This window comes from Hypanus sabinus, chromosome 17, assembly GCF_030144855.1.
Source record: "Hypanus sabinus isolate sHypSab1 chromosome 17, sHypSab1.hap1, whole genome shotgun sequence".
Classification (NCBI taxonomy): Eukaryota; Metazoa; Chordata; class Chondrichthyes; order Myliobatiformes; family Dasyatidae; genus Hypanus; species Hypanus sabinus.
This window is the reverse complement of record NC_082722.1, coordinates 84,055,666-84,622,540: the sequence shown is the minus strand read 5'-3', so window position 1 is coordinate 84,622,540 and position 566,875 is coordinate 84,055,666. Positions and strand designations below refer to the sequence as shown.

The 566,875-nt window shown below is 45.9% G+C and overlaps 5 protein-coding genes across 10 annotated transcripts; 3 read left to right on the top strand and 2 right to left on the bottom strand.

Annotated features, from left to right (window-relative positions):
* The first annotated feature begins 89,909 nt into the window (after nucleotides 1-89,909).
* Nucleotides 89,910-253,171, top strand: cbfa2t3 (CBFA2/RUNX1 partner transcriptional co-repressor 3). 5 transcript variants are annotated; one of them, XM_059993378.1, is made up of 13 exons: nucleotides 89,910-90,127; nucleotides 104,424-104,459; nucleotides 146,747-146,893; nucleotides 169,019-169,248; nucleotides 175,275-175,364; nucleotides 181,396-181,577; nucleotides 201,987-202,237; nucleotides 202,584-202,675; nucleotides 213,805-213,940; nucleotides 214,380-214,448; nucleotides 218,271-218,461; nucleotides 224,622-224,777; nucleotides 249,505-253,171. In XM_059993378.1, the coding sequence occupies exons 1-13, from the start codon at nucleotides 90,067-90,069 to the stop codon at nucleotides 249,805-249,807; spliced, it is 1,944 nt and encodes a 647-aa protein (XP_059849361.1). In that variant the 5' UTR covers nucleotides 89,910-90,066; the 3' UTR covers nucleotides 249,808-253,171. The 5 variants fall into 5 exon arrangements, with proteins under 5 accessions (XP_059849361.1, XP_059849360.1, XP_059849362.1 ...); XM_059993377.1 differs by having other exon boundaries at nucleotides 169,016-169,248; XM_059993379.1 differs by lacking the exon at nucleotides 104,424-104,459 and having other exon boundaries at nucleotides 169,016-169,248.
* A 2,340-nt stretch (nucleotides 253,172-255,511) lies between these two features.
* trappc2l (trafficking protein particle complex subunit 2L) lies at nucleotides 255,512-267,710 on the bottom strand. The gene is made up of 5 exons (XM_059993384.1): nucleotides 267,572-267,710; nucleotides 261,534-261,706; nucleotides 260,307-260,394; nucleotides 258,675-258,754; nucleotides 255,512-256,020 (listed from the first exon to the last, which is right to left on the bottom strand). Exons 1-5 carry the CDS (start codon nucleotides 267,602-267,604, stop codon nucleotides 255,975-255,977), a joined length of 420 nt encoding a protein of 139 aa, XP_059849367.1. The 5' UTR covers nucleotides 267,605-267,710; the 3' UTR covers nucleotides 255,512-255,974.
* Nucleotides 267,653-335,366, top strand: galns (galactosamine (N-acetyl)-6-sulfatase). Its single transcript, XM_059993383.1, has 14 exons — nucleotides 267,653-267,802; nucleotides 269,124-269,247; nucleotides 271,539-271,613; nucleotides 274,516-274,618; nucleotides 275,403-275,546; nucleotides 280,115-280,181; nucleotides 280,538-280,665; nucleotides 283,638-283,777; nucleotides 285,739-285,842; nucleotides 289,034-289,170; nucleotides 317,531-317,633; nucleotides 320,037-320,158; nucleotides 330,948-331,065; nucleotides 333,955-335,366. Exons 1-14 carry the CDS (start codon nucleotides 267,680-267,682, stop codon nucleotides 334,039-334,041), a joined length of 1,575 nt encoding a protein of 524 aa, XP_059849366.1. The 5' UTR covers nucleotides 267,653-267,679; the 3' UTR covers nucleotides 334,042-335,366.
* A 28,915-nt stretch (nucleotides 335,367-364,281) lies between these two features.
* LOC132407088 (asc-type amino acid transporter 1-like) lies at nucleotides 364,282-487,746 on the top strand. Its single transcript, XM_059993376.1, has 8 exons — nucleotides 364,282-365,155; nucleotides 374,118-374,322; nucleotides 376,673-376,824; nucleotides 379,251-379,376; nucleotides 383,568-383,721; nucleotides 384,031-384,154; nucleotides 475,286-480,404; nucleotides 481,267-487,746. The coding sequence occupies exons 1-7, from the start codon at nucleotides 365,065-365,067 to the stop codon at nucleotides 475,391-475,393; spliced, it is 960 nt and encodes a 319-aa protein (XP_059849359.1). The 5' UTR covers nucleotides 364,282-365,064; the 3' UTR covers nucleotides 475,394-480,404; nucleotides 481,267-487,746.
* A 2,270-nt stretch (nucleotides 487,747-490,016) lies between these two features.
* On the bottom strand, nucleotides 490,017-565,905 carry lrp3 (low density lipoprotein receptor-related protein 3). 2 transcript variants are annotated; one of them, XM_059993374.1, is made up of 7 exons: nucleotides 565,666-565,905; nucleotides 523,010-523,051; nucleotides 516,429-516,567; nucleotides 508,215-508,423; nucleotides 505,731-506,817; nucleotides 504,801-504,933; nucleotides 490,017-491,126 (listed from the first exon to the last, which is right to left on the bottom strand). In XM_059993374.1, exons 1-7 carry the CDS (start codon nucleotides 565,718-565,720, stop codon nucleotides 490,359-490,361), a joined length of 2,433 nt encoding a protein of 810 aa, XP_059849357.1. In that variant the 5' UTR covers nucleotides 565,721-565,905; the 3' UTR covers nucleotides 490,017-490,358. The 2 variants fall into 2 exon arrangements, with proteins under 2 accessions (XP_059849357.1, XP_059849358.1); XM_059993375.1 differs by lacking the exon at nucleotides 523,010-523,051.
* Between the last annotated feature and the right edge of the window lie 970 nt (nucleotides 565,906-566,875).

Here is a 566,875-nt window from a genome sequence, read left to right as displayed (position 1 = left end):
TGGGCCCTGCTGCTTTGATATGCTCTCAGCCATGCCACTCCATTTGGCCTGTACATGACCTTTCCAATCTGCCCTGGCACTTCATAAATCAGGCATTCATAAGCTGGGGAGGACCTGTTCATAGTTGGGGGCGGTGACTGAAAGAAAAGAGTCCAACTGTGAACATCCTCCGTAGATCTGGGAAGGCTGGATCTTTTGGAGATCCAGGGCCCTCATTCTGCACCCCAACTAGGAACCATGGCAACAAATTGGATGTGTTCCTATGAGCTTGATGTGAAGATCCCATTGGAAATGGAAGTCAAGGGCCTAACGAAATGGTGGGTGATGGTGAACTCCACACTTCCAACAATGTGCACATGTTGCTGCTTTGATGAAATACAGTGGTGCTAGAGAGTGCGTGACCCTGCAGAATTTTCTCTATTTCTGCATTAATATGACCTAAAATGTGATCAGATCTTCACTTGTGTCCTAAAACTAGATAAAGAGAACACAATTAAATAAATAACACAGAAAAATATTATTCTTGTTCATTTATTTATTGAGAAAAATTATCCAATATTGCATGTATTTGTTGGAAAAAGTATGTGAACCTCTGGGGTAATGCCTTCTACAAAAGTTATTTGGAATCAGGTGTTCCAATCAATGAGATGAGATTGGAGGTGTGGTTTGTAGAGATCCCCTGCCCTATATAAAAAAGACACACAGAGTCAGGTTACTGACAGAGCCTGCACTTTTCAAGAAAGATCTGTTTATGTGCACCATGCCTTGAACAAAACGTTAGACCATAGTGAGACCCCACTTGCAGTACTGTGTTCAGTTCTGGTCACTTCATTACAGGAAGGATGTGGATGCTATAGGGAGAGTGCAGAGGAGATTGACAAGGATGTTGCCTGGATTAGAGAGTGTGACACGAGAATAGTTGTGTGAACTTAACCTTGTCTTCTTGCAGCGACAGAAGATGAGAGGTGACCTGATAGAGGTGTATAACATAATGAGAGGCATTGATCAGGTGGATAGCCAAAGGCTTTTTCCCAGGTCCAAAATGGCTAACATGAGGGGGAATAGTTTTAAGGTGCTTGGAAGTAGGTACAAGGGGGATGTCAGGGGTAAGTTTTTCACACAGAGAGTGGTGGATGCGTGGAATCCACTGTCAGTGAAAGTAGTAGAGGCAGGAAAATAGGGTCTTTTTAGAGACTCTTAGGCACATTTAGCTTGATAAAACAGGCTTTGCGATAGGGAAATTCTTGGCAGCTTCCACAGCAGGTTACATAGTTGGCACAGCATTGTGGCCCGGAGGGTCTGCAATGTGCTATAGATTTTCTATGTTCAAGACAACTTCCAGAAGATCTTAGAAGAAGAATTGTAGAAATGCATGAAGCTGGAAAAAGCTACAAAGGCATTTCTAAAGGCCTGTGTGTTCATCAGTCCACAGTGAGAGAAATTGTCTTCAAATGGAGAAAGCTCAGTACTGTTGCTACTCTCCTTAGGAGCGGGTAGCCTGCAAAGATCACACTGAAGGCACAAGTGCAATGCTGTGGGAGGTCAAAAAGAAACTAAGGGTAACTACAAAAAACCTGCAGAAACCTCTAGAACTTGCTAAAGTCTCTGTTCATGTGTCCAGTATAAGAAAAGCACTGAACAAGAATGGTGTTCATGGAAAGAAACCACTGCTCTCCAAAAAAAAAAGCATTGCTGCACATCTCAAGTTTGCAAAAGACCACCTGGATTTTCTACAACACTTCTGGGACAATGTTATGTGGACAGCTGAGACCAAAGTTGAACTTTTTGGCAGAAATGCACATTGCTATGTTTGGAGGAAAAGGGCACTGCACACCAACACCAAAAGCTCATCTCATGAAGCATGGTGGAAGGAGCATTATGGTTTGGGGCTGCTTTGCTGCCTTGGGGCTTGGACAGCATGCAATCATTGAGGGAAAAATGAATTCAAAATTGTATCAAGACACTTTACAGGAGAATGTCAGGGTAGCAGTTCAACACCTGAAGCTTAATAGAAATTGGATAATGCAACAAGACTATGATCCAAAATCAACAACAGAATAAAAAGAAGAAAATCATGTTTTGGAAGGGCTGAATCAAAGTTCTGTCCTTAATCCTATAGAAATGTTGTGGAAGGACCTGAAGCATGCAGTTCATGCAAGGAAGCCCACCAGCATCCCAGGGTTGCAGCCATTTTTTAGGGAGGAATGGCCTAAAATTCCTCCAAGCCGATATGCAGGACTGATCAACAGTTACTGGAAACATTTGGTTGAAGTTATTGCTGTACAAGGGGGTCACACCAGTTACTGAAAGCAAAGGTTCGCATACTTTTTCCAACAAATACATGTAATATTGGATCATTTTTCTCAATAAATAAATGAATAAGAATAATGTTTTGTGTTATTTATTTGATAGGGTTCTGTTTATCTAATTTTAGGACTTGGGTGAAGATCTGATCACATTTTACATTGTAGTTATGCAGAAATAGAGTAAATTCTACAGGGTTCACAAACTTTCTAACACCACTATACACTATCCCAGGGTACTCGAGAAATCGATGCCAAACAAATTTTCACAAGGAAACCGATGTTTAGAGCACTTAACTAGAAGGTGGTGGGGAAGTGAGACTTACAACTGGAATTGCAATTCCCTCTATGTTTCTGTCCAATTAGAGCAGCTACATTATCAGGTAGTCTGGTACCATTGAGTTGGGGGAGACAGTAATGTCTGACACTGATTACAGAGCAATATGAAAGACTGCACATTTAAATCACATCCTCTAACATTATTTGAAACAGTGATAAATCTGCTGGAAGACAGAATACGAGTTTAATATTTAATGTAAGATAAGAAGAAATAATTGCAAGAAGTAATTGCAACTTGTCATGGTTGCTCATGTTTATCAGCTATAAGGGGCGATTACAAAGATATTAGCATATATGAATATGCTTTCACAGTGAGACTGTCAGATCAATCTGATTTCATTCATTCAGAGGCAGTCGAAAGGATCTTTCTCAGATCCCTCAAGAATCCACTCCTGACCGCTTTAATCTCCCACCCGTATACAGTCCCTCAGCAACATTGGTTCACAGACGTGCTCTGATGGTGGCCACTTCCACAGCAGCATAGTCCCCAGTCTCCTTCCTCCCTGATTTATTACGTAGATTACCCAACAGCTAGCCTCAATGTTTGGCATGCTTGCCTTCCTGAGTACAGGAGTTGGGATGTTGTGTTGCAGCTGGACAAGGTGTTGTAGTGTGTGTGCGCATGGTATCCCAACTATCGGAACAACAGCTCTGCACTTCTGAGTTCAGTTCAGTGTCCTCCGTAAGAAGTCATTGCATCGTTTTCTTGGGACGCCTGTTTTTATTCCGGGTGACCCAGTTTCCTCCCATCGTACCCAGCAGGTTAATTGGTCATTGTAAATTGTTCTATGATTGGGACCTGCACAGAGGGACAGGTTATACCTTTAATGAAGGACTAATACCTACCAAATATTGGAAGGACAAGATAGGGTGGATGTGGAGAGAGTGTCTAGAACTAGAGGGCTCAGCCTAAAAACTGAGGGGCGACTCTTTAGAACAGAGTTAAGGAGGAATTTTTTTTTAACCAGAGAGTAGTGAATCTGTGGAATGCTCAGCCACACACTGCTGTGGAGGCCACGCGAAAAATGATAATTTCTTGATTGGTCAGGGCATCAAAGATTATGGTGAAAGGCAAGTGTATGATTTGGAGTCAGCCATGATGGAATAGTGGAGCAGACTCGATGGGCTGAATGGCCTAATTCTGCTTCTACATCTTATTATGCTCTAATATCTGAGCGGGAAGGCTTAACTAGACTTGCAGGAGGATGGGAACCAGAGCACCAGAACAGATAGTAAAAAGGTTGTAGGGAGAGATGTTGTTAAGCCTACATACAAAGTCAGGAATCAAAGGGTCAAGCATGGTGGGACTAATGTTCTGAGCTGCACATATTTCAATGCAAGGAGTATTGTAGGAAAGGTGGATGAGCTTAGGGCATGGATATGTGTGTGGAATTATGACGTTGTAGCCATTAGTGAGACTTTGCAGGAGGGACAGGACTGGCAGCTCAATGTTTCGGGGTTCTGTTGTTTTAGACGTGATACAGAGTGAGGGATTAAAGAGTGGCATTACTAGTCAAGGGTAGCAGTGAATGGGCGTTTCTCGGAATGGCAGGTGGTGACTAGTGGGGTACAACAGGGCTCAGTATTGGGACCACAGCTGTTTACCATTTACGTTAACGATTTGGATGAAGGCATAAAAAATAACATCAGCAAATTTGCTGATGATACTAAGCTGGGTGGCAGTGTGACATGTGATGAGGATGTTAGGAGAACTCAGGGTGACTTGGATAGGCTGGGTGAGTGGGCAGATACTTGGCAGATGATGTTTAATGTGAATAAGTGTGAGGTTATCCACTTTGGGAGTAAGAACAGGAAGGCAGATTATTATCTGAACATGTAAAGTTGGGTGAGGGAGAAATACAAAGAGATCTCGGAGTCCTTGTTCATCAGTCACTGAAGGTGAATGAGCAAGTGCAGCAGGCAGTGAAGAAGGCTAATGGAATGTTGGCCTTTATTACAAAGGGAATTGAGTACAAGAGCAAGGAAATCCTCTTGCATTTGTACTGAGCCCTGGTGAGACCACACCTGGAGTATTGTGTAGAGTTTTGGTCTCCAGGGTTAAGGAAGGTCATCCTGGCTGTAGAGGAAGTGCAGCGTAGATTCACGAGGTTAATTCCTGGGATGTCTGGACTGTCTTACGCAGAAAGGTTAGAGAGACTGGGCTTGTACACGCTGGAATTAAGGAGATTGAGAGGGGATCATATTGCAGCATATAAGATTATTAAGGGATTGGACAAGATAGAGGCAGGAAATATGTTCCAGATGCTGGGAGAGTCCAGTACCAGAGGGCATGGTTTGAGAATAAGGGGTAGGTCATTTAGGACAGAGTTAAGGAAAAACTTCTTCTCCCAGAGAGTTGTGGTGGTCTGGAATGCACTGCCTCGGAAGGTAGTGGAGGCCAATTCTCTGGATGCTTTCCAGAAGGAGCTAGATAGGTATCTTATGGATAGGGGAATCAAGGGATATGGGGACAAAGCAGGAACAGGGTATTGATAGTAATTGATCAGCCATGATCTCAAAAAGGCAGTGCAGGCTCTAAGGGCCGAATGGTCTACTTCTGCACCTATTGTCTATAAAATGTCATAGCATTGCTCAGTCAAGACAGACTGGAGAACTCGACTAGTGAGACTTTATGGGTGGAACTGAGGATAAAAAAAAGCTATGATCACGTTGATGGGATTATATTATAGACCTCCCAATGGTCTGTGGGATTTAGAGCGGCAAATCTGGTCACAGATCTATCTACAGAAACATAAGGTTGTGATAGTAGCTGATTTTAACTTTCCACATTTTGACTGGGACTCCCATACTGTAAACGGGGTGGATGGGAAAGAGTTTGTCAAATTGTTTCTTCAGGAAAGTTTCCTTAATCAGTACATAGAAGTTCCAACTAGAGACAGTATGATACTGTTAGAGAATGAGACAGGGCAGGTGACAGAATTTTGTATAGAGCATGGGTTCACAACCTGGGGACCACAGACCCCGAGCTTAATGGTGTTGATCCATGGCATATAGAAGTTTGGGAACCCCTCAGTAGAGGAACACTTTTCATGTAGTTTTCATTTGGTCACCTTCCTACAGGAAAGGTCTAAATAATGCCATTACTTTCAAGGTAATTATAGAAAAGGATAGGTCTGGTCCTCGGGTTGAGATTCTAAATTGGAGAAAGGTCAGTTGTGATGGTATCAGAAAGGATCTGGCAAGTGTGGATTGGGACAGGCCTTTTTTAGACAAAGGTGTACTTGGTAAGTGGGTAGCTGTCAAAAGTGTAATTTTGAGAATACAGAATTTGTATATTTATGTACATACAGTATATGGGTATTAGGATACATAGGTACGGATTAGGGATAGTCAGCATAGTTTTGTGTGAGGCATCTCATGTCAAACCAGTCTTTCAGAGTTCTTTGAGGAAGTTACCCAGAAAAGTTGATGAAGGCAATGCAGTGGACGTTGTCTACATGGATTTTAGCGAGGCATTTGCCAAGGTCACACATGGGAGCTTGGTCAAGAAGGTTCAGTCTCTTGGCATTCAAGATGAGATAGCAAATTGGATTAGACATTGACTTTGCGGAAGAAGCCAGTGAGTTGTAGTACATTGTTGCCTCTTTAACTGGAGGCTTGTAACTAGTGGTGTGCCAAAGGGTCCATTTGTGTTTGTTATCTGGATGATATTCTAGTATACCGGTTCAGCAAATTTGTATATTGGTGTGTAATGGACAGCAACAAAGGCCATCAAAGCTTGTGGGATCCAGACCAACTGGAAAAATGGCAGATGGTGTTTATTGACGACGAGTGTGGGGTGTTGCACTTTGGGAGGACCAACCAGGGTAGGTCTTACACAGTGAGTGGTAGGGCACTGAGGAGTGTGGTAGAACAGAGGAACCTGGGAATACAGCTCCATATTTCCTCGAAATTGAAATTGGTAGATAGGGTCATAAAGAAATGATGGCCTTCATAAATCAATATATTGAATGCAGGAGTTGGAATGTTAAGTTGAAATTGTATGAGACATTGGTGAGGCATAATTTGGAACATTGTATGCTGTTTTGGTCACCTGCCTACATGAAAGATCTAAGTAAGATTGAAAGAGCGTAGAGAAAATTTACAAGGATGTTGCTGGGACTTGAGGACCTGAGTTATAGGAAAAGGTTGAATAAGTTAGGGTTTTATTCCCTAAAACATGGAAGATTAAAGGGAGATTTGATAGAGGCATATAAAATTTGGATGGGTATAGATAGAGTCAATGCCAGCAGGTTTTTTCATTGAGGTTGTGAGAGTATAACTAGAGGTCGTGTTAATGGTGAAAGGTGAAATTGTTTAAGGAGAACATGAGGGAGAACTATTTCACTCAGAATGTGGTGACTGTGGATCAAGCTGGTTGATGCAAGTTCAATTTCAACATTTAAGAGAAACTTGGATTGGTATATTGGTGCTAGAAAGTTTATGAGCACTGTAGAATTTTCTCTGTTTCTGCATAAGTATGATCTAAAATGTGATCAGATCATCACATGTCCTAAAAGTAGATAAAGAGAACCCACAAATAAATAACACAAAAAACATTATACTTGCTCATGTATTAATTTGAGAAAAATGATCCAGTAATACACGTATTTGTTGGAAAAAGTATGTGAACCTGTGTGGTAATGCTGCCTACAAAAGTCCAGGTGAAGGTTTAATGGGACTAGGCAAATTAATGATCTGGCACAGTCCAGACAGGCCGAAGTGCCAGTTTTTGTGCTGCTGTATTCTATGAATCTACTTTATATTGGTTCTTCTTGAGATTCCTAACAAATAGTAGTTCCCATTGCTCTGCATTAATTTGCATGTTGCATGTGCATCTACACCTCCAGCCTGTCTATGGTCCTTGATGTACATTCAACCCACACCTCTAACCTGTCTATGGTCCTTATTGTACAGGTCCAACCCATCACCTGCCTGTCTATGGTCCTTCAGATACTTCGCAAATCCTCACTGTTCAAAACATCCCCAAACTTTGAGGTATCAGCAAGTTTGTATAGTTGTTTACCCAAATCCAAGATATTGATATATAAAATTAATGATATTTAAATTTATTGATATCCTTATACCGATTTTCTCTCACTGTCACAGAGAGACTCCACGCTTTGAAAGGATCTCTCACAGCTTTGCTGCCCTCTGCTGGCGCTATGAATATTACAACAAGTATTCATTTCTCATTCACTGGCTAGAATGGGGTTTGTGTCATTGGTATATTTTAAAGGGCAGTTTGTGAGGCTGAATGGATGTGTGGATTAGCTAATTATAATTTAACCTCATTCTGTCTCTTGCAAGTGCAAGTCTTTCTCCATCTCCATATCAGTCTTTCTATATCTCTCTATATTTGTGTCCCAATGTGTTGCTAGCAATGTGTCTCTGTTTTTGGCCAATCCTTTGTCTGTCCCTGTCTCTCAATCACTCTGCATTTATGTCTTTGCATATTACTATTCCTAGACCACCCACCTATTGTCACACCCACCCTAGTTCACTGTAGTGTGTGATTTCTGCCTCAAACCAGCTCTAGAAGGGTTAACTGACAGTGTCTCTCATTACTGGAACATTCTGCCTCAGCAGTTCTTCAGCTCAGGCTCTTTCCTACTTCTAGGATAATTAACCTGCATTCAAAAACAATTAATCAGAAGGTGTCAGCTGATCACGGCTGGAGATTTCCTAGAAGGATTAGTTCATTTCTGTCAGAGGCGATGGTTGGGAACTAATAGGGATGTAATTGGAGCTGAGTGGTCAGTCTCCTGTTGGGAAGTCCATTAGTTAATGAGAATATGTGGCTGGCATTCTGATCTGTGTGAAAGAGGGAGAGCAACCAAACAGGCTAAGAGACAGAGTGAGTGAAATGGTGGAAGACCGAGGGAAAGAAATAATCAGTAACAAAATGGCAAGAAAGAGATGGAGACACACCAAAAGGACTGAGGAAGAGACAAGTAGATTGTGAGGGAGTGATTGGGCCAGCTGAATCAGTGAATGCAGTCTGTCTGTAGTGAGATACACAAATAGAACATGCTGAAACAACTCAGCAGGGCAGTAGTGCCTACGGAAAGAGAGCGGAAACTGCCGTTTCTTCATCAGAACTCTGCTAAGTCCACTGGGTTGTGTTTAATAACCAAGGGTTTAATTTAATTCTGGTTTTCCTATTTCCCAAGATATTTTTGACTAAACTGACCAGACAAGTTGACAAAAGTATCAAGAATAGATCACACAATGTGAAACTGAACGCCAATGCAGACCAAACCAGGAACTGAGTTAATTAAATATAAAATACTGCTGGAAGTACTCTGCAGGTCAGGCTGTGTCCTTGAAGTGAAATATACTTTTTATGTAAGGTTGGAGCCTTGCATCAGAACTAGGAAAAGTTCAAAAGCAAACACTCAGACAGATTCTGCCAATCTGATATTGATTCCCTCCAACATAGAGAAGACACATTGGGGCCACTCGTGCATTCACAAAATTGGAAGAATTTTAAAGTTGTCATTAAGCTGGAAGGAGTACAAAGAAGTGTGGTGCCACAATAGCAAAGCAGTTAGTTATTAGAGCTCGGGGTGTTCTGAAGAATGGTGTTCAATTCCAGTACCGTTCTGTAAGGAGTCTTTATGTGTCCTCCCTGTGGAATGCATGGGTTTTCTCCCACAGTCCAGTGTCCTCCCACAGTTCAAGATGTACCAGTAGGTTAATCGGTCATTGTAAATTATCCCATTGGGTTACTCATAGGGCTGGAAGGGCCTTCTCCATGCTGTATTTCAAAATAAATATTTATGAGAACAATTGCAGGACATGGGTCCTGAGTTATAGAAAGAGGTTGGACTGTAGTCCTTGGCGTGCAGAATGAGAGTGATCTCATCTGGATATGTAAAACCATGAGGGACACAGAGTCAATGAGCACAGATTTTTTTCCCAGGAAAGTGGAAATAAAAGAATACAGGATAATTTTTCAAGGTAAGAGGGGAAAGGGACCTGATAGGTAACTTCACACAAGGCAGTGTATATCACATTTAAGATATATTTGTACAGTATGTACATGAATAGGAAAGTTTTGGAAACATGAACAATTGGACTCATGGTAAGTTAGCACCTTAGATGAATTCAGCCAGAGGTTCCAATTCAAAGCAAGGTGAGATTATTTAAGCTTGTTCCATTCTTCCATTGATCGCAGCTGTTCCTTTCCCCACCAGATCCCAGAAATCACAAACGTAAGGTTGGTTCAATAATCTACTAGAACCATTGGCCCTTCTTTGCTGTGCTGAACCATTTTCCTGCCTAGTCCCACTGACCGGCACCTGGACTATATTCCTCCATACACCTCTCATCCATGTACCCGTCCAAGTTTTTCTTAAATGTTAAAAGTGAGCCTGCATTTACCACTTCATTTGGCAGCTCATTCCAAACTCCATTAAACTCCATCTGCCATTTTTCAGCCCATTCCTCCAACTGGTCCAAATCCCTCTGCAAGCTTTGAAAACCTTCCTCACTGTCTACTACATCTCCAATCTTTGTATCATGAGCAAATTTGTTGGCCCAATTTACCACATTATCATCCAGATCATTGACTTAGATGACAAATAACAATGGACCCAGCACAGATCCCTGTGGCACACCACTAGTCACAGGCCTCCACTCAGAGTAGCAATCCTCCACTGCCACTCTCTGGCTTCTCCCATTGAGCCAATGTCTGATCATTTACTACCTCACCATGTACAGATACCTAGCGACTGAATCTTTCTAACTAACCTCCCATGCGGGACCTTGTCAAAGGCCTTACTGAAGTCCGTGTAGACAACATCCACTGCCTTCCCTTCATCCACTTTCCTTGTAAACTCCTCAAAAAACTCTAATAGATTGGTTAAACATGACCTACCATGCACAAAGCCATGCTGACTTTTTCTAATATGTCCCTGTCTATCCAAATACTTGTAGATCCTATCTCTTAGTATTCCTTCCAATAATTTATCTACTACCAACGTCAAACTTACTAGCCTATAATTTCCCAGATTTCTTTTAGAGCCATTTAAAATCAACGGAACAACATGAGCTATCCTCCAAACCTCCGGCACCTCACCCATAGATACCAACATTTTAAATATATCTTCCAGGGCCCCTGCAATTTCAACACTAGTCTCCTTCAAGGTCCAAGGGAATACCCTGTCAGGTCCTGGGGATTTATCTACTCTGATTTGCCTCAAGACAGCAAGCACCTCCTCCTCTTCAATCTGTATAGGTTCCATGACCTCACTACCTGTTTGCCTTATTTCCATTGACTCCATACCAGTTTCCTTAGTAAATACAGAAAAAAAACCATTTTAGATCTCCCCTATTTCTTTTGTTTCCATACATAGCCAACCACTCTGATCTTCAAGAGGACCAATTTTATCCTTTACTATCCTTTTGCTCTTAACATATCTGTAGAAGCTCTTAGGATTATCCTTCATCTTGACTGCCAAAGCTACCTCATGTCTTCTTTTAGTCCTCCTGATTTCTTTCTTCAGTATTTTTTGCACTTTTTATACTCTTCAAGCACCTTATTTGCTCCGTTTCCTATACATGTCATACATCTCTCTCTTCTTCTTTATCAGAGTTCCAATATCCCTCAAGAACCAAGGTTCCTTATTCTTATTCATTTTGCCTTTAACCCTGACAGGAACATACAAACTCTGCACTCTCAAAATTTCTCCTTTGAAGTCTTCCCACTTACTAATCACATCCTTGCCAGAGAACAACCTGTCCCAATCCAGGCTTTTCAGATGCTTTCTCATTTCTTCAAATTTGCCCTTTTTCCAATTTAGAACTCAAGGACCAGATCTATCTTTATCCATGATCAAATTGAAACTAATGGTGTTATGATCACTGGAACCAAAGTGTTCCCTTACACACACTTCCGTCACTTGTCCTAACTCGTTTCCTAATAGGAGATCTAATATTGCATCCTCTCTAGACAGTACCTCTATATATTGATTTAGCAAACTTTGCTGAACACAGTTTACAAACTCTAACCCGTCTAGACCTTTAACAGTATGGGAGTCCCAATCAATATGTGGAAAATTAAAATCCCCTACTATCACAACTTTATGTTTCCTGCAGTTGTCTGCTATCTCTCTGCAAATTTGCTCCTCATTAGTATTGGTTTATTATTGTAACCTGTACTGAGATACAAAGAAAAGCTTGTCTTGTATTCTGTTAACTTAGAACAAATCATTACGTTGCTTTGAGGTAGAACAAAGTAAAACAATAATAGAATGAAGAAAACAAGTCACAACCAGAAAGAAAATATAGTTGTTACATACCAGCAGCAATAGATCACATATTGAGTCGTTTTAATATTAAAATCACTATCTTTATTAGCATCTACTCAAAATATAGAGAATTAAACAAAATAAACAGAAGTTAACAGTGTTATGTCTATACGTGTGTGTGTGTGTGTGTGTGTGTGTGTGTGTGTGTGTGTGTGTGTGTGTATATATATCTATATACATACACACACGTGTGTGGCTCCCAAACAGAGAAGCTCAGGAACAATCATTTAAGTCTTAAGATTCAGATGGCAATGTAGAAAGGTTCAATAACCCACGGAATAAATAATAAATGATGGGAGAGCTTTGTAAATCCACATTAAAATGTAGAGAGAAGGCGATTATGAATGATTCCATGGGTTCCACGCTGGGTAAACAAAATAACAGTTGCTGAAGATCCTATCCGTCGAGTTGCTCCGAAATCCACGTAGAAGTAAAGCGACAGTCTCAAAGTATCAAACACGAGGAAATCTGCAGATGCTGGAAATTGAAGCTGGAAAATGTTCCGGGCCGAGACCCTTCCCCGAAACGTCGACAGCGCTTCTTCCTATAGATGCTGCCTGGCCTGCTGTGTTCCACCAGCATTTTGTGTGTGTAGTCTCAAAGTATCCTTTCTTCCAAGTGGGTACCACATAACACACCCGAATCCAGGTAAGGGTCAACAACAGTGGTCCCAGAGGATATTCCAACTAAATCCATGTATAGATTATACGAAGTGACAGTCACACATCCAATGCACAATGTGCCGTTGACCAACCCAATCTTTTGGGCAAGGAAAAGTATCAGACTTTATCCATTTTAAACAAGCTCCTACTGGCAGCTTGCAAGTGTCCCAATTACAGCACAGAAACAGGCCATCTCGGCCCTTCTAGTCCATGCCAAACGCTTACTCTCACCTAATCCCACTGACCCGCACTCAGCCCATAACCCTCCATTCCTTCGCTGTCCATATACCTATCCAATTTTACTTTAAATGACAATACCGAACCTGCCTCTACCACTTCTGCTGGAAGCTCATTCCACACAGCTCCCACTCTCTGAGTAAAGAAGTTCCCCCTCATGTTACCCTTAAACTTTTGCCCCCTCTCAACTCATGTCCTTTTGTTTGAATCTCCCCTACTCTCAATGGAAAAAGCCTATCCATGTCAACTCTATATATCCCCCTCATAATTTTAAATACCTCTATCAAGTCCCCCTTCAACCTTCTACGCTCCAAAGAATAAAGACCTAACTTGTTCAACCTTTCTCTGTAACTTAGGAGCTGAAACCCAGGTAACATTCTAGTAAATCTTCAGATAACATTCAGTCTTAGGAATTTGCAGTGCTCAGTTTGCAGGGCATAGAAAAGGTGGTGTGTATCTGTGGGGAGGGATGTAAACAGTGGTATGTACCTGTGTTGGCGCATGGCCAAGTGGTTAAGGTGTTTGTCTAGTGATCTGAAAGTCGTTAGTTCAAGCCCTGGCTGAGGCTGCGTGTGTCCCCTTGAGCAAGGCAGTTAACCACACATTGCTCTGCGACAACACCAGTGCCAAGCTGTATCAGCCCTTGCCCTTCCCTTGGACAACATCGGTAGTATGGAGAGGGGAGACTTGCAGCTTGGGCAACTGCTGGTCTTATATTAAAAAAAACCCTGCCCAGGCTTGTGCCCTGGAAACTTTCCAAGGCACAAATCCATGGTCTATTGAGACTAACGGAGGCCTACACGACATACACCTGTGACAAGGCATGGAAAAGGTGGTGTGTACCTGTAGGGAGGGATGGTAAAGGTGGTGTGTACCTGTGGCCTGGGCAACCAGATGCCCAAGACAAAACACAGCAAGTTGGGAATAGATGCCTGTTTCTCAACTAAAGGTGTTCATTTGTAGGAAGCTGGGAGTCATACTGAAGTTCAGGAATTAAGGAACAAGTTCTGATCTGTCAGCTGGCTTCTTCCCTCTGATGAACAGAAGAATGCTAGTTAATCACAAGTGCATGGTGTGATCAGAGCACCTCCTTGACTTTGGAAACTTTGTCATGCTTCCTGTGCCCTTGAAGAATGACCTGTCCAACTGAAGGTCATCTTTACAAAGCTTCAAGCAATGTATTCAGAGACCAAGCAGTCCCTGACCTTGAGTCAGTGTACCCCCAGCAGGGAGTAAGAAGCTCTGGACTGACAGAAAGCATACCATGAGAGGCCTTTTGTTGGACTCCCTCCTTAACAAAGTAGAAACCTTACCTAAATGAGGTACTGTTTTAATCTCACAACTCCATGCTTGGCCTCCTACTCTTTAAGACATGCTTCATGGTCTCAGTCCCAGGAAGGAAAGGGGTTGCTATTAAATTTACCTAAAATAACTGGAATTCCCACTGCCCGGTGGATTGATGTACAGGCCCAACACTGTCCATCTCCAACAGATCTTGTGGCACGCATTTCTGTCGCCCTGCGGACTGATGCAAAGGCAGATCTTGGGGTTGTAGCACGATTTGCTGCAATTCATAATTCCATGGAAATATTTTATCTTTTCAAGGAAGCCTTGTGAAAGTTTCAAGGTGTTTTGTCTGAACTCTTGGAACTATTTTGCTGTGCAATCTTTGAATCTGGTGTTGTTTCGAGAGCCTGGTGTCAGGTATCTAGTGTGGATTGAGTGTAATCAGATCACCATTGCTGGAGATGCTGGCCTGGGAGAAGACAACGACATTGGTTTGCTTATTGTGTCAAAGGATTTGGAGGGTTTGTGGAGGCAACATTGCTGGTACTTGCCCTGTACTGTGAGGTATGTACTGTAGAAAGTCGATGTCTCTGAAACATACAGGAGGTAGCTCAGCTGCTGCCCAGAGTACAGGTTTGAGCTCAGGACCTTCAGGTCAAGAAAGGCTGTGCCAGCACATGGGTCTTCTCATTGATAGCCTCCAAGGTAAATGAACCCCGTTTTCCAGGATTTCTTTGTGAAGCTTTATTGGGGGTGGCATTACTTGGTGAGGGGTGGTTGAGAACTTTTGAAATAAAAATAGAGAATATTCTGCTGATCACACAGAATCTGTGAAGAGAGAAGCTGTGAATGTTTCATATCAATGACTTTTCATTAGAACTTATTCATCTGACGCCATTCTGCTGTTTTTCTGACACTGCTGTGGAAGTTGTGATCAGACAAGGGTTAAATCAAGGCTGGCCTGGGGCAGCTGTAGTGAAGTGAGACCACCAGAAATGAGATAAGCTGGGGTGGCTGTGGCAGTGTGCTGATGAGCAAGGCCTCTGCAGTGAGTGATTCCAGCATTTTCCTCTTTTATTTCAGATTTAACATCAGCAGGCTGTTGCCATTTTACTCTGGAACACCATACTATTTCATGCTGTCACCCTTTACTCTTTCCTTCCAGCATTCTTGTCCTCCAAGAAATTGACATCAAAGTTCTCAGCCTCTCAGCTCTCCCAGTGTTTGTGCTACCCTACCTCTGCAGTTGCTGGCACTGTGACCCCACTCTTTCCCTGAGCACTCGCTGAGGCCAGTGGAGCTGTAGCCATCATGACTTCCTACCTGAAACTTGCTCTGTAAATTGAATTGAATTAAATTGACTTTATTTCTTACATCCTTCACATGCATGAAGAGTAAAAATCCTTAGGTTATGTCCCCAACTAAATGTGCAAAGTGCAATCATAGTAATTTATAATAAATAGAACAGTCAATGTAACATAGAAATACACCCAAATCAACGTAAGTTAATCAGTCTGATGGCCTGGTGGAAGAAGCTTGGTTGGAGCCTGTTGGTCCTGGCTTTTATGCTGCGATACTGTCTCCCAGATGGTAGCAGCTGGAATAGACCGTGGTTGGGGGTGACTCGGGTCCTCAATGATCCTTCGGGCCCTTTTTTCACACCTGTCTTTGTAAGTGTCCTGAATATTGAGAAGTTCACAACTACAGATGTGCTGGGCTGTCCGCACCACTCTCTGCAGAGTCCTGCAATTAAGGGAGGTACAGTTCCCATCCCAGACAGTGATGTAGCCAGTCAGGATGCTCTCAATTGTACCCCTATAGAAAGTTCTTAGGATTTGGGAGCCTACACCAAACTTCCTCAAAATTCTGAGGTGAAAGAGGCACTGTTGTGCCTTCTTCACCACACAGCTGATGTGTACAGACCACGTGAGGTCCTCAGTGATGTGGATGCCGAGGAACTTGAAGCTGTTTACCCTCTCAACCCCAGATCCATTGATGTCAATGGGGGTTAGCCTGTCTCCATTCCTCCTGTAATCCACAACCAGCTCCTTTGTTTTTGTGATATTAAGGGAGAGGTTGTTTTCTTGACACCACTGTGTCAGAGAGATGACTTCTTCCTGTAGACCACCTTATTATTGTTTGAGATTAGGCCAATCAATGTAGTGTTGTCCACAAACCTAATTAGCAAATTGGAGCTGTGGGTGGCGACATCATCGTGGGTATACAGGGAGTAAAGGAGGGGACTCAGTACACAGCCTTGAGGGGCTCCTGTGTTGAGTCAGAGGGGTGGAGGTGAGGGAGCCCACTCTTACCACCTGCTGGCAACCTGACAGTAAGTCCAGGATCCAGCTGCACAAGGCAGGGTCAAGGCCGAAGTCTCTGAGCTCCTTATCAAGCCTGGATGGAAATATGGTGTTGAATGCTGAACCGTAGTCAAAGAACAGCATTCTCACATAAGCATCCTTCTTGTCCAGATGTGTAAGGGCGGTATGTAGAGCTGTGGTTATTGCATCAACTGTCGATCAGTTGTGTTGGTAGGCAAATTGTAGGGGGTTCAGTGTGGGGGCAGCTGCAGATGTAGTTCTTGACCAGCCTCTCAAAGCATTTGCTTATTATTGAGGTGAGTGTGACAGGACACCAGTTGTTCAGGCATGTGACATATCGAATAACGGCCAGTCATGAGACCCCGAGAGTGGGTCCCAATACAGATGATTGGGAAAGTTTTAAGGAACAGCAGATCTTAACTAAAAAAGCAATATGGAGAGAAAAAATCAGGTATGAGCTCAGTCTAGCCAGGAATATAAAAGGGGATAGCAAAAGCTTTTTTAGCTATGTGAAGAGAAAGAAGATAGTTAAGAACAATGTTGGCCCCTTGAAGAATGAATTGGGAGAAATTGTTATGGGAAACAGGGAAATGGCAACAGAATTTAATGCGTACTTTAGATCTGTCTTCACCAGGGAGGACACAAGCAATCTCCCAGATGTATGGATGGGCCAGGGTCATAAGATATCAGAGGAATTGAGACAGATTGACATTAGGAAAGAAACTGTGATGAGTAGACTGGTAGGACTGAAGGCTAATAAATCCCCGGGTCCAGATGGTCTGCATCCGAGGGTTCTAAAAGAGGTGGCTCAGGAAATTGCGGATGCATTGGTAATCATTTTCCAATGTTCCTCAGATTCAGGATCAGTTCCTGAAGATTGGAGAGTGGCTAATGTTATCCCACTTTTCAAGAAGGGAGGGAAGGAGAAAACGGAGAACTATCGCCCTGTTAGCCTAACGTCAGTCGTGGGGAAGATGCTTGAGTCCATTATTAAGGACGAAATAGTGGCACATCTTGATGGCAGTAATAGGATTAGGCCGAGCCAGCATGGATTTACCAAGGTCAAATCATGCTTGACTAATCTGTTGGAGTTTTTTGAGGGTGTAACAAGGATGTTAGACGAGGATAAGCCAGTGGATGTTGTGTACCTAGGTTTTCAGAAGGCATTCGATAAGGTGCCACATAGGAGATTGGTGAGTAAAATCAGAGCTCATGGCATTGGGGGCAGGGTTTCAACATGGATAGAAAACTGGTTGGCAGATAGAAAGCAAAGGGTAGCAGTGAATGGGTGTTTCTCGGAATGGCTGGAGGTGACTAGTGGGGTACCACAGGGCTCTGTATTGGGACCACAGCTCTTTATGATTTATGTCAACGATTTAGATGAGGGCATTGAAAACTATATCAGCAAGTTTGTTGACGATACTAAACTGGGTGGCAGTGTGACATGCGAAGAGGACGTTAGGAGAATACAGGGAGACTTGGATAGGCTGGGTGAGTGGGCAGATACTTGGCAGATGTCATTCAATGTGAATAAATGTGAAGTTATCCACTTTGGAAGCAGGAACAAGAGGGCAGTGTATTGTCTGAACGGTGTAGACTTAGGTAAGGGAGAAATGCAAAGACCTAGGAGTCCTAGTTCATCAGTCAATGAAGGTGAATGAGCAAGTGTAACAGGCAGTGAAGAGGGCAAATGGAATGTTGGCCTTTATTACAAGGGGAATTAAGTACAAGAGCAAGGACGTCCTTTTGCATTTGTACAGGGCCACACCTGGAGTATTGTGTACAGTTTTGGTCTCCAGGTTTAAGGAAGGACATTCTGGCAATTGAGGAAGTGCAGCGTAGATTCACTAGGTTGATTCCTGGGATGGCAGGGCTGTCTTACGCAGAGAGATTGGAGAGATTGGGCTTGTACACGCTGGAATTGAGGAGATTGAGAGGGGATCTGATTGAAACATTTAAGATAATTAAAGGATTTGATAGGATTAAGGCAAGAAATATGTTCCAGATGTTGGGAGAGTCCAGTACCAGAGGGCATGGATTGAGAATAAGAGGTCAGTTATTTAAAACAGAGTTGAGGAAGAGCTTCTTCTCCCAGAGAGTTGTGGAGGTGTGGAATGCACTGCCTCGGAAGACGGTGGAGGCCAATTCTCTGGATGTTTTCAAGAAGGAGCTAGATAGATATCTGATGGATAGGGGAATCAAGGGATATGGGGACAAGGCAGGGACTGGGTATTGATAATGAATGATCAGCCATGATCTCAGAATGGCAGTGCAGACTCGAGGGGCCGAATGGTCTACTTCTGCACCTATTGTCTATTGTCTAATCACCTTTTGACAGCCTCTCAGCTGCAAGGACCTTCAGAGATGTATGCTTCTGCTTGAGACTGTGTACATTATGCCACCCTCTTGTCCAGTCAGAGCAGAAACCCACAGATCAGAAGTGTGGAGAGCCTTTGGACTTAGCACCCATGCTGTTCACTCCATGTAGGATGCAGTCAGGGCAGAGACATGATGTCAGAAGGTGATGATTGCTGCCTCCCACATCCACATAGAAGATGTTAGTTGAGAGTGGACATTGTTTTTGGGACCTGGGCCCCTCCCCTGGCAGAGACAAAACTAGATGATAAATATCTGCTGCCATTTGGCTTTTGTTTCCAATCTTGAAATTATGGCGTTGTTAGACATGTCATCAGGAGGTTAGTTCTGGTGGTACAAGGCATCTGTTGGATTGTGGTACTCTGCCTATTGGTGCTTGAGGTCATTCAGTTAGTTTCAAACCCATCTTCTGGAGAGCTTGCTGCAGGGAATATTCTCTCAGACCACCTCCTTCGTCAGACTCTCTGATTTGAATGGGTAATGAGCCTGCACTTGCATCAGTGATTCTCAGGGTGCACACCGCTGCTTGTGCCTGGCCTTAGGGGGTGAAATGCTTCCCACTTCAACCACTTTAGCTGAAGCTGTAGGTTTTAAATGCACCAATTCACACTGACAATACAGCTCAATGCTGAGTCTGTGAACTGGTGAAGATGTAGTCTCCACCTTACAAAACCACTCTGACACTGGAACCTGTGCAAACTCCAGACAGCTCAGCAGCAAAGACGAAACAGAAGTAACTTAGTTAAGTGAGGTTAGATTAGAAGGTTATTAATGTGTGTTGGAAAAGTTGAAGTTGATTTTGAGAGAGTGTGTAATTAGCCTGGGAGAAATTTGAGAGGCTACAAGGATGAGTGGAGCATGGAATTCGGTGCAGTAGAGAGTGAGGATAGAATTTGTTTCTCTGGGCAAGGTTAGTAAAGGAACTGGGAAATAAGAGGAATGGTTGATTGGACTGGATGGAAAATCTAAACTTCCAGTTAATGTGAAAAGGAGGAGGAAACGGGGAAGGTCAACTAGAATGGATGGAAAATCAAAACAGAGTGAGGGCAGAGCGGAAGTGAAATGGGAAGATTGATCAGACTGGATGGAAAATCTAAAGTTTCAGATAGTGAGAGCAGTTTGGGAGTGAAGTGAAATGAATTAGGAGCAGGTCAGTCCAAACCTGCTCCTATTCCACACTCCTGTATTCCTGCTCTTCTCTGCTCTTGTAAACAACTGATCTGTGATGTGTTCCTTTGCCTGTCATCTATGCTATGCACAATACCACCAGTCATTGACGCTATCCACAACACCACCACTCTTCTATGCTATCCACACATTTACCAACCTACCCATTTATGTCTAGGTTATTTATATACTGTATATCATAAAGATCAGAAATTCCAGTATGGACCCGTGCCAGGCAAAGACTTCCATTTGAAGTAAGTCGCATCGACCACTTCCCTCTACCTTCATGAAGCCAAGTCATCATGAATCCTAAACATTTTAATCTTCTAGATGAGCCTACCATCCACATTTCTATCTTTCATCTGTCAGACTTATTGAGACAAGAAAGCAGCCTTTTTTCTCTTGTCTAGTTTACTGTTTTAAGGCTACCGGAAAGGATCAGGAAGGTGTGGATTGGGGCAGGCTGTTTTATGGCAAAGGTGTGCTTGGTAAGTAGGAGGGTTTCAAAAGTGAAATGTTGAGAAGACAGTTTTGTAGGTTCCTGTCAGAATAAAAGGCAAGGATAACAGGTTTAGGGAACCTTGGTTTTCAAGAGATATTGAGGCCCTGGTTAGGAAGTAGAAGAAGAAGGAAGTGCATAGCAGGTATAGACAGGCAGGAGCAAATGAGGTACTTGAAGAGTATAAGAAATCCAAGAGAACACTTAAGAAAGAAATCAGGAGGCTAAAAGAAGGCATCAAGTTGATAAAGGAGAATCCCGAAGGCTTGTGCAGATATACTAAGAGCAAAATTATATCAAGGGATAAAATCCGTCCTCTTGAAGCTCAGAGTGACCAAATAGCCTAATTCTGCTCCTATGTCTTATGGTATTATCTATGCATGGAGCCAAAAGAGATGGGGAAGATTTTAAATAGATTTTTTTGCATCTGGATTTACTCAGCAGGTGGATGAAGAGTCTATGGAAATGAGGCCAAAGAGCACTGAAGTCATGGACCCTATACAGATTACAGAGAAGGAGATGTTTGTTGTCTTGAGACAAATTTGGGTGGATAAATCCCCATGGCCTGACAAGGTGTTCCCTTGGATCCTGTGGGAGACTAATGCAGAAATTACAGGGGCCCTAGTAGAGATAGTTAAAATGTCCTTAGCCACAGGCAAGGTACCGGAGGATTAGAGGATAGCTAATATTGTTCTGTTACTTAATAAAGGTTATAAGACTTAGCTTAGAAATGATAGGTCAGTGAACCTGATGTCAGTAATGGGTAAGATATTGCTAGGCAGTCTAAGGGACCAACAAGTAAGACAACAGATTAGAAATAGTAACATTAAGAGGAGATTTGATAGAGGTATACAGAATTATAAGGGTTATAGATAGGTTAAATGCAAGCTTTTTCCATTGAGTTAATTGACTAGAGGTCATTTGGTTACAGGTGAAAAGTGCAAAATTTAAGGGGAACATGAGGGGAAACTTCTTCACTCAAAGGGTGATGAGAGTGTGGAACAAGCTGCCAGCACATATGGTGCATGAAAGCTCGATTTCAGCGTTTAAGAGAAGTTTGGATAGGTACATGGATGGAGGGGATATGGAGGACTATGGTCCCAGTGCAGATTGATGGGAGTAGGCAGTTTAAATAGTTAGCATGGATTGGATGGGCCGAAGAGCTTGTTTCTGTGCTCTATTTTTCTATGACTCTATAGCATGGCATTGTGTGCAGTAGGTAATTTCTAACCAATCTTATAGACTTTTTCAGGGAAGTTACCAGGAAAGGTGATGAAGGAAAGGCAATGGATCATGTCCACATGGACTTCAGCAAGGCATTTGACAAGGTCCCACATGGGAGGTTGATAAGAAAGTTGAGTGGCTTGGCATTCAAGATGAGGTAGGTAGTAAATTGGATTCAACAGCAGCTTCATGAAAGAAGCCAGAGAGTGGCAGATGATGGTTGCCTCTCTGACTGGAGCCTGTGACTAGTGGAGTGCCACAGGAATTAGTGCTGGGTCTGTTGTTGTTTGTCATCTATATCTATGATCTGGATGATAATGTGGTTAACTGGATCAGCAAATTGGTGGGTAACATTGAGATAGGAGTGTCGTGGACAGCGAGGAAGACTATCAAAGCTTGCAGCAACAATAGACTTTACTCCCTCAAGGATAGGAGAATGGGGCGGGGGGGGGGGTAGAGATTGAACAAAATTAGAAGGGTATAGATAGGGTGAATGAATGCAGGTTTTTCCCCTTCAGGCTGGCTAAGACTAGAACAAGAGGAAATATAGGATGAAAGGTGAAAAAGGAGAACCCAAGGGGAGACTTCTTCACTCAGAGGGTGGTGCAAGTGTGAAATGAGCTGCCAGTGGAAGTGGTGGATGTGGGCTAGATTGTAACATTTCAGATAAGTTTGGTTAGGTACAGTACATGGATTTGATGGGTAAGGAAAGTTCAGGAGAACCTTTTAGCCCCCTAATGGGACCAGGCAGAAAATCAGGTCAGCACAGGCTAAGTTCCTATTCCAGGCCCTGACAAGGCTGAATTCCAACGCAGAAAATACACTGCTGAACCAACCCAGCAGGTTGAGCAGCAGCTGTAGAAGAGAAGAAACGTGAACATTTTGGGTCAACCCCCGCCCCCCGCATGAGCAATGAGTAGGGGGAGGAAGGGGAGTGGTGTAGACAGGGATCTGCTGGTGATTGCTGGGCTGGCCATGTGTGAATGATGGTAGGCAGATAGAGCCAGATTTTCTTTGGCGGGGGGGGCGGTTGGTTTCGAGGCAAGTGGGTGATAGATGGAAGCTGAAGAGGAAAGAAAGGGCAAATGGAGCCAGGCGGAGTAAGAGAAGGGTAAAAATGGCTACACTTGCTGGATTCACCGTGTTCCTCCGGCGGGTTGTTTGATGTTCGCGCTTGCAGCATCTCCTGTCTCCGCCTCTCATAGGACAATGAACACACCTCCCGAGCTTTTAAAGTTGAAGGAAATTTGTAGTGAAAATGCATATATGTCACTATATACAACTCCGAGATACAAAGAAAGAAACAAAAATATCGAGAACATGAGATGAAGAGCCCTTGAAAGTGAGTGAAGTTATCCCCACTGGTTCTAGAGCCTGATGGTTCAGGGGTAATAATCTGAACCTTGTGTTGCGAGTATTGAGGCTTCTGTACCTTCTTCCTGAAGGCAGCAACATGGCCTGGATGATGGACTGGTTCCCTCTCCGGAAGCTTTGGATTTCTTCACCGGGGGAAGAGTGCAGTGGTGGCTCAGGCATTCAAACCCAAACCAGCAGCTCCCAGGTGTGAAGGGAAGTCGGAGACCTGTACATCTCAACAGCGCGGGTAGGTCTAGTTCTTTCCTCCCTCCCACTCACAACATGCCCAACCCACCAGCATGATGCCCTACTGACCCATTCCCATGTCCCGACCCAGCTCCTCAATTCGTGCTGCCAATGAAAGCCCGCGATTGCTAATACTGCGCTTCTATTCGGTGCAGTGTCGAAACTGCCGGGTTACCATTGGCTAGAATTTGGGGCTGCAGTGCTCTCATTGCTGAGAAAAAGAAGCTATTTGCGATTGGATAACTGGAGAATGATCTAAAGACTGTCTGGTATTTCATTGGCGAAGCCTCCCAATCCCTCATTGGTGGGTGCCAAGCTTGACATTTCCCATTGGGTGGCGAGGGAGAGCGGCTGACTGCTTATGCACGAGGGTTGCTGCCTCCGGCTGTTGGCTGTCCGTCCCGGACGCGGGTCTCGATTGCTTGAGATCCCGGTGACATCCAATGGCTCCGGTGTGACGATGAGGTGCGGGCACCTGCGGACACACAACTGGTAATAGAGAGGTGAGAGCCGGCTGCGTCAGGGCAGCGGGGTCTGGGATGACAGTGAAAGAAAGAAGGTGGTGGGAATGGATGGATGAAGGTGGAGAGAGGAGGATGGAGGAATGAAGAAGATGAGGAAGGGATGGTGGAGGCAATGGGGACGAAGGGAGGAGGATGGAGTTGAGGATGAAAGGAGGAAGAGGATAATGAGGAAGAGCAAGAGAGTAAGGATGAGAACAGGAGAGAGTGGATGGGGCATTGAGGAGAAGGGCACAGAGTGTACAGGGAGTGGAGGAGGATGGAAGGTCGAGAGCTAGGATGGAGGAGGATGGGCTGTCGAGGGGGGAGGACGGGGTGTTGAGGAGGAGAGTGGAGTATGGGGTGTCAAGGGGGGAGTATGGGGCGTGGAGGAGGAGGGGAAAACGGGGCGTGGAGGAGGAGGAGAGTGGAGGATGGGGTGTCAAGAGGAGGAGGACGAGTACGGGTTGTCTAGGGGGAGGGGAGGACTGGGAGTCGAGGGGGAGGATGGGGCATCGAGGAGGATGGGGAGCGGTCAGGAGGGGAGGGTGGTATGTCGGGGAGAAGGGGAGGGACAGTGTCTGGGGGAGGATGGAGCATGTTGGAGGATGGAAGGTCGGATGGAGTGTCGAGGAGGAGAGTGAGGAGGTGAAAGACAGAGGGGTCAGGTCATGGAGGACAGAGTGGGTGGATCATTGAGGAGGAGGTCCAAGAGGATGGGGCATTGAGGAGGAGGGGACGGGGAATTCAGGAGTAGGAGGAGGTCAGAGTGGATGGGGTGTCATGCAGGATGGAGAGTAAAAGGCATTGAGAAGAAAGGGCATAGATGCAGTGATAGAAGTCATCTGATGTAATGATGTTGGAAGGAGATATGGCTGTAAGTTTGGGGTTGTTCAAAGGTTGAGGTCTTGCAGAATGGAGGGCTGTGTTGGGGATGGGTGAACTTGTTGTGGGGTGGTATTAGTGATTGGGGGCTGGGATGGATGTGAGTGTGTGGGAATAGGCAGAGTGCCAGCAGAGTGGAGATGAGTGCATAGGATTGGATTGGATAGAAGAGTGAGAGGTTGGGGAGGAACAATATGTGACAAGTGTGGTGTGTTTTTTGGGGGTTGAAGTGTGGAGTGTCAGAGAGACAAGGTGTGACAGACTACAGTGGAATGGTGAAGTGCGGGTAGGAGGGGGAAAGGGTGGTGGAGTTGGAGAAGAGCCGCAGGCATACTTGAAGGGTGAGAAGGTTGAAGTTTGAAGGTTGGTTGGTGTTGTGTTGTGGAGTGGTGGTTGATGAGCAAGTGAAAGCTGCCTGTTACACTGCAGTGTTCAGTTTGCTTTGTAAGCCAGTCCAAGTTCCTCATGTTTCCTTCATCGCTGAGTCTGAATATGCTCCTCCATTTTTTTTCAGAGAACTCCAGAGAAATTGGAGAGTCAGCAGGTCAGGAGTACTCGTGGAAGGAGGAACAGAGTTGGTATTTCACACTGAAGTCCTGGGAAAAACGGCGAAATGCTATGGTGCCTTTAAAAAGTATTCAGCACCCTTGTAAGTTTTCATATTTTATTGTTTTACAACATTGAATCACTGTGATTTAATTTGCCTTTTTTGACACTGATCAACAGAAAAGGACTCTTGTGTCAAAGTGAAAACAGATCTCAACAAAGTGATCTAAATTAATAACATATAAAACACAAAATAATTGATTGTATAAATATTCACCCCCTTCAGGTCAGTATTTGGTACATGCAACTTTGATAGCAATTAAGTCAAGTCAAGTCAAGTCACTTTTTATTGTCATTTCGACCATAACTGCTGGTACAGTACATAGTGAAAATGAGACATTTTTTTCAGGACCATGGTATTACATGACACAGTACAAAAACTAGACTGAACTATGTTTAGAAAAAAACACAGACCTACCAGGACTGCATAAAGTGCACAAAACAGTGCAGCCATTACAATAAATAATAATAAATTACAGTTTTGAGTCTGTGTGGATAGGTCTCTATCAGCTTTGCACATCTGGACACTGCAATTTTTCCCCATGCTTCTTTACAAAATTGCTCAGATTCTGTCAGATGGCATGGGGATAGTGAGTGAACAGCTCTTTTCAAGTCCAAACACAAATTCTCAATTGGATTGAGGGCTGGTCTCTGACTTGGCCACTTCAGGACATTAATTTTGTTGATTTTAAGCCATTCCTGTGTAGCTTTGGCTTTATGTTTGGGGTCATTCTTCCAAATCTTCTGCCTAGTCGCAGTTCTCTTGCAGACTGCATCAGGTTTTCCCTGTATTTTGCTGCATTCATTTTATCCTCTACCTTCACAAGCCTTCCAGGGCCTGCTGCAGTGAAGCATCCCCACAGCATGATGCAGCCACCACCGTGCTTCATGGTAGGGATGGTGTGTTTTTGATGATGTGCAGTGTTTGGCTTAAGCTAAACATAGCATTTAGTCTGATGGCCAAAAAGCTCAATTTCGGTTTCATCAGACCATAGAACCTTTTTGCAGCTGACTTCAGAATCTCCCATTTTCCCTCTGGCAAACTCTAGCCAAGATTTCATGTGAGTATTTTTTCAATAGTGGCCTTCTCTTTGTCACTCTCCCATAAAGCTGTGACTGGTGAAGCACCTGGGCAATAATTGTTGTATTCAAACCATAAACGAGAAAATCTACAGATGCTGGAAATCTGAGCAACACACACAAAATGCTGATGGGACTCAGCAAGCCAGGCGGCATCTATGGAAGAAAGTACAGTCAACGTTTCAGACCAAAACCCTTTGGCGGGACTGGAGAACAAAAGCTGAGGAGTAGGTTTAAAAGGGAGGTAGAGGGGAGAGAACCATCAGGTGATAGGTGAAACCTGGAGGTGTAGGGATGAAGTAAAGTGCTAGGAAGTTGATTGGTGAGATGAGGTGAGAGAGGGAAAAGGGGATGGCAAATGGAGAAGTGGGGTAGGGGGCATTACTGAAAGTTTATGGAATCAATGTTCATGTCATCAGGTTGGAAGCTACCAACATGGAATATAAAGTGTTGTTCCTCCAACCTAAGTGTGGCCTCATCACGACAGTGGAGGAGGCCATGGATGGACATGTGGGAATGGGAAGTGGAATTAAAATGGATGGCCACTGGGAGATCCTGCTTTTTCTGGTGGAAGGAGAGTAGATGCTTGGTGAAGCAGGAGGCCACACCAGGAGCACCAATCACAGTAAATGACCCCCAACAGGTGAAATGTTGCCTCACCTGGAAGGACTGTTTAGGGCCCTGAATGGTAGTGAGGGAGGAGGTGTAGGGGCAGGTGTAGCACTTGTTACACTTGTAAGGATAAGTGGCAAGAGGGGAGAACATTGGGGAGGGACAAATGGACAAGGGAGTCACGTAGGGAGTGATCTCTGCAGAAAGTGGGGAGGGAAGGAAAGATGTTCTTGGTGATGGGATCCTTTTGGAGGTGGCAGAAGTTTTGGAGAATTATGTGCTGGAAGCAGAAGTTGTTGGGCTGATAGGTGAGGACAAGAGGAACCCTATCCCTGGGAGGAATGGGTAAGAGCAGACGCGTGAAATGGAAGAGATGTGGTTGAGCATTGATGGAGGAGTAAGGGAAGCCCGTTTCTTTGAAAATGGAGGACATCTTCGTACTAGAATGAAAAGCCTCATCCTGAGAGCAGATGTGGAAACAGAGGATTTAAGAAAAGGGGATGGCGTTTTTACAAGTAGGGTGAGATGAAGTGTAGACTAGGTCGCTGTGAGAGTCGTGGGTTTTGAATAGACATCAGTGGATGAGCTTCTCCAGAGACAGACCGTGAGATGGAGAAAGGGAAGGGAGGTGTCGGAAGTGGAGCAGGTGAATTTGAGGGCAGTGTGGAAGTTGGAGGTGAAGTGGATGAAGTCAGCAAGTTCAGCCCAGATGCAGGAAGCAGCGCCAATGTAGCTGTCAATATAGTGTAGGAAAAGTGCGGGGCGGTCACCAGTGTAGGCTTGGAACATAGACTTGTACGCACAGTCTCTCCCATCTCAGCTGCTAAAGCTTGTAACTCATCCAGAGCTGTCCCAGGTCTCTTGGTGGCCTCCCTTACTAGTTCCCTTGCATGGTTACTCAGTTTTTGAGGATCACCTGCTCTAGGCAGATTTATAACTATGCCATATTCTATTTCTTGATGATTAACACAACTATACTCCAAGGGATATTCAGTAACTTTGAAATTTTCGTGTAACCATCTCCATAACACTATAAGATACAGGAGCAGAATTAGGCCATTTGGCCCATTGAATCTGATCCGCCATTTCATTGTGGCTGATCCTTTTTTTTTCACCCCTTCTCAGCCCCACTTCCTGGCCTTCTCGTTACCTTTGATGCCATGGCCAATTGAGAAGCTGTTAATCTCTGCCTTAAATACACCATCTACCGGGCCTCCATGCTGCCTGTGGTAACAAATTCTACAAATTCACCACCCTCAGGCTAAAGAAATTTCTCTGCATCTCTGTTTTGGAAGTATCTTGCTCTATCCTGAAGCTGTGCCCTCTTGTTCTAGACTCCCCCACCATGGGAAACATCCTTTCCACATTGAAATGAATGCTAACATTGCACTTACCTTCCTCACCTCCGACTCTACCTGCAAGTTAACCTTTAAGGTGTTCTGCACAAGGACCCCTAAGCTGTTTTGCATCTCAGACTTCTGAATTTTCTCCCCATTTAGTGAACAGTCTGCTTATTTATTTCTACTACAAAAGTGCATGACTGTGCATTTTCCAACAGTGTATTTCATTTGCCTCTTTCTTACCCATTCTCCTAATCTATCTAAGTCCTTGAAGGCTCTGCCTCAGAAGGCAGTGGAGGCCAATTCTATGGATGTTTTCAAGAAAGAGTTGGATAGAGCTCTTAAAGACAGCGGAGTCAAGGGATCTGGGGAGAGGGCAGGAACGGTGTACTGATTGTGGATGATCAGCCATGATCACAGTGAATGGCAGTGCTGGCTCGAAGGGCTGAATGACCTACTCCTGCACCGGTTGTCTATTGTCCTTCTGCATCCTACCTGTTTCTTCAATGCTACCTGCCCCTCCACTAACCTTTACTTCATCTGCTAACTTGACAACAAAGCTATCTATTCCGTCATCTAAATCATTGATATATAGCATAAAAAGCAGTGGTCCCAACACCGACCCCTGCAGAACACCTAAAAAAATATCCTTTTATTCCCACTCACTGCTGCTCACCTGCCATCTCCTTGTCCACGTTATTATTTCTCCGGCCTCATTTTCTAGTGGTCCTATGTCCACTGTCATCTCTTTTACTTTTTATATATGCTTGAAAAAGCTTCTTCTATCCATTGTTTGGCGAGTGGAGGCTGAGGACGAGCTTGCTCCCAGTGAGGTAAGGCCGGGTAAGCTCTTTTAACTAATCTAATTCACTTAAAATTAGGTCTTTTTATTCCCCTTGGCGAATTGGCCCGGACAGACGGAGGAACAGCAGGGCTCACACAGCTAACGGTACGAGCTAACGATCTGAAAAATTTGTGTGTTTGGCGTGGTAAGTGGGTGAGTAGAATTATTTTTCCTTGTTTCATTCCTGTAGAATTAGGTAGCATGTCTGCAGAGTTAGTGCTTTGTTCAGGGTGTCAGATGTGGGAATCCTGGGAGACCTCCAGCCTCCCTGATGGCCACATCTGCGCCAGGTGAACCGAGATTCAGCTCCTCGGAGACCGTGTTAGGGATCTGGAGCTGTAGCTTGATGACCTACTGCTTATTAGGGAAAGTGAAAAGGTTATAGACAGGAGCTACAGGGAGGTAGTCATCCCTAGGCTCGAGGGGTCAGAAAACTGGGTGACTGTCAGGAGAGGGAAGGGCAATGCCCAGATAGTGGAGAGCACCCCTGTGGCTGCCCCCCTTCAGCAACAAGTACATCGTTTCGGATGCTGTTGAGGGGGATGACCCGACAGGGGACGGCCACGGTGACCGGGTCTCTGGCACTGAGCCTGGCACTGTTGTACACGAGGGAAGGAGAGAGAAGAGGAATGCGGGAGTCATAGAGGATTCCATAGTCAGGGGAACAGACAGGAGATTCTGTGAGCCTGATAGAGGTACCTGCATGGTGTGTTGCCTCCCAGGTGCCAGGGTACGGGATGTCTCAGATTGGTCCAGAATATTCTGAGGGGAGAGGGCGAGCAGCCAGCTGTCTTGGTACATGTTGGTACCAATGACATAGAGAGGAAAAGGGAGGAAGTCCTGAAGAGAGATTTCCGGGAGTTAGGAATGAAGCTGCGAAGCAGGATCTCTAGGGTAGTAATCTCAGGATAGCTACCTGTGCCACGTGCTAGCGAGGGCAAGAATAGTAGGATCAGGCTGATGAATGCGTGGCTGAGAGACTGGTGCAGGGGGCAGGGCTTCAGATTCCTGGATCATTGGGATCTCTTCTGGGGGAAGTATGACCTGTTCAAAAAGGACAGGTTACACCTGAACCCGAAGGGGACCAATATCCTGGTGGGAAGGTTTAATAGAGATGATAGGGAGAGTTTAAACTAATTTGGCAGGGGGATGGGAACTGGAATGATAGAGCAGAGGAGGGGGAAAACAGGAATAAATCTAAGATAGTGAGCAGTAAAGATATCAGGAAGGACAGGCAGGTGATGGGGCAAATTTGCAGCCATTGGGATGAGTTGCAGTGCAATCAAAATAAAAAGTACCAAATACTGGACTTAAGGTGTTATACTTAAATGCACGCAGCATAAGGAATAAGGTGGATGATCTTGTTGTACAGCTACAGATTGACAGGTATGATATTGTGGCCATCGCTGAGACGTGGCTAAAGGATGCATGTCTCTGGGAGCTGAACGTCCAAGGATACACGGTGTATTGGAAGGTTAGGCAGGTAGGCAGAGGGGGTGGCGTGGCTTTATTGGTAAGAAATGATAGAATGTTAGAAAGAGGTGATATAGGATCAGAAGGTGCAGAGTCTTTATGGGTTGAGCTAAGAAATCTCAGGGGTAAAAGGACCCTGATGGCAATTATCTACAGGCCTCCAAACAGCTGCAGTGATGTGGACTACAAATTACAACAGGAAATAGAAAAAGCTTGCCAGAAGGGCAGTGTTATGATAATTGTGGGGGATTTTAACATGTGAGTGGATTGGGAAAATCAGGTCGGCACTGGATCTCAAGAGAGAGAATCTGTAGAATGTCTACGAGATGGCTTTTTAGAACAGCTTGTTGTTGAGCACACTAGGGGATTGGCTATACTGGGTTGGGTATTGTGTAATGAACCAGAGGTGATTAGAGAGATTGAGGTGAAGGAACCCTTAAGAGGCAGTGATCACAACATGATTGAGTTCACTGTAAAATTTGAGAAAGAGAAGCCGAAATCCGATGTGTCAGTATTTCAGTGAAGTAAAGGAAATTACAGTGGCATGAGAGAGGAACTGGCCAAGGTTGACTGGAAAGGGACACTAGAGGGAAGGACGGCAGAGCAGCAGTGGCTGGAGTTTATGTGAGAAGTGAGGAAGGTGCAAGACAGATATATTCCAAAAAAGAAAAAGGATGCAACTTTGCTGACAAAGTAAAAGCAAAGGAGAGGACATATAAGGAAGCAAAAATTAGTGGGAAGACAGAGGATTGGGAAGTTTTTAAAAGCTTACAAAAGGAAACTAAGAAGGTCATTAAGAGGGAAAATATGAATTATGAAAGGAAGCTAGCAAATAATATCAGAGGATACTAAAAGCTTTTTCAAGTATATAAAGAGTAAAAGACAGGTGAGAGTAGATATAGGACTGATAGAAAATGATGCTGGAGAAACTGTAATGGAAGATAAGGAGATGGTGGAGGAACTGAACGAGTATTTTGCATCAGTCTTCACTGAGGAAGACATCAGCAGTATACCGGACACTCAAGGGTGTCAGGGAAGAGAAATATACGCAGTCACAATTACAACAGAGAAAGTACTCAGGAAGCTGAATAGTCTAAGGGTAGATAAATCTCCCGGACCAGATGGAATGCACCCTCGTGTTCTGAAGGAAGTAGCAGTGGAGATTGCAGAGCCATTAGCAATCTTTCAAAAGTCCATTGATTCTGGCATGGTTCTGGAGGACTGGAAGATTGCAAATGTCACTCTGCTATTTAAGAAGGGGGCAAGGAATCAAAAAGGAAATTATAGATCTGTTAGCTTGACATCAGTGGTTGGGAAATTGTTAGAGTTGATTGTCAAGGATGAGGTTACGGAGTACCTGGAGGCATATGACAAGATAGGCAGAACTCAGCATGGTTTCCTTAAAGGAAAATCCTGCCTGACAAACCTACTGCAATTGTTTGAGGAAATTACAAGTAGGCTAGACAAGGGAGATGCAGTGGATGTTGTGTATTTGAATTTTCAGAAGGCCTTTGACAAGGTGCCGCACATGAGGCTGCTAAACAAGATAAGAGCCCATGGAATTATGGGGAAGTTACATACGTGGATAGAGTGTTGGCTGATTGGCAGGAATCAGAGAGTGGGAATAAAGGGATCCCATTCTGGTTGACTGCCGGTTACCAGTGGTGTTCCACAGGGGTCCATGTTGGGGCTGCTTCTTTTTACGTTGTATATCAATGATTTGGATTATGGAATAGATGGCTTTGTGGCTAAGTTTGCTGATGATACAAAGATAGGTGGAAGGGCCGGTAGTGCTGAGGAAACAGAGTCTGCAGAGAGACTTGGATAAATTGGGAGAATGGGCAAAGAAGTGGCAAATGAAATACAATGTTGGAAAGTGTATGGTCATGCATTTTGGTAGAAGAAATAAACAGGCAGACTATTAATTAAATGGGGAGAGAATTCAAAGTTCTGAGATGCAACGGGACTTGGGAGTCCTCGTGCAGGATACCCTTAAGGTTAACCTCCAGGTTGAGTCGGTGGTGAAGAAGGCAAATGAAATGTTGGCATTCATTTCTAGAGGAATAGAGTATAGGAGCAGGGATGTGATGTTGAGGCTCTATAAGGTACTGGTAAGACCTCACTTGGAGTACTGTGTGCAGTTTTGGGCTCCTTATTTAAGAAGGGATGTGCTGATGTTCGAGAGGGTTCAGAGAAGATTCACGAGAATGATTCTGGGAATGAGAGGGTTAACATATGAGGAATGTTTGACCGCTCTTGGACTGTACTCCTTGGAGTTTAGAAGAATGAGGGGGGACCTCATAGAAACATTTTGAATGTGGAAAGGCATGGACAGAGTGGATGAGACAAAATTGTTTCCCATGGTGGGGGAATCTGGTATGAGAGGACATGACTTGAGGATTGAAGGGCGCCCATTCAGAACAGAGATGCAAAGAAATTGTTTTAGCCAGAGGGTGGTGAATCTGTGGAATTTGTTGCCACGGGCTGCAGTGGAGGCCAAGTCATTGAGTGTATTTAAAGCGGAGATTGATAGGTATCTGAGTACCCAGGGAATCAAAGGGTATGGTGAGAAGGCAGGGGAGTGGGACTAAATTGGAGAATGGATCAGTCATGATAAAATGGCAGAGTAGACTTGATGGCCTGAATGGCTGATTTCTGCTCCTTTGTCTTATGGTCTTATGTTTGTTAGCTTGCTTTCAGGTTTCAGATTTTCCCTCCTAATGATTCTTTTAGTTGCTGTAGATTTTTAAAAGCTTCCCAATCATCTATCTTCCCGCTAATTTTTGCTTTGTTGTATTTTTGCTTTTATATTAGCTTTGACTTCCCTTGTCAGCCACAGTTATACTATTTTGCGATTTAAATATTTCTTCACTTTTGGAATACATCTATCCTGCACCTTCTGCATTATTCCCAGAAACTCAAGCCACTGCTGCTCTTGTATCATCCCTGCCAGCATCTCCTTCCAATTTAGTGTGGCCAACTCCTCTCTCATACCACTGTAATTTCCCTGACTCCACTGACATACTGCTATGTCAGACTACTTTCCCCTATCAAATTTCAAGACGAACTCAATCATATTGTGATCACTGTATCCTAAGAGTTCTTTTACCTTAAACTCCCTAATCACTCCTGGTTCATTACATAACACTCAATCCAGAACAGTTGATCCCTTAGTAGGCTCAACAATGAACTACTCTAATAAGCCATCTAGTAGGCATTCAGTGTTGGCACGTGGCCTAGTGGATAAGGCATCGAGCTAGTGATCTGAAGGTCATGGTTCAAGCCTCAGCTGAGGCAGCGTGTTGTGTCCTTGAGCAAGGCACTTAACCACACATTGCTCTGAGACGACACTGGTGCCAAGTTGCTTGGGTCCTTGTGCCCTTCCCTTGGACAACATCGGTGGCGTGGAGAGGGGAAGGCTTGCAGCATGGACAACTCTTGACATCCATTACCAACTAGTCCGTGAGCCTGGACCCCAAATTTGGGCCACCAGTACCATCTGGGGGGAATAATTCTTATAGTGATTTTTGGCAAGGTATACACCCCTAGTGCTAGAAAATATGTGATAGCATTGCAGCGGTGGTAGCTTCTTCAAATCATTGTTAGACCACGTGAACGACATGGCCAGTGACCTGAACCAACAGAAGTTGAACAATCTGCTGCAAAGTCCACTCTTAGCTGAGTGATAACCCTGTGGACAGACTTTCTGGAATACCACCGTCACAACAAAGGAGAGCTATCCGCATTCTGGATATCATATATTGACATGGTAGAGAACGTGATATTTGGGTTTCTGCGCGCCTCTCGTGAGGGGGACTGGGAGTTGCACCTCCATGCTACAAGAACCATGATCCATCCCATGGTGCTTTGCCTATGATAAGATGAACTATGCCAGGTACCTGTCCCCTTACTTTGCTCAGATGATGGACCTCCCAGAGAAGAATCCTGTGCATGAGGCCTTCAAGACAGGCCAATTCTCAGTGCAGCTGTCAAGTAACAACCCCTTTGGGCAGATCACTGTTGTCCAGGCTATTGAAGCCACAGTGAACAAAGACACACAGACTTCTGGAGGCACATCACGGTTCAGCCTGAATGCTGGAGCTATCAAGCGTTACTACATAACAGCTGAGCACCTGGGACAGTTAAGGGAGATGGTGCAAGGCAACAAATCAGAGCTTTGTCATGTGGAGCTACAGCGGCCAAGAATCCAGAAAGATGAGGAAGCAGTTTCAGCAGGTTAGCCTCATACATGAATGGGTCAACCCATTTGCAGAGAAATGGGATCTCATTAACATCTCTACGGCAAAGGCAGTCCCCAAGGACATTGCCTCCGACCTGATGAAGGGAAATGAGATTGGTGAGCAAAGGATGAGAGACAAGAGGAAGACCCACAAGCAAAGAAATTCCATGACCTAATGAAAACCAACAAGCTGAAAACATTCAGTGATAAGTGTAAGAAGAGAGAAGAGAGATCAAATGGGAGGGTGATCATCTTGAAAGTAGACAGGTCTTTGTTTGAATGCATCATCCTGATGCCACAAGGATGCAATTTACGTATGGAGGATATCCTTTCTCATCCCCTTGGACCATTGCCCTGGGCCCTGTCCACACCAGAAGGATTGCTGAGAAAGACAAATAAAAACAACAACAACACACAAAATGCTGGTAGAACACAGCAGGCCAGGCAGCATCTATAGGGAGAAGCGATGTCGACATTTCAGGCCGAGACCTTTCGTTAGGACTAACTGAAAGGAAAGATAGTAAGAGGTTTGAAAGTAGTGGGGGGAGGGGGAATGCGAAATGATAGGAGAAGACCGGAGGGGGTGGGATGAAGCTAAGAGCTGGACAGGTGATTGGCGAAAGTGATACAGAGCTGGAGAAGGGAAAGGATCATGGGACGGGAGGCCTCAGGAGAAAGGGGGGGGGGGAGCACCGGGAGGAGATGGAGAACAGGCAAACAAATTTGTCAAGGATGGGGTAAGAAGGGGAGGAGGGGCATTAACAGAAGTTAGAGCAGTCAATGTTCATGCCATCAGGTTGGAGGCTACCCAGCCGGTATATAAGGTGTTGTTCCTCCAACCTGAGTTTGGATTCATTTTGACAATAGAGGAGGCCATGGATAGACATATCAGAATGGGAATGGGATGTGGAATTAAAATGTGTGGTCACTGGGAGATGCTGCTTTTTCTGGCAGACCGAGCGTAGGTGTTCAATGAAACGGTCGCCCAGTCTGCGTCGGGTCTCACCAATATATAAAAGGCCACACCGGGAGCACCGGATGCAGTATACCACACCAGCCGACTCACAGATGAAGTGTCGCCTCACCTGGAAGGACTGTTTGGGGCCCTGAATGGTGGTGAGGGAGGAAGTGTAAGGGCAGGTGTAGCACTTGTTCCGTTTACAAGGATAAGTGCCAGGAGGGAGATCGGTGGGAAGGGATGGGGGGGGGACGAGTGGACAAGGGAGTCGCATAGGGAGCGATCCCTGCGAAAAGCAGAAGGGGGGGGGGAGGGAAAAATGTGTTTGGTAGTGGGATCCCGTTGGAGGTGGCGGAAGTTACGGAGAATTATATGTTGAACCTGGAAGCTGGTGGGGTGGTAGGTAAGGACAAGGGGAACCCTATCCCGAGTGGGGTGGTGGGTGGATGGGGTGAGGGCAGATGTGCAGGAAATGGGAGAGATGCATTTGAGAGCAGAGTTGATGGTGGACGAAGGGAAGCCCCTTTGTTTAAAAAAGGAAGACATCTCCTTCATCCTGGAAAGAAAAGCCTCATCCTGAGAGCAGATGCGGTGGAGACGGAGGAAAGACAAATAAAGCTACTTTAGCCACAACCTTGCAGAAAAATGTAGCAGTAGAAGAGCAACTCCCAGGAAACTCTGCTACAGTGGTTGATGGAATGAACTTGGTCTAAAGAGTGAAAGGTGATCAAGTTACTTTCAGAGATGTTGCCACAACAATTCTGGGTATGGCTCTGAGGGAAGGCAGTCAGAGTAGCAGAATAGATGTTGTGTTCGACACGTACAAGGAGAACTCTATCAAGAATAGTGAAAGATCTCTACGGGGTGAAGAGACTGGTCATGAGTTGCAAGGTATCACAGGCACACAGATGGTGAGGCAAGGGAGGAGCTTCCTGACCAAAGGCAGCAACAGAAATAGTCTCATTAGCTTCATAGTCCATGAATGGAGGAAGGTGGAGTACAGAGCAGAGCTACAGGAGAAGATTCTGTATGCAGCTGTGAATGACAAATGTTACAGAATCATATCTCAAGACAGTGAGGAGGTGTCAGCTCTTCAGTGTCAACAAGAAGAAGCAGATGGCTGCCTACTTCTCCATGCTGCCTATGCCACAAGAGAGAGATACCAATCCGTAGTGATCTGCTCAGAAGACACAGATGTCTTTATCATGTCTTTAGTATTTTGTGACAAGATTGAGACCCCATTGTTTCAGAAGTATGGGATTAGAACCCATACAAGGCTTGTAGACATCAGGAAGGTTGCTGCCACTGTTGACATAGAGGTTTATTGGGCTCTCATTGGTTTGCACACATATATGGGATGTGACACTGGAAGAGCTTTTGCGGGCAAAGGGAAGACAAGTGCCCTAAAACTTCCGACCAGCAACAGGGAAACTCAGGACACATTCTTGGAGTTGGGTCAGGAATGGGACCTCACCAGAACTGATGGACAAACTGGAGGCATTTATATGTCTCCTGTATGCCCCAAAAACATCGACCACCAAGGTCAATGAGCTCAGGTATCACCTTTTCTGTGCCAAAAAAGGTGGAATTGAAAGTCATCAACTCCCACCACGCAAGGACTGCTTAACAAAACATGCACAGCGAGCCAGCTACCAGGCTGGTATATGGAGATGTTTGGAGAAGGACCCACAAATGCCAAGCCCTGTTGGCAGAGGATGGAAGATGGAGAGAGAAGAGGAAACTGAACAGTTGGTGGTGTACTGGATGGAAGGCCAGCCAGCACCCGATGCCATCCTGGATCTACTGGCCTGTAACTGTCCAAAAAAATGTTCACTCCCAAGATGAATGTGTGTTGCAAATGGCCTCAGGTGCACTGACACGTGTAGGCCGGCAGACTGTGAGAACCAGGCATCCACCTCAGAGAGTGTGGAAAGTTCAGATGAAGATGTGGAAGACGTGGAAATTATTATGATTATTCATAGGTTATGAAAGTATGGAAAACAAAGTATGGAAAGCAGTCTTTGATTAAATATATTCAGTTTACAACCAAATGGGGCCTAGGTTATGGCCATGTGGATCCTCACATTTGAATTATTGTACTGTAATTCTATATGCCATGACAAAAGCTTAAGATTGTTTTGATTTGATACAACGATATGGAAAATATCATGACATTGATAAAACTCCAGAAATCTCTCCAAATGAGGTTTTTTACCTGGGGGGGGGGGGGGTAACACTTTCTGCTGTACTGATGTTAATATGGAATATATACAAAAAGTGATTACTTATTTCAATTCCTGAACAAATTCTCTACAAATCCATGTGATTATATGTGTCCTGGGGTTTTTATTGACTTTTCCAAAATAAACAACAGACAAATATTTTTTCTAAAAATGAAATGATTCACTCTACTGAAATTGGGCACTGTACTGTGAGTGCCACCAATGACATAGTTTTCAATATAGAATTTTATGACAACTTTTGATGAAAAGTGCTTGAACTCAGCTATCGTTGTGACAAATTTCAATGTTGAGGGATCACTGATGACAAAATGCCACTAGGTTGAATATATATGTTGTACTTTATATTGGCCACTTTTCAGAAATGCTTATTTTAGGGTAGTGTTATAAAATGCATGATAGCGCACTTAAAGCTAACATTGGTGCAATGCTATCTCATATTTTCTAACTCGAGAGATGTATACCTTGACAAAAATCACTATGAGCATTATTCTCCTCAGATGGTACCGACCAACCCTACTGGTTCACGGACTAAACCTGATTTTCCCAATCGACTATCATAACATGCCTTTGACTCGCCTTTTCTATTTCCTGGTTAAATCTGTGGTCCACATCCCAGCTACTGTGGGGAGGCCAGTATATAACTGCCATCAGGATCCTTTTACCCTTGCAGTTTCTTAAATCAACGCACAAGGATTCAACATCTTCCTATCCTATGTCTCATCTTTCCAGTGACTTGATGCCATTCTTTACCAGCAGAGTCACACCGCCCCTTCTGCCAACCTTCCTATCCCTTGGACATTCAGCTCTCAACTACAACCATCCTTCAGCCACAATTCAGTGATGGACAAAATATCATACCTGACAATCTATAAATGTGCAACAAGGTCATCCACAATTTATCAATCCTGATGAAGGGTCTTTACCCAAAACATCGACTGTGCTCTTTTCCATAGATGCTGCCTGGCCTACTGAGTTCCTTCAGCATTTTATGCGTGTTGCTTGATTTCCAGCAACTTCAGATTTTCTCTTGTTTGTGATCCAAAATGGTGTACTTATTGAGGGGAATGGCCACAGGGATGCCCTGTGGTAATTGCCTATTCAGCACATTTCCATTTCTCCTGACAGTCACCCAGATACTCGCCTCCTGCAACTTCAGGGTGACCACTTCCCTGTAACTCTGATCAAATTTCTCCTCACTTTCCCATACAAGCTGAAGGTCATCCAGCTGATGCTCCAGATCCCTATCACGGTCTTCAAGAAGCTGCAGCTGAATGTACTTCACACAGATGTAGTTCCTTGGGAGACCCTCTCACTGGAATAACCTGACTCCTGACCTGTGCTTTTCAAAATCCTTCATGCAGATTTGCTTGGAGTGTTCTTTTCAAGATTCAAAAACTTTATTGTCATTCTAACCATACATCAGCTTTGCAGGGCAGAATGAGACAGTATTTCCCAGGGGCAAATGCAATCATAACATAACAAATGCAACAATAAATAGTAAAACACAACAGCCACATGTCAGTTAAAATCAAGATATAAGTGTCCAGTGCAAGTTAAAAGTGTCCAAAGCAGAGTCAGGTAGAGCAGCTATTTTGTCTTCATGGAGTAGTTTTTGCCAGGATACTGACTCACTAGCAGTTGGACCTTCCTGGTACAGGTGTATTTTTACTACAATCAATTGAAACACCTTGACTGCACACTGGTCTCCAAAAACAGATCTCCATTTAACTAATTATGTGACTTGTAAAAACCAATTGGCACCACCAGAGATGATTTTGTGTGTCATATTAAAGGGGGTGAATATCTATGCAATCAGTTATTTTGTGTTTTATATTTGTAATTAATTTAGATCACTTAGTAGAAATCTGTTTTCACTTTGACATATAAGAATCTTTTTCTGTTGATCAGTATCAAAAAAGCCATATTAAACCCACTGTGATTCAATGTTATAAAACATGAAAACTTCTAAGGGGGGGATGAATACTTTACAGGTACTGTATTTCCAAGTGTTGTCGTCAATCTGAAGTGTCAACTACTCTCTCCACAGATGCTGCCCGACCTACTGAGTGTTTACAGCATTTTGAGTTTTTTTATTTTGATTTTCATCATCCCATCATTTTTATGCTTTATTTCTGCTGTTTTTGAGTTATCTTGGTGACCACCTTACTTGCCCTTTTGGCTCCTTTTCCTAGTCAACATTGCTGGTTTCTGGGATATGTTTTCTACTGCCCTTTAAATATTCAGCCATTTCTGTGAAGTCAGAGAGACGAGGTGCATTTGGCAGGGCCTTCAGATCATAATGGACTACAAGTTAACAATAGTGACACCTCTCTTCCTGATAGACTGAATGCCTTTTTTGCACGGTTTGATATGTAGAAGGATGTGCTGACGAGGAAGGCCTTCCTTCCCCCGAGGAGCAGGTATTCTGTCAGCCACAGCTGATATGAGAAGGATTCTAACTAGGGCGGGCAATTCACATAAAGCTGTCTGGACTAATGATTGGGTGCTGAGAAACTAGAAATCTGATTATGTTGCCTCTCAAAAAATATCTTTAATTCTCTGGCTTTGCAGATTGTTTTCCTTGATTCCCTATACAATATTCTTCTGATCCATGTTTCTCTTTTTCAGAATTGTATATTTGAATCTCTTCAATCAGGTTTCTGCTTTTGCATTGTGCCAAAACAATTTTAATCAAGATTATCTGATGACATGCTAGGTTGAAATAAAGGTAAGGTATTTCTCCTTGTGTTTTTCAACCTCCAAACCTTCTGTAATGCTGATGCAACTGCAATCCAACTCCATTCTTAGTTTTTCGGTCATAAACATGCTACATTTACCTGTGCTCATCTGTTGCCAAGAGTTTCTATGATTGTGTGTATTAAGTGCAAAAGGCTAACAGTGGAGAGAGTAAGTCACGTTAGGAAACAACGTGGTTATTTGTGTGTGCTTCTACAGTAGAATGGATCAACTGCTAAATGAATATTTGTCACCTGTTTTCACTGTGGAGAGAGTCATGGAGATTAAGGTGTTAATGGCACTGAGTAGTTGATTTACTGGAAAATAGTCCCATGATAATAGAGGAGGTGTTTGGGATCCCTGAGGCCTACCCAAGTGTATTCTAGGGCATTGTGAGAAGCTTATTTGAAAATAAAATTGCAACAAGTTCCAGGGGACATGGATAAAGACATCATAGCAGAATCGGCCTATTAAGACTGCTCTGTCATTCAATCATGGCAAATTTATGATTCTGTCAACCCATTCTCCTCCTTTCTTCCCATAACCTCTGACACCCTTGTTTATATCATCTTTAGCTGGGATCGAGCATCTGGAAGGTTTCAAAGGTGGCTAATGTTTTGTATTTATTTATGAAAGGTTGCAACAACTCATTAGGGAACCACAGGCCTCTGAGCCTAACTGTTGGTATGAAAGTTACTGGAGGGGATTCTGAGGGACGGGATTTACCAGCACTTGGAGAAATGAGGATTGATTATGAATTGTCAGCATGGTTAGCCATTACATTCCAGTTGGGTATCTGAACATCCCTGAGTTTTAATTCTTCTTTAAAAATAGCTGGGCTTTTGGAAGCCATAGCTCTACATTCTAGAATTCTGTTTCTGAACTTCTCTTGTTCTCTAAGGTGCTCCTTTAAACAAACTTTGTCTGTCTGGTGTATTGCCCTAGTTTTTCAAGCTTGTTTGATGTCCCTGGAAAAAGCTTGGGGTGATTTTACTGTTAAAAGTTATAAAGGCAGAAAAAAAAATCTTGTTAAAGTGTTTCCCTCAGCTGTTGTTCCTATTAGTGGTCATTTTTCTGTATCTTCACCACTGGAGGACCTACCACAAGTCCAAAGTTCATCAGGAGTGAGAGTTGGTGGCTATTACTGAGAAATTAAATACCGTCTTGAGAAATGTAAGCAGGAATTGATTCATCCTCAAAGATCAGGGTAACAGCTTCCATCTGAAGAATAAGCAATGAATTTCATTTCTATGAAAACCTATCAAATCTTTAGATGAATATTCTGGATGGATGTCTCCAGAGTCTTGTGGAGATAGAGACGATGTGAGATACCAAATGCCTGCTACCTCAATGCACCGTATAAGTTCAAGTTTATTGTCAAAGTTCAAAATTCAAAGTATATTTATTATCAGAGTACATACATATCACCGCATACAACTCCATGTTTCTTTTTCTATGGGTGTACTTAGCAAACCTATAGAACAGTAACTGTAAACAGGATCTGTAAACTGTAAAATCTGTGAACTGTAAACAAACTGTATTGATAATAACCAGCAATAAATAACAGGAATGAAATAACAATGTAACAGAGTTCCTAAATGAGTGTAGCTATCCTGTTTTATTCAAGAGTCTGATGTTTGACGGATAGTAGCTGTTCTTGAACCTGGTGGTGTGAGTTCTGAGGCTCTTGTACCTTCTACCTGATGGCAGCAGCAAGAAAAGTGCATGGCCTGGGTGGTGAGGATCTTTGATGGATGCTGCTTTCCTGTGGCAACATTTCATGTAGATGTGCTCAATGGTTCAGAAGGTTTAACCCATGATCTACTGGTCCAAATCAACTACCTTTAGTAGGATTTGCCATTCAAAAGCATTGGTGTTCCCATACTAGGCCATAATGCAACCAGTCAGCACACTTTCCACAACACATGCATAAAATTTTGCCAAAGTTTTTGATGACATGCCAAATCTCTGCAAACTCCTTAGGAAATTGAAGTGCTGTTGTGCTTTTTAAGCAATAATATTTATATGCTGGGTTCAGGACAGGTCCTCTGAGATATTGACACTCAGGAATTTAAAGTTACTGATCCTCTCCACCTCTGATTCTCCGATGATTACTGGCTCATGGACCTCTGGTTTCCCTCTCCTGAAGTCTACTATCAGTTCCTTGGTCTTAGACATTGAGTGAGAGGTTGTTGTTATGACACCATTCAGCCAAATTGTCAACCTCCCTCCTGTATGCTGATTCATCACCACCTTTAGATACAGCCCACAACTGTGGTGTCATCAGCAAACTTGTATATGCTGTACTTGCCACACAGTCATAGGTGTAAAGCAAGTGGAGCAGGAGGCCGAGTGCACATCCCTGCTGTGCTGATGGAGATCGTGGAGGAGATGTTTTTGCCAATCCGAACTGACTGGGGTCTACAAGTGAGGAAATCCAGGATCCAATTGCACAAGGTGGTATGAGGCCCAGGTTCTGGAGTTTACTGATTAGCGGGAATGATGGTATTAAGGGCATAGCTGTAATTGATAAAGAGCATCCTGATGTATGCATCTCTGCTGTCCAGGTATTTAATGAGACAGCATCTGCTGTAGACCTGTTGCTTCAGTAGGCAAATTGGGGCCTCCACTCAAGTGGATCCAAGTTGCCGCTTTGTCATTCAACTGTTTACATTTATATAGCTAATTGAAACAATGTTCCTCTAGACCACGGTGCATAACACACTACATATAATTCACACACAACACACAAAGTAATGACACCACAAAAAATAAAAATATTCTGGATTAGCATAAGATGCATTTATGACAAAAGTTTAAGAAGTAAACAGTATAGTGCTATTGGGACTTTATAAGTAATGAGCTCTGGGTGGTGGCAGTGAGTTCAATAGTCTTATGGTGTGGGAGAAGAAGCTGTTTCCCACCCGAACAGTTCTTGTCCTAATGTACTTCTTGCCTGATGATAGGGGGGTCAAAGAGATTTGTTGAATGGATGGTTCGATCATTGACAATGCTAAGGGCCCTGCATACCAGCGTACTGGGTGGAAGAGAGATCCCGATGACCCTCTCAGCAGCTTTCGCAATGCTTTGACGGGACTTGCCATCAATTTCCGTACCAGATAGTGATGCAGCTGATCAGCATGCTCAGAGATGCTCCTGGAAACATTGGTTAGAATGGGATAGGGCTGTAATCTCAGGAAGAGGAGACTCTGCTGTGATTTCCTGACCAAAGAGCTGGTGTTGAGTGGCCAGGTGAGATAATCCATTGTGTCTCTTCCCCCTCCCCCTGAAACTTCTGCTCATAATTCTTCATGGAGGAGCAATGTATGTGCAATGAGGACTGGTCAGCCTGTACCTTCCTAAAGTTCACAATCATATATAACTATATAACAATTACAGCACAGAAATAGGCCACCTTGGCTCTTCTAGTCCGTGCCGAACGCTTACTCTCACCTAGTCCTACCTACCTGAACTTAGCTCATAACCCTCCATTCCTTTCCTGTCCATATACCTATCCAATTTTTTTAAAATTACAATATCGAACCTGCCTCTACCACTTCTACTGGAAGCTCGATCCACACAGCTACCACTCTCTGAGTAAAGAAGTTCCCCCTCGTGTTACCCTTAAACTTTTGCCCCTTAACTCTCAACTCATGTCCTCTTGTTTGAATCTCCCCTACTCTCAATGGAAAAAGCCTATCCACATCAACTCTATCTATCCCCCTCATAATTTTAAATACCTCTATCAAGTCCCCCCTCAATCTTCTACGCTCCAAAGAACAAAGACCTAACTTGTTCAACCTTTCTCTGTAACTTAGATGCTGAAACCCAGGTAAAATTCTAATAAGCAAACAAGAGGAAATCTGCAGATGCTGGAAATTCAAACAACACACACAAAATGCTGCCTGGCCTGCTGTGTTCCACCAGCATTTTGTGTGTGGTGTTGTTTAAAATTCTAATAAATCTTCTCTGTACTCTCTCTATTTTGTTGTCATCTTTCCTATAATTCGGTGACCAGAACTGTACACAATATTCCAAATTTGGCCTCACCAATGCCTTGTACAATTTGAACATTACATCCCAACTCCTGTACTCAATGCTCTGATTTATAAAGGCCAGCATACCAAAAGCTTTCTTCACTACCCTATCCAAGTGAGATTCCACCTTTAGGGAACTATGCACCATTATTCCTAGATCACTCTGTTCTACTGCATTCCTCAATGCCCTACCATCTATGTCCTATTTTGATTAGTCCGACCAAAATGTAGCACCTCACACTTATCAGCATTAAACTCCATCTGCCATCTTTCATCCCAGTTTTCTAACTGGCCTAAATCTCTCTGCAAGCTTTGAAAACTTACTTCATTATCCACAATGCCACCTATCTTAGTATCATCTGCATACTTACTAATCCAATTTACCACCCCATCATCCAGATCATTAATGAATTTGACAAACAACATTGGACCCAGTACAGATCCCTGAGGCACACCACTAGTCACCGGCCTCCAACCTGACAAACAGTTATCCACCACTACTCTCTGGCATCTCCCATCCAGCCACTGTTGAATCCATTTTACTACTTCAATATTAATACCTAACGATTGAACCTTCCTAACTAACCTTCCATGTGGAACCATGTCAAAGGCCTTACTGAAGTCCATATAGACAACATCCACTGCTTTACCCTCATCAACTTTCCTAGTAACCTCTTCAAAAAATTCAATAAGATTTGTCAATCATGACCTTCCACGCACAAATTCATGCTGACTGTTCCTAATCAGACCCTGTCTATCCAGATAATTATATATACCATCTCTAAGAATACTTCCCATTAACTTACCCACCACTGACATCAGACTTGCAGGCCGATAATTGCTAGGTTTACTCTTAGAACCCTTTTTAAATAATGGAACCACATGAGCAATACGCCAATCTCTTAGGTCTTATCCACATTGAGACTCAAGTTGTTGTGCTCACAACATTCTACCAGCTACTGTACCCCCTCTCTGCATGACATCTCATTGTTGTTGTTGATGAGGCCAACCAACCACTGTTGTGTCATCAGCAAACTTGATGATTTGGTTTGAACTGGTTCTAGCAGTACAGTCATGTATCAGCAGCATGAACAGCAGCAGGCTGAGCACACAGCCCTGGCGGGTGCACTGGTACTCAGCGTGATGGAGTTAGAGATGGTGCTGCCAATATGCACTGACTGTAGCCTTTTGGTCAAGGTCCAAGATCCAGTTACAGAGGGAGGTGTTGAGATCCAACGAGGACAATTTACCCACCAGCTGCTTAAAGATAATCATATTAAACACCAAACACCAAAGTCGATAATGATTTGATCTGCATGAACAGTATGCATGACAAGCTTCTCCCTGTATGTTTCTGTGTAAGGCAATAATAAACCAAATATATTACTATTTCCAATTATTCCACTATTACCCAGTAACTAATCTAGGTTCATAATACTTTTGGTGTAAGAACTCGCCTGTCACACCACTTTTCAACTTTTCCCTTTACTCTTAAAAGCATGCCCTCTGGTGTTTGATGTTGTTTACCTGCAGAGCAGATTCTGACCGTTTACCTTATTTACGTCTTTTATACAGTAATTGTAAAAGCCTCAGTCAAGTCCCATCAGCCTCCGATGCTCTAACTAGAACAACCCAACTCTGAGCAAATCAAGTCAAGTCACTTTTATTGTCATTTCGACCATAACTGCTATGTACAGTACGTAGTAAAAAAGAGACAACGTTTTTCAGGACCATGCTGTTACATGACACAGTACAAAAACTAGACTGAACTACAGAAAAAAACAACAGAGAGAGAGAAAAAAAAGCAGCTACATTAGATTACAGACCTACCCAGGACTGGATAAAGTGCACAAAACAATGCAGGCATTACCATAAATAAAAAAAAGATCAATAGGGCTGTAAGGTGTCAGTCCAGGCTCTGGGTATTGAGGAGTCTGATAGCTTGGGGGAAGAAACTGTTATATAGCCATTTAAAACCTTTGCACTGTAATCCAGACAGACTGGAATGTAGGAGTTATAAGGCTCATAACTGGCCCATTAAAATCAAGACATGAATACAATTAGTGGTTGCTGGTAATCTGGGGTGTAAATTTAAAAAAAACAAAGTACTCTGCAAGTCAGGAAGCACCTGTGGGGAGAGAATGCTAATATTTCATATTAGTAGTAGCTGATGCACTATCATCAGTGTAAAAAATTAGTTTAGACCATAAGACATAGGAGCAGAGTTAGACCATTCAGCCCATTTAATCTGCTCTGCTATTAAATGCATCATGGATGTTTTATTATCCGACTCAACCTTATTCTCCCACCTTCTCCCCATAACCTTTGACTCACTGACTGATCATGAACATATCAACCTTCCAATATACCCAATGATTTGGCCTCCACAGCCATCTGTGGTAATGAATTTAACAGATTCACCAGCCCCTGGCTAAAGAAATTTCTCTTTACCTCTGTTTTAAAGGATGGTCCTTATATTCTGAGGCTGTGCCCTCTGGTCCTAGATTCTCCCACTATAGGAAACATCCTCTCCACATCCTTATATTTTGAGGCTGTGCCCTTTCCATAATGCTGCCTGATCTGCTGAGGTTTTCTAATCTTTTACAGATAATGCACGCAATTCATACAGCACCTCTGGAATAAACTCATGTTTCAGGTCAGTTGTTCTAAAGAATGGTTTCTGACCTGAACTCTTGTTCCTTTCTATGCAGATGTTGTATGATCTTGAGACTATCTACTGTCTGTTATTTCATTTTGTTCATTGATTAGGGCTTGAGTCATCAATACTTATTTGTGGAAGCAGATTAAAGGCTGGAGACAGCTCGTAGATCTGGGGTTGGAGGCTTCTGCCACACAGCTCAGCAACTCCCTCACGTGGTGGGATTCAGTACCGATCAGGCAGCCCAAAAGTGAGAACAAATTGTTCAATCACAAACAAGAGAAAATCTGCAGATGCTGGAAATCCAAGCAACACACACACAATGCTGGAGGAACTCAGCAGGCCAGGCAGCATCTATGGAAAAAAGTACAGTTGATGTTTTGGGCCGAAACCCTTCATCAGGGCTGGAAAAAAAAGATGAGGAGTCAGAGTAAGAAAGTAGAGGGAGGGGAGAAGGAACTACAAGGTGATAGGTGAAACCGGAGGTGGGAGGAGGGGTGATGGGAAGTTGATTGGTGAAGGAGATAGGGCTGGAGAAGGAGGAATCTTATAGGAGAGGACAGAAGGCCATGGAAGAAAGAATAGGAGAAGAGCACCAGAGGGAGGTGATACATTTCCCATTCCCATTTCCCTCTCTCACCTTATCACCCTCCGTTGGTGCTCCTCCTCTTTTCCTCTCCTATTAAATTCCGCTTTCTCCAGCCTGTATCTCTTTCACAAGTCAACTTCCCACCTCTACTTCAACCCTTCCCCCTCCCATTTTCACCTACCGCTCTTCTTCCTCCCCTTCCTCCACTTTCTTTCTCTGACTCCTCATCTTTTTTTTCCAGTCCTGATGAAGGGTCTCAGCCTGAAACATCGACTGCATTCTTTTCCATAGATGCTGCCTAGCCTGCTGAGTTCCTCCAGCATTTTGTGAGTGTTGCTGACAAATTGTTCTTTGGTTTGTGCACTTCTTCTTCTTTTTGCTGTCTCACTTTTTGCATTCTCTGATTTATTACTTATTCAAACTACCGCTTGCTCAGCATCATGTATCTTTGCAGTATATGCCTTCAGCCATTTCACTCATCTGTTAGGCCAGAAGCCATCACTCAGCTGGTCAGCAGATGCTAGCCCAAGCCTAGGGAATTCTAATGTCAATGATGCCAATCAAATAGTAAAATGTCCAGCATGAGATAATCTGTTCAGTTGCCTAGCTGCTTATTCTGAATAAATCTGTAGACTGTTATCATACCAGTTGTGAGAGGGTGCTGTGCGCTTTGAGCAACCAAAAATATGTTAACCCAAAGTCTTGGGTGTCGGTAACAGATCTCAGTGGGTAGAATGCTGGAGGTTCTGGCAAGTGGCCTGGCCAATATATTTCATTCGATCTACATTTCTAGAACTGAGCATTGAATCTTTATCACATGTTTGTAGGAGCTTGTGTCTGCTGTGTTATCTACGTTGCAGGCTTGCCTGCATATCTCATGTACTTGGAGATCAGAGAGTGCAGATGCTGGAATCTGGATCACAAACAAGCTGCTGGAAGAACTCTATTGGTGAAACCAAGAGTAAACTAGGTGACTATCCTCTGTCTGCTTTAGCAAACCTGATTTCCCAGTTCTCTCTCTTTAAATGTAGAGAAAATTCAAAAACCTGAGCTACAGAGGGACATGGGAGTCCTCATGCAGGATTCCTAAAAAATTACTTTGCAGGTTGAGTCGGTGGTGAGGAAGGCAAATGCAACAATAGCTTTTATTTCAAGAGGATTAGAATATAAAAGCAAGGATGTAATGTTGAGGCTTTATAAGGCACTGGTGAAGCCTCACTTGGAGTATTGTGAGCAGTTTTGGGCTCCTTCTCTGAGAAAGGATGTGCTTACAATAGAGAAGGTTCGAAGGAGTTTCACAAAAATGATTCCAGGATTGAAAGGCTTATCATATGAGGAGCATTTGATGGCTCTGGGCCTTTACTCACTAGAATTCAGAAGAATGAGAGGGGGATCTCATTGAAACCTATCAATGAGATAAACCTATCAAAGCATAAATTGGAAACAGATGTTCTCAGGGAAACGTACAGAAGAAATGTGGCAAATGTTCAGGGGATACTTGCGTGGAGTTCTGCATAGGTACATTCCAATGAGACAGGGTAAGGATGGTAGGGTACAGGAACCGTGGTGTACAAGGCTGTTGTAAATCTAGTCAAGAAGAGAAGAGCTTACGAAAGGTTCAAAAAACTAGGTAATGATAGAGATCCAGAAGATTATAAGGCCAGCAGGAAGGAACAAGAACGAAATTAGGAGAGTCAGAATGGGCCATGAGAAGGTTTTGGTGGACAGGATTAAGGAAATCCCCAAGGCATTCTACAAGTATGTGAGGAGCAAGAGGATAAGATGTGAGAGAATAGGACCAATCAAGTGGAAAAGTGTGTACGGAACTGGAGGAGATATCAGAGGTACTTAATGAATACTTTGCTTCAGTATTCACTATGGAAAAGGACCTTGGCGACTGTAGGGATGACTTACAGCAGACTGAAAAGCTTGAGCATATAGACATTAAGAAAGAGGATGTGTTGGAGCATTTGAAAAGCATCAAGTTGGATAAGTCACTGGGACCAGATGAAATGTACCCCAGGCTACTGTGGGAGGCAAGGGAGGAGATTGCTGAGCCTCTGGCAATGATCTTTGCATCATCAATGGGGATGAGAGAGATTCTGAAGGATTGGAGGCTTGTGGATGTTGTTTCCTTTTTCAAGAAAGGGAGTAGAGATAGCCCAGGAAATTATAGACCGGTGAGTCTTACTTCAGTGGTTGGTAAGTTGATTGAAAAGATCCTGAACATTTGGAGAGGCATAATATGATTAGAAATAGTCAGTATGGCTTTATCAAAGGCAGGTCGTGCCTTACGAGTCTGATTTAATTCTTTGAGGATGTAACTAAACACATTGATGAAGGAAGAGCTGTAGATGTAGTGTATATAGATTTCAGCAAGGCATTTGATAAGGTGCCCCATGCAAGGCTTATTGAGGAAGTAAGGAGGTGTCAGTTCTGGTGATGTCATCGTCGAGAATGGCAGCTTAAGTCACGAGCTCCTCCGGAAAAACGCATATTAAGCCCCGTTATCCCATCAAATATAATATTTTTTGAAAAATATTTGAACTGAAAAGAGCAGCAAGAATGGGGATAAAGAATGGAAATAAAAAAAGCGACACTGTGGAGCCTGCGGCCGAGAGTGCAGCGAGCGGCTCTCCTACCCGACCGCGTGCTAGCGAGGCGGCTGCTGGCCTCATTCAGTCGAAGTGGCGAATATGATCGAAATCCTGAAAGAAATAATGGAGATCCAGAAAGAAATAAAGCAGCAGCTCCCTGATATTAAGGCAGAGCTCGCCAGCGTCGATCAAAAAATAGCAGTGGCAGAGATTCGAATTGAGAAGGTGGAAGATCGCGTTCAAAACGTGGAACGGATACTGAGCAAGACAATAAAAATCATACATCACCAAGAAGGTAAACTGCTTGACCTGGAGGGAAGATCACAGCGGAAAAATATCAGAATCTACAACGTTCCCGAAGGAGCGGAGGGCTCGTCTATGACGGAGTTTGTTGGAAAGTTACTGCGGGACGGGCTGGAGCTTCCCTTGGCTATGGAGCTGGAAGTCGAAAGAGCCCACCGTGCGTTAGTCCCAAAACCTACCCAGGATAGAAAGCCACGCTCAATAATAATAAAATTCCTTCAGTACAGCACCAAGGCAGAGATTCTACGAAGGGCCTGGGGTAAGAAGAGAGTGTTTTTCGACGATGAATTAATATATTTCGACCAAGATTACCCCCCGCGGTCCTGCAGAAACGCAAAGAATACTCTGAAGTAAAGCGTGTTCTAAAGCAAAAAAGATTAGATTTCAAACTCCATACCCTGCTAAACTTCGAGTGTTTTATGACAATGGGACGCTGTTGTACCAGACAGTGGAAGAGGCGACTACAGACATGAAGGCCAGAGGGTTGCCCGTCAGCGTGACCAAAATGAGGGAAAGCCTGACTGAGGAATTATCCTGCTCTGCTTGGGAAATAGTGCGAGAATCGAGAAGGCAGGAGACAGGAGGAGGCCGAGAGAAATATATCAGGAAGAGACCAGGAGTTTCCCAAAGACAGTCCTCACCCCCTTTAGAAGAGCCATAAGGTTTGGCTGACTTTAAAAATGTTGAGAAGCTAAACAGAAGCAAAAGTAGACGGTGATATACCTATCTTGAGAAATACTTATTATAATATGGATTTTATATTACTTAGTTGTTATTCTTTATTCACTCACTTACTCCTTTTTCCCCCACCAAAATGAGAATATATATGTGAATGTAGTGTGTGTGTGTGTGTGTGTGTGTAAGTATATATATATGAGGAGTACACAGGGAAATCTTTTCTGTGTAATGGATTTGTTCACTGACTTTTATGAATACTGCAATGGGGGCCCTCAACTCAAATAGGAGGGGTTATCCCCCACAGCTAGACATTTCCTCTAGCTCAATGCAGGGTCATCTACTAGAGGCCTTGGAATCACACGTTCGTTGCCATTTTTGTTATTATTTGCGGTTCTTGGTTCTTATTTGTTCAGGGAGTAGATCGATTAAGTTTTATTCTAATTTCAATGATACATTGACAGATAAATACAGATGGCTAAGGACAAGGTAAAATTCATTTCTTTTAATGTCAATGGTCTATTAAATCCAATCAAATGTAAGAGAATTTTATCCAATTTGGAACAATTTGATTCATACTGGGAAAAATGGTTTAACTACATAATGCCTCATAGGCCTGATTTTATTCTCACAAATCGATGAATCTGTTGTTAAAAAAAAAGATCACTCCCTACTTGTACATAGTTCTTTCCTTTTGCTTGTTTTTTCTTTCCACTCTTTTCTATAAGTGTGTACCTCAGATAAATATTTTGTGGAGATTTGTGATATATATGATTATATGATATATATGTACAATGTCTGAAATACATCTTATGGAAATATTTGTTTGATGATGAACTTCAATAAAAAAATAAATTACAAAAAATAAGAAAGTAAGGAGACATGGGATCCAAGGGGACATTGCTTTGTGGATCCAGAACTGGCCTGCCCACAGAAAGCAAAGAGTGGTTGTAGACGGGTCATATTCTGCAAGGAGGCCGGTGACCAGTGGTGTGCCTCAGGGATCTGTTCTGGGACTCCTACTCTTCGTGATTATTATAAGGGACCTGGATCAGAAAATGGAGGGATGGGTTAATGAATTTGCTGATGAAACAAAGGTTAGGGGTGTTATGGATAGCGTGGAGGGCTGTCAGAGGTTGGAGCAGGACATTGATAGGATGCAAAAGTGGGCTGAGAAATGGCAGAAAGAGTTCAACCCAGATAAGTGTGAGGTGGTTCATTTTGGTGGGTCAAATATGATGGCAAAATATAGCATTAATGGCAAGACTCTTGGCAGTGTGGAGGATCAGAGGGATCTTGGGGTCCGAGTCCATAGGACACTCAAAGCTGCTGCACAAGTTGACTCTGTGGTTGAGAAGGCATACGAAACATTGGCCGACATCAACTGTGGGACTGAGTTCAAGAGCTGGGAGGTAATGTTGCAGCTATATGGGACACTTGGACTACCACATTCAATTCTGGTCACCTCACTACAGGAAGGACGTGGAAACCATAGAAAGGGTGCAGAGGAGATTTACAAGGATTGGAGAGCATGCCTTATGAGAATAGTTTGAGTGATCTCGGCCTTTTCTCGTTGGTACCACAGAGGAGGGGAGGTGACCTGATAGAGGTGTACAAGATAATGAAAGGTGTTAATCATGTGGATAGTCAGAGGCTTTTTCCCAGAGCTGAAATGGCTAGCATGAGAGGGCATTGTTTTAAGGTGCTTTGAATTAGGTACAGAGGAAATGTCAGGGTTAATTTTTTTTTACTCGGAGAGTGGTGAGTGCGTGGAATGGGCTGCCGGCAATGGTGGTGAAGGTGGAAACGATAGGGTCTTTTAAGAGACTCCTGGACAGATACATGGAGCTTAGAAAACTAGAGGACTATGGGTTAGCCTAGATATTTCTAAGGTAGGGACATGTTCGGCACAGCTTTGTGAGCTGAAGAGCCTGTATTGTGCTCTAGGTTTTCTATGTTTCTACCTTTCTAAATATTGAAAGGCCTCGATAGAGTGATTGTGAAAAGGATGTTTCCTATGGTGGTGGGGAGTCTATGACCAGGTGACACAGCCTCAGAAGGTGAGACGTCCATTTAGAATGGAGATGAGGAGGAATTCCCCTAGCCAGAGAGTGGTGTAGAATTTTTCCCACAGGTGACTGTGGAGGTCAAGTCACTGGGTATATTTAAGACAGAAGTTGATAGGTTCTTGATTAATCAGGTCTGAAGGGATATGGTGAGAAGGCAGGAGACTGGGGCTGAGAGAGAAATGAATCACCCTTGATAAAATGGTTGATAGACTCGATGGGCTAAATCGCCTAATTCTGCTCCTATATATTTTGGTCTTATGGTCTTATAGATGCTGCCTGACCTGCTGAGTTCCTGGAGCACTTTGCCTGTGTTGCCATTCAGTTGCTCTTCCCAAAAGGTTTCAACCCAAAACCTGGATGAATATTTTCTTTGTATGAATGCTGGAGTTCCTGCAACAGATTGCTTGATGTTAGAAGAACTCAGCAGGTCGAGCACCATCTGTTGAGGCAAACGGATGTCTGAAGTTTCAGGCTGAAACCCTGCATTAGGATTGAGAATGCAGAGGAACAATAGTCAATATGTAGTGAGGGGAAGGTCCAGTAGGTAATAGGTGTTACCAACTAGGTTATGGGATAATGGACATATAGTTTCAAACAGAAGCCAGAGGGAAAGGCTGGAAGGTGACAAGTGGAGAGATGATGGAGACATGGAATGAGATGGGGGCCATTGACATTTATAGGTTTCGGGGGTGAATGGGGGAATAGAAAAGGTGAACAAAAGGACAGAAATGATTGGATGTGGAAAGCGAACACTGAGGGTGTGGTTTATCTGAAACCTGAAAGTGTAAACATTGGGTTGTAGGCCACCCACGTGAAACACAAAGTGTTGATTGCGTTTGCTCTCACCATGGCATCAGAGAAAGGAATATGTACCCTTTACAACCTCATCTGTTTCATCTGGTTCTTTCAATGGGGCATCCTCTACCTTGGAAGCGTAGATACTTTGATCATTTTGTGCAACACTTGGACTCTGCAGCTTCTAGTTGCATGTCATTTCAACTCCCCTTCCCATTGTGCCTTTCTCAAGTTATTGAGTATAAAAGTTGGTTGTATACATTTTGGAATGTTATGTGGTTCTAGTCCCTGCATTAGAGAAAGGATGAGGTTTTTGAGAGGGTACAGAAGAGTTCACCAGGATATTGCTCGGATTAGAGAGTATTAGCTATAGGGAGAGAGTAGACAAATCTGAGTTGTTTATTCTGGATTCTAAGGGACTGAGGGGCAACCTAGCCAAATGGTATATAATTATGAGAGGGATAGAGAGGGTAGATAATATTTTTCCCTTGGAAGTGTCAAATAGATGTAGTATATTTAAGGTGGGCGGAGTTTTAAGGAGATTTACAAAGCAAGTTTTTTTCAATTTGAATTTGAATTTTTTCAATGATTTTAAGTTCCCTGGCCCCCACCGTCTTATTTTCACCATGGACGTCCAGTCCCTATATACCTCCATCCCCCACCGAGATGGTCTCGAAGCTCTTTGCTTTTTTTTTTGGATTCCAGACCTAACCAATTCCCCTCTACCACCACTCTCCTCCGTCTAGTGGAATTAGTTCTTACTCTCAATAATTTCTCCTTTGGCACCTCCCACTTCCTCCAAACCAAAGGTGTAGCCATGAGCACCCGTATGGGTCCCAGTTATGCCTGCCTTTTTGTTGGCTTTGTGGAACAGTCCATGTTCCAAGTCTATACTGGTATCCATCCCCCTCTTTTCCTTTGCTACATCAACGACTGCGTTGGCGCTCCCTCTTGCACACATGCTGAGCTCGTCGACTTCATTAACTTTGCCTCCAACTTTCACCCTGCCTTCAAATTTACCTGGTCCATTTCTGACACCTCCCTCCCCTTTCTTGATCTTTCTGTCTCCATCTCTGGAGACGGCCTATCTACTGATATCTATTATAAGCCCACAGACTCTCACAGCTATCTGGACTATTCCTCTTCCCACCCTGTCTCTTGCAAAAAGCCTATCCCCTTCTCACAATTCCTCCGTCTCCGCCGCATCTGCTCTCAAACGAATCTCTCCCATTTCCTGCACATCTGCCCTCACCCCATCCACCCGCCACCCCACTCGGGATAGGGTTCCCCTTGTCCTTACCTACCACCCCACCAGCCTCCAGGTCCAACATATAATTCTCCGTAACTTCCGCCACCTCCAGCGGGATCCCACTACCAAACACATTTTTCCCTCCCCCCCCCCCCCCTTTCTGCTTTTCGCAAGGATCACTCCCTACGTGACTCCCTTGTCTACTCGTTCCCCCCCCAACCCTTCCCACCGATCTCCCTTCTGGCACTTATCCTTGTAAAAGGAACAAGTGCTACACCTGCCCTTACACTTCCTCCCTCACCACCATTCAGGGCCCCAGACAGTCCTTCCAGGTGAAGTGACACTTCACCTGTGAGTCGGCTGGTGTGGTATACTGCGTCCAGTGCTCCCAGTGTGGCCTTCTATATATTGGTGAGACCTGACACAGACTGGGAGACCGTTTCGCTGAACACCTACACTCTGTCCGCCAGAGAAAGCAGGATCTCCCAGTGACCACACATTTTAATTCCACGTCCCATTCCCATTCTGATATGTCTATCCATGGCCTCCTCTATTGTCAAAATGAATCCAAACTCAGGTCGGAGGAACAACACCTTATATACCGGCTGGGTAGCCTCCAACCTGATGGCATGAACATTGACTTCTCTAACTTCTGTTAATGCCCCTCCTCCCCTTCTTACCCCATCCCTGACATATTTAGTTGTTTGCCTGTTCTCCATCTCCCTCTGGTGCTTACCCCCCCCCCTTCTTTCTCCTGAGGCCTCCCGTCCCATGATCCTTTCCCTTCTCCATCTCTGTATCACTTTTGCCAATCACCTTTCCAGCTCTTAGCTTCATCCCACCCCCTCCGGTCTACTCCTGTCATTTCGCATTTCCCCCTCCCCCCACTACTTTCAAATCTCTTACTATCTTTCCTTTTGGTTAGTCCTGACGAAGGGTCTCAGCCCGAAACGTCGACAGCGCTTCTCCCTATAGATGCTGCCTGGCCTGCTGTGTTCCACCAGCATTTGTGTGTGTTGTTTTTTTAACCACAGTGGTAGGTATTTGGAACATGCTGCCAGGGGAAGCAGATATTATATTTAAAGGGATTTAACTAGGCACACGAACAGGCATAAAATGAAGGGATTTAGACCATATGGGATTAGTTTAAAAGGACATAGACACTGTGAGCTGAAGGGTCTGATCTTCTTCTATGTTCCAGGTCTATGGTCATACTTCTACCAGAAGAGTTGTCTAGGCGTATATTTATTGTGAGCATTTCATTCTTAATTTTGTGTTGTTTGAATTCTCTTGAGACTGGAGAAGCCCATCAATTACTTCCTGAGATGCCTTTGGAATATTTTTAACTTTGTGACAAACAATAGAAATGATCAGCAAAGAAGGATACGTATTGGAACGTGTCTAATTTGTGAAGTGCCAGTAATAAACTGCACAGAATATGTTCATGACTGTGTAGTTATGTTATCAGAAGCAGCCTTTCTCATCTGTATTGACTGCAAAGGCAGATAGGAGCTGGTAAATGCCAGGGTCAGCCTTATCTAACAGGAACAGACAATGCTGGCTTGTTATCGACAAGGAGCAGAGTGCGTACTGTGCTGCTCAGTCTCTGAGTCGCTACTTGCTACTCATTCCGACAAGGAGTGAATTCATGTTATAATAACCTGGGAGGCTGAAGGTGTGGGAGGGACAGAAGAAAGAATAAAATTAATAAATTATTTCATCTTCATTTCATTAATATTCAAACTAATAGACAGAATTCTAAGCTATTATTCACTCTGCTTTACTTATATCACTTTTTCTACCCTGCACCACATCTCAGTCCTCATCTTGCCAGAAACATTTGCATAATGTCAAAGAATCCAGTTCTTTTTCTCTTTTCTCCCATCTCCCTTTCCCTCATTCTATTCCCCACTCTAGCCTCTTACCTCTTCTCCTCATCTGCCTATCATCTTCCCCCAGTCCCCCTCCTCCTTTCCTTTATCCCATAGTCCACTCTCCTGTCAGATTTCTTGCTTTCCAGCCCTTTACCTTTCCCACACACCTGGCTTCACCTATCACCTTATAGTTATCCTCCTATACCTCCCCCACCTTTTTATTCTTTCCAGTTCTGAAGAAGGGTCTTGGCATGAAACATGGACTATATCCTGAGGGAGCACCACATCACTGGAGACAATGTATCTGACTGTTGAGCTTCTACCTACTGATCCCATGGTATTTCTCAAAGCACTGCTGTTGCCCTGTTACCCCGGTGGGCCAGCATGGTAGTGTAGTGGTTTGCCTAATGCTTTACAGCGCTGTGTAAAGCTGAGGTTCAATTCCTGCCACTGTTCGTAAGGAGTTTGTGCATTTTCCCCATGACTGCGATGGTTCCTTCCACTCTCAAAGACGTTTGAGTTGGAGTTAGTATATTGTGGATGCCAGAAGCATGGTGACAAATGAGGGCTGATTTGATTTGACACAAATGGCATATTTCACTGTTAATGGTCATTAAGAAGCAAATTGTGTTACCAATCCTCACTGTCAATGAGGAAGTCAAGTGTCCAGTTGCAGAGGGAGGCACAGAGCCCAGGTCATGAAGCTCGACAGTAAGTTTGGATGGGGTGGTTGTGTTCAATGCCAAGCTGTAGTTGATGAGCAGCCTGACAGAACAGTTGCTGTTGTCCAGATGGTCCATAGAAAAGTGAAGAGCCAGCGCAATTGCATCTGCTTTGACTTGTTGGGGTAGGAGGCAAATTGGAGTAGGTCCAGGTCATCTCTGAGGCAGAAGATGATTTACACCATAACCTGCTCCTCAAAGCACTTCATTATGGATGATGTAAATACTACCTGACTGTAGTTAATGAGGCAGTATGGTCTTCCTGGGCATTGGCACAGTAAATGCCATTTTGAAACAGGCAGAAACCTCAGACCACAGAAGCAAGAAGTTATATATGTAGGTAAGTACTCCAACCAGTTGGTTCATGTGGATATTTTGTATTTGGGCAGGGATACTGTCCTGACTGGACACCTTTTGTGAATTAACCCTCTTGAAGGATGCTTAGATGTCACCTCTAGACAGTATCTCCAGTGACATGGTGCTCTTTAAACAAAGTCAGCTTCTGCTTATATCCAGACTTTCACCAGTCATAGAGGCATACGTCATGGAAACAGACCCATCAGCCCAATCCATTCATTCAGGCTGATCTGAATTAGTCCCATCTGCCACCTTTTGACCCCTTTCCACCTAGGCCTGGGGTCTACGGACCCCTCAGTTATTGGTAGGGGTCCATGGCATAAAAAAGGCTGGGAACCCCTGATCTCTGCTTTATATCCATGCACCTGTTCAATGATCTAGTTGTAATTGTGTTTGCACCTGAACTTCCTCTGGCAATTCACTCCATTTACTCTAAACTCTCGATCGCTTATATCTTCCCCTCTCACTTTAAAACGCGCCCCTTTCTTTTAGACTCCATGTCACAGGGAAGAAGACTGTGACAAACCATCTTATTCAATCCTGTCATGACATGGTCACGTTTCACTCTCCTGCACACCAAGACAGACAATTTAGCCTCACCTTGTGAGTCATGGTCTCCAGATATGGTAACATCTTTGTAAATCTTCCAGTTAAATGACATTCTTATAGCTGGGTGACCTGAACTGTACACAATATCCAAACGTGTAGATGACTTGTAGCCAGGTGATCTGATCTGTACACAATACTTAAAATGTGTAGATGATTTGCACAGTTGTAACATGGTATCCCAACTCCTGTACTCAAAGTCTTAATAACAGATAAGCCAAATGCTTTCTTCACCACGTAGTTGGTGTGCATTGCCACTTTCAGGAAACTATTTACCTGAGCTCCTAAGTGTCTCTGTTTAAAAAAAAAATTCTCCAAGACCCAGCCATTAACTGTGTAAGTCCTGTCCTGTTTTAATTGACTAAATTGCAATCCTTCACACTCCTCTGAGTTAGATTCTATCTGCTGCTCCTTGACCCACTTTGTCTCTTCATCCTATTGTAATATTAGATCACCTTTACTGTCCACTGCATCACCGCTTTTGGTGACTTACTAATCATGTTAGCAATGTTGTCATCTAAATTATTAATATAGATAAAAGAACAGCCATGGTCCCAGTGGTCTGTAGCACATCACTGGTCACAGGCTTCCAATCTAAATCATGACCTTCCACTACCACTTTTAACTCATCCTGAATCCCATGTCATCTAAATGTTATCCCAGCCTATCACATCAGACCTTGTTAAGACATGTAGACCCAGCTAACTCCTTGCTCTTGTCAAGCTTCTTTGTCACCTCTTCAAAAAAGAATACTCCACTCCACCTAAGCCCTTTGCACTGTGGCATTCCTAGTCAATATGAGGGAAGTTGATGTTACCTACTGTTAATACCCACTATTCTTACAGCTACCTGCAATCTCCCTGTATTTGCATCTCTCATTCCTGTGACTACTGGGGCCGATCATCCCCTTGTTTCTAAATTCTACCTGTAGACCCTCACTAGACATTCCCACCTCCTCCACCAAAAAGTATCTTCCCTAAACACATCAAAACGCAATGCCCCCTCCTGTCATAATTCCACCTCGATCATGCAACAACACCTCTTACATTTGAACACTAGGATCATGAGCTGTGAACCCTGCCCCTTACTCCTTGAACCATGTTTCTAATATGGCTATAGTATTACAGTGCAGAATACCAACTGATTCTCCAAGTACCTGGGCTCACTGTAGTATTACTATACAGAATACTAACTGATTCTCCAAGTATCTAGGTTCACTGTAGTATTACTGTCTGGAATACTAACTGATTCTCCAAGTACCTGGGTTCACTGTAGTATTACTGTCTGGAATACTAACTGATTCTCCAAGTATCTGGGTTCACTGTAGTATTACTGTATGGAATACTAACTGATTCTCCAAGTACCTGGGCTCACTGTAGTATTACTGTCTGGAATATTAACTGATTCTCCAAGTACCTGGGCTCACTGTAGTATTACTGTCCAGAATACTAACTGATTCTCCAAGTATCTAGGTTCACTGTAGTATTACAGTCCAGAATACTAACTGATTCTCCAAGTACCTGGGCTCACTGTAGTATTACAGTCCAGAATACCAACTGATTCTCCAAGTACCTGGGCTCACTGTAGTATTACTGTCTGGAATACCAACTGATTCTCCAAGTACCTGGGCTCACTGTAGTATTACTGTCCAGAATACTAACTGTTTCTCCAAGTATCTAGGTTCACTGTAGTATTACAGTCCAGAATACTAACTGATTCTCCAAGTACCTGGGCTCACTGTAGTATTACTGTCTGGAATACTAACTGATTCTCCAAGTACCTGGGCTCACTGTAGTATTACTGTCCAGAATACCAACTGATTCTCCAAGTACCTGGGCTCACTGTAGTATTACTGTCTGGAATACTAACTGATTCTTCAAGTACCTGGGCTCATTGTAGTGTTACTGTCTGGAATACTAACTGATTCTCCAAGTACCTGGGCTCACTGTAGTATTACAGTCCAGAATACCAACTGATTCTCCAAGTACCTGGGCTCACTGTAGTATTACTGTCCAGAATACTAACTGATTCTCCAAGTATCTAGGTTCACTGTAGTATTACTGTCTGGAATACTAACTGATTCTCCAAGTACCTGGGTTCACTGTAGTATTACAGTCCAGAATACCAACTGATTCTCCAAGTACCTGGGCTCACTGTAGTGTTACTGTCTGGAATACTAACTGATTCTCCAAGTACCTGGGCTCACTGTAGTATTACAGTCCAGAATACCAACTGATTCTCCAAGTACCTGGGCTCACTGTAGTATTACTGTCCAGAATACTAACTGATTCTCCAAGTATCTAGGTTCACTGTAGTATTACTGTCTGGAATACTAACTGATTCTCCAAGTACCTGGGTTCACTGTAGTATTACAGTCCAGAATACCAACTGATTCTCCAAGTACCTGGGCTCACTGTAGTGTTACTGTCTGGAATACTAACTGATTCTCCAAGTACCTGGGCTCACTGTAGTATTACAGTCCAGAATACCAACTGATTCTCCAAGTACCTGGGCTCACTGTAGTATTACTGTCCAGAATACTAACTGATTCTCCAAGTATCTAGGTTCACTGTAGTATTACTGTCTGGAATACTAACTGATTCTCCAAGTACCTGGGCTCACTGTAGTATTACAGTCCAGAATACCAACTGATTCTCCAAGTACCTGGGCTCACTGTAGTATTACTGTCTGGGATACCAACTGATTCTCCAAGTACCTGGGCTCACTGTAGTATTACTGTCTGGAATATTAACTGATTCTCCAAGTACCTGGGCTCACTGTAGTATTACAGTCCAGAATACCAACTGATTCTCCAAGTACCTAGGTTCACTGTAGTATTACAGTCTGGAATACCAACTGATTCTCCAAGTACCTGGGTTCACTGTAGTATTACTGCCCAGTGAGACTGGGCCCTCACCTGTCCTCCACTACTATCCTGAACACTGGTACACCACAAGGTTGTGTATTGAGTCCCATACTCCCTCTTCATTTATGACTGTGTACCTGCATTTAACATCAATACCATCATCAAATTTGCAGTCAACACAACAGTGATCGTGTTGATCTCCAACAGAGATGAATCAGCGTACAGAGCGGAGGTACAGTACTTAGTGAGCTGGTGCTCAGAGAACAACCTGTCTCTTAGTACAGCAAAGACTAAGGAGCTAATTATCAACTTTGGAAAGTCACGTGATGACAAGTACGCTCCAGTCTATGTTAACGGAGACATAGTGGAGTGTCCAGTTTAAGGTTTCTGGGAATACACATCTCAGAAGACTTTACATGGTCCACTAACACCACAACAACAGTTAAGAAAGCACAGCAACACTTGCTTTTCCTCAGGACGCTGAAGAAAGCTGGTCTACCTGAACAGATGCTGGTGACCTTTTACCGCTGCACTATAGAGAGCATCTTAACATACTACATCTCTGTGTGGTATCCCAGTTGTACAGCAGCTGATAGGGAAGAACTTCAGCGGGTCATCTCTAGCGCACAGAAGATCATCGGGACACAGTTCCCAGCCCTGCAGGACACCTACAGCTTACGCTGCCTAAGGAAAGCTACAGCATCTGTAAGGACAAGACAGACCCATGCAATCATCTGTTTGAACTTCTTCCATCTGGCAGACATTATAAGATTTTCTATGCCCGCACTTCCAGACTGAAAAATAGCTTTTTCCCCAGAGCTGTAATTGCTCTGAACCAATTGATCAAGCATCATCCATAAATTTGTTACATTGCTACTTTTAATACTGGTTTTATGGCTGTCATGTATCTGAGTTGCGCTTTTGTACTGCTGGACTTTGCTTGTACTGGCTGGTTACTTGATTTTATTTATTGTTTATTTATTTATTTGTTGTTTTATAGCTCATTTTTGTTGTATTGGTGCATGACAAATTGTACTATGCAATGACAATAAAGATATTTCAATTTCAATTTCAGAATATCAACTGATTCTCCAAGTACCTGGGCTCACTGTAGTATTACTGTCTGCAATATTAACTGATTCTCCAAGTACCTGGGCTCACTGTAGTATTACTGTCTGGAATACCAACTGATTCTCCAAGTACCTGGGTTCACTGTAGTATTACTGTCTGGAATATTAACTGATTCTCCAAGTACCTGGGCTCACTGTAGTATTAACAAGAAAAAATCTACCTGTTGAAGGGTCTTAGCCTGAAATGTCGACTGTTTACTCTTTTCATTAGATTCTGCCTGGTCTGCTGAGTTCTTCCAGCATTTTGTGCGTGTCCCTATAGTATTGTCGTCCTATCTACCGATCATTGCTGTAAATACCAGGGAGACCAGATTGCTATAGTATTGTTGTCCCATGTACCAATTGATGCTCCAAGTACCTAGGTTCACTCTTTCTTTTCAAGTAAATGAAAATAACTTGTGTGTACATTTTAAGTGAGACTAAATTGTTTGTTTCTTTGAGATGGTTACTATAGCTATAACTGCACTGTACCAGTTTTTGGAAAATGAACAGTTTGTCAATTTGTTTCTAAGTCTGATAGAAAGTGAGACGAGAGCTACTATACTATCGAGCACCTGTTCCTAAGTAAGACTGGTTGCTGGCTGGTAATGTTAAAAATGAGGGCAGGAACATCTGTACTTTAAGTGTTGCACATCACATCGAGATCCTCTCCATCTGCTTCCTTTTCACAGTTCTTTGTTACGCAGCAGACAAACAAGTTTCTTACAGTGGGCTACTTTGTATGTTTCCACTCTATTCCGGTATTACTAACTGTAATACAACAACCATTACATTACAGCTTTGATTTCTATCCTTATCTCCTTGTTCAGAATAAAGCCTCCTCAGCACTGATCTAACGCATCCAAAGCCAGGATAACACCCTAGTTGTCAGTGGCTCAGATGCTGGATGTTGCAGAGTCATAATCTCCAGGTTAAATGTTATCCACTTTCCCCTGGCCCTGCCCATTTCTTTCCACATGCATTGATAGAATTGCCACTTTCTGTTATAGGTCTGGTCCTAGAGTCATAGAACACTGCAGCATAGAAATGGCCTATCTAGTCTATGCCGAACCATCAGTCTGCCTAGCTCCATCGACCTGCAGCTGGACTATAGCCCTCTCAGCACCTCCCATCCACGTACCTATTCAAATTTCTCTTAAATGTTGAACATGTATTGATTATCTCTGCTAGTGTTGTGTATGGACCTCTCATGGTGAGTAGATTAATTAACTTGGCTCACATTAGCAATATTATTAAACCTTGTAAAATTCATGGCACTCAGGCCAATTTCTGCTGGTACTTTATGTTCATTTTTAAGTGCCTATCTCTTTCCTTGTTCCCTCTGATAACATCTCCTGTCTTGTCCATGATGAGCTTGTTTCCTTTTTCTCTATATGACCAACTGTCAGTTATCTATAATTAAAGTAGTAAACTCTGGGACAGTTTGGTTTATCAGATTCACACAGCAACCCTTTTTCTGTTTTCTTACTGTTTGCTCCCACTTATCGGTTCCTTCAGACTGAAAATACTGGCTGCTGTGTGCAGTTGGAATGAAGCTGTCTGCAATAGTACCATCTCTTCAATCTATTGATAATGGAGGAGCTCCATTCAATGGGAATTATTACAGCCCTTCTTTGCTCAGCCTCAACTGCTGGCCACAAAGCTGTTCAGCATCTCTGCAACCATCCCAGAGAGCAGGAAAATCGGGGTAGGAGTGATGTTTGGAAACATAGACAAAAGAAAAATCACATTCGTGCTCTCCTAATATTACAGCTTTTTGGAAAGTATATTTTCTCTGGTGATGATAGAGCTTGGATTTATTTGGTGCTTTTCACATCCTTGGCTCATCTTTCTTGGTGGCTCGCAGCAAATGAAAAACGTCCCAGGGTGCCCTTTCAAAACAGAGAGGTGGAGAAATTTCTTTAGCCAAAGGGTGGTGAATTTGTGGAATTTTTTGCCACATGTAGGTGTGGAGGCCAGGTTGTTGGGTGTATTTAAAGCAGAGATTGATAGATTCATGATTGGGCATGTCATCAAAGGTTACGGGGAGAAGGCCAGGAACTGGGGTTGAGGAAGAGGAGAAAAAGGATCAGCCATGATGGGCCAGCTGGCCTAATTCTGCTCCTATGTCTTATGGTCAAAATACTAATCCTTTCTAAGTACATCATGTCCATCTCCTAGCCCAATCAGCATTGGGAGCAGAGCACAGTGAATTAAATAAAAGTACAGAAAAGACAAGTGGGGTGACCATTGTTGGGAGTAGGCCAGTGATGAGAGAAGGAATGCAAGGCTTTGGCACAAAGGAGGCTTTAGTTTGAAAGGGGGTTGGCTGTGCTGGGTAAAGTTCTGTTAAGGTTCCATTTTTTTCCTCTTACTGGACCTAGTGTACTAAATGCCATTGTGTGCTCTTCATGCCTTATGTTGGAATCCTAGGAGACCCAGAGAACTACATCTTCATGAAGTGCATCCAGCTGCAGCTCCTTGAAGTTTGTATTCAGATCCAGATCCAGAGCATGGGATCTGGAGCAGCAGCTGGATGACCTTTGGCTTGTATGGAAGAGTGAGGAGATAATTGATCATAGTTACAGGGAAGTAGTCACCCCTAAATTGCAGGAAGTGGGTAGCTGGGTGACTGTCAGGAAAAGGAATGGGAAGGTGAAAAGGCATTTAGCACAGTGCACCCCTCTGGCTATTCCCCTCGATAATTAATATACTTTTTTGGATACTGTTGTCAGGGATGACCTCCCCCGGGAATGCTACGGTGACTAAGTTACTGGCACTGAGCATGGGTTCGTGGTGCAGAAGGGAAGGAGGGAGAAGAGGGGAGCAGAAGTGATGGGGACTCAATAGTCAAAGGAACAGACAGGAAATTCTTTGGACACGAATGGGACACCAGGATGATATGTTGCCTTCCTGATGCCAGGGTCAGGGACATCTTGGATCATATCCACGTCATTTTGGAGGGGGAGGGAGAGCAGCCATATCTCTTGGTACATATTGGTACCAATGACGTAAGAAGAAAAAGCAAAGAGGTCCTGAGGAGAGAATTGAGAGGTAGGCAGAAAGCTGAGAAGCAGGACATCCAGGATTGTAATTTCTGGATTGCTACCTGTGCCACACACCAGTGAGGATAGATGAGTAACTGTGAAAGGGACAGGGCTTCAGGTTCTTGGATAATTGAAATCTCTTCTGGTGGAGATGTGACCTGTAAAAGAATGATGGGTTGCACCTGAACCCGAGGGGGACCAATATTCTCGTGGGCAGGTTTGTTAGATCTGTTGGGAAGGGTTTTAAACTAATTTGGCAGGGGGGTGGAAACTGGAGTGAAGGGACTCAGGATAGGAAAGATGGTAAAAAAGCAAAGATAGCATGCAATCAGACTCTCAGGAAGGGCTGGCAGATGACAGGACAAAATTGTAACCAGCAGGGCGAGTATCAGTGCATCAGGGATACTTTGCTTCACTTTACTGTCACCAAACAATTGATACTAGAGCATACAATCATCACAGCAATATTTGATTCTGCGCTTCACACTCCCTGAAGTACAAATCAAAGTAAATATAATAAAAATTTAAATTATAAATCATAATTAGAAAATAGAAAAGGGAAAGTAAGGTAGTGCAAGTCAGGTCCGGATATTTGGAAGGTACAGCCCAGATCCGGGTCAGGATCCATTCAGCAGTCTTATCACAGTTGGAAAGAAGCTGTTCCCAAATCTGGCCGTACGTATCTTCAAGCTCCTGAACCTTCTCCTGGAGGGAAGAGGGACAGAAAGTGTGTTGGCTGGGTGGGTCGTGTTCTTGATTATCCTGGCAGCACTGCTCCGACAGCGTGTGGTGTAAAGTGAGTCCAAGGATGGAAGGTTGGTTCTGAATTGTGTTACGAACCCCGTAACTGGGTCACTTACCAGCAAAGATAGAGAGGTCCGTTGAAGTCTGATGGTACTATTTTTAACGGTATTTATTGATAAAAATACACAAAAATAATATCAATGCAAACATTCATATAATATACGTCGTCAATACTAAATCTAAAAGCGCGGGTATAATAATAATCAATAAGAAATAGCTCTATCGTTGTCTAGGGGATAATGTATTGTCCGATGGAAATATAAAAGTCACTTTAGTTCATTCAAGCTGCAGCTTTTGGTTGGAGAGAGAGACGGATTAAAACTTGCCCATTCCTTTTATGATATCAATCCTTCGAGAGTCATTGGGGCTGATTTCTCCTTTAGCTAAGCCGCCTTCTGTGGTAGGGCCTCAATCCCGGGGCAACGGGAAAGGACACACGTGAGCCCTCCACCGGCTAACACTATTAAACGCCGCCACGGAACTTCTAGCGTTTCTCCTGGTGCATGTCAAGGGCTGTTCCCCAGACCTTCTTTTATCCCCACTCACAGGGTCTCGGATGTCACTCAGGGTGGAATGATGCCATTCCCCAACCAGCCCACGTTGCCTGAGGGCTTCCATGAATCACAGTACTCAATACACAATTCCGTCTCCAAGAGACAATGACCTGTTCCGTGGCTTTGTATCGCTGGGGCCAGGACATTCCAAACGTCTCTCTCTCATTTCCTGGGTCTCCTGACCTGACTTAATAGCGATCTTGCGATTCTCAAAAAGGAGAGGGGGGCGCACAGGCGTAACAATTGGAAGATACTAAATCAAAAATGGTAGCAAATACAGTCCTCAAAGTTTTATATCTCAATGCACAGAGTATAAAAAATAAGGTGGATGATCTTGTTGCACTATTACAGATCGCCAGGTATGATGTTGTGGACCTCACTGACTCGTGGCTGAAAGATGGTTGTAGTTGGGAGCTGAATGTCCAAGATTACACGTTGTGTCGGAGGGATAGGAAGGTAGAAGGAGGGAGTGGCGTGGCTTTGTTGCTAAAGAGTGGCATCAAATCTTTAGAAAGATGTGACATAGGATCGGAAGATGTTAAATCCTTATGGGTTGGCTTAAGAAACTGCAAGGACAAAAGGACCCTGATGGCATTTATATACAGGCCTCCTAACAGTCGCTGGGATGTGGACTACAGATTACACGGGAATTAGAAAAGGTGTTTCAAAAGGGCAATGTTATGCTAGTCATGGGAGATTTTAACATGCAGGTCATTTGGTAAAATCAGGTTGGTAATGGATCTCAGGAGAGTGAGTTTGTTGAATGCTTATGAGATGGCTTTTTCGAGCTGTTTGATGTTGGGCCTACTAGGAGATCAGCTGTACTGGATTGGGTATTATGTAAAGAACCGGAGGTGATCAGAGAGCTTAAGGTAAAGGAACCATAAGGAGGCAGTGATCACAATATGATTCAGTTCATCTTGAAATTTGCTAGGGAGAAAGTAAAGTCTGATGTAACAGTATTTCACTTGAGTAAAGGTTTATTACTGTGGTATGAGAGAGGAGTTGGCCAAAGTAAATAAGGCATAGCATGCCTTATGAAAATAGGTTGAGAGAACTCAGCCTTTTCTCCTTGGAGCGACGGAGGATGAGAGGTGACCAGATAGAGGTGTATAAGATGATGAGAGGAATTGATCGTGTGGATAGTCAGAGGCTTTTTCCCAGGGCTGAAATGGTTGCCACAAGAGGATACAGGTTTAAGGTGCTGGGGAGTAGGTACAGAGAGATGTCAGGGGTAAGTTTTTTAACTCAGAGAGTGGTGAGTGTGTGGAATGGGCTGCCGGCAACGGCGGTGGAAGCAATATGATAGGGTCTTATAAGAGAGTTTTAGAGAGGTACATGGAGCCTAGAAAAATAGGGGGCTGTGGGGAAGTCTAGTAATTTCTAAGGTAGGGACATGTTTGGCACAACTTTGTGGGCTGAAGGGCCTGCATTGTGCTGTAGGTTTTCTATGTTTCTAAATTGGAAGGAGCTGCTGGCAGGGATGACAACAGAGCAGCAATGACGTGAGTTTCTGGGAAAAATGAGGAAGATGCAGGACTGATGTATTGCAAAAATGAAGAAATACTCAAATGGCAAAATAGTACAACTGTGGCTGACAGGGGAAGTCAAAGCTAATGTAAAAACTAGAGATGGCATACAACAATGTAAATATTAGTGGGAAGTCAGAGGATTGGGAAGCTTTTTAAAAACCTACAGAGAGCAAATAAGAGAGTATTTAGAAGGGAAAAGATGAAAAATGAAAGCAAGGAAGCAAACAATATTAAAGTGGATAGTGAAAGCTTTTTCAAGTACCGGTAGGTAAAAAAATAAGAGAGATGAGAGTGGATATAGGACTGCTAGAAAATGAGGCCAGAGATATAGTAACGGGGACAAGGAGATGGCAGATGAACTAAGTGAGTACTTTGTATCAGCCTTCTCTGTTGAAGATACCAGCAGTGTGGCAGGTGTTGAAGGGTGTGAGAGAAGAGAAGTGGATTCAGTTACTATTACAAGGGAGAAAGTGCTCAAAAAATTGAAAGACCGAAGGGTATATAAGTCACACGGACCAGATGAACTGCGCCCTTGGGTTCTGAAAGAGGTGGCGGTAGTGATTGTGGAGGCATTAGTAATGATCTTTAAAAAATCATTGGACTCTGGCATGGTGCCAGAGAACTGGAAATTTGCAAATGTCACTCCACTCTTTAAAAAAGGAGGAAGGCAACAGCAAGGAAATTATGGACTAGTTAACCTGACCTCAGTGGTTGGGAAAATGTTGAATTGAATTGTTAAGAATTAGGTTATGGAATACTTGGTGACACAGACAAGAGAGGACAAAATCACCATGGCTGCTTGAGGGAAAATCTTGCCTGACAAACCTGTTGGAACTTTGAGGAGATTACAAGTAGGATAGATAAAGGGGATGCAGTGGATGTTAAATATTCGAACTTTCAGAAGGCCTTAACAAGGTGCCAGACGTGAGTTTGCTTCAGAGTTAAGAGCCCATGGTATTACAGGAAGGTTACTGGCATGGTTAGAGCATTGGCTGATTGTTAGGAGGCAGCCAGTGACTAGTGGTGTTCCGTAAGGGTCAGTGTTGGGACTGCTTTTTCTGTTGTATATCAATGATTTAGATGTTGGAATAGATGGCTGGAGGGGCAGGTAGTATTAAAGAAACACGTGGAATGCAGAAGTACTTAAATTAAGAGAATAGGCAAGAAAGTGGCAACTGAAATACAATGTTAGAAAATTCATTGTCATACACTTTAGTAGTAGAAATAATTGTGCAGATTATTTTCTAAATGGGGAGAATATCTAAAAATTGAGACGCACAGGGATTTGGGTGACCTTCTACAGAACACCCTAAAGGTTAACTTGCAGGTAGAGTCATTGGTGAGGAATGCAAATGCCATGTTAGCATTACTTTCAGGAAGTCCAGAATACAAGAGCAGGGATATGATGCTGAGGCTTTGGTTCATAGGGATGATTCCGGGAATGAAACAGTTATCATATGAGGAATTTTTGATGGCTCTGGGTCTGCACTCGCTGGCAGTTAGAAAGATGAGGGAGGATCTCATTGAAACCTTTCGAATGTTGAAGGGCCTAGATGGAGTAGATGTCGAAAGGGTGTTTCTCATGGTAGGGGAATCTAAGACAAAGAGGCACAGCCTCAGGGTAGAGGGGTGTCCATTTAAAGCAGAGACGCGGAGAAATTTCTTTAGTCAGAAGGTGCTGAATTTGTGGAATTTGTTACCACAAACTAGGCTAGGTCATTGTGTGTATTTAAGGCAGAGATTGATAGGTTCTTGATTGAATGCAGCATCAAAGGCTATAGGGAGAAGGCCAAGGAGTGGGGCTAAGGAGGGGAATAAGGATCAGACATGATTGGTGGAGCAGACTCAATGGGCCAAATGGCCTAATTCTGCTCCTATGTCTTATGGTCTATTTATCTCCATCTTCCTTACATCCACGTGCCTATCCAAATGTCTCTTATAAAAGCCTCAAATGTATTTACCTCTACCACTATACCAGGCAGCATATTCCAGGCATCCGTGACTCTGAGTGATTAAAAAAACACTTACCCCTCACATCCCCTCCCCCTGAACCTACCCCCTCTCACCTTCAATACGTGCCCTCTGGTATTAGAAATTTCAACCCTGGGAAACAGATACTCTCTGTCCACTCCATATATGCCTCTCATAATTTTGTAAACCTTTATCTGATCTTCCCTCCAATGCTCCAGAGAAAACAACGCAAGTTTATCTGGCTTCTTATGATAACACATGCCCCCTAAACCGGGCAGCATCCTGGTAAACCTCTTCTGCCCCTCTTCAAAGCCTCAACATCCTTCCTATGGTGGGGTGACCAGAACTGTACACAAATCTCCAGATGTGGCCTGAGCAGAATTTTATAAAGTTGCAACAAAACCTCTTGACTTTTGAACTGAATGCCTTGACTAATAAAAACAACCACTTTATCAACCTGTGTAGCCACTTTCCAGGAGCTATGAACTTGGATCGCAAGATCTCTCTGCTCGGTAACACTGTGAAGGATCTTGCCCTTAACAGTGTACTGTCTCCTTGCATTTGCCCTACTGAGATTCAACACCTCACACTTATCTGGGTTAAACTCCACCTGCCATTTCTCAGCAACTAATCTATATCCCGCTGTACTCTTTACTGAGAGTGATAGCTCTGTGGAATGAGCTTCCTGTAGAAGTAGTAGAGGCCAGTTCAGTTGTGTCATTTAAGGTAAAATTGGATAGGTATATGGACAGGAAAGGAGTGGAGGGTTATGGGCTGAGTGCGGGTAGGTGGGACTAGGTGAGATTAAGAGTTCGGTATGGACTAGGAGAGCCGAGATGGCCTGTTTCCGTGCTGTGATTGTTATATGGTTATATGTACTCTTTGCCAGTCTTCCATACTATCCACATCACCACCAATCTTCATATCATCTGCAAACCTACTTATCCACGCACCTACATTTTCATCCACATGATTACAAACAGCAGAGGTCCCTGCTGAACTCCACTAATTACAGACGTCCAGCTCGAATTAGTCCCTTCAGCCATAACTCTCTGCCTTGTGTGCAAGCTGGTTCTGAATCCAAATGGCAATTCACGGCAGATCCCGTGCATCGCAATCTGGATTAGCCTCCCATGAGGGACTTTGTCAAACGCGTCACTAAAATCCATGTAGATAACATCTTCTGCTCTACCCTCATCAATCTCTCTTATCATCTTATCAAAAATATCAATCAAGTTGGTAAGGCAAGATTTGCATTGCACAAAGCCATGCTGGCTCTCACTAATTAGGCCATGGGTTTCCAAATGCTGAAATATATCGTATCCCTAAGAATCTTCTCCAGCAACTTCCCTGCAACTGACATGAGACTCACTGGTCTATAGTTCCCTGGAATTTCCCTTGTTCCTGTTTTAGAGGAACAACATTAGCCACTCGCCAGTCCTCTGGGACCTCGCCTGTGGCCAGAGGACACAAAGATACTGTTTGAGGGCTTAGCAATCTCATCTTTTTCCTCTTTCAGTAACCCAGGATAATTCCCATCAGGGCCTGGAGACTTAACTACCTTAATTCTCATTAGGAGGCTCAACACTTCCTCCCCCTTGACCTCTAAACACCCTAATGTATCTATACACTTAGCACAGATCTCCTGGTCCTCCTCATTCTTTCCCTCGGTAAATACTGAAGCAAAGAACTCATTAAGTACCTCACTCACATTCTCTGCATCCAAGCAAATGTTCCCCCCTTTATCCTGAGTGGTCCTACCCTCTCCCTATTTCTCTTGATGTCTGTAAAGAAAGCCTTGGGATTCACCTTAATCCTACTGGCCAAGGACTTTTCATGGCCCCTCCTGGCTTTCCTAACTCCCTTCCTTAGTTATTTACTGGGTTATTTATACTCAAGTGCTTCGTTTGATTCTGACTTTCGAAGCTTTTATACTTTTTCTTCTTGACTAAATTTATCCCTTCTTTGGACATCCAAGCTTCTCTTAGCTTTCTACCTCCATCCTTCCCTCTAACAGGAACGTATCCTTCCTGTAGTCTGTGCAATTGAGTTTTACACAACCTCCACACGTCTGATGTGGACTTGCCAGAGAAAAGGTGTTCCCAATTAATTCTTCTTAGTTCCTGCCTAATGCCCTTGTAATTTGCCCTACTCCAATTTAAAACCCTCTGACAAGGGCAATAGTTATCCTTATCTATGTCTATCCTGAAAGTTCAGGCGTTGTGGTCACTGTACCCTAAAAGTTTGTACATCTGGCCAAACTCATTACCCAACACCAGGTCCAGCAAGGCCCCTCCTCTCTTTGGACTGTCCACATATTGAATTTTCCTGGATACACTTAAAAATTCTGCCCCATCTAAACACCTAATACTAAGAAGGTCCTAGTTATATTAGGGAGGTTGAAATCCCCTACGACAACAACCCTATTATTTTTACACATTTCCTTAATCTGAATACTTGTCTGGACCTCAATGTCCCAGTGGCTATTAAGGGGTATGTAGTACAATCAAATCAGTGTGATTGCCCCTTTTCTATTCCTGAGTTCCACCCAAATGGACTCAGTATTCGATTCCTCCATTATGTCTCCCCTGAGTACAAGTGTGACATTGTCCCTGATTAGTTGTGCATCCACCCCCTCTTTACCTCCTCCTCTATCTTTTCAAAACCTGGTACACTGATCACCCATTCCTGCTACATCTAGTTCCTTGTACTGATCCATGCTCTAAGTTCATCACCCTTACCCTAGCATTAAAAGATACATACTTCAAACTATCTGACCTATCGTGCCTCTTATTTTGATGTTGCCTTTCAGTACTTTCCTTGATATCTACCTTCTGGTCCATCGCTTCCCTTACTGACCTGGGGCTCTGGTTCCCAGCCCCCTGCAAAGCTCGTTTAAATTCTCCCAAGTAGAAATAGCAAACTTTGTGGCCAGGATGGTTCCCCTCCAGTTCAGGTGCAATCTGTCTATCTTGTACAGGTCACCCCTTCCCCAGAAAAGGTTACAGTGATCCAAGAACTTGAATCCCTGTCCCCTACACCATCTCCTCAGCCATTCTTTCATCTGTGCTTTCACCCTATTCCTACCTGCTCCAGTCCATGATGTTGCAGAAAAGCAGCATCCAGCACTCCATGTAGATGAGCTCAGTGGGCTGTGTAGATTAGAAGGGTTTGTAGGATATTCCATTCAAGGGCGCTGGTATTTCCATACCAGGCTGTGATACAACCAGTAATATACTCTCCAGCATCTACAGAAGGCTGTCAAAATCTTAGTTGTAATGCAGAGATGTGGTCGTAAAAGGGAGTGCAGAAGGGATGTCTGGAATGGAGGGCTGTAGTTATAAAGGGAGGTTGGATAGGCTACATTGATTCTTACTGCTCTGTCAGAGACTGACCTTATTGAGATTGATAAAATTATATTTTTCACACAGAAGGCAGTGAATAAGTTGCCAGAGGAGCTAATGGAGACAGATACAATAAAAATGTTTAAAAGGTGTTTGACAGATACTTGTACAGAAAAGATATGGGTCTAATCTGGGCAAATGGATTTAGTGTAGATATGATGGTCAGAATGGATGAAATGGGCTAAAAGGCTCATTTCTCAACTGTACTTTTCTGAGCTGTACATTTCTGTGTGTATTTCTGTGTACATTTCTGTGTATATTTGTGAGCTGTACGTTTCTGTGTGTATTTCAGGGGACATTTCTGTGTATTTCTGTGTACATTTCTGTGCGTATCTCTGTGTACATTTCTGAGCTGTACATTTCTGTGCGTATCTCTGTGTACATTTCTGAGCTGTACATTTCTGTGCGTATCTCTGTGTACATTTCTGAGCTGTACATTTCTGTGCGTATCTCTGTGTACATTTCTGAGCTGTACATTTCTGTGCATATCTCTGTGTACATTTCTGCGTGTATTTCTGTGTACATTTCTGCGTGTATTTCTGTGTACATTTCTGAGCTGTACATTTCTGTGCGTATCTCTGTACATTTCTGTGCGTATCTCTGTGTACATTTCTGCGTGTATTTCTGTGTACATTTCTGAGCTGTACATTTCTGTGCGTATCTCTGTGTACATTTCTGAGCTGTACATTTCTGTGTGTATTTGTGAGCTGTACGTTTCTGTGTGTATTTCAGGGGACATTTCTGTGTATTTCTGTGTACATTTCTGAGCTGTACATTTCTGAGCTGTACATTTCTGTGCGTATCTCTGTGTACATTTCTGAGCTGTACATTTCTGTGCGTATCTCTGTGTACATTTCTGTGTGTATTTCTGTGTACATTTCTGTGTGTATCTCTGTGTACATTTCTGTGCGTATCTCTGTGTACATTTCTGTGCGTATCTCTGTGTACATTTCTGTGTGTATCTCTGTGTACATTTCTGTGTGTATCTCTGTGTACATTTCTGTGTGTATCTCTGTGTACATTTCTGTGCGTATCTCTGTGTACATTTCTGTGTGTATTTCTGTGTACATTTCTGTGCGTATTTCTGTGTACATTTCTGTGTGTATTTCTGTGTACATTTCTGTGTGTATTTCTGTGTACATTTCTGTGCTGTATATTTCTGAGCTGTACGTTTCTGTGTGTATTTCAGGGGACATTTCTGTGTGTATTTCTGTGTACATTTCTGAGCTGTACATTTCTGAACTGTACATTTCTGTGCGTATCTCTGTGTACATTTCTGCGTGTATTTCTGTGTACATTTCTTTGTGTATCTCTGTGTACATTTCTTTGTGTATCTCTGTGTACATTTCTTTGTGTATTTCTGTGTACATTTCTGTGCTGTATATTTCTGAGCTGTACATGCTATGATTTAAGGTTTAGTGTTTGTGGAATGTGAGTTGATTAAGCTTTTACAGAGGAGAGGAGATTTTTGGATTAGATGGTGCATAGAATCATAGAATACTCACAATCCAGTCGGAGGCTAATGAGTCTATCACCATCATGCTAATTCTCCAGTTCTACTCACTGGCGCTTGTTATGTAGCCATGCTATTTTTTTCACGATATTTATCCATCTTGAAGGTCACAGTGAAGTTACAGCACCATATCTGTAAGCAGTGTATTCCAGATTCCAAACATGCTGCCTTTTAAACCAAAACGTCCACCTCTTTCTTCCCCTTCATTTCATGACTGCTGCCTCTTGCTATTCATCGTTTGATTCATCAGAACAGTCTTTAAAACCATAAGACTCAGAAGCAGAATTAGGCCATTCAGCCTTCAAGTCTGTCCCACTATTCTATCATGGCTGATTTATTATGTCTCACAACCCTGTCCTTCTGCCTTCCCTGCATGATTAAACCCTTATTTTATACACAATTAACTCTTTCCTCTGACATTTTTCCAGTAAGACTGTCCCAGTCTTTCTAATCTAACCATGTAACTGTAGCCACAAAAACACGAGGAAATCTGCAGATGCTGGAAGTTCAAACAATGCACACAAGATGCTGGTGGAACACAGCAGGCCAGGCAGCGTCTATAGGGAGAAGTACAGTCGACGTTTCGGGCCGAGACCTTTCGTCAGGACCTTCATTCCGGTGATCATTCTCAGAAATATTTTCTCTGTTGCCTTTATTTATTTGCTTTAGTGAGGGAACCAGAATTGAACCTAATATTTCAGTTGTGGAAGGAACATTGTTCTGTACTGGGACAGCATAATACCCTTCTTTTACATGCAGCTATATATACGGTACATATAATGCTTTCTCAACTTGCCCTGTTAAAAAAAATGGTCCACATGTGCCCTGGCTACCTGTGCTCCTACATGTTTTTAAATTTAAGCATCCTGTCTTACATTGCCTCCCTTGTTCTTCCTATCAAAATGCATCACCTCACTGTTGTCAGCCCATTCCACCAGCTTACATCCTGTAGCAATCTGTCATCATCCCTTTCATAGTTTATCTCGAAATTTGGAAATTGTGGCTTGCCAATGTAAGTCTAGTGTTGGTGTATGCAACTAACTCTGATCACCATGATACTCCCTCCCACAGCCCCCTGACATTTTATTTCACTCCCCCACCCACCATCCTCCTGGGATGGCTTTGTTCTCTCCCCCCCAACCCCCACCCAGTCCCCCAGCATTGCTTTTTCCTCTTCCCTCCCTCTCCACTCTGCTTTCTCCTCAATTTCCCCTCATTTCTTTCCTCCCTTCCCTCAACTGTGCCCACCACATGTTTCATGTTTCCATGCTCCACGTTCCTTTCTTATCAGATTATGTCATTTGTGAGCCCTTTATTGCCTCCAGCTATACCCACCCAGCCTCTCTGTCTATTTCTACTCTTCCCTCTTTTACCTGCCTATCACCTCTCCTCACCTGCATCCACCTATCCAGCACCTCAGCTTTTTATACTGGCTATCTCCTGTCTGCTCTTTCAGTCCAGGTGAAGGGTCTTAAACCGAAACATTGACAGTCCATTTCCCTATTCGACATTGCCTCATCTGTGGAGTTCCTCCAGTACCTCACCCTGTTATCTGGAGGTTTCAGGACACGGCCCATCCTGACTTGGAAAAGTATGAAAGACATTGCATTCTCTTCCCATTGCTGGGTCAAAATCATGCAAGTCCCCAGCAGCATTTTGGGCTCAGCCACACCTTGACTGCAGGAGTTAGAAAAACTATCTCACCACAACTTTCTGAAGGGTAATTAAAGTGGGCAATTAAAAGCTGGCTCATCCTTGAGTGAATAAAAAATGGATTAATTATATTGCCTGTGTGCTGCATTTCAAAGTTCAAAGTAAATTTATTATCAAAGTACTTTTATATCACCATTTACAACACAGATTCATTTACTTGTGGGCATACTCAATAAAACTGTAGAATAATAACCATGATAGAATCATTGAAAGACTGTACACCTTCAGTGTTCAATAGTGTGCAAAAGACAACAAGCTATGCATACACAAAAAGTAAGTAATAAAAAATAAATAGACAATAAATATTGAGAACATGTGATGAAGAATCCATTAGTTGTGGGAATATTTCTATAATGGGCAAGTGCAGTTAGACCATAAGACATGGGAGCAGAAGTAAACCATTCAGCCCTTTGAGTCTGCTCTGTCTTTCCATCATGGCTGACCCCAGATCCCACTCAACCCCAAACACCTGCCTTCTCACCATAACCTTTAATACCCTGACTGATCAGGAAACAATCAACTTCTGCCTTAAATATACCCACGGACTTGGCCTCCACAGCAGACTGTGGAAGAGCATTCCACAGATTTACTACTCTGGATAAAAAAATGTCTTCTTGCCTCTGTTCTAAAAGGCCATACCCTCTAGTTCTGGATACCCTCACAACAGGAAACATCCTCTCCACATCCACCCTATCTAGTCCTTTCAACATTTGGTAAATTTCAATGAGATCCACCCCCACCCACATTCTTCTAAATACCAGTGAGTACAAGCTCAGAACTGCCAAACGCTCCTCATCTGTTAACCCCTTCATTCCCAGAATCATCCTCATGAATCTCCTCTGGACTCTCTCCAATAACAACACATCCATTCTGAGATAAGGGTCCCAAAGCTATTGATAATACAGTACTCCGTGCAGCCTGACTAGTGTCTTATAAAGCCTCAGCATTATCTCCTTGCTTTTATGTTCACTTCCCCTTAATAAATGTGAACATTGCATTTCCTTTCTTTACCACATACTCAACCTGTGAATTAACCTTCTGGGAGATGGTGGAAGAAGGGAAGCCCCTTTGTTTAAAAAAGGAAGACATCTCCTTCATCCTGGAATGAAAAGCCTCATCCTGAGAGCAGATGCGGTGAAGACAGAGGAATTGCGAGAAGGGGATAGCATTTTTGCAAGAGACATAGTGAGAAGAGGAATAGTCCAGGTAGCTGTGAGAGTCTGTAGGCTTATAGTAGATATCAGTAGATAAGCGTCTCCAGAGATGGAGACAGAAAGATCAAGAAAGGCGAGGGAGGTGTCGGAAATGGACCAGGCAAAGCTGAGGGCAGGGTGAAAGTTGGAGGTAAAGTTAAACTCAACTCTGCTCTCAAATGCATCTCTCCCATTTTCTACACATCTGCCCTCACCTCATACACCCGCCACCCCACTCGGGATAGGGTTTTCCTTGTCCTCACCTACCACTCCACCAGCCTTGAGGTCCAATGTATAATTCTCCGTAACTTCCGCCACCTCCAACGGGATCCCACTACCAAACACATTTTTCCCTCCCCCCCCCCCCACCTTTCTGCTTTCCGCAGAGATCGCTCCCTACGCGACTCCCTTGTCCACTCGTCCCCCCCATCCCTTCCCACCGATCTCCCTCCTGGCATTTATCCTTGTAAGTGGAACAAGTGCTACACCTGCCCTTACACTTCCTCCCTCACCACCATTCAGGGCCCCAGACAGTCCTTCCAGGTGAGGCGACACTTCACCTGTGAGTCGGCTGGTGTGGTATACTGCATCCGGTGCTCCCGGTGTGGCCTTTTATATATTAGTGAGACCTGACACAGACTGGGAGACTGTTTTGCTGAACACCTACGCTCAGTCTGCCAGAGAAAGCAGGATCTCCCAGTGGCCACACATTTTAATTCCACGTCCCATTCCCATTCTAATATGTCTATCCATGGCCTCCTCTACTGTCAAGATGAAGCCACACTCAGGTTGGAGGAACAACACGTTATATACCGGCTGGATAGCCTCCAACCTGATGGCAGGAACATTGACTTCTCTAACTTCCATTAATGCCCCTCCTCCCCTTCTTACCCCATCCCTGATATATTTAGTTTTCCCCTTTCCTCTTTTTTTCTCTCTCTCTGCCCATCACTGCCTGTTCTCCATCTCCCTCTGGTGCTCCCCTCCCCCTTTCTTTCTCCCTAGGCCTCCTGTCCCATGATCCTTTCCCTTCTCCAGCTCTGTATCCCTTTTACCAATCACCTTTCCAGCTCTTAGCTTCACCCCACCCTCTCCGGTCTTCTCCTATCATTTCGCATTCCCCTCCCCCTCTTTCTTTCAGATCTCTTACTATCTTTCCTTTCAGTTAGTCCTGACGAAGGGTCTCGGCCCAAAATGTCGACAGCGCTTCTCCTTATAGATGCTGCCTGGCCTGCTGTGTTCCACCAGCATTTTGTGTGTGTTGCTTGAATTTCCAGCATCTGCAGATTTTCTCGTATTACTAATTTAAAGTTGATGATCTTCTCCAACTCTGAACCTCTGATGAGGACTGGCTCATGGACCTCTCATTTATTTCCCCGGAAGTCAATAACCAGGATCAGGTTTAATACCACCGGCATATGTCGAGAAATTCGTCAATTTAACGGCAGAAGTGCAATGCAGTATGTGATAAATACAGAAAAAATGAATAAATGAATTACAGTAGTTTGTGTGTGTGTGTGTGTGTGTATGTATGTATATAAAAATACGTATATGTGCATACAGAGCCTTTCAAAGGTATTCACCCCTTCTTCGAAATTTTCATGTTTTATTGTTTTACAACATTGAATCACGGTGGATTCAATTTGGCTTTTTGGACTGATCAACAGAAAAGACTTATGTGTCAAAGTGAAAACAGATCTCTACAAAGTGATCTAAATTAATTACAAATATAAAACACAAAATAATTGATTGCATAAGTATTCACCCCCTTTAACATGACACAGCAAATCATCACTGGTGCAGCCAGTTGGTTAAAACTACACCATGAAGACAAAAGAACACTCCAAGCAACTCCGCAAAAAGTTATTGTAAAGCACAAGTCAGGAGATGGATACAAGAAAATTTCTGAATAAGTCACTGAATATCCCTTGGAGTAAAGTCAATCATCAAGAAATGGAAGAATATGGCACGGCAGTAAATCTGCCTGGAGCAGGCTGTCCTCAAAAACTGAGTGACAATGCAAGAAGGGGACTAGTGAGGGAGGCCACCAACAGACATATGACAACTCTGGAGGAGTTACAAACTTTAGTCACTGAGATGGGAGAGATTGTGCATAGGTGCTTCACCAGTCGCAGCTTTATGGGAGAGTGGCGAAGAGAAAGATGCTGTTGAAAACAAAATCACATGAAACCTCAGCTGTAGTTTGCCAGAAGGCAAGTGGGAGACATTGAAGTCAGCTCGAAGAAGGTTCTATGGTCTGATGAAACCAAAATTGAGCTTTTTGGCCATCAGACTAATGCTATATTTGGCATAAGCTAAACATTGCACAATGTCAAAAACACACCATCCCTACCGTGAAGCATGGTGATGGTTGCATCATGCTGTGGGGATGTTTCACAGCAGCAGGTCCTGGGAGGCTTGTGAAGGTAGAGGGTAAAATGAATGCAGTAAGATACAGTGAAATCCTGTAGGAAATCCTGATGCAGTCTGCAAGAGAACTGTGACTTGGGAGATCTTGTTTTTCAGCAAGACTACGACCCCAAGCATAAAGCTAAAGCTGCATAGGAATGGCTTGAATACAACAAAGTTAATGTCCTGGAGTGGTCAAGTCTAAGTCCAGATCTCAATTGAGAGTTTGTGGCTGGACTTGAAAAGGGCTGTTCACTCACGATCCCCATGCAATTCTATAGAGCTTGAACAGTTTTGTAAAGAAGAATGGGGAAAATTGCAGTGTCCATATGTGCAAAGCTGATAGAGACCTCAGCTCTGTCTTATCTCACCAGTTCAGTCCCTTCTGACTTACATCTGTGACACTTCACACACTCTGGATCTTTTCTATGATTTCAGGTTCCGTGCCCCCCATCTTATTTTCAGCTCCAGCTCCATCCACCAGGAGGACCTCAAGCTCTCAGTTTCTTTCTGGACGCCAGCCCCAACTGGTTCCCCTTCACCACCACTCTCCCCCATCAAGTGGAACTTGTCCTCACTCTTGATAATTTCTCCTTTAGCTCCTCATACTACCTTCAAACAAAAGATGTAACCATGAGCACTCACATGGGTCCCAGCTATGCCTACTTGTTCGCTAGCGATATGGATCAGTTTATATTCCAAGCCTGCACTGGTGACCATCCCACACTTTTCCTATGCTGCATCGATGACTGCATTGGGGCTGCTTCCTGCATCCGGGCTGAACTAGTCGACTTCATCCACTTTGTCTCCACCCTGCCCTCAAGTTATCTGGTCCATTTCCAACACCTCACTCCCCTTTCTCGACCTCTCTGTCTCTATCTCTGGAGACAGCTTATTTTCATTCCACAGATTTACTACTCTGGATAAAAAAAATGTCTTCTTGCCTCTGTTCTAAAAGGCCATACCCTCTAGTTCTGGATACCCTCACAACAGGAAACATCCTCTCCACATCCACCCTATCTAGTCCTTTCAACATTTGGTAAATTTCAATGAGATCCACCCCCACCCACATGCTATTATAAACCCACAGACTCTCACAGCTACCTGGACTATATATCTCTTCCAATGCTGTTACTTGTAAAAATGCCATCACCTTTGCTCAATTTCTCCGTCTCTATCGCATCTGCTCCCAGGATAAGGCTTTTCATTCTAGAACGAAGGAGGTGTCCTCCTTTTTTGTAGAAAGGGCTTTCCTTCTTCCACCATCAACACTTCTCTCAACTGCTTCTCTTCCATTTCATGCACATCTGCTCTTACCCCATCCTCCTGCGCCTATACCAAGGATAGGATTCCCCTTGTGCTCACCTACCATCCCATCAGCCTCCACGTCTAGCACATAATTCTCCGAAACTTTCGCCATCTCCAACGGGATTCCACCACCAAGCACACCCTCCCCCCCCCCCCCCCACTTTCTGCAGGGATTGCTCCCTATGTATCTCCCTTGACTATTCATCCTTCCCCACTGATCTCCTTCCTGGCACTTATTCTTGCAAGCGGAACAAATGCTGCACCTGCCCCTACACCTCCTTCACCACAATTCAGGGTCCCAAACAATCCTTCCAGGTAGGCAATACTTCACCTGTTGGGATCATATACTGTGTCTGGTGCCCCCAGTGTGGCTTCCTGTATATCGGTGACCCAACATAGATTGATACTATTTTACTGAGCATCTACGTTCCATCCTCCAGAACAAACGGGATCTCCCAGTGGCCACCTGTTTCCACTTCCTATTCCCATTTGGATATGTCCACCCATGGCCTCCTCTACTGTTGCGACGAGACCACACTCAGACTGGAGGAACAACACCTTGTATTCCGTCTGGGTAGCCTCAGACCTGATGGCATGAACGTTGATTTCTCAAACTTCTGGTAGTGCCCCCCCCCACTATTCCCCATCCCTTTTTGCTCTCTCACCTTGCTTCCTTGCCTGCCCACCATCTCCCTCTGATGCTCGTCCCCCTTTTCTTTCTTCCATGGACTTCTCTCCTGTTGGACTCTCCCTTCTCTAGCTTGTATCTCTTTCACCAATCAACTTCCCAGCTCTTTACTCCATCCCTCCACCTCACAGTTTCATCTGTCACCTGGTGCTTCTCTTTCCCCTACCCTCACCTTTTAAATCTACTCCTCACCTTTTTTTCCAGTCCTGATAAAGGATCCCTGCCCAAAACGTCGACTGTACTTTTTCCATAGATGTTGGTGGCCTGCTGAGTTCCTCCAGCATTTTGTGTGTGTTGCTTGAATTTCCAGCATCTGCAGATTTTCTCTTGTTAGTGACCTATCTACACAGGATCAAGGCTGTAATTGCTGCCAAAGGTTCACCTACTAACTACTGACTTGAAGGAAGTGAGTATATGCAATTGATCATTTTGTATTGAATAATTATAGTATATTTAGACCAATTTGTAGAAATTTTGTATTCACTTTGACAGAAAAGTCTATTCTGTTGATCAGTGTCAAAAAAGCCAAATTAAATTCACTGTTTTTCAATGTTATAAAACACTAAAACATGAAAACTTCTAAGGGAGGGTGAATACTTTTTAGAGGCACTGTATATTAAATAGTTAAATTAAGAATAATACAGCAAAAACAGAAATTTAAGTAAGTGTAGTGTTCATGGGTTCAATGTCCATTTAGGAATTGGATGGCAGAGGGGAAGATGCTGTTCCTGAATTGCTGAGTGTGTACCTTCAGGCTTCTGTACCTCCTACCTGATGGTAACAATGAGAAGAGGGCATGCCCTGGGTGATGGGGGTCCTCAATGATGGACCTTGCCTTTCTGAGGCACCGTTCCTTGAAGATGTCTTGCATACTATGAAGGCTAGTACCCAAGATGGTGCTGACTAATTTTACAACTTTCTATAGATTTTCTTTCGATCCTGTGCATTCGTTTCACCCCCTGCCATCGCTCCACCATACCAATCAGTGAAGCAACCTGTCATAATGTTCCCCATGGTACATCTGTAGAAGCTTTCGAGTGTTTTAGGTGTCAAATCAAATCTCCTCAAATTCCTGATTTAAAAATAGCCACTGTCTTGCGTTCTTTATAGCTACATTTATATGTTGGGATCAGGTTAGATCTTCAGAGATCTTGATACCCAGGAACTTAAAATTCTCCACTTCTGATCCCTCTATGAGGACTGGCGTGTGTTTCTGAAGTCCACAATTGATTTAGTATTATTGACGTCCCTCAGTTTGTGCCAATGCCAGTGAGAGGTTGTGCACTCTGATGCACATCAGGGAAGAATTTAACCTTGGGCAGTGTATTCAAGGTAAACAGGATGGTGAAGAAGCCCTCATTAAAATGAAAAGTGGAAAGAAAAGATTGACAAGGATGTTACTGTGACTGCAAGGCTTGTTTATAAGGCTGGATAGTAGAGAGAATCAGAAATATTGACTTGTGTGACATGAAATTCGATGACAACTATAGAGTGAAAAGACATGGAACTGTGCAGGACAGGAGCAGGCCCTATCTGTGCCAACCAGGATAAAACCATAAGACTAAAAGACATAGGAGCAAATTAGGCCTTTTGGCCCATTGAGTCTCCTTCACCATTCCATCATGGCTGATTTATTATCTCTCTCAACCCCATTCTCCTGTGTTCTCTCCATAACTTTTAACACTTTGACTAATCCTGACTCGCAAGGGTAGTCAACAGTGGCTGACAAGGGAAGTTAAGGACTGCATATAAGCCAAGGAAAGGGCATATAAAGTTGCAAAAGTGAGTGGGAAGTTGGATGATTGGGAAGCTTTTAAAATGCAATGAAAGGCAACTAAAAAGGCCATAAAAAGGGAAAAGATTAAATGTGAGGGCAAACCAGACAATAATATAAAGCAAGATACTAAAAGTTTTTTTCAGTTATATAAAGTAAAAGGGAGGTGAGAGTTGATATTGGACACTGGAAAATGATGTTGGTAGGTAGTAATGGGAACAAAGAAATGGCAGATGAACATAATGGATTCTTTGCATCAGTCTTCACAGTGGAAGACACTAGCAGTGTGTCAGAGGTCTGTGAGTGTCAGGGAGCAGGAGTGAACGCCATTGCTATTACAGAAGAAAAAGTGCTAGGCAAACTCAAAGGTCTTAAGGTGGATCAGTCATTTGAACCAGATGGACTACATCCCAGAGTCTTGAGAGAGGTTGCTGAAAAGTTAACCTTTTCCACCACTGTAGAATGGTCATACATGACATGGTCATAGTCCGTGACCATAACAGGAAGACAACATACAGTTCAACAGCAATGACATCACCTCTCGCTCTCTGTCTCTCCAATGTTACACAAGCAACTACCACAGCCTAAACTGAACTCTTCACCATCATAAGACTATCCATTTACCATGGATACGATCATGGTCATCCATGGAAGATATCATCCATGGTCATGATCTTCAAGAATCACGATTCTGGCATGGTCCCGGAGGAATGGAAGATTGCAAATGTCACTCCACTGTTTAAGAAAGGAAGAAGGCAAAAGAAAGGAAATTATAGAGCACTTAGTGGTTGGAAAAATGTTGGAGTTTACTATTAAGGATTAAGTTTTGGGATTCTTGGAGAATGATGATAAAATAGTCAAAGTCAGTATGATTTTTGTCAAGGGAAATCTTGCCTGACTAATCTGTTTTGAATTCTTCTGGAAATAACAAGCAGTGTGGATAGAGGAGAGGCAGTGGATGTTGTTTACTTAGATTTCAGAAGGCATTCGATAAGGTGCCACACATGAGGCTGATTAACAAGACAAAATGCTGTGGCATTACAGGAAAGACACTGACATGAATAGCAGAATGGCTGACAGACAGAAGGCAGCAAATGGGAATAAAAGGGGCTTTTTCTGGTTGGTTGCCAGTGTTTAGTGGTGTTCCTCAGGGGCCAGTATTGGGACCGCTGCTTTTTATATCATTTGTCAATGATTTAGATAGTGGAATTGATGGCTTTGTGGAAAAGTTTGCAGATAATACAAAGATAGGTGGAGGGTAGGTAGTGCTGGGAAGAAACGTGATTGCAGCAGAACTTAGACAAATTGGAAGAATGGGCAAAAAAGTGGCAGATGGATTACAGAGTTGGGAAATGTATGAATTACATGCTGACTTCGGTTCTTTGCAGGAATGGGACCCGCTCTTGGGGTTCCATAACTGGCTGTTGTTCGGCACGCCAGAAGCTCAGCCTAAGAGTCTGGCTTGTATTTGGAAGCCTAGGATCTCGAGCTCTGCAGACAGGCAGATCGAGGGTTGGTATCACGACAGGAGATCGGTGTGTCGTCGGGGGAGTGGGGTATGAGCTGTGTGCCTGGAGATCCAGGATCTTTGCGATCTTCAGACCAGAACTCAATAAAAGCAATGTAATGGACTTTTAACATTGTAAACCAGCGAGTTGTTTGTTATGTCTCCCCGCTTGCTGGGAACATGGAGATACCCCATTCTCTCTTATTAGTGAGAGAACCTGCCGTATGTCGAATGCCAGGTGAAACATGAAGTCTTTGGGGCAACTGCAAGTCTGTGCTACTGCTTTGCTCGCGCTTGAGTGCTCGGTGGTGGTGCCAAAGCTATCTTTTGCCAGTGGGGGGAGCTGGCGGGTATCTTTGGGTTCTAACGTTCATTCTTTGGAGCACTCCTCAGTTTTCATGGATGGTTGCGAAAAAAAAAGCATTTCAGGATGTATGTTGTATACATTTCTCTGACATTAAATGTACCTTTGAATAATGCATTTTGGTAAAAGAAGCAATAGTGCTGACTATTATCTAAATGTGGAGAAAATTCAAACATCAGAGGTACAGAGGGACTTAGGAATCCTCCTGCAAGACTCCCAGAAGGTTAATTTACAGGTTGAGTCTGTGGTAAAGAGGCAAATGCAATGTTGGCATTTATTTCAACGGGAATGGAATATAAAAACAAGGAGATAATACTGGAACTTTATAAGACGCTAGTTAGGCTGCACTTGGAGTATTGTCAATAGCTTTGGGTCCCTTATTTCAGAAAGGATGTGTTGTCATTGGAGACAGTCCGGAGGTTCACAAGGATAATTCTAGGAATGAAGGGGTTAACATACAAGGAACATTTGGCAGCTTCAGGCCTGTACTCACTGGAATTTAGAAGAATACGTGGGGCTCTCATTGAAACTTAACCGAATGTTGAAAGCAGTAGATAAGGTGGATGTGGAGGGGATGTTTCCTCTGGTGGGGGTATCCAGAACTAGAGAGGAACTCATAACTCATAACTGAGGAATGACCTTTTAGAGCAGGATTTTTTTAGCCAAAGAGTGGTGAATCTGTGGATTTCCACCATTCAGGGCCCCAAACAGCCGCCCAAACAGCCGGTGTGGCCTCCTCTACATCGGCGAGACCCGACGCAGATTGGGGGACCACTTCATCGAGCACCTCCACTCCATCCGCCACAACAGACAGGATCTCCCGGTTGCCACCCACTTCAACTCTGCTTCACATTCCCATTCGGATATGTCCATACATGGCCGCCTCGACTGCCATGATGAGGCCAAACTCAGGTTGGAGGAGCAACACCTCATATACCGTCTGGGTAGTCTCCAGCCCCTTGGTATGAACATCGAATTCTCCAACTTCCGGTAATTCCCTCTCCCTCCCTTCCCCCATCCCACCTTCACTCTGCTTCCTCTTCTAGCTGCCTATCACCTCTCTCATGATTCTGCCTTCTTCTACTACCCATAGTGCTTTCCCCTTAGATTCCTTCTTCACCTCTCCTGCCTTTCCCCTCCCCCACCCCTTGATCTTTCCTCTGATTGGTTTTTCACCTGGCACATTCCACCCTCCCCCACCTTCTTTATAGGGCCCCTACCCCCTTCTCCTTTAGTCCTGATGAAGGGTCTCGGTCCGAAACATTGACTGCTCCTTTCAACGATGCTGCCCGACCTGCTGAGTTCATCCAGCTTGTTTGTACGTGAATCTGTGGAATGCTCTGCCACAGACTGCAGTGGAGTCCAAATCTGTGGGCATATTCAAAGTGAAAGTTGATAGATTCCTGATTGGTTGGGGCAATAAGATGTATGGTGAGAGGGCAGGTATATGGGTTTGAATGGGATCTGGGATCAACCATAATAAAATGGTGGAGCAGGCGCGGTGGGCTGAATGGCCTAATTCTGCACCCATGTCTTATGGTCTTATGGCATGGCTGCAGAAGCCTGCCAGGCATTTCAGTGACACCACGGATGATGTAATTGTTGGCCTCCACTCCATTTTCCCGATGAATATTCCATTTTAGTGAGATTGAGGGATTTGATGGGGAAGGTGAGCACAATGGGAGAAGTCGTGCTATGCATTGGTACCAACAGCCTATTCAAGGAAAAGGATGAGGACCTGAAGAGTGAAAATAAGAAGTTAGGAAAGAAGCTGAAAAGCAGGACCTCAAGGGTAGTAATCTCTTGACTGCTGCCTGTGCCAGGCTGCAGTGAGTAAGAATGGGATGATGTGGCAGATGAATGCGTTGCTGAAGATCAGGGATGAGATATTAGGATTACTGGACAAAACTTGGTCAAGGATAGTTCAATCAACATCTTTAAAGGAGGAGAGAATGAAGACATTTAGGGAAACAATTCCAGTATTTATGCCTTGACAGCTATAGGCTGGCCAATGGTATGGGTGTTGTGGGTGAAGAAGACTGGTTATGTGCAAAATACGAGACTTAGAGGAGCACAGATCCTGGGGAGTTTTAGTTCCAAAGATAGAGGGCAGTTAGGCCATTGTAGGAGTTGTAAGTAAAGGTAAGAATTGTAAAAGAAATGTTGGGCAATTATGAGTGAGGAGTTGGTGGAATTAGGGGTGAGGGTAACAGTTTCATGAGGAAGGTGATAGGATATGGGCAATAGAAGATCCTGTATTACTAAGCAGCAAGCAGGCCCTGAAATTAGCACCGTGGGTCACCTTGGAACCAAATTGGGCAACAGATTGATCTTCTGCAAGGAGATAGTCTATGTCCTTTTGTAAGCACTAAAAGGAGTATTGCCTGCTCTTTCCTGTCCTGTGATTGAAATCTACTTTTCTTATTTCTCCTCACAAGAGATTTGACACAAATCAAACCAATGTTTAATGGTTTTGAATCTCTGTTTCTACCTTATTTAATAGACTCGCTACATTTTAGGACGCTGGACTGCTGGAACCCCAGACTGAGTTTCCATTGAGAGGGAAGTTGTGGGAAACTGATGCCGGAATTGCAGGAGGGGAAGAGATGATGGGTTTGGTCACAGCTGGTTCCTGACTGGGAAACTGCTACTGTGTCTCAGAGTTTTATCATTCAGTGCAGGCCTGCCATTTCCCCTGTGGCAGAAAGTGCTCCTCCACCCACAGCACACTCACCATCCCCCTCAGTTATAGACATAGTCAGAACTCCGCCACCTTTGGACTCAAGTTGCCAAGGGTTAGCCTGTTAAAATGAGCTTCTCAGCTAGTTCACTGTAAGGAATGAAATTTGCTTCAAGTAGTAGATTCTTTTTTTCAGCTGTAAAGATTTCTGGTGGTACAGCACAGCTCGGTAAGCCATGTGAATCGTATGTTGGTGTATGAAGGAGCCAGGAATAACCCAATCAAAGAACTCTGCAGCAAAGCACTTGGTGAGTCGAGAGTTTGTATATTCTGTTGCTTCCTGTGTGATAGAGTAATGGACATCACTGAGTAAAGGAGATGTTGATTATAAGTTCCATGGGTATTAGCTGTTAATTGTTCAAACAGCAGTGAGTAGCAGAGGGTGGGGGAGGATAACAAGAACAGACGTCAATTTGGATTTATCCTGATTCCTATCCTGTGATCTATTTAAAACGTCAGTTGGGGTCTTAGTCACATTTGACTACAATGTATGTGTTCCCAGAACAAGAGAGCTTTGAGAAATGGGAACATTCTAACCAATGTGCTCATTCCATGCAGTAACGGTTACCCTTAACAACTTTTCTTTTGATTCCTCTTGCTTTAAAGATATAGCCATAGCTACTCACATGGTTTCTAATTATGCCTGCCTTTTCATTGGTTATGTGGAGCAGTCTTTGTTCCAAACTTCTTCTCGTACCACTACCCAGCTGTTTCTCCGCTATGTTGACAATTGTGTTTGTACTGCCTCCTGTGTCTGGGGAAGCTGTCAACTTTGGTACTAATGTCTACCCTTCACACTTCAAACACCTCTCCTCCTTTTTTAATCTCTGGAAACAGACTATCTACTGACATCTTTTACAAACCCACCGACATTCACACGGCTACCTAGACTACACCTCATTGCACTCTGTCTCTTGTAAAGGTGGCATTCCTTTCTCTCTCTTTCTCTGTCTCTGTCACACCTGTTCTCAAGAGGAAGTCTTCCACTCCAGGACATCTGTGCTGTTCTCCTTTATGAGGAAATATGTTCTTGCCTCCCCTACCTCTCTCTGGTTGATGGAACCTTTGCCCCTACCGTTCTTCATTGCCTTCTCCCAACCAGTCATGCTCCTGGTAAAGGGTCTCAACGTTGCCATGTTTATTGATACTGTCTCACCTGCTGAGTTCCTCCAGCATTTTGTGTGTATTGCTTAAGATTTCCAGCATCTGCAGAATCTCATGTCTAACTGTGAGGTGCTGTATTTTAAGAAATTAAACAGGGTAGGACTTTCACAGTGAATGGTAGGGCTCTGTGCATTGGTGTAGAATAAGGGATCTAGGAGTACAAGTCCATGGCTCTCTGAAAGTGGCAATACAGGTAGATAACGTAGTGAACTAGGTGTTTGGCACACCAGCCTTGACTAGTTAGGGTACTGAGTTACAATAATTTGGATATAACATTGAAGTGGTACAGGATGAAGGAGTATCAAGTACAGTTTTGGTTACCCTGTTAAGGTTCGCATGGGACTAGCTTTGAAGGGGATCTTGGTCAGCGTGGATGAGTGCTTGCTTCCACACTGTATTACTCTGTGCTGACTGACCCATAAACTTCCTCTAGCAGTTCGATTTTTGCCTTTGTAATCACTTGCATGCTTACATTCAGTGGTGTAGCTCCCTATTTCCCAATAAACATCTTTCAGACAATAAGCTGCCTTCCTGTTATTGCCACCAGAGTTGATAGGCTGTCATTCATCCACTACATCCAACAGGTTCTTGCCCCTTACTTTGTCCTGTCTAAATCACACTGGAGTCTTTCTGCATCATCTTCAAGGCTCTGCCTCCTTCACAGCTTTGTTCTGCCTGCAATCTTGGAGATTTATTTATTTCCCTCATCCAAATCAATCACATTTAATGGTGAATAGTTGTGGCCTGTGCACAGGTCTCACTGGTCACCGGCTTGGACATCCAGTTTGTCACCTTGCCTCCCTCTCTTGGTCCTGATGCAAGGTTGTGATCAGAAACCCTGCAAAGATTCTGCCTGACCTGCTGAGTTCCTCAAGTATTTTGTATGTTGCTCCAGACTTCCAGTGTCTGCAGTCTTGTTTCCACTGGTTACCGCTCCTTGTAAATGACCCATTTATTCCTACTCACACAAAATGCTAAAGGAACTCAGCAGGACAGGCAGCATCTATGGAGGAGAATAAGCAGTTGACGTTTTGGGCCAAGACCCTTCACTGGAACTGGAAAGCCAGAATAGGAAGGTAGGGAGAATGGAAGGAGAACAAGCTAGAAGGTGATAGATGCAGCCAAGTAGTTGGGAAAGGTAAAGGGCTAGAGAAGAAAGGAATCTGATAGGAGAGGAGAGTGGACCATAGGAAAAAGAAAAGGAGGAGGGGCACTAGGGGGTGGTGATAGGCAGGTGAGAAGAAGTGGTAAGAGGCCAGAGTGGGAAATTGAAGAAGGAAGGGGAAAGATTACCAGAAGTTGAAGAAATCGATATTCATGCTATTAAGTTGGGGGTTTCATCATGGCAGGAGTCAAGGCCATGGATTGATGTCAGAATGGGAAAGGGAATAGGAATTAAAATAGTTGGCAATCAAAAAATTTGGCTTTTTGTGGATAGAGCTGAGGTACTTGACAAAGTGGCCCCCCAATCTATGTCGGGTCTCACCAATGTAGAGGAGACTGCTATGGCAGCACCAATACAGTAGACATCCCCCGCAGATTTGCAGGTGAGGTGTTGCTCTGGTAACATAGTGGTTTGTGTGATGTTATTACAGCTCAGGACGGAGTTCAGAATTCAATCCCAGCTTCCTCAGTAAGGACTTTGTGTGTCCTCCCTGTGGAATACATGGGTTTTCTCCCACAGTCCAGACATGCTGTTTAGTAGGTGAACTGGTCATTGTAAATTTCCCGTGATTAGGTTAGGGTTAAATTGCAGGTTGCTGGGCGACATGGCTCGAAGGGCCGGAAGGACCTGTCCTGCATTGTACCCCAAAAGTAAACAAAAAAAAATCATCATCTATTCCATTAGTTACATCTTCCAAAAAATTAATTGATTTGTTGGTCTGATCCTGTCACTCTTCAAGTGCACAGCATTGCACATTTAATAATGAAATGTAGCATTTTCACTGATGTGAGGCTAATCTATCATTAGTTTCCTATTTTTCACTTCTTTTTTTTAAAAAAAGGTGTGGTTACATTGGATCCCCTCCAATCTGTTGGAAATGTTCCAGGTTCCAAAGAAGTTGCCACCACTGCATCCACTATTCCTGGACTATTTCCTTAGTACTCTGGGAAACAGATTTGTGGACCCTGGGATTTATCAGTATTTCAATCCCTTCAATTTCCACTTACTTGCTAATACTGATTTAATTTAGCTTGAGTCATAAGTGTGTTTGTGTGTGTTCTGGGCCCAGTTATTTTATTTATTTTATTGTCAGCTACTTCGACACTTACACACAGATGATACCAAACATGCCCAATCTGCATAACATTTGTTTAGGCAGACTTTGACAACAATTTATGCAAGAATGCATTCTGGTACTGTGGACCTGAGAGATTAATTAGACCCTGATACTCAGACAACATAGGAGAATACAGTACAGGATAGTACAGTACAGGATCTTCAGCATAAGATGTCTGTCCCAAGTGCCACATCTGCCTGCACATGATCCATATTCCTCTATAGCCTTCACATTCATGTATCTATGCAAATATCCTTTAACAACACTGTCATGTAAATGGGTAAAGTGGTTTATTACTGAGGTACAGTGAGAATCTTGAATTGCACACTGTTCATACAGATACATCAAAGAGGTCGGAAAAAGCAAGGCAACAAACTTTTAACACCATGAATCAGCGAGTTGTTTTGTTATGTCTCCCCTCTTGCTGTGAAATGGAGACATCTCTTTTTCCCTTATTAGGAGAGGGAGGGAGGGGGGGAGAGAGAGAGAGAGAGAGAGAGAGACACCCTGTTGTATGTTGAATTACCACATGAACGAATAGTCTTTGGGGTACTGCAAGTCTGTGTCTTTATCAATGCTTTGCATGATTGAGTGCCTGGTGGAGGGTTTTTTTTGCTGGTGGGGGAGGATCGTTGTTTTGCTGCTGCTTAGGCATGGGAGGGGGAAACTGGGTTGAGATTCTAAAATGAAGAAAGGCAATTTTGATGGTATCAGAAAGGATCTGTCAAGTGTGGATTGGGACAAGCTGTTTCCTGACACAGGTGTACTTGGTAAGTGGAAGCATTAGCATGTACAGGCAGAGAAGAACAAATGAGATGCCTATGGAGCACAGAAAATGCAAGAGAACAGTTGAGAAAGAAATCAGGAAGGCTAAAAGGAAGCATGAGGTGGCCTTAGCTGACAAGGTGAAGGAGAATCCTAAGGAATTCTACAGATATGTTGAGAGAAAAAGGAATACAAAAGACAAACTCTGGAAGATCAGAATACTAATCCCTGCATGGAGCCAAAACAGATGGGGGAGATCTTAAAAGCACTTTTTGCTTCTGTATTTACTCAGGAGATAAGAAGTAAGGCAAAACGCCATTAACTTCATGGACCCTTAGCAACAGGTGGGATGTCGGGGGAGTGGGGGATAGCCAGTGTTGTTCCACTGTTTAAGAAAGCCACTAAAACCAACCCAGGAAATTATAGGCCAGTGAGCCTGACTTCAGTAGTGAGAAAGTTGTTGGAAGGTGTTCTAACGGACTGGATATATGAGTATTTAGATAGACATGTAAGTTAGCTGGAAAGTTGATGAAGATAAGGCAATGGATGTTGTCTGCATGTACTTTATTAAGGTATTTAACAGGTCCCACATGAGAGGTTGGTCAAGAAGGTTCAGCTGGTCAGCATTCAGGATGAGGTAGTAAATTGGATTAGACATTGGCTTTGTGGGAGAAGCCACTGATTGAATCTGGATGATAGTGTGGTTAACTGGATCAGCAAATTTGCAGATGACACCAAGGTTGAGGGTGTAGTGGACAGCGAGGAACAATGTCATGGCTTGCAGTGGGATCTGGATCAGCTGGAAAAATGGCAGATGGAATTTAATGCAGAAAAGTGCAAGGTGTTACACTTTGGTAGGACCAACCACAGTAGGTCTTACACAGTGAGCGGTCGGGCACTGAGGAGTGCGGTAGAACAAAGGGATCTGGGAATACAGGTCCATAAGTCATTGAAAGTGGAGTCACAGGTTGTTTGGGTCATTAAGAAAGCTTTTGGCACATTGGCTTTCATAAATCAAAGTACTAAGTACAGGTGATGGGATGTTATGTTGAAGTTGCATAAGACATTGCTGAGGTCTAATTTGGAAAATTGTGTATAGTTTTGGCCACCTACCTCCAGGAAAGATGCAAATAAGATTGAAAGAGTACAGAGAAAATTTACTTGTTGTCAGGTTGGGAGGACCTGATTTATATAGAAAGATTGAATAAGTTAGGATTTTATTCCCTGGAATGTAGAAGATTGCAGGGAGAATTGATTGAGGTAGACAAGATTATAAGGGGTGTAGATAGGGTAAATACAAGCAGGCTTTTTCCACTGAAGTTTGATGGGACTACAACTAGAGATCACGGATTAAGGGTGAAAGGTGAAAAGTTTAAAAGGAACATGAGAGCAAACTTCTTCAATCAGAAGGTCATGAGAATTTGGAATGTATGCAAGCTATATTTCAATTGTTGAGAGGAATTTGGGTGATGGGGGTATGGAGGGCTTTGGCCCCAGTGCGGGTTGATGTGGGTAGGCAGTTTAAATGGCTTGGCACTGACTAGATGGTCCAAAGGGCCTGCTTCTGTGCTGTACTTTTTATGACTCTATGATTCTATCACCTCAAGATCCTTTGTACATCGTACTCCTAAGGGTCCTAGAATTTATTGAATAACTTCCTCTTACATTTGACATAGGAAACATAGAAACATAGAAAATAGGTGCAGGAGTAGGCCATTCGGCCCTTCAAGCCTGCACCACCATTCAGTATGATCATGGCTGATCATCCAGCTCAGAACCCTGTACCTGCTTTCTCTCCATACCCCCTGATCCCTTTAGCCACAAGGGCCATATCTAACTTCCTCTTAGATATAGCCAAATGAACTGGCCTCAACTGTTTCCTGTGGCAGAGAATTCCACAGATTCACCACTCTCTGTGTGAAGAAGTTTTTCCTCATCTCGGTCCTAAAAGGCTTCCCCTTTATCCTTAAATTGTGACCCCTCATTCTGGACTTCCCCAACATTGGAAACAATCTTCCTGCATCTAGCTTGTCCAATCCCTTTAGAATTTTATACGTTTCAATAAGATCCCCCCTCAATCTTCTAAATTTCAGTGTATAAGCCGAGTCGATCCAGTCTTTCTTCATATGAAAGTCCTGCCATCCCAGGAATCAATCTGGTGAACCTTCTCTGTACTCCCTCTATGGCAAGAATGTCTTTCCTCAGATTAGGGGACCAAAACTGCACACAATATTCTAGGTGCGATCTTACCAAGGCCTTGTACAACTGCAGTAGAACCTCCCTGCTCCTGTACTCAAATCCTTTTGCTATGAATGCCAACATACCATTTGCCTTTTTCACCGCCTGCTGTACCTGCATGCCCACCTTCAATGACTGGTGTACAATGACACCAGTGTCTCGTTGCATCTCCCCTTTTCCTAATCGGCCACTGTTCAGATAATATTCTGTTTTCCTGTTCTTGCAACCAAAGTGGATAACCTCGCATTTATCCACATTAAATTGCATCTGCCATGAATTTGCCCACTCACCTAACCTATCCAAGTCATCCTGCATCCTCTTAGCATCCCCCTCAAAGTTAACATCGCTGCCCAGCTTCGTGTCATCCGCAAACTTGGAGGTGCTGCATTTAATTCCCTCGTCTAAATCATTAATGTGTATTGTAAACAACTGGGGTCCCAGCACTGAGCCTTGCGGTACCCCACTAGTCACTGCCTGCCATTCTGAAAAGGTCCCATTTACTCCCTCTCTTTGCTTCCTATCTGCCAACCAATTCTCTATCCACATCAATACCATATCCCCAATACTGTGTGCTTTAAGTTTGCACACTAATCTCCTCTGTGGGACCTTGTCAAAAGCCTTTTGAAAATCTAAATATACCACATCCACTGGCTCTCCCCTATTCACTCTACTAGTTACATGTTCAAAAATTTCTATAAGATTCGTCAGACATGATTTTCCTTTCACAAATCCATGCTGACTTTGTCCGATGATTTCACCTCTTTCCAAATGTGCTGTTATCACATTTTTGATAACCGATTCTAACATTTTCCCCACCACTGATGTCAGACTAACCGGTCTATAATTCCCCGGTTTCTCTCCCTCCTTTTTTAAAAAGTGGGGTTACAATAGCCACCCTCCAATCCTCAGGAACTAATCCAGAATCTAAGGAGTTTTGGAAAATTATCACTAATGCATCCACTATTTCTTGGGCTACTTCCTTAAGCACTCTGGGATGCAGACCATCTGGCCCTGAGGACTTATCTACCTTTAATCCCTTCAATTTACCTAACACCACTTCCCTACTAACATGTATTTCCCTCAGTTCCTCCATCTCACTAGACCCTCGGTCCCTTACTATTTCCGCAAGATTATTTATGTCCTCCTTAGTGAAGACAGAACCAAAGTAGTTATTCAATTGGTCTGCCATGTCTTTGTTCCCTATGATCAATTCACCCGTTTCTGAAAGGACCTACATTTGTCTTGACCAATCTTATTCTTTTCACGTATCTATAAAAACTTTTACAGTCAGTTTTTATGTTCCCTGCCAGCTTTCTCTCATAATCTTTTTTCCCTTTCCTAATTAAGCCCTTTGTCCTCCTCTGCTGGTCTCTGAATTTCTCCCAGTCCTCAGGTGTGCCGCTTTTTTTTTGCTAATTTATATGTTTCTTCTTTGGACTTGATACTATCCCTAATTTCCCTTGTCAGCCATGGGTGCACTACCTTCCCTGGTTTATTCTTTTGCCAAACTGGGATGAACAATTGTTGTAGTTCATCCATGTGATCTTTAAATGCTTGCCATTGCATATCCACCGTCAACCCTTTAAGTATCATTTGCCAGTCTATCTTAGCTAATTCACATCTCATTCCTTCAGTTACCCTTCTTTAAGTTCAGAACCTTTGTTTCTGAATTAACTATGTCTAGTTGGTTCCTCGACATGTTGGTTCAGAAAACCATCCCACACATATTCCAAGAAATCCTCTTCCTCAGCACCCTTACCAATTTGGTTCACCCAATCTATATGTAGATTGAAGTCACCCATTATAACTGCTGTTCCTTTATTGCACACATTTCTAATTTCCTGTTTAATGCCATCCCCAACCTCACTACTACTGTTAGGTGGCCTGTACACAACTCCCACCAGCGTTTTCTGCCCCTTAGTGTTATGCAGCTCTACCCATATTGATTCCACATCCTCCAGGCTAATGCCCTTCCTTTCTATTGCGTTAATCTCCTCACTAACCAGCAATGCTACCCCACCTCCTTTTCTTTCCTGTCTATCCCTCCTGAATATTGAATATCCCTGGATCCCCTAACCTCCCAAAGTGCAACATTTCACATTTGTCTGGATTAAACTCCATCGGCCACTTCCCTGCCCATATTCTTCCAGCCTACTAACACTAAAGGGAACATATCCTGTTCCCTCCAGCTCCTCATCTTTTGCCTCCATCCCACAAATAATTAGACTGGTGAATTCCTTCTTTCTGATATCTGATGGGTAAATGCTGTACTGCACAAGTCAGCCATGAAGCAACAGTTCAGTTTCTGAATAACATAGACAACGACTCATGAAGGCTAACCAAATACACCACTGTCCAAGTGAAACTGTTAACACACAGAGAATACAGGAACTTCATATTAATTCATTATGAATTGCACAAAAGCACCTTTTTAAGGCGCTGTGAAATAAGTTGTTTGAAAGTACGTTTCTCATCCAAGAACACTCAACAGTAAATAAAGTTCCGCAGTAAATCCTCCCAAATTACACGTGGTCTCGGGGCTGAGCCTCCAATAGTTAGGTGCATACCCAGGTATGTGTTTGCTCAATTTAATACATATCAAAGCAAAAATAACAATTGATGCCCCAAAAAGAGACACTTTGGTTCAGATGCTGAGAGATCAGAACAGGCAGTCAGATAGATGCGATGAAAAGGTTGTGCTTTTTCGGGGTCCCTGACACCAATCCTGTGACAATGAGCTTAGGAACTTATACCCTCAGCTCAAACGTCAGTCACTGGAATTCAGTCACTTACACACTGCCAAAGGGAATAGACCCAACTATACTATACTTATTGGATATTGTGCATTTTGATCCTGTGCACTGGGAGAACAGCATGGCCCCCTGCCACCCACACAGTTCTAAAGTCTGAACAGACAACTGCAATATTTATGCAGAATTGGCTTCTCAGTTATGGATATTGTTCATTGTGTATGTTTCTGTAAGAACTCGCCATTCTCAATAGAGATTTTAAAGTCAAGCGAAACTTCAAGCAGCCAGCTGATGATAGTTTGCAGTTAGTCGAGACAACAGAGCCTTGGTTGTGGGGTATGTTTCGCATCCCTCCCATACTCTGGCTTTGTCTGTCTCCAGCATCCCCATTGTGTAAAAGGGCATTGTTTTAGGAAGACCTTTATGAAAAAAGTCTCACTACAGAGGCCTCACTCAATTGGTTTGAATACATACCCCCACAGTCTATCTCATCTGTGTTAAGTAGGGGTATCTCTGGCATTCTCACTTCCAAGGTCGCACTTGACTACATTGTCATTGTCTTACTGCACTTTCCACATATGCATATACTTGAGTATTGTATGTAGGATCAGAGGGCATACCAAACCATGAGGAAGAAAGGATAGAGGCAGGGAGATTTTGTGAAGTCTCCAAAATGAATATCACATAGAGCAGAACAGATCATCCCTTAAGTTATCAATGAAGTGGAGGGTGCAGAGGTGGGGAAATGACTCTGTGCTTGAAAGCATTGGACTGTGGGAACTTTATGAATCTAGAACTATTGTCCTGATGCTTTGAAGGTTGTAGGTAAACCAATGGAAAATATTAATGGAAACTGCTGATGAGTAAAGATCACAGTGAGAACCACTTTCTGTCGGTAGTTTTGATTGCATTACAGATATAGTTTGGGCATTAGAAATTGCTATAAAGATAATGGTCTGTTGATCTGACATACAGAGGGACCTTTGCTGTACATAGGTATCATGGAGTGCAGGACCATTGCTCCCTGAAAGTAGCAACATAGGCAGATAGGGAGGTAGAGTAGGTGCACAACATGTTTGCCTTCATTAGTTGAGTGTTGAGTATAAAAGTTGTGGAGTTATATTGCACCTGTATAAAGCTTTGATTAGGCTACACTTTGAGTATTGTGTGCAGTTCTGCTTCTTCTCTTGCTGGAAGGATGTGAGGTCTTTGGAGAGGGTACAGAATAGGTTCACCAAGATGCTGTCTGGATTAAAGAGTATTAGCTATAAGGAAAGAATGACAAACTTGGGTTTTCTCTAGAGAAACAGAGGCTAAGAGGCGACCTTACTGAAGTTTATAAAATTATGAGAGGCTGAGATAGGATAGAAAGTCAAAGTCCTTTCCCCAGGGGTGGGAATGTCAAATACTACAGGATGTAGCTTTGAGATAGGTAGATACAGCACCGATTAAAAAGTATTAGCATCCCCCCCACAGATATTTTCCTGTTTTATTATTTTACAACATTGATTAACAGTGATTTAATTTGCCTTTTTCGACACTGATCAACAGAAAAATACACTTTCATGTCAAAGTGAATACACATCTCTATAAAGTGATCTAAACTAATTAGAAATATAAAGCGCACAATAATTGAATGCATAAATTTTCACTTCCCTTTAAAATGACACACCAAATCATCACTGCTGCAGCCAACTGATTTTTGAAGGCACATAATTAGTTAAATGGAGATCTGTTTTTGGAGACCTGTGTGCAGTCAAAGTGTTTCAATTGATTGTAGTAAAAATACACCTGTATCTGAAAGGTCGAACTGCTGGTGAGTCAGTATCCTGGCAAAAACACAAGGTGATATTGCAATATACAGACCAGCAGCAAAAAAAATCCATAAAGACAAAAGAACACTCCAAGCAACTCCATGAAAACATTATTGAAAAGCACAAGTCAGGAGATGGATACAAGAAAATTTCCAAATCACTGTATATCCCTTGGAATGCAGTTTAGTCAATCATCAAGAAATGGAAAGAATATGGCACAGCTGTAAACCTGCCTAGAGCTGACCGTCCTCAAAAACTGAGTGACCGTGCAAGAAGGGGACTAGTGAGGAAGGCAACCCAGAGACCGATAACTCTGGAGGAGTTACAAGCTTCAGTGGCTGAGATGAGAGAGACAGTGCATACAACTGTTGCCTGGGTGATTCACCAGTTGCAACTTTATGGGAGAGTGGCAAAGGAAAAGCCTCTGTCGGGAAAAAAAAATCACATGAAATCTCAGCTAGAGTTTGCTAGAAGCCAAGTGGGAGATTCTGAAGTCAGCTGGAAGAAAGTTCTATGGTCTGATGAAACCAAAATTGAGTTTTTGGCCATCAGACTAAATACTGTGTCTGGCAGAAGTCAAGCACCGTACATCATCAAAAACACACCATTCCTATCATGAAGCACGGTGGTGGCTGCACCATGCTGTGCGGATGCTTCACTGCAACAAGCCCTGGAGGCTTGTGAAGGTAGAGGGTAAAATGAATGCATCAAGATACAGGGAAATCCTGAAGAAAAACCTGATGCAGTCTGCAAGAGAACCATGACTTGGGAGAAAATTTTGAGAGAATGACCCCAAGCACAAAGCCAAAGCTACACTGGAATTGCCTAAAGAAAACAAAGGTAATGTCCTTGTGTGGCCAAGTCAGAGTCCAGACCTCAATCAATTGAGAATTTGTGGCTGGACTTGAAAAGGGCTGTTCACTTATGATCCCCTGACAGAGCTTGAGCAGTTTTGTAAAGAAGAAAGGAGAAAAATTGCAGGGTCCAAATGAGCAAAGCTGATAGAGACCTATCCACACAGACTCAAGGCTGTAATTGGTGCCAAAGGTGCATCTACTAAATACTGACCTCAAGGCGATGAATGATTATGCAATCAATTATTGTGTTCTATATTTGTAATTAATTTAGATCACTTTGTAGAGATCTGTTTTCACTTTGATATGAAAGTCTTTTTTCTGTTGATTGTGTCAAAAAATCCATTGTGATTCAATATTGTGAAACAGTAAAACATGAAACTGTCCATGGCGGTGGGGGGAGTGACTACTTTTTATAGGCACTGTAGAATGTGTTGATAGTCATGGTCCTTTCCCCAGAGCATAAATACCACAGAGCATAGCTTTGAGATGAGGGAGAAAGCTTTAAGGAGATTTACAAGGTAGGTATTTTACATGGGTAGTGGTAGGTGCCTGGATTGCACTGCTAGCGAGATGGCAAAAGCAAATATATTTGCAACATCTCAGAGGCGTTTAGACAAACACAGGAACAGCCATGGAATGTTAATTTATGAGATGGAACTTTTGTCCTGATGCTTCTAAGGTTGCAGCTGAAAGAATGTAAGCTATAGATCATGTGTAGGAGGCTAATCTGTGTAGTTAAACTGGCGTCATGATTGGCGCAGATATTGTGGGCTGGAGGTTCAGTATCTGTGCTGTTCAATGAACAGTGCACATCTGGAGATGTGTATCTCTGGTGTTTCTGTGCCCTGCTGTTCAATGAACAGTGCACATCTGGAGATGTGTACCTCTGGTGTTTCTGTGCCCTGCTGTTCAATGAACAGTACACATCTGGAGATGTGTACCTCTGGTGTTTCTGTGCCCTGCTGTTCAATGAACAGTACACATCTGGAGATGTGTACCTCTGGTGTTTCTGTGCCCTGCTGTTCAATGAACAGTGCACATCTGGAGATGTGTACCTCTGGTGTTTCTGTGCCCTGCTGTTCAATGAACAGTACACATCTGGAGATGTGTACCTCTGGTGTTTCTGTGCCCTGCTGTTCAATGAACAGTACACATCTGGAGATGTGTACCTCTGGTGTTTCTGTGCCCTGCTGTTCAATGAACAGTGCACATCTGGAGATGTGTACCTCTGGTGTTTCTGTGCCCTGCTGTTCAATGAACAGTGCACATCTGGAGATGTGTATCTCTGGTGTTCCTGTGCCCTGCTGTTCAATGAACAGTACACATCTGGAGATGTGTATCTCTGGTGTTCCTGTGCCCTGCTGTTCAATGAACAGTGCACATCTGGAGATGTGTACCTCTGGTGTTTCTGTGCCCTGCTGTTCAATGAACAGTACACATCTGGAGATGTTTATCTCTGGTGTTTCTGTGCCCTGCTGTTCAATGAACAGTGCACATCTGGAGATGTGTACCTCTGGTGTTTCTGTGCCCTGCTGTTCAATGAACAGTGCACATCTGGAGATGTGTACCTCTGGTGTTTCTGTGCCCTGCTGTTCAATGAACAGTGCACATCTGGAGATGTGTATCTCTGGTGTTCCTGTGCCCTGCTGTTCAATGAACAGTGCACATCTGGAAATGTGTATCTCTGGTGTTACTGTGCCCTGCTGTTCAATGAACAGTGCACATCTGGAGATGTGTACCTCTGGTGTTTCTGTGCCCTGCTGTTCAATGAACAGTGCACATCTGGAGATGTGTATCTCTGGTGACTTTAGTTAATTTAAGATAATTAACACAAGGTTATACTGCAACATGGAGACCAGCAACAAGGTCATTATAATTCGTGAAATATCATAATAAGACAATCAGTAAAAGCAAATGAATAGTGTGTGTGAACAGTGAGATTGTGTACCACTTGGAGGGCTTTTGACTCCTGCCTTGCTACTTAAAGTCAGAGCAATATAGCATGGGATACAGGCCCTTTGGGATCCATGCCAACAACCACAGCGCCCACCCAGCTAGTCCCAGTCCATATCCCTAGGTCCTGCCCTTTCGTGTGCCTATCTAAATGCTTCCTACCTCTCTCAAACAAATCACTAGATGCAAGACTGAGTTCATGAGATGAGTGATCCCTCCATGCTGTTCACCTGCTTTAGTCACCACAGACTAATTGTGTTTTCTGGGTGCTACTACGATTATTGCTCCCTTTCTATCTTGCATCAAGGTCAGATCTTAGCAACACAGATCAGCTGTATCTCATTTTGCCACACAGATAATGGATTTTTCTTATTCAAAGTGACACACACAAAATGCTGGAGGAGCTCATCAGTTCAGGTAGCATCTATGGAAAAGAACAAAGAGTTGACATTTCAGGCTGAGACCTTCCATTAGGACTGGAAATGAAGGGGAAGAAGAAGGAGAGGGGAGGGAAAGGATGACAAGCTAGAAGTTAATAGGTGAAGCCAGGTGAGCTGGGAGAGTGGCAAGGGAGGGTATCCTCTTATTCATCTTTTTTCAAAATGGTAGAAGTCATTATGTTTCTTTATCATCCTTCTACAATCTAAGAACTTTAAAGCCAAATTTGATGTAATTGCATCGTCCTGCATTATCTCATAATTCCTTCTATTCAATTATGCAGGTCATTTGTTATCAGGAAAATTTCAAAGATTCCAGGGTGAGTACCAGACTCTAAAATTCAATGTCTTGTGGATATATTGTGCCACATTTTGGGTTGTTAATCTACATGAGCATATATGAGATTCAAGGAATGTTCTGAATTGGGCACAAAGTATCTCACCAGTGGAACAAACAATAGAGGAAATTTACAACTCTTGGATATTGGTCTGATTAAACTTTGAGGACAGTGAATATCATTCATTGCTGTAATCTTCATGCTCTATGTCCAGATTTCTTTCTCCTCCACTCGGCACTGTGCCAGGCCAATCCCTTTTAGACCTTGAACTGCATTTTTTGTTCTAATACATTCTATCACATAGTTCAGCGAATATCGCTAAAATTCCTGAATCTGAAAGTTTTCTTCAAATGCACTAGAGAGACCTAAACACAAAATCCAAGCTCATTTCCATACTGTGCTGGAGAACATCGCAGTCCTCAACAAAAACGAGGCAAGACAAAAAAGTCTTTATTTATTAATGAGCACTGAGGTTTTAAACCTCAATAAGAGTAGCAAAGCACTTCCTGCCTTGCAGATGTCCCAAGTGCGGACACAGCTGCACTCTGTGATAAAAGCAGAAGCCACTGTTTTCTGTCACTTCTGTATTTTGTGGTGTGGCTTTTATCAGCTTACAACATACCAGGGGATTTCAGGAGGTGAAAACGAGAAACTGTAACAAGTTGCGAGGCAATAGCAGCTTCAGTAAAATGTAATTGTTTCACTTTATGACGACTTTTTGAAATGCCATTGACTACGTATACAAGACCATAAGACATGGGAGCAGAATTAGGCTATTTGGCCCATTGAGTCTGCTCCACCATTTCATCATGGCTGATTTATTTTTCCTCTCAGCCCCAATCTCTGCCCACATCCCTTCATGCCCTGACCAATCTAGAATCTATCAAGCTCTGCCTTAATATACATAAAGACTTTGCCTCCATAGCTGCCTGTGGCAAAGAATTCCACAGATTTGCCACTCTCTGGCTAAAGAAATTCCTCCTCTTCATTCTAAAAGGACACCCCTCTACTCTGAGACTGTGTCCTCTGGTCATAGACTCCCCCACCATAGAAAATATCATCTCCACATCCACTCTATCAAGACCTTTCAGCATTTGATAGGTTTCAATGAGATCACCCCTCATTCTTTTGATTTCTGGTGAATACAGGCCCAGAGCCATCAAAAACTCTTCATACGACAAGCTGTTTAAACCTGGATTCATTTTTGTGAACTTCCTTTCAACCCTCTCCAGTTTCAGTACATCCTTTCTAAGGGGCCCAAAACTGCTGACAATACTCCAAGTGAGGCCTCACTGTCTTATAAAGTCTCAACATTACACCTTTCCTTTTATATTCCAGTCCTCATGAAATGAATGCTAACATCATATTTTCCTTCTGCACCACAGACTCAACTTGCAAATTAATAGAAACTTAGAACAACTACAGCAAAATACAGGCCCTTCAGCCCACAATGCTGTGCCAAACATGTACTTACTTTAGAAATTATCTAGGGTTACCCATTGCCCTCTATTTTTCTAAGCTCCATGCACCTATCCAGGAGTCTCTTAAGACCCTATCGTAGCCGCCTCCACCACCATCGCCAGCAGCCCATTCCATGCACTCACCACTCTCTGTGTAAAAACAAACTTACCCCTGATATCTCTTCTGTACTTCAAAACTGTGCCCTCTCATGTTAGCCATTTCAGTCCTGGGAAAAAGCCTCTGACTATCCACATGATCAATACCTCTTCAGAAAATCCTGCACAAGGACTCTCAAGTCCCTTTGTGCCTCAGTATTTATATTTTCTCTTCATTTAGAAAATAGTCAACCCTTTCTATCTATGTGCATGACCATACACTTCCCGACACTGTATTCCATCTGTCACTTCTTTGCTCATTCTCCAGATCTACATCCTTCTGTAGCCTCTCTACTTCCTCAAAACAGCCTGCCCCTCCACCTACCTTTGTACTGTCTGCAAACTTTGCAACAAAGCCATCAATTACAGCATCCAAATCATTGACATATAACGTAAAAAGGATTAGTCCAACAGAGACCCCTTTAGAACACCACAAGTCACTGGCAACCAGCCAGAAAAGGCTCCCTCCATTCCACTCTTTGCTTCCCTCCAATCAGCCACTGCTTTATGCATGATAGAATCTTTCCTGTTATACCATATAACCATATAACAATCACAGCACAGAAACAGGCCATCTTGGCCCTCCTAGTCTGTGCCGAACCCTTATTCTCACCTAGTCCCACCTACCCGCACTCAGCCCATAACCCTCCACTCCTTTCCTGTCCATATACCTATCCAATTTTACCTTAAATGACACAACTGAACTGGCCTCTACTACTTCTACAGGAAGTTCATTCCACACAGCTATCACTCTCTGAGTAAAGAAATACCCCCTCGTGTTTCCCTTAAACTTCTGCCCCCTAACTCTTAAATCATGTCCTCTCGTTTGTATCTCCCCTACTCTCAATGGAAACAGCCTATTCACGTCAACTCTATGTATCCCTCTCAAAATTTTAAATACCTCGATCAAATCCCCCCTCAACCTTCTACGCTCCAATGAATAGAGACCTAACTTGTTCAACCTTTCTCTGTAACTTAAGTACTGAAACCCAGGTAACAGCCTAGTAAATCGTCTCTGCACTCTCTCTAATTTATTGATATCTTTCCTATAATTCAGTGACCAGAACTGTACACAATATTCCAAATTTGGCCTTACCAATGCCTTGTACAATTTTAACATTACATCCCAACTTCTGTACTCAATGCTCTGATTTATAAAGGCCAGCGTTCCAAAAGCCTTCTTCACCACCCTATCTACATGAGACTCCACCTTCAGGGAACTATGCACTGTTATTCCTAGATCTCTCTGTTCCACTGCATTCCTCAATGCCCTACCATTTACCCTGTATGTTCTATTTGGATTATTCCCGCCAAAATGTAGAACCTCACACTTCTCAGCATTAAACTCCATCTGCCAACGTTCAGCCCATTCTTCTAACCGGCATAAATCTCCCTGCAAGCTTTGAAAACCCACCTCATTATCCACAACACCTCCTACCTTAGTATCATCGGCATACTTACTAATCCAATTTACCACCCCATCATCCAGATCATTTATGTATATTGCAAACAACATTGGGCCCAAAACAGATCCCTGAGGCACCCCGCTAGTCACCGGCCTCCATCCCGATAAACAATTATCCACCACTACTCTCTGGCATCTCCCATCTAGCCACTGTTGAATCCATTTTATTACTCCAGCATTAATACCTAACGACTGAACCTTCTTAACTAACCTTCCATGTGGAACTTTGTCAAGGGCCTTGCTTAAGTCCATATAGACTACATCCACTGCCTTACCCTTGTCAACATTCCTCGTAACTTCTTCAAAAAATTCAATAAGGTTTGTCAAACATGACCTTCCACGCACAAATCCATGCTGGCTACTCCTAATCAGATCCTGTCTATCCAGATAATTATAAATACTATCTCTAAGAATACTTTCCATTAATTTACCCACCACTGATGTCAAACTGACAGGTCTATAATTGCTAGGCTTACTTCTAGAACCCTTTTTAAACAATGGAACCACATGAGCAATACGCCAATCCTCCGGCACAATCCCCGTTTCTAATGACACCTGAAAGATCTCCGTCAGAGCTCCTGCTATCTCTACACAAGCTTCCCTCAAGGTCCTGGGGAATATCCTGTCAGGACCCGGAGATTTATCCACTTTTAAATTTCTTAAAAGCACCAGTACTTCCACCTCTTTAATTGTCATAGGTTCCATAACTTCCTTACTTGTTTCCCACAACTTATACAATTCAATATCCTTCTCCTTAATGAATACCGAAGAGAAGAAATCGTTCAAAATCTCTCCCATCTCCCTCGGCTCCACACATAGCTAACCACCCTGATTCTCTAAGGGGCCAATTTTATCCCTCACTATCCTCTTGCTTTTAATATAACTGTAGGAACCTTTTGGATTTACTTTCACCTTATTTGCCAAACCAACCTCGTATCTTATTTTAGATTTTCTAATCTCTTTCTTAAGATTCCTTTTACATTCTTTATATTCCTCGAGCAATTCCTTTACTCCATGCTGCCTATATCTATTGTATACATCCCTCTTTTTCTGAACCAAGTTTCTAATATCCCTTGAAAACCATGGTGCTTTCAAACCTTTAACCTTTCCTTTCAACCTAACAGGAACATAAAGATTCTGTACCCTCATAATTTCACCCTTAAATGACCTCCATTACTCTATTACATCCTTCCCATAAAACAACTTGACCCAATCCACTCTCTCTAAATCCCTTCGCATCTCCTCAAAGTTAGCCTTTCTCCAATCAAAAATCTCAACTCTAGGTCCAGTCCTGTCCTTCTCCATAATTATATTGAAGCTAATGCTATTGTGATCACTGGACCCGAAGTGCTCCCCAACACATACATCTGTCAGCTGACCTATCACATTCTCTAACAGGAGATCCAACACTGCCCCATCTCTAGTCGGTACTTCTATGTATTGTTGCAAAAAACTATCCTGCACACATTTCACAAACTCTAAACCATCCAGCCCTTTTACAGAATGAGCTTCCCAATCTACGTGTGGAAAATTAAAATCTCCCACAATCACCACCTTGTGTTTACTACAAATATCTGCTATCTCCTTACACATTTGCTCTTCCAACTCACGCTCCCCATTAGGTGGCCTATAAAACACTCCTATCAGTGTTACTACACCTTTCCCATTCCTCAATTCCACCCAAATAGTCTCCCTAGAGGAGCTCTCTAATCTATCCTTCCAAAGCACCGCCATAAGATTTTCTTGGACAAGCAATGCAACACCTCCTCCTCTGGCCCCTCCTACTCTATCACACCTGAAGCAACTAAATCCAGGAATATTTAGTTGCCAATCACACCCTTCCTGCAACCATGTTTCACTAATAGCTACAACATCATAATTCCAGGTAGCAATCCACGCTTTAAGCTCATCCACCTTTCTTACAATGCTCCTAGCATTAAAATAGATACATTTAAGATACTCTCCATCTCCTCCTCTCTTTCCATCCCTAACAATGCATTCAAATTTATTATCCTTTTCTTTCTTCTCCCCTACATCTTCGGGCTGAGCGCATCCCTTCTCCATCACCTGCCTTTCCTCCCTCACACACTGTCTATTTACTTGCTCTACTGGTGAACTAACCTCCTCTCCCATAGTTTCCTCAAATTGATTCCCGCCCCCCCATCTTACTAGTTTAAAGTCTGCCCTGTAGCCCTAGCAAACCTCCCCGTTAGGATATTGGTCCCTCCAGGATTCAAGTGTAACCCATCCTTCTTGAACAGGTCATGCCTGCCCCAGAAGAGGTCCCAATGATCCAGAAACTTGAATCCCTGCCCCCTGCTCCAATCCCTCAGCCACGCATTCATCCTCCACCTAATTCCATTCCTATTCTCACTGTCGCGTGGCACAGGCAGTAATCCCGAGATTACTACCTTTGCAGTCCTTCTTCCTAACTCCCTATACTCTCGTTTCAGGACCTCTTCCCCTTTCCTACCTATGTCATTGGTACCTACATGTACCACGACCTCTGGCTCCTCACTCTCCCACTTCAGGATATCTTGGACGCGATCAGAAACGTCCCGAACCCTGGCACCAGGGAGGCAAATTACCATCCGGGACTCCCGATCACCTCCACAGAACCGCCTGTCTGAACCCCTGACTATCGAGTCCCCTATTACTATGGTCCTCTTTCTTCTATCCCTACCCTTCTGAGCTACAGGGCCGTCCTCTGTGCCGGAGGCCCGGCCACTGTCACTTCCACCAGGAAGGCTGTCCCCCCCAACAGTACTCAAACATGAGTACTTATTGTCAAGGGGTACAGGCACTGGGGTACTCTCTAGTACCTGCCTCTTCCCCTTCCTGACTGTGACCCACCTATCTGCCTCCGTGGCCCTGGAGTGACCACCTGCCTGTAACTCCTCTCTATCACCTCCTCACTCTCCCTGACCAGGCGAAGGTCATCGAGCTGCAGCTCCAGTTCCCTAACTCGGTCCCTCAGGAGCTGCAGTTCGGTGCACCTGGTGCAGATGTGGACGTCCGGGAGACTTGGAGACTCCAGGACCTCCTACATCCGACACCGAGAACAACAAGCTGCCCTCACACTCATACTTCCCGAATAACTGAAAATACAAGAACTAAAAGATAAGCCTACTGTGCCCTCTTCCGCCTAAGCCCCCTGAGCCCAAGCCCTGCACTCTGCTCCCGGCGCACTCCGCTGCCCGCAAACGAAGCTGCCCGCTGCTTAAGGCGGCGTTCTTTTTATATCTTCCCTCCTTCCCGGGCCTCCTTCATGCGCCTGCGCAGTCCTGCCTCTCAGAACTCCGATCTGAAAAGCAATTTGAAAATGGCTGCCACCGCACTTCTCAAAGCCTCGCTGTCCTCTTCCAACGGGCTTGTAGCTTGTTAAGTAGCCTTATGTGTGGCACCTTGTCAAAGGCTTTCTGAAAAATCAAATACACAACATCAGCTAATTCTCCTTTGTTTATCTAGCTTGATATTTCTTCAAAGAATTCCAGTAGATTTGTCAGGCAAGATTTTTCCATGAGGAAACCATGCTGACTATGGATGGACATGAAGCTCTTAGCTCAGATAACCTCTTCTACTTGTGCCCTCTTGCTATAGACATACCCAACCATGGAAAAAGGTTCATGCTATGTAAGGCTGATGTAATGTTGAGGCTTTGTAAGACATTGGTTAGATTGCATTTGGAGTATTCTGAGCAGTTTTAGCCTCCAAATCTAAGAATGGATGTGCTGGCATTGGAGAGGATCTAAAAGAAGTTTATGAAACAATTTCAGGAATGAAAGGGTTAATGAATGAGGAGTGTTTGAATACTCCGTGTCTGTATTAATTGGAGTTTAGTATAATGAAGGGGTTCTCATTGTAATCTACTGATTATTGAAAGGACTAGATAGAGTGGATGTGGAGAGGATGTTTCCAGTAGTGGGAGATGGGGAGAGTCTAGGACCAGGGGGCCTAGACTCTCAAGATATAAGGGCATCCCTTCAAAAACAAAAATGAGTATGAAATTCTTTAGCCAGAGAGTGGTGAATCTGTGGAATTCACTCCCAAATCCCTCTGCACAACAGCATGCTGCAATTTTAACATTTAAATAATAATCTGCTCTTTCATTTTTCCTTCCAACGTGGATGACCTCACATTTACCAATACTGTACTCCATCTGACAGACCCTTGCCCACTCGCTTAACCTATCTATATCTCTCTGCGCACTCTCCGTATCCTCTGCACAATTTGCCTTTCCACCTCAGTATCATCAACAAACTTAGACACACTACACTCGGTCCCCCCTTCCAGATGGTTGAAGTATATCATGAACAGTTGCAGGCCCAGCATCGACCCCTGCAGCACACTGCTCACCACTGATTGCCAACCAGAGTAACACCCATGAATCCCAACTCTCTGCTTTCTATTAGTTAACCTATCCTCTATCCACGCTTATACATCACCCCCAAATCTATACATCCTTATCTTATGGATAAGTCTTTTATGTGGCACCTTATCAAACACCTTATGGAAATCCAAGTAAATAACGTCTATCTGTTCCCCTCTATCCACTACACTCATTATATCCTCAAAGAACTTCAGGAAGTTTGTCAAACAGGACCTGCCTTTGCTGAATCCATGCTGCATCTGCCTGATGGATCCATTTCTTTCCAGATGCCTCCCTATTTCTTCTTTAATGATAGCTTCAAGCATTTTCCCAACTGCAGATTTTAAACTAACTGGCCTATAGTTACCTGCCTTTTGCATACATCCTTTTTTTTTAACAGTGGTATGTCATTTGCCATCTTCCAATCAGATGAGACCTGCCCAGAGTCCAGAGAATTTTGATAAATTATTACCAAAGTCTTTACTATTTCTGCCATTTCTTGCATTCCATCAGGACCAGGGGATTTGTCTACCTTCAGGCCCAGCACTACCTCTTTAGTGTTAGTTATTGTATTGAGGTCCTCACCTCCCTACACATGTTTGGCATGTTAGACGTGTCCTCCACCATGAAGACTGATGCAAAATAGTCACTCAAAGCCTCGGCCATTCCCTCATTACCCAATATCAATTCCCCTTTCTCATTCTCCAAGGGACCTACATTCACTTTAGCCACCCTTTTCCACTTTATATAATTATAAAGACTTTTACTACTGTTTTGATATTTTGTGCTAGTTTATTTTCATAAACTAGCTTCCCTTTAGTGGTACTTTGTTGCTTTTAAAGTTTTCCCAATCTTCCAGTTTCCTACTACTCTTAGCGACTTTGTACACATGAGCTTTTAGTTTGATGCCTTCTTTTATTTCCTTAGTTATCCAAGGCTGGCTCTCCCCACCCTACTGACCTTGTTTTTAACTGGAGTACACTTTTGTTGAGCACTGTGAAAAATCTCTGTGAAAGTCTTCCACTGTTCCTCAACTGCACCACCATATAGCCTGTGTTCCCAGTCTACCCTATCCAAGTCCTTCCTCATCCCATTGTAGTCTCCATTGTTTAGGCGTAATACATGGGTTTTAGATTGAACTATTGCACCCTCCAATTGTATGAGAAACTCAATCATACTGTGATCACTCTTTCCAAGAGGATCCCTAACTACAACATCACTAATTTTACCTGTCTCTTTGCACAGGAGCAGATCTAAAATAACGCATTCCCGTGTAGGTTCAGTAACATGCTGTTCAAGAAAGCCATCATGCATTCTATGAAGTCCTCCTTAAGACTGCCACGACCAACTTGATTCACCCAATCTATGTGCAAGTTAAAGTCCCCCACGATAACTGCTGTTCTGATCTTACATGCCTCAGTCCTGACGAAGGGTCTCGGCCCGAAACATCAACTGTGCTTCTTCCTATAGATGCTGCCTGGCCTGCTGTGTTCCACCAGCATTTTGTGTGTGTTGCTTGAATTCCCAGCATCTGCAGATTTCCTCATGTTTGCCTCAGTTATCTCTCTGTTTATTGCCTGTGCCACTGTAATGTTATCATTTAGTGGCCAATAAACAACTCCCACCAGTGATTTTTTTCCCCTTTACTATTCCTAATCTCTACCCAGATGGATTCAACATTTTGCTCTCTGGATCTTATATCGTCTCTCACTATCATGCTGATCTCATCTTTAATTAAGAGTGTTACCCCCCTCTCTTACCTTCCTGCCTATCCTTCCATATTACCTGATATCCTTGAATATTTAATTCCCAATCCTCTCCACCCTGCAACCATGACTCTGTAAAGGCCACTAAATCATACCCCTTTGTACTAATTTGTGCCACAAGTTCACTGAATTTATTTCAAATACTGCAGGCATTCAAATTAAGTGCCCTTGTACTCATTGTGCTTTTAAAATCTTTTAATATTTTACTCTTTTGCACTTGACTTTTCTTCACTCTTCTCTTACTTTTTTTATGGAGAACGAGGTTGAGATGGAAAACAAATAGCCATGACTGAATGGCAGAGCAGACTTGATGGGTTGAATGGCCTAACTCTGCTCCTATGTCTTAAAGCCTTCTTACACCCCATCAAAACCTTCTTATACCCTTTGGAGAAGGTGCAGTGGAGGTTCACCAGGATGCTGCCTGGTTTATGGAGTAATAGCTCTCAGAAAAGGTTGGACAGGCTCGACTGTTTTCTCAGGCTTTGGAGACATAGAGTCACTGTCTCTTTCCAAAGGTAGAAATGTCAAAGGGCATGACTTTAAGGTGAAAGGGGGAACATTTAAGGCAAGTTTGTTTAGTGCGGGGCAAGTTTTTACGCCGAGTGGTAGGTGCCTGGAATATGCTGTTGACTAGGAGTGGAAGCAGACGTGAGAGGCACCAGGAGGGGAATGGGAAGATACAGATGATGTTCAGGCAGATGGGATTACTTCATATTGGTTTCATGGTTGGCGCATCCCTTGTGGGTTTGCCAAGCCAGTTCATGTTCTGTACTGTTCTATGTTCCAAAACTATGGAGTTAGCATCTGAACAGATATGATGGAGTTGGTGCTTGGCCACCTTTGGTGATGTAATTGTTATAATTCCATTGTAAATTAATTCACAATGCAGCTGTCCACACTCTGTCAAATACCCTCTTATTGATCTAGCAAAAGACAGAACATAAATTCACGTCAGGAAATTAAATGATGGAAGAAAATATATATCTGATACTGAATTTACTTTGAACTTATACATTTGAATTCATGCTAATGTTACCTGATCTGGGTCTGTGTGTGGTTCCAGTCTAATGCCAAGAATAGCACAATGGTTTTGGCCATATTGGCAATAGGATTGGAGCAACCTTCCTGGAAAAGACATATGTATATTATTATTAATAATAATAATAATAATAATAATAATAAATACTTTATTATGTGAGTGGGAAATTCTTTCGTTACAGTGGAAACATTTAAAAACACACTTAGCAGTGTGCAGACTTAACTAATAATGTAGAGAATAATAATATACATAATGTACCAATGTGCAATGCTGTGCAATAATAATGTATGAAATAATAAAGCAGAGATTATTGTACTCCTGTCACACAGAGTTGAATTGTTGTATATGCTTATTGCATTTGGTGGGAAAGATTTTCTGTAACAATCCTTGTGACAGCAGAGCTGAATGAGTCTGTTTGAAAAGGTGCTCTGCTGCTCATTCAGTAACTCATGGAGAGGATGTGCCAGGTCAACCATAATCAATAATAAAACAGTTTGTTTAGTGACCTCCTCTCCACCACTAACTCAAAAGTGTCTGGGTTGTAGCCAAGGATGGATCCAGCCTTTTTGATGAGTTTATTCAGTCTTTTTGCTCCACCAGCATATTTGCTGCTCCCCCAATATAAAGCTGCAAAGAAGACTGCACTCACTGCATCAGACTAGTAAAAGATCTCCAGCATCCTGCTGCACACGTTGAAGGATCTCAACTTCCTTAGAAAATGGAGTCTGTTCATCCCCCTTGTTGTAAACAGCCTTGGTATTGGTTTTCCAGTCAAGTCTGTTGTCGAGGTGATCATTCAAGTATTTGTACTCCTCCACCACTGCAACCTCTTCTCCCAGATGTACACAGGACTCATCAGAGTGCTCTTCCTCCTAAAATCAATCACCATCTCCCATTTAGGAGCAGGTGATTCCTCCTCCACCACTCCACAAACATGTCCACCAGTCCTCTGAACTCCATCTCCTGCCAATTTCTGATACACCCAACCACAACAGAGTCATCAGAGAACTTCTGTGACTAGACTCAGAGTTGTACTGAAAGTCTGAGTGTACAGTGTGAACAGAAACGGACACAGGACAGTCCCTTGTGGCACTCTGGTGCCTCTCACCACCATCTCAGACAGAGAACTACTCAGCTGTACAAACTGGGGTCCATCTGCAGGTAGTCAGTAATCCAGGAGATAGTGGATTTGTCTATGCTGACCCTTTACAGCTTCTCACTCAGAAGAAGTTGCTGGATTGTATTGAATGCACCAGAGAAATTAAAAAATATGATTCTCACAATGCCACCAGCATCAACCAGGTGGGAGTGAGCTTTCTGTAGCAGGTGGATGAGGGTATCATCCACTCCCACTGTAGAGAATATGCAGTCTATGTGTAATATTTTTGTGCCATTTAAAGGAGTCTCTTCATTTGATGGGATAAGTTTATTGTGTTAGAGTTCATGATCCTGGTGCTGCAAACCTAACAATTTTTGTGGGTGAGCCCCTGAATGCAGGGCACTTGAAATCATTAGAAACATAGAAAACCTACAGCACAATACAGACCCTTCAGCCCACAAAGCTGTGACGAACATGTCCCTACCTTAGAAATTACTAGGCTTACCCATAGCCCTCTATTTTTCTAAGCTCCATGTACCTGTCCAGGAGTCTCTTAAAAGACCGTATCGTATCTGCCTCCACCACTGCCACTGGCAGCCCATTCCATGCACTCACAATTCCCTGCATAAAATAACTTACCCCTGACATCTCCTCTGTACCTACTTCCAAGTGCCTTAAAACTGCCCTCTCGTGCTAGCCATCTCAGCCCTGGGAAAAAGCCTCTGACTATCCACACGATCAATTCCTCTTATCATATTGTACACCTCTATCAGGTCACCTCTCATCCTCTGTCACCCCAAGGAGAAAAGACCAATTTCACTCAACCTATTCCCATAAGGCATGTTCCCCAATCCCGGCAACATCCTCGTAAATCTCCTCTGCACTCTTTCTATGGATTTTTGTTCATTTAAATTTTGATTTCTCTGAAATCATTGTTCAAAGTAGTTTCAGTGCATCTTATCTGGGGTTTTGGTATGTACGTTGTCTCTCCCCTTATTGGACAGTCAAGCTTCTAAACTGATGATAATCATCTCTCTTAAAGTGTTTATCTTCATTGAGAGTGATTTTGATTACAAGCAATGCACTGATTAGTAGATCAGTAAATATATACCAGTTGCTTTAGCTGTAAATCAAAGAGAATTGTCAGTAGCTATTGCTTCTGCCAAACAGTGCAGGTGTTGGGAGGTTAAAACTTCACTTACTGCCTTTGGTTGTGGGATTGCAGATGTCCACAGCAGAGCTGTGTATACAGTCACAGCTGCAAACACCAGCTCCTATTAATAGCTCATACTTCCTGCTATGCCAGCCACATGATATGAGGGGGAGGACTGTCTGACATCGGGCCACCCCCACAGGGATTTCACAAGCAGTTTAGGGCCATGTTACTCTGGCAGTCCTAGCAGATGTAAATTGTGATGGGTGAGTACATGATCACTTAATGTTTGAGTTTTTTCAGTCTAGTTGAGCCCACGTTTCCCTATAGCACCTTTCTTCCTTGGTACTCAGTTATTCAGGAATATGGAGAAGTTGGTAACCTGGAAATGGAAATTAATATATTCTGCTTTACTCCGTCACAAAGGGTGAAAGCTTTTTACTGTCTTGCTTGCCCAGAATTAGCAAGTAGCAAAAGTGATGGACAGGGCCGACGTGCGACTAAAGAGACACTGCAACAGCGAAAGATGTATTGCCTGTCCTTTCACCTCTTCGCTCTCCGCTACCTTTCCTTTCAAGCAGCGTTTCATTTGGAATGTGTTCAGTCCAGTTCACAATGTGATCTCTGCATTGAAGAAGCCAAGAGTAGATTGAGGTATTGCTCTGCAGAACACCTGTGTTTGGTCCACAGGAATTACCCTGAGTTTCTGGTTGTCTGCCACCTAATTCACATCTCGCTGCCTTTCTATCTGTGGCCTCTAACACTTCTCCAACAAGGCTCAAAACAAGCATATGAAGCAGCTGATAATCATTTGCGTAGACCCTTAGCACACAATATTGAATTTTTCATCGTCAGATAACTGGCTGTTTCTATATCTGTATCAGAACTGGCCAATTCTGCCTGGTGTCAGTTGCACTGAAGGGCCTGTTTGTGTGCTGTACAAATCTGTGACTCTGTGATTGAGGATGCCGTTAAGAATCTCTGGTAAACTGCAGTCATTGGGAATTGAGGTGAAAATTCTTCACCAACTGGAGCCGTACCTAAGACAAAAGAAGTTCATTGTAAACGTATGCTGGAAGTCAATGATCCCAACCCTAGGTTATTCCTGCAGGAGTTCCTCAGAGGAGTGTCCTTTGTCCAACTATTCTTAACTGCTTCATCAATTATCTTCTTGCCATCACAGGGCCTGAAATGTGGAGGTTTGCTGATGCTTATACAACATTCAATTCCAGTTGGAACTCTTCAAAACGAAGCAGCCCTTGCCTAGATATGATATAACAAAAGAACATTCAGCAGTGATAGTTGACAAGAACAAAATGTCAGGACCACCTCCAACAAAAGAAAATCTAATGAACTGTGGTTGGCTCAGAGCAGAAGTTGCTGGAAGCACTCGGCATGACAGGCAGCATCTGTGAAAAAAAGGAATAGTTAATAAAAAACAAGAGAAAATCTGTAGATGCTGGAAACCCAAGCAACACACACAAAATACTAGAGGAACTCTGCAAGCTAGGCAGCATCTTTAGAAAAGAGTAAACAGTTGCCCTTTTGTGCTGAGACCCTTCTTCAGGATCCTGAAAAAAAAGTTCCCTGAAGAAGAGTCTTGGCCAGAAACATCAACTGTAACTCTTCTCCATAGATGCTGCCTGGCCTGCTGAGTTCCTCCAGCAGTTTGTGTGTGTTGCAAAAGAGTTAATGTTTGGGTTCAAGACAATTTCCACAGATACTGTCTGACTTGCTGAGTATTTCCAGCACTTTGTTTTTATTTCATATTACAGCGATCGTACTTTTTCTGATATTCATCTAAGCTTGAGATTCAACTGCATTAACATTGTAGGATGACCCACCAACGTTCAGGCGTCTCCATCAACCAGATTCTAAATAAAGTTGCTCCAAGCTGTTAACAGGCTAGGCATCTAGTGGCAAGAAACACACCTGATTCCCCAAAGCTTTTCCACTATCAATAAGGCACTGGATGGGATTTAAGAAATGGGATATACTTGTATTTAGAAACATAAGAGATTCTGCAGATGCTAGAAATCCAGAGCATCACACACAAAATGCTGGAGAAATTCAACTGGTCAGGAAGCATCTATGGAAATGAACACAATCGACATTTTGACTGAGACCCTTCATCTGGACCGGAAAGGAAGGTGGAAGATGTCAGAACACAAATCTGAGGGGAAGAGGAAGGAGGACAAGCTAGAAGATGATAGGTGAAACCAGGTGGATGGGGGTGGGAGGGACAGATGGAAACAGTAAAAGACTAGAAAAGAAGGACACTGATAAGAGAGGAGAGTGTCCAATGGGAGAAAGGGAAGGAGGAGGGCCACCGGGGAAGTGATAGGCAGTTTAGGAGAAGTAAGAGGCTAGAGGGGGGAATAGAAGAGGGAAGGGGGAGGGGGAATAATTACCAGAAGTTAGAGAAAAAATGATAGAAACATAGAAAACCTACAGCACAATACAGACCCTTCGGCCCACAATGCTGTGATGAGCAAGTGCTTACTTTAGCAATTACCTGGGGTTACCAATAGCCCTCTATTTTTCGAAGCTCCATGTACCTATCCAGAAGTCCTTTAAAAGACCCATTCATATCCGCATCCACCACAGTCGCCAGCAGTTCATTCCATGCACTCACCACTCTCTGTGTAAAAAAACTTACCCCTGACATCTCCTCTGTAACTACTTCCAAGCACCTTAAAACTGTGCCCTCTCGTGCTAGCCATATCAGCCCTGGGAAAAAGCCCCTGACTATCCACATGATCAATGCCTCTCATCATCTTATACACCTCTATCAGGTCACCTCTCATCCCCTGCACCTCCAAAGAGAAAAGGCCGAATTCACTCAACCTACTCTCATAAGGCATGCTCCCCAATCCAAGCAACATCCTTGTAAATCTCCTCTGCACCCTTTCTATAGTTTCCACATCCTTCCTGCAGTGAGGTGACCAAAACTAAGCACTGTACTCCAAGTGGGGTCTGACCAGGGTCCTGTATAGCTGTAACATTACCCTTCAGCGCTTAACCTCAACCTCAAGGTTGATGAAGACCAATGCACCGTATGCTTTCTTAACCACAGAGTCAACCTGCGCAGCAGATTTGAGTGTCCTATGGATTCAAACACCAAGATCCCTCAGATCCTCCACACTCCCAGAGTCTTACCATTAATACCATATACTGCCATCATATTTGACCCACCAGAATGAACCACCTCCCACTTATCTGGGTTGAACGCTATCTTACACTTCTCAGCCCAGTTTTGCAGCCTATCGATACCCTGCTGTGACCTCTGACATGCCTCCACACTATCCACAACACCCCCAACCTTTGTGTCCTCAGCAACTTTACTAACTCATCCCTCCAATTCCTCATCCAAGTCATGTATACAAATCGCGAAGAGAAGGAGTCCCAGAACAGATCCCTGAGGCATTCCATTGGTGACCGAACTCCATGCAGAATATGACCCATCGACAACCACTCTTTGCCTTCTGTGGGCAAGCCAGTTCTGGATCAATAAGCAATGTCCCCTTGCATCCCATGCCTTCTTACTTTCTCAGTAAGCCTTGCATGGGGTACCTTATCAAATGCCTTGCTGTTCATGCCATATTGGAGGCTACCCAGACATAATATGAGGTATTACTCCTCCAACCTGGGAGTGCCCTCATCATGGCAAAAGAGGAGATCATGGACCAATGTGTCAGAATGGAAAAGGGGATAGGAATTAAAATAGTAGACCACTGGGAATTTCTCCTTTTGTGGATGAAACAAGGATGCTTGACAAAATGGTTCTCCAATCTACGTCAGGTCTCTCCAATGTAGTGGAGCCTGCATCAGGAGCATCAGGTACAGTAGACAATCACAACACATTCACGGATGAAGTGTTGGCTCACCTGGAAGGACTGTTTGGGGCTGTAGATGAAGGTGAGGGAAGTGATGAGTGGACTGTGGTAGCTCCTCTGCTGCTTGTAGGGATAAGTGTCAGTGAGGATGGACGAAAGGATGGGGAATCATGGAGGGAGCATGAGAGTGGTGGGACGGAGGAGGAGGTAAGGATGTGTTTGGTGGTCGGATCTTGTTAAAGGTGGTGAAAGTTGCAGAGAATGATGTGTTGGATGTGGAGGCTCTCGGGGTGGTAGATGAGGACAAAAGGGATATGCTTAAACCCTATTAAGGCAGCGGGAAGATGGAGTGAGAATAGAAGAGGAGGTGCAGGTGAAGACAGCATCAATGGTGGAAATGGGAAACCCCATTCTGTGAAGGAGGAGGGCATCTCTGATGTCCTGGAAAGAAATGGGTTTCCCTTCCTCCACCCACTCCCTTCTGAGCCAGGTTCAGTGCCAGAGACCTGGTAGGTCATGCCCCCCAAAGGTGGCCAAAGTGGTAGACATATTATTTAAGAGATTGGCCATAATGGATTCTCCACTGTTGCCTATTCCCTTTCCTTACCCTGACAGTAACCCAGCTACCTGCAACTTAGGGGTGACTATCTTCCTGTAGCGTTTATCTGTCATTTTTTCATTCTCTAGTATGAGCTAAAGGTCCAGCAGCTGCAGCTCCAGTACCCTAACATGGTTTGTAAGGAGCTGCAGTTCGATGCACTTCAGTCAGATATACTGTAGTTATCAGAGAGATTGAAGGTCTCCCAAAATTCTCACATCTGACGTGAAGAACACACCACTGCAGCTGAATCCATTCTCACTTCACTAGCACTGATAAACCAAGAGAAAAAGAAACGCCTTAGACTTTGCTTCTTCTCGTTGAAGCCTCTTAAGCCTTAAAACCTCCTCTCTAACACTGATCCACTCCAACAGTGGCCGCTCCCACAATGGAAACTCCATGTAAGCCAAACTTCCTTTCAGTAGTTTTTGTCAGTTGTCAATTTGAAAGGGTTCTTAAGGGAAAGTTTTTCTGCACATTGTATGTTGGGGATATAGAACAAACTGCTGGATGATATTATAGAGGTGGGTACAATTACAACTTTCAAAAGATTTGGACAGGTACAGGTACATACCTGTTCAAGAAGGACGGGTTACACTTGAATCGTGGGGGGACCAATATCCTAGCGGGGAGGTTTGCTAGGGCTACAGGGCGGACTTTAAACTAGTAAGATGGGGGGGGCGGGAGACTATTTGAGGAGACTATGGGAGAGGAGGTTAGTTCACCAGTGGAGCAAGTAAATAGACAGTGTGTGAGGGAGGAAAGGCAGGTGATGGAGAAGGGATGCGCTCAGCCCGAAGATGTAGGGGAGAAGAAAGAAAAGGATAATAAATTTGAATGCATTGTTAGGGATGGAAAGAGAGGAGGAGATGGAGAGTATCTTAAATGTATCTATTTTAATGCTAGGAGCATTGTAAGAAAGGTGGATGAGCTTAAAGCGTGGATTGCTACCTGGAATTATGATGTTGTAGCTATTAGTGAAACATGGTTGCAGGAAGGGTGTGATTGGCAACTAAATATTCCTGGATTTAGTTGCTTCAGGTGTGATAGAGTAGGAGGGGCCAGAGGAGGAGGTATTGCATTGCTTGTCCAAGAAAATCTTATGGCGGTGCTTTGGAAGGATAGATTAGAGAGCTCCTCTAGGGAGGCTATTTGGGTGGAATTGAGGAATGGGAAAGGTGTAGTAACACTGATAGGAGTGTTTTATAGGCCACCTAATAGGGAGCATGAGTTGGAAGAGCAAGTGTGTAAGGAGATAGCAGATATTTGTAGTAAACACAAGGTGGTGATTGTGGGAGATTTTAATTTTCCACACGTAGATTGGGAAGCTCATTCTGTAAAAGGGCTGGATGGTTTAGAGTTTGTGAAATGTGTGCAGGATAGTTTTTTGCAACAATACATAGAAGTACCAACTAGAGATGGGGCAGTGTTGGATCTCCTGTTAGAGAATGCGATAGGTCAGCTGACAGATGTATGTGTTGGGGAGCACTTCGGGTCCAGTGATCACAATAGCATTAGCTTCAATATAATTATGGAGAAGGACAGGACTGGACCTAGAGTTGAGATTTTTGATTGGAGAAAGGCTAACTTTGTGGAGATGCGAAGGGATTTAGAGAGAGTGGATTGGGTCAAGTTGTTTTATGGGAAGCTTGTAATAGAGAAATGGAGGTCATTTAAGGGTGAAATTATGAGGGTACAGAATCTTTATGTTCCTGTTAGGTTGAAAGGAAAGGTTAAAGGTTTGAAAGCACCATGGTTTTCAAGGGATATTAGAAACTTGGTTCAGAAAAAGAGGGATGTATACAATAGATATAGGCAGCATGGAGTAAAGGAATTGCTCGAGGAATATAAAGAATGTAAAAGGAATCTTAAGGAAGAGATTAGAAAATCTAAAATAAGATACGAGGTTGGTTTGGCAAATAAGGTGAAAGTAAATCCGAAAGGTTCCTACAGTTATATTAAAAGCAAGAGGATAGTGAGGGATAAAATTGGCCCCTTAGAGAATCAGGGTGGTCAGCTATGTGTGGAGCCGAGGGAGATGGGAGAGATTTTGAACGATTTCTTCTCTTCGGTATTCATTAAGGAGAAGGATATTGAATTGTCTAAGGTGTGGGAAACAAGTAAGGAAGTTATGGAACCTATGACAATTAAAGAGGTGGAGGTACTGGCGCTTTTAAGAAATTTAAAAGTGGATAAATCTCTGCGTCCTGACAGGATCTTCCCCAGGACCTTGAGAGAAGTTTGTGTAGAGATAGCAGGAGCTCTGACGGAGATCTTTAATATGTCATTAGAAACGGGGATTGTGCCGGAGGATTGGCGTATTGCTCATGTGGTTCCATTGTTTAAAAAGGGTTCTAGAAGGAAGCCTAGCAATTATAGACCTGTCAGTTTGACATCAGTGGTGGGTAAATTAATGGGAAGTATTCTTAGAGATAGTATTTATAATTAACTGGATAGACAGGATCTGATTAGAAGTAGCCAGCATGGATTTGTGCGTGGAAGGTCATGTTTGACAAACCTTATTGAATTTTTTGAAGAAGTTACGAGGAATGTTGATGAGGGTAAGGCAGTGGATGTAGTCTATATGGACTTCAGCAAAGCCTTTGACAAAGTTCCACATGGAAGGTTAGTTAAGAAGGTTCAGTCGTTAGGTATTAATGCTGGAGTAATAAAATGGATTCAACAGTGGCTAGATGGGAGATGCCAGAGAGTAGTGGTGGATAATTGTTTATCGGGATGGAGGCCGGTGACTAGCGGGGTGCCTCAGGGATCTGTTTTGGGCCCAATGTTGTTTGTAATATACATAAATGATCTGGATGATGGGGTGGTAAATTGGATTAGTAAGTATGCCGATGATACTAAGGTAGGAGGTGTTGTGGATAATGAGGTGGATTTTTCAAAGCTTGCAGGGAGATTTATGCTGGTTAGAAGAATGGGCTGAACGTTGGCAGATGGAGTTTAATGCTGAGAAGTGTGAGGTTCTACATTTTGGCAGGAATAATCCAAATAGAACATACAGAGTAAATGGTAGGGCATTGAGGAATGCAGAGGAACAGAGAGATCTAGGAATAACTGTGCATAGTTCCCTGAAGGTGGAGTCTCATGTAGATAGGGTGGTGAAGAGGGTTTTTGGAGCGCTGGCCTTTATAAATCAAAGCATTGAGTACAGAAGTTGGGATGTAATGCTAAAGTTGTACAAGGCATTGGTAAGGCCAAATTTGGAATATTGTGTGCAGTTCTGGTCACCGAATTATAGGAAAGATATCAATAAATTAGAGACGATTTACTAGGATGTTACCTGGGTTTCAGCAATTAAGTTACAGAGAAAGGTTGAACAAGTTAGGTCTCTATTCATTGGAGCATAGAAGGTTGAGGGGGGATTTGATCGAGGTATTTAAAATTTTGAGAGGGATAGATAGAGTTGACGTGAACAGGCTGTTTCCATTGAGAGTAGGGGAGATTCAAACGAGAGGACATGATTTGAGAGTTAGGGGGCAGAAGTTTAAGGGAAACACGAGGAGGTATTTCTTTACTCAAAGAGTGATAGCTGTGTGGAATGAGCTTCCTGTAGAAGTAGTAGAGGCCAGTTCAGTTGTGTCATTTAAGGTAAAATTGGATAGGTATATGGACAGGAAAGGAGTGGAGGATTATGGGCTGAGTGCGGGTAGGTGGGACTAGGTGAGATTAAGGGTTCGGCACGGACTAGGAGGGCCAAGATGGCCTGTTTCCGTGCTGTGATTGTTATATGGTTATATAAAGGAAAGGTTAGAGGTTTATGGTCCAAATGGAGGCAAATGAGAGTAGTTGTGATAAGCAGTATGGTCAGCATGTTTTATGCAGATTCAGCCTTACAGAAACATGGTAACGGATTGGTAAGGCTTTCAGTCCAATGTTCTGGGGTATAGATGCTTTTGGCATGATAGATGTGGAGTACTGGTGACAAACTGCTTGACAATTTATAATGTGTAAATGATAAAGGAGAGGCGGTCAGAGATAGATCCTTTAAGGATCTGAATATACTGCACAATGGTTCTACTGTACAGATTGAGTGAGACAAGGTGAGCATGGACTCTTAGCTGCAGTGATTGTAGAGACAGGTTTGGTGTTAGAGCTGGATGATCGTCAATTCTGCATACAGAATGAGAAGGACGAAGCAAGATAGATAGTTGGCATATCAAGCCACATCAGTATTAAGGCAGGGCAGAAAGATGGTTGTAGAAATTAACACCTGTTTCCAGGAAAGAAAAGAAAAAATGGCTTGTTGGCATGAAGGAATTGAGTATCTCTGAAGATATTGCAACAGTATTTTCATCATTAGCAATAGTGTATGAACACCAGTATCATTGGTCACAAGACAGACTCACTAAGAAACAAGACAAGATGCTGCCATTCTCTATCCTTCAGTGTCACAATGGGGCAGATATCTGTCTGTGCAGCACTTCTCCATTTCCATATCTGAGGCTAACCACACTTCACGTGTGGCAGACTTCTATCTGTGTTCCTGTTGCACAGATATCCGGAGTTTGCAACCTTCAGCTCACTCCTTCCCGTCAGCTTGTGTTTCCACTAAAGTATATTCCTCTTTCTTGGTGAGTCCACCTCAGATAGGAGATCTGTATCCTTTGTAATGGAGTGCCCTCTTATCGGGCTTGTAGTTGAAGTAAGATTATTTCAGAACTACATTGCTTGCAGACCCAGTGCCAGGCTACTCTTTCTGCAGTCCAATATGCTTCTACAATAACAATAAGAAATGTCAACACCTACAAATGATGAGTTCCTAATGTGGGTGGTTTGATTTCTAGATGTAGATTTGTTGAGTTTTGATGAAAAGATACCACACTACTGCCTATGGAATTTTCATTGTGCTTTGCTTTACCAGCAAATGGGCAGCCAGATGATGGCAGCAGGTCTAATTCCATGGGGTGTATTTATAACAGTGACCAGTACAGCACAGGAGCAAGCCCTTCAGCCCACGATGTTGTGCGGAACTAATTCAATTAGAAATAAAATAGCTAACTAAACTAATCTCTACTGCCTACACAATGTCCATATCATTCCATCTTCCTCATGTTCAGGTGTCTATCTAAATGTCTCTTCAAAGTCTCTAATGTTTCTGCCTCTGCCACCACCCCAGGCAGCACATTCCAGTCACCCACCACTTTTTGAGAGAAACATGCACCTCAGATCTCCTTTGAAATTGCCCCCTCTCACCTTAAATCCATGCCCTCTGATAGGTTTCTTTTCAACCCTTGGAAAAAGATACTGTCTGTCTATGCTGCTCATGTTCTTGCAGCTCTCTCTCAGATCTCTCCTGACTTTCTGCTGCTTCAGGGAAAACAATGTAAGTTAGTCCAACCTCTCATTGTAGCACATGCTCTCCAATCCAGACAACATTCTAGAGTTGCTGGGGATGGGAACCAGAACACCAAAACAGATAGTAGAGAGGTTGTGGAGAATGATGTTGTTAAGCGTACGTACCAAGTCGGAAATCAAAGTCAAGCATGGTGGTACTAATGTCTGAGCTGCTTGTATCTCAATGTGAGAACTGTTATAGGAAAACATGGTGGTACTAATGTCTGAGCTGCTTGTATCTCAATGTGAGAACTGTTATAGGAAAACATGGTGGTACTAATGTCTGAGCTGCTTGTATCTCAATGTGAGAACTGTTATAGGAAAACATGGTGGTACTAATGTCTGAGCTGCTTGTATCTCAATGTGAGAACTGTTATAGGAAAGGCGGATGAGCTTAGGGCAGAGGTTTGCACATGAAATTATGACATTGTAGCCATACTAACCAGAGAAAATGTCAGTCAGGACAGACTGGAGAGCTCGTCTAGTGAGGCATCAGAAAGGTATGACCGTATTAATAGAATTATATTAAAGACCACCTAACAGTCACAAGATGTACAGAGCAAATTTCTAGTGAGCTTGCAAACTGTTGCAAGAAACATAAGGTTGTGTTAGTAGGTAATTTTAGCTTTCCATATATTGACTGGGAGTTCCATACTGTAAAAGGTCTGGATGGGGAAGAGTTTGTCAAATGTGTTCAGGAAAGTGCCAGGCTTTAGATGTTTCAGAAAGGACAGGAAGGGAGGCAAAAGAAGTGGGGGCATGGCACTACTGATCAGAGATGGTGTCATGGCTGCAGAAAAGGAGGAAGTCATGGAGGGATTGTCTACCGAGTCTCTGTGGGTGAAGTTAGAAACAGGACGGGGTCAATAACTCTACTGGGTGTATTTTATAGACCATGCAATAGTAACAGGGTTATCAAGGAGCAGATAGGGAGACAGATTCTGGAAAGATGTAATAATAACAGGGTTGTCATGGTGGAAGATATTAATTTCCCAAATATTGATTGGCATCTCCCTAGAGTGAGGGGTTTAGATGGGGTGGAGTTTGTAGGTGTATTCAGGAAGGTTTCTTGACACAATATGTAGATAAGCCTACAAGTAGAGAGGTTGTACTTGATCTGGTATTGGGAAATGAACCTGGTCAGGTGTCAGGTCTCTCAGTGGGAGAACATTTTGGAGATAGTGATCATAATTCTATTTCCTTTACCATAGCATTGGAGAAGAATAGGAACAGACAAGTTAGGAAAGCATTTAATTGGAGTAAGGGGAAATATGAAGCTGTCAGACAGGAACTTGGAAGCATAAATTGGGAGCAGATGTTCTTAGGGGAAAGTACGGCAGAAATATGAAAATGTTAAGGGGATATTTGCATGGTGTTCTGCATAGCTACGTTTAAATGAGACAGGGTAAGGATGGTAGGGTATGGGAACGATGGTGTACAAAGGCTGTTGAAAATCTAGTCAAGAAGAAAAGAAAAGCTTATGGGAAGGTTCATTAAACTAGGTAATGATAGAGATCCAGAAGATTATAAAGCTAGCAGGAAGAGCTTAAGAATTGAATTGAATGATCTTTATTGTCATTATACATAGGTACAATGAAATTCTGTTTGGCTTCCTCTCAGGCAATCAAACAAAATGGTAGATAAAACAAGACAGTAATAGAAAAACAATATTAAATAGATAAGTTACAGCAGCACCAGAATGTCACAGTAATGCACAAAGTGCCGTTAGTGCAAATATTTGAGTCCTTTTGTGTGCTCACAGTTTCAGTCACTGTTCTGTGGGAGTGGTGTGATGGAGGCCACAGCTCTGGGGTAGAAGCTGTTCCTCAGTCTATTTGTTCTGGTTTTCAGTGTCCTGAAACTTTTGCTGGATGGAAGCGGGTCAAACAGGGAGTGGCCAGGATGTGTGGTGTCTCTGGTTATGCTGATTGCTTTCCTCCAGAGTCTGCTGGGATAGATGGTGTCCAGTCCTGGGAGCTCCATCCTGACAATTCCCTGGGCCGCCTTCACCACGTGATGCAGGTCTTGTCACTCAGCGGCTGTACAGCTGGCATACCACACGGTGGCGCTGTTGGTCAGGATGGTTTCAATTGTGCTTCTGTAGAAGTTAAACAACAGTTTTTGTGGGAGTTTGGCCTGTTTCAGCTTTCTGAGGAAGAAGAGTTTTTATTGCGCCTTTTTTACAAGCAGCGAGGTGTTGGTGTCCATGTCAGCTACTTTGATAACATAACTCCAAGGAACTTTAGGTGTTCCACACTTTCCATTACCTTTCCATGTATATGGAAGGGGGGGAGGGTGTTCTCTGTCCTTTGACCTCCTGAAGTCAATGATCATCTCTTTTGTTTTAGAAGTGTTCAGGACCAGGTCGTTATCCTTACACCACTCTGTCAGATGATCTACCTCGAGTCTGTAGGCTGTTTCATCCTTGTCCGAGATCTGGCCAACCACTGTGGTATCGTCCGCAAATTTAATTATGGAGTTGGAGGTGTAGATGGGGGTGCAGTCACGTGTGAAGAGTGTGTAGAGCATAGGGCTGAGCACACAGCCCTGCGGGGTGCCTGTGTTTAAGATGTGGGTGGTGGAGGGGTGCTTACCAACTCTGGTCGGTCTGTGGGAAAGTCCATGACCCATGAGCACAGGGAGGAACCAAGGCCAAGAGTGTCCAGTTTACTGACCAGTTTATGGGGGGTGACTGTGTTAAATATAGAACTGAAGTCCATAGATAACATCTTCACATAAGTGTTCGGTTCCTCGAAGTGAGTCAGAGCAATACGGAGGGCTGTTGTGACTGCATCCTCTGTGGTGTGGTTTGCCCGGTAGGCAAGCTGGTGTTTGTCCAGATCAGGTGGGATTGTAGCCTCAACGTGTGAGAGCACAAGTCTTTCAAAGCACTTCACGGCTATGGGTGTCAACGCTACAGGGCGATAGTCATTCAGGCACTTCACAGCTGATTTTTTGGGCACTGGGATGATGGTGGAAGTTTTAAGGCATGTTGGAGCAGCAGCTTGTTGTAGTGAAAATGAAATTAGGAGATCCAGAAGGGGCCATGAGAAGGCTTAGCGTGCAGGATTAAGGAAAATCCCAAGGCATTCTACAAGTATTTGAAGAGCAAGAAGATAAGATGTGAGAGAATAGGACCAATCACATGTGACAGAAGAAAAGTGTGTATGGAACCGGAGGAGATGGCAGAGGTACTTAATAAATACTTTGCTTCAGTATTCACTACAGAAAAGGATCTTGGTGATTGTAGGGATGACTTGCAGTGGATTGAAAAGTTTGAGCATATAGAAATTAAGAAAGAGGATGTGCTGGAGCTTTTGGAAAACATCATGATGGATAAGTCTCCAAGACTGGATGAGATGTACCCCAAGCTGCTGTGGGAGGTGAGGGAGGAAGTTGCTGATCCTCTGGCAATGATCTTTGCATCATCAATGGGGACAGAGGAGATTCTGGAGGATTGGAGGGTTGCAGATGTTATTCCCTTATTCAAGAAAGGGAGTAGAGATAGCCCAGAAAATTATAGACCAGTGAGTCTTACTTTAGTTGTTGGTAAGTTGATGGAGAAGATTCTAGAGGCAGGATCTATGAACATTTGGAGAGGTATAATATGATTAGGAATAGTCAGCCTAGCTTTGTCAAAGGCAGGTAGTGCCTTACGAGCCTGATAGAATTTTTTGAGGATGTAACTAAACATGTTGATGAAGGGAGAGCAGTAGAAGTAGTGTATATAGATTTCAGCAAGGCATTTGATAAGGTACCCCATGCAAGGCTTATTGAGAAAATAAGGAGACATGGGATCCAAGGGGACTTTGTGGATCCAGAATTGGCTTGCCCACAGAAGGCAAAGAGTGGTTGTAGACAGGAGGATGGTGACTAGTGGTGTGCCTCAGGGATCTGTTCTGGGACCCCTTCTCTTTGTGATTTTAATAAATGACCTGGATGAGGAAGTGGAGGGATGGGTTAGTAAAAGGCTGGGAGTGTTGTGGATAGTGTGGGGGCTGTCAGAGGTTACAGCAGGACATTGATAGGATACAAAACTGGACTGAGAAGTGGCAGATGGAGTTCAACCCAGGTAAGTGTGAGGTGGTTCATTCTGGTAGGTCAAATATGATGGCAGAATATAGTATTAATGGTAAGACTCTTGGCAGTGTGGAGGATCAGAGGGATCTTGGGGTCCGAGTCCATAGGACACTCAAAGCCGTTGCGCAGGTTGACTCTGTGGTTAAGAAAGCATACGGTGCATTGGCCTTCATCAACCTTGGGGTTGAGTTTAAGAGCTGAAGGGTAATGTTACAGACCCCACTTGGAGTACAGTGCTTAATTTTGGTCACCCCACTGCAGGAAGTATGTGGAAACTATAGAAAGGGTGAAGAGGAGATTTACAAGGAAGTTGCTTGGATTGGGGAGCAAGCCTTATGAGAATAGGTTGAGTGAACTCAGCCTTTTCTCTTTGGAGGTGCAAAGGATGAGAGGTGACCTGATAGAGGTGTATAAGATGATGAGAGGCATTGATCATGTGGATAGTCAGAGGCTTTTTCCCAGGGCTGAAATGGCTAGCACGAGAGGGCAGTTTTATTGTGCTTGGAAGTGGGTACGGAGGAGATGTCAGAGGTAAGTTTTTTATGCAGAGAGTGGTGAGTACGTGGAATGGGCTGCCGGCGCTGTGGTGGAGATAGTCCAATAGGATCTTTTAAGAGACTCCTGGATAGGTACCTGGAGCTTAGAAAATCGAGGGCTAATGGTAACCCTATGTAATTTCTAAAGTAAGTGCGTTTTCGTCACAGCATTGTGGGCTGAAGGGCCTGTACTCTGCTGTAGGTTTTCTATGTTTCTAAATTCCATCTACCATCTCTTCGCCCATTCTATAACTGATCTATATCCAGTTGTATTCTTTGCCACTCTTCTGCACTATTCACACCACCGATCATCATATCATCTACAAACCTACTTACCCACCCACGTACATTTTCATCCAGGTCATTTATATACATCAGAAAGAGCAGAGGTCCCAATACCAGATCCCTGCAGAACACCACTGATCTCAGACCTCCAGCTGGAATGAGTCCATTCAACTATTGTCCTCTGTTTTCTATGGACCAACCAGTTCTGAATCCAAAAAGCCAATTTTCATCATGGATCCCATGCATCTTAATCTTCCAATGAGTCTCCCATGAAGGATCTTGTCAAATGTTTTACTAAAATCCATGTATACAGCATCCACAGATCTACCTTCATCATTCACTCTTGTCACCTCATCAAAAAAATTTATCAAGGTAGTAAGATACAACTTGCCCCACACAAAGGTATGCTGGCTCTCCATAGTTAAGCCATGGTTTTCCAAATGCTCATAATTCCTGTCCCTAAGGATACCCTCCAATAATTTCTCTACCAGTGACGTGAGACTCTGGTCTATATTTTCTAGGATTATCCTTGATTCCCTTCTTGAATAATGGAACAACATTAGCTACACGCCAGTCCTCTGGGCTAGAGAGTACAAAAATATTGGTCAAGGCCCCAGCACTCTCATCTCTTGCCTCTGTCAATGACCTGGAGTATATTCCCTCAGGCTGTGGGGACTTATCCACCTTCATGCTCTTTAAGAGACTCAATGCTACCTCCTCCTTTACCTCAAAATGCTTCAGCATATCAATACACTAAACACTTGTCTCCTTATCCTCTACCTGCTTCTTGGTAAATACTGATGTAAAGTGCTCATTAAGGACCATCCTCATATTCTGCATCCAAACAAATGTTTCTCCCTCTATCTTTGAGTGGTTTTACCCTTTCCCTAGTCAGCCTCTTGCTCCTGGTTTATGTGTAGAAAGCCTTGGGATTCTTTTTCGTCCTACTTGCCAAGAACTTTTCATGGCCCCTCCTGGTTTTCGTATTGAATACTCTCCCGCAAGGTCCATATTTATAGATATTTTAAAATCTAAGGTGTTGTGGTCATTGTTCCCAAAGTGCTCACCCACTGAAAGGTTGGTAACCTGGCCAGGCTCACTAACCAACACCAGGACCAGTGCAAGCCTTCCTCATGTTGGACTATCTACGTATTGATTTAAGAAACTCTTCTGGATGTACCTAACAAATTCAGCCCCATCTAAACCTCTTGCGCACAGAAGCTCCCATAGCAACACTTCTGTTTTCATACTTTTCCTTAATTTGTCTGCATACCTGTTCCTCAGCATGCTGATGGCTATTGGGGGAGGTGGGGGCACACTGTAGTACAATCTCATCGGAGTGATCGCACCCTTCCTATTTTTGAGTTCTACACATATGGGCTTAGTGGACGAGCCCTCCATTTTGCTTCTTCTAAGTGCAGGGGTGGTATTGTCTCTGATTAGTGGTGCAATTCCCTAGCTTTCTTTACCTCCCTCTCTGACTTTTCTAAAACATTGAAACCCTGGGATATTAAAAACCCATCTTTGTTCTTCTCTCAAGCAATTCTCTCTAAGGACCACAACATCATATTCCAAGTATTGATCCGTGCTCTAAGTTCAGCACCTTTACCCATAATACTCCTAGCATTAAAATACACACACTTCAATCTGTCTGTCCCATCAGATCTATTACATTGCTCCTATCTGTTTTTACTATCTACATTCCTGTCCGTCCCTCCACTTTCTGACCTAATGCTCTGGTTCCCATCCCCTGCCAAACTAGTTTAAACCCTCCTCGGTAAAATATTTTTTCTCCTCCAGGTCAGGTGCAACTTATCCAAGATCCTGAAATCCTGCTATCTGCACACATTCCTCAGCCACTCATTCATCTCTACTGCCGTTGTATTTCTGCCCTGACTGGCATGTGACACTGGGAGTAATCCGGAGATGGCTACCTTTGGGATCCTGCTCTTAAGACTCTCCCCTATCTCCCTATACTTTCTGTGCTGGACCTCTTCCCCATTTCTACCTGTATCATTGGTGCCAATGTGCACCATGGCTTGTACGAAAGGGACAGGTTGCACTTGAATCTGAGGGGTACCAATATTCTGGCAAGCAGGTTTACTAGAGCTGTTGGAATGGTTTAAACCAGGGGTAGGCAACCTACAGCCCGCGGGCCAAATCTGGCCCCCAATAGCCATCAGCATGCTGAGGAAAAGATATGCAGACAGATTAAGGAAAGGTATGAAAGCAGAAGTGTTGCTATGGGAGCTTCTGTGCGCAAGAGGTTTAGATGGGGCTGTATTTGTTAGGTACATCCAGGAGAGTTTCTTAAATCATGACTAGCCCATGAGCAAATACTGGGATACGATGCTTATCCGGTCCGCGAGCGATTTTTCCTTATTCTGAGTGTTTCATGTGACCACACTGATGGACATGCTTGGCATCTTGTTACACTGGCCCCAAGTTCTGTTTTGTTCCAAACTAAACACTGGTGTATAAGAATGACGGGAAAGCAGACTATGTTATTAATATGTATTAGATACTCTGTGCACACGCGGGTTTTCAGATGGGATCATTCAAATTTGTAAACAGTAACAGTGTCGCTGTGTTTTAACAAGAAATCCACGCTAAATATCCAGATATTTACATGTGCTACGATACTCGCTGAATAACTTACGTTTTGAAATAAAATTGAAGAAAAAAATTCCAATGGCAATGAATGCAAATGGCAGGAAGGTAGACACTGAGTGCCGAAATTTCCAAGACATTTGGACACAAGATTACTTCTTCATCGAGCAAGCTGGAAACCAGTTTGTCTCATTTGCCTAGAAAAAAAGATAAAGGTCCAAGAATTGAGAAAAGAGTTTTCATCTCATTTTGCTGATTTTAGCTTGTATGCAAATGAGTTCAAGCTGTTTGCTACTCCATTTGATGTGGAAGTGGACATTGCATCAGAAATTTTTTAAATGGAATTGATTGAGATGCAGTGTGATGACATATTGAGATTGAAATGCCATTCTGAAGCTGTGTCAGTGCTTGACTTCTATAGAAACTATATTCATCCAAGTGGGAAGTATCCACTAAGATGACATTATTGTTTGGCAGCATCTATTTGTGTTAGCAATTATTTTCAAAAATGAAGCGCACCAAGAACCATTTGAGAGCAAGATTGACTGATGCCCATCTGGATAATGTCTTGCTCTTGGCATCAACAAGTCTGACACCCAATATTGAGAAGCTTTCAACCAACAAGCAGCATCAAGTTTCACATTGATTTATCGACTGTTTGCATTAAATTTCTTTTATTATACTTAATTTACCACCATTCAACGTATCATGTTCATATATTTTATGTTTAAAGATTCTTTGTTTCCTTCAAAAGATGCCTTGATTGAAATAAACTGTAACTAAACTGAGTTCTTTTGCTAATTGGCATCCTTGGTTAAGCACAATTGATTTTCTAGCATGCATTATTCATTAATTTGAGGCAAACCATAACTAGGTGTATTTAATGGATAATTCCCATATTTCAAGTTTTTTATGGCATTAATCTGGCCCCCCCTTCTGCTCACTAATACGTGATCCGGCCCACAGAAGCAAAAAGGTTGCCGACCCCCTGTTTTAAACTAATATGGTGGGGGATGGGAACCAGTATGATAGAGCTGAGGATGAGCCAGCAGGTTTACAATTAGATGATGGGTGTATCATGAATGTAGGGAAGGACAAGTCAATGATTGGGTACAAACACAGACAGAGTAAAGAGTTAAATTGTGCCAAGAGGCAAAATTCAAAAGGGTGAAGAATGCAGGACTGAAGGGGCTGTATTTAAATGTGCGTAGCATTCAGAAGAAGATGGACAAACTCGAGATGGGTCGGTATGATATTGTGAAAATCACTGAGTCGTGGCTGAAAGAAGGCCATAGTTGGGAGCTTAACAGAAAAGGCTATACTTTCTATCAAAAGGACCGGCAGGAAGGCATAGGTGGTGGTGTGGCTTTGTTGGTAAGAGATGAAATTACATCTTTAGAAATAGGTGACATGGGATCAGAGAATGTTGAATCTTTGTGGGTGGAATTAAGAAACTGCAAGGGTAAAAAAAACCATTATGAGAACCATATACGGTATAGGCCTCCAAATAGTAGCCAAGATGTGGGGTTGAGATTGGTGTCAGATTGCAAGAGACGGAATTTGTCGAATGCCTATGAGATGGCTTTTTAAAGCACCTTAGACATAGGAGTAGAATTAGGTCACTAAGCTCATTGAGTCTGCTCCGCCATTCCTTCATGGCTAATCCTGGATCCCATTCAACCCCAGACACCTGCCTTCTCATCATATCCTTTGACATCCTGACCAATCAGGAAACTATCAACTTCTCCTTTAAATATGCCCACGGACTTGATCCCCACCACAGTCCGTGGCAGAGCATTCCCCAGAATCACCACTCTTTGGCTAAAAAAAATTACACCTTACTTCTGTTCTAAAAGGTTGTTCTGCAATTTTGAGACTGTGCCCTCTAGTTCTGGATACCCCCGCCAGAGAGGAAATATCCTCTCCACATCCACCTTTTCTAGTCCTTTCAACATTCAGTAGGTTTCAATGAGATCCTCATGCATTCTTCTAAATTCCAGATGTATGGGGTTAAGCGGGATCCAGGATCAGCCATGATGGAATGGTGAAACAGACTCGATTGGCCAAATGGCCTAACTCTGCTCCTGTGTCTTGTGGATCTCTGGCTGCTCTACCTCCCTCAAGAATATTCTAAAGATACTCTGAAACATCCTATACTCTAGCAGCTGGGAGACCACACACCATCTTGGCATCATTTTGTGGCCACAGAATTTCCTATCCATCCTCCTATCTATGCTTTCACTTTGTCCCTCTATCCTCTATTATTTGGGTGCTTCAGTGTTATTGAAGCTACACCTACCTATGCAAATGAGATTTCCATCACTCCTGACTTGCATGCTGACTAATAATTGTGGGTGGACCAGTTAAAGTGGTGTTAAAGGTGGAGGACCTGGGAAGGATAACTCAAAAATGTCAAGAGAAAGTTTAAGAGCTGTTTATTGGGGAACATTATTGCCTGGGACTTGTATGACACAAATGTTGTATTCCTCTCGCCATCTTATGCCCAAATCCTGATTTGATCAAAGGTTTCAAAGGTACATTTAATGTAAGAGAAATGTATACAATATACATACTGAAATTCTTTTTCTTCACAACCATCCATGAAAACAGAGGAGTGTCCCAAAGAGTGAATGACAATTGAACAATTAGAACCACAAAGCCCCCCCAGCTCCCCCCATGCATAAGCAGCAGCAAAGTAACGATCCCCCCCCATCAGCAAAGAAAGCATCAGCAACCCCCACCGAGCACACAAGTGTGCAGCAAAGCATCAATAAAGACACAGACGCGGTACACCAAAGACTACTCGTTCACCCGGTAATTTGACATACCACAGGCTCTCTCCCTCTCTCTAGTAAAGGAAAAAGAGATGTCTCCATTTCACAGGGAGAGGGGAGATATTACAAATCAACTCGCTGATTTACAATGTTAAAAATATGTTGTGTCGCTTTTTCCAAGCTCTGTGCCCAAAGAACTCGGATTCCTGCAAAGAACTGAAGTAAGCATGTTATTTCAGGTCAGGGTCTTCAAAAGAACCCTGAAAGGGAAAAGTAGAGATATTAAAGATAGGAATAGTGCTCTTTCCAAAGATACAAGCAAAGGAGTTGCTGTTACGTGCCATTATCTCCTAAGCACCTCCTTGCTGCATACTTGCAAGGTTCACCTCGTCCTGTGAGAGTGATGAAAAGAATTAAACATTGTGTAACCATCAGTGGACATCTCTTCTTTGGACCTTATGCTGGAGAAAAATTAGGTTCAGCAACTTCAGTGGAAATACTAGACAATAGCTATCACTAAAGAGTTAGTGCTGAGCAAACTTGTGGACTTGAAGATAGACAAGTCCCCTGGTCCTGTTGGAATGCATCCCAGGATACTGAAAAAAATGACAGAAGTTATAGTAGAGGCTTTGATGATAATTTTCCAAAATTCTGGGGACTCTGGGCAGGTCCCAGTGGACTGGAAGACAGCAGATGTCACACCACTGTTCAAAAAAGGATGTAGGCAAAAGGCAGGTAACTATAGCCCAGTTAGTTTAACATCTGTAGTTGGGAAAATGCTTGAAGCTGTCATTATCGAAGAAATAGCAAGGCATCTGGAAAGAAATGGATCCATCAGGCAGATGCGGCATGGATTCAGCAAAGGCAGGTCCTGTTTGACAAACTTCCTGGATTTCTTTGAGGATATAATGAGCGCAGTGGATAGAGGGGAACAGATGGACAGTATTTACTTGGATTTCCAGAAGGTGTTTGATAAGGTGCCACATAAAAGACTTATCCATAAGATAAGGATGTATAGATTTGGGGGTGATGTATAAGCATGGATAGAGGATAGGTTAACTAATAGAAAGCAGAGAGTTGGGATACATGGGTGTTACTCTGGTTGGCAATCAGTGATGAGCAGTGTGCTGCAGGGGTCGATATACATTAACGACCTGGAAGAGGGGACTGAGTGTAGTGTATCTAAGTTTGCTGATGATACTGAGTGGAAAGGCAAATTGTGCAGAAGATACGGAGAGTCTGCAGAGAGGTTAAGTGAGTGTGCAGAGTCTGCAGAGAGGTTAAGTGAGTGTGCAGAGTCTGCAGAGAGGTTAAGTGAGTGTGCAGAGTCTGCAGAGAGGTTAAGTGAGTGGGCAAGGGTCTGTCAGATGGAGTACAATGTTGGTAAATGTAAGATCATCCACTTTGGAAGGAAAAATGAAAGAGCAGATTATTATTTAAATGGTAAAAGAATTGCAGCATGCTGCTGTGCAGAGGGACTTGGGAGTGTTTGCGCATAAATCATAAAAGGTTGGTTTACAGGTGCAGCAAGATGTCAAGAAGGCAAATGGAATGCTAAGCTTCATTGCTAGAGGGACTGAATTTAAGAGCAGGGAGGTTAGTCTGCTACTGTTCAGGGTACTGGTGAAGCCACACCTGGAGTACTGTGTGCAGTTCTGGTCTCCTTACTTGAAGAAGGATACACTGGCTTTGGAGGCAGTGCAGAGGAGGTTCACCAGGTTGATTCGAGAGTCTATGAAGAGAGATTGAGTTGCCAGGGACTGTACTCACTAGAATTCAGAAGAATGAGAGGAGATCTTACAGAAACATAAAATTATGAACAGGATAGATATGATAGAGGCAGGAAAGATGTTTTCACTGGTAGGTGAGACTAGAACTAGGGGGCATTGCTTCAAGATTCGGGGGAGTAGATTTAGGATGGAGATGAGGAGGAACTGCTTTTCCCAGAGGGTGGTGAATCTGTGGAATTCTCTGCCCAATGAAGCAGTGGAGGCTACCGCGGGAAATATATTTAAGGCAAGGTTGGATAGATTTTTGTATAGTAGGGGAATCAGAAGCCACACGGAAAAGGCAGGTGGGTGGAGATGAGTCCATGATCTTATTGAACGGCAGTGCAGGCCGGATGGCCGACTCCTGCTCCTATTTCTTATGTAACTCCTGAAAGGATGAATGGGCTCCAAATAACGATGTCTTAACAATTATGGCATCCATTGTGTTGTATATGACCCTAGTTGAGTAGACTTTTGACCGGATTTCCTAATGATTTTACTCTAGAATGTTTCTCTCTGTGGTGAAGTTCTATTTACAATTTTGATTTGGAGTAAAAGTTCCCATCCACCCATCAGCACATTAGAAGGGCCATTGCCCATCAGGTCCCTGCTGACTCCCAGCAAAGCAATTCTGTCCCTTGCAGCTTGCTCCCTCTCTCTGCCCATTAATGCCTCTTCACTTTGTTTGTCATTAATCTGCACTAAGGAGTAATTTTCAGTCAGGTAGAGGCCAGACAAAGCTGCAGTTCATTCCATTGTAATCTACAAAATGATTTTTTTTAGCCAGTTTAATCACCTAGGAATGGTCTCATTTAAATCGCCTTTCTTCAAACATCTCTGAGAAGCCTGAAGGCATTGTTTTGTTGGCCGAACCTGATGGAGCTGGGCATTAGTAAAGGGGTAATGTAGAATTAAGCAGTTATTAGGGTAAAGTAGAATTAAGGCTGTTAGGGAAACATACTTGAGCTCGAGAGGTAGGATGAGTAATATTGTGGAATAATAATTAAGACTGAGTGATTTAAATATGTGGAAAAAAAGCATTCATTTGCTATTGAATAAACTCAAAACCAGTGCATAAATTGAACCCCTCACTTGTGCCGTAGACCTGAACCTTGTCAGGCACATTGCATTTCTGTAGTGGAAGAGTTACTAAGATCATATCTTACAGATGATATCTAAGTGTTGTACAGGAACATTACTTGGATCATGTGTGAGCGATGTGAAGGAGCATCACATGCTGGGCTGAGAAAACCAGGTCTGGTTATAACAAGGGACCAGTTGGTGTACAATCTGTGCTCTCCCTACACTTTGAACATATTGACAATGATGTACTCCATTTAAATGGCAGTAACTCTACCACATTGTTTGAAGAAATTTGGTTTGTCAGCTAAAACACTTGAAAATTTCTATAGTTGTTCCATGGAGGCTGCACCATTGTCTGATATGGACGGGGTTGGGGCTACTGCACAAGACTGAAAGAAGCTACAGAAAGTTGTAAAATAAGTCAGCTCTATCTTGGTTACTAATTTCTGTGGTATCCAAGAAATCTTCAAGGAACAGTGCCTCAAAAAGGAGGTGTCCATTATTAAGGACCCCCATCACCCATACTTACTGTAATTGATTTACCTATTGATTTTTTCTTTCTATATTATGTATTGCATTGAACTGCTGCTGCTAAGTTAACAAATTTCAGGACACATGCTCATGATAATAAACCTGATTCTGACATTGTTCTTTAGCAACATCTAGTGGCAGAATGGGAATACTGCAGTTAGCAAAGACTCATTGAGAAAAACTGGAATTCAACCAAATTCATACACAGTGCTTTTGTGTTTTCTGCAAATTTCTCTCTTCACCCCCTCTTACCCTACAACCCTTCCTTCCCCCCAGTTTTGTTTTGTACTGGCTCTGCTCCTCCAATGGGACGAAAATGTGAAAAAATATTATGCACAGAGAGTATGCACGTGACGGGATGATAGTGGGGGCAAAGCAGCATTTCAAGTTGCCTTGTTTGGTTTGGTCTGTAATGTGTGTAGACTCTCAGTGAAGGACTGATAGGTCCACATGCTAGTGCAGTTGGCTAGAGTCATCAGTGCCACCCTTCAGAGAGGAGAGCTCTCAGAGGGCAGCTGCATTCAGTGCAAGCTGCCATTTTGTTCATTTGCTCCCTGTTTGCTTTGCCTGGTGGAATTATTTGTGTCTATGGAAATTGTGTTCATTTGAGCAGTGAGATAACCCAGTATTGTCAAGACGCTCAGCATGTTCAGACTGGTAACGTATTGGCCCAACAGCATTGTGCTTCCCAGATGTCCTTTGCCCTTTTTCCTAAATAGAACAGTTTGTAAGTGGGTGGAGTCCTAAGTTTTGAACAACTATTTGCAGCCTTTCAGTTTAATAAGGTTGATAGCTAACAGTAACTCCCATTGTAAATTGTAAATAAGATCCAGCAGAATATGATATTGGGGCTTCTATTTTAATACTGGCAACTACTTGCTGAACTTGTTCCTGCTTTCTCAACATTTGTTGTCAGGGATCCACTTTAAATTCGGAGCTTCCATGAGGGACAATGCAATGAATGGCCACTGTGTATCTTACCATCGCCATTAACACTGTGAGGCAGACAGTGGGGAAGTGGAACTGATTACTGCTGTGCTTTCTGACATAAGTACTGCAGGAATCACTGTTGGGGAAAGCATTTAAATTTGATGAATGAGTTAAAATAATGAGATTATGGTTTTACAAAGGCTGATGTGCTTACCTCTTCATCTGCAGCTGTCTCCCATACTGAATGACAGAGAGTGTCACCAGCCTACCCTGAAGCTGTTGTGTTTTTCTAGCTACAGCTGGCTGTCACCTGGTCCTTCTTGCTGTGAACCTGAGGCACAGAGAGCAAGGTTGAGCCCTGGAGTAGATCAGCTGTGAATGGTTTTCGTGGTGGGGCAGGTGGCCTTCTCCTGCTCCTGTTCTCTTCTTGTTTTTCATCAGCGAGTTGGGTTTCCTGCTTTTTAAAACAGAAATAGACATATTGAATCTGTGCATAAAGTTTCAGTCCATGAGCTTTTATCCAACCTGGCGAAAGAAAGGAGACAGGCTTCAGCATGTGGGAGCGGAGGACGAAACGGAGTGTCTGTGATGGGATAAAAGGCAGCAAAGGTCAAATGACAAAGAAGAGACAGTTTTCAGTGCTGGAAATTCAAAGTAACACACAAAATGCTGGAGGAACTCAGCATCTATGCCCGGCGTAGACCCTTCATCAGGACTGTAAAGGAAGAGGGACTTCTTCCTCCTTCCTCTGCAGTCCCGATGAAGGGTCTCAGCCCAAAACGTCAACTGTTTACTCTTTTCCATAGGTGCTGCCCAGCCTGCTGAGCTACTTCCAGCATCTTGTGTGTGTTGGGAAGGTTAAATGACAATGTACATCAAGATAGGTAATAAAAGACAAGTGTGTATTTGCAGACTGAATGGATGAACCTCACAAACTGAAAGAGGCATAAGTTTATCACCATTTCACACCTAAAATTCCAAAGGAAATTATTGAGAAGTTTCAAATGAATGAAGCAGAATTTTCTCTGAAATTATATCGTGAAATATATTGTATGTTGGAAATCCAAAATTAAAACAATTAGTGCAAAAGTTACTCATCTGACATCTTTGAACTTCACTGTTGAATTCATAAGCCTCTAATATGTTTGTTAGTTCTGTTCCTTGAGGTTATATTTAGTTCAATATCGATGATCGAGGTCCACCTCACTGAAGGGTTGAGTGACCAGATATTGGTGTTTACTTGCAAACCGAATGGATGCATCTCACAACCTGAAAGAAGTAACATTTCAAAGTCCAAAGTAAATTTTATTATCAGAGTACATATATGTCTGCAGTCGGAACACTGAGGTTCCTTTTCCTGCAAGTGTTCTCAGCAAATCTACAGTAACAGTAAACAGACTCAATGAAAGATCGAGTAGAGTATAGGAAACAACAATATAAATCAATATTAGTAAATAATGAGAACATGAAAGTTCCTTAAAGTAAGATCATTTGTTGTGGAAACATAACCTGGAAAGAACATATGGAAAAGGGAGAAGTAGAGGTTGAAATTATTGCATCCTTCATGGAATTACACAATACAGTGGAAATTAGAAAGTTGAGCTAAAACCAAGCACAGTAATGTTCAGGTGAGGCTGCAGGGAAACAGAATTAACTTTTCAGACGAATGAATTTTTAAAAAACAGAAATATAAAAAGTTAAAGGTGAAGAGTTTTCAGATATCGAGAAAGAGGGAGATGTGGAAAATTGTGACAAGGAGAAGTTGACGGTGGGTTGGAAGTCAGGAAAGTTTAAATAACAATGAAGATGATGGTGCAGGGCTAAAGGGTCACTAATGAAGAAACACAAAAGGTGGATGTAGAGAAGGTGTGAACATTGCTGCTAAACTCAGTGGGCTGCTTCATACCACAGTTTACTGACTTTACAACTTCAGTGCAGATTCTATTGGTTTCAGCATAGCCCTCCCAACAGAGCTTTATTTGACATTTTGGTTCCATCGTGGGTTCAGTATGTAAGTGTCGTTGCAAACAAAGCACAGCAGTGCCTCTAATTCCTTAGAAGCTTGTGAAGATTTGCCATGACATCTAGAACGTTGACAAACTTCTATAGGTGTGAGGTGGAGAGTATGTTGTCTGGCTGAATCATAGCCTAGTATGGAATCAATGCCCTTGAACAAAAAAGTAGTGGATATGGTCCAGTTCATCATGGGTAAAACCTCCCCCCACCCACCACTGAGCACATCTACATGCAGTGCTGTTGCAGGAAAACAGCACCCATTATCAAGGACCCCTCCATCCAGTCCACACTCTCATCCCACTGTTGCCATCAGGAAGAAGTTACAGGAGTCTCAGGACTCACAGCACTAGCTTTCAGGAGCAGTAATAGCTCTTGAACCGGAGGGGATAACTTCACTCAATCTGACTCGTCCCAATGCAGAACTGTTGCTATAATCTATAGACTCACTTTCAAGAACACTTCGTCTCAGGTTCTTGAAATTTATTGCTTATTTATTTATTATCATTATCATTATTATTATTATTATTATCATTATTTTCTCTTTGCACAATTTGTTTTCTTTTGTTGTTTGTAATTTCGGGTGTGGTCTTTCATTGTTTCTATTATGTTTCTTGCATTTACTGTGTATGCCCACAAGAAAATGAATAGGTTGTATATGGTGACGTATATATACTTTGATAATGAATTTATTTTAATCAACATACTCTTTACCTAAATTGATGCAATCATTTGAACAATATGGTCAATTATCAGGATACAAGATCAACTTAGATAAAACCTAATTACTGTCATATAACTATAGCCCACCAACAGAAATTGAAAGTAGATATCCCTGGGCATGGCAAACAGAGTCTTTCAAATATTTGGGCATCATTATGCCAAAAGATTTGGCAAAATTATCAGAATGCAATTATCAGCCTTTATATAAAAAAATTAAGGAAGATATGGCAAGATGGAACCTGATTCCTTTTTTTAGTCTCAGTTCAAGGACTGAGTCTATTAAAATGAATATACTGCCCCAACTGTTATATCTCTTTCAGACCTTACCAATAGAGATTAATCAAAATCAATTCAATGAAAGGAACAAGATGTTATCAAGGTATATTTGGCAAGGTAAAAGGCCTAGTGTTTGTCTCAAAACTTTGCAATTAGCAAAGGAAAAGGGGGGAATACAGCATACCTTCTCTTAGAGATTATTATTTTGCAGCACAGTTGAGAGCTGTGATATGTTGGTGCAACCCATCATATGACGCTCAATGGAAAAACATTGAGGAGCGGGTACTTCCCATCCCCATACAAGCAATTTTGGCTGATAACAACCTGCAAAGGTACATAAATACTATTGATAACCCATGGGTGAAATTGACTCTTAAAATATGGAAAACTACTATAAAAGAATATAATCTAGAGGGAGATATTGCAATTCTTAAATGGTGTGCATATGACTTGGATTTTACTCCGAATAAACTGGATGCTAGATTTAAGGACTGGACAGCTAAAGGAATAACAGTTCTTTGCAACATAATGAAAGAAGGAACACTGTTCAGTTTTGAAATGCTGAAAGAGAAACACTTACTAGAAAAACAAGATTTTTATCGGTTTTTACAGATGCAACAGTATGTTAATAGGATGCTTAAAAATGTAACCAAGGCAAGTACATGCTTGATAGAGCTATTTAGAAAAACATATAATTCAGATAATGGTAGTAGAATCATTTCAAGCATGTATAAGGGGTTGTCAAATCTTAAAACACATTCGACTTCATACATTAAAACAAAACGGGAGAAGGAAGGAGGGATAATTATATCTGAGGTAGAATGGACAATATGGAGATATCAATGGAAGTGTACCAGTTCACAGAAATGGAGGGAGTTCGGATGGAAAAATTTGATAAGATATTTTATTACACCCTCTCAGAAATCCTGTTATGATAGTAACCTCCCTGTTTGCAGGAGAAATTGTGGAAATTATCATATTTTTGGGACTGCCCTGTTATCAAAGACTATTGGAGGGGGATACACAATGCCCTACAAGACATTCATAATGTGAAATACCCTTAGAGAGTAAGACCATGTATTTTGGATATATACCTCAAGAATGGTTGAAAAAAGATAAATATTTAATGAATATACTGTTGGTGGCTGATAAAAACTCTTACTAGGGAATGGTTATCACAGGAGAGCCCGACTTTCAATGCATGGATGGAAATTACAATGGACATTTACAAAATGGAGAAGATAACAGCATCTGTTAATCATAAGCTGGAACAATTTGATTCATACTGGGAAAATGGTTTAACTACATAATGCCTCATAGGCCTGATTTTATTCTCACAAATCAATGAAAAAAAAATCACTCCCTACTTGTACATAGTTTTTTCCTGTTGTTTGTTTTTTCTTTCCACTCTTTTCTATAAGTGTATACCTCAGAAAAATACTTCGTGGAGATTTGTGACCTATATGATATATATGTACAATGTCTGAAATACATCTTATGGAAATGTTTGTTTGATGATGAACTTCAATAAATAAAAAATAAATAATTTTTTTAAAAAAGATAATGAATTTATTTTGAACTTATCAGTCAGTAACTGTTGAATTACTCCAGAATCCATAGACTTTTCTGTTCCAAAATAGTTTGGCTGTCCAGTCCTCCACGACATACTTCCATTGATGTGTACTGAAGACTGTGTGATATATCACTGTTTCTATTCTTTACAATTGCAGGAGTTGGAAGTTAATGCTCTGCACCTTGTAATTTGTGCCCATGGTACGTTGGTGGAGTTGGAAGTGGATAATGGAAGGGGATTTGATCTAGAGAAATGGTTTCCTTTTAGATGATATCAGGATCGCAATTGCACTCGTGTAGACAACTCGGTTGAAGCTTGAAAGCTTCATTCAATTGATTTTATGGTTAGAATGATTACATTTCCTTTCTCCTGTCCATGTTAACCTCTGGTTGCTCACTTCCACTTCAGGTTTAGAGATCCTGTGTTCCCAGTGCATCAGAGTTGCACTGTTTTCTGTGCTGAATTTGTAATTCATGAGAATATAGAGAGGCTGGGGAAACCCTGCTGATGATGTGGCAAAACACATTTCTTACACATCAGAATTTAAAAAAAATATATTCTATTTATAACACCTCAAATCCTGCGCTTTTCCTTTTCCCACTGCAGCTCCTGTGTGAACGTTCCGCCTCACTAGTACATGTTGGTGTATTCACTGATCTGCAAGCAGTTTACAATGTACCATTTTCCTTTTCCCACTGCAGCTCCTGTGTGAACGTTCCGTCTCACTAGTACATGTTGGTGTATTCACTGATCTGCAAGCAGTTTACAATGTACCATTTTCTTGTTCCCACAGGCAATAGAAGAAAAAAACTTGGAACAATGCCAGATTCTCCTGCAGATGTTAAAACTCAGTCCCAAGTGACACCACCAGCAATGCCACCACCACCTCCTACCATTATACAGGGACTTGCTCGAAATATTTCCTTCTCTCCTACAACCAGTGAGTTATGCCAATATAATGATAATTAGTAGCAACATAGGTGTTCAATGCCAGAGGAAAGCAGCCTAGGGTGCGATCACCATGGAGGATCACAATGAAGGACACATATTGCAATGAGTTGGAAGGTTATAAGAACAGGAGACTGGGGTTTAGTAAGAGAATAAGGAAATGGTGTGCCAAGGCATAAGGAGAGGATGGGCCAAGAATAATTAACATTATAAAGATTTCCTCACAAAAATCTGGATGTCTTCAAAATGGGGAGAGTTGTACCATAAATGAATCAAGCAACAGCGTGAGATTTGCTGATAAACAACAGTAGGATGCTCTGATAGATGAACACATGGCTGAGAAACTGGTGTAGGGGGCAGGGTTTCAGATTTCTAGATCATTGGGACCTCTTCTGGGGCAGGTGGGACCTGTACAAGAGAGATGGGTTACACCTGAACTACAAGGGGACCAATATACTTGCAGGGAGGTTTGCTAGGGTTATTAGGGAGGGTTTAAACTAGATTTGCAGGGGGATGGGAACCAGAGTGCCAGAATAGATAGTGGAATGGGGGTAAAAATAAATTATGTTAATAGTTCATGCAAAGTCACAAATAGAAGGGTTGTGTGTGGTGGTAATAATCTTCTGAGGTGTGTATATTTCAATGCGAGGAGTATTGTGGGAAAGGCAGAAGAGCTGAGGGCCTGGACTGACACGTGGAATTATGACATCATAGCCATTACTGAAACTTGGCTACAGGAGGGGCCAGACTGGCAGCTTAATGTTCCAGGGTTCCGATGTTTCAGACATGATAGAGGTGGAGGGATGTAGGGTGGGGGGGGGGTGGTGGCGGCTTTGCTAGTCAGGGAAAATATTACAGCAGTGCTACGGCAGGACAGATTAGACGGCTTGTCTACTGAGGCCATATGGGTGAAGCTGAGAAACAGGAAAGGTATGACCACATTAATAGGGTTGACCTCCCAGTAGTCAGCGAGAATTGGATGAGCAAATCTGCAGAGAGATAACAGACAACTGCAGGAAACATAAAGTTGTGATAGTAGGGGATTTTAATTTTCCACATATTGATTGGGACTCCCATACTATTAAAGGTCCAGATGGGTTAGAGTTTGTGAAATGTGTTCAGGAAAGTTTTCTAAATCAACATATAGATGTACCAACTAGGGAGGATGCAATATTAGATCTCCTATTAGGAAATGAGTTAGGACAAGTGACGGAAGTGTGTGTAGGGGAACACTTTGGTTCCAGTTATCATAACATCATTAGTTTCAACTTGATCATGGATAAAGATAGATCTGGTCCTCGGGTTGAGGTTCTAAACTGGAAAAAGGCCAAATTTGAAGAAATGAGTAAGGATCTAAAAAACGTAGATTGGGACAGGTTGTTCTCTGGCAAGGATGTGATTAATAAGTGGGAAGACTTCAAAGGAGAAATTTTGAGAGTGCAGAGTTTGTACGTTCCTGTCAGGGTTAAAGGCAAAATGAATAAGAATAAGGAACCTTGGTTCTTGAGAAATATTGGAACTCTGATGAAGAAGAGAGAGAAGTATAACATGTATAGGCAACAGGGAGGAAATAAGATGCTTGAGGAGTATAAAAAGAGTAAGAAAATACTTAAGAAAGAAATCAGGAGGGCTAAAAGAAGACATGAGGTTGCTTTGCCAGTCAGAGTGAAGGATAATCCTAAGAGCTACTACAGATATGTTAAAGGCAAAAGGATAGTAAGGGATAAAATTGGTCTTCTTGAAGATCAGAGTGGTCGGCTATGTGTGGAACCAAAAGAAATGGGAGAGATATTAAATGGATTAAGAGATTTTTGCATCTGTATTTACTAAGGAAACTGGAATGGAGTCTATGGAAACAAGGCAAACAAGTAGGGAGGTCATGGAACTTATACAGATGAAAGAAGAGGAGAAGGTGCTTGCTGTCTTGAGGCAAATCAGAGTAGATAAACCCCCAGGACCTGACAGGGTACTCCCTTGGACCTTGAAGGAGACGAGTGTTGAAATTGCAGGGGCCCTGGCAGAAATATTTAAAATGTCGATATCTGCGGGTCAGGTGCTGGAGGATTAGAGGATAGCTCATGTAGTTCCGTTGTTTAAAAAAGCTGAAAAAGTAAGCTGGGAAATTATAGGCCGGTAAGTTTAACATTGGTAGTAGGTAAATTATTGGAAGGAATACTAAGAGGTAGGATCTACAAGTATTTGGATAGACAGGGACTTATTAGAAAAAGTCAGCATGGCTTTGTGCATGGTAGGTCATGTTTAACCAATCTATTAGAGTTTTGCAAGGAGATTACCAGGAAAGTGGATGAAGGGAAGGCAGTGGATGTTGTCTACATGGACTTCAGTAAGGCCTTTGACAAGGTCCCACATGGGAGGTTAGTTAGAAAGATTCAGTTGCTAGGTATACGTGGAGAGGTAGTAAATTGGATTAGACATTGGCTCAATGGGAGAAGCCAGAGAGTGGCAGTGGAGGATTGCTTCTCTGAGTGGAGGCCTGTGACTAGTGGTGTGCCACAGGGATTAGTGCTGGGTCCATTGTTATTTGTCATCTATATCAATGATCTGGATGATAATGTGGCAAATTGGATCAGCAAATTTGCTGATGAAACAAAGATTGGAGATGTAGTGGACAGTGAGGAAGGTTTTCAAAGCTTGCAGAGGGATTTGGACCAGTTGGAGGAATGGGCTGAAAAATGGCAGATGGAGTTTAATGCGGACAAGTGTGAGGTATTGCACTTCGGAAGGTCAGACCAAGGTAGAACATGCAAGGTAAATGGTAGGACACTGAGGAGTGCAGCAGAACAGAGGGATCTGGGAGTACAGATACATAATTCCCTAAGAGTGGCGTCACAGGTAGATAGGGTCGTAAAGAGAGCTTTTGGTACATTGGCCTTTATAAATCAAAGTATTGAGTATAAGAGTTGGAATGTAATGGTGAGGTTGTATAAGACATTGGTGAGACCGAATTTGGAGTATTGTGTGCAGTTTTGGTCACCTAATTACAAGAAGGATATTAATATGGTTGAAGGATTGCAGAGAAGATTTACAAGGATGTTGCCAGGACTTGAGAAACTGAGTTACAGAGAAAGGTTGGATAGGTTAGGACTTTATTCCCTGGAGCGTAGAAGAATGAGGGGAGATTTGATAGAGGTGTATAAAATTATGATGGGTATAGATAGAGTGAATGCAAGCAGGCTTTTTCCACTGAGGCTGGGGGAGAAAAAAACCAGAGGACATGGGTTAAGGGTGAAGGGGGAAAAGTTTAAAGGGAACATTGGGGGGGGGCTTCTTCACGCAGAGAGTGGTGGGAGTGTGGAATGAGCTGCCAGATAAACTGGTGAATGTGGGCTCACTTTTGACATTTAAGAAAAACTTGGACAGGTATATGGATGAGAGGGGTTTGGAGGGATATGACCCAGGTGCAGGTCAGTGGGACTAGGCAGAAAAATGCTTCGGCACAGCCAAGAAGGGCCAAAAGGCCTGTTTCTGTGCTGTAATGTTCTATTGTCTATGACTGCAAGTACAAACTGATTTCTTTACAATTTCAAGGGTTTTCTGAATGGCCATACTGTAATGTACAGGTGGGAGGCAGTGGCCCAGAAGACATAGAACATAGAGGTTTACTGTACAAGAACAGGCCATTCAGCCCACAATGCTGTGCTGAACCAGCTGAAAAGCAAATAAAAAACAGCCAAGCACTTATTCCTCCTCCCTACACCATGCCCATATCCCTCCATCTTCCTCACATCCATGTGCCCATTGAAACATCTCTTAAAACCCTCTAATGTATTTACCTTAACACCATACCAGGCAGCACATTGTGGTCATCCACCACTCTAGATAAAAAAACACTTACCCCTCACATCCCCCTTGAACCTATAATTCATGCCCTCTGGTATTAGACATTTCAACTCTGGGAAACAGGTTTTCTCTGTCCACTATCCATGTCTCTCATAATCTTGTACTGTTACGTACCCCGTAACTGGGTGTCTTACCAGCAAAGATAGAAGTATCTGTTGGAGTCTGGTACTATTTTCAAAACAGTGTTTATTAGTAAAATATACAAATCAATATCAACAATGCAAATATACAGATAATACACATTAGCAATACTAAACCTAAAAGTGTGGGTATAATAATAATCAATAATAAACAAGCTCTATCGTTGTCTAGGGGATAATGAATTATCATGGGGAAGTATAAATTTCAGTTCAGTTCATGTAGGCTGAGGTAGTTGTTGGTTCTTTTGTTGTAACCGTTGGAGGGAGAGAGAGAGAGAGAGGGGGGGGGGGTGAGCAAACAGTGACAGCTACAGTCAGTCAAACTTTCCTTTACGTTCTTGATCCGTCGATGTGTTGTTGTGGCCATTCAGGTATGACCCCTCTCGCCTTTAGCTAGACGGTTCTTCTATGGTGGACTCGTCACCCAGGCAAGGGTGGACACACACACAAGCCCCAACTGGCCCTGCTATAAACACTGTGAGTTAAAACTGACCGATCCTTCGTTCAGTCTCCGATGCCCCACACCTTCTCGTGGGTTCCAACACTTAAGCAGTGCTCACTAGTGTGTCTCCTGGTGCGGCTGAGGGGTGTCTCCCCAGACCTCACTTTTATCCCTACTCACGGGGTCTCAGGTGTCAATCAGTTTTGAATGGCTTAGTCCATCAAACCAGCCCACTCCGGCTGTCCACTGAGGAATTTTAATGAACAGAATGGTACCAAGTAAACAGCCCTCTCCGGAGCCATAAGTCTTTCAGGAGTCATAATATGGTGGAACAACAAGTCTCTCTCTCTCAGTGTTATCTCTCCCTTATCTGAAGCAAATGTTCCAGTCCCAGTATGTTTTTCCCTTTGTCTCTCTTTCTCTCTCATTAGCAGTGTGGTAACAGTAACAGTTTGTGATTCTCCCGGGGGGGGGGGGGGGGGAATATATGGGCAACTCTATACCCTTCTGCCCATCAGAGCTGTTCATCCTTCGTAACACCCCCATCCTTCTAGGAATTTTCACCAAAGGGGAAAATTAACTAATACAGAGTCTTACAGAATTACAGAATCTAACAAAATACAGAAGCGTTTTTAACTACAGAGCAATACAAATATACCTTCACTTAGCATCTAGATAAACAGTCAGCGATTACATTGTCACTTCCTTTAATATGTTGTATCTGAGTATCAAACTCTTGTAGCATCAGACTCCAATTTAATAATCTCCTGTTTTTATTTTTCATGTTAGCCAGGAATACCAAAGGGTTGTGATCTGTATAAACAATTAAGGGTCTTTGTGCTGAACAGATGTACACTTCAAAATGTTGTATTGCCAAAACAAGTGCCAACAATTCCTTTTCCATGGTAGAGTAATTCCTCTGGTGCACATTGAACTTCCGAGAGAAATACGCTACAGTGTTTTCCACTCCATCCCCTGCTTTCTGCAATAGGACTGCCCCTGCAGCCTCATCACTTGCATCAGTCGCCAGGGAGAAAGGTTCTAACAAGTCAGGTGCCTTTAACACAGGGTGATAGCACAGTATGGTTTTTAACTTGTCAAAAGCATCCTGACAAGAATTGTTGCACTCAAATTTTTCTTCCTTCTGTAGGCGTTTTGTACGCGGGAGGGCAATATCAGCAAAGTTCTTACAAAATTTTCGATAGTACCCCACCATGCCCTAAAATCTTCTCAAGGCTCTCTTATTTGTTGGTACAGGAACCTCAGAAATAGCCTGTACTTCTGCCTGCACAGGAGCCAACTGCCCCTGCCCTACCACATACCCCAAGTAGGTGATTGTGGCATGACCATATTCACTCTTTGCAAGGTTCACTGTAAGTTGGGCTGCAGACATTCTTTTAAACAGGTTTTCTACAGCCTCAATGTGCTCATTCCAGGAGTCACTCCAAACTACCACATCGTCAATATAAGCCTTGGTATTTGTTAACCCTTTTATCACTATGTCAATCATCCTCTGAAATGTCCCTGGTGCATTTTTCATTCCGAATGGCAAGACGTTGTACACGTAAAACCCGGATGGGGTGACAAAGGCTGAAATTTCTTTGAGTCCTGTCCGTTAAAGGAACACACCAGTATCCCTTTAACAAGTCAATCTTAGTGATGCACCTCGCTTTCCCCATTTTATCGATGCAATCGCCCACCCCAGGGATAGGGTAAGCATCTGTCTGCGTGACAGCATTCACCTTTCTGTAATCTGTACAGAATCTTATACTACCGTCCGGTTTCAGTACTACCACGCAGAAAAGGATTCACGAATTATACCAGCAGCTAGCATATGCTCAATTTATTTTTCTACTAGCTTGCTCTTTTCCAAATTCATCCGATAAGGGGATTGTTTAATAGGCTGGGCCGAGGTAACAATGACATCATGCTCTGTTCCTTTACACCTCCTTGGAACATCTGGACATAAATCTGTATGCCGTTTAATGAGCTGTGTTAACTGCTCTCTTTGTTCAGGCTCTAAGTGATTGACTTTATCAGCAAGGTTGGCTGGAATAACTGAGTTCTCTAGTCTGGTGGGTATTATACTTATCTTTTTGAAACGCTCTGGGTCCTCCTCAACACTCCTCTCTGCCTCATCAGTTTTCATGACTGCACCGATCACCGCGGGGGTCGTTTCATGATAACCTTTCAGCATGTTTACATGAACCAACTGGTTCGGCTTGTGTTTATCAGGGGTTTCAATCACATAATTCAGTGAGTCTATTTTCTTAACTACTTTGTATGGTCCTTGAAACCTGGCCCGTAGGGAGTTGGTGACTACAGGGAATAGGACCAAAACCTTATCGCCCACGTGAAACTGTTGCTCTCTCATTCGTTTGTCATACCATTGTTTCATTCTCGTCTGGGAGTCTTTTAAATTTTCTTTTGATAAGGCACATACCTTATGGAGTCTTTCCTGGAATTTTAAAACATAGTCAATCACACTGACTTGAATGTTCGGGCTAGACCGCTTCTCTTTAAGTAGGGTTTTGGCCTGTGACCAAAAACGAGCTCAAACGGACTGAACCCCAGAGATTCCTGAACCGTATCCCTCACTGCAAATAACAGAAGTGGTAATGCATCATCCCAGTCTCAAACATTTTCCTGACAGTAAGTTTTAATCGTGGTCTTCAGTGTAGCATGGAATCTTTCCAATGCTCCTTGGGATTCCAGATGGTATGCAGAAGCTAAAATTTGTTTAACTCCCATCTGGGTCATCATTTGCTGAAATGCTCTGGATGTAAATGTACTCCCCTGATCCGACTGTATTTCCTTAGGTAGCCCCACTGTGGTAAAGAATTTAATGAGGGCCTTCACCACCGCAGGGGTCCTAATATTCCACAGAGGAACAGCCTCTGGAAATCGTGTCGCGGCACACATCATGATCATGACGTACTGCCGTCCACTCGCTGTTCTAGGCAAAGGACCCACAAAATCCACAATGATTCGGGAGAAAGGCTCCTCAAAAGCAGGTATCGGTCTGAGAGGTGCCTTAGGGATAACCTCGTTCAGCTTTCCTACCACCTGACACATATGGCACCTTTTACAATAATCAGCTATATCCTTCCTCATTTTTGGCCAATAGAAATCTTTCATAACCCTATCCACTATCTTCCTTACTCCCAAATGTCCACCTAGAGGTCCCTTGTGAGCTAAGTTCAAAATTTCACCCCGATACGCCTTTGGTACTACCACCTGATGTTCTACCGCCCAGTAATCATCGACTGGCACTGTGGTCGGCCTCCACTTCCTCACCAATACTCCGTCCTTCAGGTAGTAGCCCTCTGGTTCTTTATCCATTTCTGTCTCAGAAAGAACTGACTCTGTCAATACCACAAGCTCCTCGTCACATCCTTGCTCCTTTATAAATTCTTTTCTTGCTAAGGGTAGGTCTACCTCCTCTCCTTTATTCTCTTTCACCTCACTATTCTCTGCTTTACCATCCCCTAACCCCTTTTGGTACAGGGTCGGTAAAAACGTCTCAGCCAAATCAACACTGGACTCATTTAAACTGTCTTCTTTCTCAGCCGCCTTTCTCGACATGCTGTGAGTGATTGCGCATGCGGGATAGATCTTAGAGTCCAGGGGCGGGTCCTCAGCACTCACAGGCTTGCTTGTCAGTTTCACACGTCACCACCTGCTAAATCATTACCAAGAAGGACGTCCACGCCGTCTCTCGGTAATTCTGACCGCACCCCTACTTCGACTGGTCCAGATACCAGGTCACATTTTAAAATGATCCCATGCAAAGGCACAGCTTCTGTCCCTTTTCCTATACCTCTCAATACCACCTCTCCAGTTTCAGGACCAAAATCTAGCACCTTACTTAGGATCAATGACTGATCAGCCCCAGTATCTCTCCAGATTCTCACTGGAACTGGGGACTCTCCTTCTTTCACAGACACTGTCCCTTCTGAAATAAATTTCTCACGCCCCTCTGGTACTCTATCTACCTTTGCCTTCCTCGTCGATTTGCTGATCGACTCAATACACACTGTAGGGACTGCTGTTTTCCCCTTTCCTGTCTCCTTCTTCGGAGCAAAGCTCTTAGATGCAATATGACCAACCTTTCCACAATTATAACAGGTCAAGCCAGGAACCTTCCTGTCAGCCTGCTTATCCTCCTTACCTTTACCACTAACTCCCGGCTTATTCTCTACCTCAGCCGGTGGACTTTCTTTACCGTCCCTACTGCCTTTCTGGTAACTCTTATTTGAGGAAAACTTTGTCTTGTGGGTTAGGGCATATTCATCTGCGAACCTGGCAAATTCCAATATAGACTTATTCGTCTTCTTGTTCAGATACATCCTGATATTATCCGAAACACAACCTTTAAATTCCTCAAACAGAATTAACTCTCTGAAACGATGGAAATCCTCCTCCACCTTTTCTGCACCACACCAACAATCCAAGAGCACACCCTTTTCATAGGCAAACTCTGCATACGTCTGATTCACAGTTTCTTTAAATCTCTGAACTTTTGTCTATATGCCTCTGGTACCAACTTGTAGGCCTGAAGAATAGCCTGCTTTACTTCCTCATAATCCTCAGACTCTCCCTCAGACAATGCCGCATATGCCTGTTGAAGCTTCCCTTTTAATGCACTTTGTAACAACGCCACCCACTGATCTCTGGGCCACTTCTGATTCACTGCCACCTTTTCAAAATGCAAGAAGTAACTATCAACATCCGTCTCCTCGAATGGAGGTACTAACCTAAACTGCCTACTAACATTAAACTTCTCCTCTCTTGAGCCTTCCCCTTGGTCTTTTCCCTGTTGCTTTAACCTCTCCATGTCCAGCACATGCTGCCTATCTCTCGCCTTTTCCCTTTCCTCCATCTCCCTTTCAGCTTTTTCCTTCTCCCATGCAGCTCTTTCCTGCGCCCTTTTCACCTCTAACTCCTTTAGCTGGAACTCATACTCCCTTTTCTTCTGTTCCGTGTCCAACCTTAATCTTTCCATCTCTAACTGAACCACCCCAACAACTGGTTTCTTTTCAGGGAACAGATCCAATACCCCAGCCGAAAACACATCTTTGTCCATTTAATACTGGGCTATGGCCCTTTGTATCTCCCACTTTTTCATTGACGACTTCACTTCTGTGAGATTTAATCATTTCGCAATATCCACCAAGACCGTCTTTGTGGCATCCTCTAACACCTTCAAAGTCGGGCTTTCTAAAAATTTGTCTGTATACATCTTTGCTGGTTTCCCATCTGGTTACCCACACAACCAGATCAAATAATGGACTTATAGCCCAATTCACCCCCCCCCCCAAATTTGGTAATCAAATCCCAGATGAGCCCCCAATTTGTTACGTACCTCGTAACTGGGTATCTTACCAGCAAAGATAGAAGACATTGGAGTCTGGTACTATTTTCAAAACAGTGTTTATTAGTAAAATATACAAATCATATCAACAATGCAAATATACAGATAATACACATTAGCAATACTAAACCTAAAAGTGTGGGTATAATAATAATCAATAATAAACAAGCTCTATCATTGTCTAGGGGATAATGAATTATCATGGGAAAGTATAAATTTCAGTTCAGTTCATGTAGGCTGAGGTAGTTGTTGGTTCTTTTGTTGTAACTGTTGGAGGGAGAGAGAGAGAGAGGGTGCGAGCAAACAGTGACAGCTACAGTCAGTCAAACCTTCTTTTATGTTCTTGATCCGTCGATGTGTTGTTGTGGCCATTCAGGTATGACCCCTCTCGCCTTTAGCTAGACTTCTTCTATGGTGGACTCGTCACCCAGGCAAGGGTGGACACACACACAAGCCCCCACCGGCCTCGCTATAAACACTGTGAGTTAAAACTGACCGATCCTTCGTTCAGTCTCCGATGCCCCACACCTTCTCGTGGGTTCCAACACTTAAGCAGTGCTCACTAGTGTGTCTCCTGGTGCGGCTGAGGGGTGTCTCCCCAGACCTCACTTTTATCCCTACTCACGGGGTCTCAGGTGTCAATCAGTTTTGAATGGCTTAGTCCATCAAACCAGCCCACTCCAGCTGTCCACTGAGGAATTTTAATGAACAGAATGGTACCAAGTAAACAGCCCTCTCTGGAGCCATAAGTCTTTCAGGAGTCATAATATGGTGGAACAACAAGTCTCTCTCTCCCGGTGTTATCTCTCCCTTATCTGAAGCAAATGTTCCAGTCCCAGTATGTTTTTCCCTTTGTCTCTCTTTCTCTCTCATTAGCAGTGTGGTAACAGTAACAGTTTGTGATTCTCCTGGGGGGAGGGTGGGAAAATATGGGCAACTCTGTACCTTTCTGCCCATCAGAGTTGTTCATCCTTCATAACAGTACGCTAAAAAAATAATAATCTTGTAAACCTCTATCAGATCTCTCCTCAGCCTTCGGAATTCCAGAGAAGTTTATCCAGCCTCTCATGACAGCACATGCCTCTAAACCAGGCAGCTTCCTGGTAAACCTCTTCTGCACTCTCTCCAAAGCCTCAACATCCTTCCTAACGGTGACCCGAACTGTACACAATACTCCAGATGTGGCCTAACCAGAGTTTTATAAAATTGCAACATAAGCTCCTGACTTTTGAACTGAATTCCTCGACTAATAAAAGCAAGCATTTTATAAGCTTTTTTTAACCACCTTATCGATCTGTGTAGCTACTTTCAAGGAACTATGAACTTGGATCCCAAGCTCTCTCTGCTCAGCAACACTGTTAAAGATCCTACTCTCAACAGTGCATTGTCTCCTTGAATTTGCCCTACCAAGGTGCAACTGCTCACATTTATCTCTGTTAAACTCCATCTGCCATTTCTCAGTCCATATCTGCAACTGATCTATGTTGTGCTGTATTCTTTGCCAGTCTTCCACACTATCTTCAGCTCCGCTAAACCACCCGTCAAAATGTTCATCTGGGTCATTTATATACATACCAAACAGCAGAGGTCCCAGCACAGATCCCTGTCGAACTCCACTAATTATAAGCATCCAGCTTTAATAATTCCCTTCAAACACTACCCTCTTTCTTCTATGTGCAAACCAGTTCTGAATCCAAACAGCCAATTCACTGCAGATCCTATGCATTTTAATCTTCTGGATTAGCTTCCCATAAGGGACTTTGTCAAAAGCCTTACTAAAATCCATGTAGATAACACCCACTGCCCTACCCTCATCAGTCTCTTTCGTTGCCTTGTCAAAAAACTCAATCGTTGGTAAAGCCCAAAGCCTTGCTGGCTTTCCATAATCAGGCCATGGGTTTCCAAATGCTCAGGTATCCTATCCCTAAGAATTTTCTTTATCAATTTCCCCACAACTAGTGAGACTCGACAATCTATATCTCTCAGGATTTTCCCCTGTTCCTTTCTTACAGTGCCTATAAAAAGTATTTACCCCACCCTTCCCCCCAGAATTTTTTCATGTTTTATTGCTTAACAACATTGAATCACAGTGGATTTAATTTGACTTTTTAGGCACTGATCAACTGAAAAAGACTCTTACATGTCAAAGTGAAAACCCATCTCTACAAAGTGATCTAAATAAATTACCAACATAAAACACAAAATAATTGATTGCATAAGTATTCACCCCCTTTAATACAACAAACCAAATCATCATTGGTGTAGCCAATTGGTTTAAGAAGTCACATAATTAATTAAATGGAGATCACTGTGTTCAGTCAAGGTGTTTCACCTGATTATAGTAAAAACACACCTGTACCAGGAAGGTCCAACTGCTGGTGAGTCACTATCCTGGCAAAAACTATACCATGAAGACAAAAGAACACTCCTAGTAACTCTGTGAAAAGTTTATTGAACAGCACAAGATAGGAGATGGATTCAATAGAATTTCCAAGTCACTGAATATCCCTTGGCGTACAGTTTAGTCAATCATCAAGAAATGGAAAGAATACGGCACAGGTGTAAATCTGCCTAGAGCAGGCCATCCTCAAAAACTGAGTGACGGTGCAAGAAGGGGTCTAGTGAGGGAGGCCACCAAGAGACATATGACAACTTTGGAGAAGTTACAAGCTTCAGTTATTGAGATGGGAGAGATTGTGCATACAACTGTTGCCTAGGTGTTTCACCAGTCTCAGTTTTAATGGGCGAGTGGCAAAGAGAAAGCCACTGTTGAAAAATCTCACATGAAATTTCAGCTAGAGTTTGCCAGAAGGAATGGGCTGAATGGTCTAATTTGGTTCCTCTATCTTATGGAAATCAACTGAAAGAGGTTCTCTAGTCTGATGAAACCAAAATTGAGCTTTTTGATTAAACACTATGATTGGTGTAAGCCAAACACCGCACATCATCAAAAATACACCATTCCTACCATGAAGCACGGTGATGGCTGCATCATGCTGTGGGGATGCTTCACTGCAGACCCTGGAAGGCTTGTGAAGGTAGAGGGTAAAATGGATGCAGCAAAATACAGGGAAATCCTGGAGGAAAACCTGATGCAATCTGCAAGAGAACCGTGACTTGGGAGCAGACTTGTTTTCTAGCAAGAAATTACCTCAAGCATAAAGCCAAAGCTACACAGGAATGGCTTAAAACAACAAAGTTAATGTCCTGGCATGACCAAGTCAGAGTCCAGACCTCAATCCAATTGAAAATTTGTGGCTGGACTTGAAAAGGTCTGTTCACTCATGATCCCCATGCTGTCTGACAGAGCTCAAGCAGTTTTATAAAGAAGAATGTGGAAAAATTGTAGTGTCCAGTTGTGCAATGCTGATCGAGACCTATCCACACAGACTCAAAGCTGTAATTGCTGCCAAAGGTGCATCTACTAAATACTGACTTTGAAGGGGGTGAATGATTATGCAATCAATTATTTTAAGTTTGTTCTTTGTAATTAATTTATATCTCTTTGTAGAGATCTACTTTCACTTTGACACAAGAGTCTTTTCCTGTTGATCAGTGTCAAAAAAAGCCAAATTAAATCCACTGTGAGTCAATGCTGTAAAACAATAAAACATGAAAACTTCCAAGGAGTGTTGTGTTCTTTATATTCACACGTACAGTGGGTTATTAATAAAGAATCATCTTCTGTCTCAAATAGAAGTTTTATTTAACAACAACCACAATGTTCTAACAATACCATGTTTCTCGATCTTTCTATCATCCCTGAGCATGCTCAGAACTCTCTCCAATCAAATTCTTACATGTCATACCACCACAAGGGGGATGAATACTTCTTATAGGCACTGTAAATAGAGGTACAAAATTAACCACTCGCCAGTCCTTCAGGACCTTGTGTGTGGCTAGAGAGGACACAATGATACTGGTCAAGGGCTCAACAATCTCATGTTTTACCTCCTTCAATAACGTGGGGTAAATTCCATCAGGCCTGCCTGGGGATTTATCCATCCTAATACTCCTTTGGAAGCTTAGCCTTTTCTCCTCTTTGACCTCTAACTGGTCTAATGTATGTATACACTCAGCATTGACTTCTGAAGTGTTACATACTTTTTCTTTTTGACTAAATTCATCACCCCTCTGAATATCCAAGGCTGTCTAATCTTTCCAATCCCATCTTTCCTTCCCACAGGAACATACTTCTGTACTCGGTGCAATTGATCTTTAAATGCCCTCAACAATGAGTACTCCATTTTGAGTACTATTAGGGGGAACGACCTACCTGGAGGGAGCAGTAGTGGCCATGTCTCCGTAACTGAGTCTGGGCCTGTGCCTCAGAAGGGTAAGGAACTGGGGCATTAGTAATAGAGGACTGCATCGTCAGGGAGACAGATAGGTGATTCTGTGGACATGAAAAGGAAATACGATGAGCAGCCAGAAGTCATGGTACATATTGTTATCAACAACATAGGTAGGAAAAGGGAAGAGGTCCTGAAAACAGAGTACAGGGAATTAGAAAGGGAGCCGAGAAGCAGGACCTCAAGGTTAGTATTCCCAGATTTGCTGCCTGTACTATGCGACAGTGAGGTTAGGAATCAAATGGGGTGGCAGATAAATGTGTGGCTGAGGAATTGGAGCAGAGGTCAGGGAGTCAGATTTCTGGATAATTGTGATCTCCTGGGGCAGGTGGAACCAGTACAAAAGGGACAGATGGCACTTGAATCAGAGGGGGACCAATATTCTTGCGGGCAGGTTTACTAGAGCTTTTGGGAGTGGTTTAAACTAATATGGCAGGGGGATGGGAGCCAATTTGATAGAGCTGAGGATGAGACAGCAGGTTTACAAGTAAATGATGGGTGTAATATGAATATAAGGAAGGATAGGCCAATGATTGGGTCAAATGCAGACAGAGCAAAGAGTTAAATTGTACCACAGAGGAAAAATTAAAAAGGATGAAGAATGCAGGACTGAAAGTGTTGTATTTAAATGTGCATAGCATTCAAAATAAGGATATACTTTGTATCAAAAGGACAGATAGGAAGGCCTAGGCAGTGGTGTGGCTGTGTTGGTAAGAGATGGAATTACATCTTTAGAAAGAGGTGACATAGGGTCAGAGAATGTTGAATCTTTGTGGGTGGAGTTAAGAGACTGCAAGGGTAAAAAAAACATTATGGGAATCATATATAGACCTCCAAATAGTAGCCAAGATGTGCAGTTGAGATTGCAAAGGTAGCTGGGAAAGGCATGTAATAAGGGTGATGACACAGAAGTAATGGGAGACTTTAATATGCAAGGAAATTGGGAAAATCAGGTAGGTGTTGGATCACAAGAGAGGGAATTTGTTGAATACCAATGATTTGGCTTTTTAGAGCAGCTTGTGCTTGAGCCTACTTGGGGAAAGGCTATCTTAGACTGGGTGTTGTGCAATAACACAGATCTTATTAGGAAGCTTAAGGTAAAGGAACCCTTAGGAGGAAGTGATTAAAATATGATTGAATTAATACTGCAGTTTGAGAGGAAGAAGCACAAGTCACATGTGTCAATATTGTAATGAAATAATGGGAATTACAGAGGCATGAGAGAGGAGCTTGCCCAGGGGCATTGGAGGAGGATACTGGTGGGGTTGACAGTAGAGCAGAGATAGCTGGGAATAGTTCACAAGGTGCAGGATAGATATGTCCCACAGAGGAAGATGTTCTCAACTGGCAGGGGTAGGCAACTGTGGCTGACAAGGGAAGTTAAGGACTGCATAAAAGGCAAGGAAAGATAGCAAAAGTGAGTGGGAAGTTGGGTGATTGGGAAGCTTTTAAAATGCAACAAAAGGCAACTAAAAAAGCTATAAAAAGGGAAAAGATGAAATATGATGCAGACTAGCCAATAATATAAAGCAGGATACCAAAAGTTTTTTCAGTTATATAGAGTAGATGGGAGGTGAAAGTTGATATTGGATCACTGGAAACTGATGCTGGTGAGGTAGTAATGGGGACAAAGAAATGGCAGATGAACTTAATGGGTACCTTGCATCAGTCTTCACTGTGGAAGACACTAACAGTGTGCCAGAAGTCTGTGAGAAAGTGCCTTTGCTATTACTGTACAAAGGGAAAAGTGCTAGGCAAACTCTAAGGTCTTAATGTGGACAAGTCAGCTTGACCAGATGGACTACATCCCAGAATCCTGAGAGAGGTTGCTGAAGAGATATTGGTCATGATCTTTCAAGAATCCTGATTCTGGCATGGTCGTGGAGGACTGGAAGATTGCAAATGACACTCCACTATTTAGGAAGGGAGGAAGGTAAAAGAAAGGAAATTACAGGCCAATTAGCCTAAACTCAGTGGTTGGGGAAATGTTGGTGTCTATTATTAACGATGAGGTTTTGAGTTGCTTGGAGACTAATGATAAAATAAGTCAAAGTCAGCATGGTTTCTGTAAAGAGAAGTCTTGCCTGACAAATTTGTTAGAATTCTTCAAGGAAGTGACAAGCAGGTGGACAAAGGAGAAGCAGTGGATGTTGTTTACTTAGATTTTCAGAAGGCATTTGATAAGGTGCCACACATGAGGCTGCTTAACAAGATAAAATCCTACAGTGTTACAGGAAAGATACCGGCATGACAGGCAGAAGGCAGTGAGTGGGAATAAAAAGGGCTGCCAGTAACTAGTGGTGTTCCTTGGGGTCAGTATTGGGACCACTGCTTTTCACATTGTTTGTCAATGTTTTAGATAATGGAATTGATGGCTTTGTGTCAAAGTTTGTGGATGATACAAAGATCTGTGGAGGGGTAGGTAGTGCAGCAAGGCTTAGACAAATCGGAAGAATGGGCAAAAAAGTGGCAGATGGAATACAGTGTTGGGAAATGTATGATAATTATTTTGGTAAAAGGAACAATTGTACAGACTATTATCTAAACGGGGAAAAGGTTCAAACTTCAGACATGCAGAGGGCCTTTGTAGTCCTCGTGCAAGACTTCCAGAAAGTTAATTTGCAGTTTGAGTCTGTGGTAAAGAAGACAAATGTTATGTTGGCATTTATGTAAAGAGGGATAGAATATAAAGCAAAGAGATAATGAGCCTTTATAAGACACTAGTCAGGTCACACTTGAAGTATTGTCAACAGTTTTGAGCTCCGTATCTCAGAAAAGGTGTGTTGTCATTGGAGAGAGTCCAGAGGAGATTCATGAGGATGATTCTGGGATGAAAGGGTTAACATATGAGGAGCATTTGGCAACTTTGGGCCTGTATTCACTAGAATTTACAAGAATGTTGGGGATGGGACCTCTTTGAAAGCTACCAGATGTTGAAAGGACTAGATAAGGTGGATGTGGAGAGGATGTTTCCTATGGTGGGGGTATCCAGAACTGGAGGACACAGCCTCAAAATTGAGGGGGACCTTTTAGAACAGAGGTAAGGAAGAATTTTTTTAGCCTGATCATTTCCTGATCAGTCAGGGCATCAAAGGATATGGCGAGAAGGCAGGTGCATGGGGCTGAGTGGAATCCAGGATTAGCCATGATGGAATGGTGGAGCTGTTTTGATGGGCTGATTGGCCTAATTCTGCTCCTATGTCTTGTAGTCTTAAGGCCTTGTGCCTGATGGGGACTTGCAAGAAAACAGGTGTTCCAATGAACTCTTCTTAGTTCCTGCTTAATGGTGTTGTTATTTGTCCTACTCCAATTTAAATTTCTCCCACAAGGGTCATACCTATCCTTATCTATAACTCTTTTGAAAGATAAGGAGTTGTGGTCATTGTTTCCTAAGTGTTCATCTGCTGAAAAGTCTGGCTAGGCTACTTGCGTAACTCTAGTAACTTGCGTAACTCTAGGTCCAGTCCGGCCCCTCCTCTTGTTGAACCATCCACATATTGATTTAAGAAACCTTACGGGATACACTTAGCAAATTCAGCCCCATCTAAATCCCTTACACCAAGAAGATCCCAATTTATATTAGGGAAGTTGAAACCCCCCATGACGGCAACCATCTTATTTTCACACATTTCCTTAATCTGAATCTATATCGGTTCCTCAATGTCCCAGTGGCTATCAGGGGGTCTGTAGTACAATCCCATCAGTATGATTGCAGCCTTCCTTTTCCTGTGTTCATTTGCAATAGGCTCAGTGTCTGACCCCCCCCCCCCCCCGCCAACATTATGTCTCTCCTGAGTACAGCTGTGATTGTCCCAGATTAATAGTGCAACTCCACCCCCTCTTTACCTCCTCCTCTATCTTTTCTAAAACTTAGGAAACCTGGTACATTAATTGTCCATTCCTGCCCCTCTCTCAATCAAATTTCAGTAATGGCTACAACATCATAGTTCCATGTACTGATCCGTGCTCTAAGATCATCACCCTTATCCATATTACTCCCAGCATTAACATATACACACTTCAAACTATTTGACCCATCATACTTGTTTTTTTTCGATTTTGTTTCTCAATATTTTCCCTGACATTTACCTTCTGGTCTGTCCTTCCCTTACTGACCTGTGGCTTTGGTTCCCAGTTCCCTGCAGATCTAGTTTAAACTCTCCCAAGTAGCATCAGTAAACCTTCCATCCAGGATATTAGTTCCCTTCCAGTTCAAGTGCAACCCGTCCTTCTTGTACAAGTCATCCCTTCCCCAGAAAAGGTTCCAATCTTCCAAGAACTTGAAACCCTGCTCCTTGCACCATCTCCGCAGTCACTCATTCGTCCTTGATCCTTGCTATCACCCTATTCCTACCTGACTGGGCCGTTGCACAGGGAGTAATCTGGGGATTACACCCTTGGAGGTTGCTCTCTTCAGCCTCTTTCATAACTCTAAATACTCACTGCGCCAGGCCCCTTCCCCCTTTCTGCCCATATTATTGGTCCCAATATGCTCCACAACCTCTCGCTTTTCACTGCCCCCCCTGAGTATATCCCACAGCTGCTCTGTTACATCATGGACCTTAGCACCAGGGAAGCAACACCCCATCCTGGTGTCTCCTTTACAGCCACAAAATCTCCTTTCTGTCCCCCTAACTATCGAGTTCCCTATAACTACTGTACGGCCTGACTTTATCCTTTCCTGTCGAGGCTCAGAGCCAGCACAATGCCACCAGCTTGGTCATCCCCCACCCTCAGCAGTATCCAAATAGCTATACTTGTTGCTGATGGGAATGGGCACAGGGAAACCCTGCACTGCCTTATTAATCCCCTAACCTCTCATGGTTGTCACTCATCTACTCTCTACATGCCTGTACTCTTGACCACCTCTTCAAATGTCTCATCTATAATCTTGAGTACATCCAACTCCAGCTTCAATTCCTTGACCTGGTATGTCAGGCACTGAAGTTGAGTGCACTTCCCGCAGATGTAGTCATTAGGGAAATCGTCAGGTATCCACAATACTCACGTCTGACAGGAGGAGCATTCCATCCTGACTAATAACAAAGTAAAAGGCTTGTCTCCTCCTCGCTGTGCCTTTGCCTGTTAAGCAAAGTCTTCACACTCTATCACTGGCTCATTCTGACAATGGCCGCTCCACTTGAGCTGGCCCTTCTTTTATTTGCAGCAAAGGTTAGGACTCTGACACTTTCCATACCCGCGCAGTCCAAAAAGACCAGTCTTACCCGAATCTGCTCCTTCCATCATCTCTCCCAACTTAAGCAGGACTCTGACCCAATACGTAGACTGCCCACCTGAACTGCCAAGAAAAGACTGGTTTTACCTGAGACTGCTCTTTTTTATACTTTCCCTCCTAGGCCTCTGACGGCAACACTTTCTGCACCTGTGCAGTCTCAAAAGACCATTCTTGCCCAACTCTGCCTCTTTTATCATCTCTCCCAACTTCTGAAGGGCTCTGACTCGACATACACTTCACTCACCTGAGCCATGGAATATGAGGGTTTTACCAATGATTAGTAAACGAGTTGGAGTCAGATTTCTTTTTATCTCATCTCATGCATGTTCTCGCACCCTTGTTAAACTACAATCCACATTCATAGAGATGTATGTACAAGGGACAGAGTCTGGGGGGTAATCTAGTGGTGATGGGATTTAAAGATTTTTATTAGGGGCTGTTAGGGCTGGTGTTGGGTCAGCTTCTCATCATTCTGCATTTTGACTGGATGATTTCTACAGTGGTGTAGAAGTTAGCTTTATTTGTCAGAAATACGTCTGAGTATGTGTGGGGCAAGCCTGCCAGTATTGCCATGCTTCTGGCACCAACGTAGCTTGCCCACACCTAACCTGTCTATCTTTGGCCTGTGGGAGGAAATGGAACAGATCCACGCAGCCACAGGAGAACGTGCAAGCAACTTACAGAGAGCAGTGGGAATTGAACCGTGATTGCTGGCATTGTAAAGTGTTACACTAATTGCTACATGCTGGGCTGCAATATTTAATAATTACACTGCTCTCTCTATACCAAGCGTAAGAACAAGAATTGGTTTATCCCCGATGCCTGAAAAATAGCATGGCTAAATTTTAAAACAAGGAATATGTCAGAAATAATGAACAAGTCAGGCAGCATTTATGAAGTGAGAAAGAGGTTTCTGGCATAAACGTGTGAGGTTTGGCTAGTGGTTGACTTCAATGGAGATAGATGAATGGAGCTGTGTGCTGCTGGCAGTTCATTTATAAGTGCCAATAACCAAAGTTGAATGTTTCCTCAGAGAGGTCAGATTTGGATTGATAGCAGAACTGGGAGAATGTAAAACTTGAGCTGCTATTCTTAATATCTTGATGAAATAGATAAGGAAAGACTGTAGTAACGGGAAGGTCATTATCACACTGAAGGTGATCAGCAAAAGAATCAAGGCTGAGATGGGAATTATTATTTTTATTTTATTTAGCGATAGAGCACAGAATAGGCCCTTCTGGCCCTATGAACCACATCAACCCAGCAACCCCTGACAACCCTAATTTGACCCTAACCTAATCACGGGACAACTTACAATGGCCAATTATGCTATCTGGTATGTCTTTGGACTGTAGGAGGAAACCAGAGCACCTGGGAAGAACCCAAGCATTCCTTGGGGAGGTTAAATAGAGACTCCTTACAGAGGGCGCTGGGACTGAACTCTGAACTCCGACGGCCCAAGCTGTAATGGCGTTGAACTACACTGCTGTGGTGCCCAGTCAGCATATACAAAAGAGCAATGGAAGCAGCTAAAGTAGGAAGTTTTAAAGGGAGTTATATAACTTGAAGATTACAGAAATTTGAGAGTATAAAGAATGCTGTCTGATTGGAGAAGTTGGCAGGCTGGAGCAACAGCATCATCAGGGCGTGAGGAGGTAAAAGCTGAAATGGGGAACGAAATGCATTATGCTGAAGCAATTTTCACCCGGGGCTGGTGGGGAGTTTCTAAGTGATGTTGCTAATTTGAGCTTGAAATATGAGCAGTAATAGGGAGACACCTGTTCAGTGTGTGAAAGTTTTTGCAGTGATGCTGTTTATAGCAACTGTAAACCATGCCACGGAAGTGGTGTATGCTTACACAGGAACAAGCAGCAGAACTAGGTTTAGTGGGAATGGGTGTTAAAAAAGATTCTCACATCTTTTCATGACCCATACAAGTACCTTGGTAACTTTCAAGTTGCAAAGGAAACTCGAGAGTGGAGCTTCTGCGGGGAGGATTGGTTATTGCTTCAAGGGGGAGAACAAAATACTGAGTCATCTGCAGAGTACTCACCCAGTGTTGAGGTCTTGGTAGAGGCCCATTCACAATGCACACCACAGACAGACAGACAGACAGACACACTTTATTGATCCCGAGGGAAATTGGGTTTCGTTACAGTCACACCAACCAAGAATAGTGTAGAAATATAGCAATATAAAACCATAAATAATTAAATAATAATAAGTTAATCATGCCAAGTGGAAATAAGTCCAGGACCAGCCTATTGGCTCAGGGTGCCTGACACTCTGAGGGAGGAGTTGTAAAGTTTGATGGCCACAGGCAGGAATGACTTCCTATGACACTCAGTGTTACATCTCGGTGGAATGAGTCTCTGGCTGAACGTACTCCTGTGCCTAACCAGTACATTATGGAGTGGATGGGAGTCATTGTCCAAGATGGCATGCAACTTGGACAGCAACCAGGTGTTTGCTATGGTCCTTGAAAGTGTGGTCCCTTATTGAGGAGCTTGCTGCATTATGTTACTGCTACGGCAGTGATGGAGTGGACTAGCTCTCATCCCAATGCCTTTGTAAATGGTACTTTTTCACAGCAGTAAAGGCACTGAATGACCCCATTAGCCTAACAATGGCATATCCTCAGTCTCCAAGTGTAATGTGAATGAATGTGCACATTCGGTCTCACTCTGCACTTTTCTCCAATTCTCTCAGCAGTGATGAATGGGACCAGTCACTTGCCAACTGCTCCATCTATCTCCAAAGGGCTCAGAGACAGTCCTGCCACCTCAACCTCTGCCTCTCTTACCAATCAGCAGTTGCCTGTCACATGTGCAGCCAGACAACTCACCAAACTGAAACGCTTTCTGACTACAGTGCAGCAGTTCGCCAACGACATCTCCCCAGAAATTGGAGAGCGCGTCAGAAGCTTGGTGTTGGGACTCGTGGTAGGTGAAATTGGAAAGTGTGCCAGAGCTTGATGTTGGGACTTGTGGTAGGTGAAATTGGAGAGCGTGGTAGAAGCTTGGTGTTGGGACTTGTGGTTCATAATTTCCTGTTGTTGATCCTCTAGTTTAGTTCATCACCACCAAACGGGTTCACTAATTTGAGCAAAACCTATGCACTGATAATAGAATTGTAGAGTTATCCGTGCAGAAGAAGGCCATTCAGCCCAATACCATGGCTAGCCAGGGTATTTTTCTGAGTTAGTCTTATTTGCTGTGTTTGGCCCATATCCCTCTAAACATTTCCTACCCATGAATCTGTCCGAAGTGTCTTTTAATTGCATTATTTTACCTGCCTGCACTTCTTCCTCTGGCAGCTCGTTCCATATTCCCACCATCTGCTGAGAGAAATAGTTGCCCCTCAGACCCCCTTTAAATCTTTTCCCCCTCACTTTAAATCTAAGCTCTCTAGTTTTAGGCTCCCCTACCTGAGAAAAAGTCTGTAACAATCCAACTTATCAATGCTACTTGTGAATTTATAAACCTCTGGAAAATTACCCCTCATTCTCAATTGTTCCAGGGAAATATGTCCCAGCTTATCCAGTCTCCCCTCCTTTAAGCTCCCCAGTCTCAGCCACAGGCTGTCTTACCCTCTCTATAAAATGACAACCAGACCTGTACACAATATTCCAGTCTTGCCAACAGCTGTGCCTTGGCATTCCAACCCTCGTACTCATTGCTTCCATTGGATGGAGCAAGCATTCCACATGTCTTCTTAAGCACAAGAGATTCTGCAGATGATGTAAGTCTAGAGTTCACACAAAATGCTGGAGGAACTCAGCCGGTCACACAGCATCCGTGGAAATGAATAAGCAGCCAATGTTTTGGGCTGAGACCTTTCTTCAGGACTGGAAAGGAAGGGAGAGATGGCAGAATAAAAAGGTGGGGGGAGGGGAGGAGGACAAGCTAGAAGGTGATAGGTGAACCAAGGTGGGTGAGAAAGGTAAAGGGTTGGAGAGAAAGAAATCTCATAGGAGAGGAGAAGTGGACCATGGGAGAAAGAGAAGGAGAGGGGCTTTAGGAAGAGAGGTGATAGACAGGTGAAGAAAAGAGGTAAGAGTAGGGAATAGAAAAAGTGGCAAGAAAAAATGTTACTGGAAGGAGAAATCAATGTTCATGCTATGAAGTTGGAGGCCTCCCATATGGAATATGAGGTATTGCTCCTCCACCCTGAGATCTCTCTGTCTCCATCTCTGGAGACAAGCTATCGATTAACATTTTTTATAAACCTACCAATTCCCACAGCTATCTTGACTATACCTCTTCCCACCATGGTTCCTCTAAAAATTCTATTCTCTTTTCTCAGTTCCTTTGTCTTCACCATATCTGTTTCCAGGATGTGATTTTCCTTTCCAGGACATCAGAGGTGTTCCTCCTTCTTCAAAAAATTGGGTTTCATCATTGATAATGGCCTCATCCGCATTTCCTCCACTTCCCAGATATTCAAGCTCACCCCAGTTTCCCGCTGCCTTAACAGGGATAGAATTCCTCTTGTCCTTACCTACTGTCCAATGAGTCTCTGCATCCAAAATATCATTCTCTACAACTTCCACCATCTCTAATGGGATCTTACCACCAAACACATCTTTACCTCCTCCCACCTCACTCTCCACTCCACAGAAATCGCTCCCTCTGTGATTTCCTTGTCCATTCATCCTTCCCCACTAATCTCCCTCAGGTACATCTTCCTGCAAGTGACAGAAAATCTGCACATGCCCATTCATATAGAGTCGGAAGCTGTTGAATTGTTGTGGGTAGAGCTAAGGAACTGCAAGGGTAAAAAGACTAGATAAATGTGAAATGTTGCACCTCAGTAGGACAAATGCAAGGAGACATCACACTGTCAAGAGCAAGGTCCTTAACAACAGTGTTGCTGAGCGAAGGGATCTTGGGATCCAAGTTCATAGCTGCTTGAATGTGGGTACACATGTTGAGAGGGCTTAAGAAGTGGGTTAAGAAGGCTCATGGCATGCTTGCCTTTATTAGTGAGGCAATGAGTTCCAAAGTCAGGAGATTATGTTGCAAATTTATAAATCTCTGGTTAGGCCACATCTGGAGTCTGGACAGTTCTGGTCGCCTCACTATAGGAAGGATATGGTGCAGAAGAGGTTCACCAGGATGTTGCCTGGTTTAGAGGGCATGTAGTTTATAGTTGTGGATGCCTGGAATGTGCTGCCTGGTATGGTGGTAGAAGCAAATACATTGGAGGCATTTTAGAGACATTTGGATAGGCACATGGATGTAGGAAAATGGAGGGATATATGTTTGGGTGATTTTAATTTGCTTTTTAGCTGGTTTGATACAACATCGTGGGCCATATGGCCTGTTCCTGTGCTGTACTCTTTGATCTTGTTGTGTTCTATGACCCTGATGGGAGTTATATACAGACCCCCAAACATTTGGTATGGACATGGTCAACAAATTACAATGGGAGATAGAAAATACATGCCAAAGGAGCAATGTTTCAATAGTTTTGGGTGATTTCAATATACAGGTAGATTGGGAAAATCAGGTTGGTGCTGGATTACAGGAGGGGGAGTTTCTAGAGTGCCTACGAGATGGCTTTTAAGAGCAGCTCATTGTTGAGCCCACTAGGAGATTAGCTTTCCTGGATTGGGTGTGTGTAATGATCTGGAATTGATTAGAGAGCTTAAGGTACAAGAACACTTATGGACAAGTGATCATAATGTGATAGAATTCACCCTGACATTTGAGCAGAAGAAGCTAAAGTCAGATGTATCAGCTTTACGGTGGAGCAAAGGGAATCACAGAAGCATGAGAGAGGAGTTGGTCAGGATTGATTGGAAAAGAACACTGGCAGGGATGATGGCAGAGCAGCAATGCCTGGAATTTCTGGAAGCAATTTGGAAAATACAGGATATATATGAATAAACTCTTCTTTGGCTTCCAGCTGGGTACAGTTATTGATTTTAACTGATGTTTCGATGACAAACTCTTGGGAAGCCAGACAAGAGTTTATTTGACCTATATGCCAGGAGAGCACCAGATCCTTTTGAACAGGATTATACATCCCAAAGTGGAAGAAGTATTCTAAAAGCAAGATGACACATTGTGGCTAATAAGAGAAGGCAACTAAAAAAGATCATACAGAAGGAAAAGATGGAATATGAAAGTAAGCTAGCCAATGATATTAAAAAGGCTCTTCAGATACATGAAGTGTTAAAAGGAGATGAGAATGGATATTGGACCACTGGAAAATTATGCAAGAGAGGTAGTAATGGGAGACAAGGAAATGGTAGATTGAAATGGAAATGGAGATTTGTTCGAGGTATTTAAGGGGGATTTGATCGAGGTATTTAAAATTTTGAGAGGGATAGATAGAGTTGACGTGAATAGGCTGTTTCCATTGAGAGTAGGGGAGATTCAAACAAGAGGACATGATTTGAGTTAGGGGGCAGAAGTTTAAGGGAAACACGAGGGGGTATTTCTTTACTCAGAGAGTGATCGCTGTGTGGAATGAGCTTCCTGTAAAAGTAGTAGAGGCCAATTCAGTTGTGTCATTTAAGGTAAAATTGGATAGGTATATGGACAGGAAAGGAGTGGAGGGTTATGGGCTGAGTGCGGGTAGGTGGGACTAGGTGAAATTAAGAGTTCTGCACGGACTAGGAGGGCCGAGATGGCCTGTTTCCGTGCTGTGATTGTTATATGGTTATATAGATGAACTGAATAAGTATTTTGCATCAGTCTTCACTATGGAAGACACTAAAAGTATGCTGGATTTTTGAGAGTGTCAGGGGGCAGAAATGTGTGAAGTTGCCATCACTAAGGAAAAGACTTTAGGAAATTGAAAGGTTTGAAGGTAGATAAGCCACCTGAACCAGATGGTGTACAACCCAGGGTTCTGCAAGAGAGGGCTGAAGCAATTGGTCAGGCATTAGTAATCATCTTTCAATAATCATAGATTTAGGAATGGTTCTGGAAAATTGCAAGTGTTACTTCAGTCTTCAGGAAGGGAGAGAAGCAGAAGCAAAGAAGTTAAGTGCCAGTTAGTCTGACCTCAGTGGTTGGGAAGATGTTGGAGTCAATTATTAAGAATGTGGTCTTGGAGGCACGTGGTAAAATAGGCTGTAGTCAGCAGGGTTTCCTCAAGGGAAAATCTTCCCTAACAAATCTGTTGGAATTTTTGATTACACAGATTAGGAGAATGGACAAAGAAGTGGCAAATGGAATATGATGTTAGGAAGTATATGGGCATGCACTTTAGTAGAAGAAATAAAAGCATAGACTATTTTCTAATTGGAGAGAAAATTTAAAAATCTGAGGTGCAAAGGGACTTGGGAGTCCTTGTGCAGAATTCCCTGATGATGACACAAAGCTTGGGAGTGTTGTGGATAGTGTGGAGGCTGTCAGAGGTTCAGTGGGACATCGATAGGATGCAAAACTGGGCTGAGAAGTGGCAGATGGAGTTCAACTCAGTTAAGTGTGAGGTGGTTCATTTTGGTAGCGAATGAGTTTAAGAGCCAAGAGGTAATGTTACAGCTAATAGGACCCTGGTCAGACCCAACTTGGAGTATGCAGGTTGACTCTGTTGTTAAGAAGACATACGGAGCATTTACCTTCATCAACCATGGGATTGAGTTTAAGAGCCGAGAGGTAATGGTCAGTATTGCACTCAATTCTGGCCACTTCACTACAGGAAAGATGTGGAAACTATAGAAAGGGTGCAGGGGAGATTTACAAGGATGTTGCCTGGATTGAAGGTCGTACCTTATGAGAATAGGTTGAGTGAACTTGGACTTTTCTCCTTGGAGCGATGGAGGATGAGAGGTGACCTGATGGAGGTGTATAAGATGATGAGAGGCATTGATCATGTGGATGGTCAGAGGCTTTTTCCCCAGGGTTGAAATGGCTAACATGAGAGGGCAGAGTTTTAAGGTGCTTGGAAGTAGATACAAGGGGGATGTCAGGAGTGGTGGGTGCATGGAATGCACTGCCAGTGATGCTGGTAAACGTGGATGCAATAGGAGACTCTTAGACAGACTCTTACATGAAGCATAGAAAAATAGAGGGCTGTGCGGTAGGGAAATTCTAGCCAGTTTCTAGAGTAGGTTACATGGCCAGCACAATATTGTGGGCCTGTAATGTTCTGTAGATTTCTATGTTCTGTGTTCTAAAGCGAGAAATTAGGGCTGAGCAGGAAAATAGTTCAGCCATGATAAAATGATGGAATAAACACAATGGGCCAAGTGGCCTAATTCTGCTCCTATATCTTATGGTCTTATAGTCCTGTCATACCTCCCACTTTCACACCTAAGTTGTTAGAGTACATTGAGGAGCTTGGGCTGAAACTTAAATTCAAAATCTTAAATACAAAAATGTCTGGGATGTTATCCAGGTGCAGGTAAATTGGCCTAGCTTTGTATGGATCAGCAGGTTATATGCACTGTTGAGAAATTGGTGTGTGATTCATAGATTTCAGCCTCATAACATTTTACAGCATGTTGGAAAATAACTTTCAGCTTAAAGAGATAAGCTTTATTTGTCACATATATATTGAAACATACAATGAAATGCATCATTAGAATTAATGAGCAACAGGAGGTGCTGGGGCAGCCTGCAAGCACCACCATGTTTCTGGCACCAATATTAGCATGCCCACAACTTATTAACCCTAACCTGTATGTGGGAGGAAACGCATGTGGTCACGGGGAGAATGTAGAAGCAACTTACAGACAGTAGTGGGAAATGAACACAGCTCACTGATGCCATAAAGCATTCCGCTAACCCCTACGTTTTACATTGTGAGCAGACATTGAGACCCAAAAGGTCTGTTCCTTTGCTGGGTTGATTTCTGTTGATGTTCATCTTATCAGGTCAGGGTGACTTCTGATGACGAGGCTGTATTTGTGTGTTCATTGGAGAAAGCTGAATTATCAATATTGTATATTAGATGTACATCAGGTCTTGGTGATTTGGAATTGAAAATAACTTATTTTTATATTTTGCAGAATTCTACCCGAACTATAGAGGAATTTCACTCAAAGCTTCAGGAGGCAACCAACTTCCCATTGAGGCCTTTTGTCATTCCTTTCCTGAAGGTAGGGTGCATCACTAAGATAGCTGCCTCATTTTATGATTTCTTTGTGGTCCTGATTCTTGGTATAATCTGGTGGAATAGTTATCAAGAGTTGTCAATGTGAAGTATTGCACCTTGGTAGGTCAAATGTGAATCAGAATCAGCATCCGTTTTTATATTGTGTATTTAATATCTCATTAATATTTGAGTAATATTGTTAATATATTATTTGATTAAGTATTCTTTTTTGTTTACATAATACATTACAGGTTGTATGTAAAAGTACTGTATGTGAGTGACATTATCACAGCACCACATCATATTTGGATGCTGTGCTAAAAGTAAATACAAAATGTATACATTCTCCTTAGCTCCTGTCTTTTTCTTTCAATTGCTTTTATGTTTTGGAGTTACAAAACATAACAGAGCCGATGAGGAAGTTTTACACGAACCTGAGTCGGCTTTCTACCTGTTGAAGCACAGCAAGACATTTGAATTAAAATAAAGTGCAGCGAGACATTCGAATAAAAAAAAGCACAGTGAGACTTCTGAGTTTTAAAAAGTGCAACACATTGGTTTCTTTGCAAAGGGAAGAGTAAGGTGTTTGGGTAAAAAATAGGTAGAAACTCAGGGGTTCATAAACAGCGATTACCGGTGATAATAATAATAAATACAAAGAACAGAAATGGCAGGCTGCATTGGAAAGATAGGCGTTGTTGATTGCACAAGAGATAAGAAATATGCATACTGAGCAAATTGAACTGTATTTTGAAACAAATGAAACAACCAATGAGAAATGGGTGCCAGTTTTGCTGAGTGCTTTGGATTTAAAGTCATACAGTTTGTTTAGAAGTTTAACTACTCCAAGCAAATTAGCTGAAATTAGTCCAATCACAAATGAGAACATCTGCAGATGCTGTAAATCTGAGTAACACAAACAAAATAGTGGAGGAACTCAGCAAGCCGGGCACCATCTATGCAAAAGAGTACAGTGGATATTTTGGGCCGAGACCCTTCATTAGACTTTGCATCAATATTTTGGATGCAGGATAGATCTTCAGAGATGTTGACACCTAATAACTTCAAACAGTTCACCCTTTCCACTGCTGATCTCTCAGTGAGGGTCAGTGTGTGTTCCCTTGACTTCCCCTTCCTGAAATCCACAGTCAATTCCTTGGGCCTACTGATGATGTGTGCAAGGTTGTTGTTGCAACACCACTCAACCAGCTGATCTATCTCACTCCTGTACACCTCCTCATCACTACCTGAAATTCTGCCAATAATAGATGTGTCATCAGCAAATTTAGAGATGGTGTTTAAGTTGTGGGTTCAGAGAGAGTAGAACGATGGTCTAAGCACACGTCCTTGAGGTGCAACAGTATTATTTGTCATTGAGGTGGAGATGTTATTTTCAATCCACACTGACTGTGGTCTCCCAGTGAGCAAGTCAAGGATCCAGTTGCAGAAGGAGGTACAGAGACCCAGGTTTTTGAGCTTTTTGATTAGAGCCGAGGGTATGATTGTAGGAATTCTGTTGTCCAGGTGATCCAAGGCTGGGTGGTGAGCCAGTGAGATTGCATCTGCTGTAGACCTACTGTGGCAATAGGCAGATTGCAGTGGGTCCAGGTCCTTGCTTAGGCTGGAGTTAATTCTGGCCATGACCACATCACAGTAGATGCGAGTGCAAGTGGGCAATAGAAGTTGAGGCAGCTTACCCCGCTCTTCTTGAGATGGTATCATTTTGAAGCGGGGTGAACCTCCAACTGCAGAGATGTCCTGGAACATTCCCGCCAGTTGGTTAACACAGGTTTTCAATGCTTACCATGTACCCCATCAATGCCTGACACCTTGCCAGGGTTCACCCTCTTGAAAGAAGTTCTGACTTCAACATGAACTTAATGTGAAATATGTTCACATGTTTGTATGTCCTGGGCCTCCTGACAGCAACTTGTTATCAACACCAATTTTAAAGACATAAAGATGAGCTTTATTTGTCACATGTACATCGAAACATACGATGAAATGTATCTGTACAATGTACTGTGTATGTTAATCAAAATGGCTTCTTTGTTATGATAAGTGCTTTCTCTCGCAGTTGTTTAGCTTTAGAACTGCTGATAACGGGATTGTATTCATTTGTTAACCAGTGAGGAATTGTTATTTTGTCTTGTGGGTATGGGAGGGGGTTTTTTTGTGGTCTTTTCTGGGAGTTGGGAAGAAGAGGCCGAAGAAGGTGGACGTGTGCTGCACTGCTCGGTCGACCACGAGGGTGGTCCCAGGTGCAAGGACATGGAGGTCGGAGGAGAGTGACGAGAGGTCGAATGTATATTCCATAACGGTATCTGGTGTGATTTTGATATTGTGTGTGTGCGCCGTGGCATAAACTTGATTCCCACAACACCTGCGTGTACGGGAGGTGGAGTTGGTGAGTGGCTGGATCTCCTTTTCCCCTAGACATATACCAGCCTGTTGGGTAAGTGTTACATTTGTGGGGTGCTCGTCCCGGATTGAATTGTCAAGGGTTGTGGAATCGCGCAGGCAGTAGTGTGGAGATGGACAGAGATAAGATTGTTAACTGGTGTGATTTGGAAGATGTACCGGTGCAGTATGCCTGTGTAGTGAGTGGAGTGGATTTTCGAGTTTCGGGAGATGCGTTAGTGCAGGGGTTGAGTTTGGTAAAAGGATGGGACAGGTAGAATTTGTAGCTAGATGGTGTGGTAAAGAGGTGGAGTCTAGCTGGGTGTTGGTTCGTACGAGTGCTGACGTCAGGACATTGGGACTGCCGGCGACGGTCAGTGTTCTGGGGGAGGCGGGGCCGTGGGGGCTCCACACCCTCTCTGAGGATGAGGCTGACGTGACACTGGAGGTGGATGTAGAGCTAGAGGTGGCCCACAGAGAGGAGCCCATTACCAGTAAAGCGGGGTCGGAGAGGAAGGCGTGACTAGGCCCCGTCCCCCAGGGGCGGTAGAAGCCTTGGAGATGGCAGCCGCACTTAACTCCCTGGTGGGAGTGGCCGAGAGGCCACGGCTGAAGCTGGGGGTGTTCTCAGGAGCCAGGCCTACTCCGGACGGGGGGGTGGACTATGAGACCTGGATCGAGCATACGTCTTTGATGTTAGAGGAGTGGCCAGGCTCGGAGGAGGAGAAAAGGCGGTGATTGGTGGGAAGTTTGAGGGGTTCAGCAGCCAAAACAGTCCGGGAGTTGAAAGCTGAAAAGCTTGGGGCTTCAGTGGGGGAGTGTATAGAAGTTTTGGAGGGAGTGTTTGGATTGTTGGGGAATCCCTGGCTGCTTTTAGCAGAGTTTCAACACCTGGAACAAGGAAGATGGAGAAAACACTCCGAGTACATATTTCGGATGGAGGGAATACTTACGGGATTGCGGCGCTTGACGTGGCTAGCGTGAGGATGAGTCAGATATTCTGTGGGTCTCTGGAGAAGGACGAGGAGTGGGAGAGTGTCCGTGCCCCTGGAGTGAAGGCTATGTGTCAGTTTGCTATCACCGTGAAGGCCAAGGAAAGAGGAAGGCTGGAGCGAGCCGTGGACCCTTTGGGGGCTTTGGATGATGTCCTACCCTTAGCTTACTGTGACCTGACCACACTGCAGACTAAACAGTTGCTGGAACTAAGTCTGGGGGAAGTGTACCCGGTACAAATCTTGTACTGGGTCACGGTGCCTCTGGACCAACCCCGGCATTGGCAATTGGTCCTGCCGGAGAAGTATCGGCAGACTGTACTCCAGGCCTTGCATGATGATTCCGGACACTTGAGGGTGGAAAAGACCTATGGATTACGCAAAGTCCAGTTCTACTGGCCCCAGATGAGAGGGGAGGTTGAAGAATACTGTAGGAAATGCAGTTGTTGCATCAGGAGGAAGACCCTGCCAGCGTCAGTGGTTGTACTGTCGCACTTGCAGAGTGCGGGACCTCTGGACCTGGGGTGTCTGCGGCAGAGGGTTCGCAGGTGAAGAGGGATCCCAGTGAGGGGGAGGGTGGGGATCCAACAGGAGTATCCCCCGCGGTGTCTGAGGCGAAAGGGTAGGCAGAAGGGGTATGGAGATCTCAGAGAAGTAGGCGTCCCCTGGAGCAGTTGACATATGTGGTTCCAGGACAACCAAGTGTGATTTCTACCGCCCTGGGCAGTTATGTCTCTGCTTTCTGCACCTGGGTTGGATTTTGTGTGTTGTAAGAAGCTTTGGGGAACTCTGATAATGTCATGAGGGCATGACATTTGCTGGTGGGGGTTGAATATACAATGTACTGCGTATGTTAATCAAAAATTTTTAGGAATGCTTCTTTGTTATGATTTTCTCTCTCAGTTGTTTAGCTTTAGAATTGCTGATAACGGGGATTATATTCATTTGTTAACCAATGGAGAATTGTTATTTTGTCTTGTGTTATGATCCCAGCCCCCTCCTTTGTGAGAATCGCAAGAGCACTAGTTGAAGGGGGGTCAGTAGACCCAGGAAGTGGGAGAGAGAGCGACGTGCCGAATACCGCGTTCCACCGGGATGCAAAATAAGGCGACATTGACTATTGTCTCATGGAGACCACGTGTAAAGCCCTCGGGCAAAGTGGGCTGGTTGAGAGAGAGATTGCATCATCCCAACCTGATTGACACCTGCGACCCCGTGAGGAAGTATAAAGGGTGGTCTGGGGGGGACAGCCCCTTCAGACGCACCAAGAAGACACGACAGCGATCCCGGCGTAGCGGGAAGCCATTTTGAAGAAAGCCACGTGCGTTCCGTTTCTCCTTTGCCTGGGGAGCAGGTGGCTGATAACACCGAAAAGGACTTCGAACTAACAACGGGGAACCAATGCTCCCCTGATTCAACGGAGTGCTTCATAAAGACCCAGGCATGTCTTCCTTTTCTCACCAATCTCTCTTTCTCTCTGTCACAACACATGAAGCCCAGCGATTCCCAAAAGGCTGAAGCCTGCAGACTTCTGAGTGACTTTTATATTTCCAACGGACAATATATTATCCCCTAGACAACAGTAGAGCTCATTGCTTAATGATGATTATTACTATACCCGCGCTTTAGATTGAGTATTGACGACGTGCATTATCTGAATGTTTGTATTAACCTTACTTTTGTGCCCCTTTATAAATAAAAACATTTGAAAATAGTGCCATCAGACTTCAACGGACCTCTCTATCTTTGCTGGTAAGTGATCCAGTTACGGGATACGTAACACTTGTGGGTTTGGGAGGGGTTTTTTTTGTGGTCTTTTCGGGAGTCGGGAAGAAGACGCCGAAGAAGGTGGACGTGTGCTGCACTGCTCGGTCGACCACGAGGGTGGTCCCAGGTGCAAGGACATGGAGGTTGGAGGCAAGCGACGAGGGGTCAAGTGGTTCGATGGTTGAGCTCCAACGATGTGCACTAAACTGACTGAATTCTGATAAGCTGGCGCCTTTTACTTTATTTTCTTTTCCTTCATATATACTGTATTGTTAGTACCCATTTAGTTCTAGTAAAATCTTTAAAGTATATTCTAAAACGGTATCTGGTGTGATTTTGATATTGTGTGTGCAACGCGGCATTAACTTGATTCCCACAACACCTGCATGTACGGGAGGTGGGGTTGGTGAGTGGCTGGATCTCCTTTTCCCCTAGACATATACCAGCCTGTTGGGTAAGTGTTACATATCGTTTGCGTCAGATCAAATCAGCAAGGTTTGAGCTGGGGCAGCCTGCAAGAGTCACCATGCTACGACTCACTAACCCTAGCCTTAGATCTTTTGGAGGGAACTGGAGCATGTGGAGGTTTCTGTGCAGTTACCAGGAAAGGTACAGACTTCTTACAGTGGCAGGAATCTACCCCAATCTTACAACTGGCACTGTAAAGCATTTGGTGCTAACTGAGCTGTCCCACATGGAATTACAGAAGCATTTTGCTTCTGTGCATTTGTACTTAGCAATTTAATTTTCCCCTCAGTAGAATCCGGCTCTGTTCAGTTTCAGGCCATATCTGCTTGGCCATCAAAAGAAGCAGGCTGAATTGCAGTATCTTGAAAAGCCTGAGGTTTCATTTGTTTGAACTTGGTTTAATTGCAGGCTAATCTACCACTGTTACAACGAGAACTCTTCCACTGTGCTAGGCTTGCGAAGCAAACTCCAGCTCAGTACTTGGCCCAAAATGAACAACTGCTTCTAAACAGCAATAACAGCTTGCCAGTCGACTCCTCGGAAATCCTGCTGGAAGTCAATGAAAGTGGCAAACGAAGCACCCCCGACAGGTAGGTGTGATGTTAACTAAACAAGATCTTGACTGCTGTTTGGCCATTTAGAAACCCTGTTTAGTCATTCAGTATAACCCCTCCTGTTGGCTGTGTCCAATGCCCTTACCCTGTCTATTATGTTACTGGGATTTATACTGTGGTTAAAGATGAGCTTTATTTCTCACATCCACTCAGTGGCCACTTTATTAGGTATGTCTGTAAATCTGCCTGTTAATGCAAATATTTAATCAGCCAATCATGAGGTTGCTGTCATGTGATTGGCTGATTAGATCATAAAACCATAAGCCATAGGAGCAGAATTAGGCCATTCAGTCCATCAAATCTGCTCTGCCATTCCATCATGGCTGATCCCAGATCCCACTCAACTCCATACACCTGCCTTCTCACCATATCCTTTGTTGCCCTGACCAATCAGGAAACGATCAACTTCTGCTTTAAATATACCTACGGACTTTGTCTCCACCGCAGTCTGTGGCAGAGTATTCCACAGATTCACCATTCTTTGACTGAAACAATTTCCCTTTACTTCTGTTCTAAAGGGTGGCCCCTCAGTTTTGAGTCTGTGCCCTCTAGTTCTGGATACCCCTCACCATATGAAGCATCCTCTCCATATCCACCTTTTCTAGTTCTTTCAACATTTGGTAAATTTCAATGAGATTCCCCCCCCCCCCTCCATATTCTTCTAAATTCCATTGCGTACGGGCCCAAAGCTACCAAATGCTCAATTGGGTTTTTTGTTGTTTATGAAAATGATTAGTAAGTTTGCAGAGGATATGAATATTGGTGGAGTTGTAGATTGTGGAGAGGATTGTCAAAGGGCAAAGTGAGATATACACACAGTGGCCGCTGTACACCTCATTAATGCAATTACATTATCAGCCAATGATGTGACAGCAATTTAATGCACAAAGGCATGCAGACATGGTCAAGAGGTTCAGTTGTTCAGACTAAACATCAGAACGGGGATGAAATGTGATCTTGAACATGTAATGATTGTTGTTGGTGCCAGACGGGGTGGTTTGAGGATCTCAGAAACTGCTGATCTCCCGGGTAAATCAAATAACCATCTGTTACAACAGTGCTATGCAGAAGGGCATCTCTGAATGCACAACACATGTAGTCAATGAGCTGCAGCAGCAGAAGTCCATGAGCATGTGCTCAGTGGCCACTTTAATAGGTACAGGAGTGTGGTAAGCCAAGTATATAGGTTGTAACTGGGTTATGTATCTGGACATGCCTGGACATGCCCCTCTGCTGACTGCTCTTGTGGCTCCTCCCACTGACCCCTGAATAAAGGCGATTGTGTTACTGCTCCTCCCACAGTCCAGGACAGACGTACAACATGGATGTGGATCCATTTTACTGTTAATAAAAGCCTTTCAGTATTTACTCTACTTCCAGTCTTTTGGAGTAATTGATAGTGCATCAAGGAGGTATCTAACAAAGTGGCTACTGAGTGTATACATCCTTGTACATCAATGATCAACACTGTCTATGGATGTGCTGGGGGCAACCCGCAAGTGTTTCTGGTGCCAACATAGCATGCTCACAACTTACCTATTCTAACCTGTCCGTTTATGGAATGTGGGAGGTAACTGGATCCGGCACCCAGAGGATATCCTGTGGTAATGGAAGAATGTACAAATGACACTTGGAATCACTGGCACTCTAAAGCATTGCACTAACTACATTACCATGCTGCCCCAAAGTTCTTCACAAGATCGTTATCGAATCATGTAAACCATTATTAGGGTGATTTTAAGGAGAAAAAGGAAGGCAAAGTTTTGGACAGGAGATTTAAAAGTTTAGAGTGTTGGCTGCTGAAGACAGAGCAACCGTGCAGTCCAGCTTGTGCAGGAGTGGTAGGTGAACTGGATTTGATGTGACTCATGCAACATTGCTATAGATAAGATCATTCACAAATGCTAAAAGAAAGTAGCTAAATGTGAGTGCATCAGAACATCAGAGGCTGCTGAGATGAGGCAGGGACAGAGTTAAGAAGTGGGCAGTCTTGGAGGGCCATAACTCTCTCAACTGATGGTGCTGGCTGTAACTGTTTCAATCCAGTTATGGCGCTAAGTTGTTTCATTGAGATTGAGCAAAATTTCCGCACATGTACCATGGAGAGCATTCTAACTAGTTGCATCACTGTTTTGTATGGAGGGGCCATTGCACAGAATTGGAAAAAGCTGCAGAAAGTTGTAAACTCAGCCAGCTCCATCGTGGGCACTAGCCTGCCCGGCATCGAGGACAGCTTCAAAAGGTGATGCCTCAAAAAGGCGACATCTGTCAATACGAAGCAAGGACTTGCCCTCTTCTCATTGCTGCCATCAGGAAGGAAGTACGGGAGCCTGAAGGCGCACACTCAGTGATTCAGCAACAGCTTCTTCCCCACAGCCATCAGGAAGGAGGTACGGGAGCCTGAAGGCGCACACTCAGTGATTCAGCAACAGCTTCTTCCCCACAGCCATCAGGAAGGAGGTACGGGAGCCTGAAGACACACACTCAGTGATTCAGCAACAGCTTCTTCCCCTCTGCCATCAGGAAGGAGGTACGGGAGCCTGAAGACACACACTCAGTGATTCAGCAACAGCTTCTTCCCCACAGCCATCAGGAAGCAGGTACGGGAGCCTGAAGGCGCACACTCAGTGATTCAGCAACAGCTTCTTCCCCACAGCCATCAGGAAGGAGGTACGGGAGCCTGAAGACACACACTCAGTGATTCAGCAACAGCTTCTTCCCCACAGCCATCAGGAAGGAGGTACGGGAGCCTGAAGACACACACTCAGTGATTCAGCAACAGCTTCTTCCCCACAGCCATCAGGAAGGAGGTACGGGAGCCTGAAGACACACACTCAGTGATTCAGCAACAGCTTCTTCCCCACAGCCATCAGGAAGGAGGTACGGGAGCCTGAAGACACACACTCAGTGATTCAGCAACAGCTTCTTCCCCACAGCCATCAGGAAGCAGGTACGGGAGCCTGAAGACACACACTCAGTGATTCAGCAACAGCTTCTTCCCCACAGCCATCAGGAAGCAGGTACGGGAGCCTGAAGGCGCACACTCAGTGATTCAGCAACAGCTTCTTCCCCACAGCCATCAGGAAGGAGGTACGGGAGCCTGAAGGCGCACACTCAGCGATTTAGCAACAGCTTCTTCCCCACAGCCATCAGGAAGCAGGTACGGGAGCCTGAAGGCGCACACTCAATGATTCAGCAACAGCTTCTTCCCCACAGCCATCAGGAAGCAGGTACGGGAGCCTGAAGGCGCACACTCAGTGATTCAGCAACAGCTTCTTCCCCACAGCCATCAGGAAGGAGGTACGGGAGCCTGAAGGCGCACACTCAGTGATTCAGCAACAGCTTCTTCCCCACAGCCATCAGATTTCTGAACAGACAATGAACCCATGTACACTAAATCCTTTTGTTTTGCTTGCTTTTTGCACTGTTTATTTAATTTAATTTGTACATAAATATTCTACTTTATAGTTTTTATGTATTGCACTGTACTGCTGCAACGAAACACCAAATTTCACAACATACAGTATGCCGGTGATATGATATTAGAACATAGAAAATCAAAATCTACAGGACATTGGCCCACAATGTTGTGCTGGCCATATAACCTACTCTAGAAACTGCCTAGAATTTCCCTACCGCACAGCCCTCTAATTCTCTAAGCTCCATGTACCTATCTGAAAGACCCTTAAAAGACCCTATCGTATCCGCCTCCACCACCACTGCCGGAAGCCCATTTCACACACCCACCATTCTCTGTTTGGAAAACTTTGGATTTGCAGTGTGAAATATGAGGAGGATGTTAGGAGAATGCAGGGTGACCTGGACAGATTGGGTGAGTGGGCAGATGTATGGCAGATGCAGTTTAATGTGGATAAATGTGAGGTTATCCACTTTGGTGACAAGAACAGGAAGGCAGATTACTATCTGAATTTCACCCAGAGAGTTGTAGATTTATGGAATGCTCTGCCTCAGAAGGCAGTGGAGGCCAATTCTCTGGATGATTTCAAGAAAGAGTTAAATAGAGCTCTTAAAGATAGCAAGTCAAGGGATATGGGGGAAAAGGCAGGATTGGGGTACTGATTGTGGATGATCAGCCATGATCACATTGAATGGCGGTACTGGCTCGAAGGGCCGAATGACCTACTCCTGCACCTATTGTCTATTGTCTATTAACCCTGACAACCCCTCGGTACCTATTTCCAAGCACCTTAAAACAATGCCCCCTTGTGTTAGCCATTTCAGCTTTGGGGGATAAAACCTCTGACTATCTACACGATCAATGCCTCTCATTATCTTATACACCTCTATCAGGTCATCTCTCATCCTCCGTCACTTCAAGGAGAAAAGGCCAAGTTCATTCAACCTATTCTCATAAGGCATGCTCTCCAATCCAGGCAACATCCTTGTGTAAAGAGTTTCTTCTTTTTCTTTGTTACTGTGTATGTAATCAAAAGGGCTTTGTTTTGTTAACTAGCAGGAATGTTTCTTTGTTGCAAGAGAGTGCTGGGAGAATTGTATTCCTTTGTAAACCAAATGGGGATTAATGGTTTTTCTTCTGAGTCTGTAAGCTTTTGTTGACAGGCTTTTGGAGAGATGGGCGCGAGGGGGTTGAGAGAGAGGACGCAATGCTGTAAGCTGGGCGAGGAACGGACCCCAAGCGGGGGTCTGAGGCCCGGAGGTACTCCGAGGAGGGGGGATGAAGCTAGAAGTGCTTGGTTGACCACTTCGGAGGGTCCTGAGCCGCGAGTCGAGGAGTTCTGAGGGGATCGAATGGTGGCCAGAAGACTTCAGTAATTGAGCTCCAACGGTTGTGCACGAAGTGGTTTGGACTTTGATCAGTTTGGCGCCTTTTCTTTATTTTTTCTCTTCATATATACAGTATCATTATTAATCACTTAGTTATAGTAACCTTTATAAATTGTACTCATTTAATCGCATACGGTGTACTGTCTGTTTTTGGGCGATGCGGGGACATCACACAGCATCCACACCAGCTGATTACCCAGTTTGGTGGGGCCGAAGGCTGCTCCCCCTAGACGGGAACGAGCTGAGCGAGTCTGAGGCGACCCGGGGGTTACACTTCTCTGCACTCTTTCGCATCTTTCCTGTAATGCAGTGACCAGAACTGAACACAGTACTCCAAGTGGGGTCTAATTAAGGTCTTGTATAGCTGTAATATTACCTCTCGGCATTTGAACTCAATCCCATGGTTGATGAACACCAAGACACCATAAGACTTCTTAACAAAACTGTCAACTTGCAGAGCAGCTTTGAGTGTCCTATGGACACGGACCCCATGATCTTTCTGATTCTCCAAGAGTCGACCACTAATACTATATTCTGTCTTCAAATTTGACCTACCAAAATGAACCACTTCAGGTTTATTTGGGTTGAACTCCATCTGCCACTTCTCAGCCCAGTTCTGCATCCTATCGCCATCCCACTGTAACCTCTGACAACCTTCCACACTATCCACAACACCCCCAACCTTTATATTATCAGCAAACCTACTAATCCACCCTTCTACCTCATCCAGATCATTTATTAAAATCACAAAGAGAGGGGTCCCAGGACAGATGCCTACCGAACACCACTGGTCACTGACATCCATGCAGAATATGAACCATCTACAACCACATTTTGCCTTCTGTAGGCAAGTCAATTCTGAAACCACAAAGCAAGCTCTCCTTGGATCCCATACTGCCTTATCTTCTGAATGAGCACTGCATGGAGAACCTTATCAAATGTCTTACTGAAATCCATATACACTACATCCACAGCTCTAGCTTCATGAATGTGTCGTTACATCCTCAAAGAATTCAATGAGGTTCATAAGGCATGACCTGCCCTTGACAAAGCTATGCTGACTATCCCTAATCAGATTATGTCTCTCCAAATGCTCATAAATCCTGCCTCTCAGCATCTTCCCCAACAAATTGCCCACCACTGACGTAAGACTCACTAGTCTATAATTTCCTGGGTTAACTCAACTACCTTTCTTGAACAAGGGAACAACATTTGCAACCCTCCAATCCTCTGGTACTTCTCCTGTCCCTATAGATGATGCAAAGAAGCTTAGCTATGGTAAAGGAGATAGAGTTGTGATCACTACCTCCAAAATGCTCTCCCACCAAGAGATCTGACACCTGAGCAGGTTAATTTCCCAATACCACATCAAGTACAGCCTCTCCTGTAGTTAGTTTATCTACATATTGTGTCAGGAAACCTTCCTGAACACACCTAACAACCTCCACTCCATCTAAACCCCTTGCTGTAAGGAGATGCCAGTCAATATTAGGAAAGTTAAAATCAACCATCACAAGAATTGTATTGTTATTCCACTGTTCCTGAGTCTGTCTTCCTATCTGCTCCTCAATGTTCCTGTTACGATTGGGAGGTTGATTAAAAAAATAACACCTAGTAGAGTTATTGCCCCCTTCCTGCTTCTGTCTTCCACCCACATTGACTCAGTAGATAATCCCTCCATGATTTCATCCTCTTCTGCAGCTGTGGTACTATCCCTGATTAGCAATGCCACACTCCCACCTCTTTTGCCTCCCTCCCTGTCCTTTTTGAAACATCTAAAACTCAGCACTTGAAGTAACCATTCCTGTCCCTGAGCCATCCAAGTCTCTATAATAGCCACAACGTCATAATTCCATGTATTGATCCATGCTCTAAGTTCATCCAGCTTGTTTATGTTACTCCTAACATTAAAGTAGACACATCTCAAATCATCTAGCTGAGTGGATCTTTGATCTATTATCTGCCTATCCTTCCTCACAAACTCCCTATAAACTGTCTCTACTTGTTCAGCAACTGCCTCTTCACTTCAGTTCCTATCCCCTGTAAATCTAGTTTAAACCCTCCCCAGTAGTATTAGCAAACCTCCTCACTAGGGTATTGGTCCCCCTTGGATTCAAGTGCAACCTGTCCTTTTTGTACAGGTCACACCTGTCCCAGAAGAGGTCCCAATGATCTAGAAATCTGAATCCCTGCCCCCTGCTCCAATCCATCAGCCATGGATTTATCTGCCACCTCATTCTATTCCTATACTCACTCGGGCGGCCCAGGCAGCAATCCTATGATAACTACCCTTGAGGTCCTGCTTCTTAGCTTCCGTCCTAACTCCCTGTATTCTGTTTCCAGGACCTTCTCCCTTTTCCAACCTATGTCCAATATGTACCACAACCTCTGGTTGCTCACCCTCCCATTTCAGGATATTGTGGACACGTGCCAGAGACATAGGTACCAAAGACATAGGTAGGAAAAGGGAAGAGGTCCTGAAAAAAGACTACAGGGTGTTAGGAAGGAAGTTGAACATAGAACATAGAATAGTACAGTACAGAAAAGGTCCTTTGGCCCACAATGTTGTGCTGACCCTTAAACCCTACTTCCCATATAACCCCTCATCTTAAATTCCTCCATATACCTGTCTAGTAGTCTCTGAAATTTCACTAGTGTATCTGCCTCCACCACTGACTCAGGCAGTGCATTGCATGCACCAACCACTCTCTGAGTGGAAAACCTTCCTCTAATATCTCCCTTGTACTTCCCACCCCTTACCTGAAAGCCATGTCCTCTTGTATTGAGCAGTGATGCCCTGGGAAAGAGGCGCTGGCTGTCCACTCTATCTATTCCTCTTAATATCTTGTATACCTCTATCATGTCTCCTCTCATCCTCCTTCTCTCCAGAGAGTAAAGCCCTAGCTCCCTTAATCTCTGATCATAATGCATACTCTCAAAACCAGGCAGCATCCTGGTAAATCTTCTCTGTACCCTTTCCAATGCTTCCACATCCTTCCTGTAGTGAGTCGACCAGAACTGGACACAGTACTCCAAGTGTGGCCTAACTGGAGTTTAATAGAGCTGCATCATTACATCGCGACTCTTAAACTCTATTCCTCGACTTATCAAAGCTATCACCCCATAAGCTTTCTTAACTACCCTATCTACCTGTGAGACAACTTTCAGGGATTGTGGACATGTACCCCCAGATCCCTCTGCTCCTTCACACTACCAAGTATCCTGCCATTTACTTTGTGCTCTGCCTTGGTACACTCTCCAAAGTGTATCACCTCACACTTCTCCGGGTTGAACTCCATCTGCCACTTCTCTGCCCACTTCTGCATCCTATCAATGTCTCTCTGCAATCTTTGACAATCCTCTACACTATCCACAACACCACCAACCTTAGTGTCGTCTGCAAACTTGCCAACCCACCCTTCTACCCCTACATCCAGGTTGTTAATAAAAATCACAAAAAGTGGAGGTCCCAGAACTGATCCTTGTGGGACACCACTAGTCACAACCCTCCAATCTGAATGTACTCCCTCCACCACAACCCTCTGCCTTCTGCAGGCAAGCCAATTCTGAATCCACCTGGCCAAACTTCCCTGGATCCCATGCCTTCTGACTTTCTAAATAAGTCTACCATGTGGAACCTTGTCAAATGCCTTACTAAAATCCATGTAGATCACATCCACTGCACTACCCTCATCTACATGCCTGGTCACCTCCTCGAAGAACTCTAACAGGATTGTTAGGCATGATCTACCCTTCACAAAGCCATGCTGACTGTCCCTGATGAGACCATGATTCTCTAAATGCCCATAGATCCTATCTCTAAGAATCCTTTACAACAGCTTTCCCACCACAGACATAAGGCTCACTGGCCTATAATTTCCCAGACTATCCTTACTGCCTTTTTTGAACAAGGGGACAACATTTGCCTCCCTCAAATCCTCTGGTACCATTCCCATGGACAACGAGGACATAAAGATCCTGGCCTGAGGCTCAGCAATCTCTTCCCTTGCATCGTGGAGCAGCCTGGGGAACATTCCATCAGGCCCTGGGGACTTATCCGTCCTAATGTATTTTTACAACTCCCAACACCTCCTCTCCCTTAATATCGACGTGCTCCAGAGCATCAACCTCACTCATATTGTCCTCACCGTCATCAAGTTCCCTCTCAGTGGTGAATACCGAAGAGAAGTATTCATTGAGGACCTTGTTCACTTTCAGCTTTCAGACGCATCTTCCAAACTTTATCTACAATCGGTCCTACCTTCACTCCAGTCATCCTTTTGTTCTTCACATAATTGAAGAATGCCTTGGGGTTTTCCTTTACCCTACTTGCCAAGGCCTTCTCATGCCCCCTTCTTGCTCTTCTCAGCCTCTTCTTAAGCTCCTTTCTTGCTATTCTATATTCCTCAGTAGACCCATCTGATCCTTGCTTCCTAAACCTCATGTATGCTGCCTTCTTCCACCTGACTAGATTTTCCACCTCACTTGTCACCCATGGTTCCTTCATCCTACCATTCTTTATCTACCTCACTGGGACAAATTTATCCCTAACATCCTGCAAGAGATCACTAAACATCGACCACGTGTCCATTGTACATTTCCCTGCAGAAACATCATCCGAATTCAGACCCGTAAGTTCTAGCCTTATAGCCTCATAATTTGCCCTTCCCCAATCAAAAATTTTCCTGTCCTCTCTGATCCTATCCTTTTCCATTTTAATGCTAAATACCAGGGAGTCCCCCAGATGCTCACCCACTGACAGATCTGTGATCCGACCCAGTTTGTTGCCTAATACTAGATCCAGTATGGCGTTTCCCCTAGTCGGCCTATCAACATACTGTGACAGGAATCTGTCCTGGACACACTTAACAAACTCTGCCCTATCTAAGCCATTGGAACTAATCAGGTGCCAATCAATATTAGGGAAATTAAAGTCACCCATGATAACAACCCTGTTATTTTTGCACCTTTCCAAAATCTGCCTCCCAATCTGCTCCTCGGTATCTCTGCTGCTACCAGGGGGCCTATAGAATACCCCCAGTAGAGTAACTGATCCCTTCCTGTTCCTGACTTCCATCCATACTGACTCAAAAGAGGATCCTGCTACATTACCCACCCTTTCTGTAGCTGTAATAGTATCCCTGACCAGTAATGCCACCCCTCCTCCCCTCCCCCCCCCCCATCCCTTTTAAAGCACTGAAATCCAGGAATATTGAGAATCCATTCTTGACCTGGTGCCAGCCAAGTCTCCGTAATGGCCACTACATCATAATTCCATGTATGTATCCAAGCTCTCAGTTCATCACCTTTGTTCCTGATGCTTCTTCACACACTTTAGCCCTTCTACCTTACTACCTTTACACCCTTTATTCTGCTTCTCTTTCCTCAAAGCCTCTATATATATGTTAGATCTACAGACAGACATACTTTATTGATCCCGAGGGAAATTGGGTTTCGTTACAGCCGCACCAACCAAGAATAGTGTAGAAATATAGCAATATAAAACCATAAATAATTAAATAATAATAATAAGTTAATCATGCCAAGTGGAAATAAGTCCAGGACCAGCCTATTGGCTCAGGGTGTCTGACACTCCGAGGGAGGAGTTGTAAAGTTTGATGGCCACAGGCAGGAATGACTTCCTATGACGCTCAGTGTTACATCTCGGTGGAATGAGTCTCTGGCTGAATGTACTCCTGTGCCTAACCAGTACATTATGGAGTGGATGGGAGTCATTGTCCAAGATGGCATGCAACTTGGACAGCATCCTCTTTTCAGACACCACCCAGCTTTACTCCATGCACTTCTTCCACTGCTCTATCGCTCTGGGTCCCATCCCCCTTGCAAATTAGTTTAAACCCTGTCAAACCATGCTAGCAAACCTACCTGCAAGGATATTGATCCCCTTCGAGTTCAGGTGCAACCCATCCAATCTGCACAGGTCCCACCTTCCCCGGAAGAGATCCCAGTGGTCCAAAAATCTAAAACCCTTTCTCCTGCACCAACTCCTCAGCCACGCATTCAACTGCCATCTCTTCCAATTCTTATTATCACTATCACGTAGCACTGGCAGCAATCCTGTTTAACGCCATACTTGAGGTCCTGTTCTTTACCCTTCTGCCTAGTTCCTGAAACTCACACTTCGGGACCTCATCCCTCTTCCTGCCTATGTCGTTGGTACCAACATGTATCACGACTTCTGGTTGCTTTCCCTCTCGTACCAGGATGTCATGCACCCGGTCAGAGACATCCCAGACCCTGGCACCCAGGAGGCAACAAACCATGCAGGTGTCCTTCTCACATCCACAAAATCTCCTGTCTGCTCCCCTGACTATAGGGTCCCCAATGACGACAACTCTCCTCTTCTCCGTCCCACCCTTCTGCACCACAGGGTCAGACTCACTGGAGGCCCTGCCACCGTGGCTCACACCTGGTCGGTCGTCCCTGCCAACAGTATCCAGGATGGTAAACTTATTATTCAGGGGAATGGCTACAGGGGTGCTCTGCACTACCAGTCTACTCTCCTTCGCTTTCCCCCCTCGGACTGTCACCCAATGACCTGCTTCCAGCAGCCTAGAAGCAGGACCGCAAAGGTAGTAATCTTGGGATTACTGCCTGTTCCACGCGACAGTGAGAATAGGAATAGAATGAGGTGGAGGATAAATGCGTGGCTGAGGGATTGGAGCAGGGGGCAGGGATTCAGATTTCTGGATCATTGGGACCTCTTTTGGGGCAGGTGTGACCTGTACAAAAAGGACGGGTTGCACTTGAATCCCAGGGGGACCAATATCCTGGTGGGCAGGTTTGGCCTCCCAGGGCTGTGTGCTCACTCTGCTGACCCATGACTGTGCTACAACACACAGCTCGAACCATGTCATCAAGTTCGCCGATGACACGACCGTGGTGGGTCTCATCATCAAGAACGACGAGTCAGCTTACAGGGAGGAGGTGCAGTGGCTAACAGACTGGTACAGAGCCAACAACCTGTCTCTGAATGTGAACGAAACAAAAGAGATGGTTGTTGACTTCAGGAGGGCACGGAGCGACAACTCCCCACTAAACATCGACGGCTCCTCAGTAGAGATCGGTACGAGCACCAAATTTCTTGGTGTTCACCTGGCGGAGAATCTCACCTGGTTGCTCAACACCAGCTCCATAGCAAGGAAAGCCCAGCAACGTCTCGACTTTCTGCGAAGGCAGAGGAAAGTCCATCTCCCAACCCCCTATCCTCATCACATTCTACAGGGGTTGTATTGACAGCATCCTGAGCAGCTGCATCACTGCCTGGTTCGGAAATTGTACCATCTCAGATCACAAGACCCTGCAGCGGATAGTGAGGTCAGCTGAGAAGATCATCGAGCTCTCTCTTCCCGCCATCACGGACATTTACACTACACGCTGCATCCGCAAAGCAAACAGCATTATGAAGGACCCCACGCACCCCTCATATAAACTCTTCTCCTTCCTTCCGTCTGGGAAAAGGCACCGAAGCATTCAGGGTCTCGCGACCAGACTATGTAACAGTTTCTTCCCCTAAGCTATCAGACTCCTCAATACGCAGAGCCTGGACTGACACCTTACTGCCCTACTGTCCTGTTTATTATTTATTGTAATGCCTACACTGTTTTGAGCACTTTACGCAGTCCTGTGTAGGTCTGTAGTCTAGTGTAGTTGTTTCTTTTTCTCTTTGTTGTCTTTTACGTAGTTCAGTCTAGTTTTTGTACTGTGGCATATAACACCATGGTCCTGAAAAACGCTGTCTCATTTTTACTATAGCAGTTAGCACATAGCAGTTATGGTCGAATTGACAATAAAAGTGATTTGACGTGACTTGCTAAGGCTACTGGGAAGAGTTTAAACTAGAATTGTTGGATGGTGGGAACCGAACTGAAGAGACGGGGGAAGAGCAGGTTTGTCTCACAAATAGAGAAAGCTTGTGACAGTGCGAGAGGGAGGATAGGGAGGTGATAGAGAAGGGACGCGCTCAGACCGAAGGTTTGGGATGCATCTGTTTTAACGCAAAGAGTTTTGTGAACAAAGCGGATGAGGTTAGAGCGTGGATCAGTACTTGGAGATATGATGTGGTGGCCATTACAGAGACTTGAATGGCTCAGGGACAGGAATGGTTACTTCAAGTCCCAGGTTTTAGATGTTTCAGAAAGGACAGGGAGGGAGGCAAAAGAGGTGGGGGCATGGCACTGCTGATCAGAGATAGTATCACACCTGCAGAAAAGGTGGACTCCATGGAGGGATTGTCTACAGAGTCTCTGTGGGTGGAAGTTAGGAGCAGGAAGGGGTCACTAACTTTACTGGGTATTTTTTATAGGCTGCCCAATAGTAACAGGGATATCGAGGAGCAGATAGGGAAACAGATCCTGGAAAGGTGTAATAATAACAGAGTGGTCATGATAGAAGATTTTAATTTCCCAAATATCAATTGGCATCTCCCTAGAGCAAGGGATTTAGATGGGGTTGAGTTTGTTAGGTGTGTTCAGGGAGTTTTCTTGACACAATATGTAGATAAGCCTACAAGAGGAAAGGCTGGTATTGGGAAATGAACCTGGTCAGGTGTCAGATCTCTCAATGGGAGAGCATTTTGGAGATAGTGATCAAAATTCTGTCTCTTTTACAATAGCATTGGAGAGAGATAGGAACAGATGAGTTAGAAAAGCGTTTACTTGGAGTAAGGGAAATTATGAGGCTATCAGGCAGGAACTTGGAAGCTTAAATTGGGAACAGATGTCTCAGGAAAAAGTACAGAAGAAATGTCGCAAATATTCAGAGGATATTTGTGTAGAGTTCTGTATATGTACATTCCAATGAGACAGGGAAGTTAATGTTAGGGTCCAGGAATCGTGGTGTACAAAGGCTGTAATAAATCTAGTCAAGAAGAAAAGAAAAACTTACAAAAGGTTCAGAGAGCTAGGTAATGGTAGAGATCTAGAAGATGACAAGGCTAATAAGAAGGAGCTTTAGAACGAAATTAGGAGAGCCAGAAGGGGCCCTGAGAAGGCCTTGGCAGGCAGTTAAGGAAAATCCCAAGGCATTCTGCAAGTATGTGAAGAGCAGGTTGTGCCTTACCAGCCTGATTGAATTTTTTGAGGATGTGACTAAACATATTGATGAAGGAAGAGCAGTAGATGTAGTGTATATGGATTTCAGCAAAGCATTTGACAAGGTACATCATGCAAGGCTTATTGAGAAAATAAGGAGGCATGGGATCCAAGGGGATATTGCTTTGTGGATCCAGAACTGGCTTGCCCACAGAAGGCAAAGAGTGGTTATAGACAGGTCATATTCTGTATAGTGATCGGTGACCAGTGGTGTGTCTCAGGGATCTGTTCTGGGACCCTTACTCTTCGTGATTTTTATAAATGACCTGGATGAGGAAGTGGAGGGATGAGCTAGTAAGTTTGCTGAGGACACAAAGATTGGAGGTGTTGTGGATAGTGTGGAGGGCTGTCAGAGGTTACAGCGGGACATTGATAGGATACAGAACTGGGCTGAGAAGTGGCAGATGGAGTTCAACCCAGATAAGTGTGAAGTGGTTCATTTTGGTAGGTCAAACGTGATGGCAGAATATAGTATTAATGGTAAGACTCTTGACAGACTGGAGAATCAGAAGATCTTGGGGTCCAAGTCCACAGGACACTCAAAGCAGCTGCGCAGGTTGACTTTGTGGTTAAGAAAGCGTATAGTGCGTTGGCCTTCATCAAACATGGAATTGAATTTAGGAGCCGAGAGGTAATGTTGCAGCTATATAGGACCCTGGTCATACCCCACTTGGAGAACTGTGCTCAGTTCTGGTCACCTCACTACAGGAAGGATGTGGAAGCCATAGAAAGGCTGCAGAGGAGATTTACAAGGATGTTACCTGGATTGGGGAGCATGCCTTATGAGAATAGGTTGAGTGAACTCAGCCTTTTCTCCTTGGAGCGATGGAGGATGAGAGGTGATCTGATAGAGGTGTATAAGATGATGAGAGGCATTGATCGTGTGGATAGTCAGAGGCTTTTTCCCAGGGCTGAAGTGGTTGCCACAATAGGACACAGGTTTAAGGTGCTGGGGACTAGATACAGGGGAGCTGTCAGTGGTAGGTTTTTTAAACAGAGAGTAGTGAGTGTGTGGAATGAGCTGCTGGCAATGGTGGTGGAGGCGGATACGATACGGTCTTTTATGAGACTTTTGGGTAAGTACATGGTGCTTAGAAAAATAGAGGGCTATAGGTAACCTTAGTAATTTCTAAGGTAGGGACATGTTTGGCACAGCATCTTGGGCCAAAGGGCCCGTATTGTGCTGTAGGTTTCTATGTTCAGAAACATCACAAACCCTGGCACCTGGAAGGCAAACTACCACACATATTTCTTTTTCATGCCCACAGAATCACCTTTCTGCCCCCCTTCCCCTGTGATCATAGAGTCCCCTGTCACTACTGCCTTCCTCTTCCTTTCCCTACCCTTCTGAGCCACAGGGCCAGACTCTGTGCCAGAGGCATGGCCACTGTTGCTTCCCCCAAGGTGTTCGTTCTCCCAACAGAAGTCAAAATGGAGTACTCATTGATAAGGGGGACGGCCACAGGGGTCTCTCCACTACCTGATGCTCTCCCTTCCCCCTCCTGATCGTCACCCATTTATCTGTCTCCTATGGCCCTGGTGTGACTCCCTCCCTGTAGCTCATGTCTATCACTGCTTCACTTTCCCAACAAGCTGAAGGTCATCGAGCTGCAACTCCAGTTTCTTAACTCAGTCTCTAAGGAGCTGCAGCTCGATGCACCTGGTGCAGATGTGACCATCAGGGAGGCTAGAAGTCTCCTGGATATCCCACATCTGGCACTCAGAGCAGAAAACTGGCCTTGCAGTCATACCCACTATTCTTAAATAGAGGAAAACGAGATGTGAAAGTCACTTGCTTCCTTGCCTGTCTGAGTCCTGTCCTCACCAAGGCCCAACTCCACTAGACAGTGTCTTCCTGTTATCCCAGAACTTTCTCAGTGGCTTTGTGTCTGCACACTTCTCCCAATCAAATTGATATTTGATTCTGATTGTGAAAGTTGCTCAGTATTATGTAGATGCTTTTGAGACTCTGATCTATGATTTTGTTACCTCGAGGCATGAGTCCTACAGAGGTGCAAGTTGCTCAATCTCCATCAATTTATATAAAACATTGCAGTCAAATCCTCTCCCAAGCCCCACCTCACAGGCCATCTCCTCTCAGGACAGCTTCCTCCCATCCCACTCCCAGGTCCAAGGAAGCATCTCCTCTTCCTGGAGCAGTTGGGAATGAGCTTGTACAGTCACGCTGAGATTATATAGAATAGCCTTAGATTTCCCCACCTTCTGGTCATTTTCTCCCATTCCCCATCCCTGTTCTTCATTTACCCACTATGGCCTTTTACCTCTTCTCACCTGTGTATCTTCACCCCTTTACCTTTTCCACTTATCAGCTTCTTATTTCACCCCTTTCCCCCACCCACCTGGCTTCACCTATCAACTTCTAGCTTGTAGTACTTCCTCTCCCCCTGCCTTATTCTGGCATCTTCCCCCTTTGTTTCCAGTCCTGAAGAAGGGTCTCAGCTGAACTGTCGACTGTCCATAGACACTGCCTGACCTGCTGGGTTTCTCCAGCATTTTATGCGTATTGCTCTGGATTTCCAGCACCTGCAGAATCTCTTGTGTTTATGATGGTCATATTGAAGACAGGATGGCTTCTGCATACAACGCTCCTTTGGTTGACATCTTCTGGATAGATCCCGAACCATATATTTCACTTTGTTTATGCCTTTTACATTTGTTCTTCTTCTTGAATGTAATTCTGGAACTGTGATTTGCAGTTTGAAGATCATTCAGGTGTTTTAGTGGTCTGCAGTCTCTGAGGGAATTCTGGGAGGCAGAGGCAGCATGCAGGAATCTCGTGGTGAGAAGGCTGCGAGCCAATCTTTGATTCTGTGATGCTGATTAAAGCAACAAGGGAAGTTGAAACGCCAGCTGCCTGGTGACCTTAGTGAGACCCTACTTGGAGTACTGTGCTCAGTTCTGGTCACCTCATTACGGGAAGGATATGGATGGTATAGAGAGAGTGCAGAGGAGATTGACAAGGATGTTGCCTGGATTGGAGAGTGTACCTTATGAGAATAGGTTGAGTGAACTTGGTCTTTTCTCCTTGGAGCGAAGGAGGATAAGAAGTGACCTGAAAAAGGTGTATAAGACGATGAGAGGCATTGATTGTCGGGATAGCCAGAGGCTTTTTCCCAGGGCTGAAATGGCTAAAACGAGGAGGCATAGTTTTAAGGTGTTTGGAAGTGGGTACAAGGGGGATGCCAGAGGCATTTTCCCAGGGCTGAAATGGCTAAAACGAGGAGGCATAGTTTTAAGGTGTTTGGAAGTGGGTACAAGGGGGATAGCCAGAGGCATTTTCCCAGGGCTGAAATGGCTAAAACGAGGAGGCATAGTTTTAAGGTGTTTGGAAGTGGGTACAAGGGGGATAGCCAGAGGCTTTTTCCCAGGGCTGAAATGGCTAAAACGAGGAGGCATAGTTTTAAGGTGTTTGGAAGTGGGTACAAGGGGGATAGCCAGAGGCATTTTCCCAGGGCTGAAATGGCTAAAACGAGGAGGCATAGTTTTAAGGTGTTTGGAAGTGGGTACAAGGGGGATAGCCAGAGGCATTTTCCCAGGGCTGAAATGGCTAAAACGAGGAGGCATAGTTTTAAGGTGTTTGGAAGTGGGTACAAGGGGGATAGCCAGAGGCATTTTCCCAGGGCTGAAATGGCTAAAACGAGGAGGCATAGTTTTAAGGTGTTTGGAAGTGGGTACAAGGGGGATAGCCAGAGGCATTTTCCCAGGGCTGAAATGGCTAACACGAGGAGGCATAGTTTTAAGGTGTTTGGAAGTGGGTACAAGGGGGATGCCAGAGGCTTTTTCCCAGGGCTGAAATGGCTAAAACGAGGAGGCATAGTTTTAAGGTGTTTGGAAGTGGGTACAAGGGGGATGCCAGAGGCATTTTCCCAGGGCTGAAATGGCTAAAACGAGGAGGCATAGTTTTAAGGTGTTTGGAAGTGGGTACAAGGGGGATGCCAGAGGCATTTTCCCAGGGCTGAAATGGCTAAAACGAGGAGGCATAGTTTTAAGGTGTTTGGAAGTGGGTACAAGGGGGATGCCAGAGGCATTTTCCCAGGGCTGAAATGGCTAAAACGAGGAGGCATAGTTTTAAGGTGTTTGGAAGTGGGTACAAGGGGGATGTCAGAGGCTTTTTCCCAGGGCTGAAATGGCTAAAACGAGGAGGCATAGTTTTAAGGTGTTTGGAAGTGGGTACAAGGGGGATGTCAGAGGCTTTTTCCCAGGGCTGAAATGGCTAAAACGAGGAGGCATAGTTTTAAGGTGTTTGGAAGTGGGTACAAGGGGGATGTCAGAGGCTTTTTCCCAGGGCTGAAATGGCTAAAACGAGGAGGCATAGTTTTAAGGTGTTTGGAAGTGGGTACAAGGGGGATGTCAGAGGCTTTTTCCCAGGGCTGAAATGGCTAAAACGAGGAGGCATAGTTTTAAGGTGTTTGGAAGTGGGTACAAGGGGGATGTCAGAGGCTTTTTCCCAGGGCTGAAATGGCTAAAACGAGGAGGCATAGTTTTAAGGTGTTTGGAAGTGGGTACAAGGGGGATGTCAGAGGCTTTTTCCCAGGGCTGAAATGGCTAAAACGAGGAGGCATAGTTTTAAGGTGTTTGGAAGTGGGTACAAGGGGGATGTCAGAGGTAAATTTTTCACACAGAGAGTGGAGGGTTTGCACTGCCAGTGTAGCTGGGAGAGTCGGATACAATATGGTCTTTTAAGAGACTCTTAGATAGGTACTAAGCAGTAGGGAAATTCTAGGCAGTTTCTAGAGTAGATCAGCACAACTTTGTGGGCTAAAGGGCTTGTAATGTGCTGTAGATTTCTATGTTTCCCTGTTATTTTTCTATTAGATTGCTCTGCAAGGACAGGTGAGACTATTCTTTTATTGCTGGTAAGATTGCTCTGCACAGAAAGGGGGGTCTACCTTTTTATCACTGGTGAGATCGCTCTGATATGAACGGGGAGACTGCCTTTTATCACTGGTGAGATCACTCTGATATGGAGAGGGGAGACTGCCTTTTATCACTGGTGAGATCGCTCTGATATGGAAGGGGAGACTGCCTTTTATCACTGTTGAAATCACCCTGATACGGAGAGGGGAGACTGCCTTTTATCACTGGTGAGATCACTCTGATATGAAAGGGGAGACTGCCTTTTATCACTGGTGTGATCGCTTTGATGTGAAAGGGGAGACTGCCTTTTATCACTGGTGTGATCACTCTGATAGGAACGGGGAGACTGTCTTTAATCACTGGTGAGATCACTCTGATATGAAAGGGGAGACTGCCTTTTATCACTGGTGAGATCGCTCTGATGTGAAAGGGGAGACTGCCTTTTATCACTGGTGAAATTACCCTGATGTGAAAGGGGAGACTGCCTTTTATCACTGGTGAGATTGCTCTGAGATGGAGATGGAGAATGCTGCCCTGATTTTCTGTGTTTCTGATGTGTATTTGCACTGAACTTTTTTTCAATCTTCCCACACAAAATGCTGGTGGAACGCAACCATTCTCCTGCCTTCTCTCCATAAACTTTAGATGACATGATTACTCAAGAACCTGTGAACCTCCACTTTTAATATACTCAATGACTTGGCCTCCATAGTCATCAGTGCAAATAAATTTCTCAGATTCACTGCCCTCTGGGTAAATAAGTTCCTCCTCATCTCTGTTCTAAAGGGGCGTTCCTCAGTTCTGAGGCTGTGCCCTCTGGTCCTGGACTCATGCACTGTAGGAAACATTTTCATCGTGTTCATTCTATGCAGGCCTTCCAACATTTGTTAGTTTTTCATGAGATACTCCTATTCTTCTAAACCCAAGTGAATGCAAACTCAGATCCATCAAATGCTCCTATACGTTAACCTATACATTCCAGGAATCATTCTCATGAACCTCCTCCAGGCCTGTTAATCTTTTCTTAGATAAGGGACACAAAACTGCTCATGCTACTCCCATGTGTGGTCTGACCAATGCCTTACAGAGCCTGAGCATTGCATCCTTGCTCTTCTATTGTACTCTTCTTGAAATGAATGCTAACATTGCTTTTGCCTTCCTCACCACAGGCTCAACCTGCAAGCACGAGAACTCCCAAGTTTCCACATAGATTAGTTATTATGTGGAATGAGCTGCCAGATGAGGTAGTGGAGACAGGAACAGCAGCAATGTTTAAGAAATACCTGGACAGGTGTTTGAATGAGGGAGATGGAATGAATTGGTACAGATAGGTATTGTGGTAGGAAGGGACACTATGGGCTGAAGGACCTATTTCTACTTTGTGACTCTACAAGTGGAGTTACAGAGACAGCTGGACAAATTAAGTGTGTGAACAAACCTGGCAGAGGTGTATTCCACTATGCACTGGGTAACAGTGTCCACGTTATAACAACAAATTGGGCTTTCACAAAAAGCGAGCATATTCTGAATACTAAAAGTGGAAACTCATTCAGCTGACAATGATGTTTTGTCTTGGTTTGTTTTGCAGGACCAAAGAGAATGGGTTAGACCATGACCCATCACACGCAGACCACTTCAGTAAACGGCTGTGCGTGCACAGTCCTGTGCAGTGTTTCAGTTCCAAAAACAGGCGTGGACACCAGTCTAATGGACTGTCACAACTGGCACAACCTCAACTGCAGCACTACCGGTTGGAGGACATGGCTGTATCCCACCACTACAGAGACTCTTACCGACAGCCAGAGCTCAAGGAGCTCAAGGATCGACACCGGCCTGCTGGTCAGAGTATAATCTGATATAACACTCCCATCCTATCTGACTCACTGCTGATAAACACCTGCTCACACTAGTACCAGACCCTCAGTTAATAATTACTTCTCACCTATGATCAATAACTACCTACTCTGATACTAATGCACCAGTAATTTCTCTTCCTCCATTACCTATTTGTCGATGAACAACCAGTCCGTGCCTGATATTAATACTGTCCATTGATACCATACAGGATATCATTAGGGATAGAGTTTCTGTCCAGGGTCCTGCCAAATGTGGTTTCCTATGCAGAGATACAATGTGATTGAACAAGTGACACTTTCCGACCTTGAGTTGACTTTTATGATTCCAGCTCCAGGAGTCCATGGGACTCAGCAGGAAGAAGTAATTGATCATCGTTTAACGGACGGGGAATGGGCGGAGGAATGGAAGCACCTGGATAATGTAAGTTTGGGAGCAGAGGACCTAACCTTGAGTGGGTGAGAGGGGTCAAACAGAAAAGCAGAAACTCAATCATATGTATACTACTTTGTATACTGTTGAGGGAGACAACCTACCAGGGGAGTTGGAGTGAGTCTGGTTCTGTGGTTCAGAATAGAGATGAAGAGGACTGCAGTGTTGGTAGGGAATTCCATAGTCAGAAGAACACAGACAAGATTCTGTGGTGCATTAGAGATGCCCAGATGGTATGTTATCTCCCTGGTCCCAAGATCAGGAATTTCTCAGATCAGGTCCATGGCATTTTAAAGGGGGAAGGTGAACAGCCAGAAGTCTTGGTACGTATTGGCACCAATGACACAACTAGGAAAGATGAGAAGGTACTTAAGAGAGATTTTAGGGAGCTAGGTAGAAAACTGAAAAACAGGAGCTCCAGGGTAGTTACCTCTGGATTGCTGTTCATGCCATGCACCAGTGAGGGTAAGACTAGGATGATAGGCAGATGAGTGCTTGGCTGTGGAACTGATGCAGGGGGCAGAGCTTCAGTTGTATGTGTTACGTACCCCGTAACTGGGTCACTTACCAGCAAAGATAGAGAGGTCCGTTGAAGTCTGATGGTACAATTTTAACAGTATTTATTGATAAAAATACACAAAATAATATCAATGCAAACATACAATAGACAATAGGTGCAGAAGTAGACCATTCGGCCCCTCGAGTCTGCACCACCATTCTGAGATCATGGCAGATCATTCACTATCAATACCCAGTCCCTGCCTTGACCCCATATCCCTTGATTCCCCTATCCATCAGATATCTATCTAGCTCCTTCTTGAAAGCATCCAAAGAATTGGCCTCCACCGTCTTCGGAGGCAGTGCATTCCACACCTCCACAACTCTCTGGGAGAAGAAGCTCTTCCTCAACTCTGTTTTAAATAACTGACCTCTTATTCTCAATCCATGCCCTCTGGTACTGGACTCTCCCAACATCTGGAACATATTTCCTGCCTCAATCCTATCAAATCCTTTAATTATCTTAAACGTTTCAATCAGATCCCTTCTCAATCTCCTCAATTCCAGTGTGTACAAGCCCAATCTCTCCAATCTCTCTGCGTAAGATAGCCCTGCCATCCCAGGAATCAACCTAATGAATCTACGCTGCACTTCCTCAATTGCCAGAATGTCCTTCCTTAAACCTGGAGACCAAAACTGTACACAGTATTCCAGGTGTGGTCTCACCAGGGCCCTGTACAAATGCAAAAGGACATCCTTGCTCTTGTACTCAATTCCCCTTGTAATAAAGGCAAACATTCCATTTGCCCTCTTCACTGCCTGTTGCACTTGCTCATTCACCTTCATTGACTGGTGAACTAGGACTCCTAGGTCTCTTTGCATTTCTCCCTTACCTAACTCTACACCGTTCAGACAATACTCTGCCCTCTTGTTCCTGCTTCCAAAGTGGATAACTTCACATTTATTCACATTGAATGACATCTGCCAAGTATCTGCCCACTCACCCAGCCTATCCAAGTCTCCCTGTATTCTCCTAAAGTTCTCTTCGCATGTCACACTGCCACCCAGTTTAGTATCGTCAGCAAACTTGCTGATATAGTTTTCAATGCCCTCATCTAAATCGTTGACATAAATCGTAAAGAGCTGTGGTCCCAATACAGAGCCCTGTGGTACCCCACTAGTCACCTCCAGCCAGTCCGAGAAACACCCATTCACTGCTACCCTTTGCTTTCTATCTGCCAACCAGTTTTCTATCCATGTTGAAACCCTGCCCCCAATGCCATGAGCTCTGATTTTACTCACCAATCTCCTATGTGGCACCTTATCGAATGCCTTCTGAAAATCTAGGTACACAACATCCATTGGCTTACCCTCGTCTAACATCCTTGTTACACCCTCAAAAAACTCCAACAGATTAGTCAAGCATGATTTGACCTTGGTAAATCCATGCTGGCTCGGCCTAATCCTATTACTGCCATCAAGATGTGCCACTATTTCGTCCTTAATAATGGACTCAAGCATTTTCCCCACGACTGACGTTAGGCTAACAGGGCAATAGTTCTCCGTTTTCTCCTTCCCTCCCTTCTTGAAAAGTGGGATAACATTAGCCACTCTCCAATCTTCAGGAACTGATCCTGAATCTGAGGAACATTGGAAAATGATTACCAATGCATCCGCAATTTCCTGAGCCACCTCTTTTAGAACCCTCGGATGCAGACCATCTGGACCAGGGGATTTATTAGCCTTCAGTCCTACCAGTCTACTCATCACAGTTTCTTTCCTAATGTCAATCTGTCTCAATTCCTCTGATATCTTATGACCCTGGCCCATCCATACATCTGGGAGATTGCTTGTGTCCTCCCTGGTGAAGACAGATCTAAAGTACGCATTAAATTCTGTTGCCATTTCCCTGTTTCCCATAACAATTTCTCCCAATTCATTCTTCAAGGGGCCAACATTGTTCTTAACTATCTTCTTTCTCTTCACATAGCTAAAAAAGCTTTTGCTATGCCCTTTTATATTCCTGGCTAGACTGAGCTCATACCTGATTTTTTTCTCTCCGTATTGCTTTTTTAGTTAAGATCTGCTGTTCCTTAAAACTTTCCCAATCATCTGTATTCCCACTCATCTTAGCCCTGTCATACTTCTTTTTCTTTAATGCTATACAATCTCTGACTTCCTTTGTCAACCACTGTGGCCCCTTCCCCCTCTTTGAATCCTTCCTTCTCATTGGAATGAACTGCTTTTGCATCTTTTGTATTATGCCCAAGAATATCTGCCACTGCTGATCCACTGTCTTTCCTGCCAGGGCATCCGCCCATTTAACTTTGGCCAGCTCTTCCCTCATGGCTCCGTAGTCTCCTTTATTTAATTGCAAAACTGACACCTCTGATCTGCCCTTATCCCTCTCAAATTGCAGATAAAAACTTATCATGTTATGATCACTAATTCCTAATGGCTCCTTTACTTCAAGATCACTTATCAATTCCTGTTCATTACACATCACCAAGTCCAAAATAGCCTCGTTCCTGGTTGGCTCAAGCACAAGCTGTTCCAAAAATACATCCCTTAGACACTCCACAAACTCCCTATCCTGGGGTCCAGCACCTACCTGATTCTCCCAGTTCACCTGCATGTTGAAATCTCCCATAATGACTGCATTACCTTTAGCACATGCCAATGTTAACTCCCTAATCAACTTGTACCCAATATCCACGCTACTGTTTGGGGGCCTGTACACAACACCCATTAGGGTCTTTTTACCCTTACTGTTCCTCAGCTCAATCCACACAGACTCTACTTCCCCTGTTCCCAAGTCACCTCTTGCTAAAGACTGAATCTCATTCTCAGCAACAGGGCCACCCCACCCCCTCTTCCCATATTTCTGTCTCTATGATAGCACGGATACCCTGGTACACTCAATTCCCAGGCCTGATCCCCTTGCAGCCATGTCTCCGTTATCCCAACAATATCATAGTTCCCCATTTTCATCTGAGCTTCAAGCTCATCTGTCTTATTTCTGACACTACGCGCATTCAAGTATAGAATTCTTAGCCCATTCCTCCTCTCTTTGCTTAAAACACTGTCTATTGTACCTGACCCAGCTCCTTGAACTTCCATCGGGCTAATTGCACCTTGAATTTTGATGACCTTCTCAAGATCAGCCAAACCTTCTACACATTTAACCCCATGCTCCTTCTGACCAACCCTCTGGATCTGGATCCCTGTCCCCTGCACATCTAGTTTAAACCCCCCCGAGCAGCACTGGCAAACATTCCTGCAAGAATGTTAGGACCCCTCCGGTTCAGATGCAGACCGTCCCTTCGAAACAGATCCCGATGTCCCTGGAACAAAGACCAATTATCCAAAAACCTGAACCCTTCCTTCCTGCACCATGCTCTCAGCCTCGTATTAATGTGCATAATCATTCTATTCTTCACCTCACTCGCACGTGGCACAGGTAGCAATCCCGAGATTGTCACCCTGGAGGTCCTGCCTTTCAGCTTCACTCCTAACTCCCTGAACTCTCTAAGCAGGACCCCCTCACTCACCTTACCTACATCATTGGTCCCTACATGGACCACTACATCTGGGTTCATGCCCTCACTCTCAAGAATAGCCTGCACCCGATCTGAGATGTCCCGGACCCTGGCACCAGGGAGGCAACATACCATCCGAGACTCCCAATCTGCCCCACAAAATCTCCTATCTGCCCCCCTGACTATAGAATCCCCTAAAACTATCGCTCTCTTCTCTTCCCTCCTCCCCTTTCTAGTTGAGGGTTCAACCTCTGTGCCAGAGGCAGGACCACTACAACTTATTCCTGGTAGGTCATCCCCATCAACAGTATCCAGTACGGTATACTTATTGTTAATTGGAATGGTCGCAGGGGTGCTCTGCTCTCTCTGCCTGCTCCCCCTGCCTCTCTGGACCGTCACCCATCTGCCTACTTCTTGGTTTTTTGGTGTGACTACCTCCTGATAACTCCTATCTATCTCTGCCTCTGCCTCCCGAATGATCCGTAGTTCATCCAGCTCCCGCTCCAACTCCCTAACTCGGTCTGATAGGAGCTGCAGCTGGACGCACCTTTTGCAGGTGTGGTCATCAGGGACAACTGTGTTGACCCTGACCTCCCACATACTGCATACGGAGCACACCACTGCTCTGACTGTCTCCCCCATACCTGAACTGTATTAATAGAATAAGTCTAAAAAGCACCTAGCGACCTTACCTTCTTCCCCTCAGCGAGCAATCACACAGGCTTACCGAAGTCCCCTTACGCCGAAGCCCACTTAGCCAAAGCCCAGGACTCTGCTTCCACGGACTCCACTTAGCCAAAGCCCAGGACTCTGCTTCCACGGACTCCACTTAGCCAAAGCCCAGGACTCTGCTTCCACGGACTCCACTTAGCCAAAGCCCAGGACTCTGCTTCCATGGACTCCGCTGCCCGCTCTGAAAAGAAGTCCTGCCTTTTAAAGTGCGCGCTCGACGCTGACGTCACTCGCGCCTGCGCAGTTCCCCCTCCTCCACAGGTATTGACCAGGTAGGCTTAAATCCTACCTACAACGGTCGAATTCTCTGAGCTCCCAGCTGAATCACAAGCTGTAACTTGCTCCCGATTCAAATGACCACTCTGAAAAGAAGTTCTGCATCATCAATACTAAATCTAAAAGCGCGGGTATAATAATAATCAATAAGAAATAGCTCTATCGTTGTCTAGGGGATAATGTATTGTCTGATGGAAATATAAAAGTCACTGTTAGTTCCTTCAAGCTGCAGTGTTTTGGTTTGAGAGAAAGACAGGTTAAAACTTGCCCAGTCCTTTTATGATGTCAATCCTTCCAGAGTCGTTGGGAGTTGGTTTCCCCGTTGGTAGCTAAAAGCCGTTCTTCCGCGGCAAAGGGCACCGGTTCCGGGGCAAATGGAACCGAACATACGTGGCCTCCCCACCGGCTTCCACTATTACGGGATCGCTAACGTTTCTTCTGGTGCGTCTGAGGGGCTGGTCCCACAGACCCTCTTTTATCCTGACTCACAGGGTCTCAGATGTCAATCAGGTTGGGGTGATGCAGTCCCTCCCTCAACCAACCCACTTTGCCTGAGGGCTTCCACGTAGCACAGTATTGTAATACACAAGTCAGTCTCCAAGAGACAATGGCCGTTTCCTGTAGCCTTATATCGCCGGTGGGGGGGGGGGGGGGGGTCAAGATATTCCGCACGTCTCTCTCTCTCATTTCCTGGGTCTCCTGACCCAAATCAATAGCGATCCTGCGATTCTCAAAAAGGAGGGGGCTGCAGGCATAACATATGGATCTTAGAATCTCTTCTGGGGATGGTACGACCTTACACCTGAACTCCAGAGGGACCAATATCCTTGTGGGCAGGTTTGCTAAAGCTATTCAGGAGAGTTTAAGCTAATTATGCAGAGGGATGGAAACCAGTGCTGAAGATAAGATTGTTGGTTTACAAACAGAGGCAGTGTGTAGTGAGACTCCTAACTAGGAGAAGCTGATGATAGGGAAAAATTGTAGTCAGCCAAGATGAGTTGCATTGTAAAAGGTGGACAAAATCAAAAAGAGTGAATACAAGAATGAAGCTGTTATATTTGAATGTGTGCAGTATATGGAGTAGGTAGTTGAACTTGTAGCAGTTACTGACTGACACATATGCATTGTGGGTATCACTGAATTGTGGCTGAAAGAAGGTTATAGCTGGAAGCTTAACAACCAATTTTACACCTTGTATTGGTAGAACAGGCAGGTAGGCAGAGAGGGTGGCTTGCTCTGTTGGTAAAAAATGAAATCAAATAATTAGAAAGAGGTGAGATAGGTTTTGCATTGTTGTGGGTAGAGCTAAAAAACTGCAAGGGTAAAACAACCATAATGGGAGGTATATACAGACCCCCAAACAATAGCAAAGATGTGGTCTACAAATTACAATAGGGGATTGAAAATGCACAGTATTACAATAGGTATGGGGCATTTCAATGTGCAAGTAGATTGGGAAAATCAGGTTGGTGCTGGATCCCAAAAAGGGGAATTTATGGAATGCCTATGAGATTGTTTTAGAGCAGCTCATGATAGAGCCCCCTAGGGGGTCAGCTAAAACAAGAGAAGATCTGCAGATGCTGGAAATCCAAGCAACACAAGGAAATACTGGAGGAACTCAGCAGTCCAGGCAGCATCTATGGAAAAGAGTAAACAGACAACATTTCAGGCTGAGACCCTTCATCAGGACTGGAAAAAAATATGAGAAGTTAGCGCAAGAAGGTGGTAGTGATAGCTGAAACTGGAAGAGGGCTGAATTAAAGAGCTGGGAAGCTGGTGAAAGATAAAGGGCTGGAGAAGGGGGGAATCTGATAAGAAAGGGTAGAAGACCATGGAAGAAAAGGAAGGGGAAGATGCACCAGAGGGAGGTGATGGGCAGGTAAGGGAAAGGTTGAGAGAAGGAAATACAAATGGTGCAAGGCGGGGGGGGGGGTTAGATTGGAGGCTACGCAGAAGGAATATAAGGTGTTGCTCCTCCAACCTAAGTGTGGCCTCATCACGGCAGTAGAGGAGGCCATGAATTGACATGTCAGAATGCCAAAGGAAAGTAGAATCGAAGTGGGTGACCACCAGGAGATCCTGCTTTTTCTAGAGGACAGGGAGAAGCACATCTTTCCCTCTGGGGCCCTCACATTCTGCTTTCTGTAGGGATCTCTCCCTATGTGACTCCCTTGTCCATTCATCCTTCCCTACTGATATCCCTCCTGGTGCTTATCCTTGCAAGCAGAACAAGTGCCATACCTGACCCTACACCTCCTCATTCACTACCACTCAGAGTCCCAAGCAGCCCTTCCATGTGAGGTGACACTTCATCTGTGAGTCTGTTGCTGTCATCTACTGTATCTGGTGCTCCCAGTGAGGCCTCCTGTATATTGGTGAGACCTGATGTAGATTGAGAAACTGCTTCACTGAACACCTACACTCCATCTGCCAGAAAAATTGGAATGTCCTAGTGGCCAATTGTTTTAATTCCACTTCCTATTCCCATTCTGATATATCAGTTCATGGCCTCCTCCACTGTCATGATGAGGCCACACCCAGGTTGGAGGAGCACCACCTTGTATTCCATCTGGGTAGCCTCCAACCTGATGCAATGAATATTGATTTCTCAAACTTCTAGTTCTTGCCCCATCCCCCCTTCACCATTCTCATTGTTGTTTCCCTCTCTCACCTCATCTCCTTACTTGCCCATTGCCTCCCTCTGATGCTCCTTCCCCTTTCCTTTCTTCCATGGTCTTCTACCCGCTCCTATCAGATTCCACCTTCTTCAACCCTTTATCTCTTTCACCTCTCAACTTCCCAGCTCTTTATTTTACCCCTCCCAGTTTCATCTATTACCTACCACCTTGTACTTCTTCATCCCCTCCCCCCACCTTTTTGCTTCAAGTTATCTTTTTCCCCAGTCCTGATGAAGGCTCTCTGCTTGAAGTGTCGATTGTTTAGTCTTTTCTATTGTTGCTGCTTGGCCTGCTGAGTTCTTCCATTGTTTTGTGCGTGTTGTAGGGGATCAACTATTCAAGACTGGGTGTTGTGCAATGAACCAGAATTGATTAGAGAGCTTAAGGTAAAGGAACCCTTAGGAGAAATTATCAGAATATGATAGAATTTACCCTGCAATTTGAAAAAGAGAAGCTGAAGTTAAATATATTAGTATTACAGTGGAGTAAAGAGAATTACAGAGGCATGAGTGAGGACTTGCCACAATTGACTGGAAAAGAACACCGTCAGGGATGATGGCAGAGCAGCAATGGCTGGAATGCCTGGGAGCAATTTAGAAGGTGCAGTATGCATGCATCCCAAAGAGGAAGAAGTATTTTAATGACAGGATGACACAACTGTGGCTGACAAGAGAAATGAAAGCCAAAGAGAGTGCATATAATAGAGCAAAAATTACTGGGAAGTAAGAGGATTGGGAAGTTCTTAAAACCTAACAGAAAGCACTAAAAATAATCATAAAGAAGGAAAAGATTTAATACAAAGGTAAGCTAGCCAATAATATTAAGGAGGATTGCAGAAGTTTCTTTTTATATATGAAGTACAAAAGAGAGGCGAGAGTAAATTTTGGACCGCTGGAAAATGAAATAAAAGCATAGACTATTTTCCAAATGGAGAGGAAAGGATGTAATGTTGAGACTTTATGAAGCACTGGTGATGCCTCACTTGGAGTATTGTAAGCATTTTTGGGCCTCTAATCTAAGAAAGGATGTGCTGACATTAGAGAGTGTTCAAAGGAGTTTCACAAAAATAATTTCAAGATTGAAAGGCTTATCATATGAGGAGCATTTGATGGCTTTGGGCCTGTACTCACTGGAATTCAGCAGAACAAGGAGTGACCTCATTGAAACGTATCAAATGTTGAAAGGCATCAATAGAGCAGATGTGGAGAGTATGTTTCCTAATGTGAGGGAGTAAGACAACAAGGCCTCAGAATAGAGGGGCATCCTTTAAGAATAGAGATGTGGAGAATTTCTTTAGCCAGAGAATGGTGAATCTATGGAATTCATTGCTACAGGCGACTGTGGAGGCTGTCATTGGGTTAATTTAAGGCAGAGGTGGATAGATTCCTGATTGGTCAGGGCCTGGAGGGAAATGGGGAGAAGACAGGAGCATCAGTTGCATGTTATTTTCAAAAAAAAGTCATTTTTGCTGCTAATAGTTACCAAGAGATAAGGAATAAGACAACTCACTGTTTTGCTCATTGTGGTTTCAAGCTTTGAAACTTGGAGGTGCCAGAAACAGCTAGGAGTGAAAATGTAACAATTCCGCTACTTCAAGTAAGGAACTACGAAGAATTTGAAGGTGTCAACAGTCATATTGAATGTTACAATGAAAGTGAAGATTTGGAGGATGCAATTGTTGAAAACATTGTATGAAGTCAGTCCATTATCTGCACTAGGTGTTTGTGCTGATTTTGTTCACTTACTGTTAAAAGAGCTTGACATGGAAGAATTCCTCTGTAGAAAAGTATTAAGAAGTAAAACACAGTTTTATAATACTTACAGAGCAGAGGTAGTGTTCTAATTTGTTCTTTATTTCATTTAAACAAATAATTTGTTACTCAGTTAAATGGTAGTTTGTCTTTTTTATACCTTTTTAATGATGTGCGTGAAACTTTGGCTAATTGAGACATCTGCCTAATTGGGCCAAAATATCTGGTCCCAGTGTGGCCCAATTAACTGGAATCCACCACACTTTAGAGGCCACTTAATTAGGTAGAAGAGTGGAACCTAGTACGGTCTTCAGCCCAACTTTTTCAAAGATTGATGTGTTGTGCATTTGAAGATAATCTTCTGCACAACACTGTTGTAATATGTGTGGTGATTTGAGTTACTGTTGTGCTCCTGTCAGCTTGAACCGGCCATTCTCCTCTCACCTCTTTCATTTACAAGGCATTTTCACATACAAAACTGTTGCTCAGTGTTTTTTCTTTCTTGCATCATTCTCTGTAAACTCTAAAGACAGTTGTGTGTGAAAATCCCAGGAGATCAGCAGTTTCTGGGATACGCAAACCTCCCTGACTGTTACCAAATATCATTCCATGGTCTAAGTGACTTAGATCACATTCCTTCCCTATTCTGATGTTTGGTCTGAACAACAACTCAACCTCTTGACCATGTCTGCATGCTTTTATGCATTGAGTTGCTGCCATCTGATTGGCTGGTTAGATATCTGCATTAACAAGCAGGTGTACCTAATAAAGTGGCCACCAAGTGTATATGCCAAAAAAATTGATCCCTAATCTGATCAATGTCACCACCTGCCTCATCTCCTCTGCTGTCCCTGATTTGTCTCAGATCCAGCCTCAGGGAAGCCATGTCATTCATTTAAATAGACATTGGCTTCAGTATTGCTACAAAGGTCATCTGTGACTCCAGTGGGTTTCCTGTTAAATAACTTTGCCTGATAACAGTTTTGTGTGTCTGCAACTCTTTGCAATAGGTGCATTTAATGTCAGAGAAATGTATATAATATACATCCTGAAATTGTTTTGGTTTCTTTTGTGGCATCAGAAGCGCTGCAGATGCAGAGTCTCCTGTATTATCAAAGACCCTTCCATCCTCCCATTCCACAATCTCGTGACCTCCTGCCATCAGACAGGAGGTACTTAGCAAAGAACCAGAGCTGTCAGGCTGGGTAACAGCTTCTTCCCCCAAGTTGTTAGACTTCTTAATAACATGCTGCCACCCACACCCTCCCCTCAACTCACAAACTCTCATGCTGACTGGTCACTTTTAATCTTTTATTCTGCTGTTGCACATATTTATACGACTGCTTGTTTTATTATAATCATGCCAAGTAACATTATACTGTCTTATATAAACAAACAGACTGGAAATCTTCAGGCCAGGTCACTCAGGGACTCGTGCTAATATTATTTTGTGACTGTATGTGCTGGATCATCACAATATGTGTTGTTTGTTCTATATCTTGCACAGTGACCCCAGAGGAACAATGGTTCATTTAGCTGTATATGTGACAAACTTTGAACTTACGATCTGTTCTGTTGCATTTAGTCTAATTGACATGCTGCCCAGTTTGCTTTCACTGAACTAGTTTGTGCTCTTTATTCCACAGCTCCTGAATTGTATAATGGATATGGTGGAGAAGACACGTCGCTCATTAACTGTGCTGAGGCGTTGCCAGGAAGCTGACCGAGAGGAACTTAATCACTGGATCCGTCGCTATAGTGATGCTGAAGATATGAAAAAAGGTTGGAATGTTAGACAGCCTTGTCAGAACTCCTTTAGCTCAGAACCAGTTAGAGTATTTGTGTTGTGCCTGACTCACTATAGCTAGCACCAGGGCTGAAATCTCATTCAGAGCACACACAATCAGAAAATGCAGGAGACTGCACTCTGGAGGAACTCAGCAAGTCGAGTAGTATCTGTGGGAGGAAAGCAACTGTCAACATTTTCAGTCAAACCCCTGTATCAGAGCTCTAGCAAACACTTCCCCTTTCCATCTCCCTTCCAGCTCGACACCCTGATTGTCTCCACTTGCTGAGCTGACATGACCCACTGACCTGCAGCCCTCCACACCCTCTGACCCGACTAGACACCGTCATAGTACTGACCTCAGAGTGAGAATTACTGCTACTGGGAATGAACTATTCACAGCACTCATTCAAATATTTTGGTTTGTGTTTTCAGAAATACTTGTTGAGATGCCACGCAGACCCTCACAAGGTTACACTCAGGAAGAGATCTGGAGAAAAGCTGGTAGGCTTCTATATAATTACAAGTGCACTCTGTGTGCAGGAAACTCAGTACAATCCGCTGTGTCTTAAAGGACAATAAGATGCTTTATTAGTAAGGCAGGAAATAAGAGAAAAACCTTTTGTAGCAAGTTTGTCATAGAAACCATTTCACCCACTGGACTGCTGGACTCTAGGAAACGTGGTCATTATTACAGCTACATCCCCCAAACACAATGTGATGACGGCCAGATAATCTGTTTGCTAATGTTGGTTCAGTGTGAACATTGTCCCAGACACCAGAGAAATCCCTTGACTTTATGCCTTGGTATATTTACATGTACCAGGTGGTTTATGAATTTCTCCTCATGCAGCATTCACAAATGTGGACTGGCATCATCTTGGAGGCTCTCTGCCTAAGTACCTGCTACACTAGATCAGTAAAGTGTTGCTGAGTGTCACATCTATACAGCACTGGACCACTGAATACAAAAAAACTAGAATCCCAGCTGGTTTACAATACAGCATACTGCCTTTTGGTTGATAAGGGGATTCCTTGCCAGAGTGGGGTTTGAAGATTCAAATCCCTCAAATGTACTAATTAGAAGTTCCTGTATCTGACCTTTCTACCTGCTGATTGTTGTGCAAGTTCAAGTTCAGTTTATTGTCATTCAACCGTACACGCTTATGCCTTCAAACAAAATAACATTTTTCCAAACCAAGGTGCACAACACAGTTTATATAACTCACACACTTAACACAAGAAAATATTCTTCAGAACGAGTTAAGATAGTTCAACTATTATCTGAGTATCCAACGCTCAGAGGCTGGATCTCACAGTGATGATATTCTGGATTATACCTGTTTTGGCTGACTAAAACTGAACCACATGGAAGCCATAACTGGGAAATTTAAAAGTCTTTATTTGTGCAGCGAGTCCATCAGAATCAAAGAGAATCTCACTCTCCTGAAATGGTGTTTATACTTTATCACAAAGATAACAGTAAACATTAATTGCAGCTTCAATTGGTATAATCACCTATTTATCTTTAACATTTGAAATATAGTCACGTAAGTTTACAGAATTACATATTTACAACAGTAGTACCTCCCAACTATCAGAGCCCTTTTGAATACTTGGACTATTGTGAGCAGAACTGGGCTCCTTATAGTCCATGCCAAACATTAATTTGCCTACTCCCATCAACCTACACCTAGAATATAGCCTTCTATACCCCTCTCATCCATGTGCTTATCAAAATCAGAATAAAGTACATCACTGGCATGTGTCATGAAATTTGTTAACTTTGCCTTGGTGGAAAAGGTCTGCTAGCATTTACCCAATTTATACCACTCATAATTTTGCATAGCGAAGGAAGGATGTGCTCGTATGGTCCAGAGGAGGTTCATGAGAATAATTGTGGGAATTAAAAGGTTAATGTATGAGGAGTGTTTGATGATTCTGGGCCTGTACTCGCTGGAGTTTAGAAGAATGGAGGGGATCTCATTGAGACCTATTCGATATTGAAGGCCTAGATAGAGAGGACATGAAGAGAATGCTTGCTATAGTGCAGGAGTCCAAGACCAAAGGACACAGCCTCAGAATAGAGGGATGGCCATTTAAAATGGAGATGGGGAGGAATTTCTTTAGCCAGAGGATAAATAATCTGTGGAATTTATTGCCATAGACGGATGTGGAGGCCAAGTTTTAGGCTGGGGCACATTCCACAATGGCATCCTTCTCCTAGACAGACTGCCCACAAAGTTAACGTGTCCCGTCTACCTGGGTTAGGAATGGGAGTTGTCCTTCTCCTAGACAGACTGCCCACAAAGTTAACGGGTCCCATCTACCTGGGTTAGGAATCAGAGTTGTCCTTCTCCTAGACAGACTGCCCACAAAGTTAACGGGTCCCATCTAGCTGGGTTAGGAATGGGAGTTGTCCTTCTCCTAGGCTGGATGCCAGCTAAGGCTGATGAGCCCAGCTTACCTGCCCAATTATATCGTTGGACACTCGGTTGCATCATGACACAGCAAAATCAGTAAGAACAGAGGCGCCCTGGGGAGGCATTGCTATGGGCACAGTGATGTAGGAGAGGCCATATGCGAGTGACCTCCTGCATGACAAGCCAAACAGTGGTCCTGTGGCGATCACTACACCTGGAAAGGTGAGGCTATGGGAGATGTTTCACCTTCCTTAAGAAAACAGGACATCCAGCCTAGGACTCAACCATCACCCACAATTACAGAATGATCCCTAACAATACCATAAGACATAGGAGCAGAATTAGGTCATCTGGCCTTTTGAGTCTGCTCTTCCATTCAATCATGGCTGATCCTTTTTTTTTCTCCTTCTCAACTCCAGTTCCCGGCCTTCTCCCCATAACCTTTGATATCATGTCCAATCAAGAACCTATCAATCTCTGTCTTAAATACACCCAGTGACTTGGCCTCACAGCTGCATGTGGCAACATTTTCCACAAATTCACCACCCTTTGGCTAAAGAAATTTCTCCACATCTCTGTTTTGAAAGGGCGTCCCTCTATCCTGAGGCTGTGCCCTCTTGTCCTAGACCCTCCTACTATGGGAAACATCCTTTCCATATCTACTCTGTCTAGGGCTTTCAACATTCAAAAGGTTTCAATGAGATCCCCCCTCATCCTTCTGAATTCCAGTGAGTACAGACCCAGAGCCATCAAACGTTCCTCATCTGATAACCCTTTCATTCCTGGAATCATCCTTGTGAACCTCCTCTGGACCCTCTCCAATGCCAGAACATTTTTTCTAAGGTGAGGGGCCCGAAACTGTTCACAATACTCAAGGTGAGGCCTCACCAGTGCCTTATAAAGCCTCAGCATCATATCCTTGTTCTTGTATTCTAGACCTCTTGAAATGAATGCTAACATGGCATTTGCCTTCCTCACCACTGACTTGACCTGGAAATTAACCTTTGGGGTGTTCTGCACAAGGACTCCCAAGTCCCTCTGCATCCCAGAATTTTGGATTTTCTCCGTTTAGAAAATAGTCCGCACATTTATTTCTACTGCTATTGTGCATGACCATGCATTTTTCAACATTGTATTTCATTTGCCACTTTCTTGCCTATTCTCCTAATCTGTCTAAGTCCTTCTGCATCCTACCTGTTTCCTCAACACTACCTGTCCTTCCACCAATCTTAGTATCATCTGCAAACTTGGCAACAAAGCCATCTATTCCATCATCTAAATCATTAATATACAGCATAAAAAGAAGTGGTCCCAACACCAGCCCCTGTGGAACACCACTAGTCACTGGCAGCCAACTAGAAAAGGATCCCTTTATTCCCACTCTCTGCCTCTTCCCAATCAGCCAATGCTCTAACTATGTTAGTAACTTACCTGTAATACCATGGGCTCTTAACTTGGTAAGCAGCCTCATTGTGGCACCCTGTCAAAGGCCTTCTTAAGTCCAAATATACAACATCCACTGCATCCCCTTTATCTATCCTACTTGTAATCTCCTCAAAGAATTCCAACAGGTTCGTCAGGCAGGATTTTCCCTGAAGGAAACCATGCTAACTTTGTACTAACTTGTCACATGTTACCAAGTACTCCTTCACCTCATCCTTAACAACTGACTCCAACATCTTCCTAACCACTGAGGTCAGGCTAACTGGTCTATAATTTCCCTTCTGCTGCCTTCTTTGTTTCTTAAATACCTGGTGTATCTTGACATATCCACACAAATTCAATTACAGAATGATCCCTAAAAATACCTTAAGTGTATCCTAACATGTACACGCAAACTCAAATACAGCTCCAGGTTGCCCTTGATAATACCACTTGTCTGCCATCTCGCCCTCCCTCCCAGAAGAGGCAGTGAATGAAGTGAAGCACCAGGCCATGACAGAGTTGAAGAAAGCTGTGTCAGAGGCAGAACGCAAGGCCCATGAGATGATCACAGCTGAGCGAGCAAAGATGGAGAAGGCACTGAGTGAGGCCAAGCGGCAGGCTTCTGAAGATGCACAGTCTGCCATTAACCAACAGGAGGACTCCAGTGAGGTGAGTGCTTGGCACCAATCCCCAGAAGTGGAGAGGGACTGAGGATACCCAAGAAAAACTGGATCATTTTGATGCATGCCGTTCTCTGGGGCTTATCTTTGTCACCCCCATGTTGATTGGATAGAACTTTTCACTTAGGCATAGTAAGGCTCTTCCTACACTGTCCCATCAAACATTACCAGGCAGAGACAGGACAAGTTAGATATAGAGTACAGTTTCCTCTACATTATCCCATCACTGGGAGGGATAGTGCAGGCCTGACCCTTCTGTACTGTCCTACTGTGTATTCCCATGCCTGGAACAGCAAGAATTAGATAAAGAGTAAAACTCTGTTACAGACAAGTAGAGTAATAGAGTCATCCCTATTAATCCCTTGGTATATTACTAGTGGACATCCATCAGTACATTTTTATTAGTAGTAAATAATGTCCATGGCATAAGATGACAGGTATGGGTGTAACTTCACCATGCTATCCAGAGACACCCATTCAAATCTCAGAATGGCAGATGTAGAACTTAAATTCCATTAATAATTTTTATTGAGAGAAACAGCATGATAACAGGCCCTTATGCCACCAAATTACACACATCGTCAATTAGCTTACTAACCCATATCTCTGGAATGTGGGAGGAGGGAACCATGTGCTTATGGGGAGAATGTACAGACTGCTTACAGACAGCAGAGGGAATTAAACCTAGGTCACTGGTACTGTGATACCATTGCGCTAACTAATATGCTAACACGCCACCCAGTATGAGATCTTAAAACATATTTACTATCAGTAAAAGTAATCATGAAACTTTTAAATTGTTGTAAAACTGATCTGGTTCAGTAATGTTCTTCAGCGAAGTGATTTGTCCTGCCGAAGGATTTCAGCTCAAAATGTCGATTGTGCTCTTTTCCATAGATGCTGTCTGGCCTGCTGAGTTCCTCCAGCATTTTGTGTGTGTTGCTTAGATTTCCAGCATCTGCAGATTTTCTCTCATTTGAGATTTGTATTCTTACCCAGTTGTTTCATATGTGACTCTAGATACCATTTCAATGTGTTTTCTGAAATAGTTGAGCAATCTACTCTTTTCAGAAGCACTTTTGTTTGGACAATAAATGCTAAGCTCACCACCAATTCCCATAGCCCAAAAAATGAATGTCTACATATATATAAAGTTAGGAATCATATAGTGGAGAAGGGAGATACTTAGTTCATCACCACCTGTCTGGCTCTTTACAAGACATATCCAATTAGTACCACTCTTCTCCTGCAACCAAGTCCCACTTTCATCAAATGGTTTGTAGTGGGTGGTCTGAGATTGTAAAACATTCACAGTGAAACACGAACAAATGAGGAAAATAAAGGCACAAAAGTGTAATAAATGCCCAGCATCAGATGGGTTACATCCATTGCTTATAAATAAAAAAAAGTGGGTGAGAATGCTCTGGTTGTGATTTCATAAAGTTAATAATTTATTAACCTCTCCAACAGAAAGTTGCAAGTATTACTCACTATTGAAGACAAATTATCAAAAGCATGGAATTAGAGATTGGTTTGTGTAAATATTGATTGTTGGAAGTGATTATGTGAACTGATAGATTTGTAAATGTTGTTTGTAAATGTTGTTTGTGCCTAAAGAAACTATTAAACTAAATGCATCTCTGATAACTTGTTCCACTTACTACCCATGTGGAGTCATGCACAGCAGACTTAATGAGCTGAATGGCCAAATTCTACTCTTACGTCTTACATCTTATAGTCTTACCATCTTCTGTGAAAATCTTGCCCATTGCTTCCCCTTCAAATCCTTCCCCTTTCTCCTTATTTAAGACTCCCATACCCTGGGGAAAAATGACTGTGATCAGTAACACTTTTGCACCCCTCATGATCTTACAAACCTCAAAAAGGTGACCCTCAGCCTTCTTCACTCCAGACTAAACAGTCCCAACCTCTCAGGTCTCTCCATATAACTGAGGTCTCTCAAGCCAGTCAGCATCCTTGTGAATCATTTTTGCATCCTTTCTAGCTTAGACCATAAGACATGGGAGCAAAAGTAGGCCATTCAGCCCATTGATTCTGCTCCACCATTCCATCAAGGCTGATCCAGGATCCTAATCAACCCCATACACCTCCCTTCTCACCACATCCTTTGATGCCCTGACTGATCAGGAAATGATCAACCTCTGTCTTAAATCTATGCACAGATTTGGCCTCCATCACAGTCTATGGCAAAGCATTCTACAGATTCACTACTCTCTGGCTAAAAAAAATTGATCCTTACCTCTATTCTAAAAGGTCGCCCCTCAGTTTTGAGGCTGTGCTCTCTAGTTCAAGATATCCCCACAATAGGAAACATCCTCTCCACATCCACCCCATCTAGTCATTTCAACATTCGGTAGGTTTCAATGAGATCCACCTGAATTCTTCCAAATTCCAGTGAGTACAGGTCCAAAGCTGTCAAACGCTCCTCATATGTTAACCCCTTCATTCCTGAAATCATCCTTGTGAACCTCCTCTGGACTCTCTCCAATAACAACACAACCTTTTTGTGATATGGGGCCCAAAATTGTTGATTATACTCCAAGTGAGGCCTGACTTGAATCTTATAAAGGCTCAGCATTATCTCCTTGCTTTTATTTTCTATTTTCCTTGAAGTAAGTGCCAACATTACATTTGCCTTTCTTATCACAGACTCAACCTGTCAATTAACCTTCTCGGAGTCTTGCACAAAGACTCCTAAGTCCCTCTGCAACTCTGATCTTGAACCTTCTTAAACTTTTTTAGTTGCCTATTGTTGAATTTTAAAAGCTTCCCAATCATCCAAATTTCCACTCACTTTTGCTACCCTATATGCCCTTTTCTTGACGTTTATGTGGTCTTTAACTTCCCTTGTCAGCCACCGTTGCCTACCCATGTCATTTGAGAACAGTTTCTTCTGTGGGACATATCTATCATGCACCTTGTAAACTATTCTCAGAAACTTCAGCCACCTCTGCTCTGCTGTCATCCCTGCCATTATCCCTCTCCAATCCACCTGGCCAAGCTCCTCTTTCATGCCTCTGTAATTCCCGTTATTCCATTGTGATACAGATACATGTGACTTAAGCTTCTCCCTTTCAAGTTGCAGTATGAATTCAATCATATTATGTTCACTGCCTCCTAAAGGTTCCTTGACATTAAGCTCCCTAATGAGATCTGGGTTATTACACAACATCCAATCTAAGATAACCTTTCCCTTAGCAGGCTCAAGCTGCTCTAAAAACCCATCTCATAGGCATTCAACAAATTCCCTCTCTTGCGATGCAACACCAAATTGATTTTTCCAATCCCTTTGCATATTGAAGTCCCCCCATTACAATTGTGTCATTACCCTTATTACATCCTTTTCCAGCTCCCTTTACAATCTTTTAATGGTCTCTTTTTATACCCTTGCAGTTTCTTAACTCCCTGTATCACCTCTTTCTAAAGATGTAATTATATCTCTTACCAACGGAGCCACACCACCACCTATGCCTTTCTCTTTGTCCTTTTGAGACATAGCATATCCTTTGATGTTAAGCTCCCAACTTTGGCCTTCTTTCAGCTACGACTCAGTGACGTCCACAATGTCGTACCGACCAATCTTGAATTGTGCCATGAATTTGTCCACTCTATTTCAAATGCCACACGCATTTAAATACAGCTCCTTCAGTCCTGTGTACTTTGCCCTTTTAAATTTTGCCCCTGTTGTACAATTAAACTCTTTGCTCTGTCTGCATTTGTATCCAATCATAGGCTTGTCCATCTTTACTTTCATGTTACACACATCATCTACTTGTAAACCTGTTGGCTCATCCTCAGCTCTATCATCTTGGTTTCTATCTCCCTGCCATATTAGTTTAAATAACTCCCAATGGCTCCAGTAAACCTGCCTGTTTAATGACATCCATCCTGTAGCAAGGCAGCCAGAACACTCAGTATTCCAAGTGTGGTCTGACCAATGTCTTGTACAATTGTAACATGACGTCTCAACTCCTCTATTTGTTTGGATTGAATTCCATCTGCCACTGCTCCATCCAACTTTCCAGCAGGTCAATGCCTCACCATATACTCACATAACCTTTGCTATGACCCCCACCAAGTTTTGTACCTTCTACAAACTTAATAATTAAACTGCAAACACATGAGATTCTGAAGGTGCTAGAAATCCAGAACAACACTGGATGTAGGATGTTATGTTGAAATTGTATTAGACATTTGTGAGGCCTAGCTTGTAGTATTATATACAGTTCTGGTCACCTACCAATAGGAAAATATCAACAAGATTGAAGGAGTACAGAGAAAATTTACAACGATGTTGCTGGGACTTGAGGGCCTGAGTGAAAAGACCATAAGACCATATGATATAGAAGCAGAAATAGGCCATTTGGCCCATCTAGTCTGCTCCACCATTCAATCATGGCTGACCCTTTTTGCCCCATGCCCTAGCCTTCTCCCTGTGACCTTTGATGCCATGTCCAATCAAGAATGTATCAAGCTCTGCCTTAAATACACCCAATGACATGGCCTCTGCAGCTGCATTTGGTAACAAATTCCACAAATTCACCACCCTCTGGCTAAAAAAATGTCTCTGCATCTCTATTTTAAATAGATGCCCCTCTATCCTGAGGCTGTGCTCTCTTGTCTGAGACTCCTCTACCATGGGAAACATTCTGTCCCCACTCACTGACAAGGCCTTTCAACATTCAAAAGGTTTCGATGAGATCCCCCCTCAAATTTCTAAATTCCAGTGAGAACAGTCCCAGAGCCATCAAATGTTCCTCGTATGATAACCCTTTCATTCCTGCAATCATCCCTGTGAACTTCCTCTGAATCTTCTCCAATGCCATTGCATTATTTACTTAGATGAGGAGCCCAAAACTGTTGACAATACTCAAGGTGAGACCTCACTAATGCCTTATAAAGCCTCAGCATCACATCCCTGCTCTTGTAACCTTTAGGGTTTTTTACTCAGGGGCTCCGAAGACTCTTTTCATCTCAGACTTTTAGATTTTCTCCCCATTTAGAAAATATTCTGCACATTTATTTCTACTACCAAAGTGCATGACCATGCGTTTTCCAACGTTGTATTTTATTAGCCACTTTCTTGCCCATTCTCCTGATCTGTCTAAATCCTTCTGCAACCTACCCGTTTCCTCAACACTACCTGCCCCTCCACCAATCTTCGTATCATCTGCAAACTTGGCAACAAATCATTAATATAGATCATAAAAAGAAGTGGTCATCCTGGTCTGAGTCTTCAGTGGATTTTGCCAGTCTGCTCGAGGCATCATAATTGAATGTATTTAGGTTGAGGATTCTAATGTCATTTCCACATTACTCACACTCAAGCTGAATTTGGAATTGTAACATACCATGACCAGTCCCACCTGGAGAACCCTTACCTGTGAGATGCTCGAAGAAACCATTCCCTCTACATTCAGAATCAGAATTATCATCACTGACATACCTCATGAAATTTTTTGTTTTGCAGCAGTAGTGCAGTGTAATATATAAAATGGACTGTAAATTATAAAACAAAATATCTAAAAATTAAATAAGTGGTGCAAAAAGAGAACAAAATAAGATGATGTCGTGTCCGTGGGTCCATTGTCCATTCAGAAATCTGATGGTGGAGGGGAAGAAGCTGTTCCTAAAACATCAAGTTTGCATCTTCAGGCTCCTATACTTCCTCCTTGATGGCGGTAATGAGAAGTGGGCACGTCCTGGGTGAAGGGGTCCTTCATGGTAGACGCCACCTTTCTGAGGCATCACCTTTTGAAGATGTCTGCAGTCCTGGGAAGGCTAGCGCCCCTTCTCAGTGTGAGCCTTACTGATTTGATTTGTCTAAACTTTATCATGATTAGATGAATTACATGGCAGGACAGGAAGGAGGTGGAGTGACTGGTCTTGGAGATGACGACGGTGATTCTGTCAAATTCAATTGAAATACTCATAGTGAATCTGGGTTAGCACTTCAAGAAAACAAATGTCCTTAGTTATAGTGAGAGGACACAGGGAAGGGGAAGATCCAGATTGCTCTTGTGTAGAACTGGCGTGCACTGGATTAGCTCCATTCCATGCTGTGACCATTCATGGACTTTATAAAACTTTTAGCCACTTTATCTGCTCTCTGTTTCCTTTCTCTCAAGGCCTCCCCCATCCACACAGCCTCCTGGAGCTGGGAGGACAAGGCAGACGAGCCTGCAGACTTATCTACCATTGGCAGGGCCACTCCATGTTCATCCAACAGGAGCCACGCTCACTCTGGGGTCAGGCAGATGGCCTCGAGTGCTCCTCCTTCGGAGGTGAGATGCTTTGCTCCTTGAACCCCATCATGGCCAATCCAAATGCCTGCAGTGTCCTGATCAGTGAACTCCAGATTTGGAGCCCCTGCTGTTCAACTGGTTATAGTGATGGCCCACAGTGTGAGAGTGCGATACAGTGAGCAGGAGTGGCTCTAGGTTTGTTCCAAAGTGTGACTGAGTGATTAACAGAATCATTCACACAGAACAGAAAAGCTCCCATCAGCAGTCTGGAATGTGAGACAGGACCAGAGTGCCAGCAGAGCGTGGGTTGTCTGTGCCGCTGAGTGAGTGGTCAGAGCTGTGGTTGGGGTCGACATTGGGTCAGGAATGTGAAGAATTTAGAGTACAGTGCATTAAAAGAACAGGCCCTTTGGCCTACAGTGTTGTGCCAAACCAACTAAACTGGCAAATAAGTGCCTTATCTAATCCCTCTGCCTATGCAAGTTCCTCTGTTCTCTTAGCCACTCACACTTGCATTCCACCTGATATTAGACATTTCAACCCTGGATAAAATATCTATGCCGCTCATAATCTTATATACTTCTAACGGATCACCTGTCAGCCTTCACTGCTCCAGGAAAATCAATTCAAGTTTGTCCAATCTCAAGCATATACTGTACATGTAAATCACCAAATGAAACTATGTTCCTCTGAACAAGGTGCGCAACACAGTACACATACTCACACACATAAGTAATATTACCACAAATCAATGAACAAATAATAAAATATATTCCACAAGATTAACATTTTGTATAAGATGCATTTGTGACACAAGTTAAAAAGTAAACAGTATAAAGCACTTCATACGTAATGAGACCTGAGAGGTGGCAGGGAGTTCAGTAGTCTCATGGCTTGGGAGAAGAAGCTGTTTCCCATCTGAACAATCCTTGTCCAGATGGACGTTATTGGATTCCAGAAGGCGTTTGATAAGGTGCCACATAAAAGATTTATCCATAAGATAAGGATGCATAGAGTTGGGAGTGATGTATTAGCATGGATAGAGGATTGGTTAGCTAATAGAAAGCAGTGAGCTAGAATACATGGTTGTTACTCTGGTTGGAAATTAGTGGTGAGTGGTGTGCCACAGGGGTTGGTGCTGGGCTCGCAACTGTTCACGATATACATTAACGATCTGGAAGAAGGGACTGAGTGTAGTGTATCTAAATTTGCTGATGACACTAAATGGAGAGGAAAAGCAAATTATGCAGAAAATACAGAGAGTCTGCAGAGAGATAGCATAAGTGAGTAGGTAGCGGTCTGGCAGATGGAGTACAATGTTGGTAAATGTGAGATCATCCACTTTGGAATGAAAAATGAAAGAGCAGATTATTACTTAAATAGTAACAAATTGCAGAATGCTGCTGTGCAGAGGGACTTGGGAGTGCTGGTGCACCAATCACAAAACGTTGGTTTGCAGGTGCAATCAAGAAGGTAAATGGGATGTTGGTCTTCATTGCAAGAGGGATTGAATTTAAGAGCAGGGAGGTTATGCTGCAACTGTACAGGGTACTGGTGAAGCCAGACCTGGTGTATTGCGTGCAGTTCTGGTCTCCTTACTTGAGGAAGGATATACTGGCTTTGGTGGTGGTGCAGAGGAGGTTCACCAGTTTGATTCCAGAGTTGAGGGGGTTAGACTATGAGGAGAGATTGAGTCACCTGGGACTATACTCACTGGAATTCAGAAGAAAGAGAGGAGATCTTATAGAAGCATATAAAATTATGAAAGGGATATATAAGATGATGGGGTAGTAAATTGGATTTGTAGTTCGCAGATGATACTAAGATAGGTGGCATTGTGGATAATGAAGTAGGTTTTCAAAGCTTGCAGAGAAATTTAGGCCAGTTAGAAGAGTGGGCTGAAAGATGGCAGATGGACTTTAATGCTGATAAGTGTGAGGTGCTACATTTTGGTAGGAATATTCAAAATAGGACATACAGCGTACATGGTAAATGGCAAGGCATTGAGGAATGCAGTAGAACAGAGTGATCTAGAAATAATGGTGCATAGTTCCCTGAAGGTGGAATCTCATGTGGATAGCGTGGTGAAGAAGGCTTTTGGTATGCTGGCCTTTATAAATCAGAGCATTGAGTATAGGAGTTGGGATGTAATGCTAAAATTGTACAAGGCATTGGTAAGGCCAAATTTGGAGTATTGTGTACAGTTCTGGTCACCATAGGAAAGACGTCAACAAAATAGAGAAAGTACAGAGAAGATTTACCAGACTGTTACCTGGGTTTCAGCACCTAAGTTACAGAGAAAGGTTGAACAAGTTAGGTCTTTATTCTTTGGAACGTAGAAGGTTGAGGGGGGACTTGATAGAGGTATTTAAAATTATGAGGGGGATAGATAGAGTTGACGTTGCTAGGCTTTTTCCATTGAGAGTAGGGGAGGTACAATCAAGAGGACATGAGTTGAGAGTTAGGGGGCAAAAGTTTAGGGGTAACACGAGGGGGAATTTCTTTACTCAGAGAGTGGTAGCTATGTAGAACGAGCTTCCAGTAGAAGTGGTAGAGGCAGGTTCTGTATTGTCATTTAAAGTAAAATTGGATAGGTATATGGACAGCGAAGGAATGGAGGGTTATGGGCTGAGTGCAGGTCAGTGGGGCTAGGTGAGAGTAAGTGTTTGGCACGGACTAGAAGGGCTGAGATGGCCTGTTTCCGTGCTGTAATTGTTATATGGTTATATAAGATAGAGGCAGAAAAATTGTTTCCACTGATGGGTGAGACTAGAACTAGGGGACATAGCCTTCAGATTTGGGGAAGTGGATTTGGGACGGAGATGAAGAGGAACTGCTTTTTCCAGAGAGTAGTGAATCTGTGGAATTCTCTGCCCAATGAAGCAGTGGAGGATACCTCAGCAAATATATTTAAGACAAGGTCGGACAGATTTTTGCATAGTTGGGGAATTAAGGATTATGGGGAAAAGACAGGTAAGTGGAGTATAGTCCATGACCAGATCAGCCATGATCTTATTGAATGGCAGAGCAGGCTCGACAGGCCAGATGGCCCACTCCCACACTTATTTCTTATGTTCTGCTTGTTATTTCTTTAAAGAATTCCAGCAAACTTGTCAGGCAAGAAATTCCCATCTGGAAACCATGCTGACATTGGCTAATTTTATCATGTGCCTCTGAGTATCCTGAAACCTCATCCTTACCAATCAATTCCAACATCTTCTCAACCACTGAGGTTTGGCTAACTGGCCTATAAACCCCTTTCTTCTTCTCCCTCCCTTACTGAAGAGTGGAGTGATATTTGCAACTTTCCAGTCCTCCAGAACCATGCCAGAATCTAGTCACTCTTGAAAGATCATTACTAATGCCTCTCTGTATTCTCTTCAACTACCTCGTTCAGAACCCTAGTCCAGATATCTATTTATTTTCAGGCTTTTCGTCTTCCCAAGCACCTTCTCCTTAGCAATAGCAACAACACTCACTTCTGCCACTGATACTCTCAAATTTCTGGTATACCACGTGTCTTCCATGTTGAAGACTGATGCTGTGGCTCAGAAATGAAGGGGGGAGGAGAGGACTGCAGTAGTAATGGGGGATTCCATAGTTAGAGCAGACATAAAATTCTGTGGATGTGAGACACCACATGGTATGTTGCCTGTTGGGGGCCAGGATCTGGGATGTCTTGGATCGGGTTAGGGAGAAGAAATGTAGCCAGAAATCTTGGTACATATTGTCACCAGAGCCATAGGTAGAAAAAGGGAGGGGTCCTGAAGAGTGAATTTAGGCAGTTAATTAGAAAGCTGAAAATGGGGTCTCCTGGTAGTAATCTCTGGATTGCTGCCTGTTTCACACACCATTAAGGAAAGAGTGGGGTGATTTGTCAGACGAATAAGTGGCTGAGGAACTGGTTCTGGGGAAGATGTGATCTGTACAAAAGGGACAAGTTATACCTGAACCCAAGGGGGATCAATATCCTTGTGTACAGATTTGCTAGAACTTTTGGGAGGGTTTAAACTCATTTGGCATGGGGATGGGATCCAGTGTGATAGGGCAGTTGGTATACAAGCAGATGCAGTGTGTAGTGAGACTGTCAGGAAAGACAAGGGCAAAATTGCAGTCAGTGGGATGAGTTGCAGTGTAATAGGGAGACAAAATTGAAACGGTGATAAATATATGACTGAACGTGTTACATTTGAATGCACAAGGTGTACAAAATAAGGTAGATGATCTTGTAGCACATTTAGAGATTGGCAGGTTGTGGGCATCAATGAGTCGTGGCCAAAAGATTATAGTTGGGAACTTAACATCCAGCAAATACATTGTATTGGAAGGATAGGCAGAGAGGTTGGTGTGGCTCTGTCAATGATTTGGATGATGGAACTGATGACTTTGTTGCAAAGTTTGTGGATAATATGAGTATGGGTGGAGCCACAGGTAGTTTAAAGGAAATAGAGGTACTATAGGAGGACTTAGACATATTAGGAGAATGGGCAAATAAGTGTCAGATGGAATACAGTGTTGGGAAGTATATGGTCATGGTAGAGGAAATGAAAGGGTAGACTATTTTCTAAATGAAAAGAAAATATAAACACTGAGGTGCAAAGGGACTTGGGAGCCCTTGTGCAAGATTCCCTAAAGGTTAATTTGCAGGTTGAGTCTCTGGTGAGGAAGGCAAATGCAATGTTAGCATTCATTTCAAGAGGACAATAATATAAAAGCAAGGATGTAATGTTGAGACTTTCCTCACTTGGAGTATTGTAAGCAGTTTTGGGCCACTTATTGTCCATTGTGTTCACATTTGGATCTGCTAAAACCCAATCTCTGAAGGAGTTTGCAGGACAGACAGCTGAAACGATACAAGGAGGTTCGATGTTTCACTCCAAGACAAGCAGTCCAGGCAAGGGACTATAGAAGTAATCAAAAGTAGGTATTTGAAAAGATTAAGGACACAACTGCTCTTATGCACTGGAGATTGCATCAGAAATCTTCTGGAGACAACACGTCAATCAGTTAAGGAGAGCAGAGTCGATTGCTAGAGAAGACAGGTGTTTAGAGCTGTCAGAACCACTTGTCAGAGTCAACTCCTACAACCACCACAGAGGAAGCTCACAACCTGAGATTGTTTCACAGCCACAAGTCTCACCTGCCAAGCAGATTGACCACCTTTGTCAGGAAAGACGTTATCCCACCAGAGTAAATCCTCCACAATGACTAAGTCTTTACACAAGAAATTCTGCAGATGCTGGAAATCCAATGGAGGAACTCAGCAGGTCAGGCAGCATCTATGGAAATGAATAAACAGTCGATGCTTCTGGCAGAGGCCCTATTAATATTGTGTATAGTATATTGTGTGTGTGTGTGTATTCAGGTGTGTATAACACATAGGTGTATATAAGTTCAGATGCATTCTGCATTGAGTTAGAGTTTATAGCTAAGGAGGAAGGAGTATTGTGTATTTAATATTTGAGTAATATTATAAATATATTTAAACATTCTTGTTTGTTTAAATAATTTACTACAGATTATATGTAAAGTACATGAATAGCATATGTCATCACGCCACTATGCCATATGTTACGCCTCACTTAAAGTAAAAACGAAGTTAGAATGTTATTCCCACTCCACGTTTCGATTAGTTTATGTTTTAGGAAGGATGTGATTTGGGGGTACTTGGAGTCACATGATAAAATAGGTCATAGTCAGCACAGTTCCACTGAGGGAAAATCTTGTCTGACAAACCTGTTGGAATCCTTTTGCAGAAATAACAGGCAGGATAGGCAAAGGAGAATGGGTGGATGCTGTGTACTTGGATTTTCAGAAGGACTTTGACAAGGTGCCACACATAAGGCTGCTTAACAAGATAAGAGCTCATGGTATTGCAGAAAAGATAATAGCATGCAGAGGATTGGCTGATTGGCAGAAGGCGAAGAGTGGGAATAAAGGGGGCCTTTTCTGGTTGGCTGCCTTTTCTACAGGGGTCAGTTTTAGGACCGCTTCTTTTCACATTATACCTCAGTGATTTGGATGATGGAATTGATGGCTTTGTGGCCAAATTTGCAGATGATACAATGATAGGAGAAGGGGCAGTTGAGGAAGCAGTGTGATTGCAGGGCCATTGCAGCAGGAGGAGGTGTGAGGGGCTCGGGAGAGCACTGAGTGCTGGGAAGCAGATGAGGAGCTGAGGTGAGTGTGCTTTAAAATGAGTGTGGAGGGCAACTGAAGGGTTAAACAGAATGTTGATAAGTTGATTAGAGGGAGTGACTATTTGAGATAATTGGCTGGGACAAATAAAAGGAGGGGTAACTGAAGAGGAGCGGCCAGTGTGTGAGTGGCTGAGGGTAGGAGTGGAGCTTCGAGGCTTTGGCTCGAGAGGCTTCGGCAAGCAGAGGCTGAGGATGAGCTTGCTCCCAATGAGGTAAGGCCGGGTAAGTTCCTTTAATTAATTTAATAAACTTAGGAGTAGGCAATGGAGGCAGCAGTTAGGGCAGTTGGGTGTTCCGTTTGCAGTATGTGGGAAGTCAGGGTGAGCACTGTTGTCCCTGATGACTACACCTGTAAAAGGTGCGTCCAGCTGCAGCTCCTGACAAACCGAGTTAGGGAACTGGAGCTGGAGCTGGATGGATTTCCAATCATTCGTGAGGCAGAAGCAGAAATAGACAGGAGTTTCAGGGAGACAGTCATCCCTAAAAGTCAGGAGGCAGGTAGCTGGGTGACTGTCAGGAGAGAGAAGGGGAATAGGCACAAAGAGCAGAGCATCCCTGCAACCGTTCCTATCAACAATAAGTATACCATTTTGGATACTGTTGGTGGGGACGACCTACCAGGGACAAGTTGCAGTGGTTACGTCTCTGGCACCGAGACTGGACCCTCAGCTCAGAAAGGAAGGAGGGAAAAGAAGAGAGTAGTAGTGACAGGGGTTTCGATAGTTAGGGGGATAGATGAGGTTCTGTGGGAGAGATCAAGAATCCCGGATGGTCTGTTGCCTCCCTGGTGCCAGCGTCCGCGATATCTCGGATAGAGTTCTCAGTATTCTCAGGAAGGAGGGTGAGCAGCCAGATGTCGCGGTCCATGTAGGGACCAATGACATGGATAGGAAGGAGGAGGAGGTCCTGCAAAGAGAGTTTAGGGAGTTAGGTGCAAAGTTGAAGGACAGGATCTCCAGGGTTGCAATCTCAGGATTGCTAACCATGCCATGTGCAAGTGAGGCTAGAAATAGGAAGATAATGCAGCTAAATACATGGCTAAAGAGATGGTGCAGGAGCTTTAGGTTTCTGGACAATTGAGCTCTGTTCCAGGGAAGGTGGGACCTGTTCTGATGGGATGGTCTGCACCTGAACTGGAGGGGGACTAACATCCTTGTGGGTAGATTTGCTAGTGCTGCTCCAGGGAGTTTAAACTAGATTTGCAGGGGGAGGGGAACCAGTGTTAGAGCAGATAGTGAGGTGGAGGAAGATAAAGGTCATGCGAGGACTGCTTGTGTGGACAGAAATCAAAGGTTTGTATGTGACAGAAATGTTCTCAGGTGCATCTATTTCAATGCAAGCAGTGCAGGTAAGGTAAGGCAGATGAGTTTAGGGCGTGGATTGGCACGTAGGATTACGACATTATTGCTGTTAGTGAGACTTGGTTGCAGGAGGGCAGGACTGGCAGCTCAATGTTCCGGAGTTCTGTTGTTTCAGACATGATAGAGGGGGAGGGATGAAAGGGGGAGGAGTGGCATTACTAGTTAAGGGAAATATCACAGCTGTGCTTAGGCAGGACAGCCTGGAGTGCTTGTCTACAGAGGCCATATGGGTGGAGCTGGGGAATGGGAAAGGTGTGATCACATTAATGGAATTGTATTATAGACCGCCAAATAGAGTGAATTGGAGAAGCAAATCTGTAGAGATAGCAGACAGATGTAAGAAACAGAAAGTTGTAACAGTAGGGGATTTTAACTCTCCATATACTGACTGGGACTCCCACACTGTGAAAGAGCTAGAAGGCTTGGAGTTCGTCAAATGTGTTCAGGAAAGTTTTCTAAATCAATATATAGAGGTACCTACGAGAGAGGATGCAATACCTGATCTCCTATTAGGGAACCAGACAGGTCTGGTGACAGAAGTATGTGTAGGCGAACATTTTAGGTCCAGTGACCATAATGTCAAGTTAATTATGGATAAGGATAGGTCTGGTCCTCGAGTTGAGGTTCTAAATTGGAGAAGGGCCAATTTTGTGGAAATGAGGAAGGATCTAGGAAGAGTGGATTGAGATAAGTTGTTTTCTGGCAAGGATGCATTCAGTAAGTGGAAGGCCTTTTGAGAGTGCAGAGTTTGCATGTTTCTGCCAGGATTAAAGGCAAAGTTAACAGGCATAGGGAACCTCAGTTTACAAGAGATATTGGCGATCTGGTTAAGAAAAAGAGAGAAGTGTATAGCAGGTGTAGGCAACAAGGAACAAATGAGGTACTTGAAGAGTTTAGAAAATGTAAGAAAATACTAAAGAAGGAAATCAGGAAGGCAAAAAGACATGAGGTTGCTTTGGCAGATAATGTGAAGGTAAACCCGAAGGGTTTCTACAAGTATATTAAGAGTAAGGGACAAAATTGGTCCCCTAGAAGATCACAGTGGTCGTCTATGTATGGAGTCTCACGAGATGGGGGAGATCTTAAACAGTTTTTCTGCATCAGTATTTACTCAGGAAACTGGCATGGCGTATATGGAAGGAAGGGAAACAAACAGTAGTGTCATGGAACATATAGAGATTAAAGAAGATGAGGTGCTTGCTGCCTTACAGCAAACAAAGGTAGATAAATCTCCTGGGCCTGACATGTTATTTCCTCAGACCTTGAGAGAGACTAGTGTAGAAATTACAGGGGCCCTGGCAGAAATATTTAAAATTTAGCCTCGGGTGCGGTGCTGGAGGTTTGGAGGGTAGCTCCTGTTGTTCCGTTGTTTAAAAAAGGCTCCAAAAGTAAACCAGGTAATTACAGGCCAGTGAGCCTGACATCAGCAGTAGGTAAATTATTGTAAGGTGTTCTGAGAGATCGGATATACAAGTATTTGGACAGCCAGAGGTTGATTGAGGATAGTCAGTATGGCTTTGTGCGTGGTAGATCGTGTTTAACGAATCTTGTAGAGCAAGAAAGTAGATGAAGGAAAGGCTGTGGATGTTGTCTACATGGACTTTAGTAAGGCATTTGACAAGGTCCACATGGGAGGTTAGTTCAGAAGGTTCAGACACTAGGTATCCATGGAGAGGTTGTAAACTGGTTTTGAAATCGGCTGTGTGGGAGAAGACAGAGTATTAGTGGATGATTGCTTCTCAGACTGGAGGCCTGTGACTAGTGGAGTGCCTCAGGGATATGTGCTGGGACCATTGTTATTTGTTGTCTATATCAATGATCTAAATGATAATGTGGTAAATTGGATCAGCAAGTTTGCTGATGACTCTAAGATTGGAGGCATTGTGGACAGCAAGGAAGGCTTTCAAAGTTTTCAGAAGGATCTGAACTAACTGGAAAAATGGGCCAGAAAATGGCAGATGGAACTTAATGCAGACAAGTGTGAGATGTTGCATTTTGGAAGGACAAATCAAGGTAGGATATACATAGTAAATGGTAGGGCACTGAGGAGTGTGGAGGAACAAAGGGGTCTGGGAGTTCAGATACATAATTCCCTGAAAATGGTGTCACAGGTAGACATAGTTGTAAAGAACGCTTTTGGCATCCTGGCATTCATAAATCAAAGTATTGAGTATAGGAGTTGGGATGTTATGGTGAGATTGTATAAAGCATTGGTGAGGCCAACTTTGGAGTATTGTGCGCAGTTCTGGTCACCTAACTATAGGAAGGATATCAGTAAGACTGAAAGAGTGCAGAGAAGATTTACTAGGATGTTGCCAGGTCTTCAGGAGTTGAGTTACAGGGAAAGATTGAACAGGTCAGGACTTTATTCCTTGGAGCATAGAAGAATGAGGGGGGATTTGATAAAGGTTTACAAAATTATGAGGGGTATAGACGGAGTAAATGCGAGTAGGCTGTTTCCACTTAGATTAGGAGAGATAAATACAAGAGGACATGGCTTTAGGGTGAAAGGGGAAAGGTTTAGGGGAAACATTAGGGGGAACTTCTTCACTGTGTGGTGGGAGTGTGGAACGAGCTGCCAACTGACGTGGTAAGTGTGGGCTCACTCTTAAGTTTTAAGAATAAATTGGATAGATACATGGGTGGGAGAGGTCTGGAGGGTTATGGACTGGGTGTAAGTCAATGGGACTAGCAGAATAAAGTTTTGGCACAGACCAGAAGGGCCAAATGGCTTGTTTTCTGTGCTGTAGTGTTCTATGGTTCTAAGCAGATAGCAGATTACAAAATTATGAGGAGTATAGACAGAGTAAATGCAGAGTAAACAGCAACTTAGACAGATTAGGCGAATGGGCAAAGAAGTGGCATTTGGAATACAGTGTCTTGAAGTGTATGGTTATGCATTTTGGTAGAAGGGATAAAAGTGCAGACTATTTTCTAAGCAGGGAGAAAATTCAAGAACCTGAGGTGCAAAGGGACTTGGAAGCCCTCATGCAGAATTCCCTGGAGGTTAATTTGCAAGTTGAGACTGTGGTAAGGAAGGAAAATACATTAGCGTTCATTTCAAGAGGACTAGAATATAAAAGCAAGGATGTATTGCTGAAGCTTTAGAAGGCACTATTGAGACCTTACTTGAGAATACTGTGAGGAGTTTTTGATGCCTTATCTAAGAAGGGATGTACTGACATTGGAGAGAGTTCAAAGGAGGTTCATGAGAGTGATTCTGGGAATGATAGGGTTAACATATGTAGAACGTTTGATGGCTCTGGGCCTGTACTCACTGGAACTTAGAAGAAGGAGGGGGGATCTTATTGAAACCTATTGAATTTTGGAAGGTTTAGATCGAGCCGATGTGGAAATGATGTTTCCAATAGTGGGGCAGTCTAGGACCAGAGGGCACAGCCTCAGAGTCACCTCACTCCCTCTGGCTACCTGCCTGTCCGTTCAATACAAGGTGTATCCTTGGAAGTTAAACTCCCAAATATGATCTTCTTTTAGCCATGACCCAGTGATCCCCACATCGTGCTTTCCAAATTTTAATTGTGCTACAATTATCTACCTTGTTCTATATACGACATCCATTCAAATATAAACTCAGTCCTGTATTTGTCACCCTTTTTGATTTTTCCCGCATGTTACACTGCAACTCACTCACTGACTACAATTCTGCTCTATCATCTGCCTATCCTTCCTTACAGTCTCACAACACACTGCATCTATTTGTAACCCAATTACCTAGTCCTCAACCCTATCATTCTGGTTCCTATCATCCTGCCAAATTACGTTTGTAGTTTAAACCTTCCCAACAGCTCTAGCAAACCTGCTCACAAGGATATTGGTCCCCCTCGGGTTCAGGTGTAACCCATCCTTTTTGTACAATTCATACCTTCTCCAGAAAAGATCCCAATGATCTAGCAATCTTAAGTCCTGCCCCCTGCACCAATTCTTCAGCCACACTTTCATCTGGCAACTCATCCTATTCTTACCCTCACTGACACGTAGCTTAGGCAGCAATCCAGCGATTACTACCCCGGAGGTCCTGCTTTTCAACTTCCTACCTAATTCCCTTTATTCTCTCTTCAGGACCACCTTCCTTTTCCTACCTTTGTTGCTGGTAGCAATATGTACCATGACTTCTGGCTGTTTACCCTCCCCTTTAGAATGCAATGGACCCAATCCGAGACATCCCTGGCATCTGGGAGGCAACATACCATCCAGGTCTCTCTTTCATATCCACAGAATTTGCTGTCTGCTTCTCTAATTATGGAATCCTTTATCTCCTTGTTAGGGAATTTTCTTTACCCCACAAGATTCAGACCCAGGTATTTGTTAGGAGATTCTTTATTTACATGAAATGGAAAGCCATCCCTCTGGAAGACAACTCAGTCTGCAATCAGGACACACACCCCCTTTATGATTAATTCTAACGGGTATGGTTTGTTCAACATTTCCATACTTCGTATTGTCCTAAGCAAACTGCAGGGAAAAACACCTAATTCACGTAGCTTCGTGGTATACAGCTGCAAGCAAGAGATCAACACCACGTAATCTTATGTCTGAAGCAGAAGCTAACAGGGAACACCACCTAATTTAATATCTAGAGCAGTGGGGCAGAGTGCAGTTCCATGATGTTCTGCTGATCCAGGCATTAAGCAATACAGACACACAACTCTATGCTCTCACTAAAGTATTTATCCGACACCAGTTAGCCAAAATCCTCCACACACCTTCAATCCTCATCTTCCCCCTTCCTTTCTGACCCACAGAGCCAGACTCCATGCCAGATACCCAGTCACTGGGACTTCCCCCTGATATGTTCCCCACCCCCCCCCCCCCACTGCCCAACAGTACACAAAGTGGTATTATTATTGAGGGAACAGCCACGGGGGTATTCTGTACTGGCTGCCCATTTCCTTTCCCTCTCCCGACAGTCACCCAGGTTGCTTCCTGCAACTTAGGGAGTGACCACCTCCCTGTAGCACCTATCTTATTACCTCTTAATTTTTCTGTATGAGCCAAAGGTTATCAAGCTGCAGCTCCAGTTCCTTAACACATTCTCTCAGGAGCTGCAGCTCAGTGCACTTCATGCAGATGTAGTTAGCAGGGAAACTGGAGGTCTCCCAAAGTTCCCACATCTCACACAAGAAACATATCATTAACTCTGGGCCTATTTTCAGCGTACTAGCTATGTACACAATGCTCACTCTACTTACACCTCCCTTCTCTTTATTGGCTCAACTAGTAGTCACTCCTGACCAGACTTGTAGTTTTCAAATGGCTCCTGCTCTGCAAAATATCATTCTCACTCACTACTTCAAATAATGAAAAAAAAATCTCAAATGGGTGGGAGAGAGACCACGATGATCCTCTCGGTGGTTATTGCATCCCTTTGTAGGGACTTTTAGTCAGACGCTTTGCAATTCCCGTCTCAGATGGTGATACAGCTGGTCAGGACATTCTTGATGGTGCTCCTGTTAAATTTGTGGAGGGGGGGGGCTGCTCACGTCAATCTCCACAGGAAGTGGAGACACTGCTTATAGCACACACTTATAACCTCTCCTTGTCGCACATGCCCTCTAATCCAGCCACCATCCTGTTAAACATCTTCAGGAGCCTCAATGTCATTTCCACAATGGAGTAATATAACCATATAACAATTACAACACGGAAATAGGCCATCTCAGCCCTTCTAGTCCGTGCCAATCGCTTACTCTCACCTAGTCCCACTGACCCTCACTCAGCCCATAACCCTCCATTCCTTTCCTGTCCATATACCTATCCAATTTTACTTTAAATGACAATACAGAACCTGCCTCTACCACTTCTACTGGAAGTTCATTCCACACAGCTACCACTCTCTGAGTAAAGAAATTCCCCCTCATGTTACCCTTAAACTTTTGCCCCCTAACTCTCAAATCATGTCCTCTTGTTTGAATCTCCCCTACTCTCAATGGAAAAACCCTATCCATGTCAACTCGATCTATCCCCCTCATTATTTTAAATACCTCTATCAAGTCCCCCCTCAACCTTCTATGCTCCAAAGAATAAAGACCTAACTTGTTCAGCCTTTCCCTGTAACTTAGGTGCTGAAACCCAGGTAACATTCTAGTAAATCTTCTCTGTACTCTCTCTATTTTGATGACATCTTTCCTATAATTCGGTGACCAGAACTGTACACAATACTCCAAATTCGGCCTTACCAATGCCTTGTACAATTTTAGCATTACATCCCAACTCCTATACTCAATGCTCTGATTTATAAAGGCCAGCATACCAAAAGCCTTCTTCACCACCCTATCCACATGAGATTCCACCTTCAGGGAACTATGCACCATTATTCCTAGATCACTTTGTTCTACTGCATTCTTCAATGCCCTACCATTTATGATGTATGTCCTATTTGGATTATTCCTACCAAAATGTAGCACCTCACACTTATCAGCATTAAACTCCATCTGCTATCATTCAGCCCGCTCTTCTAACTGGCCTAAATCTCTCTGTAAGCTTTGAAAACCTACTTCATTATCCACAACGCCACCTACCTTACCATTATCTGCATACTTACTAATCCAATTTACCACCCCATCATCCAGATCATTAATGTATATAACAAATAATATTGGACCCAGTACAGATCCCTGAGGCACACCACTAGTCACCGGCCTCCAACCCGACAGTTATCCACCACTACTCTCTGGCATCTCCCATCCAGCCACTGTTGAATCCATTTTACTACTTCAATATTAATACCTAAAGATTGAACCTTCCTAACTAACCTTCCGTGCGGAACCTTGTCAAAGGCCTTACTGAAGTCCATATAGACAACATCCACTGCTTTACCCTCGTCAACTTTCCTAATAACCTCTTCAAAAAATTCAATAAGATTTGTCAAACATGACCTTCCATGCACAAATCCATGCTGACTATTCCTAATCAGACCCTGTCTATCCAGATAATTATATATACCATCTCTAAGAATACTTTCCATTAATTTACCCACCACTTACGTCAAACTGACAGGCCTATAATTGCTAGGTTTACTCTTAGAACCCTTTTTAAACAATGAAACCACATGAGCAATACGTCAATCCTCCGACACCATCCCCGTTTCTAATGACATTTGAAATATTTCTGTCAGAGCCCCTGCTATTTCTACACTAACATCCCTCAAGGTCCTAGGGAATATCCTGTCAGGACCTGGAGATTTATCCACTTTTATATTCCTTAAAACTGCCAGTACTTCCTCCTCTTTAATTGTCATAGTTTCCATAACTTCCCTACATGTTTTCCTTACCTTACACAATTCAGTATCCTTCTCCTTAGTGAATACCGAAGAAAAGAAATTGTTCAAAATCTCCCCCGTCTCTTTCGGCTCCACACATAGCTGTCCACTCTGATTCTCTAAGGGACCAATTTTATCCCTCGCTATCCTTTTGCTATTAATATAACTGGAGAAACACTTCGTATTTATTTTCACCTTACTTGCCAAAGCAACCTCGTATCTTTTAGCTTTTCTAATTTCTTTCTTAAGATTCTTTTTACATTCTTTATATTCCTCGAGCACCTCATTTACTCCATGCTGCCTATATTTATTGTAGACCTCTTTTTCCGAACCAAGTTTCCAATATCCCTTGAAAACCATGGCGCTCTCAAACTTCTAACCTTTCCTTTCAACCTAACAGGAATATAAAGATTCTGTACCCTGAAAATTTCACCTTTAAATGACCTCCATTTCTCTATTACATCCTTCCCATAAAACAAATTGTCCCAATCCACTTCTTCTAAGTCCTTTCGCATCTCCTCAAAGTTAGCCTTTCTCCAATCAAAAATCTCAACCCTGGGTCCAGTCCTATCCTTCTCCATAATTATATTGAAGCTAATGGTATTGTGATCACTGGACCCGAAGTGCTCCCCAACACATACGTCCGTCACCTGCCCTATCTCATTCCCTAACAGGAGATCCAACACTGCCCCTTCTCTAGTCGGTACCTCTATGTATTGCTGCAAAAAACTATCTTGCACACATTTTACAAACTCCAAACCATCCAGCCCTTTTACAGAATGGTGGAAAATCTCCCACAATCACAAGCTTGTGCTTACTACAAATATCTGCTATCTCCTTACAAATTTGCTCCTCCAATTCTAGCTCCCCATTAGGTGGTCTACAATACACCCCTTGAAGTGTTACTACTCCTTTCCCATTCCTCAATTCCACCCAAATAGCCTCCCTAGATGAGCCCTCTGATCTATCCTGCCAAAGCATCGCTGTAATATTTTCTCGGACAAGCAATGCAACACCTCCTCCTCTTGCCCCTCCGATTCTATCACACCTGAAACAATGAAATCCAGGAATATTCAGTTGCCAATCACATCTCTCCTGCAACCATGTTTCACTAATAGCTACAACATCATATTTCCAGGTATTAATCCATGCTTTAAGCTCATCCACCTTTCTTACAATGTTCCTATCATTAAAATAGATGCATTTAAGAAACTCTCCACCTCTTCCTCTCGGTTTATCCCTAACGATGCAAACAACTTTATTATCTTTTTCTTCCTTCTCCCCTACATCTTCAGTCTGAGCGCTCCCCCTTCTCTATCACCTGCCTATTCTCCCTCACACATTGTCTGCTAGCTTTCTCTATTTGCGAACTGACCTCCTCTTCCCTCATCTCTTCAAGTTGATTCCCACCCCACAACAATTCTAGTTTAAAGTTTAAAGTTAGCAGAGTTGAATGCAATACTCCAGACGTGGCCCAACTAGGACTTCCTGACTGTACCCAGAGCCAGGGTCCAGGGTGTTTGTATATTTCAAGCTCCCTTTAAATGCAGCTGGTTGGTTGCAAAATGAATTATGCTACTGTGTAACATGTAAAAATAGTGAAATAAACGTGTTTATTAGCATCCAATAATCTGAAAAACCTGTTAAACTGGCACCAAGTGTCTGGATTATTGGAGACTTACTGTGAGTTTGACCCCGGGTAGTAGGTTGTTCTGAATGTGAGTGAGTGGCCAGTTCTGGGTATGGGTCCATTAGTAACTTCAACAAAGTGTAACATGGGATAACAAGAACAGAAGGGGTGAAGTGGGAGAGCTGTTAAAAGAATGTATGTGGGCAGGATACTCCTGTGCAGACAAGCAAGAAGACATTAGTGGACTATTCTGGAGAAAGTGCTGGGCCAGTAGAAAAGATACAAGTAGAAAAACAGCATTCGTATGATAAGCTGCACAATTTCAATGCGATGAAAACCTGCCCAAGTGCGTTGAAATCTCAGCTTTGCAGTATCGTTACCTAAGGTGGAATATTTATAGAACATAGAAAAACATGGAAAATCTACAGCACATTACAGGTCCTTCGGCCCACAATGTTGTGCCGACCACGTAAACTACTCTAGAAGCTGCCTCGAATTTCCCTACCAAAATATCACTCTCTCACTCACTACTTCAAATGATGGGGAAAAAATCCATACACCCACCACTCTGTGTGCAAAACTTACCTCTGACATCCCCCTTGTACCTACTTCCAAACCCCCTCGTGTTAGCCATTTCAGCCCTGGGAAAAAGCCTCTGATTATCCACACGATCAAAGCCTCTCATCATCTTATACATCTCTATCAGGTCACCTTTCATCCTCTGTCACTCCAAGGAGAAAAGGCCGAGTTCACTCAACCTATTCTCATAAGGCATGCTCCCCAATCCAGGCACCATCCTTGTAAATCTCCTCTGCACCCTCTCTATAGAATCCACACCCTTCCTGTAGTGAGGCGACCAGAACTGAACACTGTACTCCAAGTAGAGTCTGACCAAGATCTTGTAGAGCTGTAACATTACCTCATGGCTCTTGATCTCAACCACAGTTCATGAATGCCAATACACCATATGCCTTCTTAACAACACTGTCAACCTGGGCAGCAGCTTTGAGTATCCTATGGACACAGGCCCCAAGATCTCAATGATCCTCCACACTGCCAAGAGTCTTAGCATTAATATTATATTCTGTCTTCGAATTTGAGCTACTGAAATTCAAGATTCAAAACCTGTATTGTCATTCTAACCATACATCAGCTCTGCAGGACAGAATGAGACAGCGTTTCCCAAGAGCAGTGCAATCATAACATAACAAATGCAACACTAAATAATAAACATAACAATAAATAGTAAAACACAACAGCCACATGTCAGTTAAAGAGAGAGTGGATTGTGGAGGTTTTGAAGCATCTGGGGGCAATGGCTTGACTAAGGAAGATGTTGAAAATGTCTGTCAGGGCATCTGCTAATACAACAGCACATTCCTTGAGCACACGTCCAGGGATGTTGTCAGGACCTCCCGCTTTTTGTGGGTTGACCCTGGCAAGGGTCCTCCGTGTTTGCTCTGAGTCAATGATTGGAGCCGGCTGGTCAGATGGTAAGAAGGGACTGACTCTCCCCCTTGCTGTAGTGTTTGATGCTTTGAAACGTACAAAGAATTTGTTAAGCCTGTTAGGAAGAGAGGTGTCACTGTCATCAGTTTTCTGCCTGATCTTGTAGTCTGTCAGAGCTTGAGTTCCCTGCCACATCCGTCTGGTGTCACCTGTGCCACAGAAGTGTCCGTGTATTTTGCCCATGTAGGCTCTTTTTGCTTTCCTGATCCCTAGTGAAAGCGCAGTCCTGGCTGAGCGAAGTGTACTCCTGTCCCCCGATCTGTGGGCCGTGTCACGGGCCTTCAGTAGTGAATGCACCTCTGTTGTCATCCATTTTATAACCATGTGCGGTGAAGGTTTTCATCACAGTGACATCCTCCGTGCATTTGGCTCTGTAGCTGATTACTGACTCCGCATACTCAATGTCTGTATGGTCATCATAGGAGGCTGCTGTCTTGAATATGTCCCAGTCTGTGTGCAAAAAACAGTCTTGTAGTGCTGAAGCTGCTCCTTTTGACCAGACCCTTATCTGTCTTTTCTCTGATCTCACACGTTTAAGCAGTGGTTTATATGCTGGTGTTAACATGACAGATGTGTGGTCAGAGTGGCCAAGATGGGGGCGGGGGCTGCTTTGTATGCCTGTGGTTTGTTTGTATAAACCAAGTCCAGTGTGTTGTCTCCAATGAAACATTTTACACTTATCTGGGTTGAACTCCATCTGCCACTTCTCAACCCAGTTCTGCATCCTATTGATGTCCTGCTGCAACCTCTGACAAACCCTCTAGACTATCCACAACACCCCCAACTTTTGTGTTATCAGCAAACTTACTAACCCACCCTTCTACTTCCTAATCCTGGTTATTTATAAAAATCATGGGGGTGGGGGGGTGTCCCAGAACAGATCATTGCGGAACACCACTGGTCACTGTCCTCCAATCAGAATATGAGCCATCCACAACCACCCTTTGCTTTCTGTGGACAAGCCAATTCTGGATCCACAAAGAAGGTCTCCTTGGATCCCATGCCTCATTACTTTCTGAATGAGCCTTGCATGGGGAACCTTATCAAGTGCCTTACTGAAATCCATATACACTACATCCACAGCTCTAGCTTCATGAATGTGTCGTTACATCCTCAAAGAATTCAATGAGGTTCATAAGGCATGACCTGCCCTTGACAAAGCCATGCTGACTATCCCTGATCAGATTATAACTCTCCAAATGCTCATAAATCCTGCTTCTCAGCATCTTCCCCAACAACTTGCCCACCACTGAAGTAAGACCCACTGGTCTATAATTTCCACATGTCTATATGCCTGTGACAGGCTAGCTGTTTCCTTGGAGCTTTACAACATTGTGAGACATGAATCGAGTAGACAGAAAGAAGCTTCTCCTCATGGCAGAGGTGTGTAAGACCAGAGGCCCAGGGAAAAGGAAGAGTGAAAGGGTTAGAGGAAATCTGAGAAAATTGTTTTCAGCCAGAGTGTTTGCAGTCTTGAAAACACTGCCTGAGAGGGTGGTCGAGGCAAGTGCTCCCATATTATTTAAATAGTATCTGGATAGGCACTTGGAATTGCTAGTGGGCTATGGACTAACTTCTAGTAAATGGAATTAGTATCAATGGGCATTGGCATGCCTCTGGTGAGCTGCTACAAGCACAGTGCAGAGGGCAATTCTTTGAATTACAATTCCCGTCTGTGGCTAACCTCCTGGACTTTACTTGTATTCGGGGCAGGGATCTGTGTACCTGTGAGGGATTTCCAGATATACGTAATGCTGTGACGTGGTTTTTGGGGTTGGTCAGAGTAAATGTGTCTAGCTGCCTGCTGGGAGAAATAAGCCTAGTAGTACAGTATGTATGTACTTCTATATGGCCAGGAGCTTTGCTTTCAGAAATTACATTGAGTAGTATACATTCTGAGGGCATAATTCTATCAAAAATAATTTCGGGATTAGATAATTGAGAAATTCTATTGTTTTCTTTCTTGCTTATATAATACAACGTACATGGTTACAGCACCGAGAATGGATTTGTTGTAATACAATGAGGCTTGTCATAGTCTCACCCACAACATGCATGTGCAGCCAGAGTGACTGTGAAGAACATCATCCAAGGGTTTGATTTGTGTTGAGAATTCATCGCTGGTTTTACATTTTAATGTGTGCCTTCCTATCTGGGCACTGAAAAAAGGTTTCTGGGCTGAAAGGGTGACAGATGGTATTTATTAGTATTTTTCTCTTCTTCTTCTATATTATGTATTGCATTGAACTGCTGCCGCTGCACTAACAAATTTCACGACACATGCTGGTGATAATAAACCTGACTCTGATATCCAAAACCAGGGGAATGGCCAAGCAGGGTTTTAAACAGAGTCACTGCCTGCTGTCTTAGGTGAGTTTGAAAATATCCATAACACTAATTAAGGGTTTTTAGGTGTCCTATCAGAGGAAGCCATGAACAGAACCCCACTGTTTGTGTTAGCAAAGTGAAGATAATGGGCCGGTTTAATAGACTGAAGATAGAAAATAAAGACTAGAAGTTAGACTTCTGGACTTAAGCATTTTTTTGGTAGGGTATAAAGGGTTTAACCTGTGCTGCATTCAGATTACCATCACAGTGATCTGGAAGAACAGGAAAATAGGAACAAGAGTAAGCCATTTGACCACTCAGCCCTACCCCACTATTCAATATAATCATGCCTGATCTTTGCCAACCATAATTCCTTTTCTGTGCCAGGTCTCCATAATTTTCAATTCCTTGCTCTTTCATCTCGTATCTTTATCATAAGTAAATCTAACATACCAGCATCCATCACCCTCCCATCCTCTGTGCCAAGAGATTCTCTGCCTTCTGAGAGAAGAACCTTCTGACATAACCCAGTTTTAAATTACTATCCCTTTAGCATGTGTCTGTGTCTCCTTGCTTATAACTGTTCCGTTAGTGAAAACTGGGCTACTCCTTGCAGTTTCTAGAACACGGTAGAGTAGTGGTTAGCACAACACTCAGGTTCAATTCCCGCCACTGCCTGTAAGGAGTTTGTACGCTCCCCCAAGAGCGCGTAGGATTCCCCGGATGCTTCCCACATTCCAAAGGTGTACTGGGTGGCAAGTTAAACGGTCATTGTAAATTATCTTGTGATTAGGCTAGGATTAAATCGGGGGTTAATGGGCAGCAGGACTTGGTGCCTATTCTGCACTGTATGCTAATAAAACAAACAAACACTAATGCTGTTCTTGTTATCAGTTCTACCCAGCTACAAAAGGCAGGTATTTCAGACAGTGTTGAAGTGCACAAAACACAAAAATGTGATGTTTCCATTTCAATTGTCAGACTTTAGTATTTAGACTGATTAAGGGATTTAGAATTAAGAGGATATCAGATTAAATGGGAGACTTACATCTGAAAGAACATATGAAACTTTTTTTTTACTGTTTGTTGGGAGGCTGTAAAGTTCATATCCAGAATTGGTGAGCAACATTGAAGACCATAAGACATTAGAATTAGGCTATTTGGCCCATCAAGTCTGCTCCACCATTCCATTATGGCTGATTTATTATCCACATCAACACCATTCTCCTGCCATCTTCCCATAACCTTTAACACCCTGATAATCAAGAGCCTATCAACCACCAATCTTTCACATCTTTCTAATGATTTGATGCCATTCTTTACCAGCAGAGCCACATCACCCCTCTGTTGACCTTCCTATCCCTCCAATATAATGTGTGACCTTGGACATTCAGCTCCCAACTACAACCATCCTTCAGCCATGATTCAGTGATGGCCACAACATCATACCTGACAATCTGTAATATTGCAACAAGATCATCCACCTTATTTCTTATACTCTGTACATTGAGGTAACACACTTTGAATACCCTTTTTTGATTCTGTATCCCTAATGCTGATATTCACCCTGCCGGCTACAATTTTGTCCTATCATCTGCCTGCCCTTTCAGATAGTCTGACTTCATGCTATCTTTGCTTTTTGACATCCATCCTATCCTGAGTCCCTTCATTCTGGTTCCAACCCCTCTGCCAAATTAGTTTAAGCCCTCCTCAACAGCTCCAATAAACCTGCCTGTGAAAACATTGCTCCCCCTTGGGTTCAGGTGCAACCCGTCAATTTTCTATAGGTCGTACCTCCACAGGAAGAGATCCCAATTATCCAAGAGCTCTGCCCCCAGCACCAGCTTCTCAGCCATGCATTTATCTGCCAAATCATCCTGTTTCCTGTTTGTGGATACCACTGGGTCTTTTAAGAGACTTTTGGCTAGGTACACAGAGCTTAGTAAGCCCAGTAATTTCTAAGGTAGGGACATGTTTGGCACAACTTTGTGGGCCAAAGGGCCCGTATTGTGCTGTAAGTTTTCTGTTTCTATCCTCACTGGCGTATGGCACAGGTAGAAATCCAGAAGTCACTACCCTGGAGGTCCTGCTTCTCAGCTTTCTGCCCAGGTCTCTAAATTCTCTCTTCAGGACCTCTTTGTTTTTCTTTCCTATGTCATTGGCCCCAATATGTACCAAGTAATCTGGCTGCTCTCCCTCCCCCTCCAAAATGCTGTGAACCTGATCTGCGATGTCACTGACCCTGGCATCGGGGAGGCAACTTACCATTCAGGTGTCCCGTTCACTTCTGCAGAATCTCCTGTCTGTTCCTCTGACTATTGAGTCCCCAATCACTACCACTCTTCCCCTCTATCACTTCTCTCTCTTTCCCTTCTGCACCACAGACCCATGCTGCATGCCAATAAACCAGTCTCTGTGGAATTCCCCTGGGAGGTCATCCCCTACAATAGTATCTAAGGGTAGAGATTGTATCAAAAGGACAGGCAGGTTTTCAGAGGAGGTGGCGTGGCTCTGTTGGTAAAACATGAAAACAAATCCTCAGGAAGAGGTGACATAGGATTGGAAGAAGTAAAATAGTTGTGGGTAGAGTTAGGAAACTGCAAGGGTAAAAAAAAACCCTGATGGGAGTTATATACAGACCTCTGAATGATAGCAAAGATGTGAACTACAGATTATGACAGGGAATAGAAAAGGCATGTCAGAAGGGCAATGCTACTATAGTTATGAGGGATTTCAAAATGCAGTTTGGGAAATTCAGGTTGGTGCTGGACCCAAGAGGGGGAATTTGTAGAATGCCTACACAGTGGCTTTTTAGAACAGCTTATGGTTGAGCCCACTAGCGGATTAGCTATTCTGGATTGGGGGTTGTGCAATGAACTGGATTTAATTAAGAGCTTATGGCAAAGGAACACTTCGGGTCCAGTGATCACAATGTGATAGAATTCACCCTACAATTTGAGAGGGGGAAGCTAAAGTCAGATGTATCAGTATTACACTGGATTACAGGGAATTACGGAGGCATGAAAGAGGAGCTGACCAAAATTGATTGGAAGGGGACACTAGCAGGGATGATGGCAGAGGACAAAAAAAATTTTGGAATTATTGGGAGCAATTTGGAAGGTGCAGGATAGCTAAATAACAAAGTAGAAGTATTATAAACATGATGATGCAGAGAGTATATATAAGAGCAAAAAAATAGTGGGAAGCTAGAGAACGGTGAAGCTTTTAAAAACACAGAAGGTAACAAAAAGTCAAAAAGAGGGAAAAGATGGAATATAAATGTAAGCTAGCCAATTATACAAAAGAGGATACTAAAAGTTTCTTCAGATATATAAAGAGTAAAAGAGAAGTGAGAGTGGATATCAGACTGCTGGAAAAGGAAGCTGGAGAGGTAGTAATGGGGGACAAGGAAATGGTAGACAAACTGAATAAGTATTTTGCATCAGTGTCCATTGTGAAAGACACTAATGGTATGCTGAAGATCAAGCATCGGGACAGAAATGAGTGAAGTTGCCATTACTAGGGAGAAGGTGCTTGGGAAATTGAGAGGTCTTAAGACCCCAGGACCTGTTGGACTACACTCCTGGGCTGCCGTGACTAATGGTATTCCACAGGGATCTGTGTTGGAAACACTTTTTACATTATTGTCAATGACTGGGTAACATAAGAATTGATAGCTTTGTGTCCAAGTTTGCAAATGATATGAAGATAGGTGGAGGGGCAGGTAGTGTTGAGGAAGCAGGGAGGTTGCAGAAGGATTTAGCATTCATTTTGAGAGGACTAAAATATATAAAAACAAGCATATAATGTTGAGGCCTTATAAAGCACTGTTAAGGCCTTACTTGGATTATTGTGAGCAATTTTGGGCCCCTTATCTAAGAAAGAAAGTGCTGACATTGGAGAAGGTTCAGAAGCATGATTCCAGGAAGGAAAGGTTTACCATTTGAAGACCGATTGATTGATGGCTCTGGGCCTCTGCCCACTGGAATTCAGAAGAATGGGGGGCGGTGGGGAGCAGAATCTCATTCCTACCAGATTTTGAAAGACTTTAATAGAATGGATGTGGAGAGGATGTAACTATAGTGGGAGAGTCTACGTCCAGAGGACACAGTCTCAGAATACAGAGATGTCCATTTAGAACAGAGATGAGGAATTTATTTACTCAGAAGATGGTGAATCTTTGGAATTCATTGCCACAAGTGGCTGTGGAGATCAAGTCACTGGGTACATTTAAGACAGAGATTGATAGATTCTTGATTAAACAAGGCATGAAAGGTTACAGAGAGAAGGCAGGAGATTGAGGCTGAGAGGGCAATGGATCAACCATGCTGGGCCAAATGGCCTAATTCTGCTCCTATATCTATGTTCTACGGTCTACTTGAGTAATAGCTGCAATCAAGGAGTTAAAAGTGATCTGCTTTGTATTTGATCAGTGATGGTTGGAAATGGTGTTTTTCAGAGTTGCTGGAATTGTGGCCGGAAAGCCAGTGAGACCTGCAGTGGCTGCAACACAGCCCGTTACTGCGGCTCCTTCTGTCAGCACAAGGATTGGGAGAAGCATCACCATGTGTGTGGGCTGAATGGCCAGGGCCCACAGTCCTCTAGCACAGCCACTAGCTCATCCTCTGCTACCTCTGGAAGGCTGCTCCGGCCAGATATTACCAATGCTGGGTCTGAATGTCTTGGAGACACCAGATCTGTCATTACCTCTCGCTGTGTCTCTCCATCCACCAAGATTCCAGTCGAAACTGCCTCCCACTGATCAACAATGCAACTTCTCAACTACCTGACGATTTCAATGAACTGACCTCTGACCCCAGCCTGTAATGAACTGTTTGGACAAGGACTCCTTGATATTCAGCAATATCCCACATTTGGTGAGAATGAGGAAAATTTCTAACTTGGAAAAGAGATATATGCTGCTTTAAAAATTCCAAAAATACTCACTTGGATACGGCTCACATACCAGACTACCAAACTCTTTCTTCTCCCACCAACCAACTGATCAATTACCCTTTTAAATTCTTCCTTTGGACCCCCCCCCCCCACTAATTTGTCTTATACTCAAATTTTGCATCTTTCTTTCTTTGTGATCCCCACACCCCCAACATTGCTTCCCACTGGCTCCAATGACCTTTCTTCCCCTTGTAAACCCATTTGCTTTACTTCTCTTCCTTTTGATACCCCTCTCCCCATTGTATCTTGCTCTTGGATTTCCCCAATCCTTCATGCCCTCAAATCAGTACTCCTCTTCTCATGTACACCTACCCCTACTCCCTTGCCTCTGGATCCCAGCCTCATGCTAACATTCTGGAGAGCTAGACATTCATATTTGATCGACATACACTTATCATTACCATTAAACACAGCTATGAGGTACCAGATCAATTCAAAGCACATTGTTCACATTCGGACATGAAGAAGCACTCTCCATACTACCTTGCTAGCCAGCCAAGAAGGTACCAGATGCACCTCAGCTCCAGTGTAAATGCAAAAGCTCTACACACCCCAAAAAGTGTTGCTCTGCCGAAGTCACTCATAAAGGAGACTTACTGAGGAAGTGTTGGTCCCTCAGCCATGGTGCTCCTACAGCAAAGGTGCCAGTCTTCTAGAAGGCTGTTTCCAGACTGACTCCTGTCTTTTGTGGAATTACAGATTTATACTGGTTAGACTTGTGATTGTCAAATAATCCAAAGGACACAAAGTGTTGGGTAAAAGAACTACATGTGAAGCACCCTCTCTCAGTGGCCTCATCGCCCTGAATACGATGAGGAAAGCTATTCATGAATGAAAATGGTTAATTTTTAAAATATTTTTTAAGCATGAATGAATGTTTGACTTGCTGCAATCCTTTCTCTACCTCCCTTCATCTCTCTCGTTTTTCCCTTGTCCAGTGATCCTCTGTGATGTTCAGATATTTCTTCAATGATGACCGTTTTATTTTCATGCATGAAATGAACTAAAAACTTCCTGCCCATTTCTCCATGTTTGCTCCCAACTGTACATCACTACATCTTTTTCTATCTGAGTCCTCGCTATTTCCTCTCTATAGCAACAGTAAAGGGACTACAGATGCTGCCCCCTGGAATTGAAAGCCAAATCACCTTCTGACTCCAAAAATCTGCTTCAAAGATAGTTATTACCTATTAACTGTTCAGTTTTAACTTATCACAGAAACAGGCCAAAGCTTCAGTTACAAGACCAAACTACAAAATGGTCATTCCTGACCCATATCATCAACCACCCTCTGCCCCCAGGAACCAGAGTTCCTCCAGCATCAGCCACCCGTGGTGTTTCCACTGGGCATTATTTTCCTTGAATAGGTCACTGTTTCTCCGCAGGTGCTGGATTTGAACACATGACCAATTCACTTTGATCTGCTGCTATGATGGGCTGTGCCATGTTGCAGAGTCAAGCCCGAAGGCTGCTGTCCTGGTGATTTTCACTATGGCATCGCCATGAGTTTCCAAAGCACCATCTCTATTACTACAGGTATAGTGGGTTTTCTCTCTCATGCACTGATACAAGGAAAGTGAATAGCTGGGTGTAACAGCAGCCTCTGGATAATGCTGATGATTCAAAAAAAGACCTTTTTGCTCCCATCCTGAACTTTTTTACTCTTACATAGCAGAGTACAGTACTGCTCTTCATGTGGGCCACGTCCCTCACACGCTGCTTGCTGCCCTGTGAATGTGCCGTGTGTGTGTGGACATCTATCAGCCACTGTGGCTATTGTGTTGAGCACAAGGTGTATTGTTTTCCATTACTGATTGCACTGCTCCAGAGGGGCAGGAAGCTTACTTTATTTATCGTGTGATAAGGATAAGGTTTATTTTTTATAAATATCTTAAGAGATAATATATTCATAGTCTTGATTTTAATTGTGGCCCATTTTCTGTTTCCAGATTTTATAATCACCCACTCTTTTTTCAGAATCCCCCTTCCACCCTAAAGCTTACTAATTACTGCACAAAGCCACAGGCGTTGCCTCCAGGTTTACTGACTCAGAATATGATCTATCATCCTTAGGTACAAGGTTACAGAATGGGCCTTGCTCAAGGGCGTTTGAGTGGTGTCCTGGGTAATCACGTAGCTGATTCACCTCACCCTAGCCCAACCACACACCCTCGGGTAAAGAGGAGTAGATATCCTATAAAACTCTCAAGTGGAGGCAATGAATACCCAACAATCCATCTAGCGACTGAAGGTGGCAACACCTAGAGCTGGAGACCAGGTGGCCTCCATTCTAACACTAGCATGTCCCCTTGACTCCGGATTGCCCCAAGCACTATGTTTATTCTCACTCTTATGTAGAGGAGAAATAAACGTGTTGAGCTGTGATCTGGAGCGTAATTGATGGGCTGAATGGCCTAATTCTGCTCTTATGTCTTGTAGGAAGGGTAGTACAGAGTGGAAAATGCCTCCTGAATCAAAGGGAATTGATGCTGACCTCCCATGTTCATCTTCACACAGCTAATGTTGAGCTTGACCTTGCATCCTCTCTGGCCTGCAGTCTCTTTTATCTGCTGCCCAAAAATTGTGATGAGAAATGTTAAAACAAGTCGATTTGCCTGTACTGTAATCAGATCACTTTCCAGCAAAGGTAGACCCACAGCTCAAGCAGTAAAACCACCTCTAGTCGGCCAAAAATAGCACTTTATAAGATCTATTTCCTTCCTCGACCTCACTGGCCCACCCTTTCTGCTGCAGTATTCCAGGGCATCTTGCCTCCCTCATGTTCCAGTGACCACAGCTATTAATAACAGATCAGAGACTAAACCTACCGGCTGTTATTGTAGTCGTCCAATGTTGTTCAGGACCTCCTGAGAAAGGTAACACTCACCAGGTAAGGGTTCAACTGGCCTGGCCCACAATTCTAGTTCATCTGCTCTGTGTTCAGTCAGCTTTAGTCTTGTGCGTGCCTTCCTCTTCAATGGCTGCTGTTTGGTTGAGGGTGGTGAACAGCAGAAATGAGAGCATTGGTAGAACTAACAAAGTTGAAATTACAGGAGTGTACCTCTGAGCAAGTATGTGTGTTCATTATATCCTTTGGGAATGACACCAGTATCTCCTCAGAGTGGATGAATCTATTATATTGAACATTCACAGTACAGAAGATGAAGAGTTTTGCTTTTCCCCGCCATTCCCAAGTTCTGTAGCCATTCTAGTGCATGCTCTTCCCCCCAACTTGGGCTCTCAGTACTGTTCTACTGTATTCAGCTATGATTGTAACATTGGAGCAAGTATGTCGCTACTTATTCTGTACCTGTGTAATAAAAAGATTTTAATATCAGATTTAATTGTATTTATAACAGGCCTGCAGTGGTGCAGAAACAACTGTGTAGGCAGGCTGTTCATGTACATTCATCAGATTTCTGTTCATCCTCCAAGATCCACATCAAGAAAAACCTAATCTTAAAACTAATTGAATTTTTGAGGATGTGACTAAACACATTGATGAAGGTAGTGTATATGGATTTCAGCAAGACATTTGACAAGGTACTCCATGCAAGGCTTATTGAGAAAGTAAGGAGGCAAGGGATCCAAGGGGACATTGTTTTGTGGATCCAGAACTGGCCTGCCCACAGAAGGCAAAGAGTGGTTGTAGATGGGCCATATTCTGCATGGAGGTCGGTGACCAGTGGTGTGCCTCAGGTATCTGTTCTGGGATCCTTACTCTTCATTTTTATAAATGACCTGGATGAGGAAGTGGAGGGATGCGTGAGTAAATTTGCTGATGACACAAAGGTTGGGGATGTTGTGGATAGTGTGGAGGGCTGTCAGACGTTACAGATAAGATGCAAAACTGGACTGAGAAGTGGCAGATGGCATTTAACCCAGGTAAGTGTGAGTGGCTCATTTTGGTAAGTCAAATATGATGGCAGATTATAGCATTAATGGCAAGACTTTTGACATTGTGGAGGATCAGAGGGATCTTGGGGTCCGAGTCTATAGGTCACTCAAAGTTGCTACACAGGTTGACCCTGTGGTTAAGGCAGCATACAGTGCATTGGCCTTTATCAACCGTGAGACTGAGTTTAAGAGCCAAGAGGTAATGTTGCAGCTATAGAGGACCCTGGTCTGACCCCACTTGGAGTACTGTGCTCAGTTCTGGTCGCCTCACTACAGGAAGGATCTGGAAGCTATAGAAAGGGTGCAGAGGAGATTTACAAGGATGTTGCCTGGATTGGGGAGCATGCCTTATGAGAATAGGTTGAGTGAACTCAGCCTTTTCTCCTTGGGAGTGACGGAGGATGAGAGGAGACCTGATAGAGGTGTATAAGATGAGAGGCATTGATTGTGTGGATAGTCAGAGGCTTTTTCCTAGGGTTGAAATGGCTAGAATGAGAGGGCACAGTTTTAAGGTGCTTGGAAGTAGGTACAGAGGAGATGTCAAGGATAAGTTTTTATGCAGAGAGTGGTGAGTGCATGGAATGGGCTGCTGGCGGTGGAGGCAGGAACAATGCGGTCTTTTAAGAGACTCCTGGATAGGTACATGGAGCTTAGAAAAATAGAGGACTATGGGTAAGCCTACAGTAAGGACATGTTCGGCACAACTTTGTGGGCCGAAGGGCCTGTATCGTGCTGTAGGTTTTCTATGGTCTATGTTTACTCTCATGACAAAATAACAAATTCACAAGTCTGATCAAGATTCCTGTTTGTGTCAGTTTGGAATCAGAATAAGTGCACTGAAACAAGCTCTTTGTCCCAGAGTCTGTATGGACTATAAGCCACCCCTTCACTTACATTCATCCCTCACCGACTTGGAGCAGTGACCAAATAGCCTGTGAGGGGAATGGAAGGATATGGACATTGCACAGTAGCAATTAGTTTAGTTGGTTATCTGATTACTCATTTAATTGGTTTCAGTGTGAGTTGAAGGTCTTGTTGGTGTGCGGTACGATCTGCAAATTTGTGAAGTGGAAAGAAACCCACACAGACAGCACCCAAAGTGGCTCCTCTAGCTAAGCCACTGTGGAATTGTTCAGCACAGTGTAATAAAAGACATACAATGTTTGTATAGCAAGGTCCCACAAACCAATAGGATTTGATCATCTTTTCACCAATATTGAGGAATAAACATCTACACAGAATGCAGTATTATTGTTTAAAGAACAGCACCACTGAAGTCCCCAGGATGGGTCTTGCTCACAACCACTGCCATGAGAATCAGTGTAAGATGAAAGCTTTCAGTTTGCCAACTGGAATCCTGGGAGGACACAGCTGTACATCAGCTGGTGTTACCCGAAGTATAACTAAAGAGCAGAATACGGAGGATGAAATTATATTTACAATTCAACAATAAAAGGCAAAAGATATACACTCAAGTAAGTTTCACTACCTAACATCAGGCTGATTGCACAGAAAATCTCAAAATCTAAATTCAATACTTCCTATACCCGCAGATCTTGAATTATGGATTCCCCCATGAAAAAGATGACACAGAAATGACACTGGCTCCTGAATTAATGGTAGACCAGGAAATTATGAAATTTAGTTAAAATTCCCACATACACAATTATACAGGGACACTTCCCTCCAACAGAAGGGTCTCAGCTCAATGAAAACCCAAGTCTTGCTTTGGGTACCAGGTTTTATCAGTGTGGAAGTGACTCAGCTGCTGAGAGCCACAATATGCCATACAACAGTGCTGCTATCATAGAACATGCCGTCTACCATTCATGAAGAAATCACTGAAACGGTGTTAAGAAACAGGTGGGCCAGGATATTGAGCCCTGGAAACCTTACCCATTACTGACCGTGTTATGATTTTCGAGGGAATTATGCATAACGTATACTTGAGTGATAACCCTTGAGTTGAAAAGTTTGCCTATAAATGCAGATGGCATTTGATTTCAGTCAGTGTTGAGCAGGTGGACGGTTGAACAGCACAGGCCCAGCGGAAAGCAGGAACTCCAGGTCAAAGCCTCAGCACACCTGGACCATCATGCCAGAAACCATGTTGTCAAAGACTCTGAAACAAACAGTACAAGAGCAGCAGTTAGTTGGAGTTCCCAAAAACACAATGCAGAGCTGACCAGAATCCAAGAAAGCACCGAGCTTCTGCAAGAACACTCTTCATTGTAGGAGGTGAAAGGCTGCTGCTGGAAGATTAACGGGCTGCAACCACTATCACTATCATTCCTCAGCTGAACACTCTCTCATCAAATGGAAAATATTGTACAACTTTACTATCCATACTTTGCTAACTGCAATTGGCCATTTTATTCAGTGCTATTTGCCTGATAAGGGAACAGCAGTGTGTGGTGGATGGAAGCATTGGCAGTGAACCACTTTCCTCTGCCACTGACAGAAAAAACCATTCCTTCTTTTACACAGAATAGGTCTGGCTCACCAAGAATTGAAACACAGCCTGTCAGTACCACAGGCTTCCACAGGGCAGACGGTGCTAAGTAAATTGCAGGAGTCTCAAATTACAGAAATGTAAATGGTTCAGAGAACATTCCGGGTAAGGTGATCTCCATGGATCTCCATGGCTGCATAGTGGGCAAACTTCTCAAAATAGTCCAACACCTGGGGTCTCAATCCAGACGGAGGCTTACAAACTTAAATCACCTTACCTCAGTAAACAATCAGCAACCTCATTAAGATGCATCTGGGCAGGAATCATCAGAGAGAGTGGGCCGAAGGGCCTATTTTTATGACTCTCCAAACTACTTTCATTAATAAAGATGAGTTATCATAGAGTCAATAAAACTACAGATTGAAATTAAAAACAAAAATGCCCCTAATGCATCTGCCTTTACCACCAACCCTGTAGGGCATTCCATATGCCCATCTCTTCTTGTAAAAGAAAACTGCTTCTGACATCCCCACTATAATTTCCTCCCAATCACCTTAAACTTATGCTCCCTCGTATTAGCCATTTCCACCCTGGGAAAAAGTCTCTGGTTGTCCACTCGATCTATGCCTCTTATTATCTTGGACGTCTCTATCAGGTCACCTCTATCCTCATTCGCTTCAAAGAGAAAAGCCCTAACTCACTCAAATCCATCCTCATAAGTCATGCTATCGAATCCAGGCAGCATCCTGGTAAATGTCCTCTGCACCCTCTCTAAAGCTTCCACATGCTTCCTATAATGAGGTGACCAGAACTGAACACAATACTCCATGAACCTTCATCAGGACTGATGAAGGGTCTTGGCCTGAAACGTCGACTGGTTATTCATTTCCATTGATGCTGCCTGACCTGTTGAGTTCCTCTAGCACTTTGTGTCTGTTGCTCTGGATTTCCAGCATCTGCAGAATCTCTTGGGCTTACAATATTCTAACTATGTTTTTTATAGAGCTGCAACATTTCCTCGCAGCTCTTGAACTGAATCTCCCTACTAATGAAGACCGTTGCACCATATGCCTTCTACACAACTCTATCAACTTGCACAGAAACTTTGAGGGATCCATGGATGTGGACTCCACACTACCAAGATTCCCACCATGAACTCTGCACTCCACCTTCAAATTCAAACTTACAAAGTGGTCAAGGTTTAAGCAGAGAAGGGAGAAATTTAGAGATCTATGGAAAATGTTTTCCACACAGAGGGCAAGGGATATCTGGAACGAGTTGCTCGAGGGGATGGTGGCACCGACTCCATTACTATGTTGGACAGGTACTTGGATAGGAAGGGAGTACAGGGCCACAGCCATGATGTGGAAAGTGGGAATAGCATATAGACATCACAGTCTACGTGGACAAGGTGAGGTGAAGGGCCCCCTTCTGTGTTGTACAATCCTATGACTAGAAAACTAGATCCAAACACTGAAAAGCTACAACACAGGACAAGAGTAAAATGGTCCCACAACAGGCAAATTGGAATATGCTCTCTATTGCAGCCACACCTATTATGAACAGTGGTGAAAAATGAGGAGTCTTGATGGGCTGAATGGCTTAATTCTGTTCCTATGTCTTATGGTCTAAAATTATTGGGGACAGGGAAATCCCAGAACATTCTACCTTAACTATGACATGGTGCAGAGTCTGACGCCTTCAAACAGATCAGTCAGAAGGATTCCCCGGATATTCCACCTCAGCTATCCAGTTTCGCCAATTTCATTCACTCCACGTGGAATTCAAACAAAGCTAAACACACTGTTTACAAAGGCACCAAACAGCATCCTGTCTGCAGGGCGGAGATCTGCAGCCCAGAACCAGCTGCAAAGCCGTGCTGTTCCAGTGCAGGTACAGAACTGGCAAGTAGCCAGCAGTGTGGAAAACTACTCATCAGGTCCCACCTACAAAACACAAATTAATCAGCCATCAGCATCACCATGGAGAGTATTATCACTGCTGTCTGGGAGCACAAAATGCTCACTGATGCTCAGTTTGGGCATTGCCTGACCACCTGGTCTAATAAGCAAAAGAGCAAAACTGCAAACAGAAGGCAAGAGTGATTGTGCTTGACATCAAACCTGCATTGGAAAATTGTCACAATATAAAGTCATACCTACTGTAAAACAGACAGAAAATTCCTGTGTTCAAACAGTCAAAACAACTCTGGAAGTACCCAGATCAGCCATCTTAACCTAACAAAAACTATCATTCATTGCCTCCTGGCCGGTGGTTTCTCAAGACCACAGCAATTGTAATGCTTTGCATTGGAAACTCCTTACTTGGACTGAATCACTTCTCCCGGGTTGTAAAACGGATTGCACACGACATCAGTGTAAGAATTGTGCAGCTTCCGAAACATCTATAAAGAAAAACAAAAATACTGAAAGCATCTGCCTGCCAGCACTCCACCAGTCAAGATAAACAACTTAGCAACAGGCCCTTCAGCCCACTGAGTGTGCACCAACCGATCAGCCTCACATTTCAATTAGTCCTTATACTGTTCCCCTTTCCTTCTACATACTTGTCAACTCCCTGAGATTCACCCACTCACTCATACTCATCAACACCCTCAAATTCTTATACTCAATTACAGGAGGGGTCATTCACACACTAATCAACTGCCCCAGATTACACCACTCACCTGCACGAGGGAACATTTACACATTCAACTCCCCCAAATTCCATTACTCACCTACACGAGGGAACATTTACACACTCACCGTCACCACAGATTCCACTACTCACCTACACGAGGGGCTGTTTACAGTCGCCATCTCCCCCAGATTCCATTACTCACTTACACAACAGAACATTTACACACTTAACTCCCCCAGATTCCAGCACTCACATACATGAGGGAACATTTACACACTAGTCAACTCCTCCAAATTCCACTACTCACCTACACAAGGGGACGTTTACACCAGATTCCATTACTCACCAACACGAGGGAACATTTATATACTCAACTCCCCCAATTTCTGCTACTCATCTATATGAGAGGTTGATTACACAATCATCAACTCTCCCAGACTCCCACACTCACCTACATGAGGGGTGATTTACACACTCATCAACTCCATCCAGATTCCTCCACTCTGCTACACCAGAGGTTGTTGACAGTAGCCAGTTAACCTACCAAGCTGCGTGGCCTCGGGACACGGAGGAGACCATTACACTAGACAGGACTGAACCTGTGTCTCAAGCATTGGAGAGGTAGCTGCTCTCAATCTACACCACTGTGTCGCGCAATAGTGCAAATGAATTTCCCTCTGGACCACTGCATCACACACTCCCCAGGTCAGACGGAGAGTGAAACTTCCTCTGGACCATCAAATCACACACTCCCCAGGTCAGACACAGAGTGAAACTTCCTCTGGACCATCAAATCACACACTCCCCAGGTCAGACGGAGAGTGAAACTTCCTCTGGACCATCAAATCACACACTCCCCAGGTCAGACAGAGAGTGAAACTCTGCACCACTGCATCACACACTCCCCAGGTCAGACGGAGAGTGAAACTTCCTCTGGACCGCTGCATCACACACTCCCCAGGTCAGACAGAGAGTGAAACTTCCTCTGGACCGCTGCATCACACACTCCCTGGGTCAGACGGAGAGTGAAACTTCCTCTGGACCATCAAATCACACACTCCCCAGGTCAGACGGAGAGTGAAACTTCCTCTGGACCGCTGCATCACACACTCCCCAGGTCAGACAGAGAGTGAAACTCTGCACCATTGCATCACACACTCCCTGGGTCAGACACAGAGTGAAATTCCCTCTACACCACCACAGCATACCCCCTTAGCATTGGACACAGCAAAAAGCTCCCTCTACACTGTCCCATCACACACTCCCGGTGTCAGTGAACTCTCTAAAGCCCACACATCAGCCACTGAGTAACTTACACTACGGATTTCATTGTCCCTCAGCGCGATGTTGGAAGAATCTACCACAATAACAAATTTCACTTTGGTGTTGGTGACATAGCCGTATCTGGAAGTGGGGTTAAGGTTGAAATTCTGCTGGTGAAGTCTCCCTGTGGGTAAGCCACACAGAGCTGACACATATGGTCATTAGACCAGGCAATAGAGGGGCAGCACCAGCCACTTGGCCCAATCATGCTGCCTCATCATTTGATCATGACTGATTCTTTTTCACTCTGAACCCCATTCTCCTGCCATCTCCCCGTAACCTTTGACACCCTGGCTAATCAAAAACCTAGCAACCTCCGCTTTAAATACACCCAATGAGTTGGCTCTATGGCCGCCTGTGGCAATGATTTTCACAGATTCACCATCCTCTGGTCAAAGAAATTCCTCCTCATCTCTGTTCTAAATGGATGTTCCTCTTTACTCAGGCTGTCCTTGACTCCCCCACTGTAGAAAACATCTTCTCCATTGTATTGGCCTTCCATACCACCGACTCAACCTGCAACTTAACCTTTAAGGAGACCTGCATGGTTTCCAAGTCCCTCTGCACTTATGATTTTTGAATTTTCTCGCCATTTTGAAAATAGTGTACACCTTTATTCCTTCTACCTAAGTGCATGACCATACACTATGCTGTATTGCTTTAAATGGCTGCTGGAGCTACAGGAGCACCAGGGATCAGGACAGTTACTACTCCTCAACCATCAGGCACCTGAACAGAAAGGGATAACGGCACTCATCTGAGTACTCTTGTATCTTGTTATTTCAAGCTGGTTATTTATTACTATTTACTTACATCTCCATTTGCACAGTTTGTTGTGCATTGTTTACAGTTACCGTTCTACAGATTTACTGAGTACGCCCACAAAAAATGTTTCAGGATTGTATGTACTCTGAAAATAAATTTTATTTTGAACTTTGATCTGCTACTTTTTTGCCCATTCTATCAATCAATCCAAGTCAACTCACTTTTGAACTGCCGAGCACAAGTTCCGAGCGGGGCTACAGTGGAAATCCTTCAGTTTACTGCCTTGAACACACTGCACCAACACAGATCAACCTCTCCCGAACCATTCCTTTACACACAAACACCCCCCAACCCCAGTGCCATTGCCTCAGTCATCCCTTGACCCCAGAGAAACCTAGTTCCTTGAACCCTTGCCCCACACCCAGTCCCAATGCTCAGCACTGTAGGAAGGATACACTTTGTAATCCTCAGTGGGGTAGAGCAGACCCAGGTAGAGTTCTCTTTGATCTACCAGCGCCTTTCCCACTGCTGAAATCTTCTCCTCCACAACGTCCAGTGAAGTGTGTACTGTGTAATGAAATTTCAGTTCATTCTCCGTTGGCACCGTTTTGATGTACAAAGGATAATTCTACATGAGAGCGAAGAACAGGTGTCAGTAGTCACAGATGCTTCACTGTGACATGCATGGCACCACTGCAATGTACCCGTATACAGAGGACAGGTTACACCTGAACATGAAGGGGTTCCAATACCTTTACAGGCAGTTTAGCTAGAGTTATTTGGGAGGATTTAAACTAATTTGGCAGGGGGATGGGAACCTGTGTATGGAATGATAGTGCAGAAGATGATGTAGTTGGTTTACACACAAAGGCAATGTGTGCAAAGAGAGGCCGATGATGGGGCAAAATAGCAGTCAACAGGATGAGCTTCAAAGTAAAAGGTGGACAAAATTGAAAAGGGTGAATACAGGTCTGAAGGTGTTACATTTGAAAGAGCACGGTGTATGGAATAAAGAAGATGAACTTGGAGCACAGGTACAGATTGGCAGGTATGATGTAGGCATCACTGAATCATGGCTGAAAGATTATCTCTGGGAGCTTAATGTCCAAGGTTACACATTGTAACAAAAGGACTGGCAAAAAGGCAGAGGGGCAGTATTGCTCTGTCAGTAAAAAATGAAATCAAATCATTAGAAAGAGGTGACGTAGGGTCGGAAGGTGTTGAATCGTTGTGGATAGAGCGAAGGAACTGCAAAGGTAAAAAGACCCTGATGGGAGTTATACACAGACCCCTAAAGAGTACTAAGGTTGTGCCCCACAAATTATAACAAGAGATAGAAAATGCATGCCAAAAGAGTCATGGGGACTTCAATATGCCTGTTAGATTGGGAACATCAGGTTGATGCTGGATTACAGGTGGGGGAATTTCTTGAGTGCCTATGAGATGGCTTTTCAGAGCAGCTCGTGCTTGAGCCCACTGGGGGATCAGCTGTTCTGGATTGGGTGTTGTGCAGTGAACCAGAATCGATCTGAGAGCTTAAGGTTAAAAAAAAACCCTTGGGGGCCAGTGATCATAATATGATCGAATTTACCCTGAAATGTGAGGAGGAGTGGAAGTCGGATGTATCAGTATTACAGTGGAGTAAAGGGAATCACAGAGGCATGAGAGAGCAGTTGGCCAGAATTGATCAGAAAAGAACACTTTTTTGCTGATATTTTAATAAGATACCAATATGTTATTATTAATTCAAGTTCAAACCTAATGTATGTACAACCTATTCAATATTATGTTATGTTATTTTTTTTATATATGAAACTCAATAAAAAGATTGAAAAAGAAAAGAAAGAAAGAAAGAACACTTGTAGGGATGACAGCAGAGCATCAATGGCTGGAATTTCAGGAAGCAATTTGGAAGGCACTGGATATGCACATCCCAAAGAGAAAGAAGTATTCTAAAGGCAAGACTTCACAACTGTGGCTAACAAGAGAAGTTAAAGCCAACATAAAAGTCAAAGAGAGGGAATATAATAGAGATAAAATTAGTGGAAAGTTAGAGGATTGGGAAGCTTTTAAGTAATAACAGAAGGCAACCAAAAGTCATTAAGAATGTAAAGACAGAATACCAAAGTAAGCTAGCCAATAATATTAAAGAGGATGCCAACAGTTTCTTCTGATACTTAAAAGGGAGGCAAGTATGGATATCGGACTGCTGGAAAACGATGCTAGAAAGGTAATAACGGGACGAGGAAATGTCAGACTAACTAAGTATTTTGCATCAGTCTTCACTGTGGAAGACATTAGCACTATGGTGGAAGTTCTAGGTGTCAGGGGTCATGAACTGTGTGAAGTTATCATAACTAGGGAGAAGGTTCTTGGGAAACTGAAAGGTCTGAAGGTAGATGAGTCACCTGGACCAGACAGTGTACACTCCAGGATTCTGAAAGAGGTGGCTCAAGAGAAAGGAGAGAGACAGAAAAAAGGAAACTATAGGCCAGTTGGTTTGACCTCAGTGTTTGGGAAGACGCTGGAGTTGATTGCTAAAGATGGGGTCTTGGCACCTTAGAAAGTAAGACCATACAGTCAGCCCTCCTTATCCGCGAATTCAACCAACCGCGAATCGCGAAAACCCGGAAGTGCTCTTCCAGCACTTGTTGTTCAAACATGTACAGACTTTTCTCTTGTCATTATTCCCTAAACAATGCAGTATAACAACTATTTTACATAGCATTTACATTGTATTAGGTATTATAAATAATCTAGAGATGATTTAAAGTTTACGGGAGGATGTGCATGGGTTACTGTGGATCAGGATCAAAAAAAATCGATAGTTCTCTAAGTAAGTTGGAACAGGTACATCCAGTATTATTTAGCGTCAGTTAGTCAAACGTTTGTCTTTGTATATAGTATATATTTTACTTTACTATGCATATAAAACACTTAAGAATATATGTTTCAGTGCCGGGCTCGGGAAGTTCTAGTAACAGATCACTTCCGAGTGCGCTCTCCACTGTGCCGGGTTGATGTGGAGAATCAAAAAACCCAAAACCCGAAAAACCAAAAATTAAACCACTGCGTTGCTTAGTAATAATTGTAGCTTTCATTGGGGCAGAGCCTTTCGCACTTTATCCTTTAAAATAGTTCTGATCATTGACTGACGTAGCCTAACGATTTTCCAATGACCGATGGCGTTTCACCTCTTTCCGATCGCCTTATTATTTCCACTTTATTTTCAATTGTTATCGTGATTATTTTCGTGAACAGAAACACACCGGATTCTCTGCCGCTGGGTCCTAATGTCCACCGCACTGAGACAGGTTAAATAAAGTCTGGGGTTCCGCTGGGACAAAGGTCCACTGCATTGAGACAGGTTGAATAAGGGACTTGAGCATCCGCGAATTTTGGTATCCACGAGGGAACCAATCCCTCAGAGATAAGGAGGGCCGACAGTATGTTTTGGGTATATACCTCAAGAATGGTTGAAAAGAGATAAATATTTAATAAATATACTGCTGGTGGCTGGTAAAATGACTCTTACTAGGAAATGGTTATCACAGGATAGCCCAACTTTACATGCATGGATGGAAATTACAATGGACATTTACAAAATGGAGAAGATAACAGCATCTGTTCATCATAAGTTGTAACAATTTGTTCATACTGGGAAAATAGGCCTGATTTTATTCTCACAAATCAATGAATATGTTGTTTAAAAAAAAATCACTCCCTACTTGAACATAGTTTTCTCCTTTTGCTTGTTCTTTCTTTCCTCTCTTTTCTATAAGTGTATACCTCAGATAAATATCATGTGAAGATTTGTGGCATATATGACTAAACGATATATATGTAAAATATCTGAAATACATTTTATGGAAATGTTTGATGACGAACTTCAATAAAAAATAAATTACAAAAAAAAGGATGTGGTCTTGGGGCACATGATAAAATAGGCCGTAGTCAGCATGGTTTCCTCAAGGGAAAATCTTGCCTGACAAATCTGTTGGAATTCATTAATCTGTCAATGTGTGTAACTGGATTTTCAGAAGACCTTTGACAAGGTCCCACACAAGCCCATGGTATTACAGGAAAGATTCGAGCATGGATAAAGCAATGGCTAATTGGCAGGAGGCAAAGAGTGGGAATAAAGGAAGCCTTTCCTGGTTGGCTGCCGGTGACTAGTGGTGTTCCACAGGGGCTGGTGTTGGTACCGATTCTTTTTACATTATATGTCAATGATTTGGATGATGGTATTGATTGCTTTGTTGCAAAGTTTCCAGATGATATGAAAAATAGGTGGAGGGGCAGGTAGTTTTGAGGAAGTAGAGAGGCTATAGAGGATTTAGACAGATATGGTTATGCACTTCAGTAGAAGAAATTAAAGAGTTGACTACTTTCTAAATGGAGAAAAATAATACAAAAACCTGAGGCACAAAAGGGACTTGGGAGTCATTGTGCAGGATTCCCTAGAGGTTAATTTGCAGGTTGAGCCTGTGGTGAGGAAGACAAATGCAATGTTAGCATTCATTTCAAGAGAACTAGAATATAAAAGCAAGGGTGTAATGTTGAGACTTTATAAAGCATTGCTGAGACCTCACTGGGAATATTGTGAGCAGTTTTGTGGCCCTTATTCTAGAAAGGATGTGCTGAAGCTGGAGAGGGTTCAAAGGAAGTTTGGGAAAATTATTCCAGGATTGAATGGCTTGTCATATGAAGAGCGTTTGATGGCTTCGGACCTGTATTCATTGGAATTCAGAAGAATGAGGGGTGAACTAATTGAAATCTATCGAATGGTGGAAAGCCTTGATAGAGTGGATATGGATGTTTCCTATAGTGGGAGAGTATAAGACAAGTGGACATAGCGAATGGAGGTGAGGAGTAATTTCTTTAGCCACAGTGGTGAGTCTGTGGAACTCTTTGCCACAGGCAGCTGTGGAGGCCAAGTCATTAGGTATATTTAAGGCAAAGGTTGATAGATTCTTGATTGGTCAGGACATGAAGGGTTATGGGGGAGATTGGGGCTGAGAGGGAATTGGATCGGCCATCATGTAATGGTGGAGCAGAGTCAATGGGCCAAATGACCTAATTCTGCTCCAATATATTATAGTCTTATGGTCTGCTATGCTTTACTATTATATGCACAGTACCACAACCATAGGCCACTCTCAACAATCCGCATGGCAGCCTTAAACTTGTAAAAGATTAACACAAGAGATTCTGCAGATGCTGGAAATCCAGAGCAACACACACACAATGCTGGGGGAACTCAGCAGGTCAGGTAGATTTCCAGAAGTGGATGCAGTGGGAGGCAATAGGCAGGTGAGAAGAGGTAAAAGGTCAGCGAGGGCAACAGAAGAAATGGGTGGGGGGAGCAGGAAAGAAAAGAAAGGAAAAAAATGACTGGAAGGAGAAATCAATGCTCATGCCATCAGGTTGGAGGCGCCCAGACAGATATGTGTTGCTCCTCCATCCCGAGTGGCTCCACACACAAGAATTAACAAATGACATCTGATAGCAAGCTGCAAGGAAATTAGAGCAAATGGTCCAATTGAAGGCCTGGCGTTCGAAACAAACTGGGCAGAAGGAGTCAGTGAGCGAACAGACGATAGTCCTGGAGTTAGACACACAACAGACAAACCGACCGACCCTGGAAAGTGATTCACTATCGAACTATAGGCAGTTTTAATGCTGGGTCCAGTCCTAACCAGTGACATTCTGTGTGTGCATATTTGTTTGTATGCCAGTGACCATTTGTCAGTTTCCGTGTCACTGTCTCTGATTCCGTATGTCTGTGTCAGTCTCTGTGCGTGTCTGTGTTTGTGTGTGCAAGTCTGTGTCCGTGAGTTTGTACATGTACGTCCTCGTGTGTCTGCCTGTGTCCGTGGGTCTGTGTGTTTTCCTTGTATGCCTCTGTGTGTGTGTCTCCATTTTCCTTGTGTCACTGTGTGTGTCCATGTCTGTTTTCCTTGTGTATCTGTGTGTCAGTGTGAGTGCGTGTGCACCTGTGTGCCTACGTGTGTTTGCGCCTATCTACCTCTGTCCGTGTCCGTACCAGTGTCTGTCACTGTGCGTGTCTGTGTGCATCGGTGTCTCTGCGTGTGCCTTTGAGAGTCTGTGCGTGAGAAAGACTGAGTGTGCGTGTCAGTGTGCCTCTGCTGTGGTTCTGGTGCGAATCGAGCTGTATAGGCAGATTAAGTGGTTTGGCTGGGACTAGAGGGACCGAAGTGCCTGTTTCTGCGCTGTACTGACACGCAGTGATGGAGAAAGCCAGCGGACTCTTCCTCATTCTCATCCTCCGGACGAGTGATGGATACCGGTTGCTCAGAGGCCGCTGTTGAGAGGTTGTCAACACCCAGCGCTGAGCTGCGGGGCTCAGATCTCAGACGGTTCACCCAGGGAAGGGGCAGAAGCGAGGCCACCCTCAGGAGGAGATGGAGAGCTGAAGCCGCCTCACTATGATCGCTCCCGGCCCAGCACCGCACCCCAATTTCCGCCTCACCTCTTTCGCGATCACGGCCACACACACCGCCATCTTCCCGCGACCACGTGACGAAGATCACGTGTCACTGCTGTCACGTGAACGGCTTCCGGACGGACAGCGAATACCATGGCTGCGTTCTGCCGTCTCCTCTCGCTGCTGGCGGCGGCGGCGGCGGCGGCGGCGGCGGCGGGCGCGACCGCGACCGGGACCGGGAACGCGCCCAATATCATCATTATTCTCATGGACGACGTGAGTCCGCGAGGCGCGTCCACATCATTGCACGCGCACGTTACTATCCTCCCCACCCCACCTCAGACACGGGCCCTTCGGCCCACGGAGTCATGTTATCCCAGTTCCACCCGTCCGTGACCCTGGAATAAGCTTCAACTCCGTGCTCTGACACCCCATGTGAACCATCCCCATCCGTGATCTCCCCAACATGAAAACCTTCACCTCCGTGACCATCATGACCCCCTCCTCACCGTTAACTTACCCGACACATGGGGCGAGTCTGAATATTGCGTGTCCGTCCGAGCAAACCCGGTCTCTCCAATCACACCTCAGGCTGTCCCCAGAAGATACCCAGTCTCTCCGATTTGTCCTCAAAACAAACCCAGTCTCTCCTCAGAATAATCCCAGTCTCTCCGATTTGTCCTCAAAACAAACCCAGTCTCTCCTCAGAATAATCCCAATCTCTCCGATTTGTCCTCAAAACAAACCCAGTCTCTCCTCAGAATAATCCCAATCTCTCCGATTTGTCCTCAAAACAAACCCAGTCTCTCCTCAGAATAATCCCAATCTCTCCGATTTGTCCTCAAAACAAACCCAGTCTCTCCTCAGAATAATCCCAATCTCTCCGATTTGTCCTCAAAACAAACCCAGTCTCTCCTCAGAATAATCCCAGTCTCTCCGATCACACCTCAGGCTGACCCCAGAAGATACCCAGTCTCTCTGATCTCTCATCTGTCCTCAAAATAAACCCAGTCTATCCTCAGAATAATCCCAATCTCTCCGATCTCTCATCAGAACAAACTCAGTCTCTTTGATCTGTTTGGAGGGTCAGTTTTTGGTTTGGGAGTCAGTTTTTGGCTTGGGGGGCAGGTCTTGGTATGGGTTTCTATATGATTGTATTGGTGTTGTCTCCCTTTTATTTTTTATTGTTATTTACAGTTCTTATTATTATGTATTGCAATGTACTGCTGTTGCAAAACAACAAATTTCAGGACATGTGCCAGTGATATTGAATCTGATTCTGATTAGGATTCTGGATTTAAAATGGAGTTTGATGAGTTTCCGATTTTTTTTTTGATTGAGAGAGCATAGCTGAGCTGCCAATGATCTCTTGAGGCAAGCATACCAAATGCCGTTTCACTATCTTGTGCATCTATGCCGCCATTGTGAAGGACTTCTCTTAGTCTATCATCACTCCATAGATCCTGCTATTTACTCTATATGTCCTACCAGGATTTGACTTCCCTCTCCCTTGTTGTTTCCCCTACTCCTGTTTATCCCTCTTCCCACTCCATCCTCTTGGGCTGGGCTGCTGCCTACACCCCGGCACTTCCTGCAGATGGGATGGGGCGATCTCGGTGTCAATGGAGAACCTTCAAGAGAGACTCCGAACTTGGACAGAATGGCCACTGAGGGAATGCTGTTCTCAAACTTCTACGCTGGCAACCCACTCTGCTCCCCGTGTAAGTGGCACAGCATTTCGAATGAGACTTTCTCTGATCACCGCTATGGGTTCCTTGTGCTGGGGCAGGGCAGTTTCTCGCCTGCATTCTCATCAGTGTTGGCCTCCTGTCTGTGTACGTTGAAACACCGTGGAGGGAAGTGGATTGGTTTTGGGGATAAAGCAGCCAGTGTGGTTCATGTTGGGTGTGCAGTGTTCTGATACCCCCTCAATCGAGAGTGATGTGGAGAACCAACACGGGGATTGATGGTATTGGGGGTATTTCAGAGAGTGACTGTATCGCGGAGTATTGACTCATGCTGTTGTGCAGTGTCATTGCAGAATGTATGAGTGATGGTTTTGTAAGTGACAGTATTAGAGTATTTCAGGGACTGGTGATGCAGAGAGTGACAGAAACCAGCTGTGCAGTGTGTGTTTGGGAGTGATATGCTATTGGGTTACATAGAAAACCTACATCACAATTCCGGCCCTTCAGCCCACAGTGCTGTGCCGAACATGTACTTGCTTTAGAAATTACCTAAGGTTACCCATAGCCCTCTATTTTTCTAAGCTCCATGTACCTATCCAAGAGTCTCTTAAAAGACCCTATCGTATCCGCCTCCAACACCACCACCGGCAGCCCATTCCACACACTCAGCACCCTCTGTGTAAAAAAATTTACCCCTGACATCCCCTCTGTACCTACTTCCAAACACCTTAAAATTGTGCCCTCTCGTGTTAGCTATTTCAGCTCTGGGGAAAAAACCTCTGACTATCCACATGATCAATGCCTCTCATCATCTTATACCCCTCTATCAGGTCAACTCTCATCTTCTGTCGCTCCAAGGAGAAAAGGCCAAGTTCGTTCAACCTTTCCTTGTAAGGCATGCTCCCCAATCTAGGAAACATACTTGTAAATCTCCTCTGCACCCTCTCTATAGTTTCCACATCCTTCCTGTAGTGAGGTGACCAGAATTGAGCACAGTACTCCAAGTGGGGTCTGACCAGGGTCCTGTAGAGCTGTAACATTACCTGTCAGCTCCTAAATTCAATTCCACAATTGATGAAGGCCAATATACCATACCCCTTCTTAACCACAGTCAACCTGTGCAGCAGCTTTGAGTGTCCTATGGACTCGGACCCCAAGATCCCTCTGATCCTCCACACTACCAAGAGTCTTACCATTAATATTATATTCTGCCATCATATTTGACCTACCAAAATGAACCACTTCACATTTATCTGGGTTGAACTCCATCTGCCACTTCTCAGCCCAGTTTTGTATCCTATCAATGTCACGCTGTAACCTCCGACAGCCCTCCACACTATCCACAACATTCCCAACCTTTGTGTCATAAAATTCAGGGTTATGTCAGGGAGCGACTGTGCAGAGCATGTTTGGGAGTGACAGTGTGGGCAGTGATGGTGTTGGGGTCTATCAGGGAGATAGCACAGAGTGCTTTTGGGAGTGACGGTGTGGGGAGTGTGTCGGGGAGACACTGCTGAGTGTGTTAGGGAGTGACAGTGTGGGGAGAGATGGTATTGGGGTATGTTGGGGAGTGAAAGTGCAGAGTGTGGTAGTGACAGTGTGGAAGTGATGATATTGGTTTATGTTGGGGAGTGACGGTGCAGTGTGTGTTTGGGAGTGACAGCATGGGGAGTGATGATTTTGGGGTATGTTGGGGAGCATCTGTGCAGAATGTGTTTGGGAGTTTTGTTATTGGGTTATGTTGAGGAGTGACTGTCAGAGTGTGTTTGGGAGTGACAGTGTGGGAGTGATGGTTTTGGGGTATGTCACAAGAGTGACACTGTCGGGAGTGACGGTATTGTGATTTCTTGGGAAGTGACAGTCTAGAGTGTGTTTGGGGGTGACGGTGTGGGGAATGACAGCATTGTGGTATGTCAAGGAGCGACTGTGTAGTGTGTGTTTGGGAATGACAGTGTGGGAGTGATGGTATTGAGGCGTGACAGGGAGTAGCAGTGTGGGGAGTGATGAAATTGAGGTGTGTTAGGGAGACAGTACAAAGTGTGTTTGGAAGTGACTGTGTGGGAGTGATGATTTTGGGTTGTGTTGGAGTGACTGTGAAGAGGGTGTTTATGAGTGATGATGTTATGGTTATGTAGGCAAGTGACACCATTGTGGAGTGACAGGATAGGGTCTGGGTGTGTCAGTGTGGACTGTTTGAATGGTACTCAGCTGCAGAGATTAGTTGATTGAACATAGGAGTAGAATATTTAGTTCATTGAGTTTCATTTTGAGTGTTGTACACTGAATATTGACATAGTTAATGACATTAGTTTCCTCTCCTGCAGCCCGCGCAGCACTGCTAACTGGCCGCCTTCCTGTCAGGAATGGTTTCTACACAACCAACGCTCACGCCCGCAATGGTGAGGGCAGCCCCCAGCGGTGGGTGAGGGAGGGGCTAAGTGTTTTGTGGAACCGTCAGCACCGGGTGGGGGTTGGTGGTGACGGTAGTGACTAATCTGTAAAACAGTCAGCACCAGTGGGGGTGAAGCCAGGCACAGGACGGCCGAGGAAGGGGGTAACTGCTCCGTGAAACAATCAGTATCAGGGGAAGGGGGAATGTGAGACAGAGGGTTAGTGCTGAGGAGGAGGGAGCTCAGAGGGGAAAGTGATACTGTCTACAGCCCGTAAGAGATGCCGTTAGATTGAGGGAGAGGCTTGTGTCAGTGACGAGGTGAGTGAAGTTCAGGCCAAAGGAAGGTAGGAAGTGATGAAGTGCAGACCAGGAAGATCAGGTAAGTGTGAACATGGACATACAAGCAAGGTTTTTGGGTGAAAGCCAACACTGCGGAGTTCAGAAATGGCAGAAGACATTAACAGTATGTGAGACAGGGTAGGTAACTGAGGGGGTATGGGAGTGAGGGCCTACATTACAAAGCAGCCCCTACTGGTCAAAATAACAGGACCTGAGGTTGACAAATCCCCTCGATCTGGAGGCCTGAGTCTTAGGATTCAAGGAGACATATCTGCAGAGGTGTAGGCTATGTAGTCTTGTCTTTTCATCAAAGCTGGGGAGGAGCATTTAATGCTTTCAAGCAGGAGTAGGAATGGAAGGTAACCATTTCCAGGGTAGAAGGTTGGCTAATTAGCAGCTGACTGACCAGCTCAGTCCCTCCAGCATTACTGTGTGTGGAGCCTGACACAAACACATGGAAATGCTGAAGACTGTGATGTTCCAGTCCAGGTACAACAAAAATGTGCTTCAGTTGATAAGAAGGATGTTACGGTAGCATAGTGGTTAGTGCCAAACTATTAGAGCTCAGGGCATCGAAGTTGAGAGTTCAATTCCAGCATCCTCTGTAAACAAATTTGTACATTCCTTCCTGTGTGCTCATAGGGGGGTGTCAGAGGTAACGTTTTTAACACATGGCTGCCCACACTGCCAGAGCTGGTGGTTGGGGTTGATACACTAGGAGAACTTAAGATACTCTTAGAAAGGAACAAAGATACAATAAAAATGGAGAACTAGATTGATTTCGGAGTAAGTTCAAAAGTCGGCACAATAACATGGACCGAACGGCCTGTATTTTTCTGAGTTGTTCTATGGTCTAACTTTACTCCCCAGCCTTCACCTCCCCACTGCCCTCACAGGGATCCTTGCCGACCACTCTTTTATCTTGTGTTAATAATAAACAGAGTCTTTTCCTCACGATCTATCTTGAAACCTCCTGTGACCAAGATTTTTGGTGGCTACCTGTTACCTCTTCCTGTGGCTGACCTTTTTTTAATCACCAATTTTTATTGCAACTCTAACAAATTACACTCAATACAACCAGTTGCTGATTACATTTTGACTGTTTAACCCAGTGACCCCCACAACCCTCATCCCTCCCACCTCCACCCCTCTCTCTCCCCCCCCACCCCTCTCTCTCCCCCCCCACCCCTCTCTCTCCCCCCCCCCACCAACCTACTGAATAGTAGTGCATGCACAGACAGAGCATTCCTATTTTAACAGGAGATCTTTTAAGTTAGATATCAAAATTGCATTACATTGCAAACACATTAAGATTGTCGTGCATCATTTATTCTTGCTGATGATAATTCCAGCTAAGAAATGTCCGAAAAGCTCTGAAGCCAGTGAGTACTTGAAATATCATGAGGAGGTTTCCAACGCTGGACGACAATCTTCTTAGCTGCAGTCAGGCCTTCCAGCCAGATTTTGCATTTTTTTCCGTAAGGGAAGGTGGGAGTTATCATTTAGAAGATGTACAGCGGGGTCCATTGGTAATTGTGCCCCCGTTAGTTCTGTAAGAGTACATACTGATGACCTTCCACCACAAACCAAAAACCCCTGGACATTCCCATACAACATGTAAAAAAGAGCCAACAATTCTGTGGGGGCAAAATGAACAGTATGGGTCAGGAACCAGTCCCATCTAATGTCTAATTCTCTGTGCTAGATATGCTCTATGACAAAATTTCAAGTGTATATACTGATGATTTGGGTTTTTCGAAGCACCAGCAGCATTATCCCAAATCACATCCCAGTCTAAGTCTTGTCCCAATCCAGATAGGTCCCTATCCCAGGCTTTCATTCCTATAATTCTGGGAGTTTAATTTATCTTAGATATATGACAATATATGTCTTGGAGCACTCTGTATCCAACTTAAAATGGGATGTAGCTTTAAATCTGACCCCCAGGGAACCCCGTAGGCTTTACAAGCTGATCTTACTCTAAAGTAGAAGAAAAGAGAGTGTTTATCAATATTATTTCGAGATACCAGTTCTTGAAAGCTAAGGATAGTACTTGCCCCATTGATATCTTGAAGAGTAGTAATACTTTTACCCTCCCAGGTTCTGTTAGTGAATGGTTTCCCCCCAGATAGAAAATGATTATTGTTCCATAATGGAGAAGATTTGCACCATACGCTTTAAAATTTTAGGAATTTTTCTGCTGCTCTAAACACTTGTTGCATATGGGTTAAAATCGGACCGTAAACAAATCACTTTTTTTGGTAGACATACCTATAAAGAGAAAGTCCTTCAATCTTATTGGTGCTATTAGCTCTTGGTCTATATTTTTCCATGACGAAACTTTACTCTGGTGGCTGACCTTTGAATGTTCTTGTGGGATATTTGGTTTTTTGGAGATGCAATGTTAGCAGGATTTGTTGTTGTGGAATAAGTGTGCAAGTCAAAGTGTGAACGCACACCTGATGGCAGTGGGGGAACAGATCAGAGGACTGGGGCTGAGTAAATGAATGTGTTCACTCTTAGTGTGCCTGTTTCTCTTTACAGTGATACCATAGTCTCTGTCTCCACAGGATACACACCTCAGGAAATCGTGGGAGGAATCCCTGGTTCAGAAATTCTGTTGCCAGAACTCCTGAAAAAGGCAGGATATTCCAGCAAAATTGTTGGGAAATGGTAGGTTAACTTCAATCTTCACAGATATGTACAACGTGAACAGTGTATAATGACAGGGATTCTTAGAGTTCCACAGTAAGAAACATGCCCTTCAATTTAATGCATCCATCAGCTAATCCTGTTGTCTTATATCCCTAAAATCTTTCCACTCCATATTCCTGTCCAAATGCCTTGTATATTTTAAACACTACACATCTGTGAAGTCTCCCTCTTGCTCTGTCCCTGGGGAACAGCCCACACTCTCCCATCCCTGCACAGATATGCTCAGTCTTCATCCCACCCACTCCAGGGCGCATCACCTTCCCTGAAGAACCACAGATGCCGCAATCTGTTTTCCATTCAGTAGCTGACATAATCCTCCCTTCGAGCCGGTCCTATCTGGACTATGTATTTGTGAAGCTGAGAACTAGATAGTGAAGTCCTAAAAGATTTTGCTGCTGTTAATAGAGTTCATGCACTTTGCCCACTGCACTGTCATGGCCAGAATTGATAGAATATGAGGTCTGTTACATAGAACATAGCACAGTACATCTCTGGAACATGCCATTTGCCCCGCAATGTTGCACTGAACCAGTTAAACTAGTAATCAAATGTCCACATTCTTCCGTTTTCCTCACATTCATGTGTCCTCTAAACTTCTCTTAAGAATCTCTGAAGTCTCTGCCTCCACCAGCAATCCAGGCTCTGTGTAAAAGAAAGCTTGCCCCTCACATCTCCTTTGAACGGGGTTAAGTCAGCATTGTTATAGTCCACCTTGTGAGGACCTGCTTTCCTGTCTCCCCAGGCACCTGGGGCATCGAGCCCAGTTCCATCCTCTCAGACACGGCTTTGATGAATGGTTTGGAGCACCAAACTGCCACTTCGGGCCATACAACAACAAGGATAAACCCAACATTCCTGTCTACAACAATTCCGAGATGGTGGGCAGGTAATGTGTGGCTGAAGTGTAGGCTGGGGGTACTTTTGATCAAGGTGCAAGGAAGCATCCACAGTTCTCATTAACAATGGAATCACTCTGACTGTGGCTCCGTGAGTGTGGGCACTCAGAGGTGAGAACACCCAGCCGTGCTTTGCAAACCCGTTCACCAAGATTTCCAAGGCTTTGCTAGTGGGGTTCGGTGTGATGGGGTTCGGGGGGAGTTACAGCTGGGGTTCAGTGTGATGGGGTTCAGGGGGAGTTACAGCTGGGGTTCAGTGTGATGGAGTTCGGGGGGAGTTACAGCTGGGGTTCAGTGTGATGGAGTTCGGGGGGAGTTACAGCTGGGGTTCAGTGTGATGGGGTTCGGGGGGAGTTACAGCTGGGGTTCAGTGTGATGGGTTTCGGGGGGAGTTACAGCTGGGGTTCTGTGTGATGGGGTTCGGGGGAGTTACAGCTGGGGTTCAGTGTGATGGGGTTCGGGGGGAGTTACAGCTGGGGTTCAGTGTGATGGGGTTCGGGGGAGTTACAGCTGGGTTTCGGTGTGATGGGGTTCGGGGGGAGTTACAGCTGGGGTTCAGTGTGATGGGGTTCGGGGGGAGTTACAGCTGGGTTTCGGTGTGATGGGGTTCGGGGGGAGTTACAGCTGGGGTTCAGTGTGATGGGGTTCGGGGGAGTTACAGCTGGGGTTCAGTGTGATGGGGTTCGGGGGAGTTACAGCTGGGGTTCAGTGTGATGGGGTTTAGGGGAGTTACAGCTGGGGTTCAGTGTGATGGGGTTCGGGGGGAGTTACAGCTGGGGTTCAGTGTGATGGGGTTCGGGGGGAGTTACAGCCGGGGTTCGGTGTGATGGGGTTCGGGGGAGTTACAGCTGGGGTTCAGTGTGATGGGGTTCGGGGGGAGTTACAGCTGGGGTTCAGTGTGATGGGGTTCGGGGGAGTTACAGCTGGGTTTCGGTGTGATGGGGTTCGGGGGGAGTTACAGCTGGGGTTCAGTGTGATGGGGTTCGGGGGGAGTTACAGCTGGGGTTCAGTGTGATGGGGTTCGGGGGAGTTACAGCTGGGGTTCAGTGTGATGGGGTTCGGGGGGAGTTACAGCTGGGTTTCGGTGTGATGGGGTTCGGGGGGAGTTACAGCTGGGGTTCAGTGTGATGGGGTTCGGGGGAGTTACAGCTGGGGTTCAGTGTGATGGGGTTCGGGGGAGTTACAGCTGGGGTTCAGTGTGATGGGGTTTAGGGGAGTTACAGCTGGGGTTCAGTGTGATGGGGTTCGGGGGGAGTTACAGCTGGGGTTCAGTGTGATGGGGTTCGGGGGGAGTTACAGCCGGGGTTCGGTGTGATGGGGTTCGGGGGAGTTACAGCTGGGGTTCAGTGTGATGGGGTTCGGGGGGAGTTACAGCTGGGGTTCAGTGTGATGGGGTTCGGGGGAGTTACAGCTGGGGTTCAGTGTGATGGGGTTCGGGGGGAGTTACAGCTGGGGTTCAGTGTGATGGGGTTCGGGGGAGTTACAGCTGGGGTTCAGTGTGATGGGGTTTGGGGGAGTTACAGCTGAGGTTCAGTGTGATGGGGTTCGGGGGGAGTTACAGCTGGGGTTCAGTGTGATGGGGTTCGGGGGGAGTTACAGCTGGGGTTCAGTGTGATGGGGTTCGGGGGGAGTTACAGCTGGGGTTCAGTGTGATGGGGTTCGGGGGAGTTACAGCTGGGGTTCAGTGTGATGGGGTTTAGGGGAGTTACAGCTGGGGTTCAGTGTGATGGGGTTCGGGGGGAGTTACAGCTGGGGTTCAGTGTGATGGGGTTCGGGGGAGTTACAGCTGGGGTTCAGTGTGATGGGGTTTGTGGGGAGTTACAGCTGGGGTTCAGTGTGATGGGGTTCGGGGGAGTTACAGCTGGGGTTCAGTGTGATGGGGTTCGGGGGGAGTTACAGCTGGGGTTCAGTGTGATGGGGTTCGGGGGAGTTACAGCTGGGGTTCAGTGTGATGGGGTTCGGGGGGAGTTACAGCTGGGGTTCAGTGTGATGGGGTTCGGGGGGAGTTACAGCTGGGGTTCAGTGTGATGGGGTTCGGGGGAGTTACAGCTGGGGTTCAGTGTGATGGGGTTCGGGGGAGTTACAGCTGGGGTTCAGTGTGATGGGGTTCGGGGGGAGTTACAGCTGGGGTTCAGTGTGATGGGGTTCGGGGGGAGTTACAGCCGGGGTTCGGTGTGATGGGGTTCGGGGGAGTTACAGCTGGGGTTCAGTGTGATGGGGTTTGGGGGAGTTACAGCTGGGGTTCAGTGTGATGGGGTTTAGGGGAGTTACAGCTGGGGTTCAGTGTGATGGGGTTCGGGGGGAGTTACAGCTGGGGTTCAGTGTGATGGGGTTCGGGGGGAGTTACAGCTGGGGTTCGGTGTGATGGGGTTCGGGGGAGTTACAGCTGGGGTTCAGTGTGATGGGGTTTAGGGGAGTTACAGCTGGGGTTCAGTGTGATGGGGTTCGGGGGGAGTTACAGCTGGGGTTCGGTGTGATGGGGTTCGGGGGAGTTACAGCTGGGGTTCAGTGTGATGGGGTTCGGGGGGTTACAGCTGGGGTTCAGTGTGATGGGGTTCGGGGGGAGTTACAGCTGGGGTTCAGTGTAATGGGGTTCAGGGGGAGTTACAGCTGGTGTTCGTCGTAATGGGGTTTGTGGGGAGTTACAGCTGGGGTTCAGTGTAATGGGGTGTGGGGTGAGTTACAGGTGGGGTTCAGTGTGATGGGGTTCGGGGGGAGTTACAGCTGGGGTTCAGTGTGATGGGGTTCGGGGGGAGTTACAGCTGGGGTTCAGTGTGATGGGGTTCGGGGGGAGTTACAGCCGGGGTTCAGTGTGATGGGGTTCGGGGGGAGTTACAGCCGGGGTTCGGTGTGATGGGGTTCGGGGGAGTTACAGCTGGGGTTCAGTGTAATGGGGTTCGGGGGGAGTTACAGCCGGGGTTCGGTGTGATGGGGTTCGGGGGGAGTTACAGCTGGGGTTCAGTGTGATGGGGTTCGGGGGGAGTTACAGCCGGGGTTCGGTGTGATGGGGTTCGGGGGAGTTACAGCTGGGGTTCAGTGTAATGGGGTTCGGGGGGAGTTACAGCTGGGGTTCAGTGTGATGGGGTTCGGGGGAGTTACAGCTGGGGTTCAGTGTGATGGGGTTCGGGGGGTTACAGCTGGGGTTCAGTGTGATGGGGTTCGGGGGGAGTTACAGCTGGGGTTCAGTGTAATGGGGTTCAGGGGGAGTTACAGCTGGTGTTCGTCGTAATGGGGTTTGTGGGGAGTTACAGCTGGGGTTCAGTGTAATGGGGTGTGGGGTGAGTTACAGCTGGGGTTCAGTGTGATGGGGTTCGGGGGGAGTTACAGCTGGGGTTCAGTGTGATGGGGTTCGGGGGGAGTTACAGCTGGGGTTCAGTGTGATGGGGTTCGGGGGGAGTTACAGCTGGGGTTCAGTGTGATGGGGTTCGGGGGGAGTTACAGCTGGGGTTCAGTGTGATGGGGTTCGGGGGAGTTACAGCTGGGGTTCAGTGTGATGGGGTTCGGGGGGAGTTACAGCTGGGGTTCAGTGTAATGGGGTTCGGGGGGAGTTACAGCTGGGGTTCAGTGTAATGGGGTTCAGGGGGAGTTACAGCTGGTGTTCGTCGTAATGGGGTTTGTGGGGAGTTACAGCTGGGGTTCAGTGTGATGGGGTTCGGGGGGAGTTACAGCTGGGGTTCAGTGTGATGGGGTTCGGGGGAGTTACAGCTGGGGTTCAGTGTAATGGGGTTCAGGGGGAGTTACAGCTGGTGTTCGTCGTAATGGGGTTTGTGGGGAGTTACAATCTGGGGTTCAGTGTGATGGGGTTCGGGGGGAGTTACAGCTGGGGTTCAGTGTGATGGGGTTCGGGGGAGTTACAGCTGGGGTTCAGTGTGATGGGGTTCGGGGGGAGTTACAGCTGGGGTTCAGTGTAATGGGGTTCGGGGGGAGTTACAGCTGGGGTTCAGTGTGATGGGGTTCGGGGGGAGTTACAGCTGGGGTTCAGTGTGATGGGGTTCGGGGGAGTTACAGCTGGGGTTCAGTGTGATGGGGTTCGGGGGGAGTTACAGCTGGGGTTCAGTGTGATGGGGTTCGGGGGAGTTACAGCTGGGGTTCAGTGTGATGGGGTTCGGGGGGAGTTACAGCTGGGGTTCAGTGTGATGGGGTTCGGGGGAGTTACAGCTGGGGTTCAGTGTGATGGGGTTCGGGGGGAGTTACAGCTGGGGTTCAGTGTGATGGGGTTCGGGGGAGTTACAGCTGGGGTTCAGTGTGATGGGGTTCGGGGGAGTTACAGCTGGGGTTCAGTGTGATGGTGTTTGGGGGGAGTTACAGCTGGGGTTCAGTGTGATGGGGTTTGGGGGGAGTTATAGCTGGGATTCGGTGTGATGGGGTTTGGGGGGAGTTACAGCTGGGGTTCAGTGTTGTGGATTCAGGGGTATGTTCCGGTGGTGTTCTCTGTGATGGGGTTGGGGGTGGGGGGGTAGGTAACGGTGGTATTCTGTGTGACTGTGTTCAGTTGGATGGGTTCAGGGGCGGATAGTTAAGCTTGTGGCAGCGATGGTTTGTTGTATTCATACCACAGGTATTATGAAGAGTTCCCGATTGACCGAGCAACTGGGGAGTCCAACCTCACCCAGATATACCTTAAGGTAATGTCACACCTCAATGTCCACCCAGACCCCGTCTTACCTGTAGTCATAACCCTCTCTCCGAATCACTCCAACACCTCCCCTTCCCCTTCTCCACGACATCGCACTCTCATTACATCAAGTTTCCCTGTCGTGTTTCGTCTCTCCGGTAGAGAGGATGTTTGTGAAGCAAGTCTGCTGCCTGTGCTGCTGGCCAGTCAGGCTCCCAGACCAGAGGCAGAACACGAGGCCAGGTCTGAGCTGAGCAATTTTAGACCGCAAGACGTTGGAGCAGAATTAGGCCATTCAGCACATCGAGTCTGCTCTACTATTCAATGACGGCTGATTTATAATTCTCTGATGATGTTTGGCTGCAGGTGGGGATTGAGTTTATCCAGAGACAAGTTGCACAACGCAAACGTTTCTTTCTCTACTGGGCTGCTGACGCCACGCACGCTCCTGTCTATGCATCGAAGGCATATCTGGGAACGAGTAAGAGAGGCTTGTAAGTATCCAAATCAGGTTGATTATCACTAACATAGAAAACAGAACATAGGCCAGTACAGCACAAGAACAGGCTCCTCAGTCCACAATGTAATCAAAATGGAAGATGGAGTTCAACCCAGATAAGTTCATTTTGGTAGGTCAAATATGATGGCAGAATATAGTATTAATGGTAAGACTCTTAGCAGTGTGGAGGATCAGAGGGATCTTGGGGTCCGAGTCCACAGGACACTCAAGGCTGATGCACAGGTTGACTGTGGTTAAGAAGGCAAATGGTGAATTAACCTTTATCAACTGTGGGATTGAGTTTAGGAGCCAAGAGGTAATGTTGCAGCTATGTAGGACCCTGGTCTGACCCCACTTGGAGTACTGTGCTCATTTCTGGTCGCATCACTACAGGAAGGATGTGGAAACCATAGAAAGGGTGCAGAGGAGATTTACAAGGATGTTGCCTGGATTGGGGAGCATGCCTTATGAGAATAGGTTGAGTGAACTCGGCCTTTTCTCCTTGGAGCGACGGAGGATGAGAGGTGACCTGATCGAGGTGTATAAGACGATGAGAGGCATTGATTGTGTGGATACTCAGAAGCTTTTACCCAGAGATGAAATGGCTAACACGAGGACACAGTTTTAAGGTGCCTTGGAAATAGGTACAGGGGAGATGTCAGGGGTAAGTTTTTTTACACAGAGAGTGGTGAGTGAGTGGAATGGGCTGCTGGTGATGGTGGTGGAGGCGGATACGATGGGGTCTTCTAAGAGTCTCCTGGATAGGTACATAGAGCTTAGAAAACTAGAGGGCTAATGGTAACCCTAGGTAATTTCTCAGGTAATGCCATGTTCAGCATAGCTTTGTGGGCCGAAGGGCCTGTATTAGACAATAGACAATAGGTGCAGAAGTAGACCATTCGGCCCTTCGAGTCTGCACCGCCATTCTGAGATCATGGCTGATCATTCACTATCAATACCCAGTCCCTGCCTTGTCCCCATATCCCTTGATTCCCCTATCCATCAGATATCTATCTAGCTCCTTCTTGAAAGCATCCAGAGAATTGGCCTCCACTGTCTTCCGTGGCAGTGCATTCCACACCTCCACAACTCTCTGGGAGAAGAAGCTCTTCCTTAACTCTGTTTTAAATAACTGACCTCTTATTCTCAATCCATGCCCTCTGGTACTGGACTCTCCCAACATCTGGAACATATTTCCTGCCTCAATCCTATCAAATCCTTTAATTATCTTAAACGTTTCAATCAGATCCCCTCTCAATCTCCTCAATTCCAGCGTGTACAAGCCCAATCTCTCCAATCTCTCTGCGTAAGACAGCCCTGCCATCCCAGGAATCAACCTAGTGAATCTACGCTGCACTTCCTCAATTGCCAGAATGTCCTTCCTTAAACCTGGAGACCAAAACTGTACACAGTATTCCAGGTGTGGTCTCACCAGGGCCCTGTACATATGCAAAAGGACATCCTTGCTCTTGTACTCAATTCCCCTTGTAACAAAGGCCAACAATCCATTTGCCCTCTTCACTGCCTGTTGCACTTGCTCATTCACCTTCATTGACTGATGAACTAGGACTCCTAGGTCTCTTTGCATTTCTCCCTTACCTAACTCTACACCGTTCAGACAATACTCTGCCCTCTTGTTCCTGCTTCCAAAGTGGATAACTTCACATTTATTCACATTGAATGACATCTGCCAAGTATCTGCCCACTCACCCAGCCTATCCAAGTCTCCCTGTATTCTCCTAACGTCCTCTTCGCATGTCACACTGCCACCCAGTTTAGTATCGTCAGCAAACTTGCTGATATAGTTTTCAATGCCCTCATCTAAATCGTTGACATAAATCGTAAAGAGCTGTGGTCCCAATACAGAGCCCTGTGGTACCCCACTAGTCACCTCCAGCTGGTCCGAGAAACACCCATTCACTGCTACCCTTTGCTTTCTATCTGCCAACCAGTTTTCTATCCATGTTGAAACCCTGCCCCCAATGCCATGAGCTCTGATTTTACTCACCAATCTCCTATGTGGCACCTTATCGAATGCCTTCTGAAAATCTAGGTACACAACATGCATTGGCTTACCCTCATCTAACATCCTTGTTACACCCTCAAAAAACTCCCAACAGATTAGTCAAGCATGATTTGCCCTTGGTAAGTCCATGCTGGCTCGGCCTAATCCTATTACTGTGCTGTAGGTTTTCTACATTTCTAATTGCTAACTGTATTAATCTCTTCTGCCTACATAATGTCCATACCCTTTCATTTTCCTCATGTTAATGTGCGAATCTACAAGTCTCTAATGTTCCTGCCTTGACCCCCACCTCTCTGTGTTAAAATAAATGCTCCTCACATTTCCTTAAAAATCTTCCCTTTCACCTTAAATGCATGGTCTCTGGTGTTAGACATTTCAACCCTGGGAGAAAGAAAGATAATGTCTGTTTACTCTACCTATGCCTCTCAAAATCTTATAAAATTATCAGACTCCCCTCAGCCTCCGCTGTTGCAGGGAAAGCAACCCAAGTGTGTCCAGCCTCTCGTTATAACACATACACCCTCTAATCTCAGATCAGGTTTATCATCATTGTCACATATCATAAAATGAGGCGGCGTAAATGAGTCTAAGGTAGGATTGATTTGAATGGGTCAGTAGGACCTGGGTGGACCGAAGGGCCTGTTCTCTGTGGCCAGATACACTTGGACAAGTGTTTGGATAAAAAAGGCAGAGAGGAACACCACCTAATGCAGGCAAGTGGATTTGCTGAAGGTAAACGTTGTGGTCAGTATGGAAGATGCCCTGTTTCTGTGCTGTAAAATCTACGATGCAGGGTGGCCAGGTACCCCTAAACACGTAGGGAGGGCTGGCTGCCACCTCATGAGGGTTGGTGCTTTAGTGGTGGTGTTGCAGGCTCGGGTGAGGTGGGAGTGTGGCCATATATAGGTGTTGTACCTAATGCTGTGCATGGACTTGATCAGGTATGGTGATGCAGTGCGTGAGATTGATGACAGCATCGGGAAACTTCTGCAGGAGCTGTACACACAGGGAGTCGCCAACAATACCTTCGTGTTCTTCACATCGGACAACGGGGCCGCTCTCATCTCTGCCCCCAAACAAGGTGCGTTCGTGGTCAGTAGCAGCCAGTGTGATACAGCAGAGAGAGGCTCCCCTCCCCTCCCCACTCTCCCATCAGCTGGTCAGCAGTATCGAGTGGGATATCAGAGGCTTTACTCCCTGATTCTGCCCAACCCTCACCTTCTGTCCTTCCCTATTCTCTCATCAGCTGGTCAGCAGCAGCCAGTGTGGGAAGTCAGAAAGTCTCCCCCACCGCCCTTCTCTGTCTGTTCCTGCCCCTGCTCTTCCCTTCCCACCTGTACCCATCCCACCCTCCCTGTCAGCTGGTCAGTATGGGACACCAGGACTCACCCCCCACACACCCACACTGACTGACCTCTCCACTTGCCCCCTTCCCTCTCCCTCCCACTGGTCTGAAGGTGTATGAAACGTTGAAGAGTGTGATTCCTTCGCCCGTCAGTCCTGGCATTCCTCCTGTTCCCCTTATGGACTCTTTGGCATTTCTTCAATCCCTGAGTTAGACTGAGTTGAGGAGTTCTCCACTGTTCACTCGCACTCTGGAAAAAGCCCTCCCCTTCATAACCCCCAGTCTTCTTAATGAATTCATAGACAGAACAGTGTGGGAGAGGGTGGGGATAGGCAACAAGGAGCGTTGGTAGGGAGGGAGAGGAACAGGGGTAAGTGAGGGAGAGTGGGGCTGGAAAGCCAGCAATGTGGGGGGAGGGGCCGGTAATGGACGTGGTGCCGCGCCAGTGTGGGGGGAGGGGCCAGGAATGGACGTGGTGCCGCGCCAGTGTGGGGGGAGGGGCCAGGAATGGACGTGGTGCCGCGCCAGTGTGGGGGGAGAGGCCCGAAAGGGAGGCGGTGCCATGCCGGTGTGGGGGGAGGGGCCAGGAATGGACGTGGTGCCGCGCCAGTGTGGGGGGAGGGGCCAGGAATGGACGTGGTGCCGCGCCAGTGTGGGGGGAGGGGCCAGGAATGGACGTGGTGCCGCGCCAGTGTGGGGGGAGGGGCCGGTAATGGACGTGGTGCCGCGCCAGTGTGGGGGGAGGGGCCAGGAATGGACGTGGTGCCGCGCCAGTGTGGGGGGAGAGGCCCGAAAGGGAGGCGGTGCCATGCCGGTGTGGGGGGAGGGGCCAGGAATGGACGTGGTGCCACGCCAGTGTGGGGGGAGAGGCCCAAAAGGGAGGCGGTGCCATGCCGGTGTGGGGGGAGGGGCCAGGAATGGACGTGGTGCCGCGCCAGTGTGGGGGGAGAGGCCCGAAAGGGAGGCGGTGCCACGCCAGTGTGGGGGGAGGGACCAGGAATGGACGTGGTGCCGCGCCAGTGTGGGGGGAGAGGCCCGAAAGGGAGGCGGTGCCATGCCGGTGTGGGGGGGAGGGGCCAGGAATGGACGTGGTGCCGCGCCAGTGTGGGGGGAGAGGCCCGAAAGGGAGGCGGTGCCATGCCGGTGTGGGGGGAGGGGCCAGGAATGGACGTGGTGCCACGCCAGTGTGGGGGGAGAGGCCCGAAAGGGAGGCGGTGCCATGCTGGTGTGGGGGGAGGGACCAGGAATGGACGTGGTGCCACGCCGGTGTGGGGGGGAGGGGCTGGTAATGGACGTGGTGCCACGCCAGTGTGGGGGGAGAGGCCCGAAAGGGAGGCGGTGCCACGCCAGTGTGGGGGGAGGGGCCCAAAAGGGAGGCGGTGCCATGCCGGTGTGGGGGGAGGGGCCAGGAATGGACGTGGTGCCACGCCAGTGTGGGGGGAGAGGCCCGAAAGGGAGGCGGTGCCACGCCGGTGTGGGGGGAGGGGCCAGGAATGGACGTGGTGCCACGCCAGTGTGGGGGGAGAGGCCCAAAAGGGAGGCGGTGCCACGCCGGTGTGGGGGGGAGGGGCCAGGAATGGACGTGGTGCCACGCCAGTGTGGGGGGAGAGGCCCGAAAGGGAGGCGGTGCCACGCTAGTAGGGAGGGAGGGGGGCTGTAATGGAGGCAGCACAGCTTCTGAGCGGTCTGTGTTTCAGGGGGCAGCAATGGTCCATTCCTCTGTGGAAAACAGACAACATTTGAGGGGGGAATGCGGGAGCCAGCCATCGCCTGGTGGCCAGGACACATCCCTGCAGGGCAGGTGAGCAGCTGCAGGGTGGGGGACTGGCGTTTGGGAGACAGTGGGTTGAAAGAGGGCAGGGGAGGTGGTGCCGGTGGGGGAGGAATAGGAGGATGATTGGGAGGGTGGGAAGAAGGCAGGGGAAGCAGTGGCGGTCTGGGGTGAGAGGGTGTGGTAGTGGGTTTACAGGACAGGAGAGATGGTCTATTCGAGTATTGACTCTGTCATGTAGAGACTGTAGTTGGGCAATGAGGAGAAGGTCAGAGGGTCAAGGGAGGTGAATCAATGGGGAGAGAAGGTGGTTGTTACTTGTCTGAGGGAGGATTAATTGGCAGATTCAGGGAAATCTGTTGTGGCCGAGGGAGGGGAGATTGAAATCCAGCCAGTGTCTGGCCTGGCCTGGGGATGACCAGCCAGTGCCTAAAAGCAGCATGACAGAGAGACGGTGGTGAAAAAGGCACTTGGCACACTGGTCTTCATCAGCCACATGTTGAATATTGGAATTAGGACATAGAAACATTGAAAACCTACAGCACTGTACAGGCCTTTCGGCCCCCAAAGCTATGCCAAATATGTTCTTACCTTAGAAATTACCTAGGGTTACCAGTAGCCCCCTATTCTTCTGAGCTCCATGTACCTGTCCAGGAGTCTCTTAAAAGACCCTATCGTTTCCACCTCCATCACCGTCACCAGCAGCCCATTCCCCACACTCACCATTCTCTGCTTAAAAAACTTAACCCCTGACATCTCCTCTGTCCCTACTTCCAAGCACCTTAAAACTGTGCCCTCTCATTTCAGCCCTGGGAAAATGCCTCTGACTATCCACACTATCAATGCCTCTCATTATCTTATACACCTCGATCAGGTCACTCCTCATCCTCCGTCACTCCAAGGAGAAAAGGCCAAGTTCACTCAACCTATTCTCATAAGGCATGCTCCCCAGTCCAGGCAACATCCTTTTAAATCTCCTCTGCACCCTTTCTGTAGTTTCCACATCCTTCCTGTAGTGATGCGACCAGAACTGAGCACAGTACTCCAAGTGGGGTCTGACCAGGATCCAATATAGCAGCAATATTATCTCTCGGCTCCTAAACTCAATTGCACGATTGATGAAAGCCAATGCACCATATGCTTTCTTAACCACAGAGTCAACCTGTGTAGCAACTTTGAGCGTCCTATAGACACAGACCCCAAGATCCCTCTGATCCTCCACACTGCCAAGAGTCTTACCATTAATACTATATTCTACCATCATATTTGACCTACCAAAATGAACCACCTCACACTTATCTGGGTTAAACTCCATCTGACACTTCTCAGCCCAGTTTTGCATCCTATCAGTGTCCCGCTGTAACCTCTGACAGCCCTTCATACTATCCACAACACCTCCAAGCTTTGTGTCATCAGCAAATCTTCTCCATCAACTTACCAACCACTGAAGTAAGACTCACTGGTCTATAATTTCCTGGGCTATCTCAACTCCCTTTCTTGAATAATGGAACAACATCCACAACCCTCCAGAACCTCCCCAGAACCCATTAATGATGCAAAGATCATCGCCAGAGCCTCAGCATTCTCCTCCCTTGCCTCCCACAGTAGCCTGGGATACATCTCATCCAGTTCCAGTGACTTATCTAACTTGATGCTTTCCAAACGCTCCAGCACATCCTCTTCCTAAATATCTACATGCACAAGCTTTTCAGTCTGCTGTAAGTCATCACTACAATCACCAAGATCCTTTTCCGTAGTGAATACTGAAGCAAAGTATTCACTAAGTACCTCTGCTGCCTCCTCTGGTTCCATACACACTTTTCCATCATAACACTTGATTGGTCCTATTCTCTCTTGTCTTATCCTCTTGATCTTTACATACTTTCAGAATATCTTGGGGTTTTTCTTAATCCTGCTCGCCAAGACCTTCTCATGGCCCCTTCTGGCTCTCCTAATTTCTTTCTTAAGCTCCTTCCTGCTAGCCTTATAATCTAGATCTCTATCATTACCTCGTTTTTTTTTTAAAACTTTTCATAAGCACTTCTTCTTGACTAGATTTACAACAGCATTTGTACACCATGGTTCCTGTACCCTACCATCCTTTCCCTGTCTCATTGGAACGTACCTATGCAGAACTCCACACAAATCTCCCCTGAACATTTGCCACATTTTTTCCATACGTATACCAGAGGACATTTGTTCCCAATTTATGCCTCCAAGTTCTTGCCTGATGGCCTCATATTTCCCCTCACTCCAATTAAACGCTTTCCTAACTTGTCTGATCCTATCCCTCTCCAAAGCTATGGTAAAGGAGATAGAATTATGATCACTTTCTCCAAAATGCTCTCCCACCGGGAGACCTGACACCTGACCAGGCTCATTTCCCAATACCAGATCAAGTACAGCCTCTCCTCTTGTAGGCTTATCTACATATTGTGTCAGGAAAACTTCTTGAACACACCTAACAAACTCCACCCCATGTAAACCCCTCGCTGTAGGGTCATGCCAATCGATACTTGGGAAGTTAAAATCTCCCAACACAACAACCCTGTTATTATTATGTTGTTTCAGGTGTACAAGATAGTGGTGAGGTCGCACTTCAGTGTATTGTGCGAGTTTGGGTCACCTTGTTAGTCAACTGTAAAGATTTACAAAGCTGTTGTCAGGGCTTGAGCGACTGAGTTACAGAGAGAGATTGGGACTTTATCCTTAGAGCACAGGAGACTGAAGCGATCTGTTATAAAGTTGTGAGGGCACTGATAGGGTGAATTCACCCCAGTCTTGTTTCCCAAGGAAAGAGACCTGTAAATGAGAGTCACAGGTTTAAGGAGAGAGGCAAAAGATTTAAAGGGGTGCTAAAGAGAGATTTCTTCACACCCTGGGTGTGAGTGTGGAACGAGCTGCCTGAAGCAGGGGCAGGTGCAATAACAACATTTAAAAAGATATTTGACACAGAGAGATATGGAACTGGATTGGTGGGCGCCATGTTCAGCAGAGTGAGATGGGCTGTACGACTCTGTTATTCAGGAGTGACTAGTCAGCATGCAACATTCACACATATACATGCATAAATACACATGTTCACAGTTTTATACACATGCACACAGATCACGTAGTTTGCAGTATATACTCACACGTGTAGTTGGTAAACACGTACTCACACACATATGCAGTAGTGCGCACACAGACACACGGACTGATGCCATGATCTGTGGTTACAGGTCAGTTACCAGCTGGGCACAGTAATGGACCTGTTCACCACCAGCCTAGCCCTTGCTGGGCTCCCACCACCCACAGACCGGCAGCTGGATGGCATCGATCTTTCTCCTGTGTTGCTGAAGAATCAGGTCATCGACAGGTAATGGAGCCAAACTTGAGGGAAAAAAGCTGTTACCTTCCAGAAAACAGTGAGGAGGGAGGGGAAAGATGTCAAGAGACAGAAACGAGAAGGAACATTATTCATGCATGCAACATAAGAAATAAAATAGATGAACTTGAAAGTATATTGTGGTCATCTCTGAAACCTGGTTAAAGGATGGCTGCCATGGGAGCTGAACGTCCAAGGATATACGGTGATTGGAAAGATAGGTCAGTAGGCAGAGGGGGTGGTGTGGCCCTGTTTATAACAAATAATATCAAATCATTAGAAAGGGATGACATAGGATCGGAAGGTGTAGAGTTTCTATGGGTTGAGTTAAGAAATGACAAGTGTGAAAGGACCCTAATGGCAGTTGTATACAGGCCTCCAAACAGCAGCCAGGATGTGGATTACAAATTACAGCAGGCGTTTAAAAAGGTGTGTCAGAAGGGCAATATCATGATAATCGTTGGGCATTTTAACATGAAAGTGGATTGGAAAAACCAGGCCAGTACTGGACCTCAAGAGAGAATTTGTAGAATGTCTGAGGTATGGTTTTTTAGAACAGCTTGTTGTTGAGCCCACTAGGGGATCGGCTGTGCTGGATTGGGTGTTGTGCAATGATCCAGAGGTGATAAGAGAGCTTAAGGTTAAGGAACCCTTAGGGAACAGTGATCACAATATGACTGAGTTCACTTTGAAATTTGAGGAGGAGAAAATAAATTCCAATGTGTAGGTATTTCAGCGGAATACAAGAAATTACAATGGCACGAGAGGGGAACTGGCCAAGGTTGACTGGAAAGAAACACTAGCGTGAAGGACAGCAGAGCAGCAATGGCTGGAGTGTCTGCGAAAAATGAGGGAAGTTCAAGACAGATATATTCCAAATAAAAATTAATTTTTGAATGGAAGGAGGACACTATCGTGGCTGACAAGTCAAGTCAGAGCCAAAGGAAAAGTAAAAGAGAGGGCATACAAGGAAGCCAAAGCCTCTGGGAAGATAGGGGATTAGGAAACTTTTAAAAACTTCCAGAAGGAAACTAAGAAGGTCATTAGGAAGGGAAAGATGAATTATGAAAGAAAGCTGGCGACTAATATCAAAGAAAATATTAAAAGCATTTTTAAGTATATAAAGAGTAAAAGGGAGTTGAGGTTAGATAAAGGACCAATAGAAAATGATGCTGGAGATATTGTAATGAGAGACACAGAGATGACAGAGGAACTGAATGTGTACTTTGCATCAGTCTTCACAGTGAAAGACATCTGCAGTATACCGGACATTCAGGAGTGTCAGGGAAGTGAAGCTTGTGCAGTGAAAATTATGACTGAGAAGGTGCTCAGGAAGCTTAATGGTCTGAAGGTGGATAAATCTCCTGGACCTGATGGAATGCACCCTCGGGTTCTGAAGGAAGTAGCTCAAGAGATTGCAGAGGCATTAACAATGATCTTTCAGGAATCGATAGATCCTGGCATTGTACCGGATGACTGGAAAATTGCAAATGTTACTCCACTATTTAAGAAGGGTGGGAGGCAGCAAAAAGGAAACTATAGACCTGTTAGTCTGACATCAGTGGTTGAGAAGTTGTTGGGATCAATTGTTAGGGATGAGATTACAGAGTACCTGGAGCCACATGACAAGATAGACCAAAGCCAGCATGGTTTCCTGAAAGGAAAATCCTGCTTGACTAACCTACTGTAATTTTTTTGAGGAAATTACAAGCAGGGTAGACAAAGGAGATGCAGTAGATGTGGTGTTCTTGAATTTTCAGAAAGCCTTTGACAAGGTGCTGCATGTGAGACTGCTTAGCAAGATAAGAGTCCATGGAATTACAGGGGAGTTACTAGCATGGTGGAGCATTGGCTAATCGGCTTAAAACAGAGAGTGGGAATAAAGGGATCCTATTCTGGCTGGCTGTCGACTACCAGTGGAGTTCCACAGGGATCGTTGTTGAGACTGCTGCTTTTTACGATGTATGTCAATGATTTGGACTTTGGGATTAATGGATTTGTGGTTAAATTTGCCAATGATACAAAGATAGGTGGAGGAGCAGTTAGTGTTGAGGAAACAGAGAGCCTGCGGATAGACTTGGATAGTTTAGGGGAATGAGCAAAGAAGTGGCAAATGAAATACAATGTTAGAAAGTGTATGGTCATGCACTTTGGTGGAAGAAATAAACAGGCAGACTATTATTTAGATGGGAAGAGATGCAGAGATGCAAAGGAACTTGTAAGTCTTTGTGCAGCATGTCCTAAAGGTTAACCTCCAGGTTGAGTCGGCAGTGAAGAAGGCGAATGCAATGTTGGCATTCATTTCTAAAGGTATAGAATATAATAGACAATAGACAATAGGTGCAGGAGTAGGCCATTCGGCCCTTCTAGACAGCACCGTCATTCACTGTGATCATGGCTGATCATACACAATCAGTACCCTGTTCCTGCCCTCTCCCCACATCCCTTGACCCTGCTATCTATAAGAGCTCTATCTAACTCTCTCGAATGCATCCAGAGACTTGGCCTCCACTGCCTTCTGGGGCAGAGCATTCCACAAATCCACCACTCTCTGGGTGAAAAAGTTTTTCCACATCTATGTTCTAAATGGCCTACCCCTTATTCTTAAACTGTGGCCTCTAGTTCGGGACTCACCCATCAGCGGGAACATGCTTCCTGCCTCCAGTGTGTCCAATCCCTTAATAATCTCATATGTTTCAATCAGATTCCCTCTCATCCTTCTAAATTCCAGTGTATACAAGCCCAGTCACTCCAAACTTTCAACATATGACAGTCCCGCCATTCCGGGAATTAACCTTGTGAACCTACGCTACACTCCCTCAATAGCAAGAATGTCCTTCCTCAAATTTGGAGACTAAAACTGAACACAATACTCCAGTTGGGGTCTCACCAGGGCCCTGTACAGCTGCAGAAGGACCTCTTTACTCCTATACTCAATTCTTCTTGTTATAAAAGCCAGAATGCCATTAGCTTTCTTCACTGCCTGCTGTACCTGCATGCTTACTTTCATTGACTGATGTAGAAGAACACCTAGATCTCGTTGTATTTCCCCTTTTCCTAACTTGATTCCATTTAGATAGTAATCTGCTTTCCTGTTCTTGCCACCAAAGTGGATAACCTCACATTTATCCACATTAAACTGCATCTGCCATACATTTGCCCACTCACCCAACCTGTCCAAGTCACCCTGCATTCTCATAACATCCTCCTGACATTTCACACTGCCACCCAGCTTTGTGTCATCAGCAAATTTGCTAATGTTACTTTTAATCCCTTCATCTAAATCATTAATGTATATTGTAAACAGCTGCGGTCCCAGCACCGAACCTTGCGGTACCCCACTGGTCACAGCCTGCCATTCCAAAAGGGACCCGTTAATCACTACTCTTTGTTTCCTGTCAGCCAGCCAATTTTCAATCCATGTCAGTACTCTGCCCCCAATACCATGTGCCCTAATTTTGCCCACTAATCTCCTAGGTGGGACTTAATCAAAAGCTTTCTGGAAGTCCAGGTACACTACAACCACTGGCTCCTCCTTGTCCATTTTCGTAGTTACATCCTCAAAAAATCTCCAGAAGTTTAGTCAAGCATGATTTTCCCTTCATAAATCCATGCTGACTCGGACTGATCCTTCTACTGCTATCCAAATGTGTCGTAATTTCCTCTTTTATAATTTACTCCAGCATCTTTCCTACCACTGTCGTCAGGCTAACCGGTCTATAATTCCCTGTTTTCTCTCTCCCTCCTTTCTTGAAAAGTGGGACAACATTAGCCACCCTCCAATCAGCAGGAACTGTTCCTGAATCTATAGAACATTGGAAAATGATTACCAATGCGTCCATGATTTCTAGAGCCACCTCTTTAAGTACCCTGGGATGCAGACTATCAGGTCCCAGGGACTTACCAGCCTTCAGACTCAACAATCTATCCAACACCGTTTCTTGCCCAGTATAAATTTCCTTCAGTTCATCCTTTACCCTAGTTCCTTTGGCCACTATTACATCTGGGAGATTGTTTGTGTCTTCCCTAGTGAAGACAGATCCAAAGTACCTGTTCAACTCATCTGCCATTTCCTTGTTCCCCATAATAACTTCACCCGTTTCTGTCTTCAATGGCCCAATTGTGGTCTTAACTATTTTTTTGCTATTCGCATACCTAAAGAAGCTTTTACTATCCTCCCTTATATTCTTGGCTAGTTTATCTTCGTACCTCATTTTTTCTTGGCGTATTGCCTTTTTTGTTATCTTATGTTGCTCTTTAAAAGCTTCCCAGTCCTCCGGTTTCCCGCTTATCTTTGCTATGTTATACTCCTCTTTTAATTTTATACTGCCCTTTACTTCCCTCGTCAGCCACGGCCACCCCTTACTCCCCTTAGGATCTTTCTTCCTTAGGATGAACCGATCCTGCACCTTCTGCATTATTCCTAGAAATACCTGCCATTGTTGTTCCACTGTCCTCCCTGCTAGGGTATTGTTCCATTGAACTTTGGCCAGCTCCTCCCTCATAGCTCCATAGTTCCCTTTGTTCAACTGTAATACTGACACATCCGATTTTCCCTTCTCCTTCTCAAATTGTAGGTTAAAACATATCATATTATGGTCACTACCTAATGGTTCCTTTACCTCGAGGTCCCTGATCTAATCCGGTTCATTGCACAACTAAGTCTAGAATTGCCTTCTCCCTGGTAGGCTCCAGTACAAGCTGTTCTAAGAATCCATCTCGTAGGCACTCCACAAACTCCCTTTCTTGGGGTCCAGTACCATTCTGATCCTCCCAGTCTACCTGCATGTTGAAATCCCCCATGACAACTGTATCATTACCTTTGCGACATGCCAATTTTAACTCTTCATTCAACTTACACCCTACATCCAGACTACCGTTTGGGGGCAGTTCTATTTTGCAGTTCTATCCATACTGACTCTACATCCCCTGATTCTATGTCCCCCCTCGCAAGGGACTGAATATCATTCCTCACCAACAGAGCCACCCCACCCCCTCTGCCAGTCAGTCTGTCCTTTCAATAAGAGCAAGGATGTGATGTTGAAGCTCTATAAGGCACTCGTGAGACCACACTTGGAGTATCGTGTGCAGTTTTGGGTTCCTTATTTTAGAAAGGATATACTGACATTGGAGAGAATTCAGAGAAGATTCATGAGAATGATTCCAGTAATGAAAGGATTACTGTACGAGGAATGTCTGGCAGCTCTTGGGCTGTATTCCCTAGAGTTTAGGAGAATGAGGGGGGATCTCACAGAAACATTCCAAATGTTAAAAGTCCTGAACAGATTAGATATGATGAAGTTATTTCCCATGGTGGGGATTTTAGGATAAGAGGGCACGGCTTCAGGATTGAAGGATGTCCATTTAGTCAGAGGGTGGTAAATCTGTGGAATTTGTTGCCACGAGCTGCTGTGGAGGCCAAGTCATTGGGTGTATTTAAGGCAGAGATAGATTGGTTCTTGATTAGCCAGGGCTTCAAATGGTATGGGGAGAAGGCAGGGGAGTGGGGATGACTGGAAGAATTAGATCAGCCCATGATTGAATGGTGGACCAAACTCTATGAGCCTAATGGCCAACTTCTGCTCCTATATCTTATGGTCTTATGCAAGTCTCCAGGTCAGAATCAGACATTGCCCAGAGCACAGGCTCCATCCATTAAGAAAGATCCCACCACACCATCACTTTACACACTCCCAGGTTCAGTCACAGAGTGTGAATCTCCCTCCACACCGTCCCATCTCCCACTACAATGGTCAGTCACAGAGTCAAGCTTTCTTTACACCCTCCCATCACTCACTCCCGATATGAGGAACAGTCTGAAACTCCCTCTACATTGTCCCATTGCACACCCATAAGACCATAAGACGTAGAAGCAGAAATAGGCCATTTGGCCCATTGAGCCTACTCCACCATTCAACCATGGCTGATCCTTTTTTACCCCTCCTCAGCCCCACTCCCCAGCCTTCTCCCTGTAAGCTATGATGCCGTGGCCAATCAAGAACCTATCAATCTCCACCTTAAAATACACCAAATGACCTGGCCTCCACAGCTGCCTGTGGTAACAAATTCCACAAATTCACTACCCCCAGCAAAAAATATTTCTCTGCATCTCTGTTTTAAATGGACGCCCTTCTGTCCTGAGGCTGTGCCCTCTTGTCCTAGATTCCCTCACCATGGGAAACATGCTTTCAACATCTACTCTGTTTAGGCTTTTCAACATTTGAAAGGTTTCAATGAAATCCCCACCCATCTCTCTAAATTCCAGTGAGTACAGGCCCAGAGCCGTCAAATTCCTCATGTGATAATGTCCAGAGTCATCCTTGTAAACCTCCTGTGAACCCTCTCCAATGCCAGCGCACGTTTTCTTAGATGAGGAGCTGAAAACTGTTCACAATACTCAACGTGAGGCCTCATCAGTACCTTATAAAGCCTCAGCAGCACTTTCCTGTTCTTATTTCTGGACCTCTTGAGATGAATGCTAACATTACATTTGCCATCCTCACCACTGCCTCAACCTGCAAGTTAACCTTGAGGGTGTTCTGCACGAAGAGTCTGAAGTCCCATTGCATTTCAGATTTTTGGATTTTCTCCCCGTTTAGAAAGTAGTCTGTACATTTATTTCTTTTACCAGAGTGCATGACCATGCATTTTTCAATATTGTATTTCATTTGCCCATTCTCTTCATCTGTCTAAGTCCTTCTGTTTCCTCACCTGTCTTTGTATCATCTGCAAAACTGGCAACAAAGCCATCTATTCCATCATCTAAATCATTGATATACAGCATAAAAAGAAGTGGTCCCAACACTAGCCCCTGTGAAACACCACTAGTAACTGGCAGCCAACCAGACAAGGACCCATTCATTGCCTCCTACCAATCAGCCAATGCTCTTACCTTGCCAGTAACTTTCCTGTAATACCATGATAATAATACAAGCTCTTAACTTGGTAAGCATCCTCATGTGTGGCACCTTGTCCAAGGCCTTCTGAAAGTCCAGATATACAACATTCACTACCTTCATTACCTACTTGTAATCTCCTCAAAGAATTCCAACAGGTTTGTCAGGCAAGATTTTCCCTTAAGGAAACCATGCTGACTTTGTCCTATCTTGTCCTGTGTCACCAAGTACTGCATCACCTCATCCTTAACAATTGACTCCAACATCATCCCAACCACTGAGATCAGGCTAACTGACTCCCACCAATGGGGTCAGACAGAGTGAAACTCCCTCTTCACCTTCCCATCACACAAACCCCCATGGGGTCAGACAGAGTGAAACTCCCTCTTCCCTTCCCATCACACACACCCCCATGGGGTCAGACAGAGTGAAACTCCCTCTTCACCTTCCCATCACACAAACCCCCATGGGGTCAGACAGAGTGAAGCTCCCTCTTCACCTTCCCATTACATACTTCCAGGTCAGACACAAGACTGAAGCTCCCTCTATATTGTCCCATCACACACTCCTGGGGTCAGATACAGAGTGAAGCTCCCTCTATACCATTGCCTCACACACTCCCAAGGTCAGGCACCCATGGGAGTCAGATATGATGTTGTGGGCATCACTGAGTCATGGCTGAAAGAAGGCCATAGTTGGGAGCTGAATGTGAAAGGATAAACTTTGTATTGAAAGGACAGGCAGGAAGGCATAGGTGGAGGTGTGGCTCTGTTGGTAAGAGATGGAATTACATTTTTAGAAAGAGGTGACATAGGGTCAGAGAATGTTGAATCTTTGTGGGTGGAGTTAAAAAACTGCAAGGGTTAAAAATACCAGAATCAGAATCAGGTTTATTATCACCAGCCTGTGACGTGAAATTTGTTAACTTAGCAGCAGCCATTCAATGCAATACATAATATATTGTCGGGATTGGCAGTCCAAGCACCAGCACAGGAGAGCACCCACCCTTTTAAGTTTCTAGTTTACACGGAGAAACGTACCTTCGGGGCCCTCCCAGAGGGAGGGAGAATGATGGACCGAATCGGATAAATACAGTTAATTACAGGGAACGACTATGACCAAGAGCTAGGGTAAGAGGCTGTGAGTGTCCATTGTGTTGGTGAGGGAGAGTGTTTTCCAGCATTAAAAATTTACGAGTCCACCAAGCAAAGTTGAAGTGCTATTCCATCCCAGTGAATGAAGATGAAATTACTTTACCAAACACAGATGTTGTGGTCTTTTCAACCACTGATTCACAAGCCACAACGATTCACTGTGGAGAGAGTCATCATACTCCAGGTCAGGTTTCAGACCACAGTACCCATGTAGATCCTTCGCATGATGGTGGTGGTCAGGAGGTAGAGAAGAAGAGGAAGATCAAGTGGCCAGGACTGGCAGATGAGAAGGCTTGGTGTGTGTTTGATGAGGATATCAGTATGATGTTGGAGAACACTCTCATAGGAACATCAAAGAGAAAGTTGGAAGTGATGGTAGCCCCTATCGCTGTGGTTATAATTAGTAATCAAAAATTCCTTACTTTAGATTATACAGAGGTACTCAGCAGGGATGTCCTTTTAGCCCTTTGTTATTTAACTTGGCTTTAGAACCCCTTTCTCTGCACTTCTTGGCTCTGCACTCCCTAGTAGTCTGTCCAGATAATAGCTAATCCTCTTGTTAGACACACTTTGCATATATGCGCTCAGTTTAGGAAATGCTATGGTTTCCATGGTTTTTCCGTTTCCAGCCCTGTCGTACATAATCACCTTTTTCTACCTACTACATACGATTCAGCATTCCAGGTTTGGTATAGGAAGGGCATTAGACATTTTGAAGATCTTTTCATTGATAATCGCTTTGCTTCTTTTCAGCAGCTCTCTGTTAAGTTCAATCTGCCCAATGCTCATTTTTTTAGATATCTCCAAATTAGACACTTTATTGCTCCTTTAATTCCTAACTTTCCTGAAATGCCTGCGAAAAATGCTATGGACTTATTTCTTTCCATTAATCCACTAGGTAAAGGTTTAATATCAATTATTCGAGATAAGTTAGCAGCCTTACGACGGGCCCCTGTGGATAAAATTAAAATGGCATGGGAGCAGGATTTAAATATCTCCTTATCTGATGAGAGTTGGGACTTGATTCTCAAATCGGTTAACTCAACCTCTCTTTGTGCTCGCCATTGCCTTTTACAGTTTAAGATTGTTCATAGAGCCCATTTGTCTAAATCTAAACTATCTCGATTCTACCCTAACATGTCCGCTTTGTGATAAATGCAAGAGGGGCGAGGCCTCTCTCATTCATATGTACTGGTTCTGTCCTAGCTTGGAGAAATTTTGGAAAGATGTCTTCACTACGTTATCGTATATTCTGAATCAGCACCTAGAACCAAACCCCTTAATTGCTTTGTTCGGTTTCTGGGGCGAGACAGATTTACGTCTGAGTCCGACCAAATGCCGAATATTATCCTTTCCCTCTCTCCTGGCTAGACGCTTGATCCTCCTCAGATGGAGAGATGTTGCCCCACCCACTCATGCTCAATGGCTTAACGACATCATGGCCTGTTTGGACCTCGAAAAAATTCATTATTCAGTTCTCAATTCGGATCTAAAGTTCCATAAGGTCTGGGGACCTTTTATCGAGTACTTTCATAACCTTCCTCTTGACTAGGGTTTTTTTTCTTTTTTTCGGTCCCTTGCTTTCAGCTCCCTTTTTTTTTCTGGTAGTAGGCATTATTATCCTCTGTTGCTAAGTGTATTCACGGTTTTGGGGGTTTGATTGTCCTGATTTATATTCTCTATATTGTGTTGTGGTTGGTCTGGAGTTTTTTTATTGTGTCGTGGGGTTGGGGGAGATACTAAGTTTACTTGTCTTCAATTTGGGTGCTTTTTTTTAAATTCTCTTTCTTTGCATCATATTGTCATTATATGCTTAATTTTGCACTGTATTAATGTTCCTCATTCTGATTTGGGGTTTTTTTAGTTTGTAAAATGTATAAAAAAACTAATAAAAAAAAAAGAACCCCTTGCTGTTGCTCTTAGGGTTTCTAATACTGTTCAAGGTATTAAGAGAGGGGACAAAGTACACAAGGTTTTGTTGTTTGCAGATGACCTGTTAGTTTATATTTCAGATCCTAGGAAATCTATTCCTTCTATGTTATCTATATTTTCTAAATTCAGTAGTTTTTCTGGATATAAATTAAATTTACATAAACGTGAATTATTTCCTATTAATAATTACTCAGATCAATATCGTCAAGTACCTTTTACTATTGCTAAAAATTACTTTACTTATCTTGGTATTAAAATTACTAAAAATTTTAAGGGCCTGTATAAATATAATTTTCTCCCATTAATTGATTACACCCAACAAATGCTATGGCGTTACCTATGACGTTATCATTAATAGATCGAATTACTGCTATTAAGTTGATAGTTCTACCAAAATTCTTATATACATTTCAGGCAGTTCCTTCCTTTGTTCCTAAAATGTTTTTTGACAGAATAGACTCTATAATCTTATATTTGGAATATAAAAATCCTAGATTGAGTAAATGCTAATTGCAGAAATTAAAAAAGGACGGTTGTATGGCTTTGCCAAATTTTAGAATGTATTTTAAAATACAATTAGTATTTGATATACTTTTGGATTCATTATTCAGACATACATGAATGTCCTTCATGGTTGGATTTGGAGGAAAACTTGGCGAAGAGGTTCTCTTTGGCCTCTTTACTGGGAGCTTTTTGTTTCCTAAGATTAATAGACAAGACCTTAATCCCATTATTAAACATACATTAAGGATTTGGTTTCAGTTTTGTAGATTTTTTGAATTAAATTTTTTGTTCTTTCTGGTAATATCCATTTCAATTGGTTTTAAAACCATCAATTTTGAATAAGGCCTTTTTAATTTGGAAAACCAAGGAAATAACAACTTTTTAAGATTTGTTTTTAGGGGATTCTTTAATGTCTTTTTCTCAGTTAGTGGATAAATATGATTTATCTAATGTACACTTTTTTAGATAATTACAAATTAGGAATTTTTTACGTGGTCTGCTGCCAACTTATCCTTCTGCCTATCCACCTAATATGACAGATGCTTTCTTTCAGCTTAAACCTCTTCAAAAAGGGTTGATAGCTATAATTTATAAACGGTAATTGAATTTACAAATGATATCTAACGATAAAATTAAACATGCTTGGGAATTGGAATTTCAAGAGTCATTTTCAGATAATCAATGGAGTAAATTTTTTCATTTGGTTAATAACTCACCTATTTGTGCCCGCTATTCCTTGATACAGTTCAAGGTAGTGCATTGGGCACATATGTCAAGAGATAAACTAGCAAGTACTTTTTCCAACATCAATCCTATTTGTGACAGATATAATATTAAAGTGGCCACTTTAACTCATATGTTTTGGTCTTGCATAAAGCTAGACAATTTTTGGAGAGATGTTTTTAAAACATTATCAAAAGTCTTGGATCTAGACCTACAACCTAATTTACTTACGGCAATCTTTGGGATTATCCCAACGGAAGCAGGAAATATTCCTGTTTCTGCTCAACATATGATAGTCTTTTCAACTTTATTGGCCAGGAGAGCCATTTTGCTGAATTGGAAGGATTCTAATCCACCTGCTGTCTTTTATTGGCTTTCCTCCATTATGTCCTGTTTAAGTTTAGAGAGAATAAGAAGTTGGACATTTGATACATCCTTTAAATTTGAGCAAATCTGGTGACCTTTTATTTAATACTTTCATTTGATTTGATTTATTCCTCTTCCAATTATTTTTTTCGAAGTTTTAGATTTGATCAGAAAGTCTTTCTTTTTTTTGGTCGTATCCTCAGAATGGACTGCCCAGTCCCTTTTTTTATTCCTTTTCTCACATAGTGTACTGCGGTTTTTTTTCATTTAAAAATTTACAGTTTTTTTTCTATCCATGAATTGATAAGAGGAGAATTAGCTGTCTTTTTTATTATATACTACATATTAGTTTAATACTATGTATGATTTTGATTTTGTCTATTTCACTTTCTGTTTGTATTGTTATTGATATATATATTTGAGATAATTCTCCTCTTGTTTGTATATATGCTCTTTTTAAATCAATAAAAAGATTAATAAAGAAAGAAGAAAGGAAATGATAGGCAATATGATTTATGATGTTGGAAAGTACTGGTTTAGTTTGGTTGAGTTGAAGAAAACAAAGCCTACACAGACACCAAGCAGGCACCAGAAGGAGGTTAGTAGGTTGAGGAGAGAGCTTAGATTGTTGAGACAGAGGTGGAAAGTAGCAAGTGAGGGTGACAAGCCAGGGCTTGCTGATCTCCGAGAGCATTTTCAACTAAAGTTAGCATCATTCCATCGTGCAGAGTCACAACGTAAAACAAGAAAGAAGAGAGAGAAGGCAAGAAAGTCGTTCTTTGCGAACCCTCACCAGTTCACAAAGAGATTGTTTGAACAAGATAAGAGCGGGCAGCTTAACATCTCTCAACAAGAACTTGAGGATCACCTGGCAAGCACTGACTCTAACGAACAGCGGGAGGCTCCTTCGCTTGACATTTCTGGGCTTGTGAAGCCTACCGAGCCAGGAGTGAAGTTCAATCTGTCAGAACCCAAAATGGCTGTAGTCAAGCGGTTCATCAGAAAGGCAAGGTCAGGTTCAGTGCTAGGACCTAATGGAGTGCCGTATAAGCTGTTCAAGAAGTGTTAAGAGCTAAGGAAATACTTGTGGAGTTTGTTAAAGGTGGTGTGGAGACAAGTTGTTGTTCCTTTGTCATGGAGTGAGGCTGAAGGAGTGTACATCCCGAAGGAAGAGAATTCTACTACATTGAACCAGTTCTGACCCATTTCACTCCTGAATGTAGAGGGGAAGATTATGTTTGGCATTCTAGAAGAAAGAATATCTTCATTTGTGATAGAGAATAGACAATAGGTGCAGAAGTAGACCATTCGGCCCCTCGAACCTGCACCTCCATTTTGAGATCATGGCTGATCAACTACTATCGATACCCGGTTCCTGCCTTGTCCCCATATCCCTTGATTCCCCTATCCATAAGATACCTATTTAGCTCCTTCTTGAAAGCATCCAGAGAATTGGCCTCCACTGCCTTCCGAGGCAGTGCATTCCAGACCCCCACAACTCTCTGGGAGAAGTAGTTTTTCCTTAACTCTGTCCTAAATGACCTACCCCTTATTCTCAAACCATGCCCTCTGGTACTGGACTCTCCCAGCATCTGGAACATATTTCCTTCCTCTATCTTGTCCAATCCCTTAATAATCTTACATGTTTCAATCAGATCCTCTCTCAATCTCCTTAATTCCAGCGTGTACAAGCCCAGTCTCTCTAACCTCTCTGCGTAAGACAGTCCAGACATCCCAGGAATTAACCTCGTGAATCTACGCTGCACTTCCTCTACAGCCAGGATGACCTTCCTTAACACTGGAGACCAAAACTGTACACAATACTCCAGGTGTGGTCTCACCAGGGCTCAGTACAAATGCAAGAGGATTTCCTTGCTCTTGTACTCAATTCCCTTTGTAATAAAGGCCAACTTTCCATTAGCCTTCTTCACTGCCTGTTGCACTTGCTCATTCACCTTCAGTGACTGATGAACAAGGACTCCTAGATCTCTTTGTATTTCTCCCTTACCTAACTCTACACCATTCAGATAATAATCTGCCTTCCTGTTCTTTCTCCCAAAGTGGATAACCTCACACTTATTCACATTAAATGTCATCTGCCAAGTATCTGCCCACTCACCCAGCCTATCCAAGTCACCCTGAATTCTCCTAACATCCTCATCACATGTCACACTGCCACCCAGCTTAGTATCATCAGCAAATTTGCTGATGTTATTTTCAATGCCTTCATCCAAATCGTTGACGTAAATTGTAAACAGTTGTGGTCGCAATACCGAGCCCTGCGGCACCCCCACCATTCACCACCTGCCATTCCGAGAAACACCCATTCACCGCTACCCTTTGCTTTCTATCTGCCAACCAGTTTTCTATCCATGTCAATGTTTTCCCCCCGATGCCCTGAGCTTTGATTTTACCCACCAATCTCCTATGGGGACCTTATCAAATGCCTTCTGAAAATCAAGGTACACTGCATCCACTGGATCTCCCCCATCTAACTTCCTGGTTACATCCTTGAAAAATGGATTGGTAAATACATTTGTGCAGAAGGCAGGAATATCAGGCTTCCTGGGATGCCTTGAGCATACTAGTATGATATACCAGCCAGGAGTCGAAAAAGTTTAGAAGAAATCTGGCTGTAGCTTGGCTTCATCTTGCAAATGCATATGGTTCTGTTCCCCATGTCCTGATTGAGTTTGCGATGGAATTCCTATGGATTCCTGCTAAGGTGAGGAACTTTGTTATGCAGTACTACAACGATTTCTGGATGAGGTTTTCCACTCAGCAGTTTACAACTAGGTAGCACAGCTTGGATGGTGGAATCCCAATGGGATGTGCGATTTCACCCATCCTTTTTGTGTTAGCTGTGGAGGTCATTGTGAAGGCTGCAGAATCAGTGGGATCAGGTGTTGTACTTGATGGTGGAGGGGAGTTATCACCAACATGAGCAATTATGGACGATCTCACCCTTTTGGGTCCTAGCACAGAGAAAATGGAAAGTGTACTATCTAGACTGGAGGAGCTAATGGATTGGGGAAGAATGAAGTTCAAGACCAAGAAGTCAAGGAGCCTTGTTCTTAGGAGAGGAAAGCTGGTTGACGTTTATTTCACCTTTTGTGGAGAGGAGATTCCATCCATTCGGGACCAACCAGTTAAAAGCCTCGGGCGATGGAACACAGAGGAGCTGAGAGACACCAAGAGGTTCAAGAGACAGGAGAACAGATCAGCAGAGGTCTGACGTCTGTTGACAAGTGTGGCTTGCCTGGCAAGTTGAAGTTGTGGTGCTTGCAGTACGGACTGATGCCACAGGTAATGTGGCCACTAACGGTCTATGAAGTGGCAATGTCCCATGTTGAGGCAATGGAATGGAAGATCAACAAGTATGTGAAGAAGTGACTTGGAGAACAGAGCAGCCTCACTAATGTTGCAATCCACGGTAGCCAGACAAAGCTTACCATCCCAGTGCAATCTCTTGTTGAAGAGGTCTAGGAAGCCGAGGTAGGATCATTCTTGATGCTTTGAGACTCAAAAGACCCTGTCATCAAGAACACCCAGCTGGATGTGAGATCAGGCAGGAAGTGGTCAGCCCGGGCAGCAGTTGATGAGGCAGGGTCTAGATTGAAGCACCAGGAGACGGTTGGGGCTACCCAGCTAGGCCACCAGGGACTTGGATGGACAACCCACAAGTGGTGGTCATCTTCTACAGGTAAGGAGTGTCATGAGCTTGTAACGCAAGAAATACGAGAGGTAGAAGAGGTGAGCTAAAACAGCTGGCCTGACCAAACAAGGGGCTTGGACCAGGTGGGAAAGTGTTGAACAACGACATTTATCTTGGAATGTTCTGTGGCAGATGGAACCACTCCACATTTCTTTTCTATACAGAGCATTGTATGACCTGCTCCCAACACCTGCCAGCCTCAGCCCCTGGTATGAAGATAAGACAGACAGGTGCGCTGCTTGTGGCAAGAAGGGAACACTCCAGCATATTGTGAGTGCGTGCTGAGTCAATCTTTCCAGCGGCATGTACACTTGGAGACATAATAACGTTCTCAAAGTTGTAACAGAAGCGGTTGAGCAGAGAGTACTGCAGCACAACTTATCTCATGCCCCATGCTGCACAGAACATCGCATATCATTTGTGAAAGAAGGCTCTAAGTCACGGGTGTACAGCGCAGGCCCACGATCAAGCATGCTTTCACCACATTGCGTCCAGGTATAATCATATGGTCTGACACCAGTAGAGAAGTGGTTATTGGTGAACTCACAGTCCCCTGGGAAGACAACATCGATGAAGCCCATGAGCGCAAGTTAACCAAGTATGCAGAATTAAGATCAGAGTGTAGAGACAGAGGGTGGAAGGTCTCATGCTATCCATTCGAAGTAGGGTGCCGTGGCTTTATTGCGTTCACTTTCCAGAAGTGGCTGCATGACCTTGGCTTCACTAGAAGAGAGATCAAGTCCACCAGCAGGGCTGTAGCTGAGGCAGCAGAGGCAGGATCAGCATGGGTGTGGACCATGTACGTCCGGAGGGGCAGATAGTCGGATAGTGTATCCATCTTTTGCAAACCCTTCAGTAGTTGCATAAATACCTGAAGAGTAGACTATCTGTTGGACGGAAGCAACCAACAACTCTGATAGAGGCAGATGCCAAGTTGTTAAGCTCACCAGTGGGAGGTGGTGCTGTAGCACTGTTGGCCCACCACCTCGAGGGAGTCCTGATCACAAGCGGGCCGAAACTCCTGAAGACAGGTGGCAGATCAACTGATGATCCACTGGTGATAGAACAGGACAGTTAACACCTTAGTCCACGTGTATTTTCAATTATTAATTCTTAGAAAAAATTTTAAAATAATAAATGAAATGAAAATAGCAATAAGTAAATCAATTACAGTATATTGAATAGATTTAAACAAACATGCAGAAAACAGAAATACTGTATATTAAGAGAAAGTGTGGTAGTGTCCAAGGGTTCAATGTCCATTTAAGAATCGGATGGCAGAGGGGAAGAAGCTGTTCCGGAATCACTGAGTGTGTGCCTTCAGGCTCCTGTACCTCCTTCCTGATGCTAGCAGTGAGAAAAGTGCATGCCCTGGGTGCTGGAGGTCCTTAATAATGGACGCTGCCTTTTTGAGACACCACTCCCTGAAGATGTCCTGGGTAATTTGTAGGCTAGTACCCAAGAGGAGCTGGTATTAAATGCTGAGCTATAGTCGATGAACAGCATCCTGACATAGGTGTTTGTGTGGTCCAGGTGGTCTAAAGCCATGTGGAGAGCTATTGAGATCACGTCAGCTGTTGGCCTGTTGTGGCGATAGGCAAATTGCAATCAGTCCAGGTCCTTGCTGAGGCAGGAGTTCATTCTAGTCATGACCAACCTCTCAAGGCATTTCATCACTGTAGATGTGAGCTCTACTGGGCGATAGTTGTTAAGGCAGCTCACATTATTCTTCTTAGGCAATGGTATAATTGTTACCTTTTTGAAGCAATTGGGAACTTCCGCCCGCAGGGATCTGTCCTGGAACCCCTGCTATTTGTGATTTTTATAAATGACCTGGATGTAGAAGCAGAAGGATGGGTGAGTAAGTTTGCGGATGACGCGAAGATTGGAGGAGTTGTGGATGGAGCTGTAGGTTGTCAAAGGTTACGAGAGGATATAGATAGGCTGCAGAGTTGGGCAGAAAAATGGCAGATGGAGTTCAATCCAGACAAGTGTGAGGTGATGCATTTTGGAAGGACAAACCAGAAGACTGAGTACAGGATTAATGGTCAGTTACTTAAGAGTGTGGATGAACAAAGGGACTTTGGGGTTCAAATCCATACATCCCTCAAGGTCGCTGCACAGGTTGATAGGGTAGTTAAGAATGCCTATGGGATGCTAGGCTTCATTAACAGGGGGATTGAGTTCAAGAGTAGAGAGGTCATGTTGCAACTCTACAAATTTCTGGTGAGACCGCACTTAGAGTATTGTGTTCAATTCTGGTCACCTCCATTATAGGAAGGATGTGGAAGCTATGGAGAAGGTGCAGAGGAGATTTACCAGGATGTTGCCTGGTTTGGAGAACAAGTCATATGAAGCAAGGTTAGCAGAGCTGGGACTTCTCTCTTTGGAGCGTAGAAGAATGAGAGGTCTACAAGATTATGGGAGGCATAGATAGGGTGGATAGTCAGTACCTGTTTCCCAGGGCACCAATAGCAAACACCAGAGGGCATATGTACAAAGTTAAGGGAGGGAAGTTTAGGAGAGACATCAGGGGTAAGTTTTTTACACGGAGGGTTGTGAGTGCCTGGAATGACTTGCCAGGGATGGTGGTGGAGGCTAAAACATTAGGGGTATTTAAGAGCCTCTTGGACAGGTACATGGATGAAAGAAAAATAGAGGGTTATGGGGTAGTGTGGGTTTAGTACTTTTTTTTTTAAGGATTATATTGGTCGGCACAACATGGAGGGCTGAAGGGCCTGTACTGTGCTGTAGTGTTCTATGGTTCTATGGTAACAGTGAGAGGTTGAAAATGTCCTTGAATACTCCCACTGGTTGGTTGGCACAGGTTTTCAGAGCCTTTCTAGGTACTCCATCAAGACCTTCTGCCTTGTGAGTGTTCACTCTCTTTAAAGACAACCCAACATCGGCCTCTGAGACAGAGATCACAGGGTCATCAGGTGCAGCAGGGATCTTCACAGCTGTAGTTGTGTTCTCTCTTGCAAAGTGGGCATAGAGGGTGTTGAGTTCATCTGGTAGTGAAGCATCGCTGCCATTCATGCTATTGGATTTCACTTTGTAGGAAGTAATGTCTTGCAAACCCTGCCAGAGTTGCCATGCATCCAATGTCGCCTCCAACCTCGTTCAAAATTGTCTTTGTCTTTGAAATACCCCTCCGCAAATCATACCTGTTTTTCTGATATAGGCCTGGGTCGCCAGACTTGAATACCACAGATCTAGCCTTCAGCAGATGACATACCTCCTGGTTCATCCACAGCTTTTGGTTTGGGAATGTACGGCAAGTCTTTGTAGGCACACACTCATCCACACGGGCTATAATGAACTTGGTAACAACTGCAGCATACTCATCCAGGTTTGAAGACGAATCCCTGAAAATGGTCCTGTAGGTGCTCCTTGTGCTTCCCTTGTCCATACCTTCTTGGTCCTCACTACTAGTGCTGAGGTCTTCAGTCTCTGCCTATACTCAGAGAGTCGAAGTACAGCCAGGTGATCAGACTTCCCAAAGTGAGGGCGTGGAATAGCATAGTAGGCATCCTTGATGGTGGTGTAGCGATGGTCCACTGTGTCATTTCCTCTGGTATTGCAAGTATTGATGGTAATTGCTTAGTGATTTTTTTTTCAGACTGGTCTGGTTGAAATCTCCCAAGATGATGGGAAGGCATTAGGGTGCGCTGTTTCGTGCATGTTGATCCCATTGCTCAGATCATCTAAAGCCTGCTTGACATTGGCCTGAGGTAGAATGTAAACTGCTACCAAAATGACCCCAGGGATCTTATATATAGGCCTCCAAATAACAGCCAAGATGTGGGGTTGAGATTGCAAAGGGAGCTGGAAAAGGAATGTAATAAGAGTAATGACATGACTGTAATGGGGGACTTCACTATGCAAGAGGATTGGGAAAATCAAGTTGGAGTCAGATCACAAGAGAGGGAATTTGTTGGCAAAGAAGGAAATCTGCAGTCACTGGAAATCCCAGCAACACACACAAATGCTGGAGAAACTCCAGGCAGGGTCAATAGAAAAGAGTACAGTCGACGTTTTGGACCAAAACTCATCAGCAGGACTGGAGAAAAAAAAGCTGAGGAGTAGATTTAAAAGGTGAGGGAGGGGAAAGAGAAATACAAGGTGATAGGTGAAACTGGAAGGGGGAGGGGATGAAGTAAAGAGCTGGGAAGTTGATTCCAACTCTCAGCAGAGAGTTGCTAGGAGAGACAGAAAGAGACAGAAGGCCATGGAAGAAAGAAAGAAAGAAAAAAGGTATACAAGAGAGGGACAAAGGGTAGGCAAGGAGGTAAGGTGAGAGAGAGAAAAGGGGATGGGAAGTGGTGAAGGGGAGGGGTGGGGGGCATTATTGGAAGTTGAAGGAGTCAATGTTGATGCCATCAGGTTGGAGGCTACCCAAATGGAATATTGATGCTCAACGAAACAGTTTCCCAATCTATGTCAGGTCTCACCGATATAGAGGAGGCCACACTTGGGAGTACTGGACACTGTAGATGACCCCAGCAGACTCACAAGTCAATCTTGCCTCACCTGGAAGGACTGTTTGGGGCCCTCAATGGTAGTAAGAGAGGAGGTGTAGGGGTAGGTGTAGCACTTGTTCCACTTGCAAGGATAAGTGCTAGGATGGAGATCAGTGAGATGGAATGAATGGACAAGGGATCAGTACTTAGAGCTACGATGTGGTGGCCATTACAGAGTCTCGGATGGCTCAGGGACAGGAATGGTTACTTCAAGTGCCAGGTTTGAGATGTTTCAGAAAGGACAGGGAGAGAGGCAAAAGAGGTGGGGGTGTGGCACTGTTGATCATAGATAGTGTCATGGCTGCAGAAAAGGTGGACGTCACGGATGGATTGTCTACCAAGTCTCTGTGGGTGGAGGTTAGGAACAGGAAGGGGTCAATAACTTTACTGAGTGTTTTTTATAGGCTGCCCAATAGTAACAGGGATATCGAGGAGCAGATATGGAAACAGATCCTGGAAAGGTGTAATAATAAGAGTTGTCGTGATGGGAGATTTTAATTTCCCAAATATTGATTGGCATCTCCCTAGAGCAAGGGGTTCAGATGGGGTGGAGTTTGTTAGGTGTGTTCAGGAAGGTTTCTTGATACAATATGCAGATAAGCCTACAAGAGGAGAGCCTGTACTGGATCTGGTATTGGGAAATGAACCTGGTCAGGTGTCAGGTCTCTCAGTGGGAGAGCATTTGGGAGATAGTGATCATAATTCTATCTCCTTTACCATAGCATTGGAGAGAGATAGGAACGGACAAGTTAGAAAAGCGTTTAATTGGAGTAAGGGGAATTATGAGGCTATCAGGCAGGAACTTGGAAGCTTAAATTGGAAACAGATGTTTTCAGGGAAAAGTACGGAAGAAATGTGGCAAATGTTCAGGGGATATTTGTGTGGAGTTCTGCATAGGTATGTTCCAATGAGACGGGGAATTTATGGTAACAGAGGTACTTAATGAATACTTCAGTATTCACTATGGAAAAGGATCTTGGTGATTGTAGTGATGACTTACAGCAGACTGAAAAGCTTGAGCGTGTAGATATTAAGAAAGAAGATGTGTTGGAGCTTTTGGAAAGCATCAAGTTGGATAAGTCGCTGGGACTGGATGAGATGAACCCTAGGCGACTGTGGGAGGTGAGGGAGGAGATTGTTGAGCCTCTGGCAATGATCTTTGCATCATCAATGGGGGCAGGAGAAGTTCCAGAGGATTGGAGGGTTGCTGATGTTGTTCCTTTATTCAAGAAAGGGAGTAGAGATAGCCCAGGAAATTATAGACCAATGAGTCTTACTTCAGTAGTTGGTAAGATGATGGAGAAGATCCTGAGAGGCAGGATTTATGAACATTTGGAGAGGTATAATATGATTAGGAATAGTCAGCATGACTTTGTCAAGGGCAGGTCATGCCTTACGAGCCTGATGGAGTTTTTTGAGAATGTGACTAAACACTTTGATGAAGGAAGAGCTGTAGATGTAGTGTATATGGATTTCAGCAAAGCATTTGATAAGGTACCCCATGCAGGGCTTATTGAGAAAGTAAGGAGGCATGGGATCCAAGGGGACATTGCTTTGTAATCCAGAACTGGCTTGCCCACAGAAGTCAAAAAGTGGTGTAGACGGGTCATATTCTGCATGGAGGTTGATCACCAGTGGTGTGCCTCGGGGATCTGTTCTGGGACCCTTGCTCTTTGTGATTTTTATAAATGACCTGGATGAGGAAGTGGAGGGATGGGTTAGTAAGTTTGCTGATGACACAAAGGTTGGGGGTGTTGTGGATAGTGTGGAGGGCTGTCAGAGGTTACAGCGGGACATTGATAGGATACAGAACTGGGCTGAGAAATGGCAGATGGAGTTCAACCCAGATAAGTATTAAGTGGTTCATTTTGATAGGTCAAATATGATGGCAGAATATAGTATTAATAGTAAGACTCTTGAGTGTGGAGGATCAGAGAGATCTTGGGGTCCAAGTCCATAGGACGCTCAAAGCAACTGTGCAGGTTGACTCTGTGGTTAAGAAAACGTACAGTGTATTGGGCTTCATCAATCGTGGAATTGAATTTAGGAGCCAAGATGTAATGTTACAGCTTTATATGACTCTGGTCAGACCCCACTTGGAGTACTGAGTTCTGGTCACCTCACTGCAGGAAGGATGTGGAAACCATCGAAAGGGTGCAGAGGAGATTTACAAGGATGTTGTCTGTATTGGGGAGCATGCCTTATGAAAACAGGTTGAGTGAACTCAGCCTTTTCTCCTTGGAGTGACGATGAGAGGTGACCTGATAGAGGTGTACTAGATGATGAGAGGCATTGATCCTGTGGATAGTCAGAGGCTTTTTCCCAGGGCTGAAATGGCTGCCACAATAGGACACAGGTTTAAGATGCTAGGAAGTAGGTACAGAGGAGATATCAGGGGTAAGGTTTTTTTTAATGCAGAGAGTGGCGAGTGCATGGAATGAGCTGCAGCAACGGTGGTGGAGGTGGATACGATAGGGTCTTTTACGAGACTTTTGGATAGGTACAGTTGAAGTCAGAAGTTTACATACACCTTAGCCAAATACATTTAAACTCAATTTTTCACAATTCCTGACATTTAATCCTAGAAAGCATTCCCTGTCTTAGGTCAGTTAGGATCACTACTTCATTTTAAGAATGTGAAATGTCAGAATAATAGCAGAGAGAATGATTTATTTCAGCTTTTATTTCTTTTATCACTTTCCCAGTGGGTCAGAAGTTTACATACACTTTGGTAGTATTTGGTAGCATTGTAGCGGTGTGCTACACGCAGTGCTGAAATAACGACACGGAGTCGGTAAACTGCAGTTAAAGAAGATTTTATTCAAACTTCACAGCCTTGCTTTAAAGCCTCCCTGATCCCGCCCTCCCCGGGCGCGGATGCTGTAGGGGAACGTACTCACAATCCCCCGCAGGCTTTTCCCTTTGTTGGTGAAGCAGACCTGGCACCCTTTTGGGACCGGCCTTTGTGCCGGCGCGCTGGCTATTTGTGAGCCGGTTCGAGTGCACTAGGAAGTGGGTCGCCACAGCATTGCCTTTAAATTGTTTGACTTGGATCAAACGTTTTGGGTAGCCTTCCACAAGCTTCTCACAGTAATTTACTGGAATTTTGTTCCATTCCTCCAGACAGAACTAGTGTAACTGAGTCAGGTTTGTAGGCCTCCTTGTTCGCACACGCCATTCCTGAATCACTGAGTGTGTGCCTTCAGGCTTCTGTACCTCCTACCTGATGGTGACAGTGAGAAAAGGGCATGTCCTGGGTGCTGGAGGTCCTTAATAATGGACGCAGCCTTTCTGAGACACTGCTCCTTGAAGATGTCCTGCGTTATTTGTAGGCTAGTGCCCCAGATGGAGCTGACTAGATTTACAACCTTCTGCAGCTTCTTCTAGTCCCGTGCAGTGGCCCCTCCGTACCAGACAGTGATGCAGCCCATCAGAATGCTTTCCACAGTACAACCACAGAAGTTTTTAAGTGTATTTGTTGACATGCCAAATCTCAACAGACTCCCAACATCTGAAGTCAGACTAACTGGTCTATAGTTTTTTTTGTAATTTATTTTTTTATTGAAGTTCATCATCAAACAAACATTCCCATAAGATGTATTTCAGATATTGTACATATATATCATATAGTCATATATGCCACAAATCTCCACATAATATTTATCTGATGAATATACTTATAGAAAAGAGAGGAAAGAAATAACAAGCAAAAGGAGAAAACTATGTACAAGTAGGGAGTGAGCTTTTTTTTAATAAATCTATCTTTTCTTTCAGTCAGTCCTGACAAAGGGTCTGGGCCCGAAACATCGACTGTGCTTCTTCCTATAGATGCTGTCTGGCCTGCTGCGTTCCACCAGCATTTTGTGTGTGTTGCTTGAATTTCCAGCATCTGCAGATTTCCTCAATATCGTGTGCTATCTTGCTTTCATATTTCATCTTTTACCTCCTAATGATTCTTTTTGTTGCTCTCAGTAGGGTTTTAAAAGCTTCCCAATCCTCTGTCTTCCCACTAATTTTTGCTTTGTTGTATGCCCTCTCTTTTGCTTTTGCATTAGCTTTGACTTCCCATCAGCCACAGTTGTACTATTTTGTCATTTGGTTATTTCTTCATTTTTTGGAGTACATCTATCCCGTACCTTTTTCATTTCCCCCAAAAACTCAAGCCAATGCTGCTCTGCTGTCATCTCTGCCAGCAGCTCCTTCCAATTTACTTTGGCTAACTTCTCTCTCATACCTCTGTAATTTCCTTTATTCCACTGAAATACTACTTTAGACTTTACTTTCTCCCCATTAAATTTCAAATTGACCTCAGATCATATTGCAATCACAGCCTCCTAAGGTCTCTTTTACTTTAAGATCCCTAGTCACCTCCAGTTCATTACATAACATCCAATCCGGTATAGCTGATCCCCCAGTTGGCTTAATGACAAACTGCTCTAAAAAGCCAACTCATAGGCATTCAACAAACTCACTCTTGAGATCCATTTCCAACCTGACTGTCCCAATCGACCTGCATGATGGAATCTCCCGTGACTATAATACCCTTTTGACACACCTTTTCTATTTCCCATTGTAATCGGGGGTCCACATTCCAGCTACTTTTGGGAGGCTTATATATAACTGTCATCAACGTCCTTTCACTCTTGCAGTTTTTAATCTCAACCCACAAGGACTCAACATCTTGTGATCCTATGTCACATCTTCCTTCTGACTTGCAGCCATTCTTTACCAGCAGAGCCACACCACCCCCTCTGCCAACCTTCCTATCTCTCCGATATGATATAATGTATATCCTTGGACATTCAGCTCCCAACTACAGCCATCCCACAGCCACGATTCAGTGATGACCACAACATCATGCCTGACAATTTGTAATAGAGCAACAAGATCATCCACCTTATTTCTTAAACTGTGTGTATTAACATATAACACTTTGAGTTATTTGTTACCCTTTTTGATTCTACATTCCTAATACATTGATACTCAGCCAGATGCACTTCATGCAAATGTAGTTCCCTGGGAGATTTTGGGTCTCCAAGCACTCCAACATCCAGAGTGAAGAACACACAACAGCCACTTACTATGCTAGGTACAGTAAGAGAGAGAAAAAAAGGACTTTAACAGAAGCTTACCCAGAGCCAATGCCCCTTTCGAGCTAAAGCCTCCTCTGAGCCAAAGCCTGACACTCCTACTCTCACCACTGGCCCACTCCCAACAATGGCCGCCCCACTTGTCCCTTCTTAACTTTTAAACAAGTGTCACTGATCTGTGGCCTGCTCCTGCTGCTGGTTGGGCCGTTAGAATGAGCCTGAGTACCAGCAAAACTCTCCTTTTCAACAAGTGTCGCCAACCTGCGAGAAACCTCATCGCTACAATTCATACTGCATTTTGAGAGGGAGAAGCATTAGTCACATGTATCAGTATCAGAGTGGAATAAAGGGAATTACAGAGGCATGAGAGAGGAGCTTGCCCAGGTGGATTGGAGGAGGGTACTGGCAGGGATGATGGCTGAGCAGAGGTGGCTGAAGATTCTGGGAATAGTTCACAAGGCGCAGGATAGATATGTCCTACAGAATTAGTTCTCAAATGGCGGGGGTAGGCAAGATGGCCAACAGAAAATTAAGGATCACGTAAAAGCCAAGGGCATATAAGGTAGCAAAAGTGAGTGAGAAGTTGGAGGATTGGGCAGCTTTTAAAATCCAACAAAATACAACTAAAAAAAGCTGTAAGAGGGGAAAGGTTTAAATATGAGGGCATACTAGCCAATAATATAAAGCGAGATACCAGAAGTTTTTTTCAGTTATATAAAGGGTAAAAGGGAGGTGAGAGATGATACTGAACTACTGGAAAATGATGCCGGTGAGGTAGTAATGGGGGACAAAGGAATGGCAGATGAACTTAATGGGTACACTGTGGAAGACATTAGCAGTGTGACAAAGGTCCATGAGTGTCAGGGACCAGGAGTGAGTGCCATTGCAATTACAAAACATAGAAAACCTACAGCACAATACAGGCCCTTCAGCCCACAAAGTTGTGCCAAACATGTCCCTACCTTAGAAATTACTAGGCTTACCTAGAGTCCTCTATTTTTCTAAGTTCCATGTAATTATCCAAAAGTCTCTTAAAAGACCCTATCACTGCCGCCTCCACCACCGTTGCCAGCAGCTCATTCCACACACTCACCACTCTCTGAGTAAAATACTTAACTCCTAACATCTCCTCTGTACCTACTCCCCAGCACCTTCAACCTGTGTCCTCTTGTGGCAACCATTTCAGCCTGGGAAAAAGCCTCTGACTATCCACAGGATCAATGCCTCTCATCATCTAGTACACCTCTATCAGGTCACCTCTCATCCTCCGTCACTCCAAGGAGAAAAGGCTGAGATTGCTCAACCAATTCTTAGACAAACTGGAAAAATGGCAGATGGAATACAGTGTTGGGAAACTTATGATAATCATTTTGATGAAAGGAACAATAGTGCAGACTATTACCTAAATGGGGAGAAGGTTCAAACTTCAGAATCTACAGCGACTTAGGATTCCTCGTGCAAAACTCTCAGAAGTTTAATTTATAGGTTTGAGTCTGTGGTAAAGAAGGCAATTGCAATGTTGCCATTTATTTCAAGGGAAATAGAATATAAAAACAAGGAGATAATGCTGAGGTTTTATAAGTCACTAGTCAAGTTGCATGGAACATTGTCAATAGGTTTGGGCCCCACATCTCAGAAAGGATGTGTTGTCATTGGAGAGGGTCCAGAGGAGGTTCACAAGAATGATTCTGGGAATGAAGGGGTTAACATTCAAGGAGCATTTGGCAGTTTTGGGCCAGTAATCACTGGAATTTAGAAGAATGGGGGGGGGGGGCATCTCATCGAAACCTAACGAGTTTTGAAAGGACTGAATAGGGTGAATGTGGAGAGGATGTTTTCTATGGTGAGGGTATCCAGAACTAGAGAGCACAGCCTCAAAATTGAGGGGTGACCCTTTTAAATCAGAGGTAAGGAGGAGTTTTTTTTAGCCAGAGAATCTGTGGGATGCTCTGACAGCAATGGAAGCCAAGTCCGTGGTTATATTTAAGGCAGAAGTTGATCATTTTCCGATCAGCCAGGGCATCAGAGGATGTGGCAAGAAACCTGGGAATGGGGTTGAGTGGGATCTGGGATCAGCCATGATGGAATGGTGGAGCAGACTCGATGGGCTGAATGGCCTAATACTATGTCTTATGGTCAGACACAGACTGACTTTCCCTCCACATTGTCTCAAGACACACTCCCAGGCCCGACTCACTTATCACCATCCCTTCACATATTCATGGGGTCAGACACAGACTGAGGTTCACTGCACATTGTCCCATCACACACCCATGGGAGTCAGACAGTCAATCTTTCTCGTTGCTATCCCATCACACACTCCCGGGATCAGACAAAGAGTGAAGCTCCCTCCACACCATCCTATCACACACTCCTGGGATCAGACGTAGAGTGAAGCTCCCTCTAGTCTGTTCCATCACACTCCCATGGGAGTAAGACACAAAGTGAAGCTCCCTCTACACTGTCTCATCACACACTCCTGAGGTCAGGTGTAGAATGAAGCTCCCTCCGCACTATCACATCACACCCATGGGGGTCAAACACAGAGTGCAGCTCCCACTATACCATCCCATCACACTTTCCTGGAGCAGGCACTTCCAGTATTTTAGAGGAAGATTAGTAATCAGTTGTGATATGTAACCCCTGGGCACCAACAACAGGGTACTCTCGGACAGTAGAGAGAGAGGCACTGGTGCCATTGGTGTCAAATGCAAACTCTGAAGCTGAAAAGTCATGTCATGTTGATGTCTCCATTCTTGAAGTCCTGCCTACATCTGAAAATGTAGGACACAAGAAATTCTACAGCAGCTGGAAATCTTCAGCAACATGCACAAAATTCTGGAGGAATGCAGGAAGTCAGACAGCATTTGTGATGGGAAATAAGCAGTTGACATGTCAGGCCAAGACCCTTCATCAGGACTACATTGTGCCTTGAAACATTGACTGTTTATCCCCCTCCATAGTTTTTGCATGACCTATTGAGTCGCTCCAGCATCTTTTGTGTTGCTCCTAAAATGTGTGTATTTAACTTGGTGTAAGTGTGGGCTCATTCTGTGCTGTGGGTGTGATACACATGTCCTGGGCACTGCAGAGGGCATCTCAGTGTTAGTTTACCCCCTTAACTATCAGGCTCTTGAACCAGAGGGGACAATTTCACTCAACTGTTCTCACAACCCATGAGCTCACTTTCAAGGACTCTTCAACTTATGTTCACGATATTTATTGCTTGCTTGTTTATTTTCCTATATATTTATGTAAGTATGTATTTCCTCAGTTTGTTGTCTTTCACACACCGGTTGTTCGTCCATCTTGTGTGTGTTTTTCATTGATTCTGTTGTGTTTCTTTGTGCTTACTGAATGCCTGCAAAACAATGGTAGTATATGCTACCATAGTTGTACCTTGATGATACATTTACTTTGAACTTCGAACCTTTATCTCACTCTCCAGGCCAGTGTTTTACTACCGTGGTGACCAGTTAATGGCTGTGCGGCTTGGAATGTACAAGGCACATTACTGGACCTGGACCAATTCTTGGAAAGAGCTGCAGAAGGTAAGTCAGCATCTGCTGTGGGTCAGGAGTCAGGGACCTGAGGCTGAGGATAGTCTGACTGCAGGTGGGCAGGCAGGGTGGTGGCGATCTGTAACACTCTAGAGCCCTGTCTGATTCTTGCTTCCCAAATTTTAATCAGCTTCTTTCTTGCTCTTGACTAGATATTCCACATCTCTTTCAACCATGGTTTGTTCGCCCTACCATCCTTTCCCTGCCTCAATGGGACAAGCCATAATACAGTAAGATATAATAGCAGAATTAGGCCATTCAGCCCATTGAGTTCGCTCCACCATTCCATTGCGGCTGATTTATTATCCCTCTCAACCCCATTTATGGCCTTTTCCCCATAACCTTTGATAATCTGACTAATCAAGAACCTATCAAATTCCACTTTAAGTATACCCAATGACTTGGTCTCTATAGTCGTCCATGGCAATGAGTTTCACAGATTCACCACTCTCTGGCTAAAGGAATTCCTCCTCATCTCTGTTATAAATGGACATTCCTCTATTCTGAGACTTTGCCCACTGGTCCTAGACTCTCCTGCTAAAGGAAGCATCCTCTCCACATCCATTCTGTCAGAGCTTTTCAACATCCAATAGGTTTCGATGAGATCTCCCAAATTCTTCTGAATTTCAGTGAGTGCAGACCCAGTGCAATGAAACACTCCTCATATGTTAACTCTTCCATTCCCTGAATCATTCTCGTGAACCTCCTCTAAACCCTCTCCACACTAGTACATCTTTTCTTAGATAAGGAGCACAAAAAAACTGTGTTGTCTGACCAGTGCCTTATAAAGCCTCAGCATTATATGCTTTTATATTCTACTCCTCTTGAAATGAATGCCAGCATTGTATTTGCCTTCCTCACTACTGACTCAACCTGCAGTTGACCTTTAGGGATTCCTGCACAAGGACTCCCAAGTCCCTTTGCACCTCAGATTTTTGACTTTTCTCCCTGTTCAGAAAGAGCCTACTCTTTATTTCACCTACCAAAGTGCATGACCTTACACTTCCTGATACTATATTCCATCTGCCATTTCTTTGCCCATTCTCTCAATCTATCCTTTTGCAGTTTCCCTGCCCCACCACCTATCTTCATATCATCTGTAAACTTGGCCACAAAGCCATCAATTCTGTCATCCAGACCTATCCAGATCCCCCTGCAGTGTTCCCTAAGCAACCTCCACATTCCCATTGTGCATTTCCTGAGTTTATCCGTTACTGATTCATACTACATTGCAGTCTGATAGCATTATGATTCCCCTTCCCTCACTTACTTTCCTACATGGATTAGATTCCATGTGCCACCACTCCACCCAACTTCCCAGCTGATCTGTATCTATAGATAGTCTTCCTCAGTCCTGATGAAGCATCTCGGCCTGAAATGTCAACTGTTTAACCCATTCCATAGATGTTGCCAGACCAGCTGAATTCCTCCAGCATTTTGCGTATTTCCAGCATCTGCAGAATTTCTTGTATTTGCGAACCTCCTTCGGTATCTGTGATTCCAACAATTTTCATGTCATGCTCAAACATATTCATCAGACACTGATATTCTCATCTGTTGTTTATATATGACAGTAACACCATAGATTACAGATTTCCAGACAGAGAAGGTGCCACCACCGCCCTCCTCTACTTCTGATCGCCAAGTCAGGTTCAGCCATAATTTGCCTTCTCGCTCTGATGGGACAGGTTCAGTTCCAGTTTCCGTCTCACTCTGATGGGACAGGTTCAGCTCCAGTTTCCGACTCACTCTGATGGGACAGGTTCAGCTCCAGTTTCCGACTCGCTCTGATGGGACAGGTTCAGTTCCAGTTTCCGTCTCACTCTGATGGGACAGGTTCAGTTCCAGTTTCCGTCTCACTCTGATGGGACAGGTTCAGTTCCAGTTTCCGTCTCACTCTGATGGGACAGGTTCAGTTCCAGTTTCCGTCTCACTCTGATGGGACAGGTTCAGTTCCAGTTTCCGTCTCACTCTGATGGGACAGGTTCAGTTCCAGTTTCCGTCTCACTCTGATGGGACAGGTTCAGCTCCAGTTTCTGTCTCACTCTGATGGGACAGGTTCAGTTCCAGTTTCCGTCTCGCTCTGATGGGACAGGTTCAGCCCCAGTTTCTGACTCGTTCTGGAAATGACAAGTTCAGCTCCAGTTTCCGACTCGCTTTAAACGTGACTGACAGGTCTTTGCACACCAGATTTATTCCTTTTGCCCTTCTCAAATAAAGATTCCACATCTGCTGTCCTACAGTCATTGGGGACCTCACCTGTGAATGGTGAATGTTGGAGTGTCTCAGAGCTTCCTTGCCGTCCTGACAGTATGATACATCTCATCAGTGTCGGGTGATTTATCTACCTTTATTTCCCTGAGATGTTTAACATCTGATCCTTTGTTATTTCAGGGAATTAATTTCTGCCCAGGTCAGAACATGACAGGTATTACCACCCATGATCAGTGGGACCACTCCAATCAGCCACTGCTCTTCCACCTTGGTCGGGATCCGGGGGAGAAGTACCGCATCAGGTGAGAGTGGGGGAGTCTGACCTGAACCTGGGAAATGGCCAGGCTGTTGGTGTCTGGGATAACCCATCACACTCTCTCCATGATGGACTGTCGTTGGCTGGTATCTTCCTCTGACAGTCCTCATACAGCATTCCCTAAAGGTTAACTTGCAGGTTAAGTTGGTGGTAAAGAAGGTAAATGTAATGTTGGCATTCAGTTTGCGGGGCTCTATTAAACAATGATGTAATGCTAAGGTTTCATAAAGCATGTATCGTGAACAGTTATGGACCCCATATTTAAGAAGAGATGTGCTGGCATTGAGAGGGCTCAGAAGTGGTTCACAAGAAGGATCCCAGGAATGAAAGAGTTAATGTATGAGGAGTGTTTGATGGCTCAGGGACTGTACTGACTGGAGTTTAGGAGAATAAGAGGGATCTCACTGAAATCTATTGAATATTGAAAGGCCTTAATAGAGTGGCTGTTTCCAATAGTGGGGGAGTCTAGGACCAGAGGACACAGATAGAGTGGATGTGGAGAGGATGTTTCCTATGGGAGGGGAGTCTAGGATCAGAGGACACAGATAGAGTGGATGTGGAGAGGATGTTTCCCATAGTGGGGGAGTCTAGGACCAGAGGACACAGATAGAGTGGATGTAGAGAGGATGTTTCCCATAGTGGGGCAGTCTAGGACCAGAGGGCACAGATAGAATTGATGTGGAGAGGATGTTTCCTATAGTGGGGGAGTCTAGGACCAGAGGACACAGATAGAGTGGACGTAGAGAGGATGTTTCCCATAGTGGGGCAGTCTAGGACCAGAGGGCACAGATAGAGTGGATGTGGAGAGGATGTTTCCCATAGTGGGGGAGTCTAGGACCAGAGGACACAGATAGAGAGGATGTTTCCCATAGTGGGGCAGTCTAGGACCAGAGGACACAGATAGAGTGGATATGGAGAGGATGTTTCCCATAGTGGGGGAGTCTCAGACCAGAGGACACAGATAGAGAGGATGTTTCCCACAGTGGGGCAGTCTAGGACCAGAGGTCACAGATAGAGTGGATGTAGAGAGGATGTTTCCCATAGTGGGGGAGTCTAGGACCAGAGAGCACAACCTCAGAATAGAGGGGTGTCCATAAAGAACAGAGATGAGGAGGAACTTCTTTAGCCAGAGGGTGGTGAATCTATGTTAGTCATCGTCACAGATGGCTGTGAAGGCCAAGTCATTGGGAATATAGGTTCTTGATTAATCGAAGCATCAAAGGTTACGGGGACAAGGCAGAAGAATGGACTTGAGAGCCATGAATAAATCAGCCATGATGGAATGACTGAGCAGACTCAATGGGCCAAATGGCCCAGTTCTGTTCCTCTGTCTTACGGTCTGTGTATCTCATGGCTTTCCTCCCTCCACGAACCCAGCACCAAACAGGTGTGGAGTGTGTCCCAGTGAGAGTTGACCCTGTACACACTGCCTCTCCTTCTACACATTCTCTCCAGTACACATCTCTCTCACCTGCACACCTTGCCCACACACACATCGCCTCCCTTCCCCGCATGCCTCATCCCCATGCACAACTTTCCCCTCCCTGCACACAGCTCCCTCTCCCACACGTCACTCTCCAAATGTCTGTCCACCACACACATCCTCCAGTACACACCAACTCGCCCACGTCCACCACACACATCCTCCGGTACACACCAACTCGCCCACGAACACCACACACATCCTCCAGTACACACCAACTCGCCCACGTCCACCACACACATCCTCCGGTACACACCAACTCGCCCACGAACACCACACACATCCTCCAGTACACACCAACTCACCCACATCCACCACACACATCCTCCAGTACACACCAACTCACCCACGTCCACCACACACATCCTCCAGTACACACCAACTCGCCCACGTCCACCACACACATCCTCCAGTACACACCAACTCGCCCACATTCTCCAGTACACACCAACTCGCCCACGTCCACCACACACATCCTCCGGTACACACCAACTCGCCCACATCCACCACACACATCCTCCAGTACACACCAACTCGCCCACGTCCACCACACACATCCTCCGGTACACACCAACTCGCCCACATTCTCCAGTACACACCAACTCGCCCACGTCCACCACACACATCCTCCGGTACACACCAACTCGCCCACGTCCACCACACACATCCTCCAGTACACACCAACTCGCCCACGTCCACCACACACATCCTCCGGTACACACCAACTCGCCCACGAACACCACACACATCCTCCAGTACACACCAACTCGCCCACGTCCACCACACACATCCTCCGGTACACACCAACTCGCCCACGAACACCACACACATCCTCCAGTACACACCAACTCACCCACATCCACCACACACATCCTCCAGTACACACCAACTCACCCACGTCCACCACACACATCCTCCAGTACACACCAACTCGCCCACGTCCACCACACACATCCTCCAGTACACACCAACTCGCCCACATTCTCCAGTACACACCAACTCGCCCACGTCCACCACACACATCCTCCGGTACACACCAACTCGCCCACATCCACCACACACATCCTCCGGTACACACCAACTCGCCCACGTCCACCACACACATCCTCCGGTACACACCAACTCGCCCACATTCTCCAGTACACACCAACTCGCCCACGTCCACCACACACATCCTCCGGTACACACCAACTCGCCCACATCCACCACACACATCCTCCAGTACACACCAACTCGCCCACATTCTCCAGTACACACCAACTCGCCCACATTCTCCAGTACACACCAACTCGCCCACGTCCACCACATACATCCTCCGGTACACACCAACTCGCCCACGTCCACCACACACATCCTCCAGTACACACCAACTCGCCCACATCCACCACACACATCCTCCAGTACACACCAACTCGCCCACGTCCACCACACACATCCTCCGGTACACACCAACTCGCCCACATCCACCACACACATCCTCCAGTACACACCAACTCGCCCACGTCCACCACACACATCCTCCAGTACACACCAACTCGCCCACATCCACCACACACATCCTCCGGTACACACCAACTCGCCCACATCCACCACACACATCCTCCAGTACACACCAACTCGCCCACGTCCACCACACACATCCTCCAGTACACACCAACTCGCCCACGTCCACCACACACATCCTCCAGTACACACCAACTCGCCCACGTCCACCACACACATCCTCCGGTACACACCAACTCGCCCACGAACACCACACACATCCTCCAGTACACACCAACTCGCCCACGAACACCACACACATCCTCCGGTACACACCAACTCGCCCACGTCCACCACACACATCCTCCGGTACACACCAACTCGCCCACGTCCACCACACACATCCTCCGGTACACACCAACTCGCCCACATCCACCACACACATCCTCCAGTACACACCAACTCGCCCACATTCTCCAGTACACACCAACTCGCCCACATTCTCCAGTACACACCAACTCGCCCACGTCCACCACACACATCCTCCAGTACACACCAACTCGCCCACGTCCACCACACACATCCTCCGGTACACACCAACTCGCCCACGTCCACCACACACATCCTCCAGTACACACCAACTCGCCCACGTCCACCACACACATCCTCCGGTACACACCAACTCGCCCACATCCACCGCACACATCCTCCAGTACACACCAACTCGCCCACGTCCACCACACACATCCTCCGGTACACACCAACTCGCCCACATCCAACACACACATCCTCCGGTACACACCAACTCGCCCACGTCCACCACATACATCCTCCAGTACACACCAACTCGCCCACATCCACCACACACATCCTCCAGTACACACCAACTCGCCCACATTCTCCAGTACACACCAACTCGCCCACGTCCACCACATACATCCTCCGGTACACACCAACTCGCCCACGTCCACCACACACATCCTCCGGTACACACCAACTCGCCCACGTCCACCACACACATCCTCCAGTACACACCAACTCGCCCACGTCCACCACACACATCCTCCGGTACACACCAACTCGCCCACGTCCACCACACACATCCTCCAGTACACACCAACTCGCCCACGTCCACCACACACATCCTCCGGTACACACCAACTCGCCCACGTCCACCACACACATCCTCCGGTACACACCAACTCGCCCACATTCTCCAGTACACACCAACTCGCCCACGTCCACCACACACATCCTCCGGTACACACCAACTCGCCCACGTCCACCACACACATCCTCCGGTACACACCAACTCGCCCACATCCACCACACACATCCTCCAGTACACACCAACTCGCCCACATCCACCACACACATCCTCCGGTACACACCAACTCGCCCACGTCCACCACACACATCCTCCAGTACACACCAACTCGCCCACATCCACCACACACATCCTCCAGTACACACCAACTCGCCCACGTCCACCACACACATCCTCCAGTACACACCAACTCGCCCACGTCCACCACACACATCCTCCAGTACACACCAACTCACCCACATCCACCACACACATCCTCCGGTACACACCAACTCGCCCACATCCACCACACACATCCTCCAGTACACACCAACTCACCCACATCCACCACACACATCCTCCGGTACACACCAACTCACCCACGTCCACCACACACATCCTCCGGTACACACCAACTCGCCCACGTCCACCACACACATCCTCCAGTACACACCAACTCGCCCACATTCTCCAGTACACACCAACTCGCCCACGTCCACCACACACATCCTCCAGTACACACCAACTCGCCCACGTCCACCACACACATCCTCCAGTACACACCAACTCGCCCACGTCCACCACACACATCCTCCGGTACACACCAACTCGCCCACGTCCACCACACACATCCTCCAGTACACACCAACTCGCCCACGTCCACCACACACATCCTCCGGTACACACCAACTCGCCCACATCCACCACACACATCCTCCAGTACACACCAACTCGCCCACGTCCACCACACACATCCTCCGGTACACACCAACTCGCCCACATCCACCACACACATCCTCCGGTACACACCAACTCGCCCACGTCCACCACATACATCCTCCAGTACACACCAACTCGCCCACATCCACCACACACATCCTCCAGTACACACCAACTCGCCCACATTCTCCAGTACACACCAACTCGCCCACGTCCACCACATACATCCTCCGGTACACACCAACTCGCCCACGTCCACCACACACATCCTCCAGTACACACCAACTCGCCCACGTCCACCACACACATCCTCCGGTACACACCAACTCGCCCACGTCCACCACACACATCCTCCAGTACACACCAACTCGCCCACATCCACCACACACATCCTCCAGTACACACCAACTCACCCACATCCATCACACACATCCTCCGGTACACACCAACTCGCCCACGTCCACCACACACATCCTCCAGTACACACCAACTCGCCCACGTCCACCACACACATCCTCCAGTACACACCAACTCGCCCACATCCACCACACACATCCTCCAGTACACACCAACTCGCCCACGTCCACCACACACATCCTCCAGTACACACCAACTCGCCCACGTCCACCACACACATCCTCCAGTACACACCAACTCGCCCACGTCCACCACACACATCCTCCAGTACACACCAACTTGCCCACATCCACCACACACATCCTCCAGTACACACCAACTCGCCCACATTCTCCAGTACACACCAACTCGCCCACATTCTCCAGTACACACCAACTCGCCCACGTCCACCACACACATCCTCCGGTACACACCAACTCGCCCACCTCCACCACATACATCCTCCAGTACACACCAACTCACCCACATTCTCCAGTACACACCAACTCGCCCACCTCCACCACATACATCCTCCGGTACACACCAACTCACCCACGTCCACCACACACATCCTCCGGTACACACCAACTCGCCCACATCCTCCGGTACACACCAACTCGCCCACATCCACCACACACATCCTCCAGTACACACCAACTCGCCCACGTCCACCACACACATCCTCCAGTACACACCAACTCGCCCACATCCTCCGGTACACACCAACTCGCCCACATCCACCACACACATCCTCCAGTACACACCAACTCGCCCACGTCCACCACACACATCCTCACATCCTCTCCACCACACACCCCTACCCCGCACATGTCCCCACACGTACCCTCATGCTTACATGCCTTCTACTCCACACACATCTACCACCATTCCTCTTCTCCATCGGGCAAAAGATACAAAAGCCTGAAAGCACAGTCCACCAGCCTCAAGGACAGCTCTTATCCTGCTGTTGTAACATTGTTGAATGGTTCCTTATTCTGATAAGATGGGCTCTACAGTGACTACGGAAGCTTTGTGATTGGTTATCAAATCTATCCATACTGTCCTTTGGCTTTAACAGTCACATACTTAGATTGAAACAATCAGAATAAGGCTATACAGTTTACCATGACAGTAGAAGTGAGAGTACTTTGCCATTTTTAGATGTTATGGGAAATCAGACGGTAGAGAAGCTGGAGATGAGTGTTTACAGGAAGATGACTCACACAGGCTAGTACCTGAATTTTCAGTCAAAATCATCCAAAGAAAATACTTGGCATTGTGTGAGATATTGCACCTTGTGGACAACTAGAGTTGCAAAGGAGAAAGAATGCATAAAGAGCAGAGAAACATTCAAGGAAGATGGGTACTCTGTGCACACAATTAAACAGGAATGGACTGCAACAGAACACCAAAACAAAGACAACCTCCAGACAGAACATTATTGGGCCATACAGTGCCAGCAGAACTGAGAAGCTGACCAATTTGCCAAAAATATGGTGTCCAGTTAATAGCAAAAAGTGAGGTCACAATTAGAAAAAAGCTAAGCAAAGTGGCTTCTAGAAGACCTAAAGAACTGCATAAGGGAGTTGTGTGCTCCATACCTCTGTCACCATGCCAAAAAGTATACATCGGTGAAATTGGAAGGCCAACGAAGACCAGGATAAGTGCTTTAAAAAAACTTCAGAGCAGAATGACGTGAGATTGCTGAACATTGCTTATTATGGCCCAGTAGGCCAAGGTTCGGTGAGGCCAGCATCCCTGGCAGGGAGGAGAATGCTTACAAGAGAAAGATTGGAGGATCACTAGAGATGGAGTATGTGGGGGATCTAAATGTACATTCTAAGGCCGCATCCACACTAGACCAGATAATTTTGAAAACGCCGGTTTCGCGTAAAAACGATAGGCACCCACACTATGTGTTTTTAAAAATATCTCTGTCTACATTGAAACAGAGATTTCGGCGAATCTTCTCCTACCGTGCATGCGCAGGACACATATACCGAAAACAAGCAATGTGTTTGGTGTCGAATCTCGTCGTAAAAGTGCACGTTTGTGTAGTTACAGACTGGAAAACTTAAAACCATGGACAGCTGTTGGCTCTCGCAAAGGAGAACTTAAAAGTAAAAAAAAACAAATACTGGAGCGTATGGAGGCAACCGACAGGGAGTTCAGGGGCAGTATGACCCAGCTGATAACGAACATTGAAAAACTGACTAACTCTGTTGCATTAATAAAGCACCTTGTTAAGTGTATAAAACATGTCTGCATCAGTGTTATCTTGCATTTCCATACAATGTTACATTAGGCTGTTACACATCTATTGTCAGAGAAGTACTTGCATAAATAGGTAAACCACCTTCATACGAGCAAGGACAGAAAACAGGGCAAAGTGAGTATACTTATTTATTCAGTAAGTTCTGGGTCAAAGTATTTGGTGAGTACATTTCCAACTCTTCTGGACTCAGTTTCGTTGCCGTCTGTTCTGAAATTGTAAGGTTGCGTTCAAGAATACAATGAAATAGCACGCTGCCTTCTGACAGCGTTTTCAGAAGTCTCTGGTTACCCCGTCCACACTGATCTGCCCAAACAGTGTTTTCAAAAATACCCACCCTGGAAAGCGTTTCTGAAAAGCTCCAGTTTTGGGGGACGAAAACGCCATTTTAGTGTGGATGGAGGGTAAAAACGAAGAGAAAAAGCTTCGGTTACAGATTTATCTGGCATAGAGTGGACATAGCCTAAGAGTGTAGAGATAGCTCCAGTCTGGGACCTCTCAATGAGTCTTACTTTAGTGGTGGGCAAGTTGTTAGAAAACATCCTGGGAGGCAGGATTTATGCACATTTGGAAAGACATAATCTGATTAGGGATAGTAAACATTGTTTTGTCAAGGGCAGTAGGTGCCTTACAAGCCTGATTGAATTCTTTGAGGATGAAGGTAGAGCAGAGGATATAGTGTATATGGATTTCAGTAAGGCATTTGATAAGGTTCCCCAATGCGAGGCTCATTCAGAAAGTAATGAGGCACGGGATCCAAGGAGACATTGCTTTGTGGATCCAGAATTGGCTTGACCACAGAAGGCAAAGGGTGGTTGTGGATGGTCCATATTCTGCTTGGAGGACGTGACCAGTGGTGTTCCGTAGGGATCTGTTCTGGAACCAGAACCCCGTGATTTTTATAAATGACCTGATGAGGAAGTGGAGGGATGGGTTAGTAAATTTGCTGATGTCACAAAGGTTGGGGGTATCATGGATAGTATGGAGGGTTGTCAGAGGTTACAGAGTGACATTGATAGAATACAGAACTGGGCTGAGAAGTGTCAGATGGAGTCACCTCGCTACAGGAAGGATGTGGAAACTATGGAAAGGGTGCAGAGGAGATTTACAAGGATGTTGCCTGAATTGGAGAACATGCCTTATGAGAATAAGTTGAGTGAACTTTTCTCCTTGCAGCGACGGAGGATGAGAGGTGACCTGATAGAGGTGTATGAGATGATGAGAGGCATTGATTGTGTGGATAGTCAGAGACTTTTTCCCAGGGCTGAAATGGCTAACATGAGGGGGCATAGTGTTAAGGTGCCCGGCTATCAGAGGCAAGTTTTTCCAAACAGGGAGTGATGAGTGTGCAGAGTGCACTGCCAGCAACAGTAGAGACTCTTAGATACATGGAGTTTAGAAATAGAGGGCTGTGCGGTAGAGAAATTCTAGGCAGTCTCTAGAGTAGGTTACATGGTCGGCACAACATTGTGGGCTGAAGGGCCTGTAATGTGCTGTAGATTTCAATGTTCTATGTTCAATCAGAACAAGGCAATTCAAATTAACCAATCAAGATAAGCAATTCAGATCCAGTCAATCAGGATCAAGCTGTAAGCCCCACCCATGCTATGCTCACTGGAAAGGGCATACAAGAAGGTGTCCCTGGAGGGATGTCATTTGTGCCTGAGGAAGACAGCCAGGTTTACTGTTGAAACGTTGCAATTAGTATCTGTATAATGCCTATAAAAAGTATCCCCCCTCCCAGAAGTTTTCATGTTTTATTATTTTATAACATTGAATCACAGTGGATTTAACTTGGCTTTTTTTGTCACTGATCAACAGAAAAGACTCTTTCGTATCAAAGTGAAAACCAATGTCTACAAATTGGTCTAAACTTATTACAATTATTAAACACTAAGTAATTGATTGCATTATTACTCACCCCCTTCAAGTTAGTATTTGGTAGATGCACCTTTGACAGTAATTGAGTCTGTGTGAATGGATCTCAATCAGCTTTGCACATCTGGACAATTCTTCCCCATTCTTCTTTACAAAACTGCTCAAGCTCTGTCAGATTCCATTGGGATCGTGAGTGAACAGCCCTTTTCAAGTCCAGCCACAAATTCTCAATTGGACTGAGGTCTGGACTTTGTCTTGACATTAATTTATTGTTTTTAAGACATTCCTGTGTAGCTTTGGCTTTATGCTTGGGGTCATTGTCTTGCTGGAAAACAAATCTTCTCCAATGTCATAGTTCTCTTGCAGATTGTCCTCCAGGATTTCCCTGTATTCATTTTACCCTCTACCTTCACAAGGCCTGCTATAGTGAAGCATCCCCACAGCATGATGCAGCCACCACCATGCTTCACGGTAGGGATGGTGTATTTTCGATGGTGTGCAGTGTTTGGCTTACACCAAATGTAGTGTTTAGTCTCATGGCCAAAATGTTCAATTTTGGATTTACCAGACCAGAGAACCTTCTTCCAACTGACTTCAGAGTTTCCACAAGCCTTCTGGCAAACAAGCCGAGATTTCATGTGAGGCTTTTTTTTCCAACACTCCCCCATAAAGCTGTGACTGGTGAAGCACCCGGACAACAGTTGTTGTATGTGTAGTCTCTCCCATCTCAGCCACTGAAGTTTGGATCTTCTCCAGAGTTGTCATAGGTCCTGACTCACCAGCAGTTGGACCTTCCAGACACAGGTGAATCAATTAAAACACCTTGACTGCACACAGGTGATCTCCATTTCACTGACGATGTGGCTTCTGAAACCAACTGGCTGCACCAGTGATGATTTGCTGTGTCATGGTAAAGGGGGTGAGTACTTGTGCAATCCATTATTTTGTGTTTTATATTTGTAATTAATTTAGGTCACTTTGTAGAGATCTATTTTCACTTTGACAAGAAAGAGTTTTTGTGTTGATCAGTGTCAAAAAAGCCAAATTAAATCCACTGTGATTCAATGTTGTAAAACAATAAAACATGAAAACTTCCAAGGCGGGTAAATACGTTTTATAGGCTCTGTAAGTACATGACGATTAAGGCCTCATCTTCACTTTATTCTCTGCCTGTACTGTACTTCCTCTGTAACTGCTACACTTCTTTCCACCTGTCTTTCCCCCCCACCCCACTGCAGTTTTTCTGACCAGGAGTATGAGCAGGGGATGAAGAGGATTTCTCCTGTGGTGCAAAAACACCGGGCATCCTTGGAGCCAGGCGAGCCGCAACTGAACATCTGTGACCGGGCCGTCATGGTGAGAGCTTGTCTTCCCCCACTGAGTTGTAACATTTGGCTCCTCCCTACAGGTAGGGCAAGAGAGAGTCGAGTTCGGTCTACTGTCCACCATCCCACTTCCTCAGTATTTTCCATCTCTCCCCCTGCCACCATGGACATTGTAGCCATTAGTCAGACTTGGTTGCAGGAGGGATATGTGACTGGTAGCTGAATGTTCCAGGGTTCTACTGTTTTAGATGTGACAGAACGGGACGGAGTAAAGGAGGAGGTCTAGCAGTGCTCAGTCAAGACAGACTGGGGAACTCGTCTACTGAGGGTTCATGGGTAGAACTGAAAAATAAGAAAGGTAAGATCACATTAATTGGGTTATATTATCAGCCTCCCAGCAGTCCATGGGATTTAGAGGAAGAAATTTGTAGAGATCATAGACTGTTGCAAGAAACATAAGGTTGTTATAGAAGGTGATTTTAAACTTACCACACATTGACTGGTACTCCTATACTGTAAAAGGAGTAGATGGGATAAATTTTGTTGAATATGTTCAGGAAAGTTTCCTTAATCAGTACGTAGAAGTCCCAATGAAAGACTGCACAATACTTGATCTGCTGTTAGAGAGTGAGACAGGTCAGGTGACAGACGTTTGTGTAGGGGAGCACTTTGTATCTAGTCACAAACAAGAGACAATCTGCAAATGTTGGAAGTCCAAGCAACACTTGCAAAATTCTGGAGGAACTCAGGCCAGGCAGTGTCTGTGGAAAAGAATACAGTCAATGTTTCAGGCCGAGACCCTTTAGTAGGACTCTTTTCCATAGACTTTGCATCTAGTGATCATTTTGCCTTTAGTTTCAAGGTAATTATGGAAAAAAATAGGTCTGGTCCATGGGATGAGATTCTAAAATGGAGAAGGGCCAACTTTGATGATATCAGAAAGGATCTGGCAAGTGTGGATTGGGACAGGCTGCTTTCTGGCAAAGGTGAACTTGGTAAGTTGGAGGCCTTCAGAAGTGAAATTTTATTGCAGAGTTTGTATGTTCCCATCAGAATAAAAGTCGAGGATTATAGGTTTAGTTACGTTGGTTTTAAGAGACATTGAGGCCCTGCTTAGGGGGGAAAAAAGGGAGTGCATATCAGGCATAGGCAGGTAGGGACAAATGAGGTGCTTGAGGAGCATAAGAAATGCAAGAGAACACTTAAGAAGGAAATCAGGATGGCTAAAAGAAGGCACGAAATTGCTCTAGCAAACAAGGGGGAAGAGAATCCTAGGGGCAAATCTTGAGGCAAATTAAGGAGGATAAATCCCCAGAGTCTGACAGGGTGTTCCCTCATACCCTGTAGGAGGTTAGTGCAGAAATTGCAGGGGCCCTAGCAGCGATATTTAAAACATCTTTAGCCACAGGTGAGATACCAGAAAATTAGAGGATAGCCAATGTTCTGTTGTTTAATAAATGCTCTAAGAATAATCAACAAAATTATAGGCCGCTAAGCCTGACATCAGTCATGGGAATGTTACTGGAAGGAATTCTAAAGGAACTGGAAACATGAGTGTTTGGATAGACGGGGACTGATTAGAGATAGTCAACATGTCTTTACGAATGGTAAGTCATGTCTAACTAATCTTATAGTCTTTTGGAGAAGTTACTCAGCAAGGTGATGAAAGCAAGGCAGTGGATGTTGTCTACATGTACAAACGTATTTTAACAAGGCTTTTGACAAGGTCCCGCATTCAAGATGAGGTATTAAATTGGATTAGACATTGGCTTTGTGAGAGAAGCCAAAGAGTGGTTATAGATCATTGCCTCTGTGACTGGGGGCCTGCAACTAGTAGAATGCCACAGGGATCAGTGCTGGGTCTGTTGTTGTTTATCATCCAGATCATTGATAAAGATGACAATGTGGTTAACTGGCTCAGTAATTTGTAGGTGACACCAAGATTGGGGGTGTAATGGACAGCGAGGAAGGCTATCTTGGCTTGCAGTGGGATCTGGACCGACTGGAAAAATGGACTTTAGTGCAGATCAGTGTGAGGTGCTGCAATTTGGTAGGACCAACCAGGGTCGGACTTACACAGTGAATGTTAGGGCACTGAAGAGTGTGGTAGAACAAAAGCATCTGGGAATAGAGGTCCATAATTCCTTAAATGTGGTGTCACAGGTAAACAGGATTGTAAGGAAAACCTTTGGTAAAGAAGACCTTCGCAAATCAAAGTAGTGAGTACAGGAGTTGGGATATTATGTTGAAGTTGTGCAAGACATTGGTGAGGCCTAATTTGGTGTATTGTGTGCAGTTTTGGTCACCTACCTACAGGAAAGATGTAAATAGGATTGAAAGAGTGCAGATAAAATTCACTTGGATGTTGCCAGGACTTGAGGACCTGAGTTATAAGGAAATGTTGAAGAGGCTAGGACTTTATTCCCTGGAGCATAGGAGAATGAGGGGAGATTTGTTGTAAAGATGTACACAATTATGAGGAGTATAGATAGGGTAAATGCAATCAGGCCTTTTCCACTGAGGTTGTGCAAGACTAGAACTAGAGGTCATGGTTTAGGGGTGAAAGGTGAAATATTTAAGAGGAAATGAGAGGGAACTTCTTTACTCAGGGTTGTGAGAGTGTGGAATGAGCTGCAACTGGTAGATACAGAATGTATTTCAAAATTTAAGAGAAATTTGGATAGGTACATGGATGGAAGGGGTATAAGGGGCTGTGGTCCCAGGTGCAGGTCAATTGGACTAAGCATATTAATAGTTCAGAACATACTAGATGGGCCATTTTTTTTTTTTTGCTTTCTGGTTCTGTGACTCTATGGCTGCTACTTCAATGCATAGGGTGGGACTTGTGGGACGTACCAGGGCAGGATGAGGAAATTTCACTTTGTGCAGCTGATAATTGGATTCTTCTTCTCTCCCACAGAACTGGAGCCCCCCTGGCTGTGAGAAGCTTGGCAAATGCCTGAAGGTCCCGAGCTCTGCACCATGGAAATGTATCTGGCCCCACTGACACAGTGGTCAGGGCCAAGTGGATGGGGGGGTTGGAATCTCAGCAACTGCCCGCCCGCTCCCCACCACCATCCCTCGTGGTCTGTTTCGCAGTAAACTGAACTGCTGAGTGAACTGGAACCTGGTGCACAGGGGACATGTTGTGGGTGGCAGGGGTGACATGAGCTGACTGCAGTCTCTGATTTGTCCAGCACATTGAACAGATCACGGGCAGGCAGCAGCCTCTGATCTGTCCAGCACTGGTTGTCGGGAAATGTTCAGATTAAATGCTCCAATTAAAGGCATTGTCTTCAAACACACTATATGTGCATGATGAATTGCAGCACAATGAGAGTACTTGGATCTGAACCAATTGTCCCTACAGACGTGTGTCTCAGTATGACCACTGCTGCAGCTGAGTGTTCAGGAAGGACAGGCAGAGGGAGAAGCAGGTAGTCAGAAGAAGCTGGCAGAGGGTAGTGTATGCTTGGGAGAGACCAGTAAGAAGAGGGAGGAGGTTGAGGGAGACTGGTGCAAGGGTGGAGGTCAAGTAAGTCAGGTGGAAGGGAGAAAGAGACCAGTGCAGGGAGAGGAGTTCAGCAGGGCTGCTGCAGTGGATGGATAAACTGCACTGATCTTGGACCTGCAGCAAGAGTCATCAAAGAGCAGAAACACCATTGGGATGCGGAGGTTCCCAGGTTGTAGTAATAATATCAAGCGTTGGTTTAATTTAGGTGCCTACAACAAGGTTAATCACAGAAAACCATAGAAACATAGAAAACCTACAGCACAATACAAGGCCTTTGGCCCACAAAGCTGTGCTGAACATGTCCTTACCTTAGAAATTACCTAGCCCTCTATTTTTCTGACCTCTATGTACCTGTCCAGGAGTCTCTTAAAAGACTCTATCGTAAACGCTTCCACCACTGCCGCTGGCAGCCTATTCCACACGCTCTCCACTCTCTGCGTAAAAAATCGTACCCCTGACATCTCCTCTGTACCTACTTCCAAGCACCTTAAAATTGTGCCCTCTCGTGCTAGCCATTTCAGCCCTGGGAAAAAGCCTCTGACTATCCACACGATCAATACCTCCGTTATTTTATACACCTCTATCAGGTCACCTCTCAACCTTCGCCACTCCAAGGAGAAAAGGCCGAGTTCACTCAACCTATTCACATAAGGCTCGCTCCCCAATCCAGGCAACATCATAGCACAGGGAACAGGCCCTTCAGCCCACATTCTCCTTATGGAGCTTGATTCAATTTTAAACTAATCCTACCTCCCACACACAGTCTATGTCTCTCCATTCCTTGCCTGTTTGAGGGCCAATAAAGATCATCTCTTCTACTTCTCTTTTGTGTCTGTTTTTACCACTTCCCCGGCAGTGTATTCCAAGAATATTTGCTGGTACTCAGAAGGATGAGGGGGGATGTCATTGAAACCTTTCGAATGTTGAAAGGCCTAGACAGAGTAGATGTGGAAAGGATGTTTCCACCATGGTGGGGTGTCTCGGACAAGAGGGCACAGCCTCAGGATAGAGGTCATCCATTTAAAATAAAGATAAGGGAAATTTCTTTAGCCAGAGGGTGGTGAATTTGTGGAATTTGTTACCATAGGCATCTGTGGAGGCCAGGTCGTTGTGTGTATTTAAGGCGGAGATTGATAGGTTCTTGATTGGCTACAGCACCAAAGCCGTGGAGATGGCTGGGGAGTGCAGCTAAGGAGGGGGAAGAAGGATCAGCCTTGATCGACAGAGCAGACTCAACAGGCCAAATGGCTTAATTCTGCTGCTGTACTTTATGGTCTTAAGAACTTTCTGAATGAAAAAAACTTGTCCCACATATTGCCTCCAAACTTAGTCTCTCACCTTAAATCTCTATCCTATAGTATTTGACATTTCCACCCTGGGGTAAAGATTCTGACTGTCTGTCCTATCACTTCTATCAGGTTCCCCCAAGACTACAGAGAAAACAGCCCAAGTTTCTCTGACCTCTGCTTGAACTAATCCAGCTGTCATGCCGGTGAACCTCCCCTGCATGCTCCCCACATCTTTCCTATGATGGGATGGTCAGAGTACACAGAATCTCTACTAGCTGCTTTAACTCTACTGGGTGTTTTTTTTTAATAGACCACCCAATAGTAACAGGGATATCAAGGAGCCGATAGGGAGACAGATTCTGGAAAGGTGTAATAATAACAAGGTTGTCGTGGTGGGAGATTCTAATTTCCCAAATATTGTTGGCATCTCCCTAGAGTAAGGGGTTTAGATGGGGTGGAGTTTGTTGGTGTGCTCAGGAAGGTTTCTCAACACAATATATAGATAAGCCTACAAGAGGAGAAGCTGTACTTGATCTGGTGTTGGGAAATGAACCTGGTCAGGTGTCAGGTCTCCCGGTGGGAGAGCATTTTGGAGATGGTGATCACAATTCTATCTCCTTTACCGTAGCATTGGAGAAGGATAGGAACAGGCAAGTTAGGGAAGTGTTTAATTGGTGTAAGGGAAAATATGAGGCTATCAGGCAGGAACTTGGAAGCATAAATTGGGAACAGATGTTATTAGAGAAATGTACGGCAGAAGTGTGGCAAATGTTTAGAGGATATTTGTGTGGCATTCTGCATAGGTACATTCCAATGAGACAGGGAAAGGATGGTAGGGTACAAGAACCATGGTGTACAAAAGCTGTTGTAAATCTAGTCAAGAAGCAAAGAAAAGCTTACGAAGGGTATTGATAGAAATCTATTAGATTATAAGGCTAGCAGGAAGGAGCTTAAGAATGAAATTAGGAGAGCCAGAAGGGGCCATCAAAAGGCCTTGGTGAGCAGGATTAAGGAAAACCCCAAGTCATTCTACAAGGATGTGAAGAGCAAGAGGATAAGGACAATGATAGAGTTTTTCCAAGATGGCGGTGTGACGCAGCTTGAAGCGGCCACTCCAGGCCTGATTATCTGTTATTTGTGAAGTGGGTTGCTGTGCACAATCATAATCAATTGAAAACTGACGTGGGAGCATGGAGGAACATCGGGAAATCTCCAGGAAGACCTTCTCCATTGCTGCTGCTGCTGTGAGGTCCGAGACTCTGCTGGGAAGAACAGGCCCCCAGTCCTTGGGGTCGCGTTGGCGGGGCCATCTTAATACACTCGGCAGAGGATGGTGCTCAGAGAAGCTGTGCCGGAGGGGATGGTTGTGGGCTTTGAGGTTCGACAGACTCGGAGTCCGCTGCAGTCAGGTCGCTTTTGGTGCATGCTGCGTCTGTGAGGCTGGGTTCGACGGAGCTTTCACTGTGTGCTGCGTCTGTGAGGCTGAGTCGGGCGGTGCCGTAGAAGTCCATAGCGGGGGTATTCCCTTCTGCTGCCGGCGTGGGATGGCGAGTCTGTCAGGACCCTGGGGACTTGTGGAAACTGTGTGGTGATTTCTTTTGAGCTTATAGTCCTTTAACATCTTTGGACTATTTTTACTGTGCCCATGGTCTGTTTTTTTTAAATCAATTATGCTATTGTTGCACTGTTGTAACTATGTGGTTTTGTGCAGGTCTTGTAGCTTTAGTTTTTGGTCTTGTTTGTCTGGTGGATTTGGAGCTCCTTTCCAGGGAACGCGCTGGTAGCGCGATATTAATACGCAGCAGCCTCTCTGGACTCTGGATTGGGGATTGCCGAATGTTATGTGGATTTTCTGGTGTAGTTTGTTTTGTCATGTGCTTTTGTGATATCATTCTGGAGGAACATTGTCTCATTTTTTGCATTTGTGGTTTCTAAATGACAATAAACTGAATCTCAATCTGAATAAGACGTGAAAGAATAGGACCAAACACATGTGACAGTGGAAATGTGTGTATGGAACCAGAGGAGGTAGCTGAGGTACATAATGAATACATACTTTGCTTCAGTATTGACTATGGAAAAGGATCTTGGCGATTGTAGGGATGACTTACAGCAGACTGAAAAACTTGAGCATATAGCTATTAAGAAAGAGGATGTGTTGGAGCTTTTGAAAAGCATCAAGTTGGATAGGTCACCAGGACCAGATGAGATGTACCCCAGGCTACTGTGGCAGGCGAGGGAAGAGATTGCTGAACCTCTGGCGATGATCTTTGCATCATCAATGGGGACGGGAGAGGTTCCGGGGGATTGGAGGGTTGCAGATGTTGCTTCCTTTTTCAAGAAAGGAAGTAGAGATACCCCAGGAAATTATAGACCAGTGAGTCTTACTTCAGTAGTCGGTAAGATGATGGAGAAGATCCTGAGAGGCAGGATTTATGAGCATTTGGAGAGGCACAATATAATTAGGAATAAGTCAACATGGCTTTGTCAAAGGCAGGTTGTGCCTTACAATCCTGATTGAATTTTTTGAGGATGTGACAAAACATAGTGATGAAGGTAGAGCAGTAGATGTAGTGTATATGGATTTCAGCAAGGCATTTGATAACGTACCCCATGCAAGGCTTATTGAGAAAGTAAGGAGGCATGGGATCCAAGGGAACATTGCTTTGTGGATCCAGAACTAGCTTGCCCACAGAAGACAAAGAGTGGTTGTAGACTGGTCATATTCTGCATGGAAGTCAGTGACCAGTGGTATGCCTCTGATCTGTTCTGGGACCCCTTCTCTTTGTGATTTTTATAAATGACCTGGATGAGGAATTTTAGGGATGGGTTAGTAAATTTGCTGATGACACAAAGGTTGGGGGTGTTGTGGATAGTGTGAAGGGCTGTCAGAGGTTACAGCGGGACATTGATAGGATGCAAAACCAGTCTGAGAAGTGGCAGATGGAGTTCAACCCAGGTAAGTGTGAGGTGGTTCATTTTGGTAGGTCAAATAGGATGGCAGAATATGGTATTAATGGCAAGACTCTTGGCAATGTGGAGGATCAGAGGGATCTTGGGGTCCAATCCATAGGACACTCAAAGCTGCTGCGCAGGTTGACTCTGTGGCTAAGGCATACAGTGCATTGGCCTTCATCAACCATGGGTTTGAGTTTAAGAGCTGAGAGGGAATGTTGTTACTACATAGGACCCTGGTCAGACCCCACTTGGAGTACTATGTTCATTTCTGGTCACCTCACAACAGGAAGGGTGTGGGTGCTATAAAGAGGGTGTAGAGGAGATTTACAAGGATGTTGCCTGTATTGGGGAGCATGCCTTATGAGAATAGGTTGAGTGAACTCGGCCTTTTCTCCTTGGATTGAAGGAGGTTGAGAGGTGGCCTGATAGAGGTGTATAAGATGATGAGAGGTATTGATCATGTGGATAGTCAGAGGCTTTTTCACAGGGCTGAAATGGCTAACATGAGGGCACAGTTTCAAGGTGCTTGGAAGTAGGTACAGAGGAGATGTCGGGGTAAGTTTTTTTTAAAAAAAATGCAGAGAGTGGTGAGTGCGTGAAATGGGCTGCCAGTGACGGTAGTGAAGGCGCATACGATAGGGTCTTTTAAGAGACTCCTGGGTAGGTACATGGAGCTTAGAAAAATAGAGGGCTATGGGTAACCCTAGGTAATTTCTAAAGCAAGTACATCTTCAGCACAGCATTGTGGGCCAAAGGGCCTGTATTGTGCTGTAGGTTTTCTATGTTTCTAATCCAGGCTGCATCCTGTGAACCTCTTCTGCAATCTATCCAAAGCCTTCCTGTAATAGGCAATCAGAACTGCACACAGTGCTCCAAGTGTAGCCTAACCAAAGTTTTATATAACTACAACATGACTTCCTGACTCTTATAATCAGTCATCTGTCGCATGAGATATAGAGCACAAAGACAGGCCCTTCAGCTGAACTCGTCTGCCCTATAAAATGTGTCTGTACCACCACATTCTCCCTGAAGCAGGCTGCACTGATTGGTCTTTAACTTGCTCGTTGACTAGATGAGTAAGGTTCACAGCAAATCAATGGAAGCTCATTTCATGAAGTGTGTGTGGAATGGTTTGGGAATCAATGTATTGAGAAACTAAGCTGAGCGAAGGTTGTTTGTGAAAGGAAGGTGATAGTTTAAACATGAAAAGATTCAATCTGAAACTGAGCTTTCAATGTCAATTAAGGGAGTGTGAGCAGTTGAGTGGGGAGAAGACTGAGTGATTGAGTAATTGTTGATCCATTGTTACTGTTTTCAGTCATTGACAAGAACTAATGTATATATTGCAAAGAGTATTTTCAAGGTACAAAATTTCGAAGGAAAAGTGATTTATCTGTGGCTGAGGAAAGAATGAAGCTTGTAATTTTACCAGAAACAGTCGTGGACCTGAGGTTTCGGAACTGTTTGGAACTTGGGGAAAAGAAGATGGAGAAACTGCTCATTTACGACATGGTGGAATATCTGGGAAAGGAAACTGCACAGGCTTCCTTTTGTATATGGCCAAATGGTCCTATGTGCAGCCTTTACAGATGAAGGGGAGAAAGTTTCATGGAAGGTCAGGAGATATCAGGCAAATTAAATCCTTTATACTTCTTTCACAGAAGTGGGGTACAGGAATACGGAGAGGTGATGGCTCAACACGAGTGAAGTAATGAAGGAAAGAAGTATTCAGCAAAAAGACCATGTTGGAGCAAATGTCAGGTTTGGAAGTTGGGGAATCTCATGAACCCAATGATCTTTATTGCAGAGTTTGAAAGAGGTGGCTGTGGATACTGTGGGTGCTATTGTTATCCCCTGCCAGGGGTTTGGAGCCGTTCCAGTGGATTGGAGGGTAGTAAAGGTCACCCTGCTGCTTAAGAAAGGATATGACTCGATGGTGGTGTTCAATATAATAAGAGGCATAGATTGAGTGGACAGCAAGAGACTTTTTCCCAGGGTGGAAACAGCTAATACTAGGGTGATTAGTTTTAAGGTGATTGGAAGAAAGTGTAGAGGAGATGTCAGAGGTAATTTTTAAAAGAGTGGTGAGTGTGTGGAATACACTGCCAAAGTTGGTGGCCGAGGCAGATACATAGAAAACCTACAGCACAATACAGCACTTGGGCCCACAAAGTTGTGCCGAACATGCCCATACCTTAGAAATTTCCTAGGGTTACTCATAGCCCTCTATTACCCCTGACATCTCTTCTGTACCCATTTCCAAGCAGCTTAAAACTATGCCCTCTTGAGCTAGCTATTTCAGCCCTGGGAAAAAGCCTCTGACTATCCACACGATCAATGCCTTTCATTATCTTGTACGCCTCTATCAGGTCACCTCTCATCAACTGTTGCTCCAAGGAGAAGAGGCCGAGTTCACTCACACTATTCTCATAAGGCATGCTCCCCAATACAGGCAACATCTTTGTAAATCTTCTCTGCACCCTTTCTGTGGTCTCCTTCCTATAGTGAGATGACCAGAATTGAGTAAGTGAGGTCTGACCAAGGTCTTGTATAGCTGTAACATTACTTCACAGTTCTTGAACTCAATCCCACAGTTCATGAATGCCAACGCACCATACACCTTATTAACAACACTGTCAACCTACGCAGCAGCTATGGACATAGGCCCCAAGATCTTTCTGATCCTCCACACTACCAAGACTCTATTGCCAAGACAGTGCATGGTTTCCTGAAAATGGCCCTGGGGCAAAGTTTTGTACTGTGTATGGGACATGGTAAGTCTGGGAAACCTCCAGCCTCCCATTTAAATACATCTACACCAGGTATACCAAGGTACAGGTCCTGAGAGAGCATAGTTAGGAACTGGAGCTGCAGCTCAATGACCTTCGCCTCATACAGGAGAATGAGGAAATGATAGGAGCTACAGGAAGGTAGTTACCGCTAGATTGCAGGAGACAGGTAACTTGGTCTCTGTCAGGAGAAGGAGGGGAAATGCACAGGCAGTGCAGAGTACACTTGTGGCCATTCCCCTCAATAATATTATTGGATGCTATTGAGTGGGAAAATCTACCATTAATATTATATTCTGTCTTCAAATTTGACATACAAAAAGAACAACTTCACACTTATCTGGGCAGAACTTCATCTGCCACTTTTCAGCCCAGTTCTGCATCCTATCAATGTCCCGCTGTAACCTCTGACAACCCTCCACACTGTCCACAACACCTCCAACCTTTGTGTCATCAGCAAACTTACTAACCCACCCTTCTACTTCTTGATCCAGATCATTTATAAAAAGCACAAAGAGAAGGAGTCCCAGACCAGATCCCTGTGAAACACCACTGGTCACCGACAACCACGCAAAATACAAACCATTTACAACCACCCTTTGCCTTCTGTCGGCAAGCCAATATTGGATCCACAAAGCAAAGTCTCCTTGGATCCCATGCCTCCCTACTTTCTGAAGAGGCCTCGCATGGAGAACCTTATCAAATGCCTTACTGAAATCCATATACACTACATCCACTGCTCTACCTTCATCAATGTGTTTTGTTACCTCCTCAAATAATTCAGTCAGGCTCATAAGGCACAACCTGCCCTTGACAAAGCCATGCTGACTATCCCTCATAAGATTATGCCTCTCCAAATGCTCATAAATCCTGCCTGTCAGGATGTTCAACAAATTGCCCCCCCACTGAAGTCAGACTCACTGATCTATAATTTCCTGAGTTATCTCACCTCCCTTTCCTGTACAAGGGAGCAACATTTTCAATCCTCCATCCTCCGGTACTTCTCCTGTCCCTATTGATGGCACAAAGATCATCACAAGAGGCTCAGTGATCTCTTCCCTCACTTCCCACAGTAGCTTGGGATATATCTCATCCAGTCCCAGTGACTCGTCTAACTTAATGCTTTTCAAAAGCTCCAGCACATCCTCTTTCTTAATTTCTATATGCTCAAGCATTTCAGTCCGCTGTAAGTCATCCCCACAATTGCCAAAGTCTTTTTCCCTGATGAATACTGAAGCAAATTATTCATTAAGTACCTCCACTACCTCCTCAGACTCCGTGTACGTTTCCACTATCGCACCTGATTGGTCCTATTCTCACCCGGCTCATCCTCTTGCCCTTCACATACTTGTAGAATGTCAGTACATGGGTGACCACTAGGAGAGGTAAGGGGATTAAGCAGTTAGTGCAGTCTTCCCTGGCAACAAGTATGCCTCTTTGGAAATTGCTGTGGGGATGACCCATCAGATCACAGCAGCAGCAGCCAGGCTCTGGGCACTGTAGCTGGCTCTGAGGCTCAACAGGGAAGGCTAAAGTCAGGCAGTGTGGAATCAATATGCTTACTGACAGAAGATGCTGTGGCCACAAAGGAGATTCCAGGATGGTGTGTTGCTGCCTCTCTGGAGCTAGGGTCCAGGATGTATCGGAGCTGCAGCATATTCTCGGGGGGGGGGGGGGTTTAAAACAGCATATTGGCACCAATGATGTGGGCAGAAAGAGGGAAGAGGTCCTAGGCAGTGAATATATAGTTAGGAAAAAGATTGAAGAGATGGACCTCCAAGGTTGTAATCTCTGGATTACTCCCTGTGCCACAGACTAGTGCAGGTAGGAAGATGGGTTATAGCATGGCTGAATGAATGGCAGAGGAGATCTTGGATCATTGGAACCTTTTCTGGCACAGAGTTGACCTGTACAAGAAGGACGGATTTCACCTGAACTGCAGGGGAACCAATATCCTGGCCGAGAGGTTTACTAATATTACTTGGGAGGGTTTAAAATAGTTTTGAAGGGGGCTGGGAGCTGGACATCAGGTCAGTAAGGGAAGGATTGGACTGGAAGATAGATGTCAGGGAAAGTACTGACAGGCAAAATCGAAATAACAGGTATGATGGGTTAGATAGTTTGAAGTGTGTACATTTTAATGCTGGGAATATTATGGGTAAGGGTGATGTATCAGAATCAGGTTTAATATCTCCAGTGCATATTGTCAAATTTGAACAGAGCCTGGTTTAGTACATGGAACTACGATGTTGTAGCCATAGCTGAAACTTGGTTGAGAGAGGAGCAGGAATATGTGATAAAGATAGCAGGTTTTCAAAGTTTTAGAAAAGATAGAGAAGGAGGTGGAGTTGCACTACTAATCAGGGACAATATCACAGCTGCACTCAGAGATGTAATGGAGGGGTCAGACACAGAATCCATTTGTGTAGAACTGAGGAATAGGAAGTGTGCAGTAACATTAACAGGATTGTACTACATAACCCCTAATAGCCTCTGAGACATTGAGGAACAGATACATAAACAGATTAAGGAAATGTAGAAAAATAATAGGGTTGATGTCATAGAACATAGAATAGTACAGCACAGTACAGGCCCTTCGGCTCACAATGTTGTGCTGACCCTCAAACCCTGCCTCCCATATATCTCCCCACCTTAAGTTCCTCCATTTACCTGTATAGCAGTCTCTTAAACTTCACTAGTGTATCTGCCTCCACCACTGACTCAGGCAGTGCATTCTATGCACCAACCACTCTCTGAGTAAAAACCCTTCCTCTAATATCCCCCTTGAACTTCCCACCACTTACCTTAAAATCATGTCCTCTTGTATTGAGCAGTGGTGCCCTGGGAAAGAGGCGCTGGCTGTCCATTATTCCTCTTAATATCTTGTAAACCTCAATCATGTCTCCTCATCCTCCTCTCCAAAGAGTAAAGCCCTAGCTCCCTTAATCTCTGATCATAATGCAAACTCTCTAAACCAGACAGCATCCTGGTAAATCTCCTCTGTACCCTTTCCAATGCTTCCACATCCTTCCTATAGTTAGGCAACCAGAACTGGACACAGTACTCCAAGTGTGGCTTAACCAGAGTTTTATAGAGCTGCATCATTACCCCATGACTCTTAAACTCTATCCCTCGACTTATGAAACCTAACACTCCATAAGCTTTCTTAACTACCCTATCTACCTGTGAGGCAACTTTCAGGGATCTGTGGACATGTACCCCCAGATCCCTCTGCTCCTCCACACTACCAAGTATCCTGCCATTTACCTTGTACTCTGCCTTGGAGTTTGTCCTTCCAAGGTGTACCACCTCATACTTTTCCAGGTTGAACTCCATCTGCAACTTCTCAGCCCACTCCTGCATCCTATCAATGTCTCTCTGCAATCTTCGACAATCCTCTACACGATCCACAACACCACCAACCTTTGTGACATTTGCAAACTTGCCAACCCACCCTTTTTACCCCCACATCCAGGTCATTAAAAAAAAATCACGAAAAGTAGGGGTCCCAGAACCGATCTTTGTGGGACACCACTAGTCACAACCCTCCTATCTGAATGTCCTCCCTCCACCACGACCCTCTGCCTTCTGCAGGAAAGCCATTTCAGAATCCACCTGGCCAAACTTCCCTGGATCACATGCCTTCTGATTTTCTGAATAAGCCTACCATGTGGAACCTTAACAAATGCCTTACTAAAATCCATGTAGATCACATCTACTACACTATCCTCATTTATATACCTGGTCACCTCCTCAAAGGACTCTAACAGGTTTGTTAGACATGATCTGTCCTTCACAAAGCCATGCTGACTGTCCCTGATCAGACCATGATTCTCTAAATGCCCATAGAACCTATCTCTAAGAATCCTTTCCAACAGTTTTCCCATCACAGATGTAAGGATCACTGGTCTATAATTACCTGGACTATCCCTACTGCCTTTTTTGAACAAGGGGACAACATTTGCCTCCCTCCAATCCACCGGTACCATTCCCATGGACAACGAGGACATAAAGATCCTAGCCAGAGGGCTCTTCTGTCACCTCGTGGAGCAGCCTGGGGAATATTCCATCAGTCCCCAGGGACTTATTCATCCTAATGTATTTTAACAATTTCAACACCTCCTCTCCCTTAATATCAACATGCTCCAGAACTTCAACCTCACTCATATTGTCCTCAGTCATCAAGTTCCCTCTCATTGGTGAATACCGAAGAGAAGTTTTCATTGAGGACCTCGCTCACTTCCACAGCCTCTGGGCACATCTTCTCACCTTTATCTCTAATCATTCCTATCTTCACTCCTGTCATCCTTTTGTTCTTCACATAATTGAAGAATGCCTTGGGGTTTTCCTTTACCCTACTCGCCAAGGCCTTCTCATGCCCCCTTCTTGCTCTCTTCAGCCCCTTCTTAAGCTCCTTACTTGCTACCCTATATTCTTCAATAGACCCATCTGATCCTCGCTTCCTAAACCTCATATATGCTGCCTTCTTCCACCTGACTAGATTTTCCACCTCACTTGTCACCCATGGTTCCTTCACCCTACCATTCTTTATCTTCCTCACTGGGACAAATCTAACATCCTGCAAGAGATCCCTAAATATTGACCACATATCCATAGTACATTACCCTGCAAAAACATCATTCAAATTCACACCCATAAGTTCTAGCCTTATAGCCTCATAACATGAAGCCCTCCTCCTGCACTGACTCCTTAGTCACGTATTCAGCTGCATTATCTTCCTATTTCTAGCCTCATTAGCACATGGCATGGGTAGCAATCCTGAGATTGTAACCCTGGAGATCCTGTCCTTCAACTTTGCACCTAACTCCCAAAACTCTCTTTACAGGACCTCTTCCTTCTTCCTATCTGTGTCATTGGCCTCAACATGGACCACGACATCTGGCTGCTCACCCTCCCTCTTGAGAATACTGAGAACTCGATCCGAGATATTGCGGACCCTGGCACCAGGGAGGCAACGGACCACCCAGGATTCTCAATCTCTTCCACAGAACCTCCTATCTGTCCCCCTAACTATCAAATCCTCTATCACTATTGCTCTCCTCTTTTCCCTCCTTTCCTTCTGAGCTGAGGGTCCAGTCTCGGCGCCAGAGATGTGACCACTGCAACTTGTCCCTGGTAGGTCATCCCCACCAACAGTATCTAAAATGGTATACTTATTATTGATGGGAACGGCCACAGGGGTGCTCTGCTCTTCCTGTCTATTCCCCTGCCCTCTCCTGACAGTCACCTATCTACCTGTCTACTGACTCTTAGGGGTGACTATCTCCCTGAAACTCCTGTCCATTTCTGCTTCTGCCTCCCGACTGATCCGAAGTTCATCCAGCTCCAGCTCCAGTTCCCTGACACGGTTTGTCAGGAGCTGCAGCTGGATGCACCTTTTACAGGTGTAGTCATCAGGGACAATTGTGCTGTCCCTGACTTCCTGCATACTGCAAATGGAGCACCCGACTGCCCTAACTGCTGCCTCCATTACCTACTTCTAAACTAATTAGATTAAAGGAGCTTACCCGGCCTTACCTCACTGGGAGCAAGCTCGTCCTCAGCCTCTGCTCGCCAAAGCCTCTTGAGCCAAAGCCTTCCTACTCTGTTTCCTACTACTCCATCACCCGCTCTGTTAATCAGTTCACTTTTTAAATTCTCCCGCTGTCTCAGAGGCCAACCTTCAGGTGCTTGCACAGTCATGGGGTGTTTTAACTTCCCAAATAAAAATCGTGACCTTCTTACAGTATGGGGTTTAGATGGGGCAGAATTCACTTGTGCTGTGCGCCGGTGAGGGTAGAAACAGGATGATTTGGCAAATTAATGAACAGCTGAGAAGCTGGTGCAGGTGCAGGGCCTCGTTCTTAGATCTTATCTTCAGGATCTCTTCTGGGGAAGGTATGATCTACCTGAACCCAAGGGGAACCAATATTCTCATGAGTAGGTTTGTTAGAGCTGTTGGGGAGCATTTAAACTCATTTGGCAAGGTGCTGGGAAGCAAAGTGAAGGGCCTCAGGATAGGACAGGTGGTTAAAAACAAAAGCATGTAGTTAGACTGTCAGGAAGGAAAAGATGCTAGAACATAATTGCAGCCAGCAGGGTGAGTATCAGTGCAGTAGGGATGCAGAATCAAAAAAGGTAGCAAATGCAGCACTTAATGAATGCATGCAGTATAAGAAATAAGGTTGATTGTCAGGTATGGTGGTTGGCCTTCGTGACTGAAGGATGGCTATAGTTGGGAGCTGAATATCCAAGGTTGCACATTGCATTGGAAGGTTGGCTGGTAAAGAATGGCACCGATAGGTACATGTGGCTTAGAAAAATAGAGGGCTATGGGTAACCTTAGGTAATTTCTAAGGTAAGGGCATGTTTGGCACAGCTTTGTGGGCTGAAGGGCCTGTATTGTGATGTAGGTTTTCTATGTTTCTAAATCAGTAGAGAGATGTGACATAGGATCAGAAGATGTTGAGTCCTTGTGGTTGAGTTAAGAAATCGCAAGGGTAAAGTGTGTTGCTAAGGCAAAAGGACCCTGATGGCAGTTATATACAGGCCTCCCAACAGTAGTTGAGATGTGGACCACAAATTACAACAGGAAATGGAAAAGGCATGTCAAAAGGGCAATGTTATGGTAGCCATGGGAGATTTCAACATGCAGATTGATTGCCAGATAAATGAATATTTTGCATCAGTCTTCACTGTGAAAGACACTAGCAGATGTTGAAGCATGTGAGAGAAGAGAAGTGAATCCAGTTACTATTACAAGGGAGAAGATGCTCTAAAAGCTGAAAGACCTAAAGGTGCATAGGTCACTTGGACCAGATGAACTGCACCTTAAGGGTCTGAAAGAGGCAGTGTTAGAGATTTTAGAGGCATTAGTAATGATCTTTAAAAAATTATTCGACTCTGACATGGACTAGAAAATTGCAAATGTCACTCCACTCTGGTTGGGAAGATGTTGGAATCAATTGTTAAAGATGAGGTTATTGGAGTATTTGGTGACGCAGGACAAGATAGGACAAAGTTAGCATGGTTTCCTTAAGGAGAAATCTTGCCCAATGTTGGAATTCTTTGAAGATGTAGATAAGGGGATGCAGGTGATTTTTAATATTTGGACCTTCAGAAGGCCTTTGGCAAAGTCCCACATATGAGGCTACTTACCAAGATAAGAGCCCATGTTATTACAGGAAACGTTAATGGCATGGTTAGAGCATTGGCTGGTTGGTAGGAGGCAGCAAGTGGGAATAAAAGGAACCTTGTCTGGTTGGCTGCCAGTGACTAGCGGTGTTCCGCAGTGGTAAGTGTTGGGACCACTTCTTTTCAAGCTGTATATCAATGATTTAGATGATGGCATAAATGGCTTTGTTGCCAAGTTTGCAGATGATATGAAGATTGGTAGAGGGGCAGGTGGTGTTGAGGCTGCAGAAGGATTTAGACAGATTAGGAGAGTAGGCAGAGAGTGGTAAATGAAATACAATTTTGGAAAATGCATGGTCTATTACAACACCCCCTTATCTGTAGGTTTGGTGCAAAATACTTAATCAGTTCAGTCATTTCCTTGTCCCCCATTACTATCTCACCAGCATCATTATCCAGCAATCCAATATCCACTCTTGCCTCTGTTTTATACTTTACATAACTAAATAAATTTTAGTATCATCTTTGATATTATTGACTCTCTTTACTGCATATCCCATCTTTATCTTCTTTATGACTTTTCAGTTGCCTTCTGTTGACATTTAAAAGCTTCCCGATCCTCTGACTTCCCACTAATTTTTCCTCTATTATATGCCTCTCTTTGGTTTTTTATGTTGGCTTTGACTTTCCTTCAGAATAGTCCTTCCTCTTTGGGATGTATATATTGTGTGCCTTCCAAATTGCTTCCAGAAATTCCAGCCATTGCCGCTCCGCTGTCATCCCTGCCAGTGTTCTTTACCAATCAATTCTGGCCAACTCCTCTCTCATGCCTCTGTAATTCCTTTCACTCCACTGTAATACTGATACATCTAACTTTAGATTCTCCTTCTCAAATTTCAGGGTGAATTCAAGTATATTATGATCACTAACTCCTAAGGGTTCTTTTACCTTAAGCTCTCTAATCAATTTCGGTTTATTGCACAACACCCAATCCAGAATAGCTGATCCCCCAGTGGGCTCATCCGTGAACTGCTCTAAGAAGACATCTCATAAGCATTCTAGAAATTCCCCATTTTGGAATTCTGCACCAACCTGATTTTCCTAATCTACCTGCATACTGAAATTGTCCATAACTATTGTAACACTGCCCTTCTGGCATGTATTCTCTATCTCCCACTCGAACGTTGACTCACAACATCCTTACTACTGTTTGGGGGCCTGTGTGTAATTCACATCAGGGTCTTTTTACCTTTACTATTCCTTAGCTCTATCCACAATGATTTAACACCTTCTGACCCTATATCACCTCTTTCTAAAGATTTAATTTCCGTTTTTACCAACAGAGCCACACCACCCCCTCTACCTGCCTACCTGTCCTTTCAATACAATGTGTATCCTTGAACATTAAGCTCCAGCTATAATCTTCTGTCAGTCGTGATTCCATGATGCCTACGTCATATTTGCTAATCTGTAACTGTGCTACAAGTTCTTTGACTTTATTCCATATACTCACGTATTCAAATAAAACACCTTTAGTCCTGAGTTCACCCTTTTCGATTTTGTCTGCCTTTTACATTGCAACTCATCCTGTTGACTGTAATTTTGGTCTATCATCAGCCTCTCCTTACTAGGAGTCTCACTACACATTGCCTCTGTTTGTAACCGAACTACTTCATCTTCAGCACAATCACTCCAGTTCCCATCCCCCTGCCAAGTTAGATTAAACCCACACGAGCAACTCTAAACCTCCCTGCAAAGATATTGGACCTCCTCGAGTTCAGATGTAACCCTTCCCTTTTGTGTAGTCAAACCATCCCCAGAAGAGATCCCAATGATCTATAAGGTCTGCATACCATCCCAGACTTCAATGCCAAGTGCAGTAGTACTACCAACATCAGTGCCTCTCTCCCAGGTGAGCTATATTTTTTTTACGCTCCATTCAATGTCATCAACACTGAGCCCCCAAGGAGAGCTGTGAAGCAACCTACACCTTGGTCATCTCTGAGGCTGAAGTATGCAGGTGTTTCCAATGAGTAGACAGTCAGAAGGCTGCAGGACCGGAAGACATCCCAGGGAGGGTCACAGGAAGTGCACCGCACAACTGGCAGGTGTGTTTACAGACGTTTATAAACTCTCCTTCTACCAGTGTAGAGTGCCCTCCTACTTCAAAATATCCACCATTGTCCTGGACTTAAAAAGGCCAAGGTAACATGCTTGAACGACTGGCGTCCTGTTGCACTCACCTCAATAATAAACAAATGCTTTGAGAGGCTGATCAAGGACAACATCTGCAGTATGCTACCACCCAAACTGAACCCCTACAATTCACCTACCGACACAACCGATTGACAGGTGATGCAATAGCCACAGCTCTACATACCATCCTTACACATCTGGAGAATTAGGATGCTTTATGTGAGAATGCTGTTCTTGGACTGAGTAGTAATAGGCAGCCGATCATCACGGGATCATGGATTTGTGCCTCTGGTGGACTGTATCCTCTCCAGGATGCAAGCCTGGGCGGGAAGATTTGCAGAACTGGCTGCTGCCTAGTCAGTGGATTCCCCCTCTCTAAGTCATTGATGTAGTCCAAGGGAAGGGCAAGCACCGATACAGCTTGGCACCAGTTTCGTCACAGAGGATGCCAGAGTGAAGTTGTAAACAACATCAAACTGCCTTAGGAACCCCAGCATCAGATTTCTTCCTCAGGATTTACTCCTGAAGTCTTTCCCATGGGTGGGTATGGCTGCAAGGCAGAGGTGGTTTAAAATCAGAGTTTTCCTTTGCCCAGGCAGGCTGCTGTCCAAGGCTGATGAGTCCACCTGATATTATTGGACTACGGTTCAGCATTCAACACCATAATTCCCTGAATGCTTGACAAGAGGCCTCGGCATCCACCCTGCTTTGTGCAGCTGGATCCTGGATTTCCTGTCAGATCACTGGCAGGTGGTAAGAGTGGGTTCCCTCAACACAGGAGCCGGTCAGGGCTGTGTCCTTATCCCCCTCCTTTACTCCCTGTATAGACATGACTGAGTCAACAACCACAGCTCCAATCTGCTAATTAAATTTGCTGAAAATACTACATTTATTGGCCTAATCTCAAATAATACCGAGGCAACCTACAGAGAAGACATCACCCTAACATGGTGGTGTCAAGATTATGGGAGGAATGGAGACAGGCTAATCCCTATTGACATCAATGGATCTGGGGTTGGGAGGGTGAACTGCTTTAAGTTCTGTGGCATAAACTTCACCGAGGACCTCACATAGTCTGTACGTACCGGCTGTATGGTGAAAAAAAAGCACAGAAGTACCTCTTACGCCTCAGATGAAGTTTGGTACGAGTCCCCAAATCCTAAGGACTTTTTACAGGGACACAATTACGAGCATCCTGACTGGCTGTATCACTACCTGGTATGGGAACTGTACTTCCCTCAATCGCAGGACTCTGCAAAGAGTGGTGTGGACAGCCCAGCGCATCTGTAGATGTGAACTTCCCACTATCCAGGACATTTACAGAGACAGGTGTGTAAAAAGGGGCCGAAGGATCACTGGGGACCCAAGTCACTCCAACTACAAACTGTTCCTGCTGCTACCACCGGGAAATGATTCCACAGCATAAAAGCCAGGACCAATGGGCCCCAGGACAGCTTCTTCCACCTGACCATCACACTGATACAATTGAATGTCTATGCTATATTGACCCTCCTGTTGTACATACTGTTTATTATAAATTACTATGAATTGCACATTTAATTGGAGACATAACAAAGACTTTTCCTCCTCATGTATGTGAAGGATGTAATAAATAAAGTCAATTCAATTCAAATCTGAACCCCTGCACCAGTTCTTCAGCCACGCATTCATGTGCCAAATCACCCTATTCTCACCCTCACTAGAACATGGCCCTGACAGCAATCCAGAGATTACTACCCTGAAGGTCCTGTTTCTCAGCTTTCTACCTAGCTCCTCTTCTCCGTCTTCTACCAACCATCACCAGCTGAGGCAAATCAGATAGAACCAACAATTCAACTTGGCAAAACAACCCCAGAAAACATGAACCACTTTCCGTATCTTGGAAGTCACCTCTCTTTGAATGTCAACCTTAATGACAAGATCCAACATCGTCTTAAATGCGCTGGTACAGCTTTTGGACGTCTTCAAATAAGAGTCTTTCATGATCGTGACATCTGAACAGACACCAAAATGTTAGTGTACAAAGCAGTGGTGATCCCAATGCTCCTGTATGCATCAGAAACCTGGACAACATACCGGCAGCATCTGAAGGCACTTGAAAAGTTCCATCAACGCTGTCTTCGAAACATCTTAACTATCAGCTGGGAAGGTAGAAGAACTAACGTCAGCGTGCTAAGTGAAGCAAAGACAACGAGCATTGAAGCCTATGTCATCAAAAACCAACTAAGATGGAGCAGTCATGTTGTTCGGATGAAAGACAACATCTGCTGAAACAAATCTTTTACTCCCAGCTTAAAGAAGGCAAATGTAAAAGAGGCAGACAACTGAAGAGATTCAAAGACGTCTTAAAAGTCAACATGAAGAAATGTAGCATTGACATCAAAAATTGGGAAACCAATGCCAAGGACAGGAAACTCCGGCAAGCCATCATCTGAGAAGGAACAGCAACTTTCGAAGCCAACAGATGTGCAGAATTAGAAGAGAAGAAAATGGAAAGAGAGGCAGCAACAACCAAAGCCCGATCTGCCATCTGGAACTACCTGTCCTGAATGCGGAAGAACTTTCAAAGCCAAGATTAGACTCATAAGCCACTTGAGAGCCCATAAATAGATTAATGGAATGAAGGCCATTATGTTCATCTCAAGGGATAGCCACGATGACAATGACCTAGCTCCTTTAAATCTCTCTTCAGGACCTCCTCATCCTGTCTACCTATGTCATTCATACCAAGATGTAGCAAGATTTTTTGCTGTTCACTATCGCCCTGGAGAATGTCATGGACCTGATCTGAGACATCCCTGACCCTGGCACCAGGGAGGCAACATACATCCAGGTGTCTCTATCAAGCCCACAGAACCTCGTCTCTGTCTCTGTTCCTCTGATCAAGGAATCTCCTGTCAACACTGCAGTCCTCTTCACCTCTCTGCTCTTCTGACCACCAGACTCAGTATCAGACCTGGTGACTCCCCCTAGTAGATTTTCCCACTCAATAGCATCCAATAATATTATTGAGGGGAATGGCCACAAGTGTACTCTGCACTGCCTGTGCATTTCCCCTCCTTCTCCTGACAGAGACTAAGTTACCTGTCTCCTGCAATCTAGCAGTAACTACCTTCCTGTAGCTCCTGCCTATCATTTCCTCATTCTCCTGTATGAGGCGAAGGTCATTCAGCTGCAGCTCCAGTTCCTAACTATGTTCTCTCAAGACCTGTACCTCGGTATACCTGGTGTAGATGTATTTAAAATGGGAGGCTGGAGGTTTCCCAGACTAACCATGTCCCATACACAGTACAAAACTTTGCCCCAGGGCCATTTTCAGGAACCCATGCACTGTCTTGGCAATAGAGGAGGCCATGGACCAACATGACAAAATGGGAATGGGGATTGGAATTATAATGGTTGGCCACCGAGCGATCTTGCTTTTTGCAAATGGAATGAAGGTGCTCAACAAAGCGGCTCCCCAGTCTACGTTGTGGTCTCACCAATATAGAGGAGGCCGCTTGGAACTTTTCCCAGTCCAACATAGAGTACATACAGCACATTACAATCCCTCAGCCCACAATGGTGTGCTGACCATGTAACCTACTCTAGAAACTGCCTAGAATTTCCCTACCACACAGCCCTCTATTTTTCTAAATTCCTTGTACCTATCTGAGTCTCTTAAAAACCCTATTGTATCGGCCTCTACCACTGTCACTGGCAGTGCATTCCACACACCCATCACTCTGTGTGAAAAACTTACCTCTGATATCCCCCCTGTAGCTGCTTCCAAGCACCTTAAAACTATGTTCCCTCATGTTAGCCATTCCAGCTCTGGGAAAAAGCCTCTGACTATCCACACAATCAATGCCTCTCATTATCTTATACACCTCTATCAGGTCACCTCTCAGCCTCTGTCATCCAAGGAGAAAAGGCTGAATTCACTCAACCTATTCTCATAAGTTACACTCTCCAATCCAGGCAACATCCTTGTAAGTCTCCTCTGCACCCTTTCAGCTGTGTTGGTGCGTAACCAAGTGGCCAAGGTCGCGAGTTCGAGCCTCAGCTGAGGCAGCGTGTGTGTCCTTGAGCAAGGCACTTAACCACACACTGCTCCTGCACGTTTATAGCCCAGTGGCAGTGGTTGGTGCAGTATGGACAAGACAAACATTACCTCTCGGCTCCTAAATTCAATTCCACGATTGATGAAGGCCAATTCAACATACGCCTTCTTAACCACAGAGTCAATCTACGCAGCTGCTTTGAGCATCCTGTGGACTCGGACCCCAAGATCCCTCTGATCCTCCACACAGCCAAGAGTCTTACCATTAATACTATATTCTGCCATCATATTGGACCTACCAAAATGAACCACTTCACACCTATCTGGGTTGAACTCCATCTGCCACTTCTCAGCCCAGTTTTGCATCCTATCAATGTCCTGCTGTAACCTCTGACAGCCCTCCACACTATCCACAACACCTCCAACCTTTGTGTCATCAGCAAACTTACTAACCCATCCCTCCACTTCCTCATCCAGGTCATTTATAAAAATCACAAAGGGTCCCAGAACAGATCTCTGAGGCACTCCACTGGTGACTGACCTCCATGCAGAATATGACCCATCTACAACCACTCTTTGCCTTCTGTGGGAAAGCCAGTTCTGGATCCACAAAGCAATGTCCCCTTGGATCCCATGCCTCCTTACTTTCTCAGTAAGCTTTGCATGGGGTACCTTATCAAATGCCTTGCTGAAATCCATATACACTACATCTACTGCTCTTCCTTTATCAATGCGTTTAGTCACATCCTCAAAAAATTCAATCAGGCTCGTAAGGCAGAACCTGCCCTTGAAAAAGCCATGCTGACTATTCCTAATCATATTATACCTCTCCAAATGTTCATAAATCCTTCCTCTCAGGATCTTCTCCATCAACTTACCACCCACTGAGGTAAGGCTCACTGGTCTATAATTTCCTGGGCTATACTCCCTTCCTTGAATAAAGGAACAACATCCGCAACCCTCCAATCCTCCAGAACCCCATCCCCATTGATGATGCAAAGATCATTGCCAGAGGCTCAGCAATCTCCTCCCTTGCCTCCCACCGTAACCTGGGGTACATTTTGTCCTGTCCCGGCAACTTATCCAACTTGATGCTTTCAAAAAGCTCCAGCACATCCTCTTCCTTAATATCTACATGCTCAAGCTTATCAGTCTGCTGCAAGTCATCACTACAATCACTAAGATCCTTTTCCATAGTGAATACTGAAGTATTCATTAAGTACCTCTGCTATTTCCTCCGGAACCATACACACTTTCCACTGTCACACTTGATAGGTCCTATTCTTTCACGTCTTACCCTCTTGCTCTTCACATACTTGTAGAATGCCTTGGGGTTTTGCTTAATTTTGCCCGCCAAGGCCTTCTCATGGCCCCTTCTGGCTCTCCTAATTTCCTTCTTAAACTCCTTCCTATATGCCTTATAATCTTTTAGATCTTAACTTTACCTAGCTCCCTGAACCTTTTGTAAGTTTTTCTTTTCTTCTTGACTAGATTTATTACAGCCTTTGTACACCATGGTTCCTGTACCCTACCATAACTTCCCTGTCTCTTTGGAAGGCACCTATACAGAACTCCACACAAATATCCCCTAAATATTTGCCACATTTCTTCCATACTTTTACCTAAGAACATCTGTTTCCAATTCAAGCCTCCAGTTTCCTGCCTGATAGCCTCATAATTCCCCTTACTCTAATTAAATTATTTTCTAACTTGTCTGTTCCTATCTCTCTCCAATGCTATTGTAAAGGAGATAGAATTATGATCACCATCTCTAAAATGCTCTCTCACTGAGAGTTCTGACACCTGACCAGGTTCATTTCCCAATACCAAGTCAAGTACAGCCTCTCCCCTTGTAGGCTTATCTACATAATGTGTCAAGAAATCTTCCTGAACACACCTAACAAACTCCACCCCATCTAAACCCCTCACTCCAGGGACAACAACTGTTATTATTACACCTTTCCGGGATCTGTTTCCCTATCTGCTCCTCGATATCCCTGTTAAAATTAGCCTATAAAAAACACCCAGTAAGGTTATTGACCCCTTCCTGCTTCTAACCTCCACCCACAGAGACTGCGTAGACAATTCCCCCATGGCATCCACCTTTTATGCAGCGGTGACACTATCTCTGATCAACAGTGCCACGCTCCCACCTCTTTTGCCTCCCTCCCTCCCTATCCTTTCTGAAACATCTAAAACCCAACACTTGAAGTAAACATTCCTGTCCCTGAGCCATCTAAGTCTCTGTAATGGCCACCACATCATATCTCCAAGTACTGATCCACACTGTAAGCTCATCCACTTTGTTCACAATACTCCTTTCATTAAAATAGACACATCTCAAGCCTTTGGTCTGAGCTCATCCCTTCTCTATCACCTGCCTATACTTCCTCTCGCACTGTCTAGAAGCTTTCTTTATTTGTGAGCCAAACTCCTCTTGCCCCGTCTCTTCAGTTCGTTTCCCACCCCCCAACAATTCAAGTTTAAACTCAGTAGCCTTAGCAAACCTCCCCGCTAGGATATTGGTCCCCCAGGGATTCAAGTGTAACCCGTCCTTCTTGAACAGGTCACGCCTGCCCCAGAGGAGGTCCCAATGATCCAGAAACTTGAATCCCTGTCCCCTTCTCCAATCCCTCAGCCACACATTTATCCTCCACCTCATCCTATTCCTATTCTCACTGTTGAGTGGCACAGGCAGTAATCCCGAGACTACTACCTTTGCGGTCCTGCTTCTCAATTTCCTTCCTATCTCCCTGTAGTATTTTTTCAGGACCTCTTCCCTTTTCCTACCCATGTCATTGGTACCAATATGTACCATGACCTCTGGCTGTTCTCCCTCCCACCGCAGGATATCTTGGACGCAATTCGAAACATCTCGGACCCTGGCACCTGGGAGGCAAACTACCATTGGAGTTTCTTTCCTGCGTCCACAGAATCGCCTGTCTGACCCCATAACTAGAGAGTCCCCTATCACTACTGCCTTCCTCTTCCTTTCCCTACCCTTCTGAGCCACAGGGCCAGACTCTGTGCCAGAGGCATGGCCACTGCCACTTCCCCCAGGTAGGCTGTTCACCCCCAACAGTACTCAAACAGGAGTACTTATTGTCAAGGGGTACAGCCACAGGGGTACTCTCTAGTACCTGATTCTTCCCCTTCCCCTTTCTGTGACCCACTTGTCTGTCTCCTGTGGCCCTGGTGTGACCACCTGCCTATAACTCCTGTCTATCAACTCCTCACTTTCCCTGACCAGGCAAAGGTCATTGAACTGCATCTCCAGTTCCCTAACTCAGTCCCTCAGGAGCTGCAGCTTGATACAGCTGGTGCAGATATGGTCATCCAGGAGGCTGGGAGACTCCAGGACGTCCCACATCTGACACTGAGCACAGAAAACTGGCCTCACACACATACTTCCTACCTTGCCTTGTCCCATTACCACCTAAGCCCATTAAGCCAAAGCCCTATCACTCTGCTGCCCACTGGGGTGCTCTTTTTTTTACACCTTTCATGCTCTACTGGCTGAACAAAACACAGAACTCCAACTGGGGTCTGACCAAGGCCTTATATGGCTGTAATATTACCTCACGGATCTTGAACTCAATTCCACAGTTGATGAAGGTCAACACACCATATGCCTTCTGAACTACACTGTCAACCTGTGCAGCAGCTTTGAGTGTCTTATGGACACAGACCCCAAGATATCTCTGACTCCACACTGCCAAGAGTCTTACCATTAACATTACATTCCGTCTTCAAATTTGACCAACAAAAATGAACCACTTCACATCTATCTGGCTTGAACTCCATCTGTCACTTCTCAGCCCAGTTCTGCATCCTATCAATGTCCCATTGTAACCTCTGAAAACCCTCCAGACTATCCATAACACCCCCAACCTTTGTGTCATCAGCAAACTTGCTAACCTACCCTTCTACTTCTTCATCCAGGTCACTTATAAAAATCACAAAGGGAAGGTGTGCCAGAACAGATCCCTGCAGAACACAAATGGTCACCATCTTCCAAGCAGTATATGACCCATCTACAACCACACTTGGCCTTCTGTGGGCAAGCCAATTCTGGATCCACAAAGCAATGCCTCCTTGGATCCCAGGCCTCCTTAATTTCTGAAGGAGCCTTGCATGGGGAACCTTATCAAATGCCTTACTGAAATCCATATACACCACATCCATTGCTCTACCTTCATCAATGTGTTTTGTTACATCCTCAAAGTATTCAATCAGGCTTGTAAGGTACGTACTGCCCTTGACAAAGCAATGCTGACTATCCCTAATCAAATTAGGTCTCTCCAAATGCTCATAAATCCTGCCCCTCAGGATCTTCTCCAACAACTTGGCTACCACTGAAGTAAGACTAACTGCTCTATAATTTCCTGGGTTTTCCCTACTCCCTTTCTCGAACAAGGGAAAAACATTTGCAACTCTCCAATCCTCCAGTACTTCTCTTCATCCATATTGACGATGTAAAGGTCATTGCCAGAGGCTCAGCAATCTCCTCCCTCACTTCCTACAGTTGCCTGGGGTATATGTTGTCCAGACCCGGCAACTTATCGAACTTAATACTTTTCAAAAGCTCCAGCACATCCTCTTTCTTAATATCTATATGCTCCAAGTGTTTCAGTCTGCTGTAAGTCATCTCCACAGTTGCCAAGGTCCTTTTCCCTGGTGAAAACTGAAGCAAAGTATTCATTAAGTACTTCCTCTACCCCCTCCCACTCCCTGCACATGTTTCCACTATCACACCTGACTTATCTTGTTCTCACACGGTTCATCCTCTTGCTCTTCACATACTCGTAGGATGCCTTGTGGTTTTCCTTAATCCTGCTCACCAAGGGTTTCTCATGGTCACTTCTAGCTCTCCTAATTTTATTCTTGCTGGCAATCTTGTACTTTTCTAGAGCTCTAACAGTACCCAGTTTCTTGAACTTTTCATAAGCTTTTCATTTCTTTTTAACTAGATTTTCTACATCATTTGCACACCATGGTTCTTTTACCCTATCATCCTTGCCTCAATGGAACATACGTAGAATGCTATGCAAATATTCCCTGAACATTTGCCACTTTCCTGCCATGCATTTCCCTGAGAACATCTGCTCCCAAGTTTCTGACTAAAAGCATATTTCCCCCCACCCCAATTAGATGTTTTCCCAAATTGTCTTAGAACCATAGAACATTACAGCACAGAACAGGCCCTTCAGCCCTTCTTGGCTGTGTCAAACCATTTTTCTGCCTAGTCCCACTGACCTGCACCTGGACTATATCTCTCCATACACCTCTCATCCATGTACCTATTCAAGTTTTTCTTAAATGTTAAAAGTAAGCCCTCATTTTCCACTTCATCTGGCAGCTCATTCCACACTCCCACCATTCTGTGTGAAGAAACCCCCCCTCCCCAATGTTCCCTTTAAACTTTTCCCCCTTCACTCTTAACCCATGTCCTCTGGTTTTTTTCTCCCTTAGCCTCAGTGGATAAAGCCTGCTTGCATTCACTCTATCTATACCCATCATAATTTTATTCACCTCTATCAAATCTCCCCTCATTCTTCTACGCTCCAGGGAATAAAGTCCTAACCTATTCAACCTTTCTCTGTAACTCAGTTTCTCAAGTCCTGGCAACATCCTTGTAAATCTTCTCTGCAATCCTTCAACCTTATTAATATCCTTCCTATAAGTAGGTGACCAAAACTGCACACAATATTCCAAATTCAGCCTCACCAATATCTTATACAACCTCACCATAACATTCCAACTCTTATACTCAATACTTTGATTTATAAAGGCCAATGTACCAAAAACTTTCTTTACGACCCTATCTACTTTTAGGGAATTATGTATCTGTATTCCCAGACCCCTCTGTTCTACTGCACTCCTCAGTGTCCTACTATTTACCTTGTATGTTCTACCTTGGTTTTTCCTTCCAAAGCGCAATACCTCATACTTGACTGCATTAAACTCCATCTGCCATTTTTCAGCCTTTTTCCAGCTGATCCAAATCCCTCTGCAAGCTTTGAAAACTTTCCTCACTGTCCACTACACCTCCAATCTTTATATCATCAGTAAATTTACTGATCCAATTTGCCACATTATCATCCAGATCATTGATATAGATATCAATGGACCCAGCACTGGTCCCTGTGGCACACCACTAGTCACAGACCTCCACGCAGAGAAGCAACCCGCCACTACCACTCTCTGCTCCCATTGAGCCAATGTCTAATCCAATTTACTACATTATCATGTATACCTAGCAACTGAATCTTCCTAACTAACCTCCCATAAGGGACCTTGTCAAAGTCCTTACTGAAGTCCATGTAGACAACATCTACTGCCTTCCCTTCATCCACTTTCCTGGTAACCTCCTTGAAAAACTCTAATAGCTTGGTTAAACATGACCTACCACACACAAAGCCTGTTGTCTCTTAGTATTCCTTCCAATAATTTACCTACTACTGACGTCAAACTTACCGGCCTATAATTTCCTGGATTACTTTTAGAGCCTTTTTTAAACAACAGAACAACATGAGCTATCCTCCAATCCTCCGGCACCTCACCCGTAGATACCGACATTTTAAACACATCTGCCATGGCCCCTGCAAGTTCAACACTAGTCTCCTTCAAGGTCCAAGGGAATACCCTGTCAGGTCCTGGGGATTTATCTACTCTGATTTGCCTCAAGACAGCAAGCACCTTCTCCTCTTTAATCTGTACAAGTTCCATGACCTCACTACCTGTTTGCCTTTTTTCCATAGACTCCATGCCAGTTTCCTTAGTAAATACAAATGCAAAAAACCCATTTTAGATCTCCCCCATTTCTTTTGGTTCCATAAATAGCCAAACACTCTGATCTTCAAGATGACCAATTTTATCCCTTACTATTCTTTTGCTCTTAATATACCTGTAGATGCTCTTAGGATTATCCTTCGCTTTGACTGCCAAAGCAACCTCATGTCTTCTTTTAGCCCTCCAGATTTCTTTCTTAAGTATTTTTTTGCACTTCTTATACTTCTCAAGCACCTTATTTGCTCCCTGTTGCCTATACACGTTATACATCTCTCTCTTCTTCTTTATCAGAGTTCCAATATCCCTCAAGAACCAAGGTTCCTTATTCTTATTCACTTTGCCTTTAATCCTGACAGGAACGTACAAACACTGCACTCTCAAAATTTCTCCTTGAAGGCCTTCCACTTACCAACGACATCCTTGCCAGAGAACAACCTGTCCCAATCCACACTTTTTAGATCCTTGCTCGTTTCTTAAAATTTGGCCTTTTCCAGTTTAGAACCTCAACCAGAGGACCAGATCTATCTTTATCCATGATCTTCTCCTATCCCTCTGCAGGAGATAGAGTTGTGATCACTATCTCCAAAATGCTCTCCCACTGAGAGATCTGACACCTGACCAGGTTCATTTCCCAATACCAAATCCCCTAGTTGTCTTATCTACATATTGTGTCAGGAAACCCTCCTGGAAACACCTAACAAATTCCACTCTATTCAAATTCCTTATTCTAAGGAGATGCCAGTCAATATTAGGAAAGTTAAAATCACCCATCACAACAACCCTATTATTGTTGCACCTCTCCAGAATCTGCCTCCCCATCTGCTCCTCGATGTCTCTGTTATTATTGGGGAGGTCTATAAAAACACCCAGTAGAATTATTGCCCCTTCCTGTTTCTGACTTCCATTCAGACTGACTCAGTAGATAATCCCTCCATGACTTCCCCCTTTTCTGCAGACATAACACTATCCCTAATTAGCAATGCCTTGCCCCCCCAACCTCTTTTGCCTCCCTCCCTGTCCTTTTTGAAACAACTAAAGCCTGGCACACTCAGCAGCCATTCCTGCCATTGAGACATCCAAGTCTCTGTAATGGCCACAATGTCATAGTTCCACATATTGATCCACACTCTAAGTTCATCCACCCTATTTCTGATACTCCTTGCATTAAAATAGACACATCTCAAACCATCCGGCTGAGTGCATCTCTGTTCACATACTCCCTACAAGCTCTCTCTACTTATGCACCAACCACCCCATTCTCTGTCTCTTCACTTCAGTTCCCAACCCCTTGCAAGTATAGTTTATATCTTCCCCAGTAGCATTAGCAAACCTCCCTCCCAGGATATTGGTTCCCCTCCAGTTCAGATGCAACCTGTCCCACTTTTACAGGTCACTCCTTCCCCAGAAAAGGTTCCAATTATCCAAGAACTTGAATCCCTGCCCCCTGCACCATCTCCTCAGCCACTCACTCATCTGCACTATCTTCTTGTTCTGACCTTCCCTAGCTTATAGCACCAGTAGTAATCCAGAGATTACCACCTTGGAAGTCCTGCTCTTCAACCTATTTCCTAACTCCCTAAACTTACTGCACAGGACCTCTTCCCCTCTCCTGCCTATGTCATTGGTGCCAACATTAACTACAACCTCCAACTGCTCACCCTTCCCTTCAACAATATTCTGCGACCTCTCAGAGACATCCTGGACCCTAGCACCTGGGAGGCAACTGTCAGTACCTCCAGTTGAACTCCGTCTTTTTCTGTGTTCCCCCCATCTGTCAGTCTGTGGTTTTGTATTGCCATGTGTTCCTGTTCCCGCTCCTGCTCTATTCCAGCCCCTGCATCACTGAGTACTCTGTCTCTCATCCGTTTCTCATTATTATCTGTATTGCTGCCACCTGTGTCTCATTGTGCTCCACCTATCATCTGCTTCTCTGTTTATTGCCCAGTGTGTCTCAGTCCTGTGTTTTCACCTGTTTGTGCCAGTGAATTTTCCTGAGCCCTTCCAGCATTTGTACCTGTACTCTGTCCATCTGAATATTGACTCTGCCTGTTTCTGGTTTTTGGATTTCTCTGGATGTTTTGATCTCTGCCTGAACTCTGATGCTGACTTTGTTTTCACCTTGGGATTTATTACTCAATCAATATCGCTGAGTACTGGGTCTGTGATTGGGTCCCTGCTCCAGTGCCCTGATGTCTCTTTTGCTGCCACAGAATCTCCTAACTGTCCCCCTAACTATTGAGTCCACCCGACTTCACCCTACCCTTCTAAGACTTGGAGCTGACCACAGTGCTACTGATCTGGCTGCTGCTGCCTTGCCCAGATAGGTCACCCCCCTCCTCAGTATCCAAAGGGGTATTATACCTGTTGCTGAGGGGAATGGCCACAGGGGGACCCTGCACTGACTTCCTTCTCCTTTTACCTCTCAGTGTTCACCCATCTCCTCCCTGAATTCTGCACTCTGGGTGCAGCCACCTGCTGAGAAGTCGTATCCATCAGTTGCTCTGCCTCCCAGATGATCCTAAGTTCATCCAGCTCCAGTTCGTTAATGCGGTCATTCAGGAACTGGAGTTGGCTGCACTTCCCGCAGGTGTAGTCATCAGGGAGACCATCAGGTTCCATGAATTCCCACATCCTACAGGAGGAGCATTCCACTGCCATCCTGCCTGCACTGTACAGTGGGCAACCAAGACCAAATCAGCAATCACGAAAGGAAAATCCTACCCTTCTTACCTGTTTCTTTGGCCTCGGCCTCTTCTTGTCGAAGCTTCTTGAGTCAAAGATTCTGACTCCAACTCCCACTCAATCGATGGCCGCTCCGCTGGACCCCGTCTGTCTTTAATGGTTAAAAAAAAGAACAACTCCCACGCAAAGAGAAAGAACTCTGTGTTTGGTGGTTCTTTGCCCGCCTTCCTGCCGCCGATACCTCTGACCACTGAGGTCTCCCTCTCAGATGTGGACCAGAGTCTATACAAAGTGGAAATCCGCCCAGTCCATTGCAAAGCTTCCAGTGTTGGGACCAGTGAGTGAAGAGAGGGAGCTAAAGGATGCATCTCTTTATAGCAGCCCATCACCATGGGCAATGCCATTGCCGAGATGGCTGTGTTCCTGAACAAGGACACTGCAGTGATGACCTGTATGTCAGTTACAGCCTTCCTAAAGGGCGGTACTGAAGGAGCGTTGCGCTGTGCGAGGGGCGGAACGGAGGGAGCGCCGCGACGTGGGAGGGGTGGAACTGAGGGAGCGCCACGCCGTCAGAGGGTTAGGAGGGACGCAGGGATTGGGAGTTGGCGCCGGGGAGGAGTCAGTCGGCAGCAGAATGCGGGCGCGGACAGGCGGCCCGGGCATCCCCGAGAGGGTAGCCCTGAAGAAAGAGATCGGACTTCCCAGCGCCTGTGCCATCATTGTGGGTGAGTACGGACCCTCCTCCCCGACCCCGTCCCAAAGCCCCACACTAAATTTGGATCCTTTGGGGGAGAACAGATTGCTCCGGCTCTGGGGTTCGATGACATCCCTTCCCTCCCCCCCACCCCAAAGCTCCTTCCGACCGGGAGAGAGTTGTAACGGCGGGAGGGGATAGTCCCTGGCACAGAACTCAGTGATACGTGAGTACCTGAGGGAGGGGAAAGTCAGGACAGCTTTGGGCTCAACTTTTCTCTTTTGCCTGTTGCACGTCTTCCAACTTATCAGGGCCATGGCTGGAGAGTTTAACACGGGCCAGATATTCCCACACGTTCTCTGGGCGGAGATCCACCTCACACCAATTCATTCCATCAAATCCCGTCATACACTCCCGGGGTCAGAGACAGAGTGCAGATCCCTCCACTCCGTCCCATCACACAGCCCCGGGGTCAGACACAGAGTGCAGATCCCTCCACACCGTCCCATCACACACCACCGGGGTCAGACACTGAGTGCAGAACCCTCCACACCATCCCATCACACACTCCCGGTGTCAGACACAGAGTGAATCTCCCTCCACACCGTCCCATCACACACCACAGGGGTCAGACACTGAGTGCAGATCCCTCCACACCATCCCATCACACAGCCCCGGGGTCAGACACAGAGTGCAGATCCCTCCACACCGTCCGATCACACACTACCGGGGTCAGACACAGAGTGCAGATCCCTCCACTCCGCCCCATCACACACCACCGGGGCCAGACACAGAGTGCAGATCCCTCCACACTGTCCCATCACACACCACCGGGGTCAGACACAGAGTGCAGATCCCACCACTCCGTCCCATCACACACTACCGGGGTCAGACACTGAGTGCAGATCCCTCCACACCGTCCCATCACACACCACCGGGGTCAGACACAGAGTGCAGATCCCTCCACTCCGTCCCATCACACACCACAGGGGTCAGACACAGAGTGCAGATCCCTCCACACCATCCCATCACACACCACCGGGGTCAGACACAGAGTGCAGATCCCTCCACACCATCCCATCACACACCACCGGGGTCAGACACTGAGTGCAGATCCCTCCACACCGTCCGATCACACACCACAGGGGTCAGACATGAGTGCAGATCCCTCCACACCGTCCCATCACACACCACCGGGGTCAGACACTGAGTGCAGATCCCTCCACACCGCCTCATCACACACCACCGGGGTCAGACACTGAATGCAGATCCCTCCACACCGTCCCATCACACACCACCGGGATCAGACACTGAGTGCAGATCCCTCCACACCGTGCCATCACACAGCCCCGGGGTCAGACACAAAGTGCAGATCCCTCCACTCTGTCCCATCACACACCACAGGGGTCAGACACAGAGTGCAGATCCCTCCACTCTGTCCCATCACACACCGCCGGCGTCAGACACAGAGTGCAGATCCCTCCACACCATCCCATCACACACCACCGGGGTCAGACACTGAGTGCAGATCCCTCCACTCTGTCCCATCACACACCACAGGGGTCAGACACAGAGTGCAGATCCCTCCACACCGTCCCATCACAAACCACCGGGGTCAGACACAAAGTGCAGATCCCTCCACACCGTCCCATCACACACCACAGGGTTCAGAGACGGAGTGCAGATCCCTCCACACCATCCCATCACACACCACCGGGGTCAGACACTGAATGCAGATCCCTCCACACCGTCCCATCACACACCACCGGGGTCAGACACTGAGTGCAGATCCCTCCACACCGTCCCATCACACACCACCGGGGTCAGACACTGAGTGCAGATCCCTCCACACCATCCCATCACACACCACAGGGTTCAGAGACAGAATGCAGATCCCTCCACACCGTCCCATCACACAGCCCCGGGGTCAGACACAGAGTGCAGATCCCACCACTCCGTCCCATCACACACCACCGGGGTCAGACACAGAGTGCAGATCCCTCCACACCGTCCCATCACACACCACTGGGGTCAGACACAGAGTGCAGATCCCTCCACATCGTCCCATCACACACCACCGGGGTCAGACACTGTGTGCAGATCCCTCCACACCGTCCCATCACACAGCCCCGGGGTCAGACACTGAGTGCAGATCCCTCCACACCGTCCCATCACACACCACCGGGGTCAGACACTGAGTGCAGATCCCTCCACACCGGCCCATCACACACCACCGGGGTCAGACACTGAGTGCAGATCACTCCACACCGTCCCATCACACACCACAGGGGTCAGACATGAGTGCAGATCCCTCCACATCGTCCCATCACACACCACAGGGGTCAGACACTGAGTGCAGATCCCTCCACACCATCCCATCACACACCACCGGGGTCAGACACAGAGTGCAGATCCCTCCACACCGTCCGATCACACACTACCGGGGTCAGACACAGAGTGCAGATCCCTCCACACCATCCCATCACACACCACCGGGGTCAGACACAGAGTGCAGATCCCTCCACACCGTCCCATCACACACCACCGGGGTCAGACACAGAGTGCAGATCCCTCCACACCGTCCCATCACACACCACAGGGGTCAGACACTGAGTGCAGATCCCTCCACACCATCCCATCACACACCACCGGGGTCAGACACAGAGTGCAGATCCCTCCACACCGTCCCATCACACACCACCGGGGTCAGACACAGAGTGCAGATCCCTCCACACCGTCCCATCACACACCACAGGGGTCAGACACTGAGTGCAGAACCCTCCACACCATCCCATCACACACCACCGGGGTCAGACACTGAGTGCAGATCCCTCCACACCATCCCATCACACACCACAGGGGTCAGAGACAGAGTGCAGATCCCTCCACACCGTCCCATCACACACCGCCGGCGTCAGACACAGAGTGCAGATCCCTCCACACCGTCCCATCACACACCACCGGGGTCAGACACTGAGTGCAGAACCCTCCACACCGTCCCATCACACAGCCCCGGGGTCAGACACAGAGTGCAGATCCCTCCACACCATCCCATCACACACCACCGGGGTCAGACACTGAGTGCAGAACCCTCCACACCGTCCCATCACACACCACCGGGGTCAGACACTGAGTGCAGAACCCTCCACACCGTCCCATCACACACCACCGGGGTCAGACACAGAGTGCAGATCCCTCCACACCGTCCCATCACACACCACAGGGGTCAGACATGAGTGCAGATCCCTCCACACCGTCCCATCATACACTACCGGGGTCAGATACAGAGTGAAGCTCCCTCCACACCGTCCCATCATACACTACCGGGGTCAGATACAGAGCGAAGCTCCCTCCACACCATGCCATCACACACTCCCAGAATCAGACAGATTAGAGTTCCCTCTTCACCGGGGGTTCCTAACCTCGGATCCACGGACCCCTCGGTTAAAGGTAAGGGTCTGTGGCATTAAAATGATTGGAAAACCCCACTCTACATCATTTCCTGTCTACCTGCTTTCAACCTTCTGAAGATGCCAGAATTGCCAGACACATCTTCTGGAGATGCCAGACTCCACCAGCCTCCACAGCCAGTGGAATTCCTACACCTTCCCTTAGTGAAATCCCACAGCATCGGCACCTCCTGTCCACTCCTCCATCTCGAGATAACCACCCTCTCCCCTTTCATTCCCTGAATTCTCCTTCACTCCCCACCAGCCAAGGATTTCTGGTTTCACTTTCCCAATGCAAGGGAGGTTGTTTGCTGGAAATATGGACACAGTTCTGCTTGTTAGTTTGAATTTCAATGTAATATAAAAGTGAGGATGTGGTGTGGGGTTTTATAAGACATTGATCAGACTTGGAGTATTGTGAGCAGTTTTGGGTCACTTATCTAAGAAAAGGTGTGCTGGCATTGGAGAGGGTCCAGAGGAGGTTCATGAGTGATTTCAGGAATAAAAGGGTTAACATATGAGGAGCTGTTTTATGAAACTGGGCCTATACTCACAGGAGTTTAGAAGAATGATGGGAGATTTCATTGAAACATATCAAATATTGAAAGGCCGCGATAGAGTGGATGTGGAAAGGATGTTTCCTCTAAGTGGGGAGCAAAGGACACAGCCTCAGAATAGAGGGACGTCCTTTCAGAATGGAGATGAGGAATTTCTTCAACCAGACAGTGGTAAATCTGTGGAATTCATTTCCATAGGTTAAGTCATTGGGTATATTTAAAGTGGAGGTTGCTAGGTTCTTGTTTAGTCAGGGTGTCAAAGGTTACTGCATAAGGCCGGAGAATGGGGTTGGCAGGGAGAATAAATCAGCCATGATGAAATGACAGAGCTGACTCTGCAAGCCAAATAGCCTCATTCTTCTGTGTTTTATGGTCATGTTCAGCAGAAGGTGAGGTGAAGCAGGTGATGTGATTCCAGGTCTGTGGAAGGTGACTACCCCATGCTGGCAGGGCGTGTCAATAGGAACTGGGGATACACAGCAGGAGGAGTTTACTGTGCTACACTACCCAGCAGAATCTGTCAGGGGCAACCCCACTAAACTAAAAGAGGAAGTACAAAGGCATAGTAGCATAAACGTTAGTGCAGCACTCTTACAGCTCAGGGCATTGGAGTTTGGAGTTCAATTCTGGCGTCCTCTGCAAGAAAGTTTGTATATTCTTGTGAGCTGTTTGGGTTTTTTCCAGGTACTTCTGTCCCTCCCACAGACCAAAGACGTAGTGGTTGGTAGGTTAATTGGTTGTTATAAACTGTCCCGTGATTAGGTTAGTGGTTAATAGGTGGTTTCTGGGCAGTGCGGCTCTTTGGGCTGGAATGGCCACTGTATCTCAAAACCTTGGGCAGCTGTTGGTGACTGTGGGGTGTGAGAAGGAAAATTAGTGTCCACAGAACAAGGGCAGGGAAGAGACTAGCAGTGTTGGAGAGTGACACAGCCCTGGGAGTAGCTAGTTCCCTACTAGGGGTTTACAGGAACTGTCTAGACCATCGACTGGGTCTGAACTGAAACTTTGCAACTTTCTCTGGGATGTTTAGACTGGAAAATTGTGAAGTCCCTACAGGTTAAGTGGATGAGTAAACCGAGGAAATGTAAGCAAGTTCTGTCCAAGGTTCTCAGAGATTGGAAGTAAGCACCAAGGGACCAAACTCAATGAACGATTTGGTTCATGAGAGACAATGTATTTGTGAAGGACAGTTCCCCATGAACCTGGGTGAAAGTTTTGAAGAGCTGACCTGGGTATTGGACAAGTGATGTCCATGGATATTAATTGTAGAAGGCAGGAGGTGAGATCCATTATGGTTACAGAGCTGTTTGCTGACTGGCAGGAGAGAGAGGTGTCCTGTGCAGTAAGGCTGAGATCCTTATCAACTTCATTCTGATGCCTGAAGAAGGGAACCAGGAAAAATCCTGGAATCTATATATCAGGCAATGGTAGCAAGGTTACTGGAGAGAATTCTTAAGGATAAGATTTATGATCATTTGGAAAACGATGTAATTAGGGAGAGCCAGTGACTGTTTTGGGGCAAGCCATGTTTTACCAACTTGGTTAGTTTTTTGATGAATTGATGAAGGTAGAGCTGTAGATGTTGTCTACAAGGATTTTAGTAAACTGTTTGAGAAAGTTCCTCATGGGAGACTCATCCAGAAGATTAAGATGCGTGGGATCTGTGGTGAATTGGCCATTTTGATTCAGTACTGGGTTGCCCATAGAAGATGGGGTGGTGGTTGAAGGGATGTATTTATCTAATTAGTGGTGTTCAGCAGGGGCCTGTACTGGGACTCCTACTGTTTGTATATAAATTACCTGGATGAAAATGTAGGTGGGTGGATTAGTAAATTTGCAGATGATATGAAGATTGGTGTTGTGGATAGTGTAGATGGCTGGCAAACATTACAATAGATCAGTTGCAGATATGGGCTGAGAGATGGCAGGTGGAGTTTAACCCATCCAAATGTGATGTTGAACCTTGGTTGGTCAAATGTAAAGAGACCATATCTTTTTCCCAGGGTTGTTATGTCTAATACCAGAGGGCATACGTTTAAGGTGCGAGGAGGCAAGTTCAAAGGAGATGTGAGGGGCAAGTTTTTTTTTACACAGAGTTGTGGGAGCCTGGAGTGGTGGCAGAGGCAGATGCATCAGGGACTCTTAAAGACATTTAATAGACACCTGAATGTGAGGAAAAGGGAAGGATAAGGACATTGTGTAGGCAGAAGAGATCAGTTTGCCATTTGATTACTAATTTAGTTTGGCACTACATTGTGGGCCAAAGGCCCTGTTCCTGTGCTGTATTGTTTTATTTTTCCCCCGAGTCTGCAGGTCTCCTGTGTTTGGCAACCTCACGTGAGTAGTGGGAGGTGTGGAGCATGGAGGGGGCATGTGACATGAGTCCAGGAATAGCTGCTCCCTTTGTTTATGAAGGACAGGAGGCAGATCAGTGATTGTGCCCAGGTTTCCAGTCAACCAGTGCAGGCAGGGCGGTTGACATTCAAGGAGATGGCACAGGATAAACCTGTAAGTGTCATTAATTTGTACAGACGTTGACCAGCCCTATGGCTCAACACATCCATGCCTGCTATTGACCCCAATCACACTAATCTCATTTACCCAGTCTGGTTCATAGCCTTCTTTTTCATTATCATTCAAACGTTAGTCTGGAAACTTCTTCAGTGTCCTCCCACCACACCCTCAGGTAGTGTCTTCCAGTTTCTAACCCTCTGTGTGAAACAATTCTCTCTCAGATCCCCTCTAAAGTGCTACCTCTCACCTCGTACCCCATGCCCTCTCGACTTCGACATCCTCACCAAAGGAAAAGGATCCTTACACTTACTCTTCCTAAACTCCCTCCATAATTTTATGTCACCCCTCTGCTCCAGAATGAAGTTCTGTTCTATGACTCTAAGAACACAGTTACTTGACAGTGCTAGCCAAGCCACTGGCCACAGACAACTCTAGCAGCAACACCCTCCACCACCTGTAATGGAATTAACTTTGGATTCACTTTTCTGATCCCACCAGGCTAAACCTTTTGGACCATATTAAAAATGAATTGTAACATTGGAAAATATTAATGCAATCCATGTGGGGGAGTTTGGCGACTCTGCTTGCTGGGCACAGTTTGGGAGTTTGTGGGTGGCATGGTAGAGTGCAACAATGTCACAGTGCCAGTGACCGGGGTTGAATTCCTACTGCTCCCCATGACCACGTGTTTCCTGCAGGGGCTCCGCTTTCCTCTCACAATCCAAAGACATTAATTGTTCACATAGGTGTAACTGAGTGATGTGGGTTCATTGGGTCAGTATCTCTAAATAAATTTGTTAAAAAGTACACTGTTTCAGGGTGAAACTCAGAAACACTTCAAGTAGGGATGGAAGTTTGAAGTTTTCAACTGTGGAAGGGCCAAGCTCACGCTGAGTTTTATAACAGTGTTTGGTTGAGTTTGGGTAATCAAAAATAATAGAGGGAGCGGGGAGAAGACAGATTATTTCTCAGTGGAACAGACTGAATGGCCTCCTTGGCTTCACTACCTGTGCTGAAGGCCGGAACAAAGCCTGTGTCTGTACTGGCAGTGTGGGGGTTAACGTGCTGCTGGTGTGAGGGTATATATGCCAGTGGTGTAGGGATTAGCAGCCTCTGTTTCTGTGCTGGTGATGAGGAGGTTAATATACCTGCGGTATGAGGGTTAATGGCCCTTGCGTATAAACTGGTTGTATGGAGGTTAATAGCAGTTTTGTGGGGGTTAAGATGCCAGCATTGTTGGGGGGGGGTGTAACATGCCAGTGTTGTGGAGGTTAATGTACATGTGGTGTAGGAGGTTAACACCCCTCTGTCTGTGCTGGTGGTGTGAGGGTTAATGGCCCCTGTTTCTGTACTGGTGGTGTGGGTGTTATCGTGCCAGTGATGTGGGGTTTAATGTACTGGTGTTGTGGGGATTAATGTGCCAGTGGTGTGGGGGTTAATGTGCCAGTGTTGTGGAGGGGGTAACGTGCTAGTGTTGTGAGGATTAATATACTGGTGGTGTGGGGGTTAAAATGCTGGTGTTGGGAGGGGGGGTTAATGTGCCAGTATTGTTGGGTTTAATGTACTGGTGGTGTAGGGGTTAATGTGCCAGTGTTGTGTTGTCGGGGCGGGGGGTTAATGTGCTAGAGTTGTGGGGGTTAATGTACAGTTGTGCAAAGGCTAACCTACCAGTGGTGTTGGGGTTAATGGCCCCTGTGACTGTAGGGTATTTGTGACGAGTCTGGCGTCTGTGCCAGTGCACCAGCCATCAGTATGCAGATCCGCGCTCCACCGTCCTACACAACCAATCGCTCTGCATGTCTCCCAGCAACACGGCTCCCTTGGTCAATGGGGGCAGGAGTGGGGCGGTGCTGAAGCCTCATTACCTCAGCCCAGTCCTTCAGTGACTACACTCCACCTCCCCCACCCATACCTTCCAGCTGAGAAGCAGACTGAGACTCTCCACAGTCCCCACTCTGGAGTTTCTGCATTTCCTTCACATTCCTTGTGTCACCCCCACCCCTTCCCATTACTCTCCCAGCCCTCACACCATCCTTCCATCCCCTGTATCACCACCTACCCTCAATTCCTTCTGTGTCCATGCTTGCCCCTCCCATCCCCTATCTGCACCCACCCCACATTGGGAATTGAGCTATGGGGAGCAGGAGCATGGGGTCGAGAGGGATAATAAATCAGCCATGATGGAATGGCAGAGCAGACTTGATGAGCCAAATGGATTAATTCTGCTCCATGTCATATGGAATGATAGGGTGCAAGGGTTGTCAATCTGTCAGGCTACCTGCTGATTGGCTGAGAGACCGAGGTTGATGTGCAATGGTATGTGTTGAAAGATGTATATCATTGCACTGACCAAGGGTGGGTCAGTGTGTAAAGGGGCATGAGGGTGGGTCCTCCATCACTGGTGGAGGGAAGGGTTGGGATGTGAGGGTCTGAGTGTCCCACCACCTTCTAACACCGGCTGCTCCACCCACAGGAAACATCATCGGATCAGGAATCTTCATCTCACCAAAGGGAGTGCTGGAACAGGCGGGCAGTGTGGGTCTGGCCCTTGTGGTCTGGACTCTGGCTGGTCTCGTCACCGTCATTGGCTCCCTCTGCTATGCTGAGTTGGGAGTCACCATTCCCAAGTCCGGAGGGGACTACGCCTATGTGAAGGAGGTGTTCGGGGGCTTACCTGGGTAGGACAAGGGGTGCAGTGTTGGGGAGAGGGGTATCTACACCAAGGAAAAAGATTCACTACGCTCTTATTCAATGGTACAACAGGCCTAAGGGGCCAATTGGCCTCAGACTTCTCTTTCTGAAGTAGTTACTGTGAGCTGTTATGGGCCTTGTGGGTGGAATGGTCACTGGAAATTTGATAAGCTGGGAACTTGAAGTTAAGGGTGGAAGTGGGCCATACCTTGGATTGGTGTGTGTAAATGCAGGAGAGCAGAGCTCTCTGAAAGGGTGTGAAACTTTAGGGAGGGTGCAGGAGATTTACCAGGATGCTACCTGGCTTAGAGAGCATGTTTTATGAAGATAGAGTGAGCTGAGGATTTTCTCTTTTCTGTGAAAGAGGATGAGAGGTGACTTGATAGAGATGTACAAGATGATAAATGGCATAGATAGAGTGGACAGTCAGAGACCTTTTCCCCAGGGTGGATATAAGGAGTATTAGTTTAATGTGACTGGAGGAAAGCATAAGGGGATGTCAGAGGTAGATTTTTTACACAAAGAGTGGTGGTTGTGTGGAATACCCTGTCAGGGGTGGTGGTGGAGGTAAATATGTTAGGGATGGTTAAGAGACTCTTAGGTAGGCACATGGATGATGAAAAGTGGAGGGCTATGTGGGAGGGAAGGGTTAGATTAATCTTGGAATAGGTTAAAAGGTTGGCACAACATTGTGGGCCGAAAGGCCTGTACTGTGCTGTAATGTTCTGTGATCTATGTAACGTATGAATGTTAAAACTTTGATGTTAGTTTGTGTTTGAGCTGAAATGTATCAGCAATGGGGAGGGGGAGAGGGAGTTGGCTCTCACAGCTGCAACCACATGATCCTCACACCAGTCACATCTCCTCCCACCCTGTCCACTCCCTCCATAACTCATCCTTCCCTGATCCTTGACACTTCCCCTACCTTCACAGGAGGTGTAACACCACTGTTCAGCGTGATGGTGGTTAGAGTCATAGAGTACTACAACATAGAAACAGGCCCTTTGGTCCATCTAGTCTGTGCTGAACTATTAATGCACTTGGTCCCATTGACCTGGACCTAGATAATAACCCTCCACAACCCTCCCATTCATGTACTTATTCAAACTTCTCTTAAATGCTGAAATTAAACCAGCATCAACTCATCCACTGGCAGCCTGTCCAACACTCTAACCAGCATCTGAGTGAAAATGTTGCCCCTCATGTTCCCCTTAAACATTTCAGCCTTTCACCCTTAACCCATGACCTCTAGTTGTAGTTTCACCCAACCTCAGTGGAAAAAGTCTACTTGCATTTACCTTATCTATATCCCACATAAATTGGTATACTTCTATCAAATCTCCTCCCATTCTCCTATGCTCCTACCTATTCCCTTTGCCTACATGTAAAGTCCTGACAACATCCTTATAATTTTCTCTACACTCTTTCAATCTCATTGATATCTTTCCTGTAGGTAGGTAACCAAGACTGCACACAATACTCCAAATTAGGCCTCATCAGCATCTTCTACTTCTTCACCTCAGGCTTCAGCTCCTGTGCCAGTTACCCACTGCATTTCAATTATCCAGCTACCACAACTCTCCGGGACAGAGAAATCTCCAGCTCTGGAAACATCTCCACACCCACCTAGTTGTAGGGCAGTGGGTTCAGAGGAGATTTGACATTGGTCCCTTGGGGGTTTAGAATCTGCCTGACTTCCACAATGTTTAGCTGTCGAGACTAGCAGTTGAATCATCAGGCTTTAGAATGGGTACCATGTGAAGTTTAGAGAGGTACTTGCATTGTGAGGTCCTGTCAGAGTGCTGGAGCAGACGTTGGGCATGGGAGGTCTGGACTTCACGTCTTCTCTCTGAATGGGTCCTACATGGACTAGTCAGTGTGTCCATGTGTCTGGGCAGTGAGTGTGTTGAGGCGGTAGATGTAGATGTATGTTGGTAAAGAGGTCCCAGCACTGTGTGTCTGGGCAGTGAGTGTGTTGAGGCGGTAGATGTAGATGTATGTTGGTAAAGAGGTCCCAGCACTGTGTGTCTGGGCAGTGAGTGTGTTGAGGCGGTAGATGTAGATGTATGTTGGTAAAGAGGTCCTAACACTGCGTGTCTGGGCAGTGAGTGTGTTGAGGCAGTAGATGTAGATGTATGTTGGTAAAGAGGTCCTAACACTGCGTGTCTGGGCAGAGGGTATGTGTTCCCAATACAGATGTCTCACAAAGATTGGTAGGTGTCCGTGAGTACGGGCATTGTGTGCGTCCATGGGGTTGGTGTGTTTGGGGTGGGGGGGGAGGGAGGTGTCTATGTGTCTGGGTGATTGTGTGTTCCTCACCATTTTCATTCTGTACAGGTTCCTGGTGCTGTGGAGCGCACTGCTGGTGATCTACCCCACAACGCAGGCAGTGATGGCTCTAACCTTTGCCAGTTATGTGCTTCAGCCCGTCTTCCCTGAGTGTGTGCCGCCTTACGTGGCCTCGAGGCTCCTGGCTGCCCTCTGCCTCAGTGAGTTTGACTGACAGTGGAAATGTGGCATTCTCCGGAATTAATACAGTTCCTTCAGCCCATCCAGGCTTGTCCTAATGGCCAGTTTGTGTCCTATGATCTCCGAAACAATTCCAATCCATGTACCCATCCGAGGGTCTTTTAGAAGTTGCTAGTGTATCTTCCTCATCTACTTCCTCTGGTAGCTCTGTCCACAAAGATACCACACTTTGAAAATGGTGCTTTTTAAGTTCCCCAAATCTTTTTCTTCTCATTTTCAACCTGTGCCCTCTAGTTTCTGATTCACCAATGCTGGAGAAAGGCTGAGTGCATTCCCCCTCTCTATGCCACTCATGGCTTGTCACACCTCTGTAAGACCATCTCTCAGTCTCTTACTCCAAGAAATAAGGTGCTAACCTGTCCAACCTCAGTCCCTCAGATTCCAGCGACATCCTTACTGCTCTCTCCAGCTTAATAACATCCTTCCCAGAGACTTCCTTGCTGCCCTCTCTCCAGTTTAATAACATTTTTCCCTACAGCAAGGTGACCTAAACAGAACACAATACTCCAAGTGCAGCTCACTAGTATCCTGTACAACCACACTATGACCTCCCAATCTATATTCAGTGCCCTGACTTATGAAGGCCAGTGTGCCAAAGGCCTTCCTCACCACCTGTCTACCTGTGATGCCACTAGAACCACGTGCTTGTACTCCAAGCTCCCTCCCCAGTGTTGTAACACTTGTTGTAGAAATCTGACCTTGATTTGAATTCCCCTAATCTGAATTAAACTCTATTTGTCACTTCTTAGCCTGTTTACCCAGCTGATCAAGATTCCCCCTGTGATTTTGATAACCTTCATCACTGTTCACGATACCACCTGCTTACAAATTTACTAACCATGCCTGTGCATTCTTATACAAATCATTGATATAGATGACAGACAACAACTCTGATCCTGGGGAACATCACTGGTTACAGACTGCCAGTCTGAGAAAGAATTTTCCACCAACACCTTCTGCTTCCTGCCATCAAGCTGGTTGTATCCAGTTAGCCAGCTCTCCCTGGATCCCATACGATCTCACATTCCACAGTAGCTCAGCATGCAGAATTTTGTCAATGTCGAAATAAAGCACATCTGTCACCCTGCCCTCATCAACGTTCTTGGTCACTTCATCAAAAAGCCCAACTTCATCAGTCTTGATGCTGACCCCTCCTAGTCAAGCCATGTCTTTCATCCAGTACGTATTCCCTCCGAACCCTCTCCAATAACTACCCTAAGTTCAGATCTTAGACTTATAGTTCCCTGGTTTTGCTACTGTTCTTAAATAATGGTACAACATTGGCTATCCTTCAGTAGACAGTTCACCTGCTGTTGCAAACATCTCAGCCTGGGCTCCTACAATTTCTCTCTAATCTCCCAGAGTCTTGGATAATCTTGGTCGGGCCTGGAAATCTGTTTACCTTCACACCTTTTACGAAAGTCAGCACCTTCTATGCTACAATGCAGACTATCACAAAGACTTCCCTATTTTTTCCCTCATTTCCTGTCTCCCCACAGCAAAAACAGAGGAGAAATATTCATTAAGCACCTTGCCCATCTCCTGTAACCATGCTGTGGTGTCCCCTTTGACCTCTGAGGAGTGCTGTTCTCTCTCTAGCTACTCCTTTTCCTTCATAAAATCTCTTTGGATTTTTCTTAATCTTCTCTGGCCAAGTTATCCTTTTGCCCTCCTGAACTTACTTCGGCATCTGTTTAAACACCTCCAGGGATTCACCTAATCCCAGCAGCCTGTATCTGACCTATGCCTCCTCTTTCTTGACCATGACCTCAATATCCCTCATCACCAAGGTTCCCTACTCAAACCAGACTTGCCCTTCACTCTAACAGGCATGTGCAGACCTTCAGCTCTCATGATCCTACTTTTAAAAGTCTCCAGCTCCCTACTCTTACACTGACCACCCTTCACTGTGGCCACTCACTTAACCTTGCCTTCCTCTCATTGGCTAAAGTTTCCGCCCAATAGCCAATTGATGAGGCATCTCTCTTCTACTCTCACTCCCACTCACAACCTGTAAAAGTGAAACACACTCCCTGGGTCTCAGAGAGTGAAACTCCCTCCACACCATCCCATCACACAATCCTGGGGTCACAGAGTGAATCTCCCTCTACACCATCCCATTACATACTCCCAGGGTGAGACACAGAGTGAGTCTCCCTCCACACCATCCCATCACACATTCCCAGGGTCAGACACGCAGTGAATTTCCCTCCACACCATCCCATCACACACTCCCAGGGTCAGACACAGAGTGAATTTCCCTCCACACCATCCCATCACACACTCTCGGAGTAGCACACAGTGTGAAGGCCCCTCTGTACTCCTGGGGCTTGGTGTATGGTGAGCTGCCCACTAATGCTGGCCTGTATCTCTATTGCTCCTGCAGTACTGCTGACCTGGGTCAATTGCTTCAGTGTACGATGGGTGACATGGATACAGGACCTGTTCACTGCGGGGAAACTGCTTGCTCTAGGACTCATCATCATGGTGGGGTTTGTGCAGATCTGCAGAGGTAACCGGCCCATCCCTGCGGTGAATCCAGCACAGGAACACCCCAGATATCCAGTGTGGTGGGCAGTGGGTGACCAATTTCCAGCATTACCACCCCCCCCCCCCGAGGAGAGTATCAGCGGGACACCCACTCCCAGATACCCAACTTCAGGAACAGGGGTTAAGAGTGTGGAAGAACAGTTAGAGGGATCATTTGGGGAGGGAAGGGGGAATTACAGGTCAGGAGAAAGAGGGTGTGAGAGAGAGGAGGGAGTGTTACAGGGATCAGAGGGCAGGGGAGGAGTTCACTGTGCAAAACACGAGGTGGATTTCAGAGATTGAGAGGGATGGGGTTTAGACAACTACCCCCTCCTACTCTCTTCTCCCCAAGGAATCCTCCATTTCCTGTAACTCCCAGACCTCTTAACTTCAGATTGATTAATGTCATTTCCTGTACATGAGTCAAAAGGAGCTGAAGTCATTGTTACTCCTGATTTGATGTGGCATAAAAAACAGTATGATAAAGAACAGTAATAAAACACAGTAAACATGAATACATCAGATAGCTTATATACATTGATTGTATGTCCATAAAGTGACACTAGGCACGGGAGTTTCTGTACATAAGGTGACTGACAGGAAATGATAGTAGTGATAGTTGGGGGTGTGGAGGGGTGGGTTAGTGGGTAGAGGTGTTGATCAGATTTACTGCTTGGGGAAAGTAACTGTTTCTGAGTCTGGTGTGGATCTACGTAGCCTCCTTTCTGATGGGAGTGGGACAAACAGTCCACGAGCAGGGTTGGTGAGATCCTTCGTGAAGTTACAGGTCCTTTTCAAAATTCAAAAGAATGCAGGACTGAAGGGGCGATATTTAAATGCATGTAGCATTCAGAATAAGATGGACAAACTTGTGGTGCAATTACAGATTGGTTGGTATGGCGTTGTGGGCATCACTGAGTCGTGGATGAAAGGAGGCCATAGTTAGGAGCTAGGTAAGAGATGAAATTACATCTTTAGAAAGAGGTGATATAATGTTCAATCTTTGTGGATGGAGTTTGTGAAACAGCAAAGGTAAAAAACCATTATGGGAATCATATAGGCCTCCAAATAGTAACGAAGATGTGGGGTTGAGATTGCAAAGGGAGCTGGAAAAGGCATGTAATAAGGGTAATGACACAATTATAATGGGGGACTTCAATATACAAGGGGACTGGGAAAATCAGGTTGGTGTTGGATCTCTAGAGAAGAAAGTTGTTGAATGCCTACAAGATGGCTTTTTAGAGAATTCAGAATTTATATAAATCTTACATCCATCTCACAACATGAGGGAGTAAAAATTATTGCACTATGACTCCATCGCAATGTACAGACATATGAATATACAAGTATAATGGCTTGTAGAAAGAAGGTGTCCTGTAGTCTGCTGGTCCTGGCTTTAATGCTGCAATACAGTTTGCCTGACGGAAGCAGCTGAAACAGTTTATGGTTGGGGTGACTAGTGGTCCAGGCCTCTTTTATGCACCTCCTGCTATCCTCAGTGGCGGGAAGTCATATCCACAGATGCACTGGGCTGTCCATACCATGCTCTGAAGTGCCCAGTGATCAAGGTTGGTGCAATTCCGGTACCAGGCAGTGATACAGCCAGTCAGTGTGCTCTCACTGGTGCCCCGTAGAAGGCCTTGAGGACTTGGGACCCATGCCGAACTTCTTCAGTCACCTGAGGTGGAAGAGACGCTATTGTGCTTTTTTTGCCACAAAGCTGGTGTGTACAGTCCAGGTGAGATCATCGGTGATGTGTATACGGAGAATTACCCTCTCAACTGCAGACCCATTGATGTTGATCAGGGCCGAGTCTGTCTCTGTTCCTCCTGTAATCCACGATCAGCTCTTTTGTTTTTTAAGCCATTGAAGGAAAGGTTGTTATCCTGGCACCACTGTATCAGGGTGTCAACCTCTCCTCTGTAGACCGTCTCATTACCACTAGAAATAAAACCGATCAAAGTCCTGTCATCTGCGAATTTGATCAGCAGATTGGAGCTGCGTGTCACAGTACAGTCACGGGGGGGGGCACCTGTGTTGAGGGTTGGAGGGGCAGAGGTGAGGGAGCCCATCCTGACCACCTGCCAGCGACCTGATCGGAAGTCCAGGATCCAGCTACACAAGGTGGGGTGCAGGTCTGGAGGGAATTATGGTGTTGAATGCTGAGCTGTAGAGCAGCTTGTGCTTGAGCCTACTCGGGAATAAAGGGAATTACAGAGGCCTGAGAGAGGAGCTTGCCCAAGTGGATTAGAGGAGGATACTGGCAGGGATGACAGCAGAGCAGAGATGGCTGAAGTTTCTGGAATGGTTCACAAGGCGCAGGATAGATATGTCCCACAGAAGAAGTAGTTCTCAAATGGCAGGGGTAGGCAATCATGACTGACAAGGGAATTAGCCAGTGCTATAAAGCAGAATACTAGAGTTCTTTTCAGTTACATAAAGAGCAAAAGGAAGGTGAGAGTTGATGTTTGACCACTTGAAAATGATACTGGTGAGGTAGTAAGGAGGGACAAAGAAATAGTTAATGAAAATAAGTACTTCACTGTGGACGACACGAGCAGGGTGCCAGAGGTCAGTGAGTGTCAGGGAGCAGGAGTGAGTGTCATTGCTATTACAAAGGAAAAAGTGCTAGGCAAACTGAATGGTCTTAAGGTGGATACGTCACCTGGACCAGAGGGACTAACATCCCAGAGTCCTGAGAGAGGTTGCTGAAGAGATAGCAGTTGCATTGGTCATGATCTTTCAAGAATCACTTGATTCTGGTATGGTCCTGGAGGACTGGAAAATCGCAAATGTCACTTCACTCTTTAAGATGGAAGGAAGGCAAAAGAAAGGAAATTATAGGCCAGTTAGCCTAACCTCAGTGGTTGGGAAAGTGTTGGAGTCTATTATTAAGGATGAGGTTTCAGGGTGCTTGGAGACTAATGATAAAATAAGTCAAAGTCAGCATGGCTTCTGTAAAGGGAAAGCATGCCTGACAAATCAGTTAGAGTTCTTCGAGGAAGTAACAAGCAGTGTGGACAAAGGAGAGTCAGTAGATGTTGTTGGCTTGGATTTTCAAAATGCATTTGACAAGATGCCATACTTGAGGCTGCTTAACAGGATAAAATCCTATTGGAATACAAGGTTGGGAAATGTACGATAATGCATTTTGGTAAAAGGAACAATAGTGCAGTATATTATCTAAATGTGGAGAAGATTCAAACATCAGAGGTGCAGAGGGACTTTGGAGTCTTTATGCAAGACTCCCAGAAGATTAATTTACAGGTTGAGTCTGTGGTAAAGAAGCCAATGCAATGTTGGCATTTATTTAATTGGGAATAAAATATAAAAGCAAAGATATAATGCTGAGCCTTTATAAGATACTAGTCAGGCTGCACTTGGAGTATTGTCAACAGTTTTGGACCCCTATTTCAGAAAGGATGAGTTGTCATTGGAGAGTCCAGATAAGTTTTTCAAGGATGATTCTGGGAATGAAGGAGTTAACATTTGAGGAGTGTTTGGCAGATTTGGACCTGAACTCACTGGAATTTAGAAGAGTGCAGGAGGGTTCTTATTGAATCCTACTGAATGTTGAAAGGACTAGATAGGGTGGATGGTGGGGGTATCTAGAACTGGAAGGCATGGTCTCAAAATTCACAGGTGACCTTTTAGAACAGAGAGTAGTGAGGAATTTTTTTAGCCAGAGAGTAGTGAACCTATGAAATGCTCTGCCATAGATTGCAGTGCAGGCCAAGTCCATGGGTATATTTAAAGTGGAAATTGATAGTTTCCTGATTGGTCAGGGCATCAAAGAATATGGTGAGAAAGCAAGTGTATGGGGTTGAGTGGGATCTGGGATCAGCCGTGAATGAATGGCGGAGCAGACTCAATGAGCTGGATGGCCTAACACTGCTCCTGTGTCTTACGGACTTTTCTGACACCTTCTGTATATACGTATGTCCTTATTGGTGGGTAGGCTGGTGCAGGAGATGCGTTAGGTAAGTTTGACTCCCCATTGTGGACTACCGGGTTGAATATAGATTGACATTACTGTTCCCTGACCTTGCTGTCCTTGCCCTTGACCCTCGGAGGGATACAGTGACCCTGAACTCTCACTGTATCATGTTAAATTGTCTGTATGAGGCAGTGGGGGTTATCGTCAGACAACAACCCATGCCTTCTCTCCACACAGGTCACTATGAAGCCCTCCGGCCGAGCATGGCATTTGACAGTGCCTCCAGCCCCCACATTGGGCACATTGCCCTTGCTTTCCTACAGGGTTCCTTCTCCTACAGTGGCTGGAACTTCCTCAACTATGTCACCGAGGAGCTGGTTGACCCACAGAGGTGAGCTCATGTACTGATGGAGGGGAGTGGGGACATCCCTTCACATTCTCCCCGACAGTTCAGTGTCTGGGCCAATGGGGTGGGGTTTCACTGGGTCTGCAGAATACACTGTGGGAGGAGGATTCTCATCAGGGTCACACTGTGGGGGAGTGGTACTGAGGGAGGGTCACATTGTGGGAGAGGTTGTGATCATGATGCTGTTCTGGGATCTTGCAATGCCTTTGCTGGGTTTTCAGTGGGGTGTTGGGACGGAGCAGTGGAGATTTCCTCAAGCTATGCGACTGTGCTTCCCACCTCGTTTTCCCATAGGAACATTCCCCGTGCCATCATCATCTCCATCCCTCTCGTCACATTTGTCTACATCTTGGCCAATGTCGCCTACGTCTCAGCCATGAGCCCCCAAGAGCTCCTGGACTCTGCAGCCGTGGCCGTGGTGAGTAATTTCTCTGGACCCACACAGCGGCGGGGCTGGGAGTGGGGAATGGGGCTGAATGTTTGAGTTAAAGAGTGATGTGTGAGGGTGGGGAATGGGGGTGAATGTTTGGGTTGAAGAGTGATGTGTGAGGGTGCGGAGAGTGGGGAATGGGGGTGAATGTTTGGGTTGAAGAGTGATGTGTGAGGGTGTGGAATGGGGCTGAATGTTTGGGTTGAAGAGTGATGTGTGAGGGTGCGGAGAGTGGGGAATGGGGGTGAATGTTTGGGTTGAAGAGTGATGTGTGAGGGCGTGGAATGGGGCTGAATGTTTGGGTTGAAGAGTGATGTGTGCGGGTGGGGAGAGTGGGGATTGGAGTGAACGTTTGGGTTGAAGAGTGATGGCTGGGGAGAGTGGGGAATGGGAGTGAAGGTTTGGGTTGAAGAGTGATTTGTGAGGGTGTGGAGAGTGGGGAATGGGGGTGAATGTATGGGTTCAAGAGTGATGTGTGAGGGTGTGGAATGGTGGATGAATGTTTGGGTTGAAGAGTGACGTGTGAGGGTGGGGAGAGTGGGGAATAGAGGTGAATGTTTGGGTTCAAGAGTGATGTTTGAGTGTGGGGAATGGGGGTGAATGTTTGGGTTGAAGAGTGATGTGTGAGGGTGGGGAATGGGGCTGAATGTTTGGGTTGAAGAGTGATGTGTGCGGGTGGGGAGAGTGGGGATTGGAGTGAACGTTTGGGTTGAAGAGTGATGGCTGGGGAGAGTAGGGAATGGGAGTGAAGGTTTGGGTTGAAGAGTGATTTGTGAGGGTGTGGAATGGTGGATGAATGTTTGGGTTGAAGAGTGACGTGTGAGGGTGGGGAGAGTGGGGAATAGAGGTGAATGTTTGGGTTCAAGAGTGATGTTTGAGTGTGGGGAATGGGGGTGAATGTTTGGGTTGAAGAGTGATGTGTGAGGGTAGGGAATGGGGGAGAATATTTGGGTTGAAGAGCGATGGGTGAGGGTGGGGAGAGTGAGGAATGGGGTTGAATGTTTGTGTTGAAGAGTGATGTGTGAGGGTGGGGAGAGTGGGGAAGAGGGGTGAATGTTTGAGTTGAAGAGTGACGTGTGAGGGTTGTGGGGAATGGGGGTGAATGTTTGGGTTCAAGAGTGATGTTTGAGTGTGGGGAATGGGGGTGAATGTTTGGGTTGAAGAGTGATGTGTGAGGGTGGGGAATGGGGCTGAATGTTTGGGTTGAAGAGTGATGTGTGCGGGTGGGGAGAGTGGGGATTGGAGTGAATGTTTGGGTTGAAGAGTGATGGCTGGGGAGAGTAGGGAATGGGAGTGAAGGTTTGGGTTGAAGAGTGATTTGTGAGGGTGTGGAATGGTGGATGAATGTTTGGGTTGAAGAGTGACGTGTGAGGGTGGGGAGAGTGAGGAATGGGGTTGAATGTTTGTGTTGAAGAGTGATGTGTGAGTGTGAGGAGAGTGGGGAATGGGGGTGAATGTTTGGGTTCAAGAGTGATGTTTGAGTGTGGGGAATGGGGGTGAATGTTTGAGTTAAAGAGTGATGTGTGAGGGTGGAGAATGGGGATGAATGTTTGGGTTGAAGAGTGATGTGTGAGGGTGTGGAATGGGGGTGAATGGGTTGAAGAGTGATGTGTGAGCGTGTGGAATGGGGGTGAATGTTTGAGTTGAAGAGTGACGTGTGAGGGTTGTGGGGAATGGGGGTGAATGTTTGGGTTCAAGAGTGATGTTTGAGTGTGGGGAATGGGGGTGAATGTTTGGGTTGAAGAGTGATGTGTGAGGGTGGGGAATGGGGGAGAATATTTGGGTTGAAGAGTGATGGGTGAGGGTGGGGAGACTGGGGAATGGGGAGCATGGGTTGATGTGTGAGGGTGGGGAGAGTAGGGAATGGGAGTGAATGTTTGGGTTGAAGAGTGAAGTGTGAGAGAGGGGAGAGTGGGGAATGGGGCTGAATGGGTTGAAGTGTGATGTGTGAGGGTGGGGAGAGTGTGGAATAGGGGAGAATGGTTGTGTTGAAGAGTGATGTGTGAGTGTGGGGAATGGGGTTGAATGTTTGGGTTGAAGAGTGATGTGTGAAGGTGGGGAGAGTGGGGAATGGGGGTGAATGTTTGTGTTGAAGAGTGATGTCTGAGGGTGGGCAGAGTGGGGAATGGGAGCCATGTTTGGGTTGAAGAGTGATGTGTGAGGGTGGGGAGAGTGGGGAATGGGAGTGAATGTTTGGGTTGAAGAGTGAAGTGTGAGAGAGGGGAGAGTGGGGAATGTGGCTGAATGGGTTGAAGTGTGATGTGTGAGGGTGGGGAGAGTGTGGAATAGGGGAGAATGGTTGTGTTGAAGAGTGATGTGTGAGTGTGGGGAATGGGGTTGAATGTTTGGGTTGAAGAGTGATGTGTGAAGGTGGGGAGAGTGGGGAATGGGGGTGAATGTTTGTGTTGAAGAGTGATGTCTGAGGGTGGGCAGAGTGGGGAATGGGAGCCATGTTTGGGTTGAAGAGTGATGTGTGAGGGTGGGGAGAGTGGGGAATGGGAGTGAATGTTTGGGTTGAAGAGTGACGTGTGAGAGAGGGGAGAGTGGGGAATGGGGCTGAATGGGTTGAAGTGTGATGTGTGAGGGTGGGGAGAGTGGGGAATAGGGGAGAATGGTTGTGTTGAAGAGTGATGTGTGAGTGTGGTGAATAGGCGTGAATGTTTGGGTTGAAGAGTGATGTGTGAGGGTGTGGAATGGGGTCTGAATGTTTCGGTTGAAGAGTGATGTGTGAGGGTGAGGAATGGGTGTGAATGTTTGGGATGAAGAGTGATGTGTGAGGGTGGGGAATAGGCGTGAATGTTTGGGTTGAAGAGTGATGTGTGAGGGTGTGGAATGGGGGTGAATGTTTGGGTTGAAGAGTGATGGGTGGGGAGAGTGGGGAATAGGGGTGTGTTTGCATTAAAGAGTGATGTGTGAGTGTGGGGAATGGGGATGAATGTTTGGGTTGAAGAGTGACGTGTGAGAGTGGGGAATGGGGCTGAATGGGTTGAAGTGTGATGTGTGAGGGTGGGGAGAGTGGGGAAGAGGGGTGAATGGTTGCGTTGAAGAGTGATGTGTGAGTGTGGGGAATGGGAGTGAAGGTTTGGGTTGAAGAGTGATGTGTGAGGGTGTGGAATGGGGTCTGAATGTTTCGGTTGAAGAGTGATGTGTGAGGGTGAGGAATGGGTGTGAATGTTTGGGATGAAGAGTGATGTGTGAGGGTGGGGAATAGGCGTGAATGTTTGGGTTGAAGAGTGATGTCTGAGGGTGTGGAATGGGGGTGAATGTTTGGGTTGAAGAGTGATGGGTGGGGAGAGTGGGGAATAGGGGTGTGTTTGCATTAAAGAGTGATGTGTGAGTGTGGGGAATGGGGATGAATGTTTGGGTTGAAGAGTGACGTGTGAGGGAAGGGAGAGTGGGAAATAGGGGTGAATGTTTGCATTAAAGAGTAATGTGTTTGGGTGGGGAATGGGGATGAATGTTTGGGTTGAAGAGTGATGTGTGAGGGTGCGGAGAGTGGGGAATGGGAGTGAATGTTCGGGTTGAAGAGTGACGTGTGAGGATGGGGAGAGTGGGGAATAGGGCTGAATGTTTGGGTTGAAGAGTGACGTGTGAGAGTGGGGAATGGGGCTGAATGGGTTGAAGTGTGATGTGTGAGGGTGGGGAGAGTGGGGAAGAGGGGTGAATGGTTGCGTTGAAGAGTGATGTGTGAGTGTGGGGAATGGGAGTGAAGGTTTGGGTTGAAGAGTGATGTGTGAGGGTGTGGAGAGTGGAGAATGGGGGTGAATGTATGGGTTCAAGAGTGATGTGTGAGGGTGGGGAGAGTGAGGAATAGGGGAGAATGGTTGTGTTGAAGAGTGATGTGTGAGTGTGGGGAATGGGAGCCATATTTGGGTTGAAGAGTGACGTGTGAGTGTGGCGAGTTTGGGGAATGGGGCTGAATGTTTGGGTTGAAGAGTGATGTGTGAGGGTGAGGAATGGGGTCTGAATGTTTCAGTTGAAGAGTGATGTGTGAGGGTGAGAAATGGGTGTGAATGTTTGGGTTGAAGAGTGATGTGTGCGGGTGGGGATATTGGGGATTGGAGTGAATGTTTGGGTTGAAGAGTGAGGTGTGAGGGTGGGGAGAATGGGGAATGGTGAATGAATGTTTGGGTTGAAGAGTGATGTGTGAGGGTGGGGAGAGTGGGGAATGGGGCTGAATGTTTGGGTTTAAGAGTGATATTTGAGGATGGGGAATGGGATGAATGTTTGGGTTGAAGAGTGATGCGTGAGGGTGAGGAGAGTGGGGAATGGGGATGAATGTTTTGGTTGAAGAGCGTTGGGTGAGGGTGAAGAATGGTGTCTGAATGTTTGGTTTGAAGAGTGATGTGTGAAGGTGGGAAATGGGTGATCAATGTTTGGGTTGAAGAGTGACGTGTGAGGGTGGGGAGAGTGGGGAATAGGGGGGAATGTTTGCATTAAAGAGTGATGAGTGAGGGTGGAGAATGGGGATGAATGTTTGGGTTGAAGAGTGATGTGTGAGGGTGTGGAATGGGGGTGAATGTTTGAGTTGAAGAGTGACGTGTGAGGGTGTGGAGAGTGGGGAATGGGGGTGAATGCTTGGGTTCAAGAGAAATGTATGAGGGTGGGGAGAGTGGGGAATGGGAGTGAATGTTTGGGTTGAAGAGTGACGTGTGAGGGTGTGGAGAGTGGGGAATGGGGGTGAATGTTTGGGTTCAAGAGTGATGTTTGAGTGTGGGGAATGGGGGTGAATGTTTGGGTTGAAGAGTGATGTGTGAGGGTGGGGAATGGGGGAGAATATTTGGGTTGAAGAGTGATGTGTGAGGGTGTGGAGATTGGGGAATGGGGAGAATGGGTTGAAGAGTGATGTGTGAGGGTGGGGAGAGTAGGGAATGGGAGTGAATGTTTGGGTTGAAGAGTGATGTGTGAGAGTGGAGAGAGTGGGGAATGGGGCTGAATGGGTTGAAGTGTGATGTGTGAGGGTGGGGAGAGTGGGGAATAGGGGAGAATGGCTGTGTTGAAGAGTGATGCGTGAGTGTGGGGAATGGGGCTGAATGGGTTGAAGTGTGATGTGTGAGGGTGGGGAGAGTGTGGAATAGGGGAGAATGGTTGTGTTGAAGAGTGATGTGTGAGTGTGGGGAATGGGGTTGAATGTTTGGGTTGAAGAGTGATGTGTGAAGGTGGGGAGAGTGGGGAATGGGGGTGAATGTTTGTGTTGAAGAGTGATGTCTGAGGGTGGGCAGAGTGGGGAATGGGAGCCATGTTTGGGTTGAAGAGTGATGTGTGAGGGTGGGGAGAGTGGGGAATGGGAGTGAATGTTTGGGTTGAAGAGTGAAGTGTGAGAGAGGGGAGAGTGGGGAATGTGGCTGAATGGGTTGAAGTGTGATGTGTGAGGGTGGGGAGAGTGTGGAATAGGGGAGAATGGTTGTGTTGAAGAGTGATGTGTGAGTGTGGGGAATGGGGTTGAATGTTTGGGTTGAAGAGTGACGTGTGAGAGAGGGGAGAGTGGGGAATGGGGCTGAATGGGTTGAAGTGTGATGTGTGAGGGTGGGGAGAGTGGGGAATAGGGGAGAATGGTTGTGTTGAAGAGTGATGTGTGAGTGTGGTGAATAGGCGTGAATGTTTGGGTTGAAGAGTGATGTGTGAGGGTGTGGAATGGGGTCTGTATGTTTCGTTTGAAGAGTGATGTGTGAGGGTGAGGAATGGGTGTGAATGTTTGGGATGAAGAGTGATGTGTGAGGGTGGGGAATAGGCGTGAATGTTTGGGTTGAAGAGTGATGTGTGAGGGTGTGGAATGGGGGTGAATGTTTGGGTTGAAGAGTGACGTGTGCGGGTGGGGAGAGTGGGGATTGGAGTGAATGTTTGGGTTGAAGAGTGATGGGTGGGGAGAGTGGGGAATAGGGGTGTGTTTGCATTAAAGAGTGATGTGTGAGTGTGGGGAATAGGCGTGAATGTTTGGGTTGAAGAGTGATGTGTGAGGGTGTGGAATGGGGGTGAATGTTTGGGTTGAAGAGTGACGTGTGCGGGTGGGGAGAGTGGGGATTGGAGTGAATGTTTGGGTTGAAGAGTGATGGGTGGGGAGAGTGGGGAATAGGGGTGTGTTTGCATTAAAGAGTGATGTGTGAGGGTGTGGAGAGTGGAGAATGGGGGTGAATGTATGGGTTCAAGAGTGATGTGTGAGGGTGGGGAGAGTGAGGAATAGGGGAGAATGGTTGTGTTGAAGAGTGATGTGTGAGTGTGGGGAATGGGAGCCATATTTGGGTTGAAGAGTGACGTGTGAGTGTGGCGAGTTTGGGGAATGGGGCTGAATGTTTGGGTTGAAGAGTGATGTGTGAGGGTGAGGAATGGGGTCTGAATGTTTCAGTTGAAGAGTGATGTGTGAGGGTGAGAAATGGGTGTGATTGTTTGGGTTGAAGAGTGATGTGTGCGGGTGGGGATATTGGGGATTGGAGTGAATGTTTGGGTTGAAGAGTGAGGTGTGAGGGTGGGGAGAATGGGGAATGGTGAATGAATGTTTGGGTTGAAGAGTGATGTGTGAGGGTGGGGAGAGTGGGGAATGGGGCTGAATGTTTGGGTTTAAGAGTGATATTTGAGGATGGGGAATGGGGTGAATGTTTGGGTTGAAGAGTGATGGTGAGGGTGAGGAGAGTGGGGAATGGGGATGAATGTTTGGGTTGAAGAGTGACGTGTGAGGGTGTGGAGAGTGGGGAATGTGGGTGAATGTTTGGGTTCAAAAGTGATGTGTGACGGTGCGGAGAGTGGGGAATGGGAGTGAATGTTCGGGTTGAAGAGTGACTTGTGAGGATGGGGAGAGTGGGGAATGAGGCTGAATGTTTGGGTTGAAGAGTGATGTTTGAGAGTGGGGAATGGGGGTGAATGTTTGGGTTGAAGAGTGATGTGTGAGGGTGTGGAATGGTGGATAAATGTTTGGGTTGAAGAGTGACGTGTGAGGGAAGGGAGAGTGGGAAATAGGGGTGAATGTTTGCATTAAAGAGTAATGTGTTTGGGTGGGGAATGGGGATGAATGTTTGGGTTGAAGAGTGACGTGTGAGGGTGTGGAGAGTGGGGAATGGGGGTGAATGTTTGGGTTCAAGAGTGATGTGTGAGGGTGCGGAGAGTGGGGAATGGGAGTGAATGTTCGGGTTGAAGAGTGAAGTGTGAGGATGGGGAGAGTGGGGAATAGGGCTGAATGTTTGGGTTGAAGAGTGACGTGTGAGAGTGGGGAATGGGGCTGAATGGGTTGAAGTGTGATGTGTGAGGGTGGGGAGAGTGGGGAAGAGGGGTGAATGGTTGCGTTGAAGAGTGATGTGTGAGTGTGGGGAATGGGAGTGAAGGTTTGGGTTGAAGAGTGATGTGTGAGGGTGTGGAGAGTGGAGAATGGGGGTGAATGTATGGGTTCAAGAGTGATGTGTGAGGGTGGGGAGAGTGAGGAATAGGGGTGAATGTTTGCATTAAAGAGTGATGCGTGAGGGTGGAGAATGGGGATGAATGTTTGGGTTGAAGAGTGATGTGTGAGGGTGTGGAATGGGGTGAATGTTTGAGTTGAAGAGTGACGTGTGAGGGTGTGGAGAGTGGGGAATGGGGGTGAATGCTTGGGTTCAAGAGAGATGTGTGAGGGTGGGGAGAGTGGGGAATGGGGGTGAATGTTTGGGTTCAAGAGTGATGTTTGAGTGTGGGGAATGGGGGTGAATGTTTGGGTTGAAGAGTGATGTGTGAGCGTGGGGAATGGGAGTGAATGTTTGGGTTGAAGAGTGACGTGTGAGGGTGTGGAGAGTGGGGAATGGGGGTGAATGTTTGGGTTCAAGAGTGATGTTTGAGTGTGGGGAATGGGGGTGAATGTTTGGGTTGAAGAGTGATGTGTGAGCGTGGGGAATGGGGGAGAATATTTGGGTTGAAGAGTGATGTGTGAGGGTGGGGAGATTGAGGAATGGGGAGAATGGGTTGAAGAGTGATGTGTGAGGGTGGGGAGATTGAGGAATGGGGAGAATGGGTTGAAGAGTGATGTGTGAGGGTGGGGAGAGTAGGGAATGGGAGTGAATGTTTGGGTTCAAGAGTGACGTGTGAGTGTAGGGAGAGTGGGGAATGGGGCTGAATGGGTTGAAGTGTGATGTGTGAGGGTGGGGAGAGTGGGGAATAGGGGAGAATGGCTGTGTTGAAGAGTGATGCGTGAGTGTGGGGAATGGGGTTGAATGTTTGGGTTGAAGAGTGATGTGTGAGGGTGGGCAGAGTGGGGAATAGGGGAGAATGGTTGTGTTGAAGAGTGATGTGTGAGTGTGGGGAATGGGAGCCGTATTTGGGTTGAAGAGTGACGTGTGAGTGTGGCGAGTTTGGGGAATGGGGCTGAATGTTTGGGTTGAAGAGTGATGTGTGAGGGTGAGGAATGGGGTTTGAATGTTTCAGTTGAAGAGTGATGTGTTGGTGAGAAATGGGTGTGAATGTTTGGGTTGAAGAGTGATGTGTGCGGGTGGGGAGAGTGGGGATTGGAGTGAATGTTTGGGTTGAAGAGTGATGGGTGGGGATATTGGGGAATGGGAGTGAATGTTTGGGTTGAAGAGTGAGGTGTGAGGGTGGGGAGAGTGGGGAATGGTGAATGAATGTTTGGGTTGAAGAGTGATGTGTGAGGGTGGGGAGAGTGGGGAATGGGGCTGAATGTTTGGGTTTAAGAGTGATATTTGAGGATGGGAAATGGGGTGAATGTTTGGGTTGAAGAGTGATGCGTGAGGGTGAGGAGAGTGGGGAATGGGGATGAATGTTTTGGTTGAAGAGCGTTGGGTGAGGGTGAAGAATGGTGTCTGAATGTTTGGTTTGAAGAGTGATGTGTGAAGGTGGGAAATGGGTGATCAATGTTTGGGTTGAAGAGTGACGTGTGAGGGTGGGGAGAGTGGGGAATAGGGGGGAATGTTTGCATTAAAGAGTGATGAGTGAGGGTGGAGAATGGGGATGAATGTTTGGGTTGAAGCGTGATGTGTGAGGGTGTGGAATGGGGGTGAATGTTTGAGTTGAAGAGTGACGTGTGAGGGTCTGGAGAGTGGGGAATGGGGGTGAATGCTTGGGTTCAAGAGAAATGTATGAGGGTGTGGAGAGTGGGGAATGGGAGTGAATGTTTGGGTTGAAGAGTGACGTGTGAGGGTGTGGAGAGTGGGGAATGGGGGTGAATGTTTGGGTTCAAGAGTGATGTGTGAGCGTGTGGAATGGGGGTGAATGTTTGGGTTGAAGAGTGACGTGTGAGGGTGTGGAGAGTGGGGAATGGGGGTGAATGTTTGGGTTCAAGAGTGATGTTTGAGTGTGGGGAATGGGGGTGAATGTTTGGGTTGAAGAGTGATGTGTGAGGGTGGGGCATGGGGAGAATATTTGGGTTGAAGAGTGATGTGTGAGGGTGGGGAGATTGGGGAATGGGGAGAATGGGTTGAAGAGTGATGTGTGAGGGTGGGGAGAGTAGGGAATGGGAGTGAATGTTTGGGTTGAAGAGTGATGTGTGAGAGTGGAGAGAGTGGGGAATGGGGCTGAATGGGTTGAAGTGTGATGTGTGAGGGTGGGGAGAGTGGGGAATAGGGGAGAATGGCTGTGTTGATGCGTGAGTGTGGGGAATGGGGTTGAATGTTTGGGTTGAAGAGTGATGTGTGAGGGTGGGGAGCGTGGGGAATGGGGTTGAATGTTTGGATTGAAGAGTGATGTGTGAGGGTGGGCAGAGTGGGGAATGGGGAGAATGGTTGTGTTGAAGAGTGATGTGTGAGTCTGGGGAATGGGAGCCATGTTTGGGTTGAACAGTGACGTGTGAGTGTGGCGAGAGTGGGGAATGGGGCTGAATGTTTGGGTTGAAGAGTGATGTGTGAGGGTGAGGAATGGGGGCTGAATGTTTTGGTTGAAGAGTGATGTGTGAGGGTGTGGAATGGGGTGAATGTTTGGGTTGAAGAGTGATGTGTGCGGGTGGGGAGAGTGGGGATTGGAGTGAATGTTTGGGTTGAAGAGTGATGGGTGGGGATATTGGGGAATGGGAGTGAATGTTTGGGTTGAAGAGTGAGGTGTGAGGGTGGGGAGAGTGGGGAATGGTGAATGAATGTTTGGGTTGAAGAGTGATGTGTGAGGGTGGGGAGAGTGGGGAATGGGGCTGAATGTTTGGGTTTAAGAGTGATATTTGAGGATGGGGAATGGGGTGAATGTTTGGGTTGAAGAGTGATGCGTGAGGGTGAGGAGAGTGGGGAATGGGGATGAATGTTTTGGTTGAAGAGCGTTGGGTGAGGGTGAAGAATGGTGTCTGAATGTTTGGTTTGAAGAGTGATGTGTGAAGGTGGGAAATGGGTGATCAATGTTTGGGTTGAAGAGTGACGTGTGAGGGTGGGGAGAGTGGGGAATAGGGGGGAATGTTTGCATTAAAGAGTGATGCGTGAGGGTGGAGAATGGGGATGAATGTTTGGGTTGAAGAGTGATGTGTGAGGGTGTGGAATGGGGGTGAATGTTTGAGTTGAAGAGTGACGTGTGAGGGTGTGGAGAGTGGGGAATGGGGTGAATGCTTGGGTTCAAGAGAAATGTATGAGGGTGGGGAGAGTGGGGAATGGGAGTGAATGTTTGGGTTGAAGAGTGAAGTGTGAGGGTGTGGAGAGTGGGGAATGGGGGTGAATGTTTGGGTTCAAGAGTGATGTGTGAGCGTGTGGAATGGGGGTGAATGTTTGGGTTGAAGAGTGACGTGTGAGGGTGTGGAGAGTGGGGAATGGGGTTGAATGTTTGGGTTCAAGAGAGATGTGTGAGTGTGGGGAGAGTGGGGAATGGGTGTGAATGTTTGGGTTGAAGAGTGATGTGTGAGGGTGGGGAGAGTGGGGAATGGGGGATGAATGTTTGGGTTCAAGAGTGATGTGTGCGGGTGGGGAGAGTGGGGATTGGAGTGAATGTTTGGGTTGAAGAGTGAGGTGTGAGGGTGGGGAGAGTGGGGAATGGTGAATGAATGTTTGGGTTGAAGAGTGATGTGTGAGGGTGGGGAGAGTGGGGAATGGGGCTGAATGTTTGGGTTTAAGAGTGATATTTGAGGATGGGGAATGGGGTGAATGTTTGGGTTGATGAGTGATGCGTGAGGGTGAGGAGAGTGGGGAATGGGGATGAATGTTTTGGTTGAAGAGCGTTGGGTGAGGGTGAAGAATGGTATCTGAATGTTTGGGTTGAAGAATGATCTGTGAGGGTGAGGATAGCGGGGAATGGGGATGAATGTTTGGGTTCAAGAGTGATGTGAGAGGCTGTGGAGAGTGGGGAATGGGGTGAATGTTTGGGTTGGAGAGTGATGTATGAGGATGGGGAGTGTGGGGAATGGGGAATGAATGTTTGGGTTTAAGAGTGATGTGAGAGGGTGCGGAATGGGGCTGAATGTTTGGGTTGAAAGTGATGTGTGAGGGTGAGGAATGGGGTCTGAATGTTTCGGTTGAAGAGTGATGTGTGAGGGTGAGGAATGGGAGTGAATGTTTCGGTTCAAGAGTGATGTGTGAGGGTGTGGAATGGTGGATAAATGTTTGGGTTGAAGAGTGACGTGTGAGGGAAGGGAGAGTGGGGAATAGGGGTGAATGTTTGCATTAAAGAGTGATGTGTGAGGGTGGGGAATGGGGATGAATGTTTGGGTTCAAGAGTGATGTGTGAGGGTGGGGAGAGTGGGGAATGGGGGATGAAATTTTGGGTTGAAGAGTGATGTGTAATGGTGGGGAGAGTGGGGAATGGGGATGAATGTTTGGGTTGAAAGGTGATGTGTGAGGGTGGGGAATGGGGATAAATGTTTGGGATGAAGAGTGACGTGTGAGGGTGGTGAGAGTGGGGAATAGGGGTGAATGTTTGCATTAAAGAGTGATGCGTGAGGGTGGAGAATGGGGATGAATGTTTGGGTTGAAGAGTGATGTGTGAGGGTGTGGAATGGGGGTGAATGTTTGAGTTGAAGAGTGACGTGTGAGGGTGTGGAGAGTGGGGAATGGGGGTGAATGTTTGGGTTCAAGAGAGATGTGTGAGTGTGGGGAGAGTGGGGAATGGGTGTGAATGTTTGGGTTGAAGAGTGATGTGTGATGGTGGGGAGAGTGGGGAATGGGGATGAATGTTTGGGTTGAAGAGTGATGTGTGAGGGTGGGGAGAGTGAGGAATGGGGTTGAATGTTTGGGTTGAAGTGTGATGTGTGAGTGTGGGGAGAGTGGGGAATGGGGGATGAATGTTTGGGTTGAAGAGTGATGTGTGATGGTGGGGAGAGTGGGGAATGCGGATGAATGTTTGGGTTGAAGAGTGATGTGTGAGGGTGGGGAGAGTGAGGAATGGGGTTGAATGTTTGGGTTGAAGTGTGATGTGTGAGTGTGGGGATAGTGGGGAATGGGGGATGAATGTTTGGGTTGAAGAGTGATGTGTAATGGTGGGGAGAGTGGGGAATGGGGATGAATGTTTGGGTTGAATGGTGATGTGTGAGGGTGGGGAATGGGTGTGAATGTTTGGATTGAAGAGTGACGTGTGAGGGTGTGGAGAGTGGGGAAGGGGGTTGAATGTTTGGGTTCAAGAGTGATGTTTGAGTGTGGGGAATGGGGATGAATGTTTGGGTTGAAGAGTGATGTGGGAGGGTGGGGAGTGTGAGGAATGGGGTTGAATGTTTGGGTTGAAGTGTGATGTGTGAGTGTGGGGATAGTGGGGAATGGGGGATGAATGTTTGGGTTGAAGAGTGATGTGTAATGGTGGGGAGAGTGGGGAATGGGGATGAATGTTTGGGTTGAAAGGTGACGTGTGAGGGTGGGGAGAGTGGGGAATAGGGGGGAATGTTTGCATTAAAGAGTGATGCGTGAGGGTGGAGAATGGGGATGAATGTTTGGGTTGAAGAGTGATGTGTGAGGGTGTGGAATGGGGGTGAATGTTTGAGTTGAAGAGTGACATGTGAGGGTGTGGAGAGTGGGGAATGGGGGTGAATGCTTGGGTTCAAGAGAGATGTGTGATGGTGGGGAGAGTGGGGAATGGGAGTGAATGTTTGGGTTGAAGAGTGATGTGTGAGCGTGTGGAATGGGGGTGAATGTTTGGGTTCAAGAGTGACTTGTGAGGGTGTGGAGAGTGGGGAATGGCGGTGAATGGGTTCAACAGTGACGTGTGAGAGTGGGGAGAGTTGGGAATGGGGCTGAATGTTTGCGTTGAAGAGTGATGTGTGAGGGTGGGGAATAGGAGATGAATGTTTCGGTTTAAGAGTGATGTGTGAGAGTGGGGAATGGGGGTTGAATGTTTGAGTTGACGAGTGATGTTTGATGGTGGGGAGTGTGGGGAATGGTGGTGAATGTTGGGGTTGAAGAGTGATGTGTGAGGGTGTGTAATGGGGGATAAATGTTAGGGTTGAAGAGTGACGTGTGAGGGTGGGGAGAGTGGGAAATAGGGATGAATGTTTGCATTAAAGAGTGATGTGCGAGGCTCAGGAATGGGGATGAATGTTTGGGTTGAAGAGTGATGTGTGAGGGTGTGGAATGGGGGTGAATGTTTGGGTTGAATAGTGATGTGTGAGGGTCGGGTGAGTTGGGAATGGGAGTGAATGTTTGGGTTGAAGAGTGACGTCTGAGAGTGGGGAATGGAGCTTAATGTTTGTATTAAAGAGTGATGTATGAGGGTGGGGAATGGGGATGAATGTTTGGGTTGAAGAGTGATATGTGAGGGTGGGGAATGGGGGTGAATGTTTAGGTTGAATAGTGATGTGTGAGAGTGGGGAGAGTGGAGATTGGAGTGAATGTTTGGGTTGAAGAGTGACGTGTGAAGGTGTGGAGAGTGGGGAATGGGGGTGAATGTTTGGGTTCAAGAGTGATGTTTGAATGTGGGGAATGGGGGTGAATGTTTGGGTTGAAGAGTGATGTGTGAGGGTGGGGAATGGGGAGAATATTTGGGTTGAAGAGTGATGTGTGAGGGTGGGGAGATTGGGGAATGGGGAGAATGGGTTGAAGAGTGAGTGTGAGGGTGGGGAGAGTAGGGAATGGGAGTGAATGTTTGGGTTGAAGAGTGACGTGTGAGAGTGGGGAGAGTGGGGAATGGGGCTGAATGGGTTGAAGTGTGATGTGTGAGGGTGGGGAGAGTGGGGAATAGGGGAAAATGGCTGTGTTGAAGAGTGATGTGTGAGTGTGGGGAATGGGAGCCATGTTTGCGTTGAAGAGTGACGTGTGAGTGTGACGAGAGTGGGGAATGGGGCTGAATGTTTGGGTTGAAAGTGATGTGTGAGGGTGAGGAATGGGGTCTGAATGTTTCGGTTGAAGAGTGATGTGTGAGGGTGAGGAATGGGAGTGAATGTTTCGGTTCAAGAGTGATGTGTGAGGGTGTGGAATGGGGTGAATGTTTGGGTTGAAGAGTGATGTGTGCGGGTGGGGAGAGTGGGGATTGGAGTGAATGTTTGGGTTAAAGAGTGATGGGTGGGGAGATTGGGGAATGGGAGTGAATGTTTGGGTTGAAGAGTGATGTGTGAGGGTGTGGAATGGTGGATAAATGTTTGGGTTGAAGAGTGACGTGTGAGGGAAGGGAGAGTGGGGAATAGGGGTGAATGTTTGCATTAAAGAGTGATGTGTGAGGGTGGGGAATGGGGATGAATGTTTGGGTTCAAGAGTGATGTGTGAGGGTGGGGAGAGTGGGGAATGGGAGTGAATGTTCAGGTTGAAAAGTGACGTGTGAGGATGGGGAGAGCGGGGAATGGGGCTGAATGTTTGGGTTGAAGAGTGATGTGTGAGGGTGGGGAGAGGGGGGAAGAGGGGTGAATGGTTGCGTTGAAGAGTGATGTGTGAGTGTGGGAAATGGGGTTGAATGTTTGGGTTGAAGAGTGATGTGTGAGGGTGGGGAGAGTGTGGAATGGGGTTGAATGTTTGGGTTGAAGTGTGATGTGTGAGTGTGGGAATAGTGGGGAATGGGGGATGAGTGTTTGGGTTGAAGAGTGATGTGTAATGGTGGGGAGAGTGGGGAATGGGGATGAATGTTTGGGTTGAAAGGTGACGTGTGAGGGTGGGGAGAGTGGGGAATAGGGGGGAATGTTTGCATTAAAGAGTGATGCGTGAGGGTGGAGAATGGGGATGAATGTTTGGGTTGAAGAGTGATGTGTGAGGGTGTGGAATGGGGGTGAATGTTTGAGTTGAAGAGTGACATGTGAGGGTGTGGAGAGTGGGGAATGGGGGTGAATGCTTGGGTTCAAGAGAGATGTGTGATGGTGGGGAGAGTGGGGAATGGGAGTGAATGTTTGGGTTGAAGAGTGATGTGTGAGCGTGTGGAATGGGGGTGAATGTTTGGGTTCAAGAGTGACTTGTGAGGGTGTGGAGAGTGGGGAATGGCGGTGAATGGGTTCAACAGTGACGTGTGAGAGTGGGGAGAGTTGGGAATGGGGCTGAATGTTTGCGTTGAAGAGTGATGTGTGAGGGTGGGGAATAGGAGATGAATGTTTCGGTTTAAGAGTGATGTGTGAGAGTGGGGAATGGGGGTTGAATGTTTGAGTTGACGAGTGATGTTTGATGGTGGGGAGTGTGGGGAATGGTGGTGAATGTTGGGGTTGAAGAGTGATGTGTGAGGGTGTGTAATGGGGGATAAATGTTAGGGTTGAAGAGTGACGTGTGAGGGTGGGGAGAGTGGGAAATAGGGATGAATGTTTGCATTAAAGAGTGATGTGCGAGGCTCAGGAATGGGGATGAATGTTTGGGTTGAAGAGTGATGTGTGAGGGTGTGGAATGGGGGTGAATGTTTGGGTTGAATAGTGATGTGTGAGGGTCGGGTGAGTTGGGAATGGGAGTGAATGTTTGGGTTGAAGAGTGACGTCTGAGAGTGGGGAATGGAGCTTAATGTTTGTATTAAAGAGTGATGTATGAGGGTGGGGAATGGGGATGAATGTTTGGGTTGAAGAGTGATATGTGAGGGTGGGGAATGGGGGTGAATGTTTAGGTTGAATAGTGATGTGTGAGAGTGGGGAGAGTGGAGATTGGAGTGAATGTTTGGGTTGAAGAGTGACGTGTGAAGGTGTGGAGAGTGGGGAATGGGGGTGAATGTTTGGGTTCAAGAGTGATGTTTGAATGTGGGGAATGGGGGTGAATGTTTGGGTTGAAGAGTGATGTGTGAGGGTGGGGAATGGGGAGAATATTTGGGTTGAAGAGTGATGTGTGAGGGTGGGGAGATTGGGGAATGGGGAGAATGGGTTGAAGAGTGAGTGTGAGGGTGGGGAGAGTAGGGAATGGGAGTGAATGTTTGGGTTGAAGAGTGACGTGTGAGAGTGGGGAGAGTGGGGAATGGGGCTGAATGGGTTGAAGTGTGATGTGTGAGGGTGGGGAGAGTGGGGAATAGGGGAAAATGGCTGTGTTGAAGAGTGATGTGTGAGTGTGGGGAATGGGAGCCATGTTTGCGTTGAAGAGTGACGTGTGAGTGTGACGAGAGTGGGGAATGGGGCTGAATGTTTGGGTTGAAAGTGATGTGTGAGGGTGAGGAATGGGGTCTGAATGTTTCGGTTGAAGAGTGATGTGTGAGGGTGAGGAATGGGAGTGAATGTTTCGGTTCAAGAGTGATGTGTGAGGGTGTGGAATGGGGTGAATGTTTGGGTTGAAGAGTGATGTGTGCGGGTGGGGAGAGTGGGGATTGGAGTGAATGTTTGGGTTAAAGAGTGATGGGTGGGGAGATTGGGGAATGGGAGTGAATGTTTGGGTTGAAGAGTGATGTGTGAGGGTGTGGAATGGTGGATAAATGTTTGGGTTGAAGAGTGACGTGTGAGGGAAGGGAGAGTGGGGAATAGGGGTGAATGTTTGCATTAAAGAGTGATGTGTGAGGGTGGGGAATGGGGATGAATGTTTGGGTTCAAGAGTGATGTGTGAGGGTGGGGAGAGTGGGGAATGGGAGTGAATGTTCAGGTTGAAAAGTGACGTGTGAGGATGGGGAGAGCGGGGAATGGGGCTGAATGTTTGGGTTGAAGAGTGATGTGTGAGGGTGGGGAGAGGGGGGAAGAGGGGTGAATGGTTGCGTTGAAGAGTGATGTGTGAGTGTGGGAAATGGGGTTGAATGTTTGGGTTGAAGAGTGATGTGTGAGGGTGGGGAGAGTGTGGAATGGGGTTGAATGTTTGGGTTGAAGTGTGATGTGTGAGTGTGGGAATAGTGGGGAATGGGGGATGAGTGTTTGGGTTGAAGAGTGATGTGTAATGGTGGGGAGAGTGGGGAATGGGGATGAATGTTTGGGTTGAAAGGTGACGTGTGAGGGTGGGGAGAGTGGGGAATAGGGGGGAATGTTTGCATTAAAGAGTGATGCGTGAGGGTGGAGAATGGGGATGAATGTTTGGGTTGAAGAGTGATGTGTGAGGGTGTGGAATGGGGGTGAATGTTTGAGTTGAAGAGTGACATGTGAGGGTGTGGAGAGTGGGGAATGGGGATGAATGCTTGGGTTCAAGAGAGATGTGTGATGGTGGGGAGAGTGGGGAATGGGAGTGAATGTTTGGGTTGAAGAGTGATGTGTGAGCGTGTGGAATGGGGGTGAATGTTTGGGTTCAAGAGTGACTTGTGAGGGTGTGGAGAGTGGGGAATGGCGGTGAATGGGTTCAAGAGTGACGTGTGAGAGTGGGGAGAGTGGGGAATGGGGCTGAATGTTTGCGTTGAAGAGTGATGTGTGAGGGTGGGGAATAGGAGATGAATGTTTGGGTTTAAGAGTGATGTGTGAGAGTGGGGAATGGGGGTTGAATGTTTGAGTTGACGAGTGATGTTTGATGGTGGGGAGTGTGGGGAATGGTGGTGAATGTTGGGGTTGAAGAGTGATGTGTGAGGGTGTGTAATGGGGGATAAATGTTAGGGTTGAAGAGTGACGTGTGAGGGTGGGGAGAGTGGGAAATAGGGATGAATGTTTGCATTAAAGAGTGATGTGCGAGGCTCAGGAATGGGGATGAATGTTTGGGTTGAAGAGTGATGTGTGAGGGTGTGGAATGGGGGTGAATGTTTGGGTTGAATAGTGATGTGTGAGGGTCGGGTGAGTTGGGAATGGGAGTGAATGTTTGGGTTGAAGAGTGACGTCTGAGAGTGGGGAATGGAGCTTAATGTTTGTATTAAAGAGTGATGTATGAGGGTGGGGAATGGGGATGAATGTTTGGGTTGAAGAGTGATATGTGAGGGTGGGGAATGGGGGTGAATGTTTAGGTTGAATAGTGATGTGTGAGAGTGGGGAGAGTGGAGATTGGAGTGAATGTTTGGGTTGAAGAGTGACGTTTGAAGGTGTGGAGAGTGGGGAATGGGGGTGAATGTTTGGGTTCAAGAGTGATGTTTGAATGTGGGGAATGGGGGTGAATGTTTGGGTTGAAGAGTGATGTGTGAGGGTGGGGAATGGGGAGAATATTTGGGTTGAAGAGTGATGTGTGAGGGTGGGGAGATTGGGGAATGGGGAGAATGGGTTGAAGAGTGAGTGTGAGGGTGGGGAGAGTAGGGAATGGGAGTGAATGTTTGGGTTGAAGAGTGACGTGTGAGAGTGGGGAGAGTGGGGAATGGGGCTGAATGGGTTGAAGTGTGATGTGTGAGGGTGGGGAGAGTGGGGAATAGGGGAAAATGGCTGTGTTGAAGAGTGATGCGTGAGTGTGGGGAATGGGGTTGAATGGTTGTGTTGAAGAGTGATGTGTGAGTGTGGGGAATGGGAGCCATGTTTGCGTTGAAGAGTGACGTGTGAGTGTGACGAGAGTGGGGAATGGGGCTGAATGTTTGGGTTGAAAGTGATGTGTGAGGGTGAGGAATGGGGTCTGAATGTTTCGGTTGAAGAGTGATGTGTGAGGGTGAGGAATGGGAGTGAATGTTTCGGTTCAAGAGTGATGTGTGAGGGTGTGGAATGGGGTGAATGTTTGGGTTGAAGAGTGATGTGTGCGGGTGGGGAGAGTGGGGATTGGAGTGAATGTTTGGGTTAAAGAGTGATGGGTGGGGAGATTGGGGAATGGGAGTGAATGTTTGGGTTGAAGAGTGATGTGTGAGGGTGTGGAATGGTGGATAAATGTTTGGGTTGAAGAGTGACGTGTGAGGGAAGGGAGAGTGGGGAATAGGGGTGAATGTTTGCATTAAAGAGTGATGTGTGAGGGTGGGGAATGGGGATGAATGTTTGGGTTCAAGAGTGATGTGTGAGGGTGGGGAGAGTGGGGAATGGGAGTGAATGTTCAGGTTGAAAAGTGACGTGTGAGGATGGGGAGAGCGGGGAATGGGGCTGAATGTTTGGGTTGAAGAGTGATGTGTGAGGGTGGGGACAGGGGGGAAGAGGGGTGAATGGTTGCGTTGAAGAGTGATGTGTGAGTGTGGGAAATGGGGTTGAATGTTTGGGTTGAAGAGTGATGTGTGAGGGTGGGGAGAGTGTGGAATGGGGTTGAATGTTTGGGTTGAAGTGTGATGTGTGAGTGTGGGAATAGTGGGGAATGGGGGATGAATGTTTGGGTTGAAGAGTGATGTGTAATGGTGGGGAGAGTGGGGAATGGGGATGAATGTTTGGGTTGAAAGGTGATGTGTGAGGGTGGGGAATGGGGATAAATGTTTGGGATGAAGAGTGACGTGTGAGGGTGGTGAGAGTGGGGAACGGGTGAATGTTTGCATTAAAGAGTGATGCGTGAGGGTGGAGAATGGGGATGAATGTTTGGGTTGAAGAGTGATGTGTGAGGGTGTGGAATGGGGGTGAATGTTTGAGTTGAAGAGTGACGTGTGAGGGTGTGGAGAGTGGGGAATGGGGTTGAATGTTTGGGTTCAAGAGAGATGTGTGAGTGTGGGGAGAGTGGGGAATGGGTGTGAATGTTTGGGTTGAAGAGTGATGTGTGAGGGTGGGGAGAGTGGGGAATGGGGGATGAATGTTTGGGTTCAAGTGTGATATGTGAGGGTGGGGAGAGTGGGGAATGGGAGTGAATGTTCGGGTTGAAAAGTGACGTGTGAGGATGGGGAGAGTGGGGAATGGGGCTGAATGTTTGGGTTGAAGAGTGCTGTTTGAGTGTGGGGAATGGGGGCGAATGTTTGGTTTGAAGTGTGATGTGTGAGGGTGGGGAGAGAGGGGAAGAGGGGTGAATGGTTGCGTTGAAGAATGATGTGTGAGTGTGGGAAATGGGGTTGAATATTTGGGTTGAAGAGTGATGTGTGAGGGTGGGGAGAGCGGGGAATGGGGGATGAATGTTTGGGTTGAAGAATGATGTGTGATGGTGGGGAGAGTGGGGAATGGGGATGAATGTTTGGGTTGAAGAGTGATGTGTGAGGGTGGGGAGAGTGAGGAATGGGGTTGAATGTTTGGGTTGAAGTATGATGTGTGAGTGTGGGGATAGTGGGGAATGTGGGATGAATGTTTGGGTTGAAGAGTGATGTGTGAGGGTGGGGAGAGTGAGGAATGGGGTTGAATGTTTGGGTTGAAGTGTGATGTGTGAGTGTGGGGATAGTGGGGAATGGGGGATGAATGTTTGGGTTGAAGAGTGATGTGTAATGGTGGGGAGAGTGGGGAATGGGGATGAATGTTTGGGTTGAAAGGTGATGTGTGAGGGTGGGGAATGGGGGATAAATGTTTGGAATGAAGAGTGACGTGTGAGGGTGGGGAGAGTGGGGAATAGGGGTGAATGTTTGCATTAAAGAGTGATGCGTGAGGGTGGAGAATGGGGATGAATGTTTGGGTTGAAGAGTGATGTGTGAGGGTGTGGAATGGGGGTGAATGTTTGAGTTGAAGAGTGACATGTGAGGGTGTGGAGAGTGGGGAATGGGGGTGAATGCTTGGGTTCAAGAGAGATGTGTGATGGTGGGGAGAGTGGGGAATGGGAGTGAATGTTTGGGTTGAAGAGTGATGTGTGAGCGTGTGGAATGGGGGTGAATGTTTGGGTTCAAGAGTGACGTGTGAGGGTGTGGAGAGTGGGGAATGGGGGTGAATGTTTGGGTTCAAGAGTGACGTGTGAGAGTGGGGAGAGTGGGGAATGGGGCTGAATGTTTGCGTTGAAGAGTGATGCGTGAGGGTGGAGAATGGGGATGAATGTTTGGGTTGAAGAGTGATGTGTGAGGGTGTGGAATGGGGGTGAATGTTTGAGTTGAAGAGTGACTTGTGAGGGTGTGGAGAGTGGGGAATGGGGGTGAATGCTTGGGTTCCAGAGAGATGTGTGAGGGTGGGGAGAGTGGGGAATGGGAGTGAATGTTTGGGTTGAAGAGTGATGTGGGAGGGTGGGGAGAGTGAGGAATGGGGGATGAATGTTTGGGTTGAAGAGTGATGTGTAATGGTGGGGAGAGTGGGGAATGGGGATGAATGTTTGGGTTGAAAGGTGACGTGTGAGGGTGGGGAGAGTGGGGAATAGGGGGGAATGTTTGCATTAAAGAGTGATGCGTGAGGGTGGAGAATGGGGATGAATGTTTGGGTTGAAGAGTGATGTGTGAGGGTGTGGAATGGGGGTGAATGTTTGAGTTGAAGAGTGACATGTGAGGGTGTGGAGAGTGGGGAATGTGGGTGAATGCTTGGGTTCAAGAGAGATATGTGATGGTGGGGAGAGTGGGGAATGGGAGTGAATGTTTGGGTTGAAGAGTGATGTGTGAGCGTGTGGAATGGGGGTGAATGTTTGGGTTCAAGAGTGACGTGTGAGGGTGTGGAGAGTGGGGAATGGGGGTGTATGTTTGGGTTCAAGAGTGACGTGTGAGAGTGGGGAGAGTGGGGAATGGGGCTGAATGTTTGTGTTGAAGAGTGATGCGTGAGGGTGGAGAATGGGGATGAATGTTTGGGTTGAAGAGTGATGTGTGAGGGTGTGGAATGGGGGTGAATGTTTGAGTTGAAGAGTGACGTGTGAGGGTGTGGAGAGTGGGGAATGTGGGTGAATGCTTGGGTTCCAGAGAGATGTGTGAGGGTGGGGAGAGTGGGGAATGGGAGTGAATGTTTGGGTTGAAGAGTGATGTGGGAGGGTGGGGAGAGTGAGGAATGGGGTTGAATGTTTGGGTTGAAGTGTGATGTGTGAGTGTGGGGATAGTGGGGAATGGGGGATGAATGTTTGGGTTGAAGAGTGATGTGTAATGGTGGGGAGAGTGGGGAATGGGGATGAATGTTTGGGTTGAAAGGTGACGTGTGAGGGTGGGGAGAGTGGGGAATAGGGGGAATGTTTGCATTAAAGAGTGATGCGTGAGGGTGGAGAATGGGGATGAATGTTTGGGTTGAAGAGTGATGTGTGAGGGTGTGGAATGGGGGTGAATGTTTGAGTTGAAGAGTGACATGTGAGGGTGTGGAGAGTGGGGAATGGGGGTGAATGCTTGGGTTCAAGAGAGATGTGTGATGGTGGGGAGAGTGGGGAATGGGAGTGAATGTTTGGGTTGAAGAGTGATGTGTGAGCTTGTGGAATGGGGGTGAATGTTTGGGTTCAAGAGTGACGTGTGAGGGTGTGGAGAGTGGGGAATGGGGGTGAATGTTTGGGTTCAAGAGTGACGTGTGAGAGTGGGGAGAGTGGGGAATGGGGCTGAATGTTTGTGTTGAAGAGTGATGCGTGAGGGTGGAGAATGGGGATGAATGTTTGGGTTAAAGAGTGATGTGTGAGGGTGTGGAATGGGGGTGAATGTTTGAGTTGAAGAGTGACGTGTGAGGGTGTGGAGAGTGGGGAATGGGGGTGAATGCTTGGGTTCCAGAGAGATGTGTGAGGGTGGGTAGAGTGGGGAATGGGAGTGAATGTTTGGGTTGAAGAGTGATGTGGGGGGGTGGGGAGAGTGAGGAATGGGGTTGAATGTTTGGGTTGAAAGGTGATGTGTGAGGGTGGGGAATGGGGGATAAATGTTTGGAATGAAGAGTGACGTGTGAGGGTGGGGAGAGTGGGGAATAGGGGTGAATGTTTGCATTAAAGAGTGATGCGTGAGGGTGGAGAATGGGGATGAATGTTTGGGTTGAAGAGTGATGTGTGAGGGTGTGGAATGGGGGTGAATGTTTGAGTTGAAGAGTGACGTGTGAGGGTGTGGAGAGTGGGGAATGGGGGTGAATGCTTGGGTTCCAGAGAGATGTGTGAGGGTGGGGAGAGTGGGGAATGGGAGTGAATGTTTGGGTTGAAGAGTGATGTGTGAGCGTGTGGAATGGGTGTGAATGTTTGGGTTGAAGAGTGACGTGTGAGGGTGTGGAGAGTGGGGAAGGGTGGTGAATGTTTGGGTTCAAGAGTGATATTTGAGTGTGCGGAATGGGGGTGAATGTTTGGGTTGAAGAGTGATGTGTGAGGGTGGGGAATGGGGGAGAATATTTGGGTTAAAGAGTGATGTGTGAGGGTGGAGAGATTGGAGAATGGGGAGAATGGGTTGAAGAGTGATGTGTGAGGGTGCGGAGAGTAGGGAATCGGAGTGAATGTTTGGGTTGACGAGTGACGTGTGAGAGTGGGGAGAGTGGGGAATGGGGCTGAATGTTTGGGTTGAAGAGTGATGTCTGAGGGTGAGCAATGGGGTCTGAATGTTTCGGTTGAAGAGTGATGTGTGAGGGTGAAGAATGGGAGTGAATGTTTGGGTTGAAGAATGATTTGTGATGGTGGAGAGAGTGGGGAATGGGGATGAATGTTTGGGTTGAAGAGTGATGTGTAATGGTGGGGAGAGTGGGGAATGGGGATGAATGTTTGGGTTGAAAGGTGATGTGTGAGGGTGGGGAATGGGGATAAATATTTGGGATGAAGAGTGACGTGTGAGGGTGGTGAGAGTGGGGAATAGGGGTGAATGTTTGGGTTGAAGAGTGCTGTTTGAGTGTGGGGAATGGGGGCGAATGTTTGGTTTGAAGTGTGATTTGTGAGGGTGGAGAGAGGGGGGAAGAGGTGTGAATGGTTGCGTTGAAGAATGATGTGTGAGTGTGGGAAATGGGGTTGAATATTTGGGTTGAAGAGTGATGTGTGAGGGTGGGGAGAGTGAGGAATGGGGTTGAATGTTTGGGTTGAAGTGTGATGTGTGAGTGTGGGGATAGTGGGGAATGGGGGATGAATGTTTGGGTTGAAGAGTGATGTGTAATGGTGGGGAGAGTGGGGAATGGGGATGAATGTTTGGGTTAAAAGGTGATGTGTGAGGGTGGGGAATGGGGATAAATGTTTGGGATGAAGAGTGACGTGTGAGGGTGGTGAGAGTGGGGAATAGGGGTGAATGTTTGCATTAAAGAGTGATGCGTGAGGGTGGAGAATGGGGATGAATGTTTGGGTTGAAGAGTGATGTGTGAGGGTGTGGAATGGGGGTGAATGTTTGAGTTGAAGAGTGACGTGTGAGGGTGTGGAGAGTGGGGAATGGGGTTGAATGTTTGGGTTCAAGAGAGATGTGTGAGTGTGGGGAGAGTGGGGAATGGGTGTGAATGTTTGGGTTGAAGAGCGTTGTGTGAGGGTGGGGAGAGCGGGGAATGGGGGATGAATGTTTGGGTTGAAGAATGATGTGTGATGTTTGGGAGAGTGGGGAATGGGGATGAATGTTTGGGTTGAAGAGTGATGTGTGAGGGTGGGGAGAGTGGGGAATGGGGGATGAATGTTTGGGTTGAAGAGTGATGTGTGATGGTGGGGAGAGTGGGGTATGGGGGATGAATGTTTGGGTTGAAGAGTGATGTGTAATGGTGGGGAGAGTGGGGAATGGGGATGAATGTTTGGGTTGAAAGGTGATGTGTGAGGGTGGGGAATGGGGGATAAATGTTTGGAATGAAGAGTGACGTGTGAGGGTGGGGAGAGTGGGGAATAGGGGTGAATGTTTGCATTAAAGAGTGATGCGTGAGGGTGGAGAATGGGGATGAATGTTTGGGTTGAAGAGTGATGTGTGAGGGTGTGGAATGGGGGTGAATGTTTGAGTTGAAGAGTGACGTGTGAGGGTGTGGAGAGTGGGGAATGGGGGTGAATGCTTGGGTTCCAGAGAGATGTGTGAGGGTGGGGAGAGTGGGAAATGGGAGTGAATGTTTGGGTTGAAGAGTGATGTGTGAGCGTGTGGAATGGGTGTGAATGTTTGGGTTGAAGAGTGACGTGTGAGGGTGTGGAGAGTGGGGAAGGGTGGTGAATGTTTGGGTTCAAGAGTGATATTTGAGTGTGCGGAATGGGGGTGAATGTTTGGGTTGAAGAGTGATGTGTGAGGGTGGGGAATGGGGGAGAATATTTGGGTTAAAGAGTGATGTGTGAGGGTGGAGAGATTGGAGAATGGGGAGAATGGGTTGAAGAGTGATGTGTGAGGGTGCGGAGAGTAGGGAATCGGAGTGAATGTTTGGGTTGACGAGTGACGTGTGAGAGTGGGGAGAGTGGGGAATGGGGCTGAATGTTTGGGTTGAAGAGTGATGTCTGAGGGTGAGCAATGGGGTCTGAATGTTTCGGTTGAAGAGTGATGTGTGAGGGTGAGGAATGGGAGTGAATGTTTGGGTTGAAGAATGATTTGTGATGGTGGAGAGAGTGGGGAATGGGGATGAATGTTTGGGTTGAAGAGTGATGTGTAAGGGTGGGGAGAGTGAGGAATGGGGTTGAATGTTTGGGTTGAAGTGTGATGTGTGAGTATGGGGATAGTGGGGAATGGGGATGAATGTTTGGGTTGAAGAGTGATGTGTAATGGTGGGGAGAGAGGGGAATGGGGATGAATGTTTGGGTTGAAAGGTGATGTGTGAGGGTGGGGAATGGGGGATAAATGTTTGGGATGAAGAGTGACGTGTGAGGGTGGGGAGAGTGGGGAATAGGGGTGAATGTTTGCATTAAAGATTGATGCGTGAGGGTGGAGAATGAGGATGAATGTTTGGGTTGAAGAGTGATGTGTGAGGGTGTGGAATGGGGGTGAATGATTGAGTTGAAGAGTGACGTGTGAGGGTGTGGAGAGTGGGGAATGGGGGTGAATGTTTGGGTTGAAGAGTGATGTGTGAGGGTGGGGAGAGTGGGGAATGGTGGATGAATGTTTGGGTTGAAGAATAATGTGTGATGGTGGGGAGAGTGGGGAATGGGGATGAATGTTTGGGTTGAAGAGTGATGTGTGAGGGTGGGGAGAGTGAGGAATGGGGTTGAATGTTTGGCTTGAAGTGTGATGTGTGAGTGTGGGGATAGTGGGGAATGGGGGATGAATGTTTGGGTTGAAGAGTGATGTGTGATGGTGGGGAGAGTGGGGAATGGGGATGAATGTTTGGGTTGAAGAGTGATGTGGGAGGGTGGGGAGAGTGAGGAATGGGGTTGAATGTTTGGGTTGAAGTGTGATGTGTGAGTGTGGGGATAGTGGGGAATGGGGGATGAATGTTTGGGTTGAAGAGTGATGTGTAATGGTGGGGAGAGTGGGGGATGGGGATGAATGTTTGGGTTGAAAGGTGACGTGTGAGGGTGGGGAGAGTGGGGAATAGGGGGGAATGTTTGCATTAAAGAGTGATGCGTGAGGGTGGAGAATGGGGATGAATGTTTGGGTTGAAGAGTGATGTGTGAGGGTGTGGAATGGGGGTGAATGTTTGAGTTGAAGAGTGACATGTGAGGGTGTGGAGAGTGGGGAATGGGGGTGAATGTTTGGGTTCAAGAGTGACGTGTGAGGGTGTGGAGAGTGGGGAATGGGGGTGAATGTTTGGGTTCAAGAGTGACGTGTGAGAGTGGGGAGAGTGGGGAATGGGGCTGAATGTTTGCGTTGAAGAGTGATGTGTGAGTGTGGGGAATGGTGGTGAATTTTGGGGTTGAAGAGTGATGTGTGAGGGTGTGTAATGGGGATAAATGTTAGGGTTGAAGAGTGACGTGTGAGGGTGGGGAGAGTGGGAAATAGGGATGAATGTTTGCATTAAAGAGTGATGTGCGAGGCTCAGGAATGGGGATGAATGTTTGGGTTGAAGAGTGATGTGTGAGGGTGTGGAATGGGGGTGAATGTTTGGGTTGAATAGTGATGTGTGGGGGTTGGGTGAGTTGGGAATGGGAGTGAATGTTTGGGTTGAAGAGTGATGTGTGAGAGTGGGGAATGGAGCTTAATGTTTGTATTAAAGAGTGATGTATGAGGGTGGGGAATGGGGATGAATGTTTGGGTTGAAGAGTGATATGTGAGGGTGGGGAATGGGGGTGAATGTTTAGGTTGAATAGTGATGTGTGAGAGTGGGGAGAGTGGAGATTGGAGTGAATGTTTGGGTTGAAGAGTGACGTGTGAGGGTGTGGAGAGTGGGGAATGGGGGTGAATGTTTGGGTTCAAGAGTGATGTTTGAGTGTGGGGAATGGGGGTGAATGTTTGGGTTGAAGAGTGATGTGTGAGGGTGTGGAATGGGGGTGAATGTTTGAGTTGAAGAGTGACGTGTGAGGGTGTGGAGAGTGGGGAATGGGGGTGAATGTTTGGGTTGAAGAGTGATGTGTGAGGGTGGGGAGAGTGGGGAATGGTGGATGAATGTTTGGGTTGAAGAATAATGTGTGATGGTGGGGAGAGTGGGGAATGGGAATGAATGTTTGGGTTGAAGAGTGATGTGTGAGGGTGGGGAGAGTGAGGAATGGGGTTGAATGTTTGGCTTGAAGTGTGATGTGTGAGTGTGGGGATAGTGGGGAATGGGGGATGAATGTTTGGTTTGAAGAGTGATGTGTGATGGTGGGGAGAGTGGGGAATGGGGATGAATGTTTGGGTTGAAGAGTGATGTGGGAGGGTGGGGAGAGTGAGGAATGGGGTTGAATGTTTGGGTTGAAGAGTGATGTGTGAGTGTGGGGATAGTGGGGAATGTGGGATGAATGTTTGGGTTGAAGGGTGATGTGTAATGGTGGGGAGAGTGGGGAATGGGGATGAATGTTTGGGTTGAAAGGTGATGTGTGAGGGTGCGGAATGGGGGATAAAAGTTTGGGATGAAGAGTGACGTGTGAGGGTGGGGAGAGTGGGGAATAGGGGGGAATGTTTGCATTAAAGAGTGATGCGTGAGGGTGGAGAATGGGGATGAATGTTTGGGTTGAAGAGTGATGTGTGAGAGTGTGGAATGGGGGTGAATGTTTGAGTTGAAGAGTGACATGTGAGGGTGTGGAGAGTGGGGAATGGGGGTGAATGCTTGGGTTCAAGAGAGATGTGTGATGGTGGGGAGAGTGGGGAATGGGAGTGAATGTTTGGGTTGAAGAGTGATGTGTGAGCGTGTGGAATGGGGGTGAATGTTTGGTTTCAGGAGTGACGTGTGAGGGTGTGGAGAGTGGGGAATGGGGGTGAATGTTTGGGTTCAAGAGTGACGTGTGAGAGTGGGGAGAGTGGGGAATGGGGCTGAATGTTTGCGTTGAAGAGTGATGTGTGAGGGTGGGGAATAGGAGATGAATGTTTGGGTTTAAGAGTGATGTGTGAGAGTGGGGAATGGGGGTTGAATGTTTGAGTTGACGAGTGATGTTTGATGGTGGGGAGTGTGGGGAATGGTGGTGAATGTTGGGGTTGAAGAGTGATGTGTGAGGGTGTGTAATGGGGGATAAATGTTAGGGTTGAAGAGTGACGTGTGAGGGTGGGGAGAGTGGGAAATAGGGATGAGTGTTTGCATTAAAGAGTGATGTGCGAGGCTCAGGAATGGGGATGAATGTTTGGGTTGAAGAGTGATGTGTGAGGGTGTGGAATGGGGGTGAATGTTTGGGTTGAATAGTGATGTGTGAGGGTCGGGTGAGTTGGGAATGGGAGTGAAAGTTTGGGTTGAAGAGTGATGTCTGAGAGTGGGGAATGGAGCTTAATGTTTGTATTAAAGAGTGATGTATGAGGGTGGGGAATGGGGATGAATGTTTGGTTTGAAGAGTGATATGTGAGGGTGGGTAATGGGGGTGAATGTTTAGGTTGAATAGTGATATGTGAGAGTGGGGAGAGTGGAGATTGGAGTGAATGTTTGGGTTGAAGAGTGACGTGTGAGGGTGTGGAGAGTGGGGAATGGGGGTGAATGTTTGGGTTCAAGAGTGATGTTTGAGTGTGGTGAATGGGGGTGAATGTTTGGGTTGAAGAGTGATGTGTGAGCGTGGGGAATGGGGAGAATATTTGGGTAGAAGGTTGATGTGTGAGGGTGGGGAATAGGCGTGAATGTTTGGCTTGAATAGTATGGTGTGAGGGTGGGTAATGGGTGATCAATGGTTGGGTTGAAGAGTGATGTGTAAGGGTGAGGAGAGTGGGGAATGGTGATGAATATTTGGGTTCAAGAGTGATGTGTGAGGCTGGGGAGCGTGGGGAATGGGGTGAATGTTTGGGTTGAAGAGTGATGTGTGAGGGTGGGGAGAGTAGGGAATGGGAGTGAATGTTTGGGTTGAAGAGTGACGTGTGAGAGTGGGGAGAGTGGGGAATGGGGCTGAATGGGTTGAAGTGTGATGTGCGAGGGTGGGGAGAGTGGGGAATAGGGGAAAATGGCTGTGTTGAAGAGTGATGCGTGAGTGTAGGGAATGGGGTTGAATGTTTGGTTTGAAGAGTGATGTGTGAGGATGGGAAGAGTGGGGAATAGCGGAGAATGGTTGTGTTGAAGAGTGATGTGTGAGTGTGGGGAATGGGAGCCATGTTTGCGTTGATGAGTGACGTGTGAGTGTGGCGAGAGTGGGGAATGGGGCTGAATGTTTGGGTTGAAAGTGATGTGTGAGGGTGAGGAATGGGATCTGAATGTTTGGGTTGAAGAGTGATGTGTGAGGGTGAGGAATGGGAGTGAATGTTTCGGTTCAAGAGTGATGTGTGAGGGTGTGGAATGGGGTGAATGTTTGGGTTGAAGAGTGATGTGTGCAGGTGGGGAGAGTGGGGATTGGAGTGAATGTTTGGGTTAAAGAGTGATGGGTGGGGAGATTGGGGAATGGGAGTGAATGTTTGGGTTGAAGAGTGATGTGTGAGGGTGTGGAATGGTGGATAAATGTTTGGGTTGAAGAGTGACGTGTGAGGGAAGGGAGAGTGGGGAATACGGGTGAATGTTTGCATTAAAGAGTGATGTGTGAGGGTGGGGAATGGGGATGAATGTTTGTGTTCAAGAGTGATGTGTGAGGGTGGGGAGAGTGGGGAATGGGAGTGAATGTTCGGGTTGAAAAGTGACGTGTGAGGATGAAGAGAGTGGGGAATTGGGCTGAATGTTTGGGTTCAAGAGTGCTGTTTGAGTGTGGTGAATGGGGGCGAATGTTTGGTTTGAAGTGTGATGTGTGAGGGTGGGGAGAGGGGGGAAGAGGGGTGAATGGTTGCGTTGAAGAGTGATGTGTGAGTGTGGGAAATGGGGTTGAATGTTTGGGTTGAAGAGTCATGTGTGAGGGTGGGGAGAGTGGGGAATGGTGGATGAATGTTTGGGTTGAAGAATGATGTGTGATGGTGGGGAGAGTGGGGAATGGGGATGAATGTTTGCGTTGAAGAGTGATGTGTGAGGGCGGGGAGAGTGAGGAATGGAGTTGAATGGGTTGAAGTGTGATGTGTGAGTGTGGGGATATTGGGGAATGGGGGATGAATGTTTGGGTTGAAGAGTGATGTGTAATGGTGGGGAGAGTGGGGAATGGGGATGAATGTTTGGGTTGAAAGGTGATGTGTGAGGGTGGGGTACGGGGATAAATCTTTGGGATGAAGAGTGACGTGTGAGGGTGGTGAGAGTGGGGAATAGGGGTGAATGTTTGCATTAAAGTGTGATGCGTGAGGGTGGAGAATGGGGATGAATGTTTGGGTTGAACAGTGATGTGTGAGGGTGTGGAATGGGGGTGAATGTTTGAGTTGAAGAGTGACGTGTGAGGGTGTGGAGAGTGGGGAATGGGGGTGAATGCTTGGGTTCAAGAGAGATGTGTGAGGGTGGGGAGAGTGGGGAATGGGAGTGAATGTTTGGGTTGAAGAGTGATGTGTGAGCGTGTGGAATGGGGGTGAATGTTTGGGTTGAAGAGTGACGTGTGATGGTGTGGAGAGTGGGGAAGGGGGGTGAATGTTTGGGTTCAAGAGTGATGTTTGAGTGTGGGGAATGGGGGTGAATGTTTGGGTTGAAGAGTGATGTGTGAGGGTGGGGAATGGGGGAGAATATTTGGGTTGAAGAGTGGTGTGAGAGGGTGAGGAATGGGGTCTGAATGTTTCGGTTGAAGAGTGATGTGTGAGGGTGTGGAATGGGGGTGAATGTTTGGGTTCAAGAGAGATGTGTGAGTGTGGTGAGAGTGGGGAATGGGTGTGAATGTTTGGGTTGAACAGTGATGTGTGAGGGTGGGGAGAGTGGGGAATGGGGGATGAATGTTTGGGTTGAAGAATAATGTGTGATGGTGGGGAGAGTGGGGAATGGGGATGAATGTTTGGGTTGAAGAGTGATGTGTGAGGGTGGGGAGAGTGAGGAATGGGGTTGAATGTTTGGGTTGAAGTGTGATGTGTGAGTGTGGGGATAGTGGGGAATGGGGGATGAATGTTTGGGTTGAAGAGTGATGTGTAATGGTGGGGAGTGTGGGGAATGGGGATGAATGTTTGGGTTGAAAGGTGATGTGTGAGGGTGGGGAATGGGGGATAAATGTTTGGGATGAAGAGTGACGTGTGACGGTGTGGAGAGTGGGGAATAGGGGGGAATGTTTGCATTAAAGAGTGATGCGTGACGGTGGAGAATGGGGATAAATGTTTGGGTTGAAGAGTGATGTGTGAGGGTGTGGAATGGGGGTGAATGTTTGAGTTGAAGAGTGACATGTGAGGGTGTGGAGAGTGGGGAATGGGGGTGAATGCTTGGGTTCAACAGAGATGTGTGATGGTGGGGAGAGTGGGGAATGGGAGTGAATGTTTGGGTTGAAGTGTGATGTGTGAGTGTGTGGAATGGGGGTGAATGTTTGGGTTCAAGATTGACGTGTGAGGGTGTGGAGAGTGGGGAATGGGGGTGAATGTTTGTGTTCAAGAGTGATGTTTGAGTGTGGGGAATGGGGGTGAATGTTTGGGTTGACGAGTGACGTGTGAGTGTGGCGAGAGTGAGGAATGGGGCTGAATGTTTGGGTTGAAGAGTGATGTGTGAGGGTGTGGAATGGTGGATAAATGTTTGGGTTGAAGAGTGACGTGTGAGGGAAGGGAGAGTGGGGAATACGGGTGAATGTTTGCATTAAAGAGTGATGTGTGAGGGTGGGGAATGGGGATGAATGTTTGTGTTCAAGAGTGATGTGTGAGGGTGGGGAGAGTGGGGAATGGGAGTGAATGTTCGGGTTGAAAAGTGACGTGTGAGGATGAAGAGAGTGGGGAATTGGGCTGAATGTTTGGGTTCAAGAGTGCTGTTTGAGTGTGGTGAATGGGGGCGAATGTTTGGTTTGAAGTGTGATGTGTGAGGGTGGGGAGAGGGGGGAAGAGGGGTGAATGGTTGCGTTGAAGAGTGATGTGTGAGTGTGGGAAATGGGGTTGAATGTTTGGGTTGAAGAGTCATGTGTGAGGGTGGGGAGAGTGGGGAATGGTGGATGAATGTTTGGGTTGAAGAATGATGTGTGATGGTGGGGAGAGTGGGGAATGGGGATGAATGTTTGCGTTGAAGAGTGATGTGTGAGGGCGGGGAGAGTGAGGAATGGAGTTGAATGGGTTGAAGTGTGATGTGTGAGTGTGGGGATATTGGGGAATGGGGGATGAATGTTTGGGTTGAAGAGTGATGTGTAATGGTGGGGAGAGTGGGGAATGGGGATGAATGTTTGGGTTGAAAGGTGATGTGTGAGGGTGGGGTACGGGGATAAATCTTTGGGATGAAGAGTGACGTGTGAGGGTGGTGAGAGTGGGGAATAGGGGTGAATGTTTGCATTAAAGTGTGATGCGTGAGGGTGGAGAATGGGGATGAATGTTTGGGTTGAACAGTGATGTGTGAGGGTGTGGAATGGGGGTGAATGTTTGAGTTGAAGAGTGACGTGTGAGGGTGTGGAGAGTGGGGAATGGGGGTGAATGCTTGGGTTCAAGAGAGATGTGTGAGGGTGGGGAGAGTGGGGAATGGGAGTGAATGTTTGGGTTGAAGAGTGATGTGTGAGCGTGTGGAATGGGGGTGAATGTTTGGGTTGAAGAGTGACGTGTGATGGTGTGGAGAGTGGGGAAGGGGGGTGAATGTTTGGGTTCAAGAGTGATGTTTGAGTGTGGGGAATGGGGGTGAATGTTTGGGTTGAAGAGTGATGTGTGAGGGTGGGGAATGGGGGAGAATATTTGGGTTGAAGAGTGGTGTGAGAGGGTGAGGAATGGGGTCTGAATGTTTCGGTTGAAGAGTGATGTGTGAGGGTGTGGAATGGGGGTGAATGTTTGGGTTCAAGAGAGATGTGTGAGTGTGGTGAGAGTGGGGAATGGGTGTGAATGTTTGGGTTGAACAGTGATGTGTGAGGGTGGGGAGAGTGGGGAATGGGGGATGAATGTTTGGGTTGAAGAATAATGTGTGATGGTGGGGAGAGTGGGGAATGGGGATGAATGTTTGGGTTGAAGAGTGATGTGTGAGGGTGGGGAGAGTGAGGAATGGGGTTGAATGTTTGGGTTGAAGTGTGATGTGTGAGTGTGGGGATAGTGGGGAATGGGGGATGAATGTTTGGGTTGAAGAGTGATGTGTAATGGTGGGGAGTGTGGGGAATGGGGATGAATGTTTGGGTTGAAAGGTGATGTGTGAGGGTGGGGAATGGGGGATAAATGTTTGGGATGAAGAGTGACGTGTGACGGTGTGGAGAGTGGGGAATAGGGGGGAATGTTTGCATTAAAGAGTGATGCGTGACGGTGGAGAATGGGGATAAATGTTTGGGTTGAAGAGTGATGTGTGAGGGTGTGGAATGGGGGTGAATGTTTGAGTTGAAGAGTGACATGTGAGGGTGTGGAGAGTGGGGAATGGGGGTGAATGCTTGGGTTCAACAGAGATGTGTGATGGTGGGGAGAGTGGGGAATGGGAGTGAATGTTTGGGTTGAAGTGTGATGTGTGAGTGTGTGGAATGGGGGTGAATGTTTGGGTTCAAGATTGACGTGTGAGGGTGTGGAGAGTGGGGAATGGGGGTGAATGTTTGTGTTCAAGAGTGATGTTTGAGTGTGGGGAATGGGGGTGAATGTTTGGGTTGACGAGTGACGTGTGAGTGTGGCGAGAGTGAGGAATGGGGCTGAATGTTTGGGTTGAAGAGTGATGTGTGAGGGTGAGGAATGGGGTTGAATGTTTGGCTTGAAGAGTGATGTGTGAGGGTGGGCAGAGTGGGGAATAGGGGAGAATGGTTGTGTTGAAGAGTGATGTGTGAGGGTGGGGAGAGTGAGGAATGGGGTTGAATGTTTGGGTTGAAGTGTGATGTGTGAGAGTGGGGAATGGGGGTTGAATGTTTGAGTTGACGAGTGATGTTCGATGGTGGGGAGTGTGGGGAATGGTGGTGAATGTTGGGGTTGAAGAGTGATGTGTGAGGGTGTGTAATGGGGGATAAATGTTAGGGTTGAAGAGTGACGTGTGAGGGTGGGGAGAGTGGGAAATAGGGATGAATGTTTGCATTAAAGAGTGATGTGCGAGGCTCAGGAATGGGGATGAATGTTTGGGTTGAAGAGTGATGTGTGAGGGTGTGGAATGGGGGTGAATGTTTGGGTTGAATAGTGATGTGTGAGGGTCGGGTGAGTTGGGAATGGGAGTGAATGTTTGGTTTGAAGTGTGATGTGTGAGGGTGGGGAGAGAGGGGAAGAGGGGTGAATGGTTGCGTTGAGGAATGATGTGTGAGTGTGGGAAATGGGGTTGAATGTTTGGGTTGAAGAGTCATGTGTGAGGGTGGGGAGAGTGGGGAATGGTGGATGAATGTTTGGGTTGAAGAATGATGTGTGATGGTGGGGAGAGTGGGGAATGGGGATGAATGTTTGCGTTGAAGAGTGATGTGTGAGGGTGGGGAGAGTGAGGAATGGAGTTGAATGGGTTGAAGTGTGATGTGTGAGTGTGGGGATATTGGGGAATGGGGGATGAATGTTTGGGTTGAAGAGTGATGTGTAATGGTGGGGAGAGTGGGGAATGGGGATGAATGTTTCGGTTGAAAGGTGATGTGTGAGGGTGGGGTACGGGGATAAATCTTTGGGATGAAGAGTGACGTGTGAGGGTGGTGAGAGTGGGGAATAGGGGTGAATGTTTGCATTAAAGTGTGATGCGTGAGGGTGGAGAATGGGGATGAATGTTTGGGTTGAAGAGTGATGTGTGAGGGTGTGGAATGGGGGTGAATGTTTGAGTTGAAGAGTGACGTGTGAGGGTGTGGAGAGTGGGGAATGGGGGTGAATGCTTGGGTTGAAGAGAGATGTGTGAGGGTGGGGAGAGTGGGGAATGGGAGTGAATGTTTGGGTTGAAGAGTGATGTGTGAGCGTGTGGAATGGGGGTGAATGTTTGGGTTGAAGAGTGACGTGTGATGGTGTGGAGAGTGGGGAAGGGGGGTGAATGTTTGGGTTCAAGAGTGATGTTTGAGTGTGGGGAATGGGGGTGAATGTTTGGGTTGAAGAGTGATGTGTGAGGGTGGGGAATGGGGGAGAATATTTGGGTTGAAGAGTGGTGTGAGAGGGTGAGGAATGGGGTCTGAATGTTTCGGTTGAAGAGTGATGTGTGAGGGTGTGGAATGGGGGTGAATGTTTGGGTTCAAGAGAGATGTGTGAGTGTGGTGAGAGTGGGGAATGGGTGTGAATGTTTGGGTTGAACAGTGATGTGTGAGGGTGGGGAGAGTGGGGAATGGGGGATGAATGTTTGGGTTGAAGAATAATGTGTGATGGTGGGGAGAGTGGGGAATGGGGATGAATGTTTGGGTTGAAGAGTGATGTGTGAGGGTGGGGAGAGTGAGGAATGGGGTTGAATGTTTGGGTTGAAGTGTGATGTGTGAGTGTGGGGATAGTGGGGAATGGGGGATGAATGTTTGGGTTGAAGAGTGATGTGTAATGGTGGGGAGTGTGGGGAATGGGGATGAATGTTTGGGTTGAAAGGTGATGTGTGAGGGTGGGGAATGGGGGATAAATGTTTGGGATGAAGAGTGACGTGTGACGGTGTGGAGAGTGGGGAATAGGGGGGAATGTTTGCATTAAAGAGTGATGCGTGACGGTGGAGAATGGGGATAAATGTTTGGGTTGAAGAGTGATGTGTGAGGGTGTGGAATGGGGGTGAATGTTTGAGTTGAAGAGTGACATGTGAGGGTGTGGAGAGTGGGGAATGGGGGTGAATGCTTGGGTTCAACAGAGATGTGTGATGGTGGGGAGAGTGGGGAATGGGAGTGAATGTTTGGGTTGAAGTGTGATGTGTGAGTGTGTGGAATGGGGGTGAATGTTTGGGTTCAAGATTGACGTGTGAGGGTGTGGAGAGTGGGGAATGGGGGTGAATGTTTGTGTTCAAGAGTGATGTTTGAGTGTGGGGAATGGGGGTGAATGTTTGGGTTGACGAGTGACGTGTGAGTGTGGCGAGAGTGAGGAATGGGGCTGAATGTTTGGGTTGAAGAGTGATGTGTGAGGGTGAGGAATGGGGTTGAATGTTTGGCTTGAAGAGTGATGTGTGAGGGTGGGCAGAGTGGGGAATAGGGGAGAATGGTTGTGTTGAAGAGTGATGTGTGAGGGTGGGGAGAGTGAGGAATGGGGTTGAATGTTTGGGTTGAAGTGTGATGTGTGAGAGTGGGGAATGGGGGTTGAATGTTTGAGTTGACGAGTGATGTTCGATGGTGGGGAGTGTGGGGAATGGTGGTGAATGTTGGGGTTGAAGAGTGATGTGTGAGGGTGTGTAATGGGGGATAAATGTTTGGAATGAAGAGTGACGTGTGAGGGTGGGGAGAGTGGGGAATAGGGGTGAATGTTTGCATTAAAGAGTGATGCGTGAGGGTGGAGAATGGGGATGAATGTTTGGGTTGAAGAGTGATGTGTGAGGGTGTGGAATGGGGGTGAATGTTTGAGTTGAAGAGTGACATGTGAGGGTGTGGAGAGTGGGGAATGGGGGTGAATGCTTGGGTTCAAGAGAGATGTGTGATGGTGGGGAGAGTGGGGAATGGGAGTGAATGTTTGGGTTGAAGAGTGATGTGTGAGCGTGTGGAATGGGGGTGAATGTTTGGGTTCAAGAGTGACGTGTGAGGGTGTGGAGAGTGGGGAATTGGGGTGAATGTTTGGGTTCAAGAGTGACGTGTGAGAGTGGGGAGAGTGGGGAATGGTGCTGAATGTTTGCGTTGAAGAGTGATGCGTGAGGGTGGAGAATGGGGATGAATGTTTGGGTTGAAGAGTGATGTGTGAGGGTGTGGAATGGGGGTGAATGTTTGAGTTGAAGAGTGATGTGTGAGGGTGTGGAGAGTGGGGAATGGGGGTGAATGCTTGGGTTCCAGAGAGATGTGTGAGGGTGGGGAGAGTGGGGAATGGGAGTGAATGTTTGGGTTGAAGAGTGATGTGGGAGGGTGGGGAGAGTGAGGAATGGGGTTGAATGTTTGGGTTGAAGTGTGATGTGTGAGTGTGGGGATAGTGGGGAATGGGGGATGAATGTTTGGGTTGAAGAGTGATGTGTAATGGTGGGGAGAGTGGGGAATGGGGATGAATGTTTGGGTTGAAAGGTGACGTGTGAGGGTGGGGAGAGTGGGGAATGGGGATGAATGTTTGGGTTGAAGAGTGATGTGTGAGGGTGTGGAATGGGGGTGAATGTTTGAGTTGAAGAGTGACAAGTGAGGGTGTGGAGAGTGGGGAATGGGGGTGAATGCTTGGGTTCAAGAGAGATGTGTGATGGTGGGGAGAGTGGGGAATGGGAGTGAATGTTTGGGTTGAAGAGTGATGTGTGAGCGTGTGGAATGGGGGTGAATGTTTGGGTTCAAGAGTCACTTGTGAGGGTGTGGAGAGTGGGGAATGGCGGTGAATGTTTGGGTTCAAGAGTGACGTGTGAGAGTGGGGAGAGTGGGGAATGGGGCTGAATGTTTGCGTTGAAGAGTGATGTGTGAGAGTGGGGAATGGGGGTTGAATGTTTGAGTTGACGAGTGATGTTCGATGGTGGGGAGTGTGGGGAATGGTGGTGAATGTTGGGGTTGAAGAGTGATGTGTGAGGGTGTGTAATGGGGGATAAATGTTAGGGTTGAAGAGTGACGTGTGAGGGTGGGGAGAGTGGGAAATAGGGATGAATGTTTGCATTAAAGAGTGATGTGCGAGGCTCAGGAATGGGGATGAATGTTTGGGTTGAAGAGTGATGTGTGAGGGTGTGGAATGGGGGTGAATGTTTGGGTTGAATAGTGATGTGTGAGGGTCGGGTGAGTTGGGAATGGGAGTGAATGTTTGGGTTGAAGAGTGACGTCTGAGAGTGGGGAATGGAGCTTAATGTTTGTAATAAAGAGTGATGTATGAGGGTGGGGAATGGGGATGAATGTTTGGGTTGAAGAGTGATATGTGAGGGTGGGGAATGGGGGTGAATGTTTAGGTTGAATAGTGATGTGTGAGAGTGGGGAGAGTGGAGATTGGAGTGAATGTTTGGGTTGAAGAGTGACGTGTGAGGGTGTGGAGAGTGGGGAATGGGGGTGAATGTTTGGGTTCAAGAGTGATGTTTGAGTGTGGGGAATGGGGGTGAATGTTTGGGTTGAAGAGTGATGTGTGAGGGTGGGGAATGGGGAGAATATTTGGGTTGAAGAGTGATGTGTGAGGGTGGGGAGATTGGGGAATGGGGAGAATGGGTTGAAGAGTGATGTGTGAGGGTGGGGAGAGTAGGGAATGGGAGTGAATGTTTGGGTTGAAGAGTGATGTGTGAGGGTGGGGAGAGTGGGGAATAGGGGAAAATGGCTGTGTTGAAGCGTGATGCGTGAGTGTGGGGAATGGGGTTGAATGTTTGGTTTGAAGAGTGATGTGTGAGGATGGGAAGAGTGGGGAATAGGGGAGAATGGTTGTGCTGAAGAGTGATGTGTGAGTGTGGGGAATGGGAGCCATGTTTGCGTTGAAGAGTGACGTGTGAGTGTGGCGAGAGTGGGGAATGGGGCTGAATGTTTGGGTTGAAAGTGATGTGTGAGGGTGAGGAATGGGGTCTGAATGTTTCGGTTGAAGAGTGATGTGTGAGGGTGAGGAATGGAAGTGAATGTTTCGGTTCAAGAGTGATGTGTGAGGGTGTGGAATGGGGTGAATGTTTGGGTTGAAGAGTGATGTGTGCGGGTGGGGAGAGTGGGGATTGGAGTGAATGTTTGGGTTAAAGAGTGATGGGTGGGGAGATTGGGGAATCGGAGTGAATGTTTGGGTTGAAGAGTGATGTGTGAGGGTGTGGAATGGTGGATAAATGTTTGGGTTGAAGAGTGACGTGTGAGGGAAGGGAGAGTGGGGAATAGGGGTGAATGTTTGCATTAAAGAGTGATGTGTGAGGGTGGGGAATGGGGATGAATGTTTGGGTTCAAGAGTGATGTGTGAGGGTGGGGAGAGTGGGGAATGGGAGTGAATGTTCGGGTTGAAAAGTGACGTGTGAGGATGGGGAGAGTGGGGAATGGGGCTGAATGTTTGGTTTGAAGAGTGCTGTTTGAGTGTGGGGAATGGGGGCGAATGTTTGGTTTGAAGTGTGATGTGTGAGGGTGGGGAGAGGGGGGAAGAGGGGTGAATGGTTGCGTTAAAGAGTGATGTGCGAGGCTCAGGAATGGGGATGAATGTTTGGGTTGAAGAGTGATGTGTGAGGGTGTGGAATGGGGGTGAATGTTTGGGTTGAAGAGTGATGTGTGAGGGTGTGGAATGGGGGTGAATGTTTGGGTTGAATAGTGATGTGTGGGGGTCGGGTGAGTTGGGAATGGGAGTGAATGTTTGGGTTGAAGAGTGATGTCTGAGAGTGGGGAATGGAGCTTAATGTTTGTATTAAAGAGTGATGTATGAGGGTGGGGAATGGGGATGAATGTTTGGGTTTAAGAGTGATGTGTGAGAGTGGGGAATGGGGGTTGAATGTTTGAGTTGACGAGTGATGTTTGATGGTGGGGAGTGTGGGGAATGGTGGTGAATTTTGGGGTTGAAGAGTGATGTGTGAGGGTGTGTAATGGGGATAAATGTTAGGGTTGAAGAGTGACGTGTGAGGGTGGGGAGAGTGGGAAATAGGGATGAATGTTTGCATTAAAGAGTGATGTGCGAGGCTCAGGAATGGGGATGAATGTTTGGGTTGAAGAGTGATGTGTGAGGGTGTGGAATGGGGGTGAATGTTTGGGTTGAAGAGTGATGTGTGAGGGTGTGGAATGGGGGTGAATGTTTGGGTTGAATAGTGATGTGTGGGGGTCGGGTGAGTTGGGAATGGGAGTGAATGTTTGGGTTGAAGAGTGATGTCTGAGAGTGGGGAATGGAGCTTAATGTTTGTATTAAAGAGTGATGTATGAGGGTGGGGAATGGGGATGAATGTTTGGGTTTAAGAGTGATGTGTGAGAGTGGGGAATGGGGGTTGAATGTTTGAGTTGACGAGTGATGTTTGATGGTGGGGAGTGTGGGGAATGGTGGTGAATTTTGGGGTTGAAGAGTGATGTGTGAGGGTGTGTAATGGGGATAAATGTTAGGGTTGAAGAGTGACGTGTGAGGGTGGGGAGAGTGGGAAATAGGGATGAATGTTTGCATTAAAGAGTGATGTGCGAGGCTCAGGAATGGGGATGAATGTTTGGGTTGAAGAGTGATGTGTGAGGGTGTGGAATGGGGGTGAATGTTTGGGTTGAAGAGTGATGTGTGAGGGTGTGGAATGGGGGTGAATGTTTGGGTTGAATAGTGATGTGTGGGGGTCGGGTGAGTTGGGAATGGGAGTGAATGTTTGGGTTGAAGAGTGATGTCTGAGAGTGGGGAATGGAGCTTAATGTTTGTATTAAAGAGTGATGTATGAGGGTGGGGAATGGGGATGAATGTTTGGGTTGAAGAGTGATATGTGAGGGTGGGGAATGGGGGTGAATGTTTAGGTTGAATAGTGATGTGTGAGAGTGGGGAGAGTGGAGATTGGAGTGAATGTTTGGGTTGAAGAGTGACGTGTGAGGGTGTGGAGAGTGGGGAATGGGGGTGAATGTTTGGGTTCAAGAGTGATGTTTGAGTGTGGGGAATGGGGGTGAATGTTTGAGTTGAAGAGTGATGTGTGAGGGTGTGGAATGGGGGTGAATGTTTGAGTTGAAGAGTGACGTGTGAGGGTGTGGAGAGTGGGGAATGGGGGTGAATGTTTGGGTTGAAGAGTGATGTGTGAGGGTGGGGAGAGTGAGGAATGGGGTTGAATGTTTGGCTTGAAGTGTGATGTGTGAGTGTGGGGATAGTGGGGAATGGGGGATGAATGTTTGGTTTGAAGAGTGATGTGTGATGGTGGGGAGAGTGGGGAATGGGGATGAATGTTTGGGTTGAAGAGTGATGTGGGAGGGTGGGGAGAGTGAGGAATGGGGTTGAATGTTTGGGTTGAAGAGTGATGTGTGAGTGTGGGGATAGTGGGGAATGTGGGATGAATGTTTGGGTTGAAGGGTGATGTGTAATGGTGGGGAGAGTGGGGAATGGGGATGAATGTTTGGGTTGAAAGGTGATGTGTGAGGGTGCGGAATGGGGGATAAAAGTTTGGGATGAAGAGTGACGTGTGAGGGTGGGGAGAGTGGGGAATAGGGGGGAATGTTTGCATTAAAGAGTGATGCGTGAGGGTGGAGAATGGGGATGAATGTTTGGGTTGAAGAGTGATGTGTGAGAGTGTGGAATGGGGGTGAATGTTTGGGTTCAAGAGTGATGTTTGAGTGTGGGGAATGGGGGTGAATGTTTGGGTTGAAGAGTGATGTGTGAGGGTGGGGAATGGGGAGAATATTTGGGTTGAAGAGTGATGTGTGAGGGTGGGGAGATTGGGGAATGGGGAGAATGGGTTGAAGAGTGATGTGTGAGGGTGGGGAGAGCAGGGAATGGGAGTGAATGTTTGGGTTGAAGAGTGATGTGTGAGGGTGGGGAGAGTGGGGAATAGGGGAAAATGGCTGTGTTGAAGCGTGATGCGTGAGTGTGGGGAATGGGGTTGAATGTTTGGTTTGAAGAGTGATGTGTGAGGATGGGAAGAGTGGGGAATAGGGGAGAATGGTTGTGCTGAAGAGTGATGTGTGAGTGTGGGGAATGGGAGCCATGTTTGCGTTGAAGAGTGACGTGTGAGTGTGGCGAGAGTGGGGAATGGGGCTGAATGTTTGGGTTGAAAGTGATGTGTGAGGGTGAGGAATGGGGTCTGAATGTTTCGGTTGAAGAGTGATGTGTGAGGGTGAGGAATGGAAGTGAATGTTTCGGTTCAAGAGTGATGTGTGAGGGTGTGGAATGGGGTGAATGTTTGGGTTGAAGAGTGATGTGTGCGGGTGGGGAGAGTGGGGATTGGAGTGAATGTTTGGGTTAAAGAGTGATGGGTGGGGAGATTGGGGAATCGGAGTGAATGTTTGGGTTGAAGAGTGATGTGTGAGGGTGTGGAATGGTGGATAAATGTTTGGGTTGAAGAGTGACGTGTGAGGGAAGGGAGAGTGGGGAATAGGGGTGAATGTTTGCATTAAAGAGTGATGTGTGAGGGTGGGGAATGGGGATGAATGTTTGGGTTCAAGAGTGATGTGTGAGGGTGGGGAGAGTGGGGAATGGGAGTGAATGTTCGGGTTGAAAAGTGACGTGTGAGGATGGGGAGAGTGGGGAATGGGGCTGAATGTTTGGTTTGAAGAGTGCTGTTTGAGTGTGGGGAATGGGGGCGAATGTTTGGTTTGAAGTGTGATGTGTGAGGGTGGGGAGAGGGGGGAAGAGGGGTGAATGGTTGCGTTGAAGAGTGATGTGTGAGTGTGGGAAATGGGGTTGAATGTTTGGGTTGAAGAGTGATGTCTGAGGGTGAGCAATGGGGTCTGAATGTTTCGGATGAAGAGTGATGTGTGAGGGTGAGGAATGGGAGTGAATGTTTGGGTTGAAGAATGATTTGTGATGGTGGAGAGAGTGGGGAATGGGGATGAATGTTTGGGTTGAAGAGTGATGTGTAAGGGTGGGGAGAGTGAGGAATGGGGTTGAATGTTTGGGTTGAAGTGTGATGTGTGAGTATGGGGATAGTGGGGAATGGGGGATGAATGTTTGGGTTGAAGAGTGATGTGTAATAGTGGGGAGAGTGGGGAATGGGGATGAATGTTTGGGTTGAAAGGTGATGTGTGAGGGTGGGGAATGGGGGATAAATGTTTGGGATGAAGAGTGACGTGTGAGGGTGGGGAGAGTGGGGAATAGGGGTGAATGTTTGCATTAAAGATTGATGCGTGAGGGTGGAGAATGAGGATGAATGTTTGGGTTGAAGAGTGATGTGTGAGGGTGTGGAATGGGGGTGAATGATTGAGTTGAAGAGTGACGTGTGAGGGTGTGGAGAGTGGGGAATGGGGGTGAATGTTTGGGTTGAAGAGTGATGTGTGAGGGTGGGGAGAGTGGGGAATGGTGGATGAATGTTTGGGTTGAAGAATAATGTGTGATGGTGGGGAGAGTGGGGAGTGGGGATGAATGTTTGGGTTGAAGAGTGATGTGTGAGGGTGGGGAGAGTGAGGAATGGGGTTGAATGTTTGGCTTGAAGTGTGATGTGTGAGTGTGGGGATAGTGGGGAATGGGGGATGAATGTTTGGGTTGAAGAGTGATGTGTGATGGTGGGGAGAGTGGGGAATGGGGATGAATGTTTGGGTTGAAGAGTGATGTGGGAGGGTGGGGAGAGTGAGGAATGGGGTTGAATGTTTGGGTTGAAGTGTGATGTGTGAGTGTGGGGATAGTGGGGAATGGGGGATGAATGTTTGGGTTGAAGAGTGATGTGTAATGGTGGGGAGAGTGGGGAATGGGGATGAATGTTTGGGTTGAAAGGTGACGTGTGAGGGTGGGGAGAGTGGGGAATAGGGGGGAATGTTTGCATTAAAGAGTGATGCGTGAGGGTGGAGAATGGGGATGAATGTTTGGGTTGAAGAGTGATGTGTGAGGGTGTGGAATGGGGGTGAATGTTTGAGTTGAAGAGTGACATGTGAGGGTGTGGAGAGTGGGGAATGGGGGTGAATGTTTGGGTTCAAGAGTGACGTGTGAGGGTGTGGAGAGTGGGGAATGGGGGTGAATGTTTGGGTTCCAGAGTGACGTGTGAGAGTGGGGAGAGTGGGGAATGGGGCTGAATGTTTGCGTTGAAGAGTGATGTGTGAGGGTGGGGAATAGGAGATGAATGTTTGGGTTTAAGAGTGATGTGTGAGAGTGGGGAATGGGGGTTGAATGTTTGAATTGATGAGTGATGTTTGATGGTGGGGAGTGTGGGGAATGGTGGTGAATTTTGGGGTTGAAGAGTGATGTGTGAGGGTGTGTAATGGGGATAAATGTTAGGGTTGAAGAGTGACGTGTGAGGGTGGGGAGAGTGGGAAATAGGGATGAATGTTTGCATTAAAGAGTGATGTGCGAGGCTCAGGAATGGGGATGAATGTTTGGGTTGAAGAGTGATGTGTGAGGGTGTGGAATGGGGGTGAATGTTTGGGTTGAAGAGTGATGTGTGAGGGTGTGGAATGGGGGTGAATGTTTGGGTTGAATAGTGATGTGTGGGGGTCGGGTGAGTTGGGAATGGGAGTGAATGTTTGGGTTGAAGAGTGATGTCTGAGAGTGGGGAATGGAGCTTAATGTTTGTATTAAAGAGTGATGTATGAGGGTGGGGAATGGGGATGAATGTTTGGGTTGAAGAGTGATATGTGAGGGTGGGGAATGGGGGTGAATGTTTAGGTTGAATAGTGATGTGTGAGAGTGGGGAGAGTGGAGATTGGAGTGAATGTTTGGGTTGAAGAGTGACGTGTGAGGGTGTGGAGAGTGGGGAATGGGGGTGAATGTTTGGGTTCAAGAGTGATGTTTGAGTGTGGGGAATGGGGGTGAATGTTTGGGTTGAAGAGTGATGTGTGAGGGTGTGGAATGGGGGTGAATGTTTGAGTTGAAGAGTGACGTGTGAGGGTGTGGAGAGTGGGGAATGGGGGTGAATGTTTGGGTTGAAGAGTGATGTGTGAGGGTGGGGAGAGTGAGGAATGGGGTTGAATGTTTGGCTTGAAGTGTGATGTGTGAGTGTGGGGATAGTGGGGAATGGGGGATGAATGTTTGGTTTGAAGAGTGATGTGTGATGGTGGGGAGAGTGGGGAATGGGGATGAATGTTTGGGTTGAAGAGTGATGTGGGAGGGTGGGGAGAGTGAGGAATGGGGTTGAATGTTTGGGTTGAAGAGTGATGTGTGAGTGTGGGGATAGTGGGGAATGTGGGATGAATGTTTGGGTTGAAGGGTGATGTGTAATGGTGGGGAGAGTGGGGAATGGGGATGAATGTTTGGGTTGAAAGGTGATGTGTGAGGGTGCGGAATGGGGGATAAAAGTTTGGGATGAAGAGTGACGTGTGAGGGTGGGGAGAGTGGGGAATAGGGGGGAATGTTTGCATTAAAGAGTGATGCGTGAGGGTGGAGAATGGGGATGAATGTTTGGGTTGAAGAGTGATGTGTGAGCGTGTGGAATGGGGGTGAATGTTTGGGTTCAGGAGTGACGTGTGAGGGTGTGGAGAGTGGGGAAGGGGGGTGAATGTTTGGGTTCAAGAGTGATGTTTGAGTGTGGGGAATGGGGGTGAATGTTTGGGTTGAAGAGTGATGTGTGAGGGTGGGGAATGGGGGAGAATATTTGGGTTGAAGAGTGGTGTGAGAGGGTGAGGAATGGGGTCTGAATGTTTCGGTTGAAGAGTGATGTGTGAGGGTGAGGAATGGGAGTGAATGTTTGGGTTGAAGAATGATTTGTGATGGTGGGGAGAGTGGGGAATGGGGATGAATGTTTGGGTTGAAGAGTGATGTGTGAGGGTGGGGAGAGTGAGGAATGGGGTTGAATGTTTGAGTTGAAGTGTGATGTGTGAGTATGGGGATAGTGGGGAATGGGGGATGAATGTTTGGGTTGAAGAGTGATGTGTAATGGTGGGGAGAGTGGGGAATGGGGATGAATGTTTGGGTTGAAAGGTGGTGTGTGAGGGTGGGGAATGGGGGATAAATGTTTGGGATGAAGAGTGACGTGTGAGGGTGGAGAGAGTGGGGAATAGGGGTGAATGTTTGCATTAAAGAGTGAGAATGGGTGGAGAATGGGGATGAATGTTTGGGTTGAAGAGTGATGTGTGAGGGTGTGGAATGGGGGTGAATGTTTGGGTTCAAGAGAGATGTGTGAGTGTGGTGAGAGTGGGGAATGGGTGTGAATGTTTGGGTTGAACAGTGATGTGTGAGGGTGGGGAGAGTGGGGAATGGGGGATGAATGTTTGGGTTGAAGAATAATGTGTGATGGTGGGGAGAGTGGGGAATGGGGATGAATGTTTGGGTTGAAGAGTGATGTGTGAGGGTGGGGAGAGTGAGGAATGGGGTTGAATGTTTGGGTTGAAGTGTGATGTGTGAGTGTGGGGATAGTGGGGAATGGGGGATGAATGTTTGGGTTGAAGAGTGATGTGTAATGGTGGGGAGTGTGGGGAATGGGGATGAATGTTTGGGTTGAAATGTGATGTGTGAGGGTGGGGAATGGGGGATAAATGTTTGGGATGAAGAGTGACGTGTGAGGGTGGGGAGAGTGGGGAATAGGGGGGAATGTTTGCATTAAAGAGTGATGCGTGACGGTGGAGAATGGGGATAAATGTTTGGGTTGAAGAGTGATGTGTGAGGGTGTGGAATGGGGGTGAATGTTTGAGTTGAAGAGTGACCTGTGAGGGTGTGGAGAGTGGGGAATGGGGGTGAATGCTTGGGTTCAACAGAGATGTGTGATGGTGGGGAGAGTGGGGAATGGGAGTGAATGTTTGGGTTGAAGTGTGATGTGTGAGCGTGTGGAATGTGGGTGAATGTTTGGGTTCAAGATTGACGTGTGAGGGTGTGGAGAGTGGGGAATGGGGGTGAATGTTTGTGTTCAAGAGTGATGTTTGAGTGTGGGGAATGGGGGGTGAATGTTTGGGTTGAAGAGTGACGTGTGAGTGTGGCGAGAGTGAGGAATGGGGCTGAATGTTTGGGTTGAAGAGTGATGTGTGAGGGTGAGGAATGGGGTTGAATGTTTGGCTTGAAGAGTGATGTGTGAGGGTGGGCAGAGTGGGGAATAGGGGAGAATGGTTGTGTTGAAGAGTGATGTGTGAGGGTGGGGAGAGTGAGGAATGGGGTTGAATGTTTGGGTTGAAGTGTGATGTGTGAGTATGGGGATAGTGGGGAATGGGGGATGAATGTTTGGGTTGAAGAGTGATGTGTAATGGTGGGGAGAGTGGGGAATGGGGATGAATGTTTGGGTTGAAAGGTGATGTGTGAGGGTGGGGAATGGGGGATAAATGTTTGGGATGAAGAGTGACGTGTGAGGGTGGAGAGAGTGGGGAATAGGGGTGAATGTTTGCATTAAAGAGTGAGAATGGGTGGAGAATGGGGATGAATATTTGGGTTGAAGAGTGATGTGTGAGGGTGTGGAATGGGGGTGAATGTTTGGGTTCAAGAGAGATGTGTGAGTGTGGTGAGAGTGGGGAATGGGTGTGAATGTTTGGGTTGAACAGTGATGTGTGAGGGTGGGGAGAGTGGGGAATGGGGGATGAATGTTTGGGTTGAAGAATAATGTGTGATGGTGGGGAGAGTGGGGAATGGGGATGAATGTTTGGGTTGAAGAGTGATGTGTGAGGGTGGGGAGAGTGAGGAATGGGGTTGAATGTTTGGCTTGAAGTGTGATGTGTGAGTGTGGTGATAGTGGGGAATGGGGGATGAATGTTTGGGTTGAACAGTGATGTGTGATGGTGGGGAGAGTGGGGAATGGGGATGAATGTTTGGGTTGAAGAGTGATGTGTGAGGGTGGGGAGAGTGAGGAATGGGGTTGAATGTTTGGGTTGAAGTGTGATGTGTGAGTGTGGGGATAGTGGGGAATGGGGGATGAATGTTTGGGTTGAAGAGTGATGTGTAATGGTGGGGACTGTGGGGAATGGGGATGAATGTTTGGGTTGAAAGGTGATGTGTGAGGGTGGGGAATGGGGGATAAATCTTTGGGATGAAGAGTGACGTGTGAGGGTGGGGAGAGTGGGGAATAGGGGGGAATGTTTGCATTAAAGAGTGATGCGTGAGGGTGGAGAATGGGGATGAATGTTTGAGTTGAAGAGTGACGTGTGAGGGTGGGGAGAGTGGGGAATGGGGTGAATGTTTGGGTTGAAGAGTGACGTGTGAGGGAAGGGAGAGTGGGGAATAGGGGTGACTGTTTGCATTAAAGAGTGATGTGTGAGGGTGGGGAATGGGGATGAATGTGTTGAAGAGTGATGTGTCAGAGTGGGGAGAGTTGGGAATGGGGCTGAATCGGTTGAAGTGTGATGTGTGATGCTGGGGAGAGTGTGGAAGAGGGTTGAATGGTTGCGTTGAAGAGTGATGTGTGAGTGTGGGGACTGGGGTTGAATGTTTGGGTTGAAGAGTGATGTGTGAGGGTGGGGAGAGTGAGGAATGGGGTTGAATGTTTGGGTTGAAGAGTGATGTGTGAGGGTGGGGAGAGTGAGGAATGGGGGATGAATGTTTGGGTTGAAGAGTGATGTGTAATGGTGGGGAGAGTGGGGAATGGGGATGAATGTTTGGGTTGAAGAGTGATGTGTGATGGTGGGGAATGGGGGATAAATGTTTGCGTTGAAGAGTGACGTGTGAGGGTGGGGAGAGTGGGGAATGGGTGTGAATGTTTGGGTTGGAGAGTGATGTGTGAGTGTCGGCAGAGTGGGGAATGGGGTGAATGTTTGTGTTGAAGAGTGATGTGTGAGACTGGGGAATGGGGTTGAATGTTTGGGTAAAAGATTGATGTGTGAGGGTGGGGAATAGGCGTGAATGTTTGGCTTGAAGAGTATGGTGTGAGGGTGGGTAATGTGTGATCAATGGTTGGGTTGAAGAGTGATGTGTAAGGGTGAGGAGAGTGGGGAATAGGGGTGAATGTTTGGGTTGAAGAGTGAGGTGTGAGGGTGGGGAGAGTGGGGAATAGGGGTGAATGTTTGCATTAAAGAGTGATATGTGAGGGTGGAGAATGGGGATGAATATTTGGGTTGAAGAGTGATGTGTGAGGGTGTGGAATGGGGATTAATGTTTGGGTTGAAGAGTGACATGTGAGGGTGTGGAGAGTGGGGAATGGGGGTGAATGTTTCGGTTCAAGAGAGATGTGTGAGGGTGGGGAGAGTGGGGAATGGGAGTGAATGTTTGGGTTGAAGAGTGAAGTGTGAGGGTGTGGAATGGTGGATAAATGTTTGGGTTGAAGAGTGACGTGTGAGGATGGGGAGAGTGGGGAATGAGGCTGAATGTTTGGGTTGAAGAGTGACGTGTGAGAGTGGGGAGAGTGGGGAATGGGGCTGAATGTTCGGGTTGAAGAGTGACGTGTGAGGGAAGGGAGAGTGGGGAATAGGGGTGAATGTTCCGGTTGAAGAGTGACGTGTGAGGGTGGGGAATGGGGCTGAATGTTTGGGTTGAAGAGTGATGTTTGAGTGTGGGGAATGGGGGTGAATGTTTGGGTTGAAGAGTGACGTGTGAGAGTGGGGAGAGTGGGGAATGGGGTGAATGGGTTGAAGTGTGATGTGTGAGGTTGGGGAGAGTGGGAAAGAGGGGTGAATGGTTGAGTTGAAGAGTGATGTGTGAGTGTGGGGAATGGGTGTGAAGGTTTGGGTTGAAGTGTGATGTGTGAGGGTGTGGAGAGTGGGGAATGGGGGTGAATATATGGGTTCAAGAGTGATGTGTGAGGGTGGGGAGAGTGTGGAATAGGGGTGTATGTTTGCATTAAAGAGTGATGCGTGAGGGTGGAGAATGGGGTTGAATGTTTGGGTTGAAGAGTGATGTGGGAGGGTGAGGAATGGGGTCTGAATGTTTCGGTTGAAGAGTGATGTGTGAGGGTGAGGAATGGGTGTGAATGTTTGGGTTGAAGAGTGATGTGTGAGGGTGTGGAATGGGGTGAATGTTTGGGTTGAAGAGTGATGTGTGAGGGTGGGGAGAGTGGGGAATGGGGGTGAATGTTTGGATTGAAGAGTGATGTGTGAGGGTGGGCAGAGTGGGGAATAGGGGAGAATGGTTGTGTTGAAGAGTGATGTGTGAGTGTGTGGAATGGGGATTAATGTTTGGGTTGAAGAGTGACGTGTGAGGGTGGGGAGAGTGGGGAATGGGATTGAATGTTCGGGTTGAAAAGTGACGTGTGAGGATGGGGAGAGTGGGGAATGGGGCTGAATGTTTGGGTTGAAGAGTGCTGTTTGAGTGTGGGGAATGGGGGCGAATGTTTGGTTCGAAGTGTGATGTGTGAGTTTGGGGAGAGTGGGGAAGAGGGGTGAATGGTTGCGTTGCAGAGTGATGTGTGAGTTTGGGAAATGGGGTTGAATGTTTGGGTTGAAGTGTCATGTGTGAGGGTGGGGAGAGTGGGGAATGGGGGATGAATGTTTGGGTTGAAGAGTGATGTGTAATGGTGGGGAGAGTGGGGAATGGGGATGAATGTTTGGGTTGAAAGGTGATGTGTGAGGGTGGGGAATGGGGGATAAATCTTTGGGATGAAGAGTGACGTGTGAGGGTGGGGAGAGTGGGGAATAGGGGTGAATGTTTGCATTAAAGTGTGATGCGTGAGGGTGGAGAATGGGGATGAATGTTTGGTTTGAAGAGTGATGTGTGAGGGTGTGGAATGCGGATGAATGTTTGAGTTGAAGAGTGACGTGTGAGGGTGGGGAGAGTGGGGAATGGGGTGAATGTTTGGGTTGAAGAGTGACGTGTGAGGGAAGGGAGAGTGGGGAATAGGGGTGACTGTTTGCATTAAAGAGTGATGTGTGAGGGTGGGGAATGGGGATGACTGGGTTGAAGAGTGACGTGTGAGGGTGCGGAGAGTGGGGAATGGGAGTGAATGTTCGGGTTGAAGAGTGACGTGTGAGGATGGGGAGAGTGTGGAATGAGGCTGAATGTTTGGGTTGAAGAGTGACGTGTGAGAGTGGGGAGAGTGGGGAATGGGGCTGAATGGTTTGAAGTGTGATGTGTGAGGGTGGGGAGCGTGTGGAATGGGAGTGAATGTTCGGGTTGAAGAGTTATGTTTGAGTGTGGGGAATGGGGTTGAATGGGTTGAAGTGTGATGTGTGATGGTGGGGAGATAGGGGAAGAGGGTTGAATGTTTGCGTTGAAGAGTGATGTGTGAGTGTGGGGAATGGGGTTGAATGTTTGGGTTGAAGAGTGATGTGTAATGGTGGGGAGAGTGGGGAATGGGGATGAATGTTTGGGTTGAAGAGTGATGTGTGAGGGTGGGGAATGGGGGATAAATGTTTGGGTTGAAGAGTGACGTGTGAGGGTGGGGAGAGTGGGGAATGGGTGTGAATGTTTGGGTTGGAGAGTGATGTGTGAGTGTCGGCAGAGTGGGGAATGGGGTGAATGTTTGGGTTGAAGAGTGATGTGTGAGACTGGGGAATGGGGTTGAATGTTTGGGTAGAAGATTGATGTGTGAGGGTGGGGAATAGGCGTGAATGTTTGGCTTGAAGAGTATGGTGTGAGGGTGGGTAATGGGTGATCAATGGTTGGGTTGAAGAGTGATGTGTAAGGGTGAGGAGAATGGGGAATGGTGATGAATGTTTGGGTTCAAGAGTGATGTGTGAGGCTGGGGAGCATGGGGAATGGGGTGAATGTTTGGGTTGAAGAGTGAGGTGTGAGGGTGGGGAGAGTGGGGAATGGTGAATGAATGTTTGGGTTGAAGAGTGATGTGTGAGGGTGGGGAGAGTGGGGAATGGGGCTGAATGTTTGGGTTTAAGAGTGATGAGTGAGGGTGGGGAATGGGGGTGAATGTTTGGGTTGTAGTGTAACATGTTAGAGTGGGGAGAGTGGGGAATGGGGCTGAATGGGTTGAAGTGTGATGTGTGAGAGCGGGGCAAGTGGGGAATGGGGTGTGTGGTTGGGTTGAAGAGTGTTGTGTGAGTGTGGGGACTCGGGTTGAATGTTTGGGTTGATGTGAGACGCTGTGGAGATTGGGGAATGGGGTGAATGTTTGGGTTGAGTAGTGATGTGAGGGTGGGGAGAGTGGGTAATGGGGGTGAATATATGGGTTGAAGAGTGACGTGTGAGGGTGGGGAGAGTAGGGAATGGGGCTGAATGTTTGGGTTGAAGAGTGACGTGTGAGAGTGGGGAGAGTGGGGAATGGGGCTGAATGGTTTGAAGTGTGATGTGTGAGGGTGGGGAGCGTGTGGAATGGGAGTGAATGTTCGGGTTGAAGAGTTATGCTTGAGTGTGGGGAATGGGGTTGAATGGGTTGAAGTGTGATGTGCGATGGTGGGGAGAGAGGGGAAGAGGGTTGAATGGTTGCATTGAAGAGTGATGTGTGAGTGTGGGGAATGGGGTTGAATGTTTGGGTTGAAGAGTGATGTGTAATGGTGGGGAGAGTGGGGAATGGGGATGAATGTTTGGGTTGAAGAGTGATGTGTGAGGGTGGGGAATGGGTGATCAATGGTTGGGTTGAAGAGTGATGTGTAAGGGTGAGGAGAGTGGGGAATGGTGATGAATGTTTGGGTTCAAGAGTGATGTGTGAGGCTGGGGAGCGTGGGGAATGGGGTGAATGTTTGGGTTGAAGAGTGAGGTGTGAGGGTGGGGAGAGTGGGGAATAGGGGTGAATGTATGGGTTCAAGAGTGATGTGTGAGGGTGGGGAGAGTGGGGAATAGGGGTGAATGGTTGCATTAAAGAGTGATGTGTGAGGGTGGAGAATGGGGATGAATATTTGGGTTGAAGAGTGATGTGTGAGGGTGTGGAATGGGGATTAATGTTTGGGTTGAAGAGTGACATGTGAGAGTGGGCAGTGTGGGGAATAGGGGTGAATGTTTGCATTAAAGAGTGATGCGTGAGGGTGGAGAATGGGGATGAATGTTTGGGTTGAAGAGTGACGTGTGAGGGTGTGGAGAGTGGGGAATGGGGGTGAATGTTTGGGTTCAAGAGAGATGTGTGAGGGTGGGGAGAGTGGGGAATGGGAGTGAATGTTTGGGTTGAAGAGTGATGTGTGAGGGTGTGGAATGGTGGATAAATGTTTGGGTTGAAGAGTGACGTGTGAGGATGGGGAGAGTGGGGAATGAGGCTGAATGTTTGGGTTGAAGAGTGATGTTTGAGTGTGGGGAATGGGGGTGAATGTTTGGGTTGAAGAGTGACGTGTGAGAGTGGGGAGAGTGGGGAATGGGGCTGAATGTTCGGGTTGAAGAGTGACGTGTGAGGGAAGGGAGAGTGGGGAATAGGGGTGAATGTTCGGGTTGAAGAGTGACGTGTGAGGATGGGGAGAGTGGGGAATGGGGCTCCATGTTTGGGTTGAAGAGTGATGTTTGAGTGTGGGGAATGGGGGTGAATGTTTGGGTTGAAGAGTGACGTGTGAGAGTGGGGAGAGTGGGGAATGGGGTGAATGGGTTGAAGTGTGATGTGTGAGGATGGGGAGAGTGGGAAAGAGGGGTGAATGGTTGAGTTGAAGAGTGATGTGTGAGTGTGGGGAATGGGAGTGAAGGTTTGGGTTGAAAAGTGATGTGTGAGGGTGTGGAGAGTGGGGAATGGGGGTGAATATATGGGTTGAAGAGTGATGTGTGAGGGTGGGGAGAGTGAGGAATAGGGGTGAATGTTTGCATTAAAGAGTGATGTGTGAGGGTGGAGAATGGGGATGAATATTTGGGTTGAAGAGTGATGTGTGAGGGTGGAGAATGGGGATGTATGTTTGGGTTGAAGAGTGATGTGTGAGGGTGTGGAGAGTGGGGAATGGGGGTGAATATATGGGTTCAAGAGTGATGTGTGAGGGTGGGGAGAGTGGGGAATTGGAGTGAATGTTTGGGTTGAAGAGAGATGTGTGAGGGTGGGGAGAGTGGGGAATGGGAGTGAATGTTTGGGTTGAAGAGTGACATGTGAGAGTGGGCAGTGTGGGGAATAGGGCTGAATGTTTGCATTAAAGAGTGATGCGTGAGGGTGGAGAATGGGGATGAATGTTTGGGTTGAAGAGTGACGTGTGAGGGTGTGGAGAGTGGGGAATGGGGGTGAATGTTTGGGTTCAAGAGAGATGTGTGAGGGTGGGGAGAGTGGGGAATGGGAGTGAATGTTTGGGTTGAAGAGTGATGTGTGAGGGTGTGGAATGGTGGATAAATGTTTGGGTTGAAGAGTGACGTGTGAGGATGGGGAGAGTGGGGAATGAGGCTGAATGTTTGGGTTGAAGAGTGATGTTTGAGTGTGGGGAATGGGGGTGAATGTTTGGGTTGAAGAGTGACGTGTGAGAGTGGGGAGAGTGGGGAATGGGGCTGAATGTTCGGGTTGAAGAGTGACGTGTGAGGGAAGGGAGAGTGGGGAATAGGGGTGAATGTTCGGGTTGAAGAGTGACGTGTGAGGATGGGGAGAGTGGGGAATGGGGCTCTATGTTTGGGTTGAAGAGTGATGTTTGAGTGTGGGGAATGGGGGTGAATGTTTGGGTTGAAGAGTGACGTGTGAGAGTGGGGAGAGTGGGGAATGGGGTGAATGGGTTGAAGTGTGATGTGTGAGGATGGGGAGAGTGGGAAAGAGGGGTGAATGGTTGAGTTGAAGAGTGATGTGTGAGTGTGGGGAATGGGAGTGAAGGTTTGGGTTGAAAAGTGATGTGTGAGGGTGTGGAGAGTGGGGAATGGGGGTGAATGGCTGTGTTGAAGAGTGATGCGTGAGTGTGGGGAATGGGGTTGAATGTTTGGGTTGAAGAGTGATGTGTGAGGGTGGGGAGCGTGGGGAATAGGGGTGAATGTATGGGTTCAAGAGTGATGTGTGAGGGTGGGGAGAGTGAGGAATAGGGGTGAATGTTTGCATTAAAGAGTGATGTGTGAGGGTGGAGAATGGGGATGAATATTTGGGTTGAAGAGTGATGTGTGAGGGTGGAGAATGGGGATGTATGTTTGGGTTGAAGAGTGATGTGTGAGGGTGTGGAATGGGGGTGAATGTTTGAGTTGAAGAGTGACGTGTGAGGGTGTGGAGAGTGGGGAATAGGGGTGAATGTTTGGGTTCAAGAGAGATGTGTGAGGGTGGGGAGAGTGGGGAATGAGGCTGAATGTTTGGGTTGAAGAGTGATGTGTGAGCGTGTGGAATGGAGGTGAATGTTTGGGTTGAAGAGTGACGTGTGAGGGTGTCGAGAGGGGAATGGGGGTGAATGTTTGGGTTGAAGAGTGATGTGGGAGTGTGAGGAATGGGGTCTGAATGTTTCGGTTGATGTGTGATGTGTGAGGGTGAGGAATGTGTGTGAATGTTTGGGTTGAAGAGTGATGTGTGAGGGTGTGGAATGGGGTGAATGTTTGGGTTGAAGAGTGACGTGTGAGAGTGGGGAGATTGGGGAATGGGGTGAATGGGTTGAAGTGTGATGTGTGAGGATGGGGAGAGTGGGAAAGAGGGGTGAATGGTTGAGTTGAAGAGTGATGTGTGAGTGTGGGGAATGGGAGTGAAGGTTTGGGTTGAAAAGTGATGTGTGAGGGTGTGGAGAGTGGGGAATGGGGGTGAATATATGGGTTGAAGAGTGATGTGTGAGGGTGGGGAGAGTGAGGAATAGGGGTGAATGTTTGCATTAAAGAGTGATGTGTGAGGGTGGAGAATGGGGATGAATATTTGGGTTCAAGAGTGATGTGTGAGGGTGGAGAATGGGGATGTATGTTTGGGTTGAAGAGTGATGTGTGAGGGTGTGAAGAGTGGGGAATGGGGGTGAATATATGGGTTCAAGAGTGATGTGTGAGGGTGGGGAGAGTGGGGAATTGGAGTGAATGTTTGGGTTGAAGAGAGATGTGTGAGGGTGGGGAGAGTGGGGAATGGGAGTGAATGTTTGGGTTGAAGAGTGACATGTGAGAGTGGGCAGTGTGGGGAATAGGGGTGAATGTTTGCATTAAAGAGTGATGCGTGAGGGTGGAGAATGGGGATGAATGTTTGGGTTGAAGAGTGACGTGTGAGGGTGTGGAGAGTGGGGAATGGGGGTGAATGTTTGGGTTCAAGAGAGATGTGTGAGGGTGGGGAGAGTGGGGAATGGGAGTGAATGTTTGGGTTGAAGAGTGATGTGTGAGGGTGTGGAATGGTGGATAAATGTTTGGGTTGAAGAGTGACGTGTGAGGATGGGGAGAGTGGGGAATGAGGCTGAATGTTTGGGTTGAAGAGTGATGTTTGAGTGTGGGGAATGGGGGTGAATGTTTGGGTTGAAGAGTGACGTGTGAGAGTGGGGAGAGTGGGGAATGGGGCTGAATGTTCGGGTTGAAGAGTGACGTGTGAGGGAAGGGAGAGTGGGGAATAGGGGTGAATGTTCGGGTTGAAGAGTGACGTGTGAGGATGGGGAGAGTGGGGAATGGGGCTCTATGTTTGGGTTGAAGAGTGATGTTTGAGTGTGGGGAATGGGGGTGAATGTTTGGGTTGAAGAGTGACGTGTGAGAGTGGGGAGAGTGGGGAATGGGGCTGAATGTTCGGGTTGAAGAGTGACGTGTGAGGGAAGGGAGAGTGGGGAATAGGGGTGAATGTTCAGGTTGAAGAGTGACGTGTGAGGATGGGGAGAGTGGGGAATGGGGCTCTATGTTTGGGTTGAAGAGTGATGTTTGAGTGTGGGGAATGGGGGTGAATGTTTGGGTTGAAGAGTGACGTGTGAGAGTGGGGAGAGTGGGGAATGGGGTGAATGGGTTGAAGTGTGATGTGTGAGGATGGGGAGAGTGGGAAAGAGGGGTGAATGGTTGAGTTGAAGAGTGATGTGTGAGTGTGGGGAATGGGAGTGAAGGTTTGGGTTGAAAAGTGATGTGTGAGGGTGTGGAGAGTGGGGAATGGGGGTGAATGGCTGTGTTGAAGAGTGATGCGTGAGTGTGGGGAATGGGGTTGAATGTTTGGGTTGAAGAGTGATGTGTGAGGGTGGGGAGCGTGGGGAATAGGGGTGAATGTATGGGTTCAAGAGTGATGTGTGAGGGTGGGGAGAGTGAGGAATAGGGGTGAATGTTTGCATTAAAGAGTGATGTGTGAGGGTGGAGAATGGGGATGAATATTTGGGTTGAAGAGTGATGTGTGAGGGTGGAGAATGGGGATGTATGTTTGGGTTGAAGAGTGATGTGTGAGGGTGTGGAATGGGGGTGAATGTTTGAGTTGAAGAGTGACGTGTGAGGGTGTGGAGAGTGGGGAATGGGGGTGAATGTTTGGGTTCAAGAGAGATGTGTGAGGGTGGGGAGAGTGGGGAATGGGAGTGAATGTTTGGGTTGAAGAGTGATGTGTGAGCGTGTGGAATGGAGGTGAATGTTTGGGTTGAAGAGTGACGTGTGAGGGTGTCGAGAGGGGAATGGGGGTGAATGTTTGGGTTGAAGAGTGATGTGGGAGTGTGAGGAATGGGGTCTGAATGTTTCGGTTGATGTGTGATGTGTGAGGGTGAGGAATGTGTGTGAATGTTTGGGTTGAAGAGTGATGTGTGAGGGTGTGGAATGGGGTGAATGTTTGGGTTGAAGAGTGATGTGTGAGGGTGGGGAGAGTGGGGAATGGAGGTGAATGTTTGGATTGAAGAGTGATGTGTGAGGGTGGGCAGAGTGGGGAATAGGGGAGAATGGTTGTGTTGAAGAGTGATGTGTGAGTGTGGGGAATGGGAGCCATGTTTGGGTTGAAGAGTGACGTGTGAGTGTGGCGAGAGTGGGGAATGGGGCTGAATATTTGTGTTGAAGAGTGATGTGTGAGGGTGAGGAATGGGGTCTGAATGTTTCGGTTGAAGAGTGATGTGTGAGGGTGGGTGTGAATGTTTGGGTTGAAGAGTGATGTGTGAGTGTGTGGAGAGTGGGGATTGCAGTGAATGTTTGGGTTGAAGAGTGATGGGTGGGGAGATTGGGGAATGGGAGTGAATGTTTGGGTTGAAGAGTGATGTGTGAGTGTGTGGAATGGTGGATAAATGTTTGGGTTGAAGAGTGACGTGTGAGGGAAGGGAGAGTGGGGAATAGCGGTGAATGTTTGCATTAAAGAGTGATGTGTGAGGGTGGGGAGTGGGGATGAATGTTTGGGTTCAAGAGTGCTGTGTGAGGGTGGGGAGAGTGGGGAATGGGAGTGAATGTTTGGGTTGAAGAGTGATGTTTGAGTGTCGGGAATGGGGTTGAATGTTTGGGTTGAAGAGTGACGTGTGAGATTGGGGAATGGGATTGAAGGTTTGGATTGAAGAGTGATGTGTGAGGGTGTGGAGAGTGGGGAATGGGGGTGAATGAATGGGTTCAAGAGTGACGTGTGAGGATGGGGAGAGTGGGGAATGGGGCTGAATGTTTGGGTTGAAGAGTGCTGTTTGAGTGTGGGGAATGGGGGCGAATGTTTGGTTTGAAGTGTGATGTGTGAGGGTGGGGAGAGTGGGGAAGAGGGGTGAATGGTTGCGTTGCAGAGTGATGTGTGAGTGTGGGAAATGGGGTTGAATGTTTGGGTTGAAGTGTCATGTGTGAGGGTGGGGAGAGTGGGGAAAGGGGGATGAATGTTTGGGTTGAAGAATGATGTGTGATGTTGGGGAGAGTGGGGAATGGGGGATGAATGTTTGGGTTGAAGAGTGATGTGTAATGGTGGGGAGAGTGGGGAATGGGGATGAATGTTTGGGTTGAAAGGTGATGTGTGAGGGTGGGGAATGGGGGATAAATCTTTGGGATGAAGAGTGACGTGTGAGGGTGGGGAGAGTGGGGAATAGGGGTAAATGTTTGCATTAAAGAGTGATGCGTGAGGGTGGAGAATGGGGATGAATGTTTGGGTTGAAGAGTGATGTGTGAGGGTGTGGAATGGGGATGAATGTTTGAGTTGAAGAGTGACGTGTGAGGGTGGGGAGAGTGGGGAATGGGGTGAATGTTTGGGTTGAAGAGTGACGTGTGAGGGAAGGGAGAGTGGGGAATAGGGGTGACTGTTTGCATTAAAGAGTGATGTGTGAGGGTGTGGAATGGGGATGAATGGGTTGAAGGGTGACGTGTGAGGGTGCGGAGAGTGGGGAATGGGTGTGAATGTTCGGGTTGAAGAGTGATGTGTGAGGGTGTGGAGAGTGGGGAATGGGGGTGAATGAATGGGTTCAAGAGTGACGTGTGAGGATGGGGAGAGTGGGGAATGGGTCTGAATGTTTGGGTTCAAGAGTGATGTGTGAGGCTGGGGAGCGTGGGGAATGGGGGTGAATGTTTGGGTTGAGTAGTGATGTGAGGGTGGGGGAGAGTGGGGATTGGGGAGAACGTTTGGGTTGAAGAGTGATGAGTGAGGTTGGGGAGAGTGGGGAACGGGGTTGTATGTTTGGATTGAGGAGTGATGTGAGGGTGGGGAGAGTGGGGAACGGGGTTGTATGTTTGGATTGATGAGTGATGTGACGGTGGGGTAAGTGGGGAATGGGGGTCTATGTTTGGGTTGAGGAGTGATGTGAGGCTGGGGAGAGTGGGGAATGGGGGAGAATGTTTCGTTTGAAGAGTGATGTGTGAGGTTGGGGAGAGTGGGGAACGGGGGTGAATGTTTGGGATGAGGAGTGATGTGAGGGTGGGGAGAGTGGGGAATGGTGGATGAATGTTCGGGTTGAAGAGTGATGTATGAGGTTGGTGAGAGTGGGGAATGGGGGTGAATGTTTGGGTTCAGGAGTGATGTGAGGGTGGGGAAAGTGGGGAATGGGGATGAATATTTGGGTTGAAGAGTGATGTGTCAGGATGGGGAGAGTGTGGAATGGGGCTGAATGTTTGGGCTGGAGAGTGATGTGTGAGGGTGGGGAGAGTGGGGAATGGTGGATGAATGTTTGGGTTGACGAGCGACGTGTGAGCGTGGGGAGAGTGGGGAATGGGGGATGAATGTTTATGTTGAGGAGTGATGTGTGAGGGTGAGGAGAGTGGGGAATGGGGCTGAATGTTTGGGTTGAGGAGTGATGTGAGGGTGGGGAGAGTGGGGAATGGGGGTGAATGTTTGGGATGAAGAGTGATGTGTGAGGGTGGGGAATGGGGTCTGAATGTTTGGGTTGGAGAGTGATGTGTGAGGGGAGGGAGAGTGGGGAATGGTGGATGAATGTTTGGGTTGAAGAGTGACGTGTGAGTGTGTGGAGAGTGGGGAATGGGGAATGAATGTTTGGGTTGAGGAGTGATGTGTGAGGGTGAGGAGAGTGGGGAATGGGGGTCTATGTTTGGGTTGAGGAGTGCTGTGAGGCTGGGGAGAGTAGGGAATGGGGGAGAATGTTTCGTTTGAAGAGTGATGTGTGAGGTTGGGGAGAGTGGGGAATTGGGGTGAATGATTGGGTTGATGACTGATCTGTTAGGCCGGCGAATGGGGGTAAATGTTTGCTTTGAAGAGTGATGTGTGATGGTGGAGAATGGGGGCTGAATGTTTGGGTTGGAGAGTGACGTGTGAGGGTGGGGAGAGTGGGGAATGGTGGATGAAAGTTTGGGTTGAAGAGTGACGTGTGAGGTTGGGGAGAGTGGGGAACGGGGTTGAATGTTTGGGTTGCAGAGTGATATGTGAGGGTGAGGAGAGTGGGGAATGGGGTGAATGTTTGGGTTGAGGAGTGATGTGAGGGTGGGGAGACTGGGGAATGAGGGAGAATGTTTGGGTTGAAGAGTGATGTGTGAGGCTGTGGAGTGTGGGGAATGCGGTGAATATTTGGGTTGAAGACTGATGTGTGAGGGTGTGGAGAGTGGGGAATGGGGGTGAATGTTTGGGTTGCAGAGTGATGTGTGAGTGTGGGGAGAGTGGGGAATGGTGGATGAATGTTTGGGTTGAGGAATGATGTGATGGTGGGGAGACTGGGGAATGGGGGAGAATGTTTGGGTTGAAGAGTGATGTGTGAGGTTGGGGAGAGTGGGGAACGGGGTTGTATGTTTGGATTGAGGAGTGATGTGTGAGAGTAGGGAGAGTGGGGAATGGTGGATGAATGTTTGGGGTGAAGAGTGATGTGTGAGAGTAGGGAGAGTGGGGAATGGGGGATGAATATTTGGGTTGGAGAGTGATGTGTGAGGGTGGGGAGAGTGGGGAATGGTGGATGTATGTTCGGGTTGAAGAGTGACGTGTGAGGGTCGGGAGAGTGGGTAATGGGGGTGAATGTTTGGGTTGAGTAGTGATGTGAGGGTGGGGGAGAGTAGGGATTGGGGAGAATGTTTGGGTTGAAGAGTGATGTGTGAGGTTGGGGAGAGTGGGGAATGGTGGATGAATGTTCGGGTTGAAGAGTGACGTGTGAGGGTGGGGAATGGGGCTGAATGTTTGGGTTGAAGAGTGATGTGTGAGTGTGGGGAGAGTGGGGAATGGTGGATGAATGTTCGAGTTGAAGAGTGACGTGTGAGGGTGGGGAGAGTGGGGAATGGGGGTGAATGTTTTGGTTGAGTAGTGATGTGAGGGTGGGGGAGAGTGGGGATTGGGGAGAATGTTTGGGTTGGAGACTGATGTGTGAGGGTGGGGAACGGGGTTCAATGTTTGGGTTGGAGAGTGACGTGTGAGGGTGGGGAGAGTGGGGAATGGGGCTGAATGTTTGTGTTGAAGAGTGATGTGTGAGTGTGGGGAGAGTGGGGAATGGTGGATGAATGTTCGGGTTGAAGAGTGACGTGTGAGGGTGGGGAGAGTGGGGAATGGGGCTGAATGTTTGGGTTGAAGAGTGATGTGTGAGTGTGGGGAGAGTGGGGATTGGGGCTGAATGTTTGGGTTGAAGTGTGATGTGTGACTGTGGGGAGAGTCGGGTATGGTGGATGAATGTTCGAGTTGAAGAGTGACGTGTGAGGGTGGGGAGAGTGGGGAATGGGGCTGAATGTTTGGGTTGAGTAGTGATGTGAGGGTGGGGGAGAGTGGGGATTGGGGAGAATGTTTGGGTTGAAGAGTGATGAGTGAGGTTGGGGAGAGTGGGGAACGGGGTTGTATGTTTGGATTGAGGAGTGATGTGAGGGTGGGGAGAGTGGGGAACGGGGTTGTATGTTTGGATTGATGAGTGATGTGACGGTGGGGTAAGTGGGGAATGGGGGTCTATGTTTGGGTTGAGGAGTGATGTGAGGCTGGGGAGAGTGGGGAATGGGGGAGAATGTTTCGTTTGAAGAGTGATGTGTGAGGTTGGGGAGAGTGGGGAACGGGGGTGAATGTTTGGGATGAGGAGTGATGTGAGGGTGGGGAGAGTGGGGAATGGTGGATGAATGTTCGGGTTGAAGAGTGATGTATGAGGTTGGTGAGAGTGGGGAATGGGGGTGAATGTTTGGGTTCAGGAGTGATGTGAGGGTGGGGAAAGTGGGGAATGGGGATGAATATTTGGGTTGAAGAGTGATGTGTCAGGATGGGGAGAGTGTGGAATGGGGCTGAATGTTTGGGCTGGAGAGTGATGTGTGAGGGTGGGGAGAGTGGGGAATGGTGGATGAATGTTTGGGTTGACGAGCGACGTGTGAGCGTGGGGAGAGTGGGGAATGGGGGATGAATGTTTATGTTGAGGAGTGATGTGTGAGGGTGAGGAGAGTGGGGAATGGGGCTGAATGTTTGGGTTGAGGAGTGATGTGAGGGTGGGGAGAGTGGGGAATGGGGGTGAATGTTTGGGATGAAGAGTGATGTGTGAGGGTGGGGAATGGGGTCTGAATGTTTGGGTTGGAGAGTGATGTGTGAGGGGAGGGAGAGTGGGGAATGGTGGATGAATGTTTGGGTTGAAGAGTGACGTGTGAGTGTGTGGAGAGTGGGGAATGGGGAATGAATGTTTGGGTTGAGGAGTGATGTGTGAGGGTGAGGAGAGTGGGGAATGGGGGTCTATGTTTGGGTTGAGGAGTGCTGTGAGGCTGGGGAGAGTAGGGAATGGGGGAGAATGTTTCGTTTGAAGAGTGATGTGTGAGGTTGGGGAGAGTGGGGAATTGGGGTGAATGATTGGGTTGATGACTGATCTGTTAGGCCGGCGAATGGGGGTAAATGTTTGCTTTGAAGAGTGATGTGTGATGGTGGAGAATGGGGGCTGAATGTTTGGGTTGGAGAGTGACGTGTGAGGGTGGGGAGAGTGGGGAATGGTGGATGAAAGTTTGGGTTGAAGAGTGACGTTTGAGGTTGGGGAGAGTGGGGAACGGGGTTGAATGTTTGGGTTGCAGAGTGATATGTGAGGGTGAGGAGAGTGGGGAATGGGGTGAATGTTTGGGTTGAGGAGTGATGTGAGGGTGGGGAGACTGGGGAATGAGGGAGAATGTTTGGGTTGAAGAGTGATGTGTGAGGCTGTGGAGTGTGGGGAATGCGGTGAATATTTGGGTTGAAGACTGATGTGTGAGGGTGTGGAGAGTGGGGAATGGGGGTGAATGTTTGGGTTGCAGAGTGATGTGTGAGTGTGGGGAGAGTGGGGAATGGTGGATGAATGTTTGGGTTGAGGAATGATGTGATGGTGGGGAGACTGGGGAATGGGGGAGAATGTTTGGGTTGAAGAGTGATGTGTGAGGTTGGGGAGAGTGGGGAACGGGGTTGTATGTTTGGATTGAGGAGTGATGTGTGAGAGTAGGGAGAGTGGGGAATGGTGGATGAATGTTTGGGGTGAAGAGTGATGTGTGAGAGTAGGGAGAGTGGGGAATGGGGGATGAATATTTGGGTTGGAGAGTGATGTGTGAGGGTGGGGAGAGTGGGGAATGGTGGATGTATGTTCGGGTTGAAGAGTGACGTGTGAGGGTCGGGAGAGTGGGTAATGGGGGTGAATGTTTGGGTTGAGTAGTGATGTGAGGGTGGGGGAGAGTAGGGATTGGGGAGAATGTTTGGGTTGAAGAGTGATGTGTGAGGTTGGGGAGAGTGGGGAATGGTGGATGAATGTTCGGGTTGAAGAGTGATGTGTGAGGGTGGGGAATGGGGCTGAATGTTTGGGTTGAAGAGTGATGTGTGAGTGTGGGGAGAGTGGGGAATGGTGGATGAATGTTCGAGTTGAAGAGTGACGTGTGAGGGTGGGGAGAGTGGGGAATGGGGGTGAATGTTTTGGTTGAGTAGTGATGTGAGGGTGGGGGAGAGTGGGGATTGGGGAGAATGGGTTGAAGACTGATGTGTGAGGGTGGGGAACGGGGTTCAATGTTTGGGTTGGAGAGTGATGTGTGAGGGTGGGGAGAGTGGGGAATGGTGGATGAATGTTCGGGTTGAAGAGTGACGTGTGAGGGTGGGGAGAGTGGGGAATGGGGCTGAATGTTTGTGTTGAAGAGTGATGTGTGAGTGTGGGGAGAGTGGGGAATGGTGGATGAATGTTCGGGTTGAAGAGTGACGTGTGAGGGTGGGGAGAGTGGGGAATGGGGGTGAATGTTTGGGTTGAGTAGTGATGTGAGGGTGGGGAGAGTGGGGATTGGGGGAGAATGTTTGGGTTGAAGAGTGATGTGTGAGGGTGTGGAATGGGGATGAATGTTTGAGTTGAAGAGTGACGTGTGAGGGTGGGGAGAGTGGGGAATGGGGTGAATGTTTGGGTTGAAGAGTGACGTGTGAGGGAAGGGAGAGTGGGGAATAGGGGTGACTGTTTGCATTAAAGAGTGATGTGTGAGGGTGTGGAATGGGGATGAATGGGTTGAAGGGTGACGTGTGAGGGTGCGGAGAGTGGGGAATGGGTGTGAATGTTCGGGTTGAAGAGTGATGTGTGAGGGTGTGGAGAGTGGGGAATGGGGGTGAATGAATGGGTTCAAGAGTGACGTGTGAGGATGGGGAGAGTGGGGAATGGGTCTGAATGTTTGGGTTCAAGAGTGATGTGTGAGGCTGGGGAGCGTGGGGAATGGGGGTGAATGTTTGGGTTGAGTAGTGATGTGAGGGTGGGGGAGAGTGGGGATTGGGGAGAACGTTTGGGTTGAAGAGTGATGAGTGAGGTTGGGGAGAGTGGGGAACGGGGTTGTATGTTTGGATTGAGGAGTGATGTGAGGGTGGGGAGAGTGGGGAACGGGGTTGTATGTTTGGATTGATGAGTGATGTGACGGTGGGGTAAGTGGGGAATGGGGGTCTATGTTTGGGTTGAGGAGTGATGTGAGGCTGGGGAGAGTGGGGAATGGGGGAGAATGTTTCGTTTGAAGAGTGATGTGTGAGGTTGGGGAGAGTGGGGAACGGGGGTGAATGTTTGGGATGAGGAGTGATGTGAGGGTGGGGAGAGTGGGGAATGGTGGATGAATGTTCGGGTTGAAGAGTGATGTATGAGGTTGGTGAGAGTGGGGAATGGGGGTGAATGTTTGGGTTCAGGAGTGATGTGAGGGTGGGGAAAGTGGGGAATGGGGATGAATATTTGGGTTGAAGAGTGATGTGTCAGGATGGGGAGAGTGTGGAATGGGGCTGAATGTTTGGGCTGGAGAGTGATGTGTGAGGGTGGGGAGAGTGGGGAATGGTGGATGAATGTTTGGGTTGACGAGCGACGTGTGAGCGTGGGGAGAGTGGGGAATGGGGGATGAATGTTTATGTTGAGGAGTGATGTGTGAGGGTGAGGAGAGTGGGGAATGGGGCTGAATGTTTGGGTTGAGGAGTGATGTGAGGGTGGGGAGAGTGGGGAATGGGGGTGAATGTTTGGGATGAAGAGTGATGTGTGAGGGTGGGGAATGGGGTCTGAATGTTTGGGTTGGAGAGTGATGTGTGAGGGGAGGGAGAGTGGGGAATGGTGGATGAATGTTTGGGTTGAAGAGTGACGTGTGAGTGTGTGGAGAGTGGGGAATGGGGAATGAATGTTTGGGTTGAGGAGTGATGTGTGAGGGTGAGGAGAGTGGGGAATGGGGGTCTATGTTTGGGTTGAGGAGTGCTGTGAGGCTGGGGAGAGTAGGGAATGGGGGAGAATGTTTCGTTTGAAGAGTGATGTGTGAGGTTGGGGAGAGTGGGGAATTGGGGTGAATGATTGGGTTGATGACTGATCTGTTAGGCCGGCGAATGGGGGTAAATGTTTGCTTTGAAGAGTGATGTGTGATGGTGGAGAATGGGGGCTGAATGTTTGGGTTGGAGAGTGACGTGTGAGGGTGGGGAGAGTGGGGAATGGTGGATGAAAGTTTGGGTTGAAGAGTGACGTGTGAGGTTGGGGAGAGTGGGGAACGGGGTTGAATGTTTGGGTTGCAGAGTGATATGTGAGGGTGAGGAGAGTGGGGAATGGGGTGAATGTTTGGGTTGAGGAGTGATGTGAGGGTGGGGAGACTGGGGAATGAGGGAGAATGTTTGGGTTGAAGAGTGATGTGTGAGGCTGTGGAGTGTGGGGAATGCGGTGAATATTTGGGTTGAAGACTGATGTGTGAGGGTGTGGAGAGTGGGGAATGGGGGTGAATGTTTGGGTTGCAGAGTGATGTGTGAGTGTGGGGAGAGTGGGGAATGGTGGATGAATGTTTGGGTTGAGGAATGATGTGATGGTGGGGAGACTGGGGAATGGGGGAGAATGTTTGGGTTGAAGAGTGATGTGTGAGGTTGGGGAGAGTGGGGAACGGGGTTGTATGTTTGGATTGAGGAGTGATGTGTGAGAGTAGGGAGAGTGGGGAATGGTGGATGAATGTTTGGGGTGAAGAGTGATGTGTGAGAGTAGGGAGAGTGGGGAATGGGGGATGAATATTTGGGTTGGAGAGTGATGTGTGAGGGTGGGGAGAGTGGGGAATGGTGGATGTATGTTCGGGTTGAAGAGTGACGTGTGAGGGTCGGGAGAGTGGGTAATGGGGGTGAATGTTTGGGTTGAGTAGTGATGTGAGGGTGGGGGAGAGTAGGGATTGGGGAGAATGTTTGGGTTGAAGAGTGATGTGTGAGGTTGGGGAGAGTGGGGAATGGTGGATGAATGTTCGGGTTGAAGAGTGACGTGTGAGGGTGGGGAATGGGGCTGAATGTTTGGGTTGAAGAGTGATGTGTGAGTGTGGGGAGAGTGGGGAATGGTGGATGAATGTTCGAGTTGAAGAGTGACGTGTGAGGGTGGGGAGAGTGGGGAATGGGGGTGAATGTTTTGGTTGAGTAGTGATGTGAGGGTGGGGGAGAGTGGGGATTGGGGAGAATGTTTGGGTTGGAGACTGATGTGTGAGGGTGGGGAACGGGGTTCAATGTTTGGGTTGGAGAGTGACGTGTGAGGGTGGGGAGAGTGGGGAATGGGGCTGAATGTTTGTGTTGAAGAGTGATGTGTGAGTGTGGGGAGAGTGGGGAATGGTGGATGAATGTTCGGGTTGAAGAGTGACGTGTGAGGGTGGGGAGAGTGGGGAATGGGGCTGAATGTTTGGGTTGAAGAGTGATGTGTGAGTGTGGGGAGAGTGGGGATTGGGGCTGAATGTTTGGGTTGAAGTGTGATGTGTGACTGTGGGGAGAGTCGGGTATGGTGGATGAATGTTCGAGTTGAAGAGTGACGTGTGAGGGTGGGGAGAGTGGGGAATGGGGCTGAATGTTTGGGTTGAGTAGTGATGTGAGGGTGGGGGAGAGTGGGGATTGGGGAGAATGTTTGGGTTGAAGAGTGATGAGTGAGGTTGGGGAGAGTGGGGAACGGGGTTGTATGTTTGGATTGAGGAGTGATGTGAGGGTGGGGAGAGTGGGGAACGGGGTTGTATGTTTGGATTGATGAGTGATGTGACGGTGGGGTAAGTGGGGAATGGGGGTCTATGTTTGGGTTGAGGAGTGATGTGAGGCTGGGGAGAGTGGGGAATGGGGGAGAATGTTTCGTTTGAAGAGTGATGTGTGAGGTTGGGGAGAGTGGGGAACGGGGGTGAATGTTTGGGATGAGGAGTGATGTGAGGGTGGGGAGAGTGGGGAATGGTGGATGAATGTTCGGGTTGAAGAGTGATGTATGAGGTTGGTGAGAGTGGGGAATGGGGGTGAATGTTTGGGTTCAGGAGTGATGTGAGGGTGGGGAAAGTGGGGAATGGGGATGAATATTTGGGTTGAAGAGTGATGTGTCAGGATGGGGAGAGTGTGGAATGGGGCTGAATGTTTGGGCTGGAGAGTGATGTGTGAGGGTGGGGAGAGTGGGGAATGGTGGATGAATGTTTGGGTTGACGAGCGACGTGTGAGCGTGGGGAGAGTGGGGAATGGGGGATGAATGTTTATGTTGAGGAGTGATGTGTGAGGGTGAGGAGAGTGGGGAATGGGGCTGAATGTTTGGGTTGAGGAGTGATGTGAGGGTGGGGAGAGTGGGGAATGGGGGTGAATGTTTGGGATGAAGAGTGATGTGTGAGGGTGGGGAATGGGGTCTGAATGTTTGGGTTGGAGAGTGATGTGTGAGGGGAGGGAGAGTGGGGAATGGTGGATGAATGTTTGGGTTGAAGAGTGACGTGTGAGTGTGTGGAGAGTGGGGAATGGGGAATGAATGTTTGGGTTGAGGAGTGATGTGTGAGGGTGAGGAGAGTGGGGAATGGGGGTCTATGTTTGGGTTGAGGAGTGCTGTGAGGCTGGGGAGAGTAGGGAATGGGGGAGAATGTTTCGTTTGAAGAGTGATGTGTGAGGTTGGGGAGAGTGGGGAATTGGGGTGAATGATTGGGTTGATGACTGATCTGTTAGGCCGGCGAATGGGGGTAAATGTTTGCTTTGAAGAGTGATGTGTGATGGTGGAGAATGGGGGCTGAATGTTTGGGTTGGAGAGTGACGTGTGAGGGTGGGGAGAGTGGGGAATGGTGGATGAAAGTTTGGGTTGAAGAGTGACGTTTGAGGTTGGGGAGAGTGGGGAACGGGGTTGAATGTTTGGGTTGCAGAGTGATATGTGAGGGTGAGGAGAGTGGGGAATGGGGTGAATGTTTGGGTTGAGGAGTGATGTGAGGGTGGGGAGACTGGGGAATGAGGGAGAATGTTTGGGTTGAAGAGTGATGTGTGAGGCTGTGGAGTGTGGGGAATGCGGTGAATATTTGGGTTGAAGACTGATGTGTGAGGGTGTGGAGAGTGGGGAATGGGGGTGAATGTTTGGGTTGCAGAGTGATGTGTGAGTGTGGGGAGAGTGGGGAATGGTGGATGAATGTTTGGGTTGAGGAATGATGTGATGGTGGGGAGACTGGGGAATGGGGGAGAATGTTTGGGTTGAAGAGTGATGTGTGAGGTTGGGGAGAGTGGGGAACGGGGTTGTATGTTTGGATTGAGGAGTGATGTGTGAGAGTAGGGAGAGTGGGGAATGGTGGATGAATGTTTGGGGTGAAGAGTGATGTGTGAGAGTAGGGAGAGTGGGGAATGGGGGATGAATATTTGGGTTGGAGAGTGATGTGTGAGGGTGGGGAGAGTGGGGAATGGTGGATGTATGTTCGGGTTGAAGAGTGACGTGTGAGGGTCGGGAGAGTGGGTAATGGGGGTGAATGTTTGGGTTGAGTAGTGATGTGAGGGTGGGGGAGAGTAGGGATTGGGGAGAATGTTTGGGTTGAAGAGTGATGTGTGAGGTTGGGGAGAGTGGGGAATGGTGGATGAATGTTCGGGTTGAAGAGTGATGTGTGAGGGTGGGGAATGGGGCTGAATGTTTGGGTTGAAGAGTGATGTGTGAGTGTGGGGAGAGTGGGGAATGGTGGATGAATGTTCGAGTTGAAGAGTGACGTGTGAGGGTGGGGAGAGTGGGGAATGGGGGTGAATGTTTTGGTTGAGTAGTGATGTGAGGGTGGGGGAGAGTGGGGATTGGGGAGAATGGGTTGAAGACTGATGTGTGAGGGTGGGGAACGGGGTTCAATGTTTGGGTTGGAGAGTGATGTGTGAGGGTGGGGAGAGTGGGGAATGGTGGATGAATGTTCGGGTTGAAGAGTGACGTGTGAGGGTGGGGAGAGTGGGGAATGGGGCTGAATGTTTGTGTTGAAGAGTGATGTGTGAGTGTGGGGAGAGTGGGGAATGGTGGATGAATGTTCGGGTTGAAGAGTGACGTGTGAGGGTGGGGAGAGTGGGGAATGGGGGTGAATGTTTGGGTTGAGTAGTGATGTGAGGGTGGGGAGAGTGGGGATTGGGGGAGAATGTTTGGGTTGAAGAGTGATGTGTGAGTTTGGGGAGAGTGGGGAACGGTGGTGAATGTTTGGGTTCAGGAGCGATGTGAGGGTGGGGTGATTGGGGAATGGGGAGAATGTTTGGGTTGAAGAGTGATGTGTGAGGTTGGGGAGAGTGGGGAACGGGGTTGAATGTTTGGGTTGCAGTGTGATATGTGAGGGTGGGGAGACTGGGGAATGAGGGAGAATGTTTGGGTTGAAGAGTGATGTGTGAGGCTGTGGAGTGTGGGGAATGCGGTGAATATTTGGGTTGAAGACTGATGTGTGAGGGTGTGGAGAGTGGGGAATGGGGGTGAATGTTTGGGTTGAGGAGTGATGTGAGGGTGGGGAGAGTGGGTAATGGGGGTGAATATATGGGTTGAAGAGTGACGTGTGAGGGTGGGGAGAGTGGGTTATGGGGTGAATGTTTGGGTTGAATACTGATGTGTGTGGATTTGGAGATTGTGGAATGGGGGTGAATGTTTGGGTTGAACAGTGACGTGTGAGTCTGGGGAGAGTGGGGAATGGGGCTGAATGTTCGAGTTGAAGAGAGACGTGTGAGGGTGGGGACAGTGGGGAATGGGGGTGAATGTTTGGGTTGAGTAGTGATGTGAGGGTGAGGGAGTGTGGGGATTGGGGAGAATGTTTGGGTTGAAGACTGATGTGTGAGTGTGGGGAACGGGGTTGAATGTTTGGGTTGGAGAGTGATGTGTGAGGGTGAGGAGAGTGGGGAATGGGGTGAATGTTTGGGTTGAGGAGTGATGTGAGGGTGGGGAGACTGGGGAATGGGGGGGAATGTTTGGGTTGGAGAGTGATGTGTGAGGGTGGGGAGAGTGGGGAATGGTGGATGAATGTTTGGGTTGAAGAGTGACGTGTGAGGGTGGGGAGAGTGGGGAATGGTGGATGAATGTTTGGGTTGAAGAGTGATCTGTGAGGGTGGGGAGAGTGGGGAATGGTGGGTGAATGTTCGGGTTGAAGAGTGACGTGTGAGGGTGGGGAGAGTGGGGAATGGGGCTGAATGTTTGGGTTGGAGAGTGATGTGTGAGTATGGGGAATGGTGGATGAATGTTCGGGTTGAAGAGTGATGTGTGAGATTCGGGAGTGTGGTGAACGGTGGTGAATGTTTGGGTTCAGGAGTGATGTGAGGGTGGGGTGATTGGGGAATGGGGGATGAATATTGGGGTTGAAGAGTGATGTGTCAGAATGGGGAGAGTGGGGAATGGGGGAGAATGTTTGGGTTGAAGAGTGATGTGTGAGGTTGGGGAGAGTGGGGAACGGGGTTGAATGTTTGGGTTGGAGAGTGATATGTGAGGGTGAGGAGAGTGGGGAATGGGGTGAATGTTTGGGTTGAGGAATGATGTGATGGTGGGGAGACTGGGGAATGGGGGAGAATGTTTGGGTTGAAGAGTGATGTGTGAGGTTGGGGAGAGTGGGGAACGGGGTTGTATGTTTGGATTGAGGAGTGATGTGTGAGAGTAGGGAGAGTGGGGAATGGGGGATGAATATTTGGGTCGGAGATGACGTGTGAGGGTGGGGAGAGTGGGGAATGGTGGATGAATGTTTGGGGTGAAGAGTGATGTGTGAGAGTAGGGAGAGTGGGGAATGGGGGATGAATATTTGGGTTGGAGAGTGATGTGTGAGGGTGGGGAGAGTGGGGAATGGTGGATGTATGTTCGGGTTGAAGAGTGACGTGTGAGGGTCGGGAGAGTGGGTAATGGGGGTGAATGTTTGGGTTGAGTAGTGATGTGAGGGTGGGGGAGAGTAGGGATTGGGGAGAATGTTTGGGTTGAAGAGTGATGTGTGAGGTTGGGGAGAGTGGGGAATGGGGGCTGAATGTTTGGGGTGAAGAGTGATGTGTGAGAGTAGGGAGAGTGGGGAATGGGGGATGAATATTTGGGTTGGAGAGTGATGTGTGAGGGTGGGGAGATTGGGGAATGGTGGATGAATGTTCGGGTTGAAGAGTGACGTGTGAGGGTGGAGAATGGGGCTGAATGTTTGGGTTGAAGAGTGATGTGTGAGTGTGGGGAGAGTGGGGAATGGTGGATGAATGTTCGAGTTGAAGAGTGACGTGTGAGGGTGGGGAGAGTGGGGAATGGGGGTGAATGTTTTGGTTGAGTAGTGATGTGAGGGTGGGGGAGAGTGGGTATTGGGGAGAATGTTTGGGTTGAAGACTGATGTGTGAGGGTGGGGAACAGGGTTCAATGTTTGGGTTGGAGAGTGATGTGTGAGGGTGAGGAGAGTGGGGAATGGGGTGAATGTTTGGGTTGAGGAGTGATGTGAGGGTGGGGAGACTAGGGAATGGGGGTGAATGTTTGGGTTGGAGAGTGATGTGTGAGGGTGGGGAGAGTGGGGAATGGTGGATGAATGGGTTGAAGAGTGACGTGTGAGGGTGTGGAGAGTGGGGAATGGTGGATGAATGTTCGGGTTGAAGAGTGACGTGTGAGGGTGGGGAGAGTGGGGAATGGGGCTGAATGTTTGTGTTGAGTAGTGATGTGAGGGTGGGGAGAGTGGGGATTGGGGGAGAATGTTTGGGTTGAAGAGTGATGTGTGAGGTTGGGGAGGGTGGGGAACGGTGGTGAATGTTTGGGTTCAGGAGCGATGTGTGGGTGGGGTGATTGGGGAATGGGGAGAATGTTTGGGTTGAAGAGTGATGTGTGAGGTTGGGGAGAGTGGGGAATGGGGGATGAATATTTGGGTCGGAGATGACGTGTGAGGGTGGGGAGAGTGGGGAATGGTGGATGAATATTTGGGGTGAAGAGTGATGTGTGAGAGTAGGGAGAGTGGGGAATGGGGGATGAATGTTTGGGTTGGAGAGTGATGTGTGAGGGTGGGGAGAGTGGGGAATGGGGCTGAATGTTTGGGTTGGAGAGTGATGTGTGAGTATGGGGAATGGTGGATGAATGTTCGGGTTGAAGAGTGATGTGTGAGATTCGGGAGTGTGGTGAATGGGGGAGAATGTTTGGGTTGAAGAGTGATGTGTGAGGTTGGGGAGAGTGGGGAACGGGGTTGTATGTTTGGATTGAGGAGTGATGTGTGAGAGTAGGGAGAGTGGGGAATGGGGGATGAATATTTGGGTCGGAGATGACGTGTGAGGGTGGGGAGAGTGGGGAATGGTGGATGAATGTTTGGGGTGAAGAGTGATGTGTGAGAGTAGGGAGAGTGGGGAATGGGGGATGAATATTTGGGTTGGAGAGTGATGTGTGAGGGTGGGGAGAGTGGGGAATGGTGGATGTATGTTCGGGTTGAAGAGTGACGTGTGAGGGTCGGGAGAGTGGGTAATGGGGGTGAATGTTTGGGTTGAGTAGTGATGTGAGGGTGGGGGAGAGTAGGGATTGGGGAGAATGTTTGGGTTGAAGAGTGATGTGTGAGGTTGGGGAGAGTGGGGAATGGGGGCTGAATGTTTGGGTTGAAGAGTGACGTGTGAGGGTGGGGAGAGTGGGGAATGGTGGATGAATATTTGGGTTGGAGAGTGATGTGTGAGGGTGGGGAGATTGGGGAATGGTGGATGAATGTTCGGGTTGAAGAGTGACGTGTGAGGGTGGGGAATGGGGCTGAATGTTTGGGTTGAAGAGTGATGTGTGAGTGTGGGGAGAGTGGGGAATGGTGGATGAATGTTCGAGTTGAAGAGTGACGTGTGAGGGTGGGGAGAGTGGGGAATGGGGCTGAATGTTTGTGTTGAAGAGTGATGTGTGAGTGTGGGGAGAGTGGGGAATGGTGGATGAATGTTCGGGTTGAAGAGTGACGTGTGAGGGTGGGAAGAGTGGGGAATGGGGGTGAATGTTTGGGTTGAGTAGTGATGTGAGGGTGGGGAGAGTGGGGATTGGGGGAGAATGTTTGGGTTGAAGAGTGATGTGTGAGGTTGGGGAGGGTGGGGAACGGTGGTGAATGTTTGGGTTCAGGAGCGATGTGAGGGTGGGGTGATTGGGGAATGGGGAGAATGTTTGGGTTGAAGAGTGATGTGTGAGGTTGGGGAGAGTGGGGAATGGGGTGAATGTTTGGGTTGAGGAGTGATGTGAGTGTGGGGAGACTGGGGAATGAGGGAGAATGTTTGGGTTGAAGAGTGATGTGTGAGGCTGTGGAGTGTGGGGAATGCGGTGAATATTTGGGTTGAAGACTGATGTGTGAGGGTGTGGAGAGTGGGGAATGGGGGTGAATGTTTGGGTTGAGGAGTGATGTGAGGGTGGGGAGAGTGGGTAATGGGGGTGAATATATGGGTTGAAGAGTGACGTGTGAGGGTGGGGAGAGTGGGTTATGGGGTGAATGTTTGGGTTGAATACTGATGTGTGTGGATTTGGAGATTGTGGAATGGGGGTGAATGTTTGGGTTGAACAGTGACGTGTGAGTCTGGGGAGAGTGGGGAATGGGGCTGAATGTTCGAGTTGAAGAGAGACGTGTGAGGGTGGGGAGAGTGGGGAATGGGGCTGAATGTTTGGGTTGCAGAGTGATGTGTGAGTGTGGGGAGAGTGGGGAATGGTGGATGAATGTTTGGGTTGAAGAGTGATCTGTGAGGGTGGGGAGAGTGGGGAATGGGGAGAATGTTTGGGTTGAAGAGTGATGTGTGAGGTTGGGGAGAGTGGGGAACGGGGTTGAATGTTTGGGTTGGAGAGTGATATGTGAGGGTGAGGAGAGTGGGGAATGTGGTGAATGTTTGGGTTGAGGAATGATGTGATGGTGGGGAGACTGGGGAATGGGGGAGAATGTTTGGGTTGAAGAGTGATGTGTGAGGTTGGGGAGAGTGGGGAACGGGGTTGTATGTTTGGATTGAGGAGTGATGTGTGAGAGTAGGGAGAGTGGGGAATGGGGGATGAATATTTGGGTCGGAGATGACGTGTGACGGTGGGGAGAGTGGGGAATGGTGGATGAATGTTTGGGGTGAAGAGTGATGTGTGAGAGTAGGGAGAGTGGGGAATGGGGGATGAATATTTGGGTTGGAGAGTGATGTGTGAGGGTGGGGAGAGTGGGTAATGGGGGTGAATATATGGGTTGAAGAGTGACGTGTGAGGGTGGGGAGAGTGGGTTATGCGGTGAATGTTTGGGTTGAATACTGATGTGTGTGGATTTGGAGATTGGGGAATGGGGGTGAATGTTTGGGTTGAACAGTGACATGTGAGGCTGGGGAGAGTGGGGTATTGGGGTGAATGATTGGGTTTACGACTGATCTGTTAGGCTGGGGAATCGGGCTAAATGTTTGCTTTGAAGAGTGATGTCTGAGGGTGGGGAATGGGGGCTGAATGTTTGGGTTGGAGAGTGATGTGTGAAGGTGGGGAGAGTGGGGAATGGTGGATGAATATTTGGGTTGGAGAGTGACGTGTGAGGGTGGGGAGAGTGGGGAATGGATGATGAATGTTCGGGTTGAAGAGTGACGTGTGAGGGTGCGGAGAGTGGGGAATAGGGCTGAATGTTTGGGTTGAAGAGTGATGTGTGAGTGTGGGGAGAGTGGGGAATGGGGGTGAATGTTTGGGTTCAAGACCGATGTGTCAGGCTGTGGAGTGTGGGGAATGTGGTGAATATTTTGGTTGAAGACTGATGTGTGAGGGTGTGGAGAGTGGGGAATGGGGGTGAATGTTTGGGTTGAGGAGTGATGTGAGGGTGGGGAGAGTGGGTAATGGGGGTGAATGTTTGGGTTGAACAGTGACGTGTGAGGCTGGGGAGAGTGGGGAATTGGGGTGAATGATTGGGTTTACGACTGATCTGTTAGGCTGGGGAATGGGGGTGAATGTTTGGGTTGAGGAGTGATGTGAGGGTGGGGAGAGTGGGTAATGGGGGAGAATGTTTGGGTTGAAGAGTGATGAGTGAGGTTGGGGAGAGTAGGGAATGGGGGTGAATGTTTGGGTTGAGTAGTGATGTGAGGGTGGGGAGAGTGGGGATTGGGGAGAATGTTTGGGTTGAAGAGTGATATGTGAGGTTGGGGAGAGTGGGGAACGGGGTTGAATGTTTGGGTTGCAGAGTGATATCTGAGGATGAGGAGAGTGGGGAATGGGGTGAATGTTTGGGTTGAGGAGTGATGTGAGGGTGGGGAGACTGGGGAATGGGGGAGAATGTTTGGGTTGAAGAGTGATGAGTGAGGTTGGGGAGAGTGGGGAACGGGGTTGTATGTTTGGATTGAGGAGTGATGTGAGGGTGGGGAGAGTGGGGAATGGGGGTGAATGTTTGGGTTGAACAGTGACGTGTGAGGCTGGGGAGAGTGGGGAATTGGGGTGAATGATTGGGTTTACGACTGATCTGTTAGGCTGGGGAATGGGGGTAAATGGTTTGAAGAGTGATGTGTGAGGGTGGGGAATTGGGGCTGAATGTTTGGGTTGGAGAGTGATGTGTGAGGGTGGGGAGAGTGGGGAATGGTGGATGAATGTTTGGGTTGAAGAGTGACGTGTGAGTGTGGGGAGAGTGGGTAATGGGGGTGAATATATGGGTTGAAGAGTGACGTGTGAGGGTGGGGAGAGTGGGTTATGCGGTGAATGTTTGGGTTGAATACTGATGTGTGTGGATTTGGAGATTGGGGAATGGGGGTGAATGTTTGGGTTGAACAGTGACGTGTGAGGCTGGGGAGAGTGGGGTATTGGGGTGAATGATTGGGTTTACGACTGATCTGTTAGGCTGGGGAATCGGGCTAAATGTTTGCTTTGAAGAGTGATGTCTGAGGGTGGGGAATGGGGGCTGAATGTTTGGGTTGGAGAGTGATGTGTGAGGGTGGGGAGAGTGGGGAATGGTGGATGAATATTTGGGTTGGAGAGTGACGTGTGAGGGTGGGGAGAGTGGGGAATGGAGGATGAATGTTCGGGTTGAAGAGTGACGTGTGAGGGTGCGGAGAGTGGGGAATAGGGCTGAATGTTTGGGTTGAAGAGTGATGTGTGAGTGTGGGGAGAGTGGGGAATGGGGGTGAATGTTTGGGTTGAACAGTGACGTGTGAGGCTGGGGAGAGTGGGGAATTGGGGTGAATGATTGGGTTTACGACTGATCAGTTAGGCTGGGGAATGGGGGTGAATGTTTGGGTTGAGGAGTGATGTGAGGGTGGGGAGAGTGGGTAATGGGGGAGAATGTTTGGGTTGAAGAGTGATGAGTGAGGTTGGGGAGAGTAGGGAATGGGGGTGAATGTTTGGGTTGAGTAGTGATGTGAGGGTGGGGAGAGTGGGGATTGGGGAGAATGTTTGGGTTGAAGAGTGATGTGTGAGGTTGGGGAGAGTGGGGAACGGGGTTGAATGTTTGGGTTGCAGAGTGATATCTGAGGATGAGGAGAGTGGGGAATGGGGTGAATGTTTGGGTTGAGGAGTGATGTGAGGGTGGGGAGACTGGGGAATGGGGGAGAATGTTTGGGTTGAAGAGTGATGAGTGAGGTTGGGGAGAGTGGGGAACGGGGTTGTATGTTTGGATTGAGGAGTGATGTGAGGGTGGGGAGAGTGGGGAATGGGGGTGAATGTTTGGGTTGAACAGTGACGTGTGAGGCTGGGGAGAGTGGGGAATTGGGGTGAATGATTGGGTTTACGACTGATCTGTTAGGCTGGGGAATGGGGGTAAATGGTTTGAAGAGTGATGTGTGAGGGTGGGGAATTGGGGCTGAATGTTTGGGTTGGAGAGTGATGTGTGAGGGTGGGGAGAGTGGGGAATGGTGGATGAATGTTTGGGTTGAAGAGTGACGTGTGAGGGTGGGGAGAGTGGGTAATGGGTGTGAATATATGGGTTGAAGAGTGACGTGTGAGGGTGGGGAGAGTGGGTTATGCGGTGAATGTTTGGGTTGAATACTGATGTGTGTGGATTTGGAGATTGGGGAATGGGGGTGAATGTTTGGGTTGAACAGTGACGTGTGAGGCTGGGGAGAGTGGGGTATTGGGGTGAATGATTGGGTTTACGACTGATCTGTTAGGCTGGGGAATCGGGCTAAATGTTTGCTTTGAAGAGTGATGTCTGAGGGTGGGGAATGGGGGCTGAATGTTTGGGTTGGAGAGTGATGTGTGAGGGTGGGGAGAGTGGGGAATGGTGGATGAATATTTGGGTTGGAGAGTGACGTGTGAGGGTGGGGAGAGTGGGGAATGGAGGATGAATGTTCGGGTTGAAGAGTGACGTGTGAGGGTGCGGAGAGTGGGGAATAGGGCTGAATGTTTGGGTTGAAGAGTGATGTGTGAGTGTGGGGAGAGTGGGGAATGGGGGTGAATGTTTGGGTTGAGGAGTGACGTGTGAGGGTGGGGAGAGTGGGGAATGCGGTCAATATTTGGGTTGAAGACTGATGTGTGAGGGTGTGGAGATTGGGGAATGGGGGTGAATGTTTGGGTTGAAGAGTGATGTGTGAGGTTGGGGAGAGTGGGGAACGGGGTTGAATGTTTGGGTTGGAGAGTGATATGTGAGGGTGAGGAGAGTGGGGAATGGGGTGAATGTTTGGGTTGAGGAGTGATGTGAGGGTGGGGAGACTGGGGAATGAGGGAGAATGTTTGGGTTGAAGAGTGATGTGTGAGGCTGTGGAGTGTGGGGAATGCGGTCAATATTTGGGTTGAAGACTGATGTGTGAGGGTGTGGAGATTGGGGAATGGGGGTGAATGTTTGGGTTGAAGAGTGACGTGTGAGGGTGGGGAGAGTGGGTAATGGGGGTGAATATATGGGTTGAAGAGTGACGTGTGAGGGTGGGGAGAGTGGGTTATGGGGTGAATGTTTGGGTTGAAGAGTGATGTGTGAGGTTGGGGAGAGTGGGGAACAGTGGTGAATGTTTGGGTTCAGGAGTGATGTGAGGGTGGGGTGATTGTGGAATGGGGAGAATGTTTGGGTTGAAGAGTGATGTGTGAGGTTGGGGAGAGTGGGGAACGGGGTTGAATGTTTGGGTTGGAGAGTGATATGTGAGGGTGAGGAGAGTGGGGAATGGGGTGAATGTTTGGGTTGAGGAGTGATGTGAGGGTGGGGAGACTGGGGAATGAGGGAGAATGTTTGGGTTGAAGAGTGATGTGTGAGGCTGTGGAGTGTGGGGAATGCGGTCAATATTTGGGTTGAAGACTGATGTGTGAGGGTGTGGAGATTGGGGAATGGGGGTGAATGTTTGGGTTGAAGAGTGACGTGTGAGGGTGGGGAGAGTGGGTAATGGGGGTGAATGTTTGGGTTGAGTAGTGATGTGAGGGTGGGGAGAGTGGGGATTGGGGAGAATGTTTGGGTTGAAGAGTGATATGTGAGGATGAGGAGAGTGGGGAATGGGGTGAATGTTTGGGTTGAGGAGTGATGTGAGGGTGGGGAGACTGGGGAATGGGGGAGAATGTTTGGGTTGAAGAGTGATGAGTGAGGTTGGGGAGAGTGGGGAATGTGGTGAATATTTGGGTTGAAGACTGATGTGTGAGGGTGTGGAGAGTGGGGAATGGGGGTGAATGTTTGGGTTGAGGAGTGATGTGAGGGTGGGGAGAGTGGTTAATGGGGGTGAATATATGGGTTGAACAGTGACGTGTGAGGGTGGGGAGTGTGGGTTATTGGGTGAATGTTTGGATTGAATACTGATGTGTGTGGATTTGGAGATTGGGGAATGGGGGTGAATGTTTGGGTTGAACAGTGACGTGTGAGGCTGGGGAGAGTGGGGAATTGGGGTGAATGATTGGGTTTACGACAGATCTGTTAGGCTGGGGAATCGGGGTAAATGTTTGGTTTGAAGAGTGATGTGTGTGGGTGGGGAATGGGGGTAAATGTTTGGTTTGAAGAGTGATGTGTGAGGGTGGGGAATGAGGGCTGAATGTTTGGGTTGGAGAGTGATGTGTGAGGGTGGGGAGAGTGGGGAATGGTGGATGAATGTTTGGGTTGAAGAGTGACGTGTGAGGGTGGGGAGAGTGCGGAATGGTGGATGAATGTTTGGGTTGAAGAGTGACGTGTGTGGGTGGGGAATAGGGGTGAATGTTTGGGTTGAAGAGTGACGTGTGAGGGTGGGGAGAGTGGGGATTGGGGAGAATGGGTTGAAGAGTGATGTGTGAGGTTGGGGAGAGTGGGGTACGGTGGTGAATGTTTGGGTTCAGGAGTGATGTGAGGGTGGGGTGATTGGGGAATGGGGGTGAAAGTTTGGGTTGAGGAGTGATGTGAGGGTGGGGAGAGTGGGGAATCAGGGAGAATGTTTGGGTTGAAGAGTGATATGTGAGGGTGAGGAGAGTGGGGAATTGGGTGAATGTTTGGGTTGAGGAGTGATGTGAGGGTGGGGAGAGTGGGTAATGGGGGTGAATGGGTTGAAGAGTGATGTGTAAGGTTGGGGAGATTGGGGAATGGGGGTGAATGTTTGGGTTGAGGAGTGATGTGAGAGTGGGGAATGGGGCTGAATGTTTGGGTTGGAGAGTGATGTCTGAGGGTGAGGAGAGTGGGGACTGTGGCTGAATGTTTGGGTTGAAGAGCGACGTGTGAGCATGGGGAGAGTGGGGAATGGGGGATGAATGTTTATGTTGAGGAGTGATGTGTGCGTGTGGGGAGAGTGGGGAATGGGGTTGAATGTTTGGGTTGAAGAGTGATGTGTGAGGGTAGGGAGAGTGGGGAATGGTGGATGAATGTTTGGGTTGAGGAGTGATGTGAGGGTGGGGAGAGTGTGGAATGGGGGTGAATGTTTGGAATGAAGAGTGATGTGTGAGGGTGGGGAATGGGGGCTGAATGTTTGGGTTGGAGAGTGATGTGTGAGGGTGGGGAGAGTGGGGAATGGGGAATGAATGTTTGGGTTGAGGAGTGATGTGTGAGGGTGAGGAGAGTGGGGAATGGGGCTGAATGTTTGGGTTGAAAAGTGATGTGTGAGGGTAGGGAGAGTGGGAAATGGTGGATGAACGTTCGGGTTGAGGATTGATGTGAGGCTGGGGAGAGTGGGGAATGGGGGAGAATGTTTCGTTTGAAGAGTGATGTGTGAGGTTGGGGAGAGTGGGGAACGGGGGTGAATGTTTGGGATGAGGAGTGATGTGAGGGTGGGGAGAGTGGGTAATGGGGGTGAATATTTGGGTTGAAGAGTGACGTGTGAGGGTGGGGAGAGTGGGGTATGGGGTGAATGTTTGTGTTGAATACTGATGTGTGTGGATTTGGAGATTGGGGAATGGGGGTGAATGTTTGGGTTGCAGAGCGACGTGTGAGCATGGGGAGAGTGGGGAATGGGGGATGAATGTTTATGTTGAGGAGTGATGTGTGCGTGTGGGGAGAGTGGGGAATGGGGTTGAATGTTTGGGTTGAAGAGTGATGTGTGAGGGTAGGGAGAGTGGGGAATGGTGGATGAATGTTTGGGTTGAGGAGTGATGTGAGGGTGGGGAGAGTGTGGAATGGGGGTGAATGTTTGGAATGAAGAGTGATGTGTGAGGGTGGGGAATGGGGGCTGAATGTTTGGGTTGGAGAGTGATGTGTGAGGGTGGGGAGAGTGGGGAATGGGGGAGAATGTTTCGTTTGAAGAGTGACGTGTGAGGCTGGGGAGAGTGGGGAATTGGGGTGAATGTTTGGGTTGAAGAGTGATGTGTGAGGGTGGGGAGAGTGGGGATTGGAGTGAATGTTTGGGTTGAAGAGTGATGGGTGTGGAGAGTGGGGAATGGGAGTGAATGGGTTGAAGAGTGACGTGTGAGGGTGGGGAATGGGGGTGAATGTTTGGGTTGAAGAGTGATGTGTGAGGGTGGGGAGAGTGGGGTTTGGAGTGAATGTTTGGGTTGAAGAGTGATGGGTGTGGAGAGTGGGGAATGGGAGTGAATGGGTTGAAGAGTGACGTGTGAGGGTGGGGAATGGGGGTGAATGTTTGGGTTGAAGAGTGATGTGTGAGGGTGGGGAGAGTGGGGATTGGAGTGAATGTTTGGGTTGAAGAGTGATGGGTGGGGAGAGTGGGTAACGGGGGTGATTGTTTGAGTTGAATACTGATGTGTGTGGATTTGGAGATTGGGGAATGGGGGTGAATGTTTGGGTTGAAGAGTGACGTGTGAGGGTGGGGAGAGTGGGGAACGGGGTTGTATGTTTGGATTGAGGAGTGATGTGAGGGTGGGGAATGGGGGTGAATGTTTGGGTTCAAGACTGATGTGTGAGGCTGTGGAGTGTGGGGAATGGGGGTGAATGTTTGGGTTGAGGAGTGATGTGAGGGTGGGGAGAGTGGGTAATGGGGGTGAATATATGGGTTGAAGAGTGATGTGTGAGGGTGGGGAGAGTGGGGATTGGGGATGAATGGGTTGAAGAGTGATGTGTGAGGGTGGGGAATGGGGGCTGAATGTTTGGGTTGGAGAGTGATGTGTGAGGGTGGGGATAGTGGTGAATGGTCGATGAATGTTTGGGATGAAGAGTGACGTGTGAGGGTGGGGAGAGTGGGGAATGGTGGATGAATGTTTGGGTTGCAGAGTGATGTGTGAGGGTGGGGAGAGTGGGGAATGGGGGATGAATATTTGGGTTGAAAAGTGATGTGTGAGGGTGGGGAGAGTGGGGAATGGGGGTGAATGTTTGGGTTGAAGAGTGACGTGTGTGGGTGGGGAGAGTGGGGATTGGGGGTGAATGTTTGGGTTGAAGAGTGATGTGTCAGGTTGGGGAGAGTGGGGAACGGGGGTGAATGTTTGGATTGAGGAGCGATGTGAGGGTGGGGAGAGTGGGGACTGGGGGTGAATCTTTGGGTTGAGGAGTGATGTGAGGGTGGGGAGAGTGGGTAATGGGGGTGAATGGGTTGAAGAGTGATGTGTTAGGGTGAGGAGAGTGGGGACAGGGGCTGAATATTTGGGTTGAAGACTGATGTGTGAGGGTGGGCAATGGGGGTGAATGTTTGGGTTGAAGACTGATGTGTGAGGGTGGGGAATGGGGGCTGAATGTTTGGGTTGAGTAGTGATGTGAGGGTGGGGAGAGTGGGGATTGGGGGAGAATGTTTGGGTTGAAGAGTGATGTGTGAGGGTGGGCAATGGGGGTGAATGTTTGGGTTGAAGACTGATGTGTGAGGGTGGGGAATGGGGGCTGAATGTTTGGGTTGAGTAGTGATGTGAGGGTGGGGAGAGTGGGGATTGGGGGAGAATGTTTGGGTTGAAGAGTGATGTGTGAGGGTGGGGAATAGGGGTGAATGTTTGGCTTGAAGAGTGATGTGTGAGGGTGGGGAATGGGTGATCAATGTTTGGGTCGAGGAGTGATCTGTGAGGGTGAGGAGAGTGGGGAATGGGGATGAATGTTTGGGTTCAAGAGTGATGTGTGAGGGTGTGGAGAGTGGGGAATAGGGGTGAATGTTTGGCTTGAAGAGTGATGTGTGAGGGTGGGGAATGGGTGATCAATGTTTGGGTCGAGGAGTGATCTGTGAGGGTGAGGAGAGTGGGGAATGGGGATGAATGTTTGGGTTCAGGAGTGACGTGAGGGTGGGGAGAGTGGGGACTGGGGCTGAATGTTTGGGTTGAAGAGTGATGTGTGAGGGTGGGGAATGGGGGTGAATGTTTGGGTTGGAGAGTGATGTGTGAGGGTGGGGAGAGTGGGGAATGGGGAATGAATGTTTGGGTTGAGGAGTGTTGTGTGAGGGCGTGGAGAGTGGGGAATGGGGGCTGAATGTTTGGGTTGAGTAGTGATGTGAGGGTGGGGAGAGTGGGGAATGGGGGCTGAATGTTTGGGTTGAGTAGTGATGTGAGGGTGGGGAGAGTGGGGAATGGGGGTGAATGTTTGGGTTGAAGAGTGATGTGAGGGTGGGGAGAGTGGGGATTGGGGGAGAATGTTTGGGTTGAAGAGTGATGTGTGAGGGTGAGGAATGGGTGTGAATGTTTGGGTTGAAGAGTGATGTGTGAGGGTGGGGAATAGGGGTGAATGTTTGGCTTGAAGAGTGATGTGTGCGGGTGGGGAATGGGTGATCAATGTTTGGGTCGAGGAGTGATCTGTGAGGGTGAGGAGAGTGGGGAATGGCGATGAATGTTTGGGTTGAAGAGTGATGTGTGAGGGTGGGGAGAGTGGGGATTGGAGTGAATGTTTGGATTGAAGAGTGATGGGTGGGGAGAGTGGGGAATGGGAGTGAATGTTTGTGTTGAAGAGTGATGTGTGAGGGTGTGGAGAGTGGGGAATGGGGGTGAATGTTTGTGTTGAAGAGTGATGTTTGTGGGTGGGGAATGGGTGTGAATTTTTGGGTTGATGTGTGAGGGTGGGGAATGGGGATGAATGTTTGGGTTGAAGAGTGATGTTTGAGGGTGGGGAATGGGGGTGAATGTTTGGGTTGAAGAGTGACGTGTGAAGGTGTGGAATGGGGGTGAATCTTTGGGTTGAAGAGTGATGTGTGAGGTTGGGGAGAGTGGGGAATGGGGGTGAATGTTTGGGTTGAAGAGTGATGTGTGAGGGTGTGGAGAGTGGGGAATGGGGGTGAATGTTTGGGTTGAGGAGTGATGTGAGGGTGGGGAGAGTGGGTAATGGGGGTGAATATATGGGTTGAAGAGTGACGTGTGAGGGTGGGGAGAGTGGGTTATGGGGTGAATGTTTGGATTGAGGAGTGATGTGAGGGTGGGGAGAGTGGGGAACAGGGTTGAATGTTTGGGTTGAGGAGTGATGTGAGGGTGGGGAGAGTGGGGAATGGGGGAGAATGTTTGGGTTGAGTGATGTGTGAGGTTGGGGAGAGTGGGGACTGGGGCTGAATATTTGGGTTGAAGACTGATGTGTGATGGTGGGGAATGGGGGCTGAATGTTTGGGTTGGAGAGTGATGTGTGAGGGTGGGGAGAGTGGGGAATGGTGGATGAATGTTTGGGTTGAAGAGTGACGTGTGAGCGTGGGAAGAGTGGGGAATGGGGGTGAATGTTTGGGTTGAGTAGTGATGTGAGGGTGGGGAGAGTGGGGATTGGTGGAGAATGTTTGGGTTGAAGAGTGATGTGTGAGTTTGGGGAGAGTGGGGAACGGGGGATGAATGTTTGGGTTGAAGAGTGACATGTGAGGGTGGGGAGAGTTCGGAATGGGTGTGAATGTTTGGGTTGAAGAGTGATGTATGAGTGTGGGCAGAGTGGGGAATGGGCTGAATGTTTGGGTTGAAGAGTGATGTGTGAGGATGAGGAGAGCGGGGAATGGGGATGAATGTTTGGGTTCAAGAGTGATGTGTGCGGCTGGGGAGAGTGGGGAATGCGGTGAGTGGTTGTGTTGAAGAGTGATGTGTGAGGGTGGGTAGAGTGGGGAATGGTGGATGAATGTTTGGGTTGAAGAGTGATGTCTGAGCGTGGGGAGAGTGGGGCATGGGGGATGAATGTTTGGGTTGAGGAGTGATGTGAGGGTGCAGAGAGTGGGGAATGGAGCTGAATGTTTGGGTTGAATAGGTATTTGAAGTTGGGGAGTGTGGGGAATCGGGGTGAATGTTTGGGTTGTGGAGTGATGTGAGTGTGGGGAGAGTGGGGAATGGGGCTGAATGGGTTGGAGAGTGATGTGTGAGGTGGTGCTGGGAGAATGCGGATGTGGAGGAGGAGTGATTGGGTTTGGATTCAGAGATGGGTGTTGATGAGACTGAGTGGTGAGGTGTGTGGTGTGAATGGTGATCGAGACAGAACATGTGGGGTCGTCCTGGACCTGGAATGTAAAGGGTGGTGGGAGTTGGTCAGGATGGGTGGTGAATGTTGGGGGTGGTGTAGAATGATATGTGGGCTGGAAATTGAGCAGCGAGGGTGTGAATTGTTGACGAGGCAGGTGGTCCTGTTGGGTTTCGAGGTCACTGCAAGATGACTGCAATTGTAATTGGAATCTATGGCCTGGTTTGTTTAACATCTATGGTGGGGAGAGTTTAGGTTCAGTTTTTTGTCTTTCGACTGTACACAGATATGCTGACAAACGAAACAGCATTCCTCCAGACCCAGGTAAGACTACATAGAAGTCACACACAACACATAAAATAATATTACCACAAATAAATTAACAAAGAATAAGGTGATTACAGAAGTTCAAAAGTAAACAACTGCTGGTGCTTCGTACGTGATGGCAATGGTCTCCCAACCCTGGGGGTAGAAGAAGTTTCCCATCCTGACAATCCTTGTCGTAATGCTAAGGTACCTTCTGCCTGATGGTGGAGAGTTAAAGAGATTGCTGTGTGGATGAGAAGTGTTGCTGACAATGCCGAGGGCCCTGCGTGTGCAGAGCTCATTGTAAGTATCAGCAACAGGTGGAAGAGGACCCCAGTGATCTTCTCAATCCTTTGTAGGGCCAGCGGTGAGATAAGAGTTCATGTTATCTGTTGTGGGAGACAGTCCTTCATCCTGGAAGGAACTGTCCCATCTCAAAGGGATATGGAACAGAATCAAACCAGCGATGGGGATTTCTGCAGGGTCAGTCCTGTTGGTCAAAGGCCTTCAATGATAAGATAGTGAGACTCAATGAAGAGGAGATGGCAGATATATTGAACATGGTGCCATGGTGCCTGGTGGGACTAGGTGAGAGTAAGAGTTCGGCACGGACTAGAAGGGCTGAGATGGCCTGCTTCCGTGCTGTCATTGTTATATGGTTATATGAAGGAGACACGTGTACGAGATTCACCTCGTGGTGCTGGAGAGATGCTGTCTCAACTCAGAATATAGGAGTCTCTGAACTGCTGATGGGACATTTTCACTGGGAGCCCCAAGACCAGTTATTGGCCCTCACATGGTTACTAATTCCAGCATTGATGGAGCAAAGGAGCAAATAGGAAAGACCTCAGTTGTCAATAACATTAAAACAGTCGGTAAGCATGGAAGTCAGAACATTCAGCCTAAACAGCCTATGCTAGTTCCATCTGCCACATCCCTCAAAATCTACCTGACCAAGCACCTTTCATCTTATCCATGGAGCAGGAAATATGGTATTGAGGTAAAGTATTACCATGGATAGAGAATTGGTTAATCAATGGAAGGCAGAGAGTTGGGATGAATAGACAGGAAAAGTGAGGAGGTCCTGAAGAGAGAATATAGGAGCTAGGTAAGAAGCTGAAAAGCAGGACCTCCAGGGTAGCAAGGTGGCAGTGAGGATAAGAATAGTATGTTTTGGAAGGTCAATGCGTGGCTGAGGAACTGCTGCAGAGGGCAGGGGTTCGGATTATGGATTATTGTGGGGGATGTGAGACCTGTTAAAAATGTATGGGCTACACCTGAGCCTGAGGAGGGGTGCAATATCCTTGTGGGCAGGTTTTCTGGAGCTGCTCAGGAGGGTTGAAACGAATTGGCAGGGGAATGGGAACTGGACTGAGGATGGGGCAGTTGGTATACAAGCAGAGGCAGCATGTAGTAAGACTGTCAGGAAGGACAGACAGATGATAGAGCAAAATTGCAGTAGGGAAGATGAGTTAAAGTGTAACAGGGAGCTAAAATTGAAGAGTGATGAATACAGGTCTGAAGGTATATTTGAATGCACACTGTAATACGGAATAAGGAAGATGATCTTGTAGTGTAGTTAGAGATTGGCAGTTATGACATTGTGGCATCACATAATCATGGCTGAAAGATCATAGCAGGGACCTAACATGCAAGGATACATATTGTATCAAAAGGAAAGGTAGGCAGGCAGAGGGGGTTGTGTAGCTCTGTTGGTAAAAAATGAAAAATACTTAGAAAGAGGTGATGTAGGGTCAGAAGATGTTGAACCCTTGTGGGTAGAGTTAGGGAACTGCAAGAGAAAAATACCCTTGGGAGTTATACACAGACCTCTGAACAGCAGCTAGAATGTAAGTTACAAATTACAACAGGAGATAGAAAATACATGTGAAAAGGGCAATGTTCCAACAGTTATAGGGGATTTCAGTATGCTGGTAGATTAGGAAACTTAGGCTGCTGCTGGATCTCGAGAGAAAATTGTTAGAATACCTACAAGATGGCTTTTTAGAGCAGCTTGTGGTTGAGCCCACAAGGGGATCAGCTATTCTGGATTGGGTGTTGTGATTTGATTAGTGAGCTTAAGGTAAAGGTGAGAAGGAGACTCTAAAATCAGATGTATCAGTATTACAGTGGAGCAAGTGAAATTACAGTGTCGTGAGGTAGGAGCTGGCCAAAGTTGATTGGAAGGGGAACACTAGCAGGGACACTAAGTACACTGCAGATGCTGTGATCAATCAACATGCACAAAAGCTGGATGAACTCAGCAGGTCAGGCAGCATCCATTGAAATGAACAGTCAACATTTTGGGCCGAGACCCTTCGTCAGGACTCACGCAGGGACGATGGCAGGATAGCAATGGTTGGAGTTTCTGGGAGCAATTTAGAAAGTGCAGGGAAGATACTATCTCAGAGACAAAGAAGTATTCTAAAGGGAGGATGAGGCAACCGTGACTGACAGTAGAAGTCAAAGCCAATATAAAAGCCAAAGAGAAGACATAATATAGCAAAACTTAGTGGAAGGTTAGAAGATTGGAAGCTTTTAAAAATCAACAGAAGACAACTTAAAAAACAAAGTCATAAAGAGAGAAAAGATGAAATATGAAGATAAGCTGGCCAATAATATAAAAGAGGATATTAAAAAGTTTTTTTCAGATATATAATGAGTAAAAGAGAGATGAAGGTCAATATTAGACCACTGGAAAATGAAGCTCCAATGGCAGTAAATGGGGGAGAAAGAAATGCAGAGGAACTGAATAAGTATTTTGTTTTAGTCTTCACTGTGGAAGACACTAGCAGAATGCCAGAAATGTGAGAGTGTCAGGAGACAGGAGCGAGTGTCATTGCTATTACTAAGGAGAATGTGCTTGTGAAGCTGTAACGTCTGAACGTAGATAAGTCACCTGGTTCTGAAAGGGGAGGCTGAAGGGGATTGTAGAGGCATTAGTAATGATCATTCAAGAATCACTTAATTCTGGAATGGTTTCAGAGGACTGGAAAATTGCAAATGTCACTCCACTCTTTAAGAATGGAGGGAGTCAGAAGAAAGGAAGTTATGGGCCACTGACTTCAATGGTTGGAAAAACATTGGAGTCTATTAGTAAGGATGGGGTTTCGGGGTACTTGGTGGCACATGACAAACTGGGCCAATGTCAGCCTGATTTCCTTAAGGGGAAATCTTGTCATTACAAATCTGTTGGCATTTTTTGAGAAAATGATAGGCACGATAGACAAAGAAGAGTCAGTGAATGTTGTTTATTTGGATTTTCAGAAGGCCTTTACAAGGTGCTGCATGAGGCTGCTTAACATGAGTCCATGGTATTACAGGAAAGATACTAACATGTACAGAAGATTGGCTGACTGGCAGGAGGCAAATAATGGGAATAAAAGGGGTATTTTCTGGGTGGCTGCTGCTGACTAGTAGTATTCCACAGGTGTCTGTTACGACTGCTTTTTACGTTGTACGTCAATGATTTGGATGAAGCAATGGATGGCTTTGTGGCTAAGTTTGTGGATGATATGAAGATAGGTGGAAGAGCAGGTAGTATTGTGGAAGTAGGGTGTCTGTAGCAGGGCTTAGATTAGCAGGATGGGCAAGAAGTGGCATATGGAATATAGTGTCAGGAAGTGTATGGTCATGCAGTTTGGTAGAAGGAATAAATGTGTAGACTATTTTCTAAACATGGAGAAAATTCAAAAAATCTGAGGTGCAAAGGGTCTTGGGAGATCTTGTGCAGGATTCCCTAGAGGTTAATTTGCAGATTGAGTCAGTGGTAAGGAAGACAAATGCAATATTAGCATTCATTTCAGGAATATGAAAGCAAGGATGTAATGTTTTCCATAGATGCTGCCTGGCTTGTTGAGCTCCCCCAGTATTTTGTGCTTGGACTTCCAGCACCTGCAGATATTCTCTTGTATGTAATGATAGACTTTATAAAGGAATGATGAGGCCTCACTTGGAGTACTGTGAGCAGTTTAGGGCCTCTTATCTTAGAAAAGATGTGCTGAAACTGGAGAGGGATCAAAGGAGATTCACAAAAATGATTCGAGGTTGAATGGATTGTCACATGAAGAGGATTTGATGGCTCTGGGCCTGTATACTCTAGAATTCAGAAGAATGAGGGGAGACCTTATTGAAACCTATCGAAATGAGGAATTTCATTAGCCAGAGAGTGGTGAATCTGTGGAATTCTTTGCCACAGGCAGCTGTGGAAGCCGTCTTTATGTATATTTAAGGCAGAGGCTGATAGATCCTTGATTGATCAGGGCATGAAGGGATATGTGGAGAAGGCAGGAGACTGGGGCCGAGAGGAAAAATGGATCAGCCATGATGAAATTGCAAAGCAGACTCAATGGGCCAAGTGGCCTAATACTGCTCCTATATCTTATAGTCTTATTTCGAAAGGACCAGGATATAAGAGCAAAGATCTAATGCTGGGGCTTTTCAAGGCACTGGTCAGACTGCACTTGGAGCATTGTGAGCAGTTTTAGGCCTCTTATCTGAATATGCTGAATTTGGAGAGGGTCTAGAGGAGGGTCACAAGGATTATTCTGGGAATAAAAGGGTTAACATATGGGGAGCATTTGATGGCTCTGGGCTTTCACTCACTGGAATTTAGGAGAATGAGGTGGGGGGACCTCATTGAAACCTATCGAATATTGAAAGGTTTAGAAAGAGTGGATGTGGAGAGGATGTTTCCTTGATGGGGGAGTCTAGGACCGGAGAGCACATTGCTTTAGGACAGAGATGAGGAGGAATTTCTTTAGCCAGAAAATGGAATTAATTGCCGCAGACAGTTGTGAAGGCCAAGTCATTGAGCATATTTAAAGTGGAAGTTGATAAATTCTTGATTAATCAGGGCATCAAAGGTTAAAGGGATAAGGCTGGAGAATGGGCTTGAGAGGGATAATAAAACAGCCATGATGGAATGGAAGAACAAACTTGATGGGCCAAATGGCCTAATTCTGCTCCTGTGTCTTATTGTCTTTTCAGTGAGTATTTCATTGATAGGTTGTCAAAGGGGAGTGGAATTTCAAAGGGCCCACAACTGTTCACAATATATATTAACAATTAGAAAGAGGGGACTGAGCATAGTTATATCTATGTTTGTTCGTGCCAATAAATTGAACATAGAACATTATAGCACAGTACAGGCCCTTTGGCCCACAATTTTGTGCCAACTTTTAAACCTACTCTAAGATCAAATTAACCTTTCCCTCTTACATAGCTCTCCATGTGTCTGCCTAAAGTCTCTTAAACGTCCCTAAAGTCTGTCTCTACCACCACCTCCAGCAGTGAATTCTAAGCACCCACCGCCGTAGCCATAAGTCATAGAATGCTACAGAAACAGGCCCTTCAGCCCATTTATTCTGTGCTGAACCATTAATCTGCCGAGTTCCATTGACCTGCACCTGGACCAAAGCCCTCCATACCTTCCCATCCAAATTTCTCTTAAAATGATAAAATCAAACCCACATCCACCACTTCCACTGGAAGCTTATTCCACTATCTCATTGTCCTCTGAATGAATAAATTGCCCTCATGTTCCCCTTAAAATTTCACCCTTCACTCTTAACCTATGACCTCTAGTTGTAGTCTCACCCAACCTCAGTAGAAAATGCTTGCTTGCATTTATCGTATCTATACCCCTCATAATTTTGTACATCTTTATCAAATCTGCCCTCATTCTCCTATGTTCCAGGGAATAAAGTCCTAATCTATTCAACCTTTCCCTATAACTCATGCCCTCAAGTCCCAGAAACATAACCATATAACAATCACAGCACGGAAACAGGCCATCTCGGCCCTCCTAGTCCGTGCCGAACTCTTAATCTCACCTAGTCCCACCTACCCGCACTCAGCCCATAACCCTCCACTCCTTTCCTGTCCATATACCTATCCAATTTTACCTTAAATGACAGAACTGAACTGGCCTCTACTCCTTGTAAACATCCTTGTAAATATTCTCTGCACTCTTTCAATCTTATTACAGCTTTCCTGTAGGTAGGTGACTGCTTCCTCCCCACACCCCCCCACCTCCCTCGGGACCTGCTCAATGTTTGGACAATTACATGCAGTTCCACATCATGGCTGCATGGGAGGCTGTGACAGGTGCTCTCTAAGTTGCACTCACTTTCTTCTTTGCTCGTGCTTCAGACATTTGGTGAGAAGCTGCTGAGCTCTGTGCCGTGGATCATGCCTCTCTCCGTGGTCCTGTCAACCTTTGGAGGAATCAATGGCTACCTCTTCACCTCATCCAGGTGAGAATAGAGCCCATCCATCCTTGCCCTGGGTACTGAGTGCAGGGAAAACCAGGACGCTGGACCTGCCCGGAGCACCCTCCCTGTGGGGTGAAGGTCGGAAGATTGTCAAAATTACAGTAGGAGGTGAAGTGCTGGCAGATGAAGTTCATCTCAATGTATGAGAGGATGTTTTGGGAAGTTGGATTGGAAGGACATGCATAGTGCAAGAAATTCCCAAATTGAGATCAGATTCATGTCAAACTAGTTGATTGTTATAAAAGACTAGATATGTTGAAGAATCAAAAATTACCCGATTGCAGATGGCTGGTCCCATAGAGGTTTCCCTCGGTGTGTGTTTGGTAGTGTTGATCAAATCCCAATCCTCTGACAGGGATCTGGTACGGAAAGGTGGCTTCTGTCTGTCAGTCTTTCAACTGAGTCAAAATTACCCCATCTGCCGACCCCACTCCCCCCTCCGCCATCTGCCTATCACCCTCCTCACTGGGTCCACCCATCACCTCCAGGCTCTGTCACTATTCCCACTCCCTCCTCCTCCATCTATCATCCCTCCTCACCTGTATCTACCCATCACCTCCCAGCTTCTATCACTATTCCCACTCCTTCTCACCCCAGATCCACCCCTCAATACACTCTACGTTTCACAAGAGTGCTCAGAAATCCTTCTTTATTCCTTTAACAAATGTACTATGTCTAACTCAAGTTCAAGTTTAATTGTCATTCGACCATATATGAATGCCCATGGATACAGCCAAATGAAACAGCATTCCTCTGGGGCCAGGGTGCAACACACAGACCATACACAGCACAAGGCACATATAGGATGTATAAGACAGCAGTAAACATATAGTCACTCAAAAAATATAATATAGCCCAAGTCCGAGTGCATGAATGTTGTTGGCTTGAGCAAGCCTGCAGCACTCTGCAGACGAGCACAGTCCACCTTATCTTCCCTCCAGCGAACACTAAGGGCAATAGCAGCACCTCCCTCCAGCACGGCTGCAAACAGGTGACACCACAGCACGAGGCCGAGTCTTCGCTACAGCTCAGGCCACGCAGCTCCTCCGTCATCGATCTCGCCAATAAACCAGTGAGCCAGACTTGCAATCACAAGAAAAATGACCAAATCACTCACACCGCCTTTGTGCACCAGCTCTGATGCCTCTCTGGAGTAGGCAGCAAGTCTGCATCAATTCCTTCACCTTCAGTTCTTCTGGCAACAAGCAGTTTGCTGATAGCATAGACATGCAGTACTTGAAATTCTTGATGTCCAGCAGGGTCTTATGATTATTTAACATTTTAAAAAGTCAAGAACACTTTTGGCTGGCCCCATAAAGGCCACTGCAGGTGAGCACACGACCCTCTGACTGGAAAATCCCTGATAGCTGACAAATCCAATCATCCTGAGTGTTTGGCCGAAACATCTCCTCATTCTTTTCTCCCAGGTCCATTGTTCAGTTCAGGTGCACTCAATCAATTGTTTGGGGAGATGGGGCAAAGCTAGGGGTTCAGGAGAGGGGAGACAGGGCAGTGGGGAATTAGGGAAGAGTGAGGTGCAACAACAGATTGTCCAGTGGTCACTCCTGTGCTGGCAGGTTTTCCGATCCTGCTGTGTCAGAGAGCCTCTAAGCTGACGGTGTTCCAGAACATGTGTTCCCCGCAGGTGTCACAGAATGTGCCTGATGTCATTTTCTGTCTCTTGTTCACAGACTATGCTACGCTGGAGCACGACAGGGTCACTTGCCCAGTGTACTGGCCATGATCCACATCACACGGTGTACGCCCATCCCAGCCCTCCTCTGCTCCGTAAGGATGACCGAGGCTACAGCCTCATTGTCCCAATCCCTCCAGCACTTGCAAGTACAGACGGGGTCAAAGGTTACTTTGCTGGGGAGCTACTTCATTACCAATCAGCACCTTCGTCTCTGAGTCTCAGAATGGACCAATCGGTATCAGGGACAGAGGGATGGTGGGAGGGGGAAGGTGTGTGTAGGTAACACAGTCAAAGGAGGGATGCGTTAGTGTCCCAACGGTCAAGGATGTGTCGGTGTTACAGTGATGGACAGGGTGTGTGTGTGTGTCAGTGTTACAGTGACAGACAGGGGGGTGTGTGTCAGTGTTACAGTGACGGAATGGGGGTGTATGTGTCGGTGCTATAGTGATGGACGGGGTGTGTCTGTGTTAGTGTTACAGTGACAGACAGGGTGGGTGTGTTTGTGTGTGTGTGTCAGTGTTACAGTGATGGACAGAGGGGTGTGTGTCGGTGTTACAGTGACAGACGGTGTGTGTGTGTGTCGGTGTTACAGTGACGGACGGGGGGGTGTGTCAGTGTTACAGTGATGGACGGGGTGTGTGTGTGTGTCTGTGTTACAGTGACAGACAGGGTGTGTGTGTGTCAGTGTTACAGTGACGGATGGGGTGTGTGTGTGTGTGTGTCGGTGTTACAGTGACGGACGGGGGGGTGGGTGTCGGTGTTACAGTGATGGACGGGGGTGTGTGTGTCGGTGTTACAGTGTTGGATGGGGGGTGTGTCGGTGTTACAGTGACGGACGGGGTGTGTGTGTGTGTCGGTGTTACAGTGACGGACGGGGTGTGTGTGTGTCGGTGTTACAGAGATGGATGGGGGGTGTGTCGGTGTTACAGTGACAGATGGGGGGGTGTGTGTTGGTGTTACAGTGACAGAGAGGGTGTGTGTGTGTGTGTGTGTGTGTGTGTCGGTGTTACAGTGACGGACAGGGTGTGTGTGTCGGTGTTACAGTGACGGACAGGGGATGTGTGTGTATCGGTGTTACAGTGACGGACGGGGGGTGTGTGTCGGTGTTACAGTGACAGATGGTGTGTGTGTCGGTGTTACAGTGACAGACGGGGGGTGTGTGTATGTGTCAGTGTTACAGTGACGGACGGGGGGGTGTCAGTGTTACAGTGATGGACGGGGTGTGTGTCGGTGTTACAGTGATGTACGGGGTGTGTGTCAGTGTTACAGTGACGGACGGGGGGGTGTGTGTGTCGGTGTTACAGTGACGGACGGGGGGGTGTGTGTCGGTGTTACAGTGACAGACGGGGGATGTGTGTGTATCGGTGTTACAGTGACGGACAGGGGGGTGTGTGTCGGTGTTACAGTGACGGACGGGGGGTGTGTGTCGGTGTTACAGTGACGGACGGGGGGGTGTGTGTATGTGTCAGTGTTACAGTGACGGACGGGGGGGTGTCAGTGTTACAGTGACGGACGGGGGGGGGTGTCGGTGTTACAGTGATGGACGGGGTGTGTGTCGGTGTAACAGTGACGTACGGGGTGTGTGTCGGTGTTACAGTGACGGACCGGGGGGGGGGGTGTCGGTGCTACAGTGACGGACGGGGGTGTGTGTGTGTCGGTGTTACAGTGACGGACGGGGGTGTGTGTGTGTCGGTGCTACAGTGACGGACGGGGGTGTGTGTGTGTCGGTGCTACAGTGACGGACGGGGGTGTGTGTGTGTCGGTGCTACAGTGACGGACGGGGGTGTGTGTGTGTGTCGGTGCTACAGTGACGGACGGGGGTGTGTGTGGGTGTTACAGTGACGGACAGGGGTGTGTGTGGATGTTACAGTGACGGACGGGGGTGTGTGTGTGTCGGTGTTACAGTGACGGACCGGGGGGTGTGTGTCGGTGCTACAGTGACGGACGGGGGGTGTGTGTGTCGGTGTTACAGTGACGGACCGGGGGGTGTGTGTTGGTGTTACAGTGACAGACGGGGGGTGTGTGTGTCGGTGCTACAGTGACGGACGGGGGTGTGTGTCGGTGCTACAGTGACGGACGGGGGTGTGTGTCGGTGTTACAGTGACGGACGGGGGGTGTGTGTGTCGGTGTTACAGTGACGGACCGGGGGGTGTGTGTTGGTGTTACAGTGACGGACGGGGGTGTGTGTCGGTGTTACAGTGACGGACCGGGGGGTGTGTGTCGGTGCTACAGTGACGGACGGGGGGGTGTGTGTCGGTGTTACAGTGACGGACGGGGGGTGTGTGTGTCGGTGTTACAGTGACGGACCGGGGGGTGTGTGTTGGTGTTACAGTGACGGACGGGGGTGTGTGTCGGTGCTACAGTGACGGACGGGGGTGTGTGTCGGTGCTACAGTGACGGACGGGGGTGTGTGTCGGTGTTACAGTGACGGACGGGGGTGTGTGTGTGTTGGTGTTACAGTGACGGACGGGGGTGTGTGTCAGTGTTACAGTGACGGACAGGGGTGTGTGTGTGTCGGTGCTACAGTGACGGACGGGGGTGTGTGTCGGTGTTACAGTGACGGACGGGGGTGTGTGTGTGTCGGTGTTACAGTGACGGACAGGGGTGTGTGTGGGTGTTACAGTGACGGACGGGGGTGTGTGTGTGTCGGTGTTACAGTGACGGACCGGGGGGGGTGTGTTGGTGCTACAGTGACGGACGGGGGGGTGTGTGTTGGTGTTACAGTGACGGACCGGGGGGTGTGTGTTGGTGTTACAGTGACAGACGGGGGGTGTGTGTGTCGGTGCTACAGTGACGGACGGGGGTGTGTGTCGGTGCTACAGTGACGGACAGGGGTGTGTGTGTGTCGGTGTTACAGTGACGGACAGGGGTGTGTGTGTGTCGGTGTTACAGTGACGGACAGGGGTGTGTGTGGGTGTGTTCCAATGATGCGTGTAGCCATGTGTTGCACAGAGGTTGTGTGTGTTGCTGATGGGAGAAGTGCTATGGTTAGGGTCAGAGCTTTACAGTCAGGTTTGGGGAGTTACGGTGAGCTTTGGGATGTTACGGATGGTGTCGGGGCATTATGGTTTGGGTGTTACGGGTGGGGTTGTGGTGTTACTGAGGGAGGGGTATACCTGACTGTACCACTGACTGTACCTTCCTCCTGTAGTGTGTTACTTCGCTGCTTATGTTAATCATTGCTGATATTTACACGCTGATTAACTACGTGGTGTTCATTAACTACCTGTGCTATGGTGTCACCATCACTGCGCTGCTGTTACTGCGGTGGAGAAAACCCAAACTCTATCGTCCCATCAAGGTAATTTTAAACCCCCCCCACCCATAGCCCTCGCATTCCCTGAGACTTAGAGTTCACTGACCCCCTCTGCGTCTCTCTCCTCTCCCCTGTCTCTGCCCCTCTGCTTTAGTCTCGCCATTTAAATCAGAAGTAATCTCACTGCCTTTATCTGGGAATCAGACATAAAAGCAGGAAACTCCCAGATGTTGGGCAGCATCTGTGGGGAGAGAAACAGCGTCAGGATTGGTCATCACCCTCCATCATTACCCCACGTTAGTCGCTCCCAAACTATGCTGAATGTCCTCGTCTCTCCCTGCAACACCCCCCCAGTCTCCCTGTCTGTCCAGTTCCCTCTTCCCCATCACCCAGTCTGACTGTAGTCTCCTCTTCCCCATCTCCCTGTCTGACTCTAGTCTCCTTTCCCACACCCCCGTCTCCATCTGACTCCAGTCTCCTCCCCCACACCCGTCTCCCTGTCTGACTCCAGTCTCCTCTCCACGTCCTCTTCCCCATCTCCCTGTCTGACTCTAGTCTCCTTTCCCACACCCCCGTCTCCATCTGACTCCAGTCTCCTCCCCCACACCCGTCTCCCTGTCTGACTCCAGTCTCCTCTCCACGTCCTCTTCCCCATCTCCCTGTCTGACTCCAGTCTCCTCTCCCACACCCGTCTCCCTGTCTGACTCCAGTCTCCTCTCCACGTCTGACTCCAGTCTCCTCTTCCCTGACTCCCTGTCGGACTCCAGGCTCCTCCCCATCCCACCACACACCACCAGTCTCCCTCCCCATCTGCCTCACTAACCAGTCTTCTCACGCCTCCCCCCGCCACTCTCTGTCCCCACACTGCCTGACCCTGGTCTGAGTGTCACTCTTCCCTCCCCCACAGGTGAACCTGCTCTTCCCCATCGTTTATCTGCTCTTCTGGGGTTTCCTGCTTTTCTTCAGTTTCTGCTCAGAGCCGCTGGTGTGTGGGACTGCCCTGGTGATCATCCTGACCGGTGTTCCTGTCTACCTGCTTGCTATCGAGTGGGACCAGAAGCCCAAGTTCCTTGGGCACATCATTGGTGAGTTCACATCGGGGGTGGGGGAGCCTTGTCTAGCAGGGGAGGGGTGGGTTTGGTCACAACATAGAGGAGTACAGCACAGGAACAGGCCCTTCAGCCCACAATGTTGTGCCAAACCAACTGAATTAGTAATCAAATGGCTAACTAAACTAATCCCTTCTGCCGACACAATGTCCGTATACTTACATTTTCCTCACATTCATCTGCTTCTCTTAAAAGTCCCTAATATTTCAGCCTCTACCACCATGCCAGGCAGCAAATTCCTGCCATCCACCACTCCCTGTATTTAAAAAAAAAACAACTTGCCCCTCTCATCTACTGTGAGCTTACCCCCCTCTCACCTTAAATGCATGCCTTCTAGTATTAAATATCTCAACCCTGGGAAACTGCCTACTCTATCTGTGTCTCTCATAACCTTATCAGCCTCTTTCAGGCCTCCCTTCTGCCTCTGCCACACCAGAGACAACAACCCGAGTTTGTCCAGCCTCTCATTATAGCACATGCCCTTCAAACCAGGCAGCATCCTGGTGAACCTCTTTTGCACCCTCTCCAAAGCCTCGACATCCTTCCTGTAATGGGGCGACCAGAACTGTCCAGACTCCAGATGCAGCCTGACCAGAGTTTTATAAAACTGCAACATAACCTCCTGACTTCTGAACTCAATGCCTCACTAATAAAGGCAAGCTTGTCACGACTTTTCATAACCTCCCTATCAACCTGTGTGGCCACTCTCAGGGAGCTATGAACTTGGACCCCAAGATCCCTCTGTTCATTAACACTGTTAAGGGTCTTGCTTTAAGTGTGATATGGGGGAGTCAGGTGGAATCAAGCCTAGCCCTTGACTGAGTACTCCTTACACAAGGTGTGGGATACCAGGAGGGTATCTGTCACTCACACTGGGACCCTCTCCCACCAATCCCCAGCTATTTATTTCAATGCAAGCAATCTGAAAGGTGAGGCAGATGAACTGTTTGGATAACTGTGAGACTGCAAAAGACCACAAAACAGTACAGGCCGTTTGGCCCGTGAAATTGTGCTGACCTTTCAACCTATTCTAAGATCAATTTCCTTTCCTCCCACATCCATCTACCTATCTAAGGGTCTCTAAAATGATCCACCTGTACCACCACCCCTGGCATCATGTTCCACACACTCAGAGTATTGGTATATTATAGCCATAGCTAATGGAGAGACAGCACTGACAGCTCAGTGATCCAGGCTATGGCTGTTGTAGGTGGGAAAGGGGTATAGGGCCGAGAGGAGGAGGATTTGTCAGAGATGTGGGATCATCATCATCAGGTGCCATGCCCAGTTTGAGCTTTGACTGCCTTGGCCCACACACTCCTGTTTCGGGTCAAGTGGATCAAGTCATTGGTATTCATTTCCAGTTCTCTGGCTGCAGTCTCCATCTTTTGTCTTTGCCTTCTTCTTGCTTTCTTCCCTTCAATTTTTCCCATAATTACTGTGCATTCTAACTCCTCTTTCCTAATCACATGTCCAATAAAGTTACGTTGCCTTTTCATGATCTCATATATTTCTCTTTTTGTGTTTGCTCTGTTCATGACACCTTCGTTAGATATTTGTTTTGTCCATGATATTCTTTGCATCCTCCTCAAAAACCAACTCTCTGCTGCTTTAATTCATTTCCTCGTGTTACTAGATATTGTCCAACATTCTGAAGCATATAACATAACTGGATAAACATAACATTTCAGTACTCTGAGGTGGGTTGTCATGCCTAATTTAGTGTTGGTCAGAATATTCTTCGTTCTCGTAAAGGTGTCTTTTGCCATCCCTATTCTTCTGAAGAATGGAGTAGGAATTCTTATGGATGAAAACATAGCCAAAAGTGTTTTAGGACTTTGGGCAATATCAGAAAGAGTGCTCCTTATTAAGATTCAGAGGACAACCATTTGATTTAGCAATTATACAGTAATATGCACCAACAACAGATGGAACAAATGAGGATATAGATAAATTCTATGAAGAGCTTGAACAAGCAAAGAATGGATGCAAATCTCAAGATATTGTTATTATCATGGGAGATCTAAATGCTAAAGTAGGACAAGGTGCTGATGGAAATACCATAGGAAAATTTAGAGTAGGGGAAAGAAATGAAAGAGGTGAGAAATGGGTAGAATGGTGGAAGATGAATAATCAGGTCATTATGAATACCTACTTTAAAAACCATCCAAGACGCTTGTGGACCTGGAACAGTCCAGGTGATAACACCAGAAATCAAACTGACTTTATTACTATAAACCAAAGATGTGGGATCATCCAGTGGAATTAAGAAATAAGGAGAGGGTGGTCACCTCATAGGGGTTGCCCATAGTGTTATGGGCTTAGATAGGGTGGTGCTTGTTAAGTGCATTCTAAGGAAGTTCCCTTGGGCGATCAATAGAGGCTCATGTAGGCAATATATTATAGAACATAGAATAGTACAGCACATTACAGGCCCCTCGGCCAACCCTCAAACCCTGCCTCCCATATAACCCCCCACCTTAAATTCCTCCATATACCTGTCTAAGTAGTCACTTAAATTTCACTAGTGTATCTGCCTCCACCACTGACTCAGGCAGTGCATTCCACGCACCAACCACTCTCTGAGTGAAAAACCTTCCTCTAATATCCCCCTTGAACTTTCCACCCCTTACCTTAAAGCCATGTCCTCTTGTACTGAGCAGTGGTGCCCTGGGGAAGAGGCGCTGGCTGTCCACTCTGTCTATTCCTCTTAATATCTTGTACACCTCTATCATGTCTCCTCTCCTCCTCCTTCTCTCCAAAGAGTAAAGCCCTAGCTCCCTTAATCTCTGATCATAATCCATACTCTCTAAACCAGGCAGCATCCTGGTAAATCTTATCTGTACCCTTTCCAATGCTTCCACATCCTTCCTATAGTGAGGCAACCAGAACTGGACACAGTACTCTAAGTGTGGCCTAACTTGTGTTTTATAGAGCTGCATCATTACATTGTGTCTCTTAAACTCTATCCCTCGACTTATGAAAGCTAACACCCCATAAGCTTTTTTAACTACCCTATCTACCTGTGAGGCAACTTTCAGGGATCTGTGGACATGTACCCCCAGATCCCTCTGCTCCTCCTCACTACCAAGTATCCTGCCATTTACTTTGTACTCTGCCTTGGAGTTTGTCCTTCCAAAGTGTACCACCTCACACTTCTCCGGGTTGAACTCCATCTGCCACTTCTCAGCCCACTTCTGCATCCTATCAATGTCTCTCTGCAATCTTTGACAATCCTCTACACTATCTACAACACCACCAACCTTTGTGTCGTCTGCAAACTTGCCAACCCACCCTTCTACCCCCTTATCCAGTTATCAACAAAGGTTGACTACTCCTGGATAATTTGGCCAGGCAGGTCACTGAGGGGGTAGTGGCGGGCAGTGACCACAGTTCTAGTAGTTTTAAATTAGGTATAGAAAGGGTAGAACTGGTCACAGGTTTAAGATCTAAATTGGGAGAAGTTGAATTTTAATGGTAATTGTAGACAGTAGCTTGCAAAGATTGATGGGAGGAAGTTGTTGGTGAGCAACGATCCATAGCGAAGTCAGAAGCTTTGGAAGATGAGATGGTGTTTAAGGTCTGTGTGTTCCTGTCAGGGTGAAGCACATAGCTGGTCAGAGTAGTGAACCCTGGATGATGAGAATATTAAGGATCTGGCCAGGAAAGAAAAGTCACTGATCAGATAAACACACAAAATGCTGGAGGAACACAGCAGGTTGGGTAACATCTATGGAGGGGAATAAACAGTTGACATTTCAGGCCGAGACCTGACAGGTGAGGGTGGGGGAGAAGGAAGAAGTAAAAAGTTGGGAGGTGATAGATGTAAGAGGTAAAGGACTGAAGAAGGAATCAGTGTCAACTGAGATCAAGTGAATCTCTGGAGCTGTAAGAGTGTACATGGATGTGTGGTGTCTGCAAGGGCATGCCTCACAAGTCCAGTAGAATTTTTGAAGGTAGTCAGTGAGGGCAGAAAGAAGAAGCAGGCTTTTGGCCTGATGAGAACAGAATTTGGGTTGTATATTACATGTGTACAAGACGTTGGTGAGGCTGCACTTGGAATATTGTGCCCAGTTTTAGTCACTCTAATGTTGGAAAGATGCCATTGACTGGAGAGTGTGCAGACATTTACAAATGTATTTCTCGGACTCGGGACTGAGTTATGGAGAGAGGTTGAGCAGGTAGGGACTTTTCACCTAGATGTGTCGAATGAAGTGTGGTCCTAAAGAGGTGTACAAATTGCAAGGGGTGAATGACAATTTTTTTCTAGAGGTTGGGAAATCTTGAACTAGAGGCACAGGTTCATAGTAACAAGAGAAATATTTAAAAGAAGCTTGAGGGTCAACTTTTTCCACCCAGAGGGTGGTCAGTATCTGAAATGAGCTGCCAGAGGAAGTGGTTGAAACAGGTACAGAAACAACACCTGAAAGGTACTTGGATGGTAACATGAATAGGAACAGTTCAGAGAGAGGTGAACCAAATGTAAGCAAATGGGACTAGCTGAGATGAGAAGCTTGGTCAGCATGGACTGGTTGGGCCGAAATGTCTGTTTTCATGCTGTCAGAGTACAGGGGTGTGGATCCTGGGTTACTAAGTAGGCAGAGGTGGGGAGAACCTTGGCTGCCAGGGGCTGATGGGGGACTCCTCTGTCCCTGAGCCCACCCAGGGACAGGAAAGACCCTTTCTCCTACCCAGATTTCCTGACATTTGTTTTGTTTTACAGAATCAGCAATGTTTTCCGGACAGAAGCTGTGTTTTGTTGTTTACCCTCAGGAGGAGATACCAGAGGGAAACGGACAACCTGCAACCCCAAATCCAGATGGGAAGTAGTAACTGTTGCACAGCGGGTCCGGACCACATTGAGCAGTCACCATCCCCTGATGTCACCCAGGGCAGGAATGTGTTGCCAAAAACACACGAGCGTGTGCCCGAGAGACAGAAGTTCCCAGCTTTTCCCTGTAGTGGTGGGTAGAGATCCATAGAGAATGTGGGCAGGTCCAGCAGGTTGCAGCAGGCACAAGCCCAGTTTTTGAGACAGGACCCTGATTCCAAACCTCCCCTCACCCATCCCATCCTGAGAAATCGCGCTGATCTGAGGGGGAGTCTGGGCAGTGATGCAGACAGTGAGCAGCAGTGTCCCAGTACTGTGACCCCAATAACCATCTGTCCCAGGACACTGTTCTCACTGACCATTCTGCCTGGGATTGAGAGTGGCCACAAGTCTCCCCAGACAGCCCCCTGAACACCATTTTCCCCCCCACCTCCATCTGCAGTCCTGACCCTGGTCTGACTGTTTCCCCTGGCCTGTAGTCAGGCCACAGGAGACGGTGAGGAGCTGTGATGAGGGGCCAATTCCTCCCTCACAGTCCAGGGAGTGGGTAGGGAGGGGGAGTGGAGAGAAACAGGGATGGGTAGCAGGCACCAACACTCACTGTCCTGACAGGACAAACTTCAGGAAGATCATTTGACTCAATAAAACTTCTTGAATCCACCTCCTGTCTCTTTCCTCATAACCGTAAAATTCCTGGTGTGCATCCCCAGTGGTGATTCACTCTGGTTCTGTATCAGGATTGCGACTGGGTGGGTGGGTGAAAACTAGGCAAATGCAATGTACTGTGAGGTCGCAAACTTGAGTGAGAGGAAGCAAAAGGCAGGTTATCATCCAACGAGTGAGCTGAAATTAGAAAAGTTCAGAGCAATCTTGGTGTCCCGATGAATGAATCATAAAGTTAGCAGGCTGGTCAACAAGGTGGCAAGTGGCAGTTGGCCTTTAGTGTACAGGGGATGAACAGTAGGCATGTTCTGTTTCATTTATACAGGTGTTGGTTAGGTCACACCTGCAATACTGTTCATCATACTGTCCACCCCTTACATACAAAAGGATGCAGTTCCATTGGAGGCAGTCCAGGGATTCACCACCTGTCTAATCACTAATGTCCTGATGAAGGGTCTCAGCCTGACACATCTCTACTCATCTCTATAGATGCTGCCTGACCTGCTGAGTACCTCCAGCATTTTGTCCATTTCTTCCAGCATATGCAGAAACTCATGTTTCCAAAGATTCACCAGGCCAATTCCTAGCATGAGATGGTTGTTGTATCACCCATTCCCCCCCCCATCACTTATACTCTCCCCTCCCCCTCGACTCCTGCTGGGGCAGTTGTTGCTGCTGTGCCCTGATTCAAGGTGAAATCTGAGGGTTTGCAGCATTTTCCCACCTGACTGACAAAATTGATACACCACACAGCTTAGGAACATTCAGCAAGGCACAGGCAGGAATATCCCCACTATTCCACCTGCTTCGATTCCCTTTATTATTCACTTCAATCAGATCACAACTTTACCATATGTCGCATCCCTGTGGATCTGCTGCTGCCTGGGGTCCGGACACTGGACACACAGAACAGACACCCACACTCCAGACCAGTAGCCAGGGTGACATAATCACCAATTTATTAATCCTGTCCCCAAAACATGCTGTGTTTTCAACACAACTTCACTTTTGGCACTTAGCTAATTCAAACAGCAACATGTTCACCAAGTACACACAACCATTCAACAATTGTTCCAAAAGCTGGTTTCGATTCCCTGGATATGCCCATTCACACTGACACACTCGTCCTCACTGGTACCATATGCTGGCATTACACAGTGACAGACCCGTCCCCACCGGTACCGTACCCCGGTGTCACACAGTGACAGACCCGTCCCCACCGGTACCGTACCCCGGTGTTACACAGTGACAGACCCGTCCCCACTGGTACTGTACCCCAGTGTTACACAGTGATAGACCCGTCCCCACCGGTACCGTACCCCGGTGTTACACAGTGACAGACCCGTCCCCATTGGTACCGTACCCCGGTGTTACACAGTGACAGACCCGTCCCCACCGGTACCGTACCCCGGTGTTACACAGTGACAGACCCGTCCCCATTGGTACCGTACCCCGGTGTTACACAGTGACAGACCCGTCCCCACCGGTACCGTACCCCGGTGTTACACAGTGACAGACCCGTCCCCACCGGTACCGTACCCTGGTGTTATACAGTGACAGACCCGTCCCCACTGGTACTGTACCCCGGTGTTACACAGTGACAGACCCGTCCCCACTGGTACCGTACCCCGGTGTCACACAGTGACAGACCCGTCCCCACCGGTACCGTACCCCGGTGTTACACAGTGACAGACCCGTCCCCACCGGTACCGTACCCCGGTGTTACACAGTGACAGACCCGTCCCCACCGGTACCGTACCCCGGTGTTACACAGTGACAGACCCGTCCCCACCGGTACCGTACCCCGGTGTTACACAGTGACAGACCCGTCCCCACCGGTACTGTACCCCGGTGTTACACAGTGACAGACCCGTCCCCACCGGTACCGTACCCTGGTGTTACACAGTGAGAGACCTGTCCCCACCGGTACTGTACCCCAGTGTCATACAGTGACAGACCCGTCCCCACCGGTATTGTACCCTGGCATTACACAGTGATAGACCCATCCCCATTGGCACTGTACCCCGCTGTTACACAGTGAGAGACCTGTCCCCACCGGTACCGTACCCTGGCATTACACAGTGATAGACCCATCCCCATTGGTACTGTACCCTGGTGTTACACAGTGACAGACCCGTTCCCACCGGTACCGTACCCTGGTGTTACACAGTGAGAGACCTGTCCCCACCGGTACTGTACCCCAGTGTCATACAGTGACAGACCCGTCCCCACCGGTATTGTACCCTGGCATTACACAGTGATAGACCCATCCCCATTGGCACTGTACCCCGCTGTTACACAGTGAGAGACCTGTCCCCACCGGTACCGTACCCTGGCATTACACAGTGATAGACCCATCCCCATTGGTACTGTACCCTGGTGTTACACAGTGACAGACCTGTCCCCACCGGTACCGTACCCTGGTGTTATACTGGAACAGACCCATCACCACCGGTACTGTACCCCGGTGTTACACAGTGACAGACCTGTCCCCACCGGTACCGTACCCTGGTGTTATACCGTAACAGACCCGTCCCCACCGGTACCGTACACCGGTGTCACACAGTGACAGACCCGTCCCTACCGGTACCGTACCCCGGTGTCACACAGTGATAGACCCGTCCCCACCGGTACCGTACCCCAGTGTCACACAGTGACAGACCCGTCCCCACCGGTACCGTACCCCGGTGTCACACAGTGACAGACCCGTCTCCACCGGTACCGTACCCCGGTGTCACACAGTGACAGACCCGTCCCCACCGGTACCGTACCCCGGTGTCACACAGTGACAGACCCATCCCCACCGGTACCGTACCCCGGTGTCACACAGTGACAGGCCCGTCCCCATCGGTACCGTACCCCGGTGTCACACAGTGACAGGCCCGTCCCCATCGGTACCGTACCCCGGTGTCACACAGTGACAGACCCGTCCACACCGGTACCGTACCCCCGTGTTTTACCTGCTCAGAGACTGTGTGATGTCAGAGCCCTGGATTGACAGGACTGAGACCACAAGGACAGACAGCATTGAGTACATCTTGGATCGCACAAGGATAATGGGTAACTGCCATGATTTCTGTGTTCTCTTTAGGACCCTGAGTTGGGTGTTTGAACAGCACATCTTATTTATACTGCAGACACGTGCCACAACAAAAGTTGTATAAATAACATCAACTGCAGGAGACTGAAAATGGAAATGGTTTTGGACAAAGTTTGTCCACTTCACACCCTTTCACCACACTGCTGATTACAACAGCTATACAGACATGTGGTTACACTTTTTCCTGTTCACCTGGAGAATTAAATAAGTGTTTTTTTAAAAAATATTGCAACATTAAAAACTCTGGACAAATTCACCATCTACCCAGAGACCAAGGAGATAGGGCAAGGGCTTCCTCAGTGCTCCTGGCCCGGAGGGTTTGGTGGTCGTAAAGGATTCTGGAGGGAAGGCTCTGCCTGTGAGGGTTGTGAGGAGGGTTTGTGGTGGGCCACGGAGAAGGAGGAGGGTCTCTCTGCTGGACAGTCCGGGCTCCTGTGTACAGATGGAGCAGGGCCCATGCTGGGATCACACTGACAGTGCGGTGGGGGGGTGTAACAAACCTCGTAGACGGTCAGGCGCACTGAGCCCAGGCTCATGACTCTGGCACGGCCAGGGCGGACCAGATGGGCGCAGGCAGTGGGACACTGGTTACTGGCAGCTGGCCCCGAGTCGGGGCCACACGGCTCCACTGCACACTGCTCTAGGGAGGACTGCAGGTCAGCACTTGATACCTCATCAGAACTGGAGGGCCTTGGCTGTGCAGTCTGGCACTCTGGCCTGCCTCCCAGACTGGGGGGCGAGGCAGATTTTGGCACCGTGTGCCGTGTCACCGTGGACGAGCCAATGCCCGCAGCCCCTCTTGCCTCGCTCACTTGCCGACGGGTCTCTGTGTCTGTGTCTGAGTCGGGCTCCATTCCTGCTCCCCTCTGGCCGCCGGGCACCAATTCCCCACTGGACGGGGTGCTAGAGGTGGGTGTCAGTAGAGGGATGAGACCCCAGCCCCTCGGTCTCCGGAAGAGCCGGTTCCAGAGCCGGGCGAGCCTCCCCTCGGCCGCGCCCCTGCGCATGGAGTGGCGCCGTATCTGACGCCGCACGGCTGTGCGGATATTCTGCAGCACCGACACCTGGAAACAGAGGGAGCGTAGACGGTGAATGCTGCAGACTCCTCCTGCTCCTCACCCATTTTCCCCCAACCCTCCCCCATCATCATCTCTCCCCTTCACCTGCTTCGATCACAGGAGGCTGATGAGGGAGGGGTTCAGTGGGCTGGACTGCGTTCTCTCTCCACACTGCCATGACGTGCTATCTGGCAGTGCCCAAGGATGCCCAAGTTCAGCTGTCGCACATTCACACAACATAGGGAAAGGCCTTTTGGCCCATTGCATCTGTGCCAACTTTCATGTCCATGTACACCAATCCCATTTGCTGGCTTCAGCACCACATCCTTCTGTACCTCATCTATTTGTGTTTGTTCAAAGGGTTATTTAAGAGCAGCACGCCAGCATAGTGGTTATCACAACACTTTACAGCACCAACAACCTGGGTTCATTTCCCACTGCTGTCTGTGAGGAGTTTGCACGTTCTTCCCACGTCCGTGTGGGTTTAATCCAGGTGCTCCAGTTTCCTCCCACAGTCCAAAGATATGAGAGTTAGGGTTTGAACTAAAGCTTTCATTAGTGGCCATTTGGGCTTCGGATGTCTACAGGCCACCAAACAGTAGCATGGATATTGGGTGCAAGTTGAATAGGGAGTTAACATTGGCATGTGGCAAAGGTAATGTCGCAGTAGTTATGGGGGATTTCAACATGCAGGTGAACTGGAAGAATCAGGTTGGTGCTGGACCACAGGATAGGGAGTTTGTAGAGTGCCTAAGGGATGCATTCTTGGAACAGCTTGTACGAGAGCTGACCAGGGACAAGACTATTCTGGATTTAGTGTTATGTAATGAACAGGATTTGATAAGCAATCTTGAAGTAAAGGAGCCATTAGGAGGCAGTGATCATAATATGATGTTTTCATCTGCAATTTGAGAAGGATAAGGACAGCTCGGAAGTGTCAGTGTTGCGGTTGAACTGTGGAAACTATGGAGCCATGAGGGAGGAGCTGGCCAAAGTTGACTGGACGGATAGCCTAGCAGAAAAGATAGTGGAACAGCAATGGCAGGTATTCTTGGGAATAATGCACAAGGTGCAAAATCAGTTCATCCCCCAGAGAAGGAAGGATTCAAAGGGGGAAAATGGGCCACAGTGGTTGACAAAGTAAGTCAGAGATTGCATAGTATTAAAAAAAAGGAAGTATGACAGAGCTAAGGTAAGTGGGAGGACAGATGATTGGGAAGTTTTTAAGGAACAACAGAACTTAACTAAAAAGGCAATACGAGGAGAAAAAATGAGGTATGAACGCTAGCTAGCCAGGAATATAAAGGAAGATAGCAAAAGCTTTTTTAGGTATGTGAAGAGAAAGAAGATAGTTAAGAACAATGTTGGGCCCTTGAAGAATAAATTGGGTGAAATTGTTATGGGAAACAGAGAAATGGCAGAAGAATTTAATGAGTACTTTAGATCTGTTTTCACTAAGGAAGACACAAGCAATCTCCCAGATGTTTGGATGGGCCAAGGACATAGGGTAACAGATAAAATGAAACAGATTGACATTAGGAAGGAAACGGTGATGAGTAGACTGATGGGACTGAAGGCTGACAAATCCCCAGGTCCAGATGGTCTGCATCCTGGGGTACTAAAGGAGGTGGCCCTGGAAATTGCGGATGCATTGGTAATCATTTTCCAATGTTCCTTAGATTCAGGATCAGTTCCTGAGGATTGGAGAATGGCTAATGTTATCCCACTTTTTAAGAAAGGAGGGAGGGAGAAAACAGAGGACTATTGACCTGTCAGCCTGACATCTGTGGTGGGGAAGATGCTGGAGTCCATTATTAAGGGTGAAATAGTGGCATATCTAGATAGCAGTGATAGGATTGGGCCGAGCCAGCATGGATTTACCAAGGGTAAATCATGCTTGACTAATCTGTTGGAGTTTTTCGAGGATGTAACCAGGAAGTTAGACGGGGGAGATCCAGATTTCAGAAGGCATTTGATAAGGTCCTGCATAGGAGATTGGTGGGTAAAATCAAAGCTCAGGGCATCGGGGGGGGGGGGGGAAGACATTGACATGGATAGAAAACTGGTTGGCAGATAGAAAGCAAAGGGTAGTGGTGAATGGCAGGTGGTGAATGGCAGGTGGTGACTAGTGGGGTACCACAGGGCTCTGTATTGGGACAACAACTGTTTACAATTTATGTCAACGATTTAGATGAAGGCATTGAGAATAACATCAGCAAATTTGCTGAAGATACTAAGCTGGGTGGCAGTGTGACATGTGATGAGGATGTTAGGAGAATTCAGGGTGACTTGGATAGGCTGGGTGAGTGGGCAGATATTTGGCAGATGACGTTTAATGTGAATAAGTGTGAGGTTATCCACTTTGGGAGAAAGAACAGGAAGGCAGATTATTATCTGAATGGTGTAGAGTTAGGTAAGGGAGAAATACAAAGAGATCTAGGAGTCCTTGTTCATCAGTCACTGAAGGTGAATGAGCAAGTGCAGCAGGCAGTGAAGAAGGCTAATGGAATGTTGGCCTTTATTACAAAGGGAATTGAGTACAAGAGCAAGGAAATCCTTTTGCATTTGTTCAGGGCCCTGGTGAGACCACACCTGGAGTATTGTGTAGAGTTTTGGTCTCCAGGGTTAAGGAAGGACATCCTGGCTGTAGAGGAAGTGCAGCGTAGATTCACGAGGTTAATTCCTGGGATGTCCGGACTGTCTTACGCAGAGAGGTTAGAGAGACTGGGCTTGTACACGCTGGAATTAAGGAGATTGAGAGGGGATCTGATTGAAACATATAAGATTATTAAGGGATTGGACAAGATAGAGGCAGGAAATATGTTCCAGATGCTGGAAGAGTCCAGTACCAGAGGGCATGGTTTGAGAATAAGGGGTAGGTCATTTAGGACAGAGTTAAGGAAAAACTTCTCCCAGAGAAGTTGTGGGGGTCTGGAATGCACTGCCTCAGAAGGTAGTGGAGGCCAATTCTCTGGATGCTTTCAAGAAGGAGTTAGATAGGTATCTTATGGATAGGGGTATCAAGGGATATGGGGACAAGGCAGGAACCGGGAATTGATAGTAGATGATCAGCCATGATCTCAGAATGGCCGAATGGTCTACTTCTGCACCTATTGTCTATTGTTTGGAGGGGAGGGAATTTCAAACTAGTCTACTGCCCAAGGATAAAAGGCAGGAGCAGGTCAGGGCAACAAAATAGAACTTTTACCTGCAATCAATCAGTGTTTGGGATTGATTAATATGAGTAAATTAAAGGACAACAGGGGCAAGCACAGCAGCCATCATCTGAGTGGACATAGAGTGGTGATCTTAAAGCTTTAGCTCTGTGAGGCTTCACTCAGAGAAAGAGGAGGAAAGAAAAGCTCAAGCTTTTTTTCCTTATTTTCTTTATATCTGCTCAGCTAGGACATAGCGATGCCAGGCAGGGTAGTGCAATGCTCCTCTTGCAGGATGTGGAGAGCCTGTGTCCCTGACCGCAACACTGAGAAATGCGTTCAGCAGCAGCTTTTAACACTCCATGTTAAGGAGTCCGAACTGGAACTGGATGAACTCCGGATCAGTCAAGAGGCTGAATGTAGATAGGACATACAGTGGCATGCAAATTTCTGTTACTATGAATAGCTAAGCGAGTAAAAGATGACGTGATTTCCAAAAGGCATAAAGTTAAAGATGACACATTTAATATCGTGAGCAAGATTTTTTTTATTTCCATCTTTTACAGTTTTAAAATAACAAAAAAGGAAAAGGGCCCGAAGCAAAAGTTTGGGCACCCTGCATGGTCAGTACTTAGTAACACCCCCTTTGGCAAGTATCACAGCTTGTAAATGCTTTCTGTAGCCAGCTAAGAGTCTTTCAATTCCTGTTTGGGGGATTTTTACCCATTCTTCCTGTCTCACAGGCTTCTAGTTCTGTGAGATGCTTGGGCTGTCTTGCATGCACTGCTCTCGAGGTCTATCCACAGATTTTCGATGACATTTAGGTTGGGGGATTGTGAGGACTATGGCAAAACCTTCAGCTTGCACCTCTTGAGGTAGTCCATTGTGGATTTTGAGGTGTGTTTAGGATCATTATCCTGTTGTAGAAGCCATCCTCTTTTCATCTAAAGCTTTTTTACAGACATAGTGATGTTTGCTTCCAGAATTTGTTGGTATTTAATTGAATTCATTCTTCCCTCTACAGTGAAATGTTCCCTGTGCCACTGGCTACAACAGAAGCCCAAAGCATGATCAATCCACCCCCGTGCTTACAGTTGGAGAGGTGTTCTTTTCATGAAATTTTGCACCCTTTTTTCTCCAAACATACCTTTGCTCATTGCTGCCAAAGAGTTCTATTTTAACCTCATCAGACCACAGGACTTGTTTCCAAATTTGTGGTCAGGACGCAGGAAAGGTTTTCTTCTGATGACTCTTCCATGAAGGTCATATTTGTGTAGGTGTCGCTGCACAGTAGAACAGTGCACCACCACTCCAGAGTCTGCTAAATCTTCCTGAAGGTCTTTTGCAGTGAAACGGGGGTTTTGATTTGCCTTCCTAGCAATCCTACAAGCAGTTCTCTCAGAAAGTTTTCTTGGTCTTCCAGACCTCAACTTGACCCCCGTTGTTCCTGTTAACTGCCATTTCTTAATTACATTACAAACTGAGGAAATGGCTACCTGAAAACACTTTGCTATCTTCTCCTGCTTTGTGGGCACCATTTATTTTAATTTTCAGAGAGTCAGGCAACTGCTTAGAGGAGCCCATGACTACTGATTGTTGGGACAAGGTCTGAGGAGTCAGGGTATTTATTAAGCTTTGAAATTTGCATCAACTGACCTTTCCTAATGATGACTGAACAAGCCATAGCCCTAACAAGCTAATTAAGGTCTGAGACCTTGGTAAAAGTTATCTGAGAGCTCAAATCTCCTGGGGTGCCCAAACTTTTGCATGGTGTTCCTTTCCTTTTTTTCACTCTAAAATTGTACAAAACAAAATTAATACACTAATCTTGCTTAAAATGTTAAAAAGAATATTTCATCGTTAACTTTATGACCTTTGGAGATCAGATCATCTTCTACTCACTTAGCTATTCACAGTAACAGAAATGTTGACCAGAGGTGCCCAAACTTTTGCATGCCACTGCATAGAGAGGCAGGTACACCCAAGCTGCAGGACACAGGAAACTGGGTGACAGTCAGGAAGGGGAAAGAGTTAAGCATGCAGTGCAGAGTACACCCCGTGCCATCGCCCTCAACAACTTTGGATACTGTCAGGGGGAGGACCAAACAAAAGACACAGTGATTGGGTCTCTGGCACTGATTCTAGCTCTGTGACAGAAGGGAAGGGGGAAGAAGAGGCACACTGTGGTGATAAGGGGTATGTTAGTTAAGGGAATGGACCGGAGGTGCTGTGGATGAGAATGAGATTCCCGGATGGTATGTTGCTTCCCAGGTGCCAGGGACCAGAATATCTTGGATCGAATCCTCAGCATCCTTAAATGGGAGGGTGAACAGCCAGAAGTCATGGTCCATAAACCATAAGACACTGGAGCAGGATTAGGCCATTCAGCCCATCGAGTCTGCTCCGCCACTCCACCATAAGCTATTCTCCCATCTAGTTCCAATTTCTGGCTTTTTTCTCATATCCCTTGATATCCTGACTAATTAGATACCTGCCAAATCTCCTCCTTAAAAACCCTCAAGGATTGGGCCTCCACAGCTGTATGTGACAACAAATTCCATAAATCCATGACCCTCTGGCTAAAAAAATTTCTCCTCATCTCTGTTTTAAATGGGTAACCTCTAATTCTAAAACTGTGACCTCTTGTCCTGGACTCACCCACCAAGGGAAACAGCCTTTCCACATCTACTCTGTCCAACCCTTTCAACATTCAAAATGTTTCTATGAGATCCCCTCTCATTCTTCTATGCTCTAATGAATACAATCCAAGAGCTGACAAATGCTCCTCATATGTCCCTGCATTCCAGGAATCATCCTCGTGAATCTTCTCTGAACTATCTCCAACATCAGCACATCCTTTCTGAGATAGGGGGCCCAAAACTGCACACAGTATTCTAAATGGGGTCTCACCAGTGCCCCATAGAGCCTCATCAACACCTCCTTACTCTTATACACTATTCCTCTTGAAATGAATGCCAACATAGCTTTCGCTTTCCTTACTGCCGATCCAACCTGGTGGTTAACCTTTAGGTTTCCTGCACTAGGACCCCCAAGTCCCTTTGCAATTCCGATTTTTGAATTTTCTCCCAAAATTCTCACCATCTGAATTTTCACCATTCCATCATGGCCGATCTCAGATCCCACTCAATCCCATAATCCTGTCTTCTCATCAAATTCTTTGATGCCCTGACCGATCAGGAAACGATCAACTTCTGCCTTAAATATACCCATAGGCGGCCTCCATTGCAGTCTGTGGCAGAACATTCCACATTCACTACTCCCTGGATAAAATAATTACTTCTTACCCCTGTTCTGAAAGGTCAACCCTCAATTTTGAGGTTGTGCCTTCTAGTTCTGGTCACCCTCACCATAGGAAGCATCCTCTCCACATCCACCCTATCTAGTTCTTTCAACATTCGGTAAGTTTCAATGAGATCTCCCGCATTCTTCTAAATTCCAGTGAGTACAGGCCCAAAGCTGCCAAACGCTCCTCATGTGTTAACCCCTTCATTCCTGAAATCATCCCCGTGAGCTTCCCTTGGACTTTCTCCAATGACAACTCATCCTTTCTGAGGTATGGGGCCCAAACCTGTTGACAATACTCCAAGTGTAGCCTGACTACTGTCTTATAAAGACTCAGCATTACCTCCTTGCGTTTATATTCTATTTCCCTTGAAATAAATGCTAACATTGCATTTGCGTTCTTTACCAAAGACTCAACCTGTAAATTAATCTTCTGAGAGTCTTGCATGAGGACTCCTATATCCCTCTGCACCTCTGATGTTTGAACCTTCTCTCCATTTAGTTAATAGTCTGCACTATTCTTCCTTTTAACAAAATGCATTACTGTACATTTCTCACTTTATTGTCCATTCTTCCAATTTGTCTAAGTCCTGCTGCAATTGCATTGCTTCCTCAGCGCTACCCACCCTTCCACCTACCTTATCATTTGCAAACTTTGCTGCAAAGCCATCAATTCCATTATCTAAATAACTGATAATGTGAAAAGTAGCAGTCCCAATACTGACCCCTGAGGAACACCACTAGTCATTGGCAGCCAAACAGAAAAGTCCTCTTTATTCCCAATCACTGCCTCCTGCCTGTCAGCCAATCCGCTATCCATGCCAGTATCTCCATAGGATTTTACCTTGTTAAGAAGCCTCATGAGTAACACCTTACCAAACACCTCTGAAAATCCAAGTAAATAACATCCACTGCCTCTCCTTTGTCCATTCTGCTTATTACTTCCTCGAAGAACTAACAGATTTGTCAGGCAAGTTTTCCCTTTACAGAAACCATGCTGACTTTGACTTCTTTTAACATTGTCTTCAAGTACCCCAAAGCCTCATCCTTAATAACAGACTCCAACACTTTCTCAACCACTACAGTTAGGTTAACTGGCCTATAATTTCCTTTCTTTTGCCTTCCTCCCTTCTTAAAGTGTGGAGTAACTCTTCCAGTCCTCCAGGACCATGCCAGAATCAAGTGATACTTGAAAGATCATGACCAATGCATCCATTATCTCTTCAGCAACCTCTCTCAGTGTTCTGGGATGTAATCCATCTAGTCCAGGTGACTTATCCACTTTAAGACCTTTCAGTCTGTCTAGCACTTTTTCCTTTGTATTAGCGGGAAGGTTTGTTAATGCTGCACAGTGGGGTTTAAACTGGAATTGTAGGGGGATGGGAACCAGAGCACCAGAATAAACCAGTTAGTGGAGAGGTTGTGGAGGCAGATGTTGGTCAAACCTCAAATAAAGTTAGGAATTAAAAGGTTGTGCATGGTGCAACAAAATCGAAAAGGGTGAATACAAGACTCGTGGTGTATCTGAATGTGCGCAGTATAAAGAATAAGGTAGAAGAACTTGCAGGACAGAGGCAGACTGGCAGGTATGATGTTGTAGGCATCACTGAATCATGGCTGAAAGATTATAGCAGGGAGCTCAATGTCCAGGATACACATTATATCGGAAGGACAGGCAGGAAGGCAGAGGGGATAGCCTTGCTCTATTGGTAAAAAATGAAATCAAATCATTAGAAAGGGGTGATACAGAGTCGGAAGGTGTTGAATCATTGTGGATAGAGCTAAGGAACTACAAGAGTAAAAAGACCCTGATGGGAGTTATACACAGACCCCCAAAGAGTAGTAAGGATGTGCCCTACAAATTACAACAGGAAATAGAAAATGCATGCCATAAGAGTAATGTTACAATAGTCACGGGGACTTCAATATGGCTGGTAGATTGGGAACATCAGGTTGACGCTGGATTATAGGAGGGAGAATTTCTTGAGTGCCTATAAGATGTTTTTTCAGAGTAGCTTGTGGTTGAGCCCACTAGGGGATCAGCTGTTCTGGATTGGGTGTTGTGAAGTGAACCAAAATTGAATAGAGAGCTTAAGGTAAAAAAAACCCTTAGCGGCAAGTGATCATAATATGATCGAGTTCAGCCTAAAATTCGAGGAGAGGCTACAGTGGAATAAAGGGAATTACAGAGACATGAGTGAGTGAGGAGTTGGCCAGAATTGATTGGACAAGAACACTGGCAGGGATGATGGCGGAGCAGCAATGTATGGACTATCTGGAAGCAATTCGTAAGGCTCAGGATATGTCATGATAATTGTGGGGATTTTAACATGAAAGTGGATTGAGAAAACCAGGACAGTACTGAACCAAGTGAGAGAACTTTTAGAATGTTTAAGAGATGGCTTTTTGGAACAGCTTGTTGTTGAGCCCACCAGGGGATTGTTGGATTGGTGTTGTGCAATGACCTAGAGGTGAGAAGACAGCTTAAGGTTATAAGGAACCCTTAGGAAACAATGATCACAATATGATCGAGTTCACTTTGAAATTTGAGAAGGAGAAACTAAATTCCAATGTGTATTTCAGTAGAATAAAGGAAATTACAATGGCATGAGAGGGGAATTGGCCAGAATTGATTTTGGAAAGGGACACTAGCTGGAAGAACAGCACAGCAGAAATGGGTGGAGTTTCTGTGAAAAATGAGGGAAATTCAAGACGGATATATTCCAAATAAGAAGAAATTTTTGCATGGAAGGACGTTACCATGGCTGACAAGTGAGCCAAAGTAAAAGCAAAAGAAAGGGCATACAAGGAAGCCAAAGCCAGTGGGAAGATGAATTATGAAAGGAAGCTGGTGACTAATATCAAAGAAGATACTAAAAGCTTTTTTAAGTATATAAGGGGTAAAAGAAAGTCGAAGGTAAATATAGGACCAATAGAAAATGATGCTGGAGATATTGTAATGAAAGACGCAGAGATGGCAGAGGAACTGAATGCATATTCTGCATCAGTCTTCACAGTGAAAGACATCTGCAGTATACCGGACATTCAGGAGTGTCAGGGAAGCGACATATGTGCAGTGAAAATTACAACTGAGAAGATGCTCAGGAAGCTTAATGGTCCGAGAGATAAATCTCCTGGACCTGATGGAATGCACCCTCGGGTTCTGAAGGAAGTAGATGAAGAGATTGCAGAGGCATTAACGATGATCTTTCAAGAATGATAGATTCTGGCATTTACCAGATGAGTGAAAATTGCAAATGTTACTCCACTATTTAAGAAGGGTGGGAGGCAGCAGAAAGGAAACTATAGACCTGTTAGCCTTACATCAGTGGTTGGGAAGTTGTTGGAATCAATTATTAGGGATGAGATTACAGAGTATCTGGAGGCACATGACAAGATAGACCACAGCCAGCATGGTTTCCTAAAAGGCAAATCCTGCCTGACAAACCCACTGCAATTCTTTGAGGAAATTACAAGCAGGGTAGACAAAGGAGATGCAGTAGACATGGTGTACTTGGATTTTCAGAAGGTCTTTGACAAGGTGCTGCACATGAGGCTGATTAGCAAGATAACAGCCATGGAATTACAAAGAAGTTACTAGCATGGGTGAAGCATTGGCTGATGGGCAGAAAACAGACAGTGTGAATAAAGGGATCCTACTTTGGCTGGCTGCTGGTTACCAGTGGGGTTCCACAGGGGTCGGTGTTGGATCACTGCTTTTTACAATGTATGTCAATGATTTGGATTATGGGATTAATGGATTTGTGGCTAAATTTGCCGATGGCACAAAGATAGGTGAAGGGGTGGATAGTGTTGAGGAAACAGAGAGACTTAGATAGTTTACGGGAATGGGCAAAGAAGTGGCAAGTGAAATACAACGTTGGTAAGTATATGGTCATACACTTTGGTGGAAGAAATAAATGGGCAGACTATTATTTAGATGGGGAGAGAATTCAAAATGCAGAGATGCAAAAGGACTTGGGAGTCCTTGTGCAGGATACCCTCCAGGTTGAGTCGGTGGTGAAGGCAAATGCAATGTTGGCATTCATTTCTAGAGGTATAGAATATAAGAGCAGGGATATGATGTTGAGGCTCTATAAGGCACTCGTGAGACCACACTTGGAGTATTGTGTGCAGTTTTGGGCTCCTTATTTTAGAAAGGATATACTGACATTGGAGAGGGTTCAGAGAAGATTCATGAGAATGATTCCAGAAATTAAAGGGTTACCCTATGAGGGATGTCTGGCAGCTCTTGGGTTGTATTTCCTTGAGTTCAGGAAAATGAGGGGGCATCTTATAGAAACATTCCAAATGTTAAAAGGCCTGAACAGATTAGATATAGCAAAGTTATTTCCCATGGTAGGGGATTCTGAGAAAAGAAGGCACGACTTCACGATTGAAGGACATCCATTAAGAACAAAGATGTGGCGAAATTACTTTAGTCAGAGGGTGGTAAATCTGTGGAATCCTTTGCCACAAGCGACTGTGAGGGCAAGTCATTGGGTATATATAAGGCAGAGATAGATAGGTTCTTGGTTAGCCAGGGCATCAAAGGGTATGGGGTGAAGGCAGGGGAGTGGGGATGACTGGAAGCTCATGATTGAATGGTGGAGCAGGCTCGATGGGCCAAATGGCCTACTTCTACTATATCTTATGGTCTTATAGAAGTGGTCCCCAACCACTGGGCCGCAAAGCATGTGCTACTTGCAGTGCAGCTGACTGCTTCATACCGCCAAATCATCTCATTTCCTCACAGCCCGGTACCGCTCTGCAAACCAGTGGTTGGGGACCACTGTCTTATAGGGTATATACATACCAAAGAGGAAGAAGTATTCTAAAGGAAAGATGACACAGCTGTGGCTAACAGGATAAGTCAAAGCCAGCAGAAAAGTCAAAGAGAAAGCATGTAATAGGGATAAAATTAGTGGGAAGTTGGAGGATCGGGAAGCTTTTAAAAACCAACAGAAGGCAAGCAAAAAGTTATTAAGAATGTAAAGATGGAATATGAAAGTAAGCAAGCTAATAATAATAAAGAGGATTCCAGCAGTTTCTTCAGATACATAACGTGTAAAAGAGAGGCAGCAGTGGATATCGGTTCATTGGAAAGTGATACTAGAGAGGTAGTAATGGGGGACAATGAAATGGCAGACAAACTACATCAGTCTTCACTGTGGAACACACTAGAAGTATGGTGGAAGTTCCAGGTGTCAGGGGGCATGAATTGTGTGAAGTTACCATTACTAGGAAAAAGGTTCTTGGGAAACTGAAAGGTCTGAAGGTGGATAAGTCATCTGGATCAAACGTTGTACACCCCAGAGTTCTGAAAGAGGTGGCTGAAGAGACTGTGGAGGAATTAGTAAAGATCTTTCAAGTATCACTATATTCTGGAATGGTTCAGGAAGACTGGAAAAGTGCAAATGTCACTCCACTTTTCAAGAAGGGAGAGGCAGAAGAAAAGAAACTATAGGCTAGTTAGTCAGACCTCAGTTGCTGGGAAGATGTTAGAGTCGATTATTAAGGATGAGGTCTCAGGGTACTTGGAGGTTCATGATAAAATAGGCCATAGTCAGCATGGCGTACTCAAGGGAAGATTTTATCCGACAAACCTGTTGGAATTCTTTGAAAAAATAATAAGCAGGATAGACAAAGAAGAATTGTTTGATGTTGTGTACTTGGATTTTCAGAAGGCCTTTGACAAGGAGCCACATGAGGCTGCTAAACAAGCTAAGAGCTCATGGTATTACAGGAAAGATTCTTGCATGGATAAAGCAGTAGTTGACTGACAGGAGGCAAAGAGTGGGAATGAAGGGAGTCTTTTCTGGCTGGATGCCATTAACTCGTGGTATTCCCAGAGGGTCTGTGTTGGGATCGACTCTTTTTACATTATATGCTAACGAATTGGGTGATGCAATTGATAGTTTTGTTGTAAAGTTTACAGATGATATGAAGATGGGTTGAGGAGCAGGTAATTTTGAGGAAGTAGAGAGGCTAAAAGAGGACTTAAGGCAGATTAAGAGAATGGGCAAAGAAATGGCAAATGGAATAAAGTATTGGGAAGTGTACGGTCATGCACTTTGGTAAAAGAAATTAAAGGGTTGATTATTTTCTAAATGGAGAGGAAGTACAAAAAATTAGGTGCAAAGGGACTTGGGAGTCCTTGTACAGGATTCCCTAAAGGTTAATTTGCAGGTTGGGTCTGTTGTGAGGAAGGCAAATGCAATGTTAGCATTCAGTTCAAGAGGACTGGAATATAAAAGAAAGGATGTAATGTTGAAAATTTATACAGCACTGGTGAAGCCTCACTTGTAGTATTATAAGCAGGTTTGGGCCCCTTATCTTAGAAAGGATGTACTGAAACTGGAGAGGATTCAAAGGAGGTTCATGAAAGTGATTCCAGGATCGAATGGTTTTTCATATGAACATTTGATGGCTCTGGGCCTGTATTCACTAGAATTCAGAAGAATGAGGGGTGACCTATTGAATGGTGAAAGGCTTTAATAGAGTGGATGTGGAGAGGATGTTTTGTTATGGTGGGAAAGTCTAAGACTAGCGGACACAGCCTCAGCTTAGAGGGGTGTCCCTTTATAAATGAGATGAGGAGGAATTTCTTTAGCCAGAGTGGTGACTCTGCAATTCTTTGTCACAGGCAGCCGTGGAGGCCAAGCCATTATGTATATTTAAGGCAGAGGCTGATAAGATTCTTGACTGGTCAGGGCATGAAGGGATCTGGGCAGAAGGCAGGTGATTGGGGCTCAGAGGAACATTGGATAAGCCATGATGAAATGGCAGAGTAGTTGTAATGTGCCAAATGGCCTAATTCTGCTCCTGTACCTTATGGTCTTAAGGGTTAGTAAGTTGTGAAAATGTTAGGTTGGCGCTGGAAACTTGGTGACACTTGTGGACTGCTTCCAGCACATCCTCGGACTGTGTTGGTCATTGACACAAATGATGCATTTCACTGTATATTGCAATGTTTTGATGTCAAATAAAGATAATCTTTATCTTCAATCCTTGCCCAGTGTAATGTTCCTCACTCTAGCATCTCTGTCAAATCCCAGATCTCAGCCTCTCTCAGGATAATTCTTATCACTCCATTGTATTTAATTTCCTTCGCCCACCTGAACACAGTCTGTCTTGTTTTGGATTCCCCATTGTGTCAAACTCCAGGAGATGTAGACTGACCTGATGATACTCCTGTGGGCAGAAACAGTGGTGGGCTTACCTGAGAGGGGTTATAGATGGGAAAGTCATCGACAGGGGGGATGAGTCCCTGGGCAATCAGCTGACCATAGGAAGGAGGAGCCTCTCGCTGCACGATGTCTGCCTCCAGACGGGTCATTGGGGTGTCAAAGGCCCTGAAAGGTTGAGAGATGAACAGCACTTCATTAATATGACCATATTAAACAAGGAGATGGAACCATCCACCGCAGACATCCTGACAAGACAGTACCATCCGTCCCGGAGATCCTGAGGGGATGGTACAGTCCGTCCCAGAGATCCCAAGGAGATGGTACCGTCCATCACAGAGATCCCGAGGAGATGGTACCGTCCATCACAGAGATCCCAAGGAGATGGTACCGTCCATCACAGAGATCCCGAGGAGATGGTACCGTCCATCACAGAGATCCCGAGGAGATGGTACCGTCCATCACAGAGATCCCAAGGAGATGGTACCGTCCATCACAGAGATCCCGAGGAGATGGTACCGTCCATCACAGAGATCCCGAGGAGATGGTACCGTCCATCACAGAGATCCCGAGGAGATGGTACCGTCCATCACAGAGATCCCGAGGAGATGGTACCGTCCATCACAGAGATCCCGAGGAGATGGTACCGTCCATCACAGAGATCCCGAGGAGATGGTACCGTCCATCACAGAGATCCTGAAGAGATGGTACCGTCCATCACAGAGATCCCGAGCAGATGGTACCATCCGTCCCAGAGATCCCGAGGAGACAGTAGCATCCGTCCCAGAGATCACGAGGAGATGGTACCATCCATCCCAGAGATCCCGAGGAGACAGTAGCATCCGTCCCAGAGATCATCCATCACAGAGATCCCGAGGAGATGGTACCATCCGTCCCAGAGATCCCGAGGAGATGGCACCATCTGCCTTGGAGAGGGGTGAGGAGGTGGTGAGGGATGAGGGTACCTGTACTCGCGGCTACGTAGGGAGTAGAGTTTGAAGGCACAGCCCAGGGCAATGACCAGCAGCAGCCCACACACCAGGCTGCCGATAAGGGCGGCGGTGATCACCTTCCGGGGTACCACCACCAGGCAGTTCTGCTCATCGCTGCCATCAGGGCAGTCCTCCTGACCGTCACAGCGCCACTCTTCAAAAACGCAGGTCTGGCTGCCGCAGTGGAAATTGCCAGGCTGACAGGTGAAGCAATTGTATTCGTCGGTGCCGGTGGGGCAGTTCTTACGGTTGTTGCAGCGGCCGCTGGGAGGATAGCACATGCTGCTAGTGCTGTCACAGGGGTACTCGCCCTGCCCACAGCGCCCACACCCCTCCTCATCCTTCCCATTGGGGCACTGCCACCAGCCATCGCAGCGCTGGTCCTCAGCGTAACACCCTCCATCCTGCCCGCATGGATGCTCTTGTGGTAGGCAGTATCCCTTCACCTGGTAGGTGGCGTTAAAGCCGTGCCCCACGCTGCCCGGCTCAGCATGGTAGGAGACAGTCATCTGTCCACCAGACGTCTCCACAGTAATAGGCCTTCGGTTGTTACGGAAGTTGGCCTCGCCCAGCAGCCGACGGAAGTCGACTGCAGTGCCGTCGTATACGCGGACCCAGTCGTTGTAGGAGAGCTGTAGAGTGAGCTGCAGCACCAGGTGTCTGCTGTCCTGCGTGTCCACCACCCATGTGCAATCCAGCGCTGCCCCCTCCCGCTGCCAGCGCAGGAAGTCCGGAGAGGCAAATGACCCGTAGAAATTGCCCAGTCTCTTGCCGCAGCTTATGTCGGGGCAGTTCACTTCGTCCACCCCCTCGTCACAGTCCTGGCTGCTGTCACACCGTGCTTCAACCGGGAGGCACCGTGCCCTGCCCCTGACTGTGCACCGGAACATTCCATCAGGGCAGGCGAACGGTGCAGTCGGGGTAGGGGGCAGCTGGCATTCCTGCTCATCGGAGCCATCTCCACACTCATACATCCGGTTGCAACGCCAGGCACTGAGGATACACTTGCCGTTCCGGCACAAAAACTCGTCAGACTTGCACTGGTCCTGTGACAACTTCCCTGAGACACAGAGAGAGATGTCACTGTGTAGCCATGGCACCTACTCCTCTCCCTCCTTCCCTCACCTCTCTTCCTCCCCTCAGTCACAAACCACACTGAACCACAGCCATAGTGCCTGCTCCTCCCTCCCCTCAGACCCGCTCCACCTTTCACATTGAGGGATCAGAGATTATAAACATGATTCTGATTCTCCTGTTGTGTGTGTGTGTGTGTGTGTGTGTGTGTGAGAGAGAGAGAGAATGAGAGAGGGTGGGGGGTGGCAGGCAGGTTGAGGAAGGGGGAGAAGGATATAGAGAGATAGATGGTAGTTCCTCACTGCAATCTCCAGACATGAAAACTCATTTTCCACATAATCGAACCTTTACAAAGCCTGGCACAGCAAGTTAAAACAAATGAAATGCAAAGAGATCTTGCTCAGTCATGGAATTAGGCTGAAGAATGACAAACTGATTTCAACTTCATATAAGTGCAAGGATATGTATTTTGAACATTCATACCAGGGTAGGATCTGTACAGTGAATGGTCGGCACTGACGTGTTTTGAAACAGAGGGACCCAGAATCACGAGTGTATAGTTTGCTGCAAAAAGCCACAAGCTTAGCACACTGGTCTGTATTGTCAGGGAATTGAGTTTAGGAGCTGGGATATTATTATGGTGCAGTTATACAAGTTGTTGGTGAAACTGCACTTGGGAGTATTGTGTACAATTCTGGTCACCCTGTTATAGGAAAGACATAGCAGGAAGGATCTATGAGGCTGATGTCTGGATTAGAAGACCTTTTTCAAGGGAGAGGTTAGTAATGCTGGATCTCTATTCCAGTGTACAGGGCAACCTGATAGAAGTTTATAAATCATGCGGGTATAGATGGTGATAGCCTTTTCCTTGGAGTTGGGGAGTCCAAAACCAGAGGGCATAGGTGCAAGAGGGGGGAGATTTAAAAGAGACCTGAGAGGTAACATTTTCCAAAGGGGGTGGTGTATATCTGGAATGAGCTGCCACAAGAAGAGGTTGAGGTGGGTACAATTGCAACATCTAAGAGGTATGTGGATAGGTACATGGAGGGGAAATGCTTGGAGGGTTATGGGCCAAACATGGGCAACTGTGACTGACATAGAACAGTTGGGCTGAAGGGCATGTTTCTGTGCTGTATGACTCCGTGACTCTTAAAGCTATGTCTCAAGCCACCTCTGCGTTCTGTGCAATCTTTGTTCAAGCACCATGACAGATACTTTGCATGTTAACCCTTTCTTATCCTCACTCAGTCCTTGTTCAGCCAGGTGCCACACTCTCAGACAGTGTGATAACAGAGCCACCACCCCTCTACCCATTCCCGCCACCCCCTCCCCTCTGCCCGCACTGGCTGAGAGCAGAATCAGCCCACATGGTGGTGACAGTACCTCGGACATAAGAGAGCCGGAATCCACGGGCATGCCCGGAGCTGGAGCGGTCGGAATGGAAGGAGATCCAGACGTGGTCCCGAGTGGAGATGAAGGGCTGAGGAATGTGGGAGCCACACAGTCGGTGCTCCTCTCGATCAGAGGCTGGGCCAATTATCAGCCAGTCCAATGAGCACTTGTGCGAACTCTCCAAGTCAAAGTTCTGAAAACTACAAAACACAGAGCAAGTCATCTCCCTGTAATGGACAGCTCTATGTAGTGCCAATTCTCCTCCAGGAACACAGGAGTTGCAGGCAAGGCCAGAATCCTCCGTCACATTACCTGCCTGGGAGGAGACGGACAGTGATGATGAGGGTCTGGAGATCAGAGGCCCAACGTCTGAGAGTCCGGGGTAAAAATGGGGACGGGCAGAATTGCAATGGCTTCGCCAGCTCCTAATAATGTTGCTAGTTTTAAATTCTCAGATAGAGTTTCAAAGTTTCTCATCAGGGATCTCAGTACAAGCTATCTCAAGCATGTATATTTACTGTGTTTTTTTAAATTATTATGTTCTTTATCTTACTGTGTATTTTTGTGCTGCATTGGATCCAGAGTAATAATTATTTTGTTCTTGTTTACACTTGTGTACTGGAAATAGTCAGGTGCCTGCTATCTATGAGTCTAAAAGTCTGAGGCCACAAACCAGAGGCCCAGAGTCAGCCTTTCCTGGAGATGGAGGAGGCATGTGTGTGTGTGTAAAAAAACAGGCACCAATTGGCCATCACTGCGTTCCCATCAACAGTGTACTGACGATGTCTCCTTGCGTGGTGACGAAACATTTGCAAGTAAATTGTCAAGACTAGAGAACAACTCAATCCAACATCTCTCTCCAGGGATACCAAGAATACCTTACAGCAAGCAGTTAACCTACCCACTAACGTGAGGCAACACCAAGAATGGGGCTCCCTACTGATGTGGAGGCTGACCTCTTACACTCAGCAAGCTGACCTGTACACGTCTGGCAGTCTCTTCATGCTGCTGCCATCAGGAAGACAGTACAAAAGCTTCAGGACCCACACCACCAAGTTCAGGAACAGTTATTATCCCTCAACCATTCGGTTCTTAAACCAGTGGGGATAAATTAGACCATAACACCATAAGATATAGGAGCAGAACTAGGTCATATGCCCCATCAAGTCTGCTCTGCCATTTCATAATTTTTCCCCTCTCAGCCCCAATCTCCTGCATTCCCCCATGTATCCCAATCAAGAATCTATCAACCTTTTCCTTAGATATACATAAATACTTGGCTTACACAGCTGACTGTGGCAATGAATTCCACAGATTCACCCCTCTCTAGCTAAAGGAATTCCTCCTCATCTTCATTCTAAAAGGACACCCCTCTATTCTGAGCTGTGTCCTCTGGTGTTAGACTCTCCCACCTCAGCAAACATCCTCTCCACATCCACTCTTTCAAAGCCCTTCACATTCAGTAGGTTTCAATTAGGCCACCCCTTATTCTTCGGAATTCTAGAGAATACAGGCCCTGAGCCATCAAACACTCTTCAATGAACGTTGGCCACTTCTTTGTCCATTCTCCTAATCTGTCTAAATCCTTCGGTAGCCCGTCTACCTATCTTCATATCATCCACAAACTTGTGCAACAAAGCCATCAATTCCATCAAATTTTTCACATATAACGTAAGCAGATTCAATCCCAAAACAGACCCCTGTGGAACATTACTATTTACCATATTTATCGGTAGCTAACAAGAAATGACTCCCTTTATTCACACTTCTTGTCACTGCTAGAATCTTTCAAGTAATACCATGGGTTTATAACTTATTAAGCAGCCTCATGTGTGGCACCTTGGGAGCTGAGTGTTCAAGGTTACACATTATATCAGAGGGATAGGACCATAGGCAGAGGAGGGGGCATGGCCCTATGGGTAAAGAATGGCATCAAATAATTAGAAAGAAGTAACATAGGATTGGAAGATGTTGAATCCTTGTGGGTTGAGTTAAGAAACTGCAAGGGTAAAAGGATCTTGATGGCAGAAATATACAGACCTCCAAACCGTAACTGGGATATTGTCTAAAGATTACAGCGGGAAATAGAAAAGGCGTATCAAAAGGGCAATGTTATGATAGTCATGGGAAATTTTAACATGAAGGTCGACTGGGAAAATCAGATTCAAGAGACTGAATTTGGTGAATGCCTACAAAATGGCTTCTTAAAGTAGCTTGTCATTGAGCCTACTTGAGGATCAGCTATATTAGATTTGATGTTCAGTAATGAACCAGACATTATTAGAGAGCTTAAGGTAAAGGAACCTTTAGGAGGTAGTGATCACAATATGATTAAATTCAGCTTGAACTTGATAGGGAGAAAGTAAAGTCTGATGTAGCAGTATTTCAGTGGAGTAAAGGAAATTACAGTGGTATAAGAGAGGAGTTGGCCAAAGTGATTGCTGGGAAAGGTGACAGGAGAGCAGCAACGGTTTGTGCTTTTGGGAAAAAATTAGGAAGGTGCAGGATAGATGTATTCCAAAAACAAAGAGATACTCAAATGGCAAAATAATACCAACTTGACTGACAAGGGAAGTCAAAGCTAATGTAAAAGCAAAAGAGGGGGATTACAACAAAGCAAAAATTAGAAGATAGAGGATTGGGAAGCTTTTAAAAACCTACAGAGAGTAACTAAGAGAGACATTAGGAGGGAAAATATGAAGTATGAAAACAAGCTAGCAAACAATATTAAGGTGGATAGAAAAACTTCTTCATGTATATATTAAAAAAAAAGAGAGAGATGAGAGTGGATATAGGACTGCTGGAAAGAGGCCAGAAAAATAATAATAATGGACAAGAAGGCAGCAGATGAACTAAATGAATATTTTGCATCAGTCATCACTGTGGAAGATACTAGCAGAGTGCCAGTTTTTGAAGGGTGTGAGGTAAGAGCAGTTACTATTACAAGGGAGAAGGTGCTCAAAAAGCTGAAAGACCTAAAGGTGCATTAGTCACCTGGACCAAATAAACTGCACCTTAGGGTTCTGAAAGAAGGCAGCAGTAGTGATTGTGCAGACACTAGTAATGGTCTTTCAAAAATCATTGGACTCTTGGCATGATTCTGGAAGACTGGAAAATAGCACATGTCACTACACTCTTTAAGAAAGGAGAGAGGCAGCAGAAAGGAAATTATAGACCAGTTAGCCTGACCTCAGTTGTTGGGAAGATGTTGGAGTCAATTGTTAAGGATAATGTTATGGAGTACTTGGTGACACAGGACAAGATCGGACAAAGTCAGCATGGTTTCCTTAAGGGAAAATCTTGCCTGACGAACCTGTTGGAATTCTTGGAGGAGATTACAAGTAGGATAGATAAAGGAGATGCAGTGGATGTTGTATATTTGGATTTTCAGGCTTTGACAAGCTGCCACAAGTTAAGAGCCCTTGATATTACAGGAAAGTTACTGGCATGGTTAGGGCATTAGCTAATTGGTAGGGGGCAGCCAGTGGGAATAAAGAATCCTTTTCTGGGTGGCTGCAAATTTCTAGTGGTGTTCAACAGGAGTCGGTGTTGGGCCTACTGATTTTTATGCTGTAAATAATGATTTAGATGATGGAATAGATGGCTTTGTTGCCACGTTTGCAGATGGTACGAAGATAGTGACAAGCACTGTTGAGGATACAGGCATGCTGCAGAAGGACTTAGACAGATTAGGAGAATGGGCAAGTAAGTGGCAAATGAAATTCAATGGTGGAAAATGCATGATCATGTACTTTGGTAGAAGAAATAAATGTACAAATTATTTTCTAAACAGAGAGAAAATCCAAAAATATGAGATGCAAAAGGACTTAGGAGCTGCAGGCAGAACACCCTAAAGGTTAACTTGCAGGTTGAGTGGGTGGTGATGAAGGGAAATGCAATGTTAACATTCATTTCAAGAGGTCTAGAATACAAGAGCAATGATGTGATGCTGAGGTTATATAAGGCACTGGTGAGGCCTCACCTGGAGTACTATGAAAAATTTTGGGCTACTTATCTCCAACTGGCCTAATTCTGCTCCTATGTCTTATGGTCTTCTGAAAATCTAAGTACACAACATCAACTGATTCTACTTTGTCTAACCTGCTTGTTATTTCTTCAAAGAATTCCAACAAATTTGTCAGGCAAGACTTTCCTTTGAGGAACTCATACTGATTATAGCTTATTTTATTATGTGCCTCCAAGTACCCTGAAACCACATCCTTAACAATTGACTCCAACATCTTCCCAACCAGAGGTTAGACTAACTAGCTTATAATTTCCTTTCCTTGGCCTTTCTCCTTTCTTGAAGAGTGGAGGGACAATTGCAATTATCCTGTCTTCCAGAACTATTCCAGAGTCTAGTCATTTTTGAAAGATCATTACTAATGCCCCCACAATCTCCAGCCATTTCTTTCTGAACCCTGAGGTGTATACCATGTGATCCAAGTGACTTATCTACCTTCAGACCTTTCAGTTTCTCAAGAACCTTCTCTCTATTTATAGTAACTTCACAGACTTCATGGCTCCTGACACCTGGAACTTCCACGAGGTGGAAACTTCCACGGTGAAGACTGATGCAAAGTACTTACTTAGGTCATCCTCCACTTCCTTGACCCCTCCATTACTACCTCTCCAGCATCAGTTTCCAGCGGTCTGATATCTACTCTTGCCTCTCTTTTATAACTTATGTACTTGAAGAAACTTCATTCATGTCATCACAGAACTGTTTCCACAGCTTACGGACTCACTTTCAAGGACTTATTATCTCATGTTCTTGATATTTATTGCTTTTTTTTTGCCACAATATGTTTATTTGCATTTTAACACCACGAAATACAGCTTTTACCTTCCTATACTTCCTTATATTATTCAGAAAATACTGAAGTTTCTAGATTAACACAACAAACAACACACACAAAAAAATGCTTCTCCTATTTCAACAAGTGACAATCTATATACAGGTATTTATAATACAATTCAAAAATCAATAAATAAATAATATAATTTTTCTACAAATTTTGGAAGCTGCATTGTCTACAGAAGGTAATACTCTTTTAATCTCCTGTTAAGTCCAAATCCTTGACATAGTTAATGAAGGGTCTCCATATATTCTCAAATATCTGCTGTTTAGACCCTAATATATAGGTTATCCTTTCCAATGGGAGACTTGATAACATCTGCCTTATTCATTGAGTAGTGCCTGGTCTATGAGTACTTTTCCATAATTGTGCAATACATGTTTTAGCATGAAGTAAGCAGAGATCTATAAATGCTTGTTCATTTTTACTGTAATTATGTTTCTCTAGGTACAAACCCAACAGAAAGAGTTTAGGGTTCAGTGAAACCTATTTTGAAATAATTTTCTCTATTATAGCTCGTACCTCTTCCCAGAATGCTCCAGTCTCTCTTAATTGCCACATACAATGAAACAATGTACCTCTAGCTTCTGTACATTTTGTGCATATGTCTGATTTGTTTTTGTTGTATTGGTTTAATTCCACTGGTGTGACATATGTCAACGTTAACCATTTGTACTGTATCAATTTAAGGCGAGTGTTTATTGACTTAGTACAAGCATTGGTACAAGCTGTTTCCCACTCTTCGTCTGAAATTTTAAGCTGCAAATTTTCCTCCCAAGTTTTCAATTTGTATTGTGAATTTTCAGACGAGCAAGATACCAGCAAATTATAAAATTCAGAAATGATACCTTTTTCAAACTGTCCTTTATCATAATATTTTCCAAGTGTGAATGTAGGGGTCTGGTAAATGTGTTGTTTTGGTTTATCTTAACAAAACTTCTTAGCTGGAGGTATTTGTAGAAATGTTTACTATTGAGGTTAAAGGTACACCTCAGCTCCTCAAAAGACATCATAATGTCTGAGTCTGCTAAATAAAGGTTTTGAATCATTTGAAGTCCCTTGGATTTCCATTCTTTAAATGTCGCATCTGCTCTTCCTGGTACAAAGAACTGATTGCCCCACATTGGACTATCTTGTGATAATACCTATGGTTCCTTTAAATATTTTTTTACATCATACCATACCTTTATCATGTGCTTTACAATTGGATTTTTAGTTTGCTTCCGTAATTTTTTAGCTGTATCTGAGTATATGTATAAAGGAAGAGGTAATTTTAGACTGTGAGATTCCATTTCTATCCAATGAGGATCATTTGTTGAAAAATAGAACATAATAGTTCTCAGCTGTACAGCCCAACAATAACACGTGACGTTTGGACGTTTTAGACCCCCTCGATCAAATGGCAAATACAATAATGATAAACAAAGTCTTGCTCTCCTATTGTTCCATATAAATCTCAGAAATATCTTTTTGATTTTTGAGAACAGGTCTAAGGGTGGTGGCAAAGGAATATTTTGGAATAGATAGAATAGCTTTGCTAGTATATTCATTTTTAGAATGTTGATTCTCCCAATTGTAGATATTGGCAGAGCCACCCATCTTTCAACTGACTTACTAATATCTATCATTAAGGGGTCATAATTAGCACTAACAATATGTTCTAACCTAGGCAGAATCTCTACTCCCAAATACTTAAACTGTTGTATAACATTAAATTGGATTACCTCCAAAATTGGATCCCTTCTTTCATTAGCGTTGAGCAGTAATATAGAAGATTTAGTATTATTCACTTTGTATTTTGAAATCTCACCAAATGATTTAATTAGCTGTAGCAAGGCTGGGATCAATTTATTTAAATCGGATATAAATAAAATTATATCATCAGCATACAAGGCAATTCTGTGTTCTATCTGTCCTGTTGTTATTCCACAGAACTGCGGGTGTGAACGTATTGCTATTGCTAGAGGTTCAATTGCCATTGTAAATAATAAGGGTGAGAGTGGACAACCTTGTCGGCAGCCTTTACTGATTGTTATTGGTTTTGAAATGTTTCTATTTGTTAAGATTTCTGAAGTAGAATTTTTGCATATTACCTGAACCCATTTTATGAAGTTATTTCCACACCCAAATCTTTCTAACTTTAAAACAAATCAGATTACGAAATAAAACAATGTCTCCCATGGCCGCGTTGCCTTCCTCCGGGTGCTCCAGTTTCCTCCCACAGTCCAAGGACCTTCCTGCTGGGAAGTTAATTGGTCATTGTAAATTGTCCCATGACAAAGCTAGAATAAATCGGAGATTACTGGGTGGCGTGGCTTAAGGGCCTATTCCATATTGTCTCAATGTAATATATAAACTTTGAACAGTGGGGAGACACTGAAGGACCACATCACTGCCAAAGGGGTAGGCATGGGTCAGACACGCTGCTAGGGGCCTGGTCAGCACAGCAAGATGCTAGGGACAGGTAAGGGTGAGACTCATGGGCGTGGCCATTCAGGCGATGAAGGGGCACACATGCCACAGCAGGAAAAGCATGCAGGTGGTGTGGTGCTGAAGGGAACCTTGTAACGGTGGGATGTGCACATGATGTCAAGGCACACATGGGATGGGGGAGGTAGTTCTAACGGGTTGCATGCAATGTCAGGGCACACACGGGGTGGGTGAGGTGGTGCAGAGGGGTTCCACGTGATAGTGAACAACACACGGGGTGGGTGAGGTGGTGCAGAGGGGTTCCACGTGATAGTGAAGCACACATGGGGTGGGTGAGCTGGTGCAGAGGGGTTCCACGTGATAGTGAAGCACACACGGGGTGGGTGAGGTGGTGCAGAGGGGTTCCACGTGATAGTGAACCACACACGGGGTGGGTGAGCTGGTGCAGAGGGGTTCCAAGTGATAGTGAACCACACACGGGGTGGGTGAGGTGGTGCAGAGGGGTTCCACGTGATAGTGAACCACACACGGGGTGGGTGAGGTGGTGCAGAGGGGTTCCACGTGATAGTAAACCACACACGGGGTGGGTCAGGTGGTGCAGAGGGGTTCCACGTGATAGTGAACCACACACGGGGTGGGTGAGGTGGTGCAGAGAGGATCCACGTGATAGTGAACCACACACGGGGTGGGTGAGGTGGTGCAGAGGGGTTCCACGTGATAGTGAACCACACACGGGGTGGGTGAGGTGGTGCAGAGGGGTTCCACGTGATAGTGAACCACACACAGGGTGGGTGAGGTGGTGCAGAGGGGTTCCACGTGATAGTGAACCACACGGGGTGGGTGAGGTGGTGCAGAGGGGTTCCACGTGATAGTGAAGCACACACGGGGTGGGTGAGGTGGTGCTGAGGAGCAGTACCTGATGGTGATGATATCTCCATAGTTACCCTGGATGTACCAGCTGCAGTTAATGGCCGGAGGGTAGCTGACGGGCCAGGAGGGGCTAGAGATGACTCCACTCTCTTCTTTGCGAGGCTCGAGTTTTCCGTGACAGGCAGCTGGAGATGGAGGCAAAGAGACACTGTCATCAAACTCTGACATCCACACACCCCCATCTGCACCATACTCAGCCTCCACCCTATGGGTGACACACACCCGCTGGCCTACAGACCCACCCTGCCACCTGCTCAGCGCAGATCAGACCTGATTGAGCCTCATTTCCTGCAGGCCCACTGCAGACTGCAACATCACTGATGTAGAAGGGAACGCAAATGCAATGGTAGCATTCATGTCGGGAGGATAAGAATATAAAAGCAAGGATGTAATGCTGAGGCTTGATAAGACAGTGGTCAGACCACACGGAGTATTGTGAGCAGTTTTAGGCCCCTTATCTAAGATAAGAAGTTATGGCATTGGAGAGGGTTCAGAGGAGTGTCGCAAGAATAATTCTGGGAATGCAAGAGTTTAAAATATGAAGAGCATTTAATGGCTTAGGACCTTTACTCACTGGAGTGTAGAAGACTGAGGAGGATCTCATTTAAACCTATCGAATATTGAAAGGCCTATGTAGAGTGGACACTGAGAGGATCTTCTCTTTAATGGCTGAATTAGGATCAGAGGGCACAGCTTTACAATAGAGGGACATCTATTAGAAAGGAGATGAGGAGGAATTTCTTTAGCCAGAGGGTGGTGAATCTGTGGAATTCATTGCCACAGATGCCTGTGAATGGGTATATTTAAGGTGGAGGTTGATAGCTTTATCAATGTAGGTGTCAAAGGTTATGGGGAGAAGGCAGGAGAGTGGGGCTGAGAGGGACAATAAATTCCCAATGGTGGAATGGCAGAGCAGATTTGATGGGTCAAATGGCCTAATTCTTTCTTACATCTTATAAAACCATAAGGCATTGGAGCAGATTTAGGCCGTTTGGCTTTTAATACACTATGTTGTTGGACAGCAGACAGCTAGAGGCTCCTCTAACCCAATGATTGGAAAAGAACCATTCCTGTGCTCAGAAACGGATGGACTTCTACAAACCAGCATTTGACTGAGTCCAGATCCAGTTTATATTGTAGACTAAATCCATGCAACATCTTTCACAGGCTGACTGCATCAAGAACACAGCAGATGTTTGGGTTAAGCTCTCTTGTCACACAGCAGGCTTGGCTGAGAACATAAAACAGTACAGCACAGTACAGGACCTTCAGCCCACAATATTCTGCCGACCTTTTAACCTACTCCAAGATCAATCTAACACTTCCCTCCTACATAGCCCTTCATTTCTCTTTCACCCATGTGAGAACCATAAAACCATATAACAATTACAGCATGGAAACAGGCCATCATGGCCCTTCTAGTCCTTGCCGAACGCTTACTCTCACCTAGTCCCACCTACCTGCACTCAGCCCATAACCCTCCGCTCCTTTCCTGTCCATATACCTATCCATTTTTTCTTTAAATGACAAAATCGAACCTGCCTCTACCACTTCTACTGGAAGCTTGTTCCACACAGCTACCACTCTCTGAGTAAACAAGTTCCCCCTTGTGTAACCCCTAAACTTTTGCCCCCTAACTCTCAGCTCATGTCCTCTTGTTTGAATCTCCCCTACTCTCAATGGGAAAAGCCTATCCACATCAACTATCTATCGCCCTCATAATTTTAAATACCTTTATCAAGTCCCCTTTCAACCTTCTACACTCCAAAGAATAAAGACCTAACTTGTTCAACCTTTCCCTGTAACTTAGGTGCTGAAACCCAGGTAACATTCTAGTAAATCTCCTCTGTACTCTCTCTATTTTGTTGACAAATCTTTCCTATAATTTGGTGACCAGAACTGTACACAATACTCCAAATTTGGCTTCACCAATGCCTTGTACAATTTTAACATTATATCCCAACTCCTAAACTCAATACTCTGATTTATAAAGGCCAGCATACCAAAATCTTTCTTCACCACCCTATCCAAATGAGATTCCACCTTCAGGGAACTATGGACCATTATTCCTAGATCACTCTCTTCTATTGCATTCCTCAATGCCCTACCATTTACCATGTATGTCCTATTTTGATTAGACCTACCAAAGTGTAGCACCTCACACTTATCAGCATTAAATTCTATCTGCCATCTTTCAGCCCACTCTTCTAACTGGCCTAAATCTCTCTGCAAGCTTTGAAAACCTACTTCATTATCCACAATGCCACCTACCTTAGTATCATCTTCATACTTACTAATCCAATTTACCACTCCATCATCCAGATCATTAATGTATATGACAAACAACATTGGACCCAGTACAGATCCCTGAGGCACACCACTAGTCACCAGCCTCCAACCTGACAAACAGTTATCCACCACTACTCTCTCGCATCTCCCATTCAGCCACTGTTGAATCCATTTTACTACTTCAATATTAATACCTAAAGATTTAACCTTCCTAACTAACCTTCCATGTGGAACCTTGTCAAAGGCCTTACTGAAGTCCATATAGACAACATCCACTGCTTTACCCTCATCAACTTTCCTAGTAACCTCTTCAAAAAATTCAATAAGATTTGTCAAACATGACCTTCAATCCATGTTCACTGTTCTTAATCAGACCCTGTCTATCCAGATAATTATATATACCATCTCTAAGAATACTTTCCATTAATTTACCTACCACTGACGTCAAACTGACAGGCCAATAATTGCTAGGTTTACTCTTAGAACCCTTTTTAAACAATGGAACCACATGAGCAATACGCCAATCCTCCGGCACCATCCCCGTCTCTAATGGCATTTGAAATATTTCTGTCAGGACCCCTGCTATTTCTACACTAACTTCCCTCAAGGTCCGAGGGAGATTTATCCACTTTTATATTCTTTTAAAGCACCAGTACTTCCTCTTCTTTAATCCCGAGATTACTACCTTTGCAGTCCTTCTTCTTAACTCCCTTCCTAACTCCCTATATTCCCCTTTCAGGACCTCTTCCCTTTTCCTACCTACGTCACTGGTACCTATATGTACCACGACCTCTGGCTCCTCACCCTCCCATTTCAGGATAACTTGGACGCGATCAGAAACAGAGAAGATTCATTCCTGCGAATCTGGCAGAACAGAAACTGTACTGTGGCAAGCACAAAGGCTTTACAACCATCAAAACTGCCCAATGCATCACCGGCACCAGTCTACCCACCATAAAGGTGGTGGAAAAGGGCCAGTAACATCAGGAAAGATCTCACCCACCCCGCTCGAAGACTGTTTATCCCATCCCCATCAGCATCCATGCCAGTATCACCAGAATCAAAGAGTTACTTTCCCCAAGCAGTAAGACTGATCAACACCTCCACCCACTAACCCACCCCTCTGCACCCCCAACCACCATTACTTTATCATTCCCTTTCAGTCACCCTATGTAAAGATTCTCTTGTGCTTGGCTTCACTTTATGTACATACAATGTAGTATATAAGCTATCTTAAGAAACCCCAGTCTCCTTGGGCTGTGTAAGTCTAAGGAAGACACATTTAGTCCTGCCAAACCCGTGAGATTGAAACGGCTCACCCACCCTGAAGCCAGGTTTGTGTGGATTCTGTATAATTTGCTACTCTGTTACAACTCATTGCCAGGAAAAACAGACAGCACACTGCATACGATTAAAGGAATTATCTATATGAATCTTAACTTAAGGGTTAGATAAGAAAAGAAACAAACAAAAGGGCCCATTATAACTAAACAGTCAAATATGCACAAGTTTGAGCTCAACTCTTCCCAAAATTGATATTCACCGATCCTCAGCAGACCTTTGCACCTAGCTCCATCAAATCAATGATTGGTTCTCTCCAGCATCTTCCCTTGTTCTCTCCCGCTGAGCAAGACAGCCTGGCTCACGTTCCAAAGCACTCGATATCTCTAATCATAACCCAAACACTGCTTCTACAGAAAGACCATTATATTAGCAGCGAACCCTTTCCCAGGGCGTTACTTTTATGTATTTATATTTATTGTGATTTTTTTTATTATTATGATGTCCCACCTCCTTCAAAAAGTCAACAATTATACCAGTGCCCAAGAAGAGTAGTGCGAACTGCCTTAATGATGTTATACCCTGGTTCACATTTTTACTGCTGTAGGTATTTCATTTCAGCAGTTCTGTAAGAGCAATCTATTCTGCTGTCAGCCTGTTTGGGTTATTGTTGAACATAAGGGATGCTGAGGAACATATGTCATCCAATTAGGATGGTGGAACTGGGAGAGGTTTTGTGAGGGACACTAAAGTTGGTCTTGGGTTTTTTGTTCGATGGGAGATGGAGAAAGATGCTGGGGAGAACCAGTCGTAGGATTCGACCTGGGAGAGGACTGTGATTCGAAGGAGTCAGGTGCCAAGATCGACTGAGGATCAGTGAATATGATTTTGGGAAGAGTTGAGCTCCAACATGTGCCCAGTTGACTTTAAATTACAATGGGATGCTTTTGTTTTCTTTTCCTCTTTTTTTCTTTACTAAACCATTAGTTAAGATTCATAAATATAATTCCTTTAATCATATACAATGTGCTGTCTGTTATTTCTTGGCAATGAGTTGTAACAGGGTAGCATCCATACGAACCAGGGTTTGGGGTGGGAGAGTCATCTCAATCTCACAGGTTTGGCAGGACCAGAGTTTGTATTCCCTAGACTGACGCAGACAAGGAAACCAGCGGGGTTTCAATGACTATCACCTAGTAGCACGCACATCTACAGCAATGAAATGCTATAATAAAATGAACTGCCCCAGCAAGGACCTGGACGCACTGTAATTTGCCTATCACAATAGGTCTACAGCAGATGCTCTACTCTCTATATACACATGACTGTGTGGCTAGGCATAGCTCAAATATCATCCATACATTTGCTGATGATACGACCATTGGTGGAAACACAGATGGTGATGAGAGGGCGTACAGGAGCGAGTGGAGTGATGTCACAGCAACAACCTGGCACTCAACGTCAGTAAGACAAAAGAGCTGATTGTGGACTTCAGGAAGGGTAAAATGAGAGAACACGAACCAATCCTCATAGAGGGATCAGAAGTTCCTGGGTGTCAAGATCCCTGAGGATTTAATCCGGTCCCAATATATCGATTCGGCTATAAAGAAGGCAAGACAGTGGCTATACCTGTATTTCATTTAAGATTTTGAAGAGATTTGGTTTATCAACTAAAACACTCAAAAACTTCTATAGATGTATCATGGAGAGTTCTCTGACAGGTTTCATCACTCTCTGGTATGGGGGAGCTACTGCACAGGAATGAAAGAAGCTACAGAAAGTTGTAAAATTAGTCAGCTCTATCTTGAGTACTAGTACCCAAGAGAATTTCAAGGAACGGTGCCTCAGAAAGGCTATGTCCATTACTAAAAACCCCCCATTACCCAGTGCATGCCCTCTTCTCATTGTTACTGTCAGGAAAAAGATACAGAGGTGTGATGGCGCGCGCACACACACACACACACACACACACACACACACACACACACATGCACACACACACTCACTCACTCAGCGATTCAGTAACAGCTTCTTCTCCTCTGCCATACAATTCCTAAATGGATATTGAACCCATGAAAACTACCTCACTTTCTAAAAAATATACATTATTTCCATTTTTGCACTAGTTTTAGTCTATTCAATATACACATATAATAACTGTAATTGATTTACTTATTCACTTGTTTTTCTTTCTATATTATGCATTGTACTGCAGCTGCTAAGTTAACAAATTAGACGCACTCAATGATTCAGGAACAGGATGTGTATATGCATGTATATCTATATACACACAAACATCCTCTTAATATATAGATTCTTTTACATGTACTGCTGCCACGGAACAACAAATTTCATGACATATGCCAGTGATATTAAACCTGTTTATCAGATGTCCCAATTCTTATACTTAGGGCACTATGACAAAAGCTTTCTTCACTATCCTAAGCACTTGAAGATGGGGGTGTGGGGAGGGCAGCATTGTAGTGTAGCAGCTACTACAATGCTTCATTGTGCCAGTCTGACTGTATGCAGTCTGTACATTCTCCCTGTGACCATGTGGGTTCTCTCTGGGTGCTCTGGAGTCCTCCCATAGTACAAAGACATTCAGGTTAGGGTTTGTACATTCTGGGCCTGCTATGTTGGCACTGAAAGCATGGTGACACTTGCAGGATGCCCCCAGCACATATTTAGACAGCGTTGAGGCAAAACGGTGCTTTTCACTGCACTTCTCAATGTACACTTGACAAATAAAGCTCATCTTAAACTTTATCATCTATAACATCACTTTAGGGAGCATTCAGCTGACAAAGTGCTCAGGTCTGAAATCCCTGCTTCAGCTCCCCTACTCCCCCAGCCACCCCCATGTTTTACAACAGATTTTATGTTGCTTGGGGTCCCTACCACCAGAGTGGCGCAGGAGACCACACAGCAACACGGCACCCAGTCTGCAGATTACCAAACAGCCACATGTTAAAGCAAAGGGGAATGAAGTCTCACCCATTCCGGAACATTCTGCTCCTCCCAGGAAGAATAAACCAGCTGAAAAGTAAAGGAGAGAGATTGTGAAAGTGAAGAGTGTATTACTTATATAGACCAGATGCAAAGTAGTGAAAACAAGATGGCCCAGTGAACTATCCATCTTTACAGTCAGAGAGATATTTCAAACCCAGTAACTCTCCTCTTCAGACAGACGCAGGACCCAGTAACCCTCCTCTTCAGAGAGAGACCCCAGACAGTAACCCTCCTCTTCAGAGAGACTCCAGACCCAGTAACTCTCCTCTTCAGAGAGACCCCAGACCCAGTAACCCTCCTCTTCAGAGAGAGACCCCAGACCCAGTAACCCTCCTCTTCAGAGAGACCCCAGACCCAGTAAACCTCCTCTTTAGAGACCCCAGACCCAGTAACCCTCCTCTTCAGAGAGAGACCCCAGTAACCCTCCTCTTCAGAGAGACCCCAGACCCAGTAACCCTCCTCTTCAGAGACCCCAGACCCAGTAACCCTCCTCTTCAGAGACCCCAGACCCAGTAACCCTCCTCTTCAGAGAGAGACCCCAGACCCAGTAACCCTCCTCTTCAGAGAGACCCCAGACCCAGTAACCCTCCTCTTCAGAGAGAGACCCCAGACCCAGTAACCCTCCTCTTCAGAGAGACCCCAGACCCAGTAACCCTCCTCTTCAGAGACCCCAGACCCAGTACCCTCTTCAGAGACCCCAGACCCAGTAACCCTCCTCTTCAGAGAGACCCCAGACCCAAACCCTCCTCTTCAGAGAGAGACCCCAGACCCAGTAAACCTCCTCTTCAGAGAGAGACCCCAGACCCAGTAACACTCCTCTTCAGAGAGAGACCCCAGACCCAGTAACCCTCTTCAGAGAGAGGTATTTCTGACCCAGTAACCTCTTCAGAGAGACCCCAGACCCAGTAACCCTCCTCTTCAGAAAGACCAAACCCAGTAACCCTCCTCTTCAGAGAGACCCCAGACCCAGTAACCCTTCTCTTCAGAGAGACCTCAGACCCAAACCCTCCTCTTCAGAGAGAGACCCCAGACCCAGTAACACTCCTCTTCAGAGAGAGACCCCAGACCCAAACCCTCCTCTTCAGAGAGAGACCCCAGACCCAGTAACCCTTCTCTTCAGAGAGAGACTCTAGACCCAAACCCTCCTCTTCAGAGAGAGATCCCAGACCCAGTAACCCTTCTCTTCAGAGAGACCCCAGACCGTAACCCTCCTCTTCAGAGAGACCCCAGACCATAACCCTCCTCTTCAGACAGAGACCCCAGACCCAGTAACCCTCCTCTTCAGACAGAGACCCCAGACACAGTAACCCTCCTCTTCAGAGAGACCCCAGACCCAGTAACCCTTCTCTTCAGAGAGACCCCAGACCCAAACCCTCCTCTTCAGAGAGAGACCCCAGACCCAGTAACCCTCCTCGAGACCCCAGACCCAGTAACACTCCTCTTGAGACCCCAAACCCTCTTCAGAAACAGACCCCAGACCCAGTAACCCTCCTCTTCAGAGAGACCCCAGACACAAACCCTCCTCTTCAGAGAGACCCCAGACCCAGTAACACTCCTCTTCAGAGGGAGACCACAGACCCAAACCTTCCTCTTCAGAGAGAGACCCCAGACCCAGTAACCCTCCTCTTCAGAGAGACTCCAGACCCAGTAATTCTCTTCAGAGAGACCCCAGACCCAGTAACCCTCCTCTTCAGAGAGAGACCCCAGACCCAGTAACCCTCCTCTTCAGAGAGACCCCAGACCCAGTAACCTCTTCAGAGAGACCCCAGACCCAGTAACCCTCCTCTTCAGAGACCCCAGACCCTTCTCTTCAGAGAGAGACCCCAGACCCAGTAACCCTCCTCTTCAGAGACCCCAGACCCAAACCCTCCTCTTCAGAGACCCCAGACCCAGTAACCCTTCTCTTCAGAGACCCCAGACCCAAACCCTCCTCCAGAGAGAGACCCCAGACCCAGTAACCCTCCTCTTCAGAGAGACCCCAGACCATAACCCTCCTCTTCAGACAGAGACCCCAGACCCAGTAACCCTCCTCTTCAGACAGAGACCCCAGACACAGTAACCCTCCTCTTCAGAGAGACCCCAGACCCAGTAACCATTCTCTTGAGAGACCCCAGACACAAACCCTCCTCTTCAGAGACCCCAGACACAAACCTTCCTCTTCAGAGAGAGACCCCAGACCCAGTAACCCTCCTCTTCAGAGACCCCAGACCCAGTAACCCTTCTCTTCAGAGAGACCCCAGACCCAAACCCTCCTCCTCAGAGAGACCCCAGACCCAGTAACCCTCCTCTTCAGAGACCCCAGACCGTAACTCTCCAGAGAGACTCCAGACCGTAACCCTCCTCTTCAGAGAGACCCCAGACCCAAACCCTCCTCTTCAGAGAGAGACCCCAGACCCAGTAACCCTCCTCTTCAGAAAGACTCCAAACCCAGTAACCCTCCTCTTCAGAGAGAGAGCCCAGACCCAGTAACCCTCCTCTTCAGAGACCCCAGACACAGTAACCTTCTTGAGAGACCCCAGACCCAAACCCTCCTCTTCAGAGAGACCTCAGACCCAAACCCTCCTCTTCAGAGAGACCCCAGACCCAGTAACCCTCCTCTTCAGAGGGACCCCAGACCCAGTAACACTCCTCTTCAGAGAGAGACCCCAGACACAGTTACCCTCCTCTTCAGAGAGAGACCCCAGACACATTAACCCTCCTCTTCAGAGAGACTCCAGACCCAGTAACCCTCCTCTTCAGAGAGAGACCCCAGACCCAGTAACCCTCCTCTTCAGAGAGAGACCCCAGTAACCCTCCTCTTCAGAGAGAGACCCCAGACACATTAACCCTCCTCTTCAGAGAGACTCCAGACCCAGTAACCCTCCTCTTCAGAGAGAGACCCCAGACCCAGTAACCCTTCTCTTCAGAGATTCCCCAGACCCAGAAACCTTTCTTTTTAGAGATATTTCAAACCCAAAAATCCCCTCCTCTGATGCAGCAATATCCAGCCCCCTATCCTCCCCTATGACACATAGGAAATAAAGAAACAAAATCATCAGCTTATGCACGACGAGACAAATGGCCCACTTGCATCTTTACAGCATATTATATCACCTCTGAACATATTACCACAGACCAGCTGTACAGGCCAGTTCATTGAGTATATTTAAGATGGAAGCTGATAGTTCTTGAATCAGATCGACAAAGGTTACGGGGAGAAGGCAGGAGAGTGAGGTTGTGAGGAACAGTAAGTCAGCTATAATATATTTATAAGCAAGGCAAGCTCGATGGGCTGAATGGTCTAACTTTGCTCCGAAGTCTTATGGATATCTCAGCACATCCAGTGTGGTCACCCTTTCATTCCTCAGTGGCCACCATATCACTGTTGTGGTGACAAGCACCCAATTCACGCTCTGCAACCACAGTCCATAGTTCACAGGCTGACAAACCTCTTCTCACCATCATGCTCTCTGCTCCAATGCAGCATGCTCACTACATATTAATCCTTCTGGTTTTTACTTCCAATGCAATCAAAATTTGTTAAAAATTTTGAAGCACTTCTTTAAATGCTTGCACTGTATATATTGCCCAATCTTGTAGCTTGACATAGAAACCTGTAATCCATCTGAGCCAACCCATCCCTCAGTATAATTACAGCTGATCCTCAATTCTGCTCTGGCAATGGTTCACGTGTCCACAATCCTTTCTAAATAAATTGATTACTCTGGCCCCACAGCCTTCTGGAGAAGAGGGTCAAACAGATTCATCGGCTGGGGTGGAAGAGCAAAGATCCCAAACCCGCTCCCTAACTGTCTTAGTCACAGTCACCCTAATCCTGCAGGGTCACCACCTACCTCAAGCAAACACCCCAAACCCCCTCCCTGAATGAGTTACCATCCATAAGAACAAAAGACATATGAGCAGAATTAGGCCATTCAGTCCATCGAGTCTGCTCATGGCTGATTCTGGATCCCACTAATCCTCATACACCTACCTTCCCACCATGTCCTTTGATGTCCTGACCGATCAGGAAGCTATCAACTAACGCCTTAAATATACCCACACTTGGCCTCCACCACAGTCTGGGGCAGAGCATTCCACTGATTTACTACTCTCTGGATAAAAAAATTCCTCCTTACCTCTGTACTAAAAGGTCACTCCTCAATTTTGGGGCTGCACCCTCTAGTTCTAGATACTCTGACCACAGGAAACATCCTCTCCACATCCACCCTATCTAGTCCTTTCAATATTCAGTAGGTTTCAATGAGGTCCCCCGCATTCTTCTAAATTCCAGCAAGTACAGGCACAAAGCTGCCAAACGCTCCCCATACGTTAACCTTTTATTCCTGAAATCAGCCTCGTGAACCTCCTCTGGACTCTCTCCAATGACAACACAGAACTGTTGACAATACTCCAGGTGTGACCTGGCTAGTGTTTTATAAAGGCTCAGCATTATCTCCTTGCTTTTATATTCTATTCCACTTGAAATAAACGCTAACATTGCATTTGCCTTCTTTACCATAGACTCAACCTGTAAATTAATCTTCTGGGAGTCTTGCACTAGTCTACACCTCTGATGTTTGAACCTTCTCCCCATTTTCTCCCCATCCACCTGGGCAAGCTCCCCTCTCATGCCTCTGTAATTCCCTTTATTCCACTGCTATACTGATACATGTGACTAATGCTTCTCCCTCTCAATCTGCAGTATGAATTCAAGGGTTCCTTTACGTTAAATTCTCATTTAGATCTGGGTTATTACACAACCCATCTAAGATGGCCTTTCCCCGAGGACGCTCAAGCACAAGCTGCTCTAAAAAGCCATCTCATAGCATTCAACAAATTCCTTCTCTTGTGATCCAACACCTACCTAATTTTCCCAGTCCCCTTGCATATTGAAGTCCCCCTTTACAATTGTGTCATTACTCTTATTACATTCCTTTTCCAGCTCCCCTTGCAATCTCAACCCCACATCTTGGCTGCTATTTGGAGGCCTATATATGATTCCCATATGATTTTTTAAAAATCCTTGCAGTTTCTTAATTCCACCTACAGAGATTCAACATTCTCTGACCCTATGTCACCTTTCTAAAGATGTAATTCCATCTCTTACCAATGCAGCCACACCACCGCCTGCCTTCCTGCCTGTCCTTTTGATACAAAGTATATCCTTTGATGTTAAGCTGCTAACTATGGCCTTCTTTCAGCTACAACTCAGTTATGCCACAATGTCATACCAATCAATCTGTAATTGTGCCACGAGTTTGTCCACCTTATTCCGAATACTACGCACATTTAAATACAGCACCTTCGGCCCTGCATTCCTTGCCCTTTTGAATTTTGCCTCTGTGGTACAATTTAACTTTTTGCTCTGTCTGCACTTGTACCAAATCATTGACTTGTCCTTCTTTGCATTCATGTTATATCCAGCATCCCCAGCTCTATCATACTGGTTCTCACCTTTGTCATATTAGTTTAAACCACTTCCAAAAGCTCTAGTAAACCCTGCCCACAAGAATATTAGTCCCCCTTGGATTCAAGTGCAACCCGTCCCTTCTGTACAGGTCCCGCTTGCCCCAGAAGAGGTCCCAATTATCCAGAAATCTGACTCCTTGCCCCCGCTCCAATTCTTCAGCCACACATTTATTTGCCACGTCATTCTATTCCTATCCTCACTGTTGCGTGGCACAGGCAGCAATCCAGAGTTTACTACCCTCCAGGTCCTGCTTCTCAGCTGCCCTCCTAACTCCCTGTATTCCACTTTCAGGACCTCCTCCCTTTTCCTTGCTGTCGTTGATACCAATATGTACCACAGCTTCCGGCTACCCACCCTCCCATTTCAGGATATTGTGGACCCTCGCACCTGGGAGGCAAACTACCATTCGTGTTTCCTTTTTGTGTCCACAGAATCCCCTATCTGTCCCCTGACTACAGAGTCCTTATTACTGCTGAAAAATCTTCAGTTCCCTAACCCTTCTGAGCCATGGGGCCAGACTCAGTGCCAGAGGCACGGCCACTGTTGCTTCTCGCAGTAGGTAATCAAAATGGTACTCAAAATGGAGTACTTATTGTTGAGGAGGATGGCCACAAGGGTGCTCTCCAATGTATCTGACATTCTCCCTTCTCTCTCCTGATAGTCATTCAACTGTAGCCATCGGGATGACTACCTCCATGTAGTTCCTGTTGACCACTGCTTCACTTTCCCTAATAAGCCAAAGGTCATCAAGCTGCAGCTCCAGTTCCCTAACCCGGTCTCCAGCTGCATGTCCAGGCACCTGGTGCAGATGTGGTCATCGGGGAGACTGGGAGTCTGGAAACCCCACATATGACATCCAGAACAGAACCCTGGCTCTGTGAACATATTCCTTATTCTCTCACGAGTTAAATAAGAAATAACCCTGAGCACAGCCCAAATCTTACAGGTTCAACACCTGACCTGAGCAAATACCCAAGACCTCCCACCTGACGGAGCACAGTCCAGAACCTCCCGGGTAGTAAACACAAAGTACACATGCTAGATGAACTCAGCAGGTCGGGCAGCATCCATTAAAATGAGCAGTCAACGTTTCGGGTTGAGACCCTTCGTCAGGACTGAAGAGGGAGGGGCAGGGACCCTATAAAGAAGTGGGGGAGTGTGGGAAGAAGGCTGGTACGTGCCAGGTGAAAAACCAATAGGAGGAAAGATCAAGGAAAGGGGAGGGGGAGGGGAAGCAGGGAGGGGATAGGCAGGAAAGGTGAAGAAGGAATGTAAGGGGACAGCACTATGTGCAGTAGAAGGCAGAATCATGAGAGAGGTGATAGACAGCTGGAGGAGGAGGCAGAATTAAACTGGGATGGGGGAAGGGAGAGGGAGGGAATTACCAGGGCTGAGTATCAAATCATTAGGGATGCAGAATCAGAAAGAATAGCAAATATGGTACTCAAGGTGTTGTAACTAAATGCGTATTGGATAAGAAATAACGTGGATGATCTTGTTGCAATAATATAGATTGCCAGGTATGTTGTTGTGGCCATCACTGAATCATGGCTGAAGGACGGTTGTAGTTGGGAGCTGAATATTCAAGGTTACATGCTGTATCAGAGGGATGGGAAGGTAAGCAGAGGGGGTAGCGAGGTTCTACTGGTAAAATATGGCATCAAATCAGTAGAAAGATGTGACACAGGATTGGAAGATGTTGAATCCTTGTGGGTTGAGCAAAGAAACTGCAAGGATAAAAGGACATTGATGGCAGTTATATACAGGTCCCCAATAATGGCTGGGAGGTGGACCACAGGTTACAACAAGAAGTAGAAAAGGCAAGACAAAAGGGCAATGTTATGGTAGTCATGGGAGATCTTAACATGCAGGTCGAATGGGAAAATCAGGTTGGTAATGGATCTCAAGAGAATGAGTTTATTGAATGCCTAAGAGATTTTTTTTTAGAACAGTTTATTATTAACCCTACGAGGGGATCAGCTATACTGGATGGGTGAACTGGAGGCAATTAGGGAGCTTAAGGTAAAAGAACCCTTAGGAACCAGAGATCACAATATGATTGGGTTCAACTTGAAATTTGATTGGGAGAAAGTAAAGACTGAGGTAGTAGTATTTCAGCGGAGTAAGGGAAATTACAGTGACATGAGAGAGGAGCTGGCCAAAGTAAACTAGAAGGAGCTGCTGGCAAGTATGTCAGCAAAGCAGCAGTGGCAAGCGTTTCTGGAAAAAATGAGGAAGGTGCAGGACATGTATATTCTGAAAATGAAAAAGTATTCAAATGGTAAATTAGTACAACTATGGCTGACAAAGGAAGTCAAAGCTATTGTAAAAGCAAAAGAAAGGGCATACAAGAAAGCAAAAGTGGTGGGAAGATAGAGGATTGGGAAGTTTTTAAAAATCTACAGAGCACAACTAAAAAATCATTATAAGGGAAAAAATGAAATATGAAAACAAATTAGTAAATAATATCAAAGTAGATAGTAAGAGTTTTTTCTATTATGTTAAAAATAAAAGAGAAATGAGAGTAGATATAGGACCGCTAGAAAATGAGGCAGGAGAAATAATAACGGGGACAAGGAGATGACAGATGACCTAAATGAGTATTTTGGATCAGTCTGCACTGTGGAAGACACTAGCAGTGTGCCTGATGTTGTAGAGTGTGAAGGAAGAGAAGTTACTATTACAAGGTAGAAGATGCTCAAAAAGCTGAAAAACCTAAAGGAGCATAAGCCACCCGGACCAGATGTACTGCATCCTAGGGTTCTAAAAGAGGTAGTGTTAGAGATTATGGTGGCATTAGAAATGATCTTTCAAAAATTATCGGACTCTGGCATGGTGCCAGAGGACTGGAAAGCTGCAAATGTCACTCCATTCTTTAAGAAAGGAGGAAGGCAGCAGAAAGGAAATTATAGACACGTTAGCCTAACCTTAGTGGTTGGGAAGATGTTGGAGTCAATTGTTAAGGATGAGGTGATGGAGTACTTGGTGACATAGGACAAGACAGTACAAAGTCAGCATGGTTTCCTTAAGGGAAAATCCTGCCCGACGAACCTGTTGGAATTCTTTGAGGAGATTACAAGTAGGATAGATAAAGGGGATATAGTAGATGTTGTGTATTTGGACTTTCAGAAGGCCTTCGACAGGGTGCCACAATGAGGCTGCTTATCAAGTTAAGAGCTCATGGTATTACAGGGAAGTTACTAACGTGGTTAGAGCATTGGCTGATTGGTAGGAGGCAGCGAGTGGGAATAAAAGGATCCTTTTCTAGTTGGCTGCCAGTGACTAGTGGTTTTCCGCAGGGATCGATGTTGGGATCACTTCTTTTTATGCTGTATATAAATGATTTAGATGATGGAATAGATTGCTTTTTTGCCAAGTTTGCAGATAATATGGAGGAGCAGGTAGAGTTGAGGAAATGGGTAGGATACAGAAGGACTTTGACAAATTAGGAGAATAGGCAATAAAGTGGCAAATGAAATACAATGTTGGAAAATGCATGGTAGTAAAAGAAATTTATTTAAAAAAATAAATGCAGACTATTTTCTAAACAGGGAGAAAATCCAGGAATCTGAGATGCAGAAGGACTTAGGAGTCCTTGTGCAGAACACCCTGAAGGTTAACTTGCAGGCTGAGTCAGTGGTGAGGAAGGCAAGAAGTCTAGAATACAAGAGCAAGGATGTGATGCTGAGGCTTTATGAAGCACCGGTGAGGCCTCGCCTTGAGAATTGTGAACAGCTTTGGGCCCCTCATCTTAGAAAAGATGTGCTGGCATTGGAGAAATGATTCCAGGAATGAAAGGTTTATCATACAACGAACATTTGATGGCTCTGCGTCTGTACTCACTGGAATTCAAAAGGATGAGAGGGGACCTCATTGAAACCTTTCAAATGTTGAGAGACCTAGACAGAGTAGATGTGGAGAGGATGTTTTCCATGAAGGGAGAGTCTAGGACAAGAGGGATAGAGGAGCACCCTTTAAAAAAGAGATACATAGAAATTTCTTTAGCCAAAGGGTGGTAAATTTGTGGAATTTGTTGCCATGTGCAGCTGTGGAGGCCAGGTCATTGGATGTATTTACGGCAGAGATTGATAGGTTCTTGATTGGACACGGCATCAAAGGTTACGGGGAGAAGACTGGGAATTGGGGTTGAGCTGGAGAAAAAAACAAGGATCAGCCATGACTGAATGGCTAAGCAGACTCAATGAGCCAGATTGCCTAATTCTGCTCCTATGTCTTACCATGAAACCATTCAGGTTTACCACTTGATCTGAGGAAACATCCCAAAACCCCCTTCCTACCTGCCTCTGTTACGGTCAATTTAACCCTGGGCACAGCCCAAATCCTGAATATTCATCACGTGGCCCAAAAGTGAGACCATCTGTTGGCCTTCACGACGTGCACAGCTCAGACTCCAGCTCAACAGCTCAACAGCCAGGTTTATTGCAGATGCAAACATCTGCTGCAGATATGACTACTGTGAATCTCACTACACCCACACATCAGAAGGTTTTCCACTTCATTAAAACTTCCTGTCAAAGGTTCGGACAGATAAATCAGAATCAGGCTTAATATCACTCATATACATCATGAAATTTGTTGTTTTACAGCAGTATAGTGCAATACATAAAAAATTATACAGTAAATTGCAATAAGAAATAAGATATATTAAAATATTAAATCAGTGCAAAATACATGTGAAAATAGTGAGCTAAGTGTTGATATCTCTATCTAAATATTACTTAGCTGTTAATTAGCATGGAATATTTAAGTCCCGATCACAGAAAAACCAGCACAGATTTAGTAAAGTTAGCCATGCTCTACTGGGAATCGTTTATCAGTGAAGTGATGGGAGTCCAGGTCTATGCTGTTCATATAAAGGTGATGGCAGTCTTGGCTATCAAACCTCATGCCCTTCATCGCCCCATGTGTCTCCAAGAGCAATCAGACTGAGGAGACTGCCAGGGGTCAAAAACTAGTGGGCACAGAAACAAAGTGATTTCTGAAAGAAAACCAGCTTGGAAACTTTAAATAAAGCACAGTGACTGGGGTTCAGTTGGATAGGTTTACTATAGAATTAAAAGGGAACTGGTAGGGGAAGAATTTACAGGGATTAGGGGAGAGGGACTGCTCTGGTGTAATGCTAGCTTAGTCCATTAGCCAAACACATTGTCACTCGCAGGAAGCACCAGGCAGAATTCTAAGTACTTACAACCTGAAGCAGCTACAAACAGCCACAATGTTGAAGTCACAAGCACAGTTTGTCCCCCCAACCCCCACAATAGCATTTAGTACTCTGGTCACGGGCTTCTTGTGAAGATGATGATAAGATATAGGAGGAGAATTAGGCCATTTGGCCCACTGAGTCTGCTCTGCCATTCCATCACGTCTGATTTATTATTCCTCTCAACCTCATTCTCCTGCCTTCTCCCCATAACCTTTGACACCCTGACTAATCAAGAACCTATCACTGTCCGCTTTAAATATACCTAGTGGTATATTTAAACAGCTGCCTGTAGCAATGAATTCCACAGATTCAGAATCAGAATCAGGTTTATTATCACCGGCATGTGACATGAAATTTGTTAACTTAGCAGCAGCAGTTCAGTGCAATACATAATCTAGCAGAGAGAGAAAAAAATAATAAATAAAATAAAAACATAATAAACAAACAAGTAAATCAATTACATTGAACAGACTATTAAAAAATGTGCAAAAACAGAAATACTGTATATTTTTTTAAAAGCAAGGTAGTGTCCAAAGCTTCAAAGTCCATTTAGGAATAGGATGGCAGAGGGGAAGAAGTTGTTCCTGAACAGCTCCCAGCTAAAAAAAATTCCTCATCTCTATTCTAAATGGACATTCCTCTGTTCTGAGGCTGTGCCCACTGGTCCTAGACTATGGGGAACATCCTCTCCAAATCCACTCTACCTAGGCCTTCAGATCGCCCCTCATTCTTCTAAGCTGCAGCGAGTACAGGCCCAAAGCCATCAGTTGGTTAGCACAATGGTACCAATAACCAAGGTTCAATTCCCACCATTGCCTGAACAAAGTTTGTATGTTCTCTCTATGACCACATAGGTTTCCTCCCACAGTCCAAAGACGTACCAGTTAGTGGGTAATTGGTGATTGTAAATTGTCCCGTGATTAGGCTCGGGTTAACTCGGGGTTGTTGGATGACATGGCTCAATGAGCTGGAAGAGCCTATTCTGTGTTTTATCTCTACAAATAAAAAATAAAATAATTCAAACTCTCTTCATACATAACCCAATCATTCTTGGGATCATTCCCGTGAACCTCCACTGGACCCTCTCCAATGTAGACAGCAGACTCACAGACCTTCACCTACTCCAACTCTAGCAGCCACATGGAGACCATCTTATCCATGCCTAGTAGGTGTTTACCTGACCTCATCCCATTTGCCTGAGTTTGGCTCAATTCCCTCTGAGCCTGTTCGGATAGTTCCTAATTTTGCCAACCTCAATCATTCTCTCTGGTAGCTCATTCCACACACCTACTGGAGATTCAAAGAGTCAAAGTACATTTATTATCAAACTATATATACAGTGTGGCACGTGGCCAAGTGGTTAGGGCGTTTGACTAGCGACCTGAAGGTCTTGAGTTCGAGCTCAGCTGAGGCAGCGTGTGTGTCCTTGAGCAAGGCACAATGCTCCAGTCTACCCAGCTGAAAAATGGGTACCAGCTGGGGGTAATAAATGCTGGGGGTCAACCTCGTGATAAACTGGTGTCCGGGGGGGGGGGGGTGAGGGAGTCACTTCACGCCACAGAAACCAGCATAAGCACCGGCCTGATGAGCCACATAAGCTCGGGACAGGACTTTGACTTTGATTATATATTGCAGACAGCCATGCAACAAAGAAAACCATGGAACTCGTTCAAAGAAAATATCAAACACCCATCGTACAAAAAAAACAAATTGCACAACAAAAAGTGAGCGAATAACACACAGCATATTAAATATCAAACCACAGAGTCCTTGAAACGACCTAGGAAGGTTCAATTCAGTTTCACGCTGTGTCATTTGTTGACTACAGACCACAAATCCAAGCCAAAGCACCCTGATGAAATCACACAAAGTACCAAAAAAAGAGTAACTAGAAGCACACGTAACATAAACTGCATAGTCCTCAAAAATGAGTCCACGGCCACAAGCTGCATTGATGAAATCTTGCAGCACGAGGAAGACTCCTGCACTTTCCTCTAGCAGCAGTGAGAGGGAACGGGAGATCAAGCACAGAATGACTGCGCCGAGCACCTGCTTGCCTCCTGTTCTCGTCCCCCTTGATTTCAACTTTGCTCGATGCTTTAATTGGTAAGGGTTAACAGAGCCAATCATGGGTTTGTGCTGCACCATGAGGCTGCAGACTCCACTCTCAACCTTGCCGAATTCCCCAGAGACAGCAAAAGTGCCAGATCACTCATTCAGCCCAAAACTCATCATCAAAATGTAAACTACAGGCTCCAATCACACAGAGTTTAGTAACAGTTTATTTAGAAGAAGTAGTTTTAAAAATGTCTACAGGATGGCGCCATCATGTGGATCACTCTCTGTGTCAAAGACTTCCCCTCAGGGAGAGTAGGTTGAAAGGTTGGCATTGCCATAGATGGTTGTCCATAAGACAAAGGAGCAGAAGTCGGCCGTTCGGCCCATCGAGTCTGCTCCGCCATTTCATCATGAGCTGATCCAATCTCCCCTTTAGTCCCATTCCCTCGCCTTCTCACCATAATCTTTGATGCCCTGACTACTCAGATACCTATCAAGCTCTGCCTTAAATACACTCAATGACTTGGCCTCCACTGTCACCCGTGGCAACAAATTCCATAGATTCACCACCCTCTGGCTAAAAAAAAATTTTCGCATCTCTGTTCTGAATGGGCGCCCTGCAATCCTCAAGTCATGTCCTCTCGTACTAGACTCCCCCACCATGGGAAACAACTTTGCCACATCCACTCTGTCCATGCCTTTAAGCATTCAAAATGTTTCCATGAGGTCCCCCCTCATTCTTCTAAACTCCAAGGAGTACAGTCCAAGAGCGGTCAAACGTTCCTCATATGTTAACCCTCTCATTCCCAGAATCATTCTAGTGAATCTTCTCTGAACCCTCTTCAATGTCAGCACATCCTTTCTTAAATAAGGAGCACAAAACTGCACACAGTATTCCAAGTGAGGTCTTACCAGTGCCTTATAGAGCCTCAACATCACATCCCTTCGTCTATACTCTATTCCTCTAGAAATTAATGCCAACATTGCATTCGCCTTCTTCACCACCGACTCAACATGAGGTTAACCTTAAGGGTATCCTGCCCGAGGATTCCCAAGTCCTGTTGCATCTCAGAACTTTGAATTCTCTCTCCATTTAAATAATAGTCTGCCCGTTTATTTCTTCTATCAAAGTACATGACCGTACACTTTCCGACATTGTAATTCATTTGCCACTTCTTTGCCCATTCTCCCAATCTATCCAAGTCTCTCTGTTTCCTCAGCACTACTGGCCCCTCCACCTATCTTTGTATCATCAGCAAACTTAGCCACAAAGCCATCTATTCCATAATCCAAATCATTGATATACAAAGTAAAAATAAGTGGCCCCAACACGGACCCCTGTGGAACTCCACTGGAAACCGGCAGCCAACCAGAACGGGATCCCTTTATTCCCACTCTCTGTTTTCTGACAATCAACCAACGCTCTATCCACGTATGTAACTTTCCCGTAATTCCATGGGCTCTTATCTTGTTCAGCAGCCTCATGTGTGGCACCTTGTCAAAGGCCTTCTGAAAATCCAAATACACAACATCCACTGCATCTGCCTTGTCTAGCCTACTTGAAATTTCCTCAAAAAATTGCACTAGGTTTGTCAGGCAGGATTTTCCTTTAAGGAAACCATGCTGAGTTCTGCCTATCTTGTCATATGCCTCCAGGTACTCTGTAACCTCATCCTTGACAATCTACTCCAACAACTTCCCAACCACCGATGTCAAGCTAACAGGTCTATAATTTCCTTTTTGCTTCCTTGCCCACTTCTTAAATAGCAGAGTGACATTTGCAATCTTCCAGTCCTCCGGAACCAGGCCAGAATCTATCGACTTTTGAAAGATCATTGCTAATGCCTCTGCAATCTCCACTACTTCCTTCAGAACACGAGGGTGCATTTCATCTGGTCCAGGAGATTTATCTACCCTTAGACTATTCAGCTTCCTAAGTACTTTCTGTCATAATTGTGACTGCGTATATTTCTCTTCCCTGACACCCTTGAATGTCCGGTATATTGCTGATGTCTTCTTCAGTGAAGACTGATGCAAAATACTCGTTCAGTTTCTCCGCCATCTCCCTATCTCCCATTACAATTTCTCCAGCATCATTTTCTATTGGTCCTATATCTACTTTCACCTGTCTTTTACTCTTTATATACTTGAAAAAGCTCTTTGATATTATTTGCTAGCTTCCTTTCATAGTTCATCTTTTCCCTCTCAATGACCTTAGTTTCCTTTTGTAAGATTTTGAAAACTTCCCAATCCTCTGTCTTCCCACTAATTTTTGCTTCCTTGTATGCTCTCTGCTTTGCTTTTACTTTGGCTTTGACTTCTCTTGTCAGCCACGGTTGCATTGTTTTTCCATTTGAAAATTTCTTCTTCTTTGGAATATATCTGTCTTGCACTTTATTCACTTCTCGCATAAACTCCAGCCACTGCTGCTCTGCTGTCCTTCCCACTAGTGTCCCTTTCCAGTCAACCTTGGCCAATTCTTCTCTCATGCCACTGTAATTTCCTTTACTTCACTGAAATACCAATACATCAGATTTTGGCTTCTCTTTCTCAAATTTCACAGTGAACTCAATCATGTTGTGATCACTGCCTCCTAAGGGTTCCTTCACTTCCATCTCTCTAATCACCTCTGGTTCATTACACAACACCCAACCCAGTATAGCCGATCCCCTAGTGTGCTCAACAACAAGCTGTTCTAAAAAGTCATCTCGTAGACATTCTACAAATTCTCTCTCTTGAGATCCAGTGCCGACCTGATTTTCCCAATCCACTCACATGTTAAAATCCCCCACAATTATCATAACACTGCCCTTCTGGCAAGCCTTTTCTATTTCCTGCTGTAATTTGTAGTCCACATCACTGCAGCTGTTTGAAGGCCTGTAGATAATTGCCATCAGGGTCCTCTTACCCCTGCAATTTCTTTGCTCAACCCATAAAGATTCTGTACCTTCTGATCCTATGTCAACTCTTTCTAATGATTTAATATCATTTCTTACCATTAAAGCCACGCCATCCCCTCTACCTACCTGCCTATCCTTCCGATACACTGTGTATCCTTGGACGTTCAGCTCCCAGAGACATGCATCCTTTAGTCATGTCTCAGTGATGACCACAATATCATACCTGCCAATCTGTAACTGTACAACAAGATCATCCACTTTATTCCTTTTGCTGCATGCATTTAAGTATAACACCTTAAGTCCAGTATTTGGTACTTTTTGCATTGATTGCACTGCAACTCAAACCAATGGCTGCGAATTTGCTCCATCACCTGCCTGTCCTTCCTGACATCCTTACTGCTCACTACCTTAGATCTATTTCTGTTTTCCCTCTCCTCCGCTCCATCATTCCAGTTCCCATCCCCCTGCAAAATTAGTTTAAACCCTCCCTATCAGCTCTATTAAACCTTCCCACCAGGATATTGGTTCCCCTAGGATTCAAGTGTAACCCGTCCTTGTTGTACAGGTCACACCTGCCCCAATGATCCAGAAACTTGAATCCCTGCCCTCTGCTCCAATCCCTCAGCCATGCATTTATCCTCCACCTCATTCCATTCCTACTCTCACTGTCGCATGGCACAGGCAGTAATCCTGAGATTACTACCTCTCTGACGGTGGTGTCTGAAAAGAGGATGCTGTCCTAGTTGCATGCCATCTTGGACAATGACTCCCATCCACTCCATAATGTACTGGTTAGGCACAGGAGTATATTCAGCCAGAGACTCATTCCACCGAGATGTAACACTGAGCGTCACAGGAAGTCATTCCTACCTGGGGCCATTAAACTTTACAACTCCTCCCTCGGAGAACCAATAGGCTGGTCCTGGACTTATTTCCACTTGGCATGATTAACTTATTATTATTTAATTAGTTATGGTTTTATATTGCTATATTTCTTCACTATTCTTGGTTGGTGCAGCTGTAACGAAACCCAATTTCCCTCGGGATCAATAAAGTATGTCTGTCTGTCTGTTTGCAGTCCTTCTTCTCAACTGCCTACCTAACTCTCTATATTCTCCTTTCAGGACCTCTTCCCTTTTCCTACCTATGTCACTGGTACCTATATGTACCACGACCTCTGGCTTCAGGAAGGCACGGCGAGACCACTCCCCGCTGAACATCGACGACTCCTCGGTAGAGATCATTAAGAGCACCAAATTTCTTGGTGTTCACCTGGTGGAGAATCTCACCTGGTCCCTCAACACCAGCTCCACAGCAAAGAAAGCACAGCAGTGTCTCTACTTTCTGCGAAGGCTGAGGAAAGTCCATCTCCCATCCTCAACACATTCTACAGGGATTGTATTGGGAGCATCCTGAGCAGCTGCATCACTGCCTGGTTCAGAAATTGCACCATCTCGGATCGCAAGACCCTGCAGTGGATAGTGAGGTCAGCTGAGAAGATCATTGGGGTCTCTTTTCCCGCCATTACTAACATTTACACTATACACTGCATCCGCAGAGCAAATAGCTTTATCAAGGACCCCACGCATCTCTCATACAAACTCTTCTCCCTCCTGCCATCTGGGAAAAGGCACCGAAGCATTCAGGCTCTCATGACCAGACTGTGTAAGAGTTTCTTCCCCCAAGCCATCAGACTCCTCAATGCCCAGAGCCTGGACTGACACCAACTTACCGCCCTCTACTGTCCCTATTGTCTTGTTTATTATTTATTGTAATGCCTGCACTGTTTTGTGCACTTTATGCAGTCCTGGGTAGGTCTGTAGTCTAGTGTAGTTTTTTTCTGTGTTGTTTTTACGTAGTTCAGTGCAGTTTTTGTATTGTTTCATGTAACATCATGGTCCTGAAAAACGTTGTCTCATTTTTACTATGTACTGTACCGGCAGTTATCGTCGAAATGACAATAAAAAGTGGCGACTCCTGGAAATTCGATCTCAAAGACAAGGCTTCAGTTAATTTTTTGTAAAACTACACTTTATTCATAATCGATTAATAGGTACTCAACTAAGCAGCCAGAGGAGTGGTCATATCTCATCACTCATATCAGCTGCCTTTGTCCCTTGACTCCAGAGGAGCATGCACTTCCCCAGCCTAGGAGAGTTATTTCCCTCCCTGCTCAAGTCCCCTCAGTGACCCAGGTCTATCACCCCACTAGGCAGAGAATCGCCATCCTCAGTAACATTAGAACCATAAGACCATATCATAGTAGAATTAGGCCATTTGGCCTATCAAGACTGCTCCTCCATTTCATCGTGCTGATTTATTATCCCTCTCAACCCCATTCCCTTGCCTTCTTCCTGTAACCTTTGACATCATCACTAATCAAGAATCTATCAACCTCTGCTTTAAATGTTCCCAATAACTTTACCTCCACAGCGGGCTGTGGCAATTAATTCCAGAAATTCACTACTTACGGGCTAAAGAAATTCCTCATCTCATTTTAAATGGACATCCCTCTGAGACTGTCTTCTGGTTCTTGACTCCCCCACTACAGGAAATACCCTTCCCACATCTACTCTATCCAGGCCTTTCGATACTTGATGTTTCAAAAAGATCCTCCCTCATTCTTCTAAACTCCAGCAAGCACAGGCCCAGAGCCATCAAATGCAATTCATACATTAATCCTTTAATTCCCAGAATCATTCTCATGAACATCCTCTGGACACTCTCCAATACCAGCACATCTTTTCTTAGATAAAGCACCCAAAACTGTTCACAATACTCCAAGTGCAGTCTGACCAATGCCTATAAAGCCTCAGTATTATATTCTAACCCTGTCTACTCCCTTAGAGGGAAAGTTGAGGAACAATTGATATCATCAGTTAAGCATGTACAGGCCATGAGCCAGAGTTCATTGGGTTAAACACAAGTTCTGGCCAGTTTGTGTGGGATGTAGGGGAGCTGTAGATGAGTCTCTGAATGCTGTCATGCAGCACCTGGTATACACAACACCCTGCTCTGGAATCAGTGTCAGCAGAGCAGAGTGGGTGCCTCACTGTATGGGTAGTCCTCAAATACACATGGGAAGACTGCAGGTGTATCCCTGCGAGCACACTCTGGAATGAACCTTGGCATCTTCTGCCAGACAACTGGACAAAGAGGAATCCTGGACGAAGACGAGCAACCACCTCACTCATTCCTGGTACAGTTACTGAGGACATCAAATGATCCGACCTTACGTGGAAAACTGGTGGTGAGGTCCTGGGACTTGTCACTACTGGGACTGCACATCTCACACAACCTCTGACCATCAAGAAAGCTCACCAACACCTTTACTTTCCAAGGAGGCTCGAATTACTTTCTAAACTCGTGTCACTCTACGGAAGCTCAGTAGAGAGCATCCTAACAAGCTGCATCACCACGTGGTGTGGAAACTGCTCGACAACAGACAGGAAGGCTCCACAACGGGTAGCTAAAACTGCTCAACGCACCACCCGACCCACATGAAGGGCATTCTACCATCAGCGAGGAGGCTACATAGCATCCATAACAGGACCAGCAGACTCAAAAGTAGTTACTTTCCCTTAGCAGTAAGACTGAGTAACCCTCTACCCACTATCCCAATCCCCACCACCACTATTTTATCATTTCCCGTCAGTCACTTTATGTACAGACACTCTTGTGCCTAGAGTCACTTTATGGACATGCAATCGATGTATATAAACTATCTTACATATTAATAGTTATTGTGATTTTTTAATTATTATTTTACTCTTTATCTTATTTTGGTGTTGTTGTGTGGTGTATCAGATCTGGATTAACAATTTTTTCAATCTCCTCTACATTACTGTACAGAAAATGACATTAAACTATCTTGAACCCTGAAGAATATTTCATTACCACTTTAACTCTGCTTTGGGAAGCAGTCCAGAGCATCACCATCCCTTATTGCTTCAGGAATCTGATTACATTTTGAGCAGACTACTATCGAAACCACTTGAGACCAAGGGTATTCTACCAGAGTGTTGGAGAGCCTAAGACAGACAGAGAACCCCAATGCACACAGAGGCAGATGGTAGTGGGAAAGGAAAGGTTGCTCACAGTGCTGGGGTTTCAAGGAGCAGAGGTAACTACACTGTTTGTGCTGCTGCCCTCTGATTTCTGCAGCTGGGAATCCCCACTTCTCCTGGATTTTCCAAGCTGCACTGACCCACATTCCCAGAAATGGGGAACTTTGCCTTGGTAGCAGAGCCCTCCATATCTTGAGAAAGAGTGCGGTCAACATTTTGGACCGAGAACTGAAACATCGACCGCCCTCTTTTCCATAGATACTGCCTGGCCCGCTGAGCTCCTCCAGCATTGTGTGTGTGTTACTTGCATTTCCAACATCTACAGATTTTCTTTTTTGCCCAAGTCTTGATCAGCAGCACCGTTGTGCCAAGCACAGGCCCTCTCTCCAGAGGCGCCATCAGTCCCATCACTCCTCCCCCCTCAGAGGGTCAGGAGTCATGGTTGCTCCATTGGCACTTCAGGCTTGTCTCACTGCTCTGCTCCCCTGAATAACACAGCCCATCCTGGCTCTGGGTTACCCTCAATTCCTCAGCCCCAGAACAAATCCTTCAGGCCCATCATGTCTACACTGACCATGATTAGAACCTTTACTAATCCCCTCTGCCCACACAAGGTGCCTCTCTGGAGGAGGAAAGGGAGAGCAATTTCAAGTTCCTGGGTGTCAACATCTCTTAGGATCTATCCCAATACATTGATGCAGCTACAAAGTAGGTACAACAGCAGCTATATTTCATGAGGAGTTTGAGGAGATTTGGTATGTCACCAAAGACACTCGCAAATTCCTACCAAAGTACCGTGGAAAGTATTCTAACAGCTGTATCACCGACTGGTATGGGGGGTAGGGGTTACTGCATAGAATCAAAGTAAGCTGCAGACAGTTGTGAACTTAGTCAGTTCCATCATGGGCATCCAGGACATCTTCAAGGAGCGATGCCTCAAACAAAGGGCTCCATGATTAAGGACCCCCATCACCAGTACTACTTATGAACTTATGTACTACTTATTTAATTTAACTTCTAATATATATAATACTAATTTAGCTTTTATTATTATATATTGCAATGCACTGCTGCTGCATAACAACAAATTTCACAATAGGTGCCAGTGATATTAAAGCTGACTCTGATATAAACACTTTGATAATAAATTGACTTTGAACTTTCATTGCAGGAAATACCAGGCACTGTGTTGTGCAAGTTGCCATTATAATCTCCCCACTGCCATGTAAACACAGCTCTCAATAATCCAACAACACCTGATAGGTCAATCTTGCCCTGCTGTTATCTACTACCCATCCCCTCTGTACAGCCCTTTCCTTTGTCTAACAGTTACAAGGTTCTTGCTCACTGTGCGCAAACAGAAACATAGCTGAGAGAAGGACAGGACTGGCAGCTGAATATTCCAGAATACAGATGCTACAGGCATGACAGAGGTACAAGGAAACAAACAGGGGCTGTGGCCTCTTTGTTAATGGAAGGTATAACAGCATTAGAGATGGCACCCTTGGGGGGGGGGGGGGGGGAATCGTCCAGTGAGGCCATATGAGTAGAATTTAGAAAAAAGGGGAGAGCCACTCAAGAGTGTATTATAGTCCTTCTTCCCACCCTCCTCCAATAGTCAGTGGGGACTTGAGGAGCAAGAGTGTAGAGCAAGAGTGTAGAGCAATTGCTCATGGCTCTAATAATATTAGTGGGAGATTTTAATTTTCTGGCCCTGATGGAGCCACCCTGATGGTTAAAGGCCTGTAGGGGGTGGAATTTGTGGAATACATCCAGGAAAGTTTCCTTATCAATATCCAGAGGGCCCTACTCGACAGGATGCAGTATGGACCTCCTCAGGGAATGAGGCAGGACAAGTAACTAAAAGGGATAATTTGGGGGGAATTAGACAGAGATCTAGCAAAGATCAATTGGGTGAGTCTGTCTGAAGCAAATCTTTCCCGAATATCTCACAGAGAAACTCGGCGAAAAACTTCACTGTTGATCCCTGTTCGGTGGCCTCCGGCAATCCAAGAATTCTAAGATTGCAGCTTCTGCTGCGATTTTCGAGATCCACCGTTTTGAAAAGGAGTTTGTTACACTTTTCCTCCAAGCTGGAACAGAGAGTCTCCAAGTATCGAACACAACTTTCTAAATCTTCAGAAGTCGAATCGATGCGAGATAAGTGTTGGGTATGCTTGCCCACCTTGTCGTTGATCTGATCAAGCTTGACCTCCAACTGATTGAAAGCAGTTTTAAATTCCTTTAAAATTTTGTCTCGGAGCTGACCGAGCGCAGCCAGGGTCTCGTCTGAGAGAGGCGTAGCTTCCTTTCTCCCGGATTTAGAGCTCTTGCTAGACATTGTAAGTTAGATGTGTTCACAGGCGAGTAAGAGGTACCGAAAAAGTTCCCGACTAAGGTTTAAAAAATGGAGACATTTAGTGCAAAGATAGCGACAGTAACAGAACAAAAGTTCAGAGCAGCTAAGCAATCGCCATCTTACCGGAAGTCCGGGTGAGTCTGTCTGAAGGGAAATAAATGAATGTCAAGTGAGAGGTTTTAGGAATGCGATATCAGGAGCCTAAGAGCAGTATGCTCCTGTTAGGATGAAGAATAATCCTGACAATTTCAAGGAACCTTGCCTGACAAGAGATATTGTGGTTCTAGTCAAGAAAAAAGAAGCATATATTCAGTTTAAGAGGTTAGAATGAGCAAATCCACTGATGACTATAAAAAGACTGAGAAGGACTGCCACAGCGTGACACTCTTTCAGCTCAGAGCATTGGAATTCAGAGTTCATTCCCAATGCTGACTATAAGAAGTTTATAAGTCCTTCCCGTAAGCATGTGGGTTTCCTCCAGATTCTCCAGTTTCCTCTCATAGTCCAAAGATGTAACGGTTAGCAGTTACTTGGTCATAAAACATAGAATACAGCACAGGAACAGGCCATTTCCTCCAATCTACACTATGTCCATATCTCTCCATCTTCCTTACATCCATAAGACATAGAAGCAGAATGAGGCCATTCAGTCCATCAAGTCTGCCCCGCCATTCCATCATGGCTGATTCCCCGACCCCACCCAACCCCATACACCTTCTTGCCATATCCTTTGATGCCATGACCAATCAAGAGAATATCAACTTCCACATTAAATTTACGCATGGACTTGCCCTCCACTGTAGTCTGTGGCAGAGCAGTCCAAAGATTTACAACTCTCTGGCCAAAAATACTCCTCCTTACCTCTGTTCTAAAGGGTTACCCCTCAATTCTGAGGCTGTGCCCACTAGTTCCAGATACCCCCACCAAAGGAAACATCCGTACCACATCCACCCTATCTAGTTCTTTCAACTTTCACTAAGTTTCAATGAGATCCCCCCTGCAATCTTCTAAGTTCCAGTGAGTACAGGCCCAAAGCTGCCAAACGCTCCTCACAGGTTAACACCTTCATTCCTGGAATTATCCTCCAGAACCTCCTCTGGACTGTCTCCAAAGACAACACATCCTTTCTGAGATATGGAGCCCAAAACTGTTGACAATATTCCAAGTGTGGCCTGACTAGTGTCTTATAAAGGCTCAGCATTATCTCATTGCTTTTATATTCTATTCTCCTTGAAATAAATGCCAATATTGCATTTGCCTTCTTTACCACTGACTCAACCTGTAAATTAACCTTCTGGGAGTCTTGCATGAGGACTCCAAAGTCCCTCTGTACCTCTGATGTTTGAACCTTCTCCCCATTTAGATAATAGTCCACACTAATGTTCCTTTTACCAAAATACATTATCATACATTTCTCAACACTGTACTCCATCTGTCACTTTTTTGCCCATTTTTCCAATTTGTCTAAGTCTTGCTGCAATCGCATTGTTTCCTCAGCACTACCTACCCCTCCATCTATCCTTGTATCACCCACAAACTTTGCCAGAAAGCCATCACTTCTATTATCTAAATCATTGACAAACAATGTGAAAAGCAGCAGTCCCAATACTGATCCCTAAGGAACACCACTAGTCACTGGCAGCCAACCAGAAAAAGCCCCTTTTATTCCCACTCACCGCCTCCTGCCTGTCAGCCATTCCACTATCCATGCCAGTATCTTTCCAATAATGCCACAGAATAATGCCTCATGTGTGACACCTTATCAAATGCCTTCTGAAAATCCAAGTAAATGACATCCACTGCCTCACATTTGTCCACCCTGCTTGTTACTTTCTTGAAGAATTCTAACAGATTTGTCAGGCAAGTTTTCCCCTGACAGAGAACATGCTGACTTTGAATTATATTATCATTTGTCTCCAAGTGTCTCAACACCTCATTCTTAATAATAGACTTCAATATTTCCCCAAATACTGAGAATCAGAATCCTTTATTATTGCCAAGTTAGGCTAACTGGCCCATAATTTCCTTTCTTTTGTCTTCCAACCTTCTTAAAGAGTGGAGTGACATTTCCAATCTTCCAGGACCATGCCAGAATCAAGTGATTCTTGAAAGATCATGACCAATGCATCTGTTAACTCTTAAGCAATCTCTCTTAGGACTCTGGGATGTAGCCCATCTGGCCCAGGTGAATGATCCACCTTAAGGCCTTTGAGATTGCCCAGCTCTTTTTCTTTTGTAATAGCAATGGCATTCACTCCTGCTCTCCGACACTCATGGTCCTCTGGCACACTGCTAGTGCCTTCCACAGTGAAGACATATGCAAAGTACCTATTAAGTTCATCTGCCATTTCTTTGTTCCCCATTACTACCTCACCAGCATCATTTTCCAGTAGTCCAATATCAACTCTCACCTCTCTTTTACTCTTTATATAACTGAAAAAAATGTGGTATCCTGCTTTATATTATTGACTAGTCTGCCCCCATATTTCATCTTTTCCCTTCTTACAGCTTTTTTAGTTGCCTTTTTCTGGATTTTAAAAGATTCCCAATCATTCATCTTCCCACTCACTTTTGCTACCTTATGTGTTTATGCAGTCCTTTGTCAGCCATGGTTGATACCTTTGTCATTTGAGATCATCTTCCTTTGTGGGACACATCTAACCTGTGCTTTGTGAACTACACCCAGAAACTTCAGCCATCTCTGTTCTGCCATCATTCTCCTCCACTTGGGCAAGCTCCTCTCTCATGCCTCTGTACTTTCCTTTCTTCCATTGCTAAACAGATACACATGATTTATGCTTCTCCCTCTCAAACTGCAGTATGAATTCAATCATGTTATGATCACTGTCTTCTAAGGGTTCCTTTACGTTAAACTCCCTAATAAGATCTGGATTTTTGCACAACACCCAATCTAAGATGGTCTTTCCCCGAGTAGGCTCAAGTACAAACTGCTCTAAAGAGCCATCTTGTAGGCATTCATGCACCTATCCAATCATCTCTCATGTATTTGCCTCTACCAGCATACCAGGCAGTGTATTCCAAGCATCCACCACTCTCTGAGTATAAAACTTACCCCTCACATTCCTTTTAAACCTATTCCCTCTCACATTCAATGCACATCCTCTGGTATTAAACATTTCAATCCTGGTAAAGATACTCTCTGTCCACTATCTATAATCTTGTAAACCTCTATCAGATCTCCCCTCACCCTCTGCTGTTCCAGAGAAAACAGCACAAGTTTATCCAGCCTCGTGATAGCATATGCCCTCTGAACTAAGCAGCATCCAGGTAAACCTCTTCTGCACCCTCTCAAAATCCTCAACATCCTTCCTATAATGAGGTGACCAGAACTGTACACAATACACCAGATGTAGAGTTTTATAAAGTTGTAACATAATCTCCTGACTTTGGAACTCATTGCCTCGACTAATAAAGGCAAGCATTCCATGAGCCTTCTTAACCACCTTATCAACCTGTGTGGCCACTTTCCAGGAGCTATGAACTTGGACTCAAGATCTCTCTGCTCAGCAACACTGTTAGGGTTCTTGCCCTTAATAGTGTACAGTCTCCTTGCATTTGCCCTACTGAGATTCAGTACCTCACACTTATCTGGGTTAAACTCCAGTCTATATCTGCAACAGATCTATATCATGATATATTATTTGCCAGTCTTCTGCACTATCCACAACTCCATCAACCTTGGTATAATCCAAAAATTTACTAATCCACCCATCTATATTTTCATCTGGGTCATTTATATACATAGCAAACAGCAGAGGTCTGTGTACAGATTCCCGCCAAACTCCACTAATTACAGACCTCCAGCTCAAATAAGTGTCTTCAACCACCACTTTCTGTCTTCTAAACTCAACCCAGTTCCGAATCCAAACAGCCAATTCATTATGGATCCTATGCAGCTTAATCTTGTGGATTAGCCTCCCATGAGGGACTTCGTCAAATGCATCACTAAAATCCATGAAGACAACATCTTCTGCCCTACCCTCATCAATCGCTCTCGTCACCTTATTAAAAATATCAATCAAGTTAGTAAGGCAAGATCTTCATTGCACAAAGCCATACTGGCTCTCACTAATTAGACCATGAGTTTCCAAATGCTGAAATATATCGTATCCCTAAGAATCTTCTCCAGCAACTTCCCTGCAACTGACATGAGACTCACTGGTCTATAGTTCCCTGGAATTTCCCTTGTTCCTGTTTTAGAGGAACAACATTAGCCACTCGCCAGTCCTCTGGGACCTCGCCTGAGGCCAGAGGACACAAAGATACTGTTTGAGGGCTTAGCAATCTCATCTTTTGCCTCCTTCAATAACCTGGGATAAATCCCATCAGGGCCTGGAGACTTAACTACCTTAATTCTCATTAGGAGGCTCAACACTTCCTCCCCCTTGACCTCTAAACACCCTAATGTATCTATACACTTAGCACAGATCTCCTGGTCCTCCTCATTCTTTCCCTCGGTAAATACTGAAGCAAAGAACTCATTAAGTACCTCACTCACATTCTCTGCATCCAAGCAAATGTTCCCCCCTTTATCCAGAGTGGTCCTACCCTCTCCCTAGTTATCCTTTTACTCTTAATGTTTGTAAAGAAAGCCTTGGGATTCACCTTAATCCTACTGGCCAAGGACTTTTCATGGCCCCTCCTGGCTTTCCTAACTCCCTTCCTTAGTTATTTACTGGGTTATTTATACTCAAGTGCTTCGTTTGATTCTGACTTCCAAATCTTTACATACTTTTGCTTTTTCTTCTTGACTAAATTTATCCCTTCTTTGGACATCCAAAGTTCTCTTAGCTTTCCACCTCCATCCTTCCCTCTAACAGGAACGTATCCTTCCTGTAGTCTGTGCAATTGAGTTTTACACAACCTCCACACGTCTGATGTGGACTTGCCAGAGAAAAGGTGTTCCCAATGCCCTCATAATTTGCCCTACTGCAATTTAAATCTCTCACAAGGACTATGCCCATCTTCATCTATAGCTATTCTAAAAGTTAAGGAGTTATGGTCACTCTTGCCTAACTGTTCATCCACTTGATGGACAGTCATCTGGTCAGACTCATTACCCAACACCAGGTCCAATACGGCCCTTCTCTCATGGGACCACCCATGTATTGATTTAAGAAACCTTCCTGGATACCCTTAACAAATTCAGCCCCATCTAAACCCCTTACACCAAGGAGATCCCAGTTTATATGAGAAAAGCTGAAATTTCACATGACAACAACCCTATTATTTTTACACATTTTATTAATCTGATTACAAATCTGTTCCTCAATGTCCTAGTGGCAGTTAGGGGGTCTGTAATACAATCCCCTCAATGACTGCATTCTTATTTCTGAATTCTACTTAAATGGAGTCAGTGTCTGACCCCTCCACTATATCTGCCGAGTACAGCTGTGACATTGTCTCTGAATAATAGTCCAACTCCACCTCTTTTTTTACCTCCTCCCCTATCTTTTCTAAAACTTAGGAAACCTGGTACAGTAATTGTCCATTCCTGCCCCTCTCTCAATCAAGTTTCAGTAATGGCTACAACATCATAGTTCCATGTACTGATCCGTGCTCTAAGATCATCACCCTTATCCATATTACTCCCAGCATTAACATATACACACTTCAAACTATCCCACCCATCATACCTGTTTTTTCAATTTTGCTTTTCAATACTTTCCCTGACATTTACCTTCTGGTCCAATCCTTCACTTACTGACCTGGGGCACTGGTTCCCAGCCTACTGCAAATCTAGTTTAAACTCTCCCGAGTAGTATCAGTAAACCTTCCAGCCAGGATATTAATTCCCCTCCAGTTCAGTGCAACCCATCCTTCTTGTACAAGTCACCCCTTCCCCAGAAAAAGGTTCCAATCTTCCAAGAAGTTGAAACACCGTCCCTTGCGCCATCTCTGCAGCCACTCATTAGTCCTTGCTATCACCCCATTCTTACCTGACTCTGCCATTGCACAGGGAGTAATCTGGGGATTACACCCTTGGAGGTCCTTCTTTCCAGCCTCTTTCGCAACTCTATATACTCATTGTATAGGGCCGCTTTCCCCCTTTGTAAATTGGGCTAGGGTTAAACCAGTGAGTTGCTGAGCGGTGAGCTCAAAGACCCAGAAGGTTCTGTTCCACACTACAGCTGCAAGAAAAAGTTTGTGATTCCTTTGCAATTACCTAGTTTTCTGCATTAATTACTCATAAAATGTGGTCTGATCATCATCTTAGTCACGATAATAAACAAATGTAATCTGCCTAAACTAGTAACACACAAATATTTGTACTTTTCATGTCTTTATTAAACAGATTGTTTAATCATTCACAGTCCCGGCTTGAGAAAGTATGTGAACCTTGTATTTAATAACTGGTCCTTTAGCAGCATTAACCTCCATCAAATGCTTCCCGTAGCTGCTGATCAGCCTTGCACAACAAGGAGGAATTTTAGATCATTCCTCCATACAAAACTGTTTAAGTTCATCAATATTTCTGGGATACCTTACATGAGCAATCCTCTTCAGGTCATGCCACAGCATCTTACACATAAGACACAGGACTAGAATTAGGCCAGTTGGTCCATCGAGTCTGCTCCGCCATTTAATCATGACTGATCCTTCCCCCCTCCTCAACTCCATTCCACGACTTCTCCCTGTAACTATGATGCCATGGCCAATCAAAAACCCATCAATCTCCACCTTAAATACACCAATTACCAGGCCTCCACAGCTGCCTGTAGTGACAATCTCCACAAATTCACCACCCTCCGGCTAAAGAAATTTCTCTGCATCTCTGTTTTAAATGGATGCCCCTCTATCCTGAGGCTGTGCCCTCTTACCCTAGCCTCCCCCACCAAGGGAATCATCCTTTCCACATCTACTCTGTCAACATTCACAGTTCAACATTCAAAAGGTTTCAATGAGATATTTACACCCTCCCCAATTCCAGCGAGTACAGACCAAGAGCCATCAAATGTCCTCGTATAACCCTTACATTCCCAGAATCATCCTTGCAAACTCCTCTGAACCTTCTCTAATGTCAGTACACCTTTTCTTAGAGAAGCCCAAAACTGTTCACCATACTCAAGTTGAGGCCTCACCAGTGTCTTATAAAGCCTCAACATCACATCCCTGCTCTTGTATTCAAGACCTCTTGAAATGAATGCTAACATCGTAGTTGCCTTCCTCACTACTGACTCAACCTGCAAGCTAACTTTTATTTCTCCACACTGCCTCCTACCAATCAACCAATGCTCTAACAATGTTAGTAACTTTCCTGTAATACCATGGGCTCTTAACCTGGTAAGCAGCCCCATGTCTGCACCTTGTCAAAGGCCTTCTGAAAGTCCAAATATACATCCACTGCATCCCCTCTATCTATCCTACCTGTAATCTCCTCAATGTCTTGACACAATTTTGAATTCATTGTTCCCTCTAAAATTGCAAGCTGCCCAGACCCTTGAGGCAGCAAAGCAGCCCCAAACCTCCATGCTTCACAGATGGGATGAGGTTTTGGTGTTGGTGTACAGTGGCCTTTTTCCTCTAAACACAGCAGTGTCCTTTTCTGCCAAAAAGTTCAATTTTGTCTCATCTGTCCATAGAACATTATCCCAGCAGCATTATGGAACATCCAGGTGGTCTTTTGCAAACTTAAGACATGCAACATTTTTTTTTGGAGAGCACTGGTTTCTTCTGTGGTGTCCTTCCATGAACACCGTTCTTGTTCAGTGCTTTTCTTACAGTGGACACAGAAGCAGAGACTTCTGCTTCTGAGAAGCAAGTTCTAGAGATTTCTGCACGGCTTTTGCTGTTACCCTTGGGTTGTTTTTCCACCTCCTTCAGCATTGCACGTTGTGCTCTTGGTGTGATCTTTGCAGGATGCCCGCTCCTAGGGAGGGGAGCAACAATACTGAATTTTCTCCATTTATAAACAACTTCTACTGTGGGCTGAAGAACACTCGGGTCTTTAGAAATGCTTTATGAGCCTTTTCCAGCTTCGTGTATCTCTACAATTCTCCTTCTAGGGTCCTTTCAAAGATGTTTTGATCAAGGCATGGTGCACATAAACAGATCTTTCTTGATAAGAGCAGGCTTTGTCAGTAATCTGACTTTGTGTGTTTTTTTTAATAGGGCAGGGCAACTCTTCAACCCACACCTCCAATCTCATCTCATTGATTGGAACACCTGACTCCAAATAGCTTTTGTAGAAGGCATTACCCCAAAAGTTCACATATTTTTTGAACCTAGACTGTGATTGTTTAAATGGTGACTCAGTTTTGACGAGGAGTACAATTGTTTATGTATTATTAATTTAGGCAGATTGTGTTTGTCTATTACTGTGACATGGATGAAGATCCACAACCTTATTATTTTTACAGAAAACCAGGTAATTACAAAGGGTTCACAAACTTTTTCTTGCAACTCTAAATAAATAAACTTGTGCCTTTTGAATTTATACTCCATCTTGTGAAAAATATTGCAAATTAATAATATATAAAGTTAGAGGTTGAGGTATGGATTTGGAGTAAAACTATGTAAATACCAACACCAGCATGTATTTACAATGTAAATAGCTTTATAAAAAGTGGAATGAAGTGTTTCCAGTGCAGTTCAGTGAAAGGGGTAATAGATAGGGGGAGCTACGTAGAATGATTGATCAGATTAACTACTGGGGGGGGGGTGCACAGGGGGAGGAAATGTTTAAGATACATGAAGATTTTGTTTGAATAGCTCTGCAGCACTTTCCAGTAGGGAGCTTTTGGAAAAGCAGTTTGCAGGGTGGGTAGCGTGTGCAATGATTTTCCCCGCACTCTTCTTTGTCCAGAAGAGAATTCGGAGAGATAGAATCTACCAGCATTTGGATAATACAGTCTGATTAGGAGGAGTCTGTGAAGCTTTGGGTGTGGGAAGTCATGTTTTACTCAGATTCTTTTGAAGAAGATACCAAAAATGTAGATGAGGACAAAGAAAATCCCAACATGGACAACTAGTCCAGAAGGTTAGATCCCTTCTGAGCCAGGGAGAGCTGGTAAGGTGGATTCCACATTGGTTCAGAGGTAGGAAGCTGAGGGGGGTGTTGAAGGCTGTGACTAGCAGTGCGTTGAAGAGGTAAGTGTTAGGGCCCTTGTTATTCATTAAGTACACATGCAGATATGCAAAGTTTGATCAGTAAATTTGCAGGTGACATTAAATTAGAAGTTATTGGTGATGGTGAAAGTTATTGTAATTTACAAGGTGATCTTGAGCCATTACAGTTTTTCAAGAACTTTACCAAGGAAAGGCCTAGGACATTGTTTACATGGACATTAGCAAAGCCTTTGACAAAGTCCCGCATGAGGTGCTGGTCCAGAAGGTTCAGTCATTTGGTACTCAGGTTGAGGTAGTAAATTGAACTCAATGTCGGCTTTGTGGGAGAGGCAAAAGAAGTGTAATAAATGGTATCCTCTACAGAGCCTGTGACTAGTGGTGTGCTGCAAGGATCGGTACTGGATCTGTATTTGTTTGTCATCTAAATCAAAGATTTGGATGATAATGTGATTAACTGATTCAGCAAATTTGCAGATGACATCAAGATCAGGGGGTGGAGTGATCAGTACAGAACACTACCAAAGCTTGCCACAGGATCTGGACCAGCTGTAAAAATAAGCTGCAAATGCAGACATGTGAGGTGTTGCATTTTCAGAGGACAAACCAGCATCAGACTTGCAGAGTGTATGGAAGGGCGTTGAGGAGTGAGGCAGAACAGAGGGCTCTGGAAATCCATAATTCTTTGAAAGTGGCATCACAGATAGATAGGGTCATTAACAACGCTTTTGACATGTGGCCTTCAGAAATCAGAGTACTGAGTACAGGAATTCAGATGTTATGTTGAAAGATGTGGTGAAACCAAATTTGGAGTATTGTATGCAGTTCTGGTCATCTACGTACCAGAAAGAAATTAATAAGATTGAAACAATGGAGAGAAAATTTACCATGACATTGATGGTGTATGAGGACTTGAGTTATAGGGAAAGATTAAATAGGTTAGGACTTTATTCCCTGGAGCATCGGAGAATGAAGAATCGGAAAAGAGGTATACAAAATTACAAGGGGTATAGATAGGATAAATGCAAGCAGAGTGTTTCCACTGAGGTTGGGTGAGATTGGAAATAAGAGGTCATAAGATGGTGGTATGTGCGAACGCAGTGGCTTCTAGGGAGCCAACCAAAGGTGCTTTTTCCCTTTTTACATTCCAAAGACAATTCTACTCCAAGAACATAAAACACTGCAGGGCTACTCCATCAGTGAGCTGCTCGTTGATTGGACCAGCTAGACTGGTGTAGACAGCAGAACTGGCCAAGGTGTCAAAGGAGCCCATCAGGATATCGGAAGAGCTGACCTGGCTGCAGACCATGTTGTTGCCCACTACTCAGAAGCGTTGGAGTCAGTGCCGTATAACCATGGGAGATTGTCTCAGACATTTCACTTGCAATCGCAAAACTCTGTTGGACAGTGATGAGGTAAGTTGCCACAGGCCTGTTACCCTTGTCTGGTGGAGGGCCAGTCAGCATGACAGCTGTGCAGCCACAGTTGTAGCAAGAACTGGGCCTCAAGCCTCAGGGTTGCCTGCTGGGGTAGACCAGGAGAGAGATGCAGAAATGTTACAGCATGGAACTGAGCCGGGGCCTGGCCACGCCCATTGGTGCTGCCCTCCTGTATTCGAGTGGTGGAATGGCGGGCTGGACTGCATGCATCCGTACACTGCTGGGAGACTGCACCATCGATCGCTGGACATTGTTGCTCAGGGTCTTGGACGATATATGTTTTTTTTTTCTTGAGTGAATATGCTATTTGCTCAATATTTTGAATTAAGTTACTTGCTATTTTTGAATATTTGCTCTATTTTGAGTGTTTTGCAACTTAGTCCCAGAGGAATACTGACTCGTTCTATGTATGGTTTGAATAATTATTAAACTTGATTTGACTTAAGGTTGAGGGTGAAAGACGAAATATCCAGAGGGAATTTCTTCACTGAGGTTGGACAAGCATCCAGCAAAAGTACTGAATACAGGTTCAATTGCAACAATTAAGAGAAATTTGGACAGGTATATGGATGGGAAGGGTATGAAGAGAAACAATCCAGATGCAGGTTGATGGGACTAAGCAAAATAAGTTTGGCACAGACTAGATGGGTTGAAGGGCTTGCTTCTGCAGTAGGGCTCTATGACTCTAGGTAAGTGGCCAAGGAGTGGTAAAAGGATTTCAATACCAATAAGTGCAAGATGATGCAGCTTGGAAAGTAGTGCACAACTCACACTATAAAGGGTAGGGCACGAGGGGGTAGAACAATTAGGAGTACAAGTACAAAAATGGGGCAAATGGTTGTCATGGTGGGAGATTTTAATTTCCCAAATATTGTCATCTCCCTAGAGCAAAGGGTTTAGATGGAGTGGAATTTGTTAGGTGTATTCAGGAAGGTTTCCTGACACAGTATGTCAATAAGCCTACAAGAGGAGAGGCTGTACTTGATCTGGTATTGGGAAATGAGCCTGGTCAGGTGTCAGATCTCTCAGAGGAGAGCATTTTGGAGATAATGATTTCAATTCCATCTCCTTTACCATAGCACTGGAGAGGGATAGGAATAGACAAGCTAAGAAAGTGTTTAATTGGAGTAAGGGGAAATATGAGGCTATCAGACAGGAACTTGGAAGCATAAATTGCGAACAGATGTTCTCAGGGAAATGTACGGAAGAAATGTGGAAAATGTTCAGGGGATCTTTGTGTGGCGTTCTGCATAGGTATGTTCCAATGAGACAGGGAAAGGATGTACAGGAACCGTAGTGTACAAAGGCTGTTGAAAATCTAGTTAAGAAGAAAAGCTTACGAAAGGTTCAAAAGACCGGGTAGTGATGGAGATCTAGAAGATTATAAGGCTAGCAGGAAGGAGCTTAAGAACGAAATGAGGAGAGCCAGAAGGGGCCATGAGAAGGCCTTGTCCAGCAGGATTATGGAAAACCCCAAGATATTCTACAAGTATGTGAAGAGCAAGAAGGTAAGATGTGAGAGAATAGAACTAATTAAGTGTTATGATGGAAAAGTGTGTATGGAACCGGAGAAGATAGCAGAGATACTTAATGAATACTTTGCTTCAGTATTCACTACAGAAAAGGATCTTGGCAATTGTAGGGATGACTTACAGTGGACTGAAAAGCTTGAGCATATAGACATTAAGAAAGAGGATGTGCTGGAGCTTTTGAAAAGCATCAAGTTGTATAAGTCTCTGGGACCGAATGAAATGTACCCCAGGCTACTGTGGGGAGGCGAGGGAGGAAGTTGCTGATCCTCTGGCAATGATCTTTGCATCATCAATGGGGACAGAGGAGATTCTGGAGGATTGGAGGGTTGCAGATGTTGTTCCCTTATTCAAGAAAGGGAGTAGAGATTGCCCAGGAAATTATAGACCACTGAAACTTACTTCAGTGGTTGGTAAGTTGATGGAGAAGATCCTGAGAGGCAGGATTTATAAACATTTGGAGAGGCATAATATGATTAGGAATAGTCAGCATGGCTTTGTCAAAAGCAGGTCCTGCCTTACGAGAGTGATTGAATTTTTTGAGGATGTGACAATGATGAAGGAAGAGCAGAAGATGTAGTGTATATGGATTTCAGCAAGGCATTTGATAAGGTACCCCATGCTTATTGAGAAAGTAAGGAGGCATGGGATCCAAGGGGACCTTGCTTTGTGGACTAGAATTTGCTTGCCCACAGAAGGCAGAGTGGTCGTAGATGGGTCATATTCTGCATGGAGGTCAGTCACCAGTGGAGTTCTTCAGGGAACTGTTCTGGGACCCTTACTCTTCATGATTTTTATAACTGACCTGGATGATGAAGTGGAGTGATGGGTTAACAAATTTGCTGATGACACAAAGATTGGGAGGGAGGGAGGTTTTGGATAGTGTGGAGGGATGTCAGAGGTTACAGTGGGACATTGATAGGATACAAAACTGAGCTGAGAAGTGGCAGATGGAGTTCAACTCAGATAAGTGTGAAGTGGTTCATTTTGGTAGGACAAATATGATGGCAGAATATAGTGTTAATGGTAAGACTCTTGGCAGTATGGAGGATCAGAAGGATCTTGGGGTCCGAGTCCAAAGGACACTCAAAGCTGCTGCGCAGGTTGACTGTGGTTAAGAAGGCATACAGTGCATTGGCCTTCATCAACTGTGGGACTGAGTTTAAGAGCCAAGAGGTAATGTTACAGCTCTACAGGAGCCTGGTCAGACCCCACTTGGTGTATTGTGCTCAGTTCTGGTCCCCTCACTCTAGGATGGATGTGTAAATTATAAAAATGGTGCAGAAGAGAATTACAAGGATGTTGCCTGGATTGAGGAGCATGCCTTAAGAAAATAGTTTGAGTGAACTCAGCCTTTTCTCCTTGGAGCGACGGAGGATGAGAGGTGACCTGATAGAGGTGTACAAGATGATGAGAGGTATTGATCGTGTGGATAGTCAGAGGCTTTTTCCCAGGGCTGAAATGGCTAACACGAGAGGGCACATTTTTAAGGTACTTGGAAGTAGGTACAGAGGAGATGTCAAGGGTAAGTTTTTCACGCAGAGAGTGGTGAGTGCATGGAATGGGCTGCCAGTGACGGTGGTAGAGTCAGATACTGTGGGCCATTGTGTACCAAAGGGTCTGTATTGTGCTGTAGGCTATGTTTCTGTGTAATGAGGTGAAGGCCTGGGAGTGGGACTGAGGATGGGGAAAAAAAAGGATCAGCAATGATTTAACAGTGGAGGACACTCGATGGGTCAAATGGTTAACTCTGCTACAATATTGTATGGTCACTGTGTAACACCCGGGGTACGGTACCGGTGGGGATGGGTCTGTCACTGTGTGACACCAGGTTACGGTACCGGTGGGGACGGGTCTGTCACTGTGTGACACCGGGGTACGGTACCGGTGGGGACGGGTCTGTCACTGTGTGACACCGGGGTACGGTACCGGTGGGGACGGGTCTGTCACTGTGTGACACCGGGGTACGGTACCGGGGGGGACAGGTCTGTCACTGTGTGACACCGGGGTACGGTACCGGTGGGGACGGGTCTGTCACTGTGTGACACCGGGGTACGGTACCGGTGGGGACGGGCCTGTCACTGTGTGACACCGGGGAACGGTACCGGTGGGGACGGGCCTGTCACTGTGTGACACCGGGGTACGGTACCGGTGGGGACGGGCCTGTCACTGTGTGACACCGGGGTACGGTACCGGTGGGGACGGGCCTGTCACTGTATAACACCGGGGTACGGTACCGGTGGGGACGGGCCTGTCACTGTGTGACACCGGGGTACGGTACGGGTGGGGACGGGTCCGTCACTGTGTGACACCGGGGTATGGTACCGGTGGGGACGGGTCCATCACTGTGTGACACTGGGGTACGGTACAGGTGGGGACGGGTCCGTCACTGTGTGACACCGGGGTACGGTACCGGTGGGGACGGGTCCGTCACTGTGTGACACCGGGGTACTGCACGATTGGAGACGGGTCTGTCACTGTGTGACACAGGGGTACGGTACCGGTAGGGACGGGTCTGTCACTGTGTGACACCGGGGTACGGTACCGGTGGGGACGGGTCTGTCAGTGTGTGACACCGGGGTACAGTACCAGTAGGGACGGGTCTGTCACTGTGTGACACCGGGGTACGGTACCGGTGGGGACGGGTCTGTCACTGTGTGACACCGGGGTACGGTACCGGTGGGGACGGGTCTGTCACTGTGTGACACCGGGGTACGGTACCGGTGGGGACGGGCCTGTCACTGTGTGACACCGGGGTACGGTACCAGTGGGGACGGGCCTGTCACTGTGTGACACCGGGGTACGGTACCGGTGGGGACGGGTCTGTCACTGTGTGACACGGGGGTACGGTACAGGTAGGGACGGGTCTGTCACTGTGTGACACCGGGGTACGGTACTGGTGGGGACGGGTCTGTCATTGTGTGACACCGGGGTACGGTACCGCTGGGGACAGGTCTGTCACTCTGTGACACCGGGGTACGGTACTGGTGGGGACGGGTCTGTCACTGAGTGACACGGGGGTACGGTACAGGTAGGGACGGGTCTGTCACTCTGTGATACCGGGGTACTGTACCGGTGGGGACAGGTCTGTCACTCTGTGACACCGGGGTACGGTACCGGTGGGGACGGGTCTGTCACTGTGTGACACCGGGGTACGGTACCGGTGGGGACGGGTCTGTCACTCTGTGACACCGGGGTACGGTACCGGTGAGGACGGGTCTGTCACTCTGTGACACCGGGGTACGGTACCAGTGGTGACGGGTCTGTCACTGTGTAACACCGGGGTACGGTACCGGTGGGGATGGTCTGTCACTGTGTAACACCGGGGTACGGTACCGGTGGTGACAGGTCTGTCACTCTGTGACACCGGGGTACGGTACCTGTGGGGACAGGTCTGTCACTCTGTGACACCGGGGTACGGTACCGGTGGGGACGGGTCTGTCACTCTGTGACACCGGGGTACGGTACCGGTGGTGACGAGTCTGTCACTCTGTGACACCGGGGTACGGTACCGGTGGGGACGGGTCTGTCACTGTGTGATACCGGGGTACAGTACCGGTGGTGACGGGTCTGTCACTGTGTGACACTGGGGTACGGTACCGGTGGGGACGGGTCTGTCACTCTGTGACACCGGGGTACGGTACCGGTGGGGACGGGTCTGTCACTGTGTGATACCGGGGTACGGTACCGGTGGTGACGGGTCTGTCACTCTGTGACACCGGGGTACGGTACCGGTGGGGACGGGTCTGTCACTGTGTGATACCGGGGTACGGTACCGGCGGGGACGGGTCTGTCACTGTGTGACACCGGTGTACGGTACCGGTGGGGACGGGTCTGTCACTGTGTGACACCGGGGTACGGTACCGGTGGTGACGGGTCTGTCACTCTGTGATACCGGGGTACGGTACCGGTGGGGACAGGTCTGTCACTCTGTGACACCGAGGTACGGTACCGGTGGGGACGGGTCTGTCACTCTGTGACACCGGGGTACGGTACCAGTGGGGATGGGTCCGTCACTGTGTGACACCGGGGTACTGCACGATTGGAGACGGGTCTGTCACTGTGTGACACCGGGGTACGGTACCGGTGGGGACGGGTCTGTCACTGTGTGACACCGGGGTACGGTACCGGTGGGGACGGGTCTGTCACTGTGTGACACCGGGGTACGGTACCGGTGGGGACGGGTCTGTCACTGTGTGACACCGGGGTACGGTACCGGTGGGGACGGGTCTGTCACTGTGTGACACGGGGGTACAATACAGGTAGGGACGGGTCTGTCACTCTGTGACACCGGGGTACGGTACCGGTGTGGACGGGTCTGTCACTCTGTGACACCGGGGTACGGTACCGGTGGTGACGAGTCTGTCACTCTGTGACACCGGGGTACGGTACCTGTGGGGACGGGTCTGTCACTGTGTGATACCGGGGTACAGTACCGGTGGTGACGGGTCTGTCACTCTGTGACACCGGGGTACGGTACCGGTGGTGACGGGTCTGTCACTGTGTGACACAGGGGTACGGTACCGGTGGGGACGGGTCTGTCACTGTGTGACACCGGGGTACGGTACCGGTAGGGACGGGTCTGTCACTGTGTGACACCGGGGTACGGTACCGGTGGGGACGGGTCTGTCACTCTGTGACACCTGGGTACGGTACCGGTGGGGACGGGCCTGTCACTGTGTGACACCGGGGTACGGTACCGGTGGGGACGGGTCGGTCACTTTGTGACACCGGGGTACGGTACCGGTGGGGACGGGCCTGTCACTGTGTGACACCGGGGTACAGTACCGGTAGGGACGGGTCTGTCACTGTGTGACACCGGGGTACGGTACCGGTGGGGACGGGTCTGTCACTGTGTGACACGGGGGTACAATACAGGTAGGGACGGGTCTGTCACTGTGTGACACCGGGGTACGGAACCGGTGGTGACGGGTCTGTCACTCTGTGACACCGGGGTACGGTACCGGTGGGGACAGGTCTGTCACTGTGTGACACCGGGGTACGGTACCGGTGGGGACGGGTCTGTCACTCTGTGACACCGGGGTACGGTACCGGTGAGAACGGGTCTGTCACTCTGTGACACCGGTGTACGGTACCGGTGGGGACAGGTCTGTCACTGTGTGACACCGGGGTACGGTACCGGTGGGGACGGGTCTGTCACTGTGTGACACCGGGGTACGGTACAGGTAGGGACGGGTCTGTCACTGTGTGACACCGGGGTACGGTACCGGTAGGGACGGGTCTGTCACTGTGTGACACCGGGGTACGGTACCGGTGGGGACGGGTCTGTCACTGTGTGACACGGGGGTACAATACAGGTAGGGACGGGTCTGTCACTGTGTGACACCGGGGTACGGAACCGGTGGTGACGGGTCTGTCACTCTGTGACACCGGGGTACGGTACCGGTGGGGACAGGTCTGTCACTGTGTGACACCGGGGTACGGTACCGGTGGGGACGGGTCTGTCACTCTGTGACACCGGGGTACGGTACCGGTGAGAACGGGTCTGTCACTCTGTGACACCGGTGTACGGTACCGGTGGGGACAGGTCTGTCACTGTGTGACACCGGGGTACGGTACCGGTGGGGACGGGTCTGTCACTGTGTGACACCGGGGTACGGTACAGGTAGGGACGGGTCTGTCACTGTGTGACACCGGGGTACGGTACCGGTGGGGACGGGTCTGTCACTGTGTGACACGGGGGTACAATACAGGTAGGGACGGGTCTGTCACTGTGTGACACCGGGGTACGGTACCGGTGGTGACGGTTCCATCACTGTGTGACACTGGGGTACGGTACAGGTGGGGACGGGTCCGTCACTGTGTGACACCGGGGTACGGTACCGGTGGGGACGGGTCCGTCACTGTGTGACACCGGGGTACTGCACGATTGGAGACGGGTCTGTCACTGTGTGACACAGGGGTACGGTACCGGTAGGGACGGGTCTGTCACTGTGTGACACCGGGGTACGGTACCGGTGGGGACGGGTCTGTCACTGTGTGACACCGGGGTACGGTACCGGTAGGGACGGGTCTGTCACTGTGTGACACTGGGGTACGGTACCGGTAGGGACGGGTCTGTCACTGTGTGACACCGGGGTACGGTACCGGTGGGGACGGGTCTGTCACTGTGTGACACCGGGGTACGGTACCGGTGGGGACGGGTCTGTCACTGTGTGACACCGGGGTACGGTACCGGTGGGGACGGGTCTGTCACTGTGTGACACCGGGGTACGGTACCGGTAGGGACGGGTCTGTCACTGTGTGACACCGGGGTACGGTACCGGTAGGGACGGGTCTGTCACTGTGTGACACCGGGGTACAGTACCGGTGGGGACAGGTCTGTCACTGTGTGACACCGGGGTACGGTACCGGTGGGGAGGGTCTGTCACTCTGTGATACCGGGGTACGGTACCGGTGGGGAGGGTCTGTCACTGTGTGACACCGGGGTACGGTACCGGTGGTGACGTGTCTGTCACTCTGTGATACCGGGGTACGGTACCGGTGGGGACGGGTCTGTCACACTGTGATACCGGGGTACGGTACCGGTGGGGAGGGTCTGTCACTGTGTGACACCGGGGTACGGTACCGGTGGGGACGGGTCTGTCACTGTGTGACACCGGGGTACGGTACCGGTGTGGACGGGTCTGTCACTCTGTGATACCGGGGTACGGTACCGGTGGTGACGGGTCTGTCACTGTGTAACACCGGGGTACGGTACCGGTGGTGACGGGTCTGTCACTGTGTGACACCGGGGTACGGTACCGGTGGGGCCGGGTCTGTCACTGTGTGACACCGGGGTACGGTACCGGTGGGGACGGGTCTGTCACTGTGTGACACCGGGGTACGGTACCGGTGGGGAGGGTCTGTCACTGTGTGACACCGGGGTACGGTACCGGTGGTGACGGGTCTGTCACTGTGTGACACCGGGGTACGGTACCGGTGGGGACGGGTCTGTCACTGTGTGACACCGGGGTACGGTACCGGTGGGGACGGGTCTGTCACTGTGTGACACCGGGGTACGGTACCGGTGGGGACGGGTCTGTCACTGTGTGACACCGGGGTACGGTACCGGTGGGGCCGGGTCTGTCACTGTGTGACACCGGGGTACGGTACCGGTGGGGGCCGGTCTGTCACTGTGTGACACGGGGGTACGGTACCGGTGGGGACGGGTCTGTCACTGTGTGACACCGGGGTACGGTACCGGTGGGGACGGGTCTGTCACTGTGTGACACCGGGGTACGGTACCGGTGGGGAGGGTCTGTCACTGTGTGACACCGGGGTACGGTACCGGTGGGGACGGGTCTGTCACTGTGTGACACCGGGGTACGGTACCGGTGGGGACGGGTCTGTCACTCTGTGACACCGGGGTACGGTACCGGTGGGGCCGGGTCTGTCACTGTGTGACACCGGGGTACGGTACCGGTGGGGACGGGTCTGTCACTGTGTGATACCGGGGTACGGTACCGGTGGTGACGGGTCTGTCACTGTGTAACACCGGGGTACGGTACCGGTGGTGACGGGTCTGTCACTGTGTGACACCGGGGTACGGTACCGGTGGGGCCGGGTCTGTCACTGTGTGACACCGGGGTACGGTACCGGTGGGGACGGGTCTGTCACTGTGTGACACCGGGGTACGGTACCGGTGGGGAGGGTCTGTCACTGTGTGACACCGGGGTACGGTACCGGTGGTGACGGGTCTGTCACTGTGTGACACCGGGGTACGGTACCGGTGGGGACGGGTCTGTCACTGTGTGACACCGGGGTACGGTACCGGTGGGGGCCGGTCTGTCACTGTGTGACACGGGGGTACGGTACCGGTGGGGACGGGTCTGTCACTGTGTGACACCGGGGTACGGTACCGGTGGGGCCGGGTCTGTCACTGTGTGACACCGGGGTACGGTACCGGTGGGGGCCGGTCTGTCACTGTGTGACACGGGGGTACGGTACCGGTGGGGACGGGTCTGTCACTGTGTGACACCGGGGTACGGTACCGGTGGTGACGGGTCTGTCACTCTGTGACACCGGGGTACGATACCGGTGGTGACGGGTCTGTCACTGTGTGACACCGGGGTACGGTACCGGTGGGGACGGGTCTGTCACTGTGTGACACCGGGGTACGGTACCGGTGGTGACGGGTCTGTCACTGTGTGACACCGGGGTACGGTACCGGTGGGGACGGGTCTGTCACTGTGTGACACCGGGGTACGGTACCGGTGGGGACGGGTCTGTCACTCTAGTACACAGAGCTGTCCTCACGTACCCCAGGCCCCGCACCTGCACCATCCCTGCCCATGGTAACTCCTTTGTCCCAGGACACCCTCTCTTTCCCCATCTCCTCTTCCGGGAATACTCCGTGACGCCGAGGGTTCCTCCTTGGACCCCCGTCCCTCAACCAAACCACCATACCCCGACTTTACCCTCGGGCGCCCACTGCACTGATGCCTACCTCGACTCTCCACCCCCACCCCCGGTGTCTCCTAGCACTCGGCCCCGTGTCCTCCTCTCACCGAGCCGCCTACCCACCGGTGCCGAAGAGCAGGCCCAAGCCGAGGAGCGTTGGCCGCCGTTCTGCCGCCATGTCTTGTTCGCCGCTGTGTTACATGCAGGCTGCGGTGCATATTGTGTCAGCCGGGTACGGTACCGCGGCCTCGGGCTCGCCCCGCTCCATCGCAGGGCTCGGCGCTCCCCCGGCCCCGCTCCCTCACACTCCAATCCCGCTACCCCAGCTCACCCGCAGCAGCGACGACGCGCCTGCGTACAACCGGCACACATCGCCGATGGCGCCTGCGTACTACCGCTCGCAGCCGACAGGCGGCACTTTCCGCCGAATGCGCCTGCGTACTACCGCTCGCAGCCGACAGGCGGCACTTTCCGCCGAAGGCGCCTGCGTCCTACCGCTCGCAGCCGACAGGCGGCACTTTCCGCCGAATGCGCCTGTGCAATGCTGCCGGCTGCGTTGTGTAACTTGTCACCTGATCGCCAGCCGGCGTTTGCTGCGATGTACTGAAGCCAAATAGAAAGTCGCTCTCTTTTTTATAGGCACTTTAAATGGCCGTGAGCTGGACTGCCGGGACCAGCATTGATCGCGTCTCCCCAACAGCCCTCCGAAAGGGGAGGTGGGGCAAACAAGTGCGAGAACTTCTGCATTCCTTGTAGAGAGGCTCACGTAGTTAAATCCAGGGACGGCGGGTTATTTTCCCAGCGGGGTAGTGTGTTACGTGGGTGGTGGCGCACTCTGTCCCTCTTGGAACCTGTGATTCCCGAGGGAGTGTTGTGACGGTACAGGTGCGAAGGAGGGTTTAGTGTGCGTCTCTGGTTTCTGTAGTTCCTTCCTGATAGTAGTAATGAGAAGGAGGCATGCCCTGGCTGATAGGGCGCCACCTTTTTGAAGCATCGCTCCCAGATGGCTAGTGACCATGCTCTCTGCAGCTCACTCCGATCCTGCGGTGCGGCCCCCCCCACCACCTCACACCACACCAGACCAGCCGGTTGGTATGGTCTCCTTGGTGCATCTGTAGAAATTTGCGAGTGTTTTAGGTGACATACCCAAACTCCTCAAACTACTAATGAAATATTGACACCCAGAAACTTGCAGTTGCTCACTCTTTCCATTTCTGATCCCTCTGTAAGGAATGTTGTGTCTTTCTGAAGTCCGCAGTGGGTTATTTGGTCTTGCTAACGTTGAGTGGATCACCACTCAGCGAGGTAATAAATCTCGCTCATTTACGCCCTC

Bases quoted from the DNA above. Each gene is read 5' to 3' on its own strand.
- trappc2l (XM_059993384.1), bottom strand. From the start codon at position 267,604: ATGGCGGTGTGTGTGGCCGTGATCGCGAAAGAG. The intron at 260,395-261,533 runs GTATCCTTCCTA...CCCCACTTCCAG, and splicing joins CCCACTGAGGATTACAAAGT to ATACGGCTATGTCACCAACA. The intron at 258,755-260,306 runs GTAAGTTACTCA...TTTTCTTTATAG, and splicing joins GGGACAATGAAATCCGTAGT to ATGTTTCGGAAGCTGCACAA.
- lrp3 (XM_059993374.1), bottom strand. From the start codon at position 565,720: ATGGCGGCAGAACGGCGGCCAACGCTCCTCGGCTTGGGCCTGCTCTTC. The intron at 506,818-508,214 runs GTACTGTCACCA...TCTGTGTCTCAG, and splicing joins CCGGCTCTCTTATGTCCGAG to GGAAGTTGTCACAGGACCAG. The intron at 504,934-505,730 runs GTACCCTCATCC...TCAACCTTTCAG, and splicing joins CTACGTAGCCGCGAGTACAG to GGCCTTTGACACCCCAATGA.
- LOC132407088 (XM_059993376.1), top strand. From the start codon at position 365,065: ATGCGGGCGCGGACAGGCGGCCCGGGCATCCCCGAGAGGGTAGCCCTG. The intron at 365,156-374,117 runs GTGAGTACGGAC...CTCCACCCACAG, and splicing joins CGCCTGTGCCATCATTGTGG to GAAACATCATCGGATCAGGA. The intron at 374,323-376,672 runs GTAGGACAAGGG...CATTCTGTACAG, and splicing joins GTGTTCGGGGGCTTACCTGG to GTTCCTGGTGCTGTGGAGCG.
- cbfa2t3 (XM_059993377.1), top strand. From the start codon at position 90,067: ATGTTGGTGTATGAAGGAGCCAGGAATAACCCAATCAAAGAACTCTGC. The intron at 90,128-104,423 runs GTGAGTCGAGAG...TCAATTATGCAG, and splicing joins ACTCTGCAGCAAAGCACTTG to GTCATTTGTTATCAGGAAAA. The intron at 175,365-181,395 runs GTAGGGTGCATC...GTTTAATTGCAG, and splicing joins TTGTCATTCCTTTCCTGAAG to GCTAATCTACCACTGTTACA.
- galns (XM_059993383.1), top strand. From the start codon at position 267,680: ATGGCTGCGTTCTGCCGTCTCCTCTCGCTGCTGGCGGCGGCGGCGGCG. The intron at 283,778-285,738 runs GTGCGTTCGTGG...TCTGTGTTTCAG, and splicing joins CATCTCTGCCCCCAAACAAG to GGGGCAGCAATGGTCCATTC. The intron at 331,066-333,954 runs GTGAGAGCTTGT...TCTCTCCCACAG, and splicing joins TCTGTGACCGGGCCGTCATG to AACTGGAGCCCCCCTGGCTG.